The sequence below is a fragment of the Spermophilus citellus genome (genome assembly GCF_964194105.1).
Source record: "Spermophilus citellus genome assembly, chromosome: 1".
In the NCBI taxonomy this organism is placed as follows: domain Eukaryota; kingdom Metazoa; phylum Chordata; class Mammalia; order Rodentia; family Sciuridae; genus Spermophilus; species Spermophilus citellus.
In genome coordinates this window covers 138,223,930-138,800,645 of record NC_138182.1, presented here as the reverse complement: position 1 = coordinate 138,800,645, position 576,716 = coordinate 138,223,930, and the positions used below count along the sequence as shown (strand labels likewise).

The window sequence follows — 576,716 nt, the reverse complement described above, 5'->3', positions numbered from 1 at the left end:
AGGACACTGATTCTCCAGCAGAGTCTCCAGATGGAGCTCAGCCCGGAGACACCTCGACTTTCACCCAGTGAGACTGATTTTGAACTTCTGACTTCTAGAACTGTAAGAGAGTAAGCTTTTTTGTTTGAAGCCACTAAGTCTAGGGTAATTTGTACAACGGCATTAGAAAATTGATTCAGCCACATATTCTAAAATAACTCCCTTCCCCGTCATTAGTCACTTATTAGTATCTTTCCATGCACTTACCACAACTTAACGTATTGTATTTGATTGTTTGCTTAGTGTTGGTCTCTTTGGCTGCTAGACCCAAGTCCCAAGAGGACAGTGCTCCATTTCTTTAGTTTATCCCAGGAAAAAGCAAAGTCCAGGAACTGCAGGAGCTCAGCAGACATTTTTATTAAATAACTAAATTGATTATTGAAGAGTTGACCTCATTACCAATCCCAGGTGTTCTCACCTGAGCATATTGTAGGTTGAAAATGTCCCTACTAATGGTGGAACTTTTAATTGAAATCAGCCAGGTGCAAGTACATTTCTGAAGCATAAGAAAACAATCAAGAGTTTTTAAGGAAATTAGGTAGCAATCCCAATGGCAAAACAGACAACGCACCCAAGGTAAATCCATCTCCTGTTTCCTACATCCTTTTACTCTCAGCATCACCTGGTAGCTTATTAGAAATGCAGAATATCAGGCCTCCACCCAGAGAAACAAAATCTGAATCTGCATTTTAACAAGATGCCCAGAACATCCATGTGCATATTAAAGTTTCAGAACTGCTTCATCACATATTTGGTTAGGGGGTGGAGCACAGACAAGTGCATCAAACACTGTCTACCCCACCACAGCCTGAGGGAGCTCCTGACCCACTGGTTCTCTGCTGTGACATCCCACCACTGCTCCCCAGGGCTGGAGTCTTTGGTGATAATGCTTCTTATCCCCATTTCTCCACCTACCACCACCTGTCAACTCTGTGGAGATAGACAAACAGATGATGAATTTTTAGGCACTCCCAAGTCCAGTAAAAACCAGGTGTGTGATCAGTATAAGAGGCTTCTTCCTACCAGTGGTGGTGAGGGGGGTCTGGATTTGTGGAATCCTCTCCTGCATTATTCTTCCAGGGAGTAGAAGCAGCTAGAAACTACTCAGAGTCTCTAGGCAGCTGGGTCTGGAGTGAGCCTGCTGAATGAACTATTGCAGCCTCTGTTCCTCACCACACATTTGTGCATCTTGCAATTTCTTTGCTAAAGAAATGTGTTTATATGAGAATAAAATCATGGCGTTTTCAGGTAAATGGATGGAGTTGGAAAATATAATGCTAAGTGAAGTAAGCCAATCCCCAAAAAACAAATTCTGAATGGTTTCTCTGAAATAAGAATGCTGATTCATAATGGGAATGGATGGGGAGTATGGGAGGAATAGTTCTTCTTAGTCCCTTTCTGGGCCAACACCTAGCACAGCATCTGGAACATAAAAAATATAAAATAAGGGCCGGGGTTGTGGCTCAGTGGTAGAGCACTTGCCTACCATGTGTGAGGCACTGGGTTCAATTTTCAGTACTGCATATTAATAAAATAAAGGTTCATCAGCAAATAAAAAAATTTAAAAGATATATAATAAATATTTGTTGAATAAAGAATACTCAGATAGTCTAAATTTGAGAAAATTTAGCCTTACTGTCCTATTGTTCCTACTATTCTCCACCTGTGTAGTCAAGTTCTCTTTTAATAGCTAGTATCAGAAAACCCAATAAAAATAGGCTGAATAAAAATAAATTTATTGGCTTACATAAGTACAATTTGAGGGTTCAAATTATATCCTCAGGACCTAATTTCTTCTTTCCTCCCTCCTATGACCCTATTCCCAAATAGATTGTCTTTGGGGCCTCAATAGAACTGTAACTGCTCCCACTCTCACATCCTCTCAGCTTCAGATTTATGAACTCAACATGAATCTTACTGGTTTAAATTAGGTGATATACTCATCCCTAAACCAACCCCCTGGAAAATGCAGTTTAAGGATTGATTTAGGTCGGGTCTTGTGCTCCCTCTTGCTCTAAGGGAATGATGGATCACTGTGCGGAACCTCACAGGCCAATGTGGAAGAGTTTTCTTCAGTAACTGTTACGGAGGTTGGTGACTAGGTGCTGGATGACCAAGGACATTAAAACTTTCCCTATCAACCTTACATGGCACTTGTATATAGGAAGATGAACCATTTACAGTTGGGGTGGAGCACACTAAGGTAAGATTTCATGAAAGAGGTACCACTCGAACTAAAACATGAGACACTATGATTTAGATGTGCAAGTATGGAGAAAAGATATTCCTGGAAAGAGCAAAAATTTGATCTCAGGCTTGGAGAAATTAAAGTTATGTGTACAGACAAGTGATGTCAACAGAGTATAGAAATAAATAAAGTTGGGAAGAAAGGCAAGTACCAGATTAAAAACCAGAGAAACTTTAGCCCAGGTCATCTGCCCTCAAGGAAGCTATAGATCATAAACCAACATCCGCCAATGAACTATTATTCAGAAAATAAGGAAATGAGCTATCAAGCCACAGAAAGACATAAAAGAACCGTAAATGCATTTGGTAAGTGAGAGAAGCCAATCTGAAAAGGCAACAATACTGCATGTTTCCAACTATACAACACTCTGGATAAGGCAAAGCTATGGAAACAGTAAAAATATCTGTGGTTGCCAAGGACCCAAGGGAGTCAGGAACAGATGAACAGAGGCAGCACAGGAAATCCTTAGGTCAGTGACCCTATGCTGTATGATACTATAATAGTGGACACACATCACTATACATTTGTCAAACCCATAGATGGCACATCTGCAAGACTAAAATGTCAACTGTGGACCTTGGGTGGTAATGATGTATCAGCATAGATTCACCAATTGTAACAAACTTATCACACTAATATAAGATATTAATAATAGGAGAAGCTGGGGTTAGGGGCATGTGGGGACTCTACTTTCTGCTCAATTTTTTCTGTAAAATTTAAACTACTGTGAAAATACAGTCTATTAATAGTAATAATAAGAGAAAGAGAAAAAATTGAAGACCACTTTGCTTTCAAATCTAGGTCAGGCACTTACAAGTTGGGGGATTTTAGGCAGGCAGGTTATTAATCTCTCAGTCTCATTTACATAGTCATATCATAGTCATATCATAGGAATCTATGAATACTCACCTGATACAGCTTGGTGTTGCAAACACCAAGTTTTTTAATGCATGAAGTGCCTGGTGCAGGTCTGACATCATGTAGCGAGCATTCTTAACTTCTTGCTTGGGAATTGGAAGCAGCATGAAAGTGTTGTGGTTTTTTTTCCTGTTTATTTGTTCCAGAAGCCATTGAAATTTTACATGCTGAGAAGCTGTTGGTCAGAACTCTCCTCCAGTAACAAATGGCAGCTACTTACAGAATGAATGGTCATACAGAAAAGTTAGAGGCAAAAAGATAAGTTTGGGCATTATTCTGAGATGTGGCCAGGCCATGGCAGCCAAGATGGAGGGGAGGTAGTGATGGAGGAAGTGTTGCTTTATTGGGAGAATGAAAAGGGGACTTGGGAGAAGAGGGTGCCTTGACTGAAAACTGGACATGTGGAGGTGGAGAGCACACAGTGGAGTCTTAAATTGAGGGGAGAACTGACTGAATTACAGCGGTGTTTACATCTTCCTTTGTGGCTGAAAAAGTCCTTATGTCCAATTGCAATCAAAGAATCTTACATCACTTCCTGGTCCCAAAGCAAACGATGGATTTTTACACAGAAATTTGCCTGCCAGCTGCACTGCTGCCTTGACATTTTAAGTGGCACCTGTACTTTTGTCCCAGACATTTTACACAAATAAGAAAGTGACTACGCTTCCTTAATGGGCATTCAAGTATTCAATATGGCGAGAATCCTGCTAGAGGTGGGGAAATCTGGTGCCTACAAAAGACAAAGGAAACATCACCCACCAATCTATTGCAAGCAGTTATCTTGAGGCCCTCCCACAATGTCCTGGTGTTCAGCCAATCAGGGTCCTCAGGAGGAAGGCTAAGGGGTGGGGGCATCCTCCCCTTCTCCTGCTCAGTCGCCACACCAAACTGCAGCAGTCAAATAGAAAAGCCTCAGATTCAGCAGGACTCAGCCCCAGGAAGCACAAATTTTAGTCTTTTTTATTTGAAAATAGGTGAAAAATATACTGGCATCAGACCATCATAGGAGAAAAAATATGACAAAAGTCATATTGACCCATCTCACCATCCTATGATTGAGTCCCTGTGTGACTTTGTTGCCATTGGTTCCCTAGCTGTGACTTGAGCTCACAGCCAAGGACAGAGAGCTCCCTGGGAGCTCCCCACTAATCCAGGGCTACTAAAAACGGGAGAACTCAGAGCTCAATCACCAATTTCATGACTTGGGGATTCAAAACTCAGATAGGAGAACTGACTTTCTCTAAATCATCTAGTGAATTAATAGCTAGTCTTCCCATGTCTAGAACCCATTCCTGAGCAGGTTCATTTTTCACAGCATGATGGTTAAAAGGATGGGTGTGATCTCATCAGGTAGGACTATAACCAAAGCCCAGCTCCTGTCCTGAGTACTTTAAATATCAGTTTCATCTTTAAGTACCAGTTTTCTTGACTTTAATATAGGCACAACATAGTGCCTAACTTACTGGGTTGTCATAAGGACTATTTGAGAAAATGTATATTGAGTATCTGTTAGTGTGCCTGGCATAGAAATGTACAATAGTAACACTTACTAAATATAATTAGTACTGGCTTATGCTTACCTACTATTCCAACCAAGCATTAGGGAATCATATTTACTATCCTGACTCTGGCTGCTCATTGTTTGGCTATGAATGGACACTGAGGTCTCTGAGAGATCCAAGAAAAATGACTTTCCAAGGGGCTAGGGATATAGCTCAGTTGGTATAGTGCTTGCCTAGCATGCACAAGGCCCCAGGTTCAACCCCCAGCACCATCCCTCCCCCCAAAAAAAAGACTTTCCAAGACAATGAGTTGCTGAAAAAAAATGACTCTGGGTATCCAGAGATCTCCCTTCCCTACCAACTCTTGCAGTCTTGAACCCCAGCCCTAAATCCTGATTGTGCACAGTATAAACTTTAAACTAAGCCAATTCCCATAATAAAACCACTTGTCAGCACCTCGGACAGCGCACAAATGATTCTGCATCTCCAGCTAAGGAAGGTATCAGTTCCTTGACACGATGCCACATTGATGGAAGCTAAGATATTTAGCAAGAGAGGGTGCAATAATAATAATAATAATAACAAAAAAACCAACTTTCTCTAGGGGAAAATGAACAGGCAAGGGATTAAAGCAAACCAACAAAGAAGAAAAACTCCTGTTTATGTGGTTTTCATTTTCCACTTTCCACAGAAAGCCCACTGCAAGTTTGGGATGGAACACACAGTACTTATGATACCTGTTTCAATGACAGTGATTGAACCAACTGGGCACATTACATGGAACTGGATGATCTGCCAGCTCCCTCTCTGGGCATTGTTACAATTAGAGCTATTCTTAGGGATGTAACTCATTATGGTCCCATTATTCCCAAGAAGCAAAGAAGAGGGAAAAAAATCAAAAGTTTATCATCTGACTGTGGCTTGTAGAACACAGCCAGCTGCCTCTGGGGCATATCCGGGAAGCAACCCGAAGCCAGAGTTCAGTGACAAACACATTCCACTGAGCTTCTCCACCCAACTAGAAGAAATCATGCTATTTATACCAAGAAAAGAAGGCTGCTGGCCTCTCTGGTAACCTTCTGGGATATTTGCAGACATCTTACCAACCAATGATGAACTGCTGCCTGGAAAGAGAGGGGCATAGTCACCTTCACTCCCAGAGCCCAGAGGAGAGAGGACAATTACTACCATTTGACAGCACCATGTTAAGCACTATATGTGTTTAGAAGAGGTATTATTAAGCTCCACTTAACAGAAGACAAAACTGATTCTCACAGAGGTATTTAGGATTTTTTCCAGTGATAGAAACTCAATTTCAACTAACTTAAATTAAGTCGGGTGAGGTGATACACACCTGTGATCCCAGTGACTAGGGAGGCTGAAACAGGAGGAGCTAGAATTCTAGGTAAGCCTGGGCAACATAGTGAGACCCTGTCTTAAAATAAAAATAATTTTTAAAAATAAGAAAGGAAATATATTGTCTCAAGTAACTTAAAAAGTCTAGGCATAGATTGGTGTTATGGTTACCTTATGAGGTGTTCCCCAAAAGCTCACATGTGAGACCTCGGAGGGATGTTCAGAGGTGAAATAACTAGATTGTGAGAGTTATGATCTAATCAGTGGATTAAGCCATTTGATGGATTAATAATCTGAAAGGATCTACTGTAGGTAGGTAGGTGTGGCTGGAGGATGTATCTCAGTGGTGGTTTGATTGGGGCTTTATGTTTTGAACCTGGCAACTTGCTTTCTGGCTCTAATTCCCGGCCACCATGAAATGAGTAGGTTCCCTTCACCATGCCCGTCTGCTACAATGGAGCAGCCTCACCTCAAGCCCAGAGCCATGGAGCCAGCTAACCAAGAAACCATAAGCCAAAATAAACTTTTCCACCTCAAAGTTGTCATTTCAGGTATCTGGGTCATGGCAAGGAAAAGCTGATTTACATGGCTGGACTTTGTGTCTGGCTGAATGGAGGAGCTCAAGGATGTCATTCCTGTCCATCTCTTGCTTTAGTATTTCTCTGAGTTGCCATCCCTTACCTGCCACCCCACCCAAGGCAGGCTCTTCCTCCTGGTACCAAGGTGATGACCACAAACTCCTGGCCCTATCATTCCAGCCTAGCAATTCCAGTGGAGAGAAAGCTTCTCTTCCTCAATGATTTCAGCAGAACCCAGGGCTGATACTCATTGGCGTGGCATCTCCAAAGCAAGCCCTGTGGTGAGGGAGACCGAATGAGCAGCAACAGGCCAGGCCTCATTGGAGGACCATACCAGGAGCCAGCATAAATCCTGCACTACAACATCATGCTGACTGAGGCAGAGTAGGGGGGATTCATGAATGAAACTGGACATTGCTTTAAAATGTTGAGGAAAGGATATAAGTGGCCAAACAAAAACCAGCATCCATTATGGTCCCCCTGCTAACACATGCTTAGTGTAGATCACTAAGCACAGTAACTGACATACTCCATGTGCTTTATTTTTTTTTTATTTTTTTTATTGTTGGTCGTTCAAAACATTACATAGTTCTTAATATATCATATTTCACAGTTTGATTCAAGTGGGTTATGAACTCCCATTTTTGCCCTGTATACAGATTGCTGTATCACATCAGTTACACTTCCATTGATTTACATATTGCCATTCTAGTGTCTGATGTATTCTGCTGTCTGTCCTATTCTCACTCTCCCCCTACCCCTCCCCTCCCCTCCCCTCCCCTTTTCTCTCTCTACCCCCTCTACTGTAAATAATTTCTTCGACTTGTATTATTCTTCTCTTACCCCTCCTTTCCTCTTATATGTAATTTTGTATAACCCTGAGGAACACCTTCCATTTCCATGTGATTTCCCTTCTCACTCCCTTTCCCTCCCAACTCTCATCCCTGTTTAATGTTAATCTTCTTCTCAAGCTCTTCATCCCTACCCTGTCCTTGGTTACTCCCCTTATATCAAAGAAGTCATTTGGCATTTGTTTTCTAAGGATTGGCTAGCTTCACTTAGCATAATCTGCTCTAATGCCATCCATTTCCCTCCAAATTCTATGATTTTGTCATTTTTTAATGCAGAGTAATACTCCATTGTGTATAAATGCCACATTTTTTTTTATCCATTCATCTATTGAAGGGCATCTAGGTTGGTTCCACAATCTTGCTATCGTGAATTGTGCTGCTATGAACATCGATGTAGCAGTGTCCCTGTAGCATGCTCTTTTTAGGTCTTTAGGGAATAGACCGAGAAGGGGAATAGCTGGGTCAAATGGTGGTTCCATTTTGCAGTCCCACCAACAATGAACAAGTGTACCCTTTTCCCCGCATCCTCTCCAGCACTTGTTGTTGTTGGACTTCATAATGGCTGCCAATTTTACTGGAGTGAGATGGTATCTTAGGGTGGTTTTGATTTGCATTTCTCTGACTGCTAGCGATGGTGAGCATTTTTTCATGTACTTATTGATTGATTGTATGTCCTCCTCTGAGAAGTGTCTGTTCAGGTCCTTGGCCCATTTGTTGATTGGGTTATTTGTTATCTTATTGTCTAATTTTTTGAGTTCTTTGTATACTCTGGATATTAGGGCTCTATCTGAAGTGTGTGGAGTAAAGATTTGTTCCCAGGATGTAGGCTCCCTGTTTATCTCTCTTATTGTTCCTTTTGCTGAGAAAAAACTTTTTAGTTTGAGTAAGTCCCCTTTGTTGATTCTAGTTGTTAACTCTTGCGCTATGGGTGTCCTATTGAGGAATTTGGAGCCCGACCCCACAGTATGTAGATCATAGCCAACTTTTTCTTCTATCAGACGCCGTGTCTCTGATTTAATATCAAGCTCCTTGATCCATTTTGAGTTAACTTTTGTGCATGGCGAGAGAAAGGGATTCAGTTTCATTTTGATGCAAATGGATTTCCAATTTTCCCAGCACCATTTGTTGAAGATGCTATCCTTCCTCCATTGCATGCTTTTAGCCCCTTTATCAAATATAAGATAGTTGTAGTTTTGTGGATTGGTTACTGTGTCCTCTATTCTGTACCATTGGTCCACCCGCCTGTTTTGGTACCAGTACCATGCTGTTTTTGTTACTATTGCTCTGTAGTATAGTTTGAAGTCTGGTATCGCTATACCGCCTGATTCACACTTCCTGCTTAGCATTGTTTTTGCTATTCTGGGTCTTTTATTATTCCATATGAATTTCATGATTGTTTTATCTATTTCTACAAGAAATGCTGTTGGGATTTTGATTGGCATTGCATTGAACTTATAGAGAACTTTTGGTAATATCGCCATTTTGATGATGTTAGTTCTGCCTATCCATGAACAGGGTATATTTTTCCATCTTCTGAGGTCTTCTTCTATATCTCTCTTTAGGGTTCTATAGTTTTCATTGTATAAGTCTTTCACCTTTTTTTTTTTAGGTTGATTCCCAAGTATTTTATTTTTGGGGGGGATATTGTGAATGGAGTAGTTGTCCTCATTTCCGTTTCAGAGGATTTGTCGCTGATATACAGGAATGCATTTGATTTATGCGTGTTGATTTTATATCCTGCCACTTTGCTGAATTCATTTATTAGCTCTAATAGTTTCTTTGTAGACCCTTTTGGGTCTGCTAGGTATAGAATCATGTCATCTGCAAATAGTGATAATTTAAGTTCTTCTTTTCCTATTTTTATGCCTTTAATTTCTTTCATCTGTCTAATTGCTCTGGCCAGTGTTTCGAGGACTATGTTGAACAGAAGTGGTGAGAGAGGGCATCCCTGTCTTGTACCAGATCTTAGAGGGAATGCCTTCAATTTTTCTCCATTCAGAATGATGCTGGCCTGTGGCTTATCATAGATTGCTTTTACAATGTTGAGGTATGATCCTGTTATCCCTAATTTTTCTAGAGTTTTGAACATAAAGGGATGCTGTACTTTGTCGAATGCTTTTTCTGCATCTATCGAGATGATCATATGGTTCTTATTTTTAAGTCTATTGATGTGGTGAATAACATTTATTGATTTCCGTATATTGAACCAGCCTTGCATCCCAGGGATGAATCCTACTTGATTATGGTGTATAATTTTTTTGATATGTTTTTGAATCCGATTCGCCAGAATTTTATTGAGGATTTTTGCATCTAGGTTCATTAGATATATTGGTCTGTAGTTTTCTTTCTTTGAAGTGTCTTTGTCTGGTTTAGGAATCAGGGTGATGTTGGCCTCATAGAATGTATTTGGAAGTTCTCCCTCTTTTTCTATTTCCTGAAATAGCTTGAAAAGTATTGGTGTTAGTTCCTCTTTAAAGGTTTTGTAAAACTCTGCTGTATACCCATCCGGTCCTGGGCTTTTCTTAGTTGGTAGTCTTTTGATGGTTTCTTCTATTTCCTCTATTGTTATTGGTCTGTTTAGGTTGTCTATATCCTCCTGACTCAATCTGGGCAGATCATATGACTTAAGAAATTTATCTATGCCTTCACTATCTTCTATTTTATTGGAGTATAAGGATTCAAAATAATTTCTGATTATCTTCGGTATTTCTGAAGTGTCTGTTGTGATATTGCCTTTTTCATCCTGTATGCTAGTAATTTGGGTTCTCTCTCTTCTTCTCTTCGTTAGCATGGCTAAGGGTCTGTCGATTTTATTTATTTTTTCAAAGAACCAACTTTTAGTTTTGTCAATTTTTTCAATTGTTTCTTTTGTTTCGATTTCATTAATTTCAGCTCTGATTTTAATTATTTCTTGCCTTCTACTTCTTTTGCTGTTGTTTTGCTCTTCTTTTTCTAGGATTTTGAGATGAAGTATGAGATCATTTATTTGTTGTTTTTTTCTTTTTTTAAGGAATGAACTCCAAGCAGTGAATTTTCCTCTTAGAACTGCTTTCAATGTGTCCCATAGATTCCGATATGTTGTGTCTGTGTTTTCATTTAACTCTAAGAAGTTTTTAATTTCCTCCTTGATGTCTTCTAAAACCCATTGATAATTCAGTAACCTATTGTTCATTCTCCAAGTGATGCATGATTTTTCCTTCCTTCTTTTATCGTTGATTTTCAGTTTCATTCCATTATTATCAGATAAGATGCATGGTATTATCTCTACTCCTTTATATTGTCTAAGAGTTTCCCTGTGACATAATATATGATCTATTTTTGAGAAGGATCCATGTGCTGCTGAGAAAAAAAGTGTAACTACTTGATGTTGGGTGGTATATTCTATATATGTCAATTAAGTCTAGGTTGTTAATTGTGTTATTGAGTTCTATAGTTTCCTTATTTAACTTTTGTTTGGAAGATCTGTCCAGTGGTGAGAGAGGTGTGTTGAAGTCTCCCATGATTATTGTATGGTGGTCTATTAGACTCTTGAACTTGAGAAGAGTTTGCTTGATGAACATAGCTGCACCATTGTTTGGGGCATATATATTTATGATTGTTATGTCTTGTTGGTGTATGGTTCCCTTGAGCAGTATGTAGTGTCCCTCTTTATCCCTTTTGATTAACTTTGGCTTGAAATCTATTTTATTAGATATGAGTATGGACATTCCTGCTTGTTTCCACAGTCCATATGAGTGGTATGATTTTTCCCAACCTTTCACCTTCAGTCTATGTATATCTTTTCCTATCAAATGTGTCTCCTGTAGGCAGCATATTGTTGGGTCTTGTTTTGTGATCCATTCAACTAGACTGTGTCTCTTAATTGGTGAGTTTAAGCCATTAACATTTAGGGTTATTATTGAGATATGGTTTGTTCTTCCAGCCATATTTGTTTATTAATATTACTAAACCTGATTTGTTTTCCTCTTTGATTACTTTCCCCCCTTTACTGTCCTACCTCCAACTGTTGGTTTTTAATGTTATTTTCCATTTCCTCTTCCTGTAATGTTTTGCCAAGGATTTTTTGAAGAGATGGTTTTCTAGCTGTGAATTCTTTTAACTTTTGTTTATCGTGGAAGGTTTTAATTTCATCTTCCATCCTGAAGCTTAATTTCGCCGGATACATGATTCTTGGTTGGTACCCATTTTCTTTCAGTGTTTGAAATATGTTATTCAGGATCTTCTAGCTTTCAGAGTCTGTGTTGAGAGATCAGCTGTTATCCTGATTGGTTTACCCCTAAATGTAATCTGCTTCCTTTCTCTTGTAGCTTTTAAAATTCTCTCCTTATTCTGTATGTTGGACATCTTCATTATAATGTGTCTAGGTGTGGATCTCTTATGATTTTGCACATTCAGCGTCCTGTAGGCTTCTAGGATTTGGGATTCTGTTTCATTCTTCAAGTCTGGGAAGTTTTCTCGTATTATTTCATTGAATAGATTGTTTATTCCTTTGGTTTGGAGCTCTGTGCCTTCCTGTATCCCAATGACTCTTAAGTTTGGTCTTTTAATGTTATCCCATATTTCTTGGATGTTCTGCTCATGGTTTCTTAACAGACTTGCTGAGCTGTCTATGTTCTTTTCAAGTTGAAATACTTTGTCTTCATTGTCTGATGTTCTATCTTCTAAGTGATCTACTCTGCTGGTAGTATTCTCAATTGAGTTTTTAAGTTGGTTTATTGCTTCCTGCATTTCTAGGATTTCTATTTGTTTGTTTTTTATTACTTCTATCTCCCTGTGAAATTGATCTTTTACTTCCTGGATTTGTTTATGTAGTTCCTTGTCAAAGTGATCTTTCATTGTCTGATTTTGCTGTCTCATGTCTTCCTTGAGACTCCAGATCATCTGAAGCATGTATATCCTGAACTCTTTATCTGACATTCCATCTGTTGCAGCTATTACCTCTTCTAAAGTTGAGTTGACCTGCATTGCTTGTGGTCCTTTCTTTCCTTGTCTTTTCATACAGCTTGTGTTTCTTTCTGCTTGGTGAAACTGTTGTGTTTTTGAAATTTTCCCCCTATTTATTTATATTGCTCTTGTATAGTTGGGAAATCTCCCTTGCAGGGTGGGTAGTGGCTGTGCTCCTCCTCTAATTAGGGTGATCTGTCTACCACGCTGGTTGGTCGCAGGTCTGCCCACCCTGCGGGCGCGGGTGGCGGCTCTGCTCTGCCCCCACTCCAATTGTGGTGACGTAACTACCACAACCTCGGGTAGTTGGTCCTGATCTGTATGTGGGCGGCAGCTCTGCTCAGGCCCTACTCCAATTGGTGTGATGTGTCTACCATGCTGGCAGGCCTCTAGGCCTGTTCCGCCGGTGGGTTGCAGGTCTGCCTACCTTGCGGGCTCGGGCAGCAGTTCTGCTCAGCCCCCACTCCCAGTGGGGGTACCTGACTGCCACTCCAACGGGTCGCTGGGCCTTTTCCGGACACGGGCGGTGGCTCTGTTCCACCCCCACTCCAACCAGTGTGACGTGACTGCCTAGGTGCTACTTGTCCACCACGCTGGCAGGCTACCAGGCCTGCCCTGCCAGTGGGTCGCAGGTCTGCCTACCTTGCAAACTCAGACAGCGGCTGTGCACAGCCCCTACTCCAAATGGGTTGACTTGGCTACCGCGCCGTCAGGTCGCTGGTCCTGTTCTAGGCGTGGGCGGCTACTCTCTTCGGCCCCAGCTGCAGTTGGGGTGACGTGATACCACGCCGGCGGGTCACTTGGCCTGCTCTGGGCGCAGGCGGCAGCTCCACTCTGCCCCCCTGGCCCCCACAGCACCCAGCAGGACCCGGACCGAGAAGCAGTCACCGCAGGTTCCCCAGCCCTGGGCCAAAGCAGCTTCGGGAGCCAGAACCTGGCCTCTCCGATCCCAGCCATGCTCCGCTAGGAGCAGGCTCCAAGGAGCGACCCCCGCAGGCTCCCCAGCCCCAGGCCAAAACTGTTCCGGGAGTCAGGGCCCAGCCGCCCCGAGCTCAGCGCACGCTCCACTTGTAGCTGGCCTCAACACGCTGTCTCCACAGGTTCCCCAGCCCTGGGCCAAAGCAGCCCGGGGAACCAGAATCCGGCCGCTCAGAGCCCGGCGCACGCCTTGCCAGGAGCAAGCCCCAAGGAGTATTCTCCACAGGTTCTCCAGCCCCAAGCCTGAGTGATCTGTCTGCGAGATGCAGGCAAATACCAGCCTGAAATCACCTGTTCCGTAGCTGAATGAGCTGAGATCAGTAGAAAACAGGGATGATTACATCAGCTCTCCAAGATGGTGGCCGCTGTCCTCCTCCGTGGTCCGACCGGTGTCGAGAATCGAACTGGACCGCTTCTCTCCTCTGTCTCAAAGCCAGAACTCAGCACTAAGCACGGCCATTGCACCACTGGCAGGAGCCCCCAGAATCCGCATCGCTGCACTCCCGCTCTGGCACCTCGCCGCTTCCCAGCGCGCGCCGCAGACTCCAGCTGTGGGGCAATCCGCTGATCAGGCAATGCGACCCTCCATGCAGAGAAATCGCCCGCAACCAAGCCCCCACAGCCAAACCTCGCGCAATGGAAATTCGTCCACTAGATTCTGGAGCACCTCAATTTCACTGGAAATTCCCAACAATATAGCCTTCAGCTGTTTCACCTCGTCTTTCTCCCGCACAGTGACTCGGCGCACTGGGGTGATGCACTCCCTTCACCGCCATCTTCCAGGCCCCCTCCATGTGCTTTATTGGGCTTCTGCTTTGGGACCAAGCTGTGCTTCTAGCAGAGGTAATATTCTATGTTCTCAAGATCCAAGGGAGAAGACTGGAAATGATGCTAGGTAATTAAGATTCCAACCTGATTTTCTCTCAAAATCAGCTTTGGGCAGATTGGATGACCAAGAAGAAAGTAATCAGGGTGGTTCTGTTGAAAGGACATGTTTCTTGTCACTTTGCCTACAGAACCCACATAAAAAAGACGTGCACCTCCTCTATTTAAAGTCTTATGCAATACATCAAGAGCAGGGGGGAAAAGACACAATAATTGAGGAATAAAGGCCTAATTAAGCCACTACTCTTGCCATCAGGGATAAAGAAGATTTGAATTTGTGATAATAGCGATTGTTAGATGTGTACTAAGTGCTTTGCACGTTCAGTTATTCATCTCCTCTTATAACAATCCTGTGAGCTGTGTAATACTAAAGCAGCCATCAGGGATGGCTAAGTGGCTTGCCTGGCATCCACAGCTCATAAATGGCAAACAGGATTTTAACTCAGGTGTTTCTGATTTGAAATTACTATTCTTGACCATTTGCAAAAAGTCTGTATGAAACTCTCTTCTTACTAGGGGACAAGGTACTTACTTCTTGGAGAAGGTAGAATTTGGGCAGTATACCCATCATAAATTTTTGTTTTTATAAGACTGAGATTCCATTTGTACTGGCTTTAGTAGAAATACAGAATGCAATGTTCACAGGACTCACTCTCTGACTCACAGTTATTCTCTCTCCTAAGTTGGCTCCATTCTCAGGTAGACTCTCCCCGTCAAAGTGGCAAGATGACTTCCAGGTGCTGGAAGCTGACATTCTTCTATCTTATCCCTGTTTGTAGAAAGAGGGCATCATTTTTTTCCCCAAGAATTCTAACAAAAACCTCAGACTTGAGTTTTAATGAACTGTCCCAGGTCATGTGCCAATTCTGGTGGCCAGAAATACACGGATTGGCTATCCCTGGAGTCAGAGGCAGCAGGTTGGATCATCTTCACGAGAATTATATGACATAGGCTAAAAAAGGAGAAGGGCATTTATCAATATAAAATCTGTCTGCTGATACCAACAGAGAGGTATCAGATATTATACCAAATACAGCTGATGGCTGCATTAGTTATCTGTTATGATTTACAACCCACTCAAAATGTGTAAGCTAAAACAACCACCATTTATTTAGCCCAGGACACTGTGGCTGGCAACATTTCTGAATCTGTGAACAGATGCTGGATCAACTTGGGGCTGATGGGCTTCAGTTGGGATAGCTCACTTCTGCTTCACAAGTTTTCTCAGCCTCTAGCAGGTTCTGTTGAGCTCATTCATGCAATGGCAGAAGACCTCAAAGAGATACAAAAAGAACCCAATCACTTCTCTTGCCTCTGTCTGCAACACATTTGCTCTAACATCTCACAGGCTGAAGCAAATCATATGGCAAAATCAGAGTCAGAATTGGAGGGTTCAACTTGTAATCCCAGGGGCTTGGGAGGCTGAGACAGGAGGATCATGAGTTCAAAGCTAGCCTCAGCAATGGCAAGGCACTAAACAATTCAGTGATACCCTGTCTCTAAATAAAATACAAAATACAATCCCCAGTACTCTCCACCCACCCCCAAAAAAAGAATTGGAGGGTACTCAAAGTTATACACAGCAAGGGGACCACAGATCCAAGGAAGGGAACAACTTGTGGCCTTTTGAAATCTGCTACTACAGTCGTTCAAACCTAATGGCATCTAGCACAGAGAAGGCTCACCAATCAATAAACTCTTGTCATTTATATGATAAGGTTAGGTGAGAGAAGAACAAAGAAGGCCTTCAGGCAGAGGAAATAGGACCCACCAAGGCTCGGATGGTCAACACAGGCCAGTTGGTGCACTAGTGAGCTTGTGTGCTGTGAGTGAAACATGGAGGAGAGGAAATGGTGGTATTTCAGGGCTACTATGGGGAGACACCCAGGATGCTGAGCTTGGGATTAGGAAGTGATGGGGGGTCGTTGAGTGGATTGCAGTGTTTTAAAGGGCAGCTTTATGCAGATGCCTTCTCTAAAGGACAAAAAAACCTGAGGAAGGGGAGGGACAATGACATCCTCAAAGGCACAGAGAAAGAGCAGCTTCAGGGCCTACTATGCTCCAAAGGGCCAAAACTGAATTTGAAACTTACTTTTGCTTTGGCATGGCCCAGCCCTGAGCCTCCTTCTGCCCTCCTTGGGTTGCAAGGACTTGAAGACACTCTGCCTGCAGACAAGTGCTGCTTGTTCCCCTTTTCCAGCTTGTATGCAGCCACCCCTGGCAGCTGGGACCAGATGGCTGTTTGTCCTGACACTCCCAGATGTTTCTCAAGCGGTCTTTGATGAACCTCTTTTTTGAATAAGATTCTGGCTTTAGGCTCCCATCTACTATACTGTTGTGATAATCCAAACCTCGCCTCACAGTTGACCTCTTCTGATATTTTCCAAGCCTCCCTGTGATGCCAAGAAGCCATTGGCTCTGCTGGCCAAAGGCCCAAGACTTTCTCTCTTCAGGGTGTCATTTCTTTGGGCAGGACCTCTCCAAGTTCAGTCAGAAGCCCAGCAAGCTTTGGACACAGACAAGATGGATCATTTTTGTCCCCTGGTCTGTCTAAACATGCACCTCACCTCTCAATAGGAAAGGAATATTTTGCAATGTGAACTTCTTTGCTGGTTTATTTGTATGTGTATTTTAGTAAATAAAATCAATGATATCCTGTGGAAGACAACGAACTCATGGTTGCTTTTTGTAAAACAACAAGCATCACATTGATAGACCCAAATGATACCCCACAATAGTCCTCCCAGTGGGCGGCAGGATTTACTGTGGCACAGTCCTCATCCATAGACCCCAACTTACTGAGGCACCTGCAGCTCCCAAGGGCAGGATTTGGAGCTTGCAGGGATCTGAATTTCTGTAATTGCTCACCCACACTCAATTTTGTTCTAATGGTGTCATCTGAGATGGAAGGCAAGAATCATAACATTGCAGGACCCTGTTCAAATATATATTGTTTGAATCAGCTTTTTTTGCTGCTGTGACTAAAGGATCTGACCAGCACAATTATAGAGGAGGAAGAGTTTATTTAAGGGCTCAGAGTTGCAGAGGTCTTAGTCCATAGAAGGCAGGCTCCATTCCTCAAGGCTCAAGGTGAGGTTGAACAACATGGTGGACAAATATGGTAGAGGAAAGCAGCTTACATGTTGGTCAGGAAGCAGAGAGAGAAAATCACTCACTAGATACAAATAAAAAAGCCACACCCTGATTCCCACCTGCTCCAACCACACCCTACCACTTCAGTTACCACTCAGGTAATCCCTATCAGGGCATTAAATCACTTTTTGGGTCAAGACTCTTACAACCCAATCATTTCTCCTCTGAGCCTTCTTGCAGTGTCTCACACATGAGCTTCTGGGGGACACCTGACATGCAAACTATATATATATCTTCCTTCATGATTAAATGCTCAAATTTAAAAGTAAAGCCGAAAAATTTTTAAAAAGTATTTCAGTGAAATGAGTTTCAGTAATTGTAAAACTAATAAATCTTATTAGAAAGAGCAGAGAACAGTCAAGAATTCCCTTGTGTGTGTTTCTGTATTTCTTGGTAGAAATGAGGGTTCAGCACTTTGGACAGCACCCAGTGTACAGTTGACACTAACTTCATAACTTTATTCAGCTCCATTTTGTAGGTTCAAGGGCACAGCACCTGCATCAGCTGTGTTCTGGTCAAGGCCCTCTTGACTGAAGTCACATCATGGCAAAGGCATATCAACATAGAAAAGGTTACATTGCTAAACAAATCAGATGGAGAGAGAGAGAGAGATGCTGAGAAGCTGAGATTCGACTGTCCCTTCTGAGGGCAAATCCTCAATGATTAAGTACCTGTCACTAGCATCTCCTTGGGGACCAAACCTTTAACTTCAATGGGTGCTTTGGGGATGTAATCAAACAATTAAACGACATCCATGCCATAGCAGGTCCCTAAGTTCTAGTCAGAGCTCATAATTGCAAGGATTATGAGCAACCCATTGCCTGGTCTGTGCTCTGTTACTCCATAAAGAAAAACTTCAAATGGCAGGCACCACAAGTCAGTTGGCTGAGCAGTCAACTTAGAGTTCTGAGCTCAGAATCAGAGGCTCAGAAGGCACACATGCTCAGCTGCATGCAAAAGGAGCCTTCCCAGCCTGCTGCCCATGATTGGCAGAGTCTGGAAGTGAAACCCTCCCTTGGTGCCCAGGCTGTGGATCTGTGACTGCCACATGCAGCAGGGAGGTATGGTGGGGCTTTGCGATAGTACTTCCTTGAATTGCTGTATCTTCCAAAGGCTGCCTGGTGGCAGCTGTCATTTTTGGCTGTCACTGTGGACCCAGCAGAGTCTGTTGTTCCAAGCCCTCAGCTGGCTTTGTTGGGGAGGGACTGGTGAGGGCTGCCTTCCTCTCACTGTGAGTCTTGGCCAGGAACAGTAGGCAGGCAGGGGTAGGGAGAGGTGGGTAATGCTTGGCTTGCAGTTGATCACATCCCCAAAACTGGGGGCTTGGGCTTGGTGTGGGCAGGGTCATCATTTGGATTTCTAACAACCTCATCTGAGGCCTTCTGCTCAGCACTGTCTGGGAAACCTTCTAACAACTAGTTTGGGGTCTTAGTTCCTTCCTCTGCCAAACTCGGGCAAGTTACTGGATTTCCTTGAACAGCAGTTTCCTCATTAGGGGGAAAAAAAAAGTAGGGGAAGGGTGAGGAGGAAGAAGAATGGGTGCCTGAAAAGATTGTTTTAAGATTCCAAGGTAAAAATGTATCCTCTTGTACTCTAAATGTAACAGTGGCTTAGAGGCTGCTTTTGCTAAAAAGCACTGACACTTCACTTGGACTGCAGAACCCGTGAATAACTCAAACCTGGATGAAAGCTTGGCATCTCTGCCTTCATTTTATATCTGACTCCTTTTGATACTTTAAACTTGGGGTCAGATTCCTCTTCAGCTCTGCATGTAGACCTGATAACCATTGAAGGAGTGTCTGTCTGAAAATGGATAATACAAGGTCAATTAACCCTAAATTTACCTAACCTCTCTTGTCCCCCTTCAAGAGGGCACTGAGATGAGAGATTTTTTTTAACATTGTTAGGGACATCATAATCAGTAGATTGCCAACTGCCAGCTTCTGCCCAGACACCAGGAATGGTGCCTTGAAGTCTCCAGTCATTGCCATAAACCCAAAGTCCTAACTCCATCTTGCCTTTCTGACTAGTCATTACTCTGAGTCATTTTCTTCTGCAGTCACCTCAGATTTGGAGACTAACAAGTCTGATAGATCAAAATTCTGCAACCCTGGTCATGACTACCACCCAGGTGGCACAGATTTCTCATCACTGATGATGATGATCAAACAGACCACAGTTTGACCAGGACTATGCATACATCTGGCCTCCTGCTTTCATTCCTACCTTTATTTAAACCTGACACTCATGTCAGTCTCCCTAAAGACAGGGCCGAGGATGCTAGTCTTCTTGTCTTCCCAGTGTGGCTATATTAAATAAATTACTTTCCTGCTCTTCATTGTTACTTTTCCATTTGATTTTGGGGACTAGGGGCCAGACCCAGTCTGTTGGGACTCCCTGAAGTCAGGCACCCCTCTGGTTTAGGACCTCAAGACACAATTACCTAATTCCTGGCTGCCTGTTTTTCCTGCTTCCACTGGTCCCTGATCATCCATCTAAAATATGTCTTGCAGTTTTTTCTATTTTCTTTGTAGCACTTGCCATCATGTGGGTAAGATCTTGCTTAAATATTTGCTTATAAAAATAGATATTTTAAAACATGTGTGTAGAATATTAATTAATTTAACTATTTTATTTGAAGTTATCTGCCACTCCCCCACCAGGACCTAAGTTCTGTGACAGCACAGACCCTGCCAGTCTTGCTCTCTGATTTTCTCCTAGCACCCTGGCAAATGACTGACATATAGTGGGCATTTGAAAAATAATGATTGTATGAATGAATAAGTAAGTAATAATTTAATGAATATTAAATTATTGTACAAATTCTAAAATGCCCTTTAGAAGTTACAGGTTGATGTTACCATTAAAACCAGAACAGAAGTTGCAAGTAAAATATTACTCATGAGTTTAGGTGTTCAAGAAAAAAAAAATCTACTAAGATGGTTCCTGGGGAAGAATATCAAGTGCTCCCCAGCAGGAGTGGATAGAGACTCACCTTCACCAGAGTTATCATCATCATGCCACAAATTGCATGCAAAATATTTCCCTGCAACTGCATTAAGAGAGAGGGAAACTATTGTTTATAGCAAGATATTTACTTGTTCTTAATACCATGTATATGTTCATATGCATTTACACATTAAAAGTGTGCATTCATGCATACCATCTTTCTGAGATTGAGTTCCTCCAGCAAAAACTATGATCTGAAGATCAGTATACTCAGAATCTTTTGGGGAGTAATGCTGAGAAGTGATGGTAAGGGAGGGGTTAAGAAAAATCGGAAAGGAAAAGAAGTCCAATTTCAGGGGTATTATTGAAAGGATGACAGTTGTGGGCCCCCGAGACTCAAGCCTGCTAGAGTTCTAAGAGAGACAGGGTGCTTCATCCAAGGTGTGAAATGGAGGTTCTTATCCATTGTCTCCTGCCCATCACTGAACACAGCCAGCTTCTGGCATCTCTGACCTGCTCCTCTGTAGGCTGCATAAGGTTTTCAGACAAAAAGTCCTAGGTGTATTCTTAAAGAAACAGAGTGGCAGTTTGGGAGAGTGAATGCAAAGGAGATTAGACAAAGCAAGGGCAATACCTCCCATGCCTTCTCAGGGGATGATTTTAACAACTAACGTCTCTTACTGTTGGACTTGGGTGCACCTAATGGGCATGGGAACTAAGATTGGATGGGGCAGGCTACATCTGACTTTGAGAGCATAAATAGCGATGAGGAGGCTCTCAGACTGTGGGATTTAGGGGCAGATAGAGAGGAATGATCAGATGGTTGGTAGCTAAGGACAGTCTTTGAAAGGAGAAGAGATATCTAAAAAAGATCTGAAGTGCAATGCTATAAAGGAAACAATCAAGAGCATGCAGAGAGAGCCTACAGAATGGGAGAAAATCTTTGCCACCTGCACCTCAGATAAGGCAATCATTTCCAGGATATGCTAAGAACTCAAAGAGCTTAGCACCAAAAATAAATAAGTAAATAAGTAACCCAATCAGTAAATGAGCAAAGGAAGTGAACAAACATTTCTTAAAAGAAGAAATATGAATGGTCAACAAATATATGAAAAAAGTTCACCATCTCTAACAATCAGAGAAATGCAAATCAAAACTGAGATTTCATATCACTCCAACCAAAATGGCAATTGTCAAGAATACAAGTAACAATAAATGCTGATGAGGATGTAGGAAAAGATTTACTCATACATTTTTAGTGGGACTGCAAATTAGTGCAACCACTCCGGAAAACAGTATGGAGAGTCCTCAAAAAACTATAAATGGAACAATAATTTGACCCAGTTATCCCACTTCTTGGTATATATCCAAAGGACTTAAAAATCAACATACCACAATGATGCAGCCACATCAATGTTTATAGCAGCTCAATTCATAGTAGCCAAGCTGTGGAGCTAAACTAGGTGCCCATCAACAGATTAATGGATAAAGAATTGTAGTATGTACGCACAATGGAATATTACTCAGCCATAAGGAAGAATGACGTTATGACATTTGCCAGTCAATGGATGGATCTGGAGACTATCATGCTAGGTGAAATAAGCCAAAAGACCAAAAGGGGAATGTTTTCTCTGATATATGGATGCTAATCCACAACAAGGGTGAGGGGAAGAATAGAACTTCAGTGGATTAGACAAAGGAGAACAAAGGGAAGGGATGGGGGGATAGTATGAATAGGGAAGACAGTGGAATGAATCTAACATAACTTTCCTATGTATATATATGAATATACCAAAGTGAATCTCAAGATCTTTTTTGTTGTTGTTGTTTGTTTGTTTGGATACCAGGGATTGAACCCAGAGGCTTAACCACTGAGTTACATCCCCACCCTTTTTAAAAATATTTTATTTAAAGACAGGGTTTCACTGAGTTTATTAGGGCCTCACTAAGTTTCTGAGGCTAGCTTTGAACTCATGATCCTTCTGCCTCAGCCTCCCAAGTGGCTGGCATTACAGGTATATGCCACTCTGTCAGACCAAATTTCAACATCATGCACATCCACAAGACCTGGATCCTAATTAGAATAAGATTATATTCCAACTGGGCATGATGGTACGTGCCTGTAATTCCAGCAGCTTGGGAGGCTGAGACAGGAGGATCACAAGTTCAATGCCAGCCTCAGCAAAAAGCAAGGTGTTAAGCAACTCAGTGAGACCCTGTCTCTAAATAAAATACAAAAATATGCCTAGGGATGTGGCTCAGTGGTCAAGTGCCCCTGAGTTTAATCCCCAGTACCCCCCCCAAAAAAGAGATATTTAATGCTTGTATAAATATATCAAAATAGATTCTACTGTCATTTGTAACTAAAAAGAACAATTTTAAAAAATGAAGTACAATGCTGTGCACTGCATAGCACAAGCCTTCTTATTCATCTTCCCAGAAAGATCTTTAGTAAACTTCATGTTGCTTCTTGAGGTTATGTGCTAGATTTGGAGAACATGAGGGGGGCACTGGGAGAATTTTACTAACTCCTTTGTGTTAGTCAGCTATGACCACAATAATGCTGTGTAACAAACTACCCCAAGACGAAGTGGCTTATAATAAAAATCACCTACAGGCCAGTTTGGTAAGGACTCCTCTTTAAGTAGTAGGTTGTCTCCAAGCTGATACTTAGGTTCCAGTATGTTCCACATGCGTTCTTTCTCTTTAGACCAGACGCTAGAAAATGCATGTCGTTCCAATGGTAGACTGTAGGAGAGAAGAATCAAATCAAACCCAGAAGCACACTTGTGGCTTCTAGTCACACTAAATATATCATGTTCCAGTGGACCACACAAGCCACATAGGCAAATCACATACCACCAGTTCTCACAGAGTGAGAAAATATATTCACGTGCACAAGTGTGAGGTGAAGAGTGTGAAGAATTGTGAACAACGATCCCATCTATTACAGCCCCATTTTACCTCACAGGAAGTGGAATCTTAAAACAGTTCAGCTGTTTGCTGAAGTCATGTTGCTTCTTGAGGTTATGTGCTAGATTTGGAGAGCATGGGGTGGGGGGGGGCACTGGGAGAATTCTACTAACTCCTTTGTGTTAGTCAGCTATGACCACAATAATGCTGTGTAACAAACTACCCCAAGACGCAGTGGCTTATAATAAAAATCACCTACAGGCCAGTTTGGTAAGGACTCCTCTTTAAGTCGTCTTCAAGCTGATACTTAGGTGAGGGGAACTTGGAGACAGTTTTGGTGCCTGGAATCTCCAAATCATCCCCCAGTTCCCTGTCGTGAGCCACCATTAAGTGAAGGGAATTTCATGTAGGTACAGGGACAGAGGATGTGTGGATACCCTCCAACTGTTTTTATCTGCAAATCTTACAAAAAAGAACCTGGGAGACGTGATCACTGTATCTCCAGACCCTGAGTTCCCTGCGTATGATGCAGCTGGGTTTTGAAACAGCTTTGTCAGACACCAAAGTTTCCGGCTTAATATGCCAAACTTCTCTGCTGGGAGGCAAAGTGAGCCCAGACCCTCAGAGCAGGGACTCCTCACCCACTCAGCAGTGTGCAAGGCAACCCAGTTAAGCCAGTTCATGCCACCGGTCAGCGACAGGCAGATGTGGAACCTTGTTCTTTCAGCTCCTTGTTACCACTCTCCCCGGATAGAACTGCGTGCCCTTGGCTTTGAAACCTTGCCAAGGCGCTTCCTCCTCTCTGAGGATGACTCATTGCAATCCAGCCAGAGGTTTTTGAAGCAGGCCCAGGAGACCCAGAGGTGACAAACAGTTCCGTTTTCACTTCCTTGAAATTTCTCCTAAATGTGTCTGCTCTGCCAATAGTATCTGCAAAAAGGAAAGAGGTGAAGTTCACACCATTCAATACCCTGGCTGTTGCCATGGAGCCCAGGCAGACACCACCAGGCCAGCAACTCTGGCTGCCTCTGCAAAGGAATCAAAGAAGGGGAAAATAATCAGCAGGGAAGCAAACTCTTGTTTAAATGCAAATACCTTTGAGAGGAAGCAATTGAGGGAAAAGAAATTATGAAAAAAACGTCAGTGAGGCACATGGAGTGGGGGCTAAGGCAGATAAGCTGCGACATTCCCCAGTGAGATAATCCCTGCTCCATCTCCTGCCAAAGTGGGAAACATGTTTCCAGAAGCGATTTACCAACAGTCCGCATCCTAGTCACCCCTAACGAGGTTCTTAGAATGAAGCAGAGCAGACTTCCCGGTGTGCAGAGAGCCTGTCAGAGTGCAGGGGCGCTGGTGGGAGGGCTGAGCTGGTTTGCAGTAGAATTTAAAATGAAGGCAATGAAGGCTGAGAATTGGGGCCCAAGGGGGAGCTTTTAGAAGACAATGTCGGTCTCTCTCCAAAGGGAAGGGTGCACTTGAAAAGTGGATAAACAGTATGTGTGGTGGGGTGGGGAGTGGTATGAATATCACCATTAGACCATTAGGTATAAGTCTTTCTGAGAAGCATTCAAGTAGATTTTCAATTGCTATTCTTGTTTTGTTAAAAATAAACAACCATCCTTTTTTTTCTCAAAATTTGTTAAAGCTAAGTATTCAACCACAAAGGAGATTATGTCCTGTACCATAATTATATTGGATTGAGGATTATTTTGTCCTGTAACCTCATAAAACAGCCTGCAGAGTCTCTGAGAATCTGCCTCCTCAGGAAGGTGGGAAGAGATGGAAGATTTGAGTTGAGGGGAACTTGGAGACAGTTTTGGTGCCTGGAATCTCTAAATCATCCCCCAGTTCCCTGTCGTGAGCCACCATTGAGCAAAGGGAATTTCATGTAGGTACAGGGACAGAGGATGTGTGGATACTCTCCAACTGTTTTTATCTGCAAATCTTATAAAAAAAGAACCTGGGAGACGTGATCACTGTATCTCCAGACCCTGAGTTCCCGAGGGCTTCTAGTCAGCCCTAGACAGTTTAGCGCGGAGGCTGTGAGCTGCCAGAAGGTTCCTGTGACTTGGCAGAAAAAGTACGTGGGGCGTCAAAAGACCTAATTGGAATCCTGACTCTCATATAAACCCAGCCATGTAACCATGAGAAACCCTCTCCCGACTCCCAGCCTTGGCCTCCGTTTCCATATCTGTTAAGCAAGGTTGTCAGAGACCTGGATTACAGAATCAAGGTTTTCCTACCATTCCCTGAGCTCTTAGTAGAGGTTACAAACTTTGATGTGTGGGCCAGATACCTGCTGCAGCTGTGCTGTAATTTGTCCTGTGCAGTATTACTTAAAAAAAAAAATATGCAGGCAATTTTACATACAACTCAAGGTTTCCTGTTTCTCTTAAAGAAAGTCAGCTCAGACAACATTGGGACCTAAAGGACACAGTTGCTGGAGCCAGCTGTCACATGGAGTCAGAGGGAATAATGTATTCCCCGCTTGGCCATAAATCCCACCTTTCCCAATTTCCATGACTCCAAGGAACATTGGGAGTCAGTTGCACATTCACCAGAGAAACTGTTGTGTCTTTGTGGCAGAAATTCCCTGGAGGACACTATAGATTTAATCCTCCTAACAACTCTAAGTGACAGGCAGTTAGCATCCATTAGAACAGTAATAAGCAGTCGCGACTCCCACTTCACAGGTAAGGAAGCTGAGTCTTCCTGCGTTTCTGCCTAAAAAGGACTGCACATCCTTCACACTGATTGGGTGCTTGCTCAAGGCCACACAGATGGTAAGCGTCAGGACGGGATCTGATCCCAGGCTACCTGCCTCAAAGCCCAGGCTTGTCACTGCTTTGCTATTCTGCTGGTCTAGGAAAAGCACCATTAAGCACATGACTTCATTCTGATCACAACAGGAGGTTTAGGGAAATGGTAGCTCATCCAGGTTGGTTTTTCACATCCCACTTGTTTCTAGAGTTAAGTGACCTGCACTAGGAGCAAGGCCATGAATAAACAGGAACGGGGAAGGTGGGAGCCGAAGAGCCACAGAAAGATGACTTACCAGAATGTCTTCACTTTAAGAAGGAAAAACACTAAATGACTTGTCCATGATCATATATTCCTTAGAAATATTAGGCCAGGTGCAATCGTGTACACCAGCAAGCCCAGCGACTGGGGAGGTGGAAGCAGGAGGACCACAAGTTCAAAGCCAGGCTCAGCAATGTAGTGAGGTCCTAAGCAACTTAGAAAGAACCTGTCTTAAAATTAAAAATAGAAGGGTCTGTGGGTGTAGCTCAGTGGTTGAGCACCCTGAGTTCAACCCCCAGCATGAATAAATAAATAAATAAATAAATAAGCCTGGCTCAGTGGTGCACGTCTGTGATCCCAGCAGCTCAGGAGACTGAGGCAGGAGGATCATGAGTTCAAAGCCAACCTCAGCAAGGTGCTAAGCAACTCAGTGAGACCCTGTCTCTAAATAAAATACAAAAAAAAAAAAAAATAGGGCTGGGGATGTGGCTCGGTGGTCAAGTGCCCCCCGAGTTCGATCCCCAGTAAACACCCGTCCCAAAGAAAGAAAAAAACAACAACAAAAAAATATTAGCCCAGTGGAGTGGGGCACACCTGTAATGCCAGCAGTCTGACAGGCTGAGACAGGAGGATTGCAAATCTAAAGCCAGTCCAGCAACTTAGTGAGAATTTGTCTCAAAATTTAAAAATTTTAAAAGACTGGGGTAAGGCATCCCTGGGTTCAATCTCAGTATGAGAGAGAGAGAGAAAGAGAGAGAGAGAGAGAGAGAGAGAGAGAGAGAGAGAGAGAGAGAGAGAGAGATTCATGCTAAAGCTAGATTTAGGAAAATGAATGAAGTTAATTAGCTACCCAGATATATATAACCTCCAAAGGAACTGAAGTTTCAAGTGTGTAGATTTTACATGTAAAAAGGTTTTGGGGGGGGGAGTCAGATTTACTTGGGGAATTGCCTCCAAACACTTGCTCCTGTGTTCTGTCCATGAAATCGTCCCCAAAATCTTTGCAGGGAGTAGAGTAGCCATTTCACAGTTTTCCTTTTAAGAAACAGAATCTCAGGAACAAATGTCATCAGAGGCCATCTAGGCCAATTCTTTCACTTTATGTGTGTGAAAACCACAGCCCAGAGGTGTGGGGGCTTGTCCAAGATTGTTCTACAAGTTGGTGCAGAAACTCTATGGGAACCATGTCCGGCCTCAGCCACAGCCTCCGTCTCTTCCCCAGCTGCTCCCATGGCCCTGTGCTGTCCTCAGCATCTCACCCGCCCATCTTTGGCCTCTTTCTGGGAAGCATTTTAATGATGTTGTTCCCAAGCTCCATGCCTCATTCCTCAGGGGATTAGGGATGGGAGGACAGCTGGTCTGAAAAATGCTCACAGCTGGATTAATAAGAGAAGCAACCCCTCAGAGTTCCCTCGCTCTTGCAGGAGGGCAGGGAACACAGCTGTTTCTCTCTGCTTCCCAGATGCTCCCTGGGAAGCAAAGATGCTTCTTGCTTTCCAGACTGACTAGAGTTATGCGTGGTTCATGTCGTAGGAGCATGCAAAGCCTCCCCCCTCTGAGCAGCCTTCCCAACTCCTGCAGGGCCACCACGGTCCTCCACTGAGCTTACTCCAACAATCTCAGCAGAGAATCTCTCAGAGCACCCCAAGCGACCAGCCATTGCTGTCCTCCCCAAAACTGCTAGAGGCCACTCAAAGACACAAATGAAATCTGATTTGTTTTTCCAACCCACCCACCCACCACTGCCATCCCCAACTCCAGATACCAATGCATCTTGTACAGGTTCATAAAACTGATTGCGGACATTCTTTTAAGGATCGTCACAGACCAAGTTCTGGGCTGAGTGCTTTGTACACTTTGTCTCTGTGAATCCTCACAGATTCCCCACAAAGGAAAATATTAATGTACCCATTTTATGGATGAGGCCACCGGAGGTTAACTTATGCACAGACTTCATTGCAGAATTTAAAAATTCTAAACTTCCCATTATCTGTGGCTTCTCCCTCTTTTCTCCCTTCACTCTCTGAATTTCCTCATGGTTCTGAAACTTGCTCAGCTTCCTCCTGCCTCAAGGTCTTTACCCGAGCAGCCTCCTCTGCCTCTGTAAGCTCCATGAGGCCAGGCCTCTCGTCTGATTTGCATGTTATTTTGTCCCCAGTGCCTGGCCTAGCACCCAACCTAAAGCAGATGCACTATTAAGTGCTGACTGAATGAATAAGCATCTAACCTCAAAGCACAAGTGCTACCGTGCAATTTGGAAAAGTAGATGCTTGTAAATGGATAGTAAAAATGGATAGAGGAAGAGATCCTCCTGAAGAAGCCAGCTGGGAAAGATCAACCACTGCACTGCTAGAAAATACAGAGGTCCAACAGGCTGCTGATTCACTGTCCAGCAAACGGCCTTCCTGTTTGTTTCCTGCTTGGCGGGAGCTATTGGGAACCCATGGCTCTCACGGCCATCAAATACAAATGAAAGAACAGGTCCGCTCATATCAGAAATTAGTAATGAGGACATCTCTATTACTTCTTCCTCAGTGCTTAGGACTCAGACTCCTGAAAGAGCTGCTCCATCAGCTCAGCCTCTGAAATCATGTGGGCAATCTCTGCCTCTCTCTCTCTCTCTCTCTCTCTCTCTCTCTCTCTCTCTCTCTCTCTCTCTCTCTCTTCTTCCCCCCCTCTTCAAATTGGGTTTTCAACTTCAACTTAAAGGAAAATTGAGAGTGGGAGGGTATGACTTGAGGAGACTGAAAAATCGATAGCCGGTTTCAAAGTTATTCTAGACGAAAGGCCCAGAGGCCAGATGATGGAAGAGAAAGGAGGGGACAAAGGGGGATCTTTTCAGAAGGCTCCTTTTCCTCATGGGGGTAGGAAGAGATGGGCACATGCAGATAAAAAGTGTAGCTAGGTAGAAGCCCGGACCTAAAGCTTGTCTGTGGAATCATACAAAGTGGCGGCTGGAAGTCACTGTGAGATGGATCATCTAATCCAGCCTTCATTTCTATCTACCCAAAGCCCAGAGAGCCCACAGTCCCACCATGAGTCCACACAGGATCCAGGAAAAAACCCTTGGGCCCCTGATTCCCACCCCGAGCTCTGTCCATTACATCAAGATTCCTTATCAGTAGATTGTCCAGTGTGCTAGGCAGAATCCTGGCCTCCCCCAGATGGGAGCATCCTAATCCCCAGAACCTTCTGTAGCAAGAAATACTTTGCAGATATGATTAAGCTGAGGATCTTGAGACTGGAGGGGTTATCTTGGATTTTCTGGCAGGGCCAATGTTATTGCAGGATCCATGTAAGAGGAAGGCAGGAAGGTGGGAGTAAGAAAGGAGCTGTGATGACAGAAGCAAAGGTTGAAGGAACACAGGTGAATGTTGGAAAAGACAAAGGAGTTTCCCCCAAGAATCTCCAGAAACACCATCACCATTTCTAATTCCCAGAGCTGTGGGATGGTTTTTGTTACTTTAAACCACTGAATTTTCAGTAATTTGTTACAGCCTCAATCAGAAACAAATACACCCCCATGATACCCACTCACCCCACATGCTGAGGGTGCAAATCCCTCCGAGTCAGGAAGACCAAGGGAATCCCACCCACACTTGAGTGGCTGCACCTCATAGTGATTGTGAGCATGCTCTGTGGAAACAACCCCAATAACTATGCATGGCAGAATAAATCAATCCATTGTGGTACGTCTACACACTAAGCAATACCACATGAGAGTGCAAAAGAATGATTTGGGTGGGGGGCAACAGGGATTGAATCCAGGGGTTCTGTGCCACAGAGCTATATCCCCGGTCCTTTTAATTTTTTCTCATTTTGAGACTTAGTCTTGCTAAATTGCTGAGGCTGGTCTCAAACTTGCAATCCTCCTGCCTCAACCTCCTGAGTTACTGGGATAACAGGTGTGTCCCATGCGGCCTGACCAAGCAAGGTTTTAACTGGAGCATCAGCCAAAGTAGGTAATTGGAGCTTAAGGGTCCAGGCTGCTCCCTGTACAAGGGGAGATACAAGCTTTCTTTGATTTTCTGGTGTAATAATTTTCCACACATCGGGGCACAGATCCAAAAGATGTTTCTTCTTGCACGAGATTCAGACTACTAGGTGGTCACAGTCCATTTGTCCTAGCAACTGTTGAGTTACTCTTGCAGCTGACACCATCATCTGTGCCCTGACCCCGGCCTTGTGGTTCAATCTTGACCTTCTGATGGGGCTGAAGGACTTTGAGTTCTTGGGCTTCTATAGCTGCTGGAAAAGCACCAGCTGCAATAGGCAACCCACAGCCATGCAGAGCCGAATAGACTCTGACCCAACAAAAGGGACAGACACAACATGAATTCAGAGATGCCAAGCCTTTTCCTCCTCCATCAGACATCTGCAGGCCCACGTGAAGTCAATGCTTTCAGCAAAAATGGCCTTCAGGTCCCCAAAAAGTCACTCAGGCAACCATCATGATCATAACCCCTTAGTCAGAGGTGTGATCGACACTAAAGCTATTGGGAAACTAATGATATGTGACCTCCAAAATTAGTGATATTTAAGTTGATTAAGAATAAGTGAGGGTTCGGGGCTTATATAGGTTTCTCCCTGGTAATAATTTCATTTTGTGCAAACATTCTGATCCTGTGGTTTTTACTAGGGTGTCATGAGGAATCTTGTTGAGGAGAACACAAGGGAATGGCTGAGCAACAGAACGTGTTACAAAGGCCAATGGCTTATGGACACCCACGGTTTATTCTCTTGTCCCAGCCTCCATCCCACAGTGGTGGTCCCTGGCTCTGTCATTCCCACGCATTCCCTTTTCCTTCCCTGCCCGGAGCCAGCACTCTTAGATTGTCTTTGGACTAGTTCTCTCTCATCATTAATGAATCAACTTGAGTATCACCCTTCCTGACCACTGTCCATCACTCTACAATGACTGAAATTCTCATGCATGTGACTGTTTCCTTATTAAGTGTTTGTCTTCCTAATCACGATGGAAATTCAGGATATAAGCTATTTTCATCAGCCCTATTCTATATGTCAAAGAAGGTGAGTAACTCACCTGTGGTCACAAAGTCAGGGCGAAGCTGGGATTTGAACCCACACAAGCCAAAGCTTTTAACCACCTTGTCCTGGTAGATTGACTACCAGTTCTGGAGGCAGCTGGTAAGTCCAGAGAGAAGACATCCCTGCAGGAGCCAAAGGATGCTAGGAAGCAGGGGTGGGGTGGGGGTGTCGGGTTTGGTAGAGTCCGACAGATGGAAAGACTGAGAGTTTGAAGCTGTCAATCCCAAGGCCAGTGCCATGCTGGGGTGCAGGGAGCAATAAATGGCACAAAGGAAGCAGGAAAGCTGAGCATGCAGAGCATGCCTCTGCTCACTTATTTATAGAGGATGAGATATTAATCAAGGGCCCATTCTTTGAACTGTCAGTGCCTTCTCCTATAGGAGCAGGCATGAAGAGCCAGGGCTAGGGAAAGAAGTCAAATTCTCTGCGTTTCTCTAAGACGCATGCCATTCCCAGTCTCCCCACTGCAGGATCCACCCCAAGCCAGAGAAGCAATCCTCTGGCCAGAGGCTCTATGCGGGAAATCAGGAATCAGGAAGGAGAGTGTGGGAAAGCCAGCAAGCGGGGGCAATGGACAGGGGCTCTCAAACCCCAGGGGACTGTGAAGAGCTCTTAGGACAGCGCCTGGTACACACGGAGAATTGTGTGCTGCTGGTGGTGATGGAGGTGGCCCTGGCCCTCTGTGACCTTAGGCAAATCACCCATCTTTCTTTGCTTCTCTGACTTCATTTGCAGAAGACAGATGAAAGCATTGCCCGCTGAGCTCTCTTCTCAAAGCAGGCGGGAGGTCTGGTACCTTGCACAGTGCTCAGCACGATGGGAGGCGCCTCATAAATACTTAATGAGTGCTGTGTATGTTAACCACAAAGTCCTCTAAAAAACACAACTCGTTATTATTTCAAAAGCCATCTGAAAATGAAATAAGAAATCGGGGCAGGTGGTAAGTCCCCCATCACTGCCTTCATTGAGACAGTAGCTGAGAGAGGAGGTGCTGTCCCCAGCAGAGGCCCATCGAGGCTGCCCTTGGGGGAGGGGTGCTGTTCAGTGATTTAGCTTTAAAGCCCAATGGTGGGAGTCAAATCTGAGCTCAGCTGTTGATTAGCTGTGAAGTTTTGATTAAATTGCTTCATCTCCTGGATCCTCAGTTCCCTCATCTCTAAAACCAAGATAATAACGGTACCTGCCTTATATGATTGAGGGTTCAGTGACATAATGGACGAGTAACTGACTTACCGAGCTGTAGAAAAGGCTTTGGCTCCCTTCTATTCCTGCCTCCAGTTGTACCCCGTCAAAGCCACCACCTTGCTTATTTGGTAATGATGACTTCGGCAGATGCCCAAACATTCTGGTCATTAAATGTCCTGTCCAATTTAAAACTCCTGCTTGATGTAAATCTCATTTCTTCTCTTTCTACATTTTCTCTGTCCCCCTAGGACTCTCCTCCCTCTCTAGGGTCCGCTGTCCAAGGCGGGCCAGCAGCTGAAGTGCTATCCATCTGGTCACCTGGTGGAGATGAGGAGGTGTCACTAGTCTCTCAAAGGGTCAGTGTCTGTCCATGCGGTTCCGGTGGTAATGCTGATGTGATATTGGTGTGCACTGATATGGTGTCTGCTTCTCCTGGGATGGCACTTGGCTTAGCTTTATGGCAGCTCTGAGGAACACCCCAAAAGGGACAGCCTAGGCATCCTTCAACCCCCCCAGGAGCCCACCTTAGTACTTCTCCCAGGGTGCACTGAGCCTCCCTTTGGCCAGCTGAGTCTCTCTTGGAAGCCTCCAGCCCACTTCACGGGCAGCTGCAGCGACCTAAGCACCAGCTCCCTTCCCACCCAGCTGGCCCAGGCAGCTCCAGCTGTCCTCCCTCCCTTCCTCAGCATCAGCCTCCATGTCCACATCCAGCCTTAAACTCTGGGGACCCCACTCTGCCCTCTTTGGCTACTTGGGGTGGAATGGAGGTGACAGGGAGAGAAGGGAACTCTCCCTGGGAACTGCTGGCTGTGAGGCCTCAAAGCTGCCTCCACTTAGTTTTAAATCCCAATCCTAAAGGGGAATTTGCAACTCTCTGGGGGCGACAGGTCTCACTCTGCTTCCAGTTTGCCCTGGGGAGAGTGTCTGGGCGTGGTCACTAGCAGTTCTCATGAGAACAGGGAGACAACAGCACTTCTTGATCCTCTGCCCAGAACACAGACCCTATTCCCAGGTAAAGGATCCCATTAGGCAGAGAAAATATTTAATGCAGCAAATAACAAGTGCTTGTAGCAATTCACCCATTAGGTCCTTGGCCTGGCTTCCACATGGCCTTCCAGCCTTCCCCTTTGCCCTGTCCCCTGAGCCCCAGCACACTGAGCTGCTTCCTGCTCCCCAGATCTGCCCCAGGATCTTCTCACAGTCTCTTCCCTCTTCCTGGGGAACCTGCCTCATCATCATTCGGGTCTCAGCCAGAAGCCCCTGTTGAACATCCTGCATTAGTCATCTGTCCCCACAGCCCCCCCCCACCCCCGTTACAGTCCCTTTTTCTTGCAGTCTCTCCTACTAGAAGGCAGTGACAGATCTGTGGAATTATCCCACCCTGGCAAATAGCATAGTGGCTGACACAGAAGCGCTCAATACTTGTTTGCTGAATAAAAAAACAATTAGCTGTTCTTTTTCAAGGCAGTTATCTGGTGAAGCTCCCAAATCCTGGAGGAATTCTGGAGGAATGGGAGCATGGGGCCCCCTGGGAGGCCTGGAGCTACCTGGTCTTTCTCCTAAAGGTGCAAAGAAAGCCCTGAGCCACAGGTGCACGCTCTGTCCTCACCCAGGGGCTTCTCAATGCCCACCCCCCAGTGCCAACTGAAACCACCTTGGATGAAACCTAGGGGAGCTGTGTGGAAAGAGGATAGAAAGAAAGAAGGACCTGAAGTTGACTCTAAGACGCTGCAGAATCCCTCAGGGCCTGTTTCTCCCTCCGGACCCACGGCCTCCTTCCCCAGGGCCTGTGTTAATGGGGCAGTTACTCATGTTCCAACTAAGAACAGCTGTGACAGTGAAGGGCTTGAGACCAAGTCTACAGCCATTAGCCAGCTAATAGGTGAGAAAGAACCCTGGGCAAGCCCTTGGGTGGCAGTCAAATAGCTGGCTTAGGCTAGGCAGCCAGGCAAAACATCTCCGGGTCCCTTTCTCGGCCACCCACCCATCATGTGACACTTGCTAAATCAGCCCCACTGTCTGAACTGGATTGCCAAGAGGGGATTTATTCACCCCACAAGTATTTGCTGAGCACACACTGTGTGTCAAGGTCAGGGATTTCATTCCCTTTGACTGGTGGTTGGAAGGAGTAGAAGTATAGACTCAAAAGCCTTCAAGGGTCCAGGCAGGCCACAGAAATGACAACCTGGGGGGGCACTGGGGGACACTTGGGGCACATGCCTGGTCTAAAGGACACAGCAGGTTGCTGGCGTGTGAGAATGTGACCCAATATGGCCTCAGGTTGTATTAATTTCAGATAAACCCAAAATCTATATGATTATACAATCTTTTCATGGTGCGGGCAATTTGGAAAGCAGTATGGAGATTCCTGGGAAAGCTGGGAATGGAACCACCATTTGAACCAGCTATTGCCCTTCTTGGACTATTCCCTGAAGACCTTAAAAGAGCTTGCTACAGGGATACTGCCACATCGATGTTCATAGCAGCACAATTCACAATAGCTAGACTGTGGAACCAACCCAGATGCCCTTCAATAGATGAATGGATAAAAAAAAATGTGGCATTTATACACCATGGAATATTACGCAGCACTAAAAAATGACAAAATCATGGAATTTGCAGGGAAATGGATGGCATTAGAGCAGATTATGCTAAGTGAAGCTAGCCAATCCCTAAAAAACAAATGCCAAATGTCTTCTTTGATATAATGAGAGCAACTAAGAACAGAGCAGGGAGGAAGAGCAGGAGGAAAAGATTAACATTAAACAGAGACATGAGGTGGGAGGGAAAGGGAGAGAAAAGGGAAATTGCATGGAAATGGAAGGAGACCCTCATTGCTATACAAAATTACATATAAGGGATTCCAACATGGCGGCGGGCGTGGAGAGATCAAGTCTCTGACCTCTTCAGCTGTGCGTGCATAGGGAGTCGTAAACAATCTAAATTCTGTTTGCTCAGGATCACTAGGCAATGCTGAACTGACGTGGATCTGGGACGAACAGTCTGGGCCTCTCAGAACACACACTGAGCCCGAATCGGCTGAATTCAAGCTCCCGTTCGCCTGCTTCCCGCAGACAAACAGCTGTGACTCAGCACTAATCCATCCGGCTGAAACAACTGGTCGGCCCTTCTCATCCTACGGAGATAAATGCCAACCAAGCCTTCATAGGTAGTGGCCACAGGTTTGAAACGGGGCTTGGGAGAGACAGTAAGGACCCACCCGTTGCATTGGTCACCCGGCAAAGGGAAACGAACTGTCGCCATTTGCAAGAGATACCACCATGGCAGAGAACTAACGTCATCAGACTGCGGCGGAGGAGATAACTTCATTAAAACCTGCGGCTACAGGTGTGTAATTCCCTAGCTTTCCCTCTCCACACATCGGGGAAACCTTAAGGGCCCCCCCCCCCCCCAGCTCTCCCATGAGCAAGATAGCCAGACGGAGGGAATCAGACGTGGCGCGGGACCTGCGGCTTGGAACTCCCGGCTACCGCTCCCACCAGTGCTGACAACTGAGGTCTCTTGCACCAGCTACCGGGGGCGTGGCTCCCGGAGGGCAAGTAAAATTCGCTGAGGATTCTCAGCCCCAAGCTCTACAAACTTAGGGTCTGAGGGAATGACAAACTGGAAGAGTGTGCCCAGTCGTTCATGAAAACAGGGCTCCCGGGAGCAGCAGACCTGGCGTGTAGCCAGTATTGTGGTGAGCGGCACCTGTGAGAGGGGCCTGGTTAGAGGAAAAGTGGGAAGTGACTAGACACAAGAGGAGGCCCTAGGCACTCAGGATTGGAGACTCGACCAGTCTGGGAGGAGCTGCTGCACAGTGATTGGTTCCCGCGTATTGACAGGAGAAACGTGGCCTGGTGGGCACAGCGCCACCTACTGGAAGAGAAGTTAATCAAACTCTAAGACTGCATTTATTAGGGTTTTTTTTCCTCTTTTTTTTTGATTTGGGTTTTTTCTTTCATTTTCATTTTTCTTTCTTGTTTTTTAAATTTTTTTTACAATTTTTTTCTTTTAATTTTAATTTTATTATTATTATTATTTTTAAAATTTTTTTTTCTTTTTTTATTTTCTAAAAATAATGACCATAATGGAATGAAATTGGAAATCAATGATAAAAGAAGGAAGGAAAAATCATACATCACATGGAAAATGAACAATATATTATTGAATGATCAATGGGTTGTAGAAGACATAAAGGAGGAGATGAAAAAATTCTTAGAATCAAATGACAACACAGACACAACATACCAGAATCTATGGGACACAATGAAAGCAGTTTTAAGAGGGAAATTCATTTCTTGGAGTTCTTACCTCAAAAAAAGAAAAAACCAACAGATAAATGAACTCACACAACACCTCAAAAACCTAGAAAAGGAAGAGCAAAACAACAGCAAATATAGTAGAAGACAAGAAATAATTAAAATTAGAGCAGAAATCAACGAAATTGAAACAAAAGAAACCATTGAAAAGATAGATAAAACTAAAAGTTGGTTCTTTGAAAAAATAAATAAGATAGACAAGCCCTTAGCCATGCTAACAAAAAGAAGAAGAGAGAGAACTCAAATTACTAACATACGGGATGAAAAAGGCAATATCACAACAGACACTACAGAAATACAGAAGATAATTAGAAAGTATTTTGAAACCCTATATTCCAATAAAATAGAAGATAATGAAGATATCGATAAATTTCTTAAGGCATATGATTTGCCCAGATTGAGACAGGAAGACACACACAATTTAAACAGACCAATAACAAAAGAAGAAATAGAAGAAGCCATCAAAAGACTACCAACTAAGAAAAGCCCTGGACCAGATGGCTATACAGCGGAGTTCTACAAAACCTTCAAAGAAGAATTAATACCAATACTTTTCAAGCTATTTCAAGAAATAGAAAAAGAAGGAGCTCTTCCAAATTCATTCTATGAGGCCAACATCACTTTGATCCCAAAACCAGACAAAGATACTTCAAAGAAAGAAAACTACAGACCAATATCTCTAATGAACTTGGATGCAAAAATTCTCAATAAAATTCTGGCGAATCGAATACAAAAACATATCAGAAAACTTGTGCACCATGATCAAGTAGGATTCATTCCTGGGATGCAAGGATGGTTCAATATACGGAAATCAATAAATGCTATTCACCACATCAATAGACTTAAAGACAAGAACCACATGATCATCTCGATGGATGCAGAAAAAGCATTTGACAAAGTACAGCATCCCTTTATGTTCAAAACACTAGAAAAACTAGGGATAACAGGAACTTACCTCAACATTGTAAAAGCTGTATATGCTAAACCTCAGGCTAGCATCATCCTAAACGGAGAAAAACTGAAGGCATTTCCTCTAAAATCTGGAACAAGACAGGGATGCCCTCTATCACCACTTCTATTCAATTTAGTTCTCGAAGTACTAGCCAGAGCAATTAGACAGACAAAAGAAATTAAAGGCATAAAAATAGGAAAAGAAGAAATTAAATTATCGCTATTTGCGGATGACATGATAATATACTTAACAGACCCAAAAGAGTCTACAAAGAAGCTGCTAGAGTTAATAAATGAATTCAGCAAAGTGGCAGGGTATAAAATCAACACGCATAAATCAAAGGCATTCCTGTATATCAGCAACAAAACCTCGGAAATGGAAATAAGGAAAACCACTCCATTCACAATATCCTCAAAGAAAATAAGATACTTGGGAATCAACCTAACAAAAGAGGTGAAAGATTTATACAATGAAAACTACAGAACCATAAAGAGAGAGATAGAAGAAGATCTCAGAAGATGGAAAAATGTACCCTGTTCATGGATAGGCAGAACTAACATCGTCAAAATGGCGATATTACCCAAACTTCTCTACAGGTTTAATGCGATGCCAATCAAAATCCCAATGGCATTTCTTGTAGAAATAGACAAAGCAATCATGAAATTCATATGGAAAAACAAAAGACCCAGAATAGCAAAAGCAATTCTAAACAGGAAGTGTGAATCTGGAGGCATAGCGATACCAGAGGTCAAACTGTACTACAAAGCAATAGTAACAAAAACAGCATGGTACTGGTACCAAAACAGGTGGGTAGACCAATGGTACAGAATAGAAGACACAGAGACTAATCCACAAAGTTACAACTATCTTATATTTGATAAAGGGGCTAAAAGCATGCAATGGAGGAAGGATAGCATTTTCAACAAATGGTGCTGGGAAAATTGGAAATCCATATGCAACAAAATGAAATTGAATCCCTTTCTCTCGCCATCCACAAAAATTAACTCAAAATGGATCAGGGAGCTAGGTATCAAATCAGAGACACTGCGTCTGATAGAAGAAAAAGTTGGCTACGATCTACAAATTGTGGGGTCAGGCTCCAAATTCCTCAATAGGACACCCATAGCCCAAGAGTTAACAACAAGAATAAACAAATGGGACTTAATTAAACTAAAAAGTTTTTTCTCAGCAAGAGAAACAATAAAAGAGGTAAATAGAGAGCCTACATCCTGGGAACAAATCTTTACCCCCCACACCTCCGATAGAGCCCTAATATCCAGAATGTACAAAGAACTCAAAAAATTAAACAATAAGATAACAAATAACCCAATTAACAAATGGGCCAAGGACCTCAACAGACACTTCTCAGAGGAGGACATACAATCAATCAACAAGTACATGAAAAAATGCTCACCATCTCTAGCAATCAGAGAAATGCAAATCAAAACCACCCTAAGATACCATCTCACTCCAGTAAGATTGGCAGCCACTATGAAGTCAAACAACAACAAGTGTTGGCGGGGATGTGGGGAAAAGGGTACACTTGTACACTGCTGGTGGGACTGCAAAATGGTGAGGCCAATTTGGAAAGCAGTATGGAGATTCCTGGGAAAGCTGGGAATGGAACCACCATTTGACCCAGCTATCGCACTTCTCGGACTATTCCCTGAGGACCTTAAAAGAGCGCACTATAGGGATACGGCCACATCAATGATTATAGCGGCACAATTCACAATAGCTAGACTGTGGAACCAACCTAGATGCCCTTCAATTGATGAATGGATAAAAAAAATGTGGCATCTATACACAATGGAGTATTATGCAGCACTAAGAAATGACAAAATCATAGAATTTGCGGGGAAATGGATGGCATTAGAGCAGATTATGCTAAGCGAAGCTAGCCAAGCCCTAAAAAACAAATGCCAAATGTCTGCTTTGATATAAAGAGAAAAACTAAGAACAGAACATGAAGAAAGAGCATGAGGAAAAGACTACAGTAAACAAAGACGAATCGGGGGAGAGAAACGGAGAGAGAAGGGAAAGCATATGGAAATGGTAGGAGACCTTCAAGGATACATAAAATTATAAGAGGTTATGAGGGGCAAGGGGGAGGGAAAAAAAAAAGGGAGAGAATTGAACAACAGCAGGGGAGGTAGAGAGGGAAGATGGGAGGGGAGGGGAGGGGAGGGGGGATAGTAGGGGATAGGAAAGGTAGCAGAATACAACAGTCACTAATATGGCATTATGTAAAAATGCGAATATGTAACAGATGTGATTCTGCAATCTGTATTTGGGGTGAAAATGGGAGTTCAAAGCACAATTTGAGTCTAATGTATGAAAGAGGATATATCATGAACTATGTAATGCGATAAATAATCAATAAAAAAAAATTTTTTTCTTTTAATTTTAATTTTATTATTATTATTATTTTTAAAATTTTTTTTTCTTTTTTTATTTTCTATTTTTTTTCTTCTTTTGTCTTTTCATTTCTTTTCAATTTCCTTATTCCCCCTTCCTTGAATTCTACCTGCTTACTCTCATTCTCTTTAGTGACTTCTTCCCTTCCCTTCTAATACCTTTCCTCCCAAGCATCAAATAAATTTATAGGAGTAAACAGTAACTCATCACTCAAACAGAACAATAAGTAACATGAGCAACTTGAAAAAGCAAGGAAGAAAAGGAGTACAAACAATGTAGGACAGCCTAAATATTCAGGAGGACCTAGAGTCATCAGAAAAATGGTCATATAAAGAACTCAAGGAACACCTTAGACAGATGGAATGGAACCTTAAAGAGGATATGAGACAGCAAATTCAAGCAGCGAAAGAACACATTGAGAATGAATTACATAAACAGATAAAAGAAGAAGTTAAGCATCTTTATCAGGAGATAGAGATTATAAAAAATAATCAAACAATAATTCTAGAAATGAAGGAAACAATAAACCAAATTAAAAACTCAATTGAGAGTATCACTAACAGAGTGGAGCAAGTAGAAGCCAGAACGTCAGATAATGAAGACAAAATATATATGAAAAGAGTCTAGCCAACTCAGAAAGGCTGGTAAAAAAATCACGAGAAAAACATCCAAGAGTTATGGGATAACATAAAAAAACCAAACTTACGAGTCATCGGGATAGAAGAAGGTACAGAGATTCAAACCAAGGGAATGAGTAACCTGCTGAATGAAATAATTACAGAAAACTTTCCAGAAATAAAAAAGGAAACAGATATACAAATTGAAGATGCATACAGGACACCGAGCACACAAAATCACAGTAGACCAACGCCAAGACACATTGTTATGAAGATATCCAATATACAGAACAAAGAGAAAATATTAAAAGCTACAAGAGAAAGGAGACAGATTACATTCAGAGGTAAAGCAATAAGGTTAACAACGGATTTTTCATCACAGACACTGAAAGCAAGAAGGTCATGGAACAATGTATTTCAAACACTGAAAGACAATGGATGCCAACCAAGAATTCTGTATCCAGCAAAATTAAGCTTCAGGTATGACAACGAAATAAAAATCTTTCATGATAAACAAAAGTTAAAAGAATTTGCAGCCAGAAAACCAGCATTGCAAAGCATTTTGAGCAAAACACTACACGAGGAAGAAATGAAAAACAATAACCAAAACCATCAGTGGGAAGTGTCTCAGTAAAGACAGAGGGCGAGGGGAAAGATAATCATGGAGAAACAAACTAATTTTTTTAAAAAAAGGATAAATAATCAAGCATGGATGGAAGTACAAACCATATATCAATAGTAACTCTGAATGTTAATGGCTTAAACTCTCCAATAAAGCGACATAGGCTGGTATCATGGATTAAAAAAACAAATCCAACAATATGCTGCCTCCAGGATAAATTTCTTAAGTCATATGATTTGCCCAGACTGAGTCAGGAGGATACACAGAATTTGAACAGACCAATATCAATGGATGAAATTGAAGAAGCAATCAAAAGACTACCAACCAAGAAAAGCCGAGGACCAGATGGGTATACAGCGGAGTTTTACAAAACACTTAAAGAATTAATACCAATACTTTTCAAGTTATTTCAGGAAATAGAAAAAGAGGGAGCTCTTCCAAATTCATTCTAAGAGGCCAACATCACTCTGATTCTGAAACCAGACAAAGACACCTCAAAGAAAGAAAACTACAGACCAATATCTCTAATGAACCTAGATGCAAAAATCCTCAATAAAATTCTGGCGAATCGAATACAAAAACACATCAAAAAAATTGTGCACCATGATCAAGTAGGATTTATCCCTGGGATGCAAGGATGGTTCAATATACGGAAATCAATAAATGTTATTCACCACATCAATAGACTTAAAGATAGGAACCATATGATCATCTCGATAGACGCAGAGAAAGCATTCGACAAAGTACAGCATCCCTTTATGTTCAAAACATTAGAAAAACTAGGGATAACAGGAACTTACCTTGACATTGTAAAAGTTATCTATGCTAAGACTCAGCCTAGCATCATTCTGAATGGAGAAAAGTTGAAGGCATTCCCTCTAAAATCTGGAACAAGACAGGGATGCCCTCTCTCACCACTTGTATTTAATTTAGTCCTTGAAATACTAGCCAGAGCAATTAGACTGACAAAAGTAATTAAAGGCATAAAAATAGGAAAAGAAGAACTTAAATTATCACTATTTGCAGATGACATGATTCTATACCTAGAAGACCCAAAAGGATCTACAAAGAAACTACTAGAACTAATAAATGAATTCAGCAAAGTGGCAGGATATAAAATCAACACGCATAAATCAAAGGCATTTCTGTATATCAGCGACAAAACTTCTGAAACGGAAATGAGGAGAAACACTCCATTCACAATATCCTCAAAAAAAAAAAAATACTTGGGAATCAACCTAACAAAAGAGGTGAAAGATTTATACAATGAAAACTACAGAACCCTAAAGAGAGAAGTAGAAGAAGATCTTAGAAGATGGAAAAATATACCCTGTTCATGGATAGGCAGAACTAACATCATCAAAATGGCGATATTACCAAAAGTTCTCTATAGGTTTAATGCAATGCCAATCAAAATCCCAACAGCATTTCTTGTAGAAATAGATAAAGCAATCATGAAATTCATATGGAAAAATAAAAGACCCAGAATAGCAAAAGCAATTCTAAACAGGAAGTGTGAATCAGGCGGTATAGCGATACCAGATTTCAAACTATATTACAGAGCAATAGTGACAAAAACAGCATGGTACTGGTACCAAAACAGGCGGGTGGACCAATGGTATAGAATAGAGGACACAGAGACTAATCCACAAAGTTACAACTATCTTATATTTGATAAAGGGGCTAAAAGTATGCAATGGAGGAAGGATAGCATCTTCAACAAATGGTGTTGGGAAAACTGGAAATCCATATGCAACAAAATGAAACTGAATCGCTTTCTCTCGCCATGCACAAAAGTTAACTCAAAATGGATCAAGGAGCTTGATATCAAATCAGAGACTCTGCGTCTGATAGAAGAAAAAGTTGGCTCAGATCTACATATTGTGGTGTCGGGCTCCAAATTCCTTAATAGGACACCCATAGCACAAGATTTAATAGCAAGAATCAACAAATGGGACTTACTTAAACTGAAAAGTTTTTTCTCAGCAAAAGAAACAATAAGAGAGGTAAATAGGGAGCCTACATCCTGGGAACAAATTTTTACTCCTCACACTTCAGATAGAGCCCTAATATCCAGAGTATACAAAGAACTCAAAAAATTAGACAATAAGATAACAAATAACCCAATCAACAAATGGCCCAAAGACCTGAACAGACACTTCTCAGAGGAGGATATACAATCAATCAACAAGTACATGAAAAAATGCTCACCATCTCTAGCAGTCAGAGAAATGCAAATCAAAACCACCCTAAGATACCATCTCACTCCAGTAAGATTGGCAGCCACTATGAAGTCAAACAACAACAAGTGCTGGCGAGGATGTGGAGAAAAGGGTCCACTTGTACATTGCTGGTGAGACTGCAAATTGGTGCAGCCAATTTGGAAAGCAGTTTGGAGATTCCTGGGAAAGCTGGGAATGGAACCACCATTTGACACAGCTATTGCCCTTCTCGGACTATTCCCTGAAGACCTTAAAAGAGCATGCTACAGGGATACTGCCACATCGATGTTCATAGCAGCACAATTCACAATAGCTAGACTGTGGAACCAACCCAGATGCCCTTCAATAGATGAATGGATAAAAAAATGTGGCATTTATACACCATGGAATATTACGCAGCACTAAAAAATGACAAAATCATGGAATTTGCAGGGAAATGGATGGCATTAGAGCAGATTATGCTAAGTGAAGCTAGCCAATCCCTAAAAAACAAATGCCAAATGTCTTCTTTGATATAATGAGAGCAACTATGAACAGAGTAGGGAGGAAGAGCAGGAAGAAAAGATTAACTTTAAACAGAAACATGAGATGGGAGGGAAAGGGAGAGAAAAGGGAAATTGCATGGAAATGGAAGGAGACCCTCATTGCTATACAAAATTACATATAAGAGGTTGTGAGGGGAATGGGAAAATAAACAAGGAGAGAAATGAATTACAGTAGATGGGATAGAGAGAGAAGATGGGAGGGGAGGGGAGGGGGGATAGTAGGGGATAGGAAAGGTAGCAGAATACAACAATTACTAATAGGGCATTATGTAAAATTGTGGATGTGTAACCGACGTGATTCTGCAATCTGCATTTGGGGTAAAATTGGGAGTTCATAACCCACTTCAATCTAATGTATGAAATATGATATGTCAAGAGCTTTGTAATGTTGTGAACAACCAATTAAAAAAAATTTTAAAAAAAAGAAAATATATTGATGTATTTGCATCCTAGAGGTAGGAGTCAGCTGCTATTTAATTCACAAAACAGACCTGGTAATAAAGTATTGATATTCTTTTCTTCTAATCCAAAAAAGAAAATGAAATAAAGTTAGTAAAATTGAAAAAAAAATTACATATAAGAGGTTGTGAGGGGAATGGGAAAAAAAAAAGGAGAGACATGAATTACAGTAGATGGGGTAGAGAGAGAAGATGGGAGGGGAGGGGAGGGGGGATAGTAGAGGATAGGAAAGGTAGCAGAATACAACAATTACTAATAGGGCATTATGTAAAAATGTGGATGTGTAACCGATGTGATTCTGCAATCTTTGTAATGTTTTGAACAACCAATTAAAATAAATAAATAAATAAATAAAACAAAATTTTTTAATATTCCAGGCTGACCAAGACTGTGGGCTGGAGTTCTCTTGCCATAGTCTACTTAGTAACCACTGAGAAAGGCAGTAGGGTCATTTACGTGAAGGGTCCAACTCAGCCACTACCTTAACTGAGCTTTTTATTGTGATGTACAATACATACCCACTCCCCAGAGAATTATTTAGCCCAGAAAGAGAAATAGGTATATATGTGTATATATACCTATTTCATGTGTATAGGTAAAACTAATGATCAAAAATGTTAATGTGAACCACAAGATATGTATAGCGAATAGAAAGATCGTATCTCTAGAGAGCAAGGCAGGCTCCCTGGAGGAGGTGATGCAGGGATGAGTTGGGGATGACTTGCAAGCCCAGTGTGGTATTCAGCCACATGATTACACAGGGCATTTTGTCAACTCTCTAATCTGATGAGGTCTTCAAAAATGTCATCTACTACTGTCTCTGTTCTTGGATGGGAAGAAATACGATAAAAATGGTAATTCTCCCTCAGTTAATTTATAAGCCTGAAGCAATCCGGATTCTAAAACCATCAGATTTCTCTGCAAGTTGAACAAATTGATTATAAAGTTCATTGGGAAAAACAACAAACCAGAATAGTGAGGAAAATCATGAAAAAGAAGAAAAAAGAAGAGGGCCAGTTTGAATATCTAAGAAAAAGGCGGTTCTAAAATCTGCCATGGAGCCTCTACAATTGAAATGAAGCAGAACAAGAAAATCAGAAAAAGACCTAATTGCATATGCAAATTTAGTAGAAGGGCAACAGCTGAAATCAGTGGAAAAAATAATGGACTTTTAAATAATTATATTTAGAAAACAAGAAAGAGAAAAGATAAAATTGAATCCGTTCCTCATGTCATTCACCAGGACAAATTCCAAATGGGTAAGAGATATAAATGTAAAAAAATACAACGATACAAGTAGTAGAAGAAAACATAGATGAAGGGAGAAATCACCCCTAACTATGACTCAAAAACTTACATGCATTTTGTCTTTGGTAATTTAGGGAAGCTCATTTTGTCTATGGAACTTTGCCACAGCTAAGGTCAAATAAAATTTAGCATTATTAGCAAGAGGTGGGGTGAGGGCCTGCGTACCTACATGCGGGCTGCAGTTATGGCTCAGTGGTCGATAGAGCTGCTTGCCCAGCATGCACAAGGCCCTGGATGAGATCCCCAGCACCACAACACAACAACAAACCCAAAAATTATGGACTACATTAAAAGAAAAAAATCTACATATGATAGGAAATGCATAGATAAATTGATTTCATTCAAAGGAACTTTTATATGGCAAAATGTTACAAAGGGTAAAGATAAATGACAAGCTAGGAATAGTTACAACTCAAATCATAGATAAAGACTTCCTATGTGTGTGTAAGTGTGTGTGTGTATGTATACATATATAAGAGTTTTTAAAATTAGATAAGAAAAAGCCAATAGCCTACAGAAAAAATAGTCTAGCAAATTCAGATAAACCACATAGAAAGAAGTGTAAGTGGTTCTTAACCTTTTGAAAAGATACTTAGACTTGCTTATAATAAGAGAAATATAAATTAAAATGATATCAGGGTATATTTCTCATTTATTCAATTGGGAAAAGTTGGGCAAATTGCCTGTTGGGGAATCGCTAAAGAAACAGCCTCTCAAACTCTGGTGTTAGCAATGCAAAATTGTATAATCCCTATGGAGGAGAATTTGACAAAATCTTGAAACACTACACATACATTGACCTTTAAATCAACAATCTTGTCTTTAAAAATTACAACACAAAAATGTACTTCCAAAATATGAAGAGAAGCATGCACAAAGCCAGTCACTGAAGACCTATTTGCAGTTGTAAAAGATTGAAAACAATCTAATCCACCCAAGGAAAATTGATTGAATCAGCTAGTACCTTCATGAAAATGACAGGGTGACCAAACTTTCTGTTGTTTTTTTTTTCCCCAGGACACGTGGAACCTTCAATGTTGAAACATGCAAACCAGGGCAAGTTAGTGACTTTGACACCTGAGAACCAGGTAACTGTAAGGATGCAATGAGCCACACCTTGTTATACTAGTGTAGACTGATCACTGTTGTGAGGCAGGTGACTCAGAAAACACACCAAGTCCCAGTTTTGTCCAAATGGAAGAGTCTTTATTTAGCCAGCTGGCTGGTGACTGCCCCCGGCAGAACCCATAACTGTCTCTGCAAGAAACAGCCCTGAGCCTGAGCATTTTAGGATATTTAAAGGCAAAAACCACATCTGGATTGACGTAGCTGCAAGCAAGCAGACACAGAAGCTGAACTGGGCAGTTAGCAAAACAATGCAATGGGTACATTGGTATTCCCCACAGGACTTTCCAGGTTGGCATGGCAGCAAACTAGCAGAGGGAAGGGGGTCAAAATGATCCTAGTTCAAACTGTACAAGTTAGAGAATGGTTACTAACATCTAGACAATCAATCTCTGACAAGGAACATTGCCCAAGAAAAATGGAAAGTAAAGAGAACAATTTTACATTGTATAAGATTTGCTATTTTGTGTTGCCAAGTATGCTATGCTAGGTAACTATTAATGGGTACAGAGGTGGGGCTTTCCCACAGGAGAAGCATTTCTTACGTGATATGGAGTCTCGGGGTAAAATGGAGTCTATTTGGTCATTGCCCACATACCTTGGCCCATAAAAATCACCAGAATATCTACATGAATAAAAGGGGGCTAGAAGAAAGTACATAGAATTTGTCTAGGTAAAGGTATAAAAACAACAACACACACATCTGCTTATATTAACAAAAGAAAGAATGGAAAACAAACCATAACTATTATTGTTAATTGCTACATATTAAGAAGATGAAGGAAATGGTGTGGAAAATGCAAAAACAGGTAGACTTCTATGAATACACCTTTTTTTATTTGTTCTTTTTAGTTATACAAGACAGTATTTTGACATATCATATATACATGGAGTATAACTTTCCATTCTTGTGGTTGTACATGATGTGGCGTTACACTGGTCGTGTATTCATATATGAAGTTAGGAAAGTTATGTCCGATTCATTTTACTCTTTCCCATTCCTATGAATACATCTTGTTTTGTAGATTTGATCTGGAGTTGTGTTAATATTCTATGTAATTACAAAACAAAATAAATTATAAAAAGCAAATCCTGATAATAAAAACTATGACTTCTTCTGCTTCAGGTGATAAGATAATTGGAACTGGGTCAGTCTTTCTACCACGGAAAAATATATAAAGTAGCTGTTTTTAAATGTCGTACATAGGCAGTAGAGGACTATGACCTTTAGAGAAGTTGTCCTTGCTCTCTACTTGGGGACACTGGTCCAGACCACATAGCATAGGCAGAGCACTTCAGTTTTGCTGAGCTGAAGAGTCAAAGATTAGAGCTCAAGGGTTCTAAACTGGCTGGAGTTGTAGGGACTTGTGCAGAGAAAGAGCTCTGAAGTCTGCATAGGGGTCCCTTTTAATCTTTAGTCAAAAATAAATAATAAATGCACAGGACTAGATTGTGTAAAGTCAGGCAAAGAACAGCTACATGCAGACTCTAAAAGTTACAGTTCTGGGAGAAACATGAGTCTTTATTATCCAAGGTGGAGAGACTGCTAAACACCCTAGGCATTCACTTGAAATTCTGGAAAAGCCACACCTTAGGGTGCAGAGCTTTTCAAGCTCCAAGGAAAAGACTATTCTAGTTGCACCTTCACAAAGCTCAAAAACAAGACTTCAAAGGATAATGTTGATCTACCAGTAAACAACTGCCTGCCGGGGCAAGGGGGGAAGAAAAAGAAAAAAAAAATTCAAACTTCTTTAAAGAAAGAGACTAAGTTCCAGGCTCTGATTTCATATATCTGTAGCATTCATATATCTGTCATACCATCAAGTTATTCAACATGTGATCCACAAGAAAGGCAAGACCATAACCAGGAAAAATAACTAATCAGAATCAAGAGAAACAGAGTCAGAGATGACAGAGATGTTGTGATGAGTAGACAAGAAATGTTAAAACATTATCAGTATGTTTTAAAGATTTCAAGGAAAAGATGGATGTAATGTTTGAACCCGTGGAGGAATATCAGAACAGAAGTGACAATTTAAAAATGAAAATTTTATACCTGAAAAGCATAATGTCTACAATAATAAAATCACTGTATAAACAGCAGATTGGACACTCAAGAGAAAATGGACATGAAAATGTAACAAAAGAATCAGTCCAAAGAAAAGAGCAAAACGGAAAAAGACTTGATAAAATGGGAAGTCTTAGTGTCTATTGACATCATATCTAGCAGTCTAACATATGCAATTAATTTTAGAAGAGGAGACTTGAAAAGAAAAATATTTGAAGAAATAATGGTCATCCCCAAATTGAATGAAAAATATCAATCTACAGATTCACACAGCTCAGTGAATCCTAAGGAGGGAAAACACAAAGAACATACAAGCACATCATGGTCAGCTTGCTTAAATCAGAAGTGCAAAAAAGTCATCAGACCCAAAAGATACATTTTATACTAGAAAACAAACAAACAAACAAAAAATTCACCCACGTTGTATTAGTAATAATGTTAGCAAGAAGTAAACAGTGTATAGAAAGTGCAGAGAGAGAGGAAAGAAAATCTGTCAATTTAGATTTGCATACCCAGAAAACATCCTTCAAAAATAAAGGCAAAATGAAGACATTTTTCAAAAGAACGAAAGCTAAAATAATTTGTCATCGATTAATGTGTATTTCAGAAAATAATGAAATTCTTCAGATGAAATACAGATCTAGTTGAAGAAATGAAGAGAACTAAAAATATTAGATACAGAGGTAAATACAAAAGGCTTTTCCCCTCTTATTAATTTTTTTAAAATATAATTAAACAAAAAGCAATAATGTAATTTGAAGTTTGCTACAGATGTGGAAATAAAATGTACAATAAGAAAAGATGGGTGGATATAACACAGTTTAAATTTCTTGCATTACTGGAATTGGTACCATATTAACTCTAAGTAGACTGTGAGAAATTGAAGATTTATATTATTTCCACAAATCAACCATTAAATATAAAATGAGGAAGCATACCAAAAAGCCAACAGAACAGATAAAATGTATATTTAAAATAACTGGAATGAATGCAGAAAGGATGCACAAAGAACACACGAACAATTATAAAACAAACAGCAAGATGGTAGACTCAGAGTTAAGGATATCAATAATTTCATCACTTTGCATTACATTTAAATGGACTAAACACTCCACAAATCCAAGAGAGAAAGTTTTTGACTGGATAAAAAAGCAAGACTATATGCTGTCATTTAAAAAAATGCTTTTTAAATATAAAAGCTTAGATAAGATTCCAAGTAAATGGATGTAAAAAGATATACTATGCAAATAGTAGGCATAAGAAGTCTAGAGTAGGCAAGTATGTGACCCAGACAGGACACAAGAAAGCATTAACCACAAAACAGTGATAAATGTATCTTCCTCAAAATAAAAAAAAAAACTCCTACTCCATCAAAAGACAACATTAAAAGAATAAAAGACAAGCCATAACTAGGAGACATAGTAACAATACATATGTCTGACAAAAGACTTTTTATCTGAAACACATTAAAAAAAAAACCTCTTATAACCAACTCTCCAGAAAATAACTCTTATAACTCAATAATCAAAGGACAATTCAACTTTTTCAAAATAGGCAAAAGCATTGCACAGGCACATTCCAAAGGAAGATCTTCAAGTGGCCAATGAACAACTGAAAAGAAGCTTAACATCATTAACCATCAGGGAAATGCAGATTGAAACACAATGAGATATAACTTGCACTGCTCAGATGTGTAAAATGTAAGATTGTCAACTTCCAATGTTGGCAAGGATGTGGAGTTACTGGAAGTATCATGAATTGTGAATAACAGTGTAAAATTGGTCAACCAATGGGGGCGGGGGATGGCGTGGCAAGTTCTCCTAAGTTTTGCTTGCCCAGCAATTTTACTCTTACATATTTGCATAAGAAAAATGAAAACATGCTCATAAAGACTTGGCAAAAGAATGTTTAAACAGCTTTATGTATAACCCCAAAAGAGAAACAACCAAAATGTCCATCAAGAAGAACACAGGTAAACAAATAATGGTACAGAGCTCCCTCCTTATCAGTAAGGGGACACTTGCCAAGACCCCCAGTGAATGCTTGAAACAATAGTACAGAAGCCTATATATGTTTTTCTATAAATACATGTGGTTATGATAAAGTTTAATTAACAAATTAGGCATAATAAGAGGTTAACAATGATAACTAACAATAAAATAGAACAACTACAACAATATACTGCAATAAAAAATAGGGGAATACGGTCTCTCTCCCAAGAAATCTTATTATATTTTTACATTTTCAGTGACAGGAAGAACTTTTTGACTTCTCTTTAGCTTATCTGAATTGCCAGTGTCACTGCTGTTGTACTTTGGGACAATTATTAAGTTAAACAAGAGTTATGTGAACTGCAATACCATGATAGGCAATCTGAAAGCTGAGACAGCTACAAAGTGACTACCAGGTGGGTAGTATATATAATGTGGATACAATGGACAAAGGGATGATCCATGTCCCAAGGAGGATAGAAAATGAAGGCATGAGATTTCATCAATGGTACTCAGAATAGCACACAATTTCAAATTATAAACCAGTTGATTCTGAAACTTTTATTAATATTTTTAGACCACAGTTAACTATAGTAACAGAAACCACAGAAAGTGAAATCACAAATAAGATGGGGCTATAATAGTCCTAGTGAGATAGGAGGGAAAGAGGGACACCTTGGCACAACTTCAGAAATGCTTCAGTCTAACAGTAGAAATGAGGCCCTGCCTGCCTGGCTGCCAATCTTGAGTCTTGAGTTATCTGTGAATAAGAAGCAGGATCCCACAGCCAGAAACTCAGATTTGGAGTTAAGTTTTCAGTTTGTTTTCCTTAACTCTAATAAAATCCCTGCAATGCCCCCCTCCCACTTTAAAGCCCTGGGGGTTTAGGAGCAGAGGGCCTGCAGCTACTACAAAGAGAGATGGAAAAAGAGGGTTTGACTTTTGTTGTTGTTGTTGTTGTTGTTGTTGTTGTTATTGTTTGTTTGTTTTCACCACCAGCACTAAGATGAAAGTGCTTTAGTCTCACAGTTAGGGGTTTGAGCTGTGGATTCAAATCCTAGCTCCAGTGCTTGCTTGCTGTGTAACCTTTAGCAAGTTTCTTAAACTCTCTCATCTATAATATAAGGTTAATTCAAGTTCCCAACTCATATATATGGTCCCAGTGAGGATTAAAAGAGCTAATGTATGCAAGACACTTTCTCCATGCTAACTGTTGTAGAAAGGTTAAAAAAAAAAAGTAGTCTCTGCCATCAAGGAACTCAAAATCTAACGAGAAAGATTAAGCTGGAGATGCAAATGACAATATTGTAAGGCATAAAATAATGTCCCAAGGGTGGAAATGATCATTCCTGCAGACAAAGTCAGGATCAGCTCCAGGCAGTGGTGAGGGCTGGACTGAGGAGGGGTCACAGTGGGACAGCAGGGGCCAGGAGCCAAGAGCAAGAAAGCAGAAGCTCAAGGAGGTCCTGGGGAGAAGGATGGATGGGGAAGAAGAGGAGGAGGAGGGTGGGAGACAAAGCGGAGAGGGGCTGCAGCTGGGTTCTCCGTGGGGCTCAAAGAGGCATTTCAGCTCACTCTGAAAAGCCGAGTTATTGGAAGGGAGAGATGGAGAGAGATCCAGGGAACATGGGGAATAGGGATTTTAAGAGTGTTGGATTTTGCAGAGGTGTGGGGAGGGTAGGAAGTGGGGTGGGGTGGACTCAGTCATTCCACAAATAATTACTGGCTATCTGGGTACCCTGATGGGAGCAAGGTCCCAGTCCTCAGGTGTTAATGTCAGGGTAGGCAGACAAACAGTAAACATGCAAACAAATCAGTAAGATCATTTCACAAAGCCATAGGCATTGTAAATTCAGAGTAATGGGACAATGGGATGAGGGCTCGATGTGGATTAGGCAAATGGGAGGGGTAGGGCCCCCCCCCCCAAAGAATTCTCAGAGTTGACAACTGACAGGTGAAAAGGCCATTTGCAAAGATCTAGATGGGGGAAGCGGCAGACAGAGGGGATGGTGAGGCAGAGGCTCTGAGCCAGGAGAATTGCGGTCGGACTGGCACAAGTGGAGGTCAGGAAAGCCAGGCAGGCAGGGCCAGATCATGCAATCGCTAAGCCTTGTCAGCCAGTGGTAAGTACTTTGGACTTCACGGTCACGGGAAGAGATTCAAGGGTTTTAAGCAGTTTTAAGACCCCATCTGATGGGCAAGGTTAAAAGCCAGCTCTGGCTGTCCTATGGAGGATGGATTATCTGGTGGAAGCCTGGAAGCAAGGAGCCCAGTTATAAGGTGTCCACACATGGGATAATATGTACTGGGTCCAGAGAAGCACTGGGGACCTTGTCAGGGGGGTAGTGTGTGTGTCTTCACAATATTTATGAATATTAATAAATATTTATGGCACCTCCATGAATCACTCCGCAGCCACCGCGGGGGTGCAAATCCGAATACACTACAGGGAAAGGCATCCCCCGACATGTGGTGCGGGTGAGAAAAGCATATTATAAAACTGCACAGATATTTTATGAGCCCGACTATGTAAAATTAAATATACATTTCTGTATTCGTTTATCTACTATAAAAAGACATCTGGGAAAACACTGAATTCTCAAGATTTTCTGGGGAGCAAGGCTTTCAGATTTGTTTTTGGTTTTGCTTCCTTTCCTACAGTGCTCTTGGAATTTTTCTGAGTTAATTTTTTTTCCCCCATGGGCATCTATCATTTCTAGAAAAGAAAAGGAAGAAAAAGAAGAAGGAGGAGGAGATGAAGGAAGAAATAAAGGAAGGAAGGAAAAAAGTGAAAATGAATGGCTTTGTGCACCGACCCTTCCTCCTAACATCCATGTACACACCTGCACTCACAGGTACACACGCACACCAGCACATGGAGGTGAAAGACAGCTGGACCAACTCCAGATGTGTATCCTCAAAGGACACCACCAGAAAGCCCTGGAGAGTTCCTTTCTGAGAGGATGGTTAATCTGCCACACCAGAGCTCAGACAGAGATCCTTCAGTCTTTGAGTGAATTTAAGACTCAGGAAATGGAGACCATGCTTTTGAAACTATGCACGTCCCCTCCCATACAGCTCCAAAGCTGCTGAACCATCTTCAACCCACCTGTGGAGAGTTGCTCCGGAACCCCCAGTGGAAGGTGGAAGGGTCCAGGAGGAAACAAACCAGAGCATGGTAGGGGCATCTAGATTCCATGTGCTGATGTGTGTGTACATGTGTGTGCATGTTGATAAATGGATGTTGGGTGGCAGTGGTGGTGCACATTGGTTATTCATTTTTTTCCTTCCTTTCTTCTTTCCTTTCTCTCCTCCTACTTCTCCTCTTTCTTTCTTTCCTTTTTACAAAAGTTGCTAGGTGTTGGTAGAAATGATAAGACACTTGAAAAGATGCACTTGTAGAGATCTTTTCGTCCTCTCAAGAAAAACTCTCAGAGCCCATCAAGCAATGGAATGGACAGGACAGAAGGGGAAGAGAAGGTAGAGGGTGTTTCTGGAGCCTAGGAAGCAACTCCTAAGCCTCTAGTTGTCACTTGGCATCTGTGGTGACCAGCCCCAGGGCCCCCCAGATGTATTCTGTTTGATCCACAGGGTGCTTGGAAACTGTGAATTAGTTGCCAATGTTGAAAACTTGGAAGTTTTTATGTAAAAGTCTGATTTTCAGTCTTTTCTTGAAAAATTGGGAAAACTGCATTCCTCAGGCCTACCTTCCCTCTCAGAAATGCTCAGCTGGGGCTGAGGGGGGCTTCCACATTAGGAAAGCTCTCCCCAGCCTGCCAATCATCTTGATTATGTTCCTGGGTCACATAGGCATATGTGAAAGGGTAGTCTTTGCTATCCTTTGCATAACAACTCTTTTACTCCATATGCAAACCTATGATGTGGGGACTGCGTCTATTTTATGGGAAAGGTAGCAGAGACTCAGAGAGGTTAGGTGATTTGCCACAATTTTAAATGGCATAACAAAGATTCAGCTTCGGACTTTATTGTCTATGTCCTTGATATGGGTCAAAGTCATAGAGCCAGTAATTAGCATGTCATGTCTTAGCTTCTGGGGCCTCTGGAAGTTTCCTTTTTTGGAAGAACTTATTCTCCAGCCCAGGAAAGCCCTGAACTCAGTTGCCCACAGGCCCCAGATGATTACAAAGAAATGTAGGGTCTGTGCTTCACAGTGGGGAAGGTGAAAAGGCTTGAGTTTTTTAAATCTGAACTGAGACCTGTTACCAGGTGGGCATCCCCTGAGCAAGTGGGCCTGGTGCCCCTGTCCCTCCTTCCATCCTTAGAACTAAGCAAATTGTTTTTCTTTTTCTTTTCTATGTTAGGGTTTCATGTAAAGCTGCCTTTTGGGCAAAAGAAGATTTTGTTGCTTAAAATAATTCAGAAAAAAAATTGACATTTGGGGTTTGTGTCAAAAAGCCATAGATATGTATTTTCTTGTGGCTAAGAAGCTATCACCAGGAACCGTCAAATAAACCCCGTGGGCTCTGGCCAGCTTCTTATCTTCAGCTTTCAGGAGGGGCCTCCTGCTAGGTTCTCCTCCCTGTGTGGCTCCTGAAATGGAATCAGTCCTCCCAGGACTCCAAGCCAGGCCCAGAATTTGTTTGCATGGATTTGCATGAAAAGCATCACTGAGCAAAATTCACTGAGATCCACTAAAAGCAGGTGAGAGTCACAGAGTCCCTATGGGCAATGATTTTCCTCTTTGAATTTCATTTTTCCTTGAGAAGCAAACATTTCACTTTTTTGGCTTCCTTCTTTCACCAGGCCTGTGCTCCTGCCTGTGCCTGTTTCCTCCACATCATGCACATGTGTGTATGCGCACACACACACACACACACACACACACACATACACATGAACACATGTGCACACCCATGCACATGGGTGCACACACACCCAACAAGCTCTAAGTCCCTGAGTAAGTGACTGTGAAGTTTCTATCATAGACAAATCCTGGAGTTGGATTCTGGCCTATAGTGAAGTCCAGTGGGGGTAAAAAGGGAAAGCTCCCAGCGCTGCTGTTGTGGGGCAGGTCGCTCAGAAAACACACCAAGTCCCAGTTTTGTCCAAATTGAAGAGTCTTTATTTTGTGGGTCAGCCAGCGACTGCTCCCCGAAGGACCCATAACTGTCTCTGCAAGGAACAGCCCCAAGCCTGAGCATTTTAGGATATTTAAAGACAGAGACTACACCTGGGTTGATGTAGCTGTAAGCAAGCAGGTACAGAACCTGGATTGGGCAGTTAGGGAGACAACGTCATGGGTCCGTTGGTATTTCCCCACAGGACTTTCCAGGTTGGCATGGCAGCAAGCCAGCAGAAGGGAAGTGGGTCAAAATGACCCTGGTTCAAACTGTACAAGTTAGAGAATGGTTACTAGCATCTAGACAATCAGTGTGTGGCAAGGTACATTGCCCAAGAAAAATGGAAAGCAAAGAGAACAATTTTACATTGTATAAGAATTGCTATTTTGTGTTGCCAAGCCTGCTATGCTAGGTAGCTACTAATGGGTACAGAGGTGGGACTTCCCCACAGGAGAAGCATTTCTTACATGATGTGGAGTCCCAGGGTAAAATGGAGTCTGTTTGGTCATTGCCTATATAGCCTGGCCCATAACACTGCTTCCCTGAGAAGCACAGGCCACTTCTCTGGGCATGGCAGTGTGGAGCCCAAGGAGACATTTGTGAGACCCCACCCTATGTTCCTGAGACAGCCCAGGACGGTGGCCCAGCAGCCTGCACTATGACCAGCTCCTCGGGAGATCTAACACCCAGCCAGGCTTGGGACTCCTGAGGAAAACCCTCTCTCCTCATTCCTGAATTGCATCTAGTTTCTTGACAAAGACCTTCTGTCACAGGTCACCCAAATGTTGTCACCCACCCTGCACACTACCAAGCATAAGATAGAAGATTAGAATGGCCCTCTCAGCAACCCAGGTATAACATGGTGATACCTGTGACAGAGATTTCCTCCTTGACCCAACTACTCAGATAGCCCTGAACTAATTTCTCAATGAGACCCTGACTTTTGGAATTCCATGTTTATCTCTGCTTTGTCTTTTCTTGGCAAGAATCCTGTTAAGTGAGTTTAATCAGAATCCTCCCATGCTCACCATCACTCAGCTTCCTCATCCTCTGCCATCCCTAGTAATGTCTGGACACGCTGGACCGTCTTCACCCAGAATCCTGCTGGATGGCTTTGCTTCCCACCTCACCAGGCTGGACCCTGCATTTCCCAGTTGGTGTAGACATGCTGAGGGATGGGGGAGTCATCTGGGGCTCTTTGCTGCTTCAAGCTCCAAGCCCACTTCTCTCTTCTGGGCTGGGTCCCTTGCAACCACCTCTCCTTCCATATAGCCACCACTTACTCTCAGCCAGCCCTGATGGTTCACCTCTTCCTAATGACCCCTCCTGCCCTGGGTGTCTGCTCATCCCCCACTCCTCCAACCCTCCTTACACAGCTCCTGGTCATGTCCATTCTCCTCCAGACTCTGTCCCAGCCATGTTCACCACACAATAACCAACACCTATACACCACCTGCTCTGTCCCAGGAAATGTTTTTCACTTCATTTAATTCTTATAATCATCCGATGAAGTTGATCTTATTATTACCCCATCTTATCACTGAGGTAACCAAAGATCAAAAAAAAAAAATAGGTAAAGCAACCTACACAAGTTCAAGCAATTCACAACTGGCCAAACCAGGCCTTGTGCTCAAGTCTATCTTGTGTGTTTCATACCCTTTATCCTGACTTGACTTGATGTATTTATTCATCTGATGGTTGTCTTCTAGAACATAGGCTTCCTAAGGGCAAGGACTTTTTTATTTGCCACTTTATATACCAGCACCTGCTACATAATTGGTGCTCCATAAATATTGGTTAAGTGAGTGAATGAATTGATGGCAAAGTCAATACACTGTTTTTAAGATCATTTATTACTATTCAAAGTAGCAATATGTGTGGTTAAAAATGCCAACAAGTACACAAAGGTACAGTGAAATATCAAAATCTCCTTCATAGTCACCCAGTTCCCTTTCTCCAAGGTTATAAGGCTCTTTTGTATCCTCCCAGAGGCATCTGGATACTCTCTGTGTGTGCATGCATATGTGAGTATGCATGTAACACACATGTATGGCACCTCACCATGGGACTCATCCTGCAACTTGATATTTTCTATTTCATGTGTCTTGGGTAGGTTTAAACACACACTCACATGTACGTCCCTATGCTATTAACCATCGTGTCAAATTTCATAAGCACCTAGGGGTCCCAGAGTAGTTCCTGGAAACATTTTCAGACTAGGGAGTAATTAGAATGAGCTAGCATCATCGATGACCCAGAATATGGGCAGGAGGGACCGTTGAGATAGTCTGGTTCAACCCCCCTTGTGTTCCAAGCAGAGAAACTGAGGCTGGAGGTAGGGTTTAGTGGCACTGGGAATAGACAGTCCCTGAGTACACAAGGAGCTAATTGCAGATCCGGAGCAAGAACCAGGCCTTTGGAATCCTTGGCCAGACTTGCTCTGCTCAGGTCTCCTTTCTGCTTGGCAAGCTCAAAAGAAATCCCAGCCAGTTCCCAGCAGGGAGAGTGCTTGGTTGAGCTTTATCGATGGCAGTGCCCTCCCAGGCGGGCTGGGGTGAGAGTGATTATGTAGGTCGCTTGGTAATCAGAAAAGAAAGCCCAAGCCCTTTAAATGCAGGCTGTTTCATTTGGTCCCAGAAGATTGGATTAGCATTGACTGTCTGCACTGAGCTCCTAGATAAAAGACCCACACCAAAAGGAGCATCGGCCTGAGAGGATGAGCCAAGACTCCTCGCTCTCAGCACAGCTTCCACTCTGGCATCTGGGACTTCCTGAGCCCATCGGCAGCTTCCAGAACTCTGTGCCTTCCCCTCCAGTTGGCAGGAAGAAGCATGAGTCAGGGGAACAGAATCCAGAGGCAGAGCTGGGGAAGCAGAATGCAGGGAAAGGATCTCTGCTGGGGAAAATGGCCTTATCTGCCCAAGGCTCCCATCCCCCTCCTTTAACTTACATCCCCTCACCACCGGCCACCACCGGCCATCCTGAGGACAGGAATCCAGGCTGTCTTCTTGCCTGTGGTTCTCCAGTGCCTAGCGCAGTACCTGACATATTAGGTGTTCAATAAACCTGTGCCAAAGCAACCGAAGCATGCACACCCGAATGTCATTGGCTCTCCCTCAGTCAAGATCCCTATTTAATGCACTCCTGAACCTTCATGCGCCCTTCACTTTCCCTGTTGTTGAAGGGGCAGCCTCTTCCAGGAGCCTTCCCCCTACTCCAGTTGCAACAGTCGCTTCTTTCCCTGCAGTTCTTGTAGGCTCTAGGGGCAAAACCACTGCATCTTCCCCAAGCCCAGAAACGCTGAGACAGAGAGCTTAAAATCAGGACCGTCACAAAATAACTGGGTTGAAAATATGTAATTGATACCATACATCATGGTTGATTCCATGTTGCCTTTTAGAGAGTGGATGATCTGAGGTAGCAGAAGGAGGCGTGGGAATGCCATTGCAGGCTGGGGTTCACATACTGCCTCCTCTACCTACTGGCTTTACCATCTTGGCAAGTTGCTTAGCTTCTCAATGTCCAGTCCTCATCAACAAAAGAAGAACAGTAAGACCCTCCTCCCAGCAGTGTACATGTGGAATGAGTGAACACTGGAAGGTAAGTTCCATAGGAATAAGGATGTCATCTGTTTTCCTCACTGATGAATCCCAGTGCCTAGAATAGTTCCTGGCAGGTAACAGGCATCTAATGAATGTTTGCTGGATGAATGAAGCTGTGATAGTAAGAGAGGTAGCTGCTGTGGTTTGGGTATGGTTGAGATTGACCCCCTCAGGCTCATGGGCTGGAAGCTTGGTCATCAGTGTGGCAATGGAGAGGGATGGTGCAACCTTTAAGTAGTGGGTGCCCAGTGCAAAGTGATGAGGTCAGAAGGTATTAATGTAATTCTCTAAGGGACACTGGTCAGTTCTAGGGTTGCTGAAAAGTGGGGCCATGACATGTTCTTGGTCTGTTCTATATACAGTGTTTCCCTTGACCACTGGCACTCGACCACTGAGCCACATCCCCAGTCCTATTTTGTATTTTATTTAGAGACAGGGTCTCACTGAGTTGCTTAGCACCTCACTTTTGCTGAGGTTGGCTTTGAACTTGGGATCCTCCTGCCTCAGCCTCTTAAGCCACTGGGATTACAGGCTTGTGCCACTGCACCCGCCTATTTTTTATTTGTTCTTTTTAGATATACATGATAGTAGAGTATATTTTGATGTATTATACATACAGGGAGTATAATTTATTCTAATTAGGATCCCATTTTTGGAATGGGATATGGAGTTTCACTGGTCATGTATTCATATATGAACATAGGAAAGTTATGTCCGATTCATTCCACTGTTTTTCCCATTCCCATCCTTTCTCCCTCCCCTTCATTCCTCTAATCCAATGAACTTCTATTCTCCCCTCCCCTGGCTTATTATGTGTTAGCATCTGAATATCAGAGACAACATTCAAACTTTGGGGGGATTGGATTATTTCATTTAGCATGATAGTCTCCAGATCCATCCATTTACCTGCAAAAGTTAGAAGTCTTTCTTTTTATGGCCAAGTAATATTCTAGTGGAGATACATACTTACATACATACATACATACATACATACATACATACACTCACACACACATATTATGTATAGATATTTTCTTTATCCACTGTTTTTTATTATCCAAAAAATCAGGATTACAACTAGAGTTTGGAATTTCATATACCACCAATGTATGTCTCCTGCCTGGTTGCATGCTGGGAAGCAGGATAAAGAATATGAGTAGGATTTAAGCATCCCCACTCTGTCTCCAATCCTACTACTAATGGCAAGCCATTCCCCTCCTCTTTTGCTTTGTGTATATGTGTGTGTGTGTGTATGTGTGTGTGAAAAAATAAATTTTATGTGAGTAATATTACTTTGAATTTTTTAAAAGATAAAATTCAGTCAAGTATCTTTTAAAAAATTGGAAAATGGTATCACTTAATAAACATTTGCTACCTAGGTAATGATGTTAGCCTGTTATACTATTTTTAGTTATTTATGAAAATCAATATTCCCTAGCAACAATTTTACTTTCTCTAAAAATTAGTTATTCTTCTAAAAGTGTTTTTTAAAATTTTTTATTTGTTCTACTCAGTTATATATGACAGCAGAATACTCTTCGATTCACTATACACAAATGGAGCACAATTTTTGACTTTTCTGGTTGTACCAAAGTAGGGTCACACATTCATGCAGTCATACATCTTCCTAGGGTAATGAAGCCGCCTCATTCCACCATCTTTCCTACCCCCCGTGTTCCCTTCCCCACTCCCCTTTGCCCCATCCAAAGTTCTTCCACTCACCCATGCCCCTCCCCTCTTATGGATCAGCATCCACTTATCAGAGCAAACATTTGGCCTTTGGTTTTTGGGGATTGGCTTACTTTGCTTAGCATGATGTTCTCTAATCTCATCCTTTACAGCATACTGCAGTAACACAGCCACATCGATGTTCATAGAGCACAATGCACAGTAGCCAAACTGTGGAACCAACCTAGATGCCCTTCAGTAGATGAATGGCTAAAGAAACTGTGGTCTATACACACAATGGAGTATTACTCAGTGATAAAGGAGAATAAAATTATGCTTTTTGTTTTTGTGGTGCTGGAGATGGAGCCCAAGGCTTTGTATGTGTCTGGCAATTGCTCCACCACTGAGATACCTGCCCTGCCTCTTTTTTTTACATTTCAAGGCCAGCCTTGAACTTGTAATCCTCCTGCCTGCGAGATTCTCAGGTTGCTGGGAATACAGGCATCTGCCACCACACCTGGCTGTTTTTCTTTGTTTCTTAGAGAATGGTGAATTTTACTGTCGCGTTAGTACTCGAGGGGAAAAGGCTAGAGAGGAATGGTACCATCCAATTGCAAAGAGCTGGGCATGTCGCAGCAAAACTTGGTTTGGGCAGGGGTGGGGAGGGAGCCTCCCTGGAGGAGAGGAGCTGCCCTGCTCAGTCATAGGCTGAACCTGAGGGGACACTTGGTTAATCCAGGTAGAGAAGCAGGTATTCATGTGAGGCCATAACCTTACCTCCCCTCAGGGGAGGCCTGGCCTTGGCATCTCTCTCTCTCAGCTTCCTTAATGACTCTCGGTTCACAAGCTCAGGTTTCCTGAGGGAGAGATTAAAGCCAGGCAGAAAGACTCCCTGGGTAAGTCATTAGTGGGTGGCTGAAACCTGCATCAAAGCTTTGATAAACACATCTGCCCTGAGAGGCCAGTCTTTGGCCAAACCTGTCATAAGGCTCCAGGGACCTCACCTGGTTTGTGCTGCAGAGCCTGGACTTCCAGGAGGGGACAGTAAGTGGAGCCAGAGAAAGGTCCCAGCAGAGCCATTTCTTTAAACAGCCCTGGCTTCAGGGGAAAAGAGGATTCCTGCTGGGAGCTCAATCCAAACCAGAATTATATTACCCTGGAGGCTTCCGCTACCAACCTGCGCCCTTGAAGAACTAACATAAAAGAAAGACTCTTGGTCTGCAGGAGACAGCCCTGCCATGAATGCGCTGTGTGTCCCCAGGGAAGTCACCTTGACTCTCCGAACTCCCATTTCCCTATCCATTGAAAGAAATATTTGGCCCTGTTCAGAGATGGAAAATAAGTTCCCTCATCCCTTTCCAACTCCGACCAGTTGTCCGTGACTGCTAGGTGCGTTGTGTTATGGATGATTCTGAGACTCCATCCTGGAGTACAGCATCTATCAAGCTGTCCCGAAGAGGGAGTAGTAGTCTGATGTATTAGTCCCCTATGGCCGCTGTAACAAATTACCATGTGCTTTGTGGTTTAAAACACAGACCTAGTCTCTTAACAGTTCTGGAGGTCAGAGGTCTAAAATCAATTTCACTAGGGCTAAAGTCAAGATGTTGGCAGGGGCCCTCTGAAACTCTGAGAATCTCCTACCTTGCCTTTTGGAATTTCTGGTGGCCTCTTGGGAACTTGTGGCCTCTTCTTCCATCTACAAATCCCGTCAGTCCATCTGGGTGTCCATCATCCCATCCTCTTCTGCAGTCAAATTTGTCTCAGCCTCTTCTCGGGACCCTTGTGATTTACACATGGGGCTCACCCCTAGAGTTGAGATCACCTTCTCAAGATTGTAGCTCCATCACATCGGCAAAGTCCCTCTTGCATTGTAAGGGGACACTCACGGCTTCCGGAGATTAGGACCCGGGTGTCTTTGGGGGACAGCTACTCAGCCTACCACACTTGACACGTGGCCTGCGTTGGCAGTCCCTCCAGGGGGTCTAGAATCAGAACTGGAATGGCTAATGGAGCGTCTCTCCATGGCGAGGCGGCGGGTGCGTGCGAGCTGGCGCAGAGGAAGAGATCACACATGGCATCTCCTCTGTTTCCAGAACCACTCCAGCCTCATTGAAATTCCACATCCCACTGCCTTCTCCTGACACTGTATCATTTACAATGCTCCCGAGGCTAGTACAGTGACTCATTATTATTAGTTAATGAAGCATCTAGGCCTAAACCCACAATTGGCAGCTGGGCTAAAGAGGATGGAGCTGGACCACAGGGAGGCCTGTAGCCAGGGCATCAACCGGAGGAGAGAGAAGCCACTCAGCCCTCGCACACCCATTTCACACACATTTACTGAATGCACAGTGTGTGTGCCAGGGACTACGGATACAGCAGCAAGAAGGGCCACGTGGGTGGTCCTCGCCCTTGCAGGGAAATGGGAGAGACAGACACGTTCAGGAATCTAACAAGATGCTCATGGAAAAGGCTCCAAAGGAGGTGCGTGTTGGGGGAGCACGCAGGACAGCCTCTGCCCCAGGGGCTTGGGGTGGCTTCCCAGAGGGAGCAGCAGCTGAAATGGGTCTTGAAGGATGCTCTGGAGGTTCTGAGGTTGGGAAGGGCGTTGTAGCAGCAGAAGCCATGGTGCTGGGAGTGGCAGCCACTGAGTGGGGCTTTCCTCAGCTTCCCGAGTGAAATGGAGAGAGGTTTAGACAGGAGGAAGGAGAGTCTGGAGAGTTTGCCCTCAGACCAGAGCGGTGGTCGGGAACCGCTGGGCCATGGGAACACCGGCAAGAACTTGGGAAAACTGGCTTTGGGAGCCAAAAGACAAGCCTGAGCCCTCTCCAAGGGACTCTGGGACACTGTGGGACAGGCGGTGGCTGGAAGGGAGAGGCAGACGTGAGCTCAGAAGTCCCTCAATCCCTCTGGGTCTCAGTTTCCTCTACTGTACAACAAGGAAAATAATCACCTGTTAGGACGGTTGTGAGGCGAGGGCCTGGCCCATCTCGTTTTCTGCTGTGTACCCAGCACCTGGCACATGTTTGTAAACAGAATGAATAATGTCTGAAAGGTGCCTGGCAGGGGATCCGACAAACACTAAATGTCTGGTGAATTAATTAATTAATTTCGGGAAATTAATTTCCATGATCATCTGGCTAAGCCCGCATTGTGCTTGGTGCCCGCCAACATTTTGGATGGTTGTCCCTTCCTCTGGGGCTGGTGCCAGCCTGGCGTCACAGGAAAGCACTCTCAGTCTGGAGTCGGGGGTGGGGAGGCTCCTGGTCCACTCCTGACTTTGTGGTTCTGGGGACACCCACATCCTGCTGCAGGCCCCATGGCTCCTCCAGGACACACCCAACCCAGCTCTGCTGCATCCCCAGGAAGGTCACTGAGGTCGGAGGAAGGACACCAGGACATGGGGCCTGCAGCAGCTCTATAGAACCCTCCAGAACTTTCCATATGGCTTCTACCAGAGACAGACCATGGTCTTGGGAGCCCTGTGGCCTGAAACCCATTGGGCCTCTCTGAACTGTTTCTTCACCTGGATTTAAATCCAGGGTCCAGAGCCCTTCCGCTGTGTGACTTCAGGAAAAGGACATGGCTGCTCTCAGGCTCGTCATTAATCCATTGAGTGAAGGGCACTTGGTTTCCTCACGTCAGAGACCACCGCACCCACAGGGATAAACATTTTGAAAGAAAGGACGACGGTTGAAGGGAATCTCTGAATCCCTGTCTCTGTCGTCTTTCTTTAGGTTTCACCTTTATAAGCCACCATTAATTTTTGTGGTTCCTCAAAATAAATAGCAGCAGCTTTCCCTTTAGCTGTCTTAGAAACTGACCCCTTCACATCATCCAGGGCAGCAGGAGGGGAGAAGAGGGTATCTCTTGAGGCTTCGTGGAGAGGACTTGGTCAGCAACAGCCCCACCACCAATCTCTCTCTCTCTCTCTCTCTCTCTCTCTCTCTCTCTCTCTCTCTCACACACACACACACACACACACACACACACATTCTTACAATGGGTAACCTCTCCCCCAGTTATGCATGACCTCAAGCCTAAACCAGAATGCTGTAATGGTTGAGGATCCAGGCTCCTAGCTGCCCAGCTCCCAGTGGGGATCTCAGCTCTGTCTGTCCGTCCCTAGCTGGGTGACCTTGGGCAAAGTCTCCTCTATGAGCTTCTGGCTCCTCATCTGTGAAAGGGGAAAGGAATAGTATCCACACCATAAGGTCATTGGTGGGGATTAAATGATACAGGACAGGTAAATAAGGAGCAGAGCACGTGGTACATACTCTCACTAGTAGACCAACAGCATGGTAACAAGTAACACGATCACGGCTGTTGTTTTGATTATCATTTCCATGAGAAGGTAAGCTCTGAAAAGATGAGGCCACAGTCAGTGCCTTCTTCGCCACTCTGTCCCCACCACCTGGGACAGTGTCTGGTGTATATTCAGTAATCGATTAATTTTTTATTTCTTCAATAAATATTTGGAGAATCAGTTAATGTCTTGGAAGCCTGGCTTCTCCTCCCTCACATTGCCATCTCAGGCCCCTCCTCTGGGTCCCCATGACACCTGACGTGGAAGGCACGGAGCAGATTGCCTTACTGATTTCCTTGCTTGCCTCTGCTCCACTCTGGCCTCCTGCTACCAACTGTGAATTCCTTGCAGAAAAATACTGGGTATTATAACCCAAAGTGCTTGGCAAGCATTTTCTTAAAAAGTAGGTAGTAGAGCTGCCTGTTTTACATGGGCGATAACTGAGTCCCAGAGGGCTTAACACACTTGTGTGGAGCTGGAGGGGAGTCCTGGCCCCCAGAGGGCGAGAGCAGCACTTCTCTGGCTCCTATACTACCTAGTGCCAAGGGATAACTCAGAGCGAAAGGCCCACTGTCACCAGCAGTCAGAGGAGCCAATGAGGTGCTCCCACATTAATTCCACAGCCGCCTGCCTGTCACAGGGAGGGTTACCTATGCCACCATTGTTTGCCTTCCATGAAGCAGGGCTCCCTCCAAGGTAGTCTTTGAAATGTCGATTTTAATTAAAACCCTACTTCCCATAAGCACACCACAGATTACAGCCGGCTGGAGCAGGGTCCTGCTGGGCCAACTTTTCACGATGCTTCAGTAGACAAACGTCTCCAGCCAGAGGGTTTACGAGGGAACGTCCTCAGCCCATCAGACAGCACCACCCAAAGACACAGCCCCAAGCAGGAGCAGCAGGGTGCCAGTCTTGGGTCAGCTGCCAACATAGAGCCAGCCGATAATTCAACCAAAGAGGACTGGAGAATTGTGAGTGTAGGAAGGGACTCTGAGATCATCCAGTCCATGTCATTTTATAGATGGGGATATGGAGTCCTAGAGAGAAGAAGGGACACAGAACCATTGGAAAGAAGAACCCAGATCTCCTACACCCGCCAAATTAATCTCTCCCTGATTTGTGCTCTGGTTTTGCCAAGTGGTAGCCGTGGATCTGTGGAAAATATTTCCTTGCTGAGCTCCAAAGTCCTTATCTGTAAAATTGAAGGAGTCTCCCTGAGCAGTAGTTCTCAATGCTGACCATACATCAAACTCCCTTGGGGAGCTTTTAAAAGCGCCCCGCTGACTGGGCCCACCTGAGCCCCATTCATCAGAGCCTCTGGGGGAACCTCCCATAAAAACTGTGTAAAGCCCTACAGGTCAGGCCTCCACCCAGTTTCAATACTTCTCCAGTGAAGTGAGGGAGGCATTTCCTAGAGCCTGGATCACACTTCACAGTAATTATATTTTACAGCTGTCTTCCCTGTAAACGGAGTGACAGCAGAGCCTGAGTGTAGTGGACAGACTCCAAAGTGGACGGACTCCAAAGTGGACACCAATCATCCCACCGGCTGCTACTCACACCCGTGTGTAATCCTCGCCTTCTCCAGCGTTGCCAGGAAGTGTGACTCACTCCTAATGTACACATTCGGCCAAGTTGACGGGACGCTAGCTCTACGATTATGTCTTATGAGGTGGCAATACTGTCTGGCTAGGTTCTCTCCCCTGCTGGCTTTGAGGAAGCAAGTGGCTGTGTTGGGGAAGGGCACATGACAAGGAACTGAGGGTGGCCTCCACTTAACAGCTAGCTGGGAATGAAGGCTCTTGGTCCCATAACCTGAAAGGACCTAAACTCGACGTGGATTTGGAAGTCAAGTCATGCACTGCATAATGACATTTGGTTAAATCCAGGCTGCCCATAGGACAGTGGGCCTGTAAGAGCAGAAGGGAGCTGGAAAGTTGCTGTGGCCCAGTGATGTCATAGCCACTGGAGTGCCATGCAGAACACATATTCATGTGTTCATGGGGATGTTGGCATAAACAAACCCACTGCCCTGCCTGTCATGTGAAAGTATACCATGTACAATTGGGTACAACACATCATACTTAATACAAATGATGCTATGGTTTAGCTATGGTTTGTGTGTGTGCCCCAAAGGTTCAAGTGCTGCAAGTATAATGGGTGGGAAGTGTAATAGGTGGGGACTAGTGCAAGGTAGATAGGCACAGGGACTCCACCCTCATGAATGACTTAATGCTGGTCTCACTGAGTAGGCTGGTCTCACAGGAGTGAATCCGTTCTTGAGAAACCAGGTTGCTTATAAAGTGAGCCCAACCCATGTGCTGGGTCTCTTCTGCACTTGGCTATTTCTCTTTCTATTTCTCTGCCATGTTGTGATGCTGCCAGGGAGCCTTTGCCAGCATGCCAGTATGCACTGTTTGGACCCTCTGGCCACCAGAATTATGAGTCAAATAAACCTCTTTAGTTTATAAGTTATCTAGCCTCAGTCATTTTATTATAGTAACATAAAATGAATTAAAAGCTAATACACTACTATGTTACTGATTTATTTAGTTACCATAGTATACTTTTTGTTGTTGTTGTTGTTGTTATTATTATTATTATTATTATTATTATTATTATTATTATTATTATTATTTTGGTACTAGAGATTGAGCCCAGGAGAGCTTTACCACTGAGTTACATCTCTAGTCCTTTTTAAAAGTCCCTGGTGCCTGGACCCCTTTTCATTTTATATTTTGAGACAGGGTCTCATTAAGTTGCTGAGGGTCTTGCTAAATTGCTAAAGCTAACCTTGAAGTTGTTATTCTCCTACCTCAGCCTCCAGAGTTCCTGGGATTACAGGCATGAGCCACCACAGCTGATTACTTTGTGTTATTTAGAGTGTACCCCTTCTACTTACTAAAAAAATAAATAAAATAAAATAAAAGTTTACTGTAAAATAGCATGCCTGCCTTATCACACCAGCAGCAGCCTCATATGTCTCCTGCTCACCATGTGTCTCAAAGGCATCACTTTCTCTAGCGCTTGATTCCATCTCCCATTGTTTGGTTAACAGGACCCTCGGCTGTGCCCTGTACATATACCCTGTGGCTCAGGTGAGTGATAGGCTGCAGCATCCAGGCTGGGTACACACTGATCTCTTCTCACAACAACAAATCACCGAAGGATGCATTTCCCAGAATACACACCTGACCCTAAGTGACATATGACTGCAGATCTCTCCCCAAAACCTCCCAACAAGAACCCCACCCTGGCTGACACCTTGGTGGCAGCTTTGGGGAAGACCCTGCTGATCCATGCTCAGACTGTAGGCTCACAGAAACTCTGAGATCACATGTGTGTCATTTTTTAAAAATTTTTTTTAGTTGTTGACGGACTATTTATTTATTTATTTATTTATATGCAGTGCTGAGAATCAAACCCAGTGCCTCACGCATGTTAGGCAAACGCTCTACCACTGAGTCACAACCCCAGGCCCCGTGTGTCTTTTTAAGCTGCTCAATTCATGGTCATTCTGTTGGGTGGCAATCGATGAAAAATAAACACACTGACCCTACCTCTTATAACTACTCTGTTCCTGGCATCGAGAACGGCACATAGCACATAGTAGGTGCTCAAAGATAATTGGCCAATGAGTGACTTCATTAAATAACCATGGTAATGGCGTTAAGTCTTTGGAATCAGCTGCCCGTTTTTCCTTTCTTCCTCCTGGTCGGAAGCTGAGAGCTCAGGGCCAGAGCAGGGAAGCGCACACTCTTCGTGATGATTGCTGGGATCCAGCCTTAACGAGATCAACGTGCGGTTAAATAACAGTCTCTGGGTGTAAATCGTTATTGTTATTGAGAGACCGTTTCCTCCACCTGATAAATGCAGGAGTGCTGCAGGCAAGGGGATCATCCTAGCTTCACAGATCTGCAATCGTCCCAGAGATGCAGAGGACACCGCTGACCACTGGGCTTGGCCTTTGGATGACACTGGCCTCGGTGACAAGCTGCACTGGAACTTTCCTACTCAGTCTGGCCTTCAGGTTGCTGAGGTCAGTCACTCAAAGCGGATGACCCTGAGGCCCAGCTCTGCCTCAGGGTCTGAATGCTAACAGCGACTTCCGGAAGTAAACATGGCACCTTCCCAGAGTAAAAGGCAGAGCGTGGGTCCACTCTTCCTGCTGAGGCTGTGGCCCATGTCCTGCTGCTCTGGCCAGTCTCCACCACGGCTTGACAGGGCCAGGACTCTGCAGGTTCAGGAACTGCTCTATGAGACTATCAGGTTTTCCATGGTCACTTGGGGAGTCACCAATATAGAGTGAGACAGGGCAGGAGGCTGGACCTCATTGGCCTCTGCATGAGCTTCAGGCCAGCTTATCTAGAACTCTGCTGACCCGTGCTCTGATGAAATTCAAGTAAATTGAATGTAACTAGGTCTTGAGAATTAGCTGAAGTCCTGCACCAAGTCCCTAGGGAAAGAGCAGAGGGGCTTTCTCTGAGAACACTTGCAGCTGATGCTGGGAAGTGTGCAGTCTGAGCCCCAGGGGCAGAGAAAGCTGCCCGGGGCCCCTTCTCTCAGCTCACCCTCACCCTGCCCCATCTCTCTTTTGGGTCCTCAATTTCTTAATCTTCTCTTTTTGACATCACAGGTCAGCCATTTCTCTCAACTACCCAAAGCTCGCTGCTGAAGTTTCTGGATCAAGCGACTTTTGCTCCTTCCTCCCAACAGCTGGGCCTGCTGGAGTACCTCGATGGGAACAGAACATACTCACAACAATGACAATAATAACAGAAGTGACCATTTTATAACCACATACCATGCAATGTGCTCAGCCCTTATGAACATGAACTCTATACTCAAGACTATCCAATGAGATCGGGCTCATTCCTGTTTTACGAATGAAGAAAACTAGGCCTTTAAAAAGTCTAAGCATTAGCTTCACGTCACACAGAACACTTCTATATCTATCTAGCAGATAGTCGATGGCTGATACCTAATTTAAAACTCCCCAGTCCTCCCATGTTCCCACCTGGAAAATAAGGATCAGGCAAGGTTTGAGGATTGGCACATTCATTCATTCATGCAGGATCTGTTGATTGAGAACGAGGTACAGTTCCAAGTGCTGAAGACCTGTATGAGAAAAAGAGACAACTTACTTCCCTCATGGAGTTTATAATGACGAGTTTATGATACTTACATACGTATAAGGATATGTAATATGTAAACTGTAAAAAAGGATAAAATGTACAATCAATGACATGGATATGGCACTGTGGAACCAAATATATGGAAATGGACCAAGAAAAGGCCATTAGAAATGGATTCCCTGAGGAGTTAAGCTTGAGCTGAGGTGTTAACCACTTGAAATAGGAAGGGAAGGACTTTCTAGGTAGAGGAAATAGCATTTGCAAAGGCCGTGTGGTGAGTATGGGGAAAGTAAAAGAACTAGAAGACCAGTGAGGGCAAGAAGCAGAGAAGAATGGAGTATGAAAAGACATTCCAGCAAGAGGCCCACTGTGTGCCGGGTCAGGGCGATGGCCTGACCTCCCAGCAAGACAAGTTCTCCAATCTTGCAGGGCTTTCAGCCTATTAGGACAATTCAAAAAATAAAATAAACAAACAAATGAGAATTTTCCAGCTATCAGTAAAAGTGAGGAAGAAAATAAAATGAGGTGATATGGAGTTGGTAGTGCTGAACTAAGGACTTCAGATCAACCCTCCAACTGAAAACAGTAAGAGAAGCTGGACTTGTTTTTGTTTTAAATCTGTTTCAGAATATCAAAGGGCTAAGAAGGGTAGAAAAGAAGCACTGGAACAAGGCCCAGGAGTGGGGGACATTGAGGGAGGTGATTCAGAATTTTGTGCCAGGGGACTTTGCTGACCTAAACCCAGCTGGGAGGCTGAGAAGCTGTCCCTTGGGGCTCTCCAGCCTGGGTAGACAAAAGTCAACAACCAAGACCCTTCAATGCTGTGTGAAAACTCAAAATAGCTACTGAAATAGAGTTTAACGCAGAGTAAGCCAGCCCTGCTCTAATTAGAGATTTTTTTTTTTTTTTTTTGGTCTTAAAAGCAGCCTGTGAAAAATGATGCATTACTTTCAAAGGAGCAAAAATGAGACCAGTAACTCACTTCTCAGAAAAACCAGGGAAGAAAGAAGACAATGGAATAATATCTTCAAATGATGAAAGAAAGTCTCTGCCAAAGTAACAATAGCACCCTAGCAAAAAAAAAAAATCCTTCAAAAATGAATATTAAAAAAATATGTTTCATATGAACTAAATTTTGTCTGAAATGATTTCTTATGAGGAGACTTACACTAAAGAAACTAGTAATGGGTGTTTTCCCAGGCAGAAGACAAATTTCCCAAATAAAAGGCAAGAGAAGTCGGAAGCAATGAAAAGAAATACAGGCCAAAATTAGGATGAATAATCAACAAAAAGGGGAACAGCACTATGTATTATAGAGAATTAAAAGATGATAAAATGAAAATGTGTGTTAACTTACACCAATGAACCTGAAATAAATGAGGCAAAAATGAAAACATTTCCAGTAAAACATGATTTAGCAAAACAGACGCAAAAAGAAATACTAAGCCTGAGTAGGGCTATTCATCATTCATAATTAAAATACTTTCTTAAAGAAAATTCCAGGCTCAGCTACCCAGACAAATTCTATCAAGCATATTATATAAACTCTTCCAGAGAATATTAAAAAAGGAACCATTTCTCAATTAATTTTGTGAGACAAGTCGTAATCTTGATAATAAACCTTGACAAGGATCATACAAGAAAGGAAAATTACAACCAATCTCACTAGTGAATATAAATGCAAAACTGCTAACCAAAATATCAGCAAAATTATTCTAGCAATATAGAATTAGGATATATACCCCAATATAAAGGGGTAGATATAAAGATATGAAGATAAATTAAGTTTATCCTGAATGCAAGAGTAGTATAACACTTAAAAATCAGAACAGCTCAGTGTGTTAACTGAATAAAAGAAAAGTCCACTGAGAACCATAATAGGTACAGAAAATGCATATGATAAAATGCATTAGTCATAATATAAAACTGTTGGAAAATCAGAAATAAAAGAGAATTTCTTCACTTTTATCAAATGCATCTAGAAAAAACTTAGAACAAACATCCCACTTATTGATAAGATACAGTTTTCTTTGAGATGTGTGATATAGTAAACATGGCTGCTATTCCTATTTCTAATCAACATTATACTGAAAATCTTAACGAATATGATCATACAAGAAAAATACAAGAAAAAATTAATAGAAGGACTGAGAAGTATAAAATACAATTGTCATTATTTGCATTTGGTGTGACTATTCTGTATACAGAAAGAGTTTGTAAGAATCTGTTAAACAATCACCCATGGGGGCGGGGGTTACTGATGATCAGGTGGATCACAGACCTAAAGATGAAAAGCCAAACAATAGAGCTTTTTTAAAAAAAGATAACACAGAGCCAGATGCAGTGGCACAGGCCTCAGCAACTCGGGAGGCTGAGGCAGGAAGATCACAAGTTCAAGGCCAGCCTGGGCACCTTAGTGAAACTCTGTCTCAAAATAAAAATCAAAAAGGGCTGGGACATAACTCAATGGTAGAGCACTGCTTGAGACCCTGGGTTCCATCCCCAGTATTCAAAAATTTAAAAAAAAAATAGATAGGAAAATTCCCTATAAAAGAAAGAATTATTTTTAAAACAGTAGACAAAGAACACTAATCATAATAATTCCATCCGTGAGAACAAAACTAAGTTCTTTGAATAGGCGGAATTTAATACAAAATTATTAATCAGGACTTAAAGGACTGAGAAGATAGCCTGGGTTGGTAGTGGTAGAAATTCAGGAAGCAGGTGGGAGTCAAGGACAGAGGCAGGGCTTCAAAATGACTAAAGCTTGCAAGCTGGTGCTGGGATTGACACTTCTGAGAAGAGGGTGCTGGTGTCTCTGAAAGGGCACCAGGAGCTTGTTCCTATCGGCACTGGGAAAACTGCAAATTGCAATCAATTTCTGCTACCCAAACAGAAAAAGTAGGAGAATTTCCTATAAGGGAAAGAATTATTTTTAAAACAGTACACAAAGAACACTAATCATAAAAAGAAAAATGCACAAATTTGACCATATATGCACTGAAATTTAGAACCTCTGTTCATCAAGTGAAATTATTTAGATCAGTGGTAGCTGAAACAGATACAGGAAGCAAATGGGGAAAAGCACATCCTTCCTCCTTCCTCCAGGCTTGCCATCTCCCCATAGCGCCCCCTATAGGCAAAGTCTAAGAAGACCCCAGCCTGAGCATCGCCAAGCCAAGATCAGAAGAGTGGGCTTCAAGCCCAATACAATAGCTCAATAGTCAGCATGGACAGGCTTATCCAAAGGTCAGGCAGTGGTCACCTTCAGGAAGGAGGCCACCCTGGGAGGAGACATTTAGGGAAGGAGTCGATCTTTCTAGGGTGTAGGCAATGTTTTATTTTATTTCTTAATCATGGAGAAGGGTGATAACACAGGTATTTGTTTTATAATCACCCGCCATGCTGTACACACATGTTCTATGTACTTTGTTTCTTTTTCACAACTAAAAATGAAATACACTTTCTAATGGAAAAGCTGGGCATGGAGAACAGTGGTGCTGTCCACTGAAGACTGGAGACTCTCTGAGGTAGACTAGTTGAGCCCAGCTTGGGTAATAGGAGGGACCAGCAGGGCGAGGCAGACCATTACATCCTATGAGCATGAGACTGGTGGCCGCATACAGTGTGATCAGGAGGGACAGGAAGGGCCAGAGGCAGGAGGCAGCTGCAGGGCAAGTTGCAGGAGCAAGATGAGGTGGACCTGGCTTTGGGGGTGGTCAGGTGCAGGTGAGGCAAAGCACCCAGAAACAGAGAGGCCCCCTTCCCATTGGAGGGCCAAGGAAATGCACCTTGCCATACTGAACACTCCCCTTTTCAGCCTCATTCTCCGGGAAAACATCCCTAAGTGTTGAGAGGTGATTCTAGGACAAAGGAGCTAGCGGATGACTGGCTCCAGAGAGAGTCCCTGAGGTTTCTGAACCCACTCCAGCCTGCATTCCTGGCACTAGCAGATGCTTCCAGAGAGAACAGAAAGCTCTGGGCTCGTGCTGTCTCATTCCGCTCTTTCCCTCTTCCCTTTCCCATTTCCTTCTTTCAACCTTTTTTTTTGTTGTTGTTACTAATTCTTTACTCTCCCTTTTTCCTTTCCTTCTTCCTTCCCACACACTTATCGGTCCATGATCAGACAAAACACACGTCAATATAAACATACACACCCACATGTCCACCTCCGACATGCACATTGTCCAACACACACACACACACACACACACACACACACACACACACTCCAGTACAGATAGAATATATAGTTTCATTCATACCCAGCTCAGGAATATTATGCTTGCCAGAACACTTTAAAGTTCAGCTTTCAAGTTCGTAGCCTCCTTGCAAATCACTGCAGCCCTGTTTTATAGGTAAAGACTCGAGTCTCAGAGATGTTAAAAATCTTCAAGGTCACCGAGCTGGGACAGAACTGAGACTAGCACTCAGGTGTGTTTGGATGGCTCTGGCTGTGCTGTGGCCACACCCAGCTGTCCCCACACATGCAAACAGGATACACAGATACATACAGAAAACATGCATATGTTTATATTCACAGTTATCTCCCATATACTCTCTGGTTACCACACATACCACCACCCCCGCCTGCCTGCCTTCCTTCCTTCCTTTGGGTAGAAAGTGCTAGGAATCAACCCCAGGACCTCACATGTGCTAAGCAAGTCCTCCACCACTGGGCTACACTCCCCACCTTCATTTCCACCCGCGCAGGCACTGATACACGCACCCAAACACGGTACCTCATTAGAGGTATAGAGCCAGTGGGTCTAAGGAGAGGTCTGTCTTTCTGGACATTTTCTGGCTTTCCTGTAGCCAAGCCTTGTAAATTGCACATCCTGGTTCTTCACGGACACCCAGAAGGCTTGGTTCAACAGATCTGCCCGACAGGTAGAAGACAAATGGTAGACGTGAGCATTTGGGCTGTGGGTCCGATTTTCACAGGCCTTCCAACATCAGGTCAGGTCACAGTCCCTTCTCACAATTCCCATGGAAGAAAACTCGGACGGAATTATCCTGCCCATTCCACAGTTGGGAAAACTGGGCACCGGGGTATACAGACACCTCATCTTCTTATCAAGGCCCTCACTTCCCTTCATTGCCAAAAAAGCAAAAGAACAAGCTCCCTTCTACCTTGACTTTAGAAAGTCCTCTACCCTCCCCCTAAGTGATGTTATGGGAACCTGGCTGCCACATCCCACCTTGAGCAGCATCTTGCCTCTGCTCGTTATCTCTACTACCTCGTAACCTCTGGTCCAGATTTTTTATCTTTTTCCTTCTGAGAAAAGATAGCACTTCTCCCTTAATTTGCAAAGCACATCTCTTTAGACTTCTAGGTTACAGGTAATGGAACACTTATTTCAAATGAGCTTCAAAGATGTGGACATTGCTTTCTATTTTATAACCAGAAGTCCCACAGTAGGGTGTCTCCAGGGTGAGTTAATTCAGAGGCTCAGCAAAATGACTCAGGATGCAGGTACATCCGCTTTCTCCCTCTGCCACCCTCAAGAGCACTAGTGTTGTTCCCAAGCTAACTGTTTCCCCCAGATTATAAGATGCTTGCACTCCTCTAGGTACCACTCAAAGAAAAACATCCAGCAAAAGAAGAGGTCTTTTCTTCCTGTGTGTCTCTATGTAAGAACAAGGAAATCCTTTCTAGAAGTCCCCTACATTTCACTGAACAGAATGTAGTCACATGAGGACCTTTTGGGTGCTTCTGATATATAGGTTCCTTATTTTTATTGTAGTGATGGCTTCACAGATGTGAACATACATTATATTGTATACTTTAATTATGTGCTATATATTATATGTTAATTATGCCTCAAGAAAGCTGTACATAGTTAAAATATCAACCAACAAATATATGAAAAAATGTTCAACATCTCCAGTAATTTGAGAAAAGCATAACAAAACTGCTCTAAGATTTCATCTTACTCCAGTTAGAATGCAATTATCAAGAATACAAACAACATGGGCTGGGGTTGTGGCTCAGCGGTAGAGCAGGTACACTCATACATTGCTGGTGGGACTGCAAATTGGTGCAACCACTATGGAAAGCAGTATGGAGATTCCTCAGAAAACTGGGAATGGAACCACCATTTGACCCAGCTATCCCACTCCTTGGTTTATACCCAAAGGACTTAGAATAAGTATACTACAGTAATGCAGTGACATCAATGTTTACAGCAGCTCAATTCAAAATAGCCAAGCTATAGAACCAAACTAGATGCCTTTCAACAGATGAATGGGTAAAGAAGATGTGGTATATATACACAATGGAATATTACTCAGCCTTAAAGAAGAATGAAATTATGGCATTTGCAGGTAAATGGATAGAACTGGAGAATATCATGCTGAATGAAATAAGCCAATCACAAGAAACCAAAGGCCAAATGTTTTCTCTGATATGTGAATGCTAATTCACAAAAAGGGTGAGGGTGGGGCTAGGGAAAAATAGAGGTACTTTGCATTAGGCAGAGAGGAGTGAAGAGAGGGGATTATGGGGGCAGGAAGGATAGTAGAATGAAATGGACATTATTACCCTTTGTGCACATATGATTACACAAGCAGTGTGATTCTACATCATGTACAGCCAGAAGAATAAGAAGTTATACTCCATTTATGTAGATGTGTAAAAAAAATGCATGCTACTGTCATGTGTAACTACTTAGAACAATTTTTTTATATGTAACAAAAAAAAAAGTTAAAATTCATTTCCCACTATCCTTCAGTCCTTCCAGTTTTAAGATTCATATATATTGTCCAGGTCTTTTCCTGCACATTTACAGACATAACTGTACCCACAGAATGAATACATATTCATATTATATTGTTATTGGTTTGTTATTGTTGTTATATAAAAGCCACATGGTCTATATTATGTTGCAGCTTGATTTTGTTGATTTTGGAGTAATTCTTGGAGCTCTTTCTAAATTAGTATTTGGAGACTCTCTTCGTTCTTTTGAACTGCGTGGTGTTGCAGGATGCTGGCATATCATGGTTTGCTCCCAGCTTTTCTCCATCTCACACAGTCCTGCAACAAGCAGCCTCAGACAGGCCTCCACACAGTACAGATCCTCGTGCAACCCTGCTTGCCCTCCAAAGTGGCTGCACCCACCAGCAGTAGTGGGGAGCACACATTTTCCCACAGCCTCCTTGACATCTGACATTATCAAACTCTTCTTTGCCATCTGATGGGTGAAAAATGCTATGTCATTATTTTAATTTGCATTCGAGGACGGGCCTCCTTGGAAGATGAGGCCCCTGTGCCACAATCTTAGGCATTCTGATCTTAGATTCAAGAACCGGCATGATTTTTCCAGGAGATGTGGGTGAGGTTTGGGGAACCAGTGACGTCTTTGCCAGCTCTGGTCGTGTCCCTGGAACTCATGTTTCCTCCTAGGACCAGGACTTGTTCAGGCCCAGTGAACACGGCTTTCTCCATGGGACCTAGGAAGGCCTGGCAAGTCGTTTGACCCATGGAGACACGCCCTAGATGTCACACTGAGGAAATCCTAATTCCCAGGAAGAAGGGATCAAACAGTGCTGCCAACGTGTGTGTGCGTGTTTGCTGGGCATTGAGCCGGTCTTTTTGGTCATGTGATTTCTGCCGGCTCATTTAAACCTCACAACCACCTTGGGAAGAATTATTGTCCCCATTTGACAGACAAGGAGGGAACTGCAGCCCAGAGAGACAGCACTTTGTCCAAGGTCACCAAAGAAGCCTTATCCCTGTCTGTCTGGCTGTTTGGAGCCAGACGTTATATAATTATGTATTATGCCACATATCATTATATGACCTGCGTACAAATTCAGGTGTCTTAGGAGTGACCATAAACTTAGGCCAGGGCCCCTCTTCCACAGATGCCAGAGAAGCGTGATCACCTCAGCTCCCAAACCTCACCTCCTTCCTGCCGGAACGACTCATGCTCCTGACTCCCAGAAGCCTCTGAAAGGTGAAAATATTTCCTGGAAAGAGCCTTCTTTGGTCTTTCTTAGCCTAAGGTAGCTTATTTGATGCAGTCCTGGAGAATTGTTTACTGAGAATAGGAGGGGGCAGGGAGGTGGGCGGAGCATGAGAGAGAGAATGGATGAGTGGCGCCCCCTGACCCCCTCTGCTGCTCCTATCTTCTGGGGCAAAAGTGGAAGAACATAAGTGACTTGTCTCACTGAATCCCAACCAATTTCTTGAACCTTTTCTTAAATTCTGAAAAACTTTAAAAGAATAGTATCCACCATTTGAAAATGACCATTCCGGAAAAAAAAATCAGATTTCTCCTACTTTTTAAATGAAATAAGCAACATATGGCTCACATAAAGATGAAATCCGCTTGGTTCCCTTCCCAGGTCTCATTTCCTCCTTACGTCCTCCCCCAGCCACCTCAGTCAAAAATTTAGATTATTTTTGCCTAATCCACTTTACCCTTATTAGTCTCTATTAAGTACATGTATCACAAGCAAACACAAGTAATATTTAGTTGATATAAATGGTGCCATACTGTACCTATGACTCTGCTGCCTGCTTTTCTCTTCTTTTGCTGTGCCACTGAGAGTTCTTTAAAAGTTGAGCATTGTGTCTTATTTAATCTCTGCATCCCTAGTCATCTGTACACTGTGCATGCTTAATATTCTGGAAGGAAAGAAGGGAGGGAGGGAGGAAGAGCAGAATGGAGGAAGGGAGAGAGGAAGCAAGACCAGTCAACAGGGCCTGTTTTGAGTCAAAACTCCTCCTGTGGCTGCCAATTAAAATGAGGTGAAGTGGGGCAGGTAATGACAAAGGAGCAAGTCCTCCCCACCACCGTGTGTCCCTGTCCCACGAGAGCAGTCAGCCTATGCAGCGGGATCTGCCCTGGGAGCCCCAGGCCTGGCTGCAAGGAGTTCCAGGCCACACAGCTGCCTAATGCGCTTAGCTCAACGGTGGCTAAACTCTCACCGGTCATAAATCAACCAGCCAAGGCTGAACCCTGCATTACTCTCTATCTCTCCAAACCCCTCAAGGATTTGGGAAATTAGCTGCCAGTTCAAACACTTGTCTTCCCTGCTTTCCTTCTCCCACTCCATCTTTGTCTCTGTCAACCACGGGGCGGCCCTGGCTGTCTGTCTCTGCCTCTCTGAGTGTCTTTCTCACTGAGTCTCTCTCTCTCTGGAAGCCTCAGCCTTGCTTTTCTCTGCTCCTGCTTCTACCTGCCCACCTTTCCCCCTTCCCTCCCGAGAGTCTTGCTGCAGCCATACATCCCAGATCCCAGCTGAGCCATAGATCTCTCCATTACTGCTGTTCTCTCCCTCTTGCTTTTAAGAATGCTTTTTATGGTGGCTTCTAGCACAAACAGCTGTTGGAGCTTGTTTGAAAAAACCTCCGGGAGCAGATGCTCGGGCATCCCTTCAGATTCTTCTTTTCTCTGAGTTGAGATGGGTTGGGGGAGAAATCCATCCATTCATTAGCTCATTAAACAAACATTGACTGAGCCCTTATTATATGCCAATCACTGGGGGGCGGGGGCTGCTGGGGACATAGCAATAGGTAAACAGCCCTTAAAGAATTTATAATATAGTGTGGGGAGAGAGGGAAACATAAATCTAGTTATCACGCAAATAGATAGTAACAAATGGTGATCAGTACTTTGAAAACCAGACTTATGGAACTATAAAAATAATGTAATTATTATATACCAGGCACTATTCTAAGCGTTTCACATAGTTTTGTTTTTTTAAAAAGACTTTCATTATCTATTTTATATATGATGAAACTGAGGAAAAGAGAGGGTAAACAATTTGCTCACAGGCACACCACACCGCTTGTGGTCAAGATTTGAATATAACTTAAGAGGCCAGGGAAGCAAGAGAAAGCAAGCTTCCTTGAGCTCAGTTTCCTCCCATAACTAAGTAAAAGTGTCTTTTCCAAGATCCCATAGAGAATCAGAGGCAGAAAAAGCACTAGAATCCAGCTTCCTGAATCCCAAATCAATTCTGTTCTAAAGGAAATAGGCTAGAGTATAAAGGCTGGCTCTGCTACTCCAACTAACCAGCCCCGTGGGATTCCATGGAACTCCAAAGTGGAGGGTGGAGGTGGGGAGATGCCAGGAAGAGGCACTTCCTGCTAGGTTGGGCACGTGGGGGCTTGGGCAGCTTGAACTCCTGGAAGGCAGGGCTGTGCTGTGTTCCCTTCTGCATCTCCAGCGCCCCAACAGAGTGCCTGATGTGTAGCAGGCGCTTAATCGTTATTTACTGGAAAATGAATGAATGGGTGAGTTGAATTAAATGTAAGTGAATTAAGTGCAAAAAACGGAACAGATGGAAACTCCGTGGTTTTTCTTTTTTTTCCTCCCAAGCTAAGGGCTTACGATTCCAATAACTTCCCTTCTCTCACCACCACCAGCCAATAGCGCAGAGATATTCTGCCAGGTATCTGGGTCCTTTCTCTCCTTTTCATATTTTTCCAATCTACATATCGAAAATGTTTTCCTGCTGTTTCACAAAAGTCTCTTTTAAGACAGGTTCAGTTTTTGCTGATTCAATTAAGAGCCGAGTTTGATCTAGAAACTTTACCTCTTCTAAAGTTCCTTTTGATAAAACAGTCCCCAGAGGCTCTGTCTCTTTGAAGCCTCTTTATGAGTTTTAGAGCTGAGTAAAATGCCAGCCAGTTTCAGGATAATTACCCTGGAGCAGACACAGTGTTTCTGGAATCTATTTTCCTATCTGAGTCAACAAAGCCTGGTCTTTTTATGTTCTTGTAAGTAACATGAACTGTCCTCTGTATCATTTTCCCCTCTGTGAAGAGAACTCCCTTGGGTTATTTCATCTCAGGATCAGGGAAGAAGGAAGAAATGTTTGGGAGTTCATTTTCCCCAGGAAATTTGATTAGGAGCAGGCCTTAGACTGGGAGAATGGCTCTTGGCTGCTTCTGGCACATTCAGTGTCTCTCCCTGAAGACAGAATCCAAGAACCACTTGGCAACTGCAGAGAAGAGTGAAGAACCAAATATACCCTGAACTAGGGAACCCTCGGCTGAAACAATGGATTGAAACAATGTCCATTATCATATCTTTTTTGTTTGTTTGTTTGCAGGTGACATGGTAGATAAGGACACACACCTGGGAATCATTTAAATTAGCTGTGTGACCTGGGATGGGGGTGACTTCAACTCTCCTGGCATCAATTTTCTCATCTGTATAACATGAATGATAATAGTTACCTCAAGTATTTATCGTGAGGATAAAATGAGATAATGCTTTAGGACACTGTCTGGCATATGATTACTATTGTCCCCAGTGTTATCCGTGACACACAGAACGCTTTCACACTTATGCTTACACTCCATCCCACTCTCCCCACTTTTTCTAGAAGTCCCACGTTGGAACCGGGTTCTGACTCCCAGTTTCTATGCTCTTCTATTCTGGTCCATTCCAAAGGAGTTTGACTAGTCAGTCCTCTGAGACTCTGAGGACAAGTGTGGAGAAGCTACAGAAAGACAGATTCGGGTTTAAAACAGAAATAGTTTGTTTTTAATAGTCAAAGATATTTTTAAAATGACTGCCTCAAAAAAAGGAGTGTGTTTCCTGTCTCTGGAGGCCCCGCATGCAGCTGGCCAGCCACCAGAGAAGATGCTGCAAAGGGAAGGAGAAGTAAGACTTGGGAGCCTTCCAGTTCTGATTCTGGGTTTTTCCTGTTAGTAGGAATTGTCTTTTCAGCCAGGCTTGCACCCACACTCCTCATTTTTGCAGGAAATCCCAGGGGAGCAGCTTTGGGAGCAGGTATAGCTGCCACTCTCTAGCTTCCGTGAATAAAGAATCAGATTTCTTTGGGATTCAGGAGGCTGGGTCCTCAAGTCTGTTTCTGCCACCTCTTGTCTAAGTGGTCTCAGGAGAGAAAACTCTGTACTAGCCGGCCCAGCCTTTCCGCCCATTCCTCCTCTGGTAACAGCTTCTCCATGTCCCTTGGGGAGTACCACTGCCCTATTCACAGTCGACGAGCCAAGCCGAGCTCAGGTGTGTTTCAGCTCCCCAGCTACAGGGACTGATTCAGAAGCAGGTGTATGATTCAAGTTAAACCCATCAGAAGCCATCGGGACTTTTGGTAAAACTGCTGAGAAAGAGATGCTCTTTCCCTTCAGGTAGTTCAGCTGGTCACATTCGAGCACGTGATTTCCGAGGTCTATGGCATGGGCAGAGCCTGCCTGAAAGCCAGACAAACACCGAGGGGAAAACAAAGCTGACAGGCGGCAAGAACAGATCCTGGTGACATCAGTCCAACGCCTGCATCCCACAGTCCCTGAAGATAACTTAAAGCTACATTTTATTTTCGTTAGGCTAGTCAGTGAATTATAGTTGTGTTTGGTTTTTAAATTTGGGGTGATTGTTTGCATTGGTTTCATTATTCCTCCCTTCTCTTTCTTTCTTTTTGGCTCAAGTGCATTTGAGTTGGATGTTGACAACCTGCAACCAAGAGTTCCAACGAGCACATATTGAAGTGCAAAAAAAGGAGGGAGAAGGAAAGATTTCTTAGAGAATGTAAACCTTGAGCTGCTCTTTTCTCTGCGCCAGGGTATACCTAACAAAATCCTGGGTAAAGACTCTTGAATTATTTAATGTGTCCCTCCATGCTGAGAACCATGAGGGTCTTCACCAGAGCCATCAATGCCTTAACCAGAGGGAAAGGTGGGACCACCTCAATCACTGTCAGAGTTTTTAACCTTCATTCCATATGCATGAACGCTAGTCCTTCCCACAACTTCCTGGGAACAACCCCTTTTTCTTTTCATGAATGGAGCCATCATTCATCCATCAGATAATGACAGTGTCTGCTATGGGCCAAGTGCTATAACAGACTATGTTCGGAATACAAAGGTAGGTAAGATATTAAAAAGCTCCCAGTAAAACCAGGAACCGACATTTATAGTGAACTTTTATGTAAGCAACTCAACATGCCTGGCATTTTACTGGTTTTAAGGGGGGAAAAACCCCACAATAATATTTTATTAGTTTCCTATTGCTGTTGTAACAGACTACCACAGACTTAGTGGATTAACCATCACACATTTATTAGTTTATAACTCTAGAGGCCAGAAGTCCAAAATGAGTCCTACTGGGCTAAGATCAAGGTGACAGCAGGGCTGCCTTCCTGCTGGAGACTCCCGGGGAAAGTGCGTCCTTGCATTTTCCAGCTTCTGAGATGGCTCTTTCCCTTGTCTTGTGGTCCCTTGGCCTGCTCCAGGGCCAGTCAACTCTCTTCCGGCACTCCCGCCTCCCAGTACAGGAACCCTCCCTGTGAGGTTGAGTCCACCCAGATAAGGTAGGATAATCTTCACCTGGAGATCCTTAACCTGATCATGTCTTCATAAGCCATATAAGGGGACATATTCATGGGTTCCGGAGATTAGGATGGGCGTCATATTTGCAGGACTATTATTTATAAATATGTAGAAGTAGGTAACATTATTCTCTCCATTTTAAAGAGAGGGAAAACTAAGGCTTGGAGAAGTCACAGTAGTCCTCCCCATATCCAATAAGAGCCAGGGCCTTGCTTCATTCCCAGGGGCTCTGAGCCAGAGTCTATACCCCTTGTGTTATACCCCCCTCTAGCCCAAAGCACTATTAAGGTCACACAGCCCTGGGCAAGTGACCTAATCACTCTGTGCCTCACTTTTGTAACCTGCCAAATACAATGAATCAGTTAGGCATATGGCTTTCTAAGCCCTCTCGGGCATGTGGTAGATGCTCAATAGGTGGCCACCAATCTTAAAAATTATTCAAGGTGCAAAAACAACAATCTTAAAAATTATTCGAGGTGCCTGAAAAGACAGACCCATTGCCCTTGAATGGTCCAAAAAGGAAATGTTCACTTTTGGCTCAGAGCAGTTGGGTCACCAAGGGCAGCTGTGGACAGGATGCTTTCCACTCGCAATTAGAACATAGGTGAGAAGATGCCCAGGAAGGTTCAGAGCCCTTGCAACCCTAAGGCCAGCAAAGGCCTTCGTGTGAGGCCCTCTTTGTTGATTGGTGTAGAAGCAAGCAAATTAAAAAACAAAACCTTTCCTTCTCCCTTCAATGACTTTCTCAGATCCTTAGTAACGACATCTACTCAAAACAAATTACTGGCAAGGCTCCCCACCTTGAGAGACTTGCCTAGGAAGCAACCCCACACTCCAGTCCTGAAGAACTTTGCTGCTGGGTGGGCCTTCCCGTCTTGTCCCCTGTGGGGCTGGTTGGCTGCATGGGGCATCCAACAACAGAAGGGCAGCAGGATTTGTCACTGTGCTAACTTGTCTACTTGTCTCCAGCCCAGAGGGTCCTGACAGGGGAATTTCCAGGGACCTCACTGAAGCGTACTCCAGTCTTGACATAGACACATGGCAGTGATTACACGCGGCGTTAGGCACAGTTGCTGTAAGATGTGGCAGCTCCAAATCCTCTCCTGAGCACAGTCTGAAACCAGCCTCGTTTGCTTCCATGTTTTCTTTATCAATTATGAACGGGAGAGAGGGGCTCACAGAGGATGGGAGACAAGAGTCTCTTCCCAAATGGTCAAGGAGGTCCCTTCTGTTGATACAATTGAGTGGCATAGCCCGAAACGCCCTTCTTTGTCACCAGCCACTAGCACACAAAAACACTCATTGCACTGTCACATATGAGACTTGAATCAAGAATATACCTGGGGAAGGGACAATGGGGACAGTATGAACAACTGCCAGCATCTTCTGAGAGGTGAAGGGTCAAGGAAAAAGAAGATGGAATCCCCGCAGTCTTCAGTGTCATGAAGTCCCACTCCTAGCTCACGTTTGAGCCCTCTCTTATCACTGTGTTGACCTAACATTTGTTTAAATACCTTCATAGGCAGAAGTCTCCACTTCCCAGGGAAGCTATTACATTCTTGGGCAGCTGTGATTCTTAGGAAAACGCTTTAGATTGAACAGGAATCTAAATCTTAGCAACTGCTCTTGGTTCTGCCAGCCAAGCTGCTTTCTCAGCCAGGGGGTTTCTCCAAGCGTTGTCTCTTACATGAAAATTGTCTGGTGAGATCATTAAAATGCAGATTTCTGGGCTCAGCGCCAACCTAGACAATCAGAACCTCTGAGCCAGGGACCCAGGAATCTGCCTTTCAATACAGGATACCTGATCTGTAAGATGAGAGACCACAGACGGGAAGAATGACCAAATAGGGCAGGAATGACCAAAGAGAAGACCAGGGATTTGGGGGATCAACTTCTCCAACTTAGCAAGCCCTGCCAAGGGTGGGGTTGATGGAAGAGGAAGTCATGTTAGATAGGAACATATTAACCAGGAAATCACAAATAAATAACCATTGGTAAATACACACCCATGCAGACAGAGCACAGAGGTTTTGGCCTAACCCTCTTTGTGTAGGTACTACAATCATCTCCACCTAACCAACAAGGAAACTGCAGTTTTGAGAGCTGATATAAGTAGCCCAAAGAAATACACCAGGGAAGAGGCAGCATTGAGGTTTATCTGCCTCTAACCCCCATCCCACCCCTGCCCACAACCATCACCAGTGTCAGACAACTAGCTGAGAACCTCAGGTTTAAACCTCCCAAGGTCCAGGCCTTGCCCTTCATGCCAAATGGGAGCAAGATTATACATCGAAACCTGCATATCACCTGTCTCATCGTCAGAAGTTATAAATTAACCCATTGTAAATAACACATGTTCTATCTTCCTATCTCAACAAATATTCTTTCTTCATGGCCTAGGAGGGTCAAGTTCAAATTTAGAGTCTGGAGGAGGAGCTCCTCCTTGGACTTGGCAGTGTGGAGAGAGCTGGTCCCTGCCCTGGCTCCTAGTATACCCCTCTTCTCTTTCCATCCTCAACCCTGTGCCATATCTGGAAGGTCTCCAGTGATTGTGTGTGGCCACCACAGCCTGCACATCCCAGCTCTGTCCACACACCCTGCAAATGACTATACCTTGGCTTCCTCTGGCCTGGGCGGAATAATTTTGGGGAGCTCTGTCTTGCTCTGCCTACTCCAGCCATGACTCCTGTCTGTCTGTCTCTGCCCTGAAATCCATCTCCCCTAGGACTGAGATGGGATGCTACATGTCCTAAGGTCACCTGCATTAGTATGCCACTCAGCTGCCTGGTTCCTGCTCACAGTCTGGCATCAGGCCTGGCAGAGGGGCCTGGGAGGCAGCCCCTCCTACAGCAAATGGAGCAGAGAAAGGACAGAAGTCTTGAGCTGTTGTCACAAATGAGAGATAGGCAGAATGTGGCATATTAGGAGGAAGGAGGTCACCTACAACATGAGATCATATCTGCTTCACTATCGCACCTGGAAGTTGCCTTTTAAATCTCATCATCTTTGGATTTGAGAAGTATTAAGATGCATATCACTTGGAGATGATATCAGATGTAATCCTTCAGGGCAGTGATCATCACCGTGCAATCTGAGACCACAGCAAAAGCATCACCTGTTGTTAGGCAAATTCTTGGGCTCCAGCCCACCCTACTGAATCAGAAACCCGAGGCAGGGTCCAGCCATCTGTGTTTAACAGGCCCTCCTGGGGATTCTTATCACACTAAATTCTGAGAACCACTGATGGAGGCTGCACCATCATTGATTGCTTTGGACAGAGTAGCCATTCCAGGAGTAGCCATGTTCATCAATATATATTCATTTGTCACAAATCAGCTGAGAGCCAAAGGCTGCTTTAGGCACCGGGGTTTCAAAACATACCTTCTGTCCTCAAGTTACTCACAGCCAAGCAGGGGTGCAGGCAAGTAAATAGATCACAGCTATAAGATGTGACAAATGCTAACATCCACAGGTGGAGGGCCCCAGGTGGAAGAGTGTCCCAGGGACCCCTGTGTCAGCTGCAGAAGGAGCTCCTGATAGCAAAGACTCTGTCCTTGACCAAACTTCTTTAGTCACGCTCTCTGAGCCCTCCTCTCCACTAGGCCTCCACCTTGGCCCTCATTTGCCTTTGGTCTGCCCAGCTCACTCTTAGCAAAGGCTCCAGCTAAGTCACCCTCACCCTTTGAGATCTGGTCACCCTTGTTGTCTGATCATATCCCTCCTCCCTTATCCTTGATGTCTAAGCCCTTGACCTGCCATTAGCAAGAGTTTCCTTATACTGATATCTTCTCTTAGTAATTTTCCATCTATTCACCTCTCGCTCTGCTCCTTGGCTATAAATCCCCAGCTGTCTTTGTTGTACTGGGAGTCGAGTCTGATCTTTCTTCCCTATTACCACAGCCCTGTGGCAATAGCTTTGAGAAGAGTCTTTTTTTACTGCTTTAACGAGTGTCAGAATAATATTTTTTTCTTTAACACTGGCCAGGGGAGAAGATGTGCAGAGACCCAGAGGGAGAAAAGAATATGACCAGGCCCATTGAGGATGAATGACTCAGAGGTTTTAATGAGATGGCCAGAAATCCATCAGGGAGGTGGGCCTGGGGAAGCCAAGGGCCACACATCAGGATCACCTGAGGATCTTTTTAAACAGACTCTTTCCCCAGGCCCCCATCAGAACCCCTGGATGAGGAACACACACATCTGTGTGTCTGAACAGCTTCCCTGGTCAGAGAGCTGCAGCCAGAGCTGATGATCACCCAGGTAGAAGATGAACAACAGGGCTTGGTGACCTTGACAGAGGAGGGCAAGAGCAGGGGAGAGGAAGGAGAGTGTGTGTTGGGGGCAGGGAGTGTCCCCCAGAGTCCAGGTGAGTCATCAGGAATCCCACCAGTGCATTTTCAGGTGACTCAGGAGACTGGACTTGGAGGTCAGGGATGGAAAGCTTCACAGAATTTTTTTCCCTAGGTTCAAGGGAGATTCTGGGATTCGAGGAGACTGAACCTCACATAAATGAATCATTTGATTAAAAGGTTTCACCAAGACCCATTCATTCACTTTTTCCTTTATTCCAGATGTTTACCATGTGCTGGGTACGGTACTAGGTGCTAGGGACACAGTGGTGATCAAAATCAGAAATGGTCCCTGTCCTCCTGGGGATTTATAGTCTAATGGGCGAGGTCAGCTTTATGCAAATAATGACTCTAATAAATGTAAAACTTCAACTGTGCTCAGTGCAATAAAGGGTAAATACTTACCATTTAGTAAGGGATATGACTTACCTTGATGGGGGCGCAGATTCTGAAAGTCTTCCCTAGGAGTGTCATCTGACCTCAGGTGCAAAGGATGAGTAAGGAAGAGCAGGAACTAAAATGGTGAAGGATGGTACAGGCAGTGGAACAGCGAGCACAGGGACCCTACAGTAGGTGGCCTATATCCTGGAATATTGGGTTTCTCACAGTTACATGGGCCCAGGGGAGAAGCCTATCCAAGTGGCACCCCTTTCAAAAGCCCACTTTGGAACCTGTGCTAGCACAATACCCCAAGTGTCTCACAAAGGGGGAGATGGCCGTAGATCTGCATGGTGTGAGCAAGCTGGAGGGACAGGCCCAGGTGTGAGAGCAGAAATGACCTTGCCTCGAGGTCATTCTGCACATCTGGCTCTCTCTCTCCACTGGGGGAAGTGCTTCCTGACAGCTGCTCTGAAGCAATTCTCCTTCAATTTCCATTTTATAGCTTCTTGTTCCCTCCTCAGTGGGAGGCTGTGTCTCTGAAGAAGTCAGGCTGACATTGCAGACTGCAATTGCCATGTCTTCCGCCTGCCTGAGATTTCTGGTCATCTCTCCCCTTGGGTGCCAAGTTGCTCCGCCTTTGCTCTATCAAACAGATATTTATCAAGCACCTACTGTGTGACTGGCACGAAGCTGGGTGCTATGGTGGATAGGAAAGGATAACCAGGAAACTTGCGATGTCCTTTCCACGATCCAACTCATGGGGGACCCCACACAACCAATCAATAAGTGTCGGTAGAGTAGAAACAAAGAATTGAGGTTTGAGTGAATTATTTAAAGCCCCAAAGATACCCACAACAGAAGGCTACTTTGCCATGTGTCTATAAAATTGGTGGGCAGAAAGCGGGGGATTAAGTGAGATAAATCCTCATCAGTCATACTAAGAAGTCAATAGATAATGTCGAGAGTTTATAAATCAAGGAGCAGAAGTAATAAATCTTTGACAGAAACCACCAGAGTGTAATGATTAAGAGCACTCGGGGGTCTGGAATCAGACCTCCTTGTGCTGAAATCTCATTTCTGTTACTCGTCAGCGGTGTGACCTTGGACAGATCACTGAAATTTCCCCAGCTGAACATGGCAGCAGTACCTAGCTCATGGATCCTCAAGGAAGCAATGCACATTGCTTAGCACAGGGCTTGGCACACAACACGTGCACTCAATAAACATTAGCTGAGGTCAAAACAAAACAGTTAAAAATTAATAGTCTCAGGACCAGGACATGGGGAGAGGGAGTCGTATTTTTATTATAAACTGAATTATTTAATTTCATAACCATATGCATGTATTGCATTACTAAAAATAAAAAATTTAAAACATATGTACAAATTGAGGGATTGGAAAACTAGACATTGAATGTGCTCTTGGCTTGAGCCTCCTTCCTGCTCCCTCCAGAGCCCTGCCCTCTTTTCTGCCCCATCTCCGTCTTTGGTTTCCCACCTCCACTCTGCTGCCTTGCTCTGTCTGGTCACCCACTCTTAACTGTTCTCAGTAGGTCCTGGTGTCTATGAGTCATTTAGCTCCTAGGGCCCTGGGGCCTGATGCCATGCTTCATGGCACCTAGGCCAAATGCCAGGCACATGTCTGGGGCAGAGAGTATGGCAACTGAGCCTGGAGGATGTGGCATCTGCCATGGGGACAGTGATCCCAGGGGGTTCCTGGAAATGCCCATATTCCTCCTGGGACTCCTCGTTTCCTCAGATGAATGGCTGCTCACTACCTGAGAGTCCTAGGGTTCAGGTCACCAAGGCCCCTCCTGGTCTCTGAGCTACCAGGTTATATGCTTCTAACATGTCACTTCCCTCCCTCTTATGAGCCTTAATTTCTTCTTCAATAAAATAAGTTGTTTGTTCTAAAAGTTCCTGTTTTAGTCAGCTTTTTCGCTGCTGCCATTGAAAAACCCGACCAGAACGATTTTAGGGGAGGAAAAGTTTATTTAGGGGCTCACAGTCTCAGAGGTCTCAGTCCATGGACAGCAGGCTCCATTCCTTGGGGCTCCAGGTGAGGCAGGACATCATGGTGGAAGAGTGTGACAGAGGGAAAAGGTTCACATGATGATGAGAAAGCAGAGACTCCACTGGCCAGATATAAATAGGTCCCCAAAGCCACGCCCAATTCCCACCTCCTCCAGCCACACCCTACCACTTCAGTTACCACTCAGTTAATCTCTATCAAGGCACTAAATCACTGATTGGGTTAAGATTCTTACAACCCAATCATCTCTCCTCTGAACCTTCTTGCTTTGTCTCACACGAGAGCTTTGTGGGGACACCTCACAAGCAAACCATAACAGTTTCTGCTATTTCTTCCTCAATCTTTGCCAGTCTAGAAAAGTTGAATACTTGTCTTCTGGTCTAAGAAATAACAATGCATGTACAATTCATATAGAGACCCCCCCCCCACCTCACACACACACATACCTCTGGCCCAGATGTGCTCTTAATCCACCACCTCTTTGGCATTTGATGGTTTTGACTATCCAGCATTCATCCATCCATCCTTCCTTCCTCTAGATCCAGGACTCCAGTTTTCCTATAGGGCTCCCTCTTCCCCACTCTCAGATCTTAAGAACTCAGATGGAGCTAAGGGGCAAGCAAGTGACCCAGGCCCATTGAATGAGACTTGGTTTGGCATTTTTAGTGAGATTGCTGGGAAAGAGAAATCAGTTTTCCCTGGCACTGCTAGCCCTAAGGATAATTTAAATCTGGAGCAGCCCTGTCATCAGCAGGGAACAGCCTGCCCGAGGGCAAGAACATAAGGAAGAAGCAGAATTGGGAGTTTCTGTGGTTTTAATGACACCCTTTGAACACCTGGAGCTTGCAGTCTCTGAAGGCATCCTTTCCTTAGATTTTTCAATTAACTAAGGCAGTAAATTGCTTTCATTGAAAAAAAAAATTATTACCCATAGCTCTTTTGTGCTGGTTTATCTGTCAGTTTCTGAGGAAGGATTTGTTCTTGAATATTGTTTATCTTTAAGAAATTCTTTCCCATACTCCTTCTTTTGCTTAGGAAACTCCTATTCAGCCTCCAGGATGCGCCCAAACATCACCTCCTGTGACCTCTTCCATGCCACTCTTAGCAGTATCAGAAGTCCCTTCCTCTGGGCTCTCATGGCCCCTGGAAAACACTGCAATAAAATATTCAGTGCACTGCGTCAAGTTTTGTCTGCTCTGATACTTCTGTTTAAATGAAGCTTGGGCTTGAACCCGGGGTGCCTAGAATGAGGATCCAGCAGACTTTGTGCTTGACGAACGAGGGAATGAGAGTAATAACCAGAATCTTTCTGCTGTGGCAATATCCCTCTTTTTGTTGTTGTTTTTGTTACTCCAAAGAAACAGAAACCAATCTGTCAGTCTGCTGTATGTGGATTAGTCACAGTGCAATCCACTATGGGGTGTGTGATGTAGGCGTTGAGCTGAGTGATGCTGAAAACAATTCCACTTTTGACGCTGAACCCTCTCTTGCTACCTGTCCCTTTTGTACTTACTCCGGAGGCTGCATGCTACCATGGATGGGGAGTCAGGAGAACTGGGTTTTAGTCCCCTTTCAGCTTCCTCTGTTAATTTGTGGAGTCTCTTCATCATGAGAGAATGGACTATATCAGTAGAGACTTCTAAAATCTACAGGCCTATGATAACCATTCAGTCCCACTGACCAGTTACCACTCAGCTCCAACTTGAATGGCCATACAGGAAAATAGGCCCAGTGTTGCTCAGATTTTGAAAAAAAAATTGGATTTTTGTTGTTATTGTTCATTCAGCTTCATTTCTGGAGAAAAGAATGGGGGCAATCTCTCTGTGTTGATACAGAGTAATCGTTTTACTACATAAAAGCAAGGTGCAGTCCCCTGGGTGAGCTCTGTAGCTGAGGAGATGTGTCAGCAAAGCTCTTACTCTGTGTGTAAGCATGTGTGTACTTGCATGCATGTCAGTAAGTGGCAGGGCCCTGCTTCAGGTACAAATAGCAGTGTTCAGACAATCATTGGCAAATCCAGTGTCTTCCTAGGAGAACAACCTAGGGGAGTCACAATAGTGGAACTTGGCTGAATGTTGGACTAGGATTCCAACAGCATTGGGTTCTAACCCAATGTTTTGTCTAACAGCCAGGAGGCTCTTTCTCCTTCCTCCTACCTAAGACAACTGTTTTTCCTGTATTCATTTTTTTTAAAAGAGAGACAGAGAGAATTTTTTAATATTTATGTTTTAGTTTTCGGTGGACACAACATCTTTTTTTTTTTTTTTTTAATGTGGTGCTGAGGATCGAACCCGGCACCCCATGCATGCCAAGCAAGCACGTTACCACTTGAGCCACATCCCCAACCCCTTCCTGTATTCATTTTTACAATGTCTTTTCCACTACCACATGGTAAGCCCTATGACTGTTATTTATCATTTTCCCACTACTGAATGCCTAGCATCTCCCATAGTTTCTGGCACATGATAGGTGCATTAATAAATATCAGTTAAATGAATAACTAAATGAGTCAGTGAGGTGATGTACATAAAGAACTTAGCACACAGTGTCTAGGCATGGTTCAGTTTCCTCTTTCGGAAAATGGAAATAATAGTAGAACCTGCCTCATAGGGTTTGGGGGAAGATTAAAGTGCTATCTTCTTTACTCTGTCATTTGTTTCCAATTTCTGAAAGAGTCTGAGTAGTCCAATTCATCCTTTTGATCCAAGTCAGACAAGTCATGGTCAAGGACCAGCCCATAGATGAGGATGAGGTACTCGGCAAGGTAGGGAATTTAGTCATTTGATGTAGTGTTCTGATCAGGGATTCTTACAGGCATCTGAAATATGTGCTACAGAGCAGGCCTAGAGGCGAAGGGATACATTTAAAATTTATTAGGCAATAAAATCAGCATTATTAGGTAATTGTTTGAATGTGGGAGGTGAGTTGGATTAGAAGCCCGGATGACATCAGGGGTTAGCTCTAGTGACCCGGTGATCTGTCAGCTCCCCTTTCCTCTGTGTTAGGCTGTTCTCTGAGGGCTTCACCCTGGTTGAGTTAGGGTCTCAGGCAGGAAATGAATGGCACTCTCATGCTGGAAAATTTGAGAAGAAATTATTAGAACACTGTGGGAGGGGAGGGGCGACCACCAAGGACAGTGAAATGCCCTGCTGCCAGGAACAGCGTGTGCTGTCCAGCCCTAGGACTGCAGGTTAAAGCGAGGGGCAGTTATCAGAACCCAGGGAGACTGTGACAGGCACTGTGGCCCTTAGTGGCAGACACAGTCAGCCGGTGGCAGAGTCCCAGTGAGGGAGCTGGGGAGAAACCCTGACCTGGGTCTTCTCCCTGTTCCTAGGTCCTGTCAAGGGCTAAGCTCATCAAGAAAAAGGAGCGTCAAGAAGCCCGTGGATGGGCTGGGGTTGCGGCTCGAGGTAGAGCGCTTTGCCTAGCATGTGTGGGGCTCTGGGTTCGAGTGTCAGCACCGAAAATGAAAGAAAAGAAAAGAAAGAGAAAGAAAGAAAGAAAAAGAAAGAAAGAAAGAAAGAAAGAAAGAAAGAAAGAAAGAGAAAGAAAGATAGATCCATCCGTGAACAACTATTAAAAATATAGAAGCAGCAGCAACAGCAAGGAACAGAAGCTTCAGGAGAGCAAAGGCAAGACTTTCAGCCGACTCTTCACATCCTGTTAGAAAGCTGACCTAGAAGAGGCCACTATTTCCTTCATAAAAACCTCAGGACGAACCCCATTGGTTCAGGTTTGTCTTCTGGAAATCAGGTGCTCACCCCTGGACTAATCACAGAAGCGGAAGGGGATAGAGTGCTCTGATTGGCCAAGCCAACAGTTTAGGGTGGAGTCAACCTCCCATGGAGTACAAATCCTCAAGGAACAGCAGGGTATTTTTCACTAGCCAGATATAAAGAGCAGATGTCACCACTCCAATAATGGGGCTCCTGGAGAGGGCTTCTGAGGGGGGCTTGCTGTTCCTGCTGGATGGATAGGGGAGGAAGGACCAGAGTGCATGCATGGATGGGTGAGCCCAGTAGTAAGGAATGGAGCTGCACCCTTTCCTGGCCTGTTCCCCAACAGGACAAATCTTAATATTCTGTAACTCCACCACTTACTAGGAATTTTTAAACAACAAGTTCAGTCTTCTCATCAGGATTACGGATCCTAGCAAAGACCACCAAGCCCTGCTTTATGAGTTCATTCTTGAATCTGCTGGAAGGTGCCACCTAGTGGAACATCATATGATCTACGACTTAGAAACCTTAGCCCGGTTTTGGAGACCAGAAAGCCTCTGAACAGTGATGCTCCTAAATTTGGCTACTGTAAGAAATCACTTGGGATGACTGAGTCTAATAGGTTTTGGATGTGGGGTGAGTCTTAAAATATCCCCCAGGGGATTCTAATATGCAACCAAGATTGAGATCCCTGGGTTATAGAGTACCCAACCCCCTTATTTTATAGAGGTGCTCACAAAAGAGAGTCACTCTTTCAAGAGCCTCAGTAACCTAGGAAGAACCCCTTGCTCTGAATCCTACCACCTATATATTGGTGTTTTGTACTGATCTTTTTTCCTTTGTACAAAAACAGAAGTAATTAAACAGGAAGCACTTGCATTTTCCAAGCCCTGATATTTCCACAGCAGTGCCAGGAGGATGGCTCCCTCTACACCTAATATTTGCATCTGACCCTAGTGATTGATGGTCTGTTTGAGATGTATCCACCAAGTGACTTTGTATATTTACTCTGTTTGAGATTTGTAGCCTTCTGTTTGCTCTTTCAAAACTTCTCCTGCTTGAGGCATCTCCCACATTCACTGTCTTGACTCAACAGCGATCCTTTACCGTTGGCAGGATTGGTTGGTTTTATTGGCATCTCATGGTGGAAATGACAAAGTAGACTCCAAGAGAAAAAGAGAGGCGATGGCCTGTCTAGAGGTCATTTCAAATAGACATCCTGCAACCCCTTTATTCTTACTCAATCCAGGAGCTAAAATGCCACTAAATATAGACACTGGAGAACATCCACAGTGGAGCTTCATAACTGGTCCTTCTTTTTCCACCCTATGATGTAAGACCAAATCCCAGAGTTTTAAAGAAGACCTCAGAGAGCATCTGGTTCAACTGCTTTACTTAATATGACCATATTCTATGTTTAGCTAGATATTTCTAATTCCTGATACTACACGTATACCTTTGTGGACTCATACAAGAAAAACCCGATGCTCAGAGAATTTGGATAACTTTTGAGTTTACACAAGAATTTAGGCTCACTGGATGTGATGGCACATGCCTGTAATCCTAGCAACTCAGGAGGCTGAGGCAGGAGGAGCCCAAGTTTGAGGCCAGTCTTAGCAACTTAGTGAGAGCCTGTCTCTAAAAAATAAAAAGGGTTCAGGATGTGGCTCAGTGGTTAAGCACCCTTGGGTTTAATCTCTGGTAAGTAATAATAAGTACTAGTAGAGTAGTAGTAAAATTAGTAGTTGGGGCAAAGTCTAGACTGATTCAGGCTGACCAGACACAGGTAGGGAAATTTCAGATCCAGAATCCTTCACTTTCTGTACATTGGAAGCTTGAGCCTTGTTAAAGGACCAAGTTGGTAGAGATAGCAATTTGGATTACTGACAGTAGCCTTAGTGAATTTCCTCAATTTAGGAAGAGGGCTGTTGATAGCAGGCGAGGCTGTACATGTTTGGGGGCAGGAGTATATGGGACATCTCAGTACCTTCTGCTCAATTTGGCTGTGAACCTAAAATTACTCTAAAATTACTCAATATAGGTTTTAGAGAGGTGAATGCTTTAGTGTTTGATTGATTAATTGGTTCATTTATTTTCCAAATGTTTGTTGAGCACCTCCTTGTGTCTAGGTACTGTGCTAGGCATTGAGGGGATAGTGTGGAGTCAAAACCCAGGGAAATAAACATCTAAAAAGATGTTCCATATCATATGTCATCAGTGTAAATCAAAACAATGAGATGTCACTCTGCACTTGCTAGAATGGTCAAAATCTAGAACCCAGACACCAAGTACCAGCAAGGAGTAGGGCAATAGGAATTCTCATTCTTTGCTGATGGAAATGCAAAATGGCACTTTGTATTTTCCACTTTGGAAGACAGTTTGGTTGTTTCTCAAAAAACTAAACGCACTCAATAATTGAGCTCCTTGGTATTTACCCAAAGGAGGCAAAAACTTATGTCCACACACAAACCTGCATGTGGATGTTTATAGCACCTTAATTCATAATTGCCAAAACTTGGAAGCAATCAGTATGGCCTTCAGTCAGTGAGTGGATAAGTTGCAAGACATCTAGACAACAGAATTTTATTCATCCATAAAAGGAAATGAACTACTCAGCCTCAAAAAGATATTGAAGAACTGTAAATGCATATTGCTAAATGAAAGAAGCCAGTCTGCAAAGACTACACACTTTTTGGTAAAAGGCAAACCTATGGAGACAGTAAAAGACCCATGGTCGCCAGGGGTTGGGAGCAGGAGAGAAGGGGGAGCACAGAGGATTTGGGGGTTGGGAAACCACTCCTTATAATTCTGTAATGGTGGATACCTCATTATACATTGGTCCAAATCCATAGGATATCCAACACCAAAAGTGAACTCCAATGTAGACTACATACTAGGGTGATCATGATGTATCAATGTAAGATCATCAATTTTAACAAGAAGGCTATTCTGTTGAGAGCTGTTGATAGCAGGCGAGGCTGTACATGTTTGGGGGCAGGAGTGTATGGGAAATCTCAGTACCTTCTGCTCAATTTGGCCGTGAACCTAAAATTTCTCTAAAAAATAAAATCTATTACAAACAAATAAAAAAATGCTGAAAGCTACCATGGTCTCTGTCTTCATGGGGCTTACAGCCCAGAGGGAGAGATGGATATCAAGTAATTCTCCACAGCCACAAACATTCTGACCATAAGGAAAGGCAGGACTGGGAGGTCAGACAGCTGAAAGATGGAGTCTGTTTGGGGAGATCAGGCTTCTCTGAGAACACGTCAGTTGAGCTTGGTGATCCCCAAAGAGAGGAGGAGCTGGAAGGCTTTGGGCTTGTAGGAAATACAGAAGTCCAACACCCATGATTTTTTAGGTTTTGCTTTTGGTGTCTCTCACCAGCCTGGAAATCATTCATTAAAGGCATCCTCATTTTGCAGCTGAGAACAGCTAAAGGATTTGGCCAAGATTAAAGGGTATTAGAAGCAGACTATCACAAAGGCCAACCCGCCTGACTTTCTGATCCAGTCTACTTTTATACCCTCTCAGTTCAGAGCTTGGCCAGTCCAGCCTGAGGGTACAGTTCTTGACAAATGGGGTCAGCAACATGGGTCCCTAAGAAAGTCCAGGTGAAGATATTCAGCAGGAAAAGTTCTCATATACTCATTAGGAAGATTGGGGGCCTGCACCTGTCACTTCTCCTCCGACTGAACCTTCCTTTTACTGATGACAAGATGGAACACCAAAGAGTGAGTCATAGAATATATGGCTCATTTTTATAAAACAGGAAGTAAAGATGGGAAAGATGGGGAAAGCGAGGAGAGATTCATCATTCATCAAAAACGTATCAATCTCTTTCCATGTTTCAGGGACTAATATTCCACAATGCAGGGAAACTGCCACGTGTGGCTGATAATCTATTTGGAGATGCTCAGTAACAAGCAAGTGAATAAGCAAATAAATGAAACTGTGGCAAAGAGGGATATGCACTAAGAAGAAAATAGAGCAAGATATAAAGTATGGAAGAGTGTGTTTAAAAAGGTCTCTGTGAATAGGTGTCATTTGACTGGGATCTGAAGGATCAGAGACAGCTAGCAATTATTGGGGACGGAGTGGGGGGGATCTTGGAAAAAAAACAGCTGGCAGACAGAACAGCTAACTAAAGGTCTCGGGCTGGAATGAGCATGGTGCCTTCAAGGGCAGGAAGTGTTTGTGGCTGGTTGGTTTGGAGTGAGAAAGAAAGGATAGGAGATGAGATCAGAAAAATGCAGGCCATAGCAGAGGGTTTTGCCCTCAGCTGAAATCCTGTCTATCCCTTTTCAGAGCTCCTGCTGGTGCTGAGCTTTTATTGCACCCACAGCTAATCATGCTTACATTTGACCAGGATCTACCGTAAGCCCTTTTATGTACATTATATCATTTAATGCCACAACAGGCCTAGTAGGAGGGCTTAGTCTGAAAGTAACATTTCTTGTTTAATTTCAGTCAGTGCAGATCAGTTTTCCCAGGAAATGGTATTGTCTCTGTGAGTAGGATAAAGCCCCAGGAGCCCTATCCCTGCCTGGTGCATCCCACATTGTAGAAAGTGATCAAAGAGTCCTAGGATTAAAGCTGGGTTCTCAAGCTCAAGTCCCCATTGGGGGCAGACGGGGCTGGTATGCAGCTTTGATCCGCAAGTGACTCTCTAAGACATGAGAAAAAGCTCAAATCCAATTTTCTGCAGAATCCTCTATGGAGCTACAAGATGGGGTGAGAAGGAGAGCCACACAGAATATTTTATCTCCCGTCATGATCTTAATTGCTGCATTTCGCTTGACCAGTAATTATTGAGCACCTACTGTGTGCCATGCCTTCGAGGGTCCACAATTCAGCATTGTATAGATAACAGGGGCAGGAGCTGAAATCTTTGTGCCTTGGCTGTGTTGGCTCAGGAAGAGGGTGAACCTTTCTGCAAATTCCTCTGTCCAGAAAGAGCACAGACACCCGTTTTCTGATTCACAGTAAAGAGAAGTCTGTTCTGACAGAGATAGGAGTACCATAAAAGACAAGAAAAGCACCAAATTCCTGCTTTCTTGAAGCTCACATTGTAGGGCAGGAGACCCCAAATGAGACGTGCTCTGAAGAAAACTCAAGAAAATGGAGACAACTGGGGCACTAGGCGATATTTTAGATCCGCTGGTCAGGAAGTTCTCTCTGAGGCAGAACCTCTGATTGGGTTCCTGAGAGCATGGAGATAGAACCATGCAAAGGTCTGAAGGGAGTTATTTCCAGAGAAGGGCAGAGCAAGTTTGCAACGGCCCTAAGGTGATCAGCAGCTGGGTGTGTTTGAGGAATACAGCAAAACTACTCTAACTAGAAGGAAAAGAGAAAAGGCAAAAGCTGGAGGTTGGGTCAGATCACTTAGATCTTGCAGACTGTAGTAAGGATTCTCATAGACAAGTTTAAAGTGAAGGGAAGCCATAGGTGAGCCCAAGCAGGAGGGAGCTTGTGTTTATGAAAGATCACTCAATAAAAAAAGGGAAATTGCATGGAAATGGAGGGAGAACCTCATTGTTATACAAAATTACATATAAGAGGTTGTGAGGGGAATGGGAAAATAAACAAGGAGAGAAATGAATTACAGTAGATGGGGTAGAGAGAGAAGATGGGAGGGGAGGGGAGGGGGGATAGTAGGGGATAGGAAAGGTAGCAGAATACAACAATTACTAATAGGGCATTATGTAAAATTGTGGATGTGTAACCGACGTGATTCTGCAATCTGCATTTGGGGTAAAACTGGGGGTTCATAACCCACTTCAATCTAATGTATGAAATATGATATGTCAAGAGCTTTGTAATGTTGTGAACAACCAATAAAAAATTAAAAAAAAAACAAAACAAAAAAAATACAGCACTGAGCTCTCTGTTCTAGAGGCACATAAAAGAATTTTGCAACATTATCTGATTTATTAAATACTGTGTATCTATTGAAGTATAAAAGATAGAAGACTATTCTTTGCAACATTATTCATAATAGCTAAAAGGCAGAAACAACCCAAATGTCCATCAATGGATGAATGGCTAAACAAAATGTGATATCTACATGCAATGGAATATTATTCAATCTTAAAAAAGAATGACATTCTCATACATGCTACAACAAAAACGAACCTTGAAAATATCAATGAAATAAGCCAGACACACAATGACAAGGATTATATGATTTCACTTACACAAAGTATAAGTAGAATAGTCAAATTCATAGAGCAAAGGATAATGGCAGTTGTTGGAGGTTTGGGAGGGAGGAATGAGGAGTTAAGTGTTTAATGGGCACAGAATTTAAGTCCGGAGTGAGGGAAAAGTTGTGGAGATGGACAGTGGCAATGATTTGCAACAATGTGAATGTACTTATGCTGCTCAACTGCATACTTAAAATGGTGAAAATGGTAAAATTTCCATTGTGTGTATTTTGGCACAATAAAAATATATTTTAAAAGCACATGAGGCTAGAATTTAGAAAACAGAAGAGTGGGCATTCTAGAGGTAATAAGTGCAAGGGTCCTGGGGCGAGGCAGGAATGCATTTGCAGAGCTCTGAGGAACAGTAAGGAAGATAAGGACTGAAGCACAATGCAGAGAGTGAGGGATAAGGGTTAATCATATGCAGGCTTGTAGGGTCTTAGAGTTCTGCGTAGGGAACCCAGGGGCAAGCTGGAAGCCACTGGAGGAATTTAAACTGAGGAATGATAAAATCTAACCTTTGTCCAAACAGGATCATTCTGGCTGCTGCATTCTTTAATCAGAGCCTCATTTGCAAATGGGTATAAGAAAAGCAACCACCACAAACAGTAAGAGTAACCCAGAGCGTTAAGAGTGCACATCAAGCATTTAATACATTGCCTGGGGCTAGGAATTCACTTAAAGATAATCATTACTTTGCTAGAAATCCAAAGAAAGTCCATAGTCGCTGAGGAGGAGTTTTAGGGAATTTTGTAGCACTTCAACTAGACAGGAAGGATGAACAAGATTTCCACTAACAGAAGGAGAGGGCTTTCTGGGTGGAGGGATCTGAGTGATCAACAGCACATGAACAAAAACAAAGCCAGCAACCAGGAGGAGAGGGGGAGAGGTTTGATCAGCCATAGCGGGTCACCAGAGCAGTGTGGACTCCAGAGCCCAGGCGACCCAAGTCTTGACGATTTTGCAACAGATGTCAAGACCAGAGATGTAATGTCAGAAAACTGAACCCTCATTGCTCAGCCTGTGCTGGAAAAACTGGGAGGCAAGAGTAGTCCTCACCATGCTGGTCCAGGGGTGGAGAGGTTTGGCAGGAGAAGCAGAGAATCAAGAGGGCGCACGTGAAGGTGGCAGTGAGGAAAGAAGCCAGGAGTTCTCGGTTTCTCAGCATCTGGGAGGAAGCAGTTAAGTGACAAGTACCAAGCGCCCCAGGGAGGAGCCACAGGTTTCAGGAGTCAGAGTAAGTCTCCCGCTGCAGGGCTGAGACAGCGCCCAGGCAGCCCCTTCAGAGCCCTCACCAGTGATACACACATTACCTTGTCTAGTGCGATTACGCGTTTAACGTTCCAGCTCCCAGTCGTCAGGGAACTGCTTTCATTTCCTCCCAGAGCCTGGCACAGTGTCTGAAATACAGGCGGCGCTCGCCGACGGCTTGCTGAGCGGCTGAATGGGATCAGAAACCGACAAGAGGTTTTGGGAAAGGGCACCGTGCGCCGGGCGTCCAGAAACACACGTGGGACTGGAAGCCATTCCAACTCCACGGGGGTTAAAGTTGCTTGAGAAAAAGGTCCTGCAGAGTCTCTCGGGTCACCTCCCCGCCGGTTATCAGAGACAACAGACAGGTGGTGGGCAGACACATCATTCCACAGTGGACAGAGGGCGTTCACACTGAACAGGAGGGTCTCGGAGAGGAAGAAAACCAGGGCCCGCCCATGGATGGATGCTCATGGAGCATAGCTGTGGCTCCATTTCAAGGCAGAAAACACTGAGTCTCCGGGATCAAAGTAGGTCTGTCTGTTTTCGGGACCGTGCCCGGACGACTGGGAAGCCACAGCCCCGAAGACTGCAGATGCCGAGACTCCGGTGGGGCCCCAGCACTATCTGCACGTCCCTCCCCAGGGGCTCGCAAAGTCTCGGCTGCATTCCGCAACAGCAGTCGTCAAGGCGGGCGCTGGGGTCCCGGGAGCCCCCGAAATCGGGGACCCGCACCCCGCCCACCAGCGCCCAGCCCGCACCACTTAGCGCCCAACTCCCCAACTCCGGGACTTTAGCAAAGCTCCCGAGGGCGGGGCAGCGCCGAGGAGCGGGACGCACCACCGCGGCCCGAGAGGGGGAGGCGGTGCGGCGCCGGACCCAGCCGAGCCGGGGCGGACTGGGCCGCGGGCGAGCAGACCGAGGCCCGCGGCGCGACACTCCCGGCAGCGGATCCGGGACAGGGCGGCGCGTGGGGCGCGGCTCGGCAGGGCGCGAGGACGGCGTCGGCGGTGACGATCCCCCCGCGGCGGCGGCACTGTGGCGGCGGCCGGCTCCCCGGCCGGCGAGCGGCGGAAGTGCCGCGGAGTTGGAGCGAGGCCGGCGCCGCGGCCGCGTCTGCTTGCCGAGCTGCTGCCGCCGCCGGGCGGACGGGCGGACGCGCGGAGCTGGGGGCGGCGCAGCGGGGCCGGCTGGTCGCGGCGGGGCTGACCGGCCCCGATGAGGCGGAAGGAGAAGCGGCTCTTGCAGGCGGTGGCGCTGGTGCTGGCGGCCCTGGTCCTCCTGCCCAACGTGGGGCTCTGGGCTCTGTACCGCGAGCGGCAGCCCGACGGCACCCCCGGGGGTTCTGGGGCAGCGGTGGCCCCAGCCGCGGGACAGGTGAGTGCCACCGTGGCCATGGGGTTGGGAGCACCTTCTCCCTAAATTCACTTCTAGCCTGCGGTTCCTTCCTCCACATTCTCCTGTCTGTCTCCCCAAAGGCAGTGCCGAACACTCTACTCTTCCCATTTCTCAGATTGGGAAATTTGAGGCTCCGGAGACAGAGATTTGTCCAAGGTCTCACTCCTGTCAGAGACAGAGCCAGAACTAGAGCCTAGGACCCTTTGTACTTAGTGCGGGCTCAGTTTGTTATACTTGCCCCCTCCTTTTTGTCGCTGTCCGCTATTCCTTGACCTTTTTCCAGCATTCTTTTTCTTAGAGTAGCCTACCTGCATCCCTGTATCCCAGGATGATTCCTTCTGCAGATGAGGATGGAGATGCTGGTCCTTCTATAAGATGTCCAAATCTCTTCTCTCTCGCCTCGTCCCCCACCGCCACCTGCTGATCCTGGTGTTTCTACTCGGATTCATCCCTTCTTATTGTGCCATCTGCACAGGGACACCTGGGCCTCCCGACTCTCCTCATTTGTTTGTCTCCCTCTCAACTTATTAATTTTTCAGGTCCTGTACATTTTGGGGGGATGCAAAGATCATGCTATGCTCCCTGGACATGGGAGTGAGTTCCTAGTCCTTAAGGAACTTTCCACCTTTGACCCTCTGGTGGTCCAAAAGGTGGATTCTGCCGTGGAAGGACCTCCAAAATGTCCCAGAAGCTATTGATGCCCATTGCCCTGAGGTTAGAACTCCAGATGCTGACCATGTCTCTTCTGAACTAATTAGATGTGGCGTTTCTTACAGCCAAAACTGGAATCTTGATTTCTGCTTCTTTTGAGCTCACCCATGTACCTTCCTGTGTGTTTGTGTGTGTGTGTGCTTGTATATGTGTGCTGTGTGCATGAGTACATACATTGAGACTAGCAGCTTCCTGATAGAGAAGCTCTGTCACATCACTCCAACCCTACCAGCTCCTGGCAAGCATATTCATGCTTCAACTCTTTCATACAGTGGGACTTCTCAGATTTTCTTACGGAATTTCTCTGATCCCAAGGGAAGTGGTAAGCTGTGCATCAGGGTCAGTCTTGACTGATTGTTGGCTGCCCTCCAGGGAAGAGGATGACTTTTTGAGGTTGATGGTTCTCCTTTCTCTTCCCAGTATCAGGCTGCTTTCTGGGCATTCTGGCATCTTGAGCACAGAGGGTTCTGTGCTACAGGGCTCATCAACTTAAGCTCAGCCTGTCACTCTGGTAATTGTTACAAACCATCCCAGAGGGTCTGATTTTTCTGGTAGATGTTACTGTTTAGAAACTAAGGGCCTAATTCTTTTCCTAAAATCTGACTCAAACCCTGTTAGCCAACTTGGACCTCTGTCCCTTAAATTCTGCATCTGTATGAGTTTTTCTTTCATGAAATCTCCTTCTTCTGTCCCTACCTGAATAAGCATCAGAGTCAGGAGGCCAAGGTTCTAGCCTCAGCTCTACCATTAACTTGCTATCAGTCTTCCTCTCTGAGCCTTATCTTCTTCATCTGTAAAATGCAATCATGGTCCAGTACCAGCATTCTGTGGTACAGTCAGTGAATCAGTGAGGAGTGCAGTGGGTCACTTCTTTTCCTTTTCCCAAGATAGGAGCCCCTTGTAACATTCCTTACTTCTGGGAGCTCCCTATGGACAGAGGTCTAGGCCAAGGGGGAGTGTCCTGCTCAAGTGCACACTCTCCTTTGGAAGAGCTGTAGCCACTTGTAAAATAGATCTTGACATTCTGTCCCTGCCTGGAGAAAGCCCTTATATTTCATTTGCTGAAGATGCCAGAGTTGTCCTGATTTTCATTTCCTATACACCCAGATGTGTAGAGAGAAGGTCAAGGTTAACTGCCAGTTTGGCCTGAGCTTTCAAAGTAAATTATTCACTTGTGCAAGAGGCTGTTGATGGAGTAAGGCAACTTTTTGGGTGGAGGAAGAGGGGAGCAACAGCTGGATGCTGCTCGGAGTCCCTAACTGAAAAAAAGCAGATAGGCTCATCTGGGCAGATCCATTACTTGTTCATTTCTTTTTCCCTGGACTAGCCTGAAGAGGAGGAGGACGAGGTGGTGAAGGGGTTTGGTATGTGTGGGAGGGGTTTGCCAGCCGATTGTCCTTGCTTGAAGAACATTTCTTTGCTTCCATCGAGCAGCAGAAGGGAGCTGTTTCCCCAATCATAAGTTCTCTAGGTGCTCCAGGATTCAGCATTCATCTGCTGCCTTTCAGGAACACCCTGCCAAATTTCCACACAGCCCTTTTTGTTTCATTCTCCCGCAGATGCAGAGCTCTGGGCTTGGCCCCCAGTCCCCTGTTAGAATGTCAGCTGGCCTTGGGGGAAGAAGCCGACTTCTCCCAGCGGTGCTGTTCCTGCCCTCATCCCAGTGTCCTGGAACATGCACGTAAGACATTAGGCTGCTGTCTGGGGAATCTGGCATCTTGAGCACACGGAGCTTTTTCGACAGGCCTGACCAGTTCTGAGCTCAGCCTGTCACTCTTATAATTGTGGAGAACCATCCCAGAGCACTTCCTTGATCTTTCTGGTCGAAACAGCTGCAGAGGCTCTGGAGGGAAGTCTGACGGATTTTATCCAAATGAAAAATAGGTTCCTTGTGGGTTTGAGGGAAGTTTCTTTAAGGGTAAACTATCCTCTAACTTCTTGATTTCACCACTGGATTGTAGAATTGTTTCAAATTAAGAGCATTTGTCATCTGCTAGAATGTTAGTCTACATAATTGCCACACTAGCTCATCCTGTGTAGGGCATCTGATTTATAGGGATACATAATGCTTCTAGGATTTCAGCACTCCTTTGGTCAGACAGTTGGTGTCTTGGAAAGCTACAAAACCCAGCAAGAAAACCCAGTCTTGATGCCATCTTTCTTTTAATTTGGGTGTCCTTCTTCTTCCTGGCCCCAGTCTGCCTAACATCTTGGTTTAATTCTAGAGTCTGTTTCGGATTCCTGGCTGGGGAACTGGTTATTAAAAAACCGTGTTAGGAAATTTGATGCAGTCCCTCCCCTCTTCTGAGCCCTAATCCCTGGTGAGAAATGACTTCATTGGATAACAGCATCTGTGGAATAGAAATTGGTGGGATAATGGAATACCAATAACTTTAATTTTCAAGTATCAGGAGTTTTTCTTACTGTGTCAGAGCTGAACTTTATTCTTAGAATATCCAGAAATCAATACTTTCTTTCCCTATTTTGTTCAGTCTTTCTGGTAGCAAAACCTTGCCCATCAGAAAGTTAAGGACCAAGGAAATGTAGCTTGGAATGATTTCTTTAATTTTCCACAGAGGGACTGGTGTCCTCTAGGTTGCTAATCACTTCTCTGCTTGCCCAGGTGAAATTTGATGCCACTAGGGAAGGGCTGTTGATTTACCAGAGCTAATCTACCTCCCGCATTCTTCCTCTCCTGGGAGCTGAGGAAGGCCTGGGAAGAGAGGCCTGGTTTCTGATTCCCTCTTCTGCCCTAAACTCACTGTGTAACCTCAGGAAAATGGTTTAACCTCTCTGGGCCTTGGATTCCTTATTTGTGAAGTGAGTTTAGACTCTGAAGGGGGAAAGGCAAATGCATATGTATCATAATGGTGCTTCCTCTTCCATGGCCAGGGCAGACATTGCTAATCAATCTTTTTTTCCCAGGAAACCCAGACTTGGTCTCGGACTGTTTAACACTGCCACTTAAGTGGAGTTAATGACATTGGAATTCACTTGTGATGTAAGGAACAGATACTTTGTTAAGGATTTTCTAATTCTAACAACCTGGGGTTCTGTGGGTTTGGAAGTGATGAGGCCTCAACTTAAGGATTTGTTCATATTCTGAAGGCTTCTCTCAGGTTGTCATCCAAAGATGTTCAGTCTTTAATCTGTGGGCTCCAGTGACATGATAACAGATAAAGGAATAAAGACAGAAAAAGCAAAGGCCCATTTAAAATATAACCATCCAGCTTCCTAATTGTACCTTGTCTGCAGTCAGCTCTTTACAGAGATAGCGTCAGGGTCTCGTCTTGGTATAAAACACCTCCAGGCAAACTTGGCAGTTAGAAGCATGTCCTGCAGCAGCTAAATGCTCCCGATGGTGTGTGCAGTGGCTTCTGTATTTTGCATATATCTGACCCTCTGCCGCTCATGAATGTGTCAGAGCAAGTAAAGGAAGGACTTGCATAAGAGTCTTGCTTCTCCTGAGCCCACTGTTCTCATGCCCCTGGAGTGGGGAAAGGACGTAGCCCACACATGTCTGAGCTCCTGTGGACAAGAGATACATCCTGGCCTGGCCTTGTGCCCTGGAAATGAACTCTTCTGGCACATAGCATGAGGTATTGCCCTCGGAGGGCAGTCAGGAGGTGTTTGCTGGACAATTGAAACGTGTTAGAGCAGGCAGGGGGCTTCAGAGGTCATTAGTGCAACCCCTCATTTTATATGTATGAAAACCAAGGCCCAGAAGAAGAGAAACCATGTAAACAATGCCCCCAGAACACAGCGCTCTGAGTTCTCGCTGGAGCTCACCATGAAGATTTTCTTCCCTCCCTATTCCAATAAGAACCTTTTCTATCCTTATTTCCCTCATGAGCCAAGATTATCATGCCAAGTTTTGAAGGCCAGTACTTAATGAGACCAATTATGTGCTGGAACTTACCTGGCTTCTTTGCAGATCCATTTTTTGTAAAGTTACTTCCCAAATGTTTTATACTTTAAAGTAAGTAAAATGGATTAAACTTTAAGGCAGCACAGGGATCCAGCAGGGTAGTAGAGGAATTAAACGTGTGCGAGGCATGTGGTGCTATTACTGCTATTGATGGCACACGGAGCTAACTGAGCCTAAGAGCCAGCTCAGATTCGGTATCAGTTGCAAGTAACACAATTAATTAAGCAGGCTGACTCAAGTAACTTAGAGGATAGATGGGTTCCTGTGACTGCCATGGAGTTTAGGCACGGTGAGATATTGTGTATTGTCAGAGCTTGGCTCCTTTTCTTTCATGTCTCTTGATTTTGACTTTCTCTGTATGTTAGCTTTGTCTGAGCCCCTGTGGTAGCAAAATGTGATAGCAGCTCTTTCCAATTTCATATCCATACTTATATCCTAGAGGACAGAGTCTGTCTCCTCTGGTTATTTCTATAGAAGAGAGAAAAAATGTCTTTCCTTTAAGCTCTAGCAAGATCTTCTTAGGTCTTGTTGGGCCAGTGTGGATCTAGTGTACATAGAACCACTCACATCCACCTTTCTGGAGGAAGGGCTGTGTTGGTTGACTCAGCACACCTTGAGTTGGAGTGGGGCAGGTCACCCAGATCATAGAGAGAGAAACTCTCTAGAGGAGACTCTGGGGGCTCTGTGGGGAGGATGAGGAAGACTCTCCAGAAGAGGGAGTGGATGTCTATTTTGGAGTAGTCACTCCCTGGGAATCAGGCTTGGTAACAGAAAACCTGTTTGTCACCCTGGATTCATTGTTGATCCCCGAACCTGCTCTGCCACCCCTGGGCTGAGATGCCCGCTGTGTGAGCCCTGTGGTGCTGGAGCTTGCTGACACACTGTGAAGGGTGGCAACTAAGAGCAGGTGATCTTAGGGGTTCGGCCACTGCCTGCCTTTCCCCACGCGGAGCTGCCTTCCCCATACACACAGAAAGACAATTCATTGAAAATTTCTCTCAAGCTAAAAAAAGAACTTCTGTGTCTTCAGCTTTGACTTTTTTCTGCTTGGCCCTCTTAGCTGGAGGAGGTGGAGTGTTCATGCTGTGGAAGCCGGAGGAAGCTAAACAATTCCCCGGCTGCTGTGGGTGGGTGTGTGTTTACGCGTGTGTCGCCTTCTCTCCATGTGTCTCGCTCCTCTTCTTATCTTGCTGTGGTTCTTGTTTGCTGCCCTCTGCTGAGTGCTGATAGGAGAGGGAAGGGGAAGAAGCAGGCCCGCCTTCTCTCCCTTTAGGTTCCTAGGGCATTCTGAGCTCCCAGTGCCATCTCTCCTTTGGCCTTCCTGGTGAGGAAAGCCCCAGCGTAAAATGATGTAAATACAAAGAATGATCTGGCCGTGGATGGCGAGGAGGTGAAGATGTTGGTAGTAATACTAGTGTTTCCCACTCACTCAGCACTTACTCTGCAGAGCTTGTGACCCTCCCATCTTGTTAATACCCGTAGTTGGAAACAGGAAAAAAATGAGAGAGCAGAGATCTCGGAGATGCAGGTGGTTTATGCACAGCACTGGGGGGCTGGCTTCGCACCTTGAGTCTCAGGCCCAGCATAAGTCCTTAATCACTCTGTTCCTCCATATCTGATAGGACCAGGGACCTGTCCCTTACCCCCTCCCCTCCACCCACTCCTCAAGACTGCTAGGGGAGCTCGGATGTCTGAGCAGAGGGCGGAGGCTGTTGCCCTAAGACTGACCCTCTTCAGTGGCATGAGTCACTTTGCTCCAGGCCTCCTGAGGCCCCACTGGCAAAGCAACTTATCCTCCCCCCCAGTTAGTTGGAGATAGGATGTGGCAATGTGTAGTGCTCAGCTTTGGAGCTACACTGCCTGATTCCGGAGCATGTCACTTGACCTCTGTCTGAAGTTCTCAGTCTGTAAAATGGGAACCATCTTAACTCTTTGGGGTTTCTTTTGAGGATAAATGAGTCGTTGTGGGCAAAACCCAGAGCATGACACTTGGTAGGAACAAGAGCTGTGCGAGCCAGGCTGCAGGGCTGCTGTGTCTGGCTTATAGGGAGGACTCTTCTTGGCTTCCCGTGGCTGGGATGGGGAGGGCTGTGTACTGTGTCTAGAAGGTGAACTCTCTGAGGTTAAGTACTTGGCAAGGCTCGGGGTTCAGAAGCAGAGGGAGCCAGGTGCGTGCCTCGCAGACAGGGAGGAGACCGTGCCTGCAGAGGCTTCTCTTTCTACCCTGCTCCTCTTTGGTACCTGAACCAGTCGTTGGGGCCACTTTCTGCTTCCTGCCCTAGGAGAGGACCCCAAACCTCGGCATCCTCTAGATTAAGCTCACAGCCTGCTGCCTCCAGGAAGTCCCTCGCTCTAGCTGGCCTTAGTTCTTTTGATCCTCAGTTTTTCTCGTCTCCCTACTTAGTTCAGAGGCCCCTCCAGGTAGACCCCTAATGCCCTTCCTCCTTGCTGCCCTTTGCCAGCCCTGATGCGTCCCTCCTGGGCAGCCTCGGTAACTGTTCTCTCTGGTGGCCAAAGCCCTTCATATAAACCTGTCATGTAGCACAGTAATTATTTTTAACCTTTGATTCCTGAAGACAGGAACTGACCTCTGCCTCGGTCACTCTTATTTGCCTACATATTAGCTGAAAGTTGGAGAGAGGGAGGAAGTCGTGATGTGGTTGGTACTAAATAACTGCCGGTGGAGAGCAAGGAGCTTCCCCTTAAAGATTTGGTCTTCTTGAGCTTCAGGGTGCTTCAGAATCCCCAGGGAGCCTGTTAAGGATGGAGAATCCAGAGCCCACATCAAGCAACATGATTGGGCTGGTCTGGATCACACACTTAACAAACCCTGTTGTGGGCCAAGGATCACATAGTTAACAAATTCGGTTGAGGGTCCAACAGAGAATGCTCTTCTTTCTGCTCACGTCCCAGGAGACAGACCTCTTGTTCCCCAGGGGCCCTCTGCACTGTCCCCAGGAGTGCTTGGGAGTGCTGCCTCTATTAGTGGGAAGCGCCTTTATCTGCAGCTTCCTTTGTTGCCAATCAGCACGTGCAGGGGAGCTCTGCGGTACCTATTAATGGTGGCATGTATTAGATGCCAGCAGGTCAGACTGAGTCTGGCATCCAGACTGGGCGGAGCACTTTGGAATCCCTCTGCTGTGGCCTGGCTGGGACTCTAGAGCTTAAGATTTCTTCTGATGCCCTTCTGGGGTACAGGGCTCTGCCTTCCTGCCGTGGAGGCAAGTGTGAGGCACCTGTGAGCAGATGAGGGGCTGAAGTGGGGACCTCCTGGCAAGAGGTGGCATTACAGAACCCTGTGAACTTCTCCCTGGAGCTGGTGAGAGCAGAAGGGAGAGCGTGGCATTGAAACCCATGCCCAGCTCTGCCAGTCGCTAGCTCTATGCTAGGACTCTGGGGCTTCAGGTTCCTTCCCCTACAATGAGCACAGTTTCCACTACTTTGTAGTGTCCTGGTGATTATTAAATTAAAGATGAAATGAAGGAGGTGTGAAGAGGTGAAGTGGCATATCCAGGACTTCAGAGCTAGGAGGTGGTGGGAAAGACTCCATCCCTGCCCAGAGGCTTCCTTCTGCCACCTCCAGCAGCTGCTGACTGTGTGAGATCATGCAGTCTCATTAGGCCCCAAGTCAGCCCCCTTCCCTGGGACGAGATCATTGCTAAGGACCTCATAAACCTGGGTCTCGGCTCTCGCTGGCTCTGAAAAGCTCTGCTTTAGCCACATGCCTGGGCAGTAGTGCCAGGGCAGGGATTACAGCTGGTCCCCACGTGCCGCCTGGGAGCCACATGCGGGTAGTCTCCCAAGAGCCCAATTCGGCAGGGTTGTGTGTGTGGGTCTCCCCTGTGAGTCACAAATGTCAGCCTCTTCTGAGAGCCGCTGCTGAGCACCAGGAACAGCAAGAGCTTCTGGAGGAAGGGGTATTCTTCAGGGAACAGGTTGGAAACATCTGGCAGGGGCGTGTGTGAGAAAATGACTTCCTGCTGCTGAAGCACATTGTATGTTCTCAACTGAAAACTGTTATTTTTTGCATGTTTCCTCCTGAGTATTGATCAGAGTTAGCGGCTGACAGTTAAAATGTGTATGTGTGTCTGTGTCTATTTGTGAAATAACCAGTTTCTAAATTTGGCACCCAACTTGAGCAAAAAGTTAACGATTCTGTTTTTAGAGAAGCAGAGTCTGTGGTTTGGATTCCTGGTTATTTTTTGGAAATAAAGCCTAATGGTTTTTGTTTTTGTTTTTGTTTATTTATTTGGCCTCTATAAAAAAACAACCTTATACTGGTTTGTATGTATCCCAGAGATATATCTTGAATGGTTCAGCCAGTGTTGGTCCATAGATGGCTGATGTCTTTACTTTTGCCACTACCCAAATATTGAAATATTTCATATTTTTAGGGAAAAATTTTTATTTGGGGTGGGGGATATGCAAAATAAAAGAGTCTACAGCTGGACCCAGGTTCCACTATCATAAGAATCTGCTGGGTCTGGGAAGTAGTTGCCCGCTCTAGATTGGCCCAGCTCTGCAGTTGGCTAGAGCCCCCGTCACCCTTGTGGTCTCACACCTGGGTGTTCCCCCCTTTCACATACTTAGGCTGGCCTCGGGAGACTTGAGTGTGGAGCCCTGCTTCACAGTCTGCAAGCTTCTTTTGGCTGTCTTGTCTTCCAGGGGAGGCAAGGCAGAGCCTATGGTCTCTACTCTATAGATGTGGAGACTAAGGTTCAAAGAGCATAAATGACACAACTAGTCACAGAACCAGTATGTTGAGACTAAGCCCCCTCTCTCTAAGACTAATGAACTTTTCAGAAAGAAAATAAAGATTACTTGGAAATATAAAATATATTATCCTTGGGCTCTTGAACTTCCTCACTTAAGTTTATATTCAAATGGGTCCTTCTCTCTCATGGCCCAAGAAACCATTTATTTTGCTTCTTTCTGTCTCCAGGCACCTGATTCCCACCCACCACTCTCCTCATGGTACTGGGAATTGAATGCAGAAGTGCTCTACCACTAAACTACATCCCAGTATTTTTTTTTTTTTCATTTAATTTTGAGACAGGATCACACTAAATTGCTGAGGCTGGCTTCGAACTTGTGATCCTCCTGTCTCATCCTCCCCAGTTGCTGGAATTATAGGTGTGTACCATGGTGCCTGCCTTAGGCATCTGAATTTAAGGTCCACCCTCAGTAATAAAGCTTATTCCAGCTGTGTCTGGGGCTGCTGTAGATTTGCCGGGAGTGATGTGGATACAGAGCCTACTTTGTTTTCTTCCTTGTGCTTTCTGGCATGTCAGGAGACTCCAGAATATGGATGCCTGTGACTAGAAGAGTGTTAGAATCCTTCAAAGTAAGGGGGAAGCTGCTTTCCCAGTTGAAATGGCTCATGCTATGTGTTCCCTTGACATCCAGGACATTTCTGGAAAACAGTGCCTGTGTGAGGGCAGTTCCGATGCACACAGTCATTTGTGTCTCTGAGTACAGGGCCTTCAGCCAGGGTGTGGGAGCTGCACCTCTAGCCAATATCCAGGAACCTTCCCTGAGAGGTCCCAGGAGTCTCCCTGTCCTGCAGTGGGCATGGATGTGAGGCATAGCTGGGTATGGGAGTCCTGGACTTTGGGTTGGCTCCTCAGCAGCAACTGCAGTGATCACTTATTTAGTGAGCTCGTACTGCCTGCCATGTTCTGTGCCCCTCTCATTTCATCAGCCCTGTGTCTTCAGGAGGTGAATGCTCTGATTATTGTCCTTTTACAGGTGCAAAACTAAGGCTCGGGAAACTCAAGTAACTTCCCGGGCCTATGCAAGAAACAAGCAAGCGGTGGGACTCCCACTCGGATCTCTGACTCTCAGACATGCGCTCTTAGCCACCATGTTGGATTGACTCCTGTGGCCAAGTTCTTTAACCTCTCTTGGCCTCTGTTTCCCAGCCTATAAGTAGAATTATACCCTCCTGGTCAGCACTTTGCTGACCCATAACTCTTCTGCCACCCCTTCCATGAAGCAGTATCAGACACTGTGGCACCAGGTGAGTGCTCTTCCCACTGGGGTGGGCCCTTCTGCTTGTTGGGACAAAGTGCCCCAGTAGAGTCACCCCATGGGCTTGGGGAGTGCTTCCCCATCCCTCGTTCCTCAGCCTGGATCCTGCTGCTCTCCACTCTGCCCTGGCAGCCGAAGAGGCAGCTGAGGGCTGCACTGCCAAAGTCCTGCCAGGGAACAACGGGGCACATTAAGAAGGCTGCCAGGTGCTGAGCCAGAGATGTTAAAGGGGCATTTGATTAGTTTCAACCCTAATTGTCAGGTTGCTCTTTTTTTCTCCACAGTAGTTGAGGGGCACAAAGCCCGGGTGTGGATTTCCTCCCTCCATGGCTTCTCCCTGCCTTTGGGTGGGAGTTTGCCTCGACACCTCTCCTGTTCTGGGCCCTCTCCTCTCCCTCTGTGTGTCTCTGCCTCTCCTTCACCTCCCCACCCCCACTTGTCTATGCTATTTGGGTCTATCTCAGCAAATAAGATGAAAGATGTGACCACAGAAGCCATAGGCCTGCCACCCCCACAACTTCAAGGGATTATACCTTTCATCTTGTCCAGTCTCCCTCAATCTTATCCCTGCCAAATGGGCAGCCATCTTTGGCTCGAACACCCCAGTGATGGGGAGCTCACTCCCTTTAGCTCAGCTGGGTCCTAGGTAATCTACCATGACTCAGGGTAACTTAAAGGATTTCTAAAGTGCCTTCTGCTCAGTGTTTCAGGCTCCTCTCAAATCTTTCCTTTCCCAGAAAGCCCTCCCTGATCTTTCCAGTCAGAATTAATCTCTGTCTCTTGAAAATGTTTATAGAACTTAATTTGTACAATTATAATGGCATGGGTGCCACAGTGCTGTGCTTTGCCATCTCCCCAGGCAGAAGCAAGTACTTGAAGGAGCTCTCTCAGCAGGACAGCCCTTTGGGTGAGGCTCCAGTGGAGGCAGGGGACCCCAGAGAGCTGCTTGTGAGCCTAGGCTTCCCCCGTCTCTAGAACTTCCATTCCTAAACCTGGCAAGTGTGTCTTTTGTGCTCTTTTCATCCAGGGAATAATTTAGGCTCTGTGGACAATATGGTCTCTACTGTAAATACCCAACTCTGCTATTTAGAGCAGTGTGGCCATAGACAGGTGGATGAACATACTGTGTTCCAATAAAACTTTATTTGCAAAAGCACACTGCAGGCTGGATTGGGTAGACTGGTTGATTGTCAATGGCTGTTCTGGTCTCTTCCTGATGCAGGAGGCTGAAACTTAGATGGGAGCTGCCTGAAGTTCTTGTGTGACCTTAGGCAGTGCCCTGACCCACAGTGCCTCAGTCTTCTCATGTGCCCCTTGTGCTGGTTGGGAGGTGAGTTGCAATGGTTCTGCCAGTTCTTGACACTCGGTGCGTTCCTGAGTTTTCCACTGGGTCTGGCAGAGCCGCTGTATCCGACTCCGTCTCTGAAACAGTCCCACTGGCCTGTGGTGTCTCACCCGGATTCCTGCCACAGTCTCTGGCTCTTCTCCCCACTTCCTCCCTGAAATCACAGTCCATTCTTTATACACATCCAGAGAGCACATTTGCACGTGTAAATCAGAAGTTCCTGTCCCTTTTCTGAAACTCTTCAGTGGCTTGCCACTGCTTTGATGACAGTACATACCATTCAAAGTCTTGCCTTGTCTGGCCCCACCTCGTTTCCAGACCTGTTCTCTTCCCTTCTCCGGCTCTTTCTTCACACTCCAGCCATGTCGGCCTTCATGCATATCATGTGTGTTCTTCCCTCAGGACTTTTGCACATGGTCCAGCCTGGAGTGTTCTTCCCAAAGATTGTTGTATGACTGCTTCCCCATCACGTCAAGGCCTCAGCTCCAGTCTCACCTCCTCAAGGATGCCTTCCTTGAACCTGCATTCTGAATATGTCTTCCCCAGCTGTTCTGCAACATATGTAACTGTGAATTATACACGCAGCAGCTTGCAGTGTCTGGAATTACTCTGCATTTTATTTACTTGTTTATTCTCTGCTTCAGCAGATACTAAAGACTCAGGAGGACTTCCTCTGTCTTAGTACGATGGTATCCACAGTGCTGGCACATAGTAGGTGTCCGTGTATGTTGAATGAATGAATGAGTGATGCCTGTGTGCCTGAGGACCCACCCAGGTAGTATTTCTTGCTGTCCTGGTCCTGTGTTTTCTTCTTGGCGCTGGAAGAAGTTGCACCCTCTCACCCTCAGGGAGCCCTGTTCTCACAGCATGGGGAGAAACTTCTCCTCCGTTGAGATCAGAGGACCTCTGGCCAAAGGACTGTTAGCCAGAGCTGTAGCCCTTGTCCATGGCCCATAAGGCTTCACTGGTGCTATCTCTGGATGAGGATCCATTGAGTTCTCTCCCTTTGGACAGTCTTTAGAATATGAAGCAAATAACTTTATGGGATTGTATATTTTTCCCTTGGTTCTGGAAATGTGGATCCCTGCTTGCTTCTTTTGGAGCAGGTACTTGCTGGAGGTAAGCTGAGTGGCCCTTTAGTCCAGAGAGGTCTTAAACCCAGAGCCTCACACATGCTGGGCAAGTGCTCTCCCCCTGAGCTATCTCCCAGCCCACGTCTCCTAAAGAGAAGGGTGCTGACTAGGGCCCAGTTGTCCCACAGCACCACAGCACCCATCAGTGGATAAATGGATTTTTATGGGTTGAATCATGTCCCAAGAGAAGATATGTTAAAGTCCTAGGCCTAGGTCCCTCAGAATGTGACCTCATTTGAAAATAGGGTGGTTATAGTCATAATAGTTTAGATGAAGTCATGCTGGAGTGTGTGGGCCCTTAATCCTGTGTGATTCATCAGGGTCCTTATAAGAAAAGAGGCCCAAATGGGGAAGATGGCCCTGTGAAGACAGAGGTGAAGATTGGAGGCATGCTGCCCTAAACCTCAGAACCCCGGGGCAGGGATAATTGTCTTACTCTCTTCTGGCTACTTCTATTCCTTTCTATCTCACGGAAAAGATCCTTTCTTCCTGTGGAGGATCAGCACATTGCACTGCACGTATGTATTCTTCAAAACCACGCTTCTGATTAATGGGTCAGCCTCCCTTTTTTCTTTCTTTCTTTCTTTTTTTTTTTAACTCATCCATTAGCCTTGAAGAGCAGTGGAATAAACACATCGCCTTTTACTTTACTGCATCGTCTCTCATTCTGTTTTGAGTTAAGGTACACTGATTTCAACAAACTGTTTTTGTTCTGGGTCCCAGTTAGATTGATTTGGGGGACTGCTGTGTGGTCGGTGCCCTCGGAACTCTGAGTTTAAAAGGGGCCACGGTGGTGTATCACAGAGGCTGGGCACTGCGGGAGGGACCAGTGGACATGTCGGGTACCAAGAGGAGGTCACAGATCGTGCAGTGGAGGTCAGAAAGGACCTCTGCAAGTGGTGACTTTTAAGGTGGTCCTGAGGACAGTTAAGACTTCAGCACTGTGTACACGGTAGGATTTGGGTCTCTAAGGTAGCAGAAAGTGGGGGAACTTGTTCCTATAATGGTAGGTTAGCCAGAGCCACTGAAACTTTCCCAAAGACTGCCAGAGAGGAGCTGGAAAGGTGAGTGCAGGTTGATTGCTGGGCTGGGGAGGCTGCATTTCAGGAGGCAGGGAAGGGATGGAGGGTTTTGAACAGAGGATGACAAGATCAGCGTATGACTTAGAAAGGTAACCGAGGTGATGCAGGGGGCACTGGAGACAGGATGACCAGTTTGGAGGTTACTGAGATGGAGGGAGAATAAATTCGTTCATTCAGCCACTCTGCCCTGTGCTGGTCCTGACACCAGAGTAGGTAGCAAGGCCACCAAGATGTATAATCTGCTGCCTCTGAACTCAAGATGTTTATAATAGTGACAGCTGCTGCTGGCTGTTCTTGCCAGGCACAGTCTGAAGCCCTTGTATACATTATCATTCTCAGGCCTCACAGCAACCCAGTAACATGCAGGCCATAGTTATCCCCATTGTATAGATGAGGTGCTAAGCCCTAGGAGATGAAATGTTTCACCCAGGTCACACAACGGGTTCCTAAAGGAACTATGACTAGCCTGCAGAGCCCTGAACCCGAACTGTTGGCTCCATATACCAAACAAGTCAAGCCAGAATATTCTGAGGTCTCCCTGAAAGCTGTAGGTGCCAGCTGTATGGGGCTGTATGTGAGCCCATAGAGAGCCAGGGAACCAGATGGCTGGGCAGGGAGGGCTTCCTGAGGGGTATCCTGACCCATTCTTTTCAGGGGAGAGAGATGTAGCCGGGCACTGAAGGTAGGGGTGGAGTGGGGAGCAAAGGGATTTCAGATAGAGGGGACAGAAGTGTCAAAAATCTTTAGTGGGGACAACTCCAAGGGGTATTCAGGGCTTCCAGGTTTAGTGTTGCTGGTCCCTAAAAAGTATAGCCAGAGTAGGACTAGAAGAGTCTGGAATGCAGGTGGGGCCAGGCTCATGATCCGGATTCCACCTCCAGCACTTGGGAGCATGAGGGGTGTCCCATGGTGAAGCCACGTGATCAGATTTGCTTTCTCGAGGGTCTTGGGGTTCAATAGTTAAAGATTCTGGGAGGTCATTTTGTCAGCCACGGTAAGGTGTTTGCATCCAGGTCAAGTGAGGCAGAGAGACTCCCAGGACAAGCCTCCAGGGCTCCATACTCTTAAGCCAAGGACCTGATCTGGAAGGCTCATTGGGCCTAGACTTCTTCATTCAGCTTATCATTTATCCATCAGTATTTGACGGAATACTGAAAGTGCCCCACGCTGGCTCTCTGCTAAGCAGAAGGATATGGTCTCTGCCCTTGAGGACCAGCTGGACCACTAGGCACCCAGTTCCAGGGTAGGTGTCCTGTACAGTCAGGAATGTGGCCTGAGGGCACAGTAAAGGACACTGTAGCCTTCAAACAGGCTTCCTTCCTGCCGCCTCTCTCCTTGCCCCTCCCTGTCTTCACCCCTGGGCTTTTAAGGCCACAGGTTTGCCTGGTTTGAATCTCAGCTTGGCCCTTTACCAGCTGTGTGACTCTGGGAACATTCCGTAATCTCTTTGCTCATTTCCTCCACTTAATGGTCCCTACTTCATAGAATAGTTACTTGGATCGTGTGAGGTCACAATGCAAAGCACTTGGACTAGTGCCTGACACTTAATAAGTGCTACATAGATGCCATCAATATCACAGGTCTGGGATCTCTTAGGCTTATCTCTGTGTTGGACACATTTAGGATTCAGAACTATGTTAGTAAGGGTTCAATCAGAAGAGAAAGTACACAGAAATTTGAATACAGGAAGTTTAAGGAATTACCAACTATAACAGGAGATTAGAGTAATAAAATTGGCTAATTAGAAGTAAAAGGAGCTCTATATAGGAATATCAGATACAGGAGTGGCCACTACCCATAGGGCTGAGGTGAGTGCTTAAGGAGCACCCACACCCATGTGTTGAGGTCAACCCCGGGGAAATCCCTCCCCACAGGGCTGAGAGAGAGTGCCCAAGGAAGAAGCCCCTTGGGCTGAGGTCCTGACCTGTGAGAGGGCACAGCTGTGCTTACTGAGGGCAGAGTAGCTGCTGCATTGCACACCAGTGAAGCTGGGTGATAGGGTTCGTGGTGAGGTGCCTCACGGAAGGCATTTGCTATGAAACCATCCAAAGAGTGGGCTGTGGGAGCTGCTGGCCCTGGGTGCTGTTGGCTGCCACACGCTGCCGGAGCCTGGCAATGCAAGAGGAGGGATGGGAGGAGCTGGGCATGGAGAACCTAGCGCCCACGGAGCCACCCTCACCTCCTATGCAGCAAACACCATGAGCAGGTGGAAAGCCCTTCCTCCTGCAGAGTCTGTCCACACCTTCCCCTGACCACTGAGAACACCAGATTAGCTGGCAAGGAAAACAGGTTTAAGGTCCAGAACCATTTTTGTGTGGCAGGCAATGAAGGTGGGTTTGTAGCTGAGAGGTAATAAATTGTTAACAGACCGTCTTAGTCAGTTTGGGCAGATAGAACAATACCAGAGAGACCGGGTGGTTTAAACATTGTTTCTCACAGTTATGAAGGCTGAGATCAGGTGGTCAGATTCTCAGTAGGGTCCTCCCTCTTCCTGGTTGACAGATAGTTACTTTCCTTGCTGTGTCCTCACCTGGCAGAGAGAGCACACACAAGGATCTCTTCTGAGGTTGCTATTCCCACTCAGAGAGCTCCACCCTGGTGTCTTAAGTACTTCCCAAAGCCCTAGCCTCCAAGTGCCATCACGTTGGTGGGAGGGATTTTACCATGAATTTAGTGGTGGTAGGACAAGACTCAGTCCCCCACCCTGGCACGGAGTCTGATTCAGGGTGTTAGTCCCGTGCATGTGCATGTGCCTGCTGGGGTAACGGTAGTAGTCAAACACATTTTTTTTTTTCCCTGTGGCAAAAATGTATTCACACTATGTAGATAAATAAAGACTATATAGCCTCATCTCTATTCAGGTCAGGCTCTGTCACTAAATGAGTTATTAAAAAGGAGTTATTAAAAAAAGCTTTTTGGATTTTGGATTGAGGCGAAGGGATGGTTGACCTCATTACCTTTCTCCACACAGCAGTCAGATCTTTTGGAAATGTAAATTCCGCCACGGCTCTCCTGGGAACCCATGAGGGGCTTCCTGCTCTAGGATAAAGAGTAAACTCCACTCGGACCGCACATTGTCTTCCCCTTCCCCAGGTCTGCCCTCCAGTCGCACTGTCCTCAAATAAGCTACTTGTCCTGCAACAGAGCCTTTGGATACTTCCTTCTCACTGTGTGGAATGTTCTTTTGGTACACACACACACACACACACACACACACACACTGTCTTGGTAACACGGCCACATCCTTCAGACCTCAGTGCAGGTGTTCTTGCCTGAGGGGAGCTTTCTGAGCCCTCACCCCACCTGAGGCTTTGTTCTTTAAAGAACTTGCCTTAGTTTGTGATTATGCAAACTTACAAACTGTGAGTGCTATGTGAGAACAGTGGTTGTGTCTCTTCCTTCCCCCATTATGTGAGCCCTGCTGTTTACACAGTGCTTAGCATGTGATATATTTGATGAATGAAAACAGGAATGACCATCTTGGATTGGATCTTGAACCAGGAAAGAAAACATTAGGCATTAAAGGAAAGTACTGAAGCAACTGACAAAAATTTGGATTTTAGATTGGATAGCAGTGTGGTATCATTGTTAAATTTCCTGATTTCGATGTCATTATTCTTAGGAAATACACAATGAAGAATTTAGGAGTAAAGTTTTACCATGACTTCAACTTTTGGGTTCAGAAAAAAAAAAATTAGATATAAATAGGGAGGAAGAAGAAGAAAGAATGAAAAACATGAACGTATATGAAAGCTATACAGGAAATCCTTGTACTTCTTGCATCTTTTCTGTAAGTTTGAAATTATTTCACACTAAAAAGTTTTTTAAAAGTCAGTGATTAGAAATGAATGAACAAAAGGGGAAAGGAAGGCTTCAAGTGCAAAAGCAGGAGGTCAGGAGGGGCTTCCAGGAGGGCTATGTGCTTGGAGGTCGGCCCTGGGCTGGGAAAGGAAGAGCGGGGGGAAGGAGCTGGAGCCTTTCTGGGGTGTCTCTTGTGGGAGTGGGGTGTTGCGTGGCTCACTCAGCTTGAGGGTCTCTGTCTACATTTCCACCTCTTGTTCCTTGTGATTTTTGATACACGAAGCCAAGCCATCCCCAGTTCTTCCATTTGATTTCTTTTTTTTACTTAAGAAAAGGGAACTGTCGTCCCAAGTATGCAGATGACTCTTTCTGTCCTTAAATTACGGCCTCCCTGTTGTAGAGGTTTATTCTTGAGCAGTAAAGCACCATGTGTTTCCTGTTTGAGTTACATATTGCTGCATAACAAATTATCTCAAAATGTGGAGAATTAGCACAACAAGCATTTGTTATTGCAGTTTCTCTGGGTCATGAATTTGGGCTTTGCTTGGAGGACCTGGCCCAGCGGCTCTCATGAGGTCACAGTCAAGATGTTGGCCAACTCCGCTGGCATCTGGAGTCTCAGCTGGGGCCCAGCAGTCTGAGGACTCGTGGGAGGACTCAGTTGCTCAGCACGTGGACTTCCCCATGATGACGCTTGAATGCCCTGGCAGCATGACAGCTTGCTTTCCCAGAGCAAGTGATCCAGGAAACAGGGAAGAGGGAGCTCACCAATAAGAGCAGGTGGGCACAAACGGAAAGCACTGTTCCTTCCATGACCTGATCTGGACTCATCCCTCATCCTTGATGCTTTATTCTGTTAGTTAGAAGTGAGGCATGAAGTTCAGCCCTTGTGCAAGAAGAGAATTAGACTCTACCTCTTGAAGGGAGGAGTGAGAGAATTTGGGGACGTTTTAAAACCACTATTGTGTGCGTGACACTAAATGGCACATGGAAGGGATCTAAGGTACAGACTGACGTCTTCCTCCAGAAACTTATATCTGGTAGGAAAGTAAGAAATGCCCCGAAATTGGCCCTAGGAGCCAAGGTATTCCATGGTAGACGGCTTGAGGGAGGTCTGGGAAAGGAGGAATTGCAACGAATGGTACAAAGGGAAGCTCTCGGGAGAGCCGACACCTGCCTTCACAGATGAGCAGCTTTCCCCTTGGTTCTTGACCCTGATTATTGACATTGTCATAACAACGATAATGAATAACGATGGTAGCACTTGAACATTTTCACTGCCAGAGGCACCGTGGCAGGCAGGACTGCTGCGTAGCACATCTCTCCTGGTGAATAGCATCCCTTGGAGTTGTACAGTGGACCATCCTCCTGCCCAATTAGTAAGGCTTTGAGCTTCCTTATGGGGTCAGTACCATTACACAGAGAACAAAGAGAAGCCTTCGGCAATCAAGTGACTTATGCGAGATGGATGGCTAGTAAGTGGCAGAGCTGTTAGGCCCTGGGCCCAGAGACAGACGGATCGGGTTAACTTCCAGCTTCTCTGCTTCAGGTCCTTGCATAAGCATCTTGGACCTGTTTGGTTTTGGTTTCCTCATCTGCACTGTGCACCTTGTTCAGCGCGGTGCCTGGTTTGTAGCAAGCATTGGTTGCTATTGCTGTCGTCAGCTCGCAGGGGCACACATTGCTCTGATGTCTTCAAGTTCGTTGCCTCAGTTTGTTATAAAGGGTTGAGATGAGAGAAGCAAGTGGTAACTACAGCAACCTGCTCTCCCAGTGTATGGATTAAGAATTGGAAGGGAAAAACAACGTGTCTAGGATGAACATCCTGGCAATGTGCCGTCAGTGTCTGCTTTTCCCTGTTTCTGTTTTATTCCCATGAGAATCTGACTGCTTCCTGGGATGCCTGACAGTTCCCTCCTCTGTGCAGGCCCAGATAGTGGCCGACCTGGGTTCTAGGAAGCTGAACGGGAGTTGGCACCTTTCTCTGAAGTGCTGTCCCTGTGGAGGAGCAAGGAGCCTGCCTTAGATAAGTGCAAAAGCAAGTTGGGATACAAGCCGGTGCTATGTGTTCTTGAGTCAATTGCTAAATCTTTCTGGTCTCTGAGAGCCTCCTTTACAAAATGGGCTTGGCAGTCCTTCCCCACCAGAGTTCTTCGTCTGAAAGAAGATGTTTTTGAAACCATGCAAGCACAGTGCAAGGTCTCAGAACCCTTCATTCCTTTCCAATCATTTGAGAAATATGGCTTCTTCAAACAAGTGGAATGTACACAGGTTGTTTGATGGCAATCACTCCTCCCTACCCACTGCCACCCACACCCTCTTTGCTAAAACATTGTTGAGAAAAAACAGTTTTGATCTGAAGTCTGAGGATGAAAACAGCCCTCCAAACCAAAGCAAGAACCACGTGGTTTTTACAAAGTAAGTGGAATTTAAAATTTTAACCCAGTAACCAACCTGGTGACTTGTCTTCTAGAAGGAACACTTTTCTTCTTTAACGAATTGGCGTTTGTGGTCTGTGCTGGTTCACTGTGGAATGTCTCATTGTCTCATTGACTGTGGTCACAGAAGCAGCAGCCCTCACAACCGTGGGAATAACAGAGCCTACTTTGAGACTAAAAAATACCCCCAACCTCCTCCCTTTCATTTCCTCACCTAATACTAAAGCACTTCCTTATTGAAGCTTAAAGAAAAGGACTAATTTCTTTTTTTAATTTTTAAAATCGGTTTGGACATGCATGAACCATTTTTTTTATTCTTAAATTACTGCACATCTCATTGTGTTTATTATACATTGAGGTTATGAGTAAATCTGCCCTGGATCATGTGGCACAAAGTGACGGGAAGAGATCCCACCAGCCCCCTGTGCAGGAGGCTCCCTCTCAGTTTCTCCCCTCCATTTTCTCATTGTTAAACTATATTTCCCCGAAGACAAAAAGGAAAGAGGTAATAGAAAGAGGAGGAGAAGTGTTAGAGGGAAACCTGGAGCTGTCAGTGATTTCTGCTCTCCAGCAGTCTGACCTCAGAGTGGTTAAACTTGGAGTCCCTGCCCCACCTCTAACATGGGGATAATTACAGTAGTAGCCATGTTGTAGGGCTGTGGCCAGAACGACCTGAGAAAATACACAAAGGAAAAATGCCTTGTAGATTCCGCTATACCATGTGCACACTGAGATACGATTGCATCAATGTATAACTTGTGTGATTTTTAAGAATTTGCTTTTAAAAGATTGATTTTCTTTTTGAAACCGTTTGAGTTGCAGAGGCGCCTTGGAGCCACTTAGCATGACGTCCTGCTCTGGGGAGGAACACTGTGTGTAGTGTGCTCAGAGGTAGCCTGCAGCTGCCCTGGCTCCAGGATGTGGAGGGCACCACCTCTCCCTTTCCTTTCTTCCCCTCACCTTCCCAGCCTTTTCGTTTTTCTTGATAAAGGATAGAGCAGTTCTTTTCCTCTTCTCTAAGACAGACAGCAGAAGATGCTGTCGTAGTTAAAAACGAGTAAGCGTGCCAGGCATGCATTCGGCAGATCCACCCTCTGCGCCCACTGCTGCTGCAGGTGCGCCCGCCTGGCCCGCCTGTCTCCCAAGTGTCGGACTTGCTTGTTCAGGAGACCTGATAGTTTTTGTATCAGAGCTCCTGAGTTATCAGGGCTAAGGCATCTGCCCTGGGTCAGGAGGGGGACTCGGCAGGGGACTCTAAGCTCTGTACATCTGAACACTTTTCTCTTTTTCAGCTGGTAGTTTTTTCTGGCTCCAGGTATAGGAGGATTTATCTGTGAAGGTGCAGTGGTGACAGTAATTGTTGCCTTCTTTCTTCCCTCCTCCCTTTCTCCTCTGAAATGGGAGAGAAAACCTGTTCGCATCAGGAGTGCTTCTGCTGTTGGGATTTTCATTGCTTTCTATATAAAGATGTCACAGTGAGGGAGGGGTCAGAGAACAGAGGTGGCAAGACCCAGGAGATCATCTCAGCCAACACTTTACAAACTCTCTGGAAGTCCAAGCCCACTTGAAATACCCAGTTTCAGTGTTGAAAGTGTCCTGTAAATATGTTTCTACTTCTTTAATTATATATATATATATATATATATATATATACACATACACACACATATATTCACACACACGTATATTCACACACACACACACACATACACACACACACACTCTGGGGTTGAACTCAGGGACATTTTACCACTGAGCTCCATCCTTAGTCTTTATTTTATTTTATTACTTTTATTATTATTATTTTAATTTTGAGACAGGGTCTTGCTTAAGTTGCTGAGGCTGGCCTTGAACTTGAAATACTCCTGTCTCAGCCTCCCAATTTGCTGGGAATACAAGCATGTGCCACTGTGCCTGGCTCTCTTTAATCTTTTTACAGTTGTAATAAGAATAATTTTTAAAAACTGCTTCTAGGTGTTGTGTTCCACATTTTTATATGGTAAAAAACACCAGCTTATTCTCATAGCATCTAGTTAATTAAAGATAATCCAAAGAGTCCAGGTAGGGCAGGCTGTGTGGATTTTTTTAAAAGCATCTGCCTACTCATATAGATACATCTACATCCATTAAATCAGATTTTCTCAGTATTGGGCAGCTGAAGCCAAACAGAAGCAGATATAAGCTTCAACCTGTTGTCTCTGACTTCTGAGTTCCAGTTATTCATGTTGATCAAAACAACCTCATTAGTTAACTTTATAGTAAATAAATGCCATTAATTTGAAAATTAAGAATTCATAATAATAAAATGCAACTTTCTGGTCTTATTAAATGAAAGACTTGACTCACTGAAAACCTATCTGTTTTTCAGAGAACATTGAGCTAGCATCCCTCATCATCATTACTTGCTTATTAAATTATGTCCCAGCTCATTAATGTAGCAACCTGATATTTGCACAAGAAGGTCTACGTACTGGCAACTACATTTATATATTCATATTCACATCCCAGCAATTGCTTTTTATGTGTGAATGGACCCTGGCAAATTTCCCCCTTTTGGATAGTCTCAGCTCATAAAAGAAAACATTTTCTTCCATCCTCCTAAGAAAAGCTTTGCCACTGCCCAACCCCAGGTGGTCATGGTTTAATTATAAAACCATTACCTTTTGCTTCCTGTTGGAGTTGTTTCCCATGTTCTTAGAGGCTTGTTGGGCAGTTTGCCCATAAAAATCACTATATATAAAAATCTAGCAGCTATTGAACACTAGCATGAGAAACAGGTCAGTCCTCGACCTCCTAGAGGCCAAGCAACCCCACTCCCCCCAGCCCCGTGGCTGGCTCCCTCTCCCACCCTGTCTGTGTCTGTCTGTCTGTTGCTGGCTCCACTCCCATCTTCCTCAGGCTTTGGGAGCAGCTGTTACAGCAGCCTTAAGTCTCATTCTTCATCCACGAGGTGCTGGAGGAGCCAGCATATACATGTGTGTGTGTGTGTGTGTGTGTGTGTGTGTGTGTGTGTGTGTGTTCTGTGACTTCTGGCAGGGTAGGCTACCCTGTGGGAAGGGACTATCACGTCACCCTCCCATCTCCCAGGGTTTTGTTTGAGGGGCGGTGGGGCGTGCACTTGAGCCCTGTGGGAATCAAGGATCTGCAGTCTCTTCCCCGTGGCCTTGTTATCTGAACCCTTTAGCCCCTCAGCACCCAGGCCTGTCTACTAGTTCATTTGCAAACTACTCTCTCAGTCCAAGAAAGCAGCTAGAGGAAAGATGGAGAGGGTTCAGCTGGACCTCCAAGTGAAATAAAGACCATGGAAGTTCACGACATGCATGGAGGGCTGTGTTTGTCACAGAGACAAATGTAGGGAGTGAGCTCTGGCCTCCATACGCCCCAGCTCAGCAGTCAGGAAGGCCTGGGTTTGAATCTTGGCTCTGTGCGGGGACCATAAGGGAGATGCCTAACATTTCTGAACCTCCGTTGTTTTACACATAAAATGGAAATAATAGCTACCAACTTCACAGACAGACGCTAAAGATTGATTGGAGACTCTTTAAATGAGACATGTGTCTGGCACGTTGTGAGACCTCAAGAACAGCTATTAATTTTGGGGGGACAGTGACACTCAGAGACTGTTTTCCTTTCTTTAAACTGTACAGTTTAACTTACTTGATTTGACCTGGATAAAAACATAGGGGGCAAGGGCAGAGGAAGGGGGTCATTCCTGGTCATTTGTCCATTTTGCTCCTCCTGCCAGCCATGTTCCCACCCCAGCCTGGACCCTCCTGGGACCAGGAGTAGTCCTGCCTCCCCAGAGCAGAGATGGGCTCACATGCTCAGTCGGAGCCTTCTTGTAGTGACTGTGGGCAGCCAGGAGTGGCCTCCTCGCAGGCCTGTGACCTCGCTGCCCTCCCACCTCGAGGTCCCTCTCTCATTTCAGGAGCCCTCCCAGGACTTCACAACAACACACTTTCACACCGGGCAGATCGTTGCCATCGGATTCTCCAGTTTGCTGTCTCCAGGGTGGAGGAGAGACATTTTAATTAATTACAGTCCCTATGCTCTGGAGATCAATAACGGTAAAGAGCTGCCGAATGAATTCCCAGCCCCCGCCCTGCTTCCAGCTCTGTGACCTTGGCACCAGTTGCTAAAGCCTCTGGGCCTCAGTTTCCTCCTCTCTAGAATAGGAATGCCCGCTTCCCAGGAGTCTCTGGAGGCTTCCAAAAGGCACAGCAATCAAAATGCTGTCAAGGGCTGGGGTGGTGGCTCAGTGGTAGAGCACTCACCTAGCAGGCACGAGGCACTGGGCTCGATCCTCAGCACCACATAAATGTAAAATAAAGATATTGTGTCCACCTAAAACTAAAAAAATAAATATTTTTCAATTATGGAAGGCTGGTTCTAAGTTCTTATTAAGATGGAGTTTTTGTTTCCAAAGTGTGAGCATGAAGAGTTTTGCCATGTCTAGAACCTTCTTGCTTTGCTACTTGATACCGTAAAACTGACTGGCAGATCCCACTTTCCTTCCTGAGCTTGAGGGAAGCAAGTAGCCCCGATAGCATTAGGGGGATAACTGAGGTGGGCAGGTGGGAGTAAGTTCTGTTCTCAGACCTTGGTTCCTCCTGGAAAAGGTCATCTTCCTGTGGGACCCTGAGTGAGAAGCTAAAAGTCAGGGATTTCCCCTGACAGTCAGCACCATTCACCATGCTGACCACCAGCACTGGTTCTTTGTGGTGAAGAATGGACTCCTTGTTTATCCCAGCCTCTTCTTCCTGCCTGCCTCCTTTCTTTCCCCTGCACTGTATTCTGCACACAGCAGCCAGAGTGATCTTTCTGAAGCCTAATTCTGGTCATGTCCCTATCCTGCTCAGAGCCCTTTTCAGGTTTCCCATCCCTGTTAGGACAGAATCCAGAGTTCTTGCTGTGGCTGCCCCTGCCCTGTGTGATCTGGCTCCTGCCAGCTTCTCCAGCTGCATATCCTGCTCCCCCTACTGTGTTGTGGTTGAATACGTGGAGTCCCCCCAAAAGCTCCTTTGTTCATGCAGGAATTATGAGATTGTGAGAGCCGTAACCTAATCGGTCCATCCTGGTTTGGGGCCACCGCTGACTGGGTGGTAGATGTAGGCAGGTGGGTGTGATTGGAGGAGGAGTGTTGCTGGGGATGCCCTGGAAGGGTGCCTCCTCCCAGAGCCCTTCCCCTCCCTCTCTCTTCACTTCCTCGCTCCTCCAGCATGCCCTTCCCCTACACTCATCTCAGGCCCAGAGCGATGGACTTGGCCTAGCACAGACTAAACCGCTGGAACTGTGAGCTAAAAAAAACTTTTCCTCCTCTAAGTTGTTCCTGTCGAATGTTTTGGTCACAGTGGCGAAAATTTGACTGACACACCAGGTCACCCTCAGCTCCAGTCGTAGCCCATGCACTCCCTAGACATGTGTGCTCTACCGGACCCCAGGCCTTGGCAGGATACCAGTTTGGGATTCCCCTGGCCAGGTCCTCCACATGCTTTGGGTCTCTGCTGAGACACTGCCCCCGCAGCAAGCCTTCCCCGCCCACCCTTCAGCCTGGAAGGGTTCCTGTGATGCCCCATGTTGATGGGAATCTTGGCCCCTCCCACATCCCCGGGCAGTCATGGTCTTCTTGCAGTCTCTCCTCACCTACACTGTGGGTGCATGTGTTCCTTGTGGGTGGCCCCGGTGCGACTTGCTTACTGTTAGAGCCTTCAGCTCTGAGCACTTCCTGCCACAGAGTGCAAGCCAAATAAGGAAGGACATAGATTGTTACTCTCTGACAGAGAAATCTGGGGCTATCAGAGTCACTAGGCACTTGCCAAACTGATAACTTGGTAGCCCCTGCCCAGCTCCCTAGCCCTCCAGATTCAGAATTTCTGTGGGTAAACCAAGCAATCATTTGAAGACCTCTCAGTGATTTGGCCCAGTGCTAGCATTTTACAAAAGAGATAACTGATCAGAGGCAGAGATGACTTCTGTAAGACCCCATCTCTCTCTCTCTCTCTTTCTCTTTCTATTGCACGTGTGCGTGCGCACGCACACTCGCACAGAGATTTTATCGGAGATGACATGAAGGTCTGATGCTTTTTCCATTCCCACAGTGTTGATCTTTGAGAAAACCACAGGAAGCACAGGACGGAGAGTCGGTGTTCCTCTTCTAACCTTAGGTCTGAACTGGAGAATCTTGGCAGATTGTTTATTTTTTCTTTCCACAAAAAGTACTCCGCCTCAGAATATGGGCTACTTATTTTTAAAATCCTAAATAATTACTTTCACTCCAAGACTTACATAATTTTTTTAAACACAGGAAATCCCTGATGTTTCATTTTCTGCCTCACAACTGATTTGTAGAGAGGATGAATTATCCTGCCTGATGCCATGAAGTCTGTTTTTATCATCTGGGATGCTGAGACTAAAACTGAAAGGACATATTTAATATTGCTTCTAGTGCTCAGTGACATGGCCCGAGTATCCTTAAAGCCTGCCAGAGGAGAGCCGCCATGCAGGAACATGTGTTAGGAATTCATTCAGCCTGCTCGCCAGCACAAGATGGAAAGGAAGAGCTCACATTTGACACAGATAAAGTGGAGTGTGTTTGGAGGAAGGTTCTGGAACACCACAGGACCAGAAAACTGTGTTAAAGAGAAGGGTTGAAGAAACTGGGCATTTTCACTTTCAGAGAACTCAGTGGCTTATAAACGCCCAAGTCCTGGGGATTGCAGGGGAGCATTAAGGAAAAGTAGACCCTGGATGTGAGGGCAGAAGGTACTGGGAAAGATCTTCCACTTGATTGTAAGGAAGAACTTTCCAGCAAATGGAATCTTGCCAGTGAGCATTCTTTTATCTATCTATCTATCTATCTATCTATCTATCTATCTATCTATGGGACCAGGGATTAAACCCATGGGAGCTCATCCCCAGTTCTTTAAATTTTTTTTGATTTTGAGGCAGGGTCTCGCTTAGTTACTTAGGGCCTCACTAAGTTGATGAAGCTGATTTTGGACTTGTGATCCTTCTGCCTCAGCCTCCTGGGCCACTGGGGTTACAGGCATGTGCCACCGTGCCCAGCCCAGTGAGCATTCTTAAAGGTAAGAGTTTCCACTGCAAGACACATGTTCAAGGCTGGAGCCATGTTATGGGCCTCCCACAGAGTCCTGGGTGAAGGTCAGATAGGACCAGATGAGGCCCACCTACCCTTTGACTGGCGCTAGGGCAAACCCAAGGCCTAAAGGAGTGAAGGGCTCTCTGACAGAGCCTTGTCCTCAGTTCCAGTGGGTTGCTTGGGAATGTGGGTCCAGTGAGGCCAGAACTTTCTTTGGGTTTTTCAAGAAAAGATGGACTTGTGCATTTTGTTCTATGGACTCTCCTGGGTTTTCAATACCGTGCAGGTCAAATAGAGCCATCTGTGTCTGCCAGGTGTCAGCCAAGGCCTGCCAGTTTGATCCCCCATTCCGGGACTCTTGGGGTTACGTGCACTTCAGTTCTTCAGAGGTGAGGTGAGCGAAGTGGGTAGGGTAGGCATTGTCTCTCCAACAGATGGAGGAGTCAGGACATCTGGAGCCAAGAAGCTTCCAGAGAGACCCAGTGCCAGGTGGTAACAGAGGAGGGCGAGGACAGGGTTGAGGAGGAAGAGGAATGGCCAGTTACCTCCCTCGCCCATTCCATTAATATTTCATGTTTAAATTCTTCTTACAAAATTATGTGGACGAAGAGAGGGCTGGAAGGCCCAGCACTTCCTGGGGCTGGAGCAGGAGTTCTGCTTCCTGAGGATATCGGTGTGAGGCTGCTTTCCTTCTCCCCCATGCACTGCCCTGGTGCTGGGTGCCCTGCAGTTTGCATGCGGCGCGCATATCCCTGAGCTGAGGCCTGGAGCTGTTCCAGGGCTCTGCCTCTCCTCCTCCCCAGGGATCTGCGTCTTAGGCCTCTAACCATGGCTGACACTTCACCCTCATAACCCTGCTTTGGGTGTAAGTCTTCTCAGGACCCAGAGGCTCTTTTAGAATGCGCAGAGGAAAAGAAGAAAAGCCACAGGAATGCAACCCAGCGTCCATCTCAGGCTCTGGGTATTGGACTGCCAGGGACTCGGGCATGAATAAATTAGCTCTGCCACGAAAGCAACCTCAAAAAGCCAGTCGTGGCCAAACCACATTTATGGCTCCCTGATGCAGTTTGGGGCCTGTCTGCCCAGCTTCCTGCATCTTGGCCTTCCTGCCTCTCCTTAGCTCCAAGAGCAGCTTGCATACCAGCTTCAGCAGTGAGCTGCCCCTTTGTTTTTTAATCAAAGTTTTTATTTTGTGTAGTATTGGTACTTTTTTTTTCCCCAACACAGCTTTATTGAGATAAAGTCGAAGAATAATAAACTGTTTGTCTTAAGTGTGTAACTTGATCAGTTAGAACATATGTGTAGCCTTGTGAAGGCATTGTCACCGTCAGGTAATGGACCCCGAGGGTCCTTGTGCCCCTTTGTCTCTCTTCCCTCCCTCTATCCCCACATAACCACTCACCTGCTTTCTTTTTCTCTAGATGCATTTTCTAGAAATTTATGCAGAAGGCACCACACAGTGTGTATTCCTTTCTGCATGGCTTTTTAAAAATTCAGCTTGATGGTTTTTGTTGTAGTTGTTTCCTGTTTTTGTTTTCACAGTGCTGGGGATCGATCCCAGGGCCTTGCACATGCTAGGCAAGTGCTTTGTACCTCAGCTACATCCCAGCCCAGCATGACAATCTTGGAGACTCATCCACACCCTTGTGTGTATCAATAGTTCATTCTTTTTTTATTGCTGAGCAGCACTCTGTTGCATACTACAATTTGCTTATCCAGTCACCTGCTGATGACATCTGCATTGTTTTTAGGTTTTGCCTATTAGAAATAAAGCTTCTGTGGACATTTGTGTACAAGTCTGTGTGTGGACATGTGTGTTTGGTTTTCTTGAATAAACAGTTAGGACGGGGACAGCATGAAGAATTGAAATTTGCTCTTCTCACATGAGATTTACCTGCTCTCATGATTGGCACCTCTTCATGTGTTTCTTGACCACATTGTATCTTCTGTGAAGAATCTGTTAAGTCTTCTGCTTGTGTTTAATTTTTTTTTTTTGCCTTATTATGGAGTTTTAAGAGTGTTTTGTGTATTTGGCACACAGGTTTTTCATCTGATCCATGTTTTACAAATACATTCCCCCATTCCTTGGCTTGCCTTTGTGTTTTCTTATGAAGGTGTTTGTATCATCTGGTAAAATATGGAGCATACGAGGTTTCCGGGGATAAGAAAGACACTGAATATTTAACAGATATAGTCAACCTTAAGAATCCTGTAAGACCTGAATGTGGAGCCCACGTGAGTGAGAGTGTATTTACCATCATATTAACTCTGGATTTGGGGATTGTTTTGCATAGTTTGAGGAAAACACTGTGGAGCGCCACCCTAGGTGCTAGAAGAGAGAGGGAAGGAAAGGTATGAGCACAATCAGATGTGGGTCCTCTGCTTAGGGGCGCCCTTCTGCGGAGGAAGAGGTATAAAGCATGCATTCTGGTCAAGGTTACCATGGCATGTGCTGTATGCTTTATTGGCATGATGCTATTTAATCCCCCAAACTATCCTAGAGGTAACTCTTCCCATTTGTCAGATGCAGAAACTGAGGCTAAGTGAAGGTGAGTAACCTCCCCGATTCATACAGCTGGGACAGAGAGACCCAAATCCAATCTCAAGTGTTCAAAGCCCTCATTCTTAATCTTCAATTTAAATTGCCTCCCAAGTGGAGCCTAAGACAATGGGTTAAGGAAACATAAGAAAGTCCTAAACAATGTTGTGGAGTAAGAAGTGAAAATTTACTTTTGGCTTTGTGCCCTGGAGCACCATGGCAAAGTTAGCATTTGAGCTGATCCTTGAAGGATATGTGGCCTCAGTAACAGAGATCAGTGACAGAGATGGGGGAATGGCAGCTGAAGGGGACAGCATAAGAAAAGGTGCAGGGCTGTGTAGCTCAGTGGTAGCCCATGTGGGGCACTGGGTTCGATCCTCAGCACCACATAAAAATAAAGGTAGTATGTCTCCATCTACAACTAAAGAAATAGGTGAGAATAGTCATGGCACCTCGTGACTAAGGCCTGTTAACCCTAAGGGTCCACAGTAGAAGAGAGGGGATGAAACTCTACTTTGAAAGTTGGACTAAGAAATGTGAATTTGATTTCAGAAGGTGACCCACTGAAGTGTGGGAGCAGGAGGTGGTGATGTGATGGGTGCGTGTCCCAGGGTACGTGGATTGGAGTTGAGGCAGAGAGCAGCTGGGGACCTCGTGGCCTCTACCTTAGGTGTAGGGGCCCCGGCTAGAGCATGAGCTGTAGAGATGGAGAAGGGATAAACACCTGGTTCACAAGCAGAAACTACCCCCCATGCATTCCTTCCATTCTATCAACTTTATAATCTGGAACTAACTTGACCTGTCCCTGCAGCCTCCTCCTTCCTTGTCCATCTGTATTTTGCACACCTCATTGCTCCCACACAGTAGCCAGCGTGGAGAGAAACTCAATTTGTCCAGTCTGTAATTTGTTGACTAATTCTGATTAATGAGGTGGTACCTGGCAAAAGTGGAAATTTGGGGCCAAAATGAAGTCTTATGTTATTCATGCATTCATTTTATTCATTCAAGTTACCAAAATCATTTATTTACCATTTGTCCAAAATTAAAAAAAAAATTCGATAAATACTGGATCAGTGGTATTTATCACTTATCTCTTCTCATGTGCCAGACCCTGGGGTCAGCATGAAGATAACGGTGTGTAAGGGAACACAGTCTCTGCCTGTTAGAAATTCCCAGTCTCGTGGAGGACTGGACCTGCCATCTGCTTCGGGGATTCCTTCCTCCCTCCCTCCTGTCCTCCCTCTCCTCCTTCCTCCCCTCTGTCCACAGTACTGGGGATGAATCCATGCATCATGCATGCTTGGCAAGCCCTCTACCACTGAGCTACATCCTCACCCCTTCCTAAAAATCCTGTTCTGAGACAAGCCTTGCTAAGTTGCCCAGGCTGGCCCTGAACTTGTGATCCTCCTGCCTCAGCCTCCTGAGTCACTGGGATTACAGGTGTGCCCCACTATGCGCACTAAAAATTTGTTTGCATCTCACGTTTTTGAACTTATTTTCCTCTCCTTTCTTGCCTTTGGGATTGTTTTTTCTTCATTTTACTTTTTTTTCTCTCTTCTAGTAACTAAGGTCAGAATTCTCTTTCTCTGCTTTGAATACCTAAACAAGAAATGTTAGCATGCATTCTTGAGTCTACAGTTAATCAATATTTTTACCCTACTGTGCCGGTATGAGGAATTGAGCGAGAGCTAGCTTTGATTCCTCACCTTGTCTGACTTCTGTGCATGCTGTCACGTGTTTTGGTTATTTCTTTTTGATTCCCCAAGACTGTGCTGCTGTTGTTTCATATAGGCTTTCTGAGTGGAGACACTTTCCTTCTGCCTGAAGTGTGTCCTTTTAAATTTCTTTTTGTGAGGGCCTCATGATAGCAAACTCAGTTTTTTGCTTGAGAATATCTTTACTTTGCTCCTGCTCTTGCTGGGCATACAATTCTAATTCACAGTGTTTATCCTGAGTATATTGGATGGATTTCTTCCCTGTCTCCCGGATTCCATTACAGCTGTTGGGAGGTCAGGGGTCACCTAGTGATTATTGCTTTTATGGGATCTGTTTTTTATCTGGCTACTCTTAAGATGTTATATCTGTTTGTAGTATTCTGCAGTTTCACTCTGATATGAAGTTTTAAAAGCAGCTCTTACTGGTGTATAAGTTACACACAGTGAATTGTACATATTGGAAGTGTACAGTTTGGTAAGTTTTCACATATATATGTACCCATGAAAACACCACCATTTCAAGATCATGAACATACCCATCACCTCCAGAGTTTCCTTGGATCCTTCTGAATTTATAGCCTCAGGCAATCCCTGATCTACTTGCTTTTTTCCATAGATCAGTATGTATTTTCTACAAACAGAATCACATAGTATACGCTCATTTTTGAAAATCTGCCTTATTTCAATGAGCATGATTGTTTTGAGATTCGTCCATCTTGTAGCATACATTAAAAGTTTGTTCCTTTTTTATTGTAAATTACATTCCTTTGTATAGATAGGTCAGCCTGCTTATCCCTTTACTGTTTATGGACATTTGGGTTCTTTTGAGCTTGGAGCTGTTACAGAGTTTCTGAGAACATTCGTGTACAGACCTTTGTCCGGACATGTGCTTTTATTTCTCCTGGGTAAACATCTGGCAATGGAGGGACTGGTCATGTTAGGTGTGTATTGAACTGTGGGGGGGACCATTTTCCATTCTCAGCAACAGCTTATGAGAGGATTTCAGTTTCTCCATATCCTCGTCAGTACTTAGTATGATCAATCTTTTCATCTTCAGCCATTCCAACAGGTTTGCATTTCATTGTGGCTTCAATTTGTATTTCTCTAATGACCCTGGACATCTCTTCATAAGCTCTTTCCTTCTGTTTATTTCCTTTATGATGTATCTAGTCACATAATTTGCCCATTTTAAAAACTGGGTTGTTAAGTTCTCATTTTTGAACTTTGAGAGTTCTTTTTATTCTAGGTACAAGTCCCTTATTAAATATATATTTTGCAGTATTTTTTTCCTAGCCCAGGCCTTGTCTTTTTATTCTCTTGACAGTGTCTTTTGAAGGACAGGAGTTTTCAATTTTGTTGCAATTTGAGTTATCAATTTAGTCTCATATGGATCATAGCTTTTAGTTTTATATCTAAGAAATCTTTCCACTAACCCAGAGTCACAAATTTTTTAAGATTATGTTTCGGGCTGGGGATGTGGCTCAAGCGGTAGCGCGCTCGCCTGGCATGCGTGCGGCCCGGGTTCGATCCTCAGCACCACATACCAACAAAGATGTTGTGTCCGCCGAGAACTAAAAAAATAAATAAATAAATATTAAAAACTCTCTCTCGCGCGCTCTCTCTCTCTCTCTCCCCTCTCACTCTCTCTTTAAAAAAAAAAAAAAAAAGATTATGTTTCATTCTAGATAATTTAAAAAGTTTAGATTTTTACATGTAGATTTTTTGATCCATTTTGAGTTAATTTTTATATGTGCTATAAAGTCCTTTTTTTCCCATTTTCACATCTAGTTGTTCCACCGGTTGAGTGGACTATAATTTCTCCTCACTTTTGTCAGAAATAGTTGCTCCTTCATCTGTACCTGTACCCTCTATTCTGTTTCGTTGATCTGTTTGTTTTTCTTTGTACCAATCCCATGTTGTCTTGATGCTGACCACTTTATAGTAGGACTTGGAATCAGGTGTTAGGTATCTAGTTGGGTCTTTTCTGAAGTTGTTTTGGCTATTCTGGGCCCTTGGCATTTCCATATGACTTTTAGAAATCAGTGTGTCCATTTTTTTAAAAGAATTTTCTGGGCTTTAAAAATATTAATTTATTTATTTTTATTGGGATTCCATCAAATCCATAAGTCAACATTCAGCCTTTTGATCCATATTATGTTGTATATCTTCACCAATTCAATTTTTTTTTGGTTAATTTGTCTTAATGATCTTTTGTATTTTTAGGTCTTCATGTGTTTTTCAGCTTTAGTTATAGAATCTGATAATTTTTTATGTTTTTGTAAATGGTATTTTAAAATTGTTCATTGCTGAGACAATGAAATACACCTGAATGTTTTGTATATTGTTTGACTACTATGATCTTGCTAAGCTCACTGTTAAAGTTCTAGTGATTTTTGTATGGATTCTGTCAGGTTTTCTACATAGGCTGTCATGTCATGTACCAGTGAAGAGAGTTTTATTTATTTCTTTCCAATCTGGATGCCTTTCATTTCTTTTTCATGCCTCATTTCATTTCTTAGAACCTCTAGTACTATGTTGAATGGAAGTGATGGGAGTGGATATCCTCGTCTTGTTTCTCATCGGGAAAAAAATATTCAGTCTTAAATGATGACATTAAGTATATTATTAACTATAGGATTTTCATAGATGTTCTTTATCTGATTGAGGAAGTTCCTGGTAGTTTTAGTTTGATGTCATGTTTAATCGGGAATACATGTTGCAAAAATCCAACATCATATAACAAAAAGTCAAGTAAATGCTTCTTCTGCATTTATTCATAATTATTTGATATTTCTTTCCTAATTTGTTGATATAGTGGATAATTTGATTTGGAATGCTAAACCAACCTTGCATTCCTAAGAATTCCTAACTCCACCAATCTTTATTTGATAACTTTTTTTTATATATTGTTAGATGTCATTGCTAAAGTTTCATTTAAAATTTTTACATCTGTATTTAATTTTGAATCTATTTAATTTGATTTAGAGTTTTTATATCTATATTGAATTTTAAATCTATATTTAATCTTCTATGGAATATTTTGTTATTATAGTTCTAAAAGTTATACTTGGATATTTTTAAAATCTGCTTAGTCTTTCTCGTGGTCTCTTATTTTCTCTTCATATTGTCAATTCCTCTTAATTCTTGTAAAACATTAAACATATTCTATGTCTGGTAATTTCACTGTCTAAAATTTTTTTGTGGATCTAATTTTGCTGGGTTTTTCCCTCACTGCTTTTCTAGTACCTAATTTCCTTACATATTTTAGGTATGGGGGTAGTTGCCTACATTCCTTTTTCCCTCCTTCTTTCCTCTCTTCCTCCCTCCCTTCCTTCCTTTCATTCTTTTTTCTCTACTGTGAACTCCTATTTCTTGGGCCCTTTTCTGTGAGAGTAGTCTGAGGACTAGGTGAAAGTGGTTCCTCCAAAAAAGATTGGCATTTGCTTCTGCCATGTACCTAGTAGGATCTCTCTACGTTTTCAGCCTAAAGATTTTCAGACCTCTCAGGTACTCTGATTATGGACCAAAAACCAGCAGGAGAGTTGGCTTATGTTAAAATATTCTCAGGAGGAACCAAAACAGGTATGAAGACTAATGGAATAGAATAGAAGACACAGAGACAAACACACATAAATGCAGTTACCTCATACTAGACAAAGATGCCAAAAACATACATTGGAGAAAAGATAGCCCCTTTAACAAATCGTGCTAGGAAACTGGAAATCCATATGTAGCAGAATGAAAGTTAACCCCCATCTCTCACCCTGCATAAAACTCAACTCAAAGTGATATTAGACCAGAAACTGCACATACTAGGAGAAAACGGAGACTCAACACTCCAATGTGTCAGCTCAGGAACCAGCTTCTTAACAAGACTCCTACAGTGCAAGAAATAAGCTCAAAAATCAATAAATAGGATGGCATCAAACTAAAAAGCTTTTTCACAGCAAAGGAAATAATCAAGAGCATGAAGAGAGAGCCTACATAATGGGAGAAAATCTTTGCTACTCCCACTTCAGGTAGAGTGTTAATTTCCAAGTTATACAAAGAACTCAAAAAACTTAACACCAAAAAAAAAAAAAAAAACAAACAAACCCAGATAACCCAGTCAATAAATGGGCAAAGGAACTAAAAAGGCACTTCACAGAAGAAGAAATATGATTGGTCAACAAATATATGAAAAAGATGTTCAATGTCTCTAGCAACTAGAGAAATGCAAATCAAAGCTACACTGAAATTTCATCTCCTTCCAACCAGAATGGCAATCATCAGGAATACAGGTAACAATAAATGTTGGTGAGGATGTGAGCAAAAAGGTACACTCATGCATTCTCTTGGGAGTGCAAATGAGTGCAACCACTCTGGAAAGCAATATGGAGATTCCTCAAAAAAACTAGAAATAGAAACATCATTTGATCCAACTATTTCACCCATGTTATATATCCAAAGGATTTAAAATCAGCATACTGCAGCGATACAGCCACATCAATGTTTATAGCAGCAAAATTCACAATAGCTAAGCTATGGAGCCAAACTAAATGCCCATTAGCAGAAGAATGGATAAAGAAGTTATGGTATATACACACAATGGAATATTACTTAGCCATAGAGAATGACTTTATAACATTTGTTGGTAAATGGGTGGATCTGGAGGCTATCATGCTAAGTAAAATAAGCCAATCCCCAAAAAACAAACGGGTGAATATTATTTTCTCTGACATGTAGAAGCTAAGCCACAATAAGGGGAGAGATAGAAATTCAGAGAATTAGACAAAAGGGGAATGTGGGGGAGGGAGGGAGGATGGGAAAAGCAAAGACAATAGAGGGAATCAGACATAACTTTCCTATGTACACAAATGAATATACCAGTGTCTATACATCCATAAGACTGGGGCCCTAATTAGACTTAGATATAGTCCATGCATGTGTGATTTTATTAAAATGAACTCCACTGTCATGTATAAGTAAAAAGAACCAATAAAAAATGTGGAATCCTTGTCACCCCTTAACTCATTGTCAGAATCTGAGCCAGTTCTCTGATGAGATGGCCTTATTTCTAACTGATAACAAAGGGGTAGGGTTCCCGGTATCTGGATGGTGGTATAGAGTGGGCCTGTCATACTCCCACCTTATATGGACTCTGGGCTTTGTCCTCTTTCTTGGGTCCTAAAAGGATGTGCAAATCAATACATGTGTTGACCATGTTTAATAAATGCCCTAAATCACATACCAGTTCCTGCTGAGCACATTGGTGCATGCCTGCAATCCCAGCAGCTCGGGAAGCTGAGGCAGGAGCATCGCAAGTTCAAAGCCAGCCTCAGCAACTTAGTGAGGCCTTGTCTTTAAACAAAGTACAAAAAAGGGCTGGGGATGTAGCTCAGTGGTAAGTGCCTCCTAGGTTTAATCCCCAGTATCAAAAAAAAAAAAAAGAAAAGAAAAAAAAAAAGGAAGGAAAGGAGGGAGGGAGGGAGGGAGGAAGGAAGGAAGGAAGGAAGGTCCTGTTCTCCAATTAGCTGTAGATTTCTATTTTCATTTGGGTTTTGGTTTTCTGTTATCTCTTACTTCCTTGCAACTTTGTTCGTACATTTAAAAATATGTGATTTTGCCTTTGCTGTTGTTCTTTAGTCTGCTTTTCAGTTATTTTCAACTAGTGGTTTGATCAGAGTATCCAGTCTACCAGGGACATGTAAATTGGGTCTCAGTCTTTTTATGTTCTCAGGGTTAGAATTTGTTTCTTTTCTGGCAACCTGGGATTAATTGTATTTTTGTTCACTTTGTTTCCTTTATTATTTTGGTGAGCAGTAGAGAGCTAGGGAGGAAGGTGCTTAGTTTTCTTGTATTGATGATCTGTGCACCGAGGTACAGACTGCTTGTAGGAGCAATGAGCCCCTGGGCCTTGCTTCTTTCCCTTCTCCTAAATCATCTATGCCAACAGAGTTGAGCCTTTTTTTTTTTTTTTTAAATCGGAGTGTGATTAAAATTCCTACACTGTATCACAGCTAGAGTCAGCCCTCTGTTATATGACTCTCCTCCTATTCTCTCTCCTTTAGATTATTTATTGCCGTTAAAACAATGTGATTATTTGTGTAACTGTTAGATTTAAAATTTGTCTCTCCTGCTAAGGATGTAAGTTCCATGTCATCAGGCACCAGACTGCTCTTACTCTCTCCCTGTAGCGTCTCTATTTTCTGACATAGTGCTTGGTTTGTAAAGAGCACTGGATGATCAGATTGATGAATGAGTGAATTAATGAATGACAGGATCTGTCAGAATACATGGAGGGATTAGGAATTTGTGATAACTCAGTTTAGTCCATCAGCTCTTCTTGGAGGCCTTCTCTGAGTCAGTCTCCACGCCAGGTATATTTGGAAGATGCAAAGATGAGCAAAATCCATATCTCACCCTTAAGGAACCCCTGACCCAGTGGAGAAAACACAGTGTTTCCACTATTGGAATTTCCAAATTTGAATGATGAAATTTATCATCTTATGAGTAAATTCCTTGTCTTGGGATGTAACTATCCAATCCTATAATTCTCTGTAAACAAAGCTTTAACATCCCAGAAATAGCCCCCAGATGGGCACCTTGGGCTGCAATGCTCAAATCCCTGTCTTAGCCCTCACTTTAGTTCAGTTAGCATTCATGTGCTTCCCTATGCCCAGGGGTACATCAGGTTATTTGAGAAATGTTAATTTTAAAATTAAACTGCCCTATTCCCAAGGAGTTTATTAATTAGGGACTCTGAAGATCATGGAGAGCAACCACTGGACCTGTCCACAGAAGCCCTAAGTAGACACAGAAAGAAAATTCCTGGGTTTGCATCCTGAAGGAACATTGATATTGATGCATGGCCAAAATTTCAAGGTCCCAAATCTGCACCTTCCACTTCTGGCTTGCTGAATGCAGGTTTATGGTCTTAGAAGTTGTGTTCCAGGTGTGATGAAGCTAGGGATGGTAAAAAGCCAAAAGCTCACAATATTCTGCTTCTCGGGCCTGTGAACGTCTTTTGCATGGGCTACCTAAGTCCTGGGGCCCTAGATGTGCCTCTGTGGGCAGCTGTGTGTGCCCACTGTGCGTCCTGGCCTCCAGGGCACTTCCTCTGCACAGCTGATTCCTAGCTTCTGGGGTCAACCAAGGTTGTGACTGAACCTGATCCAAGTCCCTTTCTCACTTTCTGGAAAGTGGAAACCAGACCAGTCCTGCGATCTGGCCTAGCCAAGGAAGGAGAGATGCAGCATTTGGTAGATAAAAGGTCAAGCTCTTCTGACATCTCTTCACGGAAAGGCGAGGCACACACCAGGCAACTCAGGTCTCTGCAGATTCTCAGAGCCTCCTCCAATCAGCTGCCCAGCCTCCCTAGGCCTTCCTGTCCTTATATGTGGAGGATGAGAGGAGAGGATGGGATGGGCTGCAGCTAGGATTCCCAGTCACACGTCACTGGCCCACAGACTCGTTCCTGTTAAAATTTTTACCAGGCCAAGGTAAAATGAAAGAGAAAATGAGGAAAAGGTCAGGAATCTTCAAAAAGCTCAGTGTGTTACTGATCTTGAGTGACATGAGTGCACTGTGATTTATCTTCTGGAACAGTGGTAAGATCCAACGTAGGCTGTCCATCTTCTTGGCTGGTTTGGAGGGACTTACTGAATGAATTGCAAAGCCAATGAGCTGCCTCTTCCCAACCCTTTTTTTGTAGGCATATCCATTGGATTTAGAAGTCAGAACCACCTAGTTAGAGGACTTTGAGCAGTCTCAACTCTTCTGATGGAGGATTATGGAGAGAACAGGAAATCCTTTCCCTTTCTTCTCCTTGACTGTACAGTTTGGGTTTTGATTAATTTCTATGTTTTTATTATGGGTGTATTAGAATGGAAGTGAACCCCACTCTCTTGGGGGAGGGCGAGGCCATTGTGGGAGTGGGGGTGGGCAGCATCTTCCGTTGTTTTAAGGTGGTGCCCATGTTCCTGGGTCTGGGTTTGGCAGGAGCGTTACTGCTGACATGTCTCTGCCTCTGTACGCCTTCCTGGCTCTGGGTACAGATAAATCCCTTGATGCTTGTGTGTGTGCCTGCCTTTGCTGAGAATGCTAGAAACACAGGTTTTGTGCTCATCAGCTTTTCTGCACAGAATCCTGGGCACATCCTGGCGGCAGGTTAGCAATACCCCAGAAAGTCCTGTTAATTCACTTGTCTTGCTGTTTGTCAGCTCAAAGAAATGCTGCAGGCATGGGTGGCTCTCTGCCCTCTGGGGAATGAGAGCCAGAGGCTCAGTAAACAACACAGTGACCTGTGACAATCTTTGAGGCAGTGGGAAGAAAGGAAGGAAAAATGCTTGAAGCAGTATTTTTTTTTTTTAATTTTAAATTGAAAGTGAGTTAGAAAGCCAACATATGGGTGAGTTCAGGGCCCACCTCTGTCTCTCAGTGCCATGTAACTTCAGACAAGCCACTTACCCTCTCCAGGCTTCTCATTTTATTTTCACCTTAGTAAAAATAGAAAGCTATTAGCTGGCCTACTTTTCTTTAGTCATTGGAAGTTTACTTGGCTGTTGTACATGATTTGGTTATTATAAATGAGATGCTGTGGGCTAGGACAATGGCCAAATGCAAATAAGTTATTTGCCTATTTGGTACAGCCATTGCTTCTACCTGCTGTGTGCCAGGCCTGGTTCTGTGCAGTGGTAAGAAAAACTCACCCAGCCTTCAGGAAGCTTTCATCCCAGTGGAAGAAGCAAACAGTAGACAAGAAAACAAACATGTGTGACAGCAGTTCATGGACACAATGAAGGGACAATGTGGGACAGAGGGTCAGGAGGCCTCTCTGCAAATAAGATAGGGGCGAAGGGCATTCTCTCTCCCTTTCTGAAGGATCTAGTCTGCTGAAATAAACTGGCAATGGCTTAACAGAAGAAAAAGGTAGACATGCCATGTTTCTGCACAGAGAGTCACAGGAGAGGAGCACCCGAAACCCAGCGAGGTCAGAAACTTATACCACTTCTGCACAGAGGAGAGGGAAATGGGGGTGTGGGCCACCTAGAGGGGTGGCTCGTGACCTTTAAAGGAAATCCATGGGCCTAAAGAGCAGTCAAAAGCATGGGACGAAATTCATCTGGGGAAGGGAGGTAGTGACAAATTATGGGAAGGTGAGGGGCGGAAGGAACTGCTCTAGGAACAAAGGTTGTCTTGTTTCACAGATGACATCTCCCAGGTAATCCCCAAAGCTGCCCTCAGAAGAATAGATGTCTGTGCATGGTGACAACTCCAGTCTCTTCTCCAACAATTAATTTTACCTAGATAATGAGATTTGGGGGAGGGAGTCCAAGGCAATTGGATTACTTTTGGAAGAATTTCCTTCAGTCAGATGAGGGAGCTTCAGAGCGAGCCCCTTTGTGTTGGGGGCAGGGCGCAGCGAGGAAAGGTGAGAGAGACCTTGATTCTCAGGCTCTCTAGCTTCCTGTCACTCAAGTGCTCCACTGGTCCAAGTGCTGTACTTTGGGAATATCATTCTCTGAGCTCCAGTGACATGATGGTCAGGTTGTGACCTAAAGCCTGGGAAGAAGCCAGAAGAAGTGCATCCAGGAAGAAGCATCATCCAGTGCAGGGTCCCTGAGGCCGCAAAGGGCTGGCTTGAGACCAGGATGGGGTGCAGCGTGGTGTAACAGGGTGTGGTTGCTTTTATGAGGTAATGAATGAGTGGCTTCAACTTCTTTTCCTGCACTTCTGCCTTTTTTTTTTTTTTTAGCTCATTTGTCTCGGGGAACAAAGATAATGTACAGATCTATTCTTCAGAATGTCAATGGAGAAGACTGTAGTTCCAGATCATGGACTGTGGAATCAGTCCTCCTGGGCCCCCATCGGCTGTGCCACTTATGAGCACTCCAACCCTGGAGAAATTACTCAGCTTTCCTGAGCCTCAGTATCCTTGTCTGTAAAATGGGGATGGTAATCCCCGAGCTTTCTGTTTCAGAGGATTATTATAAAAATAAATGAGGGAGTGGGTATTGGGGATTGAACCCAGGGCTGTACACATGCTGTACAATTGCTCTACCATGTAGCTCCCTCCCCAGCCCCAAAGAAAATTTTTAAAGGAAGTGATGGATATGAAAATACTCGGAGTGATAAAGGGCATTGCTAGCGGGAGAGAGAAGATCTTGACTCAGTCACTCCTTGCCCCGTGGCCTGTCTGGCTGGCCATAAATGGCTGCTCTCGCACCAGCTTTTCGTGGCTGGGCTGCATCAGTGTTAACTTGCAGGTGGGCAGCCTATGCTAGGTCTTGTCCTTTGAGTGCAGCAGAAATGACATTACAAGGAAATAAATGAATAATAAATGAAAGACTTGAAGTCAGGCTTCTCTGGCAAGATTTCTGTGTACAAGAAACTCTGCAAAAAAAAAGAACTGGTCTCCTTGTGCTGGCTCTGTGAGGGGAAGAGGGCGCCTGCCGCAGCATTGTGCAGAGGCTCTGGTTCCTGGGAGAATGTGTGTGATGCTTGTCTTGGCTGCCCAGTACGCTGGCATGAGACTGGTTCTTCGGGGTGCCACCCCAGTGGTCTCTGTTCCCCTGCCCTCTGCTTTGGGTATTTTGTGAAACTGTCATTCGGCAGCACATTCTTGGTGAGTGCTTATCACATGTTGGCGACTTCGGGTTCTGGGGATACAGAATACGCAGGGCCCTCCCCTGTGGCATATACAGCTAGCTGGAAGACAGGCTTTAGCAAGGACTGCAGGGCCAAGAAGGTGATACAGCACCTTGTGGGACAAGTAGAGGATGCAATAGGAGCACATAGTAGCACTAACCCCAGAGTTTAGTTTTGTTTTGTTTTGTTGGAGGAGAAAGGGCTGGGGAAGATTCCTTGGGAGAGTGCTGTTTAAGCAAATATCTAAAGAATCAGCCGGGTTGGAGCATGGGATAAAGAGGGTTCTAGACAGAGCATCGTGTACAGGTGTGACTTGAAGGGCTGAGCAGTGAAAACTGTGACCAGAGAGGGCACAGGGCCTTGGAAGGAGGTCAGGGTCTGTGGTACAGAGTTTGGATTTTACCCTAAGATCCAGGGGAAGCCACTGGAGGGACTTAAGCAGGAGAGGGTATGGTTAGGTATGCATTCTTGCAGGGGTGCTGCTTTACGGAGGCAGGCTGGAGGGGAGAGGGTGCCAGGTGGGCAGTCATCTGTGAGTCTGCGAAGCCAGGCAGGAAATGATGGAGAACAGCAGCACACTCAGGAGATGCTCCAGGGTGACCCAGGACTCTCTTCTTGGGCGGTTACCCTTCTTGTTATTTGGTCAGACATCATGAGCTGGAACAATAGCTAGAGCCAGGTTTACCATGGAGCATGAGAGTCCCCCCTTCCAAGGCCCTGGGAAGGGCCCTAGCAGTACGTTCCATAGTCACATGTCCTGTTCACACGTGCAGAGGAGATCATGTAACCACAGTCTGACCTCCGTCTCTCTCCACTCCATCTTCCCCTCTTCTTTGGTGTGAAGTGGCCACAGGCATTTTTAAGATCCTGTGGTGGGAAAGTTGGATCAGGACTACATCTGTCGGCATTTAGAAAATGCATCATGTGCCACCTTAATTCCATATTCTTCCTATGGATCTTCTCCCACACAACCCCAGGGCATAAACAGCAGGTCCCACGAAGCTGGCTCCAACCATGGTGGTGGTCTGAGCTTTCCTTCCTGGGGCCTGAGTCGCTGGCAGTGGTGACAGGAGCCGGCAGCTTTGCTACAGGAGAAAAGAAGGCTCGTGAGGCTGTAAGAGCTGTCTGCACGTATCACAGGGGCTGGCGTAGACATTACCAGGCTGCTTTTCTCTGTCCTTCATATGCAACTTGGGCACAAAAATGATGGTGTTCCCCCTGTGCCCTGATCTTCTAAGTATGTTACATAGTTAACTCCTTTAGTCCTCAGAAACAATATTGTGGACTAGCATGGCCTCCATTTATACACATGGGAAGGAAGGTCCAGTAACTTTCCAGTACTGATGAATAAGTGGGACTCAAACCCACTGCACCCAGTATCAGAATCAGGCTGCGTGACACACGACCAGTGCACATGCACAGGGCCAGCTTCGGGAGACTTGCACTTGTTTAACACACTCCTCTGGCCACCTGGAAATTAATAATTTTTAAATAAGGAACCTGCCTTTTCATTTTGCAAAACAGGTAGTCAGTCCCAATCAGGATCCACATTCTTAATCTCTCAGTAGATTATTCTAACAATAGGCAGAAAATGGTACAAGCTGCCTCGGGAAGTAGTAAGTCCCCCCTCCACCCCTATAGCGATGTTCAAGGGGAAGCTGGCAGTGGTGGCAGGAGCCAGAGGTCTGAGGACCTTCTTAGAGAAGGTCTGAGGGCCACGCGGGAAAGGTGGCATTAGACAGCCCTTAGCCTCTGAAAGCCTCTGAGCCCCTGAAATTGGAGGATTCTGCAACTTTCCCTTTCACAGTTTCACTGAAAATCAGAAAATAGAGGAAATGGTGTAGTATGTGGAATTTTATGAGAAAAGTGGGACAGTTTCCAAAGGAAGGAAATTCACGGAAGGACAAGGAACTTGGAGATAACTTCCTTAGCCTGCTGGCAATGGCACTGGGCCATGCACGGTCCCTGAGAAGTTCAGCAGAGACCTCCTTCTCTCCCCACCCCATCAGAAATGTGTCTGACCTGCAGCTGATCAACAAAACATACCCGGCAGGCGGGGCAGCTCCTGCCCTGAGAGCGACACTCCAACCCAGGGGTCACCGGTACCACAGTGGCCATAAACACTGCCTGTGCAGCACAGATGGGGACTTTATCTACCACCTGGAGACAGAGACTGTCAGCTCCAGTTGTAAAGGACCTAGGGGTTGATGACCCCAGGAGAGAGAGGCGGGGGGGGAAGTGTGGAGAGATGGGGGGTAAGGATGGAACTGAGTTCGAAAAGAACAAATAACTCCAGCCCTTCTACCTTGGCTGAGCCATTGACTCAATGTTGTGACCCTGAGCAAGCCATTGAATCTCTCGGCACCTCAATTTCTGCCTTTGTAAAGGAGACATGAGAGAATGAATGTTAGCACTGATTTGAGATTTTTTTCATCTAGGTATTTTTATTAATAACAATTTATACAGTGCATTGGGGTTTTCAAAGAGAGGCGGGTATGCAATCTCACCTAATTGCCCTGACAGTCAGAAATGGTACTGCCCTCATTTTGCTGATAAAGGAGCTGAGGTTGAAAAGACTCAGTAGGTAACAAAGCCAGGTACATGCTCACAATTTTATAATAATAGGGATCCTTTATGTTTCCTTAAAGTTGTCCTTTTGTTCATTGTGTTGATGACAGGGGCTCACATTTTTCATTGACACAGTCCCTGGACCTCTCCTGGACACAGCGACTTTTGCTGGGGCTTGGAGAGTTTGTCTTGGGTCTGCTTTGACTGGGAGGCGAGGCGGGTGAGCCAAATCCGAGCTCTTAATTTTCTCTGGTGCTCACGCCTCTAGTCTGACTCTCCCTGGCTCTGTCATCTGGACAGATGACTTAACCTCTTAGAACCTGAATTTTTTCATGTCCAAAATAAGGATCATCATGGCATCTACTGCATAGAATTCTGTAAGAATTCAGAGATAATTCACATAAAATGCTTAGCCCAATGCCTGATTCAATACATCTTAGCTGTCATTGTTCCTGTTCTTGTAATTATTAGCACTTGCACTCTAAATGTATTCATCTCCAATCCGGCCACTTTCCATATTTTTTTTGCCATTACATATTAAACAAATTTTTAATAAAGTGTAGGCTCCTCTGGTTTTCTTCTTAGCATCTGTTAGAAGTATTTTTAAAAGCTCTGCCTGAATTCACGGGGAGACCCTGTAAATCCCCTTGAAAGCAGATCTCATCACTAAAAACCCACAAAACACCTCAGTGAGAATGGAGGAGTTGGGATATAATTTATGGGGCCCACTTCTCGCTGCCATTTGGCATTTTGCAAACTGCCACTGCCATTAGCAGTCACTTTTGAGTATTTATGATCTTGCGGTTGGAGCACTTTGATTCTCATAACAGAAACAGGGTCACATTTAGAAAATGTACCCTACGCAGAGCTGGAAAATGAGATCCCCCGGGGAGGCTGATGGATGGGGCCAGGCAGGAGAAGCATGGCCAGCCCGCCCTCCAGGCCAGGTGTGCCCTCTCCACACACCACGTTGTAAGTTTTGAGTGTTGGGCCACATCCTGCTGGGCCTGGGCTTTCTGCTTGGTGATGGTGTAGTGGGCAGGGCCAAACGGTGTGTGCCTAAATACCAAACCGTTTTCACACAGAGGACCTTGACATTCTCGAGGTTGGTGAAGATAGACCTGGGCTTTGGCAGCAAGGTCTCTGTGGTCCCAACCTGGTTCTTTGTGACCCAGGTAGAAGAGAACGTTTTGGATACTGCAAGCATGAGTTCAGTGTGGCACCAACTTCCTAAACTGGCGCTGGGTGAGACACTGCCTCCCGCTTTGGTCTTCAGTTTTTCCTCTGCTAAAGGGGAGGATTTGGTCTTGGTAAGCTCCGAGGACCATTCTTCCACCCGCTTTCCTTGTTTTGCATGACCTTGACAGTTCTGAGGAGACCTGGTCAAGCGTGTTTCAGAATCTGTTGGGGTTTTTCTGATATTTTTCTGATACTTAAATGGGAGTTAAGGGTTTGGAGGGAAGACCACAGAAGTAAAGGACCTCTTCAGCACATCATACTGGATACATGTCCTTACTATTAATGAGCCTTTTCACTACAGATTTGACCATGATCACTGGGCTGAGAGGCCTTCACATTTCTCCACTGTGGATGTGGAGGTGCCAGCACTTCCTCTTCACATTGTGGTCTCTGGAAGGGTCTTGGGACGGCTGCCCTCGGCCTCCACTTCTAGCAAGGGTTGGGTTCACCAAGCACCATTGGCCGCTCCCTGCCTGCCCGGCACAGTGCTGGGTGCCAGAGCTCTGCAGATCCCTCTAGGCACTTGGGATCTGGAAGGCCACACAGGTGTGTGTGCCCGAAGTCACAGCCACCTGGGGAGAGAGCAGTGAGAAGTGGTCATAGCTAGGCAGAGGAAGTCACCCTGCACCAGGCTGCCACATGTTCAGTGCTTGTGCTTTAGGTGAACTCCCTAATGCCACCCATTTCCTTCCTCCATAAAGTTTTAAATGTTAGAAGAAGAAAAAAAAGAGGCTGGCACATTTCCTTCCCTGAGACTCCTGGTGGTTATTATTTTTTGAGCATTTGCATAGTTCTTCTCATGTTGAAAGCAGTTTTCAGTCATTAATTAGTAATCCACATTAATATGCAGATTGAATTAATCTATTTCAGGCAGAAGTTTGTCTTGAGGAAACAAAACAGCCGAAGTGTTCTCTGCCCACCTGCATCTCTCTCCCCTGCTCTTCACCCGTCGTCGTTATTAGGACTTTTGCGGAGATGATCAACGCTGATTGAGCCCCACAAGTGTCTGGGGGGCTCCAGCGCTTCGCAGGACTCCAGGGAGGGCCGGCCCGCTCTCTGGACCTGGAGCTGCGCAGAGGCTGCCGGGGGGATTCATTAGCACTCAGAAACTGAAATTGGCCTCATAAATAGTCATCCTCGGAGTTGGTTTCCCCTCTCCTGTTTTTATTTTAGTTGCACTCAGCCGAATTCCTCCTGAGCTCTGAGGAGGTTGGTTTTTACCTTCAGAAGAAAGCATATGCTCCCGACATGACCAGCATTTACTGCTCTCTTGCTGGGTACCCGCGCTCAGCACCTTGTGTTTGATTTACCCCATCTTGTGGGAGAGGCTCCCCAAGGGCAATTCTCCAGGCCGGTGGACGTCAGAGCTGGGGTTTCAACTCTTGACCACTCAGCTCCAAGGCCTCCCTCTCCGGGCCTCTATTTAGCCAACCTAACTTTCTAACTTCTTCTGGACCAGCTCGTGCCCTCTTCCGCTGATCCCACGTGGGAGGAAGGCTTTCTGAGGAGATCTCAGTGCAGCAGCAGGGCAGGGGCTGTCTTCCTCCCAGTGGCACAGGAGCTGTCTGCCGTAGCTGAAGAAGCCTCGTTCCCCTCTGTCCCCTCTGCCAGTTGGTCCTTCCATGCTTCACCACCCTGGGCAATAATGTCTCTGCCATCATGTCCCATTTGTTGGGCCCTGTTTATTGGCAAGTCCTGGGTTTATGGATGTGAGCATCCCATTCCTGCTCTCAGTGAGCTCCCATTCTGTTGGCGGAAAGGAACCCCTGACGTCCTTAGTTGGGCTCTTCTGTTTCTGGCCTAGTAGTACAGCTGCCTGTGTTTTAATAAGCACTTACTACATGCCAGGCTTTGTGCTCAGAGGTCAATATCTGTGACACTTTTGTTCCTCACACCCTTCCTATTCAGTGAAACTGGCTAACAGCTAAGGAAACTGAAGCTTTAGAAGACTGAATTGCTTAAGAAGAGACAGGACATGGCAGAGCGACTATTCAAAGCCAGACCTATCTGAATTCAGAGGCTTCCTTTTGAGTTGCCATGATTGCCTCCCTTGCCCGAGTGTGTGTATGTGTGTGTGTGCGTGTGTGTGTGTGTGTGTGTGTGTGTGTACACAAGCTGTATATACTTACCACACATCACCGACAGGACTAGGTCAGTGAGGGACACCTCCCTAGCTTTACGGGCATGTAATCCGATAGAGTGACAGACCCCAAAATAACCCTCCCATGTGACTAACTATCATAGATACTACAAGAGCAATTCCTGGTTCTGGGTGACCTTGGGCAAGTCTCTGGCCCTCTCTTAGCCCCAAAGTCTTCACATATAAAATGTAATCATCAGACTTATCTCCCGGGATTCTGATGAGGGTTAGAAGACAGAAGGTACATAAAGCATTTGGTCTGTGGGTAGATCCAGGAAATGGGAGCATTTGCTTCTTAAGTTAGTGATGTTCCAGTCCCAGCTGAGAGCACTCTGTGAGGGGTCAGCCTGACACAATTTCATGAACTTCTCAGTCTGTTGGTCTTAGACCTACAATGAGATGTTCAGATGCTCAAGAACATGGGTCCTTCCTGTTAGTCTCTGGGTCCCAGGTCAAAGGCATGAGCCTCCCTAGACACAAAGTCCTGTGCACCACTGTGAATTCCCACAAAATGGTTGGGGAACAGAGGCTGGGAAGCAGGGGAAGTCACCCAAGGGTAGCCATACAGACTTTACTCAGGATCCTGAGTGTCCACAAGGCCAGTTCTTTGGATGAGAAGGAGGCCCAGCCTGGGTGCACCGAGGTGTGGAGGGCCATAGAGAAGTGCTGAGCACTGTGCTGCTCCCAGAGGGACCCAGGATCGAGGCATCTGGACACTTTCTGACCATGCAGCCGGGGCAAGGGAGAGCAGAGCTTCAAGTGTGCTGTCTGCCACAGGGTTCTGGAAGCCGGGCCAGGGAGTGCTGGCAAGGCACTGGGCCCAGCTCCCAGCCTGGGGTCCCAGTGCTCAGTCAGTGGCTGGGGTGTTGTTTCGAGGACACCCTTTCTGAGATTCTGAGCCCCAGAGCCCTGGTGGATGGTTGGTCTACTTCAGACTGCCCTCCTTGCCTCTCTTGACTGAGATTCTTACTGGAAACATCCTCTTGCCAGTTGGATGAGCCCCCTCTTGGGAGGCCCCTCCCCAGCCCACTGCTTAGAGTGTTGGGTTTGGCAATTCCTTGGAGCACAGGGCCCCAGCTGGAGGCAGAGCTACTGGATTGGCAGCCCGGAGTCCCTGGAATGTGCAGAGAACTAGCCAAGGGAGAGGGATGTTGGAGGCAAAGAGTGAGATTTTTCTTTTTTCCACTCCAAAGCCATAATATAATCTCATTGTAGAAAGTTTACAAAATGCAGATAAGCCTAAACAGAAAATCCTCAGTGACTATGACTCTCGCCCATACAGGGAAGATATGCTGTGTTCCCCTACATGCAGTGAGCTGGCTGCGAAATACGGTGAAAAACCACATGAAACCGAAATAATTTTGAAAGTGAGGTAGGACGGCTCTGCGACCTTAAGAGTCCTGCTTCCACACTGGAAGGAGAGAGCGAGCCCACATTTTCATTACTTATACAAAGGTGACCACTGTGGCTTCAAAGGATATCCATGGAATGTTCTTTTGCCAAATAATACAGGAGGTGGGCTGTCCAAGCCCAGTGGGTAGCACCCAACTCCAGAGCTACAGAGAAGCTTCTATAGTGGAGTGAAGACTGAGGGCATGTACTTTGCGTAATAAGCCACAAAATGACTTGCAATGCCAGACCAAAATCTCCTTGGCTTCAAGGCTGAGTAGAGGCCATGCAAATAGCTCAGAGGTGGCCCCCCACATATGACCCTCAGAGGTGACCACAGTTGCATTGTGTCTGCCTGCTTGAATTTTTTTGGTAAGCAGTTTCTGTGTTAAGGGGATTATCAGGAGGTTTGTGTTAGCAAGATTTTTCCACTTAATAGATTGTGAGTGGGAATTATTTTATGTTAAGAAATGGAGTCGTGCACCATTTAAAAACACTGGGTACTATTTCCATATGGGAGAAGAACCCTTATTCCTTTAGCCATTCTTGTGGTGTCGGCCATTTAGAATATTTCCAGTTTTTTATTATTATAAGCAAGACATGGTAAGCATCCTGCACACATATTAGCTATTTTTCCAGTTATCTCCTCAGCATTTGGCCTTGGAGTTGGAGCTGGCATGAGGCTTTTTGAATAGCTCATTTTTTCTTCTTTGTCACTTTTGGACTTGGAAGTGGCACTAAGAGAAGGATGCTGGAGCTCAGAAACACACTTCCACTCCTCATCACCGTCATCACCACGGTAACTCACAATGCTCAGCCCTTGAGAGCCACAGAGGATTTTCCATCGTTATCTCACTTGGCCAGCTCTGTGAAGTGGGCATTGCAAGTGGTCCTCCTTTTGCTGATTAGAAAGTTGAAGCCCGAGGAAGTTTTAAAGGACTTGCTCAGAGTCACACCATTAGCAAGTAATAATTGCTAGAGTCTTTATTCTACTCCATCAGGAGTCTTTTGAAGGTGAATCACTCATTTTCCAATGCTGAATCGAGGCCCCTGCAGGAGAGCCATCTGCTGGGAGATAGCGTCCCACAGGAAGCCATGTCCAGCTGAGAATGTGCTAGGGCAGCGCCTCTCCGGGGGTGGCCCAGGGAGCCATGTTTCAACAGCTTTTCTGGGGTGACCACTGTGGTTTGGGCATCCCAGGCCTTTTGACCCCCTGGCAGCTGTCGCGCTTGCTTTCCTGGCACTTGTGCTTCTGTTTTGGGTGAATACTTGTTGGTGGGTGCATCTGCCCAGGTGACTTTCATGGTGATTCTGTGGGGTTGATCCTGTAGGAAGTCCCAGTGCCCAGACCCTGCCCCTAAATTCCTGCTCTCCTCCCGTCCCTCCCATGAAAGCCCCGTGACTCTCCTCATGGGTTGGAGTGCCCCCACACGCTCAGAACCCTGTGTGGTGATAGAAGCCTGGCTCAGCCCTGCCACCCTCCCAGGCTCTTCCAGCTTCTGCTCCCACCACACTCCCACCTGCATCCCATGCATCAAAAAGTCCTTCCTGATCCTTACCGCCTTCTTGGAGCAGCACAGCTGCGGTCTCTTAACAGTGCTCAGGATGTCCATTCCATGTTTTCACCCCAGGTCTCTTAGAGATTTGTAGTTTATCATATTTTGCCTTGAGCCTTGATCCTTCAAAGTTCGTGTTGTTTTCTTAAGAATTTAGTAAGTCATTTTATTAAGAGCACAGGCCCCCAACGGGCAGATCTGATTCACATCCTATTCTGTGTATTCACTGTGTGTCACGAGTGGCGCAGAATGTGTTAGCATGCAAGCGTATTCGATCACACCAATCATCCAGTACCAACAGGTGACTCAATTCACGCTAGTTTAACACAACAAGCACATCACACAGTCCCGGGGCAGCCCCGAGTCCCAAAGTACCTCCAATGCCACGAGACTTCTCAGCCAAAGAGCGAACATTGTTATTGTCCGGTGGCCCTTTCCACCTAATGGGTGGACTTCAGGGAATGGTGGAGTTGATCCAGGAATGGACAGCCAGGCGGCCAGTCTCACCGGTGTCCTCAGAGCGAAGCTCTCCCATGTGGCAGGACAAGTGGTTTAAATACAGTTCCAAGTTGGTGTTCCCTGGTCATGTCCCTGGGTGCTGTTTTATTGCACTCAGGTGTTGCTCTCTGTCCCTAGATGATGGTCCTTATCAGTCACATGCAGACATTGTTGAGCACACCTGTGGCTGATACTCCTTACACTGTGTTACTTTGGGACTGGTTACTTCACCTCTCTATGCCTCTTTTCCTTATTTGCAAAATAATAGGATAGTATCAGCACCCATCTTAGAGTGGCAAATCAGATGATGAATGAGGGCGCTTGGCAGGGTGCCTGGGACACTGTTACTGTCATTGACAACATTACTGTATGCTCCTGTGAGAACATGGACCATTCCTTTGCTTTCTCCCCCTACTCCCTTCCCAACACCCTGCAGTTCCCACACCAGACAGATGAGTAGGACAGCGTCCACTCAACCTTCCTGTCTCTGTCCAGGCACTGTCGTCCAGACGGTTTGCTGGGACTTCTAGTTACTCCTGCAGGTTTCAGCACCCTCCCACCTTCTGGGTTTAGAAGGAGGCAGTCTTGTATGTGGTTGATAATGAGAGGTCCAGAGTCAGACCACCTGGGTTTGACTATGGGCCTTGCCATTTAGTAGCTGTGTGACCTGGAGCAAGTGGTTTAACCACTCAGTTTTCTCATCTAGGAAAATAGGGCAGCGGCCGTTCCACCTTACAGGGCAGCATGAGGGTTAAACTAGCTAGACAGTTAATTCCTCAAAAGGTGCCTGCCTCGAGTCAGTGCTCTAAGATCCTCTGGGAAAGGAGCACTCTGTCGCACCATTTTAGGAAGTTGCGAGGAGGAGCAGCTGGCTGCAGGCTCGGCATTCTTCCTCTTGACTTATCTTCAGTTGGTTCCCGGTTCCCCACCAGGGCCTGGCAAGCATCTGCATTCCTGAGGTGCTGGAGCCCTAAAGGGCCCTTCGCAAGTGCCGGGTGAGGGCTGAGGCCAAGCAGGAAAGGGTCACTCAGTGCCGTGGGGGCAGCACCGGGACTGGAAGTGGAGTCTCCAGCCTGCATCTCCAGCCAGGAGCAAGCCCTTCCTTTCCATTGTCACATCCCACAGCCTACGGGGATGCGAAGGCAGCAGGATCTCTGTGCCTGCTGGGAACAGAACGACCACCGGTGATGGTGGGGGCCAGTTAGCCATCCGTCACAGGGCCTGCTTTATCCCTTGTTTGTATGAGAATCATCTCAACCTGCCTCAGAAGCGAAAGGAGATTGAAAGGCTCCCGAAGGGAACAGCAGAGCAGGTCTGTTCTGTGAGCCCGAAGGACAGAGCTGGGGCTGGGGAGTTCCACATTGTTGATCCACTTGATCGGCAAGTTTAGACCGCTCTTCGCATGCCCAGGAGAGAGCCATCATTGAGCAGAGGCGAGGGCACAAAAGCGGAGCACAGACGCCCTGCCAGTGGAGCAGTGCTGTGAGGAGCAGGTGCAGCCCCGGAGGGGGCAGGAGGTGCCAGCACCGCGCCTTCAAGGGTGTGTGACAGGGCCGGAGCATTCCTGGCAGAGGGCTGGAGCACAGTCATGTGGGGAGGCCGTACTTTGGGTTCTTCACAGTGTTTAGGTACAGAGCACGGGGAGGAGAGCATCCAGATCTAAGGTGAAGGTGGGGTGGCTATGGGCTCTGCCAGGAGCAGGAATCCCCCCAAGGCCACGCGGAGCCACTTTAGGGATTCTAGAAACCCAAACCTGCGCCACGGATGGAGCTGCTCAGTTTAGTAGTTGAGAAAGCTCTCTGGCTGCCGACCTGGCGGTACACTGCAGGGGTGCTGGCTGCCGGACCTGTGTGAAGACTTGTGTGGAGGAACAGGGGATGGGTTGAGGACCGGAGCCACCACAGTGACTGTAGCATGAGCGTGCACACACCAAGATGAACGGGCAGATGCAGGAAATCAGAGTTGGAGTCAGCAGGCCTGGTCAGCAGGTGGGCATGGGGAGGTGGTAGAAGGTGGCGTGAGGGCAGCAATGGCAGCTGACCTGCTCCAAGCACGAAGCCACGTGCCCTGCACTGTGCTGAGCACCGATGTGCTGACCTCACTTGAGCCGCACCGCCGGGCGCTGTCCCTGCAAACCTGCTGTGTGCATGCCACGTGAAGGCTGGTCCATGGCCACACAGCCCCATCCTGTAGCTGGGATTTGCACAGACAGCCTGCTCCCTGCGCTCCTCCTTCGAACCCCTCTGGCCCCCCTTTCCTTGGGCTCCTGGATGATCCAGAAAGGAGAGGCTGCAGGGCTCTGAGTGTCCCGTGTCAGAAATGGCCATGTTTGAGGCTCCAGGCTGAGATAGATGTATGCAGACCTGGTTCAGAAGGGTTTGGAAATAGTTCCCAGTCGCTTTGCTTCCTTTCCTGATGCACAGGAAGGGCACCAGGCTGGGAGTCAGCTAGCTTCTGGTTTAATCTCTGCCACTTTCCAGCTATTTGATCCTAGAAGGGTACACGCCAGCTCCCTGGGCAGTTCTCGTCCTCCCTACATGACGAGGCTGTTGGTCTGGTCTTCAGGTGGCCCTTGCAGAAGCACAGATTTCTGCTCACAGTCCCAGGGTTGGGATTCAGCAGCCCTGAGGTGGCTGAGGGTTTGCACCCTAGCAGGCTTCTGGGGCTGCTGGGGCTGCTGGGCTGGGGGATGGACTTTGGGGACCACTGTCCTACGTGTCCTCCTTGTTCCTTGGAGCGCATGGGTGCTTCCCAGTGGGCAAGATGCACCAGGTCAGTGCACACCCCAACCTTGATACCAGAGGACCTTCAGCCCCAGGGAAGGGGCATTAAATAAATAGGGGGAGTGGCACCTCGAGTGGCCAGGAGGACGCACGCTACCCTGCCCTTCTGTTCTACTCTTCCACTACTTTTTTAAAGCCTTATCCCTACCACCAGAGACCCCAAGTCCAGACCCCCTAATAACTTCTTCCCTGTGTGGCTTTCAGGAGGAATAGGCCAGGGGAGGAGCCCTGCTCATCCAGGGCCAAGACACCCGGCCTAAACACTTGATGGATGACAGGCACCCGAGAGAGGCACACAGTCCCCAGATCCCAGGGGCTCTCCAGCTTGAGAGGAAGCTCCCGCCAGAACAGCCATAGGGCCACTCTCCCTCGTTGCTGCAGAGGCCATGGCCCAGGCCCTGCCTCTGGGCAAGGAGAGGAAAAACGCCTCTCTCTTGCTTCCCTGGAGATTACACACCATGGTCCCCTTGGCCCTCAATGTTTTCTGACCACAATCCAGGTGTGAGCAGCACAGAGCCTCCCTGTGACTCGGAGCCAGAGATCTGATGAGGAAATTCCAGGGAGACAAATGGAGATTACATGGAAATCAATCCCACGCAGCTGGGGTTCTCTGCAGGCAACTGTTCAATCTTATTTCCTTTTTATTTTTCTCTCCATTCCCTGGGATCTGCTCCTTTTAGAGTCTGACACCAGGTAGACTTGTATGATTGAGTGGTGAACTTGAGCTGGCCCCTGGAACACTCTGTTTCTGCAGAACTGGGAGATTCCTTAAGACAACAAGTTGGTGGTGAGTCCTTGGAACCACTAAGGGCAGGGGGACCATTTAAATGCATTTTAGTCTTAGTTTCTTTCAGTCTCAGCTCTAAAACTCCAGATGTCTCTTAAATTTATCTTCCCTTGAAACCATGCATAATTTTGGCTGCTTTCATCGGTGATAGAAGACCCAACCCATTTAAATGATAATTGAAATGTATTATCTCATGTAACAAGAATCCTGGCAGAAGGATAACTAAATTAATTAGTTCAGTGGCTTAACAACATCATCTGATAACTCATATTTCTGCCATCTTTTGGCTTCACCATATTCAGCATGTTCTTCCTAGGGTCAGAGTTCCTCATTGTTCTAATAGAGCTGCCTCAGCTCCAAACATCACATGTAGATACAGAAACCTGCAGGATGGATAACTGGACAAAATTAGAGTTCCACTGGGGAAGAGAAAGGGGATGGAGAGAGAAATAATCACTGGGGTGGTGAAATCCAGGTGTCAATCTTTGTTCAGAAACATTTACCCTATCTTGCCTAAAACATTAAGAACAACATCTCGTGCTGGCATCATGAGACTTGTACAGCCCATGTCAATCTAATGTATGAAATATAATATGTCAAGAGCTTTGTAATGTTGTGAACAACCAATAAAAAAAATGTAAAAAAAAAAAAAAAAAATGAGACTTGTACAGCATGCCTTCAGCTAATACCTCCTAGTTTTACTTTCCTCTGTGTTTTGCATGTAGCTCTTGAGCAGCCAAACAGAACCTGTGGCTCTTGCCAGCTTTTGCCACGCCTCATTTCTTCTTTTCTGTCTTGCTGAGGCTGTGTCCTCTATCTAGAATACAGTGTCCACGATCTCTATCTTCAGCACAAAGCAGGTCAAGGGATGGAGATTTGAACAGAGCCTTTCTCTTCTCTTTCCTCTCTCTGTTTCTTTTAAAAACCTTTTGGTTGCAAAGTGAAATACAGATACAGAAAGCCACAGAAGACAACTATAAATTTACTTAATTATTATAAGGTGAACCCCCTGGGCAGACACCACTAGCCAAGAAATAGAACATCCCTGACTCTGCAGAAGCCCCTGTGCCCTATCCAGTTGAGGTCTCCTCTCTCCCCTAGTGGGAAACTGACTTGCATGGCCATCACCTTCTCTCATTGTGAAGACGTCTATTTCTACATGTACATCTCAGTTGTTAACAAGCACCTACTTTTCAGGGTGATGTTTTCCAAGTCTCTCTGGATCTGCAGGTTCCCCCTCCCTTTCTTTGCTCTTATAATTTATCTGTTGAGGAGCCCAGGTCTGGAGAGCCTCCCACAGCTGGATTTGCTGATTGCACATTTGTGGTTGGGTTGACCTGTGACTCCGGTTTCTTCATTTGCTATAGATCAGCGCCAGATCCAGAGAGTTGACCTGACTATTGGTCATCCCTCAGGCAAGAACACATGTGGTGCTGTGCTCTCTATCGTGCTCTGTGGTCCAGCTCTAGGATGCCTTTCCTCAGTGGGAGTCTCTCCAGGTGGGCCCTGAGTCCTGGCCACAGCACTCCAGTGTTCCCTGACAGCTTCCCTGGCCGCTGCCGTGTGACGATTCCCAGATTCATCCCACGCTTCTGCTCCAGACCTGGAGTCAGTCATTTCTCTGGCTCAGAAAAATAATACTTTAGGACCACAAAATGGGTACTAGGGATGCTCTTTGCTACGGAGTGTGCTTCTGGCTTTTTCATTAGACAGGGGAGGAAATTACAAATGTGTTTATATTTTATTTACATTTAAAGATAAAATACCACGAGTCCATAAATTTGTGTTCAATTTGAATTCAAGAGTCTCTGGGATGGAGTCTGTTTTTTCCTTCCTCTGTTCCATCTCTGTAGGCTCCTTCTTCACATCAAGAACCCAGGTTTTCAAGGACAAAGGAGATAATACATTTTTGCATCCTACTTTATTATAGGCAGAAAAACAGCACTAGGACTTCGGCCAGTACATTATGGAAGACGCTGAAATGCCTTGTTTGCATCTCTCTCCCATTTCCCACATTGTTTTCATGGTGATTTGGTATCTGTGTTATGCCACACCTTCCTCCTAACTCTCGCTTACTCTTGGTTCCGCTGGTAACTATTTAATGTTTGCTGTCAGTCCTTAGGCTGATCCCTCTCTAGTTGGTTTGGTTGTCCGAAGCTTATTCTCTGGTAGATGCCTTAGGAAGGGCTCATGGGAACAGTACTTCTTGAGCCCTTTTGCCCCTCGCACTTCAAAGTCAATTCTGCTGGGTATAAAATTTGGGGCTCACATTTTCTTTCCTTGAGTATCTTGTAGTTGTAAGCCCATTTTCTTCTGACTTGAAGTATTATTGTTAAGACATTTGGTGGTAATCTAATTTTCTTTTCTAACTCATTAAAAATATATATATATATACTCTACCCCTCTTCCTTCTTTTCTTCCTTCCTCCCTTCCTTCCTTCCTTCCTTCCTTCCTTCCTTCCTTCCTTCCACTTTGTCTAGTAAATATATTGGACCTTCCCTTAGTGTTGTCTTGAGTTGATATTCTTACTTATGCAGTGTGCTTTTTCAACTTGTCTTTCAAGTCTTCTTTTTGCATTCCCTTCCCCAGTGGCGGGACCGAACCCAGGGCTTCATTCATTCTAGGCAATTGCTCTGCCGCTGAGCTTGGCTCTGGCCCCTTTACATTTCTTTTTTGCATTATAGTTTTTAGGTTTTTTCTTTTTCTGTTATATTGTTTTGCTTTTCTTTTTCTGCAGGGTCTCTTCCTGTCTGCATAGTAGATATTTATCTTCACTCTCTATCACTTTCTCTTAAGTCTTTACGCCCCCCCTCCCTGCTTTCTTCTTGATGTAATTTTTTTCACCTTTCAGCACATTCCTATTGGTATTTTTAAGCTATTTTTTTTTCTCTAGTTTAGTTTTCATTTGCAGAATGACTTTTTCCCTTTGGTTCTGATTCTTTGCAGAGTGTGTGCCCTCATTTCAGAGGCTGATTTATGTTGCTATTTCCTATGTTGGAGCACTTTGTTGATGTCTTTTAACTGACTGAAGTAGCAGGTTGCAGCTCCATCTGGTTTGAGAGGCTCTCCTTCAGGTTTTCATTCTGAGATGCTGTTCTGTGCCTGCCTTCTCCTGTGGGATTTGACATCAATATTATTCTGTTGTCCATTTTTTCATGAAACTAGTTTTTGTGAACTTCTGAATAAGGTAGGATTCAGGAAGACTCTTCTAATTTCATAGAGCTTCTTCTTTAAAAAATTGAAAAAAGAAAATAGGGTGGCTTGTTTTCTTATATTCCCTGGTTCTTTTATCGACAGTTCCTCATTCTGGGTGTCCACCACTCTCGTCCTGTTCTTTGCAGCTTCTCCTCAGTGCAGGTCTCCGTCTTCCTGGCAGGTAGAACTGCAGGGGCCGGACCACGCCAGTGCTCCTCAGGGGCTTCCTGCAGACCCCGTGCTCACTTCGCGTTAGCCTGGGCAGAGCCTCCCTGGTGTGGCTCCCTTGGGCTGTGCTTGTTGGTGTTCTGCTCTCAGGATTGGCAGCCCCTGCTCCCACTGCTTCCTGCCTCATCCCACAGAGACACTGAGGACAAGCAGGCCCCATAGATAATGGCAGTCTGCTCCACCCACCAGTATGTCAGGTTCCTGATGTCTTGTGAGCTAATTGGTGCATAGGTGCTTCTCCAGTGGTTCTGCCGTCTGGTTGCTCTGTGTGTGTGTGTCTTTCTGTGGGGATTCAGAGATGGGAAAGACTATGTTTGCACTTGAGCGTTCTCTCCTCATCACTTCAATTCCTTCAGCGCCCCTTACATACACGTTAGATGCTCATCAATACTGAGCTCACACTGGGAAATTGTTCCTGTTGGTAGAGAAATATTTACCCAGAGCTATTTGGTTTTATGAAGCCCTGTTGGTTCCAGAGTTCCTGTAGGATTTTTGTCTTGTTTTGTTTTGTTTTAACCTGTCTTCAGGGACCTTTTATTAATATCAAATTCCAGGAAGGGAGACACAAAATCAGGAATGTTTTACTGCCTTCAAGACCTCTTTGAAAAAACTATATTGCCCCAGGAAGGCAAATATATTTTTATGTCCAATGGAAATTCTGATCAACTAATAATGCCTTTCTGAAGCATTATGTTAAGAAAAAGGATAAGCTGCTTGTGGTGGTGCACACTTAAACTCCAAGCATCTGGAAGACTGATACAAAAGGATCACAAGTTCCAAGCCAGCCTCAGAAACTTATCCAGCCCTCAACAACTTAGCAAAGCCCTGTCTCAAAATAAAAATAAAAAGGGCCAGGAATGTAGCTCACTGTGAAGCACCCCTGGATTCAATTCCCACTACCTGTCTCTAAATAAAACAAATTAAATAAAAAAGAGAGAGTGTATGTCTAAGGCCACATCATACCTCACTGAGTTTATAAAGTAGCATGTTTTGGGCTGCAAGTAACAGAAAAACTCAATTCAAAATGACCAGAAGTACTGACAACCTTTAATTTTGAAATAACCAGAACTTCAGGACAGGGCAGCTTCACAGCTGTTTAATTCTGCAGCTCAGTAATGCTGTCAGGTACCTGGCCCTTTCCGTCTTTCATTTCCATCATCTTCCACATTTCTGCTCTTTACCTTCAGAGACATGAGTTTCTTGCAGGAGCCCCTGCCAGGAGCAGAGAATATGATGTTTTGCTCCTCGGCCACTTTTTAATCAGTGAGGAAATCCTTTCCCCAAGCCTTGTCTCTAACACCAGAAAATCCCTCAATTGGGCTGGGGCTATAGCTCAATGGCAGAGTGCTTGCCTTCCATATGTTAGGGTTTGATCCTCAGCACCACATAAAAATAAAAAAAATTTAAAAAAAATAAAGACATGCTGTCCATCCGCAACTACAAAAAAAGAAAAAGAAAAAAAAACTCTCCATTGCATGTATCCTTGAACCAATCCCTAGTAAAGATGACAGGCCCACCCAAGACTGGCACTGACTCACCAGGATATGTCCCCCAATTACGTGAGGAAAGTGAGGTTCCTGTGTCAAAGTCAGGGCTCTGCCAACATAACAGGGCACAGGACAACTCTTGGACAGACGAGTTGTAGTGTTTGCCACATTAAGGAGGTTGTGACCTATGGACTCTCCTCTGCCATAGGCATAGGACAGACATGTATGTCATGAGTCATGAATTTATCGTACTGATGTGACTCTTTACAGTTTAAAAAAGTGTTTCACATATGTCATCTCTAATGTTGGTCAAAACCATCCTCTACCTGAGCAGCTCAGGGCTGCCTGGTTTTATAGTGGGAACACTGGGACCAGACAGTCAAGCTGATTTGTATCAGGTCACACAGCCAGGAAGAGAGGAATCAGAGCTTCTTGCCTCTGGGTCTAGCATGGCTTCTACTTTTCTACCTGGTGGCTGGCTGAAAACCAAGTCCCTTTCCCTGGGAGGAGAAAAAGGTTTTAAAAGGGGAGCTGGGAAGTTACCAACTGGTCAGTGTCACAGTCTGGTCCACACCTTGCCCTACAGGAAGCTCTTCTTCTCCCCACTTTATTCAAATATAATCCACAGAGGTCGCTTTTGGAGTGTGCATTTCAGCAGGTTTAGTGTGTCCTCAGGGTTCTGCGTGCCACCCCAATGAAGACATCCTTTGCAGGAACACAGCATGGGTTGCCAATCTATTCAAGAGAAGCTGGACATTTGAATCTTTAAGAGAACTGTCTAGATTTTTAAGCATTGGATGTTTATGCTTTAAAAAAAAAAAAACTGCAGGTCCCATATAAATTCACTTCATTGGGCTGGGGTTGTAGCTCAGTGATAGAGGCTTTCCTAGCACTGGTGAGGCACTGGGTTCAATCCTCAGCACCACATAAAAATAAATAAATAAGCCAAGTGCCATGGCACACGCCTGTAGTCCCAGCAGCTCGGGAAGCTAAGGCATGAGGATCTCGAATTCAAAGCCAGCGTCAGCAAAAGCCAGGCATGAAGCAACTCAGTGAGACCCTGTCTCTAAATAAAATACAAAATGGGACTGGGGTTATGGCTCAGTGGTTATGTGCTCCTGAGTTCAATCTCCAGTACCAATAAATAAATAAATAAATAAATAAATAAATAGAGCTATTATGTCCATCTACAACTAAAAAATAAATAAATAAATGTACTTCATCTCTGCCTTCTTAATTTGTTTTAATTCTTTGAAGATGTCATCTTAAAGTAGCTTAAACCAAAACAGGAATTTTTATTATTGAAATTCTAGGAGTGCACTGCTTACAGGCAAGGTTGGATCCAGAGGCTTTGATCCTGCAGTGCTGGTGCTGTTTGCTGTCCTCGCATATGTCCTCCCTCCAGCTCTTCAGTGTGGTTGCCCCAGCAGAGGGAAAGCAGCTCTTGCCTGAAGCTTGCGTTCAGGGTCACTGGGCCAGCCCCTCGTGCCTTCTTTGGCTTCTTTCGGTCAAGCACTTAGTTCTAAAGCTTCACTGTGGACTAGGTGCTGCACCTCTTCTCATGACCCTGAGGGACAGGCTGTCCCACAAGTCTCACAGAAGAAAACTGTTCCCCAAGACCAGAGGATGCCTCATGTAGGTTCTAGAAGGGGGGAGGGTTTGAAGCTGGGCACCCAGTTTTATATTTTAAATAACGGAGACTTGGATGTTCATTTAGTATCCCAAGATCAAAAACACCCAGAACAAGGAATCCCGACTTTCAAAGTAAAATAAAAGGGACAAATATGGAATGTTAATACACTTTAAGAAACAAGTAACATGTTATCAGCAGTTCACATATTCTCTTTAAGAAAGAAAAGGACCATTGGGACATTTACCAAACCCACACTTTTCATAACAGTAAAAGAAAGGGCAAGCCTCATTCTCCCATGCGTGACTAATAAATGTACAACATGGATTTCCTGGGGTCCTAACACAGCTTCCTGGTGGAGCATGCTTCATTTATCTGACATCATTAGAGAGTGAGGTTTTATTGGATGAGTGGATTTTGCAGATATATCCACACTTTTAAGATTTAAATCTGTTTTTAGAAATCTTCCCCAAAACATTCCTTTGTACTAACAGAATATCCTGATGCAATAATCATAAATGAATGATCACCGAGCCATTTGCATTATGCTTCTAGAAGTTAGGGTAAGTGCCAGTAGCTGTGAGAATCTTCAGAATAAATCCAACCCTTCTTTTCAAGACCTGAGTTGGGAGGGACCATGATTTTTATATAAAAGTAAACCCAAGAATGTTATGAAGTAAAATGTAAAATCCTCAGGGACTTTGGTTAAACTTGAACTGGTTTAGCCTGCTGTCTGGAGTTCCTCCTCTCCCGGCCCTGTTCTGTTCATAGCCATGTGCCGTTAGGAAGAGCAGCTTCCAGAATGCATTCCCAGCCTGCTGAGGTCCTTTGCCCCTGCACCAAACGTCTTCAAACCACAGAGCGTCTTTTCTTCTTTGCTGTCTATTGTCTTGACGGTTTTCTGTCACTGTTTAGTCTTTCCATTATCCTGGGGAGACAGGGCACTGGCAGGAGAAACTCTGTCAAAGTTTTCAGATGAATAATGTTAAGATCCGCACACATGAAACCGCAGCCTTGGCACAACAGGAGTTCTATTCTTTTCTATAAAATAAGTTCAAGGTTATGTGACTTGTCCAGAGGAGACTCATACTTGGACTCTGACCCCCAGATAAAAGGGACATCAGTCAGCCTAGACTTCCATTCTAGCTCGTGACCCTTGTCACTTATAAGGATGTGGGTTTTCGGTGCCTTCTTGACACTGGTGCAGACAGTCAGCCTGCCTCTCACTGCAGACAGTACTTACTTCCTGCTCTTTTGACTTTGCCTCAGGCAGGTGCAATGCCTCCTTGCCCCAGCTATTCACAGCTATTCACCATCCTTCCAAACTCAGGCTTTGATCAGGAGTTGGAATTGCTGTTGGCCCCCAGTGAGGCCTGCCTCTGTTATACTGGAAGGTCATCCCAACAAAATGCAATTGTATTCCTCATGAATGGTGATTTATCAAACTTTGCTTCATTGCAAAAACTTTTTTCTTTTATTTTGCAATGACTTTAGTTTTACCTATTAGCCAGCTTCACTTAAAGTTAATGCCTGAGGTAATCATAGTTTACTCGTCTAGACGTGTAATTAATGTGGAAGCAGCGTTATTTGAATATCAGCAGCTTTCCCTGCCCATGTCCTTTTTTGTTCTAGCCTCCAATCCAGGATTCTGCATTACCTTTAGTTGTCATCTCTCCTTAGTCTCCTCCATTCTGTGACATTTTCTCAGTCTTTTCTTTTCCATGACCTTGACACCTTTGGAAAGAGTGGCCAATTACTTTGTAGGACAGCCCCCAGTTTGGCTTTGTCTGATGTTTTTTTCATGATTAGTCTGACAGATTCGGTGGGCATGCTGACCTGTGCCCTTCTCGCTGAGTCTGGGGTGCAGTACCAACATCTTATTACCGTGATGCAGCTTTGATCACCTGCTTAAGGTGATATCTGCCAGGTTCCTTAGTATAAAGTTACTTTCTTCCTCTTGCAATTAATAAGTATCTTGTGGGGAGATCCTTTGAGACTATATGAATATCCAGGTGCAGGCATTTTCTCTTCAAAAGGAAATTTTATGGGAAGATCTAGCATGGAAAAGAGGTGGATGGAACCAGCCTCAGTGTCTGTCAGTGGATAAATGGATAAAAACACTGTGGTGAATATACACAATGGAGTTTTATTCAATCAAAAAGAAGAATGAAATTATGTTATTTGCAGAAAAATGGATGAAATCTGAGAACATTATGTAAAGCAAAATAAGCCAAACTCAGAGAGTCAAGGGTCGTATGTTTTCTTTCAGATATGGAAGCTGGAGAGGAAAAAGGAAAAGAAAAGTCGGGGGTGGAGCTTGTCTCATGAATTGAAGGAAGACAGGAGAGTAGAGGGGAAGAGACCAGGGAGAGGGAGGAGGGGAGGAAAGAGCAAAACCTGGGGAATATCATCAGCCAAATTATAGTGTGATATTGCGGGCATGTATGAATACGTAATAAACCACCATTACATATAACTATAATGTACCAATAAGAAATATGGAAAAAAAAGAAATGGGTAGGTAAGTCTTGTTGATTGACATGGACATGCCTTGGGCAGCAGCAGCCTAGCAGGCTCCTCCGACTCCTTCCCTAAAACACCCGCATCACCTCTGTAAAACACCCCAAAGCCTCTGGGACGCTATTTGAAAACCATGGCTCTAGATTTTGGTTTTGGCTTTTGGTTGTTGTGGTTCTTAAGTATGCCATACTCAAAATGTTCTGCAAGATATTTTTTCCTCCCAAAATGGGTTTAGTAAAGTTAGATATAACTTACATAATATGAAGTGTAACTGATACCAATCAGCAAACATTTATTTAGCACCTTCTGTGTACAGTCACTGTGCTAGGTCTAGGGAATTTGAAATTCCTGCAATCTCTGTGCATTAATCCTGCATCTTTCGTTTCAGAACAGAGAGGACTTTATAACCTACACCCAATAAGAAAGCATGAAGGGGCAATATGAACAAAACAGAATTTGGGGTGGGGAAGGTACTTGAGGCTCTTTTGTTTGGATTTCCATTGAGTACCGGGGTGATGTACCTAACTAGCCATCATTTCCTGGTGAAAGCAGTATTTCTCCTCTGAGAAGTGTATCCAGTTGTCCCTGTTTAGTTGAGGTTGCACTTTCTGCAGTTTCGGTTGCTCTCTGAGTAACCGAAACTCCAAAAATAGGAAATAAAACGTTCCAGAAATAAACAATTCACAAGTTTTAAATAACTTTTATTACAGTGTATTGTTATAATTTTGATTTTATTTTTTATTATTATTGTCAATCTCTTACTGTGCCTAATTTCTAAATTAAACTTCACCATAGATGTATATGTATAGGAAAAAACAGTTCATTAAGGATTCGGTGCTATCTGCCATTTGAGGTATCCACTGGGGTCTCTGATCATATACCCCAAGAATGATGAGGGACTTCTGTAAACATTAGCAGGAAAAAAAAAGTGAGAGAGGGATACAATTTCGATTACCTGCCCCCACAAAAGATCCACCCTTTGGTGGCTTTGATTCTCTTTCCCATATTTGAAAGGCCCCAAATCCTCGCCCTTCATGGATCAGGTGTTTGAGCTGTCTGTAATTACATTATTATTCCAGACACTGCGGAATGCTCGCTGAGGAGGGAGGATTAGGCCGAGGAGGCTGGGTCGAGCTGCAGCCAGTCATCTGCCCTGCGCCTGGCAAAGGAGATTATGCCTCTGGAAGCGAGGTTGCTGGCTGAGCCTTTGTTACTTAATTAGTCTCCTGTCTCTTTCTCCTTTATGACAGTGGCAGGACCCAGGATGCACCCCCTTTTAAATCAATGCAAATGCCTCTAACAAAGTTTTATAATCATCCATTTTAAACAAATCAGAAAATTGTCAAAACCATTCCGGTGGCAAAAAATTCATGGGTAGGAAATAACTTTTGAAAGCATGTGTTTCTCAAGGGAGTAAAGTAGCAAATACCATCCCTTTAAATTCTGTTTCACGTGAAGCCTTTATTGACTGCTCATGATGGTTCTGCACAGTTTAATGTTCTTTTAAGTGAATATTATTTAGTTTCATCACACAAGTCAATGCGGCCTCGTGGATCTGTAAATTTAGATGCTGATCACCACCAGACGTCAATGTATAAAACTGTTACAGTTTAATTAACTGATAATAGATCTCGTGCAATGTCAGGTTAAAGGGAATGTATAAATATTACTTTATGAACCAGCCTCTGCAGAAAGCACAGACACTGGCCATTCTCTCCCCGTCTCTCCTGGGATGAGTTATGGGATGGCCCTATTAACTACAAAGGAATGTGAGATTGGTGGGGGGGGGGGGTGCATTATTAAACAGCTGTGCCCAGCCAATTGGCCTTGAAGAATTTGACTTCAGAGGTCAGTAAAGATTCCTGATGCTGTTAATTTAATTTTATGAGACATCTTTGAAACTCATCAACTCATGCCATGTCTTTGGCTTTTGGCAGAGAAAGGAAGAGAAAAAGTTTTGACGGCTCATAAATAGGTTTGAGCTAAGGAACAGGAATTGGTTCAACCTATTCCCCTTACAGGTAGAGAAGGAGAGGCCCAGAGGGAGGGATTGGTCTCTTGGCCCTGCCAACAGCCCCACAGCTGCTGGTGGGGTCAAGGGCTTCAGGGAGTTAGGCTCTTTTCAAAGCCTAAGACCTTAAGAGTCTTGCTCAGACTCATGTGTGTTTCGGAGATGCCCTTGGGCACCGTTGTGCAATCATCACGCAGCTAGGGGGTTCAGCACTGTACAAAGGAACCGTGTTCTACCACCTTCTTCCACTGCCAAGGAAGCCCCAGGGGACTGTTACTCCTGCCCAGTGAGGCTCTCACTTCCCTCTGCTTTGGTGAAGAGGGCCAGAGGTCTCAGTGGCACACCTGTGTGAATGACACCTGAGGCAAATCACCAGCCCCTGTAAGGGACCCTCCATGGACTCCTGGTAGTTCCCTAAGGACATGGGACTTCCATTCTGTTGCTGTCACTCATTAGTTGTCTTCCCTGTCATTTGAAAACTCACTGAGGAAACCCCTACCTATCTAGCTCAGTGATGTGCTGAGAGTCCAGCACAGCCCTGGCACCGTGCTGAGTGCTGTTCAAGGAAGCCCGGCTCAGCCTCAGACCTGTGACCCTGCTTCACCTGCAAAATGAGGATGATAACTCAACCCCTGTTTGTGCTATACGGGGACAAGTGAGGGGACATATGCTGGGGAGCCAGGAGATACTCCATAAATGTAACCCACAGTAGTTCCTGTGGGTTACTGGTAGTTTCCTGAGGCGTTAGCTGTCTTGTATTTAGTCCTTGCCATGGACTCCCGTTGATGAGGAATGTGCCTTAGTTACTGTCAGTGACATTAACTGACAGTGTCCTGCCTAGCACACGAGACCCCCGAAGCTTAAAGCTACCTCACATGTGATCCTCTCCCTGCCCATGGTAGAGTAGGCAGGGACCAAGAGAGTCGGGTCGAAGTTCCCCGGGTCATGCTGGGAATCTGGCTAAGCCAGGACTGGGTCCCGGGTTCCCTGCTTCCGTCCTCCTCGGCTCAGGGCTTCCTGGGCTCCTGCTGAAGAAGCTGTGGAGTATTTAATTAGCTGCAGGGTGAGATGTGATATGTGTCAGAGCTCATTACTGTGGTGGGGCTGGTGGGTGTTATTCTCCAGCGCTGCACCCCGCAGTAGTTCAGCAACCCCAATTAACTCCCACACGGAAGACAGCCCAGCTGCTGTGAGGCTGGCACCCACATTCCCCAGTGCCCTTCAGCCTCCCTCGTCTGCACCGCAGCCTGACCTGCTGTCCTTCCCCTGTGCCCCGTTATGCTACACGGATGGCTTATGGTATTGAGGCACATCCCCCAGAGAAGAGCCACAGGAGCTAAGCAGGGCTCCAGCTTATCTCAGAGGCTGCACTCTCAAGGCTCAGGTTTCAGTGCAGTGGGTATGAGAAAAGTGCTCAAGGAGCTGCCCGGAATCAAGTCCCTCCTTTGGACTAGGACCTGTTTTTATTCTACAAAAGTGAACGTCAGGGAAGGCAGAGGAAGGCTGGTGAGCTGGTCCCGGATAAGGAAGACAAAGGAGCCCTCACTACTCAGGATCCTAGTTGGATCTTGGTTTGAGGAAAGAATGGCTAGCAAAACAATTCAGAAACAGGCGGTAATAAGTGTAGGTGAGGATGCCGAGAAGTGGAACTCTCAGGCATTGGTGGCAGGGCTATGAATGTTACAGCCACTTGGGAAGACAGTCTGGCAGTTCTTAAAGGTTGAACAGAGTAATAATGTGACGGCAGTCTCCCTGCGAGGCGCACATCCAGGAAAAATGGAAACATGGTCACAGGAAAACTTGAACATGGATATTCATGGCAGCATTGTTTGTAGTAGATAAAGGTGGAAGAAATTCAAATGTCTGTCATCTTATAAATGGATATACAACACATGCTATTGTCCACACCATGGGATATCTTTCACCTGTAAGAAGGAATGGGGTACTGGTGCATGCCGTAGCATGAATGAACCTTGAACATGTTATGCTAAGTCACCAAGCACAGTGGTGCACATCTGTAATTTCAGCAGCTTGGGAGGTTAAGGCAGGAGAATCATGAGTTCAAAGCCAGCCTCAGCAAAAAGGAAGGTGCTAAGCAACTCAATGAGACCCTGTCTCTAAGTAAAATACAAAAAAAGGGCTGGGGATGTGCTCAGTGGTCAAATGCCCTTGACTTCAATCCTCAGTATCAAAAAAAAAAAAAAAAAAAAAACAACAACAACAAAAAACCAACATTATGCTAAATGAAAGAAGCCAGGCATAGAAGGTCACATGTTGCACAATTCCTTTTATACGAGGTGCCCTGAACAGGCAAATCCACGGACACAGAAAGGATACTAGCGGCTTCCAAGGGATGGGGGAAAGGAGAAGTTGGGAGTGACTGATGGTCTTGAACATTTGGAATGCTCTAGAAAAATGCCTTAAACTAGACTGCTTATAAACTACAGAAATGAGTTTCTCATGGTCCAAGACGGAGGCAGCAGCAGATTGCATTTCTGACAAGAGCCACTTCCTGGTTCATGGGTGCTGCCTTCTTGCATCCTCACATGGTGTGAGTGGGGAGGGGTCTCTGGGATCTCTTTTCTAGGACACTAATCCAAGTCCCTATGACTTAAGTCACCACCTGAAGGCCCATCTCCTAATAACATTACCTTGGGTTAAGGATTTCAACATATAAATTCTGTGGGCATGAGACATTCGGATCATAGCACCAGTAATGGGTACAGAGTTTTGGGGGATGATGAAAATAATCTTGAATTTGATAGCAGTGATATGTGCACAACTTTGTGAGAATAATAAAAGAACACTGAATTACACTCTTTAGAAAGGTAATTTTGTGTTATGTAAATTATATGTCTCTTTAACAAATAAATATGAAATAACTTGGGGAGCAATGGGGAAAGTTGAATACAGAATGTATATCAGATAATGATTTATATCAGTGTAATAACAGGATTGTGGCTTTGTGTGAGAATGTTCTTTCATTTGAGAGGCACATGCTAACATAGGTAGTGGCAAAGCTTCACATCTACAGTGTGCTTTCACATGATCCAGAGAAAGATGTCTAAATAGAGAAAGAGCAAATGTAGCAAAAAAATTAGCAACTGGGGGTTGGGGCTGTACTTCAGTAGTAGAGTGCTCGCCTCACATGTGGAAGGCACTAGGTTCCATCCTCAGCACCACATAAAAATAAAATAAAGGTATTGTGTCCATCTACAACTAAAAAAAAATATTTAAAAAATAGCAATTGGTAAATCTTGGAAAGAGTATATGGTGTCCTGTTTACTATTCTCACAAGTTTTCCAATGAAATTGTCCAAAATAGTAGGCTGCCACATTATATTTTTACAGGATAAAAAAGTGGAATTTTTAGAATACCAAGGGACAGAGAAAAGTCAAAGGGCCTTTGGCTGTCTGCCTGAAGGATTTCTTCTCTGTCCAAGTCAAAGGATAATTGAACTCTTGTTTCGGCCACCCTCCCATGAAATGTATTCCATTGCTGAGCAGTATAGACCCCAACCCAGCTGTTCTTAGGGGGAGCCTGAAGCCCACAGCCTCGTACTATGGGCCCTTCATGTCCACTATGGAAAAGGGAGCTTTCTTCTGACCCCCAGTAACCCCAAAATGATGACCAACGGGGCCAACACCACAGCTCCCTCCTGACCTCATCCCAGGATCCTTCCAGTGGTGGTGGCAGACAGACTTCCTTTCTTGTTCTCTATGGGAAACACTGAAATAGCCAGCAAGCGTGATTTTCCAGAGAGGTAGACTTCTCAATGAGTTTTCTAGTCCTTACATGTTACAATATTTATGTTTTGGGAAGATGTGTGTGGAAGCTCGTGGTAACTTTGTAAGTCTCTAGTTTCCTGTCCTCACCCCCCCACAAATGAAGAAAATCAGCAAGGTACCAAGCAGCTATTAGACTCATAAGGAGAATTTGGCCAGATCTCTTCCAGAACAAATGGTAAAACTAATAATGGAAATGTCAGACCTGGAAGGGACCTCAGAGCTTCCCATTTTCCTGATGGTGATGAGTCCTGCTACTAGAGAAATCTACTCATTTCACACCTCACACCCACCCAGGAAATACAGCCAGGAGCATTTGCAAAAGCCTTTAAACCAACAACTGCTTTTACAGTGTGCGGGCTGATTTTTCAATGTGCAGATTTGCTATGAATTTATAGAGTGTTTTGATTCTAAATTCACAATGTGCATCTTTAATGGCTCCAGGTTTGGATAATTTCATGCTGTTTATAACCTAGCAGCAATGGTTTATGCATATCTCCCAAGTTATTACCCTCCTAGGAGAAGAGTGAACAGCCTCCTTTTGGAAAAGAGAGTCCATATGTCCTGGTTTACAGCCTCTCTCCTCAAAGATCATTTTGTATGGAGATGTCAGGGATGCATGACAGCAGGATGAAGCAGACAGGTGGATTTTCTGGTTTCTGGATCCTCTTTCCCAGCCCCCAGGTGCCCTTGGATTTGAAAATCACCAGTTAGGCATTTTGCAGTCACTTGGAGTTTTTCTTTTGAGTCATTTTTCAATCTTATTCTTGAAAAAAATGTTGGCCACCTCCCTCCACTCCCATCAACAAAGAAATTTGTTAACATACAATGGGAACTTTAAAAAAATAATTCAGAATATTTTTTCTGGACATCTAACCTGAGAAGATAATCAGAGAGGCAGGATGTCTAAGATGTTTGTTGAAAATTAAGTTCTTATCATGCTAAAATGTATGTAATATAAAAAAAATTTAATAGTAGAAAACTGGAAGCAATTATTTGTCCAACACTAGGAGAAATGATACACCCATGTATTAGAATACAATGTACTCTGAAAATACTTTCAGAGAACTTTTAATAACAGGAAATTTCTCATGACATATAATATGTGAGGAAAGCCAGTTCTGGACTTCCAATTAGTCTTCAGATTTCAGACACATGTGCCAAAGCAAAGTAAAAAGTGTAACCATGAAATTATTAGCAGTGGTGATTACTGCATGGTGAAATTATGGACCATTCTGTAATTAAATTTTTTTTTTATTTTCAGTTACTTGTTAGAAGAATTACAGAGAGATCCTGTGTACCTCTTTCCCAGTTTCTTATAGTGAATTTTAATTTTCTCCTTTGTGTTTTCCTCTTTTCCAAATAATCTGAAGTCAGGGAAAATAAAATTTAAGAACTGAAGGTACTATCTTTTAAAAAAAAAAAGTACTTATCTATCCTTCTGAAAACCTGACTCCAAATTGTAATCCATCTCTCCTTTCCCTAAACACACATGGCCTATTGCTCAACGTTGGTCCATTGGTCCATCTTAGCACCTTCTGCTGGTATTAGAGCTTGCGGGATCCATGCCTTCAAGGTGAGAGATATTATATAAACAAGGCATATCTTACAAAGAGTTGGGTTTACTCAAATTATTAGAAGGAAAAAAGAAAGAGACATGCTTTTTAAGATTCAAACATCCAAATTCTGGAGTGGAAAGTAAGATTGGAGCTGAGAGGGATATTTAAGGAAAAGCAAATGAGTGGTGGCTGCTTCAGGTCCAAAGACTCACTTCTGCTCCTGCTCTGAGCATGTTGCCCCCTCAAAGTGGCAAGGGTGAAGAGTGGCAGCAAGTTTGAGAGCAGTGCCGGTAGATGTCTAAATGATGTTTCTATAATTGAAGTGGGTGGTCTTATTCTTCGGTTTTCTTGTCCCCCATCCATCTGGGTGGGAAGTTGGAAGTCAGAATGTATAGCACTGCAGTTCACTAGAGGAGAGGATGATTAGATGTGCCCCCCTTCACTTAAAAAAAAAATTGTTCAGCTTTTCTCTCTGTCTTAGGGCTCATGGCTTCCAGGAAAGTCTGCCACCCAGGGAATCTGAGCCCATAGGTTCAATTCTTGATCCCAGCATTGACCTCTGTGGGAGCCTTTTCTCTAGGTTACCTTTTCCTTTGCAGCAGAGTGAAATGTTCAGACCAGTTAAGCTGAGTTTCAGTCAGCCAAAAGAATGTGATGTTCCCAGGTTTCCCAAATTCCTTGCACCTATTTGAAAGTGCACAGTAGCTGGCAAGGAACTTGTTGTCCTCAGAAGTCAGTCTCCACTTGTTTGGATATTTCTTTGTCTCCTTGGTGAACCCTGATGTCTATAACTCTCTTGTTACTGGGAGGGGGAAAAACTTGAGAAAGAAGGTTATAGAAACTGATTAACAAAATACTGCCCCCCACCACCACCATAAAGACTATCTTAGGGACGTCAAAAGCAATTTTTATAGGTAGGTTGGTCTTTTACAAGAGATGTGTTTACAAAGCATGAAATTAACATTTTTGCACAGAGTCAAATAATTGCTGATAACATGGTGACTTTAGTAGCATGTTTGCAGCTTGAGCAGTTATTAGCAAGGTCAGATGTTACATGCAGTAATGCAACTAGCAGACTCCGCCGCCAAAGCAGTTAGCCAAGCTCCTCATGAGGGAGCAGATCCCTTCCCCTGAGGAGTTCACCCACGACATCAGTCCAGATGTTGACAGCAGCACAGTCCATGGACACAGAAGCCCACTGAATGCCATGGTGTCTCAGGATCACCCCATTCATGGAGCTTCAGACTCCCAGGAGGTTGGCTAAAGAGAGTCACCAAACAATGTCTGGGCAATTTGACTCCTCAAGAGAGAGATGGCTCCACCTTCAGACTCTCACTGAGACTAAACATCACATTAGCATCAAGGAGCGCCAGATGTCAACATCTGGGACAACAGACAAGATGAGTTTGGGCAAATGCACATTTCAGCAACAGCTTAGGATGTCCTTAGGTTTATCAAGCTGGCAAGGGAATATTAAGTTCCACTGAGCTAAGTCTATTCAAGGAGGCACCATTGGTGAGTAATTATGGACCTGCATTCTTATTGATCATGGTAGGTGGAATAACAGACCAACCCTGATATCAGTGCGGTGACCACTCAAGTTCAAACCATACTCTAGCCTAGGTCTCAAGAGTACACCAGAAGGAAGGAGGATGAGGAAGAGGATATGGAATTTTTGAGAGGTTCCCAGGGAACTTTATTAAAATTTGCTTTGGAAAATTCTATAAAGAATCTGAGATACCTTCATCTCTGTAAGTCAGATCCAGGTGTATGAAATAGAGGAAAACTCTTTCTATCTCTATGCTCACCCCTCTGGAAGAGTGCATACTCTAAAACCAATGGGAAAAAGTAAACGTTTGCGATGTCCTCAACTGCCTGGCTGGGGATGAAATTTTGCAGAGTTCCAGGAATTAGAGTCACACAGACCTGGGTTCAAATCCTTTACTACTTGCTACATCTATGGCCATGAGGAAATTATTTATCATTTGTAAAATCTTAGGTACTATCTGTAAAGTTGGGAATATAGTTGCACCCACCTCATTGGGTGGTTTTAAGGATAAAATGAGATAATGCTTTGAAGAGGAATTCCAGAGACCAACACATAGTATGCACCCACTTATCCATTCCTTCACTTTATTTGGTTAACATGTATTGAGTGCTTATGTGTCTGGAATAGGACTAAGTGGTAGTAAGCCAGGTGTTATAGTGAGCCAAATAAGAACTCCCCTGCCCTTATTAAGGTCCAGGCACCCAGGTATGTGTTAAATAATCACTCTGAATGGAAGTCTGCCTGGAGCCAAATATTGATGATTTTCTGGTATTTGGCCTTTCTATTTCCTTAAATTTTGTCTCTAAAGCTTTGGTCTTAAACATCCAGCAAGCCAGTTTCACCAGTCTCAAAGAAAGAGTACTAGGTTTTCCCTTTAATATCTATAACTTTACAGTTATTTACCCCTTTTATCTAATTGGTGTTTGTACTGGTACTGGAAGTTAGCCTTATATCCTGTCTGCACTGAAAGTTATACTTCCGTAAGGCACTGATAACAGTTAAAGTTTACAAAGAAAATACAAAGTGAAATCAACAAGAGTAAAACCATATTGAATTTATATAATAGCTATGAACCAAGAAACATAATTTTATAATCTTCTTTTTATTGATTTAAAAAAATGACAGCAGAATGCATTACAATTCTTATTACACATACATACCACAATTTTTCATATCTCTGGTTGTAAATAAAATATGTTGACACCTAGTTCATGTCTTCATACATGTACTTTGGATAATGATGTCCATCACCTTCCACCATCCTTGCTAACCCCCTATGCCATCCCTTTCCCTCCCACTTTTCTGTCCTATCTAGAATTCATCTAATCCTCCCATGCTTCCCCTCCCTACCCCACTATGAGTCAGCCTCCTTATATCAGAGAAGATATTCGGCATTTGTTTTTGGAGGATTGGCTAACTTCACTTAGCATTATCTTTTCCAGTGTCATCCATTTTCCTGCAAATGCCATGATTTTATTCTCTTTTATTGATGAGTAAAATTCCATTGTGTATATATGCCACATTTTTTTTATCCATTCATCCACTGAAGGGCATCTAGTTTGGTTCCACAGTTTAGCTATTGTGAATTGTACTGCTATAAACATTGATGTATGCTGTTTTTACGTCCTTTGAGTATAGTCCAAGGAGAGGGATAGCTGGGTCAAATGGTGGTTCCATTCCCAGATTTCCAATGAATCTCCATACTGCTTTCCATATAGGCTGTACCAATTTGCAGTCCCACCAGCAATGTATGAGCATACCTTTTCCCCCACATCCTCACCAACACTTACTGTTGTTTGTCTTCATAATAGCTGCCATTCTGACTGGAGTGAGATGATATCTTAGAATAGTTTTGATTTGCATTTCTCTAATTACTAGAGATGCTGAGCATTTTTTCTTATATTTGTTGATTGATTGTGTATCCTCTTTTGAAAAGTGTCTGTTGAGGTCCTTGGCCCATTTGTTGATTGGGTTATTTGTTTTTTTGGTGCTTAGCTTTTTGAGTTCTTTATATGCCCTAGAGATCGGTGCTCTATCTGATGTGTGAGGGGTGAAAATTTGCTCCCAGGATGTAGGCTCTCTGTTCACCTCACAGATTGTTTCTTTTGCTGAGAAGAAACTTTTTAGTTTGATTCCATCCCATTTATTGATTCTTGGTTTTAATTCTAATGAAGATTAGGGCCTACTTTTTCTTCTATTAGATGCAAAATCTCTGGTTTAATTCCTAGGTCCTTGATCCATTTTAAGTTAAGTTTTTTGCATAGTGAGAGATAGGGGTTTAATTTCATTTTGTTGCATATGGATTTTCAGTTTTCCCAGCACCATTTGTTGAAGATGCTGTCTTTTCTCCAGTGCATGTTTTTGGCACCTTTTGAAGAATATCAGCTTGGTAAAATGTTCTTCTAAACCTTATACTTTAAAGACTTGTACTTGGAAGATATAACAAAGAAGCTAATAACAGTCCCATGATTACACTGATGTTCTTACATTAACTAAGTTTACCTTTTAAAGAAAAGTTTAGACTCAGTAAGTTAGTGTAATACTCTAAAATAACAGTTGCTGTTTAACCAGAGTTGTACAAACCGTAATTCTTCCAAGACTAGTTTTTCTAAAGAATAAATTCAACAGACACAAGAGATTATCTTGAAAATAAGAGCAGATAAATATTTTAAGAAATCTTTGTTACTTCAACCCATAGAGGATTAAACTTTGGTTTATAGCAGTACATTAATATTTGACCTTAGGGAAAAACCTTGAATAACTTTAACTGATTTTGCTACTTGTATACAATCAACTTAGTTACACACAAACTTTTTGACATTTGCCCTCCACAAACCTTCTGTAATTTACTTAGACATTCTACAACTTTTTACTTTACCACAAAGACTTTCTCATCCAGAAATATTTTTTCCTTCTACTTTCCATACTAAAATACACTTCCTTACCTAGAATTTTTCATCTCTTTCCTAGCTGTTGACCCCTTTTTAAAATTTATATTATGAAACAACCTTATAAAGTTTCTCAATTTAGACAAATTAATCCACTTTAATAAGATAGAATACTTTGGGTTTTTTTAATATGTTAATTGAAACCTAACTGAAACCTTTTATATTTTGTGTGTATATACACCTGACGGAATCATAATTTTCAGTAACCTTGTTTTAGTGAAGACACAGACACAAAGCAATCTTAAACCTTTTATGAAAACACACATAAGGTTTAAATGTATTATCTTATGGAATTTAAGAGGTTAAGAGTACTTGATTTTATGTTTAGCAGTGTTTTTATCAGATTTTTACTGATGTGACTAAAAGGAAGAAAAGTTTATTTAAGGGCTCATGGTTTCAGAGGTCTCAGTCCTCAGACAACAGGTTCCATTCCTTGGGGCTGGAGGTGAAGCAGAATATCATGGTGAAAGAGTGTAGTGGAGGGAAGAAGTTCCCATGATGATCAGAAAGCAGAGAGAGACACTACTTGCCAGGTACAAATATACATCCCAAAGTGATGCCACCAATGCCTCACCCCCTACAGCCATACCCCACCAGCTTTCTATTACCACTCAATTAATCCCATCAGGTGATTAATTCACTGATTGGGTTAAGGCTCTTGTAACCCAATCATTTCTGTCTGAACTTTCTTGTATTGTCTCACCTGTGAACTTTTGGGGTACACCTCACATCCAAACCATAATGAGCAGTTAGCAATTTAAGTTTGTAAATTAATCAGATATCTCTATCAAACCATTTATGATTTTTTTTAGCTTTTATTTTTTATTTTTATTTTTTTTACATTTTTTTTATTGGTTGTTCACAACATTACAAAGCTCTTGACATATTATATTTCATACATTAGATTGAAGTGGGTTATGAACTCCCAATTTTACCCCAAATGCAGATTGCAGAATCACGTCAGTTACACATCCACAATTTTACCCAATGCACTAATAGTAATTGTTGTATTCTGCTACCTTTCCTATCCCCTACTATCCCCCCTCCCCTCCCCTCCCATCCTCTCTCTCTACCCCACCATTTATGATTAATCCCATTTATCTTAAATATAATTTACTTGTTTTTTAACTGTAAAAAACAAGGTATCAGACAAGTATAGTTAACAGTACTAGTACTAGCCATCTCTTCTTTGTTGAAGAAATATATTAGATGCAATGGATATTACATTCTAGACCTTTTATAGAAACCACCATTCTATTGTCTGACAACCTAGAAAACTTGTGAGTTAGTAATTTTAAAGACATTTATATTCTCATCTGTTTTTAAATTGAACTTCCCCCTCCTTTTTTTAAGTCAAGTGAACGAAAAGGTATTTGGATCCATTTCTCATTTAAATTGTAATTTAAGAGTGCTCATTTATCTGTATGCCAATTTTGATACCGTGTACATGATATTTGGAAACAATCACATAGTAGACACAATACACAGATGTGCACACATACACAGAACAGATGAGGCAGAGATCTTGTAGTTGTTTGTTGTAAGAGGAAATTTTCCCAGTGTATTTGAGAGCTAACCTTTGAAAATTGGCTCCTGAAAAAAGACAAAGTGTAAAAACCTCTATAGTAAGATAAAATAAAACTGATCAGAAAAATATATTAATTTAGGCATGCAGGATCAAATGTGAATTCACCATAAAACCATGAGCTCAAAAATATAGAATTGCAAAAAAATGACAAGGATTCTAAAAAAAAAAATGATATGACCATTAATTACTGTAATAAAGGAGCATCCAGAACACCTTTATCAGATCAGAGTTAGTTTAGATATTGAAAGAATGAGAGAGCCCCCAAATCCTTAGATAAAGATTCTCAAGGTAAAGAAGACTTGACCCGTTTTATTTTCCCTTCCTGTGCTGTAATGTCTATGGAAAAACTTGTTAATAAAGCAGGGTGGTCAGGCAGCCAGCTACAAGCATCTTGGATTTAAAAGTGACACTTTTTTTTCTTCAGTCCCCTCTACAATTTACATTTCAATGCAAACCTTGGTGAGTTAAAGATCTGGCAGAAGCTCAATGAGGGAAGCTTCTGTTCTGAGTTTAAGAGGCAAAACCTCATACACTGGGCATTTTAACCATTTTTTCTTTTGTAAAATCACTCTTTTAAGTTGCGATCCTACAATTTTTGTTTCCTCCAGAGACATTTTTTTTTTAATTTCCCTAGTTGTTAATCAGGCCAGGTTATATGCAGAAAATTAGTAGTTTCTGCCTTTCCTTTTATGACTTCTGTCTGGGCCTCACTCAGAATGGAGGATACTAACTAACTTTGTTGTTGTTGTTGTTGTTGTTGTTGTTGTTGTTGTAGATGGACACAATACTTTTATTTATTTTTATGTGGTGCTGAGGATCGAACCCAGTGCCTCATACATGCAAGGCACGCACTCTACCACCGAGCCACAACCCCAACCCCCACCTTTTTTTAATACTTTTTTTTTTAGTTTTAGATGGACACAACATCTTTATTTGTTTGTTTATTTTTATGTGGTGCTGAGGATTGAACCCAGGGCCTCACACTTGCAAGAAAAGTGCTCTACACTGAGCCCCAGCCCCAGCCCCTAACTAATTTTTTTATAACTATTGTAATTTAAAGGAGGATATTTACCAGCTAGTTGTGCCATGAAATTTTCTTATATGTTCCCTTTGTCCTTTAGGGCACTCATACTCACAGGACCACGATTTCATATTATGTTCCTAAATTTGAAGTTGGGGACAAGCCTGTTAGTTCTCTGGGTGACGTCTCCACTAGAGAAAATAAATATTTTGGATTCCTAAAGTAGGACAAATAAGGCATAGTATTACTGTGAGTAACTGAGACAGATTTTCTGGTCTTTTTCCTGCCAGATGAGGGGAGTACAAAGAAAATGTGTCTTATGAGAGTCTAGAGAACGTAGTCTAATTTTAAAGCTAAGGGAGCTCTATCTTGAGAATCTCTCATAATGGGTCCCAGATTAAGAGGCAAACAGTGTGGACAGAATTGGGGTAGAAGCATTTCTGAAGAGGGAGAAATTGCTTGGCTCATGCTCTAGGGATTAATGAGACACCTCTTTCCCAAAGGCCTCAGATCAAACCAAAATTTCATCTTGGGATCCAAGATTCATTGGGTGAGGGTGCCCTCTACCATCAGGCTGAGTCAGTCAGAAACAGAGAGACAGATAGTTGTTGATATTTGGTACCCCTGGGGGCTATTGGGATCAGACTCAGGACATGAGATCTTCTTGTAGCATCAGAGGATGGCCCCGGCCAGCTGCCTTTAGTTGTCTGAAGCCTTCCTCTGTCCACATACCAAATTTCTCCTGCAGAAAATAAATTAAATCAAGTCAGAACGGACATGAGTCTCAACACCTGGGTGAAGGGGAATTTGACCCAACTCTTGACTTTTGATTGACAGCTAGGTCATCTTGGCCCATACTGACTGGTCTAATTGGATTCCTAACCATACATTCCAACAGGTTTTATGGTTAGGAGGAACCATCCCTATCTCCCAGAATTTCAGTATTTGGTCACAAAAGTCTCTGCCTTCAGGGAAACTTGAGTTCCTCTTATCAACATTATTTGGGGCCTGCATTTCTCCTGCAATGAACAAATACTTTGCTAAGGAATGTGACATATCCTGTCTAGAGGCCAGGCAGGGCTTCAGGTAAATTGCTCCTTGGGGGAAAAAAAAATCATGTGGGGGTCAGCAACATAGGCCCATTTTAGAGAAATATTATATACAACATTTAGCTTTTATAATGTCACAGATGTCCTCATGAGCTGTAGTTAAGATGTCTAATGCCATTTGATTTTTGCAAAATACCTTTCTTTTGGCATTACCTCTGTGCCTAGTAGAGATCCCTTTGTGTGTGTCAATTAGGACTTTCTTAGTAAAGTTAGTTAGAACTTTTATGTGCCATATCATTTAGACCAATATGAGGAATAAATGTTGGGATAATCATACTAGCAGACAAAGAAACACAGATCAAGCTTGCCTATGTAGGAGGTTAGGAAGATTCATAGGTCTCAGATTGACTCAGAAAAATGCTTGTGATTCGGACAGCCCCTTTTGATAGTTATCAGGCTTTCCTGTCTATCAAACTTTTCTTTATAGCCTCCAACTTTTCTTGCTTTCCATGGGAATTCATGTGCTTTTTCAGGGGAAGTGAAGAAGAGGTCTTGGGGTCAGGACCTGATCTAGGGGGCTTTTGGAGCAGGAAGTCAGCAGTAATTAATTATAGAGCAGAGCAAGGTTGGTGTAATGAGGGCCTTTAGTAAAGATAAAAGAAAGCTTGGCGGAAAGGAACCTCAGGCCATGTGCCATTTTGGTGGAGAAAATTGTCTAAGTCTTGGAGGATTTGGGAGTCAAAGCTCCCAAATTCTGAATCCAGGCCATTGACTAGGTTGTCTAATTTAGATTGCAGCCAAATATGTGTACTCAGCCTAATCAGGCATTTACTTTTGAGGTCAGATTTGAGGTGGAGGATTTTGAATTTTTTAATGAGACAATCTTAGAGGGAGTCCCACGGGATGGACTGATTAGCTCCCATGTTGGAGAGGTTTGACTGGGGTGGCGGTGAATATCCAAGATCCCTTGATGTTTCCCATGACTAGACACAGTTCCTCTGGAGAATGAGAGGGCATCCTCTCCTGTAATCCCATTGCTAGAGGACCCCCGGGGTCTGAATGAGCCAAAAGGCGAGGGTCTTGGGCAGAGCACCTCTGCAAGATACCTCAAGGGATCTCACCTCTCCAAAGAATGAGAAGGCCAGTGTTGCATGCAGGAATATGGCAGAAAGAGGCCTCTGATCCACAGCTCTGAATACATAAGAGAAAGAAGGAATTGGAGAGGAGAGGGTTAGAAGGAGGATGCTTCCAACACCAATAAGGGACCAAACACTGGTCCATGCTCCATCCACATGGCAATAAGGCAGCCAAAATCTAGCCCAGGACTGGGGTCAATTTCAGGTTGCGAACCAGCCACTGTTGAGCTATAGTGGACATGGAGAGCATGAAGGGCCTCCTTAAGTATAAGGTAGAAAAAGAGAGGGAAAAAAAATGTCAGTCTGGGAATTCAACTGTGCTAGTCGTGAGCCACAGAAGTGCCTGATGATCAATGGTCACTTTCCAGCCTGTTTAACATGACTGTTACTAACCTTTGAGTATGAGGTGGAAAGAGAGGGAGAAATGGGAGGGAAACATGAAAAAGCAGTAGAGGTTCATTAGGATGGGGAGGAGTAAAGAGCCCCAAACCCCCATCGCAGGTTTCAGCACCAAATGAGAGGGAGTAGAAAAAGAAAGGGAAACAGACAGACCCCAACAGATCAGCGATGTTTTATTAAGCAATAGAGGGGGACATTTTCAAAGGGAAAATGATGACAGGCTACAACAAGAGTCTGAGTTTTGTAGGGTTTAGCAGGGCCAGGTGATGGGCTTAGATAGGGCAGGGCAGGAGGGCAGGAGGGCAGGTAGGGGAACAACCGTAGATAAAGGAAGTTCCCTGGAGCCCAGGGTTCTTCTTTTTTCCCTGGGGGTTATTATTTTCCTTATCCTTCACATGTGGAGCATGGCGTGGGATGGAGACTGGAGAGGTGGGCAGAGGCTGGCCACACAGAACCTTCTAAAGCTGAAGAAGTTTGGTTAAGGAGTTTGGTTCTGGCTTAAGAGCAGTGGGAAGCCACCGAGGGACTTTAATAAGCTCCAGAAATGTTTTCTATTATTGGTTCTTTCTGAGAGACTTTATACTACTATCCCAACTTTATTGGTTCTCTTATTGGATTTTTATGAATACATGATTTTAAAACACGTGCAAGCAGCCTGATGCAGTAGTGTACGCCTGTGATTCCAAGTGGCTGGGGGAGGGCTGAGGCAGGAGGATCGTGAGTTCAAAGCCAGCCTCAGCAACTCAGTGAGACCCTGTCTCTAAATAAAATATTTAAAAGGAGCTGGGGATGTGAATCAGTGGTTAAGTGTCCCTGGGTTCAATTTCCAATGCCCCAAAACAAACAAAAAAACACACATGCAAGCAAATCCACCCACAATTGCGTTGATCCACCTGGTGTTGTGAAAACAGATCTGTCATACACCAGAACCACAGTGCTTGTTTTGGGCTTCCTCCTCTGTGTTATCAGAAGGGCACTCAGAGCAGCCCAGATCCATGACAGAAAGCTGAGACTGTCCAATCCCCAGCAGGGCCCAGCTGGACATGGCTGGGACCTGTGGACTTGGCAGGCTAGCTGAACCAGATCGGCTTCAATAGTCCAGCGAAGCAGGTGCCAGCCTTCTGAGAGCAAGCGGATACAGACTGGTAGGCAGAGGGAGCCTGGCATAGGCGAAGCAGACCGGACATCGGCATGAGATTGTCTGGGTTTCCTGGACAATGAGATCCAAGCAGAGGACAGGAGAGTCAGAAGACCAAGAGGAACCCATAGTGACACCCAGAGGAGAGGGAGGCCCTTGTTGAAGGAAGAAGAATCTGAGCCCTGAAGCCAGTGCAGGAAGTCCAGGTTGTCTGACCCAAATGAGCCCCACAGTCTGGGATCTTGGCAAAGGCCAGACAATCCCCAAAGTCAGGCAGCTTGGTTGAGGCTCCTGGTAGGGATCAGTGGGCCCAACTTTTAGGATGCATTCAGTTCATCTCTGTGTGGCCACACATGATACGTCCACATCAGCTCTCTAGCCTGGACCTGCAGACTCGGTGGGCCCACACAGAATAAGAAGCAGACATGATGGCGTGAGTTCCACCTCCTCAGCAGGACAAGGTGAGATCACTGGCTTCAGGTGTGACCCAGTGCAGAGGATGGTGATGACCATTTCTGTGTGTGGCCTTCACTGCCTCAAAATGCTTTCATTTTTTGTGGGGAGAGGGATCAGGGATTGACCTCAGGGGAACGCTACCATTGAGTCAACATCCCCAGCCCTATTTTGATTTTATTTAGAGACAGGGTGTCACCGTTGCTGAACTCTCAATGGTCCTGCCTCAGCCTCCAGAGCTGCTGGGATGACAGGCATGAATCAGCTCTGGGTTCCCAAAATGCTTTCTTATACATGTTCTCTTTGATCTTCTCCTCCTCTGGTAGAGGTAGCCTGGGGCACTATTATCTTCCCTTGTCATCAGATGGAGAAATTGAGAGCTCCTCATTAAGTGCAGGCACTTGTGAAATCACAACTCCTGGAACATCAAGTGGCCAGTTGGTATCAGCCCACTGGGAATAGCTTGTGTGGCTCACTCTGGCCAAATAAGTAAATAAATCACATGGTCACACAACACAATGAAAGAAACAATAGCCTTGACAAATTCTTAAGTCTTAAAAGTGAGGGTGGGGCCAAATGGAGAGCAGATGGTGGAGTAAGGGACTCAGGACAGAGTCATAGCCTTCTTTAAATGACTCTGCTGCACTCCAGCTTTCCAAGTCCACGTGGGGATGTGGGCCTGTCTGTTGTCACATCCTATGTCCAGTAGGAAGCTGAGGTTCATGCATCTATCAATTCTGTGTCCTTCCAGCCCTGGCATATTTCAGACAATGACCCAATGAATGCCACACGTACAGTCAGTCATCTGTGACTCCTTCAGGGAGGTAAAAGGCACTCCGACCAGAGAGGAAAGCCTCAGCAGCTGGAGCTGCCGGAGGAGTGCAGGCTCAAGTTCAGGTCGGCCAACAGAGTGTGTTTCTTAGGAAATCCCACCCTCCACTGAATGAGCAGAGGCGTGGCCCTCCTCTTCCTCCTTCCTGTGCAGCTTGAAAGCGTGCAGAATGAAATGGGGTCCTTCACGCATGAGACAGCTATTTTCTCCGGTCTCATGCCTCTCTTTTGAGTAGTCCCAATAATACAACTTATAATTATGCGTTCCTGGCGGTGTGCTTTTGCCTTCCGAGTGATAGTTGAAATTTCTCAGCAAGTGAATGCCATCCAGGATGAATGAGCCACTCCTTCCCCCGGGTGCCAGGTGGCCCCTCAGTAATGGTCATTCTCCCCACTCTGGCCTCCAGGGAGGCCTCCCTGCAGCACTTTAGTCGGCCACCAAGAAGTGCTATCCAACTTCCTCACTCACCCCAGGGGTGCAGGGTGGGCTGGACCTCCCACCCCACCCCCCAACCACGTCAATCTGATTAATTAAGGTAAATAGGGAGTCTTCAGCTATAGTTTAAACTCCAGGCAGGTAACCATGGCAACAGCAGGGAGTCTGCACCACTGCTGACAAGCAACAGGGGACTAATTTCCCCTCAGATCTACAGCCTTCTTTGGGGCTCCAAGTCCACTTCAAGAGCCTGAAGAAGAATCAGGGCTATTGGCTATCAGAGGGGGAAATTGATAGGAGTCTGCTGGGGTTGCTAGTGCATGTTTTGTCCCCTTCAGGAACACGAAGATTGTAGATATGATGATGTCAAAGTCCACGTGGTCAAAGCGTTAGGTTAGCCAGCTTCATGTCCTTATCCCAGCTACCACTTCCAATTTGGTTTCCTCATCTGTAAATGCAGGATGGTAATTAAAAATTGTCCCACCTCTAGGCCCGAGGTGAGGCCAAGGACTGGAAATAGTCTTGCCCAGAGACTGGCACACAGGAAGCCCAACAAATGTTAGCCCTCCAGGGGAGAAAGTGACTCCGGTAATGAACCTGGAGGTTCCAGCAGGTGGGAAAGGGGGCTACTGATGGGAAATGCCAGTGTACCGTCTGAGGCACAGCAGACAGGTAGGACGGTTGGGGAGGTGTGGGTGGGTGCCCGAGGGCAGGAGAGCAATGCAAAGGAGAGGAATGTGGCTGTGGGAGGTGGGTCTTATGAGGTCAAGGATATGGAGGTGTTGCCCCCTGCAGGATGCTGGTCCAAGCCTGAGTTTCCTTGGGTGGCCCAGATCCCTCTCTGAGCATGCCTGTTCACAGCTTGCTACTCCCTGTGTGGACACCAGCCAGTGATGAGAACTCAATTCTGGTTGAAGCAAAGGCCATAGGAAGACAGGATACCATAGAAAAGACATGGAATCTTCCTGTTCTGTAAGTGAGGCCAGATACTGAGACCCTAAAGTCTAGTAAAAAGGGCTGGATATGGCTGAATAGCTCAGATAAGCCAACCACTAGGACTCAGTCTCCTTTTTAAAAGTTCTGGAAGGAATGCACAAGAAATTGTTAATATTTATTTCTAGGGCATGAAACTAGGGCTTGAAAATGGAGAGATTTTTATTTTTCATTGTATACTCTTTTGACTATTTGAATCTTTCACCATTTGCCTTTATTATTTTTATAATTGCAAATCAAATTATAGGGTTTGGCTTTCAAAAAATTCAATGAAGGGTTGGATTAGATCACTGGTTTTTAAGCTTGCTTTTTTTTTTAAAGCAGCGGAACACTTTTCACATGTTCTTACTTGAAAGCCTAATTAATGCATAACAAAAAAGAAATCAGAGCCCCTCTTGCTGGGGTCCCCTCTCCAAATCCCAGTGGCGACATCTCCAAGGGATCTGTTGAACATAGTTTGAAAATAACAGGTTTAAATCATTTCTTTCAAGCTCCTTTACCTCTTCATTTCTGAAGGAGTGGCAGGGCAGCCCTGTGGCTCTGGGTCCTGTCTTCACTGCAGTTGCTGCAGACCCAGCCTGGCTCTAGGGAAGTGTCACTCAGACTCTAGGAGGAAGGATACAGGTCACTCTTGGGTTGCTTCTCCTGGGTTCAGATGGTAGAGAAGGGGTAGATTAAATGGTAGAATTTACAACTCTTCCAGGTTAAAAAAAAAAAAAGGAAAAAACAGAACCCCTGGGGCTTTGATAAACAGGATGCAAAAGGGCCAATAAAAAGATGTGAGGTGGCAGAAGACCTATTCACCTTGATAAGATGTGCTTAGGAACACAGACCATCTGCCTACTTGTACCATGATTTTAGCCAGTTATTCAATTTCCCTTCTCAGAATGTAAAAAAGGTGGAAAGACATGTTCCTACTTCTAAGACAACTGAAAAACTTAAATGAGATCTTAAGTCTGGGGGCTTGCCCCAGGGCCTTGCCCATAGCAGGACCTCAGTGAATGTGGGGGGGTTGGGGATATAGCTCAGACAAAGAAACAAAGCAGAATAAACACCGGAAACACTCCTTTTCTCCTTCTCCTCCTCTTCCTCCTTCTTTCATCATCAGATTCCTGAACAAGTCAGCCAAAGGCCTTGCTCCCTCTTCCTGCACTTTCTTGATGAAATCTGTCACTTCTCAGGACCTCATTTTCCTTACCTATAAGGTAGCAGTGTTCACCTAGCTCAGGAATTGCAAATTGGTAGCCTTCTGGACAAAAATCTGCCCTGTAGGCATGTTTGTTTATCCAGTATAATATGTTAAAGCCAAGAAATTGACCCTGGAAATTTCCAGCTTCTCTTTAAAAAAATGAACATCCACTTCTACTGGCCCTCACTTGGTGACAGTCGACTGGAGCTGAGGTGGCAGCTGCCCCCTGACATGGGTATGCATGTACTTGTCTTTTCTCTGTATTGTCTCGTACCTGCCTAACCCACCCCCTTCACACATAGGCAGTTGGGTTTGCAAAGCCTGGATTGAAGGTTGCAGGGCCCCACCTACACCTTGGGTCCTCTGCTGCTCTCACCTGAGCGCTCTCATGTTTTGGGGGGTTGTCTGTCCACTGGTCTGGGGTGGCCTTTGTTTTTCTGCACATGTCTGATCTTCCTTATCACTAGTTTGTCCCATGACCCTGAATGCATCCCTTCACAAAAACCCTGCTGGACTACAAGTCCACCATCTTTAAAAGGACTGAGTTGAACTTCCAGCCTCAGCTTTCTTTGTATCTTCTATTTAGTCCGCAAATATTTACCAAGACCTTCCTATTTCAAGAAATTCTAACTGGCATTTGAGGGGGATGCAGGGATGAATAAGAATGGGCCTGGCCCTGACGTGTTCTTACAGCAGTGCCTCTCACAGTGTAGTCTGCAGGCTGGCTCCAGTTCACTGAGATAAATACAGAAATTGAGGAACAGCATTCAGAAACTTCTGTGACAATTTGACATTGCCATGACAGCCAAATGCATGCCCAGTGACTCCTCCTGTTGAATATAGGTCAATTCACAGGCTGTCAAGCTTTTGGGGTGAATTGTGTGGGGCACAAGGTACACCCTTGCTGCTATTACTATAATGCTTAACAGATTTGCCCTGAGACTTAGTAGCTTCAAACAACAGTCATTTATTTTCTCAAGAATGTATGTTTGAGCTCAGCTCTGCAGAGCCATTCCTCTCTGACCAAGGGAGTGCCTGCCAGGGTGGGTCAGCAGGGGCCAGATGGTAAATTCTCAAGATCGTCATTCACGTGACTGGTAAGTTGGTGGTGGCTATAAGTTCCTTTCAATATTGGCCTCGACGGGGCAGGGTCTTCATAGCATAGTGGCTGGGTTCCAAAAATGAGTGTCCCAAGAGATGAGGAAGAAGTGCATGGAGTTTTTATCATCTAGTCTTAGAAGTCACATTGCATTTCTCCTGCCCAACTCCATTGACTGAAGCATTCACAAAGGTCTACACAAGTTTAAAGGAAACAGATTCCACCTGTTGATGGAAAGATTCACAAAGGTCATCTTATTGCTTCTTTTTTACCAAAAGCTACAGGACAGATTTTGTTGCACCCAGCTTTGGAAAACATAATCTGCCATACCAATGAGAGGTGTTTTGTTTTCCATTGCTGTGTAACTAATTAAGACAAATTTTGTAGCTTAAAACTATACATATTTATTAGCTCAGAGTTGTGTTCATCATGAGTCTAAGGGGACTTGACTGACTGTTCTGCTTAAGGTCTCACGAGGTCAAAATCAAGGTGTGAGTCAGGCTGGGCTCTGGGAAGAATCTGCTTCCAGACTCTTTCTGGTTGTTGGCCGAATCCAATCCTTGGGGTTGTAGGATTGAAGTCTCTGTGTTCCTGCGGACTGTCAGCCAGGACTGGTCTCTGCTCCTCAGGCCCACCCACTCCTGGCCTCTCCTGTCTGCAAAGCCAGCAGTGCCCCATGGAATTCTTCTCCATTCTTCTTCTACTGCCAGGTGGAGAAAGCTCTCAGCTGTTTGTGTGTGATCAGGTTAAGTTGGTATGGATGCCCTCCCTTTACATATCACATACTGTACCACCAAAGTGATAGCCATCACACAGGTTCCCTCCACACTCACAGGGGAGGGGACCATCAAAGGATGAAGGTCACTGGAAGTCATTCTTAGAACCTGCCTACCATAGATGGTTGGATTATCAGTGAATTGGAAACTTAAAACACAGTGATTCTTCATCGAAGTTTAAAAACTGGCTTAGAGTCCAGTAAGAGTCCAGCTGTAATTTAAGAAAGAGAAGAAAGAGTGCAGTGAGAGGTCAGGAGGAAGGAAGGTGGAAGGTGGTCTCTTAAGTGGAGGGGCACAGAATTAATGGTCATTAAGGATGTGGCATTGGAACCGGGACTTGGATCTTTAAAAAATGAGAAGGGAGAAGAGATTCAAGCAGTTCTGTCTATTTTGGCACCCTTGGTTGCCAACACAGAATTGAAAAATCCTCGCTGAGATCATATTATTGCTTCTTCTTCTTTTTTTTTTTAATCAAAAACCATGCTGTGTGATAAGCTACCCCAAAGCTCTGTGACTTCAAACACCCACCACGTGCTCCTGCTCCCAGTGTGCAGGCCAGCTGGGTGGGTCCTCTGGAATCAGCTGTGCTCCACCCATGCCTTTGGTCCTCTGCTGCTCTCACCTGGGCGCTCTCATGTTTTGAGGGGTTGGCTGTCTGTCCACTGGTCTGGGGTGGCCTCTGTTCTTCTGCACATGTCTGATCTTCCATGGGCCTCTCACATCTTTCTAGACTGGGCTGGGCTTGATATCTCAGAGGAAGCAGAGGAACAAACAGTGGTGTAAAAGAGTACAAGTCGCTAAGGCTTAGGTTCAACACTGGCAACCTGTCACTTTGGCCACATTCTTTTGACCAAAGCAAGTCATGAACTCTTGATAGGAAGAGCTGCAGGATCCCACTGCAAAGGGCTCAGATGTGGGGGAGGAGTGGAAAATTGGGGTCACCTCCAGCCAATCTACCACAGTCATGCTGAGAAAATTTCCTAAATTGTCTAGACTAAAAACTTCAACTGCATGGTATCTAAAGCTAAACAAAGGGTTTTGGAGAAACTGACATGTGGGATACCATTTGGAAAACGTGAAGTGATCCATTAGCCAGGGTTACAAGACACCAGGGTTATATAATGGTCTCATGCCTTCTTTGTGAGTCAAAAACAATAAAAGAAATATTTCAGGAATATCTCATTACAGTTGCACCTCTGCTACCCATGTAATATCCATCTTTCAATGCTCAGCCTACATGCCCCTCTGCAAACTTTTCCAGACCATTCTTATAGGAGAAAAAGAATTCATCGTTCTTCTGCCAAGTCCCAGTTGCAATTTTTTGAATGAAATGGATCTCAAATCTGGCCCATATCCTAGACAAAAGCCATTGTTTTTACTATATTCCCTGAAGCACCTACTCTAAGTACCAAAATATTAGTTGCAAATTAAACACATTCTCTAAATGGATAGATGGTGAATGGATAGGAGAGATGGATAGGACAGATGGATAACAGAGACTTTAGAAATTGATTGAAGCTTTTTCTAGAAGATGTTGTATGATCATAAACTATTTCCCTCCTTCCAAGTTAGTGAAATGGTCACGTAGTTGTTTTGTGTCTACATGCTTAAAACAAACAAACTTGATTGCACACTACTGAGGGAAGAACCATGTTGCATTCTTTCTCATAAACCCTTTAAATTCTTAGCAACAGAATACTACTATGAGTTCTTTAGGACATTGGTTATTCCTTATTGGGTGGGATAGGCGGATTGGGAGTTGTTTTAGTTGTTTGTGTTGCTGTGACCAAAAGACCTGACAAGGAAATGTTTATTTTGACTCATGTTTTCAGAGGTTCAGTCCATGGTTGGCTGATTCCATAGCTCAGGGCTCCAGGTGAGTCAGAACACCATGGCAGAAGGGTGTGGTAGAGCAGAGCTGCTCAGGACCAGGCAACCAGGAAGCAGAGAGAACTCTGATCTCCAGGAACAAAATTTAAATCCCAAAAGCACACCCCCAGTGACCTATCTCCTCCAGCCATATCCTCTTGCTACCACCCAGTTAATCCATCTCAGTGGATTAATCCACTGATTAGATTACAACTCTCATAATCTAGTTCTTTCACCTCTCTTACCTTTTCTCACACAAAACTTCTGGGAGACACCTCATATCTAAACTATAACAGGGCACTTCTAATGAAATAAATTTGTGAAATGTTAGATTCAACAAAATTAAACAGCTGTCTTTACTGTGGGACTTCAAAGAACCATTAATATGCTAATATACATTGTGAATCACTAGGACACTAGAATATATAAGGGTTGAAAATGGGAAGAATTAGCTTTTTTACTGGGGAAAAGGAGGGAAGTGTAACTTTGGTTATTCTGGGATGTGTGTGGGGGGGGGGGCAATACAAAATATATAACCCTTATTTTAACCATTTGTAAGTGTATAGCTCCTGTCTTTAAGGACATTCACAATGTTGTGCAGCCATTACCACTGACTGTATCCTCCATTTTTTTTTTATTTCATTCCCAACAGTAATAATTTCCATCAAACAAGAATTCCCCCTTCTCTCCTCTTACTTCATGGTAACCTCTGTTCTACCGTCTGCCTCTGAATTTGCTTATCCCAGGTACTTCACATAAGTGGACTCATTTAATATGTGACCTTCTGCATCTGGCTTATTTCACTAAGCATAATGTTTTCAAGGTCCAACCATGCTGCAGCACATATCAAAATCCCATTCCTTGTGTGGCTGAATAATATTCCATTGTGTGTATGTGCCACATCTTGTTTACATTTTCATCTGTTGATGACGCTTGAGTCGTTTCCACCTTTTGCCTGCCTTGAATAATGCTGCTATGAACATTGGACTACAAAAGTCTGTTTGAGTCCCTGCTTTCAATACTTTTTTTTTTATTTATCTAGGAATAGAATTGCTGTGGTCACATGGTAATTCTGTGTTTTCTTTGAGAACCCCAAAGTTTTCCACAGCAGTTGGAAACCATTTTGCTTTCTCACCAACAATGTATAAAGTTTGCAATTTTTCTACCTACATCCTTGCCAATACATGTTATTTCCCATTTTTTAAATTATAGCTATCCCAGTAAGTATAAAGTGATATTTCTTGGGAGTTTTGATTTGCATTTTCCTAATGACTAATAATGTTGAGTTGCAAAGTTCTTTTTGCATTCTGAATATGTCTTTCATCAAATGCATGCTTTGCATATATATCCTCCCAGACAAGGCTTGTCCCTTGAAGAACAAAAGCTTTTAACTGTGATGAATTCCAACTTACAATTTATGTTATTTTATCATATTTAAGAAACTTTTGCCTAAACCAAACCGTTAAGATTTTGTCACATATTTCCCTCAATGAGTTTTATAGTTTGGGCTCTTACATTTAGGTCTGATAGCCATTTCAAGATGATGTTTGTGTATGGTGTGAGGTAAGGATTAAGGTTTACTTTCTATCATATAGATATCTAATTGTTCCAGCATCATTTGTTGAAAAGATTATTCTTTACCCAGTAAATTTCCTTTATACCTTTGTTCAAAATCAATGGACTATATATGTATTTGGACTCTCCACTCTGCTCCATTGATCACTTGTCTGTCCTCACTCAAGTACCACATCCCCTTGGTCACTGTAGCCTTAGAGCAAGCCTTAAAATTAGTACATGTATGTTCTCCAATTTGGTTCCTCTTTTGCTTTTGTGTGTGGTGGTTTTGACTATTCTTCTAGGTTGCATGTCAATGTCCAAAAACAGAGCATTGAGTCTATAGATCAATTTTCAAGGACTGACATCTTAACAATATTGAGTCTTCAGACTCATTAACATGATATATCTCCCCAGTGATTTAATGCTCTGATTTCTTTAGCAGTGTTTGTGATTTTCAATGTATAAGAATACATAAATACACACACACATGCACACATTTTAATTTACCTTAAGTGTTGAGTATTTTGACACCATTGTAAATGGTGTTTTTTTATTTCAGTTTCCAATGTTCCATTCCTAGTATTTTGAAATCAAATTGGTTTTTGTTTATCAACCGTGTTTCCTGTGGTGTTACTAAACTCACTAGTTTTAATAGTTTTGTTTTGTTTTTGTTTTTGTTTTTTTGTAGATCCCTTAGTATTTTTTATGACAGTCGTGTTGTGATTAGATATTATTTTGATCTCCATTCTGTAGCTTAAGAATGGAGACCTGAAAAGGCAAAAGGATCTGCCTAAGGTGTTACTGTTAATCAATGGAGAGCAGGGGTCAGAAATCTGGGTCTTCTGGGGTCTTCATCAGAGTCCTCTCCACCCCGCCAAGTTGCTTTTCAGTCTTTCAAGCCTTGAGAGAAGAAGCTTTTTTATAGTTAAGGATAGATGGGAATGGATCAAACAAGATAAAAGTGTATTTTTCTTTCACTTAAAATTGGGGGGGGTTTTCAGCCCATGGCTGGCAGGACAGTCCTGCTCCGTCAGGTTCTCACACTCCTTCCTGCAAATGTCTTTGCCATCCCTAAGGTAATTCCTACCTTCTGGTCCATTATGGTTGCATTTGCATTCTAGGTATAAAGACAGAAGGAAGCCATTATGAAGACAAACAACAATAAGTGTTGGTAAGGATGTGGGGGAAAAGGTACACTCATACACTGCTGGTGGGACTGAAAATTGGTGCAGTCAATATGGAAAGCAGTATGGAGATTCCTTGGAGATCTGGGAATGGAACCACCATTTGACCCAGCTATCTCTCTCCTCGGACTATACCCTATGGACTTAAACACAGCATACTACAGGGACACAGCCACATCAATGTTTATAGCAGCACAATTCACAATAGCTAAACTGTGGAACCAACCTAGATGCCCTTCAGTAGATGAATGGATAAAAAATGTGGCATATATACACAATGGAATTTTACTCATCAATAATAGAGAATAAAATCATGGCATTTGCAGGTAAATGGATGACACTGGAGAAGATAATGCTAAGTGAAGTTAGCCAATCCCCAAAAACCAAATGCTGAATGTTTTCTCTGATATAAGAAGTCTGACTCATAGTTGGGTAGGGATGGGGAGCATGGGACGAATAGATGAATTCTGGATGGGGAAGGGGGTGGGAGGGAAAGAGAGGGGGCAGGGGATTAGCAAAGACGGTAGAATGTGATGGACATCATTATCCAAAGTACATGTATGAAGACACAAACTGGGTGTCAACCTACTTTATATACAACCAGAGATATGAAAAATTGTGGTATATATGTGTAATAAGAATTGTAATGCATTCTGCTGTCATCTATTTTTTAAAAAATCAAAAAAAAAAAAAAAAGGGCTGGGAATGTGGCTCAAGCGGTAGTGCGCTCGCCTGGCATGCCTGCGGCCCAGGTTCGATCCTCAGCACCACATACAAACAAAGATGTTGTGTCCGCCGAAAACTAAACAATAAATATTAAAAAAAATAAAAGTAAAAAGTTAGAAGGAAGAATGGAAACAAGGGGCCAAGGTGCATAATAGCCATTTCTCCGGGAAGGTTTCCTAAAGCTTCTTCACATCACCTCCACTCACATCTCACCAGACAGAGCTTCGCCAGGTCACATGGAGCTGCAGGGATGTCGGGGGAATAGCCGCTGATACTGTGTAGTCATATTCCCAACTAAAATTCTATTACCATGAAAGAAAAGGAGAGCAGCTCCTGAGGGACATACAACAATTTCTGCCACAAGCCTTCAGGATAGAAATCAAGACAGGAAACAATTTGAAAATGAAAGAAGGAAGAAGGCGCAAGAGTTCAGAGTCTGTTGCATCTTTTAGAAATCATTTTAGAATCAGGTGAGCCATCTCTCTTTAGATTTCTGCAGCTCATTAAATTGACTTGAAGCCATTTAATCATTGGATAAAGATAATCCTCAGAACCCCTCCATGGTATTAAATCCTTGTGACTATATCAGGCACGTCTAATCCCTGGGTGACCTTCTCTTCATCTAGGAAGGATAAAACAAAAGGTGTTTCCACCCATTCATTCATTCAGCAGAAATTGACATCTCCTACCTTCATGGGGCTCACAATTTGGGGAGAGACAGATAGTAATCACATGATCACCCAAATGAATGTGAAGCCAGGATTCTATAAGGGCACCCATCTGGGCTGTGGTCTAGTGAGGGGGCCAGAGAAGCTCACCTTGGTAGTTGGATGCACCCCTCAGAGTGCCTGGAGTCACAGCAGTATGGTCACAGCACTGTCCCATGTGTCCTGCCTGGGGCACCCTATGTCTAAGGGATCTTTATGAAAGAACAAGGATGCCAGGGCAAGATGAGGGAGTGGGTACTGCCAGGGAGGTTCAGAGCCCTTGGGGCCTCCACCCCAAGGCAATAGAGATGAGGAGAAGAGTCCAGAATTCCAGCATGGCAGATGGAGGAGACCAAGATGCAAGATGGAAGAGACCGTCCAGGCAGACATTTTCCTCATGAGCCAGATAGGAACTCACTGAGATAGTATTTTTTGGTCTCAGTGAACCATCCATGGAGAGGGCATCTCAGCTCCCACTTCTTAGCTGGATTGTGAGACCCTCTGAGGCATGGAACAAGGGAGGGTCCAGTATTCATGGGCAAGGGGAGAACAGACCAGAGGAGGGACCACAGGTTACATTCCCTTCCCCACCTCTTACTGTTACACTCTCCTGAGATACCTTCACAAGCATTAAGCAGACAATGACCTGAAGATCTAAGATTGCAGAATTCAAGTAATGGGTCAGTCTTGACCAGGGACCCTGGAGAATTCACTCTTCCAGCTAATGGCAAGCACATATTTGGGGTCCTACTCCCTGGCCAGTGCTAGCTGAGTGCTGAGGGTCACACAGAGCATGGTGTCGAGATTCTCGGAGTCTGGGATCCACAGGGAAGGACATTATGATAAGTTGGTAATGTCTGTCTTCATCCAAGTGTGACTGTGATGAAGAAACATGGAATGGGAAAAATGCTTTCTAAATTGTAAGATAGCATCTAATTAATATTGAACAGTGGTAGCTACAGATTTTAGTGCCTGTTTGTTAGATGCCAGACACTGCTAAGAGCTATACTTGCTGTATCTTATTCAAGCCTCACAATAAACTTTATGTTAGATTTTATTAATTTCTCCTATTTCACAGTTGGGGAACCCAGGCTTGGGAAAATAGGATGACTTGCTCAAAATCACAGAGCTAGTGAGCTGTGACCATGACATAAGTTTAGTCTTCCTGGCTCCAAAGCAAGTTCTCTTATAGGATTTGTCATGCTGTCTTCAGGATGTAGGGGTGCTACGGTTTAGATCTTAAGTGTCTCCCAAGGCCTAACTGTTAAAGGACTGGTTGTCAGCCTGTGTCACTTTTAGGAGGTGGTATATTCTTTAGGAGGTGGAGCTTAGTGGGAGAATTTAGGTCATTAGGGGTGTGCCCTTGAAGGAGATATTGAGAATCCAGCTCCTCCTCCCTCTCTCTTCTTCCTGGCCACCACGAGCATGCATTCTCTGCCATGCACTCTCTCCATGATGTACTATGCCACTTAAGGCCTGAAGCCACGGGGTCTAGTGACCCTCATCAGAAAACTCCGAAACCCAGAGTCAAAGTAAATCTTTCATTCTTACAGGTAGATTATCTCGGGTATTCTGTTATAATGATGGAAAGCTGACTCATACCAGGGATGATTGATGATGATGATGATGATGATGATGATGATTAACAGGGAAATGACTGTTACTTGGTGGCCCAGCCCTAGGTCCCGAGCCAGGAGACTAATAGGATAGGTTCATAGTTCTTCTCTGTCCCTGAGAGCCTGGAACTTGCCTTTAATCAAGCTCACCAGTTTTGCCTGCTTTTCTCTTTACCTGTCCACAGCTGCTCTACTGAGCAATGCAGTGGCCCTGCCACGCTCAGCTCTTCAGTCTCCAAGAAGGGCACTGTGCAGGCTTCCTGGCACCAACTCAGCTTTCCTAGTCCCTGTGTGAATTGCCCTCTTCGTTTCAGCAAGCAGGCCTTGAGCTGTGCTCCCAGAACTTTTCCACACTGAGATGTGGGAAGGGGTGGGCAGTTGTGTGTGGTGGGTACCATCAGCCATGAGGATCACACTCCTGTGATGGCCAGCAGTCTGCAAAACGCTTTCCTATTGATTTTTTCTCCAAGCCTCAGTTTTGTCATCTACAAAGTGGATGTAATGACAATAATAATTTAGTCAAGTCTCCTATCCTGCATTAGGTTGTAAAAAACTCACCACTTAAGGCAAAAGAACGTGGAATCAGGGTCACCCTGGACAATCGCCCATGGACTGTAAAGTCAAACCACCCCTCAAAAGCCCAATACAGGCAATTTTTCCTCCAGCATGAAAACTGAGCACTTTTAGTTTGGTTGGAGTGATCGCAGTGCTTCTGAGGTAATGGAATACTTATCTTCCAGGAGCAGGCGCACCCAGCCCCAGAGTGCCCACACTGCAGGGGGCTGGCGGGAGCTCGGGCCTCCAGGGATGCCAGGAGGGTCACAGGCACTGAGCAGCTGAGGGGAAGCTCACCCACCTCCCCAATGTCACTCCTGTCTCTCCTTAGAGCACATGTCACTGAACTTGAAGGTGAATGGACACAATCTGGTCTCCTGAGGTCTGATTTCCTGCCTTGCCTCCTCTTGATAGTGTTGAGTAACATGTATTGAAACTGACATCAATCAATCTAGCAGCTGGGCTCGGGTCCCAAGTTGGCCCAGCCACTCCTGGGTGACAGTGGGCATTGGGCCTTACAGGTGTCTTCTCACCCAGGTGTCCACGTTCTCAGGCTGCCTTTTTATTTTTTATTTTTTATTTATTGTTTTTTGGTTTTTTTTGTTTTGTTTTTTTTGCCTCAGCCCTACAGGGCCCTCATGAACCTGTTAAAAACAAACATCTCTGTGCACCCATCCCTTAGACATAGGGTGCCCCAGGCAGGACACATGGGACAACCTTCCTAGTCCAACCTAGAACCATCTCTGCCCATGCTATTGTTGCAGCCTCCTTCCTGGCCTCCACCTTTCCTCCTGGCCTCCTAATTCCTTTTCTAGTCTGCTGCCAGAGAGCTTTCCAATGCAACCTGATCTTACCACCTCCTTATAGAAAACGCCAGCATTTCCAAATGGGGAAAATCTTTATCCTTATCCTTGCCCACCTTCCATCCACTCCACACTTCCCTTCCTCCTCTATGTACCACACAGCTGTTCTCTCTGGGTCCCTTGTTTAGTGTTTGCTCAACCACAGGGCCTTTGCGTGTCCTTGCTTTTCCCCTATGTCTGGAAAATTCTCTATTAAATTAGCTATATTCTCTACTGAATCCAGTTTCCTTGGGGAAGTGTTGCTGACTAGAACAAATTGCTGTTCATTTGATCAGATATAGAGGGAATTTGTCCCACATACGTCTCTTTTATGCACCTGCCACTATAGCTAATTTAATTTATTTTTAGCTCTGGATAAAGTCGATGCTTACCCCTGCCACACACTCCTATAAGCCTGAGCCCTTGTCTGTCTTGCTCACCCCTGTAGCCTAGCACCCAGCACAGAGGCTGCCCAGGGCTTTCCTCACTACATGTTTAAGTGGGTGGGTGGAAGGGTGCATGGATGAGTGACAGACACAAATGGACATTACCAGTTTGTCAGGGAGGGTTTATTCCCCCCCCTTGATAAAATGTTTGAGTCCTTTGAAAAAATTTTTGCAACCTCTCTTATACATTGGAAAGACAAAGCTACTGAAGGTTTCATTTGCCCTTTAGGTAATAGACATTCCCAAGGACCTTAACTTTTTTTTCTTCCTGCTATTTAAAAAGTCTTTTAATAGGCTTTCACACCTTAAGTAGCAAATGACTTTTTTCTAGAGTCATCTGTATAAAACAAGAGGTGGAATGGATGGGTGGGATGGTTTTGCCTTTGGGAACATGGAATCAATCCTTTTATACAATGCTTCTATTTGTGAGTGACCTTCCCCTCTCAGGGGAACGAAGCCCCATCCAGATTTGGGATCTCAACATCCAGGTGTTAAGACAACAGAGTTACTGGGATCAGGAAAACTGACCTGGCCCTACTGCTGATTGGAAAAGCAGGACTTGCCTGATGCAGGCCCGGCAGACTTGGTCTCAAGGTGGCTGAGTTGTAGTGTCTCCTGTTCCAGCAGTACCCTTCAGATATGATGATTTTTCTCTTGCAACTTGATTCTGATTGAAATGAAAGAAAAGCTTTCTCCAAGAATCAGCCTGCTGGGTGGGGCAGAGTGTAGGTCAGTGTCTTGTGAGTCTGATTCTTGGGGCCTGGAAGAAGAGCAGTCTTCAGCCTTAGAAGAGGAAACATTTTCACCTAATGAAACAAAATTGTCTTTCTCCCTGTATCTCTCTCAGGAAGAGGAGTCGGAGATTAACTGAAAGTGAATAGGTGGTGACTTGCTTTATTGAAGCTCTACTCCAGCCTATTCCTTGCCCAAAGACCTTCTGGCACCCACCCGCCAGGCAGCTCATATGTCAGCCCCTCGAGTTCTGATCCAGTCTTCCTTCCAGGTCTTGTGGCTCACTCCAGCCAGTCAGGCTCCTTGACATTAAGGAAACATGTCCCTCGCTCTCTACCCTCCAATCTCCCCTGCCTTCCCTGCTTGGATTCCATTCCCCCTTGCAACAAGCCAGGACCCTCGCCATCCATTCAGTCTCCTCTCAAAGACTTCGGGAATTCTTCCTTGCTCACCCCAGGTGGAATTTAATTTGGGACTCTTGTAAATACCTATAGAATTTTTCTTTTTTATTTATTTTTTTATTAGTTACACATGACTCTACAATGATCTTGACATATCATACATTTGAATCAAATAGGGTATAATTTCTCATTTTTCTGAGTGTACAGGTTGCAGAATCACATTGGTCATACAGTCACCTATATACATACAGCAATAATAATGTCTATTGTATTCTGCTGCCCTTCCTATCCCCTCTTCCCCTCCCCTCCCCTCCCATCACTTCTCTCTACCCAATCTAGAATTTTTCTGTACACACATTTCAAGACACCATGTGATAGTATTGTGTGTATCGGCATCTTTCCTTTCTTATATACTTATGTCCCTATTATTTGTTGAGACCATGCCCTATCTTATTTATCTCTATTTCTCCCAGAGTTCTGTGGACACAGTAGGCCCTCAAAAATCACTTGTTAAATGAATAAATGAACACAATCCAGCTTATGTTCCCAAACTCATGAAGAAAGTGCAATTATCCAGTTGTGCATACTCCTTTGCTTAAAGTAACTTTGTGCTTTTGGCTGAATTAAGCTCTGCCTGGTCCTCTTTGGAGTGTAACCTACGAGGTCACTCTGAAGAGGATGCCTTGCTCTGTGGTCACATGTATGCAGGGTATGACTGTGAATGTCTGTGTGATAGAGAGAGACAGAGGTTATTAGAATAATCTACTTAGTAGATAAGTAAATGTTTGGAATTATACAGAGTCATTGAAAGCTCAAAACCAAATCATTTCAGCACCTTTGTAGGGTTAGTTGAGAGGAAGGGGTGGGGAGACAAGACATTCTAAAATCTGCAGCAAATACAGCCTGGGACCCTGCAGCAGCACATGACCTGCCTGGTTTTCTTTCCAGCCGTTGCCTGTTTTGAGATCTCCTCCAGGTCACCCAGAGGTGCGGGTGTCCTTGCAGAGGGGCTTTGCCAAGTCTGCAGTCTTTGGGCTGGAGTGCGCACATCAACAAATCTTGAGCAGAACACAGTTGGCTTGTTCCACCACCATTCTTTCCTCTCTCCAAAGGGTGCCAGGCACACTAAATAGTGATTAAACAAAGATTAAAATTCCGTGTGTGTGTGCGAGTGTGTGGCTGTTTGAACTCTAATTGATTCTTTTAGTGGAATGTGAAGTCAAAAGCCCACAGATTTGTGAGCAGCTATACAGAGCAACCAGTCAGAATCCATTTCCAATTTATTGTTTAATGTGATTTCCACATTCATTCTGCTAGCCTCCTCCACAAACTCACTTCTCTTGCCATGCTCCTTCCCCGCCCCTTTGCCTGCTGTAGCCAAGGGACATTCTGGAAACCCAGGGAGAAGAGATCCAGCAAAAGATGGTTGCAAAGGAAAGAAAATAACCACAGCTTTCAGAGACAAATCTTTGAGTGTACAGAACTGAAGAAACTTGAGAGGACCTCTGGACTGAAAATCCAGACCTGCTCTCATAGGTAGTGGTCGGCTCTTGCTGTTGGTTAAGGATCGCCGTCTTTTAAGAAGCATTGTTCACTCGTTTCCCAGTGTTAAAGGTCTGTGGCATTTGTTTCTATTGTGGGATGCCACTATAACTAAGAACTTTTTATGTCCTTAAAGAACACTAAGTCTCCACATGGGCATATGACATCCTGTTAATGAGGAAACTCTCTAAATCCTATTATCAGCAGGAGCCAGTTGAATTGGATCAGGTGTTAAATAGGTTGCCTCTGCAGGACGCACAGTTATTATTAGATTCCCATTCCTTCTCCCATTCCCCCAAACTTAGCCATTGCACACACTAGAACATATCTTGTTTTATAAACTTTCTCAAAAATCAATGTATAAATAATAGCTCTTCTTACAGAGAGGACCTAACTTTGTCCCAGACACTAAGCTAAATACTTTGGATAGATTAGTTCAGTTAATCCCCAACATCCTCAGAGTAGATAGTGTTAATTAGTTTTCACTATTTATCAGCCAAAGAAACTGGGGTCCAGCTTCCCAAGAAGTAAAACTTAGATTCTAGAACCAGAAAACTGAGTCATTCAACTTGACTTCCTGCCTCACCTTCCTCTGTCATCCAGCCAGACATCCTCAGCTATTATCTCTCCAGACCCCAAAATGAGCCAGGTATTGGCCTAGGAACGTACACCGACCAACTCAAATAAATATTCCCTACCTTCAGAAAGTTCTCAGCCTATCCCAGAAAGTGAACAGATTTGGTTTGGTCTTTGGGGCTGATAAACTAGCAGACTTAGGGCAAACCTGTTCTACTTGGTTAGTCTCAGATTTCATATTTGTAAACTGAGGCAGCTGGGTTTAGACAAGTGGTTTTCCAACTTTACTATGAATCAGAATCCTGTTTGTTTAAATAAACAAAAACAAAACAAACAAAAAAAAAAAAAACTTAGTTTTCTGGGTTCCTGTCCACAAGTACTTGCACTTAGCAGGTTGAGGATGGTGTCCAAGAATTTACATCTGTAATCAAGGCCCAGGTTTGAAGGTAGGATTCTAAGGGCCCTTAAGCTCTGATATTAGCATCAAGGCTGATTTTTCACCCTTCCAAAGGCCTTTGGTATTGAAAAGCTTTTAACCTATATAGTAAATCCTGAGCCCTGCATCAAGGTGATTTGGTGAGAAGATGACAGTTTATAGTAGATTCTTAAAATCCTAAAGGAGTGACTATCCACAGTCTGTGTGTTGATTCTCCATTCATGCCAAGGTACTTTGGGAAACTAGCACCATCTCCACTTTCCAGGCGGGGAAATTGGGGTACCTATGATTCAGGAGCTTAGGCAAAGTCACTCTGCCAGGGCTCTTTCCCTGAAAACTGGCCTGGGAATCCAATGACATGGCCCTTATTCTCTTGCCTGCTCATGTGGCCTTGCTTGGGTAACTTGGCTGGTTGGACTTTAGTTGTTCCTGCTCATAAGGCGGACTGAAGGTCTCTGAGCAGCTACTTAGCTGGGGTGTTTGAGACCCAGAAGCTTCGTGGGAGACCTTCAGAACTCTCTGGCAGCAAGTTCAGAAATTCCCTTGGCTTAGGGAAGATATAAGGACAAATTAGACCACCTCAAACCCCACAGGACATCTCTGCAGATCCTGGGAGGACGGGAGGGTAAGGGTAGGAAGATACGATTCACATCCTTAAGGCAAAAGCAGTGGATACTGGTGGGAACCTCCTAGGATTTGGAACCTGAAATCAGCACAATCGGTTCAGCAGTCCACTGTTTCATTTTAGGGATAAGATTCAAAGATTGAATCTGTGAAGTCAAGAGTCTTCCCTGTATCTTAATCTTGGTAGCATCAGAAGATTTCCACAAACAGGTGGGAAAAAAAAAAAAAATCTCCTTCACAGAATCTTAGACACTTGAGATGTCCTTTAAAGGTTGCCTGACCCTTGCTACTCAAAGTGTCTTTTGTGGACAGCATCACCTGGGAGTTTGTTAGAAAGGCATAATCTCAGCCGGCTGCAGTGGTGCATGACTATAATCCCAACAAGTTTTGGAGGCTAAGACAGGAGGATCGCAATTTCAAAGCCAGCCTCAGTAATTCAATGAGGCCCTAAACAACTTAGTGAGACCCTGTCTCAAAAAAAAAAAAAAAAAATGATCTTGGGATGTGGCTCAGTGGTAGAGCTTCCCTGGGTTCAATCCCTGGAACAAAAAAAAAGTGGGGAGGGAGTGGCGGGGGAGGGGAGAAATGTAGAATATCAGGCTACCCACTAGCGGTAACCCAGCACTTGACTCTTATCCTCTGCATCTTGTTAAACCATCAAGTTTCCTATCCCTGGATTCCTCTAACATCTTCTTCTAAGTGGTCCTGTTTGATTCCAGCACTGATCCAGCTTTTAGAATTTCTTCTCTATAATAGGCTGACACCCCCACACCCCCAATCATTCAGTAGCTTCTACCATGGGCGCTCACTCCAGCCTCAAGACCTCATTGGACAGGATAACTCCTCCCATGTTCTCTTGAGCGTCATATCATCCTCAAACAGTACAGTTTCTAATCTTCTCCCTCCGGGATATGTTACTACCCGTCCCAGCATGTTGCAGACTCACTGGGGCCCTGCAGGGAACACAGACAATAGAGATTCAACCGGGAATGATGGGGACTATGGCAAACTGGAAAGACAAACCGCACACAAACAAGTGAGCCCTCACACAGCCCAACCATGAGGTGTAGGAAACTCAGGCCAAGCATTGACATGATCGTGGGTTTTCAAAAGAATCCAACATCTTGCTAAAGCAACATGAAATCTTCCTGTTTTCTAAGCTCAAACGTAAAAGATCAAACCAAAACAGATTTCTCCATCTGTGGCACAGGGAAGTAGGGTTGGATCTGTTTCCAAATGTATTCATTTGTTTGTTTGCTGGTCACCTATTGGTTTTTAGCAGAACTGTTTCAAATGAAATTCCACAGGATCCGCAGCACATGAACACTGATCCTACCCTTCCCAGCTCGGAGCCCGAGGCGCCTCCTGCAGAACTGTAGCTCAACTCATTTGAAACTCACTCAGCTGATTAGAGGGTCCCTTAAGGGCCTTCCAGCTCAGCTTCTGTGATTTCTAAGAGCCCTTCGGCCTGGTTGCAGGCGTGTGGCCTTTGTATTTATAGTTTTCCTTCTCCCTCCAACCAAGACATCTCGTATTCCAACTTTCAGAATTATCTTCTTGCAATTCAGAGAGGTTTACAGAAGAGAATGTGAAGGATCCTTGTCATCACCAGACCTGTCGTGAGGAAGGGCTTGTTGTGGAAAGTCGGCTAACCCAGGGGTGAGCCAGACACTTAATAAATAGGCATGGGTACGGTTTTATCCAGGAGGCTTCGTGTTAGCACTAATATTCCAGTCCACCTCACATTCGGGGCCCTTGTAGTTAATTATATAGGAAACAGGACTATTGGATTCTGTCCATCGTGGCAAAATAAGCCTGCAGGGATTTAATGGGCAAGGTGATCTGGAGAGCCATTGTCATTTGCGTGCACATAGAAGATTTGCAAATGGCCACACTCGGGCACAGGGAAAGGCCTGAGCCTGGACCACACCTGTGCACTTAGTGGCTGGCATGGGACAACACTGGGACCCAGGAATGCAACCTCCTTTAATTTGGGAAGCCATTGCCTTATGGGACCACCAGGGTGGGCTTACTTCCCTGGACCTAATAAAACGCAGTCACAGCCCAGCTCTTGAAGGTGCTGTCTTGGGCTGCTGCATATATTTCTTTCTTTCAGCTTCTCAATTGTTCGCACAGTCTTCACACATTTGCCAAAGTCCACACCCACTTTGGTGCTCAGCCTTGGGGATTGTAGAGATGACCAAAGACCACTTCTGCTCCCAGGGCCCTTCCCATCAGGCCAAGCCTAGCTGACCTTCCCCACCTGTATCTCGCATCTATTCATGCTGAAGGCCTTTCATTTCTCCTTGTCTGAGGCCCGACCTAATGCCTCATGTCCATGAAGCAGTCTCCCTTTATCCCCGGGGGTTGTGAACTCCGGTAATGCCTCCTCCAAGTCACTCACCTCAGATTCACTGTCCCTGCCCTGTCCAACACACGGCCACTCGCCACCCGTGGCTGCAGAGCCCTGGAAACAGCCTGAACTGAGACAAACACAAGTATAAAGGACTTGGTGCCAAAAGAACAGAAAAGAATGTCAAATATTTTAATTTTTACCTTGATTACATATGAAATGATAATATTTGAGATAGACTGTATTGAGTTAAATAAAAAATACGACTAAAAGTAACTTCACTTCTTTTTCTTTTTTTTTTTTTACTGAAAAAAATAGACATTTTCAAATTTCACATCTGCCTTGTATCTTATTTCTGTTGGGCAACGCTGCACCCAGCACTTCCTCCCATGGGTGAGAAGAATGTGCCTGTCTTTTCTCTTCCCTCCTGGCTTGTGAGTTCCCAAAGGGTACAGTGAGCTTGTGTCATTTTTCTGGCCTCTGCACACCTCGCTGACACACGGGAGGCCCTCACCCGGATGGACTGAGGGCAGAATAGATGGTGACAGATGTTCCAATTCTCCCTTAGGTAGTGTACTAAGGTTACTGACCTTCTTTCCCTTTTCTTCTTTTTTACAGTTTTTGTCCTTTTTCTTTAAGGGCTCACACAATCGGCCAAAGAAGACAGTTTTCTCGGGAGATGGGCAGAAGCTGAAGGACTGGCACGACAAAGAGGCCATCAGGAGGGATGCCCAACGCATAGGTACGGAGGGCAGGATGGTGACAGGTGGGCTCTGTGGAGGGCGTAAGCGTGTGTGCATGTGTGTGTGTGTGTGTGTGTGTGTGTGTGTGTTAGCATGGGTGCCTGGACCTCCTGTTGACTTCCTCTCTCTGCCACCATTTCTCCCCCTGACTTCTGCCCCCACTTCACTGTTCCATCCTCTTTTTCCACTCACATCACCAGAGCCACTGCCTAGGAGTGTCTGTCCTGCCGCCTTTGTTGAGTGATTGAAAATGTCTCCACCATCTAGGATGCTTTGCCACCAAAACAAAGGGCGTTAACAACAAAGAGCCAAACCCACTGAACACCTATGGGGAGCAAGGTCCATGCTCTGTATTTTATGCATTTTCTCTGTTCAATCCTGAGTTAACCTGTATGGTCCATTTAATTAGAGGGGGCCTGTATCTCAAAGAGGGGCAGTAACCTGCCTGCAGTCCCACAGTGAGAACAAGGCCAATCTGGGATGGGAATCCAGTTCTGGAAGGCGGGTTGATCCCTACCACAGCCATGAAGTTTAATTAACCTACCAGGTTTCAGCTCAAGTTTTCCTGGACTAATTAGTCTTTGGAGCAGTTCTTCTTGGACTGGAGAGTGAGGAAGGGCTGAGATGAGGTGCCACAGGTTCCATCTGGGGGATCAGCTCTAGGGAGCCTGGGCATAATCAGGAGAGCTACACCAATGCCAGTCCCCAGCCATGTGCCCATCAGTCCATACTCCCTGGGCCTCAGTCTCTGCCTGTCACTGGGGTTCGTGCCCCCTGCCTGGACTAGCTCAGGGTGTAGTGAGGGTGCCATGAAAGTGATGGGTGTAAAATAGCCTCAGTACGCTGGAAAGCACCCTAGAAATATAAGGGATGGGTATCTCATTCATTTGAATTTCAAAGGCAGACCCCACTGTCAGTTTTTTTAAAATGATGTTATGAGAAACCAGCCTCCCTCAAGGCTCTGGAGAGAGCTCACTGAACCAATGGCCAGACTCTAAAGACATGAAGTGCATCGCCCTGTGTGCCAGTGGTTTACAAAGGAGGGGCTGCTTAAATTGGAAAGGGGACATTTGCAAAGAGCTGATTCACCACACAATTGTGCCAGAATGATTAGAACACCAGGTTGGCCAGCAAAGAAGAGTGGTGGGGACAGCAAGAAGAATCACAACCAGCTAACTACATGGCAGTCATTTTGCCCTGAGTGGCCTCCTTAGTCAACAGTGAACTTCATATTCCAGTTAATGCAAGAGCAAAAACTTAGAAAGGCCAAAGGCACGTCCAAGTGACAGCTGGGATCTAGCAGGGCTGGCCTGCAGGCTCCACTCTGATCTCTGAGTGAGCCCATGAGTGGCCCTGCTGGAGCGTCCCTCAGAGCCAACATTCTGGTCTTGTCTTTCTGCTTCCTGCATTTGTGTCCCTTGAGGGATATATCCTGGGTGCTGGTCATCGATGTCTTATTGTGGAGCAGTACAAGTGACAGAGGGCAGGGTCCTTCCCCTGGTCCGGCTGAACTGGAGTAGCCTTGAACTCCTCTGCTCCGCTGCACCTTCTTGGCGAGCTGATATTGCCAGCATATACTTTGCAAAGTAAACAAGGCCACCAACTCCAGAAGGTGAAGTGAGTTTTAGTTGGTGATCTCATTACCATTTCTTCAAAATCATCAATTCAGATTCTTGGGCTATATTGCAGCTGTTGCGATACAATTCCCACACACCATATGCTCCTGGAGAACCCAGAGAAGACTTTCTTGAAGCATCAGGGATTCCCCAGATGGATGGTACAGAGAGACTAAAGCTAGCCCTTATCCGCCCAAATCTGTGACTGGAAGCGACACGTTCAGGCAATCCTGGCTTAGGGTAGGCAGCTCTTAATTTATTTACTGTCTCAGAAGAAAAAAATCAAAGCATCATCACTTATGGCAATTTTGATTTACATATAAAGTTTGCTTCCCTTAGAGAGTAATCATATTTCCTCAAATTTATATAGCGTTTTATAGATTTAAAAAAGCATTCACGTGTGCAGCCTCTCTTGCCTCTCCCAAATAGGCTGCCACTATCAGAGGAGGAAGGTGCAGCTCAGAGCTGGTGTGACTTGCTCAAGGTTGATCTGCTCATCAGTGGCAGGCCTGGCTGTGCATCCAGGTGTCGGACTCCAAGGGCAGGGGTATCTGGAGCTCCAGAGGGAGTGGAGGGAATGTGGGTACCCACACACCTGGCTTTGTAACTTTCTGAGTGTCAGTATATTCATCTGTAGATTGAGAGCTTTTGCGTCTACTGTACAGGGTTGCTATGGAGATTACATGAGAACAAGATCCTTAAGGGATGTGATGGGACCAGGACTGAATAAATGGTAGTTCCCCTTCCCCTCTTTCCACTTCCCTCTGCAAAATCTGGAGACATTTCCCGTATCCAGGAATAAAGCTTTATCTTTGTGCTTTCACACACTTTGCATCCTTCCTTCCCCTCTCCATTCACAGAAGCCCCATAGAGCGAGGTGATCAGCAACACCAAATTTGCTCTCTGCCTCTAGGAAATGGAGAACAAGGGCGGCCTTACCCCATGACCGATGCCGAGAGAGTGGACCAGGCATACCGAGAAAATGGATTTAACATCTACGTCAGTGATAAAATCTCCCTGAATCGTTCTCTCCCTGACATCCGGCACCCAAAGTGAGTGTGACATCTCTCATCTTCTGGGATCTGAGGATTTTGCCTGTGGCTCTTGTTTGAGAATTAATTAAAGAAACAGGTCCATGAAGCACTGCTGATGGAGATTTCCTCCTGTTGCACAGGGCCTTTGGCAGAGGGTCCCGTGATCAGGTTCTCTGGAATTTAGAGCTGGCTCCCCAGAAGAACCAGCCTCCCTCTTTTGGTGGGCAGTTGGAACCACCTACCTATGATTTTGTCTCTTGCCCTGGTCCCCAGGGATATTTATACCTCAATTTAGAGGACCACGGCAGTGACTTTTCAGGCCTCTTTCTTTCCACTTTGTGTGATGTTTTTCTTTCTTTCTTTTTTTTAATAAGTAAGTAGTATTTTTTTAGTATTGTCTTTTTTATAACTGTCTCAAATCATTTTGAGAAAGGACATGTCTCACCAATTATAAAGATGATAATGGCAGCTGACATTCATTGAACAGGTAGCATGTGCCACGTACTTCTTTTGTATTATCTCAGGTTCCTGAGAGGTAAGTCCTGGAATGATGCCCATTTTACAGATGAGGAAAGTGAGGCTTAACCAATTAAGGCCCCAAGGTGACTGAGAAGCTGAGCCAGGTCTTAGACATCAGCTCAATAAGAACTAGACTCTGGACCCTTGCCTCTCCTATGTTTTCAGTAAGGTTTACTGTCATGTTGATGGTAATTTTCAACTATAGCAGTTCTCAAGCTCTAAGCACATTAGAACTGCCTGCAGAACTGCTAGAACGCAGGATACTGAGACTCATCGCCATAGTCCCTAATTCAGTAGGTCTGGGTCGCTGCCCAAGATCTTGCATTTCAAGTAACCTCCCAGGTGACACTGGTGTTGCTTATTTGGGAACTACACTTTGAGATCCACTGCCAGGAGAAGATGTCAAAATTGCTTCTAAATGAAGGCAATACTGAAGAGCCCTGGAGCACAACATATTTTGCTCAGGGACTAAGAAAATAAAGCCGGGGATAGAGAACAGCTAGCATTTATTAGATGCTTACTTATGCCAGGCATTGTTCTAAGCCAGTGGTTCTCAAGGTGTAGGTTTCCAGAACAGCAACATCAGTGTCACCTGGGAATTTGTTAGACATGTAAGTTCTTGGACTTCAGCTCAGATTTACTGGATAAAAGGTGCTAGAGAGGGGCCCACCCGATCAGTGTTTTAACAAGCACTCCCATTGCCTCTGATGTAAGCCCACACTTGAGACACATTGTCCTAGGCACTTGAAGTGCATTAACTCAGCCAGAACTTCCAAAACCCTTAGGCACTATTATCATTCACTGTTTTATAGATTGAGGAGCCAAGCACAGTGGTGCATGCCTATAATCCCAGCAGCTCTGCAGACTGAGGCAGGAGAACCACAAGTTCAAAGCCAGCCTCAGCAACCTAGTGAAGCCCTAAGCAAATTGTGAGGCCCTGTCTGAAAACAAAAAATAAAAAGGGCCAGGGATATGGCCCAGTGGTTAAGAGCCTCTGGGTTCAATCCCTGATACAAAAAAAAAAAACAAAAAAAAAAATTGAGGCATAAAAAGGTTAAATTGTGTATGCATAAGAAGCACAGCTGGTTAGAGGTGGATTCAGAATTTGAACTCAGAGAGTCTGGTTTCAGAATCCATGTTTAATCTCTGGTCCATGAAGGTCTTTGCACCTATTGAAACTCAGTCATAGAATGTAAAAGTAAAGACTGAATCTTGGGAGCATGTTTGTTGATTTACAAATGCTTTTATCCCTTCACCTCCTTTGTATCCTTCGACAGTACTTTGAGGTTGGCATTGTTGTCTCCCCTTGTAGATGATGAAACCCCACAGCAGGAACCCTCACCTAAAAGATGGGCTCTCACCAGGATGAGACCCCCTGCCCCAGGATCTCTTGCCAAGTGGGGATGCACAGAGACCTCAGTGTGCTTGCCCGTGGGGTTTGAAACTCGTTCCATGATCTTCACTGCCAAGCCCCAGATTTTTCCATCTAAGTCTGAGCGTGTAGGTCAGCTATCACTGATGTTGCTGGATTCAGAACTATGACCTGACTCTGAGGGTCAGAAACTCAATTTTTATGTTTAGCCCCTTGCAAGTTCAGAATTCTATAATAATTTCATCTTCCTGTGTCTAGGGAAGAAGTTCATTTGGGAGCCTGGTCCTCTAACCTCAGCTGCTGTTCTTGTGGTACTATAGGTTCTCAACCATGACTGTATCTACATGTTTTTTAAAAAAATACAAAGACTGGTGTCTCACCTCCAATTGCTGGACTCTGACTCTCTGAGGACACAGCCTGAGTCTCAGTATGTTCTAAAATCTCCAAAAGTAATGCTCACACATAACCAGGAATCATTGATATAAAACAAGGAATATTTTGCAATGAGAAAGAAAGGCTGAGTACGGTCACAGTTTTTATCTACCCTTTCATCTGTTCATTCAGTAACAACATGGCAATGTTCTGTGAGCGAATCTTTGTGCTCAACACCAGGAACAAGGGATAAATGAGCTATTATTTCTTGGTGTATTGTGCGACGTGTGGGAACAGATGGCGGAAGCAGTTGAGAAGATCAATAATAGGGGTGTGTGTTAGTTAGCTTTGCATTGCTGTGACCAAAATACCTGCCAAGATCAACTTAAAGAAGGAAGTTTATTTGGGGCTTATGATTTTCGAGATTTAGTTCCTGGTTGGCCAACTCCATTGCTCTGGGCCTGAGATGAGGCAGAACATCACAGTGGAAGAACTTGGTGAAGGCTCAGGTCATGGTAGCCAAAAGCAGAGAAAGAGCACAAGATGCCAAGGATGATATGATCCCAAGGCCACACCTTCAGCGACCTGCTTCTTCCAGCCACATCCCACCTGTCTACTCTTACCATCCAGCTGTCCATTCAAATTATCAAACGGATTAATTCACTGATGAGGTTACAGCTCTCATAATCGAATCATTTCACCTCTGAACATTTCTGCATTGTCTTAACACATGAGCTTTTCAGGGGATACCTTATATCTAAACTATAACAGGGCAGGCACAGGATGGTTTTGGACAACAGAGAATTCTGGGTCCTCTGCCAGAAGGCCGGACGCAGTGGCACATGCCTATAATCCCAGTGGCTTGGGAGGCTGAGGCAGGAGGATTATGAGTGAGTTCAAAGCCAGCCCCAGCAATAGCAAGGTGCTAAGCAACTCAGTGAAAACCTATCTCTAAATAAAATGCAAAATAAGGCTTCAGTGCCCCTGAGTTTAATCCCCAATAACCACCCCCCGCAAAAAAAAAAAAAAAAAAAAAAGAGTTCAGAAGGCCTTCCTAAAGGAGTACCATCTATCACATCCTAAAGGACTAACTAGAGCTAGCCACATGATAGAGAGTGGAAAGGACATTGCAGGTAGGAGAAATGTCCCAGAAGAAGCCTTCAGGAAGGATAGCACACATTGTCTAACTTAGGGCTTAAGATGAACCTTCCACTGGCTATACGTGGAACCAGGATGGGGGCCCAGCCTTGGGCAGGGTTCTTTCCCAACAGTCCAGAGAAAGAAACATCCTCTTAATCGAGAAGTCCTGCTGGGATGCGCAGATGGGTCCGTGGACAGAGTTCAGGCAGTCTGTAAACCTGGATGAGAAGAACATGCCTTTTTTTTTCATCAACCTCTACCTGAAATATGATGTTCCTTCCAGTTATTAATGGAGGCATTAAAGCCCCCATGACACTGTCACCCAAAGAAACCATTCCACATCACTTTATAGACCTCTTGAAATGGCATATGCGCTTGGCATTACTTTGAAATGAAGGCGGTTTTAGATTTTATATCCAGATTTTACTGTGAGTGTGTTAATAAAGGAGCATATTTCCTACCGAATTTCAAACTTTTGTTCTGTGAACTACACAGTGGCTTCTCAATTTACGATAGTGTTAGATCACCATAAAGCCATCATAGGTTGAAAGTATCATCAGTAAAAAATGCAATTGACCTCATAGCTACTGAACCTCCTAGCTAAGCCCGGCCTACCTTCAATGTACAAAACTTACATTAGCCTGAGATGAGATCATGGCAGCCAAAAGCAGAGAGAGAGCACAAGGACCCTGGGATGATGTGATCCCCTCGGCCACAACTCAGGTCCCATTGGGCCAAATCATCTAATTTTATAAAATACTATTGAATATCTCATGTAATTTATGGAATGAATACAGTAGGAATGGATGTGTGGGTATGCTTTTGTACCACTGCAAAGTCAAAAATCATCAGGTTGAATCATGGTGTGTCGGGAACCATTTGTATTTCAGTCTCATTAGCTTCCTCTACAATTTCATATATTTTGTTCTCTGTACTGTGAACATTGGATACGCCAGCCCAGCAGAAGGTCCTTAGCACTGGTTAGCTGCAGAGCACCTGTTGCAGGTGGGGAGAATTGAGCTAGGAGGCGGAAGGCATCTCTATTACCTGCCCATCCACCCACCCAGCCAGCATCCAAGTTACTAACTGAAAGATGTCACCAAATCCAGTGCTCCTGATGCCCCCCTTCTTTAGGATTGCCAGATAGGGAAGGCGACTTTCAGAAATGAGTTGACAGATGTCTTGAAGCGCTCTTCTGTTTTCCAGGGGGATGCTTTCCCACGGTTTGACAGCAGGAATGCAGGAAGAAATTAGAGCAGTTGAGCTGCTCACTCCCTTCGGTTTCTTTTAGCTTAAACAACTTCTCCGGCAGGAGCTGAGGTTTATGTTTGCCTTTTATTCCTTCAAACTGAATTTTGGCAACAGCGTGTCAAGAACAGGATGGAGGGGCTGTTTGTTTGAGCCAGCTGCCTTTGCTTGCACCAGAAGCTGCTCTGGGGAGCACACAGCCACAGAGAACAGCAGTGAGGCAGTTGGGCCCAATTTGCTGGGCTTGCATGTGGGAGGAGGCCAGCTGGCTCAGAGCGGGCCTGCCCTCTGCACCTCCTGCCAAGTGAGTGTGAAGGAGGCTGCTGGTGGGCTGGCCCACTCTCCTACTCCCTGAGGAGCCCTGCTGGGCTGCCTGGCAACCCAACACAGAGACTCCTCCCTGGCCCACAAGTGACAGCACAGGAGACCCCCGCTGCAGAAGTGGCTGGGGTCTACAGTTCTTGTGCAAGTCCTGCTGTTGGGTGGTCCATGAAAGCAGCTGACAGTCCTCATCTGCTTTCTTCATTCTGTGGAGTTAGCTTCAGTAGTAAATGAACCTGATGGAATCTTTGTCTACCAGATTCCTCCTTCCTTCCTTCCTTCCTCCCTTCCTTCCTTCCTTCCTTCCTTCCTTCCTTCCTTCCTTCCTTCCTTCCTCCCTTCCTTCCTTCCTCCCTTCCTTCCTTCCTTCCTTCCTTCCTTCCTTCCTTCCTTCTTGCCTCTTCCCCCTTTTTGTTAAATTAACTTGGTAAATTTACAGTATGTGCTGAATTTCCTCAGAAGAAGTTATATTATACTAGGCCACAATTCTATTGAGCAACTTTATAACCCCAACAGGTTCCAAAATACAACAAGGAAATCAGAGCCTATTACCTTTGACAAACATATATTAAACACATATTCTGGGGGGAAAAAAATCTTGCCAGGATAAGAAGTTTAAATCAACTACATTTGTTTTTATAATAATAATAATAATAATAGTTCCCCAATAGGAATGTGCACATAGATTTAAAATTGCTATTGAGGGATCCAGATGGAGTAACAGATTTACCCTCTTGCCTGAAACAAACAAAAACAAAACTCAGTGCTTTTTAAGATACCTGGACATCAGGCAGTGAAATGTAGTAACTGCAGGAGATGGGAATCAAATGAGATGAGCCTTACAGTTGCCATAGCTCATTGCTCCAGGCCATGGGACAAGGATGGAGACCCTGTGTGGAGCCTGGAAGACTTTCCTAGTTGAGGTAATAGAGCTGAGAGTCCAAGGAGACAAGGAGGCTGGAGTTTACAGGACTGGTACTAGAGAGGAGGGAGCCGTGGAGTTGGAGGGCGTCCCCTTGACTATACACAGAGGTACTGATCAGCCTGAGCCTCTGAGGAAGCTAGCTGAAGCTGGCGAGTGGGAGATCACCCAAAAGGGCCAGAGGGAACAGTGCCTAGCATTCACTCGGAGCTGAGGATGGGGCTTTCCTCACCACTCAGGCTGGAAAGTTTCATAGTTCATACTTCATGGTTAGTTGGATAGAGTTTTTAGAAAAGGCTTACCTCAAAGGGAACTAATAGCCCTACATTGAACATTGCCCTGAACAAGTCTTCAAAAAATCAGATTATGACCCTAAAAGACCAAACTCTTTCCAAAGAACTCAATGTATTACAGAACAAAGCTCTAGAATATTTATGGAAATACAAAAGTATTCATCCTGAACAATGTGAAATCTATTCAAATATTAAAAGTGCAAAGAAGCAGGGAAACATGATCCAAAATGCCGAGGATAGTCACTCAATCAAAACCAACCCAGCTATTAGATACAGATACTAGAATTAGCAGAGGACACTAAAACTGTCATTATAACTCTAATTTATACATGTAAAAAGTTAAGTAGAGACATAGAAAATATTGAAAGATCCAAATCGAACTTCTAGAAATGAAACTGACAGTGCCTGAAATGAAAAAATGGATTGCATGGGATTAATAGTAGATTAGATATTACAGAGGGGGAAAAATAGTAAGCTTGAAGGCATAGCAAAGCAAACTACCCAACAGAAAACAGAAAGAAAAAAAAATTGAAAAATGAAAAGAATATCACTGAGCTGTGGGACAACTCTCTGAAGATGAGGAGGGAAATAATGGCCAGACTTTCCTAAATTGAATGACAATTATAAAACTATACCCAAGAAGCCCAGTGAAACATGAGCTCAAAAAAAGCAATGAAAAAGGCTAGGCATGGTGGCACATGCCTATAATTCCAGCTACTTGGGAGACTCAGGCAGGAGTATCACAAGTTCAAGGCCTGCCTGGGCAACTTAAGGGAGACCTTGTCTCAAAATAAACTCTGCAAGAGGTCTAGAGATGTAGCTTATAATAGAACACTGGGTTCAATCCCTGGTACAATAAATAAATAAGTAAATAAATAATAGCAAAAGAGAAGAAGAAAATTATATCAAGGCACATAAAACATATACAGAGTAACAAAGATAAGATGATAAGAGAATTCTTGTTGAAAACAATATAAGCAAGAATGTGATATAGCAACATCTTTTAAAGTACAGCAAGAAAAAAAAAACCTGTCAACGTATAATTCTGACTCAATGAAAATATAAAGATGGAAATAGTGATCTTTATTTACAAAGAATGAAGATCACTAGGAATAGTAGCTAAATTTTTTCTTATTCTTTAAGTCTTTTGAAAGATATTTTACTCTGTAACCAAATATAATAATAACATATTATTGGATTGAAAACATGTCAAAGTAAAACATATACCAACATAAATGTTGGAGGGAAGAAATAGTAATATTCTATAAGGTTCTCATACTACATGTAAAGTGGCATAGTATCATTCGAAGGTAGAGTTTATTAAGTTAAAATGTATACTATAAACCCTAAAGCAAGTGCTAAAATAACAAAACAAAGATTATGGCTAAAAGCCAACAACAGAGATAAAATGGAATCATTAAGAATACTCAATTAATCCAAAAAAAGGCAGAAAAAGAGAAACAAATATCAGAAAGGAAAAACAGAAAGCAAATACACAAAGATTATGGACTTCAACTTAACCATAACAAAAATTACATTAAATGTAATTGTTCTAATGATTTTAGTTAATTGGCAAGGATGATCAGAATAAGAAAGCAAGATCCAACCGTATGCTGCCAGCAAAAAAACCCACATAAACAAGGTAAGAAAAAGATATACCCTGCTAACACTAGTCAATAAAGAAACATGCAGCCAGGCACAGTGGTGCATGCCTGTAATCCCAGCAGCTCGGGAAGCTAAGGCAGGAGGATTGAAAGTTCAAAGCCAGCCTCAGCAACTTAGAAAGGAACTAAGTAACTCAGCAAGACCGTCTCTAAATAAAATATTAAAAGGACAGGCCTGGGGATTGGCTCAGTTAAGCGCCCCTGGGTCAATCCCCAATATCAAAAAAAGAAAGAAAGAAAGAAAGAAAGCTATAATAGCTATATTAATTTCAGTTAAAGTAGATTTCAGAACAAAGAACTACCAGGAGTAAAGAAAGTCATTTCCTAATGAAAAGGCCATTCATCAAGAGGGCACAGCAAAAGGGAGGAACTCTGCAATGAAGTTGACCAATTATGCTATATGCAGGTATGAATATATCACGGAACGTTATAACTTTATAACTGTAATATACCAATTAAAAATAAATAGAAGGAATACCAATAGAATAGAGGAAGGGGATCAGGGGGGAGGGAGGAGAGGAGGGAAAGAGGAAATCTAGGGCTTGAAATGAAGCCAAATATTATATGCATTTAGGAGTCTGTCAAGATGAGCCCCACTATGATGTAAAACCATAATTCACCAATCAGAAATTTTTTTAAAAAAAGGACACAGTAATTTTAAACATTTATGCACCTAGTAGGAAAGCTTCAAAATATAAGAAGCAAAAACTGATGGAACTACAAGGAGAAACATATATGGCCACAATTATATGAGACCTTAACACCCCTTTCTTAATAGTTGGTAAGACAAACAGAGCAAAAAGAATAGAGGATATAGTAAACTGGAATGCCACTGTTAATCAACCTGACCTGATTGACATTTATAAAATACTTCACCCAATAACAGTAAGATATAGAGAGTTGTAAGTGAACATGGAATATTTACCAAGATAGACCAAATTCTGGGCCAGAAAACAAGACTCCATACATTAAAAGGAGTCAAGTGATACAAAATACATTCTGTGACCACAATGATATTAAATTTAGAGACAGAACAATCTTTAACATTTTTCCAAATTTTCTAAACTATGTAAGTCAGTTATGAATGATGAATATGTCAAAGAAGAAATCAACAGAAAAACAAAAAAGTACTTTGAACTGAACAATAGTGAAAACACAATGTATCAGAACTTGTGGGTGTGACTAGAGTAGTACTTAGGGAAATCTGTGATATTGAATGCATTGTATTAATAAGAAGAATGATCTCAAGTTGCTGTCAAAACTAGAAATTCTATAACTCCTTTTTATTTTTATTTTTGCTCCCAGAGATTGAACCCAGGAACATTTAACTACTAAGCCACATCCCTTTTCATTTTTTTATTTTGAGACAGAGTCTCTCTAAGTTGCTTGGGGGCTCACTAAGTTGCTGAGGCTGGCTTTGAACTTGCCAGCCTCCTGCCTTAACTTCCTGAGACACTGGGATGATAGGCATGTGCCACTGCACCCAGCTTAGATTCTATAACTCTTAAGAGAATAATAAAGTAATATTATGAGCAACTTTGTGCCTATAAATCAAACAACTTTGATGCAATGATAAATTACTTGAAAGATGCAAACCACTAAAGCTTACTAGAGAAGAGCTGATTAACCTGAGTAGCCCTGTGTCTATTAAAGAAATTGACAGTCTGGCTAAAAACCTTCCCATTACAGGAAATGCTCTTCCCCCCCAAAAAAAAAAATTAAAGAGGATGGGGTACTTTCCGATTAATCGATTAATACACAGAGCAGACAAAGATATTACAAGAAAAGAGAATTGCAAATCAGTGTCCATCACGGCACTGAACAACATCATCATTCAGTTTTTTCCACTCAGCGAATACAAGAATCAAAGGGGTGAGGAGGCATGCCAAAATCGCACAGTACACCCTGAGCAGAGTGTATCCAGAGACCAGTTGGAAATGGGTTTGTCATCATGGTTTGCCACCCCTTTCAGTGTTCCAAAGTGTCCTGGTAAAGTGTGGAGAATCAGGAGGAGTGGGCAGTAAGGAAAAAGCTTCCCTGACCCAGGAAAGCTATGGCTGAGGTCCTATTCAGGGACCTCCACCTTTCCCCCAAGATATCGTGTCCTTGGTGATATGGAGCTTGGCATGAGAACCAGGAATGCCTTGTGTTAATTAACAGCCCTGTGAGCAGAAGGGGCGTCTTCCTGATGGGTGAGGTCAGCCTGATCAAGAAAGAGCAGGGATGGAGCAGGGACTGATCTTGCCTGACTCAGGGGGCATCTCAACTGTGCATCCCTGCTGGGGGTCAGGGGGCCAGTGGAAGCTGTTGACAAAGCTGCCATTGTGCTCTTGGGCTCCTGCGCTGCATGGCCACCTCACTGATAGACCTAGAGTTAACAAAATTGGGAACTTATGGTAACTGAATTTATTAGGGGCTCCTTTCCCACCCTTCCACCTCGGATGTGCAGCCCATCTGATGTGCAGCCAGCCCCTCCTCAGGCTGATTACACTAAAGTGATCAAGAGACAGCCCCTGCCTTGAAGAGGTTGCAGGCCTGTGGCCTGTTATTCACCTGCGACTGTCTGCAAGTCATTCATTCATTCCTCTTTCAGCAAATGCTGATTGAGTGCTACAATGTGAGCTTACTGTGTGGTCTAGGCCCTGGGAAAAGAGTGAACCAATAGGCAGGATGTCTCTTCCTCCTAGAGTTTACCTCACACTGGGGGAGGGGCAGTCATACTGTAAACAAGCAAAGAAGTTTATTAATTTTCCAAATGATGGTAAGTGATGTAGGAAAAAGAGAAACAGAAGCAGGGTAAAGGGTAGTGAGAGCCATGCGGTTGGGGGTACTATATTTCAGTGCTCAGAGAAGCCCTCTCGGATAACATAGGAGGAGATATACAAAGAAGCAAGGGTCCTAGCTTGGCAAGTAGCTGGCGGAAGAGCCCCGCAGATAGAGGAAACAACAATGCAAAGGCCCTGAGGCCATCCTGCTTGGTTCATGTGGCTGGCACCACGTTGACAAGAAGCAGGGCTGAAGAGGTGTCTAGGAGGAGGACAGATGTCATGATGGACTGCTGCTTTTGCCACAGTGGGTAAGATGGGAAGCCACTGCAGGGTTCTTGAGCAGAGAGTGACATGATCTGATTTTCATTTTGAAAGGATCACTTTCATGGCTATTTTAAGGATAAACTGTAGGTGGCCACAGTGGAAACTGGGAGTCCATTACAGCAAAAATAAAGGAGAGAGCGACTCAGACCACAGTGTGAGTGGCAGCGTCCTACGTGGCTGAACTCCAGGTATGCTCTGAAGGTGGAAATGGCAGGATTCACTCAGGACAGTGTGGGTATGCAGAAGAGGGAGCAGCTAGAGATGGCACCAGGGTCCTTGGCCAGAGCAGCCGAGGGATGGAGTTGCCACTCACAGAAATGGAGATGACTTTGGGAAGAGCAAATTCTGAGGCGACATCAAGGGGTTTTGGTGGCAGGGGCGGGGGGGAGGATAGTTTGTTTTTATTCCAGACAAGTTTGAGACACTATAAACATCCACATTTTAAGGCAGTTGAATACATGATGCCATTTGAGTTGTGAAAAATGGAAATGGTGACAGGATTCTTTTCTGAGTTGCTGTGTTTTTGCCTGGTTTTGAGTAACTCATCTCCCTTGAGGAGCAAGAAATGCCTAAGGCACAACAGAGAGGAAGTCTAAAAACAGCCCCAGTCATCTGTGGTGTGGGGACTGATGGCCCTTATGTTCTGTGCTCAGGACTCAGCAGGAGCCATGCCCACCACCTCCTGCCCTTCCCGATGAAGAGGAGGACTGGAGTCTGTGCCCACCCTCAGCCCCCACAGGAAAGAGCTTGTTGTCAGACCCTCCACCAAGCAGGCACAGGCTTGGAAGACATATTTAGTTCTTATTAGCAGTTTTTGCCCTTTTTATCATGATTCATGTGGTTGAGTAAGCTTGCCTGACACTTTCAGGGGGAGATTAGCTCCAGGATACCCAGATGTGGCACAGGGTGGACTTCCCGTGTGGCCAGTTGTCAGCCAGGCAGCTGTGAGCTAGGAAGGAAAGAATCCAGGTTTCGTGGGAGCATCGCAGATTTTTCAGGAGGCTAAACTCAGCTCTCCTCCTCTGAAGTTAAATGACTCCCTTCTGAACAATGATGTGTCTTTCAAGGGAACCATTATTGACCCTTCAGACCCAATATTGGGATTTAAAGGTGCTCATGAGCCTTAAAATAAAATGACAGTCAATAAATTTTTTTTGCAAATCGACTTCTTTGATTTTTTTAAACAGACTTCAGTCAGTTCAACCCTTGGGTTGAAATTGGAGAGATTAATTGCTTATAAGCAAAAATGCTATCAGCTAAAAATCAAAACATGCACACATTCCCTACCCCTATAATTTATGCAAGGTAAAACCCACTCGTCAGCTGCGGAACTGATGTGTGGTTTGTGATTTTTATTATTTCTGCAAAGAGATGCATTCTCTACATCTGCTAGAACAAATACTGTGTTCCCCATTCATAATAACATCTCCCATTTATCCAGTGCTTTTATTTATTTATACCTGTGCCAGGCTGGGCACTTGACCAGCTTTACCTTACTCGTTTCCACTCTGCATTTTTGTGTGATGGTAATTTTATTTCCTTTATGCTCAACATTGCCTCTGGTTTACAAAAGCACTATTCTGACTGTTTTGTGATTTTGTCTCCTCCAAAATGGTTTGTATCCAATGATAATTACTAGCTCCATTTTACAGATGCACAGACTGAACCTTAGAGAAGCTCAGCTCTCGGCTCCAGTTTGAACAGCTAGTAGAAGACAAAGATTCAAACCTGGATCCAAACAGGTGGTTCCTTCTACTGCAAGGTGTATGGATGGACTGAGACCCAGGTCTTATAGAGGAGAGAGACATTTTTAAATTCTTGTGCTTTGTGCATGAAGTTTATTACATAGCCATTGTGAGCAGGATTTGCTAGATAAATCTAGCAAACACAACAGGCAGACTCCTCCATTTGCATTTTGCTCTTCATGCTGAAGGTAACATGCTAGTCCAGGAGCAGATAGATAGCGTTTGGTAAAGTTGGTTATGAAGATGAGTTTGATTTTAAGTGATGTCATCCTTGAATGGGTTTAGGGGAAGAGGAAATAATGACTCAAAGATAAGGGCAATTATCAGTTCTCTCCCTTCATTAAGATGGTCTTGGGGGGCAGCTGGTGATAAGACAAGCAGAGACCCTCAGTTCAGGAGCACTGTTACCTGGAACAGAACACCAGGCACTTCTGATTCTTTTGGAGGTGAGGGGTGGGGAGGGAGTAAGGAAAGGGGTAACCAGGGATTGAACTCAGGGGCACTAGACCACTGAGCCACATCCCCAGCTCTATTTTGTATTTTATTTAGAGGCAGGGTTTCACTGAGTTGTTTAGCACCTTGCCTTTGCCCAGGCTGGCTTTGAACTCACGATCCTCCTGCCTCAGCCTCCGGAGCTGCTGGGATTACAGGAGCACACCACTGTGCCCGGTGGCACTTCTGATTTTAAGTCCCCTTCTCCACACCTTCCTGTAGGAAGACATGCAGGGTCCTTTCCATCCTCGCTGCCCCTACACTCACATCCTCAATCTTCCTGGCAGCAAATGGCAACAATTTAGTGTATAACTCTCCAGTTTCTTCTTTGCTTATGCAGCATGCGTAGACTTATAAGTGCAGTTTTGAGTTTTGTTTTGTTTTATTTTACAAAAATGTGGTTGTATGGTAACATTTCAGTCCACAAGTAGCTTCTTTCACTTAGTAGACTGCAGTCACCTTTGCAAGACATTTCTAGCAGCCGTGTGATCTGTTCTGCAGCTCCTTGATGGACAGGCGAACAGGTTGTTTCTGGCTCTTTGCCTCCAGAAACTGTGTGGCGAGGCACCCTGGAACACTGATCTTTACAATTTATTTCATCTTTTCTCCTCTTTCATGAATTATTGAGTGTCTTGATATTAAAGTCCATTTCTTCCTAAAACTGTTGGCCTGGCAGCTGACAATCACCTGGAATCTGAGATGTGGTCTTCATGGTTGTTAATTCCCACCTTCCATACTATATTCTTTTTTAAAATTATCTTTTTTAATTTATTATTTTTTTAGTTGTGATAGACCTTTATTTTATTTATTTATTTGTGCTGCTGAGAATCGAACCCAGTGCCTCACACATGCCAGGCAAGTGCACTCCCGCTGAGCCCCAGCCCCAGCCCCCATGCTGTACTCTTAACCAGAACTCCTCCTCCTTGCTCCAGCCTTTGTTTAAAGACTGAGTAGGCAGAATACATTGTATGTTGTGTCTTTAGGAGGAACAAACATTTTATCCTATGGGATGGAAATGACAAGAGAGTTGATTGGATTTTTTTAAATGTGTTATTTTTATCAACATCTTAAAACCAGATAAAAGCTGAACAAAGAGGTTTCCAAAACTTAGGATCACAGGGGTAGGAAAAGACAGCACAACCCAGGAGTCTTTAAATACTGCTTGAATCTGTCGTCTCTGGCCCAGATTGGCTGGTGCAGGCTGGGTGATGGCCTGGCATCATGGTCAGCAACAGTATTAATGGTGAGGTTCATGGTCAGCAACAGTATTAATGGTGACTTCTGGTTTTCTTTAGCTGTCTGTTGAGAAGAGAGAACAGCAGGTGGGTTCAGCTGGCTCTCAGCAAAGCTTTCCCAAGTGGAAAAGGGCCTTCACAAAGAGGTCTATCTTGGCCCGTGTTGTCACAGTCATTTTTCAGTTCCTCTTATTCCAACAGACTGTGTTTAAGAGGAACCCAGTGCCTGCCTAGAACCCAGAGAAGGGCAGAGAAGGGCTGATAAGCCAAGTGCCCACTGAGGGAGGAGGCTGAATGTTGGTATGTGTCAGAAAAGGGCTTTCCATGTGGATCTGGAGCAGGGTTGAGAGAAAGGGGACTTTCCTAGGCCTTTTAATTTTTTTTTTTATTTTTGAGATAGGACCTTGCTAAGTTGCTTAGGCCCTTGCTAAGATTCTGAGGCTGTCCTCCAACCTGTGATCCTCCTGCCTCAGCCTCCCAAGCTGATGGGATTACAGATGTGCACCATCAAGCCTGGAGATGTTTATAACTTCTCTTTAGTCGACTTCTTGGGGTTCTAGTGTCCCTGGGACACTGTCTTTCTGAAAAAGTTGTTATTAGAAGGGACTGTCCTTTTTGCAAAACAGAGAAGGGAGATCTCAGAATTTTGAACTTCAACCATTTGTTGGAAAATAATCTACACGGTGGCCTCTACAGAGTGGAAACTGGTCTTATGTGCCAGATGCTGTACCAGCCACATTCACATATAGTACTTCTTTCATTCTCTGTGACAGTCTCAATAGGGAGGACTTCTATCCCTATTGTACCTAAGTGGAAACTGAGACTCACTTTCCCAAGCTGGCTGCTAAGTGACAGAAGTAGACTTTGAACCTGGATCTTGCCAAGGTCTCTTCCTCCCATGCCCCGCCCTCACCACACCTACAGTTGCATCCTCTCTTTTTTAACCCTAGATGGAGGACCACTGTCTGCAATGTGGATGAGCTGTCTCACTCTGTGGCCTTGGAAAGATCCCTCCCCTCCTGCACCTCAGTCCCCTCATCTGTAAACCCAGGGGCACATACGGGATGAGAGTAAGCCCTTGCAGCCTTAATGTGCAATGGTTCCACTTGACTTCTCAGGCTGAGCTGTGCACACAGCCTGGGAACACTAGCTGGCTGGCTGTTTTATTTATCAGCCCAAAGAGTTCCTGGCTTCTGTCACCCCCAAAACACACGGGCCTGTGGAAAATCTACAAACCTTTCTTGGCTGCAAAGGAAGGTGTGTTGGATTGGGTTCCCATGACGAGATGCTAAAATTGTGCCCACTTCCAGAAGATTGTTTATCTAGGAGTCCAAGCATTGGACGCTTTCAAACAGCAGAGTCTCTCTAGAAGAACTTTTAAAGTGATTATCCCTTTAAAAAAGAAAGAACTCGCTCTTGTAACCACTGAAGAACAATTTGCAATAATGTGCAGAGGATAGAGTGTGTACTTCGGGAGTCTATTCATGATGTCATGTGGACCAGTTGGCACAGTATTGACAGGGCACATCATGCAGAATAATGGTGTGTCCCCCAGTCTCGGCGTCCATGACCCAGAAGCCCAGATTTCCATGTTAGTGAGATTTCTGAAGTTTAGAACTCTTAATTCCAAAAGAATTCAATTGTCTTTAAAATGAAAAAGAAAAAAAATGAACTAACTTTAGTGCAAACTTAGATGCTTGCTTTTGGTTTTTCATGCAGGGAATAGATTTAGGGACAGGATAGACTTCCAGGGTTTCCATGTCACGTCATGTACTGGGGCTTCCCACATGAGGAGCCAAGGGCAATAAAGGGAGGCTGGGATGTTGTTCAGTTGGAATTGTAAAAAGTCTGACAGCCAAGCTCTCAGGAGGAGGAAGAGGTAGGGCTGTGGCAAACCAGGCCTCCCAGTGCCTAAAATGGAAAGATCCTTCCAAGAATGGATTCCACTATTAAGAGGCCATCGTACCTCTCTGTGTGACTCTGTCTCTGCTTCCCTCATTAACTCTGTGACTCTTTTCCCATACAAGAAGGTCATATCCCCAAGGAAGAGAATTAAGTTGGCCTGGTGAATGCCATCTGGACACAGTCTTCGTTCAAGGCCATTGACACCTGGCAAGTCAATACCCTTGGGTGAGGGCTCCATTCTGCCCAGTAGCTGTAGCCAGGGACAGGGCAGTCCTAAGGCCCACCCTCTGGGGTCTTCCTCAGCAAGGTCATTTCTGTTAGAAGGAAAGGTATGGGAAGGCAGGCCCCATGTCTGAACCGACTGGCTCAGAGTTTCCTTTTTGGACCAAGATGGGGTGGTATGCCCCACCATATCCATTCCCAGTCACCTTTCAGCCCAAACATGCAAGTCTCCTTTATAAAGGAGGAAACTGAGGCTTGCAGAGGTTGGTAATCTGCCCGAGGTTGTGTAGTTAATAAGTGATCTCTTTGGCACCAGCCATACCAAACTGCTTCTGATAAATAGGAACGAGCACAGAATGAATGAATGCAAATAAGCATGGGATGGACATCCACAAGCATTCTTGGGGCCCCCCATTTCTCCCAGGGGGTTTTCAGTTGCTGAATTCATCAACACCTCCTGCAGACTCCACTCTTCTAGGCTGCATGGCTCAGCCCCTCCTAGACCTAGAAGACAGGCAGCCCTCAGAACATGGTAACAGATGCCAGTTCCTTGAAACTGTCTGATTTAGCTTTGTTGTTTACATCCGGGGTCTCCAAAGGGTTTTCTCTTTGTGTTGTGACTAAAGGAGGAGCCAGGCCACAACCCTGGCCCACACCAGTTGGCCAGGTGTTCTGGTCACATCATCTCCTCCGAGCCCCGCTCTGCCGCAGTCCGGCTGCAGCAAAATAACTGGGGGGGTGACGAACAACTTGGTACATTGATACAGCAGGAGTGGGAGCCGTTTATTGTAGGACAGGAGGGGTATATATACATTCCACACAGCTTATCTTAATTAACATAAACTAGATACAGCAGTCAACCAATAAGGAATCTCTTAATGGCTCGCTGGCGTTACTTCACAAACCACTCCCTCTGGCAAAATGCCAGGTGCCATCCCAACTTGTTTACAGACTCTAACACCCCTCCTTACCTGGAAAGCAAGATCACTGCCCAGGCCCCTTCCCACTCCAGTTCCACCCAGCAGCCACCGAAGGCCTGCTCGCTGCTGGCAGGGCAGGGCGTGAGGGGGTGCCCCCTCCCCCCGGGCTTCACTTCTCATCTCCAGGCTGTTTCATTCTGTCTCACGTCACAGCTATATGCAGGCAGGCAGCAGAACACTCATAATTTATTAGCTTTATATTATTTGTCTGCCTCCTCCCCTCCCCCACTGGACTCATCCTGAGGGACAGGGACAGCAGCATGGTCCTCATGTTGTAATCCCAGGGCTCAGCTCAGGCCTCCCGTGGGAGGTGCGTTTCTTGAAAGCAGGGATGATTGAGAGAATGAGGAATGGACTGTCAGAGCCGGGCGTGGGCTCAGGCCCAGGCGCCAAGACTGTGATTCGAGTCCAGAAGAGCAGAGCATTGGCTGAAGCCTTTCTGAAGCCCTGGGCCCTCTCTTGGGGTGGCCAGCCCCAATTCAGAGGGAACTGGAGTCAGGAGCCTTCTCTGTTGAGTTCTCGCCACCTCACTGGCCAGAGACAGCCACTCCTCTCTCCATGTGACAGTTTGGATGGGCCGTCTCACCTGGCATTCGTGCCATCCCTCTGGGGTCACCGTCCCCACATCCTGCTCCCTTAGGCACATGAGTGTCAGGGTTGTTCAGCCAACTTGCATAGATGGTGCCGCGGGCTGAGGAATTGGATGTGTGTTATGGTTCCTTTAAAGATGATTGATCATCCCGTCTCAGGGTTGACTCAGAGAGATTATTTTTGAAATGCTTCCTTTGTATTTTGACTTCTTTTATAGCCAGCATTAAGCCCTGAGGTGTATGTTCAGGGCTGGTGTATTAGATCCGTCTTTGTTTCCCAAGAGCTCAGAATCCTTAAGGAATATTAAATTGGGGAACTCACTCACAATGGAGCTCAGTTATCTCCCAGTCCACCTGCTGCCTCCAGGACCTTCTGTCCAGGTCACTTTTTCCTCATCAGTGAGCCAGCAAAGTTCTCCTATGGCAGAAGAGAGAAGACACCCCTTCAGATCAGAGGTGTCCCTTGGGGACATTTTTTTTTTGTCTCCTTGTCCTTCAGAAGCCATCACTAGATCCAAAAGAAATTGATTCAACTGACAGGGTTTAGGGATTGTCCAGTTATATCAACAGGACTCTTTTAGCTACAAGTGACAGAAATCTAACCCAAACTGATTTAAGAAAAGAAAATGTATTGGTTCACATAATGAAAAAGCCAGGGGCAGACTTTGGTTTCAGGCACAGCTGGATCCAGGTTCCCATGGATGCCAGCAGGCATCTCTCCAGCTCTTGGCTAAGGTTTTTGGTCTGTTAACTTCATTCAGAGGCAGAGAACAATCATAGCTGCAGGCAGGCCAGATTTATACCCTCCCAGGTTCAGTTTCACCAGAATAGAGCTAACTTCTCTCCCAGTCCTCCCAGCAAAGTTTTATTCTGATTTACAAGTTCCCACCCCTGAACCAGTCACCATGGATAAAGAGCCTTGACTGAGCCAGGCTCCCTTGCCCAGCCCTAAGGTGAGGGAGGAGTTGGCTTCACCCAAACCTGGGTCCAACTGAGGGTCAGGAGAGTCCCCAAGGAAAAGCAGGATGCTGTCACCAAAAGAAAGGAAAGGATTGCAGAGCAGGCACCCAAGCCGGGCCCACTGCATCAGTCCAGCTCCCTTAGTGACATGAGAGGACACTGACCCAGCAAGAGGACTGGCTTATGATAATGGCAGAGCAAAAGCTGGAAGCTGGGATTTCATACTCTTACTCGGTTTCCTTGGATTTGAGGTTTTAACCATCCACTCTTGTTTTTGCTTATAAATTAACAGCACTGACAAATTGTTCCTGTGAAAATATTTGTATGAATTAGGGATGGATGGACTTAAATCTGGACTCCATTCCTTACCAGCTGTTTGACTATAGGCAAGTCTCATGACTTCTCTGTGCCTTGCTTGTTCCTCGTTGTAGTGAGATCATAATAGTCCATCCCTCTTAAGACTATTGTGAGCACAAATGACTTAGTGCATATTAAGTGCCCATGACACTGCCTGGCTTATTAGAAATCCTCTACCGATGTTTTTATTGTCATCGTTATCATCTACCTTATTTTTAATTGCATTAGTATTTAATAGTTTAAATTGTTCATCCTTTTTACGATTTCCCCTTCTGATGGACATTAGCTTTGTTTCTTCTCACTGCTGCAGACAGTAACTCAGCAAGCATCCCCCACTGAGCCTCCTGTCCCCACGCTCTGCTCTCCTGACCGAACTTTACCCAATCGAGGTTGAGATCTGGTCAGAATGAAGCAAAGTCTAGTGGACAGGCTCCTGCCAGGGGTAAAATGTTTTTCATGCAAATCTTAGTTGTTAGACTCTGAACTCTGTCTCTTCTTTTATAATGCCACTGGGGGTCAGAAACATTGAGCCTGGCCCGGCACAGTGGTGCACATCTATAATTCCAGTGGCTCAGGAGGCTGAGGCAGGAAGATCGCAAGTACAAAGCCAGCTTCAGCAACCTAGTGAGGCCCTAAGCAACTCAGCAAGATCCTGTCTATGAATAAAATACAAAAAGAGCTGGGGATGTGGCTCAGTGATTAAGCGCCCCTGGGTTTAATACCTGGTACAAAAAAGAAAGAAATATTGAGCCTAGTTGGGGAGGGGACTGCAAATGGATGTTGGGCATGTGCTGGAAATTTCACAGGTCACCACTTTCACCCTCTGTGGGGACCTCAGTGGCATTGCTGTGCCTGCCTCCACCCCCAGCAGTTCTCCAGGCTTCCCAGGAAGCCATGCTGCATCCGGAAGGCCACAAAGACTTCCAGATGGGCAGAGCAGAAGGAGCACACAGGAGTCCATGTGCTGTGTGCCACATTGAGGAAATGAAGATGTGTGTGCAGAGAAGGAAACAGACATGCGCCCCAGATGTTGAGCCAAGATCAGCCCCAGAGCATAGGCACTCCTCCACACACAACAGCCCAATAAGTCCAGAGTAAATGGAAAATATCATAGCAGAACTTAAACTGTACTACAGAGCTATAGTAACAAAAACAGCCTGGTATTGGCACCAAAATAGGCATGTAGACCCATGATACAGAACAGAGGACACAGAGACAAACCCACATAAATACAGGTATCTCATACTAAACAGAGGCACCATGAACATACATTGGAAAAAAGATAGCCTCTTCAACAAATGGTGCTGGGAAAACTGGAAATCCATATGCAGCAAAATGAAACTAAACCCCTCTCTCTGACCATGCACAAAACTCAACTCAAAGTAGACCAAGGACCTAGGAATTAAACCAGAGACCTGCGCCTAATAGAGAAAAAAGTAGGCCCAAATCTTCATCAATCAATGAGGTAAAGAGAGAGCCTACATTTTGGGAACAAATTTTTACCCCTCACACATCAGATAGAGCATGAATCTCTAGGGTATAAAAAGAACTCAAAAAGCTAAGCACCAAAAAAATAAATAACCCAACCAATAAATGGGCCAAGGACCTGAACAGACACTTCTCAGAAGAGGACATACAATCAATCAACAAATATATGAAAAAATGTTCAACATCTCTAGTAATTAGAGAAGTGCAAATCAAAACTATTCTAAGATTTCATCTCAGAATGGCAGTTATCAAGAATACAAACAACAATAAATGTTGGAGAGGATGTTGGGGGGGGGGGGGAAGGCACACTCATACATTGCTGGTGGGACTGCAAATTGGTGTAATCACTCTGGATAGCAGTATGGAGATTCCTTAGAAAACTTGGAAAGGAATCACCATTTGACCCAGCTATCCCACTCCTCAGTCTATAAGCAAAGGACTTAAAATCAGCATACTATAGTAATGCAGCCACATCCATGTTTATAGCAGCTGAATTCACAATAGCTAAACTGTCAAGCAACCTAGATGCCCTTCAGTGGATGAATGGATAAAGAAACTGGTATATATATATGCAATAGAATATTATTACTCAGCATTAAAAGAGAATAAAATTATAGCATTTACAGGTAAATGGATGGAGTTGGAGAATATCATGCTAAGCAAAATAAAATGGGGTTTGTACTGCCTAGTTAGAGGAAAGGAAGCCAAAAACAAACAAACAAACAACAACAACAACAAAAAACCAAAGGCCTAATGTTCCTGATAAGTGGATGCTTGTCCATAATTGGGGGCCCCCCCACCGGGGGAATGGAGGAACTGTGATTGGGCAAAGGGGAGGGTGGGGAGGGGACATGGGGGTATGAGTGGAATGAGGTGGACATTATTACCCTAGGTACATGTGTGGCTGCACTATGGCACAATGCTACATGGTGTACAACCAGAGCAATGAAAAGTTATGCTGCAATTGTGTACAATGCATTAAAATGCATTCTGCTGTCATATATACCTAATTAAAATAAATTAATTAATTTTTTCAAAAATGGATGTGATGCACCTTCCCCACTGAAATCATAGCTTAGCAGCACAGTACACTGCACAGCATTGGTGATTCTTCCTGGAGACCACATGGCCAACTGGGAACTAGGGATCACCTCTGCTGCCCAGCATCACAGGAGGGCATAGAACTTTGTCACTCGCCTAGGACACAATCCAAATTCAAAATGAGAAGGAAAGTTTCCACTGGACGCACATTACTTTCACACCATCATAAAGTCAAAAAATTGTTAAGCAAAACCATCAGAAGTTGGAAACCATATGTATTTGCTGTTGTTATCCATTTTCCTTTGAACCTTTCTATGTCTTCCAGATTTTGTGCTGAACAGTTTGTCACCTAGAAACCACAAAAATGCAAATATTATTTTAAATAAACACAATTGGGATTTGATATCTGAATTGAATTCACTTCCCCCTATGGGCTCCATTTTCTTCATCTGGAAAATGGAGTTTGTACTGCCTAGTTAGAGAAAAGGAAGCATGCTCTACAAACCATCAGGCTTGGTCCTTGCCTGCTCACTATGGTAGCCATCCCCAGCCCTTTGCAATAGGAGCAGTGTCCAAGTCCCCCTCCTGGAGACCACTTGCACTGTGGCTACTTCCCTAGTCATCTGGGTGAAGAGCTTCATCTTGTTTATCGTACACAAAAGCCCTGGGCATACTCTCTCAGTGTTAGGATCTCAATTCACAAGGTACAGACAAGTATTCCATGGAGCTGGCAAGATGAGGCGGATCTGGAGTGGGTGATGGCCTCTATCTTCCCCCATGCCATCCCCCGGTCCCCCATCTGCTGCCCTCTGAGAACTAATAAGAGAATGAGAAACCAGGCTTTGCCTGGGCTCTACCAGGAAGGTGGCCTGTGGGCAGGTGTGCGGAGCTAGACTCTGCTGGATTCTGAAGAGAAGGATTTGAGAATGTGCTGCAAATTTTTATTTAAGCAAAGGGCTTCTACTAAGCTGGGACCAAACTAATGAGCAGTGCTCATGGCAAAAGTCGAGTTGCAATTTTGTGTTTATTTAGTGACTGAATGATTGGATGGATAGGAGAGGGAAAGAAACAGTAGATTATAAAGATACACACAGAGAGAGGGGGAACAGGTTCAGAGCTGTGATCCAAGCTGAGCCTTTTATTTGAGTTCTGAGTAATCTTTAATTCCATGATTGAATTAAATTAGAAGTGAACTTAGTCCATTGTGGCTTTATTTACCTCCCTTAATGTGACTGGTGTTCCCCTATCTCCTGGCAGTCGGTGGGGCCCTGGTGTTGGACAGAGCCAGGGCTCTCTGTTGGAAAGAGCAACCTTATTGTGCCTCACAGGTAGACTCCAGGCCGCTGATTGCAGCTTCCCCTCCCCCCAACCTGCTTCAGTCAAGCAGACCTCCTGTGAAATTGGTTGGAAGGCCGGAGCTTTTATAGAAAGCTAGATAGTGCCTGTCTTTCTTGGCCACAGAGGACTCAGCCAAGTAAAGGGAAAGGGACTTTTAAGAAGAGGTGCTTTCATTTATTTGTAAAAGCCGACATAATGAAGCAGAAGGTTCCCAGAGAAGTCTGGCTGACATGATCAAAGGGATTAGAGAGGAGGGGAAAGGAACCAGGAACCAGGGAGGGCTTCCTGGGGGCTGGATAAGAACCATCCAGCAAGATGGAAGAGCAGGAGGAGACATGAAAGAAGTCGGGGAGCCCCCAAAGGGAAGAGTGACTGCTCACCCATGGTTCTGGGCTGTTAATGTTGGGGTCCAGTTCACACAGGTGCAAATGAGCTCCCTGCCAGACCCCAGGGCTCCTTCCTGCCAGAGCTGGAAGGGTGACCTCCAGGGAGGTGTGCTTCCCTTCCCTCGGGGCCTCTAGCAGAGGGAGAGTTGAAAGAAGACCAGGGACCCTGATGAGTTTTCCCCTTCAGTATTTCTTTCTGAAAATTATCAGATGTGCAGAGAAGCTGAAAGAGCTCTCCACTGAATCCGCCATTCTGATCCCACAGTGGACTTGCTCTGCGCACACGGTCTCAGTTGCTCACCCTCCTCTTGTCTGCGTTTTGTTTTTGACAACTCTTGAAAAATGTCATATTATTTTAGCTTTAAGGTGGACATGAACAGTCTGCCAAGAGAGAGAGAGAGAGAGAATTTTTTTAATATTTATTTTTTAGTTTTTGGCGGACACAACATCTTGGTTTGTATGTGGTGCTGAGGATCGAACCCGGGCCCCACGCATGCCAGGCGAGCGCGCTACCGCTTGAGCCACATCCCCAGCCCTTGGCTGCTGAGGGCCATTGCCAAGTAGGAATGACACATCGAAATTTCCTTGCCAGCGTACCCCATGTTAAATGGACTTGCCTTGGAAATTCGCTGTGACATTGCATGTGTGTTTGAGAAAGGTGACCCTGCTCAAGGACGAGGGTGGGTACAGGTTTAGGGTGTATCCTGCAGGTTTTAGGAAGTATCCCGCTCCTTGGGTTTAGGGCGTTCCCGGTTTAAGACAATCTGGGTTTAGGGAAGTTCCAGGTTTAAGGTTATTGCTGCTGGGAATAGGGCGTATCCTGCTGCCTGAGTTCCCGTTGAGTTCTTGTGGAATTCAGAAAGTATTTTGGGACGTGAATTGCGCGGCAGAACTTGGATTTCCCCAGAATGGTTTGTAGAGGCCGGTGTGAGTTCGGGAATAAAGAATTGCTGTTTGAATCTACAAGGCTGTGAGTGGCTCGTGATTCTGTGCCCAGCCAAGACGGCGGCACTTGGCCTCTGTCTTGACTGAACCCTCGAGGGAGTCTCAGGAGGGGAAGCAGGGATCAGGGAAGGCTGCTCTGAGAAGAGTCATTTAAGCTAGGATGTGGAGGTTTGAGAAGAAACCAGCCAAGCAATCAGGTGACATACGTGGGATGTGGGGGTGGGCACAAGTCACAGCTGGAAAGCGTGGTGACCCCAGCTTGCACCCGAGGACAAAGGGGGTGCGATGTGCTTCTTGCTGTCATTCCTAGGCAGGTTCCTTCACCTTCTGAAAGCTTCCCAGAAAGCTTCCACGCAGAGCTGTCTTGAGTGTTACCTGAGACTCTGTCAACCAGACAGCAGGCATGGTAGGAAGGACAATGTTCCTGACACCGTGCCACTCTGGGGGTGCTGCACCAGTGAGAACCCTTGCCCCTGCACAGGCTGCCCCCCCTACCTTGGGTCTCCGCCTTCTGCCAAATGGGATGGTGAACCCCACCTTGCCTGCTCTCTGGGCTCTGGGGTCATGGGTGTCAGCACAGTGGCTGGGAGCACAGGCTCTAGTATAGACACCCAGCATCAGATCCTACCTGTTTCTGTTTGTATGACCTTAGGTAAGTTTCCACGACCTCTCTGTGTTGCAGGTTTCATTTTTGTTTGTTTGTTTGTTTGTTTTTGGTTGGGCACTGGGCATTGAACCCAGGGGCCCTCAACCACTGAGCCACATCCCCAGGCCTTTCTATTTTTTATTTTGGGATAGGGTCTCACTGAGGTGCTTAGAGCCTTGCTGAGTTGCTGAGGCTGACTTTGAACTTGTGATCCTCCTGCCTCAGCCTCCCAAGCTGCTGGGATAACGGGCGTAGGCTACATGTTTGTTGAAGTGGGGAGGGTATAGTGCCTTCCTGGGGATTTTCTGTCATTTTTATAGTGAATGGACATTATTCTCCCTAGAGTCCCTCTTCAACTGATGTGCCCATCCCCAGGCTGTTGAGAATGTGGGCAGGGGGCAACTCAGGGTCCTCCTTCCCACTGGGCATTGCCCTTGACCACAGGGAGCAGATTTGCTTAAGGTTTCACTCCCTCTCAATGCCTAGTTCATGCTTGGAGAGAAAGGCTAGGCCCTAATCTCAATCTAGACAACTTGGGAATGTTCCAGACTCCAGCGCTCCTGGTGAAATGTACTGGGGCTCAAATGTGACCTTTCCTTCTTCCTCCCTTACCCTGCCTCTCTCTCTCTCGCTTCCTTACAGGGGTATCTCCCCAGAGCCCTCCCCAAGGAACCGTCTACACACAATTCTTCCCCTTGGAGCTGTTCCCAGGGAACCCATTCCACCAGTCCTAAATGTGAATATTTTAGGCAGTGAATTGAGATCGCTTGTTAAAATGCAAGTTGCTGGGCTCTACCCATTCAAGTGGGGTGGGGTGGCCAGACAATGCTTCTCACAAGCTCCTAGGTGATGCTGAGACTCCTGGTCCAGGTAGAACCTGAGAAGCACTGTTTAGAAGCTCAGTAGCTTTCCTCCTTCCATCTCCCTCTTCCCTCCTAAACAATAATAATAAATATTATTATTAAGTAAAATGGTCTTGGTATAACCAAATGAACTTGCTTATTGTTCTCTGAATTTAACTTACCCACTTCTTTTAAAAAAAAAAAAACAAACAAAGCAAAACAAACAAAACCCCTGCAGCCCTCAAGGCGTGATTTCCGTAAAATAATACTAAATGAAGATGACAAGCTAAATATTGTGGCATGTGACCATGCACTCAAAAGAAAATCAAGGGAATAACAATTTACACAGGTAGGTGCTTATAACCACAAAGTAAAATGGGACCCAGGAAGGAAGAGCCAAACCAGGTAGAGGAGATTGGGATCAAAGCCTAAAAGCTTTGCTTATCTTTTTTTTATATATGACTTTGGAACCATGTAAATGCTTTTCGTGATTACAAAAACTAGATTAGGCCAAAATTTAAAAGCAAAAAGGAATCCCTAAAAACAAAAAGCTAAATGAAATAAATGAACCCAACTGTGTATTGAAAAAGAACCATGCAGAGAGGAATTATTTAAGTAGCTTCAACATATGAAATATGGAGGTGGGGCTATAGCTCAGTGGTAGTGTGCTTGCCTAGCATTTGCACAGCCCGGGGTTCAATCCTCAGTACCAAACAAAACAAAACACAAAATTTGACTGAATATTCCTGATGAAATATACTTTACAGACAAAAAAAAAAATCTGTAATAATACTGTTACCAGTAATATTGGTATTGTTTTCCTGAAACTATTGTATGTTGTACAAAAAAGTCAATAAGTTATATTAATGTTAACAACCTAAATTTTTAGCAAAAGGAATATAATATATAAAACCAGAAAAAGAAATCACAGGGAAACTATAGACCAAGATCCCTAATTAATATAGGTACAAAAATCCTCAACAAATTACAACAAAACCAAATTCAGCAAGGATTATATGCCATGGCCAAGTAGGGTGTCCCAGGAATGCAAGGTTGGTTCCACATATGGAACTTAATCAATGCAATAAACCATAGGAATAAGGATAAAATCCACATTATCATCTCAGTAGATGCCAATAAAAAGCATTTGACAAAATGCAATGCTGTTTCAGAATAAAAATACTCAAAAAACTAGGAATATAAGGGCACTTCCTCAACCTAACAAAGGGCATCTGTGGAAAGCCCACACAAACATTATATTTAATGGTTGAAGACTGAAAGATTTTCCCCATCGGATCTGGAGCAAGATGTCTGCTCTCACTATTTCTATTAACATTGTGCTAGAGTCTCTAACCAAGACAATTAAAAAGAAAAAATAAATAAAAGCTGTCTAGATTGGAAAAGAAGTGAAACACTATTTATAAATGACATTTTATTAATTATATATATAATTAATATATATATATATAATTAATAAAATTATATATATAATTAATATATATATAATTAATAAAATTATATATATAATTATATATAATTAATATAATTATATATAATTAATAAAATTGTGTATATGCATATGTCTATATATGTACATAGAATACCCCAAGGAATTTATAATGGATGCACCACTTGCTTTGAAGAAGTTACCAGAATATCTTATCAAATTATCTCAAGCCTCTAGATCTAACTCTCAGTTTACAGAAGGAAGACAGAAGAACATATTTTTAAGCACTACAGAGATACAAGCAGCAGAATAGAGACTTCGGGAGATATATAGTGTTTCTTAAACAACTTTTAAGGGAAAAGGAGGCAACTTATATAAAAGAGAGTTAGCAGACACATCAGCTAAATGCAATATATAGACTTTCTTTTGGTTCAATTTAAACAAACCAATTGTAAAAAAGACATAAGACCAAGGAAATTTTAACACCAGCTAGATATGTGATGTTATTAAGGAAAGGTGTTAATTCCTTTGGGTATTTTAGTGATTTTGAATGCCCCCAGGGGGCAGGGCCTTCCCCCTCCAAGTTTTCCATGTGGCTCGTGGAGAGCAGAGACCAGGTGGGGGCTGAGCCAGTGAAGCCCAGTTTATTCTTCCAAGAGCATGGATGAATCATTTCTCCTCAAAATTGGTTGTATGTAAGATAGGATAAAACAGTTTGTTTTTTCCTCTACTACTTAACAGACTCAATACAGGATACTTCTGTGACCAAATATGTGGGCTTCTCCCCCCCCCACCCCACCCAGCAATAAGCAATTCTCTGACACCAGTTGAGTGTCCCATAATTCAAATCAGTTTTGACACTGTCTATCTGGAGTTAGTCAGATCCCTCAGGCCAGGGCTTAGTCTGTGACTGGCCTCACTTCTCATGCCAGCTGCAAATCCAGACCTCAACCAGTTTTACATTATAGGTTCCCATGACCCTCTCCTTGGGGTTAATTATTTGTTAGAAATACTCACAGAACTCAGGGAAATTCTCTTCTAGCTTTTTCTTATTATAAAGGATATTACAAAGAGTACAAATGAACAGCCAGGTGAAGAGCTGCCCTGGCAAGTTCTCAAGGATGGAGCCTGGAACTTCCAAACCATCTCTGGGCACACCTCCTTCCCAGCACCTCCATGTGTTCCCCAACCCAGAGGTCCTCCAAATCCCTTGGTTCAGGATTTTATGGGGACTTCATCAGTTGCCTGCTCCTCTCCCCTTCATTGAGAATGGGGAGGTGGGGCCCAAAGTTCTAAGCTTCCAATCATGGTGTGCCATGACCTGCACGGCGGTTAATTCAGGAAACTGGATGAGGGGCAATGGGGGGTTAGAAATGACAAACAGACACACAATGAGAGGAAAAGCTGGGGCCTGTTGGATCACTAAACCCTAGTAGGAGATAGTGACCCAGAACAAGCTCAGCACATTTATTATATAGAATTTATCATTAAAGGATTATTGAGAAAGTTTCTTCAAAACAAGCGGATACAAGGTCATGGGTATGAGCAACCCAATAATGACTATCATAACTTTCCATCCCTGGGCAGCTGGTGTCTGAACCTCAAGGTCAAGAACTTGGCTGGCACAGAACCTCCTATTGAACAGGGCGTCACTATAGCAACTGGGCTATCTTTAATCATCACCTTCACACTGAAAGTTCCAAGGAGAGGCATTGCCTCTGTTTGCAGGACAGCTCAAGAATCACAATTTAGTCATTGCTCCCAACAAGGTGTGATCATTCTAGTGACTAGCCCCCTCCTGGAGCCCATTAAGAGTTGCATCATTAGATCAAAAGCTGCCCCCATGACCCAGGAAATTCCAAGGGAGTTAGGAACTCTGCGTCAGGAACTGGGGTCAAAAAACAAGAAAGATTCTTGGAAAAAACAAGGAAGATTCTCCTATCACCTCTATTGCTCAGGACATTGCAAGGGTTTTAGAAGCTCTGTGCCAGTAACCAGGAACACGAACCAAAACGTACATACTTGTTGTTATAAATCACAAATCCAAGGTAGGGAAAGGGGCCAGGGCATTACTGAGGACTCACCTCCACAGAGAATCAAGACTCACACAAAGCCAGGTGTCTGTGATCCACATCCCTATGCTGTGTGGGCCAGGAGTGGTGGCAGGACTTTGGATCTAAGCTGAAGAGGGTTCCACAGTGGCCGCAGTCTTTCCAGCTGGTGCTCATTCCCTGACAGCTGGAGAGGCAGCAGGGTTTGCAGAAGCCCAAGCTCAGGCCTGAGTTCTCTTGGCAAGATGAGAGCTGACCCAGTCCTTTGCCTCTCCTGTGTCTCCTTCCAGCTGCAACAGCAAACGCTACCTGGAGAGGCTCCCCAACACCAGCATCATCATCCCCTTCCACAACGAGGGCTGGTCCTCTCTCCTCCGCACCGTCCACAGCGTGTTGAACCGCTCACCCCCGGAGCTGGTGGCAGAGATCGTGCTGGTTGATGACTTCAGTGACCGAGGTAGGACCTGCCTCCCCCAGCCTCGGCTTCCCACACTCCCCCCAGCGACTCACAAAAGGGCTGGCATGGTTTCCCTTCTCTAGTGTATGGGCGACTACTTTTGAATGTTTACTACTCGCCGTGCCAGGGACTTTGCACCGTATACAAATTATCTCATTTAGTCCTCATAATGACCTATCAAATGGATCCTATCTTTATCCCCTTAATATCAGTTTAGAAATGCACAAAACTGCAAAGAACAGAACTTTGATTAACAATAGCTCAAACAAGTGAAAGATCCATTCACTTTTGTATCTTTTTCATACTAAGAGATTCAGGACTCTTCAACTGGCTGTTTGAGCCTGCTCTAAAAGAACCAGGCCTTTTCTCTCTTCTTGCTTCCTCATTCTCATGGTCACAAAATGGGCTGCTGAACCTCTGAAAGCTCTGCCTTTCAGGCAGGAGAAGGAGAAAGGGCAAAGGATACACGTTTTGTCTTCTTATTCAGGAAAGTCTCCCGGAAGACTTTTGGCCAGAATCCTGACGTCTGGTGGTCTCCATCTGCGTGGGTGACTGAGAACATGAGTGTTTTGTGTTTTGGTCTCTGCAGTAGAGGTAGGGGAGGGAGAAGTGGGACAGAGATGTTAAGTCAAGTCCCCTGTAGCCCTTGCTCTGCCACTTTACAGAAAATAGGCCCAGGGAGGATAAGTGACTTAAACTTGGTCACATGGATCTTAGAAGGTAACTTGGCGATGGAGCCATGTCAGTCTGGCCCCAAGCACATGACTTAAACACATGCAGAGCTCTTGGTTGTGACACTCCCTGTGGAATATCTTTTAGTTTGGGATTTGGGGGACACATGTGGTACCAAAGATGAGATCCTAAAAAAACCACCCTCCAGCTGACAAGCTCCAGCTTGGTCTTTGCACCAAGACCTTGACAGCTACGGTGGAGCCTAGAGACTCTCCTTCCTCTGCTCATGCCTCACAGAGGCACTAATAAGCCGCACGGGGTGGTTGAGCATGATCACAGTTGACAGTTTCAGGGGCAGCTCACCTGCCCGAGCCCCATTTTAATACAACTCTTGATTTCATGCCTAGCCCAGGGTCTCTGTAGTCTCACACACACACAGCCCGGTACTTACCAGGCTGTAAAGTCTGCCCTGGCTCTAGACACACACTCTTTCTCATGGCACTCCTGACTTTTAACTCCATCACAGTAGAATTAAAATCTTTACCTGTGTAGATCATTGGTTTGTCGTGTGTCTCCCCAACTAGACCATCCACTGTGTCCACCTATTGCTGTCAGTGAGCCCCTGGATGGGAGTGTGCCTTCCTCACCTCAGTTTTTAGCAGAGGGCCTGGCAATAGTTATGTCTCAGATCCTGTTCCTCCCACCTACTAGCTCTGCAGCCTTAACCCAGGCACCTAACCTCTCTGTGCTCCTGTTTCCTAGTCTGTAAGGTGAACTGCAGTAGTGCCGACTACTCTTAGAGGCTGTGGCTGCTACATGAGTTAGAGATATAAAGTGCCTGGCACAGAGTAAACATTAAGAATATAAACATTAAGCTTGCTACGATCCTATTGCTGGGATGATTTGTGGCTGGTTTGCAGGAGTGCCAGAGAAGAGTGCACAAACATGGAGATAAGGCACAGTCTCCCCTTCCTGAGGGTGAATGTGTTTGTAAATTGTGAAGCACTAAAGAAATGGGCTGTCGCTCACCTTCCACCTTCCACTAAATCATGCCCCTGTCTCTTCACCCTAATAGTAGCCACCATTTAGGGGACCATTTGGATGTGCCAGGCCTATACTGTATCTGACTTGTTCTTGACAACCACCCTGGGGAGGCTTTGGGACCCCAGTCTCAGGTGTTGGGACCCCAGTCTCAGTGTGGGGTTTCGCCACATGCCTAGAATCACACACGCTGAGCGCCCATGGACGCCAACGGCCAAGCTCTGCGGCAGCCTGGAGGTCTGCGCCCCCACCCACAGGCCAGGCATTCAGTGCCTGGCAGTGCACAGGAGAAGGTACGAGGGATCATGGCTCAAGCGATGCGCTGATTTTCTGCAGTGTGAACAGCTCCGATCCTCGGGGCCCCGCTGAGCCTCTGCTGGGGGTGGCTGCCTCCTCCCGGAGCAGGCCAAGCTCCATCCCGCCCTGGATCCACATGCGCCGCGCCTCTGCCTGGGCACCTCTGCTCCGCCACTTTGACGCTGGCCCCTTGGACAGTCCTGGCTAGGCCCCGCCCATCTCGGGAGGCGGTTCTCCCTTATGATGACGCAGCTCTCGGGGTACCTCTTACAGAGGTCCCTCCAGACTGTCGCTGGTCTAGAAGTAGATGACTAACAAACACGTGTGCCTTAGGGAATAAACGAGGGGAGGAGAGGGAAGATGGCAGCTGTAGCCAACACAGAAAACCATCACCAGTGACAGGCTTCTGCAGCGTGGCCGTTCCTATAGTGACTGGTGCCGCCCGCATCTTCAAGCTTCAGGCCCCCTCTGCTTCCTGATAGCTGTTTTTCTGAAGCACTGGCTGCCCTGATGGACCCCAGCACTAAGCAACACCCCATTCAGCACCCCAGGGCATCTTCCAGATTAGAAACAAGCACTACTCCTTAACCAGTTAGAAAAGAGTTTCAATACCCTCTATGCGGGTGGCTTCCGCTCTGCTCATTAGAGCAGCAGAGATCCCAGGTGTCTCAGGGAGCGCTGTGGTGGGGTGGCAAACCTCACAGGCACAGGTGTGTCCAGGTGCCTCTCCTGGCCTGGTCTTATTTGCTATATGAAAAAAGTATTCCCTGGGAGGAGCTCTACTGCTTAAATATGAGTAAAGCCACATATGGAACTCAACCTGCCTGTTTTTCAGATGGGAAACCTGACGCCTGGAACAGTAGACAGACGGAAATAAGATCACACAGCTAGCTGGTTGCAGAGGAAGGACAAGAACTTGTCCCTGGGCTCCTAGTGCAGCCCTCCTCCTCTCAGAGGTTAGGTGACCCATCTGTAGAAGGGTATTGCTCCTTCCTGTTCCCAAGGACACGTCTCAGTAAACTACTTTCCCATTGGATTGAAGAGCTGACTTCTTGCTAAAACAAGCTCATTATTGGCTGCAGCCAGTTCAGGATTCTAATTGTTTGTACCGCTAACATTCCATTTTCATTGACAGCCTGCTTGGTTGTAAAGATAACAACACAGCCCTCCCCCCAAAAGACTGTACAAACTTGCCCGAGGGAAAAAAAATGCATGTCCTAAAGATGACATTCTCCCCATGCCTCTGTTTCTCCAGAGCACAAAAATATGAATTCAATGTGGTGCCATTCACACACCTCCTCTCCTAGAGAGGAGAACAAGCACGGGCCCATTTCATAGATGAGAAGAGAACCGAAGCCCCTGACCACTGCCCTCTTCCAGAAATCAGGCCTGGATTCAGCAGAGAACCCTCTATCTCACACCCCTCGGTCCTGCACATCAGCGCTCAGATTTTGCGACCTGCATTTTTCAGAAAAGTAATCATTATTCTTGTTCCAAGATGGAATTCTCAAGGCGGCTCTGGAAGAAAACTTACTCAGCAGTGATTGTTTTAAAAATGAGATTTGGGAGAAACGATTTCAGAATTATGGAGAGGCCTGTCTAAAGTACAGCAAATATGGGCCATCATGAAAGACGGATTTCTCTGGGCCCCGTTAGCAAAGGCCGCACTGAGTTGAAATTCATAGATGCTAACTACAGGCTAGATTGGTGCTGCCCAGTGGAAGGCATTTTCCTCCTAAATGAGTCTCCCCCAGCATCCCCAGGGCAAGTAATTATAATTCAGCCGAGGGTCGAGACCTAGGCAGAAGACAAAATTGGAACAGATGAATTCTTGAAATAAGATCCAGAGCTTTGCACAGGCAGCATCAGAGACCAGAGTGGAGGCAAGCTCTGGCACCAGGGTAACCCTGGCCAGCTTTGCAAATAGCATACTCCAGAGTTTTCCAGGGGTCTCCAAAAGCTCATCGAATGTATAAGCTCTGCTTGGGATTAGGAGGACTTTCAGGTGATTTTGCACTGGTGGGAGACACAGGAAGGGCAAAGGCCAGCTTACCTTGCCCAGGTGGCCAATTTCTATTAGGAAAAGCAAGAGAGATTTTTTTGATTGTTCCTTTTATTCTTCTGCTCCCCCCCCCCCCTGTTGAACAGGATTGGTTTTCCAGAAAGATGGGCTATGTGGTCATGGAAAGGGTTGTTTCTGGGTGAGTGCGGACTGTCTGGGTTGATGAGGTTCAGAGGTGGGAAGCTGTGGTACGGATCTCTTTGATGGCACTTTCTATGACTCTGTCCCCATCTACACACAGACAAACAAAAAGGTACCCAGGGAAGGTTCCCCACAGGAAGTTCTCAAGGGGGTGTCTGCCGGGCTGCTGAGAGGTCATAGGAGTGATTGGTGCTGGAGTGAGCATTGCCAGCCTGTCAACTCTCGTGGTCCCCTTCCCTGTCATGGCTCTTTGCCATGACTGCACTGTCACACCACACAGGTCATGGGAGCACACTACGGAAGCCCACTGTATCCTGTCCTGCTTTACATTTCACAGTCCCGCCCTGGACAATGCCCAGAAAGCATCTAGGTCTCACTTCTCGCCACCTCTCCCGCAGCCTTAGTTTGCTTCCAGCACGACTATTGGAATGCCATCCCCCACTTCCATTTTATCAGTTGGGATCTTTCACCTTTTTCAAGTTTTGTACTGCTCAGATTTGTCTTGATTTATCAAAAAAAAAATTCATATTTATATGTTCAACAATATTCATGAAATGACTCTCTTGTTAAGTGCTGTACTGGGTCCTGGGGATACAGGGGTATAAAATAGGCTCCTAGCCAGGCATAGTGTGCATGTAATCCCAGCAGTTTGGGAGGCTGAGGCAGGAGGATCACAAAATCAAAGACAGCCTCAGCAACTTAGCAAGACCCTAAGTAACTTAGCAAAACCCAGTCTCTTAAAAAAAAAAAAAAAAAAAAAAAAAAAAAAAAAAAAAAAAAAGTTTAAAAGGCTGGGGATATGGCTCAGTGGTAGAGTGCCCTGGGCTCAATCCCTGGTACTTCTACTACTAATAATAACAATAAAATAAAATAAAACCATAAGATAGGCTTCCCTCAAAGGCTTCCCTCCAGCTGGGGAGAGAGACAAGGTAAGGGACAATTATAAGACCATGGAATGCCTGCTGCCTGGTGGGGTCCAGGTACTATGGAGCAGAGGTGATGGGGGAGACTTCCCAGAGAAGAGGTGACTAAGCTGAATCTGAAGGGAGACATATTACTCCTGAGAAAGGGAAGGGGAGAATATTCCAAGCAGAGAGACAACACAAATTCAGGCTGAGAGGAAGTACAGACAGAGCCACCCATGACCTCACCACCTGGAGCCATTACTATGATATTTAAATAGTTAGATGCCACCACCCCATTTTTTAAAGGAATTCATTTTTAAGGCAGTTTAGGTTTATAGCAAAGCTGAGCTGAAAGTACAAAAAGCTTTCATATACCCCTCAACACCCCCCCAAAAAAACATAGACTGCCCTCATCAAAGACCCCATACCAGAGTGGTACATATGTTACAATTGAGGGACCTACATCAACACCTCATTAACCCCTAAAGTTCATAGTTTTATTAGGATTCACTCTTGGTGTTGCGCATTCTATGGGTATTCACCATGATAATATACAAAACAGTTGCTCTCCCCTAAAAACCCTTCGTGATCCACCTATTCAGCCTTCCCTCCCCTGATCCCTGGCAACCCCTGGATTTTTTACTATCTCTGTAGTTTTACTGTTTTTCCAGATTGTATTAAGATTTGTGCAGCATGTTTGCTTTTCAGATTGGCTTCTTTCACTGGTAATGGACACTTAAGTTTCATCTGTGTCTTGCCTGGCTTGAAAGCTCATTTCATTTTAGCACTAATATCCCATGGTCTAGATGTCCCATGTTTATCCATTCACCTACTAAAGAATACCGTGATTGCTCCCAATTTGAGGCAATTATTAACAAAGCTACTATAAATATTTGTGTACAGGTTTTTGGGTAAACATAAGTTTTCAGTTCCCTGAGGTAAATGCCCAAGAGTGTAACTGCAGATTAAATGGTAACAGTAGCTTGGATTGCATTTGAAGCATCAAAAGCTGTGATGTTAGTATGTTTACTTTTATAAGAAACCACCAAACTGTGTTCCAAAGTGCCTGTACCATTTTGCATCCCCACCAGCAATGAATGAAAGTTCCAGTTGTTCCACATCCTCATCCAGCATTTGGCAGTGTTAGTGTCTGGGATTATTGCTGTTCTAATAGATATATAGTAGTATCTAATTATTTTAATTTGAATTTCCTACTGACATATGATACAAAGCATCTTGTCTTATGCTCCTTTCTGTAACTTGCAAAGTTTGTTTCATTTCCTGTTGTTTTTTTTTTTCATTTTTGTTTTCCTAGTCATGCCCTCCTAGTTCCCCTACAGTATCATCCCAACTGAGGTAACTAATGATGGCAGTCTATACCTTCCAGACCATCCTGCACAATTGCTAATCTGTAACACCCTGTAATAGTAGGAGCTCACATTTATTGAACTTCTATTATGTGCTTAGAGCATCTGCTCATTCATCATCACAGCTCATGGAAGGCTGTCATAGCCAGGGTGGAAACCACTGGTCCCAATGATCTCTTTTATTTTTACTGTCAAATTTTTTACTGATGATAAAACTGAGACACAGAGAAGTTAGGTTGCTGATGGGTACTTGGCTCTAAGAGGCAGAGCTTTGATTTAAAACCATGAAATCTGATTCTAGAACATTCATTCATTCCTAATCTTCCTCTCTCTCTCTCTCTCTCTCTCTCTCTCTCTCTCTCTCTCTCTCTCTCTCTCTATTTTAATAGGGTCATACTCTACACATTACTTCACACATTATTCTACAACTCCTGTGTGTGTGTCACAGAAGTCCTTTAGGTCAATAATAGAAAACAGATCTAACTCATTTGGTTTGTTGTTGTTGTTAGTTATACATGACAGTAGAATGTAGCTTGGTATAGCATATATATATATGGAGTATAACTTCTCATTCTTCTGGTTGTATGATATAGAATTACATTGGTCGTGTAGTCATATATACATATATGAAAGTAATGTCCTATTCTACTCTCTTTCCTATTCCCATTCCTCCTCCCTTCCCTTTATTCTTCTTGGTCTAATCCAAAGTACTTTTGTACTAATTTGGTTTTAATAGCTAGATAATACTCCACAGAGTGATCTGAATTCAGTCCCTTTTCATAGTACCCTAGTACCCTTATATAATAGACACACAATCAGACATAATTTTGTATCTGGTTTCCTTCACTAAACTTTCTTCAGTCATTTCCCTTTGCATTGTGAAATGACTACCACACCTCGTCTTCCCCAAGTCAAAAATCAAAATGGAGGCAGAAGACAAATGAGGCCAGAGTATCAGGAGTGTTGTAGCAGAGGCCAGTACAGAGAACCCAGCCTGGGTCTCTTCCTACCACCTTCTCCTGAACTGACTGACTAAGGGACAGGCCTAGCCCCCAGAAGCCAGGGCCCAGGCAGGGCAGACCTTCTGCCAACATGCATGCTACAGTGACCCATGTGCTTCAGCCTGCCCAGCCTCACCCACCAGGCCACCTTGACATGAAACAGGGTTCCCTGTTCACACACATGAAAGCAGGGGAAGAAGTTCTACCTTATGGATGGTAAAACTGAGAGAGATTGTTGGTAGGTGTCAAAACGATGCTGAAAATAGTCTCCTCCTGGGTGATAACCACATTCGATAGGAGGGATTGGTCTTCCCGGCTATTAGTTGTGTAATATTGAGAATCTTGATCCTAAGTATCAATCTCTGGGGCATGTTGCCATTAAGAAAATCAACAGGCCTTCTCTATTCTCTTCTCCTTTAATATTTTGACATCCACAACACTTCTTCCTCGGACTCCAAAGGAGAGAACCGCTAAGAAGATTAAAGCTCTTACAGAATATCAATTAGTTAGTAATGAAGGAAATCTATAAACCTTTTGGTGGATAGCTGGCAGGAACACAGGAAGCTGGAGTCAATAAATTGATGGGATATTTTGTGCATCTTTTAAAAAGGTAGGATTTTGTGAATTGAGCACTGTATAAATGATTTACTGTGAGAGCAAAAAAATCAAATAAGTAGCTTGGATTGCATCTGAAGCATCAAAAGCTGTGATGTTTGGGAAAGAATCGTTTCTGTAGTGGAAAATAGCTGTGTTATATATTTTCAGAAAGGTGACACTCCTAATGCAGCAGCTAAACCTGCTACATTTTAAAAACTTGGCACAGGGGAAACTGCTAAATCGTGGATATTCTCCTGATTTTCTTCTGAGGGTTAAAGTCTAACCTTTCCCAATGTTTTAGTGTTTCCCTCAAAGCATGATGAGGGGAAGCAAAACCCAACGTAGCATGGCATTGGAGGTCCTCGGAATAAGGTCCCCAGGGAGAGGGCAGTAAAACTGCCCCCTTGCATCCAGTCTGTCTTCAGAAAGCCCCTGGGCCTTTCCGCCAGCCAAGGTCTGACGTGCATTGTTATTTACCCAGGGTCTAAAAGATGATGAGATTTAAGACTGAAATGAAAGTAAAAGGCTCCTTAATATCTACCTTGGTCCAGCACAAGCCCCCCAGGTGCTAGTCCGTGTCATTCACTTTTAGCTCAGTAAGTGGGGAGCCGGGGGTTGTGATTTTGTCAGCCTCACAGAGGGAAATAAGCGATAATAGCAATAATAGTAATGCTTCCTAGCACCTGTGTGGCACTTGTCCCGTGCCACGTACTGTTGCAAGCAACTTCAACACCTTACCTCTAATTTTACAGGAAGACTCTAAATAGCTAATACTTGCCTAAAGGGAAAATTCATATTTAAAAGAGTTCAAACCAGGGTATAACAAAACTCCCTCCCCTCTCCTAAATAAAACAACAATAGCAAAAACTCTTAGGTAAAGATATGAAATATTCAATCATGATATTTGATCCATGTCCATATATCTAATAGATGTTTTCCTAGTCTCATTAATTTCAAATATTAGCTGAATTCTCTATAGCATCTGTTCTAACAGATTACTGAAGTACATTGGCTTAAAACTAGGCACATGCTCTAACCTACAGCCCAACATCAAACCCATAGAAGCTTCCAGGTGAACCAGTTGCCAACAGAGGGACTTCAGGGATCCACCCCACTTGTCCTGCAGAACTTCCAGCCCCTAAAACATTCAAGCACACCTTAAAAGACTCCAGAAACCTGACGTCAGGGCCAATTTTGGTTTGACTTGAATCCAGAAGCCCCTTCAGAGCTGTTAACATTGGAGGCCTAAAATGCTGCAAGTATTCATGGCCAAAAATAAGCAATGCTTGACATTTCTGAAGATCAGGGAGGCCAAATCCACACATTTTACACATCGCCCGTTCCAAAAGTTTTTTTAAAGAAGCAAATTGCAGCGCTGTAAATCGATTAGCATTCATGGGTGTTGAAAGTTTCATTTCTCTTTTCTATATTTTTCTCATGTTTTACTACCTCAAATTGACAAATCTTATGAAAATGTAATTTTTGCAGCATTATGTAGAATAGAGATATAGGCATGTGTAAAAGCCACAGTAATATCCCTCCCTCTTAGAGATTTAGTGATGTTGGTTCCCATAAAGTATTAACAGATGTGCATTGCTTTTTCTAACCTCTGGGGATCCTTGTGAACACTAAGTTCCTTCTAAAAGTCCAAACTGCTCATTCCTCTTAGAATGATTTTTTAAACTTAATTGTTTGCAAATAAATAAAATTTTATTTAAATACAGACCTCCTGAGATGCCCATATTATTTGTAAGCAACCAGGAACTTCAAGATAACTAATAACTTCCCATTGTCTATTATTGGTTCTCCACTCCTGGGCCCACTAATGAATGGGATTTGTTGGTCATTGCTAATAATCTGCAATGAGGGTGAAAACAGGTGGAATTAGAAAGCTCTGCTTTCAGCCCAGTCTTTTCAAGAGCAGATATTTTTTCCCCCTAGATGCTGACAGAATGTGGTCTAGAATGTTCTCAGTAATAACTACACTCCAGCCTCTGATCATGGAGAACTCAGGCTAACAGATGCTTCCTGAAGCTCCACCAACAGCCAGCAAATCTGTTCTAACCAGACAGGAGAACCAGCCTGACCTCTCCCAGTCAACACGTTCCCCCTGCCATAAGACAGCTCCAACGCAGACCTGAAAACAGCCCTCCTTCCTGAGCAGAGGTGGCTCCAAGTACATTTTCTTTATAGTGGACACAGAACCAGGTCTGCTCCCACAGCCCCATGGCAAGATGAGGCACACAGTCAGGTTGCTGAATCCTCACTCGCGCCTGCTTCTCATCATGCCACCTGGGTTCAGCCTGAATCCAGATGTGCTTCAGGCCAGACTTCGTCTACCCCATCCCAAAAGCTCTACCTTCTCTTCTCTTGTAAATCAGTCAGAGTTGCTTTTCTTCCAGCCCAAAAGCCATTGCTGCTGGCTTCCTTTCATGTGCTGGGTGAGGATTATGTGAGATAATGTGTTGTGACAGGGCCTGGCACCAGGTCAGCATTCAGGGAATGATTATTGTTAATGATGCTGCTGTTAATAATGGTGCTCCTTTTTATTACTACTAACGGGAACGTGGAGCTACCCCGTCCACCTCAAGGTCTCATTACAGGGATTAGATGAAACTAGAGAGTGAAATTGCTTTAATGAGCTGAAAAGCACAATAAGGACATAGAAGAGGCTGCAGGTTTCCATAGAAAGAAAAAACCCTGAGAACGTTCAATTTGGTGGCCAAAAGCAAGTGACCTCAGAGGTGCTAACCTGGAATGTGTCCCCATCAGTCTCCACCTCCTGATGGATTCAAGCAGTGGCTCTTCTGCATATCGTCATCGACTGAGGAGCTTGTCCAGGACCAGGACCTTGCAGGAGCTGGCAAGGTTACCAGAACCCACCCACAGCAATTCTGACTCAGTGGGTCCCAGCATCTGCGTTCCTAACAGATGCTCCACATTATTTTGGTGAGATTAGGGAAGGGGATGTAGTTGAGTGGCAGAGCACTTGCCGAGCATGTGCAAGGGTCTGGTTTGGATCCCCAGCATTGCAAAAAAAAAAAGAAAAGAAAGGGAAGAAAACACTGGGTCACAGGCATGGCAGGCCACTGTGTGTGCCTTGTGGCCTATGTGGATGGTGATACCCTGGGATCCTGTACCCTGCATCATCATTTGTGCAAAAACACATGGCTCATATAGGAGGAGATAAGGTGCCTTCAGCCTCAGCCAGACCCCTGGTTTCCTGAACGCCTTGTTGTAAATCATTGTTCCACTGCAATAGGCCTGTGTGGATTTACAGTCCCACATTTAATTTCAACCACTATTCATTAATCCTAATGATCTCACTTAAATTATTAAACAGTCATATTCCAATTTTGAGGGCACTAATTATATCCTTGAGAGGCTGTTATTATCTGGATGATCAGATAGACTCAACCAACACTAGACTGTTTTCTTCCCAGTCAGCAGAATTTTATATTTTTTCAGAGTCAGGACTATGTATATTTCATATAACAATAATCTCAGAGCTAATTTATTAAAAATACTAGAGCAGGAGGTCTTAAACTGATGTGTTTAAGAATCACCCAGGAGGCCTGGCACAGTGGTGCATGCCTGTAATCCCATCAGCTCTGGAGGCTGAGATAGGAGGATCGTGAGTTCAAAGCCAGCCTCAGCAATGGTGAAGCACTAAACAATTCTGTGAGTCCCTGTCTCTAAATAAAATGCAAAATAGGGCTGGGGATGTGTCTCAATGGTTGAGTGCTCCTGAGTTCAATCCCTGGTACACCCCCCCAAAAAAAAGAATCACCCAGGAAGTGTGTGTCACAGGCAGATTCCCAGGTTCTCAGTATAGATGGAGCCCAGGCCTCTGCTTCATAACCAGCAGTCTGGGGTGCAGATACAGGTGGTCCCGGAATCTGGAGATGAGAAAGTCTGTCTTAGGTGTTAGCACTGGAAGCAGCTAGAACAGCATTTGACTAAAAAATTATTTATATATATAAATACACACACACATATATATAATAGATAAATATGTAAATATAGATAGAGAGAGAGAGAGAGAGAGAGAGAGAGAGAGAGAGAGAGAGAGAGAAGAGAACAGTCCCTTCCTTCATCAATAGAGAATTAAAGCCCAGAGAGGGTGCAGCTCTTTTTGAGAACCCCGCAACAGAGACACCACCTATATCTCTGACCTCATTTGTAAGGATCAAATGAGATAATAGATGGGAAAGCACTTTGGAAAGTATTCAGCACTCTATAAATAAGAGGAGGCACTATTATTTTCAAGCTGGAATGGCCTTGTGACAGAAATGGCTTGGTACTTTCTCTCTAAATTACCATAATCACCTGTATGAGGCCCAACCAAGCCCATGATTCTAAATTCACCAGGCATGAAATAAATTCCTCCTGAAATGTGCAATAAATTTTTGGTGGCGGGGAGAATGTGCTTGGGGCCCATCCTGATCCTCCGTGGGAAGCTTCCTGCCTTTTCTGTTATCCATTTCGGTCTGCTCTGGTGCAGATCACATCTCCTCCAAACTCTGGGCACCTGGCTTAAAAGCCCTGCTCTCTAGCACACAGAGTCCCAGCCTTTCTTGGAACATGTGAAACTCTCCCGTGAGCATTTTTGCCCTCAAACGTCCTTCATATGAGCCCACCCCAACCACTATCACACCTTGGGAACAGAACACTTCCAATCAAAAGCACCTCAGGTCTTGGTTCTTTGAGCTCTGTACACTCATCCGCTTGGGTTTGCTGCTGGTACATCTTAAGGCCACATCACTAAAGCTGATGGCCATGTCACTAAGCCTGATGGCTATCTCTGTGTACCTGTGCTGTTTACCCTGCTGTGTCATGATCAATAGGACAGCTCTCGAGAAAGTATTTCCTCATTGAATTAAATCACTCTTTTCTCATGGTCCACCCAGGGTCCACTTCCACCCTAAACTTCTCATGACTCCCTCAGGTTTTGGAAGACCCCATTTGTATCCTCACCCCCAAATTCCTTCCATTGGAAAAAAAAATTCTAAAATATGTGGTAACTGAGCAAGCTCAAGAACAGTCACTCTGGCTCTATTCACATTTCAACCTTTATTTTAAAATATTTCTTCCACACTCCTACGGATTCTCTCTCTTAGCATGTTCTACATACGTGAAACCTCAAGTTCAAGCTTTTGCAAGTTACCCACATACAAAGTCTATTTTTAAATCAGGAGAAATCAGGGCGTTCCACTGATGATCGAAAGCTTGAATGTTCCCAGGCAGCAGGACTTCAGAATCCAGGGGATTTCTGCACTGCTTTCAGGAACTGGCACCCAACATGTATGTTAGAGAAGAGAATGTGCAATTAGGGATTTGCCTAAGGTCGTATGGCTGGTTAATGATGCGTGTCCTCTGCACTCAGGGAGCACCTGTTGCTGGCCAGCCACAGCCCCACAAGCTGCCAGTCCCCTCCAGAAATCAATACACAGCTCCTCAAAGTCCAGGCTGTCCCTAGGGTCTCCGATGTTCCTGCAGGGTCCTCCATTGAGCTCAAGGGCAAGGCCACCAGCAGCAGACGTGGACGCTCTAGTCGTGTCCTTTTCTGTTCCCTCACTGAAAATATGCATCAAATATCAGCCACAGCTCATCCTTCCCCATCCTAGCTTTATGCAAATATAGTTGACAAATAAAAACTATATTAAAGTTGTACAACACAATGATTTCATACACACTGTGAATACAATCGCAATCGAGTTCATTAACACGTCCATCGCCTCACATAATTACCTTTTTCTGTGTGGTGAGAATACTTAAGATTGGTTCTTTTAGAAAATTTCAAGTGTGTGATCCAGTGTTATTAGCTGTGGTCATTATGCTGTACATTAGGTCTCCAGAACTGACTCAGCTTATAACAGAAGGTTTGTCCCCTTTAACAAACATCTCCTGTTCCCCACCCTCTGGCCTCTCAGGTTTCCCACTCTGCTCTCTGTTACTGAGCTGAGCTTTTTTAGATTTCACATGTAGATATGAGATCACAAAGTATGTGTCTTTCAGCATCTGGATTATTTTAATTAGCATAATGTCTTCCAGGTTCATCTGTGTTCTTGCAAATGGCAAGATTTCCTTCTTCTTTAACACTGAATAATATTCCTCTGTGTGTGTGTGTGTCTATATACATATACATTTTCTTTATCCATTCATCTATCAATGGACATCTAGATTTCCATAACTTGGCTATTTTGAGTATTTCTACGATGAACAGGAAGCACAGACATCTCTTCAGGGTAAGGATTTTATTCTCTTTGGATATGTACCCAGAAATGAGATTGCTAGATTGTTGGGTAGTTCTGTTTTTAATTTTTTTAGGAACCTCCATACTGCTTTCCATAATGACTGTCTGGGAAACATAAGCCAAAGATCATCCTTGAATCTATTTCTTGACTAGTGTGGTCAAATATCTTCCCCATTTGCACGTCCTAGCTAATTGTGAACGCAGCACATGCAGTACAGACTCTGAGCAGGGCTGATCAGCACTGTCAGTTCTTTGGACATATCCACGTGTGCTGTGTCTATACCAGCTTAACTTCAAGAGCCCACCTGGGCAGTACCTGGAACCAAATTTTATGACCACCAATTCCTCTATAGATGCTGCTGCTTTGATAATAGTGTGAAATCGCACTTGATACAAATTTTAAAAAAAAAAAAAACTAAATGTAGGACTTAAACCTAAAGTTGCTTGGGCTTTGAATCCTTGAGTCCTAAAAACCCAAACTCTAATCAGATGGCAGGATGACATGGAGCTAGTGCTCAACCTCATGCACCTCCAAGAACAAACTTGGGCTGCTTCTGCAGAGAACTGTGCAGGTTAATTGAGATGCTGCACATAGAGTACTCAGAACAGTGCTTGGCTCAGAGTAACCCCAACCTTGATGCCACAGCATTCCTTGACAGGAAATTCACCTGGTCATCTGTCCCTTCTTTTTCCTTCATCTCCCATTTTTAGATATGCCTTGGAGACTCCACACTGAAGATATGACTGTTAATAATAACCCATGAAACGAAAATAATAAATGCCACCATTTATTAATATGTGCTAAGAACTGCTAACTCACAGCCTCCCTGAATGCTATGAGATCAGCATTGTCATCTGATGTTACATATGATGGGACTGAGGTTAGGAAAGTCCCAACCAGAGAGATAGCCAGGGGTGACTCAGGGTCTAAACTCAAGTTTTTTGGAGTTCAGAGTAACACACTTGAATGTAGATGGTAGAAATCATCTCAGGGGATAGAATGCCTATCTTCTCCTTGTTTGTTATCATAGAGCCATTCATTCTTGGCACTTGGACTTTGAAAATCAGGAGCCAGGTTAAGCCAGACCACATACCCACCTACTAGGAAAAAGAATGAAAACCCAGGCATTTCCCTACCAGAATTCTCACTGCTGATTTGCTGAGAATTTTTCCCCCTCTAAAGCAGAGTGTGATTTTCTTTCCCTACAACCTTCATGGCACTGGAAAATCTTAAATTATTCAAGACAATGAAGCTTTATTATCTGCTGGAAGGCTGTAATGGCATTGCAAGGGATCATTTAAAAAGCTGTCTGTGGGAGCCACCTTGTTCTGAGCACCTGCTCCTGCATAGAATGGGAAGATAGATATTTATTTATCAGTGGTGCTTTATAACCGCCCTAGATCAATCCTATTATTCTTCCTCCACAACCCAAGCCCCAAAATAAATGGCCGGTGATGCACGGAGCATTGAAATCATCTGTGTATTGTCAGTTGCTTGTTTCTCTCCTGTCATTTACATCTTGATGGACAGCTATATGTTTGGAGAATTTCACTTTTATTTCAGTCTTTGCTCACACAGCCCTTTTGTAATACCAGCTTGTATATTAATTGCCCCAATTTGACCTTGCCGATATTATGTCACCCCCAAGTCACGCTGTTCACACTACGGTAGTCATGAAGCACAAATGCCAATCCTTGTTTCTTTCTTCCTTTTGACCTCCGTTTCTCTATGAAGAAACAGCCTTTCCCAGTGTCTGTCATCGGTGTAAGAGAAAAAGACTTTGTAAAGTGGGGTGGGGGGTACATTGTTCTTTCCTCCATAAATACCTCATCAGTTCAGTGGCATTGTGGAGTCAAAAGTCCATCCAGCGACTCTCCCAGCTACTGGTATGAAAATGAGCTGACCAGCTTGGGTTCCAGCCCTGCTTTGTGATCCTAAGTAAACGTCATCACCTCTCTGTGCTTTGGTGTCTTAAGATTCCCCCCAGGCTTTAACTCCTACAACTCTAGGAGAACTTCCTCGCTTCTTCCCCAGAGCTGAGAGCTGTCATTTGATGTCTTTAGTTGTCGCAATGAGCATCAGCTATTAACGACGCACCACCCTTAGGAACTCCTGAGTTTGGGAAGTATTCACCCTTGTACAGAGTGACCAATGGCTCCAATTTCAGAAGCCAAAGATAGGAATTTGTGTTTTTTGTCTAAATATTGATTCTTAGATGATATTTATTTCTTGTCACCCTCTGTATATCTTTCCCTGTGAACCTTCTTTTTTTTCTAATTTGGTATTTCAAATAAGTCTGGAATAATAAATCCAGTTGTGAAAGTTTGGGGATTTGACCTAAAACAGGGGATAAATAGGGTCTCAGGGGTGTCAAATACCTGTAATTGGAGGGTGATGCCTTTGATGCTAAATGGGAATAATCAGGGAGGGCTTCCTGGGGGAGGTGTCATTGCCTAGTGAAGGAGGTTTCCTAGGCTGAAGGAACACAGGAGCAGAAGCTCAGGGGCAGGAAGGTCCATCTGCAGTCCTGGAGGGAAGCTGTGCCTTCTGTCCTCTCTGCTGGGCTGGGAGATCCTTTCCTGATCCCTAACGGGACACATAATCTAACAAAGGATTCCAGGTAGGAAATGTCACCTGGGAGTTGCAAATTCTAAAATATCAAATTTATAGACATTTCAGAAAGTCCAACGTGTCAGTGTTTATGGGTCAGCAGCAACAGATTATTTGAAATCAGAACTGAAGCTTCTAATGCAAGGTCTCTGGCCACCGTGGTTATCAATTATAGGAGAAGCATAAGCTACAGTCCCTCCTAAACTCCCAGATCTGTGCTGTACGATATGGTAATCACTAGCCACATACACCTATCCCATTTAAATCAACTGAACTTCAGTATAAAAGTTCGGTTTGGGAGTTGAACAAATCTCATTTCATGTGCTCAGCAGCAGTCTGTAACGGGGACAACACACTTATGGAACTTCCAGAAAATTTTACCAGACAGCACGATTCTAGAGACAGCAGCCATTGACATTCAGTTCACACAGAGTGGAGGCAGAGGCAGTGGGAGGACCAGGGGTAGGTGCAGAGGTCAGGAATTTCCCTGTTCTTGGGTGTCCTGGGCCCAGGTGCAGGAGGCTGGGTCCATAGCCCCTCACTCCAAGGTCAATTGCAATCACCTGCTGGTGGGGGAGTGTAAATTGAAAGGCAAGTTTGGCAGTCTGCATCAAAACTCCTTTCATGTAGCAATTCCATCTTAGAAACATTTCTAAGGAAACAATAAAAAATAAACAAGCAGATATTTTACACACACATATATGTGGATAGTCACGTGGTGTTGTTTATAATAGCAAAAACCAATAGCTATAGCCAGAAGTGTGCCATGGAAACCCTGCTTCTTCGAGAGGGGGAAGTTGGTTGGCTCAGGACCACGCAGCTCTAGGTGGGAGCTGGGAGCTTCCCTGGGACAGGTAGGCCACAGGCTCCCCCACTATTTCTTTACATCTCACCACTTTCCCCAAGGCCTTTTCTGTCAGTCAGGAGGCAAAAAGGAGCTGGCCTTGGTCCCATCACTGTCACGTGCCTTTTTTTAGTCATGCCAATTGTATGTTTGTTCACACAGACACCTGTTTGGTGGCATGTGATGCTACACAGCCTCTGAACGCTAGTGTTAATTAGGCAAAGCCTACACTGGGTGGCACACTGCATGGATGTGCAAACTAGGCACTGGCCAAATTAAGAAAGGCGAATCCTGCCAAACACAGGAGCACTTTGACCCGGCTGCTTGGGAAATTTTATTCACTCCTGTTGGTTTAAGAAACCTTTGATTGCCCTTAATCTCCCCATGACTACAGCAGGGAAGAAGTTTCACAGGGCCTCTGACTCAAGTTGGAATGTCCTCTGTCTCCAGCTCTGTGTCATCTGCAGGTGCCTCTTGGACCAGGGGTCCTTAGCCGCTCCCTTCTTCTCCTGCTCTCTATAGCTACCCCCTCTCAGGGAATGTTTGCAGCTCTAGGAAGGGACCAAGGGCTGTGAGGTTGGGTTCTTGCCCTGCAGATATTCTTTGAAATGTATTATTTATCAGGGACTTGGCTGTGGCCAAGAATTTGTGTTCTTCCGCACATTGGGTGGAGGGGGTGGGTCACTGAGCCAGGTTGTCTGTGCTTTTTCCTGCTTCCAGAAATCTCTGCTGAGCCCCAGCTGCATACCAGGCTTTGAGTAAGATTGTAGGGATACCCTGATGAACTCGAAGACATGAGCTTCAACCTGAGGGGCTGGGATCCTACAGGGATACTTAGCAACAGGCAGCAGGAGAGGGGGTGGGGGTGACTGTGAACACCACATTCCTGCACTCAGTGCACGCCCTCACTCCGCCAAGGGCCCTTCTCACCAGAAGGAGCAGCATCTTGGAGTAGCACAGAGACAAGAGAGAGGAGAGGACAGTTTTCAACTGGCCCTCTCCTCTCCTGTTTCCCACTGGTCAGAATTCAAGCTAACTCGCCAGGCATGTCCCATGCCCCATGGTAATGCATGATGTTTCGTGTGACTCCTGGGGACTGATGCCGGTGGGATGCCTCTTGGTGGGAGGCAGCAGTTGGGGAGAGGGGTTGAGGACAGGAGAGAAGGCGCACAGGCTTTGTGTCTGTGTATCTTTGTGGTAATGACACTCACATTGGCTGTACCCCTGTGCCTTCCTGGGTGGGAGAAAAAGTGTCGATATTATAGCTACTAAAGCCCCAGCCCAGGTGTGCATGACCCTGGGTGTGTCTGTGTAATCCTGTCACTGCAGGTATGTGGCCAGCCTTGTGTGCTAATCAGTTCAAATCCACATCATGAACCTCTGTTCTTCTGCCTCCTGACAGTCCTCCTCACCCTTCAGGGCCTGGAGCGGTCAGGCCCTCCCACCTCTGAGAAGGCTCTTCTGCTCCGTCCCCTGCTGTCCTCTTCCCTGAAAGACCCGGAGCTTGAATGTTCAGGCTGCAAGCTCTCCCTCATCATTTGGATCTTCCTGTCCCTGGCCTGGCACCGGCCTCTCCAGCTGGAGAGTGAGCAGTTCAAGGGCAAGGGGCCAGGCACAGTGGGAGAGGACATGCCTGAAAAGCTTGCTGGCCACATGGGCACTTGCCAAAACATGGTGTCTTTGAGGCAGCAGATGCTATTATATGTCAAAGAAAGAAGTGAGTTTGGGGGTGTACTTTCTTTTCTCCTGTGTTTGTTGTTGTTGTTGTTGTTTTGTTATTGTTTTGTTTGGCCATGCTGGCAATGGAGCCCTGGGCCTCACTCATGCTAGGTCTAGACAGAACCACGGAGCTGCATCTTCAGCCCAGCTGACTTTCTTTTTTAGTGAGAATTTCCCATACCCTCACTGCTCCTCCCAGCATTAATAAGGTGGCCTGCTCCTATTTTGTAGATGAGGTCGACAGAATGCCTAGGGTCAGTGACATAGCACATGAGACCAAGGCCAGGCACCACCCTCGTCTTGTTCTCCCTATAGTCTGGTGAGGGCTGCTGCATGGAGGGAGCCACATCTCAGATACAAGGAAACTGAGGCCCAGAAAAGACAAGAGAGTGGCTTCAGGTCAATGCCAAGTTTGAAGACAGGTCCAGGCCAGCGCACCCCCACTTCCAGCTCACAAACTGGGTGCCCAGTGCTACCTCCAGACCTCTGGCTCTAGGACGCAGGGCGCCTTCATTTCTGGAAAGTCTCTGTCTGGTGTTTGGAAGGGGAATTGCATTTGTCTTCCAGTGGAAACCTAAGGGCTCCTCTGACTAGAGATGAAGCCTGCCTCACTGACCGGCCAAGGGCAGCAGCTCCCCGTCTCTTGGGGATGCTGGATCCCCCTGTAGCTGCGCACCCCTCTAGGATGGAGTCAGGACTCAGTTTGGAGACTCTCACATTCCATTCTCTTTTGTTTCTATCTGCACGTGAGAGGAAATACATAGGGAGCCTTGATAATCTGGGGGAGACAGAGTGGGCAGGGCACTGGGAGTGTGGGAGGTGGGGTGTAAAAGGCTGTAGGGGAGGGATCAGAGGCCTGGGGCTGAGGGAGGGGGGCTGAGTCCCCGGGCCTTCCTTTCCACCATAGGCTTCCTGGAATCCAGAAGGCCCTGCCCACTCTGGATCATGATCTCCTCATCTGTCATGGCCAGAGAATGGCCCATGGCTGTGTTTTCCAATCTTTCTTTTTTCAATAGTAAAACATTTTCCAGAAGAAATCTTACCCAAGAATCTGACATATAAAAGCAGATAGTGTGGTTTTTCTCCCCGAAGGTGAAACAGGGGAGATCTGGGAGAAGCTGGGTGCTCCTCCAGGCCTCAGGTGCACAGGGCGCAAACCGGATCCTTCTGAGGCTTCTGAGGTCCTTCCAGGGCCTGCACGGAGGCAGGGGCTGAGGCACTAGGTCAAGGAGGCAGACAGGGATTTGACACATCTTCACTTTGATTCCTACTCTCTTAAGCTACTTTACCAAAATAAAACTTCTCTTTACAGTGAAAATTCACAATGAAAAAACAGAAACTTCCATTTCTATGCCAATACCCTTGTTAGTATTTCTTGGGTAAATCCCTGGGAATGTTTAGGGAGAAGCCACAGTAACTTTTTTCTTTCAAAGGAGACTGTTTATCACTTAAACCTGGCGAACATGGCTCAGCCCTGTGTTGGCCAAATGGGCACATTTTAATAGGGAGGAGGGTTCGGTGTAAGAGAGGTGCCTAAAAATTACAGTGTGCAGAGATGACAGAAGTACAGGGCAACTACCTGAAAAGGAAGGCTACCAGCTGGTATTTACATCTAGGCTCATTCCCTATAAATTCAAAAACACATGGGACATCCATAGCCATATACATGACTTATATGTCATGTATGTGTGTGTATATAAATACATACTAATGTGATTAAATACATATTAATGTTCGGAAGTTACGTGAATCGTAGTGTTAATAGTGGTCTGGGTGGTGGGATTACAGGTGCTTTTTATTGTCTTCTTTTTTTCCATCCATTAAACTCCTTTAGTTGTAGAGAACTCTGGTGAATCGCTCCTCCTTTGCTCTTGGTCATAAACTTTGAAGTGTTTATGTTGCGTTCAAGGTGATGGCTACAGCCCATCCTATTCGACCTTCAAAATAATTTTTTCAGTTCTGATTGAATTGCCAGTATTTAGAAGTCGGGGAGTTCCTGGTTTCCTCTTCTCCAGTCCCCTGGGCCTGCATTTCCCTCACCAGCCCTGCAGGACATGCGGCTTTCCCCTCTGGCCCATGTACCGCACATCCCCACGCTGCCCGAGAATATGTGGACCCACAATTTGCTGTCAGGACTTCTGGCCCTCCAACCTTTAAAGCTTCTCCTAGGGACTGCTTCCCTTATGAGCCAAGGGGAGGATTGGACTAACGGGAGACCCACAGTGCTTGGTGGGAGACCATGTTTGCACAGCCCTGGACACACGTGGGGAAAAACAGAGCGCTCAGGTGGAACCTCTCTGACCACATCCTCATTAATTACTGACTTTTAAACACAACGCATCATCGAGGTGTTGGTACCTCTGCTTAGCAGTTCGCATTTCTGAAAAGGTCGAATGGAAAACAGTCTTTGCCTTTTTCTCCCTAAATGACGCTCATGGAACCCTGAGAGGGAATCAAATGTGGGGCATGGGGTGGGGGGATGTCCTGACACTGAGTACATGAAGGAGCTTGGATTTGCAGCATTTGGCCTGGGGGGGAGGAGCCTAGTAAATGTCAGTTGGGGAGATAGGATCTCTTTGGGGAATCCAAGGCGGATGCCATTCTTCCTGATTTAAAGCAACAATAATAGAAATATTAATGAACTCATGAGAATTAATCCTCTGTCCACCTCTGTCACTAGGTTGGCCGAGCACTTTGCATACATCATCTTATTTCATCCTAACACCGTAAGATGTGGTGTTCTCGTTATCATGCCCACTTTCCAGATGAGGAAACTAAGGCTTAGAGCAACCTAAGTAACTTGGTGGAGCTGGTCTGCAGAAAAAGTAGCCATCCCACCTAAGTCTGCCCAATCTTGGAGGCTTGCTCTCACAGGCTGTGCCCAGCTCCGGCTCCTGCTGTTTCCCGTTTCTTTGTCAATGTCTGACAATAACAGCCTTCCCAGCTGCTTCTCCCTTAGGCACCCCCCCACCCCACACCCCCCCCACACCCCTATCCCTGTACAAACATCTGCCTGACAGGCAGGGATGGAATTACTCTCCCCAATTTACAGACAGGACACTGGGGTCCAGAGAGGCAAAGGGATTTGGGGGCCAGCCCCAATTCCTCAGAGTTCTCAGGCCTCCCCCACCAGTTGCAGCAGGGCTCTCCCCCGCTGTCACCGCTGTGCAGACGTTTCCACAGACTCTGCCTCGTTGCCTGTGCATTCATCAGAGTCTTGTGTGAGTTTTTTCCTGCTTTCTGCCTGTTCGTGTGAGCCACGCCACGAGAGCCTTATTAATCACTCGGAGTTGAAGGTTACCAAGAAAAATATGCCAGAGTGTGACAGGCCATTAGTATTTGTGTTGTAAGGAAACCAGTAATCATCTTAATTGGTGCACACTTTGGAGCAGAGCCGGGCCCTCTTTTGAATGGTTGGCTCCTCCTTCCTGTTCCATTAACGCTATGGAAAGCACACCTTCCTAACCCCCTCTGTCCACAGAAGCCACTTTGACCTCTGGATCTACGTCTCACCCCTGAAATCCTGGGCTTCCCTCTTCACTCGGACCAGCTGGGCACGAGAGAGATTTATGAGGTCAGTGGAGCAGTCCAGCCTCTGGTCCTGGAAGTTCATGCCCACCTCCATGCCTTTGACGGTGACCAGACGTACCTCCCAAAACACAGGCGGCCTCAGAGGCCCAGGGAGGAGAGAAGTCGGCCTATAGGCCCCCTTCTGGATCAGTGGCCTCACCCAACCTAACAGGGTTCTCTTCTTCCTCTAATATATACATATATATACATCATACATACATATCCTGACGGGCACAGTGGCATACGTCTGTAATTCCAGTGGCCAGGGAGGCTGAGGCAGGAGGATCGTGAGTTCAAAGGCACTAAGCAACTCAGTGAGACCCTGTCTCTAAATAAAATACAAAATAGGGCAGTGGATGTGGCTCAGTGGTCAAGTGACCCTCAATACAAAAAAAAAAAAAAAAATGTCCTATCTTTCCCCACCATCCACCTGACATTCTTGAGAGGGTGGGGGGGGGATGCAGAACATAGCCCCCTTCTTGAAAGGGCCATCCCTTGGTGCATCATGTCAGACCAGCACCACTTTATCTAATTTATGTTATGCAAAGTCATTATTTTCTAAGTGTTTTATTACATTGAACATGTCCCATAAAATACACCCTCTCTCCTCCCTCTATACCACTTTCCTTCCCAAGATACTCAGCTTCTAAATAGGAACTGTTTGTTGTTGGGACTAAAAACTAGGAAAGCCACTTCAAAGGGAAACACTTGGAAATATCAAACAAAATTTAATGTGACATCCTATAATCTAAGAATTCCACCTCCAGGTTTCCATCCTGGTGAAGCACTCTGTATACCAAGGGTGCGCACTATAGCACCACTTGTTAATGGTACCAAGTCAGAAACGACTATTTAGTCGTCAGCAAGGAACAGGGAATAAACGATGACATTAACATGAAATATGATACAGCTATTCAAGCCAGTGTACTGGGACTGAGTGACATAAGCAGAGCTCTAAGTGTGTCATAAAGGAAAAATACAAGCTGCCTCACAGCTTGGGATGGGGTCGCTGCACACAAGCACAACAAAACACTGTTTTCAAGGTGTGTGTGTGTGATTGTGCATATGTGTGCTTACAAATGGCACCAACGCTAATAGCAGTTGCCTATGAGACAGGACTGAACCAGTCTCAGGGCCAAGAGAAACTTTACCCTCGTGTTTGTATTGCTTTACTTATTTTTATAAGGAGAATAGATGCATGTATTTCTCATTTAATTAAAATATACCATCTTAGTAAAAAGAAGGTGGTTGAACCAATAATTTGTCTCCTGCCAGGTTTTAGAGATTTAACATGTTCCCCCTCCCCTGGGGACATTGGTGTCCTAATCCTTCATACACTGAATTTTTGTTTCTAGAAAATCCTAATTTAATTCTCATACATTCTCAGGAAGTGTATTCTTTCAATGGAAATAAATTATAAATTCCTTATTGTTCATTAATACCATCTATCACAAGGGAAGTGCCATTGGACTCTAATTCCCTGTGTACCCGGATGCTTTAGGATGCTGTGCCTCTGAATAGGTGGTTCTTTCTGTCTAGAATGCCTTCTCTGCTGAATTCCACTGAAACTCAGCTCAGGAGGGCTCTGCAGAGGTGCCACTGGTCTCTGCACACACTTCCACCAGCAAAGGAAGCCGTGGTGAGGGGCACGGGCTCTGCAGCCCAGCAGCCCTGGATGCATTCCCTGGACTCTACCTCTTACTAGCAGCATGCAGAATCCCTCAACTCTCAAGCTTCAGTTTTCTCATCTTCAAAATGGGGATGACAGTCCCACCTTTCAGGGACACTGTGGACAGTAGATAGTACTTGAAGGATGCCTAGCACCGTGTCTAGAGGGAGTACGCTCTGTGGGTGTCAGTTCTTCATGCTGTTCTCGAAGCAGAAATGTCTTTATCAATCAACCTGGGGCCTGAGCATGGTTATCTTAGTTTTGATCGGCTCCAAGTGAGAAATGCTGGAGGCTTTGCTGAGTGTGATGTGGCGCTGCACTGTACAGTATGGAACAAGAAAGGCTGCCCCTCGGGATGCAGGGATTTTCCACTAAAAGAACATTAAAGCCCCAACAGATTAGAAAGTATTAAAAGAAGCCACTTGGTGGGTTAATTGGTGATATTTGATTTATTTTTGCATTGATTTTTCCAGTAATTTCCAAAATAAGCACATAGTACCTAGATGATTTTTGAAATACCCCTCCAGAGGAAAGCAGTGGTAACCCACGGGCATGGGCTCACCTCCAATGGCAGACAGGCCCTGTGACAGACCCAGATGCAGTAGGTACCATGGGGCATGCCAGAGTGCCTGGGATCTTACCACCTGGCTTCTGGACAATGCTGGTTGTCTGTGGTTTCCATGACCAGACGGCCATCTGTGTTGCTACAGGAGAACAAAATGCCTCTCCAGGGCCGAGAGCTTCCTGCCCTAGCGTGCCAGGGCCAGTGTGATCTTTTTCCTGTTGAGCTCTGATGCCCCAGCAGCAGGCAGCTCCTTCTGTTCTCCTGAACCACCCCAGTGGTATGCAAAGTAACCCCTTCACTCCAGCAGCAGTGAGGACTGGTTGTGTGTGAGTGTGTGTGTGTGTTTTCACGTGTGTTGGAACACAGAGCAGTTCAGAACACGTGAGCATCAGTCAGCTCACACACAGCTAAAGGTCCACAAGTGTCCTGGGCCTCCATGGTCTAGGTTCAGAATGCACAGAGCTCACAACCCGTGTTAATCATGGAGGTCCCTCCGAGGCAGCATTCCCTGTGTCTTCTGGTCTTTGACACATAAAGCAAATACAAGATTGAAAAGTGCAAGTTGCTCACAGCTGGGGTAGAGAGAAAATTATAGGGCTAGATTAAATAGGCTAGAGCTTGTGGAAGGAAACCACGTTTGCTCTACGCTAATTACTAAGTGCATCTCAGAAGGAGCTATTGGGTTAAAGGAGCACGGCTCTAGCTGGATTTTTACACTCTTAGAGCTAGTCATACAGACAGGCACGTCATGTTGGGACTGTTGAATCACACAATTCCAGTACTGGAGGGACCTTTGAGCCACACAGTCCAACCATTTAGCCAACACTTGGGTCTTTTCAGTGCCTACATAGTAAGCTCCACCTCTGGCTGGCCTCTTCCACTGATGGGCAGCTCCCTCTCATAAGACAACTCGTTTCTTCTGCAGACAGATTTTATATGAAGTCCTATTCTTATATTGATCTGAACTGTGGCTTTATCTTTTAGTTCTGGTTATGTCTTCTGGAGGTGAACAGAATGGTGACAGGGACAAGACGTGAGTTACAGAGTCTCGAAGAGTCCAGTCTGCTAATCAGTCAGTTGTCGGCTTTGGTTAAAGTGCTCCTCCCCACAAAGCTTCATCTCCATGTCATAATGAGGCCACTCCCCCCACTTGGGGTAACCCAAGGATCAAGAGAGGGAATGGTGGGGGGGCGAAGAACCAGCTAGATGTGCAGATACTGATATAGAAAAACAACTGTAGCATACTGTTAAATGGGATGGGGGACAAGTTTCCAAAGAAATATATAAACCTCAAAGTACAGGGAAATTGAGAAAGAAATACAGCAAACTGTTAAGTGTGGCCATCTCCAGTGGGAGGGACTGGTGTGGTTTGTCAGCTGTTATGCTCTCTCTCATGATGATTAAAACATTTTTTTAATGCATCACTTTTGGAATCACAAAAAGATAATGAAGACATTTCCATTTTAGAAAGAAAAAGATGAACTACCTAGAGCACTTTATAAATGAAAATGGAAACTACCCATTCTGGTTGTGGTGTTCCTTTCTGTGCATGCTGTCTGAATCTCCAAGGCATGTCTCAATATGATTTTGTGCCAGCGTCTGTCTACAAGAAATGGACTTAACTATCTAACCCCAAAAACAAACAAAATCAGTGACTGCTTTACACCCTGCCTGATCCGCCCCACGGCCTTTGCATTTACTGGTCCCCATATTATTATTATCGACTTGTGTTCTATTGCTGATGACCACATGTGAAACAGAGCTGTCTCCCTTGGCTTGGATGTGATGGGCAGAGATGTACTCTTGGGTTAAGTAGGGAGTGATGTTTGAGTGGCAGTTTCAAGAGTGGTCAGGATATTCATTGATGGATACCCTGCTGGGACTTGCTTGCCAACACTACCTCCAATGTTTGGAGACTCAGAAGTGAATATCTGGATGACAGGGCCTCCAAACAAACATGCTTTATATCTTCCCTCAGATGAGTCCTCTGGAAGCTCATCACTTGTATGCATCTAGAAAAATAAATAAATAAAAGCAGCAAGTGCCAAGTAAAATATATCAAGTCAGAATCATTCACCAAGCATCTGTTAGCACCTTTAGTGTGTCAGTGCTGGGAAGGAAATGAATCCGCCTGGGTCTTGCCCTCTTGAAAACTATGTCAGGTGGATGGGCACATGTCCTGAACAGGAGCGTGCAGCGTGGATGGAGCAGGTGCTGCCCTCAGGTTCATCGGAGGTGAGAGCATCACTTGTGGGGATGCTGCTTCAGGACCACTATAGGCTCAACCTGGAGGGAGGAATGGGCTTCCCCAAGAAGGAGAAGCAGAGAAGGATGCTCTGAGTCATGGGACATGCAAGAGTCAAGGAGAGAGACAAGGAGACTCATGGAGTAGCATCCGCAAGGAGTGGATCAGGCACAGGGTTGAGGTTGGAGGCGGATCTAAAAAGGGGGGCTCTAGAGGGCCATTGTTGAGAGACCTAAAATGCCACCCGCGACACCAGCAGATCTGTGCCATGGCCACCATGTGGTCAGGATGAGAGAGGAGGGATTGGAGACCAGAAGACCTGAGTACCCCATATTAATCCCTCGGGGGCGGGGGGAGCTTCTGTAAGCAGCCAGAGGTGGCCCCTCGGGTCCTGCTCTGACACTAACCAATGCGGAAGCAGCCCTGGATGGAAAGCTTCCAGACACTCAGCGCTGGGTTGGGCTGCGGGGTTTTGAGAAGGGGAGGGTTGACAGGCGCTGGAAAGGGTGCCATTAAAGCTCTAACATATGTTCGGCTTTTTCTTCCTATGAACTGAGCAGGCAACTTTTCCCCAGGGGACAGTTTTGCCCTTTAACAAATATGAAACTCACAGGCCAACACCGTTGCTGAAGTGGAGATTTTTTTCTCCCCTTTTTTTAATAACACCTTAAACGATAGGCACGGAAGCCAGCGTCCTAAATGAAACACATGTTGCTCTCCGACATCTGACAACCTGACATGATTTAAGAGCAGCTACCAAGAGCCCACAGCTAGAAGTGCTCATGAATCTGCTCCCCTGGAAGGGCTCCAACCCAGTGAAAAACCAGAGTGGGCTTTTCACCCAGGGACCCTCCTTCTCTTCTCATTTGCAGCTGATTGGTGGGGAGTCGCTTTCAGAAATCAGGGGAGGTGGTAATTAACTTGATGGTGGCGTTTTCTGGAGTGTTTTTATTCGTCATCTGATTATTCAACAGGTTTATGGCCCTGCCCACCCGCTGGAAAGGGACCGAGGCATTTAGTTGAAATTAAAAGTGCAGACAAGGCTGCCTGTTTAGATAATAGCATCTCTTCTTTAATAGATTACTCATCTTCCGCGGAGTGGGGAAGAGGAGTTAATTTGTGTGATGAAGTGCTTTCCATTTCTGAGAGCTGGCTGGCGGATGCGATTGCTTGAGGAAGGAGCGTAATTCATTCTTAAAATCACCAAAGGCGTGCTCAGACCAGATACCTGTGTGGCCAGGAGCGGGGTAATTTGTAACATGATGCCAGAGAACAGAGGGGCTTGTGGTTTCAAACCAAATGTTTGGGGAAGGTGTACAGTTTGTCTTTAGGTTGTGGTCATTCCAACCATTCATTCCCAGAAAAGTGCCAGAGGGGGGAAAAAAAACTTAACATGTTACCCTAAGTCATCAGAGCAGCAGGCCCCTGACCACAGGGAATGGTGTAAAGAAGCAGATGTGACCCTGAGCTCAGGAGACACTGCCACGAGTTAGGTGACCTGGGGCAGGACTCACTGTGAGTTTGTTGCCACATGTGACAGGAGGGTTAAGTTTGTAAGGCAGTGGCGAAGGCCACTGTGTGGAGTAGGGTCCGCGCTGGGACCCAGCAGGTGATGATCAGTCAGCTCCTCCTGGTCCCTGGTTTCGGCTCAGGCCCTTGCTCTGCTTTTACCCTAGATGCTCAGAGTGTCCTGAAAGAATCCATGTGAACAAAAGTATCTGGGAGGACTTCAGCTTAACTGAACTCCTGCCGGAAGAGAGGAGAGCTCTGACATTAACAGAATCCATAGCAACCCTTACAATCCCAACAGGCACTGTTGCTCTCCCAAGGTCCCCAGGCCGTGTGCTCTCTCGCCCTCCCTCTGCACCTGACCTTCCTTGCTGACTCCTCTCTCCTGGGTCCTGGATGTCCCTCCAAAATGCACCTTGCTCCTGGAATGCCCTAGAATATTCAGCACTTCACCAACCTCCTCTTCCCTTCCCCTGTTTCCAGCTGCCACCCAAAACAACTTACAGACACATCCGGGACTCTCTTCAGGGTGAACGCAGATGAAGGGAATTGTCTCTACATCTTTGCTTTCCCTCCCCAGGTTTGCCACTGCCCTGACTTGTCCAGGAATACATGACATCAAGGCAAACTGTGCTCGTTTGGGTTGAAATTCTGCCAGATGTTGCTCACAGTTTTCTAAAACTGCATCTTCCAGAGCAGTGCTGCTCGTGGCACTTGAGCTGCCAACCCCGCACACCGGGAGCATTCTCTTAGGTAAAATAGTACACATTCCAGAATGTGGCAGTCACAAGCACAGTCGTCCCTCCACACCTCAGGAGACTGGTTCCAGTGCTGCAGGTGCTCAAGTAGTAGTTTTGTGTAGTTTTTGCATATAACCTACACACACCTCCTATGTACTTTAAATCATCTCTAGATTACTAGTGACACCTAATTCAGTGTAAATGCTATTTAAATAATTCTTATACTCTACTGTTAGGGAATGACGACAAGAAGAAAAGTCTGTTATCTGTTCAGTAGATGTGATGTTTTACTTTTTCAAATACTTGGGATCCACAGTTGGTTGAATCCAAGGATGTGTCATCCGAGAACAGAGAGGGCTATTATACAAGCATTTGGCTACATCTCTTTCTTCTTGTAGACATTTACATACTGCAAAACGTAAATACTTACAAAATAGCAAATACTTGCTATTTTATCTTTTTTCCTTCCTATCACAGTGGGGACATGATATGGAATTTTTTGAAAAGGGGTATTAGGTTGAATTGTTTGTGGATTTTGTTTTAAGGCATTAAAGGGCACCATGCGAGACAGGTACCCCTATTAAATAAGGGGGTATTGAGTTGGAGTGTTGAAAGCCCCTGATTTAAAAGTGGGCCAGCCAGACACTGGGGTTATGTTGGCCTTTAACAAAGGCTTTAGGCCCATCCCCTTAGATCTGCAGTGGCCTCTGTGTTTTACAGCAGCTGAGACAATAGGTCCAGAGATGCCAAAAGCTGATACACGTGTTTTCCTGGCAGCTCTTAGGGTGATAGGAGACAAGTGAAGTGCGTTCTCTGGAGTCTCTGGCTGGATGAAATGGGCTGTCTGGGGGGAATGGCTTTCTCTACCTGTTGGTGTTCCAGGAGTCTCAGATCACAGAAAAGAGTTCTCATCAAGAGTTCTCATCCTGCTTATAGAGCTGCACCCTGCATGCATGTCTGTGCATCTGAGAAGCTCAATGATCATCGCAACAGTAGCGATGGGCTGTCTTGCAAGAAGCACTGGCCTTGGGTGGCCATGTCAGAGGACCGCCTGTCCCAGAATCAAAAGTGGCATCTTCTAAGCTGTTGGGCCAGCCAGACACTGGGGTCTGTAGGTCCAGAAGGGGGCCCCAGGCCAAGGTTTTCCTCGTTATAGGAAAGTCATGAAACCATTTACAGCATCATCAAGCCCAGCTGTTAACAAAAAGGGACTGCAGAGAATTCGAATAGAAAGCCCATCCCAGGGCTTTTATAGTTTAGTAATATATGTGTGTGTTTGTATGAATAGTGTCTCAGGTCATGATGTAAAATCTATTTCTTTTTATGGGTCGCAATCAAAAAGTTCAAAAGTCACTTTCTGATTTATACTGAGACTGATGAGCAGCCATCTAAAACCAGCGCCCTGGGGGACTCTTAGGGCTGTGTGTAAGCACCGTGGCAGGGAACCTGTCAAGAGGGCAGTCACTTCTCAGATCTTTTCTGAGAAGGTGAGGGAAGACCCATGAGGAGGGAGGTGAAGGGGAAGCCAGGCCAGATGGAGACCACTGGGATTCTGAGGGCTGAGCTGAGACAGGAGGAAGATGACAAGTGTGATGGTTTTCATTGCTGTGACAAAATACCTGGGGAAAATAACTTAAGGATGAAAGGTTTATGTTGACTCACAGCTTCCGAGGTTTCAGTCCATGGTCAAAGGGCTCCGTTGTTTCTGGGCCTGCAAGAGGAAGTTCGTCATGGTGGAAGGGCACGGCAGAGCACAGCTGTTCACCTCATGGCCACTGGGAAGCAGAGTGAGGGAGTGAGAAAGGTGTCAGGGACAAGATATAGTCCCCAAGGGCATGCCCCCAAGGACCCACTCCCCTCCCCTACTGTTCCCACCATCTCCGGGCAGTCCACTCGGCTCTGAACCCATCAGGGGATTAATCCATGGGTGAGGGTCGAGCTCTCCTTGTCCAGTCACTTCCCCAAAGCCCTATTGCTGCACTGGGGACCAAGCCTTCAACACAGGAGTCTCTGGGGAACACTCCAGATCCAAGCCATAAGGCAGTCCTCGAGCCAACATCCATCCCCCTCCCAGGTTTACTGGGGTTGGGGAGGGACAGCAAATATCTTAGATGCCTTGAAGAACTTCAGTTTTCTCATTATTCTAGCAGGAAATTTAGGGGTTCTCTTTTTAATCATTTAGAGATCCTAACGGGATCACGTTGGCCTCAGTTTCTTTCTCTGTGCCCACTTTCTGCATTGTTACATCTGGGCCTCTCAAACCTCATCAAGCATGAGAGTCACTTGGAAGGCTCGTTAAACTGCAGGTTGGTGGGCCTATCTGATTCAGAAGGTCCAGGCTGAGGCCTAAGAACTGGCATTTCTAGTAAGGGCCCAGGTAACACTGAGGCACCTGGTCTGGAATGGCTTAGAAAACCACCATGTTAGATCAACAGGGAAGAATGTACCCACATAGCTCCTGGCACACAGCAGGGGCCCAGTCAATGCTTCCTTGTTAAACTGAACTGAATCCTCCCCAGCAGAAGTACCTTTACAGTGCAAGAAATGACCAGTTTTCCAAAGCCACATCAAAAGTTCCTGTTATGCTTAAGTTATCTGTCTCAGGAGAACAAAGAAGGTCCTCTAGCTGAACTCTGAGGCTTCTTTGAGCTCTGAATTTCTTCTTTACTCTGAATTTCTTCCAGGGACTTGCAGCAAGATCAGGATGTCTTTGCTGAAGGGCGGGTTTGCTTCCCTATCTACACAGTAAACGGGGCATTTACACCCGAGCCTCTCACCAGCCAGCGCTCATCCTAGTGTATCTTAGCTTTCCTTTCCCATCTCTCTCTTGAATTTTCCTATTTATATTTACCTGCCTGTAAGCTTTTCGAGGAAGTAATGTGAAAGCCCTGGTCAACCCAGAGGCTTGGGACTGCGGGATCAGAAACTTGGTATCTTCCAGGCAGAGTGCAGCCCCCAGGGGCATTGAGGGGGTAGAGCAGTTGGCATAGTTAATAACACCAGCTTTGTGAGCACCTGGTCTGACTCCTGGCTGTCACCTCCCAGATGTCTGCATGTAGCTTTTCGTAGAACTTTTCTGGGTCTCAGGTTCCCTCTAAGTCAGGAGTGTGATCAGCACCCACCTCCTGGAGTTCTGAGAATCAACTGAGATGATGATTATAGCAGCGTATAACTCAGGGCTGGGTACATACCCTTGAAAAAATCACTCCATTGACATTGGTAGTGAAGATGAGGGTCCACACCATCTTTAAAATTGTTCCTTTGCCTAGAATACCTAAGTGTCACAACAGGATGGCGGGGGGGGGGCGATTTCAGTTACTATGGGCCTTCCCCTCTTTCCAAATGAATTATCGGTGCCTTAGAAATCACTGTCTAAGACTTACAAGGGAATAAATCCATCCCAGGAAGCAGATGAGCAAGACACTTTAACGACCAAAAATGCAGTGAAGCCGAGACATGACAAGACCCAGATCCACCTACAGGTCCCAGGAGCCAGCCCCAGTGTGGCCGCAGCCTTGGCATCATTAGCAACCTGCTACCCACAGGCCAGAGACCATCCCAGGAGTGATGCTGACTTATCTGGGCTGTGACCTGCTCCATCCCGTCTGCTCCATCTTCTTGTGGGCCTGCCCTGCCCGAGCGTGGCACACACGGGCTCCTCAGCAGGTATTTCTCAGTGGCCTCAGAGGTTGAAACTCTGATAAATTCCACTTAGGAATTAATTGATTACTGGGGCAGTGAAGATTCCTGAATGGCCGCAGTGGATTTGAGCTGTGCCTTCAGCACATAGCTTGCTAGCTGTGCAAACTTGGGACAGAAACGTCTGGAAGTAAGGGTGATGAACTGAGACCTGCTTCCCTGTGGGGTTGGTGTAAAATCAGACAAAACAATGCAGGAGAACTCGGCAGTGATTCACAGCAGCCTGGGCTCAGTCCAGCTGAGCAACCATACAACTTGCCCTCTTAGAACTTGGAATCTAATGACCAAGACAGAGTGAGAAATTGCGCAAAGTTATTTGGAGATCTGAGCTAAGTGCCATGGATTACAAGTTCCAGGGCTCTGTGACGAGCCAGGAAGTTCTTTTGTGAGGAGTCAAAGTTTGAGCTGAGATCTGAAGATGGGCAAGAATGAACTACAGGGAAATGTGTGGAGAGGTTTAGGGTCTCAGACAATGCAGGAAGAAGGGCTGGCATGGACAGGGACCCTAACACTGAGGGTGACATCATGGGGGTCTTTGAAAGAAGATGTTGGGGGAGGGGAACAGAGGGGCAGGGAGTGGACAAGATGATGTTAGAGAAGAGGCAGAGACTACTGTGCACTGCCTTTTCATCCCTGGGAAGGATACCAGGCCTTATTCCATCCAAGCCATTGGAGGGTTTTAAACAGGAGAGTGGGAGGGCAATAGGATGGCATTTACTTCTTTTTTTAGAGGCCACCCAACTGCTTCTTGCATCCATGCAGACTAGACTGAAGAGGGGCAGAGTCCAGGCTCCTGCAGTTGGCCACAGACAGACTCCTGCAGGGGTCCAGACAACAGCCTTAATTATGTCCTGCCATGTCGCTGCTGCAGAGCCAGTGTGTGAGACCTGGCCTTCCCCACACTGGAGTCCTAGGGCTGTTGCAGCAAAGAGCTCCACACTGATGGCTTAAAACAACAGAAGATTTGAGTCCATCTCATTTATTTGATTCTTGATTTTAATTCTTGAGCCAAAGGGGTCTTATTAAGGAAGTTGGGGCTTAATTTCACATGATAGAGGTTAGGGCCTACTTTTTCTTCTGTTAGACGCAGGGTCTCTGGTTTAATTCCTAGGTCCTTGATCCACTTTGAGTTGATTGTGTGTGGTGAAAGATAGGGGTTTAATTTCATTTTGTTGCTTATGGATTTCTAGTTTTCCCAGCACCATTTGTTGAAGAGGCTATCTTTTTCTCCAATGCATGTTCTTGACACCTTTGTCTAATATAAGATGATTGTAATTTTGTGGATTAGTCTCTGTGTCCTCTATTCTGTACCATTGATCTACAAGTCTGTTTTGGTGCCAATACCATGCTGTTTTGTTACTACTGCTCTTTAGTACAGTTTAAGGTCTGGTATAGTGATGCCACCTGCTTCACTCTTCCTGCTAAGGATTGCTTTAGCTACTCTGGGTCTCTTATATTTCCAGATGAATTTCATGATTGTTTTTTCTATTTCTGTGAAGAATGTCATTGGGATTTGGATCAGAATTGCATTAAATCTGTACAGTGCTTTTGATAGTGTGGTCATTTTGATAATATTAATTCTGCCTATCCAAGAACAAGGTAGATCTTTCTATCTTCTAAGGTCTTCTTTGATTTCTTTCTTTAGGGTTCTGCAATTTTCACTTTATTATATAGATCTTTCACCTCTTTTGTTAAGTTGATTCCCGAGTATTTTTTGAGGCTATTGTAAATGGGGTAGAGATGGATTCAAACTAAAAAGTTTCTTCTCAGCAAAAGAAACAATCTGTGAGGTGAATAGAGAGCCTACCTCTTGGGAGTAAATTTTTTCCCCTCACATATCAGATAGAGGACTACTCTCTAGGGTATATAAAGAACTCAAAAAGGAAAGCACCAAAAAAACAAGTAAATAAATGGGCTAAGGATGTGAACAGACACTTCTCAGAAGATGATATAGAATCAGTCAATAAATATATGAAAAAATGTTCATCATCTCTCCCAATTAGAGAAATGCAAATCAAAACCACTCTAAGATTTCATCTCACTTCAGTCAGAATGGCAGCTATTTTGAATACAAACAACAGTAAGTGTTGGCAAACATGTGGGAAGAAAGGTATACTTATACACTGCTGGTGGGATTGCAAATTGGTAAGCCAATATGGAAAGCAGTATGGAGATTCCTTGGAAAATTGGGAATGGAACCACCATTTGACCCAGCTATCCCTCTCCTTGGTCTATATCCAAAGGACTAAAAATCAGCATACTACAGGGACACAGCCACATCAATGTTTATAGCAGCACAATTCACAATAGCTAAACTATGGAACCAACCTAGATGCCCTTCAGTAGATGAATGGATAAAAAAAAGTGGCATATATACACTATGGACTATTACTCAGCAATAAAAGAGAATAAAATCATGGCATTTGCAGGTAAATAGGTGGAGTTAAAGAAGATAATGCTAAGTGAAGTTAGCCAATCCCAAAAAACAAATGTCAAATGTTTTCTCTGATATAAGGAGGCTAACTCATAGTGGGGCAGGGAGGGGGAACATAGGAGAAATAGATGAACTCTAGATAGGGCAGAGGGATGGGAGGGGAAGGGAGGAGACGGGGGGTTATGAATGATGGTGGAATGTGATGGACATCATTATCCAAAGTACATGTATGAAGACACGAATTGGTGTGAGTATACTTTGTATACAACCAGAGATATGAAAAATTGTGCTCTGTATGTGGAATAAGAATTGTAATGCATTCTGCTGTCATATATAAATTAAAAATTTTTAAAAAATTAAAAAAACAGAAGAGACCCAAAGAAATGCTCAGTGTCTGAGGCAATGGACATGCCAATTGCCCTGGTCTGATCATCACACACTGTATATAGGCATTGAAATGTCACACCATCTCTCATAAATATGTACAGTTACTATGTGCCAACTAAAAATAAAAACATGCTTTTTACATTTTTAAAGAAAAAAAAAGTTTAGTGCTGGGGAAGAAAAAAAAAACGTAATTTACTTCTCTCACTGTTCAGGAGCCTAGAAACCCCAAATCAAAATGTCCTGTTCTCTGCAAGATCTAGAGGAGGCTCTTCCCGGTCTGCTCCTAGCCTCTGGTGTCCCTGGCAATCTTTGGCATCCTGTGGCCTCAATTATCACACGGTGTTCTGTCTGCCCAAACTTCTCCCTAATTAAAGTACCCCAGTTGTTGGATTCCTGACACCCTAATCCAGGATGACCACATCTTAATTAGATGACATCCCCCAAGACCCTGTTTCCAAATGAGGTCAGGGCCACAGGTTTCAGGAGTTAGGACTTCAGCATGTCTTTCTAGAGAGCAAAATGCAGCCCAGAGCAGCTTTCTGACTGCAACCCCTCCCTGTGCTACAACTGACTCAACCTCGGAGTCTAAAGATGCCCTGAGCAGAGAGAGCAAGCCAGGGAGGGAGAGCTCAGGACGGCACACCAGGGAGGCCAGGGCTGGGAAACTCTTGAGCTCTTGTCCTCACCAGACCTCACCAGATGAGAAACTTGATCGAGGCCTGTTCTTCCGTGAGCCTCAGTTTCCTCTCCAGTGATGCCAAACTGATGGTGGCTGCCCCATCCTCCTTGAGTTGGCTTTGGGGGAATCCAGTGAAATAATCGAGCATTTCCTGAGAAGATACTGGGTGCCCAGCAGTGAGATTACGCCTTGGGTCTGCTCTTACAAGTGCAGACTCCATTTGCTCCAGTACTATTCCAGGGACAGGGGCAAAGATGAACTAGACCTGGAGGGGATCATTTCTGCAGTTAAAGTGACAGGTCCCTAGGTTCGTTATTCTACTTTTTTAGTATATTTGAAATTATTCTTAATTTTAAATCAATGTTTAGGGAAGAAGAGAAAACTACTCTCTGGAGTTAGAGTGCTTGATCCAAGATCTGCTACTTGGAAAGTTACCTAATGTCTCTGTGCCCCGGTTTCCCCATCAGTAGAAGGGGGACACTAGTCTGTTACCGGCCTCTTAAGAGTCTTTGTAGAGCCGGGTTCGGTGGCACTCTCCTGTAGTCCCAGTTATTCTAGAGGCAGGAAGATTACAAAGCCCAGGCCAGCCTGGGCAACGTAGCCAGACCCTGTCTCAAACTTTCAAAAGGGTTGAGGGTGTGTATCTCAGTGGTGGAGCATCCCTGGGCTCAATCCCCTGCACTGAAGAAGAGAGAGAGAATCTGCAGAGATTAAATAAGTAGATGCACAGTCCCTGGGTTAGTGGTATGCATAGGTGATAAAGGAGTGTTAACCATTATTCCCAGACACTGGGCACCAAAGTACAATGAGTTGTTGCACCCAAGCCATCATCACGAGCTTCCCAGACTTAGGGCCAGACTCTGGAGCTCTTTCCAATCATTCCTGCTACTTGGAACCTGAGTTTGGGTTTAGAGCAAATCCTGAAACAAGGATCTGAATGCAAACAATTTGTTTGGGAGGAGCGGTCGGGAAGCAACAGCAAAAGCAGGAGAGTGACAGAAGAGATGAGGCCCCACCACAAACAGCCACGCCCCTCCCACCCAGAGTTCTGGGAACCCATGGAGAGCTTGTGCTCAGAGTGGACCTGAGGGAGAGCGAGGGAGCCGCAGGCTTCCCGGTTCTGCAATCATACATGTTACTCCGATAGCCCCCTGAGAGAGAGACAGGTGTGGAGAGGTGGAAGGCACTCAGGTAGCCATGGAGGCGTGGGGAAAACCCAGCGCATGTGCCGCAGAATCCTCTGTGCGTGCTCATTAAGTGGTCCTCTGACACTGCTTGAAACCTGGTTAGTATGGGGTCTCACCACCTTCAGAATCAGCTCCTTCCCTGCCAGATGGCCCTGACTCTTCATTAAACCAGGGATAATAAGGGCAAAAGCAATTCTGTACTGGGTTGTGATGACAGCAGCCCCTGGGACAGGACGGTGAGTGTGTGGCTTAGGACGGCCACCTCCCTGCTACATCAATCAGGCAAACACCTTTTCTCAGTCCTAGTACTCTCATGGGGAGCCAGGCTGGAGTCCCAGAATCTTTCTGAAGGCAGCTTTAGGCATCTGTTATCGTCCCATTCAGTGAATCCAGTTTGCCCACCCTCCCCAGCGCTTATGAAACGGGGGGGGGGGGGGGGGGGGGGGGATCCTGGACCCTGAACTGGATAGAGCTCTGCCATGTCCCAGTCTTGCTGTAGGATTCTAGCTTAGACATTCAACTTCTCTGGACCTCCCCACTTCTCTCTGGATAGAATGAAGGGACAGACCCAAGTGAGATAGAGGTGAGTTTAGGTGCAGGTAGGAAGAGCCTGCTCTTTGACAATCAAGCAGTGAGTTAAGCAGGTTGCATCACCACTTTGAGCCTCAGTATCATCTTCGGTAAGCAGGGTCATTAAGTTCAGTCTCTGTGTTATTGTAACTGTCAAAGGTAATGGATATGAAGGGAAGCTCCATATGTGAACAGGAGCTCCAGTAAGTGTTCCCTGTAATTGTCATCATCATGATCATCATCAAGTTCATTTAAAGCCCCTTTTAGCTCTAAGATTCTATAACCTTGTACAATGCCCTCACCCAAGAGTCTTTTCTTGGGTGGGAAAATAAGGCAGCGGTCCTGATTTTGTGTAAAAGCGCCTTCTAATAAGGACAGGAAGAGCATAATAGCCCTAAATAATTGCTTTAACTTTAGCACAAGCTGTCAAGGGTCCTAATTGGCCGCCGGGTAATGACAGCAGCCATCTGCATTCACGGTGATTTAGTGACCGGGCTCTGCCCAAGCAGGCCCGTAGTGATGAGAGCTGGACGGGGTGATATTTTTCCCTCTGGTGGGAGTAGCCGTGTGTGCTATAGGAGATTATCTCATTCTCGTTTTAATGACCTACCAGTTGAACCCAACCAAAAGGAAGCCGTGGTCACCAGCAGTCACTATGGATTTTTTCTCTTTCTAAAGACAGTGTTCCTAGGCGAACAGCGGCGTATCTGGAGCGTGATCATGCCTCTTGCTGATTTGTCTCATTGCCCAAGAAGGTCTCTTTGGGGAAGATTTAGTCCCTCAATTAGGGCAAATTGATTTCTGCTTTCTACAAAGTCACTGTTCCAAAAAGAAGGGGGAGCGGGGGAGGAAAGCCATATTAATCTTCGTGTGCAGGCACGGGGAGAGCTGGAGCATTGTGGCCTTCCCCACTCTGGTGCATGTGTGTAGAAAACCTTTTCTGTGCACAGATTTTAATTGTTCTGACCCCTGAGATGCCCGGTAACACAACAGGAAGCACCCTTTATCATGCAGAAGTTTCTGGAATGGCAAGCCAGAATGGCTGGAGCAGCATCTCCCAGGGCACCTAAGATGATTTCCAGTGATCCAAAGACTTTACATGAGTACCCCCGGATCATGTGTCAGGAAAGGTTTCTCCTTCCAATTCTCTTTCATTTCTTGATCTCCCCTCACATGGAGAGTCTCTGGTAGTTTTCCAGATTTTCCTTCTTGACAGAGACAGCAGACCTTGAGCTCACTGTCAGAAAGGCAGGAGTATACCTCAAAAACCTAAGACCATTGTTTTTTTTCAGTTGTTGAGGAGTTTTATTTATTAGATCTAGACTATAAATGATACCAATTTTTCATTAGATAAGTATTTAAATTTCATTTTTAAAGTAAGTTGAATTTAACAAAAAATTAATCTAAAAATGGATTGATTTTTAAGAAAATGCTAAAGAAATTGCAATAAAGTAGGTGGATGTGGCAAAAATCATGACAGTAGTATATGAGGACCAGAGGATGAGGAAAGCATCCGTTTTCTACAGAGGAGTCAGAAATTTGCTGTCTATGTTGCCTTGAGCAAGGTTCTTGGTTTCTCTGAGCCTCAGTTTTATCATCTGTCCAATGGGGAGATGGTCAAATACAGAGCCTGTTGGTATAAGCCAAGGGGAGTAAAATAGGTGAAGCCACTTTGCAGATCATGTGCCTTCCCGCAAAAATGATTCATTTTTCTAAGGGACTAGAAAAAGAAAATACCCAACCAGGAGAGCCTAACTTGAAACACAGCTCTGCTGTTAACAACATGCCAGCGGCGGTCCCTTGCCTTTTTTGCCCTTAGCTGTCTGGATGTAAAATGAAGAAGCTGAACCATTCCAGTGGTCTCCAGGTCTGGCTGTGCATCAGCATCATCTGTGGGTCAAGTAGAACTAACACTGCCAGACGCCACCCAGGGTCTGCCAATCACAGTGTTCTGCCCTGGTGCCCTGGTGGCTGTAGTAAAGAGCTGCCCCGGGGGTGATTTGGAGGCATCTGCTGATTTAGAGGCCACTTCCAGCTCTAACTCTTGATTGAGCCAAGTTCAGAGCAGGATTTGGGGCTCAGTTTATGGGAAGTGATCACCGCAGGGGCTGGCAGAGCAGAGAGCCCAGCAGCTCTGGGCAGGTGCCTCTGGGCCTCCTGCAAGACCCAGGCCTGGGCCCTTGAGGACCATCTGATCCAAAGCGCCAATTCAGAGACAACACGGAGACCCAGAGGAGGTAAATGCTCCTGTGCTGGAGATGGGCGCCCAGCCCAGTCTCCTGATTCTCAGTCAGTGAAACTTGCCCAGCACCGCAGCTTCCCCAGCCGAGACAGACAAGGTATTGGACCAGTTGTTGTTGTTGTTTAATTGAGGCAAATGTTGCAAACAGAGGTCCTAAGGATCCAGTTCCAGAGCTTTAACAAATGTGTACACCTGGAAGGTCAACACCCTGATCAAGACAGAGAACAAAACTGGCCCCAGTAACTTCCCTGGTGCCCGCTTCTGTTCAGTCCCCACACCCCAAGGGCAAACACTTCTTAATTCTGTCATCATAGATTTTTTGACTGTTAATGAGCTTCGAATAAATGTAATCATTCATGGAGTTCTTTTTGGTGTGTCTGACTTCTTGGTTCAACATGATACCTTTGAAATCCACACGTGTGGTTGGAGGTATCCGTGGTTTGTTGTGTTATTGAGTAGTAAGCTATTATGTGACTATACCACGCTGTCCCTTCTGTTGATAGACTTACAGGCCATTTCTAGTTTGGGGCTATTACAAATAAAGCTTTTTCTTTTTCTTTTCTTTTTTTTCCACTTTCTGTGGGTATAGGTTCCTATTTCTCTTCGAGTGGAGTGGTAGGTATAGGACAGACGGGTGTCTAGCTTTATAGGAAGCATTCAAACAGCTCCCCACAGTGGTGGCACCCTTGACCCTCTCCAGCAGGGAGCAGGAACACGCCTGGATCTCCCTCTGCCAAACCTGCTGCTGCTCCAGTTTTGACCATTCCAGTAAGCATGCGCTAAGTGGCATCTCCGGCTGTTCATTCACATTCCCCCATGACAAGTGAACTGAACGCCTTTTCAAAGGCTTATTGGCCATTTGCGTTTCCATTTATTTGTGAAATGTCTTTTCGGGTGTTTTGCCCACTGTTCATTTGGTTGTCTTTTCATTACTGACTTCGTAGGAATTCTCTATCTATACTGGATACATGGCCTTTGTCAGCTATAAGTGTCACCAGACTGTGGCCTGCCCTGTCACATCCTTACCAGTGTCTTATAAATGAGCACGTTTTTCCGGAGCAGGTTCTTAATTTTAATCATTGATCCATTTTTTCCTGCCTCAAGTCTACAAAGGTATTCCCCTGTGCTTTCATCAGGAAGCCTCAGCTTTTATGCTTCAGTTATGACCCCTCTGAAATGACTTTCTATGTGGTCATAGGTGGCCATCAGGGCTCATTTTTTAAAATATATTTTTAGTTGTAGTTGGACACCATACCTTTATTTTATTTATTTATTTTTATGTGGTGCTGAGGATCGAACCCAGCACCTCGCACATGCTAGGCAAGGCTCTACCTCTGAGCTCATTTCTGTTCGCACATGTAGCCAGTTGTTCTGGTGTAAGTTGTTGGAACCTCTGTTTCCTCATTGAAGGATCTTGATGCCTCAGTCACTGGATAGGTTGGCAGCATACACGTGAGTCCACTTCCGACCTCTGTTCCGCTCTCTCCACCTCTCTGTTTACTCTTTGCTTACTCTTTGCACACTGTTCTGATGATTTTACAGTTACAATTTGTTTTGAAATTTCTGTAAGTCCTCCAACTTTGTTCTCTTTCAAGATGGTTTGGATTCTTCTAGTTCCTTTACATGCCTGTATAAACCTTAGAAAATAAAACTCACCCCAGGGAGCTCCCCCATGCCCACTTCTGTCAACTTCAGAAGGCCACTGTGATTTGGGGGGGTCTACAGATCAGTTTGAAGAAAACTTGACTCTTCACAATAGGGAGTCTTCCAATCTATAAATACGACATTCCCCCATTTATTTGGGTTGCCTAACCATGAGGCTACCATAAAGGCTATTTTTATTCAACTTTCCAGTTGGTTTTGGCTATTATATAGAAGCAGAATCTTTTTTAGAACTTTACAGCTTCATTGAGGTATAATTTACATTCCATAAAAACCATCTAGTTTTGGTCTGCAGCTCAGGGTATTTTTAAGTAAATACAGTTGTGAAACTATCACTATAATCCAGTTTTTAAATATTTCTATCACTCAAAAAAATAGTTCCTCAGTGCCTGTTTGCAGCCAATCCCTGCCCCCAGCCCAGCTCCATGTAACCACCGATCTTTTTGTCCCTGCAGCTTCACCTTTCTAGAAATTTCAGTCTTTTTTATGGAACTAGGGATTGAACCCAGGGTTGCTCTACCAATGAGCTACATGCCCAGCCCCCCCCCCTTTTTTTTTTTTGAGAAAGAGTATTGCTAATTGCTGAGACTGGCCTCAAATCTTCTATCCTCCTGCCTCAAACTCCCAAACTGCTGCAATTACAGGCATGCACCACTACACCTTGCTTATAATATCTACTCTTATATCCCTGGCTGCTGTAACCTAGAATGGCATTTTTGAGGTTCACCCATATTGTTACATTAACTCACTCCTTTTGTATGGCTGATAGTATTCCACTTATTACCACATTTTCTTTATCCATTCATCCGTTGATAGACATTTAGGTGCTTTCTAACTTGGGGCTAGTATAAATATCACTGCTGGAAACATTGATGTGCAAGTGTTTGTGAGAACATGTGTGTTCATCTCTCTGAGGTTCATACCTAGGAGTGGAATTGCTGGGTCCCATTGTAACTCTGTGTTTAACTGTTTGAAGAAGTTCCAGACTATTTTCCAGAGTGGCTGCAAGGTTTTGCATACCTATCAACAATGTGTGAACTCTCTGATTTCTCACACCCTTATCAACTCTTGTTATTGTCTGACTTTGTGATTATAGTCATGCTGCTGGGTGTGGAGTGGTTTTAATTTGCATCTCTCTAATAACTAATGCTGTCAAGCATCTTTTTATGTGCTTATTGACCATTTTTTATTGTCTTTGCAGAAGTATCTATTCATATCTTTTGCCCATTTTTTAAATTGAGGCAAATACATGTAGCATACGATTAACCATCTTAAAGCATACAGTGGTATTTAGTATATTTGAAATGTTATACAACCATCATCTCTATCTGGTTCCAAAATATTACTCCAAAAGGAAACCCCACATGCATTAATAACCACTGCTCCTTCCCCTGACCCCAGTACCTGGCAATCGCTAATTTACTTTCTGTCTCTGTGAATTTAGCTATTCCATAATTTCATTTTTGGATTATTCAAAATGTGACCTTCAAATTTGGGGGGTATATTCTTAGAGATAGAATTGTGGAATCATATGATAATTCTATCTTTAACATCCTGAAGAATCACTAAACTTTTTTCTAAAAGCATTTTGCCCACTTTTTTAATGGGTTTCTTTTTATTATTGAGTCATCGCAGTTCTCTGTATACTCTGCCTGTGTGTGTCCTTTATCAGACACATGATTTGTATATGGTTTCTTCCAGTCTGTAGGTTGTCTCTTCACTTTCTTTTTTTTTTTTTAAAGAGAGAGAGAGAGAGAGAGAGAGAGAGAGAATTTTTTAATATTTATTTATTTATTTTTAGTTTTCGGCCGATACAACATCTTTGTTTGTATGTGGCGCTGAGGATTGAACCCGGGCCGCACGCATGCCAGGCGAGCGTGCTACCGCTTGAGCCACATCCCCAGCCCTTCACTTTCTTAATCATGTCCTGTGATACATAAAAAATGTTTAATGTGTAATTTATTTTTTCTTTTGTGCTTGGGCATTTTGTCATAAGACACAATTGTCTAATCCAAAGTGGTGAAGATTTACCCGTTTCCTTGAAGAGTTTTATGATTTTAGCTCTTACATATAGACATTTTATCTATTTTGAGTTAATTGCATAGTAGATGAAGAAGGGATCCAACTTACTATACTTTTTATTTTTCTTTGCAATGCTGGCGATCAAACCAAAGGCCTTTGCATGCTATGCAAGCGCTCCACCATAGAGCTCCACCCTCAGCCCCTGACTCGATTCTTTTGCATGTAGAAATCAAATAGTGCCAGCACCATTTGTTGAAAAGACTCTTCTTTCTCCCATCAAATGGTTTCAGGAAAATCAATTAATCCTAAATCTAAGTATTTTATTTCTGGATTCTCAATTCTGTTCTATTGACATATTTTCTTTCTGCCATTATCCCACTGTCTTAATTACTGTAGTTTTGAAGCAAATTTTAAAATCAAGTAATGTGAGTCTTCTGACTTTTTCTTTTCCAAAAGATGGCTTTGCTCTTCTGGACCCCTTGCATTGCCATATAAATTTTAGGATCAGCTTGTTAATTGTCAGTTTCTGTAAAGCAGTTAGCCATGGTTTAAACAGCATTAAGTCTGTTTCTACGTTTTGGAGGTATTACTATCTTAATAATTTATGATTCATTAACAAGGAATATCTTTCCATTTATTTTGGTGTTTAACTTCTTTCAGTAATGTTATATTTTTTAGAGTAGCATTATGTGTGTGTGTGTGTGTGTGTGTGTGTGTGTGTGTGTGTAAGAGAGAGAGAGAGAAACAGAGAGAGGCAGAGATTCTGGGGACCAAACCCAGGGCCTCCTATGGGCTAAACAAGCTCTCAGCCAGGGACCTACATCCCCAGCCCCATTTTGCACTTCTTTTGTTACAATGTAAGTGTTATCTTTACCATCTTAATTGCATTTTCCAGTTGTTCTTTATTTGCTGGTGATTAGAAATTCAATTGAGTTTGAAATATTGACCTGTATTCTGAGGTCCTGCTAAATTTACTTGTTTGTTGTAGATTCTTTGTAGATTTACAGGACTTTCTGTGTAATGATATTATCTATAGTTGAAGACACTGTTACCTTTTTCTATCAGATCTTTATGCCCTTTCTTTCTTTCTTTTTTTTTTTACCAGTTGCACTGGCTAGAAATTCTAGTACAGGGTTGAATAACAGTGGTGAGTGCACACAGCCTTTCTCCTGATCCTAAGGGGAAAACATTCAATCACCACTAAGTATAGTTAGTATAAGCTAGAGGGTTTTTAGGTTTTGGTTTAGGCTTGGGGTTGTTTGTGTATTTATTTGTTTTAGCCATCCTAGCAGTTTTATAAAGGATCCTTACCCTAATTAAAATCAAAGACACCAGTATTAAGGCTGAGACTTTTAGTAGAAAGAGACTATTATTTGATTTTTATTCAAAACAACTTTTCCAGACAAGAGTCAGATCCAATCCACAGGAAAATAAGCAAAAAAGGAAAATGTTGTCATATATAAGAGAAAAGAAAGGGGGAAAGGCTATAATCCCAGCAGCCAGAGAGGCTGAGACACAAGGATCATGAATTCAAAGCCAGCCTCAGCAATGGTGAGGCACTAAGCAACTCAGTGAGACCCTGTCTCTAAATAAGATACAAAATAGGGCTGGGGATGTGGCTCAGTGGTTGAGTGCCCCTGAGTTCAATCCCCAGTAAACTCCTCCCCACCAAAAACAAAAAGAAAAGAAAGAGAAATGGAACACTCCCAAGGGAATAGAGGGACAGCATGCCTCTCCTGCTTTCCAGTTTTATTGAGGGTCCCAGAGAAGTTTCCAGAGAGTCCCACCCAGATCCACCTCTTGATTTTTGACTGACTACAGGATGACATCAGACTTTAAGTCCCCACTGCCATGACCACTCTAAGTCACTTTAGCCCATTGGTTCTAATAGTTCGTACATATTTTATGGTTAGGGGAAATTATCCTTATCTCCCTGAGTTCCAGGATCTGGTCTGTGTAAGGGTCACAAAAATCTCCACCTCACACCCTTCATGGTAACTTGTATTCTTATTAGCATTTCAGGGCCTTTCATTCTCCTGCAGATAGCTGATAGTTTGCTGAGGAATGTAACATCTTGCAGACTTAAGCCAGGGAGGACTGCAGGTAAAGTGCTTCTTAAAAGTGAAATCATGTGTGGGTCTGCTGAGAGCCACAGCTGAGTTGGAATGGCCCCTGGCATTTTGCCAGAAGTAATGGTTGACAGGCGAGCCATTAAGATGATGCTGGATTGATTCAATTGTATATTAGACCTTTACTGTCCTCCTGGGTCCGCCTGCTACTTTGTAGTTCTTGCGAGCATTGCCTGGGGAGTTTGCGTTGGTTGGGGAAGTTCAGGAGAGGGAGTTCAGGTTGGTGTGTGGTGTGTTCCTGAAGGAGCTGCGTGGGTGGCGTTAGGGAGAGTTCCCAGGGAGTGTGCGTGCAGTGCTGTGGGAGTTCCGAAATAAAGTTTGTTCCTGCTTGAGTGGCTCGTGATTTGTGCCCAGCCAGACTGAGGCAAGGGTCAGCGCAGCGGGCCCAGTTTATAGAATTATTCCCTTAACCTCATGTTCCCACCATTGAATCTATCTGTCCCCTATCATGGCCATCTCTTCTTTTATTGGGGGAAGGTGGGGGTGGGGTGGGGGGTGAGTTACACAGGACCGAACTCAGGGACATTCAACCACTGAGCCACATCTCTAGCCTTTTTTTTTTTTTTTTTTTGTATTTTATTTAGAGACAGGTCTCACTGAATTGTTTAACACCTCGCTGTTGCTGAGACTGGCTTTGAACTCAGGATCCTCCTGCCTCAGCTTCCTAAGCCCTTGGGATTACAAGGGTGCACAACGGTTGATTTCCACCTCCTGACTCTTGTTTTTATATATTATCTTTAGGCTCAGATGATTCCCCCACACACCTCCCATCACCTCATCTTGCCAAAGATGTCAATAACAGCTCCAGATTGTGGCCAACCACTTTAGCAACCCTAGCAAAAAGACAGAGAGTCACTTTCCAAAAATCCTAAAAACATTCTCCAGACCCATTACTCTGACCAGCTCAGGTCACATGGTCATCCCTGAACCAATCACTGTAGCCAAGGCTGACAGAATGCCCTGATTGGTCAGGCACAAAGCAACATGCTCCTCCCCCTTGGAACTAGGGGATGGGATGTCTCCTTCTGAATCTGTGACCTTGAGAAGGGCAGTTTCCCAAGGAAAAAATAAAGTATAGTTATGAGAAAATAAGGGAAGAAGTCCCAGCCAGGCTTGAGTCACAGATGCCTGTTCCTGTACCAAAGACCTGTGTTGCAGGTCTGGCGCTCTTGCTGGACTCTGAGCCTCAGTTTCCCATTTGCAGTCTGCGGGCAATGACCTCTGCCCTTCTTGGCCCTATCTGAAAGGTCCGGGAGGTGGTACCCCAGCAATCTCTGTCTCAACGGTTGAGAGTGGCTGCTGGGAGGTAAGAGAAGGACTGCTGACCTGAGCCCTCTCTCCCCTTCTTCTCCCTCACAGAGCACCTGAAGAAGCCCCTGGAGGACTACATGGCCCTCTTCCCCAGCGTGAGGATCCTCCGCACCAAGAAACGGGAAGGCCTCATAAGGACCCGCATGCTGGGGGCCTCAGCGGCGACTGGGGACGTCATCACCTTCTTGGACTCGCACTGTGAAGCCAATGTCAACTGGCTGCCCCCCTTGCTCGGTAAGGGGGCTGGAGGAGCCTGGAGTGAGCGAGCCACCTGCCCCCTTCCCCTCCCAGCTGCTGCGGCATCCCCTTGCCCGTGTGGAAGCACCCATCAGATGCCAGACCCTGGGACTCAGACGCTCAGTCAGCCCTATCCCTTCACTTCTCAGAGAGGGGAGCTGAGACTTAGAGCGGGCACGTGTCAAGTGTCTAGTGATGCCTCTCTCCCATTACTTTAAGTTTTGTGAGAAGGCAAGCCAAGGCCATCCCCTGTCAAAAGCCAAATTATGAGGAGACATCTTTATGTAGAATTAGCAGCAGTGACAGTTCACTGCTGCTGCTGTGTGTGGCAGGTGATAAGCAAGACTGATCCGCACAAAGCCATGCCAGGCTGGAGTGCCCCCTTCTTGTGATAATGGAGACCAAAGTTCAGAGATACTGAGTGACTCACTGTCCCCTCGGGCTACCGGTGTCAAAGCCACCATCTGTCTGGCGGTTCTTTTTTACAGTTCCACACTGCCTCCTGAGCTTGTTTTCTCAGGGAGGAATCCTAGTGGATGCCAGGACAGGGCTGTAGACAGGCAGGAGTCACTGGGTGCTGGGTGCTGGGTGTGGCTGCAGGCAATGAGCTTAGGCTGACAGCAGGCTTGAAGTCAAGGAGGTGGGAGTCAGGTGAGGGCCAGGACCAGACTGGAGCAGCCTTGGGGGGCTACCAACTCAGAAAGTGTGCTCCTCAGGAGTGGATCAGTTGGCCTCCCTCACAGAGCTCAGGGGCAGAGAGGATGAGGTGGAGGGTACCCAAGGCAAGCGTCGGAGGCACCTGGAAGGGCTGTTAAGACAGCGCTGAGCCACCCTGGGGTTCTGACTTGGACATTTCTAAGGCTCCTAGGTGACACCCACGCTGCTGGTCCCAGACTACGCTCAAGGAACACACTGGCTACCCAATGCCACCATTCAGGGACGAGGAGCAAAAGCCAGTCCCTTGCTGTTTAACAGGACAATCCAGCAGATTGATCTGCTCACACAGATCAGCGGGGAGCTTTGTGCTAGATGATAGGCTTCTGCGACCCAGGGTCCAGGATCCCATGGGGTTAGGAAAAAGATACAGGCCAGAATTTCTGGTAAACTGTTTATGTAATTAAACTAAGAGATGGTCTGCATCTGCCTCTCATTACTGAAAGAGTGAAAAAGTAAAAAGCCTCACCATAAATCGCCTGATTTATGGTCCTGAAGGAACAACCCATTTGTAGGGTCATTCTGTGACTCATAAAGACAATGAAGTGGTGGGGCTCGAAGCTGAGCTTGTGGTCTAAATAGCCCTTAACTCTGTTTCTATGGAAATGTACGAGGGCCATTTTCATAATCTGCAAACGTGCGTGCAAGAACATCCCCCCCCTTTTTTCTTCCCTAATAGAAATGTGAACCCGTGGTGTGGATGTAAAAGTCTCTCCCTCTAATATCAGCAGCTGACAGAGCGCAGCATGGCTTTTGTCTGGGAAACCATTAACACCTGCATGCATGGCTCGCTCCGTCTTCCTCAGAGATTAGACATTTCTGAGCCCACAAAGGACTCACCCCCCACCCCTGCCAAGAAAGTCGCTGTTGATCCTCATCTCCTCCTGCTTCCCATTCATCTCCATCATCCTCATCATCATTATCATCATCATCATCATCATGCTGATGGCCCCTTAGTGTTTGAAGCCATCTCCACATTTAAATTTCACTGCTACTTAGTAAAGCTGACAGGTGAGGCATTATTATCCACAGTTTGCAAATGAGGACACTAAGGGGCAAAGAGATGAAGGAACTGCTCAGTCTCCCAACTCCTGCTTCTGAGCTTTTCTCAGTAACCCCCGTCACAGAGACTGTCAGCCGAGTGCTGATCTTGCTGGAGGCTGCACCGAGCATCTTGGCTCTGCTCATTCTCCTCAAGGATCCCCCATGAGATAGGTGACATCTTCCTCCATTGTGTTGGCCAGGAAGCCGAGGCTCAGATGTGTCAGAAAGCCTTATCCAAGGTGATCTCCTAAAGAGCAACAAAACAGGATTTGTTTGTTTGTTTTTAATTGGTTCTTTTAGTTACACCTGATGGTAGAATTCATTTTGATAGTAGAATTCATTGTACAAGCATGGAATATATCTTATTCTAGTTAGGACCCCATTCTTATGGATGTACATGGTGGTGGGATTCACTACGATGTAGTCATATAAGGACATAGGAAAATTATTTCTGATTCATTCCACTGTCTTTCCTATTCCCCCTCCCTTCCCTTCAGTCCCCTTTGTCTAATCTACTGAATATCTGTTCTTCTTCTCTTCCTCCTTATTAGCTTCCACATATCAGGGAAAACATTTGACCTTTGTTGTTTAGGGAAATACTTAATTCATTTAGCATGATATCTCCAGGTACATACATTTACTTGCAAATGCCATAAAGTCATTCTTCTTTATGGCTGAGTAATATTCTATTGTGTATACAGTTTATTCATTATTCTGTTGAAGGGCATCTAGGTTGGTTCCATAGCTTAGCTGTTGTGTACTGAGCTGCTATAAACATTGAGTGGCTGTGTCACTGCAGTATGCTGATTTTAAATCTTTTGGATATAACTGAGGAGTGTAAATTATTCAAACAAACAAACAAATGAGAAGTGGGATAGTTGGGTCAAATGGTGGTTCCATTCCAAGTCATCTGAGAAATCTCCATACTGCTTTCCAGAGTGGTTGCACCAATTTGCACACCCACCAGCAATTTATGGGTGTGCCTTTTTCCCCACATCCTTGCCAACATTTATTGTCACTTGAATTTTTGACAATTGCCATTCTGACTAGAGTGAGATGAAATCTCAGTGTAGTTTTAATTTCCCTAATTGCTAGAAATATTGAACAAATTTTTAATATATTTGTTGACTTTGTATTCTGAGAAGTGTCTGTTCAGTTTCTTTGTCCATCGATTGTTTGAGTTATTTATTTTTTATGCTGAGTTTTTTGAGTTATTTATATATCCTGGAAATTAATGCTCTGAGGTGCAGGTGGCAAAGATTTTCTCCATTCAGTAGGCTCTCTCTTCACATTCTTGATTTTTTTTCCTTTGCTGTGAAGAAGCTTTGTAGTCAGATGTCATCCCATTTATGGAAGATTGATTTTGCTTCTTGTGTTTTAGGGGTCTTGTTCAGAAATTCAGTTCCTGATCCAATATGTTAAGAGTATCAGGCCTAAATTTTCTTCTAGTAGGCTCAGGGTTTCTGGTCTAATTTCTAGGTCTTTGATCCACTTTGAGTTGAGTTTTCTGCAGGGTGAGAAATAGGGGTTAAATTTCATTCAACTACATATGGATTTCCGGTTTTCCCAGCTCCATTTGTTTAAAAGGCTATCTCTCTGGTTGTTGCTTTTGTCACCTTTACCAGGTATGAGGTAACTGTGTTTTGTGGGGTTTTCTATGTGTCTTCCATTCATTTTCTTGTTCATTTGGAGCCACATTACTATAGCTCTATGGTATAATTTAAGGTCTGGAATTGTGATGCTTCCTACTTCACTTTTCTCACTAAGGATTGCTTTGGCTATTCCGGGCCTCTTATTTTTCCAGATAAATTTTATGACTGCTTTTTCTATTTCTATGAAGAATGTCATTGGGATTTGGGTGGGAATTGATTGGATCTGTATAGCGTTTTTGGTAACATGGCCATTTTGACAATATTAATTCTGCCTGTCCAAGAGCATGGGAGGTCTTTTCATCTTCTAAGGGTTTCCTCTATTTCTTTCTTTAGTGTTCTATAGTTTTCATTGTAGAGGTCCTTCACCTCTTCTGTTAGATTGATTCCCAAGTGTGTGTGTGTATGTGTGTGTGTGTGTGTGTGTGTGTGTGTGTGTATTGAGACTATCATGAATGGGATGGTTTTCCTAATTTCTCTTTCAGCTGATTCATCATTGGAATATACGAATATGATTGATTCCTGGGTTTTAAAATTTGTATCCTGCTAATTTGCTGAATTCATTTATATTATAAGTTTTAGAAGTTTTCTAGTGGAATTTTTTTGTTTTCTAAATATAAGATCATGTCGTCAGCAAACAGAGAGCTTGAGCTCTTCTTTTCCTATTTGTATCCCTTTAATTTCTTTCTTTTGCCTAATTGCTCTGGCTAGGGATTCAAGGACTATTAAATAGAAGTGGTGAAAGTGGACATCCCTGTCTTGCTGCTGACTTTAGAGGGAATGCTTTCAGCCTTTCTCCATATAGAATGATGTTGGCCTTGGGTTTGCCATATACAGCTTTTACAATGTTTAGGTATGTTCCTTCTGTCCCTAGTTTTTCTAGTGTTTTAAACATGAATGGATGCTGATACAAAACAGGATTTAAACCTGGCCATTCCAGGTGAGCATAATGTACAGCATGGGGCCTTCTGAGGGCCTTGGCTTAACGCCTCCCACCAGCAGCCAGCAGCCAGCAGGGTGCTGTGTGCACTGCCCCAACCCTCCTTGGACACAAAGTATCCTGAATGGCCAGGAGTAATTAAGAAGGGAGGCCCTCCTCTAGATTTTTCCCTGGGGCAGTTCTTTAAGCATCTTTAAGCAGGGAGAAGCCTGGGGATGTGGCTCAGTGGTGGAGTGCTCACCTAGCACTGACCACAAAAAAGAGAGAGACAGAGAAAATCCCCAGAGAGCAGATCCAAGCCAACCGCCAATTCTAAGTGGGATGCGAGGAGGCATAGGGACTTTTTAAATCACACCCTGGGTACATCTGGCACTGGTGGTTCCCAGGCCATCCTTGAAGGTACAGTTGCCAAAAATACTATTTCTCAAACATTTTTATAACCATGTGTCACAGTTAGAAGCACATTGGACACCTGAATCCAATACAGAATTGCACATGGTCACACAGTACTGCTGAAACACATTTCCTGATTTTTTTTTTTTAATACTAGGGATTGAACCCAGAGGTGCTTAACCACTGAGCCACATCCCCAGCCCTTTTTATTTTTTATTTGAGACAGGGTCTTGCTAAATTGCTTAGGGCCTCATTAAGTTGCTGAGGCTGGCTTTAAACTTGTGATCTTCCTGCATGAGCCTCCCAAGTTGCTGGGATTACAGGCATGCACCCAGCACTTTCCCTGAAATAATTCCATCTAGCAGGATATTTCTTAGCACCTGGAATGCAGTCTGACATTCAGTCTTCATTTCTATTAATTATAAACACACACACACACACACACACACACACAATCGATTTCATGCCCCACCTATGAATTGATTATGTCTTCAATTTTGGAAAAGACAAAAATGCTGCTTTCTCTCCTGGAAGGAAAATGGACTGTAGCTTGGTGAAACATGGGCCCTGGCAGCTGTTGGCCTGCTCTGGCCCTGCAGGGCTCTGCATGGCAAGTCTTGAATTTGACTCCCGGCTCAAAGCACCCAGGTGCCCCAGCACAGCCCACTTGGCCCTCCTGGCAGATCATCTGCCCTGACAATTGACGGACACCCCTTGGCTTCAGTCAGGACTGTCTGACAGGAGGTGTGTTGATGGGCAGAGCAAGCCAAAGCTGGAACTCTGATATTAGGTTAGGCAGAGAGTACATGGAATAGGATCAGATTCTTCCAGGCCCAAAAGGGACCTTAAAGCTACCTGGGTCAAGGCCCTCATTTGCAATCTTAAATCACCAAGCTTGTAGCATGCCTTGGTGAAACCACAACTTGCAGGACAGTCCATTCACTCTTCTATAGTTCTGTTTGAGAACTTGAGCTGAACTCACTTGAGGAGGGCCATTTGCTTGGTGACTGAAGCCAGGAGCACCGGTGAGCTGTCAGGGGCGGACAGTCTACCATGAGGGGCAAGCCAGGCCTGGCTGCTTTGGGCCATGAGTTAAGATCAGGACTTAGAATGGAAACCTGGCAAGGCCAGAACAGAGGTCCTCCCAGAAGGAAATCAGCCTCTTTCCATAGCTGCAGAGCCTCTTACCCCACTTCACAGAGAACATTGGGCCTTGGAGATGTTATTTGTGACTCAATCTCAGGACACTATTGTGGGTGGCAAGTCTGGAATGAGATCCGTAGTCCCTCTTGCTTCAATTAAAGCCCACACTCTCCCTTCCTCTCTGTGGGTTCTCAAATTCAAATGGTCAGAGATATCATCCAGAGAACATGTTAAACAGGAGAGTAAGCTGCAGAATAGGAAAGGCACTTTGCTCCTGCCTCAACTAATGGGCATCTCTTGGCTGCTTTAGACCGCATCGCTCGGAACCGCAAGACCATCGTGTGCCCAATGATTGATGTGATCGACCACGATGACTTTCGTTATGAGACGCAGGCAGGAGATGCCATGCGGGGTGCCTTTGATTGGGAGATGTACTACAAGCGGATCCCGATCCCTCCAGAACTGCAGAAAGCTGACCCCAGTGACCCATTTGAGTAAGTATGAGTGACCCGTGTTTATCCTACTGGTCAACCCCATGACTGCTTCCCAGCCCACACACGGCTCAGGATCGTCACCTCCCCCAGAACCCAGCACAGAGGGCCCAGATTCCTGGTCCCACTCAGTACCAAGTGACAGATATCCTAAGCAGAAGTATCTCCCGCTCCTGGCATGTCACAGAGCCCTAGCTCAGGACTACCAAGCCAGTCACCTCCACCTTGGCCACCTCTGTGGACTTTGCCAGGACTGCCCAGAGATGTATGGAGTCGCTCATGCTCTCTCCCTCTCAGGCCTGTGGCCAGCTGCCATCATCGTCATCATCCTCCCCAGTGCCAGGCACAGTGCTAAGCAGTCTTCAGCTACAACCAGTTTCCAAACAGGGACACCACAAGGCTAAATAACTTGCTCAGGTCACACAGCTGTTAAGTGGCAGAAGCTGGGGGAAAGTGCGGGTCCCTGGGCCTCTGGAGCCAGTTTCCCCTTCTTTCTGTGAGACCCCCTTGGAAACGTCAGGGTAACAGCAGCCTGTCCCACCAGGGGTTTGGGGTGTGGACTGGACTCAGGGCCTCCTAGAATGTGAAAACTGGAGGGGACCTTGGATGAGGTGCTCCACCCCTGGCAGATGAGGGGGCCGAGGCCCAGGAGAGGGAGGGCTCGCCTGGGGTGCACTCGGGTGAGAACTGAGCCGCTTGCTCCTCCCCGACACCCCAGCTCTGCTCTTCAGCAGAAGGTGGGCCATTCCTGCTGCTGCCATCCAGCTCCCTAATTGTCCTTCCAGACGGTCAGAGAAGCTCTCTGGACATGAATTCAGAGGCCAGCTCCCTTGCTGGGTCTCTTTCCCATTGCTGCTGTGACAAATGACCGCAAACCTTGGGGCTTACAACAGCACTTGAAGTTCTGGTGGTCAGAAGTCTCACTGGGCCCAAATCAGGGTTTCAGCAGGGCCACGTTCCTTCCAGATGCTCTGGGAGAATCACTTTCCTGCCTTCCCAGCCTCTGGAGGCTGGGCACAGTCCTTGGCTCATGGCCCTCGTCCATCCTCAGAGCCAGAAGCATAGCATCTTCACATCTCCCTGCTTCATCCTCCTGTCTCCTTCACCGACTCTGACCCTCCTCCTATCCTTGATGTGCCCTTGGAGTGACATTGATCCCAGGTGGTTACAGAGGGCCACCAGGATCATCTCCCATCTCAAGATCCTTAACCTGAATCACATCTTTAAAGTCTCTTTTATCACAGAAGGTGACATATGCACAGGCTCTGGACATGAGGCTGCCTACACCGAGGTGTAGGTATTATTGTCGTGGGGCGGGGACACACTTGCCTTGCCACACTCTGGCCCCTAGTGAACCCCAACTTCTCTGCCCTGATCTCCCCATCTGATAATAGGGGCTATTGGCTCAGCCATCTTCTCTGGCACAGTGCATGTCAGAGTTCCTAGTGGCAGCCTCTTGGTCTATGAGCCCCAGGAAAGGCTCAAAGGTCAGGACAGCTGGGCTTCTTCATGGAAATGATAAGTGACCAGGTGATGGAGCACTGAAAGCCAGGAGCTGAGTCCGTGTGCTTCCTCGGTGGGTCTGACCTCCTTCACCTTAGATATGCTCACCACCAGAGATCCCTCCCTCACCAGAGCTGTGATTATTCAGCCAAGATTCCTCACGCAGTCAGCACCAGCCTGCACATGCCTCGGAGTCAATCCGCGGCTGGCCAGCACTCCTGGGGAAGGAGACCAACAGCAGAAGTAGCTAACACTTGGCCTGAGGTGGCAAAGCAATTCCAGCTAACATTATCGTGCACGGTCCTTACAATAGCATCCTCGATATAGGTAGCCTTGTCCCCATTGACCATTGAGACCCTGTGATTCAGAGGGAAATGAGACTTGCCCAAGTTGACATAGTATCAGAGGCTGAGGTCAAAATGAGCAGCCCCTGAAAATGGAATGTGCAGGGTACTCAAAGGAAGTCAGAACCCCCATTATTATAGGAGCCTTTGGCCCAAGCAGACGGACAGGCCTGTTCATCCCCCTTACTGTGAGTTCATATTTGCAACTGGCAAGCAGCAGAGGCCTGACCCAGTGTCCTCTAGGGCCTCAGTCTCCTCATCTGGACATTAGAGCAGTGCCACTCAACCCTGACTGCATGTTGGCATCACCTAGGGAACTTACTGAAATGCCCTGGCCACCCCAGGCCAGTTACACCTGAGTCTGGGGGTGGGTACAGGCATCACTGTTTCTTAAAGCTCCTGAGTCACTGAGATGACCAGGACAGAGAGCCACTGGCCCAGATGCTTTCTGAGGGACTCTATCCTTCACATCCTTGGGTTCACTCCAAAGCCTCTCTTCTGCATTGCACGTGGACAGAACCCCAGAGAGTGGCCACTCAAGGAACCTGGTCATCTTCTGCACACACACCTCCCTGTGATGCCAGTAAGTGGATGGTGGACAGGCACAGCAGTGCTGTCACTGTGAGAGAGACCCAGGTTTGGTGGCAGCCCATCCATCTACTAACTGCATGCCCTTGGGCAGGCCGCACAGCTTTTCTGAATTTCAAATTCCTTCAGCTGAGGAGGAGGCTAGGACAGTCTCTGTGAGAGCTGGAAATGATGGCAGTACAGTGAGTGGCAAGCGCTGACACTCAGGCTGTTGTTATTATCTCTGCTGAACACAGCAGAAAACGAGCAGGCCTGGAGGAGAAGCCTCCCTCCTGAGGCAAAGCCTTGAGCCTCCAAAATGCCTGGAGGCCAATCTCCTTCCTTCCACATTTGGCCTTGGCCTGTGTCCCTGGCTCCAGTCCAGGCCAGTTTCCAAGGACAGAGTCTTGGGTCTGATTTCCGGTGAAGCACTAAGTCAGAAACAGTCTCTCCCGTCCAACCTGTGCGTTTACTCTCCAGCCAAGCAACCCAAAACCCCACCATCTTCAGAAGACAGATGGGAGTGGACACAAGTGACACCTTCTATTTGTGCAGCATTGGATACTTTTATCAATGTACTGGAGGTATGAGACAGGAAGTAAGCTCTCTCCATGGTGTAGGGAGGGGATCAGGCTGCAAGAGTCAGGCTGCAAGAGGTTCCCATACAAGTATGTAATCTTCCGTTTCCTAGTAGCCACATTAAACAGAGAGAGACCAGGCATGTGAGAGGCCTGGTCCATCCCCAACACCACAAAAAGAAAGAAGAAAAACAAGTAAAATTAATTTTAACAATATATTTAATTTAAACCAGTATATCCAAAATATCATTCTGACCTGTAGTGATGCTAAAATTACTGACAAATTCTGTCTTCAAACCTGTCTTGGAAATCCCACGTGTGTTGACTCACAGCACATCTCCATTCAGACCACATTCCAAGGCTCAGCCACCTGCGGCCAGTGGCTGCTGACCTGGGCAGCACTAGAGTTAGCGTTAAACAGTGGAGGCTGCTGCCAGAATGTTCTGGTTTGAAGGTCTAGAGTTTTCCAGTGGAATCAGACAGAGACACAGCCACACTCCAATAGATGGTCACATGGCAAACACTGTCCTACCAGGTGCTGGCCCCAAGCAAGGACAGGGCCAGGGGTGCTGGCCGGCAGCAGCATGGTGTCCTCTGCACTCAGCATGGTGCAGGCTACTCCCTATTCCCCTGGGTGCCCCTTGATTTGTCCTTTCTGTGTCCTGCTGATGTCATTTCTTCAGTGACTTCCCTTTGCCCATTGTCCCTTGTTCAGAACCACTTGAAGGCCACCTCTGAGTGCCCTTCCTTGCCCTGCCCTGTACCCTGCTCAGACCCAGGAATGGGAGGGAAGCAGAACCCTGCCTTCATGTTCCTGTGGTGCTCTGGCCTGCCCCTCCCAGGGACCCTTGTCACAACCATGTTCTGGATCCGTCTGTCCTGAGGTGGCCGCCCCATGCATTGGCTTCCCCCAGAGGACAGTGACTTCTCTCTTTACCCCTCCAGGACTAGCAAGTAAACCAATGAGGGATCAAAAGGATGGAGCTTATCTTGCCTCCAGTTTAACTGAAAGAACAGAGACCATGACTTCCGCACCCACCATCAGTGTCTGTGCAGGGCTTGCTGAACAGCAGCCATGGGAAAAGCAGGGTCCTAGACGCCACCCCAGAATGGTTCCAGAAGGCCTGGCGAGAGCCCTCCAGCTGCATGCTTCTCATCCCTCTAAGAGATGCTCAGCACAGACAAGCTCAGAGATGCAGACCGTTTAACGAGGGGGAGACTAGATGTATAGAGAAACCTGATATTCGTACATATCACGCGGCTCGGGGCCCATGGGAAAGAAGTACTAATGTGATTTCACTTCACAGGTGTTCTCAGGTGTTCATTGTGTAGGGGACTTTTGATCCACTTGGTTAAAATGCAGCATTTATGAAGGGACATGGTAGGCAAGAAGGAGGAAAGCCTGGCGCCCCACCCCAAAGGGCCTTAAAGCCCCAGGTCGACACAGCCGTGTCCCAGGAGTGACCCAGAACACCATCCCTCGGGGAGAGGCCAGGACATCTGCATCCTCATGCCTCGTTCTTTTCCTTTGACAGGTCTCCCGTGATGGCCGGTGGGCTGTTTGCTGTGGATCGGAAGTGGTTCTGGGAGCTGGGCGGGTACGACCCCGGCTTGGAGATCTGGGGAGGGGAGCAGTATGAGATCTCCTTCAAGGTGAGCCAGTGCTCAGAAGCCCCTTCCCCTTGACTCTGCTCCTTGGCCCTGGGCCTGGCAGGCTGCCTCCTGGCATCTCGGACTCAGGGTTCTCAGGGTTCTGTGGCCCCTTTGCTCCTCAGGCGAAGATGCCAGGGTCCAGCGGGCCACTCCTTGTGGGCATGTGGGGGACAGGGTGGGGGTGCCGTGGGTGCATCCTCAGGCTGCCAAAGGCTGGTCTTGATGGTATTTGCCTTCCATCTCGTCTTAAGATTCTGAAATAAGACAAGCCCCCCTTCCAGTCAAGATGGCATGTCTGGGATTGAGATGCCCGCAGCCCGTGGTAGGGGAGGAGCCAGGAAGGCCACAGGATGCACAGGCCTAGAGGAACGCTGTGCTGAGAGTAGCTAGGTAGCCTCACAGGTTCCAAGTTGGCCTCTGGGTCACCCCTCTGAGTTCTCCTTTTGTACCTGTCACTGTAGGAGTTTGACATAGAGGCCAGAGGGTAAAAGCTCTAATTGAGGATTCAGAAAGACCTGAGTTCAAATCCCCATTCCAACACTCAGTAGCTTCCTGATTTCAAGCTTTCCTCATCTGAAGTAGAGGAACAATAATAAAAACCTACCTCACAGAGCTACAGTGAAGATGAACTGAGAGAATGTCTGGAGAGTGCTCAGCATATAACATGGGAACGTGGCCAGTGATTAATAATTGTAGACACACACTGTCAAAGGTGCCATGAATAAACATTTACCTCTTTGATCAGCCCATGGGCTGTAGAAACTCTTGGAGGTAAAGGAGTCACTAGTTAACTAGTAGCTAGTTAACTACTCAAACGTGAGTGCACACTCTCCTCTTTATTTGTGGGATTCCTTTGCATCATCAGGTGAAGAAGGCCAAGCCCTGTGAGACAGGTCAGCTTGTCCTGTGCCCTTGTGGTCCACCAGCCTCCAGCATGTTCAGAACCTGGCTAAGGCAGATCCCCAGCCCACAAGGATGGTCAGTGCCATCACTAGCTGACACCCGTGAACACACAACCCTGATGCCCCCTGAGCTGGGCAACAAGCAAAGGGCTAGCATCAGGTGGCCAAGATCAGATCCTCGCTCTGCCACTTCCTACCAGCTGTGTGATCCTGCACAAGGAAATCGCCTCACTGGGCCTCAGTTTCTGTTTCCATAAAATGGGTTTAGTGATGCTTTAAGCCTCATGGGTTGTTGAGAGGATTAATTTAGACCATGCTAATTAGGTGCTTTTAATAAATACCCTAAAGGTTACTATCATTATCAACCTACAATATAAGATGACTTATACAACACTGGTTAAGCAGGTCAGAACTGGGGAACATAATTTATTTTTGTACAGAGGATTGACCCCAGGGGTACTTTACCACTGAGCCACTTCCCCAGCCCTTTTTATTTTTTATTTTGAGACAGGGTCTCACTAAGTTGCTTAGTCTTGCTAAATTGCCAAGACTGGCCTTGAACTTGCAATCCTCCTTGATCAGCAGAAAAACAGCCACCTAGAGTGCTGCTGAAACATTATTTGGGTTTGAAAGGTAGTATGTGTCTGTTTTAACCTCCAGAGCTCTGAAGCTGTCCCTCTTGAGGACAGCAGCCTCCTCCAAAAGAAATAAAACAAATGTTAATATCTCAGGGTAACCGTCAACATATGTTATTTAAGAACCCTGATGGCACAAGCATCAACCAGTCAGAAAGGTCGCAGCCCCAAGCAATGTGCATCTGCTGTGGTGTGTGACAGCAGAGTGTCCCCCTGAGCAGAGCTGATAGGACAGGCCCTTTGCACATCCTGGCCCATTTCATCCTCCCAACAGCCAGGAAGGGTGGGATCCGTATTGCACCCACTTCACAGGGAGACATGGGGGGCTGAGACCACACGGTCAGAAGTACCTCAACTGGGGCCTGAACCCAAGCCCGCCTGACTCCAAAGTCCTAACCTGCTGTATTTGTCAAAACATCAGAGGAAAGCAATTGAGAGAGAAAGGAGCCTAAGAAAATGGCTGCTTGCCCTTTCTTCTCAGTTTTTTCTTCTTCTTAGGATTATTCCTAGTTTGCTTGAATATTCTGCAGTCTCTTAGTGAATTGAATTAGTGACAATTTAAGTCAGAAATAGCAAATAGGTTTTGTCTCAGACCAGCCAACTGGAGCATCGGTAGGGTTTGCTGCACTTGTGCGTTAATATGTATTCTGAGGCTGCATCCAGGCTTATCAGAAAGAGTATGGATTGATTAGTGATGTCTGCTTTGGTGTAGGTTTGGTGAGTGATGGCACATAGGTCATTGATTTAATATTCCTGACCCATGAAATCTAACTTTCCAAATATCATATTCTGCCGGGCATAAATATCACATTCTGCCGGGAATGGTGGCCCATGCCTGTAATTCCAGTGTCTCAAGAGGCTGAGCCAGGAGGATCACGAGTTCAAGCCCAACCTCAGCAATTTAGTGAGGCTGTAAACAACTTAGTAAGACACTGTCTCAAAATGCAAAAAAGGCTGGGGATGTTGTTCAGTGGCAAAGTGCCCCTGGGTTCAATCCCCAGTACCCGCCCCCCCCCAAAAAGGATCCCATTCCACAGGTACAGTGAAGACATACCCAAAATAGTTTGAACTGCACAGTTACCCAGTTGTCCATTAAATGCTGATTCATCAGGCATTCTTCTGTGTCAGTACCCAGAAATGGGCACATCCGAGTTGTGAATTCTTCTCAGGATTAAACTGCAGTAGGGTGGGATCAGCTTGTGTTTTATTTGCGCTGTATTCCAAGTATTTAAAGTATCGCCTGATGTGGAAAAGGTGCTTAATAAATACTTGTTGGTTGAATGCTCAGAGCATTTGGGCCACTGGCCAGAACCAGCTCCAAGCTCTGTGGTAGAAGTCCCCTTTCAGAAACTTCCTCTATGGAGAAGAGTCACAAGAGAAAGATGTGCACAGAGGAATCTAACCCCCAAAAGCTTTCATTCTGTGTATTTCAAAGACCCATCTAATGTTACTCATCAGGCAATCATAGTAGAACAAATGGCATTTTTCTTCACATAGTTTATTTACAAAAGGCTTGGTGATGAAGCCATATTGGAAATCTCTGGTCCAGGAGCGAGATGGAGACTGGCTCGTGTTCCCATTTGATCCAATTATGTCGGGCACTCTGGAGGGTGGGGAGGGAGACGCTGTAATGAGGAGGCTCCTGCGGTCTGGAAGGGACTGTTCTCCCTTGGCTCTGACTTTCCTGGCTCTGAGAACACTGCATCTGCCAGTGTGTCATGTCTCAGCCTCTGTAAAGGCCACCCGAGGCCAGGCGAGCATGAGAGCCCATCCATCCGTGGCAGCTCCTCGCTGAAACACAGTCTTCATTTTCAGCCAGAGCCAGGCACCTACCAAGGGCCAAATTCCCTCCGATTAATCTCTGCTAAGCTCCCTGTTCTTGGTGACAGAGTAAAGAGCCTGGGCTGAAAGACATGAGTGTATTTCCAGAAATTAAGATAAATCAATATTTGTCATCAGGGCAGATAGATTTAATATTTTGGCTCTGATTCCACACCAGCCTGTCTCTCCTGATGGGAAAACTCTAGAAAATACACCCCAAAGGTTCTGAAGTTTCTAGAAGAGCCACTAGCTCTTTCTCTTTCCTTCTCCCTCCACCTCCAACCCAGCTGAGCTTTGGTTTCCTAAAGGGGGGGTCACACTGTCTGAGTTCCCCCACTTGGAGGTTAGAGGTTAGACTCTTCCCAGTTTTAACGGTTCGGTGAATCTGGAACTCTGTAGCCTGGCCTCCCACTAGTGGAAAGCCCAGGTGCTATGCCCAGATGTCCACCTCACACAGGACTGTCCCCCACTGTTCACTCTTCCTGAAGCACCTTTCCTTAGTTTCAGCTCCTATGAGGAGCCTCCTTGCTGCCTAGAAACCATCCCAACGTTGGTCCTCACGTCTGCATGCACACATCATGGCTCAGAATGCCCTGGGTTTACCCAACCTCAAGATCTTCCTCTCTTCTCTGCTGGACTCTGGGCTACCTGGAGGCAGGAGGTGGGTCTCATCCACCTCCATATCTCCAATCTGGCTCAAGTAGTTGTTTAAGATACAGATGCTCCCCGACTTACAGTGGGGTTTTATCCTGAAAAAAAAAAAACATTGTAAATTGAAAATGTAAGTTAGAAATACATTTAATACACCTAACCTACCTATTACCCTAGCTGAGCAACACAGCACACTGGACTGTTTCCCCAGTGACCATGTGGCTATGTGGGAGCTGCGGCTCCCAGCTTCTGTCCAGCCCCATGGGAGAGGATCCTAGCACATATCGCTATACTAAGAAAAATATTCAAATTCAAAGTGCACTTTCCACTGAACGCCTCTCATTTTTGCATATTATAAGGTGGGGAAAAATCATAAAACAAGCTATCAGAGTGGAGTACTATCTATGATTGTTAGTGACATCACTGCGCTCCCTAGATAGACAGCACCATCTTGGGTTGTGCCATGTTGCGGGCAGGGTGTTCAGCAGGAAGACAGGGCCCTGGCTGTTTGTCTCTTCTCCATCCACCTGGAGAGCCCCAACCAATCACTCCACCTCCCTGGCCCTCACATCCTGAGGGGGTCCTTCCTCCCCCAGGAGACAGGGTAGAGTAGGCTGCTGTGGGGAAAACCCTTTGGCTTACACAGGTACAAGGGTAGTTTGGGTTTGAGAGGGCAGTGGCAAGATGAGCAGAAAGGGGACTGATTGCACCTTGTCCCCAGGAGGCCAGGACTAGAATGTCTTCACCTACAAGACTCAGGAGAAAGAATCCAAGCAGAGCCACAGCACCTAACTAGACTAAGAAAAATGTGTGCCCTGGGGCAGTGCACATTGACATTGCATCTTTTGCGAGTAGCAAAATTTGTTACATTTTGGAAAATCCATTGCATTTCAGAATAAGCACATTCTTTGACCTAAAATTCCATGCCCAGAAATTCCAAGAAAGACAACGCATAGGTGAGCAAAGAACTAGGTAGGAGCTATTCGCTAGAATGTTACTTACAACTTGGTTAGATCAAAAAAGACCTCTTGCATATATCAAATTAAAATAATGGGCTGGGGATGTGGCTCAAGCGGTAGCGCGCTCGCCTGGCATGCGTGCGGCCCGGGTTCGATGCTCAGAACCACATACCAACAAAGATGTTGTGTCCACCGAGAACTAAAAAATAAATATTAAAATTCTCTCTCTCTCTCTCTCTCTCTCTCTCTCTCTCTCTCTCTCTCTCTATCTATCTATCTCTCACTCTCTCTCTTTAAAAAAAATTTAAAAAAAATAAAAAATAAAATAATCCTTAAAAAAACGTATGTACACTTCCTTAGCAGATAAATATGTTAGGGCACATATAAACAATGGACTATTACATAAAAGAAGTTAGATGCCTCCAAAATTAAGTTTTAAAAGATAACTGAAAAAATAGTGTGTGCATATAAGCACACACACACACACACACACTGCGCCATTTTTGCCAAGCACTGCGCCATTTTTGTGTGTGTGTAAAATTTTACTGAAGCATAGTATGTATACAGAAAATTGCTCAAAATATCAAGTGTACAGCCCATTAATTTTTTAAATGAATATATCCACACAACCAGTACTCAGATCAAGAAATAGAACATCAGAGAGAATATTTGTCCTTTGATTTTTTGGGGACTGGCTTATTTCACTTAGCATGATACTCTTCAGTTCCCTCCATTGACCAGCAAATGCCATAATTTCATTCTTCTTTATGGCTGAGTAATTTTCCATTGTGTGTGTGTGTAGATAGATAGATAGATAGATAGATAGACAGACAGACAGACTGACCAACCGACCACATCTTTTTTAATCCATTCATTTCCTTGTAGGGCACCTAGGTTGGTTCCGTAGTGTAGTTATTGTGAATTGAGCTGCTGTAAACATTGAAGAGGCTGTGTCACTGCAGTATGCTGATGCTAACCCACAACAAGGGAGGGGAAGATTAGAAGTTTACTGGACTAGACAAAGGGGAATGAAAGGAAGGGAGGAGGGATGGGAGTAGGAAAGACAGTAGAATGAATCGGACATCTTTTCTTCTATACAAATACACAATCAATGTAACTCCACATCATATACAACCATGATAATAGGATCCTGATTGGAAAGTTATATTTATTCTGTGTATGTATGTCAAAATACACCCTCTACTGTCATGTTGAACAATTTTTTTTTTATTGGTTGTTCACAACATTACAAAGCTCTTGACATATCATATTTCATACATTAGATTGAAGTGGGTTATGAACCCCCAATTTTACCCCAAATGCAGATTGCAGAATCACGTCGGTTACACATCCACAATTTTACATAATGCCCTATTAGTAACTGTTGTATTCTGCTACCTTTCCTATCCCCTACTATCCCCCCTCCTCCCCTCCCATCTTCTCTCTCTACCCCATCTACTGTAATTCATTTCTCTCCTTGTTTATTTTCCCATTCCCCTCACAACCTCTTATATGTAATTTTGTATAGCAATGAGGGTCTCCCTTCATTTCCATGCAATTTCCCTTTTCTCTCCCTTTCCCTCCCATCTCATGTCTCTGTTTAATGTTACTATTTTCTTCCTACTCTTCCTCCCTGCTCTGTTCATAGTTGCTCTCGTTATATCAAAGAAGACATTTGGTATTTGTTTTTTAGGGATTGGCTAGCTTCACTAAGCATAATCTGCTCTAGTGCCATCCATTTCCCTGCAAATTCCATGATTTTGTCATTTTTTGGTGCTGTGTAATATTCCATTGTGTATAGATGCCACATTTTTTTATCCATTCATCTATTGAGGGGCATCTGGGTTGGTTCCACAGTCTAGCTATTGTGAATTGTGCTGCCATGAACATCGATGTGGCAGTATCCCTGTAGTATGCTCTTTTAAGGTCTTCAGGGAATAGTCCGAGAAGGGCAATAGCAGGGTCAAATGGTGGTTCCATTCCCAGCTTTCCCAGGAATCTCCAAACTGCTTTCCAAATTGGCCGCACCCATTTGCAGTCCCACCAGCAATGTACAAGTGTACCCTTTTCTCCACATCCTCGCCAGCACTTGTTGTTGTTTGACTTCATAGTGGCTGCCAATCTTACTGGAGTGAGATGGTATCTTAGGGTGGTTTTGATTTGCATTTCTCTGACTGCTAGAGATGGAGAGCATTTTTTCATGTACTTGTTGATTGATTGTATATCCTCCTCTGAGAAGTGTCTGTTCAGGTCCTTAGCCCATTTGTTGATTGGGTTATTTGTTATCTTATTGTCTAATTTTTTGAGTTCTTTGTATACTCTGGATATTAGGGCTCTATCTGAAGTGTGAGGAGTAAAAATTTGTTCCCAGGATGTAGGCTCCCTATTTACCTCTCTTATTGTTTCTCTTGCTGAGAAAAAACTTTTTAGTTTAAGTAAGTCCCATTTGTTGATTCTTGCTATTAAATCTTGTGCTATAGGTGTCCTATTAAGGAATTTGGAGCCCGACCCCACAATATGTAGATCGGAGCCAACTTTTTCTTCTATCAGACGCAGAGTCTCTGATTTGATATCAAGCTCCTTGATCCATTTTGAGTTAACTTTTGTGCATGGCGAGAGAAAGGGATTCAGTTTCATTTTGTTGCATATGGATTTCCAGTTTTCCCAACACCATTTGTTGAAGATGCTATCCTTCCTCCATTGCATGCTTTTAGCCCCTTTATCAAATATAAGGTAGTTGTAACTTTGTGGATTAGTCTCTGTGTCCTCTATTCTATACCATTGGTCCACCCGCCTGTTTTGGTACCAGTACCATGCTGTTTTTGTCACTATTGCTCTGTAATATAGTTTGAAATCTGGTATCGCTATACCGCCTGATTCACACTTCCTGCTTAGAATTGCTTTTGCTATTCTGGGTCTTTTATTTTTCCATATGAATTTCATGATTGCTTTATCTGTTTCTACAAGAAATGCCGTTGGGATTTTGATTGGTATTGCATTAAACCTATAGAGAACTTTTGGTAATATCGCCATTTTGATAATGTTAGTTCTGCCTATCCATGAACAGGGTATATTTTTCCATCTTCTAAGATCTTCTTCTACTTCTCTCTTTAGGGTTCTGTAGTTTTCATTGTATAAATCTTTCACCTCTTTTGTTAGGTTGATTCCCAAGTATTTTATTTTATTTTTTTTAGGATATTGTGAATGGAGTGTTTTTCCTCATTTCCGTTTCAGAAGTTTTGTCGCTGATATACAGAAATGCCTTTGATTTATGCGTGTTGATTTTATATCCTGCCACTTTGCTGAATTCATTTATTAGTTCTAGTAGTTTCTTTGTAGACCCTTTTGGGTCTTCTAGGTATAGAATCATGTCATCCGCAAATAGTGATAATTTAAGTTCTTCTTTTCCTATTTTTATGCCTTTAATTTCTTTTGTCTGTCTAATTGCTCTGGCTAGTATTTCAAGGACTAAATTAAATAGAAGTGGTGAGAGAGGGCATCCCTGTCTTGTTCCAGATTTTAGAGGGAATGCCTTCAACTTTTGTCCATTCAGAATGATGCTAGCCTGAGGCTTAGCATAGATAGCTTTTACAATGTCAAGGTAAGTTCCTGTTATCCCTAGTTTTTCTAATGTTTTGAACATAAAGGGATGCTGTACTTTGTCGAATGCTTTCTCTGTGTCTATCGAGATGATCATATGGTTCTTATCTTTAAGTCTATTGATGTGGTGAATAACATTTATTGATTTCCGTATATTGAACCATCCTTGCATCCCAGGGATGAATCCTACTTGATCATGGTGCACAATTTTTTTGATGTGTTTTTGTATTCGATTCGCCAGAATTTTATTGAGGATTTTTGCATCTAGGTTCATTAGAGATATTGGTCTGTAGTTTTCTTTCTTTGAGGTGTCTTTGTCTGGTTTCGGAATCAGGGTGATGTTGGCCTCATAGAATGAATTTGGAAGAGCTCCCTCTTTTTCTATTTCCTGAAATAACTTGAAAAGTATTGGTATTAATTCTTTTTTAAAGGTTTTGTAAAACTCCGCTGTATACCCATGCGGTCCTGGGCTTTTCTTGGTTGGTAGTCTTTTGATGGCTTCTTCAATTTCATCCATTGATATTGGTCTGTTCAAATTGTGTGTATCCTCCTGACTCAGTCTGGGCAAATCATATGACTTAAGAAATTTATCGATGTCTTCACTATCTTCTATTTTATTGGAATATAGGTTTTCAAAATAATTTCTAATTGTCTTCAGTATTTCTGTAGCATCTGTTGTGATATTGCCTTTTTCATCCCGTATGTTAGTAATTTGAGTTCTCTCTCTTCTTCTATTTCTTGCCTTCTGCTACATTTGCTGTTGGTTTGCTCTTCCTTTTCTAGGGCTTTGAGATGAAGTGTGAGCTCATTTATTTGATGGTTTTTTCTTTTTTTGAGGAATGACCACCAGGCGATGAATTTCCCTCTTAAAACTGCTTTCATTGTGTCCCATAGATTCCGATATGTTGTGTCTGTATTTTCATTTATCTCTAAGAATTTTTTTATTTCCTCCTTTATGTCTTCTGTAACCCATTGATCATTCAGTAACATATTGTTCATTTTCCATGTGATGTAGGATTTTTCCTTCCTTCTTTTATCATTGATTTCCAGTTTCATTCCATTATGATCAGATAAAATGCATGGTATTATCTCCACCCCTTTATATTTACTGAGGGTTGCCCTATGGCATAATATATGGTCTATTTTTGAGAAGGATCCATGTGCTGCTGAGAAAAAAGTATATCCATTTGATGATGGTTGATATATTCTATATATGTCAGTTAAGTCTAGGTTATTGATTGTGGTATTGAGTTCTATAGTTTCTTTATTCAACTTTTGTTTGGAGGATCTGTCCAATGGTGAGAGAGGTGTGTTGAAGTCACCCATAATTATTGTGTTGTGGTCTATTTGATTCTTGAACTTGAAGAGAATTTGTTTTATGAATGTCGCAGCACCATTATTTGGTGCATAAATATTGATAATTGTTATGTCTTGTTGGTGAATGGTTCCTTTTAACAGTATATAATGTCCTTCCTTATCCCTTTTGATTAACTTAGTCTTGAAGTCGATTTTATTCGATATGAGGATGGCCACCGCTGCTTGCTTACGAGGACCGTGTGCGTGGTATATTTTTTCCCATCCTTTCACCTTCAGCCTGTGTATGTCTTTTCCAATCAGATGTGTCTCCTGGAGGCAGCATATTGTTGGATTTGTTTTTTTAATCCATGATACCAGCCTATGTTGCTTTATTGGAGAGTTTAAGCCATTAACATTCAGAGTTACTATTGATATATGGTTTGTACTTCCAGCCATGTTTGATTATTTATCCTTTTTTTAAAAAATTTAGTTTGTTTCTCCATGATTATCTTTCCCCACGGCCTCTGTCTTTACCAATGCACTTCCCACTGATGGTTTTGGTTATTGTTTTTCATTTCTTCCTCGTGTAGTGTTTTGCTCAAAATGCTTTGCAATGCTGGTTTTCTGGCTGCAAATTCTTTTAACTTTTGTTTATCATGAAAGATTTTTATTTCGTTGTCATACCTGAAGCTTAATTTTGCTGGATACAGAATTCTTGGTTGGCATCCATTGTCTTTCAGTATTTGAAATACATTGTTCCATGACCTTCTTGCTTTCAGCGTCTGTATGAAAAATCCGTTGTTAACCTTATTGGTTTACCCCTGAATGTAATCTGTCTCCTTTCTCTTGTAGCTTTTAATATCTTCTCTTTGTTCTGTATATTGGATATCTTCATAACAATGTGTCTTGGCGTTGGTCTACTGTGATTTTGTGTGCTCGGTGTCCTGTATGCATCTTCAATTTGCATATCTGTTTCCTTTTTTATTTCTGGAAAGTTTTCTGTAATTATTTCATTCAGCAGGTTACTCATTCCCTTGGTTTGAATCTCTGTACCTTCTTCTATCCCGATGACTCGTAAGTTTGGTTTTTTTATGTTATCCCATAACTCTTGGATGTTTTTCTCGTGATTTTTTACCAGCCTTTCTGAGTTGGCTAGACCCTTTTCAAGATGATATATTTTGTCTTCATTATCTGACGTTCTGGCTTCTACTTGCTCCACTCTGTTAGTGATACTCTCAATTGAGTTTTTAATTTGGTTTATCGTTTCCTTCATTTCTAGAATTATTGTTTGATTATTTTTTATAATCTCTATCTCCTGATAAAGATGCTTAACTTCTTCTTTTATCTGTTTATGTAATTCATTCTCAATGTGTTCTTTTGCTGCTTGAATTTGCTGTCTTCTATCCTCTTTAAGGTTCCATTCCATCTGTCTAAAGTGTTCCTTGAGTTCTTTATATGACCATTTTTCTGATGACTCTAGGTCCTCCTGAATATTTAGGCTGTCCTGCATTGTTTGTACTCCTTTTCTTCCTTGCTTTTTCAAGTTTCTCATGTTACTTCTTGTTCTGTTTGACTGCTGAGTTACTGTTTACTCCTACAAATTTATTTGATGCTTGGGAGGAAAGGTATTAGAAGGGAAGGGAAGAAGTCACTAAAGAGAATGAGAGTAAGCAGGTAGAATTCAAGGAAGAGGGAATAAGAAAATTGAAAAGAAATGAAAAGACAAAAGAAGAAAAAATAGGAAATAAAAAAAGAAAAAATTTTTAAAAAATAATAATAAAAAAATTAAAATTAAAATTAGAAGAAAAAAATTAAAAAAAAATTGTAAAAAAAATTTAAAAAACAACAAGAAAGAAAAATGAAAATGAAAGAAAAAACCCAAATCAAAAAAAAAAAAAGAGAGAAAAAAAAAAACTAATAAATGCAGTCTTAGAGTTTGATTAACTTCTCTTCCGGTAGGTGGCGCTGTGCCTACCAGGCCAAGTTTCTCCTGTCAATACGCGGGGAACCAATCGCTGTGCAGCAGCTCCTCCTCCCAGACTGGGCGAGTCTCCAATCCTGAGTGCCTAGGGCCTCCTCTTGTGTCTAGTCACTTCCCACTTTTCCTCTAGCCAGGCCCCTCTCACGGGTGCCGCTCACCACAATACTGGCTACACGCCAGGTCTGCTGCTCCCGGGAGCCCTGTTTTCATGAACGACTGGGCACATTCTCCCTGTTTGCCATTCCCTCAGACCCTAAGTTTGTAGAGCTTGGGGCTGAGAATCCTCAGCGAATTTTACTTGCCCTCTGGTAGCCACACCTCCAGTAGCTGGTGCAAGAGACCTCAGCTGTCAGCACTCGTGGGAGCGGTAGCCGGGAGTTCCGCGCCACGGGTCCCTTGGTCTGGCTATCGTGCTCACGGGAGAGCTGGGAGGGGCCCTTACGGGGAGCTGGGAGGGGCCCTTAAGGTTTCCCCGATGTGTGGAGAGGAAAGGCTAGGGAATTACACACCTGTAGCCGCAGGTTTCAATGAAGTTATCTCCTCCGCCACAGTCTGGTGACGTCAGTTCTCTGCCATGGTGGTATCTCTTGCAAATGGTGACAGTTCATTTCCCTTTGCCGAGTGACCAATGCAACGGGTGGGTCCTTACTGTCTCTCCCAAGCCCCGTTTCAAACCTGTGGCCACTACCTATGAAGGCTCGGTAGGCATTTACCTCCGTAGGAACAGAAGGGCCGACCAGTTGTTTCAGCCGGATGGATTAGTGCTGAGTCACAGCTGTTTGTCTGCAGGAAGCAGGCGAATGGGAGCTTGAATTCAGCCGATCCGGGCTCAGTGTGTGTTCTGAGAGGCCCAGACTGTTTGCCCCAGATGCACGTCAGTTCAGCATTGCCTAGTGATCCTGAGCAAACAGAATTTATATTGTTTATGACTCCCTATGCCCGCACAGCTGAAGAGGTCAGAGACTTGATCTCTCTGCGCCCGCCGCCATGTTGGAATCCGATCCAAATTTTTAAAAATGAAAGAAATAGAACGTCAGCCTCGGTAGTCTCCCACATCCTCTTAGGGACTATGCCGATATTGGTCCCCACATCTGCATGCACCCAGCATGGCTCAGAATACCCTGTTTTTACCCAACCCCAAGACCTTCCTTTCCTCCCTGCTAGACTCTGCGCTCCCCCTCCCCTTCCCACTGGCATGGCTCCCATCCTCAGAAGCTCCCCTGGCAATACTTTCATTCTCTATCCTCTCCAGTTTATAGGTGAGCAAACTGAGACTTGGGTGAAATCACTTCCAAAAAGGTCTTGTCCCTAGTGACCATCAGGGGTAAGAAGGCTGGAGAGAACAGCTGTCCCTGTCCACCTGATGATGTGCTTCTGTAACACTGCGTGTGTTCATAATAAATACGTATCACTTCCATGATGAGGAAAAAAGTCAGGAAGTTAAGCAACTAAGAAGGAAAACGTTTGGTTTCTCAGCCCTCCTCACCCACCCTCCTCACATACATTCCAACGCGTGGTTTGAGCCATTTGCAATCTCGGGGATGCGATTCCCCTAAGTCAGGCCATATCAGGGGTGTGGCAGAGAAGACTCCAGGGAAGGCCTAGGCCCTGCTAAGTGTACCCAGGCAAGATTGCTATAGGGGACAGGGTGCCCCACTGTCCTTGGAGAGATGGAGATGGATCCAGGTCGTGGAGCAGGAATGAGAGGGAAGGAAGCCACCTGAGAGTTAAAGGCGAGGAGAGGACATAAGTCAGGAAGGTCACTGAAGCTTGTTCTAAAGGGCAAACTATAGAGGCCTGAAGCCTCAGGGTAAGTGAGGGTTTGCTTGGCTTAACACTGATAAAGTCACCAAAAAGGTAGCCCATTCCTAGACTGTCTCCAACAGATCCAAAATGAAAATAGTCACTAAAACTGTCTCAGAATTTTCTCCCATAAAACTCAACAGCATTAGCCATGAGGTTTAGAGGTACGTGCCTGGAATCCCAGCAACTTGAGAGGCTGAGGCAGAAGTTTGAGGCCAGCCTGGGCAACTTAGCAAGACCCTGTCTCAAAATAAAAAATAAAAGGGACTAAGGTTGTAGGTCAGTGGTAGAGAGCCCCTGGGTTTAATTTCCAGTATGGGGTGGGGGGCAAAAGCCTCAGTGGTGTCAAGAGGATCCAGTGAAATAGAGTGGCAATACACACCCCGGAAGCTGGTCAAGTGTGATATTGCAACCTGGTGCTCAGAGGGGTTAGGTGACTGGACCAGAGCTTCCCAGCCAGAAGGTGGCAGTGCCAGGGCTAAATTCCAGGTGTCCTGGCTCTAAGCCCAGGACACATCTCCTTCCACCTGGTGGGAGGGATAGAGAGAGGCAGCTGTTACAGGCAGGGCTCAGCGGTCAGGACCAGCTCTGAGGAGCCCTTAAGCTGCTGCGCAGGAGGGAGAGATGACTTCCAAAGGCAGCCCACGTGGAAGAGAGCAACCTGGGCCACCTCCTTAGCACCCATATGGCAATGCACTTCCCTGTCCTTGTCACCATCCTCTTCCAGCGTTCTGCATCTCCAGCCAGCTGCGGCATCACTGCCAGGACCCTAGTGCCCCCTCCTTTCCTCCCTGGGGTGTGAGCATGCTGAAAACACTGCGGTGTGCACATTTCTGGCCAGGGCCACTTACACCCGTCTTTCCAGGATCTGTCTTCTGGGAACGGGGATGGCATTCTGCTCCGACTCCCAGCAAGCCTTTTGAAATTCAATGAGTGTCCATCTCTCCCCCTGCTCCTCCAAGGGAAATGGCTCAAAGGCCCACGGATCCTCTTCCCTGCAGAACTCCCGAACCACACACGGGGCTCAACATGCTAGGGCTCTTCAAGGCTAAAAATGGTAATAATAATTTCTTCAAAGTGCATTTCAAGAACTAAATGAGATAATATGTTTAATTGGTCTGGAGCTGGACAAAAAGGAAGCACGTGACAAATGGTGGATGTGTGGTCATGACTCTTGTTAGGTAACGAGGCAGAACAGGGAGGAATCAAGTCCATGGGCCTGGGTTCTAGTGCAGCCACGAATAGCCGGTTGCTTGAGAAAATGACGTGACCTCTTCTTTTGTAAAATGCGGACTGAATAGTAGTGCGCTTGTGAGCATGGTATTATAAATACACTGTAGGCTTAGCTCAGAGCCTAGAACATAACAAATGATCAATGAATGGTAGCTGTCAGTGTCCGCATCATTGCAGTTTTTTTGTGATCGCACTGGTGGCAGGAAGACAGGAGTGGAAAGAGCTTTGAGGCTGGCAAGACAAAGGTGGAGGCTCTGGCTCCAGGCCCAGCTCTGGAACAGACTCTCAGGAAGACCTTCGCCTGAGCTTTATGTCCTCATCTACAAAGGGACACTAGTAATCCCAAATTCACAGGACAGTTAAGAGGTGTCACGTGAACTGTCAGAAACACTCAACCTGAGGAAGACTGCCACTACTCCAGGATGCAGTGATGCTCAAGTGTGGTTCCTGGACAAGCAGCATTAGCAGCACCTGGGAACCTGCAGGCATTGGTGTGTGTGACCAGGCTGTACCCAGGCTGCTGAGGCAGATGCTAGGGTGGGGCCTGGCCATCTGTGTTTTAATGAGCCCTTCAGGTTCTTCTGATGCTCACCCAAGCTGCAAAGAATAGGTAGGGTCTGTACAGAGCAGATGCTCAGGCTTGGATATGGAATGACAGTGGAAATGGGCAGGTTGGTGGGCAGGTTGGCCAACAGGTTCCAGCACTTTCTGCCAGCTTTCAAGGTTCTACATCATTGGGTCCACCCTGGGCAGCTGGTTTCTGTTCCATTTCTTCCAATGGAGTTTTAAAGCAAGCTGATTGATGACCGGGGTCATATGACTGGATGAAAGAGTTAGCTGATGTTTGCACTGGGCGGAGATGTTGATGGGAAGAAAAGCAGATGTGCACCCAGGTCAGAGAATTGAGCAGCGTGCAGCTGATTCTCAGCAGCATCCTCACGTGGGGCCCTGGGATGCAGAGAGGGTAGGAGGAACAGGAACTGGGCAGAAGTCAAGGGTGCTGCTGTGTTCTGCAAGCAATGCAAGTGCTGCTACAGGTCCACGTTGGGTTAGGAGCCACCGTGGGCATTAAATGGGAGGGCACAGGCTCCCTGGAGATCTCAGATCTTCCTGGTTCTGGGAAACCCACCAGATTTCATTCCGGGTTCTGTGCTAAGGAAGCCTGGAGCAGGTACTTGATTTCAGAGGGCCTCATTTTACTCCTATGTAGAAGGGTGTGGTGGCACCTCCTTGCTGGGCTGCTGTGAGATGCCGCGTTTCCAAACAGGAGCCAAAACCTAATGTAAGGCAAACACCCCATTCGTTGAGGCTGGTTAACCATAAACAGAGAGAATGTTAAAATATTCCTTCCTTTTTTTTTTCAGTACTGGGAATTGAACCCAAGAGCACTTTACCACAGAGCTACATCCCCAGCCCTTTTTATTTTATATTTTGAGACAGTGTCAGGCTGACCTTGAATTTGCAATCCTCCTGCCTCGGCTTTCCAAGTTACTGGCATTACAGGCATGTGTCACAGTGTCTGGCAAAATAGTCAAAGATTTAATTATTAATTTATATCTGAATTTATATCTGAAAACCATATTCTGTAAAAATAATATATAATTTAGAAGTTAATTAAAATTGGTTTTAAAACTAAAATAAAACTGTTCTTTTCTACTGTTTTCTTTTTTCCCAACAGTATCTAGTAACCATTATAAATATCCAAAACTAGCATGGATGAGGTGTCATTTGATGCCAGTGAGACTTCTTGGAAACAACATCTTCTTGTTCATAATGAATACATTTAAAATAATATGAGTTTCTTTTCTGGGGGAATTGTGTGGTGTGCCCTCAGCACCCACACCAGCTGCCGTGTGTCCAAGTGACTCCATGTAGACAGCACACGGGGTCCTCTGACTTCTTCCACATGCCTCAATTCAGCCCACTACCCACTACCACCTTAGGAGGTAGCAGGCATGGTCCTTTTCCCATTTTATGGATGAGGAAACTGAGGCTTTCACACATACAAAATTTGCTTAAGAGCTTGGATTGGATTAAACCTCAGTGCTGTCAACTCCAGAGCTGAGCTCATAACCACCACCCTAGGTGCCTCCAAAGCACACAGCTAATGCCAAATAATTGGTGGCAATTATTATCATATTATTTTCTCCAAGTGCAACTGATTAGGGCTGGAACTCCACAGGGGTCCTCAGATGAGATGCCAACTGCTACAGACCTGGCTGGCTGCCGGTCTTCTCCCTGTCGTGCGCTAGCAGGGGCTGTGCCATTCCTGGTCAGTTTCCAGGCAGCCATTTCCTGACAGGTTCACCCAGCCCCTGCTTGCCGCATTCCCCTCTGTGGGACGCCCCCTCACGCCCCCTCTCGGGTCCCTTTGTGATCTCCTGAAGCACATCACCACCCGTCTCTTTCCTCCTTGGTTTAGGAGATAAGAGCGAGTAATTGTCTTTTATAGACACTGCAATGAAGCCTGTCATCACACAAAAGAAGTTTGCTAATAAAATAAATCACAGCAGCAATGGAAATGAATGGGGAGCAGCTTTTACAATTAGATTTGTACTTGTCTAGTGGCATGGTCCTTCTGTGAGAAGACGGCTCCTCCTCCCAGGAAGTAAAAGGGTCAGGGTGGGACAACAGGACTCCAGAGGGGGAGGGAGGTGGGAAGGAGCTGGGAGGGGGATGCTGGCTGGCACCAGGCAAAACATGCCACAAGAAGAGAGGCTGCAAAAATGTCACCTCTGTGGCCTGCATTTGTTCCCATCTCAAACTTGATGGGTTCTATGCCAGTTGGAACCTGGCAGCAGCCCATACTACAGCTCCCTTCTCTCTGCCACCAGCTGGACCGCCTGCCAGCGGATGAAAGGACAATGCCTTGGATGGCCAGACCCCAAATGGCACCCGGTGACTTTGGCCCACCCACCTGGCCCCATCAGGCCCTGTTATTTCCAGAGTTTGCCACCAAGTCAGCTGGGAAACTGGACCAGGGGAGAGGAAACCCAGTGGTGTTGGACGGAAGGGCAACACTGCATGAGTTCAAGATGGTGGTGTTCCTCCTGCTATAAGTAGAAATGACTCACGATCATCTGGATTGCTGGGGCCCAAGCTTTAAGCTCAGTGCCTTGTGTGAGTTGTCTCTAGGCACTGAACTACAGCCCCAGGTCCCCGGTCCTTGAATTTTTTAAGTAAAGGGGAAAAAAATGTTTCCTCCTACGTTGTCCACAGCCTTGGAAATGACTGTCCACACCCAGGGGGGGAGTGAGGCCCCCAGGCTGAATGACTTACCCAAGGTCCATGGCTGGCCTGGGAGCATTAGGACCTGAGCGTGGGTGGGGCTGCAGTGTGTGCTCACTGTGGCCACTCCTCGGTTGTCTGGGTCTCCAATGGCCATTGCTTTGCCATGAAGGAAGGGAGGGGCCTGGGGATTCACAGAGTGACCTAGACCCTGGGCAGATCTGCAAGGCCTGGGCCCTGGGACCAGCTGCCCGCTCCCCACCCCAAGGCAGGTGGCCACACCACCCTGCCTCTGTCATTCATCTCCCTGGAAAGAGAGGCCCCCTCCCCAGCCAGTCTCAGGACCCTCTCTCTCCAGTGGGAGAGTTGAGAGTTGTTTGTCACAAGAGGAGGTGACCCAGTGATGACTGTGACAGTGACATGTTTTCTGGCTTCCCGCTTCACCCAAGACAAAATCCAGTCAGGATCCAGCCGGAAAGAGATGGAAATGGGACCTTGTATCCAAGAAAGAGCAAAACCTGCTTCAGGCCCAAGACACAGGGCATTTCCTCGGGATTCGAAAGCATCCATGACAAAAAGACTCACCCTTCTCTCTGGTCAGCTCCTTGTCCCCAAGGGTGGCATCAGTGTTCACTCATCTGCTCCTCTGTGAACTCTGCAGGGACAGGATACGTGGCTGGTATGGGCAGAGCACTGTGCTAGACACTGGGGATCTGATGGCGAAGATGTCACATGAGCCCCCTGCCCACACTGACCTGAGGCTAGGGGTTTGCAGAGAGGCTGGTAAGGACTCTCACATCAAAGTGACAAAGCCATCTTAAACTGGTAGTAGCCAGGAAGAAGGCTGGGGACTGTCTTCATCATGACTAGACCCAGGTCTCCAACAGGTGTCCGTCTCCCTCTCCACCCTCCCTCTGTGTCAGCTAGATCCCAGGCAGGTCCCCCTTCACTGTGTGGGGGCAGAGATGGCCACTGGCAGCTTCAGCACAGGGTCCCCTTTGTCCTCCATCCCAGAAAAAAAAAAAAAAAAAAAAAACATGGTTCTCTCAGATGAAGCACCCATAAAGTGCACTATCACTGCTGGATATAGTGACACACACCTGAGATCCCAGCCACCTGGGAGGCTAAGGCAAGTTTGAGGCCAGCCTTACCAACCTAGAGGCCCTCAGCAACTTAGTGAGACCCTGTCTCAAAATACAAAATAAAAAGGGGCTGGGGATGTGGCTCAGGGTTATGCACCCCTGGGTTCCATCCCCACATTGCTCTGCCTTACGCCTACTTCAGAGCCCACAAGGCTGAGCGCTGCAGCTGGCCCCCTGGTCCTAGGGCCCCAGGCAGAGCAGCCGAGGGGACAGTCCCCAGAACAAAGAAGGTGTGCAGGATAGGGAAAAACGACACATGCCAATTACAGGGGGATCAGATCTGAGGGGCCACTATGTGGATAATTAAGATTGCACCCCCAATAAAAAACAACAGAGGCCAAGTGCAGGCACTGTGTGTGCCCATAAAGGATGATGCCCACATCAGGCAGAGGGAGAAGTCTATGGCATGAGCCAGGCTGTCAGAGGGAGGAGTGTGGTGGGCAAGAAATGGGTGGAGTGAGAGAGGGTGGAGGCTGCATGGACAGCAAACGCCACCATGTTGACATCTGTGTATGAGATACTGTGGGTGGCCTGCGCTGGAGTGCTCCCAAAGGACTCAGGGTGGGGAAGCAGATTTAGATGAACAACTGTCTGTCTCTCTAGAGGGCCTTTACATTGAGTCTGCCCCAGTGCATTGTGTCCTGAGCAAGGGAGCCATGGCATCAACCCAGCACCGGAAGCCAGGACTCCCCCTGGGCTCCATGCATCTGTGGAACCTGAGAACATGTTGGATGCCTGAAACCTTTAGGCAGATCAAGGTCACCCTGGTTCCTCAGGAACCTCCAGGCTGATGGTCAGTGTGGTCAGGGCCAAGGGATCCAGAAGTCTTGGCAAAGAGGCTTTGAAAATGGATCACCCGTTGGTACAAAAACTCCCCTGCCAGACACAGCTGGAGACGCAGCCTCGTTAGCTAATGCAAGCTTAATATGGAGCCAAGGAAGTGAACGCCAGCCCACTCAACTGCCCAGGAGACAGTCAAAAATCGAGTCCCCCCTCCTGCTCCGCCGGCTCTACCACCAAGAGGCAGAAGGCAGCCCAGCAGCAACCCGGCAGTCTCCACCAGACAAAGGGACACTTCCACATCAATCTCTTTGTACAAGGGAAGAGTTATTGTTATGGGATCCTGGCACCTGATCAATATCTCCGGCTTTGAAAATAAACTTCTTGGCTTGGCCTTGACATTAATCTACCATCAGGATCCCATTATCTTGAAGCCAATGTTCTGTTCTATTGACTTGCTCAATTTTTTTTTCCTCCCCCAAGATCAGAATGTAATTGCGTCCCTCCAGGCAGCACCTTCGACTAATGCTGCCCCACGAAGACCCCTCTGTATGGGGCTGGGTACATCTGAGCTGGGGATGGAGACAGCAGGAAGTAGCAGAAAGCCCCTTATATGTGAACCACTGGCAGAACAGCCCCGCTAAGTCCCAGAGTCATCGGGACACAGGCCCAACCCCCAATGCCCCCTCAAGCAGTTCAAGCTTTAAAAGAGGCTCTTTTGCACGGAATTGGGGTTGTGGATGTCTCCACGTCTGCCCAGATCCAGCCGGTCTCACCATGGCCACAGCCTCCCCTCCCAAAGGCCATGAAGGCCTCAAATCTAGACGACTGTCACCAGAGCCTCTGAAGCCTTCACCACCGCAGGCCTGCACCCTCCGTGGCCTTCTCTACCCCACAGTCACCACCTTGCTTTGCCGTTCAATAGCACACATCGTCATAAGAAACTGTCCCTGTGTTGCCTGCCTGTTGCCACCAGACAACATTACCCTAGACATGCATCTTAACATACAGAACCATTACTGTCTCCTAGTTGCTTTGGGTCTGGAGTTTGGAAGTGGCCTTGCTGGATAGTTCTGGCTCAGGTCTACCATGAGGTTGTAGTCAGGAAATAAGCCAGGGTCACCTGCAGGCTTCACTAGGACTGGAACATCCACTTCTAAGATGGCACACTGGCGTGACTGGCACTTGGGCCTGGTTGGTGGGAGACTCAGCTGTCCCTACATGGACCTCTTTCCCCCACCCCATGCCAAGATTGAACCCAGAGCCGCACACATGCTAGGAAAACGCTCTACCACTGCCCCAAAGAGATGTATCTCTTAGCTCCTCCGAGCCTCAGTTTCTGCATCTGTAAAATGGCCCCCTGCCCAGTATCTAAGCCGTCGGCTGTCTTTACTACTGTTGCTATGACTGTGTTTGCCACGTCACTCCCTCTGTGATGGGGCTGTGGCAGACCCTCGGGCTAATGCTGTCTTTGAACACACTGATAAGTGCTAGCCTTTGAAGGGACAGTGAATTGAGGCAGAAGCATGATCTTTTTTCTCCCTCTCACCCTGCAGGTGTGGATGTGTGGGGGCCGCATGGAGGACATCCCCTGCTCCAGGGTGGGACATATCTATAGGAAGTATGTACCCTACAAGGTCCCTGCTGGAGTCAGCCTGGCCCGGGTAAGATGGTGGCTTTCCTGGGGGTGGGAGTTGCAGGGGTAGGTTTAGGTTGACCAACAGCCCTGAGGCACCTTAGTGCCCCAGGCTGAGTGATCACTAGGACTGAGGCTGTGCCCCCCCATTCTCCAGGCAGAGTTCCATTTTTTTTTATTGGTTGTCCACAACATTACAAAGCTCTTGACATATCATATTTCATACATTAGATTGAAGTGGGTTATGAACCCCCAATTTTACCCCAATTGCAGATTGCAGAATCACGTCGGTTACACATCCACAATTTTACATAATGCCCTATTAGTAACTGTTGTATTCTGCTACCTTTCCTATCCCCTACTATCACCCCTCCCCTCCCCTCCCTTCTTCTCTCTCTACCCCATCTACTATAATTCATTTCTCTCCTTGTTTATTTTCCCATTCCCCTCACAACCTCTTATATGTAATTTTGTATAGCAATGAGGGTCTCCCTTCATTTCCATGCAATTTCCCTTTTCTCTCCCTTTCCCTCCCATCTCATGTCTCTGTTTAATGCTAATCTTTTCTTCCTGCTCTTCCTCCCTGCTCTGTTCATAGTTGCTCTCATTATATCAAAGAAGACATTTGGTATTTGTTTTTTAGGGATTGGCTAGCTTCACTAAGCATAATCTGCTCTAGTGCCATCCATTTCCCTGCAAATTCCATGATTTTGTCATTTTTAGTGCTGTGTAATATTCCATGGTGTATAAATGCCACATTTTTTTTTATCCATTCATCTATTGAAGGGCATCTGGGTTGGTTCCACAGTCTAGCTATTGTGAATTGTGCTGCTATGAACATCGATGTGGCAGTATCCCTGTAGCATGCTCTTTTAAGGTCTTCAGGGAATAGTCCGAGAAGGGCAATAGCAGGGTCAAATGGTGGTTCCATTCCCAGCTTTCCCAGGAATCTCCATACTGCTTTCCAAATTGGCCGCACCCATTTGCAGTCCCACCAGCAATGTACAAGTGTACCCTTTTCTCCACATCCTTGCCAGCACTTGTTGTTGTTTGACTTCATAGTGGCTGCCAATCTTACTGGAGTGAGATGGTATCTTAGGGTGGTTTTGATTTGCATTTCTCTGACTGCTAGAGATGGAGAGCATTTTTTCATGTACTTGTTGACTGATTGTATATCCTCCTCTGAGAAGTGTCTGTTCAGGTCTTTGGCTCATTTGTTGATTGGGTTATTTGTTATCTTATTGTCTAATTTTTTGAGTTCTTTGTATACTCTGGATATTAGGGCTCTATCTGAAGTGTGAGGAGTAAAAATTTGTTCCCAGGATGTAGGCTCCCTATTTACCTCTCTTATTGTTTCTCTTGCTGAGAAAAAAACTTTTTAGTTTAAGTAAGTCCCATTTGTTGATTCTTGTTATTAATTCTTGTGCTGTGGGTGTCCTATTAAGGAATTTGGAGCCCGACCCCACAATATGTAGATCTGAGCCAACTTTTTCTTCTATCAGACGCAGAGTCTCTGATTTGATATCAAGCTCCTTGATCCATTTTGAGTTAACTTTTGTGCATGGCGAGAGAAAGGGATTCAGTTTCATTTTGTTGCATATGGATTTCCAGTTTTCCCAACACCATTTGTTGAAGATGCTATCCTTCCTCCATTGCATGCTTTTAGCCCCTTTATCAAATATAAGGTAGTTGTAACTTTGTGGATTAGTCTCTATGTCCTCAATTCTAAACCATTGGTCCACCCGCCTGTTTTGGTACCAGTACCATGCTGTTTTTGTCACTATTGCTCTGTAATATAGTTTGAAATCTGGTATCGCTATACCGCCTGATTCACACTTCCTGCTTAGAATTGCTTTTGCTATTCTGGGTCTTTTATTTTTCCATATGAATTTCATGATTGCTTTATCTATTTCTACAAGAAATGCCGTTGGGATTTTGATTGGTATTGCATTAAACCTATAGAGAACTTTTGGTAATATCGCCATTTTGATAATTTTAGTTCTGCCTATCCATGAACAGGGTATATTTTTCCATCTTCTAAGATCTTCTTCTACTTCTCTCTTTAGGGTTATGTAGTTTTCATTGTATAAATCTTTCACCTCTTTTGTTAGGTTGATTCCCAAGTATTTTTTTTTTTTGAGGATATTGTGAATGGAGTGTTTTTCCTCATTTACGTTTCAGAAGTTTTGTCGGTGATATACAGAAATGCCTTTGATTTATGCGTGTTGATTTTATATCCTGCCACTTTGCTGAATTCATTTATTAGTTCTAGTAGTTTCTTTGTAGACCCTTTTGGGTCTTCTAGGTATAGAATCATGTCATCCGCAAATAGTGATAATTCAAGTTCTTCTTTTCCTATTTTTATGCCTTTAATTTCTTTTGTCTGTCTAATTGCTCTGGCTAGTATTTCAAGGACTAAATTAAATAGAAGTGGTGGTAGAGGGCATCCCTGTCTTGTTCCAGATTTTAGAGGGAATGCCTTCAATTTTTCTCCATTCAGAATGATGCTAGCCTGAGGCTTAGCATAGATAGCTTTTACAATGTCAAGGTAAGTTCCTGTTATCCCTAGTTTTTCTAATGTTTTGAGCATAAAGGGATGCTGTACTTTGTCGAATGCTTTCTCTGCGTCTATCGAGGTGATCACATGGTTCTTATCTTTAAGTCTATTGATGTGGTGAATAACATTTATTGATTTCCGTATATTGAACCATCCTTGCATCCCAGGGATGAATCCTACTTGATCATGGTGCACAATTTTTTTGATGTGTTTTTGTATTCGATTCGCCAGAATTTTATTGAGGATTTTTGCATCTAGGTTCATTAGAGATATTGGTCTGTAGTTTTCTTTCTTTGAGGTGTCTTTGTCTGGTTTCGGAATCAGGGTGATGTTGGCCTCATAGAATGAATTTGGAAGAGCTCCCTCTTTTTCTATTTCCTGAAATAACTTGAAAAGTATTGGTATTAATTCTTCTTTAAAGGTTTTGTAAAACTCCGCTGTATACCCATCCGGTCCTGGGCTTTTCTTGGTTGGTAGTCTTTTGATGGCTTCTTCAATTTCATCCATTGATATTGGTCTGTTCAAATTGTGTGTATCCTCCTGACTCAGTCTGGGCAAATCATATGACTTAAGAAATTTATCGATGTCTTCACTATCTTCTATTTTATTGGAATATAGGTTTTCAAAATAATTTCTAATTGTCTTCTGTATTTCTGTAGCATCTGTTGTGATATTGCCTTTTTCATCCCGTATGTTAGTAATTTGAGTTCTCTCCTTCTCTTCTTTAGCATGGCTAAAGGTCTGTCGATCTTATTCCTTTTTTGAAGAACCAACTTTTAGTTTTGTTAATTTTTTCAATAGTTTCTTTTGTTTCAATTTCATTGGTTTCCGCTCTGATTTTAATTATTTCTTGCCTTCTGCTACATTTGCTGTTGGTTTGCTCTTCCTTTTCTAGGGCTTTGAGATGAAGTGTGAGCCAGAGTTCCATTTAAAAGAACTTACTTAAAGCCCTGCTCACCCACTTAAAGACTGTGTGACGTCAGGCGGATTGCTTAACTCCTCTGAACCTATGTTTCCCTCTTTGTTGAAAGGGAGCTAATTCCTTTTAACTTTCAGCCTTGTCAGGAAAATTAAGGAGATGATACAGTGTCCCAAAGTGTGACACATAAAATTATCTTAGGTGGTAGGCATAGGAACATTTTTATTTTCATGTGTTTAAGTTGATGTGGATTAAAAATTAATGTGTATTGTGGTAGCAAACTTGTGACTTCACAAATATTAGGGATAAAACGGAAAGTGTGAAGTTAGATCACAGGTGATTTAAAGAAACATGATAAATACTAATACAGTTGGTATGCTGCAGTTCTGGGAAACCTAAGACAGAGTTTAAAGACCCCATTGTGGAGGGGGGGCTAACAGGTAGCTTTCTCTTCTTCCCCCTCTTCCCAGTCCCATTGCCAAAAACTATGTGCCAGGCTATTTCACTGTCCTAAAACGGTTTGTATCAATCGTTGCTTGAATTAAATTGGCCACAGGCTGCAAATGGAAATGCTTGACAGACTGGGGGGAGAGGGGAGGAGCGGTATTAAATGTCTTGGGCAAAGGACAAATCAAGGCGACCACAAAAGAGAAACGACTAGGAGGGACGGTCTCCGGAATGCAAACCGCGGGAGGTTTGGGGGTGAGCCTCCAGTGGAGCCCCAAAGCCAAGAGACCCGTGTGAACCCGTCCAGCTTCACCCAACGCCGCCTCCTTCCGGCCAGGCTGCAACCTCCTTCCTCCTCCCTGTCACCCAGAGTCCTTGTCCAGTGACTTGTAAGGAAAACAGAGGCTCAAAGGACTCATCAGTGGCTGGGAGCTGAGCTCTGGACGCGCTTTGGGGCTGGCGTGGAGGGAAAGGAGAGCCGGCAGTGCCCTCTAGTGCTAGAAGTTTCTAACCACAGCCTCCCGAGCCTTCAGCGCTTTCCACTGCCGCATTCGGTGCTAGGGCCCTGGGTTATAAATCCAGCCCTGGGAGGCACAAATGGCTTCATGGAAGCCTTCCCTAAGGATGCCAGCTGCGCCAATCCCTGAGCAGGACCAACCCCAAAGCATCCTTTTCCTATCCAGAACTGTCTTTTAAAAGGCCCCATGAGAAAGATACTACCATCTCCTTCTCATTGAACCACAAATGAATGCAATGTGTAGTAGCTAGTTGCAGTAACACTTTCTTTTATTAAGGAAAAAAAAACAAAAACTTCCTTCAAACCAGTCATCTTGCAAAGCATCTTCTTCCAAACCTCCATTCTACCTGGTTTTTAATCTCCACTTTAGAGATGAAAAAAGTGAAACACTAATTCGAGCAAGAATTCAAACCTGTTTAAGTCTGACAGGTGCCTGGCACATAGTGATGGTTCCTAAAACTGTGACTGCTACTGTTGGTGTCAATGTTAGTGCCAGGATCAATAGCAACAGTTAAGGCTAAAGCTATATCTCAATGTCTTATCTGAGTTCTGGGTTTAGGCATTTTAACTTCTTTTTTTAATTAATTTTTTTATTTATATATGACAGCAGAATGCATTACAATTCATATTACACATAAAGAGCAGAAATTTTTCATATCTCTGGTTGTATACAAAGTATACTCACACCAATTCGTGTCTTCATACATGTACTTTGGATAATGATGTCCTTCACATTCCACCATCATTCATAACCCCATGCCCCTCCCTTCCCCTCCCACCTCTCTGCCCTATCTAGAGTTCGTCTATTCCCTTACTCCTTCTCCCTACCCCATTATGAATCAGCCTCCTTAAAACAGAGAAAACATTCAGCATTTGGTTTTTTGGGATTGGCTTACTTCACTTATCTCCTCTAACTCCATCCATTTATCTCCATGATTTTATTCTCTTTTATTGCTGTGTAATATTCCATTGTGTATATATGCCACATTTTTTTATCCATTCATCTATTGAAGGGCATCAAGGTTGATTCCACAGTTTAGCTATTGTGAATGTTTTTAAGTCCTTTGGATATAGACCGAGGAGAGGGATAGCTGATTCAAATGGCAGTTCCATTCCCAATTTTCCAAGGAATCTCCATACTGTTTTCCATATTGGCTCACCAATTTGCAGTCCCACCAGCAATGTATGAGTGTACCTTTTTCCCCACATCCTCACCAACACTTGTTGTTGTCTTCATAATAGCTGCCATTCTGACTGGAGTGAGATGAAATCTTAGAGTAGTTTTTTTGTTTGCTTGTTTGTTTTTTTAGAGAGAGAGAGGAGAAAGAGAGAGGATTTTTTAATATTTATTTTTCAGTTTTCGGTGGACACAACATCTTTATTTTATTTTATGTGGTGCTGAGGATCGAACCCAGCGCCCCGTGCGTGCCAGGCAAGTGCATTACCACTTGAGCCACATCCCCAGCCCTTAGAGTAGTTTTGATTTGCATTTCTCTAATTGCTAGTGATGATTTGTTTATTGATTGTATATCATCTTCTGAGAAGTGTATGTTCAGGTCCTTGGCCCATTTATTGATTGGGTCATTTGCTTTGGTTTTGGTTTTGGTTTTGGTTTTTTTTTGGGGGGGGGAGGGGGGGTGCTTAGCTTTTTGAGTTCTTTATATACCCTAGAGATTAGTGTTCTATCTGATGTGTGAGGGGTAAAAATTTGCTCCCAAGATGTAGGCTCTCTATTCACCTCACAGATTGTTTCTTTTGCTGAGAAGAAGCTTTTTAGTTTGAATCCATCCCACTTATTGATTCTTGATTTTAATTCTTGCACCAAAGGAGTCTTATTAAGGAAGTTGGGGCCTAATCCCACATGATGGAGAGTAGGGCCTACTTTTTCTTCTATTAGACGCAGGGTCTCTGGTTTTATTCCTAGATGCATGATCCATTTTGAATTGAGTTTTGTGCATGGTGAGAGATGGGGGTTTAATTTCACTCTGTTGCATATGGATTTCTATTTTCCAGTACCATTTGTTGAAGAGGCTATCTTTTCTCCAATGCATGTTTTTGGCACCTTTGTCTAATATAATATAATTGTAATTCTGTGAATTAGTCTCTGTGTCGTCTATTCTGTACCATTGGTCTACCAGTCTGTTTTGGTGCCAATACCATGCTGTATTTGTTATTATTGCTCTGTAGTATAGTTTAAGGTCTGGTATAGTGAAGCCACCTGCTTCACTCTTCCTGCTAAGGATTGCTTTAGCTATTCTGGGTCTCTTATTTTTCCAGATGAATTTCATGATTGCTTTTTCTATTTCTATGAAGAAATTTTGATCAGAGGGATTTGATCAGAATTGCATTAAATCTGTATAGTGCTTTTGGTAGTATGGTCATTTTGATAATATTAATTCTGCGTACTCAAGAACAAGGGAGATCTTTCCGTCTTCTAAGGTCTTCTTTGATTTCTTTCTTCAGGGTTCTATAGCTTTCATTACATGGATCTTTCACCTCTTTCATTAAGTTTAAGTCCTGAGGTGTTTTGTTTTGTTTTGTTTTGTTTTTTTGAGGCTATTGTAAATGGGGTACTTTTCCTCATTTCCCTTTCTGAGGATTTGTCACTGATATACAGAAATATATTTGATTTATGGGTGTTGATTTTATATCCTGCTACATTGCTGAATTTATTTACTAATTCTAGAAGTTTTCTGGTGGAACTTTTTGGGTCTTCTAGGTATCGAATCATATTATCAGCAAATAGTGCCAATTTGAGTTCTTCTTTTCCTATGTGTATCTCTTTAATTTCTTTCATCTGTCTAATTGCTCTGGCCAGTGTTTCAAGAACTATGTTAAATAGAAGTGGTGGAAGAGGGCATCCCTGACTTGTTCCAGTTTCTAGAGGGAATGCCTTCAATTTTTCTCCATTTATAATGATGTTGGCCTGGGACTTAACATAGATAGCCTTTATGATGTTGAGATATGTTCCTGTTATCCCTAATTTTTCTAGTGTTTTGAACATGAAGGGGTGCTGTATTTTATCAAATGTTTTTTCTGTGTCTATTGAGATGATCATATGATTCTTATCTTTAAAGTCTATTGATGTGATGAATCATATTTATTGATTTTCATATATTGAACCAACCTTGCATCCCTGGAATGAATCTGACTTGATCATGGTGTACTATCTTTTTGTTTTTGTATTTGATTTGTCAGAATTTTATTGAAAATTTTTGCATCTATGTTCATTAGAGATATTGGTCTTTGCCTGGTTTGAGGATCAGGGTGATATTGGCCTCATAGAATAGCTTGGAGGTGCTGCGTCTTTTTCTATTTTCTGAAATAAATTGGAGAGTATTGGTATTAGTTCTTCTTTAAAGGTCTTGTAGAACTCGGCTGTGTAATCCATCCGGGACTGGGCTTTTCTTGGTTGGTAGACTTCTGATGGCGTCTTCTATTTTGTCGCTTGAAATTGATCTGTTTAAATTGTGTATATCATCCTGATTCAATCTGGGCCAATCATATGACTCTAGAAATTTGTCAATGTCTTTGAAATTTTCTATCTTATTGGAATACAAGTTTTCAAAATAATTTCTAATTATCTTCTGTATTTCTGTAGTGTCTGTTGTGATATTTCCTTTTTCATTATGTATATTAGTGATTTGAGTTTTCTCTCTCCTTCTCTCCATTAGCATGGCTAAGTGTCTGTCAATTTTATTTATTTTTTCAAAGAATCAACTTTTTGTTCTTTCAATGTTTTCAATTGTTTCTTTTGTTTCAGTTTCATTGATTTCAGCTCTGATTTTAATTATTTCCTGTCTTCTACTGATTTTGGTGTAGATTTGTTCTTCTTTTTCTAGGGCTTTGAGATGTAATGTTAAGTCATTTATTTGTTGACTTTTTCTTCTATTAAGTAATGAACTCCACACAATGAACTTTCCTCTTAGAACTGCTTTCATAGTGTCCCAGAGATTTCAATATGTTGTATCAGTGTTCTCATTCACCTCTAAAATTTTTTTAATCTCCTCCTTGAAGTCTTCTGCAACCCCTTGTTTGTTCAGTAGCATATTATTTAGTCTCCAGGTGTTGGAAAATAAATAATAAGCTTAATTTTTCTTGTTATAAGATTTCTTATTTTATCATTGATTTCTAATTTCATTTCATCTGATAGAATGCAGGGTAGTATTCTACTTTTTTATGTTTGCTAAGAATTGCTTTGTGGCATATTATATGGTCTCTTAAGATAAGGATCCATATGCTGCTGAGAAGAAAGTGTATTCACTTGTTGAAGGATGAAATATTCTATATATGTCAGTTAAGTCTAAGTTATTGATTGTATTATTGGGTTCTATAGTTGCTTTGTTTAACTTTTGTTTGGAAGATCTATCCAGTGGTGAAAGAGGTGTGTTAAAGTCACCCAGAATTATTGTGTTATGGTCTATTTGACTCTTGAACTTGAGAAGAGTTTGTTTGATGAACATAGCTGCTCCATTGTTTGGGGCATATATATTTATAATTGTTAAATCTTGTTGGTGTATGGTTACCTTGAGCAGTATGTAGTGTCCTTCTTTATCCCTTTTGATTGATTTTAGCTTGAAATCTAATGTTATTTGATATGAGGATGGAGACCCCTGCTTGCTTCCCACAGTCCATGTGAGTGGTATGATTTTTTCCAACCTTTCATCTTCAGTCTGTGGATGTCTTTTCCTATGAGATGAGTCTCTTGGAGACAGCATATTGTTGGTTGTTTTTGTTTGTTTTTAATCCAATCTGCTAGTCTATGTCTTTTGATTGGTGAGTTTAGGCCATTAACATTCAGGTTATTATTGAGACATGATTTGTATTCCCAGGCATTTTTGTTTATTTTTGGTATTTAATGTGACTTGGTTTCTCTCCGATTAGATTTTCCTTTAGTGTAATCCCTCCCTCTGCTGATTTTCATCATTGTTTTTCATTTCCTCTTCATAGAATACTTTGCTAAAGATGATCTGTAGTGCAGGCTTTCTAGTTGTAAATTCTTTTAACTTTTGTTTATCACAGAAGGTTTTTATTTCATCATTAAATCTAAAGCTTAATTTTGCTGGATATAAGATTCTTGGTTGGCATCCATTTTCTTTCAGAGTTTGGTATATGTTGTTCCATGATCTCCTGGCTTTGAGGGTCTGGGTTGAAAAATCTGCTGAGATATGAATTAGTGTCCCCCTATATGTGATCTGATTCCTCTCTCTTGTGGCTCTTAAGTTTCTATCCTTATTCTGTATGCGAGGCATTTTCATTTTAATGTGCCTTGGTGTAGATCTGTTGTAATTTTGTTCATTTGGTGTCCTGTAAGTCTCTTGTAGTTGGTTTTCCAATTCATTCTTCATGCTTGGGAAATTTTCTGATATTATCTCATTGAAGAGATTGTGCATTCCTTGGGTTTGAAACTCTGTGCCTTTTCTATCCCAATAACTCTTAGATTTGGTCTTTTGATGCTGTCCCCATAATTCTTGGATGTCCTGTTCATGGTTTTTATCTTCACCATGTGTTCAACTTTATTTTCCAGATTGTATACTTTGTCTTCATTATTGGACGTTCTTTCTTCCAAGTGATCTAGTCTGTTGATTATGCTTTCTATTGAGTTTTTTATTTGGTTTATTATATCCTTCATTTCAATGATTTCTGACTTTTTTTTCAGAGTCTCAATCTCTTTCTTGAAGTAAATCTTTTGCTACCTGTATTTTTCTCTCTTATCTCTTTGTTGAGTGAACAGATTTTGCCTGGTATTGCTCATTTAGGTCATTCTTTAATTCAAAGATCATTTTAATTATGAAACTTCTAAACTCCTTCTCTGACATTTCATCAACTCCGCTGTTCATGGGTTCTGTTATTATAGTATCCTGGTTGGTTTTTCAAGTTATCTGTGTGTCTTCCTTTCTTACAGTGTGGATCTGAGATAATACTGTTTCTATCCTATATTCTTGTAGTACCCCCGCAGATTGTCTGTACCTCACTTTGATGTTGGGCTTCCAGACCCTGCTGGTGTCCCTCAATGTAGGCTACTGCAACTAAAGGTGGTGATGGCAATAGCGGAGGTAACTCGAGATAATAGTGGAGGTGCCCCAAGATGGATGCAATGTCTTACAGAGATGGGGCTAAAAGGGTGGGCCTCACACTGTCTTTGGGATTCCTGCTCTGAGATGCAGCTGCTTGTAGGCCCTGTCTGTTGTCAAAAAGGTAGGGGCCACTGCATGGGGAGGGCTATAGCGATGACTGCAGTGTTCCAAGATGGAAGTGAGTTACACTTGGGCTCCCAGGTGGTGGGAGATGAACTTGGACCTATGCTGGACCTGGGTCCCACTCTAGTCAGAGCAGATCTGGTTCAGGCCTGACCTCCCACTATAGTCTGCTGGTTGGAAAGGGGTGGTCCTGTGCCGGACGCTGGGCTCCAGCAGGTGTGTGCTGGTGGCAGGATGGACCTGAGCCTAATATGAGCCTGGGTCCCGAGCAGACTGGTGTAGGCAGATCTGAGCCAGGCCTCACATTTTAAGTTATTTTAGCCACCTGTACTGACTCAATATCCTGAGTTTGACTTTAAACAGTCTGGGTGGTGCCCCATGCCTCCTTCTAAGCCCTTCCCCATTAGTCCTGCAACTGTCCAGTCTGGTTGTGTTTAAGTTTGCAGGACCACAGAGATGCCTGAGTCAAGCACCACCTTTTATTATAGTGCCTCACTGCCCCCATTTAGTTGCAGATACATCAAATGTTTGCTGTGTGTTTCAACAAACAAGTTCTAAGCCTTGGAGAGTACTAGAATATCATTTACTAATGCCAAGTAGAGATTCCTAACCCTAATCAAGCCAGGAAAAGGGACAGGTTTTGCTGGCCCCAGAAAGTCAAAGAGCAGTGAGGTGGCAGCAGGTTAGGAAAGACGAGCTGTTGGGAGCTTGCCGGCCTCTAGAACAAGTAGCCAGTCTTTCTTCCTTCAGTAAATTTGCTAAACTCCTTCTTGACTCTGCCCCTGAGAAAGCATCCTAGGGGATGCCACAGCAGAAACCCTTTCAAATTTGATGCAACAAAAATAGAGACTGATTCCAAGGGCAGGCAAATCTCTGTACTACAAGCACAAGAAGTGTGGTTGGGCTAAAGACAAGGAGGAACTCAGGACCAAGAAGGGTCAGGGAGCAGGCTATGAGGCAAATGAATTCCATGACAGTCTACGGTCCTTTACATGACTCCAACAAGGGACATACCAAAAAAATTAATGTGAAGTCCTTTCCTTGGGTTCAGTACAGTTCTTGAGTTGTACAAAAAATCAAGATCTGGGAGAAATGGCTTATTAAGCCATGTCTAAAAACTGCAATAACATTTCTGATTTAAATAGAAAGTAGCCAAAGGACTTGGATGAGCAAACTAGAAACAGGAGGCATTTTAGAGTGTTCAGGTGTTCAGGCTCTGTTAGGGCTTCAACATCCAGTAGGCTGCTTTTTAATTAAACACAGCCTTTGCCGTGCAGGGGCCTGGTGGGAAACCCTGTACCTGAGCTGTATTCCAGCCCACTTCAACTCTCAGGAAGAGCTAGGTAACCGCAAGGGAATGCAGTGGTTTCCTGGTCCCAAACTGGAGCCAGCAAAATTGGGAAGCTGGTGACTTTGTCTGTGCATATGGCCTTCCTTATGTCGGTGCCCTTCTCCCTTAACTCAGGAGTCAGCAAACTGGTTTTGTATGGCTCACTAGCTAAGAATGCTTTTTTTACATGGTGGGGGGTATGGGACTCAAAAGAAGAATAAGTTGGGACACATGAAAATCAAATGTCATTGTCCATAAAGTTTTATTGGTACACAGACAGACCCAATCATTGACAAAGGGCCTCTGGTAGCTTTATAGCTGCATCAGAGTTGAGATCATCTGGTCTGCAAAGCCTAAAATATTGACTATCCAGTGCTTTATGGAAAGCATTTGAACATTTTGCCCACCGAGCCTTCCTTCTGTTCCTAGAGTAGTCCTTCACACATAGGTGTGAACTTAGGTGTGAATAACTATAACAGCCTAAAGTGCTAACTCTTGCTTTACCCTCCAAAGGAAAATTTGGATTGCAGTAGGGAAAAAACCTTATGACAGAGATAAAGTTTGGGGAAAGGTGGGGAACACGAGTCCTGGCAACACCAGAGGGCTAGAGCTCAGTGTCCTGGGGCAGGGAATGTCCCCAAACCCTCAAATGTTGGCTGTCAATTCTCACTGAAGTGCCTCTCTGCACAGCAACTGGAATGAAGGATTCTCATCATAGTTACACACAAAAATTCCTTCCCTCTGTCTCCAGGTCTGGGGTTGTCAGTGGGGTTTTTCTGTTCTTTTTTGTCCATTTTGTCCATTATCCTATCCTAATAAGTATAGATGCAACCTCCAAACCTCAAAGGATTATTAGAAATTCTAGCTGCTGATTATAGCTGATGGGATTATGCCTTTTAGTTGCCAATTATAATTTATTTTCACCATGTAACTTGGACAGGACTCTTTTAGCTAAGATGTCAGAAACCAATTTGTTTCAACAGAAAGGGAATTTAATGACTGGGCACTGTGGTGCACATCTATGATTGCAACCGCTGAGACAGGAGATGGTAAATTCAAGGTCAGCTTCCGAAATTTAGCAAGGCCCTATCTCAAAATAAAAATTAAAAAGGGGTTGGGGGTGTAGCTCAATAGTAGGACACCCCTGAGTTCAATCCCTAGTACCAATAAAGGAGAGGGGGGCAGATGAAATGGCTCATGGAACTGGAAGGTTCTCTGGTAGTACGGGCTTCAGGTGTGACTGGATTAATTATATAAGAAGGACTATGCTCCTTGATCTACTCTCAGCTCTGCCTCATTCCAAGTTGACTTTCTCCTTGGATAAGCTTTGCTTATGTGGTTGCCACATGGCCCAGCAGACCTGGCTGGCATCTTACCCAATAATCCAAGCAGAAACAGAACAATTCTTCCCAATAATTCTTGCAAAAATTCCAAAGTTAATGCCTATTGGTTCTGATTGGCTTGGCTTAGGTCACATGCTCACTTGGACTAATCCCTGTATCCAGGAATGTCTGTATTCACATTAGCCAGACTGGGTGATGGGCCTTTCTTCCAGCCAGGAGAAATGGCAGTGAAGCAAGGGAAGCTCTCCAAAGGAAAGTTGGTGGTTATCAATACAATAGTAGGGTATGGAAGATGAGCAGGCAAAACAACAGCAGTGTATCATCCAACCGTAAAGTCTTAAACATAGCCGGGCACAGTGACGCCTGCCTGCAATCCCGGTTGGGGGTGGGCTGGCTGAGGCAGGAGGATCTGGAGTTTAAAGCAAGCCTCAGCAACTCAGCGAGACCCTATCTCTAAATAAAAAAATTTTAAGGGGTGGGGATGAGGCTCAGTAGTTGAGCACCCCTGGGTTCAATCCCCAATACCCCCCAAAAAAAATCCTTAAAACATGCATAAATAATAATTAGCAATAAAGTTGCACATGGCTTGACAGATATATTCTGAGAAATTCATCATTAGGCTTTCATCCTTGCACGAACATTTTAGAGTGTACTCACACAACTAAGATGCTACACGGTCACCAGACAATATGGTCTTCCAGGACCACTTCCATGTACATGGTCTATTATCAATAGAACTGTAGCTCAGTGTGTTCCCTGACGGTATAGAAGACCTAAAACTGTGGTAGAGCTGGGATCTCTGATGGACACAAATAAGAACGGTGGATCTCGACCCCCGGACCCGTTGCACCCCACCCCCCGCCCGGGCTCTGCTGCGAGCCTGAGGCTTCCCCCTGCCTCTGTCCGCAGAACCTGAAGCGCGTGGCCGAGGTGTGGATGGACGAGTACGCCGAGTACATTTACCAGCGCCGGCCCGAGTACCGCCACCTCTCCGCTGGGGACGTGGCTGCTCAGAAGAAGCTCCGCAGCGCCCTTAACTGCAAGAGCTTCAGGTGGTTTATGACCAAGATCGCCTGGGACTTGCCCAAATTCTACCCGCCCGTGGAGCCCCCGGCTGCGGCTTGGGGGGAGGTGAGTGTGGGGGGCTACATAAGTTGAAAAACCTCAGACCCAGCACAGGAAAACCGTGCTGGGAAAAGTAGAAATATAAAACTCTTCTTTCCTGTTCTCTTTAGATTTGTCCTTGTTTCTTGTAGTTGTAATTGTTGTCTTTCTGTTTTGTTTTGTTTTGCTATTTAGAGTTCTCAGTATAGGAAAATTAAGCTTTAATTAAGCTAGGTGTGGTGGCACATGCTTTTAATCCCAGCTACTCAGTAAGGCTGAAGCAGGAGGATCACGAGTTCAAGGCCAGCCTCGACAATTTAGCAAAGCCCTGAGCAACTCAGCAAGATCCTATCTCAAAATTAAAAAAAAAAAAAAAAAAAAAAGGCTGGGGATGTGGCTCAGTGCTTAATCGCCCTTGTGTTCAATCCCTGAACCAAAACAAAACAAAAACTTTATTAGTATGAATTTCACCTTTCGTCTTTATATCACCCAGTGCAAATTTTTTGTTAGTGGTGGTGATGGTGGTGGTGTTTGGGGGGGGGGAGGGGGGGTTGTTTCTGGTTTGTTTTCATTTTTTGTGGGTTTTTTGTTTTTGTTTTTATGGGTTTTTTTCCAGTGGAGTGGTGTGTGGGAGTTGGTTGGGTTTTCAGTGCTGGGAAGAGAACCCAGAGCCTTGCATATGCTCTGCCACAGCCGACAGTACCAGTTTTAAATGCAAACGAAGAGCACACAGCTCATATTCGGGATGGGTAAAGTGACAAGATCTGTATTCCATCCTCCTACATGCCTAGATCTTTCCTAGCAGAAGAGTGGCATCACTGTATAAAAACCTCACCTCTGGGTAACCCTGTTCTACCAACACTGCCTTTTACTTACTGGTGATCCTGGGAGCGGCTGGCCAACACAGGGCAGTGGAGCCAGCAGGAGCGGTCGGGACAGGACTCCATCCCTGCTTGGCTGAGAATGCTAATGCCCTTGGTGCACCCGTAGCAAGATCCCCTTTTCGGGGGAACTTGGACAGCCAGCACCTCCACTTAGTCACAGGCAGAACTCACAAGCTCAGAGTCTTGCCCATCTCAGGTCCACCGCAGCTTCAAGTCCACTCCTTCCCTACAAGCAAACGGCAGAAAAGAGATGCAAGCATTGTCACAGCGTGTGCCCTCAGCTTGTGCTCATGCTCCAGTGTCCCCCCAGATCTAGTTTACATTACAAAATCAAACACAAAATGATTAAGAGTTTTGAAACAGCCACTGCAGAGCTTTAAGCCCAGCACAGGCTCCTGTGTAGGGGGCTTGCGCTGCTGTCCAAGTGGCAGTCTGTCAAACCTCTGCTGGAGGACACAGACCAGTTGCACCAGGTGGACCACATGCCACCACCATCATCCGTCCTGGGTTCCCCAGGCAGGAGCACCTACTCATTGATGGATGGACATATTGGGGCTTGGAAGAGGGAGAGCTTGAGAGCTGGGTCACTTTCAGAAAGCCAGCCTCAAGTACAAAAGGGAAATTTCCTGACTCATGGAAGCCTGATGTAACTGCGGAATCAGATGACCTGGATCTAGGTAGGGTCTTCAGTGATGTCCGTCTCTTTTTCTCCTGCTTAGCCTGGCTTCCTTTTATGTGGGCCTCATGCTGAAGGTAGCAGGGTGACTTCCAGAAGCTTCAGGCTGACACACTCCTAGCTTGGTCAACCCAGCAGAAAATGAATGCCCCTTTCCAGACCAAGCCAGCAAAGTGCAGGAATCAAGTCTTATCCTTGGATCCTGAACCAATCGCTGTGGCCATTGGACAAGGGGAAAGCAAGGGTAGGAAGGGTAGGAGAGTGTGGAGACTGGCTTCAGGTGGGGGGAACCGTTGCCCACGGAAAAGCAGAGAATTACTACCAGAGGAAGGAGAGCTGAAGCTGGGCTGGCAGAAGCACCAGGGAGGACTTGCTCAAAGCCACACAGCTAATTAGAGAGACCTTTCTGATAAGCCAAGCAGCTAACCCCACCCCAACACCACCACCAGTATTCTAAGGGAGGCACCAGGTTGACTCCCCCTGAGCTCTTTGGTTCTTTTCCAAGCTACTGGATTTTTCTCCTGCATTAGTTCAAGTCCTTCAAGAAGCAGATAACATGTAGGAACCCCTGAGAGGAAAAGTGAGGGGGACTGGGAGAGCCAGCAGCCCATGGTCAGCTGGTCTGACATTTGTAAAGGGGAGAAGGAAGGAAGGAGGGTTTAGGTAGAAGAGTCCTAGATCACAATATGGCTAAGGGAGTTTCAGCCAGATTAATATGGAGTCCTCGAGCCAAATCACCTACCAGAGGAGTCCAGCACCTCACAGGAGTGGACCTACCATGGCATCACTGTCTGGCTCAGTCCTGGGCTGGGAGCAGCCCACAGGAAGACACAGTAGTGGGATTAGAACACAATAGTGGGCCTGCTAGACTCCCCACAAAAGAAACTGAAAGTGGGGCATTTTCGTAGCTGCCACATCTCCCAATCCCTCTGACACACAGGAGTGACAGCAGTGAGGTGGGAGCTGTGTGACCTGAGAGCAGCACTAGCACAAGTGGCCTGCCTGCAGCAAGTGAGCGTCCAAGGACTTCAGACGCCCCGCCCAGCAGCTGGCCCAGCCCAGCCCACCTGCCTTAATGGTTGAGGGAGACAGACCTCTGCTGTTCTTCAGACCTGGGCTGGGAGTAGACTCCAGTCACCACTTGCCATCCACCTTCCCTAAAAGGCAGAGAACTTAACGCCTATGGCAAAGATTCTGTGTCCTGTTCTTGGGGTTTCTGAGGTGTGGTCCTGGACTACCTGGGATGGGGGGTAAAATTCAACCCCTGGGCCTCTTGGATCAAATTCTCTGGGAGTGGGCCAGGGTGTCCTTCTAGAAGCTCCTAACCGCAGGCCACTCCCTGACCATGACTGTGTGCTTGGAGCTCAGCAGCGCGAGCAGCTTCCTCTGCAGATGAACATCCCTTACTGAGCTGCTAGGCACTGCCAGCAGCCCAGGGTGAGCTTCATTAAGACCACTCAAAACTGAGCCCGTCTGCCTCTGCCTTGGGTCCCCTCTGTGAGTACCTCACTGGTCCACTCCTTCCCTTTTTCCCTCTCAGATTCGCAACGTGGGCACGGGGCTGTGTGCAGACACGAAGCATGGTGCACTGGGCTCCCCACTGAGGCTGGAGAGCTGCATCTGGGGCCGCGGTGAGGCTGCGTGGAACAACATGCAGGTAAGGGCCACTCCTCAGGGGCTGGCCACAGGGTCCCTGCACCATCTGCAGCACAAGTGCTCATGTGTTCAGGACTGAGAGGGAAAGGCTGTGGGCCAGCGATGAGTGACAGGCCTCAGCTCAGGGGGACGAGTTGTAAGAGTTTCCTCAGCATCTCGGACAGGGTCTTCCTGTACCCCACCATAAAACCATCCATCTGGACTGTTGGTTATAAATGACAGACACCCAGCCCAAATGGCCTTCAACAAAAAGAGGGAGTTATTGGCTTACGTCACCAAGAAGTGTTGATGAAGTTGTCTGGATTCCTCTGGAACCTTCTTCCCTCTCTCGGCTTCCTTTTCAACCTGGCTCGTCCCGTGTGGTGGCAGATGTTAGCATTGGCAGCCCCACCCCCCCCCCAACCCCCACAGTGGATAGGCATGCCCCTCTGAGAGTTCTGGAGAATCTCTGGGGTTCTCATGCCTTAGGTTCCTGAGTGCCACAATGGGGAGATAAGGGATTCTCACGTGGATGGGGCCTGGGACTCTGTGGTCACCTCACCTAAAAAACAGGGAGGATAGTGGGAAAAGGCTGCTTGTCTAAGGGATCATTCTCCAAGGATGTTACAGGAGAATGCAGACTGTAACTCAGCCTTGTGGGAAGGGCCTCCACTGTCAAAAAACATCATTTAGCTCTCTGCAATCCTCCCTTCCCTTGAGCTACCCAGCAGCATTTGCTGATTCTGGGCCAAAGATACATCTTGAATATCCTCTTTGTGCATTATCTGACATTTTGGAAGCTCACAGTAAAGCCTAGTCATTGGGTCCTCTGCATCAGCAGGACTCAGCAGGAAGAGGTTACAGTAGGCACACGGAGAACAGACAGCAGCACCTCTGTCTCAGTCCATTTTATGTTGCTATAACTGCAAGCCACAGACTGGGTCATTTATGAAGAACAGCAGGTTAGGGGCTGGGGATGTGGCTCAAGCAGCAGCGCGCTCGCCTGGCATGCATGCAGCCCGGGTTTGATCCTCAGCACCACATACCAACAAAGATGTTGTGTCCGCCGAAAACTAAAATAAATAAATAAATAAATACATATTAAAATTCTCTCTCTCTCCCTGTAAAAAAAAAAAAAAAGAATAGCAGGTTATGTGGCTCACAGTTCTGGAGGTCCAAGAGCATAATGCCAGCATCTGCCCAGCTCCCGATGAGGACCTCATCCTGGGTCATGACATGGCAAAGGGCATCAGAGAGGGACACAGACATGCTTGCTAACATGGATTTTTTTTCTCCTCTTTTAAAGTCATTAGTGCCATCTTGAGGGTCCCAAACCTTCATCCCTCATCCAATTACTTCCCCAAAGCCTCACCTCTAAGTATCATTAACATACACTTTAGGGATTAAGTTTCCAACAGGTGAATTCCAGAAGATCCACCCAAACCGTAGCAAACTCAGACAGCACAGCACGCAACTCCCTCCAAAGTGCATATCTGCCTGCCCTGTCCTTTCTTCATAGTTCTTAGTAGGTAGTGGCCCTCTGTGACTAAGTCTTCTGATTCCTCCAGTGTTACTATGTGGCTATTCTCCACCCCACCCTAGCTCCAAAAGAGACCAAGAAGAGCATGAGACCCGGTTAAAAAGAGCCCATGAATCTTAACTTCAGAAAAGCCTCAATGTGTGGCATAGTCCAGGCCAACCCTGAGGACTCACAAGCAACCATAGGGTGCCCGGGGTTTGGGCCAGCCTTCGCTTTCCAAAGTGGGAAGCGTGGCAGCCTCATTGGGATCCATGCCTCCTGGCCCTCAGCCACCTTGAACAGAGAGGCAGAACTAAAAGAAAGCTCCCGCCCTGGAAGAGGCCAGGAAATGGACATTAAGGAGGCAGTTTTTAGGAGAGTAGACAACAACCAATGAAAGATGGAACTTGACAGATGAGAAGTCACAGGTCGAGCCCTAGAATGGCCCCACCTTCCTTCCTAGAAGGATTTCCCACCCACAGGTCAGGGAGACAGAACCCAAGTCCAGCCAGGTGACTCCCTGCCTTGAGGAGACAGAGCTGAGCATAAAGGAGCAAGTTCATTAGAACTCACAAAACAGAATGTAGGAGAGAGGGGAGAGAACTTGGAGAACTCCAGGCCCTGACAGATTCACTCTTCAATTCTACCAAACATCGAAGAGATTTTTACCAATTCTATGAAAATTCCAGAAAAGGAACGAATATTTATTTGCCAACTCATTTTGTGAGACCAGCATTACCTTAATACCAAAACCAGACTAATGTTGTAAGACTAACCCTAACTTATACTTCATAAACACAGGTGCAAAAATTCTAAACAAATTTTTAGAAAACTCTATTCAACAGTATTTAAACAGCATAACACATTGCATCTAAGTAAAATGTGTTCCAGAAACATAGTTGATTTAGACTTATAAAATTAATTGCTATGGGCCAGGATTATAGCTCAATGGTAGATTGCTCACATAGTGCACGTGAGGCACTGGGTTCCATCCTCAGTACCACATAAAAATAAATAAATAAAATAAAGGTATTGTGTCCATCTACAACTAAAAAATAATAATAATTTCTATGATCTACCATATTAACAAACTGAAAAAGAAAAAACATAAAATCACTTCAATGTATTTAGAAGTGTTTGCCAAAATCCAACAATTCCTGGCACACCAAGAGTAGATGGGAATTTTCTCACTTTGACAAAGGGAATCTCTGAAAAAACCTGTGGCCAACATGATGCCTAAAGTCATCCAGACCGGACAGGAAGAAGAAAAACTGTCTTTATTTGTAGACTATATGAACATCTGTGTAGAAAATTCTTTTGACTCTACAAAGGAGCTATAACAACTAATAACAGAGTTTTAACAAAGTTGCAAGATACAAAAATCAAGCAAGATACAAAAATCAATCATTTTATACTGATACTGAAGAATCAAATTAACAAAAAACAGGCATTTATAGGCTAAGGATATAGCTCAATTGGTAGAGTGCCTGCCTCGCACACACAAGGCAGGGATTTCCCGCCCACAGGTCAGTCCCCAGCACCTGCCTTGGGTCCCCTCTGTGGGTACCTCACTGGTCCACTCCTTCCTTTTATCCCTCTCAGATTTGCAACGTGGGCACGGGGCTGTGTGCAGTTCAGTCCCCAGCACCACACACACACACACACACACACACACACACACACACACAAAGGCATTTACTATAACATAGAAAATATCAAATACTAGATATAACAAAAGATGTGAAAGTCCTGTACACTGAAAGCTATATAACATTATTGTTAGAAATTAAGGAAGCTCTAAATAAATGAAAATATATACCATATTCAAAGGAAGACAATCAAAATCAGATCTTTCCAAACCAATATGTAAATGTAACACAAGCCAGATAGGGTGGTACACACCTGTAGTCCCAGTTCATTGGGAGGTTGAGGCAGGAAGGTCACTCTTTAAGACCAGCCTGAGCAACATAGGAAAAAAAATCAACACCATTCTAACATTTTAGAAGACTTTTTTTGTAGAAATTGGAAAAACTTATTCTAAAATTCAAGCGGAAATGCACAGGACCTCAAATAGTCAAAACAACTTTCAAAAAGAAACTCAAGGTTGAAGAACAAACACTGCCTGATTTCAAGATAATATTCTACAATGACAGTCATCGAGACAGTATGATCCTGTCATAAAGACAGATCAGTGGAAGAGAATGAAGTTCAGAACAGACCTACACATACAAGGACAACTGGTCTTGACGAAGGTATAAAGGCAGTTCCAAGGAGAAAATGTCTTTCCCACAATGTTGCTGGAGCAGTTGAATATCCATGCAAAAAAATCAATATATGTCTTATACCACATACCAGAATTAACTCAAAATGGCTCAGAGGCCTAAACATAGAACCTAAAACTGAAAAAACTTTTAAAATAAAACTTAGGCAAAGGAATTTGTGACCTTGAGTTAAGCAATGATTTCTTACATACAATACCAACAGCGCAGTTCCAAAGGGGGAAAAAATATTGTCTTCAAAATGAAAATGTCTGGTTTAAAAAAAAAACTGTTAAGAGAATAAAAAGGCAAGTCACAGACTGGAAGAAAATGTTTGTAAGGCCTATATCTAGAAAAGGATTTTTATCTAGAATATATAAAACCTCAGAGAACTCAATAACAATCATTTTAAAAAATTAAGACCAAAAGATTTGTACAGACATGTTACCAAAGAAGGCGTGTCAAATAAGCATATTAAAAATGTTGAACTCCATTCATTATTAGAAAACTGGGAATTTACAGCTACAGTGGGACATCACTGCACACCTGGTACAAAGACTGACCATATCCAAGGTTGGCAGGATACAGATGAACTGGAACCATACCCTGCTGGTGGGGATGTCCATGGTACAGCCATCTTGCAAAACAGTTTGGCAGTTTCTTGGAAAATTAAACATTAATCTATGATATGAGCCAGCTATTTCACTTCTAGGTATTTATCCAAAAGAAAAGGAAACAAGTCCCTACAAAGACTTATATGCAAATGTTCATCGTAGATTTTTTTGTAATAACCAAACACTGGAAACAATACAGATGTCCAAGAACCAGTAAATGAAGTGCCATACGGTGAAATTCACTGAGCAAAACAAGGAATGAGCTGCTGATAGATGCAGTTGCAACCTGGATGCATCTCAAGGAAATTCCATTGAGTGAAAAGAAATCAAGCAAAAAAGAATGCACACTGTGTGCACCCTTTTCTATGAAATTCTAGAAATTGCAAATGAAGCTCTAATAACAGAAAGCAGATGAGTGGTTGCCTAGGGACATGGTGGGGAGGGACGGGAGGGAGAGATTACCAAGGAGCATGAGGACACTTTGGGGATAATGGATCTGTTCATTACCTCGATCCTGATGATTGTTTGAAGTATAAACATGTCAAACCATATCACATGACGCTTTAAATGTGTGCCGTTTACTATATGCCAATTGTTCTCCAATAAAGCTGTGGGGGAGTGAGGGGTAGGTGCTCATCAAATAAATGCAAGGTGAACCCAGTTTGGGTCTTGATTCAAACCAACTGTGAAAACAAATTGGCAAGGCAGTCCAAGAACACCTGATGTCTGGGTGCTTGATGACCTTGAGGACTCGGTAGTCACTTTCGAGTGTTATGATGATGCTTGCTGAGGTATATGTACCTGACATGATGTGCCAGCTGAGATTAACTTCACAACAATATGGGTAGAAGGAGCCATGGGGGTAGAGTGTAACAAGATTGGCTGTGAGTTGGTAACTTGCTGAAGCTGGGTAATTAAAACAGGAAGTAATTTCAGTTGGCTCTCTTTTGGCCTATGTGTTTAGATTTTTTTTCCAAATTAAAAAAAAAATGGAGGAAAAAAGAAAATTCCCAGACTTTATTGTCTCTACGGTAATGTCCCTGTGTGCACAGGTGTTCACCTTCACCTGGAGAGAGGACATCCGGCCCGGAGACCCTCAGCACACCAAGAAGTTCTGCTTTGACGCCGTCTCCCACACCAGCCCGGTCACTCTCTATGACTGCCACAGCATGAGGGGCAACCAGCTGTGGAAATACCGACAAGTAAGACAAGATACACCGCAGGGCGGGGAGGGAATGTGGTGGTGGGGAATGGGGGGATGGTGGGGACAGGCAACCTGCCAGATAAATTGTTTTAAAGCAATGTAGTTCCTCACGGCTTCCCCTGACAGCCCAGCCCCTCCTTCCCTTGCTCCACAGACCTACCTTGCCCCATTTTCCAACCACTCTAGAGAAGTCAGAAACCGGTTAGATGTGGTGGCACATGCTGTAATCCTAGTGGCTCAGGAGACTGAGGCAGGAGATCACGAGTTCAAAGCCAAGCCTCAGCAATGGCGAGGCACTGAGCAATGCAGTGAGACCCTGTCTCTAAATAAAATACAAAATAGGGCTGGGGATGCGGCTCAGTGGTCGAGTGCCCCTGAGTTCAATCCCCAGTATCCACCCCCCAAAAAGAGAAAAAGTCGGAAATCCAGGTTGTTATGTGAAATCTCCAAATCTTAACTGTTGACTGAGTCCATTAAAAAGAAGGCACAACCATGCCACGAGGGCAAGTGAGACCTGACTGGAGGCAGGCCGTGTGGAGGGCGCAGGTCTGGAAGTGACATGCATCACTTCTGCCCAGGGACAGGGACAGAACACAGGCCTGGGGTGACACCAGCTGTGGGGGGCACTGGGCCACATCTGGCTGTGTGCCCTGGGGGAGACCAACAGATGTGTGAGCAGCTGGCCTGTCACTTCCTCCCCTACTTGTTGACATTATTGCTGCTGCTGTTAGTTGGTGTCCCCAAGCGCTTCCTGGCTGAGCCCCTCCCTGTTTTGCAGGACAAGACCCTCTACCACCCTGTCAGTGGCAGCTGCATGGACTGCAGTGAAAGTGACCACAGAATCTTCATGAATACCTGCAACCCCTCCTCTCTCACCCAGCAGTGGCTGTTTGAACATACCAACTCAACAGTCTTGGAAAAATTCAACAGAAACTGAGCCCTCGAGTCCCGTTGGCAGGCCCAGAAGGTCCCTCTGGCTCATGAAGCCCCCTCCTCTGTGGAGGCTGGGTTTCTGGGGGCACCATGGTGTGCAAGGTGCTGGCCAAGTGGGTCAGGGCAAGAGTGCTCTTGAAGCTGGAGCAAAGGGTCTGCTGGTCCTTCAGCCCCTGAGTCATGGGGGTCAGGTATTGAGCGGACCCCACAGAGGACCCCACAATAAGGCAGAGCCCACTTTAACCCCCACTGTGTTCTCTGGAGCACTGTGTGGGAGAATCCCATGGCAGCCCTAAGCTACCCGAAAATGTGTTCTCTGGAGCACTGTGTGGGAGAATCCCATGGCAGCCCTAAGCTACCCGAAAATGTGTCCTACAAGGGTGCGCAACCCTCGGGTGACTCTCACATGTGCAGCTCTAGAGAAAGGCAGTATCTGCCTGGTGCGGTCAGCCTTTAGTACTGAGGCCACCCACCTGCAGCAGAAGGGGAAAGTCCTCCTCGGGCCCTTTGGGTTTCTGCCTCTGTCAGGGGGTTACTGCCAGTCCTGCCCAGCTTCTGTTTTCTCTAAGCCCAAGGTGACTCACAGGCCATACCTGTGACCCTCAGAGTGTTCAATACCGAACGCTGACCAGATGGCAGTCATGGGGTCGGAAAAGGGACCCCAGACCTTCCTTGCAGTCATGAACATAGAGCTGTCTCCCTCTGGCTCTCTGGGTATTTGAAATGCCCATTTCAATGCTCCCCAGGAACAGGACAGCCCTGCAACCAGCTCTAGGGGCCGGTTCAGATGGCCTTTGGCCCTTGGAAAAGGCCGAGTAGATCTCCAAACCGGAGAGGCTGAGAGCTCCCCCCATCCACGCTTCCTTTTCCCTTTCTCTCCCAGGCAAGTCCCTGCCTCAGGAGAGGAACGGGTGCTGTGAGGTGCTCCCTGCCCAGAAGCTGGAAGCTTCCATGACCAACTGTGGGCAAGACACCTCTGACCTCATTGTGGTTCTAGTTCTCATAGAACTCTGGAGTTTCTAAAGAACTCATCCAAACCAGAGTGTTCCATAGGATTCTGGAATTCTAGCCTCCAGTGTAGTTTCTAGAATGCTCTGATTAAAGCAGCAGGCAGGTCTGGTACAGTCGAGGCAGCCCCAGCCCATGGACTGTCTGTGGAACCCAAGGTTGGAGGCACTGGCGAGATGGAGTGGGGGACCTGTGTCCATCAGCTGCCACCAGAGGCTCTGGTACAGCACAGTGCTCAGCAATGACCAGAAGGCCGGAACCTCCCTCCATCCCCACAGCTGCCGTCCCCAGGCAGTGGAAAAAAGAACTTGTTGTCCCATAACCAGACATACCCACTAGCCCTTCACATTTACCTTTTGCTTTGTTTAATTACGTGTCAGATTCTAAGAGGGTTCCCAAACTGATAGGAGGCATTTCTGTAACCAGCCTGCCACCCACTGATTGAGAAACGAAAATCACATTCCACAACCTATGGCTCCACCAGCTAGCCCAGGAAATACTTGAAATCAGTATTCCAGTTAGACTCGGGTCACTCGAATGTGTCATTTACCAATTAAGTAACCGAGACAGAAATCTGGGAACACAGCCACGAATCTGCCTTGGAGATGCCGGCTGATCTCAAGGCCGTCAGTTATGGGGTGGGAGGGGGAACCCTCCCAACCACCCCCACCCAGATTGAGTGTGTCACTGGCAAAGGACCGCTTCCAGCACGGTGCCTGTGCTCGCAGAGCTTGCTTGCTGACCCCACATGTCCTTTTGCAGATGAGTGCTATATCTTCAGAGGTGGCCCTCTATAGAAGGGAGTCAAAAGAGGAGGCCCCCTCTGGAATCTCAACAGAGGATGACAGGAACATGTAGATTTGGGGAGCTGAAGTGTGGGAGAGCAATGCAGCATCATTAAAGTAAAAACTGTGCCTTTTAAAAAGAAAAAAATGCAAATGTACAGCAAATCCCTAAACTTGAACCATTTCCTAGTGCCTTGCTAGACTAACGTAAAGGGGCAGGGGTGGGGGGAGGGGAACATTTTTGATGGCGTGTGCAGTTCCCGTGGGATGAGTGTGTTTCTTGATGTCTGATTTCAAGCAGGAGACATTGGGCCTGAAATGTGAGACCCAGAGACCCCCAAGGGCAGAGGCCAGAGTTGTTCGGCTCATCGCATAAACACTGCAAATTCAAGGGCAGCTCAGCAACTTGTTTGGCCTGTGGCCTCCCTAGAAGGGCCTTGGCAGCCCCTGAGAGGAGCCTTGATTTGCCACTTTGGGCCCTTGTTTGGGTCATGCTTGTGGCCCCCACCCCAACCCCCAAACAGAGTGCTCCACCTGTCCCTCACCGTAGGGTTAAGGTACATAGGGTACTGGCTAGATTGCCAAATGGCCCCGCTCCTAGTGGGTGACGGTTCTCCACAGGACCAGGATTCCCGAGGAACGCAGGAGCCACAGGTAGTCTCCTCCCCCTTCCCTTTCCTTTGGTTCTCTTCCTAGCCTGCCTGGTCCACACCATAAGCAGGGCAGGCGTGTCCTCTGAGCTTTCTGGCATTTGTAACTGCTGAACCCTCTCCAGTAGGTCCTGAGACCTGGCTGAGTAACAGGGGCAGGAGGACAGGATTTGATTGTTTCAATTCCATTGACTGCAAATACTAAGCCCCTCGCTGTCTGACCTTATTTTTGGAAACCACCTGTCTCAGGAATTCAGGCTTCTGCTCCCATCCCAGCTGATACTCAATACATCTCAGCCAGGAGCCTGTGGAGATGCCAGGTAACAGGTGAGATGTGGGCCCCTTTTCCTCTAAAGCATATATTTGGAGGATGAGGTGACAAAACAGGGTGTGGCTAGAAAGTATAGGGACCATGCGGACTCTCCCCCAAGCAGCTTTCCAAAGCAGGACTCCAGGAACATTTTGGGATGCAAAGAGCATCTTTGCTGGTAATTAAGTACAAGGTCTTCGAAGGTGGCTAGATTTGCAGCATATATATGAAAGCCATTCCAGCTGTGCCTCCAATTGGAGCTTCCAGTCTGAAAACAGTCCAGAAACTGTTGATTCTTCCTTTTGGAAGAAAGCTCAGAGACAGGGGTGGGTACCTCTGCAGAAGATACCTGATGGGGAGATGTGACCCAAGGGCCCACTGGGACAGAAAGAGCAGTTTTGTTGAAGATGTAGCACGTAGATTTCCAAAGCCCACATGGCATCCCCTTTTCAAACCTCCTACATGCCCAATGTTTTTCAACCTAAGAAACAGGTGATGTCCTAGAAGATGGCTCCATATTTCCTTCTGTGAATCTTCATTTTTCTAGTCTCTGAAGTCTCAAAAGAATAGCAAAGCACTTTACAGGGGAACTGGGGAATCTGGGTTCCTTGTTTGACAGATCTCAGCTGCACAGGTTGGGTGATCTTAACTCCTAGAAGGCCTTGCATTTTTAATATTTTCTGAAAATTTGAAAGAAGAGGGGCAAGGAGTGTGGTTCTGTTCTGGAATTCTTTATTGCTTTCGACTGATGCTGTTTGTGAAAAAGTCCAAGTTGTGTTTTAGTTCAAACTTGATCTTGAGTGCCTCTGGGTGGGAGTAGGACCCACATACCTAGTGACAAAGTCATCTGAACATGTGCTCCCAATGGCTTTGACGCAGCTGTGCCAGCCAACAGGGTCAGGTTCCTGCTCTGTTATTGGCTTGAAGACCAGAATCCCAAGGGGGTACCAGGCAGGGAATATTTGGAAATTCAGACAGGGATTCTGTAGAGAAAGCTCAAGACTACCAACCTCTCTCCTCCTGCCTGGAAAAGCGAGCCTCTGTGAAGAAATGACTTTCCATGTATAATTGTGACTGTGATTGTTGCTGAGTAAACCTCCAGACTTTCTCTAAAGTGGTCTCTGGCATATTCCTTGTGTGCTGTTCTCCATTTGATCACTGATACACATCACTGAGCACCTGTTCAGCACCCAGGCACCCTGCTGGGTGCTGGACAAAATCCACCAGCCATCACTCTAGAGGGGAAGACAGACCTAAAGCAACAAAGACTGTTTCAGATGCAAATAGGACTCTGTAGGATTAAAACACTGATATTTGAGACTGGGGTTGGGGCTAACATTAGCTGACTGGTCAAGGGATGCATCTAAGTGAAAGCCAGAAGTTGAGGGAATGTGAACAAAGAGATAATTGGGGGAAGGGAGTTCCACAAGTGTGAAGAGCTAGTGCAAAGGCCCTAAGGCAAGAAGGAGTTCCTATATATATGAGAGTAGAGCTCAAGGAGTTGGCAGAGCAGCCCACAAGTTTCTTAGAGACTACACCCTGGAGTGGAGGAGTTCTGAAGAGTAGTGACAATAAGAGATGGAAAGGCTAAACTCATTTCTGATGCCTACTCATCAATCACAAGTAGTTGTTTAGCAAACATTTCTGTGCTGTTGGTGTTAGATTTGTCTAATACCATTTGATGGGGAGAGCACTGGCCAGCCCAGCTCTACAAAAACCTCAGCGAGATCTTAGTATACACATCCATCCCCTTCGAGGCTTCAGCTCACAGAAGAGAGACAAGGTTTTGGATGATTCTCCTGCTCCACCAATAGTCCTGTGGTTGAGTCCAGCAGGTGAGCACCGTACAGACAGCAGAAGCTGTCCGGGTGCTGTCGCTCAGGGCCCATCAGAGTGCGCTGTAGAGTGCAGCTTGGAGAAGGCTGACCATGGGGAAGGGGGAACCCAGGCCATGAGCAGGTTTGAGCCCTAGAACCAGAGGGTCTTGGTAAAGGGCCTCAAAGCCTCTGAACATGCTTTCAAAGTCCTAGTTTTTCAGATTAGGAAACAGGAGCCCAGAGAAGTCCCTGATCCAAAGTGACATAGTGGTACATGATGATCCAGGTCTCTATGAGCCCCGCCCCATGCTATCCTCACTCCGTTTTACTTTGTAGCTTGCGGACATGTGGGGAGCTGCCATTGTTAGAGCCTTTGTACCCGTTGTCCCCGGACTCTCAGGAGAATTCCGTGAAATAGATAAGACAAAAATGTTACATATGTATTCAGGCCAGAAGCTCTGCTAGAAAGGTGGTAGGAGGGTAAGCCAGACAGACCTGCTCTCTGCCTGTGTCGAGCCCACGGATTCATAGGGGGAACAGATGTCGATCAAATGGTTGTTAAAATGAACCTGTAGCAAGGGTTGTGGTAAGTTCTAGAAAGGAGACATCCACCTGGCCTTATGTCATGAGAAGCTGGAGTCAGCAAGGAGGTCATGGGGCCTGCAGAGTCACCTTGGCGTGAGCCAGCCCACCTGTAGGGTGACAGGAGAGGGTCTAATGAAGGGCCTGCTTAACAAGTGTGTTTGGCATTAAGGAAACAACCAGGATAGTGAAGCACCTCAGGACTAGCAAACTGGGTAGAGGGGCTTCCCCCACAAAAATTGCTGCCCAGACAGGAAGGGGTGGTAGGAACACACCCCACCCTCTGTCCTCCTCCACCTTCCAATGCTCCACCTCACCACCTCCCAGTGGCTGGGCCCAGCAGTGCAAATCCACATGAAGAAATACAAAGGCACTGGTCAAGGTGAACACTAAGTGAGCACAGAAGTGGTACAAATGGTGCTTTGGTTTGTTTGTAACTCTTTTTTTCTCTCATATCTGATTTTAAAAGAAAACTGCTTAAATCAATAATTATGAACTTGTTGCTGAACACACATGTGTAAGGAAGGATGGAATTGATATGACAGTAACATGACAAGAAAACCACAGCTATACAGGAGCAGAGTTGCTGAATACTACTGAAGATGAGTTGAGATTAGCCAGACTAGAATGGTTTTAGTTAAAATGTTAATTGTAATCCTCAGGACAATGCCTGAAAAAAATAACCCAAAATATGTAGTTAAAAAGAATAGAGGCTGGACACAGTGGCACACACCTACAGTCCCAGCAGCTCAGGAGGCTGAGGCAGAGGATCAAAAATCCAAAGCCAGGGGCTGGGGATGTGGCTCAAGCGGTAGCGCGCTCGCCTGGCATGCGTGCGCCCCGGGTTCAATCCTCAGCACCACATACAAAAACAAAAGATGTTATGTCCGCCGAGAACTAGAAAATAAATATTAAAAAAGTCTCTCTCTCTCTCTCTCTCTCTCTCTCTCTCTCTCTCTCTCCTCTCCATCTTTCTTGAAAAAAAAAATTCAAAGCCAGCCTCAGCAACTTAGTGAGGCCCAAAGCAACTTAGTGAGATCCTGTCTCTAAATAAAAAATTTAAAGGGTGGGGGGGTCAGTGGTAAAGCACCCCTAGATTTAATTCCCAGTACCAAAAACAAAGGGAGGGAGGGAAGGGAAGGAATCAAAATGGTACACTAGGAAATGTCTTTAACACAAAAGAAAACAATGGAGGAATTGAAAAATATTTTTTAAGTAAGTCACAATGAACAACTAGCAAGGGCTGGTTGCATACTTCCCTAGCCTCCCGGCACTGCAAGGAAAAAAAAAATTATATATATATATATATATATATAGCACAAAATGGCAGAAATAAATACTTTCATATCAGAAATTACATTAATTTTAAATTAATTGTAAATGTATTAAACTTTATACATAAAAGATGTACAAAAGGCCATGAAACATACACCATATGTTACATAAACTGGCAGTACATTTTTCAAATGACCCAACAATAGTTGTCTACAAGAAACCCATTTTAGATTCTAAGACAAGTTGAAAATTAAAAAGTGGAAAAAGATATGCCATAGAAACAATAACCAAAAGAAGAGCTAGTATGGCTATAATAATTTGAGATGAAAGAATATGAAAACACAACATGTCAAATTTATAGGATGCAGCAAGGCATACAGAGCTGTAAATGTCCACATTAAAAAGAAGAAAGAGATAAAAGCCTCCTGTTCTTACTGATGGGCAAAATCACAGGCTTTGGGACAAGTGCCCCTGTGTTTTTCCTTCGCTAGCAAAGCAATAAACCTTTTTCCTTTTTCTCAAAAGAAGAAGAAGAGGAAGAATAAGGAGGAGGAGGAGGAGAAGAAGAAGAAGAAGAAAGAAAGAAGGCTGGGGATATAGCTCAATCGGTAGACTACTTGCCTCTCATGCACAATTTAAGAAATTAGAAGGGCTGGAGATGTGGCTCAAGCATTAGCGCACTCACCTGGCATGCACAGGCCACTGGGTTCGATCCTCAGCACCACATAAAAATAAAATAAAGATGTTGTATCCACCAAAAACTAAAAAAATAAATAAATAAATATTTAAAAATTCTCTCTCTTTTTTTTTAAACAGAAGTGTACTTTCCAATTCAACAGACCAGAATAACTTTTTTTATTTTTATTTTTTTTTAAAGAGAGAGTGAGAGAGGAGAGAGAGAGAGAGAATTTTTTAATATTTATTTTTTAGTTCTCGGCGGACACAACATCTTTGTTGGTATGTGGTGCTGAGGATCGAACCCGGGCCGCACGCATGCCAGGCGAGCGCGCTACCGCTTGAGCCACATCCCCAGCCCCTCTCTCTCTCTCTCTTAAAAAAAAAAAAAAGAAAGAAAAGAAATTAGAAAAAGAAGAGCAGGGGCTGGGGATGTGGCTCAAGCGGTAGCGCGCTCGCCTGGCATGCGTGCGGCCCGGGTTCGATCCTCAGCACCACATACAAACAAAGATGTTGTGTCCGCAGAGAACTAAGAAAAAATAAATAAATATTAAAATTCTCTCTCTCTCTGTCCCCCTCTCTCACTCTCTCTTTAAAAAAAAAAAGAAAAAGAAGAGCAAACCAAACCCAAGGCAACGATAGGGATGAGAACAAAAATCATTGGAAGACATTAGAAAAAAACAATAAACCAAGAATTGATTCTTGAAAAGAAAGTGAATATACAAACATGAGAGAGAAAATATTTTCTAATCAGAGTATGCAAAGAACTCTTACAATGCAACAATAAGGCAAATAACCCAAGTAAAATATGAGCAACTATTGGAACAGGCATTTCTTCAAAGAAGATGTACAAATGGCCATGAAACATATACCAATATAGGGCTCGGGTTGTGGCTCAAGTGGTAGCCTGCTCACCTGGCATGTGTGAGGCACTGAGTTTCCATCCTCAGCACCACATAAAAATAAATATATTGTATCCACCTAAAACTAAAAAATAAACATTAAAAAAAAAGAAATATATACCACTATAACACAAAAAGATCTCAACAACATTAGTCATTAGGGAAATGCAAATTGAATGTACAAATAAGTGGCATATGTCCACACAATGGAATATTATTTAGTCATGAAAGGTGTAAAGTACTGACATACACTACAATATCATACTAACTGAAAGAAATTAGATACTGAAGATCATTAACATATGGTTCTGCTTATATGAAATGGTAAAAAAAAATAGGCAAATCTGTAGAGACAAAGTAGGTTGGTGGTTGTCATCAGTAGGAGAAAGAGGGAATTGAGAGTTACTAACTAATAAGCATGGGCTTTCTTTCGGAGGTATTGAAAATGTTCTTTCGGGGGTGTTGAAAATGTTCTGGCAATAAGATAACAAATAACCCAATCAACAAATGGGCCAAGGACCTGAACAGACACTTCTCAGAGGAGGATATACAATCAATCAACAAGTACATGAAAAAATGCTCACCATCTCTAGCAGTCAGAGAAATGCAAATGAAAACCACCCTAAGATACCATCTCACTCCAGTAAGATTGGCAGCCATTATGAAGTCAAACAACAACAAGCACTGGCGAGGATGTGGGGAAAAGGGTACACTTGTACATTGTTGGTGGGACTGCAAATTGGTGCAGCCAATTTGGAAAGCAGTATGGAGATTTCTTGGAAAGCTGGGAATGGAACCACCATTTGACCCAGCTATTCCCCTTCTTGGTCTATTCCCTAAAGACCTAAAAAGAGCATGCTACAGGGACACTGCTACATCGATGTTCATAGAAGCACAATTCACAATAGCAAGACTGTGGAAGCAACCTAGATGCCCTTCAATAGACGAATGGATAAAAAAAAATGTGGCATTTATACACAATGGAGTATTACTCTGCATTAAAAAATGACAAAATCATAGAATTTGGAGGGAAATGGATGGCATTAGAGCAGATTATGCTAAGTGAAGCTAGCCAATCCCTAAAAAACAAATGTCAAATGTCTTCTTTGATATAAGGAGAGTAACTAAGAACAGAGTAGGGACGAAGAGCATGAGAAGAAGATTAACATTAAACAGGGATGAGAGGTGGGAGGGAAAGGGAGAGAGAAGGGAAATTGCATGGAAATGGAAGGAGACCCTCAGGGTTATACAAAATTACATACAAGAGGAAGTGAGGGGAAAAGGAAAAATAATACAAGGGGGAGAAATGAATTACAGTAGAGGGGGTAGAGAGAGAAGAGGGGAGGGGAGGGGAGGGGAGGGGGGATAGTAGAGGATAGGAAAGGCAGCGGAATACAACAGACATAATATGTATGGCAATATGTAAATCAATGGAAGTGTAACTGATGTGATTCTGCAATCTGTATATGGGGTAAAAATGGGAGTTCATAACCCACTTGAATCAAAGTGTGAAATATGATATATCAAGAACTATGTAATGTTTTGAACAACCAACAATAAAAAAAATAAAATAAATTTTAAAACAAAAAAAAGAAAAATAAATAAATAAAATACAATTGGTGAGAATCAAAAAAAAAAAAAAAAGAAAGAAAGAAAATGTTCTGGAATCCATAGGTAGTGATGGGTACACAATTTTGTGATATATTAAAATCCATTAAATTGAATGCTTTAATGAATTTGACCTTCATTTTTATTATTTTTTAATATCTTTATGTTATTTATTTATTTTTATGTGGGGCTGAGGATCGAACCTAGTGCCTCACACATGCTTGGCAATTGCTCTACCAACTGAGCCACAAGCCAACCTCCATTTAAAAAAAAAAAAAAAGTAGAACAGAGCTGAAGAACTGTTGGTAGTTTGGAGCAAGTGGTAACATTTTAGTTCCTTTGTTGTCAGTGCAAAAGAATAGTTTGTTATATGCAGATGGTAAAACTTTATCCTATATTTGCACACAAATTGCATGTAGCCAAGTGTATATTTTCTTTTGTAACTTCTTTGGGGTTTTGTTTGAAAACTCTTTTCAAACCCATGTGCTGAGGGCCATTGCCAAGTAGGAATGACGCATCGATATTTCCTTGCCAGCGTACCCCATGTTAAATGGACTTGCCTTGGAAATTTGCTGTGACCTTGCATGTGTGTTTGAGAAAGGTGACCCTGCTCAATGACCAGGGTGGATCCAGGATTAGGGTGTATCCTGCAGTTTGAGGAAGTATCCCGCTCCTTGGATTAAGGGCGTTCCCAGTTTAAGACCTTGGGTTTTAGGGAAGTTCGATGTTGAGGATTATTGCTGCTGGAAATAGGGCGTTCCTGCTACCTGAGCTCCTTTTGAGTTCTCTTGAGATTCAGAGAGGATTTTGGGAAGAAAGCCTCGTGGAGTAGGTGAATTGGGTGGCAGCAGAACAGGGATTGCCCCAGAGCGTGTGTGGAGGCCGATGTGAGTTCGGGAATAAAGATTGCTGTTTGAATCTACAAAGCTGTGGTGGCTCGTGATTCTGTGCCCAGCCAAGACATTGGCACCATGAATAAGATAAATTTGCATCTTTATTTTCTTTTAAATGTTTAAATCATTTCCTCTTACTAGGAAGAGGAAAGAGGGGGGGGGGGGGAAGAAGGAGGAGGAGGAGGAGGAGAGGAAGGGAGAATGTTCCAGATCCAAGGGGGGAGGCATGTGCAAAGGCCCTATGGTAGGAGCTTGACAGGTGTGAAGATCAGTGAGGATGGACTAGGATGAAAGAAAGGTAAAGAGGAGAACAGGAAGGGGGTGGAGACAGAAGCCAGACCCTACAGAGCCTTGTGGGTCATCTTAAAGAGTCTCTCACCTTTATTTAAAAGCAACAGAAACCACTGGGCAACTTTTGACTGGGCGGAGAGAGAGCAGCAGATGTGCCCTTGGCTGACATCTAGAGCAAGGAAGTGACCTCTCCAGATGCTGGCACAGAGCAGGTGCCCAGAGCTGGAGAGTGAGGATCAGCTCCAGGACAGCTGGTTCTCTGGTGCCACTGGGAAGACACTGGCCACTGGGGGGAAGGTCCTTCCTCCAGGGGGCAGGAGGGAGGATGGGGGTGGGGATGTCACTTTTCTTCCACTTCGGCTTTTCCTCCCAAGCCTGCAAGTGAGAGTGGAATCAAGTATTGAAATCACTGAGCCCAGCACAGGGAGGGAGTTTTTGGTTATTGCTGTTGAAGTACTTACTGGGAAACAATTAAAAAAAAAAAAAAAACTGGACAGTTGGCTCCAAGTTTCAGGTTACCTACCCCTTTCTCTGTATTTGGTTGTGAGCGGGTCTTAGATGTTCCCAGAGCTTAATGGGAACTTGGTAGGTGTTAGAGGAACTGACAGAGGGACAAGGGATGGGGCTTCAGATACATGTTCACCTTTCCTCCTCCCTCAAGTGCCGCAGTCTTGGCTGGGCACAGAATCACGAGCCACTCAAGCAGGAACAAAACTTTATTTCGAAAAAGCCGACGCCGGCAAGCCAAACCCGGTCCTCCCACACGGGCGTTCACCGGACCGCGCGTCCCCGGAACCGGGGGTCCCCCGGACCTCCCCCGGAATTCCCTCCTACTATCCTTCCCCAACCAATGGGAACTCTCCATGAGTCCCGTAACATGAATCCGGTAGCAGGCCAAGGTGAACAGCGGGAGTCCAATTTCCATATGAATGTAAATCTTAACATAATCATCTCAGTGGCTAGCTGGCGTCACTTTACAACCAAAGGTGCCATACATCGTATATTTGCTTGTGGCTCCTAGCACTCAAGCCCACAGCCCTTCGCATGGGCAGAGATGCCTTGTGCCCTTGAGAAAGTTCCTTCCCTTGGATTTGGATTCTCCATGTGAAAATAGGGAGGAAGATTAAATCAAGGTCAACCTGGACTCTATTGTTTTATAAATACCACATCTAGTATTTCCCCGTGACCCTGGCCTTGGTAAGGATTTATTTCCCAAGCTCAGCAATGCGGTGGGAGAGGGACTCATTCCCAGTTCTTTTGCTGATGTCTCCCGGACCTGGGATCCTGGCCTTCTGCTGCAAGTGGGTCCAACTTTCAGCCCCCAAAGCTTCCCTCCCACAGCTGCTCCAGCTCTGCCAACCTTGGCCGGGGGCACTGGCTCCTCTTGTGTGTCCTCAATGCCTGGGCTGCCCAGCTGGGGGATACTGAAGGTACAAGGTGGTGCCCAGGCCAGCCTGGGGTTGTTCCCTTGAGCCCGACTCCATTCGGGGCTGGCAGGGGAACAACCACACACAAACACACGTGGTGCTGTGGAAATGAAGAATGCACAGTGGACCCTCGGGAAAGCAGGTTCTTCACAACTCTACAGCCTGCCTTCCTAGGCTACTTGGAATTGAAGGAGTGCTGACCTCCTGCTGGCTTGGGCCTGGGGGTCAGGAAGGGGATGGAAAGCTGCCTTTACCAGTGCCACAAGCCGAGCTGCCTGGGGTGAGCCTGGAAGCACAGGTCTGAATTCTGGGTTTGTTCAGATTCTGGGGGAAATCTCAGTTTCAGAACCTGGTCACTTTGTGGGCACCCTGGTGCAGGCCTGTCATCCCAGCGGCTCAGGAGGCTGAGGCAGGAGGTTGGACAGTTCAAAGCAGCTTCAGCAACTTAGCAAGGCCCTAAGCACCTCAGTGAGACCCTGTCTCAAAATGAAATATTAAAAAGGGGCTGGGGATATGACTCAGGGGTTAAGGGCCCTGGGCTGAATCCTTGATACCAAAAAAAAAAAAAAAAAAAGAAAGAAAGAAAGAACTTGGTCTTTTAATTGATAAATATTTAAATACTTATTGAAGCATGAATAGTTGGCCAATGGTGGTTCTCAGTTGCCTTGCTGAAACTTGCAGCTTGTAACTTTACACTGGGTCTTGAGAATGAAACCTGAACTTCTTAACTTGGCCCAAAAGGCCTATGGGAGCGGATCCCGGGGCCTCCTTCTCCATCACTTCCTAGCACAGCTCCAGGTCCCTTGCTCTCTTCAGGGACCCAGCTGTCCCCCCTGCTTGAACTGGTCTCCCCTGGCTCTGAAGTTCTTTCATCCTTTAGGTCACCCTGTCTGTTGAGAGCCACAGCCGAGTCAGGATGGCACCTGGCATTGCCAGAAGGAGTGGTTGAGAGGTGACACCAGGGAGCCATTAAGATGATGATAATTAAGTTAAGCTGTGTATAATTGCTGTGACTGCATAATGCTGAACTGTGACTGCATAATGCTGAACTGGCTGTGTATTCAGTTGTATATGGACCCCTGCTGTCCCGCAATAGGGCGGTTCCTGCTGTCTGGGACGCCCTGCTACTTTTGAGTTCAGTTCTTGATGGGTTCCTGTGGAGTTCCTGCATGCGGAGCCTGGGGGAGAGCTGGGGAGTGCGTGTGGAGTGCTGGTGGAGTTCGGGCAATAAAGGAGTTCCTGTTTGAACCTACAAGTGCCTTGTGGCAGCTCGGTTATTTTGTGCCCAGCTAGACTGCGGCACCTGTCCCCAACAGCCTCCTTTGACCAACCTGTTAAGAACAGATCACACAGGACTGAGGGTGCAGCTCAGTGGTAGAGCGCTTGCCTAGCACGTAGGAGGGGCCAGGTTCAAAATAAAAATAAGTACATAAATAAATAAGAGTTATTTTTTAAAAACAGGCCACATGCCTGTCATTCTGTATCATCCCCAGTCTTTCATAGCACTCATCCTGACATGAAGTAGGTTCCCGTCACTCGTGATGGCTGTCTTGTCAAGCCTCCGAGGACACAGAACATCAACCACCCTGCTCCTAGGGGAAGAGGGCGGCTCTGGTCATGGCATGTTCACCAGGCCATCAGTACCCTGCCTCCTGTAATGTGCATTTATGTTTAGAAACTCCTTTTCAGATCTTTATCATTGATTCATTGACATTGAACTCACGGCCCACACTGCTCCCGCCCCATGCAGCTTATCTGGTGGGTGTTTGCTCTGTAAGGTGCAGCATGGCTGGACACCCCAGTAGCCCTTGGGCACTCTGTCTGGGGACTATTTAAACCAAAACTGTCAACAAAAATGTGATACTAACCTGGCAGCTAAAAAAACATTTGGTCACTGTGTGAGAGCTAAACCAAGAAGGTGGATCTCCTCTCACTCAGCCTCAGCTGGGACTGTTTCTTTCTCTTTTTTTTTTTTTTTTTTGGGGGGGTGGGGGTGGGGGATGAGGGATGGGGGTGCTGGGTACTGTGGATTGAACTCAAAGGCACTCAACTACTGAGCCACATCTCCAGCGCTAATTTGTATCTTATTTAGAGACAGGATCTCACTGCATTGCTTAGTGCCTTGCATTTGCTGAGGCTGGCTTTGAACTCGTGATACTCCTGTCTCAGCTTCCCCAGCCACTGGGACTACAGGCATGTGCCACCATGCCTAGCTGTGACTGTGTGCCTTAGTGCGGTCTGGCATAGCAACATGCATAACATGGGTGCCTCCTAAGCAACAGAAATTCAGTTTTCACATTTCTGGAGGGTAGGAAGTCCAAGATGAAGGTGCCAGCAGACTCCATGTCTGGTGAGGACCTGCTTCCTGGTTCATAGGCTGCCATCTCTTCACTGTGTGCTCATATGCCACACAGGAGGAGGGAGCTCTCCAGTGTCTTTTTTATAAGGTCATTAACCCCATCCACAAGGTCTCCACCCATATGAACTAACCACCTCCCCAAGGCCACCTCACGGTGGGGTCAGGATTCCAACAATCCTTCTGTAGGAGTGCTTAGGGGACAACTCAGGTTTTTTGTGCACTCTGCATGTGCATTTCAAAGCGAGCTTGAAGGTGCTGTGAGCACTGAACTTGAGGCTACAAATATACTTAGCAAGTAAGTGGATTCAAATACAGAATCTGTGAACAGTGAGTTATAAAAGCAGAATCCATGAACAGCATATCATTATTTTTATTCCTTCATTTGTTCACTGTTTGATGTCTTTCTCCTCCACGTGACTTCAGGAGGACCAGACTGCTTGTATCACCCATCATTTCTCCCTCAGCTCTTAGCAGAACTGATTTGGACCTCTGGTATTGTTGAGCTGCTGATGAACCAAAGAATTAAATGAAACTCTGGAATTGCTGTTTTGTGAGATGGATTAATAACCCAATATTCACATCACTATTATTTGCCTATTTATTTTTTTTAAAGAGAGAGTGAGAGGAGAGAGAGAGAGAGAGAGAGAGAGAGAGAGAGAGAGAGAGAGAGAGAATTTTTAATATTTATTTTTTAGTTCTCGGCAGACACAACATCTTTGTTGGTATGTGGTGCTGAGGATCGAACCTGGGCTGCACGCATGCCAGGCGAGCGCGCTACCGCTTGAGCCACATCCCCAGCCTATTTGCCTATTTATTGATGGCCAAAATAAAACAGCTTTCCAAGGGCTTATTTTTTCCTGACCAAATGCACAAAAGACTGATGTAGGGAGCTAGAGATGCAGCTCAGCAGAAGAGCACTTGTCTTGCATGGGTAAGACTCTTAAATTCAATCTCTAGTATTGAAAAACAATTAATTTTTTTCTTGGGCATTAGATTTTTCCAGAAACCCAAATAATTATGTGCAGCCTCCTAGTATCTATTGACTTATTTTTTAGAAAAAGTTTGCAAGAGGCTCTGGCATTAAAGAAATGAAGAGAGTGGATACAGGTAGGCTGGATTTGATCGGGGCACACTGTATACATGTATTGAAATATCACAACAAATCCCATCAATATAGAAGATTATTATATGTTCATCAAAAATAATTTGTGTTTTTAAAGAAAAGAAACAGGAAGTGGGGCTGAGGATATAGCTCAATTGGTAGAGTGCCTGCCTTGCATGCACAAGGCCCTGAGTTCAATCCCCAGCACCAAAGAAAGAAAGAAACAGGAAGTAGAGAGGGCTCATATATCACATGCCTCCCCATTACGCAGTATGCACAGCCCCTAAATGCACACATAATTCAATTCTGAAAATGTGACTAATGTCCAAAGTACAAAAATCAAACAACAAATTCATTCTATAAACAAAGGCACATCGATACCTAAGAGTAAAAACTGGTATATATTTCTGATTTTACTTTCACTTTTAGTCACAATCTTCAATGATAGAGTTCCAATTGTATCTTTTTCCTTGACAAATCAAAGAACCAGCAACAGGTTTAAGAATATCCAGTAGAGGCTAAAGACTCAACCCTTTCAACAAATCTAATGATTTCTTGTCTTTATATCAAAGAGTTCATGAGGCACATATCCCTTTTTAAACAACGCTATTGAGATATAACTCAGATGCTATATATTTTATTCATTTAAAATAAACAATTAAATCCAGGTACAGTGGCATACATCTATAACCCCAGCCACCCTAGAGGCTGAGGCAGGAAGATCGCAAGTTCAAAGCCAGCCTCAGCAATTTTAACAAGGCCCTAAGCAACTTAGCAAGACCCTGTCTCAAAATAAAAAAGTATTCATAAATGGCCGGGGATGTGGCTCCACGGTTAAGCACCTCAGGTTCAATTGCTAGTACCAAAAAAAAAAGAAAATGTCCAATTCAACATTTTTAGTATATTCACAAAGTTGTTCAATTGTCACCACTATCCAAAAGAAAAGTGAGGACCCGGGAGGTAGGCGAGCGAGAAATGAAAGACAGAGACTAGGCAGAGATCCACAAGAGAGTTTATTCGTCAAAGGCCAACTCTCCATCATGGAGAGAGGCAAAACAGGCTTGGGGTTCTGGACTTTATGGGGCAGGCTCAAGGATTAGAGCTGGGCGGATCCTAATGCGGAGGTTAGGAGTGGGGTTGCTATGTGGGACTGGTGATATGCCTTGGGGGAAAGCGAAATTTTTCTTAAAATGGCAGCTGCAAGGACCTTACAATATCTAAATCCAGAATGTTGGGGGGGGGTTTGTTTGTTTGTATTGTTTTTTTTTTTGTTTTTTTTTTTTTGTGGTGATGGGGATTGAACCCAGGGCCTTGTGCATGCAAAGCAGTCACTCTACCAACTGAGCTATATCCTCAACCCCAGAATGTTTTGTCCCTGCAAAAACAAAATCTGTACCCGTCATAGGCACTGCTCACTCCAAGCCTCCGATTCCTTCTACTCCTGGGAACTACTCATCTACTTCCTGTTGAAAGGGTAAAGTTTCTAAGCTGCAAAGCCTGAGTTAAAATGTAAAGGACTAAGTATTGTAAAGTTTCTGAACTGCACACAGAACCTGAAATTCCTGAGGCAGTTAAGACAATGCCTGGTACTGACCATTTACTTGTTAAATAACCTGGACCCTGTGCAGTTTGGCACGTAGGCATTCAGGGCCCAAACCAATCAGTTTGAATGTACCCCCCTCCTTAGGACTGACCTATCACCCCCGCCCAACGACCTGTTCCCCCCAATGAATGTGCTAATCATGTTTGAGAGTTGTTGTTCAATTTTCCCGCGCCTCATGATGATTTGCTCTGATGTATTTAAAGTCCCTGCCCTCCCTAAAAAGTATACTTAAGCACTGCTCAACCCCTGCTCGGGGCTCTGGGCTGCTCTCCCTTCTTGAGTGAGCCTGGAGCCCCAGCGCGCTGGATTGGATCCTCAATAAACCCCCTTTTGCTGTTGCATGAGTCGGTCTCTTGGTGGACCCTTACACTGTCCCTGTGGATTTGCCTTTTCTGGCCAATCACTTTTTATAGTAGTGAAATCGTACAATATGTAGTCTTTTGTGATTGGCTGCTTTCATTGAGCTTAGTATTTTTAAGGTTCAACCATACTTAGCAGACATCAATGCTTCATTCTTTTTATTTCCCACTGATATTCCATGGTCAGAATATTTGACATTTTGTCTATCCATTCACTAGTTGGCGGACATTTATTCCTTCCTGTTGGCTATTATAAATAATGCTGCTATTAACAACCATGTAAAAGTAATTGTACAGATGGATGGCTTCATTTCCTTGGGTGAATACCCAAGGGTAGAATTGCAGGGTAATAAAGTAATGGTTAACATTTGGAGAATCTACTATACAGTTGTTGACGTAACTTCCTCATTTTTCAATGCTACAGCAAATGTGTGAGGATTTCAATTTCTCCCCACCCTCACTAACACTTGGAATTGTCCATCTTAGTAACACTAGCCATGCTAGTTGATGTGAAGTAATGTTACCGCTGTTGACCGGCGACGAGTCCTTGCTTCCCCGGTGTTGAAGAATAACACCAAAGAAGCACGCCGAGGCAAGGTCAGAGTAGAAATTAGAAGTTTATTAAAGGACAGCAGAAAAAACTTCTCCCGGAGGAAGAAGGGGACCCAAGAGGTGGAATCCAGTTGGCGGGCAAATGTGTTCCCCTTTTTATAGGTTTGGTGATGAAATGTAGGTTGGAGAGCCCGAGGGGTGGGACACAGGTGGACCAAAAGGGCAGGGAGGACTTTTGGGATGGGCTTATCACTCCTCTGGGATGGGCTATCTCCAAATCTGTTGGGGGCTGTTCATTAATACTTCTTTGAGGTGGACTTTGGCCTAGGGCCTTTTCGGGACTTCGTCAACATTCCATGAATTGTCCTGTGTTTTCCCTGAGTCATTCCCAGCATGGCCTCCATTTTAGATTTCACTCGGTATTAGACCCGATTTACCTAACTACACTGACTACCTAACTTTAAATCTGGCTTCAGTAATATCTAATAGTAGTTTTGATCTGCATTGACCTGATGATCAGTGGTGTTCAGCATCTTTTCATGGGTTTATTTGCCATTTATCTTCTAGGGAGAAATGTTTCCCTCTTCAAATTCTTTACTCACCTTTTAACTGGGTTGTCTCTTTATATACAGATGGTTCCTGACTTATTATGTTTTGACCTAGGATTTTTCTCTTTCAGATGGTGCAAAAGTAATATGCCTTCAGTAGAAATCATATTTTGAATTTTGATCTTTCCCAAGCAACCAATACGCAGCATATACTCACTCTCTCTCAATTTGGGACAGTAGCAATGAGTCACAGCTCAGTTAGCTGTGACTCAGTCACAGGGTGAGCCACCAACAGTCTACGGTGCACTGTGTTGACAAGCTAGGATGTTTGTAGGTGAGATGTGTTAAATACATTTTCAACGTACAATATTTCCAACATAGGATGGTGTATCTGAATGAATCCCATCTTAAGTCAAGGAACCTCTGTATTCTGAATGCAAGACCCTCATCAGATACATGACTGGCAAACATTTTTTCCCATTCTACAGTTATCTTTTCACTTGCCTGATCTGCACACACTTTTATCACTGCTATTGGGACTTTCACTTTTCTGTCCCGAAACTTTATTTTATTTTATTTTGGGGAGCGGGTATGGTACCAGGAATTGAACTCAGAGACACTCAACCACTGAGCCACATTCCCAACCCTATTTCATATTTTTTTAGAGACAGGGTCTCACTCAATTGCTTATTGCCTCCCCAAACCTGAGGCTCTGCGGACACAACATCTTTGTATGTGGTGCTGAGGATCGGCGGGCGCGCTACCACTTGAGCCACATCCCCAGCCCGCAAACCTGAGACTCTGGACTTGTGATCCTCCCGTCTCCACCTCCCATGCCCTATGGATTACAGGCATACACCACCACACACAGCTCTGTCACAACTTTACAAGGACAAGATGCAATAAAATAATCAAATACTTTCCCCAATCATTTCTGAGCACATAGATATGGAAGCAACCTGTGTGGAAACTGAGCAACAGGCTGATAAGTAGTACCATCCTGCCATCTAGCAATATGATATCTCCTCCAACACAAAGAAATCTGAACTGAGGGTACAACAGAATCTTAGGGGCATAAACATATAAATAATAACTACCACATATTAAGCACTTACTGTGTGCTAAGTGTTGAGGGCCACAGCATGGCATTCTGCCAGAAGGGAGTGGTTGAGAGGTGACACCAGTGAGCCATTGAGATGATAATGGTTATGTTAAGCTGTGTATTCAGTTGTATATGGACCCCTGCTGTCCGGCAGTAGGGTGGCTCCTAGGGTGGCTCCGGAATAGGGTGGTTCCTGCTGCCCACTACTTTGGAGTTCCTGTGGTGCGGGGTCTGAGAGGGGTAGGCGTGGAGGGAGGGAAGCTGAGAGAGTTCCTGGGGAGTGTGCGTGGAGTGCTGGTGGAGTTCGGGCAAGAAAGTTTCCTGTTTGAACATACAAGTGCTTTGTGGCAGCTTGGTAATTTGTGCCCAGCTAGACTGCAGCAGCTAAGCATTCACACTATCACGTTTAATCCCCATAATGGTCCTATTAGAAAAGTACTGACATCCCATTTCACATGAAGTTTAAACAAGGTTGTCAATGGTTCTACAGCCAGTAAGCAGCAGAACTGGGATTCCAACCAAGTGCTTCAGTGTCCTCTGTCCTTGTGCTTATCCACAATGCTTAGTCACGATGCCTGTCAAGTGCCAGACTTCAGACCAGCATCACAAGCAGAAGAAATTTTCAAGGTCATCGATGGAATGAGGAAATTAAGGACAACATTGTGGGGTTTGCATAAAGCTAAATTTATTCCCTTTCAATGACTGTCCTTTATTCTGAGATTCTTCCTGCTTTTGGCACTCCACGCCCCCATTTAAAAGTAATAGTATTAGAGAATGGGGTGTGGCTCAGTGGTAGAATGTTTGCCTATTATACACAAGGCCCTAGATTCAATCCCCAGTAACACATACACACACACACACACACACACACACACACACACACACACACTACAACTTTGCCAGGTACAGTGGTACATACCACTACCCAGGAAGCTGAGACAGGAGGATCACAAGTTTGAGGCCAGCCTGGGCAACTTAGCAAGACCTCAAATAAAAAATTTAAAAAGGTCTGAATCTGCAGTTCAGTGGTACAGCACTTGCCCAGCATGTGTCAACTCTTGGGATTCATCCCCAGTGTTAAGAAAAATGTAAAAAAATAACAATATTTGGAGATGTATTCTTATTATCATTATAAAATAGAGATGTGTAGTGAAAAATCCAAAAAGGGACAGACTTTATAAAATCAAAATTTTTCCTACTTTTCTGAGTCAGCCAGCTTTCCATTACTGTACAAAATACCCCCAGATAATCAACTTTCAAGGGGAAAAGACTTATTTGGCTCTAGGTTTCAGAGGTTTCTGTTACATGGTAACTTGTCTCGTTGACTTGATCCTGGGGTGCCACCGTAGTGCATGGAAGGATAACCGCTCACCTCATAGCCACCAGGAAACAGAGAAACAGGAAGGAGCAGGGCACAAATATTCCTTGCAAGGTGCTCTCGTTGACCTAACTTCCTCCCACTGACCCCCACCTTCAAAAGGCTCCATCACGTCCCAGTAGCGCTACAAGCTGCCAACTGAGCTTTTAGCAAAGGGGGCTTTGGGGGACACTTCCAAACCACAGCCCTCTCCTCTCCTGACAGTGTCTAGCCCAGGGGCAACCACAATTGCTAGTTTCTTGAGTATCCTTGATGTATGTGTGTGTGTGTTTACATATTTTAAGAAATACATATAGAATCATGGCACCATAGTGCATATAGTGCATGTCGGGATTCATACTGTTTTGTATTTTTTTTTACTTAATATCTCTAGTTGGATATATTTATGTATTGTAAAAACTATTTACTGTGGGCCTAGAGCTGTGGCGTGGTGCATGCCTGTAATCCCAGTGGCTCAGAGACTGAGGCAGGAGGATCAAGGATTCAAAACCAGCCTTAGCAATTTAGCGAGGCCCTATGCAACTCAGCAAGACCCTGCCTATTTTTAAATAAAACATAAAAAAGGACTGGGGATGTGGCTCAGTGGTTAAACATCACTGGGTTCAATCCTTAGTAGGGAGAGGGGAAAAACTGTTTACTGAGTCCCTGCTATAGTGATCTGTGCCCTGGAACTACTGCAACAAGACAGCTTCTGCCTTCATAGGGCTTATATTCTAACAGGAAGAATAGCAGACTGAATGCTAATAAGAAAAGACATTGGATAGAGAATGGTGGTGGGCAGGGGTGAGGGGATACCAACTCCTTTTAATCAGAGGCGGCTCTCTGGGGAGGTGACATTTAAATCAAGCCCTGAAGGATGGAACCAGTCATGGAAGGAGCAGGTAGAACAGCATCCAAGCAAAGGGAACTGGGAAGGAAGGAACTTAGCTTATTTGAAGAATTTAAGGAAGAACTACAGAGCTGAGTCATGGTGAACAAGGCAAAGAGAGAGCAGGATGTTCTGGGGGAAAGGTCCTGGGAAGGTGGTGAGGGCTTTCTTGTCTGATTCGTGTTGACACTTGCCTTGCCACTGCCAAGTGATCTAGCAACAAGCTCGAGGCCTTTTACTTCAGGCAAAAAAAATGACAGTGCCCTGGGCTGACCACCAGCCACAGGCTTGTGAAACAGAGGACAGGGGAGGATTCTAAACACCTACTGGAAGTGGAAGAAAGTGACCTCCATGATGGGTTGGTGCCAAGTGTGGAGAGAGGAAGGGAGAATCGGGTGGCACAGGTGGCTTAGTTTATGAAGCAAGAATTCAGGTGTTAGAGATAGGCTCAGCCTGAAAATCCTGGGGGGGGGGGGGGGGGCTTGGATGTTGCTATCTGGAGTTCAAGGAATCCCCGGCAGAACCACAGGGATGGGAGTTAGCAAGCTACAATGTTAGGATCTGGAGTAGGCCTGGGTATGGAAAGCAGTGTTCAGCTACTGGCTCAGGCTGGCCATTTTAAAACCTAACTTTTAGGAAGAGTTCTGGAAGGGGAGGTAGGGGAGGGGCGTACTAGGAGGGTGGATATGATGAAAATACCCTATGTGCATGTATGGAAATGTCACAGTGAGACCCATTAAGTAGCACAATTAACATGGGTTAATATTTACCGTAAAAAAAAAAAAATAGAATAAAAATAAAACCTAACTTTTCTTAAAGGCTATAAATTCAATTTACAAATCTTGTTATTTCATTTTAAATCCAGTAACTTTTCATATAAAGATAAGAACAATCACTTGCACCCATTGTTTGATTACTGTTGAACTGTTAGACTTAGTAGATTTAATCCTCCTTATACATTTAATAGATTTACTACTGCCTTAATTAATCAAATTTCCTTGGACATTTCAAACTATAATTACAAATTTAATGTGCTTGATTTTTCTCAAACATTTTAAATGCCCAACAGGGCAGACTTCCATATCTAAAAAGCTAAATCCTTCTAAGCACTTAAAAAACTGTTGTAAATTAATTAATTTAATTAATGACCTAAGGCCGGGGATGTGGCTCAAGCGGTAGCACGCTCACCTGGCATGCGTGTGGCCAGGGTTTGATCCTCAGCACCACATACAAAAAACAAAGATGTTGTGTCCACCGAAAACTAAAAAATAAATATTAAAAAAACTCTCTCTTTAAAAAAAAAAATTAATGACCTAAACTTACAAAGTAGCAAATCAGATTCTCTTAACTACTTCAAGAACCCGAAGTCCTACACAAAGCAGAACAAGGATCACAGTTCCCCTGTTGTATTTATCTTTTTAATTATCTGAATATTTATTTATTTCATTTTCTGTATATTTATTTCACTACCTGAAAGTTTGTTTACTTTCTGGAATTACAGTTACTCCCCCAACAAAGAAATCAGGATTTTCCCCCAAATATCACCTACGGCAACCAAGGCATTTCACTCTCAAATCTGTCATTTTGCCCACAAGTTTTCAAAATATTGATTGACAGGAGACATTAGGATATGATGGTGGTGAGGATAAATGATATAATACAGACGTATGGAAAGAACAGAAGTGTGTCCAGGACAAAGCTCTGAAAGTCAACATCTAGTCTTGTACCTGTAGAAAAAGTGGAGCCAACAGAAGGACTGCCTAACTCCACCAAATACAATGTGTGTAACCTCTTATTGGTCTCTCCATTTTCAGAGGCAGGGGACTTTCCAGATAATCTCAGCAAATATTGCCACCATGTACCTCTCCAGTTTTGGTCATCGCTAATCACTGTGTGTGCTTGGACTTGTTGCTCAATCTTACTGAACTCAAGATTCCATAGGCTTAAATAGGGATTGGATTCCTAAGATCCTTTTGAAGTCTAACAGCCAATAAGTTAAGTCAGGGAGCATTGTAAGCAAAAGGGCAGAGATAAGAAAACACATGTTTGGAAGAAAGTGAGTTAGGCGAGTTAGAATAGAGGAAAAAAATGCTTCCAGTGATTTATGACATGCTTTAACCTTTAAATCAGCGTGTCCTGAATTTTAATGGCATTAAGAATCATATGAGATGACTTAATTTAAATGTAGACTAAATTAATCTGTTTTAAAATGTAGATTTCTGAGCTGTTCCTTCCAAGATTTTATTTAGTATGTCTGGGATGAGGCCTGGAAATTTGTAATTTTTTTTTAAGTTCCCTAGGTGACTGGAAATTTTAGTTGGAAGACTTGGATCATACACACCTGCCAGGCACAGTAGCAGTCTCTTCAGTAAACATCATTAAGATTCAGAAACTTGGCAAATGGCAGGATTATGCAGCTGCATGTCTCCCCAGATTGGAAAATACAAGACTCAGCATCCTGTATCAGGTGGGGTTCACTGCAGAAATGGACCCAAAGTCAACCAACACACATACCCAGAATTCAGGAGACGGGAAAATTCTAAAAAGAATTGTGGCAAAGATGACTGATTATGCCCCTAATACACATTCTACATTCCAAACTTCTATCCAAGTAACAGAAACGCCCCCCCCCCCATTTTATCTAAGCACATGGCCACCAGGAACAAAGACTATATTTTTCTGCCTTCCCCATACCATTAGATATGGACAAATTCTGACCAGAGACATAGTAGGAGGTCTACCCAAGACTCCAGGCAAGTTGTCCTTAAAGAGCAAGGGTGAGCCCTCCTTCTCCCCCACCTCCTTCCTTCTAGCTAGAATGCCCTGAACACATGGAGTTCTAGTAGCCACCTTGGGAATGGAAGCCCCACATGGCAGAGCTACAAGAGAAAACTTGGTCTCTGCCAGAGGAAAACTATCTGATCACATCTAAAATTCTTGAAGGTAAGAGAAATTTTAAGCTTATTATGGAGTCTTCTGTTACCTGCCAAACCTAATCACAGCTAGTTCTGCCAATACTAATTAATGTTTATATAAGCACCTAACATGTGCCAGGCACTATTATAAGTGGTTGACATGTATTAACTCAGATAATCTTCACAATAATCCTAAGAAGTTACTATCAACCCCATTTTACAGATGAGGAAACTGGAGCCATAGTAAAGTCATATAATCTTCCTGAGGACCCAAGCCAATAAGTGACAGAGCCAAGATTCTAGCACAGGCCAACTAGACTTACAGTCAGTCTCTAACCATGACGCTGCCCTGCCACTTGATTCCAGAGGTCATCATTCACCACCCAACTACTGACTCAACAAATACCAACCAAACACCAGGGCACAGGTCACTTGATGATGAACCATATGCACAGTTCCCTGCCCTTGCAAAGCTTCCAGTCTCAGAACAAGCAATGCATCCGTACGGACCTTACAGGATCCAAAGACAACATCAACCATCAGACTCTGATGAGCACAAGAGGCAGGACCCACCCCTCTGCTCCCACCACCCCAGCATCCACTCTGTTCCAGAGGACACATTCACTGGAGAAAGACTGGCCAGTGAGATCTGAGCCAGAGACCTGAACTAGCACCTATACATTGCAATCCAGGGAAGCTCAAGAATGAAGAACCCAATGACTAGGATCCAGCCCTAAGTGTCCACTTGTTTCCAAAGAAGGGCAATCATTGGAAATCATTCCCAGGGTCTCTGCCACATCCCCCAAAAAAGGGGAAAGAGGAGAGCAGAGAGGAGGGAAGAGATTTTAAGAACTCTGACCACTTGGCAGAACCTTGTCCAACCTGATTCATTAAGACTTGGTGAGGGGGATAACTTCTTTATTGGGGCTTGATTGGATAGAAGGAGTGATGGGGGGAGGGGTTGAGGCAGGGTAGCCAGGCGTGAAAGAGGGTCAGGAAACCTGGTCAAGAGACCACATAAATCTTGAAGTATTTCAAATCTATGATTCTGACACCATGTTAAGGTAATAACACTAAATATTGGGGGAAGAAAGTTTTGTGTTCAAAAATATTTACACAGAATACACACAAAAAAAGATATCCATCTAGGAGCAGTGGCGCACATCTGTAATCTCAGCAACTTGGGAGGCTGAGGCAGGAGGATCAAGAGTTCAAAGCCAGCCTCAGCAGATTAGCAAGGCACTTAGTACCTCAGGGGGAACCTTGTCTCTAAATAAAATATAAAAAGGACTAGGGATGTGGCTCAATGGTTAAGCATCCCTGAGTTCAATTCACCCCCCCCCAAAAAAAAATAGGAAGGAAGGAAGGAAGGAAGGAAGGAAGGAAGGAAGGAAGGAAGGAAGGAAGGAAGGAAGGAATTCAACTATTGGAGATAAACACAAGTAAACTATGGCAGTAATAACAACAGCTTAGACTTTACTATCAATGTTCCAGACTGTGTGATAAGTGTTTGTCACAACCCATTTAATCAAGCTTAAGAAATAAAATAATTTGCTACTATATCATGCAAAAAAGAAATGGAGCTCAGATTTGAAACAGCAAAGCCAACAGTCATAAGTACTGCCATGTACCATGTTGCTGCACTAGGGGGGTAGCTCAATTACAGAGCCCTGGCCTAACTTGCACCAGGACCTGGGGTCAATCCCAGCACAAAAAAAAGTAAAATAAAATAAAATAGCAACTGTGAGAATTGCATTACATGGGGAAAGTCCGTGATGCAGCATTCCTCAGAGAAAGACTGCAAAACTGCATACAAAGGATGGTTAAAGGCAAGGCCCATGCACACACACAAAATACAGAGGCTGAAGGTATCAGCTGAGGTCTAATCTGGAAAAAGAATCCACACAGATTTTAAACAGAAATATTAACATAAAGATGTGCTGGTTGGTTAAAGCATGGGACTATAAGTAATAGGGATTTCCTGGTAAGAAGAAGAGAGAACTCTATAGAATATAGGAATAGCAGATATAAGAAGTAGCCACTATCTTGAGGGCTGAATAGAGAACCTGAGGGAAAGATTCCTCTCCCCTCCAGCCAGGGGAAGCTGGTGCTGAAGAAGTTGTGTGGATGGATAAGGCCTGGCACTGAAAGCAAATGCCCTTTTGGAAAACAGGTATATGGTGGGGAAAGTAGAGATTATATCCCTATCAATCAACTCTGGAACCAACATTACACACTGCCTGGCACAGACACCCAATTGTTTTCTGTGTATACATCTGGAGTCTCCATCTAGATGGTGTTCTTTTAGAGCAAGAATTATGTTTTATCTTCCTCCTGTAGCCAATCCTACACTATACAAGTGTTCAATAAGTTACTTTTGACTATATGAACCCTATTAAACAAACTGTCTTTGCCCATTCATTTTAATTATTTTTGTAGTTTATTATTTTATTCTATTTTTCTGCTGTAAAAGCAAAAAAAAATGTTTATTATGGAAAATGCAAAAGTAGAACAAAAGAAGAAAAATACCAACCATATTCTTACTATCCAGAATTAATCACTGTTAATACCTCAGTTTATTTCTCATGCACAAAGTTTTTTCTTTCTTAAACATAGATGAATACACATCATATCCCACATGCAATTTTTTTTTTTTTTTTTAGTGCTGGATATGGAACCCAGGGCTCATGCATGCTAGGCAAGCCTCTACCACTGAGCTCACCCTCAGACCCTGACCCATGGAAAGCGTTTCTTCAACTCCTCATAAACTCTTAAAAAGAGTTGATGGTGAATTGCATACACACACACACACACACACACACACCCATTGATGTTGAAAATACCTTAAATGTTGACTGCACAGTATCTTGTTCTGAAAATGTTAAGTGTTTAATCACTCCTTTTTGAACTTTTGGAATCTTTTTTTACCAAAAATAATTACATAACAAACATGTGCTTAAAATTTTCTCTGGTAGACTTATTTCCCAAGATGGCTTTCTCTCATGTGAAATTAGGTTAGATGGCCCAAATGCATTTAAGACCACTGATGAAAATTTAAGATCATGGGGCAACTGCTTCTGAACTCAGAAATTAGTAGCTTTCCCTTTTCAACAGGATACAAAGCTGAAACTCCTTCTTTGCCTTCTACTCCTACCATAGGAACACGTGCTCACCTATCACCTAACACAGCCTCCCCGTCCCGGTCCCCTCCTCACAAATCACAACAGGGCACTAAAAGACTGCAGGGTCCTAAGCTAGTCCCATCGGCCCTTTTGTCCAGAAGCTGCCAGTTGGGAATGGCGTGACTGGAGGCGCCAATTGGAGGTTTCCCTGCGGCCCCCCGCAGAGGATGGGGTGGCACCCTGGACGTCAAACTAGGCGCTGGGGCTTGTCTGGGCGCGGTCCCGTCGCGGGTAGACCGGGAAACTTAAAGCAATAAATCTAGTTTAGAGCTCCTGGGAGGGCACAAGACACCGCCAGTCCTTCCTCATCCCGAAAGACTGGCTCTTGGTCTCCCGCCTGGGCCTCTTCTCTGGCCCCTCTGCAGCCCTAGTTCTTCCCCGCGGTTCACCCGGTCAACCTCCAGGTCTTATCAGGTCTTCCTATTCTCCCCAGTGAAGAGGTCGCCGGAACCATAGGGTCTCCTTCCCCAATCCCTCCTTTCTTTTTCCCTCCCCCATCCAAGCTAGTCCCAGTACACAGTCAGGAGTCACCCTTGAGATTCCGATGATCTCACAAGACCCCCACCATCTCGTCCGCACCTCTTTCACGTATCTGTGCGGGGCTGTCCCTCTGTCTTTCCCGCCATGATTGAATTTCTGTCCAGTTTCACCTACCCATCGGTCTGCAGGTCCTGTGACCCTGGTCTTTTCATTTTATACAGTCTGCCCCTCTCGTGACAGCACCTCAGTCCCTAGAGGTCTCCTTCATAGCCCCTCCCTCAAGTCTGCCCCTCTGAGCCCCCGCCCACGTCGGTGCTTGTGTCTGCCCGCGAACGTGCTCCTTTGCTCCCAGAGTCTGTTTCTTAGTCCTGTCAGGCCCCTGCTCACCATCCCTCCCCGGAGCTAGAGAGGCCGCGACCGGTTCCCCTCCCTTGCCCGGCCAACTCTTCCCTCTTCCACTTTCTCTACTTTCAACCCATCCCAGCAGAGTCCAGGAAGTAGCCTGGCACCAAAGACTGACGGTGGTGATGCCCAATGGGGCACGCCAGCGGCAGCGAAGGCCCCGCCCAGAGAGCGAACGCGGCCACTGAACGCGTGGAGGCGGGACTTCCGCTGTCCCGAGGAGGGCGGGGGGAGCGAACTGTTGTGGTGCGGCGCGTTGGGCGGGCGGCGGCCGGGCGGCCCAGGGGCTGCCGCGGGACTTGGGGCGCAGCCGAGCCGCTGAAGGGGTGGGGCGGGCCGGACGCGCCGCGGGGCCCGGGCGCCGCGGGTTCGAGGCCCGGCCCCGCGAGGGGAGGCCGCGCCACCCCGGGGGAGCTGCCGGGCGGCGAGTTTGCCCCGCAACCGAAAGAAGGCGGGGGCCTTCGAAACCCCCTGGCAGCCCGGGCCCAGAGTCCCTAGGGAGCCACCGCGTCCTGTGACGCCCCCCGGGACAACACCCCTGCTGCAGGGTAGCGATTCTGGGCCCCCGGCCGAAGGCGCCTCCGGGTGACCCCCGGCGGGGCCCTGCAAGCCGCGGGAGCTGACCCTGGGGCCTCAAGCCGGGAGGCAGGGGCTCTCCGGAGACGCGGGCCTGGGTCTGAAGGAGCCGGGCCTCTCGGACGCGGGGCAGGGCAGCGCCTGTCTGGAGACGGACTCCGGGACTCTCGGGTGCGGGTGTCTCGGCGACCTGCCCCGCGGGGAGCGCGGCCGCGGAGTGGCCTACAGGGTGTCCTCCCCTAGAGGGGCCGGCCCGGGGCGGGGAGATGAACGGCTTCAGCACGGAGGAGGACAGCCGCGAAGGGCCCCCCGCCGCCCCCGCCGCCGCCCCGGGCTACGGCCAGAGCTGCTGCCTCATCGAGGACGGCGAGCGCTGCGTCCGGCCCGCGGGCAACGCCTCCTTCAGCAAGAGGGTCCAGAAGAGCATCTCGCAGAAGAAACTCAAGCTGGACATCGACAAGAGCGTGAGTCCACCCGTGTCCGGGCCCCAGCGCCCAGCCGCTCTCCGGCCGCTGCCCGGGGCTGCGGTCCGTACTCCCCAAGCGCTCCTTACTATGGGCCTCGCCGCCCCTTATCTGCAGAATTGAAGAGCTGGACTCGCGATCTTAAAGGCCGCTTCAGCGCTGACATGCTCTGTGATTCTGCCCAGATCCGATAGTTTGGGGGAGGGGGGGCTTCAAGGATTTCTTCCTGGGAAGATTTGACAGCGGTTTCTAGCTTGTTATGTATATATTTTTGCTTTGGGTGTTAGAGCAACGAGAGGGAGGTTAATTTGGATGGGGGGGGCAGGAAGGAGAATCGGGGAGATGATAATGAAGGGATCCAGCTTTTCAACTTCTCCCACCTTCTAGGAACCCTGTTACTCCTTCAGACTGGGAAAAGGTGACAGTAACTTCCTTGTCTCCCGCGGCCTCTTTTTCTGCCGAGGGTCACTGAGCTTGCTTGCTTTGCTTCGCAGGCAGCTGTGAGAATGAGTTTTTCTAGGATGTGGCAAAAATGAGGCCAAGGCTCTTGCAGTCCAGTTCACTGGAAGGGAGAAAAAAAGTCAATTTTTTTAGGGGCAGAATCTTTGGAAATGCGGAGGTGGAGATTTAAATTTGAATAGGATTGCCCGGTGTTTTGTGCCTAATTATAGAAACTTCCTGTGTGATTTCAGCACTTCTAGTTAACAATTATAAAGATGTGCCTATTGTCAACCAATTAAGAACTTTTTAGTTTGACATCTGTTGCTGCAAGCCTTATTGGCTGCTTCATGATTAGGAATTGGAAACAAATTAAGGGGACATTTAATATTCAGGTAAGCTAAGAGCTTACATGGTTAATTTTTTTTTTTTTTAGAGCCAAATTTCTCCATGGTTGGGGAAGGTCAGAAGTTGAAAGGAAGCCCTCTTTTCCACTTATGATTTTATAGTTGAAACTGAGGCCCAGAGACAGGAAGTGATGGTGCCAAATGTATACAGCACCTGGTTAATTTCCTAAACCCATTATATGATTTCTTTCCAAGCCCCATGCATAAGCATTCATTAAGTCTTTAATAAATAAATCTTCCTTGTCATTTCTTTCAGGCTCTTCCCTTCTACCCTCAATTTTATTTAAAATTAACCATTATAGTGCACTTGCAACTCTTGCATGGCAAGGTGCTATTTTTAAGTGATAGAGGGTGAGCCAAAAACTTTCTTGCTACAAATCTGTATCAGTCAATGAATGAATGGATGGAATTCATCTGGAACAAACAACAGGCTAGACACCATGGTGGTCCCTGATGGTCACATGATGAAGTGAAATGCTTAATTGTAGGACAGCAATGACCTACCCACTTGGAAACACTGCCTGCCTTCTGTGTGTGTGGTTAACAGCCTTTACTAGAACAGCTAATAACATTTTCCAGTTCTTTTAAACCTCTGGATGCCTTCACATTGAATGACTTTGCTGCTGCAATGGAGGCTCCTTTTACCCATTACCCCTCCCAACCCCCATCCCCCCACCGCCTGGAAAACTGGTGGGGTTGGGCTATGTCCACCATTTTCACATGCACATCTAGAAGGGAGGCAGCCTAAACCTAGCACTAACATTCCCAAAAGATAGAGAGCCTCTGAAAAGTACTAGGGTTTTGAAGTAGAATCACTCACAATTTGTTTCAAGGTGGTGTTGTGGAGTCATTTCTGAAAGGGATTTGATTTCATTCTCACAGGCTTGGGCAAGAATTCAATTCCAAGTAACTGCTGTGTTACAAGCTGTTACAGAAAGTAAACAAAAAAAAAAAAAAAAAAACAATGACACAGCCAGGCTTGGTGGCATTTGCCTATAATCCTAGCAACTGAAGTTGGATCACAAGTTCAAGGTCAGCCTCTTCAACTTAGCTAGACTTAGCTAGATGCTGTCTCAAAAAATAAGAGGACTGAGGATGAAGTTCATTGGTAAAGCACCCCTGGATTCAATCCTCAGTACTGAAAGAAAAGAAAGGAAACAACACTAGGACATTTGCATGGTTAAGGAGAAACAATGACTATTTATCTCATAAAAGGGTCTAGCAAACAACCTCTTTAAATAATAGCACCAAAAACCCAATTCAGGCAGTTTAACATTGGCAGTGTTCTGTGATTTTTTTTTCATATTTTTATTGGGTGTGATTTAATAAGATATAAGGTACTTGCAAGATGTGACATACCTAACCTATTTCTGCTTTTTTTCCTGGAGAAAAGTAGAAGTTGAGAATAGTATAAAGGAAAATGTTGAGGTAGGAAAGGACATACATGTACTAGAGGTCAGAAGATCTGTGTGACCTTAGCCAGACTATTTCCTACTCTGGGTGGCTTCAGTTCACCCTTCTACAAAATGAGATTTAGTCCAGTGGGGTTGCACTAGTGGTTGCTAAGTTCTCTTCCAGCTAGGATTTCATTATTCTCATGTCAGGACCTGAACTCCTAGCTAGATCTTTAAGAAATTCCTATTCTGCCTGTTCTAGTAAGTTTGTCACTGTGCACTTGAGGAGCAGCTAGATTTCTCAGCATACACGTGCTGGCCTGGCACCAGCTGCCTCTCAGGCACCAGCTGCCTCTCAGGACTGGACAGTGTTCTCTGGTATACTTCCCTGGAGAAGAACATGTCCTGTAGTACATATATCTCTGGGGGGATTCTTTGGAACACTGGCAGGTGCTGAGTGTGAAAGCCCTTTGACAAAGGGAAATCTGGCAAAGCTATCCCAGTTTGTAACTCTGTAAGTGGTGGCTTTTACTGGCCTAAGCTGCTTTTAGATGTAGGGGACTGCCAATATTGATGCATCAGCATTTATTGAGTGCCTGCTGTCTGTAAGACACCATTACAGTATAAACTTAAAATTATTCATGACTCACTAATCCAACCACATGAAAGTGATAATTCATCTGAATAAACAGTTTTTATTATTTTCTTCATAAAAAGGCCTGAATTAATCGATGCTGACTTCCTGTCAGCTTACTTTTATCTTTAGGGATTTAAGGAATAAACTCAAATTTAGAAGTCTCTCCAGAACATTTGTGCAACATCTGTTTCAATATCAATAACCCCAAGTCATTTACACAGGCATTCAGTTTCTGTAAGGTTTTGAATGGTTCCTACAGGCAACCCTTATATTCTTAAGTAAAAACATATTCTTAACATCTTAGCTGCTATTGGCACCTTTGCTTACTAATATGCTTCCAACCTATCTTAGAAAATAAGCACTAATATCCATCTTATTTTATGTGGTTCTACTTTGTGAGAATTTCCGCATTTCTTTCTACTTCTCTTTGTGGATCAGATGTGAAGTGTTGCAAGAATACACCAATACATGGAAATAAAGTTTTTCAGAATTATCGTATAGTAGTAACCACTGTAAATGTAAAATAGGATGTACCGTCTACCATTACCACAGTCTCAGCTTCCCTCCTCCCCAGGGCAACTCCCGCCTACTAACTCCTATAAAATTCCTACAGGTCTTCTGAAAATGTCCCAAAACTCCCTGCTTCAAAAAACCTTAAAGGACTCTGTCTAGTCTGAAGGAACATCTCAACAGTCTTTATGTCCCCAACCTGGAATCTCTCCTTATACTCCTGCGTGGGCAGTCACTGCCACCCAGGCTGACTATTTACACTGGGCCTCCTCACTGTAACCGTTCTGTTAGCTACCCTGGGACCTCTCAGTTTTCTCTTTGCTCACCATGTGGAATACTTCCTGTCTGCCTCCAAGTCCTTCCTTCTAACTGGGGGCCTCCATCCTGACTATCTCAGCTATAGGGATCTCTTCCTGTGCTGAATCCGTGCCATTTATTATCTTCACCATTTAGTGGAGACTTGATTTGTAATATGCTGTGTGGTGTTAGCATTCTCTTTGTGTGTATGTGTGTGTGTGTGTGTTTTTACCCCCAGTGCTGGGAATCAAACCCAAGGCCTTGCACATGCTAGACAAGTGCTCTACCACTTAGCCCTCTTGTGTGGATCTTGTTCTACAACTCTAGAGTCAGCTTTGGAAACTATGGCCTACATCTCATTCTTCTCTCTCTCCAGTGCCTTAAAAAGAAAAGCCCCATAATTTGACAGATCTCTGTTGCTGTTTCCATGGAATTGGCAACACTGATTTTTATTTCCTTCCCATCAGGTAAGGCACCTATACATCTGTGATTTCCATAAAAATTTCATCCAAAGTGTTCGAAACAAAAGGAAGAGGAAGACAAGTGACGATGGTGGAGATTCTCCTGAACACGACACTGACATTCCTGAGGTAAAGGCCAAAAAAATCAGCCAGAGAGAGCTGGAAGAACAGATTCTAATCTGATCCTTCCCTCTGGCCTGGTCTTCTTTTTGTGCTGAGAAGTAATTTTAGTCCCCTTTGTTTTTGCTGTGCTTTATTTGAAAAGTGAACCATAGAATTATAGTAACACTGAATCTGAGAGCTGAAAGCTTGGAAATCGACTGGTCTGGCTGCCCCATCATTTTCCAGACAGGCACAGAGACCTGAGGTCTTATACATAGTTTGGAGACTCTGGTCTAGTCCTCTTTCCAATGACCATACTGCCTTTCTTCAAGAAACCCCTACTTGAATACAGCCACAATGTCAAATTTTTTCCAACCCTGTTTCTGCCTTAGAGACTTGAATGTGTGTGATCTGGGGGCAGTCTCTTCCCATCTGTTCTCTGGTCTGCAAAATGAACATGGGAGTTGTCAGTTCACACCAGCTGTGTCATGTCCTGATTCCATGACTGCTGATCAAGGCTTGTCTCAAGGATCCATTTCAAAGTCAGCTGCGCTGTTTCTCAATGCTGGCACTACTGACATTTCCAGCCAGATAATTCTTTGCTGTGGGGGCTGTCCCGTGTGTTGTAGGATGTTTAGCAGCATCCCTGGCCTCTACCCTTTAATGCCTGTCACACCATCCCCTGAGTCATGACAATCAAAAAGTGTCTCCAGACATTGCCACATGTCCTTTGGGGGGTCCTGAGTTAAGGACCACTGTGATGAACCATGAGACCAAGGCCTCTCCACCAGAAGGCTGCCTTTCCTTAGGGTGCTGTGGTATTAATGAGGCTCCTGGAAGAAACTGGATTTTCTTTCTACCTAAATTGTTTTCACTTAAGACTCAGCAAAAGAAGAACCGTTTATAGTGTACATTGAATATTTGACGCATGAATATTTCATAAGGCAACCGCCTGTTAGCACTCAGAGTGAAAATGACTGTGTAGGAATAGAAAGAGTAGGCGGGCCTTTGTCTGCAGATGTGGAGGAAACCTTGGAAAATCAAGCCCTTCCTTTGGCCCCTTCCCCTGTCCCCTTTCCAACATTAGTTTACAGTATTTGTCTGTTGCCTTTAGCATTATTATTATTTTATAAACATGTAATTGGTTTCTGAACGGTTTTCACAAAAAAAAAAAAAAAAAAGGTTTTGAGGAATGTTTTGAAATGAATGAAGGACTTTGGTCCCTCATATTGATCATTCATTTTGTTTTTAAGTGCTCTCCACCTGCCTGAAGCAAGAACATCTCTTTTAGAGGCAGGTAAAGGCAGCCCAACTTTCTGGGCCTTCAATGTTTCCTGACTGTGCAGCTTTCCTCTCTTCCTATGTTAGAAAAAACAACTGGGGGGGGCCCTTCCCCTCTGTTTTCCAGTCATCTGCAGAGACCCTGACCCTAACCTGCTGATTTGTCCATCCACTACAGTAGCTTTTGATCTTTCCTTGGAGGATTTTTAAGAATTCTAATACCTGAAGGCTCAGCCTAGGAAAGAACTATTTCAAAGTTACAGCATTTCTCACTGTCCTTCGTGCCCCCTCTATCCAGTCTGCCACCTAGTTCTGGCATGTCTTCTCCATGATGTCTCTCCAGTTTTTGCCTTTTACTCCATTCTTAGTGTCCCCCTCTAGCATCACTTCCCTTCAAAGCTTGACTTTATCATCTCACTAATGAATCATTGCTATAGCACCTCCCTCTGACTCCCTCACCCCCAGTCAGCCTTCCTGGCAAAACTCTACCAACTCCATCTTCCTGAAACACCACCCTCTGCCACCTATGATAGCTCCTCTGCTTCTCAAGACATGCTATACCTTTCACACCCACTGTGGTGGCCCCTTAGCCCATCCCTTTACATCAAGGCTATGTGTGCCCATGATCTCCCATATTCCTTACTCCAATCCTCACTGCCTTTCTAGACCCTGTCCCTTCTTAGCTTAAGCCTCACCTCCTCTCCTCCTCCAGCCTCCTAGGATCAGCCCACCCAGCCGAACTCTCTTCCACTGTTTTGTTCCCCTTGCCAGTCGCTAGTCCTCAATGAACAATTTCTAAGAATTCTTTTGTGGCCTTCCCCATCCTCACCCCCACCTAGGGTATGCTGGGCACATTGTGGGCTCTTGGTGAATCCTGACTGGTCAGGTGATGGATAATGTGTTTCTCCTCTTCTGTCTAGGTCGATCTGTTCCAGCTGCAGGTGAATACTCTACGACGTTATAAACGACACTACAAGTTGCAGACGAGACCAGGCTTCAATAAGGCCCAGTTAGCAGAAGTAGGTAGACAAAATTTGGATAGAGAAAAGAGAGAACTATAATTGTGCCACGGGTGTAACCGTGATTCTTCCCTACAGCAGATGTGGTTCAGTGGTTAAGCACCCCTGGGTTCAATCTCAGATACTAAAAAAGAAAACACACCACACACACACACACACACACACACACACACAATAAGCAAGGCACACAACGGCATACACCTGTAATCACAGCTGGGCAACAGGCAGAAATAGGGGGAACTCAAGTTCAAGTCCAGCCTGAGCAACTTAGCTAGACCCTGTCTCAAAATAAAAGCACTGAGGACAAAAAGAATCTCACAGAAGTTGGTAGCAGAATCTCAGGACTTCTGGCTCTTAAGTATTCTTTTTGTTTGTTTGCTTGTTTGAATCTTTTTTGCAAGATACTTTATAGATATGGTCCTTTATGCACATCAGATTTATCAGGTTAATCATCGTCAAAACCTTTGTTAATAAAAAAATATAGGAGCTATTTTTTCATTTTTTTCCCTCTTGATTTCTTCTTTTCTTGGTGTTAGTAATGGAAGTATTTATTATGATGAATGGCATCCCAAAAAAGTTTTCTCCTATCCTGAGTTCTTAACAGTTTGGAAAGGGGAAAATTCTCCTTTGGCATTTTGTGTAGTCTCCCATCCTCCCATCCACCCCACCCCACCCCCTCCCCCACCTCAAGACAGGTTCTCACTATGTTGCCCAGGCTGGCCTAGAGAATTCCAGGGCTCAGTGATCCTCTTGCCTCAGCCTCTGCAGTGTATGGTTCTACAGGCATGTGCCCCCACACTCAACTTTCTCATCCCTCTTAATGTGTTTTCTGCCTATTATTGTAGAAATTTAGACAATGGAAAAAAATAAATAAATGAAGTTCTACCATTCCAAGATAACCACTCTTCATTTCTAGTTCTCTCTTTTTATCTGTCCCAATCACCTCTATCCATCCATTCAGAGATTTCCTAAAAGACTCCACCCTACTTGTTTTGAGTCTTCCTTTAGAGGTTTCTTGCTGATCTATGGTAGTTTTCTTAAATCTTTCCTTCACCAGTGTCCAGATTACACATAGGAGCATACAGGCCTTTCCTACTTTAAAATGACATTTACCCATTTGCTAGTATTCACCCCTGGTTGAAAGGATAGGATGAGGTGGGGCAAGAGGAGATCTGCGTTCTCATATCTTACACAATAAGCAAAGTGCTGGGAATATATGGTGAATTATGTGTCTTCCTTCAACTCCATTTTTCCTGTTCAGGTCCTTATATTGTTTAGGGCAGTTCTTGGTTCAGATGGTTACATCTTTTTCAATTGACTGTTCATTTGACACAATTTTAAAAAGACACTTTTCTGCCTACTTTAAGGACCTGAGTAAGGTTTGGTAGCAGCTGGCCAACCAGAGCAATCCTGAACTGCCAGGATGGATGGTTGGCTGCCACTGAAATAGACCTGTGCCTTGGTAATATTGTAAGTTAAAGTGCTGCTTTTGGAAGCAAACCACCTAACCCCCTGGGGCAAAAGAGCATTCTGAGTTCTGCAGTACATGGCAAGTCCTGCAATAGTCAGAATTCCCTCCTAGGGCTGGAAGCAACTCCTGTTCTCTCTTTTGCATAGTCAAGAACATGTGGCCCTGATTTATGCATGGTTTAAGGGACTTTGGTTTTTTTCCCCTGTGTAGACTGTCAGCCGACACTTCAGGAACATACCTGTGAATGAAAAAGAGACCCTCGCCTACTTCATCTACATGGTGAAGAGTAACAAAAGCAGACTGGACCAGAAATCAGAAGGCGGCAAGCTTGAGTGAGGGGGAAGCACACCTTAAAGAAATGAAGTATAATGCTCAATGCACAGGTGATATCTGTGACCATTAAGCCCATAAAGACTGTTAAATATTATTGTAAATAAAAAAGTTTGAATGATGAATACTGTAAATCTTTTTGGTCAGGAGGATTATATTCTCATGATTCAGCATGTGTATAGAAAGACTTTGTTTTAAGATAACTACTGGACTGAAAAAAACAGGTTCATAAAAAGAATTTAAAACCATGTATTGCAGCATTCAACAAAGCATTAAGTCGATCCTACTGGAAATAATGGAATAAGAAATATTTTGGTATTCACCTTGTATGCCAGGCTGCCACATGCAAGACATGGCCCTGGAACAGCAGCGAAGAGCAATTGATGGTGGAGGTGTGAGAGCAGACCTGTTTGGACTTGCACACCGCCCAATGAGGACATAGACGTCCTGCTCTGTTGCAAGCTCTGATTAGCACATCAGTTTGACACTGGTCCCTCTCACTTGCCCTGTGCCTTGTACACAGTGAGCACTCCATCAGTATTTGTTAGCTAATTGAACAGTCACAACAGCGCCAGTCCTGTAACATCTGCTTCCATCCTCTCATTGAGACCTCTGCCATTTCTGTTGCTCGCTGCTTAACTGCTAGGTGTGGAAGAAGTCCTAGTGCATCAGCAGGGAGGTTTCAATCAGACGAGGGTTTCAGGAGAGTTGCATGTTTTATTTGTCCAGGTTCCAGAAACAATACGAAGACCCTCACGGGAGGGTCCTTTGCATGCCTCTCTGCGCTTTACTCTTTGGGGCAAAGTCATGTATTGTGATTTCAGCCATGCTCCTCCTGGGTACTAAGTGCTTTTTAACAAACAGAAATTTAGTGGTTTGGGGCTAATGTTTTGAGAAGTATTCATCCTTAGTTCACAGCCACCAGGAAATCTGCCAAGGACCATGTGATTCCTGTTCGGGAGTCCAGCTGTGGGAAAGACTGTCTGGCTGCCTTGACTCCCTGGGCTCTGCTAGGCAGCAAATCATGAGTTTGAGCAAAAAAGGACGGTTCCACTTGATCCTCAGTTTTGCAAGAAATATGCCTCCCTTTTAGGGAGAAAGATCACTAAAATAATTTTTCGAGATATTTCAATTTCAATTAACCTGATTTTTTTGTTGTTGTTCAAATTCTTCTATCCAATTATATCAGAGCCAAAGTATCCTGTGAAAGCAAAGTTTTATATTCAGAAGTATACTTATGCAAAATTCTCTTATAGCATCTTGGTGGGACAGAGAATGTAGGTCAGAAAATGGGAGAAAAAGATAAGAAAATTGGATTCTAATTACTAACCATCTTGACATATGTTATGGTCAAAGGTATGATTTTTTCCTTCTTGGTTGGTTTCAATTTAAGCCTTAAATGATAAGAGGAGCAATGGACAGCCTGGCAGAGTTTTAGTGTCTTATCTGAGCTTAATCTGAGTACTGTCTCAGAGAAGTCAGAACTAAACCCACACTGAGCAGGTGGTGGAATGTCTGGAGGTCTCAGTTCTGTGGAACAGAGTACTGTGATTTCTATGGAATGCAAACAAGGCCACCACTGTCACTAAAATGCAGTATGTTCGTTGCCCCATAGCTTTCGCCAGTGTTCAAAATGCATGTCCAGCAGATTGCAGCTTTTCAAAATATGTGTAAATGAATGTACATAGAATATACTCTGGGCAATGAGGGGGCCTATTTTGTTACGTCTCCTGGCTGTGGAGGGTATAGCAAGGTGCTCTGAGTGTTTCAGTCATTCTAATTCAGTATGTATCTAGGGACTATCCCTCCTTCATAGCTGACGGATGTTGGCATAGCTATCGAAAAGGCTCAGCAGGAGCTGGAGTTTGGGAGCGAATGGGCCTGCAGGAAAAGGCATCATTAACCTGATCCATGGACATGTCCATGTCTTAATGAGGAAGAAAGTGGATCTTTCTGATATGTGAACCAAAATTGTGGGCATTGTAGGTCATGTCACTGTTTCTTTAATAGCAAATCTGTTTTCCCAGCTGCGAGCAGTACATTTCTGGATAAGGTATGGTGTTGGGGGCCGTGTGTTCAGCTGCATCTGTAAGAACGCTTTTGTTCCAAAGTGAAGCCTGGGAAGCTTTTCACCTTGAGCCAGCCACTGCGCACACATGGTCACGTGTTGTCTTTCCTCTAAAGTGGCTGCTATGGGAAAGTAGAGATTGTGGGTATCTTTTCAACCTTTCAAAACAGGTGAGAGAAAAACAAAGTTATTTGAACTTGGGTTTTTCTCACGTCCAGAAGTCTGTTCTTTCATCACGCTACTAAACCACTTGCCTTAGCCTCTTCTGCAGTTTTTGATGGCTTTATCCACAGGGAGAAGACTTCTGCCTGTGAGAAATGGCCAGGCCCTCCAAAGCCACTAGGTCTGGCTCTAGGGAGTGGTGGGTTTGGGGAAAGCAGTGTTCATCCTGGCTGCCTGCATTTCTATGCCACTGGCGAGGATACTTCCCTCCACCTGTGACGTTGCAGCATTGCCTTCTCTCTTCTTGGTGCTCCTGGGCAAAACTGGAATTTCAGATCCAGAACTGGTATTGTCTTCTTAAAGAGTACAGTTACTGACTCAGTTCCAGCCTGGTATGATTGTTTCATGTGCCCTGAAGGTTGTCACATGCAAATGTCAATATCCTACCATTCATGTTTCATTTTAAGGTTTAAAAAAAAAACTTAGGTTGACAGTGGTATGTGAAGAAGATCATAACTGAATCTCACAAAAGATTGAAAGCCAAAGGATTCAGGACTACTGTTGTAAACAAGGAGGGATTTCACTGTGTGTTACAGCTGCCGACCGTTAGATGTTCCAGTTATAGTTAAATAGTCACTGCTAGCCTCTTGGAGAACAGATTTTAATAATGTTTGTGATGGAATGTTGCATCTAACCTTGGCATTTGAGCTGTTTATTTTGTGGGAAATACTTTGTTAATATCCACAGAGCAACTGCCTGGTGGAAGGCGGAGGAGGGGAAGAAGCTTTCTCTGGAAGCCTTGCATACTGAAGTAGGCTGTCCCACAGGTGGATCCCAGAGAATTTGCTTCATGGAAATCATCTGAAGACTCAGTTGCCACAATGACAAGATCCAAAGGTTGGGAAAGGGTATTTAAGTGATCCAGTCCAGTCTCCCTGTAGGTGCTGACATTCTGCCTCCAACTGTCCTACCAAGGGAGCAGTCTGGGCTTACACACCTCTGAGGACAGAGAACTCACTACCTCCTGGGGAAGCCTGTTCTACCTTTGTAAACCTCTGGCTTTTCTATGTTCTCTGTAATTCTCATCTTAGTCTCTGCCCCATGGGGGCCACATGGAAAGTTTCTCATATTGGCAAGGACCTCATTTCTGGCACTGGCCCACAGCATTGCCTTTGTCATCTAAAAAGGAGCAGCAAGGACACAGCTGTTTTAGTGTCCTGCCTGTCCTTTCCCTGAGTTTAGTCTACTTAGCTCCTTGTTGGGGAACCTTGAGGAAGCCCCACCAGCCTGGTTATGCTCACTTGTTCTTGCCAGAGTGGGTGAAGTGGGAGTGGGTGTTACCAGCCTGCTAAAAAATAACCTCAGACGGCTGAGGCCTGAGTTCTGTGCTTGTCCCATAAAAACTAATGCTCTCAACATCATTTAGGAAAACCTTCAACTAGAAGATTATTAAATAATATCGTTGCTTTGCACAGAGTTTAAAGGTTCCATGGTATCTGAGGGCTGTGGCTTCAGATTCCTGTAAAGACTTCACATTTAGTGAAAACAAAGCTTATTGGGGGAGGAGGGCTAGTGTCTCAGTGTCAGAAGTGACAGATCTTCAAGCTGCAAAGTCCATCAAGGTTGCTGTTGTCCCATCATCCATCTTTAGAGAATGGGGAACTAAAGTTGCAAGATGTGCCTGAGGTTACATGGGACCTCACACATGGCATTATGAGAACTAGCCTTGGGTCCTCTTGACCTGTCCAGCACTCTTCCCCACTCATTTGCAGTACAACTCTAGTGCAGTCTCAGCTAAGCTGCCTTCAGATTCTTGAGAACTTGTAACAGAGCAGTCCCCAGCAACCTGACTCTCAGGGACTGACCTGACCTGTGGAACTCAAAGTTGAGTGAAATGATTAGGCAGTTTGAATTTTGCAAAATGCATGTAAGGGAGAAGAGTTCTAGCCTGTAATTTCAGGGTGTAAAGCCCTAGTGGGAGATGTAGTGTTGTCCTAAAATCCAGATTCTCGTGAAGTGGACTTATTCTGTGGTCTCTTGGTTGGACTTCTGCCTTTAAGGTTCTATGGTTCCACTGGCCCTGGCTCCAGGTCTATTCCCAGGAGCTAGACAGTTGATCTGAAGGGCAAAGGAGCTCAAGATCATGCCCAGGAAGCGTGGTGCTTTAGGGGTGCCTTTTTATTCCAAGTCTGGGTAGGAAGGGTTATGTTGGTCTGGTGTTTGAGGTGGAATGCAGCCTGCGGCAAGCGGGACCTGTTCTTGAGGCAGAAACCTCTAACTCAGTTTTTTCATCTAGCTTTCACCTCACGTCCTTCAGTTGCTCTCACTTAATCAACACATTTGCCAACGACAGAGGGTTGTACAGAATCCCTGTTTTTACCCCTCTATTGTCTGCTATGCCCATCGGAGTGTATTTTGGGGTATGGGGTTTGCAGGGGGTGGGGGTTGTCCATTTTGTAATTGCCTTATTGAAAAGTAAGTGCCCTTCCATTCCAGGCCTCCTCATATTGTACTCATTTCCTGCCAAATTTGGGGGATCATTTGTATTTTAATTTTGTAATCTATGGCTCTGTACTGTTGAAAGGCTCTCAATTCTGTAGAGTCTCCTTGGTATGTATGTGACTTTTCATGTTGCAATATCACACAGACTGGGATGGCCCGACTTTCGCTCTTAATAAATGATCTGAATAAGTAAGAGACACAGTCTGTTGTTCCTGTTGAATTTCTGCGGAGAATTGAGATGTTTTCAGTTTCAGGCTGGGCCCCTGGCTACGTATGACCGTGGTTAATAATAGTAGCCTTGCCTCTCAGTCCCAAGCACCAGCACCCACTATGCCCTGCAGTCTTGGTGTGCACCAAATAAGATCAGATCACAGAAGTTTGGGCCCAAGTTCAACTGCTGCTGTTCCTCTCTCACTGGGAGGGTGACCAGCTGGGATCTAGTAGCCTGAGTCTGGGAACTCAAGTTCCATACAGTGTACCAGACAGATATCCTCAGCACAGAGTTCACTGTGTCTGCAGTTATTCATCTGTAAGATGAAGGTCCTAAGTAAACCAGGTGGAGGTTACAAATTGAAATGCCTGCAGAAGGTGGACTATGAACTAGAAAACTCAGATCCCTTCTAAGGGCAGTCACTGCTCAGCTCCTGCCTGTCACTGCCATGTAGGAAATCCAGAGCTTCATGTAAATATCCTGGTGTCTAAAGTCTCAAAAACTTTGTATGGACTGGCATTTCTTCACGGCTCATAGAACCTTGCTATTTAAAGTTGACCTCATACTTCGTAGAAATGCAGGATCTCTGCCCACTCTCCTTCGGGCTATCTACTGAATCAATCTGTTGAAAAAGTCTCCAGGCAAGTTGAGTGACATGCATTTTACAGTTTAAGAAAGCCCAGTTCCATGACAGCTTTCCTAGTGCAGGTCCCCGAGTCCTAGCAAGCCTCTCACTGCTGGTAAGGAAGAAAGGCAAGCCTCAGGCACAGGTGCCACTTAGTGACATCTCTGTCTTCAGAATGAAAAGGAAAAAATAAATACTCATCATGTGAGTTAAGTAGAATACATCCTACCTGTAAAATGTTAAGCTTCATGGAAATTTTGTAAAATATACTCCTCCCCTCCCCGTGCCCGCCCTCCCCATCCCACTCCCTGTAAACAGCACATGGAGAGGACTCTTCAGAGACATTTTGGGAGCAGGGCAGGTAGGCAGACCTGATCTCTCCAGAGCTCACAGGATTCATAATAGATTGTTACGGAAGGATGCCATCATTTACAGGGTCCCTGAGTTGATTTCCTGTAGAAAACAAAGGAAGTTCTGATTTTCAGTCCATGTTAGACTATTGGCAGTTGTTTCGACTTTTCTATCTGCTGCCCTCCAACCCCTCACACATTGAACTGAAAAGAGGTGCTTTGTCCCAAAGTTTCCCCCCCCCCCAACTGGATGGCCCCCACTGGAATGAAAGAATCCACAAACATCACATTTAATGAACAGATGAACTCTCATTTTTATTTATTCTTTTATTTTTTTGGAAGTACTGATGATTGAACCCAGGCCCTTGAACATGCTAGGCAACTACCACTGAGCCACATTTCCCATCTTGAATACACATCTTACTGTACCAAGAGAAGTTTCACTTGAAGGAAATACACCTTCCCCCTGCCCCCCCACCAAAAAAAAAAAAAAAAAAAAAACCAGCCTTCGAATAATGATCAGATTATCTGAGGTCCAGAGTTTTTTTTTAAAGTATGGCGGTATCCACTCTCCAGCTCCATCAGAATCCCCCAACAATGCTTTCAATGCTAACTCCTGGGCCCCAATCCCACCTCCTTAGAATGGGAGTTCCCAGTGAGATCCACTAAATGAGAATCCTTTCAAGTGGGTCTCACGGAACTGTCTTACAAAATCTCCTGGAAATGTATTTGTATGTCCACATTCAGGAACCACTGAATCTAACCCCCTAAGACTCAGGTCAGGAAAATAGGCTGTATTCCCTATTAGCTTAGATGTGTCAAACAGTGGCATGCATATCCCCAAAAGACCAATCATTCCAATAGATGGCCATCAATCTAGATAAATCCATACTTACGTATTTAACCCACAGTCCTAGCACAATGCCTGGCATGGAGGAGAACATTGAGTGTCTGGGATTGAATCTGCCATTTGCTAAACAGTTTTATTATTATTATTATTATTATTATTATTATTATTATTATTATTAATTTTGTTTTGGTTGTTTTGTTTTTAGTTTACAAGGCTCTTCCACATCCAAAAGTAATGAAGGCTATCAAGTACCGAGTGCTTGCCAAACAATGTGCTAATAGTTTTATATGCATCAATTCACTTACTCTCACTACAATCATATAAAGTAGCAAACTGTTATTAACTCCAATTTATAGAGGTGCAAATACAGACTTAGAGAAGTTGAGGAACTTGCCCAAGAAACATGAGAGCAAGCCACTTCTGGGATTGACTCCAAGGCTCTCTGGCCCCTAGGGACATTGTTGTCAAGCCCATGTCAAAGAACTCAGCGTGCCAAGCTTTGAGGTAGTGCAGCCGCAAGTTACCCTGGTCCCCTCTACAGGATTTACTAAATTTTAATGAGGGATTCTGAGAAGTCACTAAGACTCTAGTTAGGAAATTTAATAGGGTTTAATGGAGGTTAATAAGGTACATCCAACCTTCCAGCCAGGTTTTAACCCACCAAAGCTGAACAAAGATTAACAAGCGCAGGAGGTGCAAAGGCACCTGCGTGATTTAACGGGGTTAATGAAACTGTCAGAGGTTGGTGAGGGACAGCAGGCAGTTCACAAGTGATCTGCTTGAGGTCAACGGACAGTAATTAAACAGCTGAAGCCTGCCCTGGTCTGTCCTGGGCACCATGGGGGAGCAAATAAGAAAAGGCCACAACCAACATGGTTAGTCCTGGTTGGGGGGCTGGGGGGTGAGTTTTCCTTTCTCCCCTGTGCTTTCTGGATGTCATCTAAACCATTTATATTGGGCATGAACCCTTCCCACCATAACTAAAGTAGCAAATCCCTTGCTTGCAAAAGTTAAGCTTCACATTGGGGAAAGGTGTAGAGAATAGTAAGAGAGGTCAAAGCAACAACAACAATACAGACTTAAACTTAAGCATGGTAAAGGGGCTGTCACCTATTTACCTCCATGGGTTCTCGTCACACGCTATGATATACAAAGGTCACACTGGCAGGAGGGAAGCCAAAACAAATATTCATCTCCTTCTCTCAAATTGCTACTTTTTTTCTTCTTATCAAGCACCTACTATGTGACAGGTCCAATGTTAAGCACTTTGCATACCTTAACGACCCTACCACTATTATTATCCGTATTTCACAGATGAAGAAATAGAAATTTAGAAAAGTGAAATGGCTGGTCCAGGGTCACCAGAAAGTAGTGTGGATGGGAATCAAACACAGGTCCCAGAGTTCATTGTGCCATGCTGCATACTAATTGGGCAAGATACTATTTCCCAGGAGCATTATTTAGATCAGGGAAGAACTGGAAATGGCCTCTCTATCAAAAAGTATTATGTTTATCATCATTGTAAAATAAGATTTAATGACAGAAAGACATCCATATCAGTTTAGAAATACTATATTATGTTTTCCTATCTATACTATATATGTGTACACACTATACGTAATACGTATGTGTATGTATACATATATGTATGTATGCAGATGTGTCTATAAATGCAAATATACACTTGTATCTATAGTTGTGGCCATATTCATGGGTATATCTGTGTTAGATTTTTGTCCCTGGGACAAACTACCTAAACAGAACAACTTGAAGGAGGAAAGATTTGCTTTGTCTCCTGGTTTCAGAGGTTTCAGCTGGTTGGCTCCATCGCTTTGGACCTGAGGCAAGGCAGAACATCATGGCAGACGGGTGTGGCAAAGGAAACTGCTCACCTCATGGCATCCAGGAAGCACAGAGAGAGGGAGGCAGGGATCAGGGACAAGATCCCCTTCCAGGGCACACTCCTGTGGGCACCTTTCTCCTCCAAAGAGGGTCCACTCCCAATAATGCCATCAGTCCTGAACCCATCGATGAGCTAATCCACTGACAAGGTCAGAGTTCTCACAATCCAATCACTCCCCCAGAGAACCACCTCTGAACATGGCTGCATTGGTCCCTACCAAGCCTTCAAGACAGGAGTCTTTCGGGGACATTCCAGAAACAAACTATAGCAATTTCAAAGCCTCTTATTTACCACTCCATGGACAGCCATGCTGTATCTCTATGTGATTCAAAGTAAGGGGAGGGCTGGGGTTGTGGCTCAGAGGTAGAGCGCTCGCCTAGCATGCATGAGGCACTGGGTTCGATCCTCAGCACCACAGAAATATAAAATAAAGATATTGTGTCCACCTATAATTAAAAAAATAAATATTAAAAAAGTAAGGGAAAATACAAAGGAAAAGGCACCTGGAGGACCAAGGGAGGACCTAGAGGAAGAGACTCCTCTGCAGGCCCTGGAAGGAAATGGAAGGTCCAAGCCCACATTACTATAATTAGGAGCAGAAAGCTTCAAGTGCAGGATAAGCTAGCTTGGAGTCACCAAACCTGCCATTATTAAAAACCTACCTGGGCCAGGCACAGTGGCACACACCTGTCATTCCAGCTACAGGAGAATTACAAGTTCAAGGCCAGCTTTGGTAACTTGGAGAGACCCTGTCTTAAAATGAAAAAAAAAAAAATATTTTAAAGGGCTTGGATTGTAGCTCAGTATTAGAGGGCCCCTACCTCCCATTCCTGTTACTGAGTAGGGGGGAGGGAGAGAGAGAGAGAGAGAGAGAAATATATAGTCAAGAAAATGTTTTGGTGTCCCCAGTGTCTGTGGGCCAGGTGCCTAAGGGAATGGACTCTATCCTCCTAGAGCTAGGAATTTCAGAAGAGTTAAGACAGACAGGAGTGGAGAATAGTCTAGTCTGGGTCCTGGTAAAGTCATAGGAACCGTGAAGAAGACCCAGAGCCTGCTTCAGTCCTCCTTCTAATGACAGAGCGGTGCTTATGGGCTCTGGAAGCCTTAGAGAAGCCAATGAGGCTTAGCGAATGTGATGAGCCTAATTAAGCTAAGATGGCTAATGAGACTTCCTGAGGGCTCATGGCCACCAGCAAGATTGGACTCCACTCAGGGAGGCGTGGGAGGGTACCTGTGCCCAAAGAGCCCCTGCTCCTGCACAATGACCAGAGGGGACCAGCTGCAAGAGAAGCTGACCAGTCAGCTGGGCTGAGTTTCCACAGGGCACAGATTCAGGCAGGTCATCCAGCAACTGCCAGAGGGTGAAACTGTATCCAAGGAAGCTCAAATAAAAAGAACTGAGTGGGGCTGTCACCCCAGCCCCCCTCCTGGCGTTTATCTAAACTAGATCAGGTTGAACTTGGCTATCAGTTTGCACTTCCAAAGAGCCTTTTCATTTTCAGCTAGTGGTTTTTGTTGTTGTTGTTTTCTTTGTTTTACTTCTGTAGCTCTCATTTCCAATGCATACTATTCAGATTTATATCTAGAAAAGCTGGCAATTGGGCTGGGGATGTGGCTCAAGCGGTAGCACACTCGCCTGGCATGCATGCGGCCCGGGTTCGATCCTCAGCACCACATACAAACAAAGATGTTGTGTCTGCTGAAAACTAAAAACTAAATATTAAAAATTCTCTCTCTCTCTACCGCTCTATCTCTTGCTCTCTCTTTAAAAAAAAAAAAAAAAAAAAGCTGGCAATGCAAATATGCTCAGGATGACAGACCTGCAGGAAAATAGCTGTTATTTCTATAGCAAGGAAAAAGATGCTATACTAGAATAGTTAGGGATATATGGTCATAATCCTCACACCGACTTGCATTGAAACTGTTAAGTTTCAGGGAAGCTGAGATTCAGAGAAGTTGGGCAGTTCTCATAGTGAGTTAGGATTGGGACCCACATCACTCTGCCTCCTCAATGTACCAGGAAACCGCCACCTCAGAGAGAAACAGAATACCGGCAGGGGATGGGGCAGGGATGGAAGAGTAGTAAACACTGTAGAAGAACTTAGGATCCCAGCAGTCTGGAGTAGTTAGCACGGTGAGAAACCACCCTGCGTCCCGTTGGCCCAGTGTAGTTAGTGGCAGAAGCCTTTTCAGTTATCAAGGGACAGTTGTGCTTTGTCCAGTAGCTTCTATTCAAAGGAATGGGGGCAGGGGACATGCATTTTAGAATGCATAGTAAGGAAACACAGACCCCATCCCCAAGATATCTTTAGGGAAGAAAACCTCAGAGTCCCTGGATGGCAAAACCTCCACCTTCCCTGGGAAGTTAGCCTCATGCCAACATGAACTTGCTGAGTCCCCTCTCTGCAACTGTGACCTGCCCTAGAAGTTAGAGAGGGAGGGCCCTGGGGCTGAGGCTCACCCTGGCCTCTCTGCAAGTGCAGAGAGGGAGCGTTGCCACCAGGTGGCGCCCTCCCCTTGGTCAATGACAGTTCCAGGCCACATGGGAAAGAGGGGGTATTTTCTGTAGCCCTTAGAGATGCTGTATCTGATAAAGGCTTTGATTGATTCCATGACAACTATCCTAGGCAGTCAATGCAGAAAAGGACTTGGATCTCTGGTCCCACTCCCTTGTTTTATAAATGACGCCAAGATTCAGCAAGGCAAGGAAATGCCCAAGGTCACACAGCAAATTGCACCTCCTTCTTTGGGCTCCTGACTCTGGTCACATGACCTACTCTCTCACTCTCCCACACACCCGCACCCTGCCTTCCCATTGCCAGTATATGAGCCTCAGTCAAAAGCCTGGGCTTGGCACAGGAAAGGGCCATGCTCCCTCACCTCTTCCTGCCCTGCCCTCTGGGTTCTGAAAGGCCCAGCAGCCCAATTACCGATAATAGCAGTAATAATAACAGCCCATGTTTACCCTGCTCAGTCTGCCAGGCTAACCGCTTTCCATTCATTATCCAGCCCTTCCTGCACTTCCACAACATCTCTGGGAGCTATTCTGCCTTCCCTTTTACTCTAAGAATTCTGGGGTTCAGAGAGGTTAAGAAACCTGTCCAATGCCACACGGTTCATCCAACCAGTTTTCAACTGGTTGTGAGTACAGGCTTGGGGGCCAGTCCAGACCTCCCTCTTGACCTTGGTCGGGTGTTTTGTGCTATAGTCTCTATAATACTTTTTCCCATTTTAGCCTGACAAGATTGCTGTGGGGGTATCTTAGACATTAGAGAACTGTAGACCCTGGGGACAATTGGCCTAAGGTCTGCTGACTCTTATCAGACTCTTATCAGATTTGGAACTAGGTGGGACTCTCCAAAGATCACTCCACAGTGTACTGCCCAACTCCAGCCCCTTCAATGTCCCTGGGAGTAAGTGGAACTCAGTTCAGCAGCTAGTTAGCACAGTGGGAGGCCACCCTGTTTTCCCTTCACCCAGCACCCAGCGTAGTTAGTGGTGGAAGCCTTTTCAGTTGTCAAGGGACAATTGGGCTTTGTCCCGTAGGTCTGGAACTGGGTCTGCAAGTCAGTTCTGCAGCTGAATACTTCTGTGGCTGAAAAATGACTCACCCTCTGAGTCTAAGAAGATGAGCCCAAGTATGCTGAGCACTGCTGCCTAATATACAGTAAATGTTCAGAAAAACATAGCTCTTCATTGCCATGATTAACTGAAGCTCTGTGTTCTAAAGGGTCACTTAGCAGGATGCTTTAGAACACCGCGCTTCCGTTACCATCCAATGTGGTAGCCACTAGCAACACGTGGCTCTTAAGCTCTTGAAATGTGATTCAGACCAAGATAGACTGCAAGAACAAAACCCGATCTTAAATTTTAAAGGCTCACTCCAGAAAACAGAATATATTTTTGTTGATTTATGTTAAAATTATATTTGGGATATATTGAGTTACATAAAACATGTAAAATTATTTCATCTGTTTCTCTTCACATTTTTAATGTGGCAACAAAAAAACAAAGTTGTAACTATAGATGTGACATTTGTGGCTTGCATTATATCTCTACTGAACAAAAAGGCCTGAAGACAGTTTGAGAAATTCAGCTGCTGCAGTCCCACATACCCCTCAGTTTACCTTAATGAGTTTACCCTATGTTTACCTTAATAGGGCTTTGAACCCTTAATCCACTTTGGCTCTGTACCCTGAGGCAAGTGAGGGTAATATGTGCCCATCAGAGACACATCTTCCTTTTCCAAAGCAACCAAAGAGACCAAAATAACCTCAGGAGGCTGTGGGAGGTTTAAATAAAATAATGCAAACAGCCCACCACAGATAACACCTTATCTCATTCAATGCTCACAGAGCCCAGGGAGTTGGAGCAATAATCTCTCTAAATTTGCAGATAAGGAAAGCCGGGGAGGTTCCATGATTTGAGAAGGGTCTCTTGCCATTATTGTTCTCTACTCTGCACTAGAAGTAAAGGTGAGAAGCCAACAGAAGAGAAGAAGGGAACGTGGGCAAGTCCCTCTTCTCCGGGCCTCAGTTTATCCTTCTGTAAAATGAGGGAAATATTTGGATGTGGGTAAAAATCTTTGAGGTCTCAATGCTGGGGGATATTCTGAGCATTTTGGTGAACATAATACTTCTGGGACTCCTCTAAGGTCCGAGGCTTCCCGCTGTCCATTCTGTGGGGATAAATGGGCATTTCTGTTTGTTTTAATAACATTTGTAGGAACTTTATATAGTGTCTACGTCTGCTTACATTAGACGCTGTGTATTACAGTTAAGAGTCTTTCACTATTTCCCATATAAACCTTGTTTTTTATGGGTTTGGGAGAGCTCAGCTGTAAAAACTCAGCTGAAAAAAAGATTAATTTTTTTTTTCAAACAAATCGGGAGGCTAGTTTTAGGCACTTCAGAGCGAGCATAATTTTTCTTTCCAGTCACTTTTCATTTAAAAATGAGGTTGACTGGTTTTTTAGTTTCATTTCTTTTATGAGGATTTAGCAAGACCATAAGCTTAACTGCCGGTTGCTGCATGGAGAGAAGGTATCTGGTGCCTTTTCCAAGAGAGCTGGGGGCCTGCCGCCTGCAGAACCCGCTCTGCTTCTGACTGGGTGTGTGACCCTTCAACTCTCTGGCTCTTCCTTTTCCCATTGGTCCATAGGGAGCCTCATGCCTGCCTGCCTCCCTTCTAGATTACCAGGAGGAAAAATGTGCTTCAAGAAATGGAAATACCTTTGGAAAGGTAGCAGAATACAACAGTTACTAATAGGGCATTATGTGAAAATGTGGATGTGTAACCGATGTGATTCTGCAATCTGTATTTGGGGTAAAAATGGGAGTTCATAACCCACTTGAATCTAATGTATGAAATATGATATGTCAAGAGCTTTGTAATGTTTTGAACAACCAATAAAAAAAAGAAAAGGTACAAAAAAAAAAAAAGAAATGGAAATACCAAAGAAATTGATCGCTCACTATGCAAACCAACACCAGAAGTTGCTGCAAAGGATAACATGCAGACTTTTTTTTACCAGAAGAAAGGAAGTGCCTGCAATCAGAAAGTTATAGCCAAGAAAGAATCTAGAGCTCAGGAGATACCCATTTCCTCATTTTTATAGAGGGCATCTACTCTGAGCCCCAGCAGGGAAGAGGTTTCCAGGGGAAGGGCTGGAGTCAGGTCAGAATCCCAAACCACTTTACATAACTCCTTCCCTCTTTCTCTGCCTAATTTTGGCAACCAAAGGAAATCAGACTGAAGCATATCTAGATAAGTGTGTGTACTTATGCATGTGTGTGCACTCGCCTACATACCCTGGAGGTGCTCCAAGATGTGGGGAAAGCCAAGTCTTTGAAGGCCGCCAGATCTGTACTTCAATCCAAGCCCAACGTGCCTTTTACCTCCTGTGTGACCTTGGAGGAAACCCTTTCACCCCTCTGAGCCTCAACTGCCTCAATTTTAACCAATCATAATCTTTGTGAGGCTTAGATGAAATAATCCGAGCGAAGGGTTTAAATAGTTTGCTTTGTATATTTTTGCTGTAGTTATTATTTTATTAAGCAATATATTTTAAATGGAAGAAGAAGACTCATATTTGCTGTGTGGAAGGACTAATAACTTTTCCAGACAGATATTTATTATCGTTATATTAATCACTCATCATTATTAGGATTTTCTCTTACTATGATACTTATACCCACAGTGATACTCACAGTGCACATGTTAGAAATTCAAACATGTATGTTGAATACACCATGTACAGTATTGAAATCATTCTGGCAACAAGAGAAGTTAGAAGGAAATTGTAGATTTTTAATCTCAAAAGTAGTATTTATTCACTGTAAAAAAATTTTAAATATAGCTAATCAAGAGGAATAGTAAAAATTACCCTCATTCCCACAAGTCAGAGGTATAGATATGTTTTGGGGGGTTTGTTTAATAACATTTTATTTATTCTTATGTGGTGCTGAGGATCAAACCCAGTGCCTCACACGTGCTAGGCAAGCGCTCTACCACTAAGCCACAACCCCTGCCCATGTTTTGGTGCATATTTTTGATGCATATTCTTTCACTTCTTCTCCATGAAAGACATTTGATGGTTTTTTGTTTATTTACTTATTTATTTTCACATGAAGGGAGTCATAATTATGGTGGTTAGTGATGGGGGAATGGTCTTCCCATAATATTACTTAGTATACTTTGGACAATTTTCGTGTCAATTTCCACGTCTTTTCTAAGGGCTGACTAAAATGTGCTGATGAATTTATTCAACCAGTTCTCTAATTAGACCAAGGCCTGGGGATCTTTTCCTGTCTTTATTCTTTAGCCCAATTGAAGCTTTGTAACATCAGGGACTATTTCCTTATGATATATTCCTGGAGTCTATTTTTAAGTTCATGATCATTCCTTTTTTTTTTTTCCTCTATGTAAAAGAGAGAATATACTTAAATTAAAATAGTGACACTGCTTCACCACAGCTTGCTTGAAGCGTCTGACAGCGTCGAAACGTGAGTCTAGAATAAGAAAGTAGACATCAGGTTCTAAAGATGTTTGCCAGGAGACAGGTTGAGAGCCGGACTGGTTTGTGTGACTGGAGCCGCTCGGTTTCTCCCTCCGGGCTTGGCTTTTCTAGCTGTGAACGTGGCATGGGCGTTCACCGCTGCTGGGGTAAAACGTGTAGGAGAGAGAGACAGATCATCCAGCGACCCCATTAAAGGGCAGCGACTGCCAGTCTGAGTTCCCAGATTCAGGATCTAAGATCCAAATCAGACATGACTGAGCCAGATTTTAGGGGGTCCACCCCTCTCTTCCCAAAGAGAGTTAGGGACCAGCTGAGCGGGGTGTCTCCTGGTTATGCCAGTCTTGGGTCTGGCTGCTGCGGACGGGAGGTACCCCTGGAAGGTACCCCTCTCCTCTCCCTGGCCTTAAGGAAGCAGGATGCGGGTGCGCATTCTTCCCGTGCCTAAGATACTTTGCCCTGCTAAAAATAGTCAAGGGAGCTGGGCCCTATGTATAGCCCGAGGTTTGTCTTTGAGCTAAATTGGAGTCTTGGGTTCGAATCCAGATAAGGTCCCCTTGTGCTGTGGGCCAGCAATGGTCTCGTTCCCTGGATCCTGGTTTCCCCACGCCCGTGCTAGAATTTCCAGAAGGATTCCCAGCTCTTGGGAGGAAAATAATAATAATAAAAGAAAAAAAAAAACTTGGTTTTTCTTTCTTCTCCTGCCTGAGGGCCTGGGGCCTCCGGCCCGCACTGAGGCCGGGGGAGGGGCGCGTCGCCGGCTCATTAGGGCGAGGTGTTGCCCTAGTAAAATCGCTGGTCTGTTTGATCTGGCGGCGGGTGGCGAGGGGGAAAAAAAGAAAAAAGTAGGGGGGCGAGCGTGGGGAGAAGCTCACACCTCCCCCACCATTTCCTCACGTCCATAAAACACCTTTTATTAACTCCTTCGCGTCCGGAAAGGCCCGCGTGGCCTCCCAGCCCCTGCCACAGTGTTTACAGCCAAGACTAATGGGGCCCCATATTCACCCCGCTGCCGGTTCGAGGCAACTAGGCCACGCCTGGTGCCCCGCATAGCCCTGCCCGGGGTCTCCTTGTCTGTCCCAAAGCCGAGAGCCTGATCAAGCTCGCGTGCACAGCGCGAAAGCGCCAGGACAACGGTGCGCGTCTTCCCGCCTCCTTCGCAGTGAGCGCGGAAGAACCGAGGTCCGCACCAGCAGTGACCGCTGAGCCCCTGGGACAAGCGTGGCAACTGTTAGGGGACAGGCTGCATGCAAATAAAACTAATCATACATTATTATTTACGTTATTATTCGTGGGCGTGTAAAAACCTGCGTCTGCCGGCCCCAGTTTAGCCCAACTCGCACCCGCGCTTTTAGGCAATTGTGCCTGCATTTATTCACACCCAGAAATGGTGCGCAGGTGGGGCCTCAGAGACCGGCTCGCGCGCACAAGTGCCCGCAGCACACGCACCCCAACACTTTGCACAAAATCCATATGCTCTGGGGCTGGAGAAAAAGGTAAATGACTAGGTTTAACCATAACCCCAGCTTATTTGACTCACATAGCTGCTACAACTGGTCGAGACTTTGATGCGTGCTTGGAGCTGTGCTAAGCGACCCTCACAGGACCTGCACAGACACCGGCTCCATATACGTGGCCGAAAAATGTACACCTATATGTTCAGAATTTCACATACATGAATGAATTCTCTGAAAATGTCCCCTCTTTCAAGCTACTCTGCTGGAGACAACCCTGGTTTGTGTGATAGACCCTCTTCCCCTCCTGCTAACTCCACCCAAAGAAAACCACCAAACCACAAATCTGCAGACACGAGTGTGCATACTAACCTGTGAATATCCACCCAGATAAAACTCTGAGTTTAAAAGTCAGAATTTCCCCCGCTTCCCATTCTCCTGGTTCAGGTAAGTCATCCTGTCCTGTTGTTGTGTAGTCTAAGAATTTCACTCTTCATTCCAGAAAGAAATCCTTTATCTGCCTCCTTCCCTCAACTTGATTTGCAGTTTGGTTTGGTGATTATCAAAGGAGGAGAAGCAGGAACAGGCTTGGCTCCAGGCTGAAACATCACGCAGACTTCCGAGAATTACTGAAAACTTTTTATTATTCAAGAGCATAGATACTGCTTTGGCAAAGGGAGGGGCAGTGAGTGGTCATACAGATCTGAGGTAGAAGAGGGATGGGGATGGGGAGATAACGAACACCTGAGTGCAACAGGCATGATAGGTAGTTTAAATATATAAAAACTTTGCAACATAGGGGAAATTTTTATTTGGAAAAAATAGAAAGGAAAGGGGAAAAAAAGAAAGGAGGAAAAAGAGAGAAAGAGGGAGAGTTCCCCTTGGAACTACGTAGGATGTACAAGCAACAAAAAGAAAAGTAAAACACTGCTGTTTAAAGGGGAACGACAAAAGGCAGCCCTCCACCTTCCTGCTTTCGGTTCTCATTCCCTGGAAGAAAACTATTGATTCCTCTTATTGCATTTTACTTGGAGAAGAAGGAGTCTGGGGTGGCACAAAGCGGAGAGGGGAACAAGAGAGAAAGCCAGATGGCGGAGATGAGGATGGCGTTGGGGGTTCTAAATTCGACCCAGAAGGGTTGGAAGGGTGTGTCTTTCGGCACTTGGGTTCCGCAGTCCCTCCCTCCTGCATCGTGCCTCCAAAAGCCTCCCTCGGTTAAAGGAAGTGGATATATATATATTTCTTTCTCTTAATGTATTTAAAACAATTTCAAATGACATTGCACGTGCGATCCAAGTGTATGGTTGCAGCCCGCTACCCGCCAGCGCTCTCAAGAGGTTCTGCGCAACGCTCTCTCACAAGTCGCAGGAATCCAGAGCCCGGCCTTGGCCGCCGCCTTCATCTCCTCCCGGGGCTCCGGGGTCGCCCAGGTCCTCGGCTCACTGGTTTAACTCCAGCGCCCAGACTTGCTGCGGCCAGCCGGTGCGCCCTTTAATCCTCTTCTCACCTGGGCCCAGGGCAGGAGGAAAGCCTTCGTGCTGCGGCTGCCAAAGGACACACACAAGAAGAGAGGTGAAAGAGACAGGTTTAGACGGTTCTGCTCCGATCACCGGCGAGGAGTGGGTGGGGTGAGGGGAAAGGTGTCGAGAGCAGTAACTGGGAGTCTTTAAATAAGTGACGGATTTCTGTTTGCAAAATAGGCAAACAGGCCCATAAATTTGCCTTAATACGCCAAGTTCCTGGGATCCGGGACAGGACGGGCAGCTGCAGGAGGTTTGGTAACCAGAATTCTCGGCGTCTGGTGGAACGCATTTGTGCTGATTTGGCTTTGTGGCGCCTAAGGGAGACCTCAGGGGATTGGGATGGGAGGGGTGGGAATCCACTTTCCCCAGCTACCTACACGACCCGCCGGCTTTCTAACAGGATTTACCATCTGGTCTGGATGCAGGGTTGGATCCGCTAGAACTGGTGGCGGAAGCCTCAGATGGTTAGGAGCCGGCCTGACCCGGAGCTTCCTTCTCGGCTTCCGTAATAGGGCACCCAACGGTGCAACTTCCAGGAGGCTGTGCGGCGGAGGGCGGGTTGTGGGGGGGACAGTGTGGATCCACCCAATAACTACTTGCAATGAGGAACCCCCTTAAATCCTGCATCTCCTCCAACCCAGGGCATCGGCTGAGATTTGATGACTACTGTCTTTTCCCCGTGACCCACAGGCCCCTTGGATCAGATAAAACTGGGCCTGAGCGCACCAACCTGGAGAACTCCTTCGCCAGCCTGAATAACACCATGCCTAGAGGTCCTGCAGCCCTGGGCAGGGAAACTGAGCACCAGAATGTATTCCCCTAACTGGAGAGGATCCAGAAAGATGTAGTAGGGATTATGACCTGCAAAGCCAAAAAGTGGCTCCTGCTTGTTTATATATACAAAGCCCTTGAGGTTGCGCTCTAAAACCAACCCATGGAGAGTGGAACTGGTGGGTTCTGAACCAGGAGTTGAAAGCCTGACCTCTTTTACCTCACCTCCACTTCTTTTTTAAAAAAATATTTTTTTAGTTGTAGTTAGACACAATACCTTTATTTTATTTTTATTTTATTTATTTTTATGTGGGGCTGAGGATCTAACCTAGCGTCTGGCATGTGCTAGGGGAGCACTCTATCTCTCAGCCTCCACCCCAGCCCCTCACCTCCACTTCTTACTCCTCTTGTAGCAGATTTTCGTGTTTTGCCCTACTAGGGGCCTGTTTCCCTTTTCTATCCAGTGATGGAAGTAGTTTAACCTCTCCATCAAAGGCCGTTTGAGAGCAGAAACTGAGGCCAAATGCATATATTCAGACTCAAAGCAAATTAATGAACTTTTCATGCAATCTTAAGCTGGCTTCCAGAAGAACCCAGGGATGGATCAGGTCTCCTCCAAACTGTAAGTGCAATATATAGTGTGTGCACTCTCTTGGAATCCAAGGCTTTCAAAGGAGTTTTAAAGAAAGCCCTAAGATCCTAACCAAAAGGCTTAAGATTCTTCATTCACTCAGTCTTAACAAACACTAACCCACATTACAATTGAATTCAATTATGAATCTGCCTCTCTGCACACACACGCAATCACACACTGTAACTATCTGAGAAAACTCCATAGCTTTTCAAAATCTCACACACAAAATAACTCCGGTTTCCCGCAGTGCTGGCGATGCTCACGCAGACTGCACCCCTGGCTGGAAGCTTACAGGCCCCAGTACTCACCAGCTCCCTTTTCCGCTTGCTCTCGCGGCTACCATCCACCTTCTTGAGTTCAGCCTTGAAGGCTTCGGGGTCGCCAGCCTGTGCATCCTTGGCCAGTACGTCCATCAAGTAGGCGATGTAGCTGGTGGCCAGGCGCAGAGTCTTGATCTTGGAGAGCTTGGTGTCCGCCGGCACGTTGGGGATGCACTCCCGCAGCTCAGCGAACGCGCTATTAATGCTCTCTGTGCGTCTCCTCTCCTTCTTGGGTCCCGAGCCTTTCCGCCGGCCCAGGCGGCCGCCGAGCGCCTCCAGGCGCCCGGGGCTCTGACCCTGTCTGGCGTCCGGACCGTAGGCGGCAGTAGCCACAGCGGCTGTTGGTGGTGGCCCTCCCGCAGAGAAGTCCGGGGCAGCGTCAGCAGGGCTCAGCAGCCAGCTTTGGAAATAAGGTCGCTCCTGGTGACAGCGCGAGGCCGGGCCAAAGAGGAAGGGCTCGTGGAGCATAGGGTGCGCGGGGTGTGGGTGGTGATGGTGGTGATGGTGTGCGTAGCTGCCCACGAGGTTCATGTTGGAGAGGCTCCTGGCCTGAACCACTAGCCGGATTAGCGCCGCCCCATGTGCCCCAAAGAGGACCGGGGCCACCCGTGGGCTCCCGGGCCGCGCACTGCTGGGCGCCGGCTTTACGAGAGTCCTGAGCAAGGTTGAAGATGACACACGTAGCCTGCTGCCTTCGTGCAAGTTTCTGTCGCGAACTAGGATGCCGATGCCCAAAGACCGATTTAACCCTTCTCCGGACTCACCTTCAGGATCTGGCTTATATAAGGCGCGGCTTTGATGTCAACCTCTCCCTGGAGCCAATAGCAAGGGGGCGGAGAGGAGGAAGGGGGTGGGGGGGTGGACGTCCCAGGTTTTGCTAGGCTAACGCCACTGACTCCAGGCGGCCTGCAGGGACAGGGAACCGGCCACGCCTCCGTCCCTCCCCTGCCGGCCGATTCCCGGGCTGGGAAGGCGCGGACTACGTACTGGCCAACCTGCTGCCACCCCCTCCTTGTGGGTCCAAGGAAAGGAAACTGGAGTCGTGGAACGAAAAGAAGGGCTCCCCTTGATTTTACAGATAGGGAAACTGAGACAGGATGGGGGTGAAGGGATTGTTCTTGTTTCTAGACTCTCGGGAAATCAGAATAGGAGTTGCAAGGGACCGGGTCCCCAGCTCCAACTGCTCTGCCGGGCAGGGGAGTCCAAAGAAGAGAATGCGCGGTGCGAGGCAGGATAGTTTCCTAACGTTTTTTCCTTCACATCTTCCTCCCCCACCCCACCCCACCCTCTCACCCCGGTCATTTAATCATCTGCCCAGTCTGGTGGGACCGGGAGTCGATCTTGCACCCGCAGTTGGACCAGCCGGCCAGTTCTCGCCCAGTCACCGGCAGACCTGAAGCCTGCTTCCCACCGAGAAGCGTTACTGAAGCTGCGGTGGGAATGGGCGACGGGAAGAAGAGACGGACGTCAAGCCCAGGGCATTTGCCAGTTTGTTCCGGGCTCGAGGGCCTGAAATCTGCTCTTCTCGCCTCGCAGGCGCCTGATTCCGTCTAAAGCCGGCAGGCCAGGCCGTGGCAGAGGCAGCCTCCTGGAGCCCGCCTTCGCCCTAGGGCGTCTAATCCGCAAGACGCTGCTAGGACTCTCCTGGTTTCTCCCCCCCCCCCCCCGTACTCGCCGGGAGCAAAATTATGCTAGGCCACTCTACCTAGATCGTCACCCCTTGAGAATGTTTGAGTCTGTAAATACACTGTCACCCAAGTTCACACCGCTAGAAACCAGCCTTCCGCGAAAAATATGCCGAGGGAAACTCGACCTGCACAGCATCCCAGAGGCTTTCGACCCACCCGCACTGAGCCGTGGAGCAAAGTGCACAACCTCTGCAACTTCCCCCTCGGACCAGGGCCCTTGACTGCCTGTCTTGATTTTCTCTACTGGGGCTTTCCTCCCGCTCCCGTGGGAACCTGGTAATCCCGCAGTGGCAGTGCTTCGGGCTGCGGGTTGCGAAGCGTAGGTCTAACCTTGTATTACAACAGCTTCCTAGAAGAGGAAAACCGAGGCCCTCTAACCCCTCAGCCCTTTCCAGCCAAGCCCCTTCCCTAGGCGGAGTAAACAAATGTGCCTTTCTCTCAATCAGGATACCAAGGTAAGGGCGAAAGGAGATTATCCTGAGTGCCGTTTTTTAGAGGGCAAATTCATTACTTATCCATTCACTCAAAAATGGTTTATTGATGCCCACGATGTGCCTGGCACTGTTACTAGTCCAAAGGCAGAGAGAGAAAAGCCAACTTTCTTTTGTACAAAAAGGGAAAGTGAGGTCCAGACAGGATGATGGATTCCTCCTGACGGCCCAAGGATGAGTGGGTAGGTGGAAACACGTCTCGAGCACGATGTGTACTTGTGAGTGACAGACATAACGTGTAAAATCCTAGGAATGCGTGAGTATTGACCTACTGTGGGTACCTTGGTTCTAAATGTTTATTTGAGGAAAGAGGGGACAATCACTTAGGTCTGAGCCCATGGGTTCACCTGTGGGAGCTCAATGTGGTTGTGGGCCCTAGAGGTGCAAGAGGTGGTGGAGGAGCGGCGGAGGGAGGTCCTGGTTTCCTGCCCGAGGCTGGCTGGAAACCCGCCGCTTTCCCGGCGCCTGGCGCCAGCAGCGCTGGGGTTGGGCTGAGCGCGGAGCCGGAGGCTCGCAGGGAGGGAGCGCCGGGCGCCCGATCCAGCGGCGGCGGCTCCGCGGGATCCCGCGCCTCCCCGGCCTGGAGGCGCTCTAGAGTAAGGTTATGCCGGTAGAGAAAGTAATTACTATGGAAAAACATGGAAAACACTCTCAGCGTTTGTCTTAACCCCAACACGATCTTCAGCAGCTGCCCCTATTTTCACGGGAGGCCCTACCATGATACCTGCGCTTGTACGTGCACGCGGGCTCGCAACCTCACTGGCATTTGGGCATTTTCACAGCAATCACACAGTACCTCAAATTGGATTTAATGCCTGCCAGAGGGAGATCTAGCCTAAACAAAAAGCAAGCAAAAATCATACATTATTATATGTGCACAGGTGCTTGCAAATGGATGTCCTCACCTATTGGTACATTAAACACATACATATAGATCCCACAAGTTCAATTTGATATATATCCTCAGCCTTACCTATGTAGTCACAGCACAAGCCTCAAAAAATGAAGTTGTTCAATAGTATGCACATTATGAAGGCACCCACAATGATTGACACATAAGAACAGCTACTATCCACATGCAAACTCATAGTTCTCCCATCTACCCCCTTACTCATGGCTGCATTCAACTTTCAAATATCAGGTCTGGTTAGTCTAGTGGGGAATGCCTTATCAGTACTAAATGAAGGGCCCCAGTTACAGAGACCCCTTGAGGGCCCCAAGACTGCCTGAAACCATCTTGTGAGTGTTAAAGAGCAGGCTGTCTCTGGCCACCAATGCCTTGGAGAGCTACACTACAGTGGCCCCACTGGAGTATAGCCCAGAGGGATTTTAGGACTGGGAGAAGGATGGCTCCCCAGCAGTCTGAACTGCCAGAGAGACAGAAAGTTGTCTAGGCCCCAGACACAGCCTTCCAGAGTGCTTCTAACACCAGCCAGGCTCCGGTGTGTGAGGAGTGCAGCAGAACTCCTAGGATAAGGACCTGGCGAAGGTGTTCTCTCCCTCTGCCTCAGGCTATAGGATAAGGGAAGGTCTGGAACCAGGAGTTTAGCCAAACATGCTTTAGGTTGACAGGCAAAAGATGTGGCTTCCAGTTTAGTTCCAGCACTATCTGCACCTCACTCTGTTCCTTTCCAGCTCTGTGCCTCAGTTTCCCTATTTGCAGAAAATGGGTTTAGAATTGACAGTCTGGACCCCAGCTCCCCACTGTTGCACAGGGCCTACTCTGATTCCCCTTGCACCCTGACGTAGTTCTCCACTTCTGGGCCCCAAAGGGAGAAGGGACTCCACTCTCCTTCAATCCACCTCTACAGAGCAAGCATGGGGTGCTAAGGATTCTGGGGGTCCTAGCCAATTCCACACTCCACTGCAGTGCCCCTTTCCTTAACCTGTCTTGCTCACCTAGAGAGTACCTTCAGCTTTCCAAGGAAGGCTTCTCAAGTTGTGCAGGTGAGGCCAGGCAGGAACACTCACCCCAAGAGAGTTTGAGCTTGTAGAGGTTGAAGATTGTGTTAGAGTGCTTAGGACAGTCTTGCAGTGGGACCCAGCCCACCTATGTTGAGAAGGGGCACTGTCATTCCTCCCTATGGACCACTGGAGTCTGTTTCCCCTTTTGTAAATTGGGAGGATGATAATACCTACCACGAGGGCCAGTGTAAAATTAAGTGAAATAATATAGAGGAGACTCTTAGAGGGGTAACAGTAACCCTGCAAAAATGTTGGGTCTATTTTTAGGAATATTAATTTCACAGGGGGAGAAATGGAGTTATATGCCACCATACCACTGCAAAACCTGGACAGGAAGAAGAGGCTGGACCCTTGGATTCCTCTTGCCCTGCTCTGTTCTGACCAAATCGGGGTCCTTCCCTTTCAGGACAACTCTACAGAACCCAGTTGCCATAATAAGGCTGGAGGTGGAGGAGAGGAGAGTATCACCAGGTATGAGGATTCTATTGCTGGAGACCCCAATTCCAATTCCAGATCCCCACTCCGCACGCTGCCCCTGCCCCATTTCCTTTGCTAAATGATTTTGAGGGGAGTTCTTGCTACCCCCAGGACTCAGTTTCTCATCTACAGTTGGATAGGCAGTACCTCGGACGGACGCTCCAGATGTCCGCAGGGTCTCTGTCCTACCCTGCTGGGCTCTTCCCTCACCCCATCTTCCTGACTGGCAGTCCAGGGGAGCCTGCACCCCGGCGCCTACCGCAAAACCTTCTCCCTGCCACGTCCCGTGACCTTGACGCCACGGGCAATCCCCGCACCGGACCCCTTATCTAAATAGGGCAGTAAATCAAAGACCTGTCAGGGCCCGGGTAATTACAGGAACTCCATAAAAAGGACCCGGCCGGCCGCCTGTTTATATTAGCGCGGTGTAAAATATTCCCGCTGTCTTGGGGAATCGCGTCGCGGAGTAACGCGCCATAAATCAGCCCGCGGGCCATTTACCCCGCAGTTTGAGCGCACAAATCCCTTAAACAGTTCTCTGCTGTATCTAAAGAGGGTCTAGGACTTTCCAATGTGACCGGGTTTGTTCCCTGGAGCTGGAGGATAGTCGGGGGCGGGAAGAGAGAGAGGGGGGTTAGGGAGTCGATTTCTCCCGGAAGCTCTTAGAATGTGAAGCCTCCTGGCCTTTGCTGGTACCCGAGAGCCACAAGTCTACCGAAAGGTCTGTTAGGACCAATTTCTGCATTTAGATGGGAAGGAACTTCCCCAAGAGCACACAACCAATGAGTGGAGGAGATGCGCTATCGCAGACCTCCAGGGGAAGTGGCTGGGCCGGTGGCAGCCTCTCTCTCCCCCTTGTTACCTCCTCTTCTGGGATAAGGAGCGGTCCAGGCAAGTGGGTTCCAGTAGCAAGTGACTTTTACTTATTAGCTTGTGGCTTCCTGGGCTTCTTGTAGTTGTGCATATAATTGCGTGTGAATGCTTTTCTGTGCAATCCAGCCTCTGATTCTTGGTCCTATTCCCTTGTTTTACAGGTGGCAAAATCAAGGCCCAGATGATGGGAAGGGACCTGCCCAGGGGCTCACAGCTAGAAATCCAAGACACTCCACTGCAGATGTAATCCACTTTAGTTTCTCTGCCACACTCTTCCTTAGCTAAGGAAAAATTAGGAGAGGGTGCTGTGCATATGTATGTTCCCCGGGGGATGGGGAGACCTGTCCATTCTTAGGTTGTAACAACCTTAAAAATACAAAACCTATTTAAGGTAAACCTTCTGCTGCCCTTTGTCTAATGAGTAACATAAATCAAACTCGTGGAAAAAGAATATTAAATTTTCCGAATCTTCCCTCCGGGCTGGGACTAGAGAATTCAAGGGAGAATTAAACATGTATGTTTTTTCCCCTCTTTCTCTGCCTTCCTCCCCCCATTCCCTTTCTCTTCCGTAGTCTGTAAATGACAACGTGTTTACACAAGTTTTTATGTCGTCTGAGCTTCATCCAGGCTTCTCTCCCTCCTCTGTGTATTTTCTGCACAGAGAGATGTCTGCTTCGGGAAGCGTTCAACCTAAACAGAACCCTGTCTGATTGGGAAATGTATTTATTTGAAAAATCGTAACTCACGGTTTTGGTGAAAACGGCTTCCAAATTTATGGGATCGCTTGGGGCGTGGTGGTTGTAAATCAAAAAGCACTGGACACCCTCCTCCCCAGCCAAGTTCCCCTCCCTGCAGAGGCTCAGGCCAGGTATCCTCAACACCCAGAGACCCGGTCTCCTCCTCTGTCCACCCTGCAGCCCTCCAGGGCCTCCCTGCTCCAGCCCCTTGCTGTGGTTAGCTGTGTGCTAGCTTAGCTGGCAGGTGGATTTCTCTCTGGCTCATTCAATTTTATTCTGATCAGCTCCACAGTGTCAGCTGCAGATGGTCAGTTATAATGTCTTATTGCGCACCCCTGAGTCTTATATCAGTTTGTGTGTGTGTGTGTGTGTGTGTGTGTGTGTGTGTGTGTGTGTCTTACTCCGTGGGCTGCTTCTGACCCACTGATCAATTGTGTGTGGAGCTGTTTTATGCCAAGAGGTTTATCTCTGGTCAGTGCTGTGAAGGTCAGTTTCACTGCCTGACCATTGCTTCCCAGGTCAGGGGAATTTTCCTTTCTCAATCTAATCAGAATTCCACAGCAAGGACTAAATCAACCCACTTCACCTATCTCCTGAATTCAGCTGCCAGCCAACCTCAGATGAGGGCTGGGAAAAGTTTAGTTAGAACTGGCAACATGTCTCCAAGGATGATGACAATGGCCAATGGTGGGGTTGGACTCTGGGGCCTTGGTGAGCAACCAAGTCAGGCAGAAACAGGGCTAAATGAACCATAACTCTGACGTCTGTCCCTCCACACACACACACCCCAGGATGGAACCCAGAGCCTCACAATTGCATGCTAGGCAAGCGCTCTGCCACTGAGCTACACTCTCCCTTGGCAGAGTCCTTATGGGGAACAGAGCGTGTGGGAACCACAGCAGCTGCAAGGTAGTGTAGGAACCTGAGATTACACATCAGGTTTTATCCCAGCTCCACCAGGCTGCTTCACAAGCCCACCCCCTCGCCTGAGCCCTTAGCCACTACCTGCCAGGAGTGATGTATACACAGTAGCATTTAGTTCAAAGAAATGCAATAAATTTTTGTAGAGAAAACCCAGTCAGATCGACCTCGTCTGCACAGGAAGATAAAAACGAATGTGAGACAGAATGTATCAGAAATGGTGGGGGCACAGAGGGCTCCTCTTCCACTAGCCCCCTTTAGAACTTGGGGCTGGGGGTACAGGAAGGAATAGCTTCCTCTAGTCTTCCTTCTCCGGATCTAAAATGGTCTTGTTCCTATGGACCAGGGGATCCACACATTCTTCAGCGCTGCTGACAGGACTGGAGCAAGAAATGGACTCTTCTGGTTGCTTGAAGGTGGAGGTATTCAGCTCTGGAAGTCAGCACTCCTCAGTCCGAAGGAGGTTCTAGCAGTGGCTCGGTGGGGGTGGGGGAGAGGGGCAGATCCTCGGCTGATTGCACTTAACTAGTGAAAATTCTGGGCTCTCCAACCCTTTGTTCTGCCTAAAGGCTTTTAGGAAGAGTCTTCGGGCAAGAAACTGTGTCCCGATTAGTCTTATTATTTTAAACGGGGCCAGGCTACATCCGTCATCTTTCCCATAATGGTCAATTGTAAACACACTTTAAAAGAGAAAAACAAAAAAAGGATTTAAGGTCGAAGCTGGGAAAATGCTTAGCTCTGGTGTTGCTGGGGAATTGGCAGGCTCTCGGGTCCTTTGGGAGAGAAGTTAAGTGTTCAGTGTTTTTTCACTTTTTCCATTGAATTTTTAAGTCTCTCAGGGGTCTTCGTTGTCTCTTTAGTTTAACGAAGGAAGTTCTTCGTTAAAAAGCTGCGGATGGATAAAGGACCTTGGCTTTGGAATGGAGAAGGGAATGCAGTGGCAAAGTAGCAAACTCCATCTCCATCCTTTGCATTGTGGCTGACAGTCTTCTGATGGTGTCTTTTCCTCCTGCTTTACCATTGCTCTTGCTGTATCTAAATTTTGCTCTGGAGGGGGCTGGGGATGAGAAGATAATATGGAAAAAAAACAGAAATCAGAAAAGAAAGGCAAGAGTCATGAATGCTGAGTGGAGAATGGGAGTGGACATTCTGGTTTTGACTTCATTATCAAACGTGAAAGTGGGTTTCCTTCCAGGAAGCCTGGGCTCCGGCACAATGCTCCCTAGCCACATGGACAGCCCCACATGCCAAGGGACACAAGATTGTCCTCATTAGCTCCCTCAAACCCACCCAGAGCATGAAGCCACGAACAAGAAGTCACAGTGAAACCCAGCTCCAAATTCAAACCAACTGCTGGCGGTTATTAAATTCATTTTCATTCATGCAAGCAAGACCCCCCTAAAAAAAAAGTCAATTTAAAAAGAAAAAAAAAGAAAAGAAAAAAAAAAGGTGGCAGGAGAAGAGAGAACAGAAAGGAAAACCCCAGAAACCAGAGCAGAAATTAATCTAATTACCTCTTCTCCCCTGCCATAAATTCCGCAGAGGAAATCAAATCTTTCTGTACATGTGTATAAAACCCAATCAGTCTATTGAGCTCGCCAAAACCCATTATGTCTCAAACTGGGTATCCTAATTGAATGAAAGGAGTGGACCAGGCGGCCAGGCATCCACTGAGCCAGGTTTTTCCAAGGGCGTTTGCCACGGAGCCAGAGAGGATAAACATGGGTTAGAACCACACACTAATCAGCTTGCTGCGGAGACGGGACCCTCTCGGAGCCCGGGCTCTGTGGCAGATGCATCCTAACATTTTGCGTCAGATTGTAATGGAATATTTCTCATAAACAGCCAAGTGTCTCTCCCCGCCACTCACCTGACATGTTTTTTGTTGTTTAACTTCAGATCTGACAGATGATGATAACCTGGAAAAGAGAGAGGTTACAAATGCTGAAGGCTGTGGGGCTGGGTAGTGTAAAGGGCGCCTGCTCAAGAATTAGGACAGGGATGTGATTTGTAGGGGCCGGGAAAAGGCTGTTGTGCAACCCACCCACCCCCCACACCCCCAGCAAGTAGGGGCGGCTGAGAGAGGCGGGTGCAGAGCAGGAGAGGAGAATGGCTGGGCCTGAGAGCTGGGGCTGCCACTTGTTTTGTATTTTGCTTTGTGAGATGGAGAGCGCCCCTCCCCCACCCCTCCATAGCGCTGTGTTCTCCTGGGCACCCTGATTTACAGCACCTGTTAAAAACACATAATGGATGCAATTAGCTGTGGCACCAGAGGGGGAAAAAAAAAGGTAGGAGTTGACTTTATTCCAATGAAAGGTAAATGTGTTTGTTTTTGTTAACTTAGTTCATTAATTTAAATTTCTGGGGCCATTTTAAAAAAATCGTTGCTGCTTTCTTTGCCACGTAGGATTCATCCTCAGAAGCGCAGGTTCTTCTAGTTGGGTGATGCAGAAATTTGAAATCAGGGGTGAGCGTGGAATCTTTGTCCTCTCAGTAAAGCCCACCTGCATGCCCTACTGCATGAACCATGCTTTGAGAATCCAGACTTATATGGGGATGGTAGGTACTATTTACACAGAGAAATTCTTTTTCTTATTAGTTATGTGGCTCCAGCAAAGTCTATAGATACAGTTAAATATGCCATATTGAAAAATGTAGAAAAAACAGGAATAAAATTTAAATTTCTTTGAGTCCAACAAAGTATCCTGGGCAGAGTTTTGTCAACCAAAGTCTACAGATTCCTAGAAGGTGTGCTGTGTTCCCGCCCTGCCTCTCACACAGCACATATCTGGCATATAGGAGAGTCTCCAAAAAATATTTGCTGAGAGAAGCAATCAGTTAAATGAAACTGGAATCAGATGAGCTCTAAAGTCACCGACAACCCTGACCCCTATTTTTCATTCTCTGTTGTAAGAAAAAAAATGTAATTGCACAAACTCAGATATATTTGTCACTTGGACTCTTGACATTCAAACATGCGTATGTTTCTTCTCCGTGTCTTGTCACTTGATCTGACAGCTTTCTACATGCTTGTATCTGATATTAGCGTAGAGTTGTCTTTGCCCAAGGCAGCTGAGCCTGAATGGATTGGAATTGAGTGGGGCGGTCCTGCCTTGCACCAAATGGAATAGTGGTTACAGATTTTTTTTTAACAGACTTCAGCAAATTGTACAGCAAACACCAGAACAGAATAGGTCCACATCCTCCATTCACAAATATGCAGTTCTTTCCTGAAATCTTGATGTAGGACCCCCCCCCCCAGCTTCATTACAGTGCACTAAGGGCAGCTGGTAAAGCTCTCACTATGTGCAACACACACTTCTATTTTAATATTCATGTGTCCTCAACTAGGACCTAGGAGAAAAGGATTCAAATCTAGATCTCCCTGACTGCAAAGATCTTGCTTTTAATCACTACAATTATGTGGCCCTGGGGAATAAAATTGCTAACTCTAGTTTTAATTTAACATTATTATAACAAAAGTAATTTATAATACATTAGAAAACAATAATTCATTATGTTATTATTCACTGTATTTTATTTATAATTAATCAATTATAATAAATATCAACAATAATTAAGACTATGAACCTGCCACTCAAACAGCAGACTGTTTTAGTCCCTCAGCCCCAAACATCATTTCCTAATAATACTTTGCACTGCACAGAATTCATGTTCATCAGTTTGAATAGTAGCATCAGGTTCTATGTGACTTGTCATAACAAGGTTATAAGCCCCAGGAGGAGAGGAGTCAAGACTGTTGCCCCCCACCCACCTCCAGGCACAGTCTCACATAGACATTACTCCATGCATATGTGTCTAATAAATGAATAAAAGAACAATAACTTGCTTAATACAAACAATCCTGAGACAATACCACTGGCAATGCTCAGCCAGAAGTCTACCATGTAGCCCCATTCCTGGTGAGGGCTTAGGAAAATGTGATGGTTACAATCATCTTTCAGGAGGAGAGCTGGCACATATTAGATGCTCAATATACATATACTCACTCTCAGGAGCATTGTAAATACAATTTTTGTGGTAATGGGAAATATATATAATTCATATGAAGTGCATACATTTTCAATAGATATTTTATTTTGGAATAATTCTAGGTAGAAAAGTTGCAAAAATAATTCATAAAGTTCCATTATCCCCTTCACTCTTCAGTTTTCCCTAATGTTACCGTCTTACATAACCGTGAGTCATTTATCAAAACAAAGATACTAACACTGATTACACTTAAACTCAACTGCAGAATTTATTTCAATGTCATCAATTTTTTTCACTTAAGTTCTTTTTTTTCTGTACCAAGATCTGATCCAGGAGGAGACCACATTGTGTTCAGCATAGTTGTATTTGTCAAACTGTTTCTATGTCAGTTCACATTTCATCACCTGATTTTTTAAAAAATTACCATCTTCAGGAATTTTAAAAATAAACTCGCAATCAAATTAGTAAAATGGAATTAAAATAGATTCTCCACCTTAGTTAGATTCCTTACTGCTTTCTGGTCTCAGGTCCATGTCCCTCATTAGGTGACCTCAAACTCCATTTCTTCCCTGGGGACTGTCCTGCCTCAGTGGTGTGTTTGTATGACCTGTTATCTGCATGGTCCTGAGTCATTGTCTATCCCCTGTGATTCAGCATATGCTCAGACCACAGCCACACGCTCAGACCTCAGCCAAGGTTGTTGGAATGATTTGAGGTTTGCATCCAGACTTTGATTCCCAAGGTTGTACTTGGCACCTACTCCCGTTTATACTTTAGAACAAATTTCTAGAGAGAAAATGAATGTGATCTAATGTTGAGTGAAGAATCAGGACACCAGGCTGGTAGAGTATCACTTGCCTAGGGTGTGTAAGGCCCAGGGTTCGATCACCAGCACCACAGAAAAAAGAAAAGAGCAGGACACAGTATGAAATGTGTTACAGCATATGAAAGAAGGCACTCACAGTAAGTATTGCCATGTTGGGGTGATGGGATTGTGGATGACATTTTTACCTTTCCTAAATTTCCCAAACTTTCTGCATTAACATATTTTCCCTTTCTAATTGTGGTTTTTTTTTATCGTTCGAAATAAATTCATTCTCACAAAATATACAACCTGAAATATAATTCCTATGAGAGGAGAATAAGTCAATAAGGAAGAGGGCTGAGGACAAGGCTACCTTGGCAATGACAACAGCTATTTGGCACCCGGCCTGGTGGGCAGGACATTAAGTGCTTTACAGGATTTATCTCCTTCAATCCTCAAAAGTTCTCCATCAGAAAAACATAGCTAAGACCCCTTGTTTTTTAACGTAAACAAAATTAGGCACAGATCATTTAACTCGTTCAAGGTTCCCCAGTTGGAAGAAGCAGAGACTGACTTGAATGGGTTCATCTCTAAGCACATTTATGGAAGGATGGAGGAAGAAGAGGCACAGGGGTGGGGGGAATGGTATGGTTGCTGATAATAGTTTGAGCAATGAAATGGAAATCCATCTGTGGTCTGACCTGGCATCTGCATCTCCCAGGGGCCACGTTAGTTAGAAATGCAGAGCCTTGGCCTCCTCTGTGACCTGCTGAGCCAGAGTCAGCATTTTAAGAACATTCCAGGTGATTTGTATGCACATTAGAGTTTGAGAAACCTAGTTATCAAAGATAGTTAATATAGAACCTGTGTGTGTGTGTGTGTGTGTGTGTGTACTTGTGTACACACGCAATTATTTGTATTCGTCTGGGCTGATACCACCTTGCTCAGAAATAAAGGTATAGCTACATGAATCAATGTTTTTCAAAGCACAGGTAATAGCTATTTTGTGGATTGTGAAAATACTTGAATGGATTTTAATTAGAAATTTTTAAAACATTAGAAAATATTGGAGGGCATCTCATAGGTGTTACTGCATGAGATTTTTATTTTAAGTGTGTGTGTGTATGTATGTATATATATGTGTATATATATATATATACAGGTTGTGAGGTAATAGTCTCCATCAGAAAACTTTTAACTGGTCTGCACACTGAGATAGTCGTGAGATTCCAGGCTGACATTTAGAGGTGTGGTGGAGCTGCTTCCTATTTCTGATAAATTCAGGAACTCTGAATGAAATCAGAGTTGAGGTTTGGAGGACCATGGAAGTCTCAGAAATTATCTAGCTCTAATCCCTCCCTGTCTGGATGCAAAAGCAGAGGCCCAGAGAGGGAGGGATTTGCCCAACTGTCACACAACAAAACTGGAACTTTGGAGGAAAGAACATAGCATTGTTAACAATGGCAGGTCTTTCATTCCCTTTTTGTCTCAGTCATGAAAGTCCTGGGGGCTGGAGGGGTGACAGCCCCGGGGACATGACTGTGGAATGTGTTGGGGAAACAAGATGCCTTCTCTTCCAGACCCCACAAGCCAACAGGCCTACGTGTGGGAGAAGGGGCTCTGGTTATCTGCCACCGCCTCTGTTTCGTTTGGTCTGTCAACTCCAACAGCAAAGTGCTCTCAACGTGTGAGGCTTGATAAAGGTGGGAAGGTAAGAGGGCGGAGGTGGCAGGACATCAGGGACCAGAGCTTGAGAGAAGTCCAAGAGCCTCTCTCTTCCTCCTCCCAAGAGCCTGGGAAGGCCAGCAGGGATCTCCCGCTGCCCCACAGCCCCCACTCTGGGCCCTTACTCACTTGTGGCCCAGAACCCAACCTCTCTGCAGGGCTGGGCCTTTTGTATTTCAAGATGGACCTTGATAAAATCTTGAGCTTGGATGCTGAGCCAGAGATTTTTTAGGAGAAACCCATTCCCAGGCACAGTGGCACATACCGTAATCACAGCGACTCAAAAGACTGGAGCAAGAGAAAGGAAAGTTCTAGGCCAGCCTAGCCGACTCAGCAAGATCCCGTCTCAAAATAGAAAATACAAAGGTTTGGGCTGGGGCTGGGGTTGTGGCTCAGTGGTAAAGTGCTCACCTAGCATGTGTGAGGCATTGGGTTTAATTCTCAGCACCACATATAAATAAATTCATTAAATAAAGGTCCATTGAAAACTAAAAAAAATGTTTTTAAAAAAAGGGTTGGGGATGTAATTCAGTGGTAGAGCACCCCTGAATTCAATCCCCAATACAAAAAAATAAAAAATAAAAACTATCATCTTATTTTTCCATTTATATATATTTATTTTCTTTCTATGTTTTTGGTACCAGGGATTGAACTCAGGGACACTTGACTGCTGAGCCACATCCCCGGCCCTATTTTGTATTTTATTTAGAGACAGGGTCTCGTGGAGTTACTTAGTGCCTCACTTTTGCTGAGGCTGGCTTTGAACTCGTGATTCTCCTGCCTCAGCCTCCTGAGCTGCTGGGATTTCAGGCATGTTCCACTGTACTTGGCTCTATATTATTATTATTATTATTATTAATTTTTTTAGTTATAGGTGGACACAATATCTTTATTTTGTTTATTTATTTTTTATGTGGTGCTGAGGAGTGAACCCAGTGCCCCACATATGCAATCAAGTGCTCTGCGCCACTGAGCCACAACCCCAGCCCATATATTATTTTTTAATATAAAATACAACATAGGGAACTTGGGAAAAGAAGAAACCACTATAATCCTATGAGCCCCCACAAATAACTTTGTTCCCATTATAATGTGTATATTTCCAAAATGAGGCCAGAGAATATCTATTTTTATTTTTCCTCACTTAGTAATGGGTTGGGGATATTAATGAAAATTATCAATATTAACCAGACATCTGATGAAAACAAAGAACTATTGATTACAATTAGTTTCTTTTTAAGTGTGGTAATGATGTTGTGCCTGTGTCTTTTTAAAAAGAGTCCTTCTACAGATATATTATGAGCTATTTCCAAGTAAAATGATGTCTGGGGTTCCCTTCAAAGTAATATGGGAAGGAGCAGAGCAAAACATAAATTATAAGTCGTTAGTTGTTAATACTCTCACCACCTACATTTTACATAAAAGGTTTTTTCAACATTGCTTTCTAGTAGTAGTTTTTAACCTATTTTAGTCATAGATTCCTTTGAAAATCTTAAGTCAGCTATAGATCCACTTCCCAGAGAAACTCCCATTGCATATGGCACCCCCAACTTTCAGAGACCCATAGACCCCTGACATTCACGGATGGATCCCAGGTTAAGAGCTCCAGACCTTCAAAATGGTTTTTTTTTTTTTTTGGTAAGATTATAGAGTATTCTTTAAGTAAATAAATCATAATTCACTTAATCAATCAATCCCATTATGATTGACAATTTGTTTTGTTTTGTTTTTTGGCACCAAGTATTGAACCCAGGGGGACTTAACCAGTGAACCACAGTCCCTGTCCTTTTTTGTATTTTATTTAGAGACAGGGTCTCACTGAGTTGCTTAGGACCTCACTATGTTGCTGAGGCTGGCTTTGAACTCATGATCTTCCTGCCTCAGCCTCTAGAGCCGCTGGGATTACATCATGCCTGGCATCCCCATCGCTTTTTATTTTTTTTTATTTTGAGACAGGGTCTTGCTAAATTTCTTAGGGCCTTACAAAGTGACTGAGGCCAGCTTTGAACTTGTAATTCTCCTGTCTCAGCCTCCCAAATCACTGGATTACAGGTGCCACCACCACACCCGGCTGCATACATATTCTTTAGGACAAATTCCTAAAAGTATCCAAGGATATACTCACTGTAAAAGTTTTCCTTATGGAATATCTCATGGTTCTCAGAAAACATCGTTAGCATTTGAAAACCTCTGGAGTCAGGCAATCAGACCCAAGCCTGGCTTACATGCTAGCCGCAAGACCTTGGGATCTGTTCATCTTTGTGTCCCTGCACATAAACATGTGGAGGTAACAGGAGCTGCTCCTGTGATTCTTCCCACCCAGGAGTACTGGCAGTTCTGCCTTTGCTTCTGGAGGGGACACCACAAACAAAGGGTCCCCCTGCCCCCAGGGACATCTCTGCCCACCAGGGTGCACTTCTAAAGCATTCGCAGGTGATGAGGGGAGCTCTGGTGCTCCTCTCTGAAATCAGGCTCTTGGGACTGGAATCCTGACTCAGACCAAAAGGTAACTTTGGGCAAGTGTCTCAACCTCTCTGTGCCTTCGTTATCTGTGAAGTGGCTGTGTGACATCGGAACCTACCTCACAGTCTTAACTGAGATAGAACGCATCCCGGTGTGAGCACAGGGCCCAGCACACAGTGAACACCCGTGCTGTGCTTGCTGTCATGATGCTGTCTCTCACTGTCACCACTGAGAGCTTTCCCTTGCCTGCAAGTGATTCGCAGAAGCCTCCCCATGGAAGCCAACCTTCTTCATCTCCTTTCCACAGCCCCCCTACTTGGAGCCTTGGGTGCCCTACTGTTAATGCCAAGCGGAGCAATTCCTATCTCTACCCCATTCTATGCCCTCAGTTTACCTTTCTTGGTTCCTTGACGGGAGCTTTTCCCTCTTTCCCAAATGCATCTCTTATGTGCCTCCTAAAGGAAGGGCCAGGGCTCAGGTCTACTTGTGCCTGGGCACAGACTCAGCCCTGGAAGTCCCTGGCAAATATGGGCCCCAGTTTCCCCATCTGTAAGTGTGGTGGGGGGTCTGGATGGTCTCTAAGTACCTGCGCAGCTCTGAACAGTTCACAGATTCCAAAATGAGATTCTCACTTCCTGTGTGCACACTGTGTTCACCCTTGGGAAGCCCTGGATGCCCTCCCAGCACCCACACGGCTGTCACAAACCCATAGACCTCGCACACAGCCTGTGACACGTCAGAGCAGCACACTGGAAGCCATCATGTCATGGCCAGAATTAGAGAATTCAAGTTCAGGAGCCCAGGGACCAGGAAGGCCACTTTTACCCAACCTGGAGACCTGGGGTTTGTTCTTTGCCCACATAGACACCTTCCCTTTTTGCAAATGTACTCAAACGTGGCAGGTGGCATTATGCAGATGAGGGGCTGTTCAGCTTAACTTGGAGCCTAAGACTCAAACTAGAGCATGACTTTGGGCTCAGGCTCACCAAACCCCCAAATAATAGCCTCATTTTTTTTTTGGAGGGGGACAAGTACCACGGATTAAACTCAGAGGCACTCAACTACTGAGACACACCCCCGGCCCTATTTTTTATTTTATTTAGAAACAGGGTCTCACTGAGTTACTTAGCACCTTGCTGTTGCTGAGGCTGGATTTGAACTCATGATCCTCCTGCCCCAGCCTCCTAAACCGCTGGGATTATAGGCATGGGACACTGCCCTGGGCCAACAGCCTCATTTTCCTAGGAGAACCTTCAGGCCCCTAGGAAAGGCCACATAGTTTTAAAAATGCCTTTTCACCAGTAGCCAGTATTGGAACCCACGGAACATAAAGGCTTTAATATGAGAAAAACCTTAAATTTTACCCGCTCTGTGCCTCTTTGTTTATTCTTTGGGGTTAATTGTGCTCCTGAAATATTAAACAGAGCCATAATTTTTCTGGTCATTTTGGATGATAAAGTCTTTAGGTCACTACATACAGTCTCAGCTCAATCTCCCAAACCTTCCGTCTTGATTTCAAGTCGAGCCTCCTTCTTGCTGCCCCCCACTCCCTAGCCATGGCTTCTCTCCTCACCTTATCAACACCCACTCCCTGGAGACTTTGACAGCCTCGGTTTCCTACCCCCCAGGTCTGGAGTCCAGGGTAGGAGAAGAAGTCAGTAGGGCAGAGTTCCTACCTGAGGGCACTGTCCTGGTGCCTTTGTGTTTGGGCTCCTTGCTCTGGGAGGGCATCTAAAGTAGGTTCTCTCACAGGATCTTTCTCTGGGTCCATTGCAGACACCCTCTGCCCTTCTCCACCTCTGAAGTCCCTCACCTGCAGGTCCCTTACAAGGTGACTGTGTGTGTACCCTGAGGGTGGCTTCTGCCTCCACAGCCCTAGATATCTCAGGATCTCCAGCTACTTTGGGCTGTCTGTTAGCCCCTCCAGAAATCCCCTCTGGACAGTCCCTAAGATAATAATCCCCTGCTGGCATCCCTCCTTAGCTGCCTCACGTGAGTACACGGGTCACTGCAGAACCCTTGCTGGCTTCCAGAAGCTCCGGAGTGAGCCGAGGTATAGCCACTTCCCCGGGCTCCATCAGTGAAGCTCTGGGCCACCAGGAAGGTTGCCCTTTAAACAGAACAGCCTATGTGTCCCCCTGAATGCAGAGACACAACTGGAGTTCTAGGAGTAGCCACCTTCAAGTACTGCCCTCCTTTCTCCAGATGAAGGGAAGCATCCCCCGTCACTCCTTTCTGAGGCAGGTGGGACTCACAGCATGAAAATTTCCTCCTCAGGAGACAGAGCAAGATGGTGGCTAAGACCCTCCCGTGACTCTTCATGGACACACCAAGTTGAACAGCTGTTCAGCACCAAACTACTGCCACCAGTGCTAAGGAAGTCAGACCCCAACACAGACTATCAGCACCATTGCCAGTTGTCCTTGTCCCTCCCAACTGGATCTGTGGCACCTGCCCAGATTCCTAGCAGGAAAAGAAGATCCACCCAAATCTAACTTGCTTTGGAGCATCACCTGGAGAAGATGATAAACAGCATTTACCACCTCCACAAAAATCCCAAAGGATGCTCTCTACCCCAGAAGACCACTCCATTTATTTTCTTTTTTTTAATTTTTAAAATTAATTTGTTTAAATTTATATATGACAGCGGAATGCATTACAATTTATATTACACATATAGAGCACAATTTTTCATATCTCTGGTTGTATACACAGTATACTCACACCAATTCATGTCTTCATACATGTACTTTGGATAATGATGTCCATCACATTCCACCATCATTTCTAATCCCATGTCCCTCCCTTCCCCTCCCACCTCTCTGCCCTATCTAGAGTTCATCCATTCCTCCCATGCTCCCTCTCTCAACCCCACTATGAATCAGCCTCCTTATATCAGAGAAAACATTCAGCATTTGGTTTTTGGGGATTGGCTAACTTCACTTAGCATTATCCCCTCTAACTCCATCTATTTACCTGCAAATGCCATGATTTTATTCTCTTTTATCACGGAGTAATATTCCATTGTGGATATATGCCACATTTTTTTTATCCATTCATCTACTGAAGGGCATCTAGGTTGGTTCCACAGTTTAGCTGTTGTGAATTGTGCTGCTATAAACATTGATGTGGCTGTGTCCCTGTAGTATGCTTTTTTTAAGTCCTTTGGGAGGGAAAGGGATAGCTGGGTCAAATGGTGGTTCCATTCCCAATTTTCCAAGGAATCTCCATACTGCTTTCCATAATCGCTGCACCAATTTGCAGTCCCACCAGCAGTGTATGAGTGTACATTTTTCCCCACATCCTCGTCAACACTTGTTTGTATACATAATAGCTATCATTCTGACTGGAATAAGATGAAATCTTAGAGTGGTTTTGATTTGCATTTCTTTAATTGCTAGAAATGATGAATATTTTTTCATGTATTTGTTGATTGATTGTATATCACCTTCTGAGAGGTGTCTGTTCAGGTCCTGGCCCACTTATTGATTGGATTTCTTTTTTTTTTCTTTTTTTGGTGCTTAGCTTTTTGAGTTCTTTATATATCCTAGAGATTAGTGCTCTATCTAATGTGTGAGGGGTGAAAATTTGCTCCCAAGATGTAGGCTCTCTGTTCACCTCATGGATTGTTTCTTTTGCTGAGAAAAAGCTTTTTAGTTTGTATCCATCCCATTTATTGATCCTTAATTTTAATTCTTGTGCCTCTTATTAAGGAAGTTGGGGCCGAATCCCACATGATGGAGATTAGGGCCTACTTTTTCTAAGACCACTCCATTTCTAACCCACTGTTGAGACATGTGAAATAACTACTATGCATTGTTAACTCTGCAAACACCTTGAGAGTTGTCTCCTTTTTCTAGTCATATATCTCAAATACTCTGGGTACATGAAATATTAACAATAAAATTTAAATTCTTAATGTGTGTGTGTGTGGGGGGGGCTTTGCTTTCTCTTCATCCTTGGCGACTTCCAACCCCTTACGACCCCCTCATACTGTGGAGCAGGGGTTGGGAACAACCAGTTTTTGTCTGTTTTGTAAATGTTGCAGCCGAGATCTGGCACCTTGCTGCAGATGGCATCTGTGGAATCTGGGCCCAACCCTCCATGTTAATACCTTGTCATATTAAAAGCCACCATTGGTTTATGCCTTCCTTCACAGGCAGGCTCAAGGCTTACCATTTGTAGTGAATATTTATTTTTAGCTCTCTGTATCCATTTCACCTTCTGGAAATAGCACCCTGATTTCTTTTGAGGTAATTAGTCTCTCTGGTTAGGACACTCAGGAATGGGTAAGAGAACAGAAGTGTTTGAGGCCTTGCCTACATCCCTTCCTGGGTTTCCCATTGGAAATTGGGTGGTTGGATGCGGATAGCTCAAAATTACCCCTTCCCCTGGGATTAACTAAGGTCTGGGGCTGTCAGAGAAGCTGCCCTTCTCCCCTCAGGGGTGCTCTGGAGTCCATAGCTGAGGAATGTGGGATAAGTCTAGCCCCCTGGCCTCAAGGTGAGCAATTCACACTCCAAACCTGCTGTGGTATCAGGCTCAGTTGGAGTTCTCTGGAAACCACATCTTTGAGCAGCTTCTTGCCCTGCCAGTCCTGTTCCCAAGCCTCCTCTTCTGACAGCACCCCCCCCCAGTCCTCCCCGTCCCCCCACTCTTACACACACACACACACACACACGCACACACGCACGCATGCTCATGCACACATACTCACAACAAGAAAATTGCACAAGAATCCTCATCTCCAATCAGGTTGCTGCTTCTAGCCAACCTGACATAAGCCAGGTAGGAATGTGACCCAAGCCAGGCCCATCTCCAAGGACCCTGCATCAGGGAGGGGAGAAAAAAAAAAAAGAAGCTAGAGCCTACTCGTTCAGGAGTGGCATTTTGGCAAGGATGTCCACTATTCCTCTTTTGATTCCTGAGCATCTCTGGTTCTTCTCTTTTCTGGTGATCCTCTAAGCGCGTCATGTCCTTCTCTCCAACAATCTCTCTTTTTGCTGACATTTCAGCCACTATTTCTGAGGCCAGCCATCAGAGAAATCCATAGATACACTATTTTAATGCAGTACCTCAGCCTTCCATTTCCATAGGAAGCAGCTCTTATCATCCCTTCCATTTCGTGGAAAAGAAAGCTGAGCTGCAGATAAGGAGACCCCCTCTCTTAGGCTAATTTGCAAACCAGCAGATCTCCATGGCTCCCTAAGGCAGTCGGGCCTGGCAGGCTCAGGCCTGGGATTTGGGTCTGATTGGAATTCTGTCTCCTCCGCTGGCTCGAGGAGTCAGGCAAGTTACCAACTGAGCCTCAGTGTCTTCATCCCATCCACGGAGACAATCATTTCTAGGGAGGACTTCGAGCAGGATCCAAGGAGCTGCTGAAAGCCGTTGCTTAACTTGGAACCCAGAATATAATAGTACTCGATTATTTGTAGCTGTTATTAATTAGCATTGTGCTACTTTCAGTCACCAAAGAGTGACTTGGAAACATATTTCTGCCAATGAAGGGGCCAGAAGAGGCCCGTGGCAAGGACAGTCCAGCATTCTTTTGGGACCCTCTGCCAGCAGAGCACTGGGATGTAATTGAATGAAGTCATCCAGTGGAGCTGTGTCTAGCTTTGGGGCAGTGTCCCGTCACCCAAGTTGTGGCCATTTGGGAATCTGGGCCCAGAGTTGCTAAATCCTGTAGTTTTCAGGACAAGTCGGGAATCTAGGTTATTATATCAAACACTTTAACGTGTTTTAACTTAAAACACATTTTTAGTGCTGACTGGGTCGGACTAAACCCATCTGTGGCTGGATGGGGCCTCAGTTTGCATCTCTGGGCCGGAGGAGGTTGATGTGGCTGTTGTGTGAAGGCTGAAGTCGCCCTTCCCCCAACTCACCAGACCCCATCTCCGGAGCTTCAAGAAGGGGCTGCTCCTGGGGGCTTCTGGCTGCTCATGGTTTTAGATGCTCATTTAGAAAGCAGCACCTGAATTCACAGTGTGAGTCCAGCCAGGTAGGCTGAGAGGGTCCAGGGTGACTGAGACCCATGCTCTGCTCTTGAAGGACATAAGGTTTCGTGGGGGTAAGGTTTCAGGTTCACCAAACAATGCAAGGAGAGGGAAGGCCAGGGGTGTGTTCTATTTGTGTGTGCATGCATGCACAGAGGTGTGGGTGTATGCACGTGTGTGTAGTGGAGGGGAATGAGTATGGAATGCTCCATCCAGGTCAAAGTTCCAAACTGGGACACCCATATTACTGAGTAGCTTTTATTTTTATTTAGAGATTTAGGCAAGAAAGAAAATGAAATTGATACTCCTCAACTTATGATGGGTGGGCTTATGTCCCCACAAACCCATTGTAAGTTGAATATGTTGTAATTTTAAAATGTATGTATTCCACCTAACCCACTGAATGCCCTAGGTTAGCAACATATTGTACAGCACCTCCCAGCCCCAATGGAGTTGTGCAATTTTCATGTAGAGAGAGAATTGTCAAGAGAGGATCATACTGCATACCATGAGCTCAGGTAAAGGTCAAAATTCAAAACTGGAAAGGACTTATGCATATTGCTTCCACACCAGCCATTGTAAGGGCAAAAAATCCTAAGTCTAACCATAGTAAGCCAGGGACCCTCTAAGCTTGCTGAGCGAATCTAAGTAGAAATGAGATAGTGTTTTCTCCTAAAAATGTCCAGGATATATTGTCAAGGGAGAAAATCAGTTGCAAAGTAGTGTATGTGATGATTTGACTTTGTTGTTTTAAATTTTTAAAAAAATCCCAAACAGGCCATGCACCAAGGTGTCTGGTCTGTGTGAGTGCAGGAGGCCCCGCATGGAATGAAGTCCGTTGGGGCTGTTAACATTAGTTACCTCAGGGGAAGGGACGGATGGGGGTTGTGTAACAACTTTTTGTGTGTTTGCATTCGTGTTCTGTTGTTTTGCTGGTTTCAGTAAGCCTGATGGCTGTTGCAATCCAAAAGCCATACAAGACAATTTAAATATGTATCACACGAGCATCTACCAAGAAGACTATCATCCTTTGTAGAGATATCTCAATTTTCCCCATAATTATTATTATTATTATTATTTTTTTCGTACTAGAGATTGAACCCAAGGGTATTTTACCACTGAGCTATATCCCTCCCCTTCTTATTTTTTTATTTTGAGACAGAGTCTCACCAAATTGCTTAGAGCCTCACTGCCATCCTCCTACCTCAGCCTCCAGAGTTACTGAGATCACAGTTGTGTGTCACCAGGCCAGGCCTATTTTTTCAATTATACTCCTGTGCAAGTTCACTGTAGGAAAATCAGCAAGTGCTCATACATAAAACAGGAATAAGACTGAAATTACTAGAATTATACCCCGTGAGCATTTTGGAGCCTACCCTTTTGACTTGCAACTCCCAGGAGAGGCCGATGGTTGCTATGGGCCAGAGCCAGTGCCAACCATTTGGGAATGGCAGGGCTAACCTGGCCGCACCGTGCGGGTCCTGCCACATCATGCTTGAAACAAGGCAGCAGATTGATGAGTCTCAGGAGAGTCTGGACCCCGTACGGGGCCTGGGAATCTGCATTTGCCAAGCTCCTGGGCATGTTCTGACAGGTGTCGCACTTCGAGTTAGCCAGCAGGATTCCAGCAACCTGCTCACAGCCACATGGTGAAACTGAAGTCCACAGAGGAGACCTGCCCAGAAACACCCAGCCAGCCTGGCAGAGGCTGGGATTCCAGAGGCTCCCACCTCCCCTCGTCACTAAGTGCTCCCTGCCACGCTGCCGCTGGGCCCCTAAGGCCGACAGAGGTTATTGTTTTCTTATGCCTCCAATTAAACAAAAAATCCTGTCAACGGGCGACAGGCCTAATGCACGGAGGCATTAACCAGACTCGCAACCCGACCCGGGCCTGCTCCTGTGGGTGAAGCACATTCCTTCCCCAGGCCACGATGGCAGGCTGTCTCCTGATAAAGGGCCCCACCAGGGCACCAGCACCCAGCCTGGTAGGCACCATAGTCCAGGTCAAAGTTCCAAACTGGTACACGGAGGCCTCTGGGACAGGGCCACCCTGCTGCAGGCTTGAGGCCTACTTGGTAGTTTTTCCTAGACACCAGGAAATCAGAGCAGGGAGACTGAGGCCCCCCGAGGGCTGAGGGCAGGCCTGAAGGGATCCACTGGGTCGCAGGCAGGCCCCACCAGCTTCCTTCCAGTCCCAGGCTGCTAAGGAAAGCAGGCAAGGATTGGCAAGCTTGGTGAGCAGTCCCCAGGAATAGGGCCTGTGGGATGTAGGACCATAGCTAATATCAGGGCTGGTGTCCTGCCTGCACCCCTGATGCTGGTCCCAGGAGCAGAGGACCCTGAGGCCCTGAGAATGTGAGGTACCATCTAAGGTCACCCAAACTCAGACCCTCATCCTCCGAGTCCTGTTTCCTCAAGAGAGCCAGATCCACTGGAGCTCTAAGTCCAGCACAGGGTGCCCTCTCTGCAGCATGGTCCAGCCTGCCCCAGGCATGCATCCTGAACCTGGGTCCCAGGCAGGTGAGACTTCCACTATGCCTGGCAGAGTGGACATGATTAGGAAGGAAGGAGGGAAGGAATGCAGAGAAGAATGGCATCTCTTGGAAAAAGAGATGGCTGCCTGCATTTGCTCATTCATCTTTTGGTTGGAACCTGTAAGGAGCACTGAGCACACACCAGGTGCAGAATTCCTATGTATAAGAATCGCTCAGCTTTACATGGGGGACAGACAGGTCAGCCTTCAATGCAACACAAAAAGAGAAGTGGGATGCATAGTGTCCCCAGTTGTCACAGCCTCAAGTTATGGAAAGAAGCAACACTGAAGCTCTAAAGGCCAAGAGGGCAGGGCATGTGTTCCAGGCAGAGGGGGCTGTGTGCAGAGAATAGAAGCATGACAGGGGCTTCGAGTTCCAAAGGCCCTCCGTATGGTCAAAGTACAGCATGTGAGTGGGAACAGGCAGGAGGTGGGGGTGGCGTCAGCCAGGTTCTGAAGGGCTTTGAACCTCAGGTGGAGGCTCACACCTTTATTCCAAGAGCTAAAGGAAGTCACTGGAAAGTTTAAAGAAGGAGCTATGCCGATTGGACCAGGGATGGATTTGCAAACAGGATGCCAGGGGTGCGAGAGGCAGGAGGGAGAAGGATCAATTGGATATGGCAGTCATAGAGGTGACAGGCCCATAGCAGACAGGCACAGAAATGAGAAGAAGGAGCAAAGTCTTGCAGGAGACCTCCCTTGACGGAGTGGGCAAAATGGTGGTGGGTGGGGAGGAATGGGAGCAAAGGAGGAGCTAGAGCCCAAAGGCAGAGTCCCCATAAAACGTTGGTTCAAAGATGCTTAAAAAGGGTCCGTATTCTGGGACCCCTCAGGTGAGATGCCCACTGGGGAACCTTGATACAGGATTGGAATGGACAATCAATTCAGAAACTGTTCATTGAGTACCTGCTACAAGTCTGGTGCTGTTCTAAGTCCTGAGAGTACAACAATCAGCACAGTGGCATCCCTGACTGTATTCCTGCAGGGGACAGAGACCAGAAACAAAAACAGAGCAACATGACAGGTGCTGACACACGGAACCAAGAACAAGGAAGCTGAATGAGGGCAAGGTGGGCAGCAGAGAGGGAGCTCGGTCTCAAATAAAGCAGCCAGGGAACGCTTCATTGATAAGGCCACTCCCTATTTTCACTTTTTAAAAACCTCTTTATTGTGATGTCACTCACATACCATATGATTCACTCTTTAAAAGACTACAATTCGGTGGCTTTTAGTATGTTCACAGAGTTGTGTAACCATCACCACAGACTAATTCCAGAACATTTTCATCATCCCCCAAAGAAACCCTGGACCCACCAGCAGTGACTCCCTGCTTTCCATTATCCCCAACCCCTAACTTTCTGTCCCCATGCATCTGCCTATTTTGGACAGTTCTTATAAGTGGAATCGTGTGACATGGGGTCTTTGGTGACTGGCTGCTACCACTGTTTTCGAGGTCCATAACTAGGCAATTTTTGAGCAAACACCTGGACATGAGCGAATGGGCCACACAGAAGTTAGAGGATGGCACTCAGGGACCAACCTGCACAAGCACAGAAAGAGCAGCCCCTGCTCTGGCCGAGCTATCCTGGCCCCATGGGGAGACAGCTGGTCCCCCAGACAGGGAGCAGGAGCAGGCTACCGCAGCTGGGGTCAGGGGAACCTAGAAAACCCCTTCTCTAGCTGGGGTAGGTGGGTTGCAGCAATGGTCTCTGACACCCAGGAGACTTTAGAAGGCCTCTTGGGACGCCAAAGCTGGAGGAGTCCTGTGGAATCAGAACGGCAGTCCAGCAGATGGAGACAGAAAAGTGAAGCAAGACCCAGGAGGTGTGGGAGGGGCTGCAGTGGCTGTGCTGGTGTGGGTTCAGTGGGGGTTCTGAGGAAGAGAGAGTGGGGGGAAGAAAGCACACAGCTGGGTCCCTGATGAAGAGCCTGCTTTCCCTTGCACTCCTTCGTCTGGGTCTGTGAGGGCCTCCACCAGGCCCTTGGGGATCTGGATGGGCGCTGTGTTGGGCGTTTGCACAGCCAGAAGGGGAAGACTGAATGGCATTTTCTGGAGCTCTCCGGCCATTCTGGACTTTCCCAGGATGAGTCAGGGTGGAGGGTGGGGAGGGGAGGAGATGCCCAGAGACAGCAATGGCTCCTGTGCTTCCCGCACAGAGCCATGGACAGTAGAGGTGTCAGGAGTCCTGGGAGGAGTCTCGGCTCAGGAGAGCTTTGGTGAAGCCCTTTGCTCTGTGACCCACAGATCCCCCAAATGAAGACCTGGACAGTGCCCTACTCAGCATCCCCAACCCCAGCCCTCCAGAACTCCAGACCCCTAGCATCAGGATCACTACTTGGGGATAGACAAGTGCCTCAGGACACTGGGACTCCAGGACACTCTGAATAGCCACACAGATGGACGCAGGGCCAAAGGGGGTACTGTTTTTCTCTTAAAATAAGTAATTCTTTTTAATTTCGTAGATATTTTAGTACACATCTCCAAATGTGACATTTTTTTTTCTGAACAAGAAAACACAAAATTTATTACATGCAAGTATTAGACTCCTATAAGGGCTTTTTTATTTTTAAAAGCAAACTATAACACCATTATCATAGTATATCAGTCAACTACTCATTCACAATAATGCTGAGCAACAACCCATCGCCAAACTCAGCAGTATATGACAGTTTGCATTTGATTTTCTCCCACACATCTGAGAGGTATGGCTGAAGTCACGGAGCTTGGCCCAAAGCTGCCCCTAGGGTCAGGTCTGTTCAATGTGACTGTTATTCTTCTGGGGCTGATGGCCACAGTGAGATGTGTTCTCTTGGTGGGGGCAGGAACCCAAGAGCAAGTCCAACCCCGTAAGCACATTTCAACACTGTTAGGTCACGTTCACCAGCACCCATTGGCTAAAGCCAGTCACATGGCCAACCCTAGAGTGGGCGGGGTGGTGCCCCTGATGGAAAGAGCTGCCCAATCCCCTGTGGATTCAGGGAGGAATGAAGAATCAGGTCCTTGCAATCATTCCAACGCAGCATCCTCCAGAGATGACCAATATGTACGTATGTATGTCTATATACACATATGTATATTTACATATATATATTTGTTTTTAATTTTTTGTAGTTGTAGGTGGACAGCATGCCCTTATTTTATTTGTTTATTTTTATAAGAATCCAACCCAGTGCCCCACACATGCTAGGCAAACACTCTGAGCTGCAGCCCCAGCCCCATATATTTGTTTATATTCACTTCTATCTTTATGAACTGTAGATGTATTGTAACTGTTTGTCCTTGCAATTCTGCTTTCATTCCCTCCTGTCTTCAGCCTGGTGGTAGCCCCTTCAGTTGCATTAGTCTCTCAGAGCTTCCTTGCTACTTAATCTTTTTCTTTATCTTTGTTTTTTTGGTACCAGTGATTGAACCCAGGGGCACTCGACCACTGAGCCACATCCCAGCCCTATTTCCTATTATATTTAGAGACAGGGTCTCACTGAGTTACTTAGCACACCTCACCCTCACTGAGGCTGGCTTTGAACTCTCGATCCTCCTGCCTCAGCCTCCCAAGTCTCTGGGATTACAGACGTGTGCCACCGTGCCCAGTGCTACTTAATCTTGATTATAAAATATTCCAAGCTTTTCTGTGCACTTCCTGCCCAAGACTTGGAATCAGTCTATTTTTTTTTCACCATTTATAAATTTAAAAAATTAAAATTGACATCTAAAAATTCTACATATTTATAGGATATCATGTGATGCTTTGATATGTTGTTATTCTGTCTCCTCTAGCACTTATTTTCTTTTGTGGTGAGAACATTCTAAGTCTTTCTTCTGGCTTTTTGAAATCTGCAGTGCATTATCATTATCTATAGCTACCCTACCGCGAAATGGCACACAGAACTTTCTCCCCCTCTCTAACTAACTAGTACCCATCCTCCACCCTGCCCCAGCCCTCCCTCCATCTGCCCCACCCCCAGCCTGTGCTAACCACTGTGCCACTCTCAGCCTGTGAGCTCAACTCTTGAGATTCCACATCTGACTGAGATCATGCGGTATTTCTCTCTGTGCTTGTCAGCCTAATTTTTAAAAAGTTGCACATTCCCAAGATTTAAAAATCAAGCAATTTTTAAAGTATAAAAGGTAGAGCACACCCCTACCCCCTACCCCCTACCCGCTACCCCGGGGCTCATTCCTTTCCCTAGAAAAACCATTCTTGTCACTATCTTCTGGATCTTGTTGGAGGTATTCTGTATCTCATGAGCTATACACCACTTGCATTTCTTAAAAAAAATACATGTAAAAACTTTATTTTAAAGTTATACTTTACTCTGGGTAATCATTTTATTTTATAATATAGAATAATAATGATTATTATAAATAGAACTTTTGTCACATTTACCATGTGCTGGAGAGCTGAAGTCTGAACCGAAATCTGACAACTAGTTAGGCTTTCCCCATACCTTCTGCCTTCTCCCTCCAGGGCACCGGACACACACTCACCGTATCCCCGTTTGACTAGGCCAGTGTCTACCGAGGTACGGGAAGCTCAGAGATTTTACATGCACAAATGGACTTTTGTCATCTTAATAGTAATGAATACATTTCAATATGTAAGAGAAAAATAAAATAAAATGAGGATAGCAAGGGCCCGTGGCGGTGGCACACGTCTGTAATCCCAGCTACTCAGAAGCCTGAGGCAGGAGGACTGAGAGTTTAAAGGCAGCCTCAGCAAGGGCAAGGTGCTAAGCAACTCAGTGAGACCCTGTCTCTAAATAAAATACAAAGTAGAGCTGGGTGTGCCAAGTGCCCCTGAGTTCAATACCAGGTACCAAAAAAAGATAGATAGATAGATAGATAGATAGATAGATAGATAGATAGATAGCAAGGAAGCCTACAGTGAACCGTGTTTTCCAAGTTGCTCCCCTTACTGAAGCTGGGTTCAATTGGGGCCAGTTCTGTCTCTGAGCAGAAGGTAACTGAGGACGCTCATTTCTAACCTGCCTCTCACTCCCTCTCTCTCTGCCTCTGTACCTCCTCCTCCACTGGGAAGACCCAGCCTCTGGGGGGAATTTAATCTAAACTTTGATTAGAATCAAGACACCCCAGAGGGTCTGAGTGTGGTGGACTCTCAGGCGCCACCTCTGCCAGGACTTTCTTGGTAGGGCTGGAGAGGAGGAGGCTGAGGGGAAGGGGCTCGCCAAGGCTGCACAGCAACTCACATGCAGCCACCTTTCCACCACGCCAAACTGTGCCCCAAGTTCTGTGTCTCTGGGGAAGGTGGGGAAAGGCAATCAGGCGCTAATGGATTTAGAAAAGGGACACCTCATAAACTCAATCAGAAGTCAAGGACCAGAGCTGCTCCAGAAAAATAAACAAAACTACACTGTTCAAGCAGGCCAAAAGAAAGACCCGAGGAGGGGTGGGGCTGGGGCTCAGTGGTAGCGCATTTGCCTGGCACATATAAGGCACTGGGTTCAATTCTCAGCACCACGTATAAATAAAGGTTTATCAACAACTAAAAAATAAAACTAAATTTTTTTTTTTTAAAAAAAAAAGAAAGAACAGGGGCTGGGGATATAGCTCAGTTGGTAGAGTGTTTGCCTTGCATTCATTAAGCCCTGAGTTCAAACCCCAGCACCACCAAAAAAATAAAGTAAAATAAAGAAAGAACAATAGAAAGTAAGCCCTCCAACAGCAGATATCTCCACCCACCTGCCAGTCTCCCATCCCAGAGGAAACCAGCACTAATTTAGTGAATATCTTTCCAGAGATATCCTCTGCATACAGCAGCAAAGGCTTGTGTGTGTGTGTGTGTGTGTGTGTGTGTGTGTGTGTGGGTGTGTGTGTGTGTGTGTGTGTGTGTGCACGCGCGCACGCAAAATAATATGCTTGGAGTTTTAAATGAAGAGGATAAAAAAGTTCTGGAGAAGGATTCACCACACTGAACAGAGTTAATGCCACTAACTAGACAACTTCAAAGTGGTTACAATGTTAAAACTCATGTTCTATGTATTTGACCACAGTAAAAAAAAAAAAAATAACTTGTCTAACATCCATTGTTCCCTCCATCTATTTTCAATTAACTAATTCTAGGAAAGCATTCCACCACCCCAAGGGGACCTCTTTTTTGTTCATCTTGGTCAAGCTGGGTAGCAGCGCCCTTTGCAGTAGGGTTTCCAGTCACATTTGGACAGAAGAGGCATCTGTGGAGATCTGGATGCAAGTCCCCACCCATTCCTCTGTCAAGGTCGAACCCCTCTCAAGGTCATCACAATCAGAGGCCATGATGGGCGGATGCTGAGCTGCTAGTGGGTCCCTGGTCCTCCTCACACTCCTCTCTTCACATTCTGCTCTTCTTCCCAACCTATGGCCCAGCTTCTCTAAGGGGCATGATCTGCCATCAGACCTGGGAGAGTGGGCTGCAGGGACATGCCATGCAGAAGTGTCACTTCCTGGAGACCTCCCTGGGCGCCAGTCCTGTCCTACCAGGCAGCTGAATGTCTAGCTCCTTGGCTGTCCCTGACTTTCCACCTCCCCAGCTGTGGAGCAGTGTGACACCAATAACAAAGCCCTGATTCCAGATCTCACAGTGGCTTCTTTCCCTGAGGGAGCCCTATTACCCCAGATTCTGCTACATCCTTTTCAACAGAAATTATGATGAAACACAACAACATAAAATTTAGTGCCTGAATTATTTTTTACGTGTGTGATTTGGTGGCATTGAACACATTCACACCAGGCCACCAACCTCCAGAACTCTTTTCATTCTCCAAAACTGCCCACCCTCCACAGCCCCCAACCACTCTCTCTATTTCTATGAATTTGACTGATCCAAGTACCTCAGATGAGTCTCAGAGAAGTGGAATCTTAGAATATTTGTGGGTTTTGTGACTATCTTGTTTCCCTTAGCACAAGGTCCTTGGGCTCATCCAAGTGGTAGCGTATGTCAGAATTCCCCTCCTTTTTAAGGCCAAATATTCCACTGTGGGCCCACACCAAGTCTGTCTCGCCCACCCATCTGTCAGGGACCAGTTTTCTTCCACCTCTTGCCTGCTGTGAATGGCTCCACTTTCTCATTTTTATTTATTTTTTGTTGTTTGTTTGCTTGTTTTCCTCATGGTGATGGTGCTGGGGATTGGACCCAAGGCCTTGTGCAGGCAGGGCAACTGAGCTCTACCCCCAGCCCCTCTCATTTGTTTTAATGGCTGCTCAGGGTTCCATTGGAGTTGACCCAGGTCTGAACCCTACGTCCACCTGCGGACACAACATGGAATCTTCGATGTATAGTAAGTGGACCATAAAGAAGTGTCGTGTCACCCTTACTGGGGCAACTCTAGAAGAAGTTCTGATCTCAGAACCATGGCCACAGCTCTCCCTGGGTCTGCCCCACTCCCCGTAGCCCTAGACTCCCCTATCTTTTTGACCTGAAGTTCAGGCTTTCAGGACCGATTTGGTCCCCACCAGTCTTCTCAGCCTACACAGGAAATTCATGGTGCCACCACACAGAGCTGCCAAACCAATTCCTCGTAATGCAAATTAAAACGACACTGAGATTCCATCTCATCCCAGTCAGAATGGCAGTTACCAAGAATACAAGAAACAATAAATGTTGGTGAGGATGTGGGGAAAAAGTTTCATTTATATGTTGCTAGCGGGACTGCAAATTGGTGCAACCACTCTGGAAAGTAGTTTGGAGATTCCTCAGAAAATTTGAAATGGAACCACCATTTGACCCAGTTATCCCATTCCTCTGTATATACCCAAAGGACGTAAAATCAGCATAGTAGAGTGACGTAGCCACATCAGTGTTTATAGCAGCTCAATAGCTAAGCTATTGAACCAACCTAGGTGCCCTTCAACACATGACTGGATTAAGAAAATGTGGTATATATACACATGGAATATTACTCAGTCATAAAGAGAAATGAAATTATGGCACTTGGCAATAAATGGATGGAACTGGAGACTATCATGCTAAGTGAAATAAGCCAATCCCCCCAAAGAACCAATGGCCAAATGTTCTCTCCAATATGCAGATGCTGACCCACAATAAGAGGTGGGGGGAGTAGAACAGAAGTTCATGGGAGTAGACAAAGGGTAATGAAGGGAATAGGAAGGGCAGTAGTATGAACCAGACATAGCTTTCCCGTGTTTCTGTACGAACACACCACCAGTGAAACTCCACATCATGTACAACTGCAAGAATGGGAACCTGGTTAGAATGTTATGCTCCATGTATGTATAATATGTCAGAATACACTCTACTGTCCTGGATATCTAAAAAGAGCAAATAAATAAATAAATAAACTAACTCCTCTTCCTCTGGCCCTTGACACAGACTGTCACATGTATGCAGACTCACACTGAGGGTCCACGGGGGCCAAGTTGTTTGTGGAGCCCATTGCTCCAGAAGGTCTCGGTCACCATCAAAGGCACCAGGCCGGGCGGCAGCTCCACTCTTGAGCCCCAGGAGACTCCCACTGAAGAGCAGAAGGTTCTCTGTGTGCCCCCTCTCCCACTTGTTTATTCACATTCCTGAAATCAGAACACTGGACAGGAGTCCCCAGCCCCAGCCGCTCCTCGAACCCTGCGCAGCCTGCCTTCTGTGGGCCTCCTCTCCTCTTCTAGAAAATGCAGGGATTGACCGATGGTCTGGAAATGCCCTCCCAGAATGCACAGGCTCTGACGTCTAACCCCTTCAGTGGAGAATCATCCATCTCTTCTTCCACCACCCGCCATCCGTCATCCAGAGACTCCGCTTTATTTTTTCATCTTTATTTATTGCCGCTTTCTCCAACTTCAGTGTGTTGTGCCTGCACGTGGCAAAATGCCCAGTGGAGGGTTTAGAAAGTGGACTTCCTCTTCCTCCCATCCACGGGATGAGTGGTTTTCACTGGGGGAGGGGGCCTGTGCTCAGGGAGCATTGGGCAATGTCTGCAGACATTTTGGGTTGTCTTAGCTTGAGGGATGCAAGAGGCGACATCTAATAAATAGCTGGGATGTCACTCAACATCCTAAATGGCACAGGACAGCTCCCTGCCACAGAGAACTAACCAGCCACAAATGCCAACAGTTCCAAGGCAGAAAAAACCTGGCACTAGATATTAACGCTGTTCGTACTTGGGAATACAGTCATGCGCCTCTCGAACACAAGGATTTGTTCTGAGAAATGCCGTGGTGGGGGGCGATTTCTCTGTTGTATGAACTAAGAAGGCCACGACATCCCTAGGAGAGGTAACCCCAGGAGAACAACCCGTATCTGCAGTTCACCGGTGACTGAAATGTCAGTGAGCAGCAGATGACTGTACCTAAACATGTCTGTGACCATACAAACCTAACTGTGCAAATTTTAAAAACCAATTGTGGAGGGTTTTTTTAAAAAATTTTTCTTCCTTGAATCATATTGGCAGTGACATTTCAAGCCAGTAAGAGCCCAACACTAGAACTGAATTGTCTGAATTTGAATCCTACTCTCCACTGTTTTGGAACTTCATGGCCCAACCCTCCAGCCTACTAGATATCAATGCTGTTGGTATTTGGGAATAGAGTCATGCGCCTCTTGACCACGGTTTCTTCATCTGCAAAGTGGGGACAGGGACAGTCGCCTCCACAGCTTCGGCACAGCGCCCACTTCTTATCATCTGCATTCTTCATGCTCACGAGGAAGGGTGTGAGGCCTCGCCATGCCCATTGCACAGATGGACACATGGAGGCCCGGAGTCAGGCAGGACCTGGAGTGGGGGTCTGCTGAATCACATCTGCTGCTGTCCCAAGGCTCTCTTCAGTTGAAGCAGCACTTATTTAAAAAATAATAATCATAATACATATTTTTTTGTTGGTGTGTCTGCTCTGTTCTGCTTGGTCCTGGTGGTGGCAGAGATAGGTCCTGAGGGGAGGACAGCAGCCCTGGTGAGGGGTATCAGGAGTTCTGGGGCAGGCCTAGGGTTGGGATCCGGCCTCTCTGCCCAGAGCCCTGAGCTGCCCACTTCCAGACCCCACCTCCCCAGCTGGCTTGCTAGCTCGCCTGGCTCTGTCCTGGGCTGGGACAGGCCCTGCCTTATCTCCAGACACCGTTATCTGCACGCCCATCTGTGGACAAATGGCCAGCCGGCTGGCTCCTGATCACCCCCGCCTGGAGGGCGGCCTCCTCTCAGGCCTGCGTCTGGCAATTTGGGCTGGAGCCCGAGGTGGGGGGTCTCCCAATGGAGGAGGTCCAGCCCGGCCCCACCCCTGGGGCTCTAAACCCCAGAAGGAGCTGCTTGGACATTCCATTCAGGGACCAGGAATCCCGGCCATCCTGTCCCCAGTCGGCTTCCCAGCGGGCCTTGCAGCAGCCATTCCCACTGAGAAGACAGGGACACTGAGGCTCAGACAGGGGCCGTGGGCTGTGACAGATCTCACAGCAAGGCAGAGTCCAGGCCTCTCAACTCCTGTCCTGGGCTTGAACAGGAGAGGCCCCAGCCCCGCTCTAGGCCCCACCCTGCTATGGAGGCACAGCCAGGAACTCTCTTGGGCCTTGGTTTCTTCCTCTCAAACAGAGAAAAAAGTGGGTCAGAGGGATGGGCCTGTTTTGGTTCCTGGAGGCCAGAGCCACCTGGGTCCCGCCTGACAGAACACGAAGCCCAGGGAACACTGCCAGGTTCGGGTCCGGCCTTCCCTCTGGTCTCAGCCTGAGCACGTGGTCTCCTTCTCTGTGTCCTGCTTCCCCGAGAGAAAAAATGGGAGAATAAGGGCCCTTACCTCACAGAGTGGTCGTGAGGATGAAGCACATCAATTCACATGAAGCATTTAGGACATGGCAAGGGTCCGTTGGTGTGAGTCACCGTCATGCTTATCAATAGGAGAGTTTGGTAGTAGAATGTAGTCTGAAAGTCACAGTATCTGAATTGAGTACCTGGCTGTGCTGAGTAACCTTGGGCAACTGACTCAACATCTCTGAGCCTCTGTTTTCTTGTCTATAAAAAGGGGCAATGCCTCTTGGAGACTTGAGTAAAGTAAAGGGGTTGGCACAGAGTGTGGACCCAAGTGACCGGGACAGGGCTGGGGGCTGCCAGTGGCCCACAGGGAGGATGTCGGTGTGGAAGCCGGAGACAGTCCGTAGGCCTTTGTTTACAGAGTCCTTCTCCCCTCTGATGGATGCACCCGCTGAAGTCTGTTTGCAAGTTTTTCTGGGAAACATGAATCAAGGTCTGTTTGGAGAACACGTGAGCTCCTCTGTCAAACATTCCCCCACACTGGGGCTGCACAGTCCTGGGGAGGCGAGAGCAGAAAGTGTCCCAGATTGTCCCCAGGGACAGAGGCGAAGCCTGGGGACAGAGCCACAGAGGGAGCCAGGCCCGGGCTCTGCAGCCTGGGAGACAGATGCCCGCCCTGGCTCAAGGAGCTCTCCAGAAAGCCAGATAAGACCCCGCTCCACCAGAAAACAGGCAGGGAGCGATAAGGACCCATCTGCTTCCACTCTTGACCCTCTGATCTGCCACAGCAGCACCAGAGTGATCTCTGAAAAATGTAAATCTCAGGCTCCCTCTGACTCCCAGCCCCACGGGGACTTCCTGTGCAGCTGAATCAAGATCAACTTCCTTAAATATGGCCTCCGAAGTCCCGTAGGATGCCTGCCCGCTGTGGGACCCCATTGCCATGCCCCTCTTCACCTCCAGCCACACTGGGGCTCTCCCACCCCTTTCCAGACCTTCTCTGGGCTCCCCTGGGCTGGCGGTGCCCATGTCCCTGCCCACCCGCTGGCCCCTCCTGCACTCAGGTTGAGCACCCTCCTTCCCAGAGGCCACCCCTCTGCCCTGCTATCATATCACCTGCCTCCGTGGCCCCACCAATGTGCAATCATGTACATGTGTGTGGATTTGGGTTCTGTCTCTTTCCACTACCTAACTGCAAGGTCACCAGGGAGGCCACAATGTGTTTTCCAAATCAGTCCAGGCCTAGCCCCTGGATGATGATGCTGGCCCCACGGAAGACTCTGAGCAAATGTTTCCTTGGTGAGTGAAGGACAGACCATGGGAAGGCTGGATCTCAGAGGTAGGAGATCAGAAGACACATCCTTGTATCCCATAGGAAATCCAAGAAGACTTCCTGGGTACCGGGCATAATTGGGGTTGATGAATAGGAGATGTTCACTGGCAGAGGAGGAGAATGTGCTGTTTAGACCCTGGGTGGGCACTGGGAGGTGCTGAGACCACAGGCTGAAAATTTAGCAGCCCATCTAGTTAACCTCTGAACCTCAGTTTCTCCATCCGGAATATGGGGATGAAGATGCCTAATGCACAGTCAGAGCGTGTGCGGAGGAGATGGGGTATGCAAAGCCCTTAGTCAGGAATCAAAAAGTGGCATCGTGATTATAGACATTAATTTCACTACCATTTCAATCTGAAGAAGGCAGTACTGTCTTTTTCCTTATAATAAATTCATTCTGTTTACTCTTATTGCCATCTATTTTTTAAAATGTTGAAACCATCTCAAATTCATAAGCAAGATGCAAGTACAGCACAGTTCCTGTTTTGTAGAACCGCTTGAGAGTAAGTTGCTGATGGACAGCCCAACCCACCCGAATGGCCTTCTGTTTATTCCCAAAAAACAGACAATGTCCTACAAACTCGAACATGACCTTTGCTGATGAGACGTTAACATCCCACCCTCAAACCCTCAGCCCCCATCCGAGATTCTGCGTGGCTAGAATCCTGGGTGTCGCTTTGATTTTCTTCAGTTGAAACCATCTCTCGGACTTTCTGTGAATTCCATGACCTTGGCATTTGGAAGATTACTGGCCAACTATTTTGTAGAATATCCCTTCCGTGGGTTTTGTCTGATGATTAGTTCTGGTTTTGCATCTTTGAAGAAAGACCACGGAAGCAATGCTGTTCATCTGTCTCTATTATTTAGAGGTATGGCGGAGTGGGGAAGGGGTAGAGGGAGGCAAAACAGACTGAGTAGGAAACATGGAAGTAGGAGAGTTTGAGCCATTTTCTACTTGAAGTCTTTTAGTCAGCAAGAATGTCTTCATTGCCTGGGGTTGTGGTAGAGCACTTGCCTAACATGTGTGAGGTTTGATCGTTAGCACCACATTAAAAAACTAAATAAATAAACAAAATAAAGGCATTGTGTCCATCTATAACGAAAGAAAGAAAGAAAGAGAGAGAGAGAGAGAGAGAGAGAGAGAGAGAGAAAGAAAGAAAGAAAGAAAGAAAGAAAGAAAGAAAGAAAGAAAGAAAGAAAGAAAGAAAGAAAGAAAGAAAGAAAGAGTGTCTCCATGATGGGCATGGTGGCATATGCCTGTAATTCCAGTGACTCAGGAGGCTGGGGCAGGAGGATCACAAGTTCAAGGCCAGCCTGGGCAACTTACTGAGACCCTGTCTCAAAAGAAAAAGGGCTGGGGATATAGCTCAGAGGTAAAGTGTCCCTGGGTTCAATCTCCAGTACCAAATAAAAAAAAAAAGTCTTCCCGGAAGCTGATCTGGGCTCCACGCCTCCCCACATGAGGTGGCAGGCTTATGGGGGACATTTAGAAGCTGTGGAGTGGGATGAGGGTGCGGTACTCCTAGTGTCCTCTAGGTGGCGCCCAACTCTCTAGGGGAAAGGGAAAGCCCTGGTGAGTGAATTCCAAGCTGGGAAGGGACTGGTTTAGAGGAGCTGAGCCCTGCCCATGGGTTCCTGGGGGATCAGCTCCCCATCCAACGCTCCTCTAGAGGAAGGTCTAGCATGCATTCATTCATTCATTCATTCACTCAAAACACTTTTCAGTGCTTCCCGCCTGTCTCTAGGCAGGACTCTTGCCACTTGTAGGTCACAGCACAAAGCAGGCCAGACAAGTGGTCAGACGAGGGGCTCAGGAGACCAGGTTGAGGTCCTGGTTTTGCTCCTCTCTTGATGTCAGGATTGGAGCACCTTTCTAGGTCTTACTTGTTCCTATGGCTAAAGCAAAACAAAGCAAAACACAATGTCACTTTGGTTAGATTAGGATCCTGTTTCATTCCAGACCCTTCCGCACATCCCTCCCCATGGAGCCTCCTAAACCTGACCGCCCAGGCCTTCTGCTCCAGACTCCTCTCTCCCAGAAGAAAGGCCCTCCTGAAGGCCTGGAGTCTCACATGCAAGTGAGAAGGGAGCTCAAAGGGCCAGGCTCATTTGCACTGTGGGGGAAGGGCTGGCACCCGGGGACATCTCTAGACCAGGAGGCAGGGTGGAGGAGGGAGAGGGAGGTCCATGGAGCCTATCTTCCCCACCGTAGCCTCAGCAGAACAGCACCTCTGCAGCCTCAGCAGAACAGCACCTTGGCCCCCACTCCGTGAGTGCTGTCCCAGGGCTAGGGCCTGCAGTCAGAGTAGGCAGAGACTGATGTCTGCTCTCTGGCGCCCCCTCAGCCATACCCTGTGTCCTCTGGGGAAAAAGACTTATCTTTATCTCCTGGTGCCTCGGTTTTCTCATCTGGAAAATGTGAGGTAGCCACAGCTGTTGATTAAAATGCTTCCTTATGGTTCTCTGGGGTTGGGGTGCAGGAAAGACGTAAGGGAGATCTTTGGAGACTGAGCACCCTGGCTCAGAGGGAGATCCTGAGGGTGGGGGAAGAAGGGGCCCTTGGGTGCTTTCTACATCACTTTCTAATAATTCTCCAGCTAGAAGAACGTTGGCAGGACTCCCACACCCATGACTTGACACCCAGCTGCAGAGCCCAGGGGATAAGAGAAGGGGTCAGGCAGTACTGGGTTAGATCCCGGCTGGGGCACACCCAAGCTCCGCAACAGGAAGCACTACCTGACTTCTCAAAGCCTCCCTTTCTCCATGTATCCACTGAGGCTGTTGCAAAATTGGTTTTGAGGCTTAAATAAAACAGAGTGAGATACAGGGTGCCAACTCTGTTTGGGTAACCCTCAGAGCAAGGACGTGTCTCTCTTGGTTCTAAGTGACCACATTTGGGGAGCAGGACTTCTTGTGTCTCAGTGGTGGGATCTCCCGGCTGCCTCTCCCTCCCCATGGTCATCTCATAGCCCAATCTGTTCCCCTGGACACACTGTGGGCTCATGCAGACTGCTGTGGCCAGCTCACCTGTAGGCCCAGCCACAGCTGTCCCCTTCCCCTGGGTCAGCTCGGTGGCCGCCATCCATCCCGCGGCCTGGTGCCAAGTGTGCTAGACACTTCCTCTCCCTCTTTGCACTTCATGCTGACAACCTCCCTGGTAGGAGGAGCTCTTCCTTCCCTGCCATCACACCTAGGACAGGACTGGAGCTCAGAAAGGGACAGTCACCCACCCAGCAGGGCCTGGTCTAGGACGGAGGGAGCAGGGAGGCCCTGTGCATTTGGTCTCCCAGACATCCTGGGACTCATCCAGGTCCTTCTCTGGGTCCCTCCTTTCAACACACAGCTCTCTGTTGCCCACATTCATGTCCCACCCAGTCCTGTCCCCAGGGCTTCCCCAGGGGGAGACACCATGTTAGCATTTCCCAGGCTTGCACAACTTTTATCTCAGCATCAGTGACCAGCTCCCTGCACCCAGGGACAGCCCCACCCGCTTTCAGCCCTGCCTGTCTATTCCTAGCGAGCCTGTGGCCCCCACCTGGTTTCAGCATCTGACATCTCAGCAAAAAAGAAGCAGAAACCTGCTGTTCTGCTGAGGGAAGCCCCAGCATCCCTGCCCCAGAGGTTTTGGCAAAAGCCAACGGCTTGGAGGGGGAGTAGGAGGGTACGCTCGCCCCCTTCCCCTGCCCTCTACCTCAGGGTCCTTTCATCTGGACAACAAGAGCTCGCTCTCCCAGCAGCCACTCCTGCAGGTTCCAGTGGAGCCAGGGTGAGACTTCAGGGTGGCAATTAGCTGATAAGACGATGACCTCACCCAGAGCAGACAGGGTGGGCCCTCCAGAGACTGCCCAGCAGAGCCCCCACCCTGGGCCGACTTGGTGGACGTACCCGGGGACCCTGGTTCAAGGCCCTGGGCATGTCCCTTTCCCTTACAGAGCCTCTTGGCCCATCTGTGAACTGGAGCATGTTCTGACCCTCAAGGGCTTGTAAGGAGTGATCAGTAAAATGAGTAAGAAATCGTGTTGGAAAGTGTCCTGGAAATTGCTGACTATAGACAACCACAGAACTGGAGCCTTTCTGGAATATTCTTGAAGGAACAAAGGTTCCGGAATCAGATGGAGCTGGGTTTCTGAATCCTGGCTCCCAGGTTCGCCCTCTGTGTGCTCTCAGGCAAGCTGAACCACCTCACTGTCCAATGGACAGTGCCTGTGCCCGGCCCTCTCTGCTGTGGTTTGGAGATACAGGGAAATGTGAAGCAGGAGATCCTGGTGGGGAAGGTCATAGGCTTCAGACCAGACACCTTTGTCTCTTAGCTGCAAACTGTGTGCCTCTGGGTGAGTTACTTAACCACTCTGAGTCTCAGGTTTCCCCATTCGAAAATGGTGAGGGACCTGGGAACAGCAATATGATTTCACACAAGTAATTTCACCTCCATTTGGTCTCCTTGTTTGTGAACCAACAGGCAGACCTGGGCAGGGGCCACCTTAGACTCCAAGGACATGTGGTAGGATGGCCAAAGAGGCTCCAGCTATTCTTGAATCTCAGTTTTTCTATTCTTGGAACACCTACCCCTTCTCTGCTTAACGAAGAGGCCTGGAAAGCTGGCCATAAAGCCATGAACTAGCTCTCTGACTCTGGTCAAGTTAATTAACCTCTCTGTGCCTTGCTTCCTTCATCTGGAAAATGGGATAATAGTCATTCTTTCTCATTGGGATTTGTGGTAAAGCATTTAAAGTGTTTAATACACGTGGGCTCCACACACATTGGTTTTAACTTATAGTTTCAAAGTTCTCGTTTTTTCCTCATTTTCAGTTTGTCTCGGCAGCAGATGGTACTCGGCCAGTCCCTGGAGGCTGGTGAGGACGCTGCGCAGTCCCTGAGGACCCAGAGGCCAGGCCCTGCCTCCGAGGCGCTCAGCGTCTCCTGCCCTTTCAAGCCCCACTTCTCGATCGGTCCATGAGAGAGAGGCCAGGAACATTCTGGAATGCTAGGTCCCAGCCAGGACTCCAGAGGCCTCCTTTGCTTGCTGGCCCCCAGGAGACCGGGCAGGATGGAGGTGCCCTCCTTGCTGGCCCCCTTGTCTCTGTCACTTGGCATTTCTGGCCCTGAGAGAAGGCGGGCCTTGGCCAGCACCGCCACGTGGGCTGACCTGGGACTGGACTGGGAAAGAGGGGCAGTTGTGGGAGTCTAGGCAGCAGGCCCAGCGGAGGCCACGATCCCGAAGTCTCCCACGGACGAACCCACACTGACCTCAACACACACCAGCATGCCGTGGCCGTCACAGCCTGACACCCCAGAGTCACACGGGAACCCTCCTCCGCCCTGCTGTGGCAGCCCCTGGCCTGGACCTTTGCACGCTCGCGCCACTCAGCAGTCATTTGTCACTGGACAGTTGAGGCTGCGTGGACGGCTGCCCACTTCAGCCCCAGCCCAGAGCAGGGCCTCCCAAACACAGGCCCCCAGGGCCCGGGAGGGGCGGGAAGCGTGTCATGGCTCCCTGCTGAGCCAATGGGTCCCCTTTACTTACAGGTGTTTTAGATGAAAAGCCATCAGAGAGGGGTCAAAAATTGCTCCCAGGATGTAGGCTCTCTATTCACCTCACAGATTGTTTCTTTTGCTGAGAAGAAACTTTTTAGTTTGAATCCATCCCATTTATTGATTCTTGGTTTTAATTCTTGTGCTATAGGAGTCTTATTAAGGAAGTTGGGACCTGGGAGCAAATTTTTACCCCTCACATATCAGATAGAGCACAAATCTCTGGGGTATATAAAGAAGTCAAAAAGCTAAGCACCAAAAAAAATAATAATAATAATCCAATCAACAAATGGGCCAAGGACCTGAACAGACTTCTCACAAGAGGATATACAATCAATCAACAAATATATGAAAAAATGCTCATCATCTCTAGCAATCAGAGAAATGCAAATCAAAACTACTCTAAGATATCATCTCACTCCAGTCAGAATGGCAGCTATTATGAAGACAAACAACGATAAGTGTTGATGAGGATGTGGGGGAAAAGGTACACTCTTACATTGATGGTGGGACTGCAAATTGGTGCAGCTAATATGGAAAGCAGTATGGAGGTTCCTTGGAAATCTGGGAATGGAACCACCATTTGACCCAGCTATGCCTCTCCTCAGTCTATACCCAAAGGACTTAAAAACAGCATACTACAGGGACACAGCCACATCAATGTTTATAGCAGCACAATTCACAATAGCTAAACTGTGGAACCAACCTCCATGCCTTTCAGTGGATGAATGGATAAAAAAAAATGTGGCATATATACACAATGTAATTTTACTCAGCAATAAAAGAGAATAAAATCCTGGCATTTGCAGGTAAATGGATAGAGTTGGAGAAGATAATGCTAAGTGAAATTAGCCAATCCCAAAAAAACAAATGCCGAATGTTTTCTCTGATATAAGGAGGCTGACTCATAGTGGGGTAGAGAGGGGGGGAGCATGGGAGGAATGGACGAACTCTAGATAGGGCAGGGGGTGGGAGGGGAAGGGAGAGGGCATGGGATTAGAAATGATGGTGGAATGTGATGGACATCATTATCCAAAGTACATGTATGAAGACACGAATTGGTGTCAACATACTTTAAATACAAACAGAGATGTGAAAAATTGTCCTGTAGATGTGTAATAAGAATTGTAATGCATTCTTCTGACATTTATTTTTTTTAAATCAATTAATTTTTTTTAAAAAAAAGAAGGAAAGCCACCAGTGGCTACAGTGCAATGACCAATATATATATATTTTTATTTTTAGAAGCTTCCTTTTAAAACAATTTTTGAGCAAAGTGAATTGTTTTTTCACAGTCCTTTAAATAAAATTCCTGAGTGAATCACGCAGATAGAAATCCAATAGGGCAACCCAGGCTGAAACACGGGAGGCAGGGCCCCTCCTAGCCAGGCCACCATGGCCAAGTGCAGGTGGGCCAGGGAAAGGGTCTTTCCAAAATGAACCCAACTTGGGGCCCTGACAGCAGGGCCCTGGCTCTGCCCCTGACTGGCTGTGTCACCTTGGGTGAGTCCCCTTTTATCACTGGCCTCAGATTCTCAACTGGAAAACCAGGGGTAATGGATCGCAGCCCTGCTTAGCAGTTTGTCCCTCCTCCAATATTTTTTCGTACCAGCTATGGGTGGGACGTAAACTGGAAAGGCAGTGGGGAGCTAGAGGAGGCAGGCATTAGTCCAGGCATTTAGCCATCAAATAACCACAACAAATGCAGTAGAGTAACCCAGCATAGGTGCACAATGTGGTTCTGGTTGGGGAGTCAGCATAGACTTCTTCCCCTGGGAATAATGATCAAACTGAGGTTGCAGAAAGAGGAGGTGCTAGCTTGTTGAAGGATAAGGAAAAACTCATTCCAAGCAGAAGAAATAGCCAGCACAAAGGTCCTGGGGCAGGTGGGAGAAGGAGCTCTTCAATAGCCTTAGTATGACCAAAGTACCAAGTCCCAGGTAAGATGTCCTCAGTCAAGTGAAGCTGGAGAGCTACACAGGGCCAAGCACAAGAGCTCAAGGCCAGTTAGGATTTGGGCCATGCTCTCAAGAGCAATGGAAATCCATTAGAGGCTTTTCAGCAGGGAACAATATCCATTTCGACAAGCTCACTGCTGCAAGTCAAGTGTGAAAGAAAAGAACAAGGAGGGGCGGTGACTTCCTCTACAGAAACCAGAACATACAATAAAGTTGTGAAAATCGGGTCACTGCGGTATTAGAAAGGCAGAGACAAATAGATCCGTGGAACATGATCAATAATCCAGAATTAGATTCCAGGATGTAGATGTTGATATTTGACAAGAGATACCTCTTCTCAGTGGGAAAAAGGTTGTGTATTACACAAATAGGGCTGGCCCAGCAGGGTAGTGTTCTGGAATCCATAAGATGAACCTTCCTTTTAAATCATAAAATATTAAATTTCCGGTGGATCAAAACCTTAAAGTTAAGAATTACAATATGCAAAAGAATGTAAGAGAGTCTAGAAAACCACATTTACAACATGGAGAAGGAGCTAGTTGACAAATGACCCATGGCCAAATCTAGCTGGCTGACTTTTTTTTTTTTAATAGCAGCTTTATTGAAGGATAATGCACATACCGTATAATTCACACATTTAAAGTAACTGTCCAGTGGGTTTGGTATATTCATGGATATGTGCAACCATCACCAAAGTGAATTTGAGGACATTTTCCTCACCTCAAAAGGAAATCCCTTCCGGGGATGGTGGCACACACCTATAATCCCAGCAGCTCGGAAGGCTGAGGCAGGAGGATCACAAGATCGAGGCCAGCCTCAGCAGCCTAGCAAGGCCCCAAGCCACTTAAAGATTTCCCTGTCTCAAAATAAAGAGGGCTGGGGATGTGGCTCAGTGGTTAAGCAGCCCTGGGTTCAATTCCTGGTACTTAAAAAAAAAAAAAAAAAGGAATCCCTGGGGCTGGGGATGTGGCTCAGGCGGTAGCGCGCTCACCTGGCATGCGTGCGGCCCGGGTTCCATCCTCAGCACCACATACAAACAAAGATGTTGTGTCCGCCGAGAACTAAAAAACAAATATTAAAAAAAAATTCTCTCTCTCACTCTCCTCTCTCACTCTCTCTTTAAAAAAAAAAAAAAAAAAGGAATCCCTTACTTCTGAGCTCCCAGCCCGCTATGCCCTAAGCTCCAGCCCTAGGCAACCACTAACCTGTCTCCATGAAATTTGCCTGCTGGGGACATTTCATGACAGTGCAATTATATACTATGGGACCTAAGTAGCTTCCTTACGCTGAGCTACTGTTTCAAGCTCATATATGTTGCTGCGTGTGTCGGTCCTTCCCTCCTTTTCCTGAATGACATTCCACAGTGTTGATTTCCACCACATGCTTTCATTGTTCTTCAGCTGGTGGACATTTGGGGTGTTTCCACTTCTCGGCTGTTGTGGTCACTGCTGCCTGTTGTGGTCACTGCTGCCGTGAGCCCTGGGTACAGGTTTTTGCATGGCCCTGTATTTTTATTTCTCTTGGATAAATACTTAGGAGTGGAATGAGCTGCTACCCATTTTTGTAAATAATGTTTTAGTGGAGCACATTTGGGGATGGGGGTGTAGCTCGGTGGTAGAGCCCTTGGGATAAACACACAGCCTCCCTTTCCTCCTGCCCAGAGAGCTCCGGCTGGGCCTCCTACTGGCCAAACCCTGCAGGAGGTGGAGGACAGGAGCTCATTACAGCCCACGGGGTGTAAGAGGCACAGAGCTCGTCTGGGGTTGTGGCTCAGTGGTAGTGTTAGGGACAGACCAGGCAAGGCACTGAAGATAGCAGGAAACAGTTTTATTTGGCTGCAGCCAGGTTCAGAGGGCACAGCTTTTGCTGTAATCAATCAATCCCCTGAGCCCCGGGTTCAGGGAGTTTCAGAGTTTTATACCCAGCATGAAAGGGGAGGGGCTCAGAAGTTCACAGTCTGCAGAAGTTCACATAAAGCAGTTTTTTCTTTCACTGTTCTGGACAAATTAACCCTTCAAGGACAGCACCTGAGAAGGGGAGAGCTTTTTCTCCCCTTTTTTTTCCTCCCCCTGCCAACTGTTACCATGGAGCCCATTTGTAACATCTTAAAAATGTAGACATCTCTGTGAAGCCCAGCTCAAGGCCAGAGGCCTTGTTTACACATTTCTACAAGCTACTATACTGGATATGTTTGTGAAAAACTAGTAACGGGGTGTCCAGCACCTGGAGTGCTGGTATCTTCCTGGCCAGTGGCCAAGTAAGATAGGGCAACATGAAAATTGGAAGTTTATCTACTTTGAACTCTTTTGTAGAGACTCTTTTGCTGACAGTCCTAAAGTCAGCCATGCTGAAGGTTTCTGGAGAAGCCCAGTTAAGACTTTTCTGTGGAGAAAGGGGTGCCACGACAGTAGAGCGCTTGTCTAGCACGCTTGAGACTGAGTTCGACATAAAAGTAAATAAAGGCATTTAAAAAAAAAAAAAAAAGAGGCACAGAGCAAAGGGAGGAAGTAGAGTCAGAGCTGATCTGAAGGGCTGAGGGGAAGAGCCAGCTGTGGCCCAGAAGGAGGGCATCCCTGTGGGGGAAGGGGCGTGGCCTGGACCACAGAGCTGGCCAAACAAAGGCAATGGCCTGACTGTGTAAAGGATCTTCCAATTGACGTGAGCAGTCAGGAAAAGGGATGAGCCCAGCAGCCTCACGTCCAGTCGGGCTTAACACCCATGGCTAGAGGGGAGGTCGAGTAAGCGGGACTCGACCTATCAGATGTATTTCCTGCAAATAGGATCTGTCATAGGCATTTTGAAAAGCAGCAGTTCAGCTCCTGGGATCTGATGCATGGAAATAAAGGCCCAGTAAGAAGGACTTATGAACAAGAAACTGCAGTGGATGCTGTCATATTCATAGTTTCCCGTAATTTTAAACAGCTTCTCCCAGCCCCCACTCTTCTATTGAAGAGTGAACCCAGGGGAGCCTTACCACTGAGCTCCATCCCCAGGCCCCTTTATTTTTATCTTTGAAATAGGGTCTCACTAAGTTGCTTAGGGCCTCACTACATCACTGAGGCTGGCCTCGGACTTGTCATCCTCCTGCCTCAGCCTCCCAAGTCGCTGGGATTACAGAGTGCACCTCGGTAAACCAGCCAGCTTTCCTTTTCATTGGGGGAACCCTCCTCCCCCAGTTCACCTCCTTCACAATTCCGATGTGGCTGTCCCAGTGGGATCCACCAATTAGATGCACCCTGTCATGTCTCCCACTTTGCACTGGCAGATAGGGTCCAGTTATGGGGGCTACAGCACCAGGGGCATTTCCCCAGGGACTGCAAGTTGGGATTCCGGGTGTAGAAGAGGCATGAATGGAGCAGCAGGGGGGATCTGGTGAGCTCTTTGGCTGTTCCACAACATGATTTGGGGCCTTGGTTCTAGAAAGCAAGTCTCCATCTCATAGAGCCTCACCTTCTTGCTGCTGAGACACCTCCCCTGCTGGTGGGAGCCGTTTCCCAGCTGCACGTATTCAGCCGTAATAAGCCCTGCGTCTAAGGGGCCAAAATGAAGAACGTTGTCCTGGTGCTGCAGCAGGGAACTGTCCCCAATGCCCTGTCCGTGAATTAAGTGGGAACCTGCCTTTGGAATCTCCCTGCCACACTGGAGTCTCACTGCTGCTCCTAAGGCCACTTTCAGATGCTCCCAGGAGTGAAAACAGGCAGCCGCGAGTGACCGTCAACACGGGGACAGCGAATGAACTGACGCAGGCAACTGAGGGGTGTCACACAGCCACTCCAACAAGAGCCTTGGAGCTACCTGAGATGCCTCAGAAAGATGCTCAAGAAGCACAGAAGACAAGGCGCAGGGGACGTTAATGAGGGTTTTTGTTGTTGTTGTTTTGATACCAGGGACTGAACCCAGGGGCACTCAGCTACTGAGCCACATTTCCAGCTCTATTTGGTATTTTATTTAAAGACAGAGTCTCACTGGGTTGTTTGGTACCTCGCTTTTACTGAGGCTGGCTTTGAACTGGCAATCCTCCTGCCTCAGCCTCCCAAGCCACAGGGATTACAGGTGTGCACCACCACGCCCCGCCAATATGTTTTTGAAAAAGTTTTTTTTTTTTTTTTACAATGTGGTTGCTGTGGTCTGGATGAGTGTTGCTCAGGTCCTCGTGTTAAAGGCTTGGTCTCCAGTTTATGGTGCTATTGGGAGGCAGCTGGACCTTTAGGAGGTAGGGCCTCATAGGAGGAAGTGAGGTCTTTGGGGGAGTGCCCTTGAAGACAATATTGAAACCCTAAGCCTTCCTCTTCCTTCCTCCCTTTTTACTTCCCTGTCCCCACCCATAAAGAGGCTTCTTTGGCCATGGGCTCCTGCCATGATATTCAGTGCTGCCACAGGCCCAAAGCAACAGGGCCACATGACCATAGACTGAAACCTCTGAAGCCATAAGCCAAAGTAAACCTTTTCTCCTTATAAGTATATTATCTGAGGTATTTTGACACAGTTACAGAAAGCTGACTAACTCAACAGTCCCTTTTCTTTTTCTTTTTTTTTTTTTTAAAGAAGTAATGACATTGGGAGCTGGAGATGTGGCTCAAGCGGTAGCGTGCTTGCCCGGCATTCGTGCGGCCCGGGTTCGATCCTCAGCACCACATACAGACAAAGATGTTGTGTCCGCCGAAAACTAAAAAATAAATATTAAAAAAAAAATTCTCTCTCTCTCCTCTCTCTCTTTAAAAAAAAAAGTAATGACAATTGTATACATGAATGTGATAGAGATGTGTGCTTAGGTTGAAGGAGTACTGAAGGACACATGTATTGTTGGCATAAAGTGTGGGAATGAGAGGACATAGAAAAAGAGGAACCAAATAAGAAAGAGAAGCACTGACAGAATACAGTGGACTCTAAGCATGCATAGGTTTGTATGTAAAATCATGTGTGTGTACACTACATATCCGTGCATTGTGGGTGCAGGGGAAAAGATTTCAAGTCAACAAGTTGGTGGCTGCAGTATTGAGGACAGACCAGAAGGGATCAGAACGGTGGCAAGGCAACCACATGGGAAGCTACCGCATTCATACCAGCAAGAGGAGATGGTGGCTTGGGCCAGGGTGGTGGCAGTGGCAGGGACAGAAAAGGGTGATTTTCAAAAAACACCCAGCAGATGAAATGCCCAGGACAGGGAATGGGTTGGTGTGCAGGGAGGTGAGAAGGGAGGCGTCGGGGACCACTCCAGGTCACCAGCTGAGTGGCCTTTGATCCCTCTGCTCCTGCTTCTGTGAACCAGGTAAAAGGACGCAGGGACTCCTCAGTGAGCATGCAGGCAGAGCCCAGAGGGGCACTCTCCCAGGTAACCTGAGCCTGGGACCCTAAAGTCCAGGTGTTCTGAGGGCCCGGGGAGGGGAGGCGGGGGGGGGGGGGGGGGGGGAGGGGAATGGCCAGGGAAGCACCGGTCACAGTGCAGGCTGTGGAGAGAGCTAGTTTGGATGCGCGTGGGACCCACCCGCAGAGGAGTCTGAACCAGAGACCCAGGGCCTGGACTTGGCACTGGACCCACACCTTTCCACTGGGCCACCCTCAGCCATCACCTGCGCACTGTGACAGGGGTCCACAGCCCTGGCTGCTCTGCCCCTGGGACTTATTTTTAAAGGGACACGTTTCTTTCTCTTCCTCTCCCCTTCCCCTCCCTCCTCTTAGTTCTTGGGGAGCCGGGATAACCTCTCTTCCCCACCTGGGCAGAGTCCTCTGTCCCTGAGCACACACCTGCCTTGGGAGGGAAGGAATTCAGATTTGAGGATGGCATCAGAAGATCTTGTGGCTGAAATCTCCGTCCTTGTCCCCAGGGCCAATCCAATAACAAGGATGTGGTTTTGAGAAAAAGGAAAAAGAAGGTTTATTGCTTTGCTAAGAAGGAGACACACCAGGGACTTCTGTCCCAGAGGCTGTGATTCTGCCCACCAGCAGGAACAGGGGGCTTTTAAGGAGGGATTCAAAGGGGACATCCCACGTGTTCTCTGCCTGGAGTGGTAAGTCGCTTGTTAATTTGGGAGGTAGTCATTTCTGAGACCTTCTGGTGCCTCTCCAAAGTCTGGATGACTTGTTTCTATGGTGGGTGCGTCAAGGACAGACAGATCTGTTTAGGATGGGGAGAAAGGTAATCCTGTTTCCCCTGAGATTAGGGAAGGGGAGAGATTAGGGAGGAGCAGGGGGAGAGGAAGAGAAAGAAATACATCCATTTTAAAAATAAGTTGCGGGCTGAGATCTAGCTCAGGGGCAGAGCGCTTGCCTCACAGCATGAGGCACTGGGTTCCATCCTCAGCACCACATAAAGATAAATAAATAAAAATAAAGATATTGTGTCCTCCAGAGCTAAAAAAATATTTTAAAAAATAAGTTGCAGTGGCAGAGCAGGCAAGGGTCATATTCAAAGCCTAAAGTGGAGCCCTGTTGACATTAGCAGCAAACGACAATTTCCCAATTAACAGATGACTTACGACTCCAACAGGGAGGGGACACTTGGGCTGGAGAGTGCTCCTGGAAGGCTTTTGGGAGGAAGCCGCATTTGAAGGGTGGGTAGAATCTGGACCCAGATGTGGGCAGTTTGTTTTTATAGAAGGAAATTCTTCCCATTTTTCAGGGATCAACTCCAAGCTTGCCTTCCTGCTGGGGGCCGCAGGCTGGAGTTAGTCACGTTTCCTGAGTGCGCACAGAGCTTGGCCAACGTGGTGGGTTCAGTGCTGAGGCTGGGCTGCTGCTCCTGCCAGTCCTCTGTCCCTGGGAGGTTTGGAGCAGCCTGAGGACAGGGCCAAGTCTGCAGCCTGACTGTCGGGGGAGCCAGGGTCAAGCCTCACTCCCTCGGCCCTCCAAAAAAATGTGCGTGGAATGAGGTGTCCCCAACCCTGCAGCTAATTTTTATTTGGCAACCCAGCGCATTTTATTAATGGGTTTGATAAAAACCACATTTTTGTTCTCCTCTCTGTTCACAAACTCACATTTCCCAGTATCTTCGTTTCCTAAAATCAGACCATGGAAATGTGATTGTTAGAAACAAGGAATAATTGCTCCTGTAGGAAGCCTTTACCCCACGTCAGGCATTGCATAAAGTGCTTTGCAGACTTTATTTTTACAATCTTCAAAACAGTTCTTTAAGAATAGGCTTTTGACTCTGTTCCTTTCACAACTGGGAGAACCGAAGTTTAGCAAGATCAGCAATTTCAGTAGTTTTTTTTATTGAACTCAGGGGCACTCACTCAACCAGTGAGTCGCATCCCCAGCCCTATTTTATATTTTATTTATTTAGAGACAGGGTCTCACTGAGTTGCTTAGCACCTCGGTTTTGCTGAGGCTGGCTTTGAACTCACGATCCTCCTGCCTCAGCCTCCGGAGTCACTGGCTTTACAGGTGTGCACCATCAATCTGGCTCAGAAGCAATGGCAGAGTTAAGATGGGAATCCCATTGAGAAATTATATCCCATCTATGTATGATACATCAAAGTATATAAGTGCATTCTACTGTCATGTATAACTAATTAAAACAAATAAAAATTAAAAATTAAAAAAAAAGATGGGAATCCTGAACACACAAGAGCTGCCACCAACATACATATAAAACACTGTGAGCACAGGCATGAAGAGTTCAAGAGTTTGTCAAACTAGAAATTAGTCTCAATGGGCCTGGATAGCACCTGAGCCCCCAACAACTCAAGGATCCAACTCCATGAACATAAAATATTCCTTTGAATTTGGAGTCTAAGTTTTTTTGTTTTGTTTTGTTTTTCTTTTCTTTTTTGGTAAAGGGGATTGAATCCAGGGGTACTTAACCACTGAGCCACATCCCCAGCCCTTCTCTGTATTTTATTTAGAGACAGGGTCTCGCTGGGTTGCTTAGCACCTCGCTAAGTTGCTGGCTTTGAACTCTGGTTCTCCTGCCTCAGCCTCCTGAGCCGCCGGGATCACAGCGTGCACCACTGGGCCCAGCTTACAGTCCAGGTTTATTTCACTTGCCATAATGTCCTCCTGGTTCATCTAGGTTGTTGCAAATTATGAGTTTCCTTTGTAAACACAGAATAATATTCTACTGTGAATAGGTATCACATTTCTTTAGCCACTCCATCCATTGACAGGCATTTAGGTTGCTTCGTATCTTTTTAAAAATTTATCTTAAGGACATTTCATTCAAAAAGATGTGGATGGGGGGCTGGGAATGTGGCTCAAGCAGTAACGCACTCACCTGGCATGTGCGGGGTGCTGGGTTCCATTCTCAGCACCACATAAAATAAAGATGTTGTGTCCACCGAAAACTGAAAAATAAATATTAAAAAATTCTCTCTCTCTCTCTCTCTCTCTCTCTCTCTCTCTTCTCTCTCGCTTTAAAAAAAAAAAGATGTGGATGGTAAGTAAGCACATGAAAAGATGCTCAGCATTATTTCTTATTAGGGAAATGCAAATTAAAAATCACAATGAGATGCTACTATTCACCTATATAATATTTAAAAGAAAAAAGACTAAGAATGCTGAGTGTTGGCAAGGATGGACATGAGGATGTGGAGAAATTTGACTTTTCTTGGATTACTGGGACCACTTGAAAGACAACTCCTTGAAAAAAATAAACATCCCACTTCTTTTTAATTATTTATTTTTTGTTTGTTCTTTTTAGGTATTTATATAACAGTGCAGTGTATTTTGACATCTTATACGTACCAGATGTATAATCCATCCTGATTTAGATCCCATTCTTGTGCTGTCCATGGTGTGGCGTTTCACTGGTTGTGTCTTCATATATTAACACAGGAAAGTTATGTCCAACTCATTCTACCACCCTTCCTCTTCCCATCACCTCCTTCCCTTCATTCCCCTTTGTCCTACTCCAGTGAACTTCTATTCTTCCCTCCCCACCTTCTTGTGGGTTAGCATCCTCATATCAAAGAGAACATTTGGCCTTTGTTGTTTTGGGGAAGGCTTATTTCACTTAGCATGATAGTCTCCAGTTCCTTCCATTTACCAGCAAATACCAAAATTTCATTCTTCTTCATGGATGAGTAATATTCCATTGTGCCACATTTTGACTTTTGTGAATAGTGCTTCAATGAGCATGGGGTGGTAGACATCTCCTCCAGATACTTTGGGTTCTCTGGTTAGATAGTCAGTAATGGGGTGGCTGGATCCTATGGTATTCCTATTGTTGATTTTTTTTTTTTGAGGAAACTTCAGGTCATTTTCCATAATGATGATACTAAGTTACATTCCCACCAATATGGTACAAGTCTTCCCTTTCCTCTGCATCCTTGCCAATACTTATTTTTTTCTTTCTTTCTTTCTTTTTTTTTTTTTTTTGATAGTAGTCACTCTAATGATAGCTCATCATTTGGGCTTTGATTTGAATTTCCCAATAATTAGTGACGGTGATCCCTTTTCCATCTATCCATTGGCTTTTTATACATCTTCTTTTGAGAAGTGTCTATTCATGTCCTTTGCTTATACTGAAAATCAGATTATTTGTGGGTATTGCTAGTGAGTTGTTGAGTTCCTCGTGTGTTTTGGCCACTCGATTCCTGTCAAATGTGTGGTCTGTGTGAGCTCACTCACAGGTACAATTTAAAGTACTCAACTTCTTAGAAGCACACAGTGAATCTCAGAAAAACAAGGATGTAAGCGGTGAGGGGCTTCCTTTTGCCATATCCTGCTGGGAACTTGGGGGGCCCTGGGAAGGAGACCCTGTTCTTATGGCAACTGGCAGCCATGGGGAGGATTTTATTAAACAGGCATGCTGAATAGGTAAGCAGAGGACACAACTGTAGATATAAAGGTTGCTAGCATTTAATAAGTATTTCATCTTCTTTTCTTTCTCTCCTTTCTCTTTCCCTTGGATGATTAAGAACAGAACTTGATAGTGAAAGGGTAAAGTTTCTAAGCTGGAAAGCTTGAATTAAAATGTAAAAGATTAGGTATTATTAAGTTCCTCTGTTACACCCAGATTCCTGAGATAGTTAAGACAACACCCTACTGGCCATTCAGCCTAGGGCCCTGTGCAGTTTGTCACAGGGCCCGAACCAATCAGTTTGAATGTGTACCCAGTTTAGAAGTGACCAATCACCCCTGCCCAGCCTGTTCCCGCCAATGAATGGACTAATCATGTATCAGAGTTGTTGTTCAATTTTCCCTCGCCTCATGATGATTTGTTCTGATGTATGCAAAGCCCCCCACCCTCTCCAAAAAGTGTACTTAAGCTCTGCTTGACCTCTGCTCTGGGCTCTGGGCTGCTCTCCCTTCTTGAGTGAGCACGGAGCCCCAGTGCGCTGGAACGGATCCCTAATAAATCCCCCTTGCCATTGCATGGAGCTAGTCTCGTGTGGTCTCTCCTTCTCCGGCGTTTCGCCGGACCCTTACAATAGTCAAGTAGATCTGAACTAAAATGCTGGTCAGTCATTGTTGAGCTGTGTGACCTGGGACTAACCACTTAACCTCTCTGGGCCTCAGTTCCCTCATCTACTAATGGTTGATGCAATCTCGTTGTTAAATGAGTCAGGAAATGTACATAAGGAACTTGGGGACAGTGCTGAGTGCACAGTAAATGCTCAACAAATAAGTAATTGTTATTATAATCCCTTTGCTCCATCTGCTCCTAAATCCTGAGTAAACTTGGTAATCTGCTTCTGAGTAACCTTGGGTAACATTCTTTCTCTGTGAGACTCAGTTTCCTAATGTATCTGAGTACCTCAGAGTTTCTCAAAGAGTGGTACACGGGTGGTATGCCAGGTGATTTTACATGGTAGAAAGTGAACACCTATTAAGTTATGAATATATTTTAATGCATAAGAGAAAAAATAAAGTTAAGATAGCAGACCCATGATTTTGTGGATATTATTTGGGATGAAGCTAGGTTTAAAAGTAGTACCTTCGGGCTGGGGACATAGCTCAGTTGGTAAGAGTGCTTGCCTTGCATGCACAAGGCCCTGGGTCCAATCCCTAGCACCATTAAAAAAAAAAATGTAGTGCCTTAAAATAAAAAGCATTAGGTAGATCAGGTGGCACATGGATGTGGTGGAAGTTGGGAAGGTGATCCTTAAGCAACCTGGGTTTGCTGGATGACCTGGCTTTGATTATATGGCTACCCAGAGAAACCCTGGCTCATGAGTGACTTGCTGAAGGAACCCCTGGAATCCCCACCACCTTTTTTCAAGTAGCCAGGCCCCGTCAGACTCCTTGCCAGGAGTTTGGGCTAATGCCCTTTCAGTACATGTTGCAAAAATAATATAAATAACTCATCCTAGGACTTCAAACATGCCACCCTAGATGTATAGTGGGAGATTACAGGTCTCCAAGACGCAGCCCCTCCATCATTCCCTCGGCTTACAGGCTCACTGCAGAGCAGAGATCAATGCTTTGGTTTTATGGGCAGCTGGGCCACGTGACCGAGCCCCAAATCCTTTGCTTTATGGATTGTTTACACATTCCTGGTGAGAAATGGTTTACATTCTGGGTCCTGAACACACTCTAAATCAGCTGCCGGGTTCTTGCAGATGGAGTGAAAGAGATCTGTGTGTTGTGGGCACCAGGAGGTGAGGGGAAGAGTAGTGAGCCCCTCGGGCTGTGGAGGGGACGGCAGGGCCCCTGGGTTTCCTGTCTGGGGCACCTGGAAGCTATTGCTGAGTCAATGGGGAGGCACTTGTAGAACCAAAGCAGGGAGGAGCCTGAGGGTGCTTATGCCCAACTACACAGGTGTGGCCCACCCCTACCCCCACCCCGTGAGCCCAGCGCACACTGGCTCCCTGGGCTCCCTCAACTGCCCTGGGAGGTTGGAATTCCTCCCAGAGTCTCAGAGAAACAAGTGACTTCTTCCCCTTCACAGCTGGAGAGTGTCAGGGAAAGAGTCAGACTCTGCTGTGCTGAAGGCAAAGACTGGGGTCTCACCTGCTTTTGGGACACTGGGGCTCCACGGAAGCCATGGTTGCTAGAATTTTGAAGATGCCTCCAACATGGAGAGGAAGGATTAGGAGAAGGCCATTCCTGTCTGGGTTTTGCCCTGACTTGGCTAAGTCACTGTCTGAGAATCCCACGAACCAGAATTGACCTTGTGGAGTTGATGTGCAAGGTCCCCTGGAAATCATCAGGAAAAGCTCAGGGGCACCCAGTGGGCCCCTGCTTGTCCCTGTCCCCCCACCCATAGGCTCACCCCTCCCCTCCTTATTCCTCTCTTGGTCCCCCTTCCCCTCCTCTCCCTCTTCACTGAGAAGTCCTTGCTGTCCCTCCTGATAGCTGCCGCTTGGCCTAGCTCTGCCCTAACCAACTGCCTGAGTTCCTGCTAGGAGGCCACTTGGATGCTGGGAATGGCCATCAGCCCCCCAAGTCTTCTCCAAACCACCCAGCCTCAGGGCCTTCGGCGAGTCCCCCAATGCCATGGCTTCCTCATCCCGGCAGTCACTTTCTGTGGGCAGGGCCAAGATGACCCCAGATGCAGGGGAGTCAGCAAGGCTTCCTGCTCAGGGAGGAGAAGATACCAGGCGCGGAGGAAGGCGGGCAGGCCTAGGTCAAGACCCTCCACCTCCCTGAGCCTTGGTTTCCTTCTCTGTAAGAAAGAAATTATAATTGTAGCCAACAGCCGAGCCTTTTCTACCTTCTATTGGTGTCCCCAGGTCTCGACAGAGGACGCCCATCGCGGGCACAACCCCATCTTGGGATCCCGCAGACTGAACTACTCTGCACTCGCCTTATACTACGCCCCCCTCCCGTGATTGGCTCAGAGAGAGACATGTGACCCAACTCCAGCCAATCAGAGCCAAGTGGGGAGAAGAATAGGCACTGTCTATCTTCAGTGGTTGGTAGATGCGAGGCTGCGCAATGTGAAGTTGCTCTTGTTTGCTTTTAGGAAGGAAAAGCATTTCTGAGAAAGGAACTACCCACAGAAGGGAGCCACACCTGGAGCTGGCGACAGTCCTTGAGTGGCTGTGCTAAGCTGTGTCTGAAGCCAGATTGTGGACTTTTCAGATGCCAAACCCCACAAATTCCTCGTGTAAGATTGATAACAATAATGGCTATACTTCCCCAGGCCTCCCTGCATCCACGTTCTTGCAATATGATTTTGTAGCAGTTTCCATCAAAGGTGGAATCCATTTCCCACTCCTTGAATCTGGGTTTGGTCAACAGAACATGGCAGAGGTGATGAGGGGCTGGTTCTGAGCCTGAGCCTCCGCTTTAACCTTCTTGCTCATCACTGTGACCGAAAAGAATGGACTGGAACAATGTAGAAGAGGAAACGTTTATTTCGTCTTATGGGTTTCAGACGTCCATAGACGGCTGATTCCATTGCTCTGAGCGCAAGATGAAGCAGCGCACCATGATGGAAGGGCCTGGAGGAGGAAGGGTGGACAGCACATGGCTACTGGAAGTGGAAAGAGAGCTCCACTCACCAGCGACGAATTATAAATCCCAAAGGCACACTTCCAGTGACCTGCCTCCTCCAACCACACCCCACTTGCCTACCATTACCACCAGGTTAGTCCATATCAGTGAATGAATCCACTGATTAGGTTGCGAGAAAGAGTTTAGCCATGGGCCTGGGGTTGTGACTCAGAGATAGAGCACTCACCTACCATGTGTGAGGCTCTGGGTTCGAGCCTCAGGACCACATAAAAATAAAATAAAGATATTGTGTTCAACTATAACTAAAAAAATAAATATATTAAAAAAAAAGTTTGGCCAAAATCAGCAGAGCTGATCACAGAGCTGGGCCCTGCAGAACAGAGGAGCCGCCCAATCAGCCTGTCGCTTCATATGCGATAATAAAGCTTATCCTTTTAAGCATAGCTTTCAGGGGATAGTTTAGTCTGCAACAATAGCTAATAGCTTCCCTGTTTTGCTTACATTAGTTTGCTTACATGGGTTTTCTGTCATTTTCAATCAGAAAACATCAAATGAGACCACTATACTACCACTCTTCATAGAGCTACCATGAAGATTAGAAATGTCCTTGGCCCCTTGCCTATCTATTTGAGGTGCTCAGTTAATGACAGCTGTTGTCATTATTCCTGTTCATTCTCCCAGTTGTGTCTTTATTCACATAGGTCAACCAGAGACAGTTCTCTGGCTGTGGAGAGAAGAAGTGGGGGAGAGGGCAGAGGTGTGCATGGGTGGCCAACCCATGTACTATCAGGCACTTGATAGAGATCATGGCTCTCCTTCTCCTAGAGGTGAACTCCTAAGTGTCCCCTGAGAGAATGAGATGCTACTTGTCTGGTTGAGCTGACTTGCTGTTTAAAAAGTCTTTGACAAGATTCTCCCATGATTTAGCAATTCCACTTCCATTATGGGCTTAACTGGGATCCTGCTATCCTCAAAAGTCCTGTGTTGAAGCTCTAACCCCCAGGACCTCAGAATGTGACCATATTAGGAGACAGAGCCTCCAAAGAGGTTATGAAGTTAAAATGAGTGAGGCTGTTAGGGTAAGCCATTCTGTCGGATGTCCTTTTAAGAAAAGGAAATTTGGACACAGAAAGAGACACAGAGATGTGCATATACAGAGACAAAGCCATTGAGGACTCAAGGAGGAGGCGGTCCTGCCAGCCAGGAGAGAGACCTCAGGAGAAACCAGCCCCAAAGGCACCTTGGTCTTGGACTTCTAGCCTCCATGATGGTGACGATACATTTTGGTTATTTAAATCCCCTGAGCTGTAGTGTTTTGTCATGGCGGCCCTAGCAAACTAAAAAAAACTTCCCACTGTTCATCTCTGGGCAAGTAACTTCACTTCCCTAAACTTCATTTTTCTTATTTGTAAAAGGAAGATTAAAAAAATAGTAAAGATCACAGAGGCTGTGGTGAAACTTACACACACGGCCTAGGACACGCAGTGGAGTTGTAGGGACCTAGTGCAAGGTAAAAACACAGAATAGGTCAGCCATCACTGGTAGCATGTTGTTTGTTTTAGTTTATATTTTTATTTAGCAACAACTTTTTTATGATCATAAAAACTTTGCATGTTTGCAATCCAAAAAAAAATTTTTTTTAAATAGCCAATGGAAAAAAAAAAGAAAGAAAACATCAACCTGTTAAACATCAACCCCTTTTCCACGTATGTGTGTGCATTTTTTAGAAATTACATCCATACCATGCATATTGTCCCAAACTTCCTTCTTTCCTCCACAGATCCCAGTTTCCAATAAAGGTCTTCTTAAATCCCACTTCCCTGGGAAGAAGGGAAGGGAAAACTAAATTGAGTTTCAGTGAGCGTGGCCCTGCTTTCCCAGGCCTCCCTCATTTGGGGCACGGGCCCCTCAGGCCCCTTATTGGAGACATTGGTTGGAAGAGGGTCCCCACACCCTGCCCTCTTTGGCTGGTGTCCAGCCTCTTCTCACCGCCATCCCACCCCCTGCTCCTGGCCCCGCCCCTCCCAGGTGTTAAATGGAGGAAATTTCAGTCTGGAGTGAATGTTTACAGCTTACTTGAAACCCTTAAAAATAAAAATTCATCATAAACTGACAGTTCTTTAAATTTAACTGGGCAAACAGTGCCGCTGTAATATTTAAGCTCCGCTTGAACGGACGTTCTATCAAAACCACATGGGCTTCCACCTGGTTCCCTCTTGGCAACTGCTAAATTTGAGGAAATGATGGCGGGGTGTTTATTTGGGCTGAAGGCGCAGACCCTGCTTGCTCTGGGTCACCTTTTTTACAGGGGCCTGCCTTCGTGTTACTTGGTCTGCAATCCAGTCTGGGCCCTGGCCCTCAAGAAGTTCCTCTGGAGCCATGGTGAACAGTTAATAGCATGGCCTTCAGGCTTGCTCAGTTTGAATCTAGGTTGTGCAAATGACTAGCTGTGTGACCTTCAGAAACTTACCTGAACTCTGTGTCTCAGATTCCCCATGGCAAATAAATAACAATATGGATCCATCATTATAGTATCATACAGGATTAATTTCACTGCCCTGAAAACAATCTGGGATCTGCCTTCATCCCTCCTTCCATCCTAACTCTTGAACACCACTGATCTTTTTAATATCTCCATAGTTTTGCCTTGTACAGAATGCTACAATATATAGCATTTTCAGGTTGCATTTTACCACTTAGTAATGCATTTCAGTTTTCTCCATGTCTTTTTATGGCTTAATTGATAATTCGTTTTTAGCACTAAATTCATTGCACGCACGTACCATAATTTATTTATCCATTCATCTGCTGAAGGACATGTCAATTGCTTCTAAGTATTGGCAGTTGTGAGTGGAGTTTGCTATAAATATCTGTTTGCACACCAGATGTGGTGGTGCACACCTGTAATCCCAGCTACTCGGGAGGCTGAAGCAGGAGGATTTCAAGTTCAAGACCATCCTGGTCTATTTAGTAAGGCCCTGTCTCAAAATAAAAATTGAAAAGGGATTTGGAATATAGCTCAGAGGTAGAGCACTCCCAGGATCAACTCCCTAGTACCCCCCAAAATTAAAAAATTATAAATAAGGGACTGGGGTTGTGGCTCAGTGGTAGAGAACTTGCCTAGTGTATGTGAGGCATTGGGTTCAATTCTCAGCACCACATGTAAATAAATGAATAAAATAAATGTCCATCAACAACTTAAAAAAAAAGGATTGCTTAAATATATATATATATATATATATATGCTTTTGTATGGACATAAGGTTTTGACTCATTTGAGTAAATATGGAGGAACACAAACATTTAATGGTATGGTAAAAGTATCTTCAATTTTATAAGAAACTGCCAAACTGTCTTCCAAAGTGACTGCACATTTTGCATTCCCACCAGTAATGAATGACAGTTTCTGGTGCTCCACATCCTCCCTAGCATTTGGTGATGCTGATATTATGATATTCTAACAGATGTGTAGTGACATCTTATTGTTGTTCTAATTTGCAATTCAACATAGGATATTGAGTATCTTTCCTTATGTTTGTTGCCATCTGTATATCTTCTTTGGTGAGGTGTCTTTCAGGTATTTTGTCCATTTTTAAATTGAAGGATTTTTTTTTCTTTTAGCTTTAAGAGTTATTTGTATATGTTGGATGACCATTCTTTATCAGATATGTCTTTTGCAACTATTTTGTCTTCTCAATTTGTTGAAAATTTATCCACTTTTATCTTTTATAGACTTCATTTAAGAATTATTTGTCTACCTCAAGTTTGTGAAAATATTATCCTGTGTTTGTTTCTAGAGGCTCTATAGTTTTTGCTATTGCATTAGATCTTTTTGAGCCATGTGGAATTAATTTTGGGATATAATGAGAGGATCAGGATTCTTTTTTCTTTTTCTTTTTTCCCCATACAGGTGTCTAGTTGTTGCAGTATATATTTTTTGAAAAGTCGTTTCTTTCCATATTTAATTACTTTGGTGTGGGTCTGTTCATCAATCTATATATTTATCCTTGAGCCACTACCACATTTTCCTAATTATTGTGGCTTTATAGTAAGTCTTAAAGTCAGGTTGTATAAGTCCTTTAACTTTGTCCTACTGTTTCAAAATTCATTTTAATATTTTAGGCTGTTACATTTTCAGGTAAAATTTAGAATCAACTTTTGCTTGAAAGTCCTGCTATAATTTTTTTAATATTAATTTTTTAGTTTTAGGTGGACACAATATCTTTATGTAATATTTATTCGGTGCTGAGGATCGAACCCAGTGCCTCATGCACACTAGGCGAGCACTCTACCACTGAGCCACAACCCCAGCCCCTCATGCTATAATTTTGATTAATATTTTGTTCTTGAATCTATACATAAATTTATAGAGCATAATAATATGGAGTCCCCAGGTCCACAAACATGGTATGGCTCTCATTTGTTTAGATTTTTTTAAAAAAATATCTTTGTCAGGTCCTGGTTTCAATCCCCAGCACTGCCAAAAAATAAAAAATAAAAAATAAAAAAAAATATATATATATACACACACACATATATATACATATATATATATATATATACACACACATATATATGCATATATATATATATATATAAATCTTCTGTCAGTATTTGTAGCTTTTAGTGTAGATACCTCACAAATCTTTTGATAAGTTTATTTCTAAGAATGTCCTGGATTTTAGAGCTGCTAATGGTTTTCATTTAATTTTTCATTTTTCATGATCCTGTCTATATAGACAAAATTGACCTTTTGTCCTGAGTTTGGTAGTTTCTCTTGTAGGTTTCTTAGAATTTCCCCCCACAATTTTATTATCTGTGAATAAAGCAACTTTACTTCTTTTCCAAGCTTTATGGGTTTTTCTGTTTGGATTTGTTTTTCTTGTCTTGTCACAATAACTGGAATAAGCAATATAATTTGGAATAGAAGTGAAAAGCAACACCTTGGCTTTGTTCATAATTTTGAGGTGAAAGCATTCTGTTTTGGGGTTTTTAAAAATGCTTATTATTAAGTTAGCTGTAGATTTTCCATAGATAACTGCATCAGGTTGGGAACACAAAATTGTTGTTTTGTGTCTCATGCTCTTAGAGGCTATATATATGATATGTCATATGTGTGAAGTAGGTAATACTATGTAGGCTTGTGTACGTACACTATGATGTCGTACAAAAAAACTGTCTAACAGTGCTTTTCTCAGAACATGTCCCTGTCATTAATCAACGTGACTGCAATTTCACTTCCATTCCCTCTCTTTTTCCATACTATTGATACATAGTTCTTTTACATTATAAATCTCACAATAAATTATTATTTTTGCTTTAAGTATATTCAATCATTTAAGAAACAAAATATCTTTATATTGACTCACATATTTGCCATTTCTGAATATCTTCATTTCTTCCAATAGATTTTCATCTGTTCTGAATGTCCCTTAAGCCTGAAGAACTTTCTTATTATTTATTACAGCACAGGTATACTGGTGATAAATTCTGTTTGTATATCTGAAAATGCCCCTATTTTGCCTTCATTTTATAAAAATGTTTATGCTTAATGTCGAATCCTAAATTTGTTTGTTTTATTTCAATGTTGTTTTCCATATCCTCTGGCCTCCATTATTCCTGATGAAAAGTCAGCCTACATAAAGCATTCAGAAGAAATATCCAAAGCAATTCTAAGCAAAAGAGCAAGACTGGATATATCACGGTACCTGATCTTAAATTATACTGCAGAGCTAGAGCAACAAAAACAGCATGGTACTGGCATAAAAGTAGACCTATATATCAATAGAATAGAATAGAAGACACAGAGACAAACCCACACAGATACAGACATCTCATCTTTGACAAAATAGTGAAATGTAGAATGTGGAGAGAAGATAGCCTATTTAACAAATGGTGCTAGGAGAACTGTATAACCGTTTGTAAAAGAATGAAACCAGATCCCTCTCAACCTACGCAAAAGTCATCCCAAAATGGATCAACGTCCTAGGAATTAGACCAGAAACTTTGCAAATGCTACAAGAAAATACAGGGACGATGCTCCAACATATAGTTGCAGGCAACAGCTTCCTTAATAGAACTCCTAAAGCTCAAGAAATAGTAATGGAATTAATAAATGGGATGATATCAAATTTTAAAACTTCTGCAGAGCATAGGAAACAAGTACATGAAGAGAGATCCTACAGAATAGGAGAAAATCTTTGCCAGCTACTCTTCTGACAGAAGATCAATATTCAGAATATATCAAGAGCTCAAAAAAAATTTTTTTTGACACAGGGTCTCACTGAGTTGCTTAGCACCTCACTTTTGCTGAGGCTGGCTTTGAACTCATGATCCTCCTGCCTCAGCCTTCCCAAGCTCTGGGATTACAGGCATGTGCCACTGCTCCTGGCTTTAAAAACATTTTTTAAAAACCCAGTTAATTTGGCTGGGGATGTGGCTCAAGTGGTAGCGCGCTCGCCTGGCATGCGTGCGGCCCGGGTTCGATCCTCAGCACCACATATAAACAAAGATGTTGTGTCCGCTGAAAACTAAAAAATAAATATTAAAAAGTTCTCTCTCTTTCTCTTAAAAAAAAGGGGGAGGGAGGTGCGGATGTGGCTCCATGGTTAAGGGCCACTGGGGTCAATCCCTGGTACAAAATAAATCATAAAAAAAACCCAATCAATAAATGACCAAATAAACTACATAGACATGTCTCAAAAGAAGAAATACAAATGGCCAAGAAATATATGAAAATATGTTCACCATCTTTAGCAATCAGGGAAATGCAAATCAATACTGAGAAATGGCAATCATAATGCATACAAACAATAATAAGTGCTGGAGAGGATGTAGGGAAAAAGGAACACTTATACACTGTTTATGGGATTGTAAATTAATACAACCACTATAGGAATCGTATGAACATTCCTCAAAAGGCTAGGAATGGAACCGCCATATGATCCAGTGGTTAAATACTATTTCTTGGTATTTATCCCAAACAATTAAAAATCAGCCTACTGTAGTGATACATGCATACCCATGTTTACAGCAGCACAATTCACACTGGCCAAACTGTGGAACCAGCCTAGGTTTCCATGAACAGATGAATGGGTAAAGGAAATGTGATACACATACACAGTGGAGTTTTCCTCAGCCATAAAGAAGAATGAAATCATGTCATTTGCAGGAAAATGGATGGAACTTGAGAGTATTATAATAGTCAAAATAAGCCAGACTCAGAAGATCAAGGGTTGTATGTTTTGTCTCTTGTGGAAGCTAGAGAGACAGACAGAGAGAGAGAGAGAGAGAGAGAGAGAGAGAGAGAGAGAGAGAGAGAGATCTCATGAAAATAGAAGGGAGACCAGTTGAGGAAGGGGGCCAGAGAGAGGGAAGAGGGGAGAGATGAGGGGGCCCTGGTAAATGAAATTGACCAAATGATGCTATGTGCATGTTCAAATATGTCACAATGAGTCCCAGTATTCTGTATAATTATAATGCACCAATACAGATTAATTTAAGAAAAGTCAGCTTAACTATTGTTCTCATCATTATTTTCCTATATGTTGCATGGTTTCTTTTCCCTCTAGGCTGACCGGTTTTAAGATTTTCTCTTTATCTGTGGTGACTTTATCTGTGGTGATTATCGTGGTAATTTTTCTCTGCATTTTGGGTTCACTGATTCTCCTGGATTGAAAAGGGCCGTTTAATTCTAGCAGAGACTCTAAAGGAAGGCAGATCACCTTGACCCTGTGGAGACTTGTGTTTCTGACCTCTATTAAAGAAGGTCTGTATGATTTTTCCCTGGGTTCTAGGGTACAGCCCTTAGTCCCAGCACATGGTCTCAACTCCTCAGGTGCGGTCCTTCTGGGATGTCAGTCAAAAACCACAAGTGTTTGCCAAGTCTCTAATTTGGCAGGATTTAAACTCCAAAGTCCTTATTCCTCATGCCGAGCAAGTGCTACTATTTCCACTCAACTCTTACAGTCTCCTTGCTGTTGTCCCTCTGAGCTCCTCCAAAGGCATGTGACCCTGTGCATGACCAGCTCAGGAGTTGACTAAGAATTTAAGGGAATTTGTGCCCTTGTGGTTTACAACCCTGCCTCCTATCTGTAATGTTATCTGGTCACTTTAGCAAACAACTCTGTGAAACAGGAACAACCTGAAGCTGTTTTTATCAAATGAGGGAAACCAAGGTCCAGAGGAGTCACCTGATTTTCCAAGAGCTTTTTAAAAATGTAAATTTAGTTTTTAAAGTAAATAATCCAAGTTTCTTAAAGCAAGTTTAAGAGACAGAGGAGCTGGGTATAGTGGCACACTCCTGTAATCCCAGAGGCTAAGGAGGCTGAGGCAGGAGGGTCTCGAGTTCAAAGCCAGCCTCAACAAAAGCAAGGTGCTAAGCAACTCAGTGAGACCCTGTCTCTAAATAAAACACAAAATAGGGCTGGGGGTGTGGCTCAGTGGTTGAGTGCCCCTGAGTTCAATCCCAAGAACCCACCCACCCCCCCAAAAAAAAAGGAGAGGAAAAAATAAAGAGAATCCCTGTATAGTGCTTACCCAGAGATAAGTACTGTGTATATATTAGTTTATAGGTTCCCAAACTTTTAAAAATATGTGTGTATGTATGTATATATATATATATATATATATATATATATATATATATATACACACACACATACGCACACATTTATACATATATACATATGTACACATACACACACAAGCCAGGCATGGTGCACACACCTGTGATCCCAGTGACTTGGGAGGCTGTGGCAGAAAAATTTCAAGTTCAACCCTAGACTCAGCAATAGCAACACCCTGTTTCAAATTTTTAAAATAAAATTAAAAGGCTGGGATGTGGCTCAATGATTAAGTGCCACTGGGTTCAATCCCCAGTACCAAAATAAAAAATAAAAACCAAGAATATAGTGTAATACTGTTTTACAGTTTGCTTTTCTCACTAAGAAATATATCATTATATCAAATATATCATTATCACCTAATATATCAATATATTAGGTGGTGTCCCTAATATTTATTTTTTAGTTTTAGGTGGACACAATATCTTTATTTTACATTTATATGGTGCTGAGGATTGAACCCAGTGCCTCATGCATGCTAGGAAAGCACTCTACCATTGAGCCACAATCCTAGCCCCTCATAAATATATTTTCTCATTAGTTAATATACTTAATGGCTGCATAGTATTCCATTCTATGGCCAGGGGAGTAATGAGTTAAACATTTTGCAATTAATATACAACAAATTTGGTTGCAATTTTTCGCTCTTATAAACAATACTGTGAAGAATTTCATCTTTGGCTATATCCCCCCCCCAAAAAAAAAGCTGACAATTTCCTTAGTACAAATTCTTGAAAATGAAATATCTTGGTTAAAGGGTGATGAATAAATTCATGTCGACTACCTATGGGACTCTAATCTCACTGGCTCTTCCCATTCAGGCTCTTTCCTAAGTGGGAAAATCCCACACCCATTTTTTTTCTCAACTCCATGTCATTCACTCAACAACATTCAACAATCATGCTGATTATCTGCTGTTTTGCAAGTTGTAGGGAGATACTGACGAGAAAACAGCTCTGTGCTCACAGAGCCTGCATTCCAGTGGGGACAGACAGACTAACGTAACAAGCTTATTACATGGTGCTAAAAGATGGCGGGTGATATGGGGAAAGGAAACCTAAAGCAGGGATATCAGGGTCAGGAATGGGGAGAGGGACCTTGCAGGTTTACAAAGGGGTGCGAGGTGGTGTCCCTGAGCAGGAGACCCTTGAGTAAAGAGCAGACAGAGGAGAACCTTCCAGGCAGCCGGCCAGCCGAGGCCCTCAAGCAAGGACTCTCCTGTGTTCAAAGAAGAGCAAGGAAGACAGGATAGGGTGGAACAGAAAAGGCCTGGCAAGGAAAGAGCATCAAAAAGGGATGGGGGCTCCCTGAACCACGGATTAACTCCCAGAACCAAGAGCCAGCCACTGGACCTCTCTGAGCTTCTGTTTCCTCATCTAGACAACCGGCAGTAATGAAACCTATCTCAAAGAATTGAAGGGAAAGATTGAGTAATGATCCTAGCTGAAGACCAAGGGATGTGGGGTGGCGCTTGGGAGGCAGAACACGTGATCTGGACTCCTGATGAATCAGTGGGTTTACAAGCTTCACGACTTGGGAAAGTATCTGAGCCTTAGTTTTCTGAAAGTTAAGATAACAGCAACTTATGCTGCATTTGCTAGTGTGGAACTTAAATGAAAGGACTGTGTGTCTCAATGATTGCTGTGTTTATTGAATGACTTCCTTAATGACTTAAGGGGGTTGAACCCATTAATAGAGAAGGTAGTTTGCCTTGGTGAAAGTAAATCTAGAGTGTTTTTTTGTTGTTCTTTTGTTTTTTTGTACTGAAGTTTGAACTCAGGGGCACTCGCCCACTGAGCCCCATCCCCAGCCCTATGTTGTATTTTATTTGGAGACAGGGTCTCACTGAGTTACTTAGCACCTTGCTTTTGCTGAGACTGGCTTTGAACTCAGATCCTCCCACCTCAGCCTCCCGAGCCACTGGGATTACAGGCTTAGGCCACCAGGCCTGGCAGTTTATGCTGTTTTGAAAGTTTTGTTATGTATTTTTCAAAAATATAAAATGCATGTATCCTATAACAGACATGTATGCACCCACCAACTGAAAAAATAACCGTTACTAGGGTGACAGAAGTCCTCTGGGGATCCATTCCTATTTGTATCTCTCTTTATCTCTCTGCATATGTATTTTTTTTCCATGCACACACATATATATGGAGAGAGAATGATTTGCCAGATTTTAAAACATCCTTGAGAAAAGGATTTTTGATGTTTTAATATTTCATAAAATTCTATAACACCAGTATCATGTTATGCATTCACCTGTAATTTTCTTGCAGTACTTGGTCTGTGGCATCGTCTGTCCTTCCACATGGAGAACTTGTTTGTTGGTTTTCACTGCCGTGGGGATCACACTGTGTGAATTTGGCACCTGATGCACCCATTCTCCGGTGGATGACATTTAAATGGCTTCCGATCTGGGGGGTTTATAAACAGTGCCACTTTAAACATCCCTGTAACTGTCTCCTCGTGTCTGCTGCAAGTTTCCAAGGCTGTGCTTGAGTCCCCCCCCCCCTCCAGATGCCCGAAAGGGCTGCAGCCGTGATGGGGGTGGGGATGGAGGTGGGGAGCTGAATCTTATTTAACAGGTTCCGGAGGCTTTGTAAGAAACAGCTCTTCAAACACAATATTTTGAAGCGTTCAGTGTAAATGAAGCCCAGCCATATGGATTACATTTGCCTTGAGTCACACAGGACTTAGAGCCAGGCAGACAGCGCCAGGACTGGGGTGCAGGCACTTGGGGCTGCCTCCCGTGCAGCTGAGGAGTGAAAGCACCTGCCTGGGTGCCCTTGGCACAGCCCCAAGGGACTGCCGGATGGAGGCATAGCAGTGAAAAAAATAAGCATTACTAGGGTGACAGATGCCCTCTGGGGACCCATTCTTATTTGTATCTCAAGCCCTGGGCATCAGGATACCTGAGTTCTAGTTCCCTCTTGGCTGCTGCTTTGCTGTATGGCCTTGAGCCAGATGGTCTACTTCTCTCATCCTCAGCTTCCTTTTTTGTATAATGAGGATGCCTAAGAGGTGCCCTAGAGTAATGATTAAGAGTTCAGTTTGGAGGCTGGGGGCAGTGGGGCACACCTATAATCCAGCAGCTCTGGAGGCTGAGGCAGGAGGATCGGGAGTTCAAAGCCAGCCTCAGCAAAAGCAAGGTGCTAAGCAACTCAGTGAGACCCTGTCTCTAAATAAAATACAAAATAGGGCTGGGGATGTGGTTCAGTGGTCGAGTGCCCCTGAGTTCAATCCCCAGTTACCCACCCCCCCACCCCGCCATAAAAATGAAAGAGTCTAGGTTTGAATTCATCTTCTAACCTCTTTCTGGTTTTAAGACCTTGGGCAAGTCATTAACCAGTCCCACAGTTTCCTCATATGTAAACAGGAATAGGAGCACAGCAGTATCTACCTCATAGATGGTTGTGAAGATCAATTCAGCTACTCCCCCAGAATCCCCTACAATGCTTGACTTTTTTGCTCATGTCAGTATTCTAAAAGAGGCAGATAGTGACTTCCGCTGATCTCCCAAATCCCCTGTCCAGATTCTCCCTTCCTCAGTCTCTCCTCAACTGCATAAGGTCATAGTCTCACAATAAATCCCTAATCTGGGGGCTGGGGCTGGGGCTCAGCAGCAGAGCGCCTGCCTAGCATGTGTCAGGCACTGGGTTCCATCCTTAGCACCACATAAAAATAAACAAATAAAATAAAGGAAAGTTGTCCATCTACAACTACAAAAAATAAAAATAAATAGATCCCTAATCCACTAAAAAAAAAATAGAATTAGCTACTAGCACACCTAGAAAAAATTTGGCTCCAACACACAGTCAACAGATAACACTTTTAGTCTACATTTATTGCTGTTCTCCAAGATCAGGGCAACTCTGATTTTCCCTGTGGGCACCTGGGCAGAGACGATGGAAGGGAGCCTGGGAAAGAGGTCTGCAGGGCCAGGCATGGGCCCTTTTTCCAGCAGTCCCCTCTCCACTCCATGCCCACTGTTCTGTGCCATCTTAAATGCAAATATATCCACATGCACTTATAAAACAGATCATGCTGAGTTATAATCTGTTTTTTTCCACTGGACTGTAAATATTCTTTCATGTCACTAATATTCCTCTGCAATGTTTACATGTCCGAACAGGTGCACAGCAAACTAATCTGTGCCAACAGTTTACCACAGGCCAGCCACTGTGAAATAGTTCTCACTCAGGTCCTCGCTTATTCCTCGAAATAAGAAAATGAATTGGGTGTTATTATCATCCACATTGAAAATGTTTGTTAACATGTATGAAGCATACATGTTGATGGGGTACAGTGTGACACTTCAGCACAGGCATAGGCCAGGCACTGAGCAGACCAGAGTGGCCAATGTAGATCTCCTTGTCATTCCTTTGTCCCAGCCCCTGTCTTCTAGATCTTCACAGCACCCCCCATTTTCCAGCAGAGAGAACTGATGCTCAAAGAGGGTCAGTATGTTCACCAGACCCCTGGAGTCCAGATCTGCTCTCTCCTGAGTGTGCGGCTTCCCCGGAGCTGTCTGTGAAATTGAAAGAACATCACTAAGTGACATCGGGCCCTTATTCTTAGATGCTGGGACTCCTTTTCTTTTCCTGGCATCTTATTCTCATCCACAGCATATGCCAAGCCATCTTGTAGGAAGATCTTTCCCTGTGTCGCCATCACTTTGGGATAAGCCTTGAAGCAGATGGCTCAGTGTTTGGTGCTTTCATTTGGGGGATGAGAAGAAATGGAGGACCCTGAGCCTGGTGGGAGGCTGGAGGTGGAGGCACACGCAGGCCACCATCCATGGGAAAGCTCCACTGGAAAGCCAGGCGCCCGGCTGGGCCAGGAATTCAGGGCTGCAGATTCCTAGGACGGGCTTCCCTTCCCTCCCTCATCAGTCCAACGAAGCCCTTAGGCATCTGGTTTACTTCCTGGTTTTTCTGAGCTGGCTGAAGTCTCTGCTCAGAAGATCAGCTGCAAAACACAGACACAAACTCACCTCCCCATGCTCACCTGCGCTCTCTCTCTCTCTCTCTCTCTCTCTCACACACACACACACACACACACACACACACACGACACACTGCTCTCCAAGAATCAGGTACAAGGGAGATGCTTGTTGGGAAGAGGCCAAAAGAACCTATGAGAATGAGGGACCCTATTTTACACTATAAGAAAATTATCTGGAGAAAAGTTGTTCACGGGATTTTTACAAATAATTTTTGGTACTGAGGCACTCAACCACTGAGCCACATCCCCGGCCCTTTTTATGTTATTTTTTTCTTATTTTGAGACAGGTTCTTACTAAGTGGCTTAGGATGTCACTAAGTTGCTGAAGCTGGCTTTCAATTTGCAATCCTCCTGTCTCAGCCTCCCAAATTGCTGGGATTACAGGCATATGTGATCATTTCCTCTAGTATTTTTGTTGTTGTTGTTCCTGGGATTGGACCCAGGGGCACTTAACCCCAGCCCTTTTTTTAAATTTTTAAATTCTGGGATAGGGTCTCACTAATTTGCTTAGGGTCTTGTTAAATTGCTGAAGCTGGCCTTGAATTTATGATCCTCCTGCCTCAGCTTCCTGAGCCGATGGCATTACAGGCATGCACCACCATACCCGGCTTCATTTCCTCTTTTAACTGTCCTGGGCTAGTTCCATAATTTTGTAATAGCTTTACAGTTTTTGAATATATATCAGTGAGCTTATATATGTTCACTGTTTTTTAAAATTCCTCAAAAATAGGGGTGGGGATGTGGCTCAAGCGGTAGCGCGCTCGCCTGGCATGCATGCGGCCCGGGTTCGATCCACAGCACCACATACCAACAAAGATGTTGTGTCCGCCAAAAACTAAAAAATAAATATTAAAATTCTCTCTCTTTCTCTCATCTCTCTCTCTCTCTTTAAAAAAAATTTAAATTAAAAAAATTCCTCAAAAATATATAAACAACTTTGAAAATGTGGCAGAGTTTTAGGATCCTCATTTGGGGTCGGGTGCCTGGGCATCTCATTGGAACGCAGATGCCGTCTGGGGTCTCCTGGGCTCGAGGCTTCATTTGTGATCTGCTCTCAGGCGAGGTGGCTGCTGCTGGTCCTTGGCCGCCCTTCCAGCAGGAAGGAGCACGAGTCACAGTGTCGGTAAAGCCTGGAGTCTTCTGTCACACTCTGGCCACACCCGGGTTACTGCACCAAATGTTATGCCAGAGCCGCCAGAGACCCTAGACAGCATTTGGTCAAAGCCTGTGTTGACAGGTGGGGGAGCTGGGGCCAGCGAGAGGAAGGGACAGGCTCAAAGCCAGGGAGCCGAGTCAGAGCATCCCATCTTTGGGACTCCGTGTTCACTTTGTTTCCATGGAACCCTGGAGCTTTGTTAAGACCCTGATTAGCGAAGGCTCTGAGAATGGCCCTGGTAAGGAGATGAGGCCACAGGCAGAGTGTGCACGTCCCCTGTGAGCACCTTCTGGACGCTTCGCACACATGTACTCCCCAGGAGCATCTTCACTCTACCCCTACACAGCAGTGTCTTCAGCTCCGCTTCACACAGAGAGCACAGCAGCCTGCCAGAGGTCACACAGCAAGTAGGCACACTGGTCCTGTGTGTGAGACCCCCTCTATCCCTGTGCCCCAAACTCCTCTGCTTCAGAACTTTTGCCATCATTTTCCATAATTGTACTTGAGCAATGGTTCACTTCCTTTTTTTAATATTCATTTTTTAGTCATAGGTAGACATAATTCTTTATTTCATATTTTTTAATATTTTTTTAGTTGTTGATGGACCTTTATTTTATTTATTTGTATGTGGTGCTGAGAATGGAACCCTTGGCTCCCACCTGCTAGGCAAGCGTGCTACCACTGAGCCACAACCCCATCTCCAATGATTCTCTTTCCATAAAGGGAAAACCAGTATCATTTGAAAGAGATTATAGAAAGTGCATTCAATAAAAACAAAAGTGTTATTAAAACCTGGTTACTTTTTTGTTTTGTTCTGTTCCTTTGGTTCCAGGGATTGAACCCAGGATCCGCTTAACCACTGAGCCACATCCCCAGCCCTTTTTTTATATTTTATTTAGAGACAGAGTCTCGCTGACTTGCTGAGAGCCTCACTGAGTTGCAGGGATTGGCTTTGAACTCATGATCCTCCTGCCTCAGCCTCCCAAGCTGCTGGGATTACAGGCGTGAGCCACCGCACCCAGCCAAATTTGGCTAGGTCTTATCACCTGGCAGATCCCTCGTCCTTCCCTGTTTGTTAAAAGGGGAGATTATCAAACCTTGGGGAGACAGACTAGCACCATGTTGAGGCTCTCCCCTTGACAAAATCCAAAGGATTGAAAGAAAATTGAAGAGAGGATCAGGTATGAATTTGACCTTTTTCCATCTTCAGAGCAAGACAACTCACACCAAACAGCACTACCTTTTGGTGCTGAGCTAGGTGACATCAGTGGGGTATGACTTCTTGGAAGAGGCATCTGGGAGGCCTGAGCACATGGCCTTTCCACTTACAGTCCCTCACCCTCCCAGGAGTGTGGCACACAGTCCCCCAGGGGCCTGGGCGTCAGCAGGCTGCCTGGAGCCAGAACATGCTCCCTTTCAGAAAGATGCCCCACTGGCCTGTTTGCCTAATGTGACCACTTTGGAAAAATTGTTTGTTCTCATCCTGCTAAAAACAGCTTCAAAGTGACTCCTGTCTAGACTGTGCCAGGATTGATTATCAGATCCCTGACCTGATCGAAACCACAGGGGGACATAGTCATTTGCTCTAATGCAATTAAAGCAAAATATAATAACGTATCCAGGCCAGGGACAAGAGCAAGGCTCCCTAGAAGGTGGGAGGAGAAACCAGTTCTGGACAATTTCTTCCCAGCACCGAGGTAGCTAGTTTAGATTTTCTCTGGCTTCGGTCTCCAAGGCAATGTTAGAGTCTGGACCGTCCCTAGCTCTGTGGAGGGCCCCCAGGTGTGGGTGTCCTGGAGGATGGGGACATGGGAGAAAGCAGTGTTGTGGGTGCTGTGGATGAGGATGGGGAATTGCAGAGCGCAAAATCCAGGAGGAGGAAGCCAAAGAAAGAGGAAAGGAAGGAGGAGGAAAAAGACCACAGAGAAAGGAGGAAATCGATGCAGCAAGCGTAATAATTCCCAGAACCTCTGACAAATCCCCAGCCTCCTGGAGGTGGAGGCTGGAAGGTCTTTGCAGGAGAGGGCAGTGGGCCTCCCTCCACAGCAGGTCAAGTTAACCCAGCTGGAATCCACCAGGAAGCACCGGGAAAACTGACTTTCACTTCTCAGAGAGTCCCATCAAGGTGAACCGTGGTTGAGGAAAGGCCTGGGCTTTGTGACCCTATCTGCCCTTCCAGTCCTGAGGCTTCTGGTCCCCAGTCCCAGGGTTCTGGAGGGCAGTCAGCTGACGGCCCACACCCTGCCCCTGCCTCCCCTTCAGGGAATTCCCCAGTGCTTACTCAGTGAGCTCTAACTGGGATGAGCCACGTCTGTCTGTCTGTCTGTCCATCCATCCGTAGGAGGCTGCTAGGGCTACTATAACAAAGTGCCTGAGGCTAGGCAGCTTAAACAACAGAATTTTATTATCTCACAGCCCTGGAGGCTAAAAAACTGAGAGCAAGGGGTCAGGAAGATTCCTTCTGAGAGCTGGGGCGGGGGTGGGGGGAGTAGGGGGGTGGAGTTCTGTTCCAGGCCTCTCAGAGACTTACAAGTAAGATGGCCTCTTCCTGAATGTCCCCTGTTCTCCCTTGTCTTCCCTCAAGTCCCTTCACATGACCTTCCCTCTGTGCATATTTCAGTGTCCGGATTTCCCTTTCTTATAAGGATTCCAGTTGCATTGCATCAGGGCTCACCCTAAAGATGCCATTTGATTTCCTCTATAAAGACCTTATCTCTAAATGAGATCTCATTCAGAGGTACAGGGGTTAGGGCTCCTTAGGGACTGAATGTGGCACTCCCCAACCACTCAGGTGCTGAAATGTAGTCCCCAGTGTGATGGTATCAGGACCTGGGACCCTGATCAGGTGGTTAAGTTAGGAAGGCGGAGTCCTCGTGGATGGGATTCAAGTCCCCGAGAGTGTCCCTTCCACCAGATGAGCACACAACTCTGTATGAGAAAGCAGCCCTCCCCAGACACCAAATCTGCCATTGCCCTAAGCACAGATGACTGAGTCTCAGAGCTGTGAGAAAAGTCTGCAGGGTCCCCCAGCCACCTCATCTTTAGCACCCTGGCAGGACGAGACTATGAGAATTTAGGGCAAAGGGCACGATGTAGTCCAACCCCTAACACTGACCCTGAGGGGCTCCAGGCCACTACCAAGGCAGGAGGTTGGGGGTCGGGGGGAGAAGAGCCCAGACTTTGGCAGTAGCCAGCTCTACCTGGCCCAGTGGACTCCAAGAGATCAGTCTGAGTGTTCCCTTGCTTATCTGTAACACACTACTGTCACCAAAACTAGATGGAGAAGAGGCCCGAGAACTCCAGGTTCTCTTCCCTTTTAGGTTGACGTGAATTTCAGAGCTGGGAAGCCGACTTAGAGGTCCTGGGGCTGTCTGGCCCATCTTAGGCTCCCTGAGGACGGCATCTCCCTCAGGAAATAAGCTCTGGTAGCCACTCTCCCTCCTCCTCCTCCTCCTCCTTCTTCGGGTTTTATTGACTCCCATAGGCTATCACCACATTGTATTGTTTTGTTGTAACTAGATACTGTGTACTGAAGACTTTATTATGCAGACATGGGCCAAGTACTCTGTGTGAGTGTGTGGGTGTGTGTGGTACGTGTGGTGTGGTGTGTGTACAGTGCTGGGGTGGAACCAGGGCCTCGCACACGCTAGCCAAGTGCTCTACTTCCCCGGCTCTATAATTTTTTTTTTCTTATTTCATCCTCACCGTAATCTTTCAGGACATGAATTATTAATATCACCATTTTATGGATGAATAAACTGAGGCTCAGAGATCTTACGGCCCAGAGGACAGAACTAGGAGTCTAATGGGGGAAATCAAGAACTCAGCTCTATGGAAGAAGGCCTTCCTGGTGGGGTCTGGGGGTAGGTGGTCAGGCCCCACCCTGGTGTGAAACCGGAAGCTGGAAGACAAGGCTGAATGGTAAAGAAACCCCTGCACAGGGTGGGGGAGGCGCCAGACTTGGCAGCTTCTCAAGTCCCTGTGAGCCAGATTCTAAGGGCCCTTGATCCTCCTCAACCCCAAAACCCTGGCAGGGGAGGGACCCGTGGGGAGAGTAAGGGACTTTTTCAAACCCTCTCAGAAGTTTCTCCAGCCGGGCTGGGGATTGGCTCAAGTGGTAGCGCGCTCCCTGGCATGCGTGCGGCCCGGGTTCGATCCTCAGCACCACATACCAACAAAGATGTTGTGTCCGCCAAGAACTAGAAAATAAATATTAAAAATTCTCTCTCTCTCTCTCTCTCTCCCCCCCCCCTTTTCTCTCTCTTAAAAAAAAAAAAAAGTCTCTCCAGCCACTGCCCAGCACCTAGCAGTTACTCAATAAATATTTAATAAGTAAATATATGCATCACTCAAACTGCCATCACAAAATAGCCCCCTTGGTTGTGAGCTGCTCATCCGCCGGCCTCGGGTTAAGTTTTTGACCTACAGCCTCCCACTTTTTCTCTTCTCCCCAACCCCACTGGGTGGATGCATTGTTTATCCCCATTTTACAGCCAGGAAACCTGAGCCCAGTCATCTGACTCAAAAGCTCTTCCCCCTGTGTTAGCAGATGTCAAACCCGGACCACAGGAGAGGGCTTGTTCACTGAGTCCCCAGAAACCCTCCCCACGCTGTGGGGGTTTCATGAATACTTAATGAATAAACGAATTGATCCTTCCACCCAACCTGGCCCAGGAGGAGGACGTAGCCACATCACAAACAAGATCTCCGCGTCTGTAAGATTCCCCTAATCCAGTGCCAGGCACACAGTAGGGACTCAATAAATATTTGTAGGATGAAAGGCCCTCTGGCCCCTAATGTAAGCTCCTCTGCACATAAATTTCAGCTCCAGGCACTTTGAAGTTCCCCCAGGGACAGCTGCTTTCTTGTTATCAATGCACCCCCAGCCCTCAGCCCCCAGCCCCTCTTGGCCCCCTGGGCCCATCCAGGCCAGGGACCTAGGGCCGCCAGAGCTGGGAGATAAGAATGATGGATGGACAGTTCCCTGGCTCCACGGAAGCCTGGAGTTTCCTGGGAGCGAGAGACAGTCTAGTGGTTCCAAAGCCCCTCGGAATTTGAGTGGAGAGAGCTCAAGGAGGGGTGGAGGCAGGGTCTGCAGCCTCCCTATCTCCTCAGAGATGCTGGACTCGACAGGCCGTTTCAGCGCCCCCGGCCGCCTTGATCTCCTTCCATGTCGACAAGGCTTCCTTTCAGCATGTGCCAGACACCAGGGCTCATCAGGGTAGCTTCCAGGGGGAGGCAGGAGCATGTCATCCCCTCTCACAACGCCCATGTCCCCTGGCTTCTGCTCCCAGGATCTGGACGCAGGACAGATCTGCTTCCCGATTTGCAATTCCGTCTCTGTCATTGAGTTTCTGGCCAATGAAAACTTCATGATGTCCAGGCCTCGATTTCCCGTAAGCCTTGGGAGAGGCGTTCCTTCCAGCTCTGCCGAGATGGGACCCTAAGAAGCTAAGAGAGAAGCAGATACGTCTGAAGGAAGTGAGGATGCTGCTTGGATGGCAGAGCCAAGCTCGTTCTTAGATCCAGGCGATAACGAGCATTGGGTTGTTTAATTTAGAATCTCTGAGCCCCAAAGCACAAGGCTTCCTAGCTTTGGGTAGATTGGAGAGACTGACCATGTTGCATCTTGAAGGACTGGGAAAGACTGAAACCTGTACATTTATTTTTGCCCTTCTCTTTTCTCTGGATGTCAATGTCCTTGAAATTTTTAAAGATGTTTTTAAAATGCAAATGATATTTGAATATGTATCCCTTGTTGAAGAAAATGCTAAGAAAGTGTTCTAGCTTCACCTTGAGTTGAAGCAACTTGAGAGGCTGAGGCAGGAGGATTCCAAGTTCGAGGGCAGCCTAGAAACTTAGTGAGACCCTGTCTCAAAATAAAAAATTAAAAGGGCTAGGGAGGAGGCTCAGGGGTAGAGCGCCCCTCAGTTCAATCTCCAGTACCAAAAAAAAAAAATTGCTCCTGGCAAGGTACCCTCAATCCTGCACCATTCCCTTAAATGAAAGAACACCACCATTTGGGGACGCACCCCCGAAACTCTCTCAGCACATTTCATATCTGTCTACCACAAATAGACACCCAAACTCATCAGATTAATTCCTTAGGATTTATTTAAAAGGAATCATCTCACACCAGGCCTAGGGCTTTCCTGCCGCAGTCTTGGCTGGGCACAGAATCACGAGCCACCACACAGCTTTGTAGATTCAAACAGCAATCTTTATTCCCGAACTCACACCGGCCTCTACACACGCTCTGGGGCAATCCCAGTTCTGCTGCCACCCAATTCACCTACTACACGAGGCTTTTTTTCCCAAAATGCTCTCTGAATCTCACGAGAGCTCAACGGGAGCTCAGGCAGCAGGAACGCCCTATTTCCAGCAGCAATAATCCTCAACATCGAATTTCCCTAAAACCCAAGGTCTTAAACTGGGAACGCCCTAAACCCAAGGACCGGGACACTATACTTCCTCAAACTGCAGGATACACCCTAATCCTGGATCCACCCTCGTCCTTGAGTAGGGTCACCTTTCTCAAACACACATGCAAGGTCACAGCAAATTTAACATGGGGTACGCTGGCAAGGAAATCGATGCGTCATTCCTACTTGGTAATGGCCCTCAGCACTTTCCTTCTGCCACTCTGCCCCGTGGCCTGGACACCCATCCCTGCTGGCACCTCTGGATCCATCCCATCACCTAAGTGAAGTGGGTACAGCTCTGGAGTCAGAGGGCTCTCCCTTCAGTAGGGTGGAGAATTAGTCTACTTGGTCACTACTGATTCCCTTGTCTAAAGCAAGGCCTAGCAGGAGTATCACTCAGTAACTGTAGGATGAATGAAGGAACAAATGAAAGAATGTGAGATGCAGTGAATCCCCCACTTCTGGTGATCATGTGGATTGCTTCTAGCTTTTCACCAATACCAGCACAATCAGTATCTGTGAATATGGATCTGTGTATTCATTCTTGAGCATCAGTAGCTCGTGGGGGCTCCCTTAGAGCCCCAAAGAGCATTGTTTGGAATCCTGCATTCAGGCTAAAAGGCTTCACTTCATCTATGGGCTCAGGGAGCCCAGAGAGGGCCAACAGCTCCCCAAGGCCACGCAGTGCCTTAGGAATTGGCTAGAATCTTGGGAAGATTCTCTTGTTTCACTGACTCTCAGAACTTACACTTTCTCTGCTCTCCACCTCCCAAACTCTAGCCCAGGTACATCAAGACAGGTGACTTTAGGGGAAGAAGTTCTGATTCACTCACACAGAGAAGGAAGACCCTCCAGAATCAGAAGTCTGCAGTTTTCGTCCCATTACTAAGAGGGCAAAGGCTCTGGGCAAAACCCTTTTTTGCCCCGACCTTCAGGCCCTGTAAAATGGGCCTGATGATTCCTGCCTAACTCTTGGAGTGAGGACGACAAGAAAGATTCTGTAAGATGGAGAAGAGGCATAGGAATCTAAGAGAGGATTAATTTAATCAAAAATGCAGAAAATTTAAAAGCACTTTCCAGGTTAGAAGGTATATTCCCACTTTTACAAAGAGGAAAAATTATACATATAATTTACATTTTTAATGAGTTTGTGTAAGTACAGGAAGGGTGACAGCAGTTACCAGGAAATGTCAATCATCAGCTGTTTCTGGGGGCTTAGAATTCCAGAGAAGAAAGGGAAACCGTTGGCCTCTTCTTGCTACGTTCACCCTTGTCGGATTTGGTGAAAGTTCAACTATATATATATATATATATATATATATATATATATATATATATATATATTAATATTTATATACTAAGTGACCTAAAAAAATATTGCTCCAAGAAAAAAAATTAAAGCAAAAGTCATGAAGAATCCATTTACAAAAGTTAAAATACAAATAACTAAGTGAGGGGGAGAAAGGTTAAACCTTAGAACAAATAGATAGCAAATTTTAAAAACAATGAAATCTCTCTTTTTTCCTATCGAATTATAAGCAATGATGTTAAGACCAAAGGGTTTCCCTTTAGAGTTGGAAGGAGGGTGAAAATGATGGGATTAGCCAGAAAGAAGGTGGGGTGCCCTTACCCCACACAGTGATGAACTGCTCCCCGCATTCTGATAGAGCCATCCCCAGACCAAGAATGGAGGACAGGTCAGTCTCCACTTCCCATAGCCTCCACCTCCTCCCCACCATGGGTTTGAAATCAATCATGGCGTCACTGGCCCACTTGCCCCCCCCCCCCCCCGCCAGGCACGCTCTACCCTCATCAGACCCAAATCCCTCTTCTTCTGATAAAAGAGTCCTGAACCTTATGATAAAACCAGAAATGATTGGTAAGGTGCCTGGTGCATGGAGATCATCTCCCATTCCCCAAAAATTGCCAGGTTCAGAAATGAGAATCCTGTTGGGGAATCAGAAGTCACCTTGTTAAAAGCTCTAACTGCTAGCAAAACTATCCACAAAGGCTTTATTTTGGTGGACTTTTATGCAAATACAACACCATGTGTGTGAGTCAGCTCCTGCTGGAGATAACATCTGCACAGCCAGCCTGGGAGGCAAGTGCTTCTTGCACTGAAGGGACAGGTTTGGGACACGGAGGAGCCTAGTCTGTCCTTGCCAAGCCTTTCCCTGGGGCAGGGGGCAGGGGTGGGAGAAACTCCCCCACCCTCCAGAGAAAGGAGCATTGAGGTCTGACTGGGTGCTCAGGAACCTCTGGGGCAGGTGGACTAGGCAGGCTGGCCCCGGAGGGCACACGGTCATTGAGCTGGGCTTCCTGAGGCTGGAGGATGAGAATGTCTTCCCAGCTGCGGGCAGAGCTGCAGGATTGGAGCCAGGACCCCAGGTTCTGTTCCCCACTGCTGGGAACCTCCCATGGGGTGGACCAAGCGCATCTTCTCTCTGGACCTCGGTTTCCCCATCTGTGGCCCGACTGGGTAGGGCTCCTCCACCTTCTCCCAGAAGCTGTATGTTGAGTGGCAGGAGCTCAGAGCTCTGAGCTCTGACCAGCCCAGGGTAGGAATGCAGCCCTGCCTCTCCCTCCTGTGTGACTGTAGGCACATGAGTTAGCCCCGAACCTGAGGCTTCGCATCTATACAATGGGATAGTGAGAATGTTCTTCGTGGGCTTGGTATTAATTGTTAGCTCAGGAAACAGCAGTGGTTACAGCGGCCATTCAAGCACCACCCACCTGCACATTCTGAGGGTCTACACTTGGAGGGGCAGAGACAGGGTGTAAGAAGGGGCTCGGTGTTGCAGGGTGTTGGCCTCCAGGTCCAGTTTGGAGGGACCCCAGGACTTTGGCTGCCTCTGCCACTGTGGGTGTCCCGAGTGTCCTTCCCTCCAGGCCTTTGACTGCTGTAGGTCACCCCAGGCCACCTGCCTTTTCTGGTCCAGCGGTCAGTCCTGCTCACCCACCATGCTCTGCTCCAGTGCCATCTCCTCTGGAAGTCCTCCCTGCCCTCTCCCTCCTCTCCCTTGCTAGGCAGCTTCTATTTTGCATTGTCACTTGAGTACAGCTGAGCTATGGGCATGGCTGACTTATCAGAGTCCTGTGGTGCATGTAGGGACCCACAAAAATATTTTAATGTTTTTTTTTTATCAGAGGATACAAAGGAATGTAATAACAATAAACAATTAACAACAAATCCAGCCCAGATTCACAGCACAGTGGTCAATAGCATCAAATATTTTGTATTGGAGAAAGGGGTGCGTGCAGGCCAAAATACCCAAGGCCCACACAAAGTCTCACTGTGACCTACATCTCAATGCTGTGTGTGCCTCCCTGCATAGCCAGGCCTGGTACAGGTGTCTGGACAGTTCCACTGAGCTAGGATAGAGTCAGTCCCACTCACCTCCATTCCCCAGGGCCTTGTACATAGTAGGACTGGCAGTCAGAAGGCTCATAATGTAGGCCCGGCATGGTGGCAAATACCTGTAATCCCAGCGGCTCGGGAGGCTGAGCCAGGTAGATTGCGAGTTCAAAGCCAACCTCAGCAAGGCCCTTAGCAATTTAGTGAGACCCTGTCTCTAAATAACATATTTTTAAAAGGTTTGGGAATGTGGCTCAGTGGTGAAGCACCCCTGGGTTCAATTTCCAGTACCAAAAAAAAAAAAAAAGAAGGCTCATATTCCAAAAACATTTCTTGAGCACCTATAATATGTAGGCAAGGGCTCTTATCCAGGATCCTCAGAAGAACCCCTGAATTTGGAAGTCAAATTTGGAACCTGCACATGTAACATGTACTTTCTACAAAGACACGTGTGTCAGATTGCCAAAGGGCTAGTGTCCCCGGGATGTTGAGAGCCACTGGTTAGAGCCTGCTATCCAACAGGCGTTTCACAGTTGGGGAAACTGAGTCCCAGAACGGGGAAATGACTTGTTCAAGGTCACACAACCAGCCAAGGGCACAGGCAGGCCTCTCCAAGCCTCAGCATCCTCGGGAGAAGACCCCATCACTCTTTGGCAGGGGGTGGCTAGAGAGGGGCCAGCCACGGAGGTGATTCTGTGGGCCTCTGGATTGCAAGGAGTCTCTCTTCTGAACCCCCCCCCCCCGCCGGCGAGCACATTCTCAGCCATCTTTCTCAACATGCCCCGGGCTCCTTCGCAGGAGGCCTGGTGTTGGGCCTGAGTCAGATGGAGATAACCTCTCCGAGGGACGTGTAAACATCCAGTGGGTGTCCAGAGCAGAAGAATGTAGGAATGGATTCTTTTCCTTCTGAGCACTGGACATCTTCTGCCAGATGGTGTCAAAGTTGCAACGGCCTGAGGCCCTTTGAGTCCCCATCGGGGTGTGTGTCCCACAGGTCTTTGCGGCGCAGATGACATCTCCAGCCTCCACCAGGAGGCTTCCCCAACGGCCCTGACCCCACAACTCTCCCTCTGTGAGCCTCTCCTGCAGCCCCACACTTTCCATGGCTCGAAGCCCAAAAGCCAGGGGTTGCCAGCTGTGGCCAACCCTCGCCTCAGCAGAGTGTGAACGGCATGCCTATAGATTTTATGTGCAGACAAGTGGTTTGAATTTAAAGGGAGGGCACAGGGGAGCTCATTAGAAAGCTTACTTGTGATAAATAGATATTTGTTTTATCCTGCTTTTTAGAGAACCAAATCATAGAAAAATAGCACTGAGCTTGAAATGAAGCGACACCTCCCACCCCTTCCCCGACCAGCGACAATTTGTTTCCAAGATTTTTTTTTTTTTTTAAATCTCTCTTTTCAAAACTTTGGTCAAAAGCACCAATCAGTAATGCACTGAAGGGGCTGGGGATTGGCTCAAGCGGTAGCGCGCTCGCCTGGAATGCGTGCAGCCTGGGTTCAATCCTCAGTACCACATACCAACAAAGATGTTGTGTCCGCCGAGAACTAAAAAATAAATATTAAAAAAATTCTCTCTCTCTCTGAAAAGAAAGATATCTCTTTCTCTCTCTCTCTCTCTCTCTCTCTCTCTCTCTCTCTCTCTCTCTCATAAAAAAAAAAATTCTCTCTTTAAAAAAAAAAAAAAAGTAATGCACTGAAGCTGTGGGCCCAACCCAGAGACCAGAAAATGTGGCCAATGATCCTTCTGGAGAGGTCTGTACCTGTGGGGTTGCCCAGGGCCCCACGTGGTCCCAGCTCTGAGGAGATGGAAGGAAGCAGGCCCGGGATGTCAGGGGTGGGGGTCTGCAGACCCCTCAGCCAACCACATAGCTCTGAAAAGAAAGTGTTACAAACTGTTACCAATGTCTGGAGAGAAGGGGTGGGGAATGGATACTGTCCCCATCTTTAATCAATTCTTGTTGCTCTTTGCCAGTTACTTGATCTAGGAGAAGAGCCAGGATTTTTGGGGGGTCTGTATGGAGTGGCCTGGAATCCATTTTTGGAACCAGAGACTATGTCATTGAATTACACCATACCCGTGCCTCACCAGGGCGCATGTGCCTGCGTGCATGCACACACACACACACACACACACACACACACACACTACCGGCTCTGTTCAAACGCCAGGGTCCCCACGCAGCCTTCCCCTCAGCCCTGCACGCAGACCCCATCCCATTTCCTAGGGACTTGCAGCGAGCTTGGCAGGTCCCTCGCTTCTGGATCTGATTATGCTCCGCCTGACTACATGTGCAAACAAAAACCGGAGGATACAAAGGCCCATTCACACTGACAACAAAACACAACAGAACCAAAGCATCTTAGGTCAGAGGCACCAACAGCCTCTCCTCACAGGGCTGTTGTGACAGTTTAAGCACCTGTAGCTATTGGCAGGAAAAGAAATGCTTGGCACTCTCGACTGTCATTTGTTCTCCCAAAGCCCCAATATTAAAAGCTTGCTCCCTGGGGGAGGTTGTATGGGAAGGTGCTGGAACCTTTAAGAGGTGGGGCCTAATGGGAGGACTTTAGGTTCCTGGGGGCATGACCTGGGAGGGGATTGTGGGATCCGACCCTGCCTGGCTCTCTTTTGCTTTCTACCCATGGAGCCAGTGGTTTTGATCTACCCTGATGTTCTGCAGTGGGCTCCTACCCTTTCGGAGACCAACCAAGCAACCAAGGACCATAGAAATGGAACTGAAGAGATCATTTGCCAGTGATTAATCAGTGTGTGGTCATTACTTTTAAATTATTAACTTTATCCTTGACCCCACGTTGGGAAGTATCTCAGCAGTTCATCTTCCCGCCTTACCTAAGCATCTCCCAGACGGGTGGCCCTTCGGCCTTTCTAATCCTGGCCCTGGGCCACCACTGCTGACGCAGTGAAGACTGATGGGGACTGCAATCTGTCTTCCTCAAATGTTCACTCACGGTGACCCACGCCTGTCCTTGGGAACTGCTCACATCTGCTGCTCCTTTTCCTGGAGAACCTTGGGGTTCTGTGAAAACAGCTCACCTGCCCCACCTCCAGAGCCCTCTCATCTTTTTAAGACCAAAGTGGAAAATTTCTAGAAAAGAGAAGAAAATCTTCCTTGTTGTAGTTCAAATGAAATGTCAGGAGGTGGAGGTGTCCTGTGTTTTCATCTGGCAAAAATAGCCCAAGTTGACCCCAAATCTTAGGTCTGTGGGCTCCAGGGTCATATCCCTCAAATCATGTGGAAAGTCATTTATTTGCCCCTTCTTCCTTTTATCCAGTTCTCCCAAAGCCATGACCACATAGGAAGAAATGAAAAGGATCCTGGCATGGTGACACACACCTGTAATCCCAGCAGCTTGGGAAGCTGAGGCAGGAGGATCTAGAGTTCAAATCCAGCCTCAGCAAAAGCAAGGCACTAAGCAATTCAGTGAGACCCTGTCTCCAAACAAAATACAAAATAGGGCTGGGGATGTGGCTCAGTGGTCAAGTGCCCCTGAGTTCAATCCCTGGCACCTCAAAAAGGAAGGAAGGAGGAAGGAAAGGGAAGGAAGGAAGGAAAGGAAAGAAAAATCTCCATTTCAAAGAAAAAGGTTTTAATTCAAGCAGGATCAGGTGACCTGGGCTCCCCCCTGGGTAGCTGTGACCTTAGGCAAGCTCCTCCCTGGGACTCAGCTTCCCTGCCTGTGTGATGGGCTGATTCCTGACAGCCTTTCTAGAAGTTAAGATGAAGCAAAGGAACCAGGTGTCTTAGGCAGAGATGGATTTCCATGGCGACTTCCCTGTCCATCTCCCTCCTGCCCTAAGGGCGTTGCCACGGCTCCTCCTGCCTGGCAGGACGACCCCCCCCCCTCTGCACGGGCTAATCCTCTCATCCTGCACCCCACCCTCCCTCCCAGCAGGTCACATCAGAGATTTTTATTTCATTCGATTCTGTCTTGGTTACTCTGATGCCCCTAGTCCCCAGGAGGTTCTGGAACCTAGCAGGAATTCAATACAGGTTAATGCATGAGTTGAAATAATGAGTTGACAACCCGCCTGGTGACACTTGTGGCCCACACCCCTCTTGTGAGCTGCTCCCTCCCTTCTCTTCCCCTTCCTCTGCCTTCCTCCTCTCCCATCTGTCTGCCTCACTTGCTGCCTGCAAGGCCCATGTGTGCCCCAGCCAACACCACCCCCATGAGCCCAGACAGGTAGGTCCAGAACCTCCGCCCCCAAGGCACCAGGCACCTTGCCCATCACCAGAGCCTCCAGGTCGGTAGCTGGCCACGGTCTCTGCAGAAGGCAGACACGTGAGGGGACAAGGCTCACTCCACCCACAGGCAGTGTGAGCAGGCCCCTGACCCTGCCAGGGTAACCGTGGGTCCAAGTCTTCAAGACTGTCCAAATAGAGGCAGTGAGTGAGCAGGGACATGTGGGTCCCTGATGCCAGTTCCCAGGCTTCCCAGAGCCCATGAGCTCCAACCCTGGCAATTGACCCTAACATCTCTTATGAAATGTATTATTCAAGCGTAGCCCCAAAGGAAGAGTGCGGACGGAGAGAGGCATCATGCCCGTGTGGCCTGGCACTTGAGTAGCTTATTAGCTGTTCTCCAGGGTGAGTTTGTGTTTCTTAGAACCCAAGTGTGACGTGTTCAGTTAGCCACTGTCCTCTGTCGGGGGCACATTAGCACTGCAGCTACAGGCCACCGGGGTTTACAAACTAACACTCTATTGCCCACTCTACCCTCGTTGTCTCTACCTACACACACCAGCGGGCACACAGTAGGAAGGCACAAGTCATATTGATTTAATGTACAACTTGTAGTACTGGGGATCAAACCCAGGGCCTCACACAGGCTAGGCAAGCTCTGCCAATGAGCTGCACCCCCAGACCTTTTTATTTTTATTTATTTACTTGTTTATTTATTTACTTAAATTTGTGGTACTGGGGGTTGGATCCTCAGGGCCTTGTCCAGCACTGAACACTTCCAGACTTCTTTTACATTTTATTTTGAAATAGGGTCTCAACTGCCCAGGTTGGCCTCAAACTTGTGATCCTCCTGCCTTAGCCTCCCAAGTAGCTGAGATTACAGGCCTCCACTGCTACTCCCTACTTAATGTACTTTTTTTTTTTTTTTTTTTTTTGGTACTGGGGGTTTAACTCAGGGGCACTTAACCAGTGAGACACATCTCTAGCCCTTTTTGGGGGTATTTTATTTAGAGACAGGGTCTCGCTGAGTTGCTTAGAGCCTCACTAATTTTCTGAGGCTGGCTTTGAAACCAATTTCAAGGTTTAGAATCCTCCTACCTTGGGGCTGGGGATGTGGCTCAAGCGGTACCGCGCTCGCCTTGCATGCGTGCCGCCCGGGTTCGATCCTCAGCACCACATACCAACAAAGATGTTGTGTCTGCCGAGAACTAAAAAATAAATATTAAAAATTCTCTCTCTCTCTCTCTCTCTCCTCTCTCACTCTCTCTTTAAAAAAAAAAAAAATAGAATCCTCCTACCTCAGCCTCCTGAGCCACTGGGATTACAGGCATGTCCCACCACACCCAGCTTATTTTTTATTCTGAGATAAATTTTATTCTTGATAAGTCACTGAGGCTGGCCTCAAATTTGCAACATCCTGCCTCAGCCTCCTAAATCGCTGTGGCTAGAGGTCTGCCTGACTTAATGTACACATTTTTAAAAGATATGCATATGGTTTTTGTTTGTTTGTTTGTTTGTTTTATGTGTGTGTGTGTGTGTGTGTGTGTATGTGTTTATGTTGGTAAAATGTATAAGACAGAAGTTTACCATTTTAACCATTTGTAGGTATATGGCTCAGTGACTTTAGTACATTCTTGATGTTCTTCTATAACCATCACCACTGTCCAGCTCCAAAATGTTTCTATTACGCCAAACAGAAATTCTGTACCCATTAAGCAATGGCACCCCAGCCCCTGATAAGTACTATTTTACTTTCTATCTCTGAACTTGACTATAATAGATACCTCATGTAAGTGGGGTCATACAATACTTGTCCTTTTGTGTCTGGTTTATTTCATTATCATAATATTTCACTCAGATTGTAGCATGTATCAGAATGTACACCTTTTCGTGGCTGAATAATATTTCATTGTAAGTATAGACCCTATTTAGTTTATCCATTCATCTGCTGAAGGACACTTGGGCTGTTTCCACCTCTTGGCTATTGTGAATGAGTTGCTAGGAATGTTGGTTTACAAGTACCTATTTGAGTCCCTGTTTTCAATTATTTGGGCTATATAAGTAGGAGTGGAATTCCTAGGTCATCTTGTTTATTTAGTTTTTTGAGGAACTGCCATTTTCCCATGGCCAACTACATTATTTTATTCTTACCAGCAAAGAGCTAGGACTCAAATTTCTCTGTATCCTTGCCAATACTTGTTAGTTTATATTTTTATATATTTTTTTCTCTTAAGAATAGCCATCCTGGGGCTGAGACTGGTTCAGTGGTAGAGTGCTCACCTAGCATGTGTGAGGCACTGGGTTCAATCCTTAGCACCACATAAAAATAAATAAATTAAAGGTATTGTGTCCAACTACAACTAAAAATTTAAAAAAAAATACCCATCCCGTTGGGTATCCTGTTGTGTTTTCAATTTTCATTTCTCTAATGACTAATGATGTTGAACATTGATTCATGTGCTTATTGACTATTTGTGTATCACCTGTGGGGAACTGTCTGCTTGAGTCTTCCATCCATTCTATAAATGGGTTGATTTTGTTGTTGTTGTTGTTGTTGTTGAATTATAGGAATTCTTTATATATTCTGGATATTAATCCTTTATTAGATACATAATTTGCAAATATTAAATATTTTCTCCCATCCTGTGAGTTTTCATTCTTTTGATAGTCTCCTTTGATGCAAAAAGTAATATTTTAATATTAACACAGATATAAAAATGTTTAATAGTTTTAATATATTTTAATTAGATGTTGATGGGCCTTTGTTTATTTATTTATTTACATGTAGTGCTGAGAATCTAACCCAGTGCCTCACACATGCTAGGCAAGCGCTCTACTACTGAGCCACAACCCCAGCCCTAAAATAGCTAATATTTTTAAAGGAATAATTTAATATTGATGAAGTTCTTTTTTGTGTGACCTGTGTTTGGGGTGTCCTATTTAAATCATTACCAATTTCAAGGTCATGAAGTTTTGCCCTATGATTTTGGGGGAGTTTTTTTTTGCCCTATGTTTTTTTTAATATGTATTTTTTTAGTTGTAGTTTAACACAATATCTTTATTTTGTTTATTTATTTTTATGTGGTGCTGAGGATCGAACCCAGGCCCTCACATGTGCTAGGCGAGCGCTTTATCGCTGAGCCACAACCCCAGCCCTTGCCCTATGTTTTAATCTCAGAGTTTTATTGTGAAAGCTCTTAGGTTTAATTTTTTGATCACTTTGAGTTAATTTTTTTATATGTGGTGTAAAGTAAGGGTCCAGCTTGTGGACTTCTGTTACATTTGAATATCCAGTTTTCCCAGTAGCCTTTGTTGAAAACCATCCTTTCTCTGTTAAATGACCTTGGCACCTTTGTCAAAGTTCAATTGACTGTACATTTGAGGATTTATTTCTAGGGCCTCTATTCTATTCCACTTGTTCATATGACCACTTTATGCCAGTTTCTACTGCTTTGGTCAGCATGGCTTTCTAGTAGGCTTTAAAATCAGGAAATGTGGGATCTCCAGTTTTGTTTATCTTTTACAAGACATTGTATTGTCTTTGCGGATCTTAAAACACTCCATATCCCTTTTGGAATGGAATCTGCTTTTCATAGCCATCCCTGGTGCTGTGTGAACATGCAGTCTGTCACCTGTAACTTCTGCAAAGTCCTCCATGGCTGCTCAGCCTCTGCCCCAGCCAGGGGCACCAAGTTTCCTTCCAATTCCCTGTGACCACAATAAGGCGGCCACACACACCGTAAGGCAGGCCTTTCCCCGCCTGGGCCCTTCTGGGTGAGGGTCTCTGTGATATCGCCTGTCCAACCACTCGTGCAGTAATCATTACTAATACTTGGGGACCCCTTTTTACATGCCAGGTGCTAAGTAAGTATTTCCTGTGCATTCTCTCATTCTATTATCATAATAACAGCTCTGCACTAATGGGCCACCACTGGGAAACGAAGGCTCAGGCAAGCACACCATAAGGAAGTGTCTGAGCCAGAATCTGAGCCCAGAGCAGCGCTCCAGTCTCCACCATGGAACATCAGGGCCCAGTTTACAAATCCTTTGGCTTCCCTGAGTGCTGACCTCAGGTTGACTGCTCTGTGAACACCTGGCCCTGGGGTCCTGGAGCCCAGAGAGGGAAAGGGAGCAGCCCAATGTGACCAGCAGAAGCCGAAGGAGCACAGTGGGGCCTGGAACCCAGAGAGTGTGACCCCCTGCCCATTCAGAAGCTCTGGCCAGCAGTCAGGAGGAGAAGGGTCATGCAGCGTGCAGCTCCCTGGGTGAAGGCCCTTCTGGCAGCCCATAAATCCAGCAGGGCCCTGCTGATCCTGTTTACTGGATTAGTGGACTGAGTGTCTCCATATAAATCACCCCGGGATGATTTACAGGGAACGGCCTGAAGGTCTTACCAATGTGGCCCCCAGGGAGGGGCAGATAAGTGCCGCCTGATTCCCCTCAGCCTGCTGCTCTGTCCAGCAGAGGACGGATGTCAGGGACCCTCCTGCTCTGCCCACCTCCACCAGGGCCAGTCTCTTACACCTGGGTTTGAACCTGGTTCTCTTCTTGCAGGCTCTTTACTCATCTTGGAGGCTCTGCAGGCAGAAGCCCTGGGACTTTTGCAAAATTGCCACTAGCAAACAGCGCAAAGGAAGAATGACAAAACAGGAGGGACAGATTGTGCAAGGACAAAGACGGCAAACTTGAGGGGAAGGGGGCTGCGATCTTCTTTCACCCCCATTTTAAAACATGGACGCTGGAACACAGAACAGTTTACTTGCTGGACCAAGGTCAAGGTCGCGAAACTTGAATCCCAATTGTGGAGGTGAGATGCCAGCCCAGTCAGCCAGAGCCGTGAACTTCCCCACTCCTGCATAGAGAGCTCTTCTTCTGTTCGCCCAGAGCCTCAATTCAGGAAGGTGGGACCGAGACAACAAAGGCAGGAGGTGACACTGCTGTTTAAGAATGATTCTTGCCATTAGAAGAGCCAGGATTAAAGTCCCAGCTCAGGCACCTACAGGTTTGTGGCATAGACAAGTCACTCGGGTCCTCTGTGCCTTGATTGCCTTATCTGTAAAATGGGGACAACAGAGGCTTCTCTCTTATAGGACAGTAGGTCCCTTTCCATAGATTTTGATTAACAAATAACATGATGCATTAAAAACGTGCTCAGCTCACTACCAAACAAGTAGTTAAGCACGCCATAGCTGGTAGCCCAGGAGCCAGCGCGGGAGGATGATTTACCCAGGGAATTCCAAACAGGATGGGGCACAGCAGTGTGCAAGGGAGGCCCAAGCCAGAGAGAGAAGTGAATTCTAAGAGAAAGGGCCAGAAAAAGAGTCATGGAGAGGGTGAACCTCAAGCAAGATTTCCTAAAATCATGAGAATGGGGAAATACGGAGAGAACTTTCTTAACAAAAATATTGGTGAGTGGTGAAGTAAGACCATCCCTGGCCGCTCCACAAACTCCACTCCAGCTTGCTTGCTTTGGATTCTCCTCTTAGACTTCAATCTCCATATTGATAAGTATGGCCTCTGCTCCACACGGTGGCCCCGTGGTGTAATCCTAGTTACCCAGGAGGCTGAGGAAGGAGGATCACAAGTTCAAGGCCAGCCTGGGCAGGTTAGTAAGACCCTGTCTCAAAATAAAATAAAAAGGGCTAAGGAAGTCATTCGGTAGTAGTGCACTGCATCCTAGGATGTGTAAGGCCCTGGGTTAAATCCCCAGTAATGCACTCCCCCCAAAAAAAATTAAAATAAAATAAAATGGAGCCCCCTTGGCTCTGTACCACCCTATAGTTCTAACATGGAGTTTCCCATTCCCTCCCATAGTACTTGCTTGTTCTCTCCCATCAGATTCGAGCTCTGTGGTAGCCAATGCTTCCTCTGTTTTGCTTGCTTCTCTATCCTCAAAGCCTCCTGCAGAGCTTGGCACACAGTAGATCCTCACTCAACATTTGTTGCAAGGGTTTGAAGGCTATAAGCAGCAGCTAGGAAGGAAGGGTGAGGTCTGCTCTTGGAAATCTCTGATCTCTCTCTGCAAAAGCTGAAAAGGGGCACTATTATGAATGATGTTATTTTCTCTCTTTTGTTCCAGGATTTACACATCACAAAGGACCTTCTCACTCATTAGCCCATTTTCACACATTTTACATAGCAAGAAAATGTTTTGAGTATCTTTAAAATATATAGAGAGAAGTCTCTATTGTTTATACTGATCACAAAGAATTGCAAAATTTCTATCTGATTCTAAAGGGTAAAAAGTATAAAGTGAAAATCTTCCCATGACTTCCCAAAAAAGACTTCTCTACCCAGAAACATTCACAGTTGAGAGTTTGGGGACAGGGTTCTAATCCTCACTTTGGGGAAACTAAAGCTCAGAGAAGCTAAGAGACTTGCCCAGAATCACACAGCTACTCAACAGCAGAGCCTGATATTTTTGTCTATGAAGCCTATTATGAGATGGTAATTCTTAGAGCCTCGTTCCCCTCCCGAAGGTCGACTGCAGGCAGGAGTAAATGGAGTTGGGCTGGGGGTGGGGAACTCCATTGCTGCTGGGCACAACCAGCAGAGGTATTTTCCTCACTGGTCCCCAGTCTTGGGAAAGCCCCCTCAGCCCACATGACTCCCGGGCAGCCACTTACTGCCATCTCCCCAGTCCTACCAGACACCCAGCCTGGCCAGCTTAACATAAAGCATTTGGTGAATGAGGAACTGAGTGAACTCTACAGGAATCTTGGCTCCCACTGCCCTTTTTTTTTTTTTTTTGAATTTTTTAATATTTATTATTTTTTAGTTCTCGGCGGACACAACATCTTTGTTTGTATGTGGTGCTGAGGATCGAACCCGGGCCGCACGCATGCTAGGCGAGCGCACTACCGCTTGAGCCACATCCCCAGCCCTCCCACTGCTCTTTCTTGCTCAGACTCTCCCTGGATGCAGTGGTTAATTTTTCTTTTATTGTAGCAAAATGCACATAAAATTTACCATTTTAACTTTTTTTTTTATACTGGGGATTGAACTCAGGGGCATTTGACCACTGAGCCACATCCCCAGCCCTATTTTATATTTTATTTAGAGACAGGGTCCCACTGTGTTGCTTAGTGCTTCGCCCTTGCTGAGGCTGGCTTTGAACTCACCATCCTCCAGCCTCAGCCTCCCGAGCTGCTGGGATTACAGGTGTGCGCCACCGTGCCCAGACCATTTTAACCATTTTTACAGGTACAATTCAGTGGCATTAAGTACTTTCACATCACTGGCCACCATCCCTCTCCAGAACTTTTTCATCACCCCAACCTGAGATTCAAAACCCATCAAACAGTAACTCTCCATTCTTCCTTCCTGCCCCCAACCCCGCAGCACCCACTATCCACTTTCTGTCTCCGTGACTCTATTTTAGAGAGCTCACATAACTGGAATCATACAATATTTCTTTCATGATGGTTGATTTCCCACGTCAGCATGGCAGGTCTGTGGTGCCCAGTTGTTTGGTCAACCCTTGGGGTTGCTGGGAAAGTATTTTTTGTGTGATTATCACTCAAATCAGTAAAGCAGGTAGGTCCCCTCCAGAACGTGGGCAGGCATCATCCAGGGATACAAAGAACTGAACAACAAAGGTAGAGCCCCCCCAAAAAAGAAATTGCCTCCAGTTAGCCGCATGGAAATTCTGCCCGAGTTTCCAGGTTGAGCTGCGTCTGCAATGTCAGCTCTTGTCTGAATTTTTGTGCCTATAGATAGATCCATCAGTCCCCAGAACTGCGGGAGCCAGTTCCTTAAATGTTCTGTCTCCACGTGGATGTGACACACTTAGGTACCCCGTCCGTCCATTCTGTTTCTGGAGAATCCAAATATACTGGCCCTGCTCCCTCCACATGGAGATGGTTTCCATCTCTTCCCTCAGACCAGATAGCAGAAGAGAGGAACCTTCTGGAACCTTCCCTCTTGGGACACTTGTCACATAGAGGGAGGGCGTCACATGGCCTCACAAAAAGAGGGAGTTCGATCTTGGGAGTAGAGGCCATTTCGTTCCTTCCGAGGTGCACTGGACTCTGTCCTCTCTCACTGTCCATAATGTTTCTGGGGGCTGGGGATGTGGCTCAAGTGGTAGGGCGCTCGCCTGGCATGGGTGCGGCCCGGGTTCAATCCTCAGCACCACATACCAACAAAGATGTTGTGTCTGCCGAGATCTAGAAATAAATATTGAAAATTCTCTCTCTCCCTCTCTCTCTCTCTCTCTCTCTCTCTCTCTCTCTAAAAAAAAAATGTTTCTTGGATTGGTCAATCTCCTGACCGGCTCCTAGGAGCCCTGGAGAGTGGTGTATCCCCATTTTAGGCAGAGCTTTCCCTCCCCTGTGCCAGCAGCCATGGCCAGAGAGTTAAATCCCCCACCACTCCCTGTTCCCAATCCCTGGGACACCCCACCATCAGTGAGCTGTGGAACACACCCTGGGCCACTTGGGTAACCCCAGGCCCCTCCCCTCCCAGTCTTTGCCTGGCACCCAGGTAGAACACAACACCTGCCCCTCCATTTCTCCATGGTGCTCCCACAGAGCCCAGAGGTGCTCTTAAAAGGCTCGGGACACCCCAAGGATTCTGCCCAGGCCACGACACCCAGGACCACTCTCTGGCTCCTGACACATGACGGGGACTCTGACGAAAGTGAAAAGGACCATGTCTCTTAGAACCTCAGGCCCCCACCTGGGAGTGGGTCTTGTGAGGTGGTGATGAGCTGGGCTTAGAGCAAATGATCTGCTTTTGAATCCTGGCCCTGCTACTTACCACACATGTCACCTCAAGAAGCCACCTCTCATCTCTCAGACTAGTTTCTCGTCTCTAAAATGAGAAAGAAAAAAAATGTCTATCCCACAGATCACCTGGAGGAGTGAATGAGCTCACCCTGGAGGTGTTTAGTACAGAGTAATCACTCTGTCAATGACAGGCAGTTATTATTACAATTGATAATATTCTCATTGGCTTTGTGACTTAAAGCAAGCGGCTCAACCTGTCTGTGCCCCACTTCCTGACATTTGAAATGGGGATAAGAATACAGTAACAACAAACACTCCACAGGGTAGGCCTATGGAGATAAAGTGACATCAAATGCAGAAAGTGCTCTGAAGTCCTCACCCCTCCATAGACAACAGCTACTGTTCGCAATCAATATTCATCATCACGGTAGCTATTATTGGGGCTGGCCAGCTGACGTAGTCCCTCCATCCCTCCAGCTCCCACGAGCCATCTGCGACTCTGGGTAGTGGCAGAGCCGCACTGGATCTCCCCACCCCCACCCCTCGGGCCCCTTTGAAGTCCCTAGGGGCCCCAGGCCCGTGATAAATGTCCCAGCCCTATAGGTTATGACTTGCTGCCAGTTTTGACGTTAACCATCACGCCCTGGCTGGGTGTTTGAAGAAAGTGGCTAAATGCTGCTGGGCTGATGGGGGAGATAGCAGCGGGGGCTGGTCTTTGAAAGGCCCCCGGCCGGCCGCCCTGGCGAGAGGGAGCGCGGAGGCCGGCTCCGCTGCAGCTGTTTAGTCTACCAATCACGGTGGTGACAAAGAGTCTGCATGGCACGGACAGGGCCGCGGCTGGCGCTGGGCTGGGCGAGGAGGGGGCCGCCCCGCAGCCACTGCGCAGATTTCCTTTGCTTTCTTGGGGAGGGGGCGGGGCGCCTGCGCGGATGCGCATGTGCGGTTTTCGCACCTTCCCAAAGCAGAGCCCAGGTTGCAGAGAAGAAATAACCGCTTGCTTCAATTCACAAAGCCAATGGGAAGAGTATCAATAATGACAATGACTGCCTGTCGATGTTACAGAGTGGTTACCCTGGGCTACACACCTGTGGAGCCCAAGGATGGGCCACTCTGTGGCTGTCCTCTCTTTCCCCTAGAGAAGGGAACTCGTCTTACACAGGTTCAAATGCCAGGCTGAGGACTCACCTCCCCGCTGCCTCTCTTCTTGCAGTGAATTGTGGAGAAAGATCCTTGACTCCCTGAGCCTCCGTTTCCTCATCTTTACAATGTGGGTGAATAAGGGCACTTCCTTCATGGGGTCAAATAAGGATTAAATGAGCCTCTGAGTCCCAAAGGAGGGGCTTTTGGAGATGTGAGCAGAACAGGAGCTCTGGACTTGGAAGCTGACCTTCAACGTCAGTCAAGGGCACTGGGTAAAAAGCCAAAAACTCCCACTTGGTCCCCAGATGCCTAATCTCCGCTCATACTTTACCCTGCTCTTTTTCATTCATTCATTTTTTTCTTTCAAACAGCTTTCCTCGGAAGCTGAGTAGCATCATAATGAATAACGACAGTCGGGCACCGTGCAGAATACTTCACATGTCTCAGCTGGCCTGGGACACGCGCGTTATTATTAAGCCAATTGATATAGTGGAAACTGAGGCTCAGAGAGAAGAGACTTGTCTCAAGAGTGGCAAGAAAAAACCAATTCAGCTTGTCTCTTGGGTCATATGTGATCCTCTAGGTAAGGTACGGGAGGATAAGGACTTGGGCGCCTAGACCACTGGCTAACCACAAATTTTCCTCATCTGAAGATGGAAATGATGACACCTGACTTATAAAGTTGCTGGAAGCCTTAGATGAGATAACAGGGTACGGTGCCTGGCCCTTAGCAAAGTCTTAACAAATGGCAGTGGTGTGATTCTTGAGCATCTATTTGGTACCAGCCTCTTTCAGGATCCAGAAGTGCAATCAGAGAGGGATTTGCCTTCAAAGAGTATCAGTCAGGACCAGCCAGGTTATGCTGCAGTGACAAAACCTAGGCTTATTTCAACCTACTCACTCAGAGTCAAAGGCTGGTGGATCCTCCACCTGCACATTTCCAAAATCACTTAGGCAAAATGAAGTAAACTTGGGGAATCACTGGCTCATAGTTGCCACTGATTATTTCATAATCACATAGTTCTGATTAACCTTTAAGGGGACAGGGGTGTATAATGCCACCAAGTACCAGGAAGGAGGATGAAAATGACTGCCACATATCCCACAGTCCAGGAGGGGAGGCAGCTGTGTAAACAACTACCCTGCTGGACTTACGTCTTCACTGCATGTTATGGGAACACAGAGGAGAAGCAACTTTGTCCTGAGAAGGAACTCCTTTTAACTTTCGTGGTCTAAGACTTAGGACACCAAGGGGTCTCTGTGAATCTCATCTGACTTTCATTTTTCTCTTATGATACATCTTCAAGTGTGATGCTCACATCTCCCACAACAGAGATCCTGGGCAGTTGTCAAAAATGCATAGTCCCAGGCCCCGCCCTGACTAACTGAATCAAAATCACTGGGTTAGTTCTAGCACTTTCTGCATTGTGATCAGTTCCCTGGGCAACCCTGATCCAGTCGGGCTGCAGAAGCAGCACAGTGAGAGCTGGTCAAGACCCTCTGGAGCCAGAGAAGCACATTTCAATTTCCAAAGGCCTGTCCCCACTGCACCTCTGTCTCTCTCACCAAGAAAGAGTGGATGGACAGGGCTGGGCTCTTGACAGGGACATAGCAGGTACTCAGCAAATACCAACCACTGAGTGAAGGCAAGGCCAGAAATGAAACAGGAGCAAAAAAAAAAAAAAAAAAAAAAAAATCAACCTAAAAATCATATGCTCTGAAATCACACAGCCCTGGTTTCCCATTCCAGGCTGGCCAGTTACGAGCTAGGTGACCACAGACAAGTTACCTCACCTCTTAGGGCCCCAGCTTCCCCACCTTTCACTAGGAATGATAGTCCTACCCACCTCCAGGACTGTGTGGGCACACGGCATGCTCTCTAAAGGTCACCAGAGAGTAGTGACTGCTTTAATAACTCCTGGTGCTGGGCCTCGGTAACTCCTTTATAGAGATGAGGAAAGGGAGGCCTGAGCTCCAGAGGCGGGACTCAGGCCCTGGCCAGCTCTGTGTCCACCACGCCCTGGGCCTTGTCCTTTTCCAACTGAGACTGCTGCAAATGTGGGCAAGCGGCCCTTCCCACTCCCTCCCCCAGGCCCTCGGGCTCACACACTCACCTCTGCCATGAAGAGGGGAGTCCTCAGACCCCAGAACTCAGGCTGAAGGCTGAATCTGTGGTTCTGGCACTGGCTGAGCTGTAAAGTAGCCTGGCAATTGTGTCCAATGCACAGATCCCTGGCCCCACTGCTGGGGACTAGATTTCAGAGATTTGAATTGTGGTCCAGGACTGGCATTTTACCAATGCCCCTGGTCTTCAGGCAGGTGCTATAGCCTCTGCTCTGACCTCCAGGTGGTTCAGAATGATCCAGTTTGGAGTGTCACATAGGCAGAAGAGGGTCCTGGCCACCTAGGATCCTGTCCGCAGCAGTGATACTGCCCCCAAGATGAGCCCTTCCCCTGCTCAGGTTGCCCCCTGCCCACCCATGTCCACAGTCCCCCGTGACCTGAGGCTTACAGGTGGCTGTATTTGTAGACTTGGGGTGGTGGCGAAGAGTTCTGGACTCGGAGACAGGACTCTTCTGCTTGCTCCGCCCCTTCCCAGCTCTCTGAACCCCCGTTTCCTCATCTGTACACCGGGCTACTCCCTGATGGAAGATCACGATGCACTTAATGATATGCAGAGGAAGCACAAGTCACAGGGCCCCTCTGGAAGCCCTGCATCTAATATTTTCTCTTCTTTAAATAGGATTCCATAAAATCCACGTGGACCCTGACAGAAACAACAGCTAGTTACGTGCTCCTGAGGAATGAAGCTGTGGACTCTGGAAAACTGCCACCCCGGGGGCTCCTGGAGCCCCCTCCCCACCTGCTTTATTTCTCCACTTTCCTTCTGGCTGGACCCTGACTATTCCTTCCGGAGGAGCTTATCAGCCCAGAGTGGCAGGGCCTGCAAATCAGCCCTTCTTCTGGGCCCAGGGGATTAACCCTGCAGACCCCAGGCCAGGGTCAGTGGCCTGGGCTACCAGTTGTGGCCCAGGGTTCCCAACTGCAAGTGGGGTCAGGGATGGAGGCGATACTTAGGAAGGGACCCCCCCACCCCCACCCTGGCAGCCAGAGAGATGGAAGCCAAATGGGACCTCAGTGTCCTGCTTAGAACAACATGAAATCAAACCCTCCCCTCCACACAAAGAGCTGCGGCTACCTGGCCCTGGCTCCAGACATTCCTACCTCCCTGCCTTCTTTCTCTCCTGCCTTGTTCTTGCCCTGGGACTTCTGTGCAGTCGCCTAGAGCCCCCTTCCCAGACCTTCAAGAGCCTCCTCCTCCTCCAGCATCAAATCCCAGAGAGGCCACCTGTACCCCTGTCACACCCTGATTTGCTTTTTACTCAAATGAAATTCCCATGCGTGTTCTGCTGATCACCTGCTGGTACCTGAGAAAGCTCACTCCCTGCAAGGTGGGACCAGCAGCCATAGGCAGACTGAAAGGATGACACTGGAGGTCGGCTCAGCCACCACCCTGGGCTCTGGGCAGGGCTTGGGGTGAAAGACAAGGGTGGCTCAGCCAGGATCCCAAGCCAAGGAACCTGTGTCCTTACCACCCTGAGAGAGCAGACTGGGAGCAGGGATTTAGAAAGACAAGCAACTCTGCTAGTCTCAGTCCCAAGCCCCAGGGCTGGCCTGGAGGAGGTGGTCCTGTGTCTGGCCCTGTGTGAGCACCCCTGGGGAGCTTGATAGGGGGTAGATGGATGCCTGGACTTCTCCTCTGGAGGGGAGGGGGAAGCTTCCCAGAGGAGTTGTGCTGCAAAGAAGGTGAGCAGGTATGGGGTTCCCACCACACACCTACAGCTGAATGGCCATAGGCCAGTTACTGAATAATCATCTCTGTAACTCAGTTTCTCCATTCGTAAATGGGGATGGATAAAGGGAGGGTTAGGCAAGTTAATCCACCCACACAGGGCAAGTAGGTGTTCCGCCTGCCCATTTTCCAGAGCCCCAAGCCCCAAGCCGCAGGCCTGCCTAGTCCTGGCCTTCGGCGCCACCTACTGGCCAAACAGCACAATGACGCGTACTGATGTCCCAGGGTGGAGGAATCGGGGCCGCTGGCAGATCTGCAGGGACACTCTACAAGAAACGGGACAGGTCCCTCCCCTCTGTGGGTGTCACCTTCCTCATCAGTTACCTGGGCATGAGGGTCTCCCTCGCCCTCTCATCCGTATGGTTTTGGGGTTTTCAGAGAGTCTTGGAAGGCAGGATCAAATGCCTTCGTGGACGTCGGAGCCCGCGGACGGCGGTTTAGGCTCTGTTCCGAGTGAGTTGTCGCAGGACGAATGGACTCAGGACCCAGGACCCAGTCCTCTGGGGTTCAGGACAGGTTCAAGGCCTTGTCTCTCCCTCGGGAAGATTCATAGGAAGATCCACACTGCTTGCCCCACTCGGGGTGGGGGACATTCCAGACCACTGTGTCACGCCTTACACACACACACACACACACACACACACACACACTCTCCTGGACCCGTGCGCCCAGGAGGTGAGTTTTGTTTTGTTTTGTGTTTCCCCTGCTTAATTAATGTCCCTCCCCTCCCTGTGTCAGCCCTTGGAGCCGGGGCAAGGTCCTCAACTGTCCTGGACACCCAGCGCCCCAGCACCTGGAGGGGGAGGCTGGCAATACTACTGACTCTTAAATTAATAAATAGAACAACACTCAGGACACGCGCAATCTCAACCGTGCTCGCCACCGGCACAGACTGTCACAAAGATTTACTTCCATCTCCCCTCGCCTTCTTCAGGCTCAGAGTCACCCTCCTGCCACACGCACCCGCTGTCACAAAAGCAGACCCCCACTTTAGCGATCCGCACACCAGCGTGTCTGCACACCCCAGCCACACGCACACGCACACGCCCTCTGCTCACAGAGAGCCCACCTGGTTTCTATCCCAGCCCCCCAAACTCCCTCCTTTGGAAGCAACCCAGGGAGGGATCTCCAGGGGTCCCAGGGAGGACAGGCGGGTGCAAGGATTTTATGCATTTGCTGGCTGTAAATATTCTTCAAGTAATGCTCTAACTCCCACCGCCTCGCCTTCCTTCTCTCCAGGAGGGGAAGCGCAAGTTTCTGAGCCCTCTGCTCATCACCTCGGTTCTTCTCAAACTAATCAGCTGGGACCAGTCGAAACCTAGGGTCACACACACCATCACCATCAACATCACTGTCATTTAGACTGCCAGGGTTTGGATCCAAGCTCTGCTCTGCCCCATGGGTGCCCTTGCACTAGTGACTTGACTTCCCTGGGTCTCAGGTTTTCCTCTGCAAAATGTAAGTCATAGTAGTATTTGCCTGCTGAGGGAGATAGTGCGTTAAAGCCCAGGGCCAATATGCCTGGTACCTGCAAATGCTCAGAAAATGGGATTTATAATTATATCATTATAAGGTCCTTAAGATGATTAGTTTTACAATACTATTTATAAATAAAATGCCAGAGGTGGAGGGGCTCTTAGAGACCACCGTATTCCAATTCTGTCAGAAGCTGGAGATAAATCCAGAGAGGGGAAGTCATTTGTTCCAAATCACTGCCAGTCAGTGATAGAACTTTGTCAAGAATTCAGTTTAAGCTCTTTGGTGAAGAATCTTTGAACCTGACACCAAAAACACAATCCATAAAAAGAAAAAAAATAATAATTGGATTTTTTTAAAATAGAGAATCTCTGCCCTTCAAAAGACATTGTTAAGAGAAAAAAAGAAAACAAGCAACACGTTGGGAGATATTTACAAATCACATATCCAATACATGACTTATAGCTAACATATACAAAGAACTTTCAAAAATCAATAATAAGAAAAAGACCCAAATTTAAAATGGACAAAAGATTTGAGCAGACACATCAGCAAAGACAAGGTACAAATGCCAAATAAACACATGAAAAGATGTTCATCATTGATCAACAGAGAAATACAAACTAAAACCTTAATGAAATAACACCCCACACTTACTAGAGCCACCAAAAATGTATAATAAAGGCAACAATATCAAGTCCTGATAGGGATCTGGAGCAAGCAGAACTCCTAGTCTTCACTGGTAGGAATGCAAAATTATATAGTCAATTATAAGTGGAAACACAAACGACAATAAAATCCAGCAGTCCCACTTCTAAGTATTTATTTTCCAACTAAAATGAAAACGTATGTTCACTCAAAAATCCATACATTTGCAGTAGCTTGATTTGTTACATGAGCTAGCAACAGCCCAGTTGTCCTTCAGCAGGTGAATGAATGGACAAACTGTGCTACATCCACACATTAGAACTGTGCTCAGCAATAAAAATCACAAATATTGAATGTATCAGAATAAATAAAAGGAGGGTTAAGACCACAGACTCTATGATTGCACTTACAGGACATCTAGAAAGTGCGAAGGATAGGCTGGGTACGGTGGCTCATGCCTGTAATCCCAGTGGCTCGGAAAGTAGAGGCAGGAGGATCACAAGTTCAAAGCCAGCCTTAATTTAGCGAGGTGCTAAGTAACTCAGTGAGACCTTGTCTCTAATAAAATACAAAATAGGGCTAGGGATGTGGCTCAGTGGTCGAGTGTCCCTGAGTTCAATCCCTGGTACAAAAAAAAAAAAAAAATGCAAAGGATAAAGGGAAAGGGCAGAGAGGCTGAACACAAGAGGACATGAGGGAATTGGGAGCGAGGAAATGATTTTACAACCTCACCAAGTTGACACACTTTTGCATGGGTCAAAAATGCAGAAGACTAAAAAAAAAAGGTGAATTTCACTGTAAGTTATTACTTAATATTTAAAAGAATCCAGGTCTCCAGACTCCCAGCCCAGCCCTCTTTCCACCTCACCCTCTCCAGGCACCATGTGGTCTGTGAGCCAAAGCACCGCAGGCACCAGGAGCTTGCAAGAAATGCAGAATCCCCGGCCCCAGGCCTGGATTCTGACCCAAAATCTTAACTGTAGTCTCGAACTGTGCAAAACAAGGCTGTGAACCCTAGTTGACACCATGTTGGGCTGGTCTCTCCCAAAAGCAAGGGAAGTGACAGGCCAGCACTGTATTCCAAATCAAGCTTGAGACTTGGTTCAAGTGCAGCTCTTGTGTGATCATCAGCAACAATTCCCCCGCCCTGCTGCCTCGGTTTCCCCATTTGGACACCAGAGGATAATACAGAACCCCAAGCAGCCCTTCAGCTAGGACCCACTTATTGTCCATTTCCCCACTTCCTCTCTGATGGTGCTCACTCCTTTTACCTAAGCAAACTTACCCTGGGAAACCGCCTTGGGGTTTAAGTAAGCAGTGAATGACGTTCGATTGAAACAGCGCCCCCTGGTGGAAAAGGTGCGCACTTGAGAAACATTTTTCCAATATGAAGTTATCATACAAGTCATGAAATTATATTCATGTTTAATCCCGAAAACAATCCTTAGTGGTGCTATGCCTGGGGAATTGTCTGAAAACACAAATGTGAGGGTGACTTCAGGTTTGGGACTCAGGAATTGGTTGGCTTTTTTAAAAAAGCTTCTTGTATCATGAAGTATAATGGACACAAGGAAAAGCTCACAAAAAGTAGCTCCCAGTGAACACAGGCATGTTTAGGGCACTCAGATCCAACAGGCAGAAGCTTTCATCCCTCAAAACCCCCTCTAACACCTTCCCAACCTTGTCTCTCTCCCTTCCCCCGAAAGGTGGCGCTGTTTTCACTTGAGACACTGATTCTGGTTTGCCTGTTCAGGGGTTTTGTGTGAATGGAATAAAGATGTATGTGCTCATTTCTGCCTCTCAGTCAGCATCATGTTTTAGAGATTCATCCTTCTCATTTCACAGAATCATTTATAACCAGCTCTGCCAGTGATTCTTTTCTTTTCAATATTTTTATTAGTTGTTGATGGATCTTTATTTTATTTATTTATTTATATGCAGTGCTGAGAATTGCACCCAGTGCCTCACACATGCTAGGCAAGCTCTCTACCACTGAGCCACAACCCCAACCTGTCTGCTAGTGATTCTTAAACTTTTCCAGTCTTGGAAATCTGGGAATTCCAAATTGGAAAAATGAGGCTCAGAGAAGGAAAGGAACTCACCCAAGTCCACACAGCTGATGAGGTGACTAACCCACCCATCCACTGATGAATGTTCCCCCTTTGCAGCTGTGTTTCCTGTCTCCATCTTTCTCCTTAGATTAACAACCTTTTCAACAGAGTACACAGGCTCTGGGGTCACACTGCCTGCGTGACAAACAGACCTCAGGTGGACCTTCCTTTGTATAAGCCAACGGTAAACAAATGTTTGTTTTGTTATTTTGTTTTTTGACAACTGGGAACATTTTAATTTCACTTTCATATTAGATGACATTAAGGAACTTTTAATTTTGGTGACTATTGTTTTAGGGGTAGATTGTGTAAGAAATTGTTTCTCTCTTTTGAGATACATACAAATATGAACCTGGAGAGGACAGATGGGATGTCTGCAGTTGACTTTATAATACTCAAAAAAAAAATTAAAGATGGCAGAACATGTATAATATGATTGTTGGAGCTCAGTAATGGGTATGTGGATTTTCGTGGCACTCTTGACTTTTGCATGTTTGGAAATTATCACAATTTTAAAACTTTTTTTTTTTAAAAAAAAAGGCTTAAAAACAAAGACCTGAGTTCAACTAACTTGGAGCTCCCTGGGAAGAAAGTGGCCTCTGCTTCCTCTCCAGGAACCCAGGTCTTCTCAGTGGGGGTTCTGACAAAGGAGCAGGAGGAAAAGGTCAGGGCCAAACCCTGGGTCACAATGCCTCCTGGGAGTAGGGTGTTCCCAGTGGAGATATTTTTCCATCTGGAACCACAGAACCACAGAACCCCGCCCACACATCCAACCCACCCATTTTACCACACACACCACTGGCCCCAGGACTCCTAGAAAACCAGAGCTGCTTTTGATGAGCCCTCTAATGAGGTGCAGCCCAGTTTTGATTAAACTTACTAAGCAAATGATTCAGTTGAGCTAGACACCCATTGGGAGGTGGCTGTCGATGACGGCATCTGGAAGTTGTGGTCACATCAGAAGCACCCGATGCTGGAGAAGTTCATCATGGATCCCTGAAGGCTCCTGGTGGTCTCTGGGGCCCCTGGGGAGCTCCTGGCTAAATCGGGAGAGCTGAGTGCTGGGCCGTGACGGGGACCCCTTGTTCCAGGCCCAATTCTGCAGCCTCCCAAGGGACCATGGGCCAGGAACTCCATCTGGGACTAGAAGGGGCCTCTGGGGTCATGACTAGGCATAGGGTAGGTGTCATCACAAAAGCGATATCCAGGTGCCTCCACTCACTAGCTTGGAGAACTAGGTGTACCTTCCCAGGGCCAGCTGAAGCCACACCTGGCCTTCCAAGAGTCCCCCTCATGCTCCCTTCCTGCCCCACACTCTGTACAGTTTGCAACTGCACATTTACTTGCTGGTTTCCCTATGTCCCTTCCCATCCCACAGCTAACTCAGCCTGAGCCACTGTTCTACCCCTGCCCCCAGACCCGTGCCTGACAAAGCAGGCCTTCAAAAACTAATGACTGCATGGAGGCATGAAAAAAGGCCGTGGCCCCATGTCGGAAACACAATAGGTGCTCAATCAATTATAAATAATTTCTGGGCTTTGCTTTCTCCCTGGAAACATGAAGCTACCCTTATACCTCTAGAAGTGCTCTCTGAATTGGCAGAATCGGTATTTGGAATGGCTCTGACCAGCTAAGGTATTGCACAGAGCTGCTGGCACTCCTCCCCTGGAACATCAGGCCAATGCCAGTGACCTGCCAGGACTCCATCCAGGGAGCAGGGACAGGATGCAAGCAGGGCACTGGTGACCTGGTACAGCAGGGCAGACACATCTGCAAGATGGGTACAACCATTCTTAGCTTTGCTTCTCATTCTTGTAGCGAGTGTAATCAGTTTTACATGAGTGCAGAGCAAAGAAGAATGATCTGTATCTTATGCTGGCCGAGTGCTTCACGGTTCCAGTATGCCTCTGACAGCTGTGCCCCCTCTGGAACACTATACGGAGACAGGATTCTTGGGACAGCCATCCAGTCCCAAGTAGGAGTCAGGCATTTCTAAATTGGTAGAAGCAAAGATGATTGGAATGAAGAAACAAAACTGCTACTGTTGTTCTACCTCCAGTATCCAAGATCTGTCCTCTCTGTATTCCTTACTAGCAACAGAACCCTAATTTTCAACGTGCCCCAGCTGACAAACTGAATTTCCCAACCTTCTCTGCACATAGAGGACACAGACAAGATTTAAGCAAAAGTTATTAAATGGGACTTTCAGGAAAGCACTTAAAAGACAACCGATAGAATAAGGAGCCTGTTGCTCTTCTCCTTCTTGCATATAATGCTAGGGCTCAGGTCCAATGGCTGGAGCTTCAACTGTCATCAAGGCCCATGAGGTAGCACCCTCAAGGATGAAGGCCATGTGCTCAAGATGGAAGTGCAAAAGGAGACTAGGTTCTTGATTATATTGTGGAGCAACCATCCAGTCATAGACTGCTCATCTCTAGGCATCTCATTAGCCCAGGAGTTAAAAAACAAATTCGTTTGAGCCACTTTAGTCAGAGTTTTGGTGGCTAGAAGCTCAACATAATTCATTGCATATGTAGAAATCATGAAGAAAAAAGATCTATGACAGTACCCAAGGCATAGTGAGTAAATGGATAAGACAATTATCAAATAAGCAGAAGAAGGGAGGGTGGGAGGAAAGGAGGAGGAGGTTGAAGAGACAGAGGCTGGCTATGGTGGTTCAAGAACAATTTTCTGAGCTAGGTGCAGTGGCACACAGCTGTAATCACAGCAGTGCAGGAGACTGAGGCAGGAGGATCGCAATTCAAAGCCAGCCTCAGCAAAAGCAAGGTGCTAAGCAACTCAGTGAGACCCTTTTCATCCCTGGAACCTCCAAAAAAAGAAATTTCTCTAATCTGGAAGTCAATGGAGAGTTTGAAATGATGGATCCTGTTGGCATATTCAAGCCCAGACCCTCTCCATGCCTCCCTATTGGATCTCTCTCATGAAAGAAGTCCCCCCACCCAATGCCACTATGCTCCCAAAGTTCTGGGCTGCCTCCCCCAGACTCAAGCCAGCATGATGGAACAGGGCCCAGACCAGCCATGGCTGGCCCCCAGGCGCATGCCTGCTACAGATGGCCCTGCCCAGTCTCCTTTCCTGGGTGGGCCGGCTTCTCCACCTGGGTAGGAAGACAGACCCTCTGGAAGGTGTTTTCAAACCTGGCCTGGAGTCACTTTTCTCACTCTCCCTGGAACCCCGATGCAGAGTAGGAAGGTTGTCCTCCCTTTTCTCCTGGGACAACCCAGAAGAGTGGATATTATTGTAACAGGCTTGGGTTATACTTTTCCGGACTCACAGAGCCAGCTTGGAACTCAGACGCCAAAGCCATACTCAGCCTAGAACTTCAACCCCTTTCCAGAAGCTTCTCCTCACTCCTCCCCAAGTGGACACCCAACAAGAGGAGGAAGCTGGGTGGGAGCTGGGACAAGTCAAGGGTCCTCCACACCCATCAGACACACCCCTGCCCCTACCCCTGTCCCAAGCTATTCCCACCTCAGGCTCCAGTGCCCAGAGGTGGCTCCAGCCCCCCATCCAGCCACGCTCCCCTCAAGGAGAGAAGGGAGAACAAATAAAAATAAAATGGCAATAACCCTGGCCGAGCAGGAGCGTGGGCAACAGCTTTACCCAATTAACATTCCTTCAGGGTTTGGGGCCACCCCCTTCAGTGGCACCTCGTAAATGTCAGGAGGAGCTTGGAAGCAACTGGGGCTTCTCTGCGGCCTGGCTGAAGCGGCACCCTGAGCAGGGCCTGCCCAAGGAAGGAAGGGTGAGCGCAGCCTCCCCAGGGGCTAGCAGGAAACCAGAGGGATACTCAGAGAGCCCTAATCAGGGCCACGTGGGCCCACGGGAGATGTATGTTGCTAACAGGAGGCCAAGAACCTTCCGAATCATGACCTGGAGCACCCTGGGAAGGAGAGGGCAAGCCATGAAGTCAGCCCCTCTCTAGTTGGACTCCCTCCCCATGTAGATAAGAGCCTTGTCCAGCCTCCAGCCTCCTCCTACAGCCTAGCTTCCATGACTAATTAGTTAATTAATTTTATTAATTTTTTTGTAGTACCTGGAATTGAACCCAGGGGATGCTCTATCACTGAGCTATGCTTCCATGACTAATTAGTTAATTAATTTTATTAATTTTTTTGTAGTACCTGGAATTGAACCCAGGGGATGCTCTATCACTGAGCTATACATCCCCCGCCTTTTCTATTTTTTTTTTTTAATATTTGTTTTTAGTTGTAGTTGGACATGATACCTTTATTTTATTTATTTATTTATTTATTTATTTTTAAAGAGAGAGTGAGAGAGAGGGGGGACAGAGAGAGAGAATTTTTTAATATTTATTTTTTAGTTTTCAGCAGATACAACATCTTTGTTGGTATGTGGTGCTGAGGATCGAACCCGGGCCACACGCACGCTAGGCGAGCGCGCTACCGCTTGAGCCACATCCCCAGCCCATTTTTATTTATTTTTATGTGGTGCTGAGGTCGAACCCAGCGCCTCGCATGTGCTAGGCGAGTGCTCTACCGTTGAGCCGTAACCCCAGCCCCCTTTTCTTTTCTTTTCTTTTTTTTTTTTTTTAAGAGAGAGTGAGAGAGGAGAGAGAGAGAGAGAATTTTTAATATTTAGTTTTTAGTTCTCGGCGGACACAACATCTTTGTTGGTATGTGGTGCTGAGGATCGAACCCGGGCTGCACGCATGCCAGGCGAGCACACTACCGCTTGAGCCTCATCCCCAGCCCCCAGCCCCCTTTTTTATTTTTTATCTGAGATTGGGTCTCACCAAGTTGCTCAGGCTGGCCTCAAACTTACAATCTTCTTGCCTCAGCCTCCTGAGTTGCTGGTTTTACAGGTGAGTGCCACCATGTCAGGTGTGATGGTTAATTTTATGTGTCAACCTGACTAAGCCACAAAGAGCCCAGGTATTTGGTTAAGTGTTCCTTCTGTGTGTGACTGTGAGGGTGTTGGGTGAGAGTGACATCTGAATTGGTGGCCTGAATAAAACAGGGTGTCCTCCTTTGTGTGGTTTGAAATGAGGGATCCTTTTGGCAAATTCAAGCCCAGACCCTCTCCCTAGCAATTGAAGACGTAAATAGAATAAAAGCCTGAGTAAGGAAGGATTTTCTCCACCTGTATCTCCTCCTTCTGTGATGCTGGTTTCCTCCTGCCCTCAGACACCCACCCTGGACTGGACCTCACACCACTGGCTGTCCAGATCTGAAGGCTGAAGATCTCAGGCCTTCAGACTTAGGCTGGACCGCACCATGGGCTCTTCTGGACCTCTGCTCACCAACTGCCTCTGTAATCACGTGAGCCAATTCTTTATAGTAAATCTGTCTATATGGCCGTGTATCTGCTGTGGTCTGGGTGTTCGTTCGTCTCCTCTTAATCATAAGTTGAAGCTTAACCCCCCAAATCCTATCTTAATGGTATTTGAAGATGGGACCTTTCGGAAGTGACCAGCTCACAAGGGCTCTGCCTTCATACATGGATTAATCCATTTATGGATTCATGGGTTATTGCAAGAATGACTTTGTTAGAGAAGAGAGCTCTCTGGATGGCTTGCTCAGTCTCACCCGTGATGGCCTCCGCCACGTCATGGTGCAGCACAAGGCCCTCACCAGAGGCTGAGCAGATGTTCAGGGACTTCCCAGCTTCCAGGACCATAAGCCATATAAATAACCCTCTATTCTTTGTAAATTACTGAGTCTTGGGTATTTACAGCAACAGAGAATGGGCTAAGGCCATACCTCTACCTCTCTCTTCTTTCCCTTGCTCTGAGAGTCCTGTTCACACTCCTCCCTGTGGAGGGGATGGCTCTAATTCCTACCTCCTCCTCCCTCCAAGCTCAGCTTCCCTGATGCCCCCAGCAGGATCTGACCCCTCAGAGCCCCTCTCATTGCTCTCCATATCTGCCTCTCCCAGCAGCTCTGGCTTGTGTGCCGGTTGCTTGCTGCTTCCCCCAGTAGACCATACAGCCAAGGCATGGCAGGGTCTGGCTTGCCATCTGCCGTGTGCCCACATGGTGCCCTGGGAGTGGGCAGACAAGCAGGTAGACAGTGTCCACCTCTGCCTGGAGCCTCCCAGATGCCCAGTGGGATGGAGGGCTTCCTGATGCCCCTGTTTGGTCCCTTCCAGAAGCCTCTTCTCACAGGCCAGAGGATTCCAAGCCTGGGGTCGCTGGAGACCATGCAGATTCCCGGCTCCATGGCCACAGATCCTGGGGCTGGAAAGATGCACTTTGGTGAGGAGCTTGCGAGATTCCCATGCAAAGAAAAAGCAGGGGTACCCGGAGGGTGGCACCAGGAACCTTCTCTGTGTCCCCCTGCCTCTTCCATACTACACAGCTGGCCCAGGTTCCCCGACACAGGCATGTGAGACGGACAGAACTGCAGGGAGGCTCCTGCACCGACTGCAGCTCAAGAGATGAGGAGAGCAAGGGAGTAGGAGTCAGGGGATGAAGCTCCAGCTCTGGCCGGTGAGGAGCGGACAGAATGCCGGCAAGTCCCTCTGCCTTTCTAAGTCTTGGTTTCCCCCATGTGTAAAATGGGCAGTGGGGGAATGACCCGTATCCCAAAGGACTGTGGGCAGGAGCAACTGGGATTCTTTCAAGAGCACACAATAATATAAAATATTACTTTTCCACTCACCATGATCATCCTTATCATAGTTATTGGCAGTTTGAGACAAAATAAAAGAGGGCTGTGCGTGCCAGGGTGAAGGATGTGAATTTATATTTCCTGTCACACACATGTTTATTCACTCATTTATTCAACTAATGCTTACTGAGTTCCTACCGTGCTCCAGGCCCATTCCTGGGCACAAGGAAGACACTGCTCCTGGTCAGAGAAGTCTCCTTCCCAGGGCCACAGTCACAGTGCTCAAAGGGCCAGGAGGCTCATGACAGTTAGCATCCAGAGCTTGGTGGGGGTTAGACAAACCAAAGTCCAGAGCCCCATCTGCAGAGAGCAGCTGTCTCTTAACCCCATGCTACGGAAGGCAGGGCTCCCGGTTTTACAAAGAAGCTGTGAATTTGTATATGACTGTTAGTCAGCTTTTCACCACTGTGACAAACACCAGAGAAAAGCAGATCAAAGGAGGAAAGATTCATTTTGACTCACAGTTTCAATCTACGGTCGGCTGACTCCACTGCTCGGGGCCTACACTAAGGCAGAGCATCATGGCGGAAGGATGTGGCTGAGGAAAGCTGCTCAGCTCGTGACAGCTGGGAAGCAGAAAGAGAGGGGAAGGGGCCAGAGACCAAATATAACCCTCAAGGCCATGCCCCCAGTGACCTCCATCCTCCAGCCACCTCTGACCCGCCTACAGTTTCCACCACCTCCCAGGAGCCCATTCAGTTATGGATGGATCAATCCACTGAGCAGCTCAGAGCCCTCTTTCCCTAACCATTTCCCAAAAGTCCCACCTCTGAATATGGCTGCACTGAGGACCTAAAGTTCAACATGTGAGTCTTTGGGGAACTCCAAACCATTACAGTAACTGTCCTGATTTATGAATGTTGGAGCTCGGCATGGGGGCACGTGCCTGTAATCCCTGCTATTTGGAGGCTAAGACAGGAGGATATAGAGTTTGAGACCAGTCTGGGCAACATAGCAAGACCCATGTAAAAAAATTTTTTTTAAATAAATAAATTAAAAGTTAAGAAAGAATTAGGGGGGTAAAAAACTTAAAATGTTGATAGTTAACAAAAAAAAAAAAAAGAGTAAACTAACCATTGAGTGAGAATCAAGCAGGCCCTGAGATGAAGAAAGACTATCCTCCCAGAGCGGTGTCCTGGCCCAGGCTCCTGAGCACTGTCCCTCCCTGGACAAATGTCCACTGGGACAAGATTGCAATCTTAGCCCAACTCAGCCTGCTCACCAGGAGGAGCACTGAGTCCAAAGGTGAAGGTGAAAGGTGAGTTGGGAAGGTGAGAACGTAAAGGAGGAGAGAGAGGTCCAGAAAGGGACAGGACCAAAGCAAGGTGTCATGGCAAGGAATGGCCAAGCAGGGCTGTAAGGATGACCTGAGCCTAAGCAACTCCATTTTTAAAACTCCACTTTGAAACCTGCAGTCTCACCAGGCACACCTACAAAGCCCTCCAATATGACCATCAGGCATAGCCCTGACATGAACAAGTCACTCCTCTCCACCCTGACAAGCTCAGAGTAAAGTCTCTATCATGTTGTCCTCGCCCCCATAAGGGGGAGAAGGCAAGAAAATCAGGGTGGGGACTACCAGACCAGATGCTTTAACCCCCGGGAAAATGATGTCATGGATAAATCCAGTGGCAGCTGATAGGGATTGAAAGGGTGGTCCTAAACCCCAAAATTTAGTATAAATGATGGAGAAAATGAACAGGCATTCAGCCAGCCGACACTGATGCCCTCATGCTGGAGAGCCTGATGAAGACCTGGACTGACATCCCAACCCATCTCATCGTTTGCCTGGTCCTCTGCATCTTCCTCACCGCTTTCAAACTCTACAGCCATATCTTGGCCCTGGTGAGAACTGCAACCCGCCTCTCCTCAACCGGCCCTCAGCTCCACCCCAGGAGAAGCCTGCCTGGGTCCCTGACCTGATCACCGTAGTCTGAGTGAGTGTACATCTGCTGGACTTTGAGCCTAAGGCTTGAGACTTTAGATCTGGCACTTGAGCTTAGCATGCAGAGGGAATGTCTGTCATGAGCCTGTCATGATTAAGATTGTTTGCAGTGTTTAGAATTAATCTAGAATTGTTTGCTGTGGATGTATTGCCTAGCATTAAGGATTGTCATTTTCTTGATTAAGAACCTATAGAGTGAAATTGTATTGAATGATTTGAGTTAATAAAGCATTGAAAGCACGTGGACATTCTTCATTTCTCCCCACTCCACTGCATAAGTTGCACCTTTGCCCGTGGAGACAAGGGGTCATGTTCCTTCCAAGGAACCTCATGTCTTTGGCTGGCTGCTGCTTTCTTCCCACATCCTGGGAAATGCTGGGATTAGGGTCAGCCAGGCCTGGGATAAGAGGGCAGTGAAGTACCCACACCTACAACTGTTTCAGCATGAAGAGTTGGGGGTGGGGTAACTATGGGGAGGTGGAGGACCAGAAACCACTGGAAAAACCCAAGTGGAGTCTGATGTTGTTTTGTACCCCACCCCCACCCCGCCCACAGACACACCGAGAACTCAGCACCGACCTGGGCATGAGAATGAGGAACTTAAATGAATGCGACTCAGACAGCTCTAGGGATGGCTCCAGCCGTGGGGTGCTCAGCCATGCTTGGCAGGTGGAGTTCCGTATCTCCCCAATCCCCAGACCCCCCTTTAGTGAACCAGGGCAAGTGGGGAGACTGCTCCGAGCCAGTATTCTTTGGGTCATCGGGCTCACCGTGACCTCGGTCGCTCTCTGGAGCTGCTGGCACCTGCGGCACCCGCTTGGACCGCACGCAGGTGTAAGCCAGGCGCACTAATAAATCCCGCCAGGTGGGGGCGATAATTACCAAGCTCCGTCGCCGAGTGACGCCGAGGCCAGGTGAGGGTCAGGGTCCTGGAGATGCCGCTCAGGTTGGAGCACCCAACCCGCGCCACCTGCGGACCGCAGATCGCGCGTCGGCGGACGGTGCTGCAGCTCTTCCCGCACCCTCCCCGGGAGTTGGGGTGCATGGGGGTAAACCCGGTGAAGCCCTGGAGAGGCTCGCTCCAATCCAGGGGAAGAGAGGCGCTTTGGGGAAGCTGGGTTGGTGCGGGGAGGAGAGTACAGAAGGGACAGAGAGCCGGGGAGGCTCTCTAGTGGCGGAGCCAGCCACCCGTCCATAATTTGCATTTTAACGCCTCTCCTCGGCGTTTCTTTGTCTCGCCTCAGTGGTCATCCAGGAGCTTTAAGATCTTTCCAACGAGGAAAATCGATTCCTTTTTCCCCACTTCCCTTAACTGAAGGGTCGTGATTTTCCTTTCTTTCTCTCTTCTTTTTCTTTCTTTCTTTTTTAACCATTAGATGGCCATCAATAAGGAAATGGCGTGTAACACAAGGATAAAATACTGAAATATACCTAGTTCCTGCCAGAGTTCCAAGCCATGATTTACAAATTTTCTAAATTGGTTAATTTACAAACCAAGTTGTGGAATAATGAATATGAGAAAATAATAACATCGTTCCATGTGTGTGTGTGTGTGTGTGTGAGAGAGAGAGAGAGAGAGAGAGAGAGAGAGAGAGAGAGAGAGAGAGAGAGAGAGAGAGAAAGAGAGAATGACAAGAAAAGTTTGGAGAAAAATATTAAAGATTGTGCCCACAAACGTGGCATCCTCTGAGGAGAGAGAGAAGGCAGAGATTTTTAACTTTATCTGTAAGGTCCACATTGTAAAATTAGTGTGCACTATGTGAAACTAAGAATTGATGAAAGTAGCTTTTTAAATAAAAAACTAATTTATGCCTCTTAGAAAAAAAATTACAGTATTCAGGGCTGGGGATATAGCTCAGTTGGTAGAGTGCTTGCCTCATATGCACAAGACCCTGGGTTCTGATCCCTAGCACCACCAAAAGAGAAAAAAAAATGACAGTATTCAGTATACAGTTGGGTAAATGCTAGTTACAAAATTATATATATGGTATGTTTCTATTTCTTAATGTGTACGTGCACACACACTGAGGGGAAAAAGACCCCCAAAAATCATAAACAAAACCTTTACCAATAGTTATTTCTGAATGGTAGGGTTAGGGGTTACTTGGTAAAATATGCCAATGATATTGGTCCACATTAACTATCGCCAGCTAGCAGGGCTGGCAACCTGAGCTGGTTTCACAAAAGCTGGTTGCACCAATAACTTAAGGAAACGGCAAAAGAAGCACGCACAGAAATACCTTTTGCTTGCAGGATGCAGGGGCAGCTCTCCACTGTAAAGGTCCATTGGAAAGAGAGCTTGCACCTGGATTCTTTATTTTTATAAGGAGTGCCGCAGTCTGGCTGGGCACAAAATCACGAGCCACTCACAGCCTTGTAGATTCAAACAGCAATTCTTTATTCCCGAACTCACACCGGCACTCTACACACGTTCTGGAGAAATTCACGTTCTCCACCAGGCTCTAATCAGCAGGATACGCCCTATTCCCGGCAGGGTACACCTTAAACCTGGAACCGCCCTAAACCCAAGGAGCGGGATACTCCCTAAAACCTGATCCGCCCTAAACCCGGATCCGCCCTGGTCCTTGAGCAAGGTCACCTTACTCAAGCATACATGCAATGTCACTGCAAATGACCTGAGTCTAAGACAAGCCCATTTCCACAATGGAGAATCCTTCCTCTAAGCAACATGGTGTAGGCTGACAAGAAAATTTCGATGTGTCATTCCTACTTGGCAATGGCTCTCAGCAAAGGAGGGCACACAAAGGGAGGTTCCATGGAATGTTCTTTCCAAAATAAGGCAAAGGGTCAGTTTTCAGAGGGTTGCTTGATGATGTCTTGTGGTCAGTAGATTTGACTGACATCTTGGAAAGCACACCCATCTCAGATGCTGTGTGGGATCAAAGGCAGAGGGAGCAAAAAGGACACACATGTCACACAGCCCAATCAGAGAAGCAACATCAGTCCAGTCCCCCCATGTGCTCAAATGCTCACAGCTCACCCACAGCCCATGTTGTGTACACACCATTTATTTAACCCATGTCTTATTGATGGATGTCTAAGCAGCTTCCAATATTTTCCTGCTCTTCAGTGCTGTGATAAATAGCTTTAAAGGATAAATCCTAGAGGGGCAACCTTGAGATCAGAGGATGCCACGGGTTACATTTTGACACACATCACCAAACTGCTGCCCCCTGCAAATCTGACTCATTCCCATTCCCCAGACCCCTCCCCAGAAGTGTGGAGGGTCTATTTTCCCATGTATCTGCCAACACTGGGAATTGTCATTCTTAATTTCTGCTCATCTGATAGGTATGAAAGTCTGTCTGATTTTAATTTGCATTTCTATCACAACCAAAGTAGTGATGAAATACAAACACAGGTTTTCTTTATGCCTTGCTGTTTCTTAATCGGTATGCCTGAGATGATACTCTCTTAATGATATATAATAAGCCTTGGGGCTGGGGATGTGGCTCAAGCGGTAGCGCGCTCGCCTGGCATGTGTGCAGCCCGGGTTCGATCCTCAGTACCACATACCAACAAAGATGTTATGTCCGCCGAAAACTAAAAAATAAATATTTAAAAATTCTCTCTCTCTCTCTCTCTCTCTCTCTCTCTCTCTCTCTCTCTCTCAACAAAATATAATAAGCCTTTACACTTTATGATAAATCTTGCTATTTGGTAGGACAATTGTTCCCCACTAGGTCTTCCAGCTTCATAGATTTCTTGACTGTTCCTTACACTTCCATGTGATTCTTTACTCTTCTATGTGTATTAAATTCTGCAAAAGACTTTGGGGTGTTTTATTTGATTGCTTTGCACATACTTATGAAACTAGGAAGAACTGATATCTTTACCCTGATCATCAGTCATCTTGTCATCATTCAGATTTTTAAAGAAAAATTCCTCAGTGACATTTTATAATTAACCTTCATAAACGTCTTTCACGCTTTTCAGTTACATTATTTGAGGATGTTGTATAAATTTGTTTCGGGTTTTGATAGTTGTGCTATTTTTGCAAATATGGTTTTTCCCCTATTATGTATTCACAATTGATTATTTTTGGATTTCAATAAGGCTATTGATTTTTCCACATTGATTTCATATCTTACCACTTGCCACTTCCTTAGAGAATTGGTTTTAAAGGTTTGTGTCATTGATTCTCTTGTGTTTTTAAGATGCCTGATCCAATCATTGGCAGTTTTCTCTGTTCCTTTAAAATATTTATACTTTTTTTCTTTTTCTTGTCGTATTACATTAACTACAACCTCCAGTACATGTGTGATAAAAACAATAACACTGAGTGTTCTTGTCTTTTCCTAATATGTTTGGTTAGCCTTCTTGTATTTCTCCATGAAGTATGTTTTTTATTATACTATTCCCAGTTTTATCTTTAAAGATCAGTTTTCAGTATTCTGAAATTGCCTTCCTTCTTTTATCCAGTCATTCTTTCTTGATATCAGTTTACACAGGGAATGATAGAAAAGGGTAACATTCTAAAACTAATAGCCCCAGGAATTGCTCCTCCCTGTTATAAAAATATTCTACCATCCACCACTGTAGTCCTTAGTTACATGTGGCTATTAAGCTCTTAAATGTGTTTTACTGAGACTAAGAAACTGAACTTTATTTATTTTTTTAAGAGAGAGTGAGAGAGGAGAGAGAGAGAGAGAGAGAATTTTTAATATTTATTTTTTAGTTCTCGGCGGACACAACATCTTTGTTGGTATGTGGTGCTGAGGATCGAACCCGGGCCGCACGCATGCCAGGCGAGCGCGCTACCACTTGAGCCACATCCCCAGCCCAAGAAACTGAACTTTAAATTTTCTTTTTAATTAATTTAAATTTATTTATTTATTTATTTATTTTTAAATATAGTTTTAGTTATCAATGGACTTTATTTATTTATTTGTATGTGGGGCTGAGAATCAAACCCAGTTCCTCACGCATGTGAGACAAGCGCCACAACCCCACAACCCCAGCCCCAATTAATTAATTTAAAAACTTACAAACTGATGATTGAAATTTAATGCTGATCAAGTGTTCCCAGTGAAAATTTAGTGTCCAGGGGCTAGGGATGTGGCTCAAGCGGTGGCGCGCTCGCCTGGCATGCGTGCGGCCCGGGTTCGATCCTCAGCACCACATACCAACAAAGATGTTGTGTCCGCCGAGAACTAAAAAATAAATATTAAAAAAAAAGAAAATTTAGTGTCCAAATTGAGATGTAAGTACAAAATATAATCCAGATGACAAAGATTTAGTTTAGAAAAAAAGAATGTAAAATATCTCATTAATAATTTTATATTGATTACATATTAAAATGTAATGTTTTCATATAATGTATTAAATAAAGCTAAAGTTATATCACCTAGTTGTTGTTTTGTTTGGGTACTGGGGATTAAACCCAGAGGCATTTTACCACTGAGCCACATCCTTACCCCTTTTTATTTCTATTTTGAGACAAGGCCTCACTAAATTGTGGAGACTGACCTCCAACTTTTTTTTTTTTAATATTTATTTTTTTTAGGTGTAGATGGACACAACACAATGCCGTGTGTGTGTGTGTGTGTGTGTGTGTGTGTGTGTGTGTGGTTCTGAGGATTGAACCAGGTCCCGCCCGTGCTAGGGGAGCACTCTACAGCTGAGCCACAATCCCAGACCTGACCTCCAACTTTTGATCCTCCTGCCTCAGCCTCCCAAATTCTGAAATTACCAGCATGTGCCACTGCACCACGGCCAGCTTTTTTTTAAACTTTAATTTTCTAAGATTAACAGTAAACAGGACGAGAGGTGGGAGGGAAAGGGAGAGAGAAGGGAAATTGCATGGAAATGGAAGGTGACCCTCATTGTTATACAAAATTACATATAAGAGGATGTGAGGGGAAAGGGAAAAAAATCAAGGGAGAGAAATGAATTACAGTAGATGGGGTAGAGATAGAAGATGGGAGGGGAGGGGAGGGAAGTGGGGATAGTAGAGGATAGGAAAGATAGCAGAATACAACAGTCACTAGTATGGCAATATGTGAAAACGTGGATGTGTAACCGATGTGATTCTGCAATCTGTATACGGGGTAAAAATGGGAGTTCATAACCCACTTAAATCAAATGTATGAAATATGATATGTCAAGAGCTTTGTAATGTTTTGAACAACCAATACAAAAAATAAAAATAAAAATAAACTTTAATTTTCTATTAGAACATTTAAAATTCCATTTTCTTTTCTATTAGAACATTTAAAATTCCATTTGTGGCTTACTTTATGTTTCCTTGGAATGGAGCATTCTAGAGCCTGGAGTGGTGGGAGAACCCTGAGACCTTGAACAAACTTCTTGAACACTGGTTGCCTCATGTGAAAAACCAGTGATCATATGTCCCTCCCTGCACATTTTTGCAATCCTTTTGTGAGAATAAAGTGAAATAAAGCATGGGGGGGGGAGTGTTTTGTAAGCTTTTAAGAAAAACTAACAGCAACAATAACATTTTTAGCTCTTACTCTGAGCCAGCTTCAGTACCAAGTGCATGCATGCGGGATCTTATGTAGGCTGTAAATGGTCCTATGAGGTAGAAACCTGTGCTGGTCCCATTTTACAGATGACAAAGCAGCCTGAAGGAGTGACCTGCTCAATGCTCCAGAGCTGGAATATGGCACACCAGTGAAGCCAGAATTAGGCCAACAGTCGGTATAGATAGGAGATGACTCAGGTCAGATCAAGGAGGCCAATTTGAGTGAATCCGGGAAGTGGAAGACTGCCCCCTGAGGGGATCGAAATGCCTCAGAGCCCCTCCTCCACCCTACCAAAGATAGCTTGCCTCTGCTCCAACCTATTGCTAAGATAACCAGCCCCAGGAATTGCCCCTCCCTACATCAAGTTGTAAAAGTAGTTAATGTGTCCTGGGCTGCTCCATTAGGCCTTTCCCCTTCAGTCCACCTGTTTCCCACCTTCTGTCCATCCCACCGAGCATTTTCCAGGCCTAGTCACATACACAGGAAGGAGAAAGATCAGGGGGAAAAAGCAGGAGAACAAAGGAAGCCTAGGACATATAAAAAGGCAGAACACCTCGCTTCTTAGGATACCAGGATACCAGCTATGGCCCCCTTCTCCCTCCTGGGAGAAGTCTATGTTGCCCCTTTTGAAATGAACCCTGCTTTATATGCTTGCCTGCTGTGCTTCTCTAATGTTATACAGGTGAGGGAGCAGAACTCGTGACCAATGTGGGTATCATCAGGATCCCAAACCAGGCCAACTGACTCTGTAAACACATCTTAACCCTCACTGTAAAAAAAGGGGTGAAGACAAAACAAAACAAACCCACCTCCTGAGATTGGAAAAGCAGGACTCTGACTCCCAGTAGATTTCACAACTGCATGCATCTGCAAACTTAAACAAGTCTCTTCACCTCACTGATCTTTTGCTTCCTTGGGAATAAATCACCCACCTTGTGCTGGTGCTTAAATGAGGTAATGCTAGGAAAGTGTTAGCACAATGCCTCGAATGTGGACAGAAGGATGAAGGATTTTAAAACGTGGTTTTTCCACCCCCCAGTGTGGCTCCTAGTGGTGTGACTTGGACACATTGCTCAATCTTTGGGTTCCTAGTTTTCTTCTGTACACAGGACCGCAGTTAAAAGACTCAACTGAGAAAGCACATCCTTTCTAACAGAGGGATGGCCCTGGAGACCCAGGCTGAGAAGTGGCGACAGAACGGGGCAGTTTGGCCTGCAGCAGAGAAAGAGGAAGCAGCTTTCAGTGTAAGTCCGCCTCGGCCGCCTGCTACAGGTACTGCTGCCTTCGCATTGGGGCATCTGGCCCAAATTTACTGACTCCTACCTGCTGCGGTGTCATCCCTCTCTGGAGGGATGAGGGGCCCCCAAGGATCATCAGCAAGGAACATTCCTGAAGCTGACTCCTACTCTGGGAGCTCCACCACGTGACTCCAGATGGCTCCCCCTTTCAAGCTGCGCCCCTGTCTCGGGATGATAGGGACTGAGAAGTGAGTACTTCATCCCAACCAGGTGACCTCGCAAGCTCCCCCACGCTGCGCTTCGGTCCCCATGTTGGGTGCAAAGCAGGCTGAACTGTGTTGTCTGCAGGGCAGGCTGAACAGATGTTGGCTGCAAGATAGCCCACACACTCAAATCCCCCTCTATCTGGTCCTTTATCACCTGTTTGTGTCAAGTCCCGCTCAAGGCTGAGCACTCAACCCCACTTGGGCCAACAAGGCAGCTTGCAGACCCAGAGGCCCCATTAGATTTGGGCTATAAAAACTCCCTCCTGCCAGGCCCCTCTCTCTCTTGCTCTTTCTCTCTTGCTCTCTCTCTCTCTCTCTCTTGCTCTTTATCTTTCTTGCACACGCTCTCTGTCTCTCTCTTGCTCTTGCTCTCTCCCTGTTCATCTCTTCTCTTCTCTCTCTCTCTCTCTTTCCTTCCTTCTTTTCTCTTTGTTGCACTGCTGCAATAAAGATCTTTTGGTTGCTCCGAGTGTTGTGGTCACTTTCCTTTCACCCCTCACCTCGGCTGGGTGCCCCAGCTCCACCCTCCCAGCTTCCGAGGAGAATTGAAGGACACCTGCACCACGCCTGGTGCCTTCTCTCGCACCCTCCTGGACCCCCCTCTGGGTCCACTTGCAAACCGCCCCACGAAGTCAACTTCTCAACGGAGAAGCTGCTAAACCGCTCGTGATTTACTTGTTCAGCGCTAAAATGGGAAATGCCAACGTTCTTCCTACGGACCTGGGGTGGGTGAAAGGAATTGGGGGCGCATAGAACACCCCACAAATGTCCATCTCCATCCTAGCCCTGTAGACCCGTCACTGAGCCTTATGGGACGAGGTTTCCGTGTCCAGAAGTTGGGAGTGAACGTGCCACTTCCATCATTCGCGTGTTCATTCATTGGCCAGGGCTTGGGGTGTGGGCACCGGGCATCAGGCAGAACTGGCACGTGCCTTCTCTTTCCGCTGGCCGCTGTCCCCCTGCAGGCGGATGATCCGCAGTGCTAGTTCACGTGGTGAGAGACCCCAGGACAATACTGGGGGGGGGGGTGTTCTTCGCGGAAGGATAGTTCTCCAAACACAGAGGAGCAGCCTTTATTCCCAAAGTATCCCTTGCTGTCTAATTGTTTAAAAGTCCATTTAGTTTATGAAATGATGGTAACCAGGGGTGGAAGCTGACTTTCTAAAAGTTCTTTGAGAAAATTAAAAGTTGGCGAGCAGAAGGCAGCAGGAAGGCCTCCTAGAATGGCCTCCCTGTGACCAACCCCTGTAGAGTCGCCTTTCTTACTTTGCTCACGTTGATAAAGCAGGTCACCTTGGAGAGGCAGACCCTCAGGGAACTGATGAGGAACTGAAGGTGGCCTCTGAACAATAGCGAGATGGTGGTTATCGTTGGGGGTGGGGGTGGGGTGGTCCTGGAGAAACTGAACCTTGCCGGCAGCCATGGGCAAGCTTGGGAACAGATAGGTCCCCATGGAGCCTTAAGATGACCACAGCTCAGGGCAGCACCTGGCCTGGAGTGAGGGCCTGAAGCACTTCAGGGAACACTGGAGGCCCCTGAGGCCAGATCTTGCAGGGGAGGGTCCAGGGAAGCTGTAGGCAGATTCCTGTCCCATAGAAACCATCAGACAACATGTATGTGAATATTAAGCTGCTAGGTTATAATTTATTCTAACCAACACATTTGGCTATTTTAAAATGTTCCTGATCTGTGGAATCCAGAATCCAGGTACAAGAGGTTGTGAAAATTGCACCTTACACCTTTTTCTTTTTGTAGCACTGGAGATTGAACCCAAGACCTTGCACATGTTAGGAAGCGCTCTACCACTAAGCCACACCCCAGCCCTTTTCATTTTTTTACTTTGAGCCGGGGTCCTGGCTGGCCTCAAACTTGCAATCCTCTTGCCTCAGTGTCCAGAGTTGCAGGGACTCTAGGTGCACATCAGCCCGGGACTGAGATGGTATCTTAAGGGTAGATAGGCCTCCCGGGATGACCTGGATTCTAATCTCAGTTCTTCTCTTGTTAGCTAACTAGCCTCAGGCAAGCTGCTTTGATTTTCCTGAGCCTCAAGTGCTTCATCCATAAATTGGACCTAATACTGATTTCCTAAGTGAAATTATCTGTGCAAACACCAATAACCACAATAACCATTTGTACAACATTCTTTTGTGTGAGGGCCAGTGTTAAATGCTTTACATTCATTATTGTAATTTATCCTTACAAACTTAGGAGGTAAATTCAGTTGACAAATTTACCCCATTTTTGAGATGAGACACAGGCACAGGCTGAGAAAAGTCACAGGCCCTGTGTCTGCCTGACACTGTCAGCTTTAAATCTGGGGAATAAATAAATAAGGGAAAGAGAAAGCAAGCCTTGCAGTTGTGCTTTCTCACTAGGGGGCAGCAAAGACAGCCATACGACTGCGCCTTTACCATACCTAAACTTGGCTGAAAATTTATTCCTGAAAATAAATGTTGGGCTGAAAGTTTATTCCTGCATTATTTCCTTAAGATTTCATTTTATCACCACATTATTTGATAGAATTAGTTACATTAATTCTGATCATAACTCCATGAGATTTGTTATTATCAGTTTACAAAAGAGGAAACTCAGGCTGAGAGTTGTGAGTTCCCAAGGTCACAGAGTTCTAAAGTGGCATGAGTGAAATTAAATACTTGATGTAAATGCTTCCAGAACTAGTTTTCTGTGTCAACTGAGTTGCTTTGTGTGTGTGCGAATGTGAAGAGTAGTTTTGTTCATGTGTTTTCAGAATTCTGATCATAGTATTGTTCTGAATTTGTTTCTTTCTCCTGACAGTGATTTTTCTTTCTTTCTTTTTTTTTTTTTTTTTTTTGGTGCTGGGGATTGAACCCAGGGCCTTGTGCACGCAAGGCAAGCACTCTACCAACTGAGCTATATCCCCATCCCCTTCCCTGCCAGGGAATCTTTCAAGCATCTCTGAGAGAGTGATGTTTGGCAACTGGGTGATATTTGGTAGTGTGGTTGGATCACAAAACATGATAAGCAACCCTTTGCTGATAGTCATTTGAATTACTTCCAATTTGGGGCTTTTACCAAAACAAACAAAATGCTTCCAGAAACATCCATGTGGCTTCTGTGCTAGCATTTCTGTCTGTGGAGTCTCGGAAGTACGGTTCCTGGGTTATGTGTGATTGTGTGAGGAAGATGCTGACCACCCACAGGTGGGAGGAAGGGAGCAGTTTCCTTATGGCATTGGCACCCTGGGGGGTTATCAATGTGCACACTTTTTGCAGCTTAACATAAAGAAAATCTTAGTAGATATGTTGGTAAAATAGTTTGAGCTACCTTAAGACAAAACGGACTTCACTTTTGCCTGCAGGTGAGCAGTTAGAGTTCGAAGGGCCAAGAGTGTCCCTGAGGGAAGAGATGAGAGAAGAAAACATCCCAGGTCCCTTCCAGGCCACCATCCCAGGGTAGTGTTCTGTTTGCCCTCTGGCTGTGCCTGGGCTGCACACCAAAAAGCTGTCACTGTTGACGGTTTTGTTTGCTTGTTTGTTTTTGTATTGGGGACTGAGCCACATCCGTGGTCCTTTTTATTTTGAGACAGGGTATCACTACATTGTTTAGTGGCTGCTAAATTGCTGAGACTAATCTCAAATTTGTGATCTTCCTGCCCCAGCCTCCCAATCACTGGGATTACAGGCTTGTGCCACTGTGCCAGGCCACTGTTCAGGTTTTGGGGGTTATTTTTTTTGGGGGGAGGATAAGGGGTCCCAGGGATTGAACTCAGGGGCACTCAACCACTGAGCCACATCCCCAGCCCTATTTTGTATTTTATTTAGAGACAGGGTCTCATGGAGTTGCTTAGCACCTCACCATTGCTGAAGCTGGCTTGGAACTCGAAATCTTCCTGCCTCAGCCTCCCGAGCTGCTGGGATTATAGTGCAAGTCACAACGAGGCTTGAAGCCCCCAAGTTATTGTTTGTGCTTTTATTGACATGAGAAGTAGGCATGGTTCATCCTGCTGGATGTGAATGGGGGGGCCTGACTGGCCACAGGGGAAGGAGGTGGCATTAGAAAACAAGTGGGAAATCCTGCAGGGGGAGAAAGCTCAAGGGGATAGACAGAATTTCTAGGCCCCTTGCTGTGGCTCTGCAGTGTCAGATGGGAGGTCTCTCAGTCTCTTTACATTAGGAAAGGGGCTTCCAGAACATGATTGCTGTCCCTGAAAGCAGAGACCCCAACGTTGGGACCTTCCTACTGCGCAACACTGTGCCACATGATCGCTTAGCAAACTCAGTCCTCGCAGCCCCCCATCAGGTAGGAACTATGTCTTTCCCTACTTTGTAGATAAGGAAACTAAGGCTCTGGGAGGTGGAAGCTCCCAGTGGCATTTAAGTGGTGGGTGGTTCTGGGAGACTGAGCTAACTGGCCGGGGAGGTGCTCCTAGAACTGCAGGGAGCAGAAACACCCAGGCAGGGCCCAGAGGCACCAGGCAAGGCCCCAGCAGCAAACTTGGCAGGGGTCTACCCAAGAGGCCAGCCCTCTGTCATCTGGCCCCACCCTCTCCTGGGGTTGCCCATCCCTCCTCAGGGTACATGTTATCGGGGACCTGGGGACACAGCTGCAGACTCTCACCAGCTCTGGCCCTCCTTGGCAGGTGGCATCTGACCTTTGGATGTGTAAATAAGCCTTGGCCTGGCCTGGGGTGGCTCTGCTTGTCCTTGGGGCCTGCAGACCTGTGTGTACCAAGGCAGGGGTGTGTGTGTGTGTGTGTGTGTGTGTGTGTGTGTGTACCCATGTATGTACATACTTGGGCTCAACAGGGTGCAAAGGCATCTCTGCCTGTCCCCCCGGGGGGCTGGACCTGGGGACATCTCATCCATCCTGCTGTCTGCCTATAAACTGGAGATTTTCAGGAATGGTTTCAAGGCCCAGCTTCCTTCCCCAAAGAGAACTCGGCTGGAACCAGGGAATCCAAAGGGACACTGAGGACCAGAGAGTGACTGTCATGTGCCTTGAGCCACACAGCACACAGAGCTAGGTACAAAAATGTAAGCTGCACAGGTCTTGCTTTCTCTAAGTCTTGGGGGCCCTCTCAGCATAGGGGGAAGAGGTCTGCCAACAGCCTGGGTTCCCCACACCACCTCCCTGCAGAAGACCCTGGCCCCTCCCACCGACAGCACATAGCTCTTGTTATCTCCGGGGGGGCCCTGGAGCCTGCTAGCTCCTGGGACAGGGCCCACCCTCACTGGGGGGAACAGATGCATGGACCGCAGGGGCTGTGCAGGCCTGATATGGGACCTTTATCAGCAGGTCGGTGTCTCCCTGTAGGCACATAGTTCTCTCAGGGAGAAGGAGAAGTAGGAAGAGGGTTCCTAGTGTTGGGCAGAAGAGATACAGAGCCTTTTTATAGTGTTTAAAAAAAGAAAAGAATATATAAAATCTGTATTGCCTTCGGTAATTCAGGCGTGTTACAATAAATTGGAATGTAACAGAAAAGAAAGCGAAAGTGCCTGCACACCACCTTCCAGACATGGCCTGGGCCTGATTGGGGTCTTCACTCCAGACTTCGTTTTTTCCTGCCCATACACTAACCTTGTCAAATATTTATTTATTTATATATTTTTAAAAATATTTATTTTTTAGTTTTACGTGGACACAGTATCTTTATTTGATATACGGGGTGCTGAGAGTCGAACCCAGTGCCTCAGGCATGCTAGGCGAGCGCGCTACCACTGAGCCCCAGCCCTAGCCCCACATTGTCGAATATTTAATAAACTAGAATTCTAAAACAAGACGTGGAGGCTCAGAGCATGTCCCAGGTCCCAATCTGTACACAGGGTATCTTACTTCTTCTTCCGATCCTCCATTTTTTTTCATCTTGGAAAACCTCATGTGGACATTGTCAGGATTAAACCAAATAGTGAATGTGAGGCACCTGGTGGGCAGGACCAGGCTACCAGGCTGGCAGGAAGCCCTCAGTAAACACCTGGGTTGCCAGTGCCCTTCCACACCTTGCCTTGATTTTTTGTTTAACAACCTAATGCATTACACACACACACACACACACACACACACACACACACACACAGAGAGAGAGAGCCTAAACTTGTTGGTTTTGTTTTGTTTTGGTATCAGGGATTGAACTCAGGGGCACTCGGCCACTGAGCCACATTCCCAGCAATATTTTGTATTTTATTTAGAGACAGGGTTGCTTAGTACCTCGCTTTTGCTGAGGCTGGCTTTGAACTTGAGATGCTCCTGCCTCAGTCTCCCAAGCCACTTCGATTACAGGCATGCACCACCGTGCCCAGCTGGGTTTTTTTTCCCATATATTGGTGCCTAGAGATATAGCCCACTCCTTTTGACAAATTCAGAACTTTCCTTGTATGGATGAAAGTAATCATCATTTGTTTTTCCAATTAATCTTATTGCAGAACGTTTCACGTACAACAAGATGTACCCATTTTGAGTATAGTTCAATGAGTTTCCAAAAAAGATACAGTCCTGTAACTACAGTATAATCAAGATTTAGAACATTTGCATCACCCTAAATAGTTCCCCAGAGCGCCTTTGCCATCAATGCTCTGCCCGGCACTTGGCCCCAAGCAGCCACTGAAGTACTTCCTGTCCCTATGGTGAAAATCCCCTTTGTGCAGCCAGCCTGATGGTGGCCTCCTGTAATCCCAGCTGCTCCAGGACAGGAGAATCAAAATGAAAGGGCTGGGGATGGGGCTCAGTGGCCGAATGTCCCTGAGTTCAATCCCCAGTATCAAAAAAAAAAAAAAAGTGTAATCCAGTGGTTCTCCAAGTATGGTCAGGGGGACCCCTGAAGGTTCCAGAGCCCTTTCAGGGGATCCAGTATATCCAAATTCCTTTCATTAGAAGACTTAGAAATTGGGCTTACTAGCACCAGTCATTCCCTCTTCATAGAACTGGGCCTCCCCTCTTCTTCCTACCCTCTGGAAATCTTTGCCAAACTGGGCCAGGAGAGACAGGTCAGCCCTCAGCCCTGTTCCTGCCATGGGGACCGGCTCTGGCCTCCTATTCCTTCACTTGAAGGGCAGGTGTGAGCTGCTAACATATGGGCACCCTGAGCTGCTAACATCTGGAGAAAAGGGGAACCCTGAGTCCCAGATCTGTGGCCTCAGGGTCAGATGGCAGGCACCTCGGGAAAGCAGCCACTGGCCCCTAGCCTGGAATCGGAAGCACTCGGTGCTGGTCCAGAGATGGTACCCAATCTAGGAAAAGCCACACACTGAGGCCACAGGGCCTAGGCGTTGGCAAACCTTGGCCCTTCCCAGAGAGCCAGGGCTTTCCCCACGCACTCGACAAAGCTTTATTTAACAACCACTGATAAAGCAGGCCACTGGACAGACTGGAAGCCAGAAAAGAGAAAAAGCGTATTTTCAATTCTCTGTATTCTATCCCACTAATCAGGATTCCCCAGACATTCACTCTGGACTCAGGCTCAGCTAGAGATAAGAGGGGAGTCAAGTGCGGTCTTTGTCCTAGAAGGGACCTTGGACTTCAACAGGAGAGACGTTGCTCATTCATATCCCCCTCCCTCTCTCTCTCTCTCTCTCTCTCTCTCTCTCTCTCTTTCATTCAACTTATTGAGCACCTCCTCTGTGCCAGGCACCATGCTATGAACAAAAAAGACACAGCCTCTGCCCTGGCAGAAATGACACCGTCTCTGAAGACGCAGACGCTGAACAGATAAACCCACAATCACACATATCACTACACACTGTGATAACTTGTGGGCAAAAATGGTAGGAGAGGAAATAACAGGAAATACTTCAGTGGGGATTGGGAATTGCTTTTAGACACATAGACTTCAAGCCGTGACATATGCCTGTCATGCCAGTGGCTCAGGAAGCTGAGGCAGGAGGATAGTGAGTTCAAAGCCAGCCTCAGCAAAAGTGAAGCACTAAGCAACTCTGTGAGACTCTGTCTCTAAATAAAATACAAAATAGGGCTAGACTGAGTTATCGAGTGCCCCTGAGTTCAATTCCCAGTACCAAAAAAGAAAGAAAGAAAGAAAGAAAGAAAGAAAGAAAGAAAGAAAGAAAGAAAGAAAGAAAGAAAGAAAGAATCAAGACTTCAAGGGCAGTAGTATGAGCATATAAAAACTTACTTCTCTCTCATAGTGAGATATCAGGAGGTAGTGGCTGCTAGAATTGGTTCAGCAATTCAAGAATGGTAGAATGGAAGTCTGCATTGTTCCTTATAGTCCCAAGGTGGTTGCTGGAGTATCTGCCATTACATGTGTATTCCAAACAGAAATCAGAAGGCATCTTGCATTTACACATCCTGTATGTCAAACCTCCCTCCGCCTCCTGCTCATAAGGATACATGTGACTGTGTTTGGGAGTCTACCCCGACAGCTCAGAATAATCTCCCTATTCTAAGGTGCTTAACTTAATCTCATCTAAAATATCATCCTTTTTCCTAATAAGGTAACATCCCCAGGTTCCAAGGATTAGGGCCTGATATACCTGCTACAGAAGGTACCAACAGCATCTGTTCCTGGGTACTTCATTTAACCCCGGGGGGGGGGGGGGGGGGCAGTCAGAGAAAGTCTTGCTAAGGAAAAGATGCATCCTCAAGTTGGAAATCGGGGTTAGGACAGGGAACAGTGTCCTAGGGAGAGAGAACAGCACATGCAAAGGCCTGAGTGAAAAAGCTGGCCACGTGGACTGGGGCTGGCAGGAGGGTCAGTGTAGAAAGATGAGCTGGGACCCAAGAGCAAGGAAGCATAAGGAAGAAGCATAAGGAAGAGCCCTAAAAGCTCCTACATGGGGCATAATGACAACATGGTCTCAGACTTACAAAAGATTGCTCAGGGGTGAGGCCTGGTGGGCAGCCAGAGACTACATTGTAAGGAGCAGTGGATTGCAGGGACACCAATCCAGGTGAGACACGCAGACAGCTTGGCCAGGGTGGTGGCTGGGGGGTGGAAGCAGTGTTCAGGGAAGGCCTGGGGCTTAGGGATAGATTAGACAAGGGTTGCACCCTCACCATGAGGATTTGAGGCTGTCTTTATTTTTTGTTATTTGTTTTATTTTATTGGTGTGGGGGTGGTACCAGGGATTGAACTCAGGGACACTCGACCACTGCGCCACATCCCCAGCCCTATTTTGTATTTTATTTAGAGACAGGGTCTCCCTGAGTTGCTTAGTGCCTCGCCTTTGCTGAGGCTGGCTTCGAACTCATGATCCTCCTGCCTCAGCCTCCCAAACTGCTGGGATTATAAGTGTGTGTCATCACTGTGCCCGGCCCATCTGGACATTCGGATGAGGTCAAGGACAAAAGTCTAAGGGTAGATTTATAGAAAACCCTAAACTCAGAGCCCCTCATCTGCCCTGCCCCTTTGGGGCCCTGGGTGGGGACCTCACAATGCGGTTCACGGGGTGACAAAAGGGTGCAGAGCCAAAGACAGACGTAAGACAAAATGTCACCCAGAGGTGGTGTCAGGCAGCTCACAAAGGAAAGCCTTGTTCTGTCCGTGTTTCTTAATGTTTGTGGAATTGTAAGTTTTGAGAAGTCGTTATCTGTCGGGCTTGCTCTTCACACGCCAAGAGAACACTGCTGTCAGCTCCTCTTTCTGTATTTATGATTTTGCATTTTACATTTTTTTTTTTCCCTAAAGAAGGCTCCCAAGATGGTGTGAACTTCAGGATCCACCAAACTAGCACCTGCAGGCCTCAGAGGCACTCGCTGTCCTGGTTCACCCGACGCTGGACCAGGGGTGGGGCCTGGTGGGCAGCCAGTGCCAGGGCCAAGCCAGCAGGATCGGAGCTCTTCTCCCTCCACCTCAGGCTGACCCCCGGGCTAAGCTCCATGAGGACAGAGATTCTCCTCACCCCTCATGGGACAGCGTGTGGCACACGGCTGGCCTTCACAGGGGGAGTGAATGAGGAAGAGATGATAAATGGATGAAGGCTCTTGTGGCCTGGGGTCTGGGAGCCAGCAGTCAGGGACAGGCACATTGCCCTGAGCTTTCCCAGCAGTCCCCGGGCGGAGCTGACCTCAGGGCCAACTCAGAGGGAGGAAGGCCCGAGACAGCATTGGCCTTGGAAGATGGGCAGAGAGCGTGCTCTGCCCATCACTGAGAGCCACCTCTGGGAGAAGACTCTGCTGATAAGCCTGAGCAAGAGAGTGCCCTCTGCCCCCTGATCTTGGACTGAACCTCACTCTGGGCAGGGACCCATGGCTCTCAGGGTACAGGGAGGGCAGACAGAAAATCACCCTGGAAGGGAAGTGGGAACGGATTCGGGTTCTCCACCTCCCCAGACGTCAGGTTCCAGGAGATGTGTAGGGTCAGGCCAGCCGCTCGCCTTCCCAAACCTCAGCTGTTCCATCTGAGAAGCAGGGCGATTCGGGCACAGTGAGGGCTGAGTGGGACAGGCCTGAGGAGGGGTCAGCAGGAGATGTGGCACATAGCAAGTGCTCAGTGATTATCATTTATTGTTATTCCTTCCTTCCAGTCTGTGAAGTTTTCTTTAATTCAAGGTTAAATGAAAAAAAAAATGGGCGAAAAGTTCAATTTACTCTTAATATCTCATTTTCCTCCTCCTCCTCCCCCTCCTCCTCCTTCTTTTTCTATTTATTTATTATTTATTTTGTGTATGTTGGGGGGTATTGGAAATTGAACCCTGAGGTGCAGTGTCACTCGCCTACATCCCCAGACTTTCATTTTACTTTAAGATAAGAGTCTTGCTAACTTGCCCAGGCTGGTCTCAGACTTGTGATCCTCCTGCCTCAGCCTTTCAAGTACCTGTGAATATCTCATTTTCTTCTATGTATCTTTTTTCCTAAATTCCCATCAATATATTGCATTTACAATAAAAAAGATACAGAAGCCAGGATTGGTGGTGCACACCTGTGATCCCAGCCACTTGGGAGACTGAGACAGGAGGATCTCGAGTTCAGAGCTAGCCTCAGCAATTTAGCAAGGCCCTAAGCAATTCAGCAAGACCCTGTCTCTAATAAAATATTTTAAAAAGGAATGGGAATGTGGCTCAGTGGTTAAGTGCCCCTGGGTTCAATCCCTGATATCAAAGGGTTGGGGGAAAGGAACAGAAGTCAATTATGAACTAGAAATATGCATATAAGCATAAAATAAACTCAGCTGAATTGCTAATGGTAATTACCCTTGGGCAGTGAGAGTAGAGGTGGGTAATTTCTAGTCTATTCACAATAAATTTATTAAATATTTTGCAATAAGTCTGTTTTGCTTTTACTAAACAAATTTACTGAAGGTAATAATAATAGTTTGGAAACTAGGCACAGTGGTGTGCACCTAGAGTCCCAGCTACTCAGCAGGCTAAAGGAGAAGGATCACTTGAGCCCAGGAGTTCAATGCCAGCCTGGATGACATGGTGAGACCCCATCTCAAAAAGTCAAATAAATTTTTTTTTTTTTAAATTTGACTTTGTTCTGAAATTGTGTCCTTCCTGCTATTTTCATTTTGAAAGGTTCCTTATTTTTATGAAGCCATGATCAGAATGGATGGTAACTTATTTCTTTAAAAACTCATTCTGGGCCTGGCGCGGTGGCACATGCCTGTAACCCCAGTCGCTCAGGAGGCTGAGACAGGAGGATCACGAGTTCAAAGTCAGCCTCAGCAAAGTCGAGGTACAAAGCAACTCAGGGAGACCCTGTCTCTAAATAAAATACAAAATAGGGCTGGGGGTGTGGCTCAGTGGTTGAGTGCCCCTGGGTTCTGTCTCTGGTACCAAAACACACAAACATCTGGACAAATTGAAAATGGACTTTCCTGTCAGTTGTCAGGTTTTTTTTTTTTTTTTCCTGAAATGTCATGGGTCCGTGAAACCCTGTTGCCAGGTAACTATTCCCTGTTCTTGTCCAGCTACTTTACTAGACATGAGGGGGATTGAGAGCTTGGGAGACTAAGTGACACTTTTTTTTTTTTCATTCTAAACACACACAAAAATCACAAAGAGTATGATCACCAACATCTAAGTCTTACTACTCAAAATGGACAACAGTTCAAACTTTGGGTTACCGTACCTGCTTAACCCATTGTCTTTATTTTCTTAAGTTGAGTGGAAGCCCTCTTGGTCCTCAGTTCCCAGCTCTGCCCCTCCCCCAGGCCCCTCAGCTCCTACATCCAGCAGCATTCACAGCAAAGGGCCCAGAGGACAGTGTGCGTGGTACTGCTCAGTGGGTGCACTGTCCCAGTGGGCCGTCACATTCTGCTGCCTGCTCTTCTTCCTCTCAACACTGTTTTTGGAAACTCTGGACCACCCCTTTATTGTTTACTCCTCTGGTTGGTGTACCTATCCCCCTGTGAGGTGTATTTAGGATGCTTCCTGATGACTTGTCCAAAGTCACACAGGAGTCCAATGGCCTTCCCACACACATGGTCACTCTGTGGACAGCCACACTTTAGAATTCCGAGTTCCACACATGGTCCTATGGCCATGGGCAGAATCCACCCACCATCTCCTCCCTCACCCCACCTCCTGTCCAGCTTATAGCCCTTGGACCCAGAGATGCAGGGCTAGTACAGGATTCAAGCTAGTACAGTCTTCCTCCCAGACGGAAGACTGCCTAAGGCACTTCTGGCCTGGACTTAGTTGTTCTAAGATGTGATTACAGTTGCCAGACTAACTAAATGGTTGACAGATGACAAGGCCTTTGGTGGTCACTAGTGCTGTTGAGTCAATGTTCTCCCCACTCTGGGCACACGGTAGGAGGCTTTCCTTGCCTCTTGACAGTTACACACAGTGTGCTCCATCAGAAAACAAAACAAAGTGAAGGAAGTGACATCTGTTACTCCCAGGTGGAAGCTCAAAGAACAGCATGCAACTTACCCCAGCTTCTCTGCCTCCTGGAATGGCAAATGGCAATATACAAGTTGGTGCCTGGTCTATCAACTGGAGACCTAGAACAAGGACAGCACTAAACAGAGCCCATGACATCCCACAAAGGGTGCTTTAGCTGCTCTCTTGTGCTTGTTTGTTACCGCAGCATAACCCTGCCTTTTCTAACTGATAAGGGGCTATGTCTGAGCCCAGGCTGCTGTGAGCCAGGTGATAACCTTAAGGGCTACCCTTTTGTGAAATCTGGGTTTGCCAGGCGCAGAGGTGCATGCCTGTAATCCCAGCCACTCAGGAGGCTAAGGCAGGAGGATCATGAGTTCAAAGCCAGCCTCAGCAAAAAAAAAAAAAAAAAAGGCAAGGGACTAAGCAACTCAGTGAGACCCTGTCTCTAAATAAAATACAAAATAGGGCTGGGGATGTGGCTTAGTGATCAAGTGCCTCTGAGTTCAATCCTGGGTACCAAAAAAAAAAAAAAAAGCAATCTGTGTCAGAGAAGTCTGACAATAAAGTTGCAGTAGATGTCATCTGGGCCTGAGGCCATCCGAAGGCTTGACTGGGGCTGAAGGATCCACTTCCAAGATGGCGCACTCAGGTGGTGGTCAGTGGCAGGTCTCAGCTTTTCATTCCTTAGACCTCTCCACAGGGCTTCTTAGATGTACTCATGACATGGAGAACGGGCTTCTATGTGTACTCACCAGGCCGAGTCCTCACAGCTCCAGGTAAACACACGTTTTTCCTTGGCATCAAATCTACCAGCAGCAGGCTGTCATTTCCTACCTGCATGTCATTGGATTGGTAGAGGATTAAATGAAGGACAGATGTCCAGTACCTAACACTCCCAGTGGGAGCTCTGAACAAATGCCCGTGCAGCAAAAATACACATTGTTTTGGTTTTTTTTTTGTTTGTTTGTTTGTTTTCTGTTTTTGGTGCTGGGGATCAAACCCAGGGCCTAGTGCATGCAAGGCAAGCACTCTACCAACTGAGCTATAGCCCCAGCCCACACATGTTTTTTTTGTTGTCATTTTGGGGTTCTTTTTTTTTAAGTACTGGGGATTAATCTCAGGGGTACTGGACCACTGAGCCACATCCCCAGCCTTATTTTGTATTTTATTTAGAGCCAGGGTCTCACTGAGTTGCTTAGCGCCTCACTTTTGCTGAGGCTGGCTTTGAACAAAAGCCAGCAAAAAAAAAAAAAAAAAAAAAAAAAAAAAATTAGAAACTAAGAATCCAATGATGGGGAAATAGTTAAGTAACTGTGGTATGCCCATGTGTTGCTGAGCAGCCAAAAAAAAAAAAAAAAAAAAAAAGGTGGGGGATGGAGAGGAAGGAAGTAGAACAATGTAATGTGTGGATCATTACAGGCTAAAGCAAAAACAGCAAGTTATCAACAACAGTTCAGCTTTGAAAGCAGGCAGACCTGAAATTGAGCCAACTCCCCTCCCTGTGGGTCCTTGGACAAGGTTCTGGACAAAGAACTGAAGGTTCTGAAAAGATCCCAAGCTCTATCACTCCTAAACTTCAGAGACTGGCAATAATGGGAGCTCAATAAATGTGAGCTATCCATTTATTGCTACCATTACTGATATTAAAGCTACAGGTCAACATTGGCAGAGCACCTGATTCCCGTTAACAGAGCTCTATCATCCTGTACTCCATCAAAATTCATCCTCTTCAATTCAGGTGCTGTTGGCACAGTGTTTTGGTGTCCATTATAGGGCTTTTATCTGCTGGAACATGGAGGGACCCTGGTCAAGTCATGTCTCCAAGGGAACAGCACAGGAAGGGTTCATCAGCTAACGCCAGCAAAAATAAAGCTGTTGGACCAGCGGCTTTCGACTCTGGGTGCTTGCAGCCCACTGTTGAATACTAGATTTGATTTTAAATTTAGAACCTTCCATATAATAGTAAACAAGTCAGCAATGATGACCACTGTGATAGCCGGCATCCAGGATGGCCCCATGACCTTCACCTCCTGGTATTCACATCCTGTGTGCTCCCCTCCCATGAAGTGGGGCCCACTGCGTGATCAACAAGATGTTCAGGAAATGGTGTTGTGCATCTTCTGAAGCTAGGTGTAAGGACGACGTGGGCTCCCTTGCTCTGGGGGAAGCCCATCTCCATGTCATGAGTACATCTAAGAAGCCCTGTGGAGAGGTCCATGGAGTGAAAAGCTGAGACCTGCCACGGACCACCCACCTGACTTCGCCATTTTGGAAGTGGATCCTTCAGCCCCAGTCAAGCCTTCGGATGACCTTAGGCCCGGATGACATCTTATTGCAACTTCATAAGAGACCCCAAGCTCTATCACTCCTAAAATTCCTGAGGCACAGGAACGATATGGTTAAAAAAGTATTGCTCCTGATGCAGAGAAATGACAAGGTTAAAAAAAGGATTGCTTTAAGCCATTAAGCGTTGCAGTACTTTGTTTACACAGCAATAAATCACTAATACAACCACATTATCACAGTACAAGGGGAAAGAATGCCTTGAATATCTTTTTAAAAAAACAAAGAGCTATCAAATGATTCCCTTTGGCACCTACGCTGGATGAACTAACCCTTCTTCATAGACCGTCTCCTGTGTGTACTCACCTGGCCGAGTCCTCACAGCTCCAGGTAAACACGCATCTTTCCCTGGCATCTAATCTACCAGCAGCAGGTTGGTGGTTTTCTGTACCTTTCCTGCAGTCCAATTCAAACAAAGAGCACCAGAACAATCTATACCCTTGTAACAAAAATAAACTTGTAAAAACAAAATAACTAGTAAAAATAAACTAGTAAAAACTTGGCGGTACCCCTCAGAGGCCACAAGACCAGGATCACTATGGTTCCATGAATAGCTGGAAAGAGAACATTTAATTTCTTGGGGCCAACCCTCCCACTCCTCTCAAGCTTACCCAGGACACCCCAGCTGGAGATGGTCCCTTCCTGCCCAGGGTGAAATCAGCTTTTGGTGGAGAGAAGCAGGTATGGAGGCTTTGCGGTGACAGTTGTTTCAGATGCAGAACTGCTGCTTCTTCACTGTCCCCCAGGGTGAGTTACTTAATACCACTGTACCTGAGCTTTCTCTTCCCAACTCTGGGGATCACATAGAACCTTTTTTCATAGTGTTGTTGGGGGGTCCAATGAGAAAGGATCTGTCCAGAGTCTAGCACAGTGCCTGGAATTATCAATGCTTATTCTCATTTTACTGCTAACCAAGAATAATAGCAATATTGGGTTACTCTCCAGCTATTAAAGGCTTACCATGTGGTCAACATGCTTTACACAGACTATCTCATTTAATCCCATGAGATATGATCTCTGAGTAACTCCACTATAGAAATGAGGAAGCTAAGACAGAAAGAGGTGACCTGCCTGTCCAGGATCACACAGCCTAGGGTCATCAGGCACCTGAACCATTGCTTTTAACCACTTTGTTCTGGTCTTCCAGGAGGACTGCAGCGGATGGCCCACTAAACACGAGGAAGGCTGCAGGGACTGAGGGGAAGTAGGAAGGAAGTGCCCCAGAGGAACCGGCAGTGACATGGAAGTCCTCCCAGCATTGTCCCCTGTATTTTGTCAGTAGTGGGAGTCTCAGGCCTCTTGCACATGTGACAGAGTCACCATACTCTTAATATATGTGCCATCCCAGGCCTTGCCCTGCCAGGTGGGGTGGGCCCTGCAGCAGCACTGACTCCCTACCCAGGCCTGGGCCCAGGTTTGGACACATTGACAGCCCTGCAGATGGCTCCGGCTTGCCCTGCCTGAGCACCTGCTCTGGCCACAAACGCAGGACTTGCTCATTAAAATCAGGTTCTGCCGGAAGGAAAGCCAAGCTGTTTTATTTGCAAAAATGAAATTGTATAACCTCTAATAACAACATAAAATGGGACCAGTTTGGGCCCAACACTGCAACAGTGTTCTCGCTGAGTTAGGAAAGCAAACTTCAAGCAGCACCCACGGCTCTGAGCCAGAGAAAGTCAGCTGGCTTGGGTGCTCTTCCTCCAGGCTCTGACCTCAGGGACACACTGTCATTTGCATGATACTAAGAGCGAAGTGTCCACAAGGTGTCAAGCCCTATTTTCTGTAGCTGGGGCACAGAGGTTGAGTTGCTGGGTTAAAGGGACCCAGCTGTAAGCCTCTGGTTTGCATGTGGCAGAGACAAGGTCCACTGTGTGTGGAAGTGTGGCTCCCACAGAAAGGAAGACAGCTGAAGCCACTGGACACCGCAAAGTTAGTGAAGCCCCTAAGGAAACATTTACCCAAGGAGGCAGGACAGTCCAGCACAGTGGTTCTCAATCTGGGATGATTTTGTCCCAAGGGATTGTTTGGAAGTGTCTCTAGACACAGTGGTGGAGAGAGCACGGAGTTTCTGGAATCTAAGGCACCCTTCCCAGCTGTGTAACTGTGAACAGGCACTTAACCGCCTCTCTTCCCTTCTTTAAAACTGGGCTTAGTTTCTGCCTCATAGAGGACCAAGGCCTTTTAAGTGCTTTTTGGAGGCAGGCACATAGTAGTGCCTCTTTAATGTTGCCATTGGTAAGTACCAAGGACATTTGCTCAGCCAAAGAGCATGGACAAGGGTAAACTATAAAAGAAGCAGATCAAGAGCTTGAGAAGGCAGAGGAAGCTGGAGGAGGCCCCAGTGACCTGCTCTGGCATTCAAGGCCTTCCCTTGTCTTGCTACAGTCTGCATTGTTCACCTCGACACCCACTGCTCTGGACAGTCTGCTCAGTGGGCATGCAGGGCTTTTGCCTACCTGCACAGTCCCCACCTGCCAAGGGTTTCCTCCTCCAAGAAGCCACGTTGACCAGCACAACTTTTTTTTTTTTAGGTACCAAGGATTGAATTTAGGGGCACTCGAACACTGAGCCACATCCCCAGCCCTATTTTGTACTTTATTTACAGACAGGGTCTCACTGAGTTGCTTAGTGCCTCACTTTTGCTGAAGCTAGTTTTGAACCCGCAATCCCCCTGCCTCAGCCTCACCAGCTGCTGGGATTACAGACATGCACCCAGTGACCAGCCCAAACTTTAAGAACTATGTGGCCTTTACTGAAGATGAACTGTGGGTGGCTTCAAAGATACATCAAGACACATACAGAATCATATCCACATAGACTCTGAAAAACACATATACTCCCACTCATGAAAGACACACCTGTCAAGATACACAGCAGCTCTGGTCACAGACTGATCACAAATGTACTCCTATACACAAACACACATACACAAGCAGAATGCGATCTCACAAAACACATGTGATCCCATATACACAAATACATACAATACAGCCACACTAAAACAATACATAGTCAAGGATGTGGGGTCACATGCATGAACCCACAAATTCATCTACATACACATAAATGAAAACTCAGAGAAGTCCATGGGAATCTTACACACACACACACACACACACACACACCTCTTACATTTAGGCACATAAAGATTCACGCCTACACATATGAACATATTTCTGGTACACACTTAAATGCAGCTATCTATGCATTATCTATACATTATTCGAAGACACAAACACTCTTCCTATATATTCTCCCAAACACACCTATAAACAGACAATAAGATATTTTTTTTAAGTGCACGTGTCCTCATTCACACACTGACATGTTCCCATAGCACATTTCTTTCACTCATCGTTATATTACAAAACTTGCTTGGGGCGCCTTCCTAATTCAACCCGGGGTCACCGGGACTCGTGCAGATCAACAACACGCATGTGGCAGGCTCATTTCTCCTTTTCCTTTAAGTTTCCACCTTCGCTGCGCGGACGTGGACTTTCTCTTCCTCCGCCCGCCCTCCGGCCCCCCAGCTCGCTGGGGTCCCCGGCGTCCCCACCCTTCCCCGCCGCCCAGCCCTACAGGCCCGCTCGGCTCAGTGCACCGCGTCCGGAGGCCCCGCCCCTCCGACAAAGGCAGGGGCGTGGCCGTGGGCGTGGCCGGGACCACGTGTGTACACGGGCGGGGGCAGTGGGAATGAATGGGGTGGAAGCGGTAGTACATCTCCGTCCCCACCCCGGCCCTCGGCTCTTCTCCCACCGGCTTCCCAGGCCCTGGCCGACCTCCGCCGCCAGGAGGAGGGGTCCGGGGCTGGGGCTTCGAGCTGCCCGGCCCCTCCGGCCCCTCCACGCCGCCCCACCCCGCGTCCCGCCCCGCCCCTCGCATCGCCAGCCGCTGGAAGCTGAGTCATCGCTGCGGCGCGGTGGGCAGTGCCCGGGAGCTGGCGAGCTGCTAGGCGGGGTGTGAAGCTGGGGACGTCTTGCGACCCGGCGCCACGGTGGGATCGAGGTCCCGCCGAGGGTCCTTTCCTGGAGAGCCTGGGAAAGGAACCTCACCGGAGGCCAGGGTGGTAGGGGTGGGACTACGGGACCCCAGAAAACGCGGGTCTCCCTCACCCGCGTCCGGACTACAGCTGCCTTGCAGCATTCTGAAAGAGCTGCACCTAGCGTGGAATCGCACATTTATGCATAACATTAGCGTGGCGTCCAGGCCAGGCCTCCCAAACTTGCGGCCCACGGGCAGAGCTGGCCTGCACCCTGTAGTCAGGGCATTGCACCCTCTAGCTTACCTGGGTCTCCCCTACTCCCTGCTGAAGTTTTATGTTGACCTAGTGATTGCAAATCTAGGCCAACCTACCCATTTTTCAGATGGGGCTGGGAAGTGGGGATTAGTTGTTTCCCACAGTCCCACAGCATATGGCCTTAGAGCTAAAGAGGAACCGCTTTTCTTCACCCACTGGTCTCTTCTACCAAATAATTCTGCCTCCTTTTATAAGGAGGCTAAGACAGGAAATTTTCTTGCCAAAAGTGGGTCCAGAAAATGGACCCCATAGATATCCACAAATGCAAGATGACTTGGATCAGTAATTAACCAAGAAAAGGATCAAACGGCTTTAGATTTATTCCTGGATGAGGGCAGGACTGTACTAAGGAATTCAAAGAAGAGTGTATAGGAATTCCTTGGAGCCACTGATAGCTTCTCCATCTTTCCCTTGGAGTGGCAATAAAAGACAAAACTGGGACAGATGGATGGATAGAGCAATCAGCAATTCTGGCATATTTGGTTATAAGTTGTTTTCAGGTCACCTGACTTGTGAGACATTAGAGCGTTGTGTTAGGACTAAAATAGCAATTGCCACTTTCCTTGGATTATTCTCTAGTCAGGTGCTTCTCAGTTGATAGCATATATGATTCCTGTAAACCACAGATTTTTGATTCAGTAGGACTGGTGCAGAACTCAGGCTCCTGCATTTCTGACCAGGGGATGCCAGTGCTGCAGCCCCAGACTCCACCTTGAGAAGCCAGCCAGGCTCTGGGGCCTTGAGCTTCACTTTAGTCATGAGGACCACTGCTATCAGGGAGCCAAAAGATGGGACTCCAAATGCCACAGACCTGGGCATGGATCCCTTCCCACCCCATAATAGACTGCCCACCTAGGACAGACTGCTCATGCTATCTGTGCCTCACTTTCTCCTCTGTTCAGTTGAAACCAAAAAAATGCTTACTTCCTTAGAAGGATGAGGGAGGCAGAATGAATGTGTCACTAATGCTAAGTGCTCTGTAAAGGGAGATTCTTATCGTCCCTTGGTGAGAGTGCTCTTGGGCAGTGAAACCCATAGCAATGTGATAGGAAGGAGGATAGATATAAGATGTTTGGGGTTCAGAGCAAAGTCCTTAATGTGGCCTCCCAGGGTATGGTTGCCCAGCCCAGCACACCCCACCCCATAATACTCTCCTGTCTCTGTCCACTCTTCAGCCATACTGGTCACCTGTGAGGGTTTTGGTACTTTCTCCTCTCAGAGGCTCCATGCATGCTGTTCTTCATACTCTAAGCTGGCTGATCCCTTCTTCAGGCCCAGTTCCCACGTCACCTTCTCAGAGATACCCTCCCTGACCCCAAAAGTCTCTGAGGATTTAGGGGGCATATCCTAATAGAAAGAAGGGAGCAGGGGGCATTGCTTTAGGCTGCACCTGCATAGAAAGATCATGTTTTTACTTAGATCCTGAGTCTATTTAAAGCAGTTTTGGGGGTGGGAGGAGGAGAAACTAACTAAATGTGGCCCCTGCTAGTCGACACAATGCCTTTGTGTGAATTGGAGAAAGGCACAGCCAGGGCAGTGAGCGGGGACCCATCAAGCTCTTGCCTGCCCTCTCAGCTGGCTGCTTTTGTGCAGTATACAAACTGTACAGACTTACATGCCAGCCCTTATGCTAATGCTTCTCAAAGCTACCTCGTGACCTACTTAGTCCTCCTGCCTGCAATCAGGTCATTTTGTAAACTTTTTAACTCCACAGACCTCATCACAATTGGAAGTAGGTATCTTGGGAAACATTGATTTTACATCTGTCCCCGGCACTAGGCTATGTTTCTTCAAGGCTCAGACTACATCCGTCTTGTTCTGGGCTGTATGTCACTGGTGCCTACCACAGAGCATGAGAAATATTCCAGGTGCTCATTGTCCACCAGGAAGGATGGAACTATGGCTGGAACCACAGTGGCATGGCACAGAGCTAAGTGAGTGGTTTAGCCCCAGGGAGGAAGGTATTGCTTCTGGCCGAGGTCCTGCGGGGCTGTTCAGGTGGTGTCTTGGCTAGGCCTGACAGGACACGTGACATTCCTCAGACCCTGGGAGTGGGAGAGTGTTCCTGCCAGTGAGAACAGCAAAGGAAAGGTGCCAAAGGATAAAAGTCCAATGAGTTTCTAAGACTAGTCACCAACAGTGATTGGAGCTTGACCAAATGTGTTTTGGGAGTTTACTGCCAATATGTTTTTTACAATCTGGAAATTTCACAGAAAGACCCAGATTTCCCAATTCTCTTAAAAAAAAAAAAAAAACTGGAAGCATTCCCTAGGGGGAGTTGACTGGCCCTGAGAGGGGGCCTTCCCTTGAGAAAGTCAGGGCTTGCTCCCATTTGCCACAGTCCCCAGCTTGCCTTATGACGTCACACCAGCTCTCCTCTCTCATTCTTGTCCTTCCCTGGCCTGGCTTTGGCGCTGGCTGGTGGACTGTCAAGTCAGCACATGGGGTTGTAAGGACCGTTGGTTGCAAGCCTACAGACACCTCCACACTAGACCAAGGAGTTGGCCAGTACCACCCTGAAGGAAAAGGGGAGCCATTGAAGGTCTTTGAGATAGATTCAGGAGAGCTGTGCAGCAGGCTAGCCCCAGAGAGGGCATATGGCTGAGAAGTAACTCAGCTAATTAAGCAACCTGGTAACTGCAGGGATGTCAAGGATCTTCCAGCCCCACAGAGCACTGCCCATGAGCCCCTGGCCTGACTTTCCAAAAGAACTTTATGCCAACGAGGCTGGAGGAGTCCTGGAACCGAGCTCCTTGTGAAGCTTTAAAGGAGAAAACACGGGGACAGAGCCTGGTTTGGGCTGGTGAGGATTGAACCCAATGCCTCACACATGTGAGGCCCAGTGAGGTTGGGGGAGGTGGAAGGTGCTCTCAAAAGGCAGAATTTTCCTTTTAAAGGTTTCTGACACACAGGTGACCTTGCTTTTGTTTAGCTTTATATGGTTTTCAAACACATGCTTTGCTTTTTCTTTAAAAATAATTATAACTTTCTTTTGTTTATAAACATAGCAAACCCTCATTCAAAAATTGGATGATATAGAAAAAGATGAGAATAAGCCAGGTGCAGTGGCACACGCCTGTAATCCCAGTGGCTCAGGAGGCTGAGACAGGAAGATCTCAGCAATGGCGAGGCGCTAAGCAACTCGGTGACATCCTGTCTCTAAATAAAATACAAAACAGGGCTGGGGATGTGGCTCAGTGGTTGAGTGCCCCTGAATTCAACCCCTGGTAACCACCCGCCTGAAAAAAAAAAAAGATAACAATCATCATCTCCGGTATCTAGCCACCCAGAGGGTAACATTGTTAACAGGTTGGTGCATTTCTCTCTTTTTTCAAGGTATTTCTACTTTTAAAAAATGAGGTTGGGAGGGGCTAGGGACACAACTTAGTTGGTAGAGTGCCTGATTTGCATGCACAAGGCACTGGGTTCAATCCCTGGCACCAACACACACAAAAAAATGAAGTTGGGGGTCATGTGATTGCACCTTAGCTAGGTGCAGTGGCGCCTGTAATCTCAGCAGTTTGGGAGGCTGAGGCAGGAGGGTCACAAGTTCAAAGCCAACCTCAGCAATTTACTGAGGCCCTAAACAACTCAGTGAGACCCTCTCTCTAAATAAAATATAAAAAGAATGGGGGGGCTGGGGATGTGGCTCAGTGGTTAAGTGCCCCTGGGTTCAATCCCCAGTATAAAAAAAAAAAAAAAAAAAGGCTGCCTTTTTACACTTAACATTATCCTGTGAATCTTTTACCTTGAGAATATATTAATATATTAATGTATTCCTTTTTTAAAAATTTTTTACATAAAATGTTCAACTCAGAAAAGGAAAATAAATACAATATATATTGACATGATTCCCACAGGTTATTAAATATGCTCTAAAAAAACCCATTCCACTTGTTTGTTTCCCTCTGTTCTCAGAGCTTAAATCAGGGAGCTGATGTTTTTCATTGCGTGGAAGCCGGTGAAACAGGAATCATCACCTCCACTGCATAGAGGAAACCGAGACATGGAAATGAACTGATTTACCCAAAAGCTAGTGGGACTAGCAGCCCCAGACCTGCTGAGTCTAGGTTGTGGGGCGGCCCTCATACACAGGCCTGCCCTTCCCAGCCCACGCCCTTGGTTTAGATGACGCCAACTGTGCTTTAAATTCCGAAAATCGAGGAGGCTTTAAACTGAGTTCGGTTAATGTGGGTGGACTTTGCGGAAGAGGCGGACTTTACGGTGGGATCTAGGTTGTCAAATTCATAGGCAAACTGGAGGCAGGTACCAGGCCTACAGACTCTCCAGTAGTGATAACTGGCCTTTCTCATGTGGCAAGCCCCTGAGAATACTCTTTCTGTTAGTTCATGCATACAATTGTACGAAGCACTGTTATTTGCACCAATTTAAGCATTTAAGCATGAAGAAACAGGGGTTGTAGGTGTAGCTCAATGGTAGAGTGAATACTTAGTATGTGCAAGGTTCTGGATTCAAGTCCTAGCGCGCACACACACACACACACACACACACACACAAGTTAATAATTACAGAACTGGGTGTGCTCACCTGTAATCCCAGCTACTCAGGGGAAGTAGGAGGATGACAAGTTCAAAGGCCAGCCTGAGCAACATAGTGAGACCCTGTCTCAAAATTAAATTTTAAAAAAGGGCAAGAGATGTAGTTCACTGATAGAGTTCTCCTGGGTTCAATCCCCAGTACCACATAAATAAATACACTTTTTTTTAAAGAGAGAATTTATTTATTTATTTATTTATTTAATTTTTTTTAAAGATTTTTTTTTTAAAGAGAGTGAGAGAGGGGAGAGAGAGAGAGAGAGAGAGAGAATTTTTTTTAATATTTATTTTTTTTAGTTCTCGGCGGACACCTTTGTTGGTATGTGGTGCTGAGGATCGAACCCGGGCCGCACGCATGCCAGGCGAGCGCGCTACCACTTGAGCCACATCCCCAGCAGAACAAATATACTTTTAAAAAATAAAGAAACATCACATGCACAAGGCCCTAGGTTCAATCCCCAGCACCAAAAAAAAAAAAAAAAAAAAAAAAAAGAAGAAGAAAAAGAAAAGAAAGAAAACATGGAGAGGGAAAGTGACCTGTTCAAGATCACACAGCTAATCAATACCAGGGCAAAGATTTGAAATCTCCCCAGTGGTACTCCAGGCACCCTCCTTGCTTTGGCTGAAGGAAGAGCCACAGACCCATGGCTTTGTGTTGCCACGACCCTAGACAGCAATGACTTCCAGGCACCCTAGAACCACTCTCAACTGGTTGTGAGTAGAGAGTGCAAGGCTGTGCCCAGGATAAATGGTGAGTGGGATTTTCCACCACAGCTTGGCCAAGGATTCCCCTGGGAGTCCCCATTTCCACTGCTGTTCCACCCTCAGGATTCTTGAAATGGGTAAAAGAAGTGAAATAGAATGGATCCTCCAAAGTGTTTTACACCCCAGCTGCTAGTTCTCACCGACTGTGACTTGGGACCCAGAGGCTCAACTGGAGTCCTAGTCCTGCCTCTGCCATGACAACATGGCTGAGTGGCAGTGTGTTGCAGTAAGGCAGGAGAACACCCTCCCTTATTGGAAATCCATGATGAAACGCTTAGGACTGAAGTGTTAGAATATCTATAATTAAAAGTGGGTTAGCTACAAATCTTACATGTCGTGAGATGCAGTAAATACTTAACAAATGTCGACCATTGCCAAAGCTACGTGATAGATGGGACGGTATTCAGTTTACTGTTCTTTCTGCTCTCTTGATGATTCAGGGCTTCATGATAAAACGTTGTTGTTGTTTTAAATGTTTCTCCTCCAGGGCTCCCATTGCAGATTTTGAGGCCTTTATTAATATCACAATGAAATGTCCCTGGCACACATCACCTCCATTTATAGAGTCACAATATATGGAGGAGAGCTATGCTGGGCCTTGCCATTCAGATTACACAGTGTGAACTCCTGGAAGTGGGATCCAGGTTCAAGTCAATGTGTTCTCTCACATGCCAAGTACAGATGAACATTCAATCATTTTATTCACTCAAACACTTCCTGAATGGATAGCTTTGCTATTACTATAGTGCCTGGCTTAGCAAACACACTCTTAGGAAATCTCCGAATGGAAACTTGATCATGGCGAACTTTTCTGAAGCACTTACTTTGTTCTAGACTGGGGGCCACGTCCCTGACATGCATTGTCTTGTGTAATCCCACAGCAGTCCTATAATGTGAATGTGGCTCCTCTTTTACACATGAGAAGCTGCCACACAGGAAGGTGAAGTGACTTGACCCTCTGACATTCAGACAGTAAGGGCAGAAGACATGGCTCTAACCATTTGACTACATGGCCTCATCCTGGGCGCAGAAAGTGATGAGCACCTGTGTCTTCAAGATCAGGAGCTCTTCAAAAGCAGAGGAGAGAAAAAACATCCACACAAAAACTCAGGCACAAAGGTTCCTGGCGGCATATTCATCAAAGCCACAAAGTGGCAAAGACCCAAGTGCTCATCGACTGATGAAAACAAAACGGGCATATCCATGTTATGGAACGTTATTCAGCTGTGACAGCAATGGAGTTCTGAAATGTGCTACCACATGAGTGGATCATCAAAACATTCTGCTGTGTGAGCTGGGCATGGTGGCCTAGGCCTGAAACCACAGCAGCTCCAGAGGCTGAGACAGGAGGATATCGAGTTTGAAGCCAGCCTCAGCAACTTAGCAAGACCCTAAGCAACTCAAAGAGAGGACCCTGTCTTTAATAAAATACAAAAAAAAAAAAATTGGGGGAAGGGGAGGGCAGTAGAGATGTGACTCAGTGGTTAAGTGCCCCTGGGTTCAATCCTTGGTACCAAAATAATAATAATAATAATAACAACAACAACAACACTGCTATTTGAAAAGAGCCAGTCTCAAAAGACCACATGATATATTTCCATGCATATGAACAGAGCAGGTTAATCCATAGAGACAGAAGGTAGATCAGTGGTTGATTAGGGTTGGGAGGTCTAGAAGGACTGGGGAGTAACAGCTAGAGGATATGAAGATTCTTCTAAATATATATTTGTTATATATATATTTATTTAAATCAGGTGTGCTGGCACATGCCTGCAATCCCAGCAACTCTGGAGACTGAAGCAGGACGATTTCAAATTGAAGGTCAGCCTGGGCAATTTAACAAGGCCCTAAGCAACTTAAGGGGACTGAAAGGTGAGAAAGTGAGATGGGTGAGTGAGAAATGAAGGACAGAGACCAGGCATAAATCCACACAAAGATTTATATGTCAAAGCTGAGAAATTAAGCCATCTCTCTATAGAGAGGAGAGGCCCCAAAATGTTTGGATATTCAGCTATTGTGGGGTGGGGGTTTGGAGATGTAGCTGTGGTGCTATGGGACAGGCTCTGGGTGCTTACCTTGGAGCTAGGAGATGTCGAATAGCAGGGGACTGGCCTAAGTTTATGGCACTATGGGGCTTTCCAGAGACAAGGGGTCCTGTCCTTCTGGGATTGGCTTAGGGTTATGGTACCCTAAGGTAGGTCACTAATGGGGGTAGGGGCAGTTCGGATAAGAGGAAGTACAGGAAAGTGAAACTGATCTCCTAAGATGGCTGTTAACATTTAAGATGGCTACTCAGATGTTACATCAAGACTCTATATTCCTCTCTTTTTTGTTTTTTATTGGGCCTCTTTAAGGGTCAGAAGCATAGATCAATCTTCTGTAGCTTCTTTCTGCTGGGAAGGGGCCGTGTCTGGTCATGGGTGTCATTGAGGCAATGGTGAGGGTCGGGTGGTGGCGGTGATGCTGACTCTGGACGGCTTATTTTGGTGAGGGGTTAGTAGTTCTGTAACAGAAGCTGGTTCATGGTTTGGTTAGAGATTTTTTGCATCTGGTCTTGAACAAATCTAATGATGCAGGGAGCAAGCATTAGCAAAAGGCTTATGACAAGGAGAGGGGTCAGGAAAGGAAGTGCCCACTGGAGAAGGGGGTTCCTTAGCTGCCATCCTCCAACAGAGGAGAGCTGTTGTTTCTGACGTTCAAGGTCCTGTTGGAGTTGTTGTATCTTGTCTTTGACTATACCAGAGTGATTGACATAAAAACAGCATTCCTCCTGTAGGTATAGACAAAGTCCACCTTTCTCTGCTGTTAATAGGTCCAGACCACAGTGGTTTTGTAGGACCACAGAGGCTAAGGAGTCCGGTTGATTCTGGAGGGTTGGTTCTGGAGAGCTGATGAAAATAGGTAATGGGTGTGGTTATTCCTGCCATTCCTGTGGCTAGGCCTGCCGTAACCCCAGGGCGACTAGTAGGGAAACAAATTGAAAAGCCAGTTTGTGTGGAGGGCTCCTATGAGTAAGGGCTTACCAATGAGCTGTTTAGGCCTAGAAGACCTGCTATAAATGAGAGAAGCCAATAATCTCTCACCTGGAGGTGTGAGGGCTGCGAAGTTGTCCCCATAACAAGGTTGGAGAGGACAAGGCCTTTATTTGGAGATATAAATCTTTAACATAGCCAGAGTTATCAGGAATGCAAACACAACAGTTAACTTTTAATGTTACAGATGTCCATCCCCATAAGATGTAGTTAAGCTACTTAATGTCATCTGATCTTGTAAAACCCTTCTACTGGTATGACCTCTGCATCTTGTAGAGAGCCCTTTATTTCTGTCACTTAGGGCTAGATAATCATGTTAGCAAATATTAATCCTATCTGTGTAGGAGGTTAGGAAGATCTGTAGGCCTTAAACTGACTAAAAACTTCTGATTTGGCAGTTTTGCTTGATAGTTATCAGGCATTCCTTCCTAAGAATTTCTCTTTTCTAGCCTCCAGTCATATTTATTTTGGGGGGCAACACAAATGTATATTGTAAGTTACTTATTATTATATTATTATTATTATTATTAAATGCCCCCAAATGGCTGTGTTTTGCTTTTAACTGTTTTTGCTAGGTGTTTAAGATGAAGCAGATCAAACTGACTTTTATTTCTATCAGCTGAATGGGCTGGGGTTGTGGTTCAGTGGTAGAGAGCTTGCCTAGCATGTGTGAGGCACCAGGTTCAATTCACAGCACTGCATATAAATAAATAAAATAAAGGTCCATTGACAACTTAAAAAAAAAAAAAAAGAATCAGCTGAGTTCCCATTTAGAAGTCACTCTTGGGAACTTGAGAGCAGATTTTTAGCTCTGCTTAATGCCATTTGCACTAGGATGGGTACAGATCTTGCTGACCATGTGGCTTCCCTTGGAAGCATCAGGGTTGTCTCCCTACTCCAGTGACCATCCTCTTCATAGCAAGTGCACCGATTGGCCTTCTGTTCTCCAGTGACCTAATTAATCTCCCTGATTGCGAGGTTATGTGGCCCAGAGTTGCAAAGCTCTTTAGAAGAGTTCCCTGTTCCCTGGATTTAGATTTACTTGGAGGGCAAGAGCCAAATATTGGTTTTCTTGGCCCTTTTAATTTAACTTTAATTTTCGAGTCTTGATCTTAAACATCTAGCAAATCAGTCTCATCAGTCTTAAATTAAGAACACTGGGCTTTAATTTTAATGTCTATGCCTTACAATCATTTACCCTTTTTATTAATTGGGGTTTATATTATATGTTCTGTAGGTGATGGCTTATTATCTTAAATTAACCCAGATTGTGTGTTTTTGAAGTAATACCTCTGCAAAACATTAACAAGCAGCATTTAGACAGTTTATAAGACAAATACAAAATAAAATTAACAACAGTAAAAATATATTTAGTTTGTGTAATAACTACCTTGAATTTTGGCTGAGTTATATATTATATCTCATGTTTGCGATCCTAGTAATCTTAACAACAAAAATCAATCTTTTGAATGTGATTTTAAACGAACTGAATTCTGGTCTACTTTGGAGTCATCTTAACATGTCCTAAGGTGGGAGGTAGAGCCTTATCTCAGGTAGAGTGAAGTGTTCTAGTTCTGCAACTGATCTTTGCCTCTTATAACATATCACCTTACAAGGTTTACATATATTATTTCTTGAGTTCACATGAATATTAGCTAACACAATATGATATTACATTTTAAACATGAATTAAAGAAAGGCTGAGGGCTTTTAACCTTTTTTTTTTTTTTGAAAAGTAGCAAAATGCTTATGTTTTATAATATTAACCTTTCAATAGATTAGACTCTCATTAATTTAAAAATACCTTTAAATTGTATACTAGTGTAAAAAGTAACATAAAACTTTATATATTTTATTATAACTGGTCCAGTATAGAACATTAAATGATATAAATAAGTCTTCAATATGTTATCCTTATATGCCTAAAATTACCATGCAACTTTAGTTTGGAGAACACTAGCTTGATATAATGCTCTTTTAAGCCTTTTAAAGCTTCTACCTTAAAGACTTGTATACCTGGAAGATATGAACACATTTAATCTACAAAGAAGAGTAGTAGCATTACCATTACATTGATGTTTTTATATTAGTCAAGTTTAGCTTTTAAAGAAATAACATATTACAATATTTCAAAATAACAGTTGTTTTTAACCACAGTTGTATAGTCCTTAATTCCCTCAAGATTACTTGCTCAAAAAACCAAAACTTACTCAACATAATTTTATGGGTAAATTAATGTTTTAAAAAATCCTTGTCCTTTTAACATAATAGATTAAACTTTAGTTTATATCAGTACATTAACATTTGACCTTAGGGAAAAAAACTTAAATAGCTTTGACAGATTGTTTCACATACATATATAACCAACTTACAAAGACCTTCTTTATCACTTATTTAAACCCCCTTAACTTACTTCATCACATAAAGACTTTCTTATTCAGAAACACTTTCTTTTCCTTCTATTAAATATGGTTTCCATACCTAGGACCTTCTAATTTCTCTTTCCCATCTGTTAACCCTCTTTTCTGTTCACATTCTGAACAATCCTTGTAAATTTTTGAATTTAGATAAATTATTTCATTTTAATAAGAAGAAATACTTTATGTTATTTACAGTACTCTTAATTGGAACAATTGAAACTTTTGGGCCTTTGTATATAGAAATCTTCTATAAACCTTTGTATATATAATCACATCTGTTTATCATTTCATGAAAACACAATGTTCAAGTATATAGAATTATATCTGTCGAGACTTTAAATTTTTAGTAACCTCTTTTCAGTGATGAAAAAGCAACTTTAGGGCTGGGGATGTGGCTCAAGCGGTAGCGCGCCCACCTCGCATGCGTGCGGCCCGGGTTCGATCCCCAGCACCACATACCAACAAAGATGTTGTATCCACTGATAACTAGAAAATAAATATTGAAATTCTCTCTCTCTCAAAAAAAAAAAGAAAAAGCAACTTTAAACCATTTTTTTGTTTTGTTTTTTGTTTTTTCATTTACCAATTTATGAAAACCTCAATCATGTTACCTTATGGAATTCAAGAAGTTAAAAGTACTTGATAGTATATTTAACAGTTAGCATTTTAACCTTGTAAATTAATCAGATGTCTAACAAGCACATTTATGAGAAATCCCATGTCAAATCTACTTTACTTATTTTTACCAAGATATCAGATAAGTGTATTGTAATACTGATTAGCCATTTCTTCCTTGGGTAAACAGATGGAAGTAAAGATGTCTTTAAAATTAAACTTAACTCACAAGTCTCTCTAGGTGGTCAAAGAATAAAATATTGATGTCTATAAAATGTCTAATATTCATTGTTTTTGGGACTTTTCTTCCACAAGGAAGAAAAGTGAGAAAGTAAGAGACAGGCAATCGAGAAATGAAGGACTGAGACCAGGCAGAGGTCCACACGAGAGCTTATTTGTCAAAGCTGACAAATTAAGGCCATCTCTCCATAGAGAGGACAGAGGCCCCGAGATGTTCCGGTGTTCAGCTTTTGTGGGGTGGGGGTTTGCAGGTGTAGCTGTGACACTATGGGATAGGCTCGGGTACTTGCATTAGAGCAGGGTGGGTGGGGAATAGCAAGGGATTGGCTTAGGTCAATGATACCATGGGGCTTTCCAGAGTCTAGGGGTCCTGTCCTTCTGGGATTGACTTAGGGCTATGGTATCATGGGGTAAGTCACTAGCGGGGGTGGGGGAATTCGGGTAAGAGGAAGTACAGAAAGCGAAACTTATCTCCTAAGATGGCTGTTAACATTTAAGATGGTTGCTCAGATGTGGACCATGTCTCAAAAATTAAAAAAAAAAAAAAAAAAAAATTTTTAAAGGGTGGGGATGTAGCTCAGTGGTAAAGTACTCCTGGTTTCACTCCCCAGCATATGTGTATGTGTGTTTACACATATATATTATACAAGTATATATATATAGTGTATATATATTTTTAACATATATATTTAAGTTGACACAGTAATCGTATATACTTATAGGGAAGAATTCTTTTTGAAGTGATGAATATGTTCTAAACTATGGCAATGTTCACAACTAGGTTAACATACTAAAAACTGAATTTATATTTTAAATAGATGAATTGTACAGTGCATGAATTATACAACCATAAATTTGGAGGAGGAAGGGAGAGTAAATATCTTACCAATGAATCTTATAAGTGTAGCAAAGAAAATGATGTATGAATGAATGAATGAATCAATCAATGGACAGCTATTTCTCTGCAGTTGACAAAAACCTGTAGTATTTCCAAAGTCTAAAATGAATTCCCTTGATGTGCTTGCTTTGAGCTCCTAGGAACCCATTAGTGTACTAACAAGAAACCTGAGAATTCAATAAATAATTCCTGAGGTTGCCAGTCCTGCTCCGGAAGAAGAGAGAAATGCATGGACGATTTCTTCCGGAGACATATGTGGGATTGCAGGGTGAGAGGCAGCCAGGATGTTCTGTCTGGAAAAAGGCCCCTGGAGATCCCATCGTGGTCTATTTCCACTTGGCAAACCTTGATCCATTTATATGGGTTATCAAATGTTTCTGCATTTCCCCCCCTTACCCTGGAGACTCAAAAGGATTTGGGTAGTGAAACTTTCAGAATAAAAGGAACTCCTGAGATTCTGGAAATAATTTCTTTGCATAGGACCCAAACACTTCAATAGATGTCAATCCCCTGGCAAGGAAGGAGTGCTTGTTCAAAATGTTGACACCTGGGCCTGGTCCCTGAAGGTTCAGATGCTGTAAGACTAGGTAAGGCCATGGGATTTGCATTTTAAATAAAGTACCTCCAGCAGAAAAATGGGTTTATTTAGAGGTCTTGGAGACCCTTGAATGCAATTTGATGGTGTCCATACTGTGTTCTAGAATTGCTTAGGGCTCCTTGGAACACTTGGCTGCTGACTTGGTGGAGGGACAGAGGTGCAGATGGGTCTCTCTCAGTACACATCCGCTTCAGCTGCTCTATGTTTACTCTGTTTGCTACATTGTGAGATTGCACTGTATTGCTTAAAAACCACTAGTTGTGCCCTATCCTCCACATTTCTGTGGAGAAAGCCAGGCCCCAGAGGGGAAAACAGGTTTTCCCAGGGTGACATTAACAACAGCATACCGATGGCAGAACAGGACTGACCCCAGGCCTCTTGTCCCCACCCAGGGCCCTTCCCAATAGGAAATGCCAGTGCAGAGAGCACCCATTCATTCCTCGGGTACTTCCCTCTCCACCTCCAGCAAACCCCACAGAGGACAGTCAGGCCTGGGCTGGAGGGAGGGGGACGAGGTACCTGTCTCTGGCACAAAATTGAGGAAGGTGCTGAGAAATTTTTTAAAAATCAAGATAAATAATATATTAAAAAAATCAAAAGTAATGTGAAAAAGCCTGATGAAAAAAATTATCAAAACTTTAAACACAAGCATTGCTGGTTCTTGTTTATCTTTTGCCACAAGCTCCACTATGGCTTCACCCAATGCTATTATCCATCCTGCCTTTATTTGAGATTTTGGTATTTGGTCGCCATATGTTTTGTTGTTGTTGTTTGGGGGCACTAATTTTGGTTTTACATTTTTTTCCTTAAGGACTGTTATTTACCTACATTACTACCTCCCTCCGCTTAGGACTTGCCTTGCCTTCTCTAATCTGGGCCACTTTAAGCATTTCTTTAGGCAGACACCTGAAAAGTGACTCATGATCCTCTGAGAATCTTCTCAGATCCTATCACTATTTGACCCGTTTGCACTCTCTCCTGGTGTCATTTCCCGAGTGACCTGACGGGCAGAGGCGTTTGCCATCCGCAGTGGATTTTGTGTTGCTGACCCAGCAACCTTCTCCCTCCTTCTGGCCACGGTGGCCAACTTGGCTGGGGGAACACCACCTTCCAGCAGGGGGCTGACCTCAGCCCCCAGGGAGGGAGGCGGGTCTGTGACTCACCTCTGCCAATCAGAGCCTTTCAGCCCTCTCACAGTGATTGGTCCAGGAGCAGTCATGTGACTCCATTACAGCCAATGAGACTCAATTCTGGGGGTTGGGTCTGAACTTTACAGAAACTGAGCTTGAGGTGCAAACCAACTCCAGAGGCCTGATCCTTCTTGAGACTGCTTAGGAGGCAGCAGTGTTTTTTTGTTGTTGTTGTTTTGTTTTGTTTTTGCTGTTGTTGTTGGTTTTTTGTTGTTGTTTGATTATTTATTTGTTTGTTTGTTAACCCCAGTGCTGGGGATCAAATCCAGGGCCTCAGGCATACTAGCCAAGCCCACCACCACTGAACTATACCCCTGCCCCGAACAAACATTGAGCGCTAGCTATTGCTGGGTACCATGCTGAGCACGAGGATACAACTGTGAACAATATTAGGGAACAGCCCCTGCCTTCAGTGAGCTGAGAGCCTTCTCAGGGAGGCACACATTAAGTAAATAATTGCATGGGTAATTATTTGATAAGCATAATAGGCACTGGGAAGCAAATGCTGAGGCTGTTATGGAGTGTGTAACATGGGCAATCCTAGTCTGTTGACCGACTTGGTAGCTAATCCACTTTATTCACTTGACAGATGTTTTATTGGTTAAACACTGAGTACTAAGCACTGTGTTAAGTTTGAGTGCTCATCAGCGCAGAGGGACAAGGCCCTGGTCCCATCCTTAAGGTATGCAAAGCATACAGTAAATACACAACCTGAGAGGTGGGAATGTAGCTCAGTGGTGGAGTACTTGCCTAGCATGAAGCCTTGGGTTTAATTCTTAGTACCACAAAAGAAAAACACATACACATCTGATCAACTTTATGTTCTATTCTCGAACAGGCCAACACTTGGTTCCATATAACAAAGAAGTGTTTTAATGAATTGAGCAGATAAGGTTGTTTTTTAAGATAGAAAAGAACTGGAGAAATCAGATTTTAAAAACATAAATAAAAGTGGGTTGATTATTTTGGGTTCTTTCCTGGTAATGTAGGGACATGGAAACAGAGCAGTGGTAAATAACTGATTAGTTAACAACAAGTTATTTCAGGTTGCCTTTTTAAGGTAAGGTTAAAGCAGAGAATATTTCTTTATCATGGCAGTTAAAACTGGTCCTTCTGAGAAAGTTGGCTGTTATTTCCCTAATCTTAATTTCTCTGGAAGGTTAGATAGACAGCTTAGTTTTAGTTTGGTCTGGTTTGTTGGGTTCCAGTGCAAAAGCCTGGTCCAAAAAAATAGGTTTCCTGTAATTTTTATTTAACAGTATTAGCTGTGGAGTTTGGGGATCCTAGGGTATACACAAATTGCTCTCAAAAGTTGTAATTATTTATATTCCCACCAGCTGTGAGAGCTAAACTCATCCCATATCCTTTTCAAACTTTAGGTTTGTCCACTTTAAAATATTTTGTCAGTTGAATGAATGCGAAATGGAATATATTTTAATTCTTCATAATTGAAAAATAGGTTTATAATTAGAATAGTATAATTGAAGGGAAGGCAAGGAACAAGAGATGGGTAAGCAATAAATGAAAGATAGAGACCAGGCAGAGAAACACACAAAAGTTTATTTTTCAGAGCTGACAAATAAAGGCCATCTCTCTGTAGGAGAGAGAGGCAAAACAGTCTTGAGTTCTGGGACTTTCATGGGCGAGGCTCTGGAGTCAGAGCCAGGCAGGGCCTAATGCAGGTGGTTAAGGGTTGGGTTGGTAGTGGTGAGCCTTTCTCAGAAACACCCTTGGGTGGGAAAGCAAAACTTTTTCCTTAAAATGGCAGCTGTCACTTAAGATGGCCATCCAGATGCTAAGCAAGGACCATATAACGGTGAATTTCTATGTAGTTGTCATCCAATTCAACAATTACCAGCTTCTTACCAATTTTGCTCCCTTTATATCCTTTCCATCATTTTGAACCAAATACCATTTCCTTTGTAAGGAGTTCACTATGTATTTCTAAAAGATAAGGATCCTCCCACTTTTCAAGCTTAACCACAGTATACTATCACTTTCAAAGGTCAAGAATAATTCTTTAATACTAGCAAATATTCAAATCATTGTTCACATTTCTCCAATTACCCTAATCTTTCTTTTTTTCTCTTTGTAGTGGGGATTGAACCCAAGGGATTTTAACCACTGAGGCATATCCCCAGGCCTTTTTATTTTTATTTTGAGACATCATCTGGCTAAATTGCTTAGGTCCTGGTTAGGTTGCTGAGGCTGGCTTTGAACTTACGATCCTTTGTGTGTGTGTGTGTGTGTGTGTGTGTGTGTGTGTGTATGTACTAGGGATTGAACCCAGAGGTACTTTATCACTTTTATTTTTTTATTTTAAGAGAAGGTCTCACTAAGTTTGTTAGGGCCTCTCTAAATTGCCAAGATTGCCCTGGAACTTGTGATCCTCAGGCCTCAGCCTCCCAAGTCCTTGGGATTTCAGGCTTGTGCCACAGTGCCTGGGTATCCTAATGCTTTTTACACTTGTTTAAATGAGAATATACTTGCTTGGATTAGAATTGTGATTGGTTGGGCTGGGGATGTGGCTCAAGCAGTGGCGCGCTTGCCTGGCATGCGTGCGGCCCGGGTTCGATCCTCAGCACCACATACGAACAAAGATTTGTGTCTGCCGAGAACTAAAAAATAAATATTAAAACTCTCTCTCTTAAAAAAAAAAAAGAATTGTGATTGGTTACTATTTCTTCGTTTTCTTTTAATCCATTGATATCTACTGAGAGCCATAACCAAGTAGGAATGACGCATGGCATTTTTGGTTGAAAGGTGACCCCAGCAAGTCATTGAGATGATAATGATTATGTTAAGATGTGCATTCAATTGGAGATTAGACCCCTGCTGTCTGCCTAGGCCTGCTACTTTGGAGCTCTCATGGGAGTCCCGGAGAGTTCCCATTGGTTGGGGAAGTGCAGTAGGAGGGAATTCCGGAGGAGGATTTCCTGTTGGTGTAGTGTGTCCCGGGAGGAGCCGCGTGGCATGGCGTTCGGCATTTTTCCTGGGAGCGTGTATGGAGTGTGCTGGTGGAGTTCAGAAATAAAGTTTGTTCCTGCTTCAGTGGCTCATGATTTGTGCCCAGCCAGACTGCGGCAGATATCCTCCTCCATATGTCTCTACCCCCAATGTCTTGAAATTTATTGGTTAAATATCGACAGATTTTCTTGTTAGTATTTCCCCAGCTTGGATTTTGCTTCATGCATCCCTGTGGGATCATTTCATGTGTTCCTCAATGTCTGTGTTTCCTGTAAGGAGGCAAAGAGATCAAGAACAGGGTTGGCAAATTATGCTCTGTCTTCATTTTTTTTAAAATTTAAATAGGATTTTATTAGGATGTAGTTACATCCATTTGTTTAGCCTTTTTCTAGAGCTACATTTTTGTGGTCAAATATCAGAATTGAATTGTGATCAGATAAGCAGCAAGGTTTAAGGTCTTTATTACTTATCCCTAGAAGGTTTGTCGGCCTCTGCTCTAAAGGCTTGATCACATTCATGCAAGGTTTGGGGGTATGATTTCTTCCTATTTAATTGCGTCGATTCCATCAGGACGATCATGTTGTCTGACTGTTGTTCTTTCGGTCATATCATCAGGTCAATTAATTCATGGTACAAAATGGTGATATCCTGAATTCCTCCTTCATTCCTTTTCCGTTTTCCTCCCTGGGATGCTATGTAGAGAGACATTTCCTCTCATTTGTCTCTGAGGCTCAGTTCTACAGGAAAGACAGAACAAGTGCTTGATTGTTTCTCTTTAACAGTTTTCAAAATAATGAGTTGACTTGCTAACATCTGCCAAAGATTATTGCTGAGGTGTTTTACTTATTTAAATATTATCATTATGGGCCAGGTGCCCTGGAGCACACCTGTAATCCTAGCGGCCCAGGAGGCTGAGGCAGGGGGATCTCAAGTTCAAAGCCAGTCTCAGCAATGGTGAGGTGCTAAGCATCTCAGTGAGACCCTGTCTCTAAATCAAATATAAAATAGGGCTGAGGATGTGGTTCAGTGATTGAGTGTCCCTGAATTCAGTACCCAGTTGTGCCCCCCGCAAAAAAATCATTTGATGTTTATCAATCCTCTGCAATTATTTTCATTATGGAGCCTCCAATTTTTTTTACTTTGATCAAGGATAGTGTCTTCCAGTTTCTTTGACAAGACTTCCTTGATTTGTGATGCTAGAAATTAGCCTCAGTACATATTGTACATTTTATGCCCAGAATCGGCTATTTATCTTTTCAAGGATGCTATTTCCTTTCAGTGGAAAATAGTATTTAGAAACCATAGTCTAGGCACTAGTGGTGCTCACTGTTCACTAAAGGTCTGGCCATTGTTTTTAACCTAAAAACAGTTGACAGAATGAGAAAATATAGTTAACTAGTTTATTTTCAGATCAGATACATCAAAAATGCACACTGAAACTTAGGAATTTTTTGAAACAAATCCAGAATCCGGGGCAGGGGATATAGCTCGTGATGGAGTGCTTCCCTAGCACACAGGAGGAGGGTTCGATCCCCAGCATCCTCAAAAAGAAGAAATAGAAAAGAAGATCCAGAATTATGGGTTTTTATGTAACCCCTTCTGTCTTTCATTTGCATCTCCTTCCTGGCCCTCCGCAACGCCAACATGATTCTCTTGCTTTGTGTCACACTATTGTCCGGCAGTCTCAATAATGTCAAAGTCACCAATAACTATGTGATGATTAAATACAGTCAGACTCTTTTGAAAAATCAGAATAGGACCTTCTGTAAATGTACCGCTGGAACTTTTCATTCTAAATTCCGATGGTTAGGACTTTGTTCTTCAGTGTGATAGACTTTTAAAGTTAGAGTCCTTGCAGTCTGGGAGTTTCCACATGTCTACAGAGTGGAAGAGGTGCAAGGTTATAGCTGTGGAGGCCATCAGAATGTCAGGCTGGTGACCCAAGCCAACTTTAGGCTTCTGTTTCCCTCCCTGATATACATGAGGATAAAGAAAGGAAGGAGAGAATCTTGAACAAGTTAAGTCACCTCTCTGAATCATTTCCTTTTTTTTTTTTTTTAAGTTGTTGATGGGCCTTTATTTATTTATTTATATGAGGTGCTGAGAATCGAACCCAGGAAGCCACACATGCTAGGAAAGCTCTCTACCAGTGAGCTACACCCCAGCCCTCTCATTTCCTTTGTTGTTGTTGTTGTTTTTGGTACCAAGGATTGAATTCAGGGGGTACTCAACCACTGAGCCACATCCCCAGCCCTATTTTGTATTTTATTTAGAGACAGGGTCTCACTGGGTTGCATAGCACCTCACTTTTGCTGAGGCTGACTATGAACTCCGGATCTTCCTGTCTCAGAACTCTGGATCCTCCTGTCTCAGCCTCCGGAGCCACTAGAATTATAAGTGAGTGCCACTGGCTTTGAGTCATTTCCTTTTACATTAAAAAAGGGAGCACAGCCTTGTGGCTCAAGCGGTAGCGCGCTCGCCTCGCTTGCCTGCGGCCCGGGTTCGATCCTCAGCACCACATACCAACAAAGATGTTGTGTCCGTGTCCTCCGAGAACTAAAAAAATAAATATTAAAAATTCTCTCACTCTCTCTCCTCTCTCAATCTCTCTTTAAAAAAAAAAAAAAGGGGGAGCACAGGAATTGGATTATATTGCCCACAGCAGCTTTTTTTTTCTGTTCTCCAAACACATCTGCCCCAGGGCCTTTGCAATTGTGGTTTACTAGGCCTGGAATTCTCTTGCTCCGGCTCTTTCATCATTCAAGTCTTGAGTTTAATATTACTTCCTTAGAGAAGACCTCCCTGACCACATAATCAGAATATTCCCTTATTACATCAGTCTTTTTTTTGGCAGTGCTGGGGGTGGAAGCCATGGCCACATGCATACTAGGCAAGCATGTTAGCACCAAGCTACATCCCCAGCCCTATTCTTCATGGTGGTATTACCTATCTAATCCATTTGACTTGTTTTTATTTATATCCCTTCTTTTCAGAATGTCAATTTGGCAAGAGTAGGGTCCTTGACTTTCTTTTTCTCTGATGTAATCCCAAGAACTAAAACAGTGGCTGGTGCCTAATGACTGCTGAATAGCAATGGCTGTTGAATGAATGCATGGCTAAATGAGCAAATGACAGTCATCTCCAAAATCCTCTTTAGTTTAAGGATATGCCAAGGATACGCTCTTAATATAGTGAGTGCAGACTCACAGACATGACAGTTCAAAGTTACAGGTAAGGAAATTGAGGCAGCCAGTGACTTACCTGATCCTCCCTGTGGGTTTTTTGTTGTTTTGTTTTGTTTGGTGCCAAGGATTGAACCCAGGGGCGCTTAACACTGAGACACATCCCAGCCCCTTTTTAATATTTTATTTAGAGACAGGGTCTCCACCGAGTTGCTTTGGGTCTCGCTAAATAGTTGAGGCTGACTTTGAACCCACGATTCTCCTGCCTCAGCCTCTTGAGCTGCTGGGATTACAGGTATGCACCACCATGCCCAGCTCCTCACTGTGCTCGCATCGTGCACTCCACTGTCCACTAGCTTCCAAGAGCTGTGGGAACTGGACGAGTCCCTTCCCCCTCCGGGGACTCTAGTTTGCCATCAAAAGAGAAGACAGCCAAATAGCTCTGGTCTAGGGTTACCGTGAGATCAGGCGAGCTGACCAGCTCCAAGCACCTGCAGAGCGCTGGTGGGTTCTACACCCCAGGTCCTTCCCTGGGGAGCTGAGGGGGCGGGGTGCGGAAAGAGCCCAGCCCCGGGGCTGGGGGAGAGGGGGCGGAGCCAGCTGGTTGTTTACTCACCTGGGTCCCTGCTGTGTCCCCGGCCAGCTCAGGTTGGGGGGGGGGGAGGTGCTCAGCCAATGAGCTGCAGCAGCTCTCTTAAAGGCACCCAGCAGAGCAGCTGGAGGAAAACCAGCTTGGTAACCCGAGAGCCCCTGGGCCAGGAGGCAGCTGGGCGGTCTGGACAGTAGCTAAGCCCTCTGTGGCCACACTGCGACCCCCATGGCCTGGTCACTCCCGTCCTGAAAGATAACTTTCTTCAGGGAGATCTCCCACGTCTAGCTGCCCTGGCAGACTCCCAGGGAGGAAAGACAGCATGGCCTTGGCAGCTGCCCCCAGGAAGGCGCCCACAGGTGACAGGAAGAAGCCATTTCCCCATCCTGACCCGATTCAGCAACCCTGGTGAGTCCGGACCCTCTGGGCTTCTTGGACCTCAGGGTGGCGGGGTGTGGTGGAAAGATGCCTTCCCTGAGGGGGAGAAACCTTGGCTGCCGCTGCTGGCCCTGCTGTGTGACCTTGATCCAGTCACTCCAGTTCTCTGAGCCTTTGGGTTTTCCCATGGGGATAACGAGGAGCTCGAATTCCCACGTCCACTTTCCTTTCAAAGAGTTTTCTCCTGTCACACCCCCTGTTTTGAATGGTGTTTGCCTGCCAAGTCGTACCTGTTGCATAATAGAGCCGTTAATTGATTTTCCCCTTCTCGGTTCACTGTGGCCCTCTGGTAGCCAATCAGTGTTCTCTGGTCAGCGAGATCAAACCGCTGAGCTGATGCAAGTTTAGCCCAAAGCAGAGAAATGTGGTGTTTTAGTGCGTCTGTGAGATCTTATTGGGAGTCAGTATTTGGTTTGCATTTGACCTTCCGAAATCTGAGAAATAGAGCACTTGTGAGTAATGCTCAGAGAATGGGGACCCCAGGTGGGAAACCCCTGTATGTTGCCTGCTCAGGGTTTGGGGGACCACAGGCAGAAATACTACCTTCACACCCCAGGCTTGGCTTTAGTCTCCACGATGCTGCCTCAAGAGGAAGATGTTTTTTGTTTATTTTGTTTTCTTGTTTTGGGTAAATGGGTGACCTTGATCAAGTCGACCTCTGAGCCACATCCTCAGCTCTATTTGTATTTTATTTAGAACAGGGTCTCACTGAGCTGCTTAGAGCCTTGCTGTTGCTGAGGCTGGCTTTGATCCTCCTGCCTCAGCCTCCCCTGTGGCTGGGATTTCAGGCACGTATGCCACCGGGCAGGAGATCAGTTGTTAAAGTGAAGTCCTTGAACTTTTAAACTTGCTAGTGTAACTGAACTGCTCCCACGCTGGGTTCACCCCAGTCCTGCAGGAGGCTGGGCAACTCTGGATGGGGGAACTGAGGGCTCCCTCCGACTTCTGCTAGAGTGTGGCCCTGAGGATACAGGAACAGGTAGACGTGCGTGTGCTGCCTGCAGACCAGGGATATGGGGGAGGCTCCGCTGGGCTGGGAATCGGGATTCAGGGCTGCCGTCTGGAGCTCTTGGACCTCAAGCAAGTTGCCCAACCTCTCTGATAGGAGAATTGTAATCTTGGCAATGATCTCTGTGATAATAATTATTATCTGTAATAATTACTAATAATTACATGATAAAAAATTCGTCTGATGACCATGGAACTGTGGCTTGGCTGCTCGATGTTTAAATCCTTGTTTTAAAAAAATGCCATTTATAGTTTTTTTTTTTTTTTTTTGGTACCAGAGATTGAACTCAAGTGCACGCACCACTGAGCCAGATCCCCAGCCCTATTTTGTATTTTATTTAGAGACAGGGTCTCACTGGGTTGCTTAGCTGTTGCTGAAGCTGGCTTTGAACTCTCAATCCTCCCCCCTTAGCCTCCACAGGACCCAGCTCTATAGGTACTTTAATTTTTTTTGTTGTTGTTGTTATAGATGGACTCAACATCTTTATTTATTTTTATGTGGTGCTGAGGACTGAACCCCGTGCCTCACACGTGTGAGGAAGGCGCTCTACCACTGAGCTATAGCCCCAGCCCCCTCTATAGGTGCTTTTAAAATGTAAAACTGTGGGCCTGGGGTTGTGGGCCAGTGGTAGAGCGCTCCCCTAACATGCATGGGGCACTGGGTTCGATCCTTAGCACCACATAAAAATAAAGATATTGTGTCCACCTAAAATTAAAAAATAAATTTAAAAAAATGAAAAACTGTATGAACAAAAAGAATGGGAAAGGTAGCTCCCCAAGTCATGGTACATTCCCATGAGTATTGGGACAGACACTGGGTGCCTGCAGATGGCCTTGGTGCTGGAGGCAGTGCAGTTCGGAGGTTAGAACAGGCCCTTTGAGTCAGATGCTCTCAGGTTCAGAGAGACCTGCTGGTGAACTTGGGTGTGAGTCATTCTCCTCAAAGCCCCTTCTCCTCAGTCACTTGGGTTGACTGCCTGCCTGTCCTCCCCTGCATCGCAGGGAGTTCTGGATTATGGCAGCTCCTTCCCTCTCAGGAAAGGCGATGGGGAATGAGATGGTGTGAAAGCCAGAACAGTGCCCAAGAACAGGGAACCTAATAATTATTATCTGTAATAATTGCTAATTTTGGGGCGCACCATGTGTTTGAATATTGTGTGCGTGGACACACAGGTGCACATGATCACACGAAATTTAAAAATCCTCAGACCCCTGAAGGGTCGTGTTAGCCTGTCCCCTGCTCTGAGGCTAGCCTCTTTTCTAACTCACACTGGAAAATTGCAGCTGCACCCCAGGGAAGGCTCCTAAACAATTTTCCTTAGTAACCAGCCTTGGCATCTCAAGACCCTCCCAGGGGGATGCAGAGTGTGTGTGAGTGCCTCGAGCACCTGCGTGACAGTTCCAGGTACACCGAGTACCCAAACCTTGGAGGAAAATAGGTTTGAGCTGGATGGACTGAGTGCAGTGGGGCTGGGTTTCCTCCCATCACTGAGGCATAAAGGCACTTACAGGAGCAGCTATGTCAGGAAGCACTTACTGTGTGCTAACAGTTGTGATGAGTGTGTGAAGCTCATCCTGGTAGCATTTAATCCTCACAATGGCCAGTGCATTATTCCATTTGACAGGTGAGAGTACTGAGGCTCAGAGCTACAGATCTTGAAACTGGGGGTGGGACTCAGTGGTAGAGTGCATGCTCAGCATGTCTGAGGCCCTAGGTCCCACCTCCAGCACCAAAGAGGAAATAAAGAAAAGCTACGGATTTTAAACAAGCTCATGCAGACAACAGATGGCTGATTGGCAACTCAGATCTTTGTCTATCTAAATCCACGGCCAGGGCTCTTTTCCATTCCACCAGAAGTTGTAAATTGAACTAAATACCGCAGTCCTCAGGTATGTTTTGTCCAGCCTATAGAATTTTTTTTTGATTGTTGCTTGTCTTTAATATTTTAAGATTTTTAAATGCCAGTGTTCAAATATGGAATTATTTAATATAAAAACCTAGATTCTAAGTTCTTTTAAAGTCAGAAATAAAAGTTGGGTACACTGGTGCACACCTGTAATCCCAGTGGCTCTGGAGGCTGAGGCAGGAGGATCGCGAGTTCAAAGCCAGCCTCAGCAACTTAGTGAGGCAACTCACTGAGACCATGTCTCTAAATAATAGGGCTGGGGATGTGGCTCAGTGATCGAGTGCCCCTGAGTTCAATCCCTGGCACCAAAATAAATAAATAAATAAGTAGGGCTGGGGATGCAACTCAATGGTAGAGTGCTTGCCTATCATGTGTGAGGCCCTGGGTTCCATTCCCTAGTACCATAAAACAAACAAATAAATAACCAGAAGGAAGATCTGGCCCTCTAGTCTGTATTCTCTTATGCCAACGATCAACTGGAACTGGTGGTTAGTTGCTTCTGTAAATAGAACCTTCGATCTCTAGTTTGCCACAGTCCCTACCACTCCCTTATAACCACCTAGTCCACATTTTCATGTGTGATACCAGCCTGACCCCACAGGCCTGTGGTCATTCAAGCTCTACATGGCACTCTAACACCTGCCATCCCCCCCAACCCCCACTGGCCCTAGTCCTAATGCTGGCTTGAACTGGCTGTGACAGGAAGTAAGTAACAATGGCACCTATCTGGCCTTCAGTTGTAACTTGGGCTAGCTATGCTCTGAAATAACTCCAAAAGTGTCTTTTTTGCATGGCTTATGGAGAAGTCCCAAGTTCCCGTCACATCCCATATCTTGGCCATCTGACTGTGTGTGATCTGAGTCTGGGTAAATAATACTGGGAGTGTCCAGCGTTGTTCTCTCTGTGTTGCTATCCTTTGCATTGCACACTGGATGGTCCTTGTGACACAGGACACCTGGGAACAAGTAGGGCCTGGTGGCACCAGTTCTGGGAGGATTCCAATTCCCAACCCTTTGATCAAAGACTCTGACTTCCATCTGCCTCCTGTCATCTGTTGCAAGAGGCGTGGTGGAACGGGGAGGATTTGGAGTGTCCTATGCTGACACCGCTTTTGCTGTAGGGTACACGAGAGAGAATATATAGCCCAGCTGAGAACATTCTCCCTTAGCTACACACGTACACACGCCCGTACCTGCCTATGGGTCAGAGATAGCCTTCCTCGTGGGGCTTCACATCTACCCAGGATCTTACTGGGGCTTCTGAGATCAGATCGTTAGAGTCACGGAGTATTGGAGATGGAAATGTGGGTGGTGCCTCGGACATAGATCACCTAAAACAGCAAGAGCAAATGGGTTTCACTTCACTTGCCGTTTTCCATCCGTTGGTATGTGGAAAAGGTGCCTGAAGCTCCCCATGGGCATCAGACCCCCAGATCTATCAGCAGTGCCTGCCACGGACCTGGCAAGGGGGGGGGGAGAGCAGCACTAATGCCAGAAATCCCTAATCCTGGCACCTGCCAACCTCCTCCTCGTTAAACAGATGAGAAAACTGGTCTGGGAAGGGGAGGCAACTGGCCCAAAGTCCTGCAGCAAGGCAGAGGCAGAGGCAGACCCAGGAGCAGGGCCTCTCTTGACCTTGACACCCTCATTAGATCTGCTGTGTTTGCTCTGAGAAGAAAACGGACAAGGAAGGGAACTGACCAAAGCAAAACTGGGCCCTAGGAGTCCTGGGGAGCCTGGCGGAGGTGGAAGCTAAGGAATTCGGTTCTGTGCCACTAGACTGAGCCCTGCCAGCCTGTGCCGTTGGCTTCTGCTCCACTTCTCAGAGTCCCTTTGCTCCTGCCCCAGTTTCTTGTTTCATTTTCCTTGGGCAGAGAGTGCACATCTGAGCAGAGGGGCCTCCAGGGACCCTAGGTCCTACATACCCTCTTTGGCAGCCTTCAGTAAGCTCCAAGCCCTAATGCAGGGGTTCTTAACCATACCAATGCCGTGGACCTTGGCAATCTGGGAAAGCCTTTGAAGCCCCTCTCAGCATGCATTTAAATCCATAACATAAAATACTAGGATGCCAAAGAAACCAATCATAATGAAATACAGGTAGTAAGACTTTTTAAATGCTTATGATAATTAATACATTAAACATGAGGTCTGGTGGCAGATACATTAACAATTATAACTTTAAAGTAATGCTGAAATATCCCCAAGGTTTTAGGTTTGTGTTTGAATGTAGAAAATCTTCACTTGGCCTCTCTGACCCTTCATAGGACATCAAGCAAAGGTGAGGCCGAGAGAAGTGAAGTGAAGGGGTCCCTCAGTGCCATTGGTGGCAGAGTTGGGGCTGCAGGGACATCTGGGGAGAGCAGGCGCCCCTGGGTGTCCTCCCGCCAGCCATCTCAGGGAAGCAGACTTCCCCAGCCAAGAGGAAAGAGTTAGGAAACTTGAATTTGAGGTTCCCATCTGCCATCACCTCAAGTTTCTCATCTACAAAGGGACAAATGAGAGAGATAGACTCTCATTTGTCCCTTTGTAGAGGGACTTTAATGTATTTGTGTGCACAGTCGGACATTCTTTTCTCTTTTCTCCCCATACCGACAGTCCAGATAGTCCTCTATCTGTGACGGTGTCCTTTCAGATGGCTTGCACAGTGATGTGAGCATATCTGTGGTTGAACACCCAGCTACCCCCTCTGCCAGTTCACCTCCTGAATACCTCCTCTGTCCCCACTGCTATGTCATCATGTCTCTATGGCTGGACTTTTATGACCCCTGATTGCTCTCTCTCTGCTCCTGTCTGCCTTTTATGGAGCCCAAACCTGTTTTGACCACAAGTCCTGACCATGTCCTCCTCCACAATGTCCTCAGTTGTCTCCTCACTGCCCACGAGACCAAGTCCAGCCCCTGCGAGTAAGGCAACCTTGTTCCTTCCATGTCATCTGCCTCCAGCCTCCTCTGCCTCTCCCTTTCCTTAGCCTCCTGGCCTCCTCCTCCTGCAGCGGGGTTGCTGCTCTCGTTTTGAGTCCTCTCAGGTTACCCACAGTTAAGAGTGCAGCCCCAGGGAGCAAGGAGGAGAAGGGATGATTCAGGAAACCAGAGATGCTGCTTTCCCAGAGCCTGGAGTGGTGAGCAGGGGAATCCCACTGAACACAGAGGGATTCAGATGGTGGGGGCAGGGGACGGCTACTTCTCTGTCCTCTGACTGGGCCAGATGGGTTATTTTCAGAGACTAGCCTGTAGCTCCTGGAGAGAGCTGGAGTCACCTGCACAGTCAGAGAGGGCCTATTATTTGCCATGTGTATTGGAACCTGGCCACAGGAACAGAATACAGCCACCAGGAACAGAATACAGCCCAGCAGCCGAGAATTCATAGAATCTTTAATTCTTAGAATGTCAGAGTTGGAAGGGAGCTTGTGGGTCTGTCCTTGGGTTGAAGCCTTCTCTGCTTCAGACAGGAAAGTAAAGCCTGGAGCAGGAGAATGACTTGCCCGAGGTCATGGTGACTTTGAGGCTGAGTTTGGACTGGAGCCAACATCTCATTTTCTTCTTCATCTTCCTGCTCTGGACTCAGAGTTCTGGACTCTCACTGGGAAACTGAATAACTGGTCTAGAACTGATTTACCTACAATGGGTTAATGTGTTATTGACGGTCAGTGTGAGTGCGGCTCTTACCAGGGGTTCTCAACACATTAACCCAAGGTCCCCAGCTGGTGGGCAGTGATAGGTTACAAGTTTGCTGAAACAGAGCCCTTGGCCATGAGTGGAGCTGAAGCCTGGGGCAGCTGGAGGCCCAGCCATGTTGGGAGTCACCTGGTCCCAGTTAGCTTCATAAGTTTAGTCCCTCTACTGAGGGCCATTGCCAAGTAGGAATGATGCATCGAAATTTCCTTGCCAGCGTACCCCTTGTTAAATGGACTTGCCTTGGAAATTCGCTGTGACATTGCATGTGTGTTTGAGAAAGTTGACCCTGCTCAAGGACGAGGGTGGATCCAGGTTTAGGGTGTATCCTGCAGGTTTTAGGAAGTATCCCGGTTTAGGATAATTTGGGTTTAAGGCGTTCCCGGTTTAAGACTTGGGTTTAGGGAAGTTCCAGGTTTAAGGTGTACCCTGCAGGGGAATAGGGCGTATCCTGCTGCCTCAGGCACTCCTGATCCTTGAGTTCCCATGGAGTTCTCGTGAGATTCAGAAAGTATTGGGAAAAAAAGCCTTGTGGAGTAGGTGAATTGGGCGGCGGCAGAACTGGGATTTCCCCAGAACGTGTGTAGAGGCCGGTGTGAGTTCGGGAATAAAGATTGCTGTTTGAATCTACAAGGTGTGTGGTGGCTCGTGATCTTGTGCCCAGCCAAGACTGCGGCATCCCTCTGGGTTCTCCTGTGATATCCCAGAAGGAGTAAATTGGGAAGCACTGCATTAACCCCAAAGCATGAATAATTTTAGGGGTGCTACCAGCAAGGTAGGGTTCTAATTTTGGCTAGACTTCTCCCTTCTCAGATATATATTCAGGGTGAGAGAAGTACAGGGGAAGAAATAAAAGAGGTCCCTTTGTTGAGCCTCATTTAGTCTTTCAACCAGTGCCATTAGTACATGCCATTATCAACTCCATGACACAGATTAAAACTCAGAGTCAGGGAAACTAAGGGACTTAAACAAGATTTTATAGTTAGGAAGCAGTGATTTGGGATTTGAGGCCAGGTCTGTCCTTTGGATTCTACTTTTTTTTTTTTTTGCACAGGGCGTGGGGGCAGGCACTGCGGATTGAACTCAGGGGCACTTAACCACTGAGCCACTATTTCGTATTTTATTTAGAGACAGGGTCTCACTGAGTTGCTTAGCACCTCACTTTCACTGAGGCTGGCTTTGAACTCACGATCCTCCTGTCTTAGCCTTCCAAACCGCTGGGATTACAGGTGTGCCACCACTATTCCGGCCAGATTCTACACTCTTTTTTTTAAATTTTTTTTTTTTTAGTTATAGGTGGACACAATATCTTTATTTTTATGTAGTGCTGAGGATTGAACCCAGTGCCTCACACATTCTAGGCGAGCGCTCTACCTCTGAGCCACAACTTCCGCCCCCTGATTCTACACTCTTAACTATTCTATGTAATGGATTTATTTGGGGACCAGAAGGAGATAGAGATTTGTGGCCTTTCAGGCCTGTTCCTCTGGCATCAAGGCTGCAGATTCTCCCTCCAATTACAAGTCCCTGGCTTTAGGGAGACCTTTAGTAGGAGGGATGGGTCCTGAAGACCCTTGAATCTTTTTTGTAGATGGACACAACACAATGCCTTTTATTTTTATGTAGTGTTGAGAATCAAACCTGGATCCCACCTGTACTAGGTGAGCGCTCTACCGCTGAGCCATAATTCCAGCCCCTCACACTTGCCTTTGTGGTGTGAGATTATCAGTTGGATGGGGGTGTACAATTTAAGCCTTGCCTAAGATCCTCTTCAGGAAAGGCAAGATGGTGACCTATCCCTGGCTGCTGTGACACCTTGGAAACCCATAGAAAGGAAACTGGGATAAAGGACCTTGTTTACCAGGCTAAACCCTCCCTTGAATCATTGCTCCTATGAGCAGATTCAGTTGTGTGACCAAGCCTTTTAAACTCATTGCCTCAAGGAATCGCTCCAACAGCCCTATCTTGAGTAGCTCTTATTATTATCTTCTCCATTTTACCAGAAGAAGAATCTGAAGCTGTTAGAACTCATGGAACTTGTCCAAGGCCACACAGAATGAGGCTCCGTGGCAGAGCTGGCATTTAAACTCGGGTCTGCTTGATGCCAAAGCCCATGTTCCCGTTACACTATAGTGCAATCTGGCAGGGTGGGGAGAAGCACAGTTCTAGGTCAGGATTCAAGACGCAGCCAGAACTCTGACTTCTCAGTGGATCTGAGTTAGGGGACCTTCAGTTAAGTCTTTTCTGGATCCAGTATCTAGAACTATAGAAAGGTAATTCCTTCTCTGCCTAAACCAACAGATTAAAAAGCAAAAGAAGTATACAAACTATGGCGCTGGGGTTGTGGCTCAGAGGTAAAACACTTGCCTAGCATGCGTGAGGCACTGGGTTTGATTCTCAGCACCACATACAGATTGATAAAATAAAGGTCCATTAACAACTAAAAATATTTAAAAAAAGAAATATACAAACTATTACCCATTGAGGACTTAAACAGGGGGGGCCTGGCTCTTCGGAATAGCATGCTAGATGAGCAAGTTTTTTCCATTTCCAGTAATTATGGACTAATTTATCAAAGATCAACCTTCTCACTAAAAATTATTAAAAGAGCTTATCAAAATAAATTGTGTGTGTGGGTG

The 576,716-nt window shown here is 45.4% G+C and overlaps 4 protein-coding genes across 9 annotated transcripts in view; 3 read left to right on the top strand and 1 right to left on the bottom strand.

Moving 5' to 3' along the window:
* Positions 1–103,335: 103,335 nt before the first annotated feature.
* Positions 103,336–347,217, top strand: GALNT10 (polypeptide N-acetylgalactosaminyltransferase 10). 5 transcript variants are annotated; one of them, XM_081303998.1, is made up of 13 exons: positions 103,509–103,630; positions 204,118–204,252; positions 208,887–208,989; positions 211,520–211,658; positions 241,544–241,710; positions 289,892–290,077; positions 296,274–296,457; positions 300,982–301,099; positions 322,687–322,794; positions 336,989–337,210; positions 340,284–340,400; positions 345,822–345,971; positions 346,752–347,217. In XM_081303998.1, exons 4-13 carry the CDS (start codon positions 211,549–211,551, stop codon positions 346,908–346,910), a joined length of 1,521 nt encoding a protein of 506 aa, XP_081160124.1. In that variant the 5' UTR covers positions 103,509–103,630; positions 204,118–204,252; positions 208,887–208,989; positions 211,520–211,548; the 3' UTR covers positions 346,911–347,217. The 5 variants fall into 5 exon arrangements, with proteins under 5 accessions (XP_081160122.1, XP_081160120.1, XP_081160121.1 ...); XM_081303997.1 differs by lacking the exon at positions 204,118–204,252 and adding an exon at positions 206,019–206,104 and having other exon boundaries at positions 103,605–103,630; XM_081303994.1 differs by lacking the exon at positions 204,118–204,252 and having other exon boundaries at positions 103,338–103,630; positions 208,866–208,989.
* A 28,994-nt stretch (positions 347,218–376,211) lies between these two features.
* SAP30L (SAP30 like) lies at positions 376,212–390,293 on the top strand. 2 transcript variants are annotated; one of them, XM_081278485.1, is made up of 4 exons: positions 376,212–377,019; positions 381,170–381,292; positions 383,467–383,565; positions 385,247–390,293. In XM_081278485.1, exons 1-4 carry the CDS (start codon positions 376,822–376,824, stop codon positions 385,370–385,372), a joined length of 546 nt encoding a protein of 181 aa, XP_081134611.1. In that variant the 5' UTR covers positions 376,212–376,821; the 3' UTR covers positions 385,373–390,293. The 2 variants fall into 2 exon arrangements, with proteins under 2 accessions (XP_081134611.1, XP_081134612.1); XM_081278486.1 differs by lacking the exon at positions 381,170–381,292.
* Positions 390,294–403,877: 13,584 nt separating this feature from the next.
* Positions 403,878–406,285, bottom strand: HAND1 (heart and neural crest derivatives expressed 1; the record flags this gene model as incomplete). Its single annotated transcript, XM_081299607.1, has 2 exons — positions 403,878–404,050; positions 405,743–406,285. 2 exons carry the CDS (start codon positions 406,283–406,285, stop codon positions 403,946–403,948), a joined length of 648 nt encoding a protein of 215 aa, XP_081155733.1. The 3' UTR covers positions 403,878–403,945.
* Positions 406,286–567,246: 160,961 nt separating this feature from the next.
* LARP1 (La ribonucleoprotein 1, translational regulator) overlaps positions 567,247–576,716 on the top strand; it is an 82,960-nt gene continuing 73,490 nt past the window's right edge. The window contains exon 1 of the mRNA XM_081285920.1: positions 567,247–567,462. The gene's annotated coding sequence lies outside the window, so the exon portion shown is untranslated. The remainder of the gene's footprint in view (positions 567,463–576,716) is intronic.

Coding starts and splice junctions, on each gene's coding strand:
- SAP30L (XM_081278485.1), top strand. CDS start 376,822: ATGAACGGCTTCAGCACGGAGGAGGACAGCCGCGAAGGGCCCCCCGCC. Junction 377,020..381,169: donor AGCTGGACATCGACAAGAGC/GTGAGTCCACCC, acceptor CCTTCCCATCAG/GTAAGGCACCTATACATCTG. Junction 381,293..383,466: donor ACGACACTGACATTCCTGAG/GTAAAGGCCAAA, acceptor TCTTCTGTCTAG/GTCGATCTGTTCCAGCTGCA.
- GALNT10 (XM_081303994.1), top strand. CDS start 103,472: ATGAGGCGGAAGGAGAAGCGGCTCTTGCAGGCGGTGGCGCTGGTGCTG. Junction 211,659..241,543: donor CCTGACATCCGGCACCCAAA/GTGAGTGTGACA, acceptor GTCTCCTTCCAG/CTGCAACAGCAAACGCTACC. Junction 340,401..345,821: donor CTGCGTGGAACAACATGCAG/GTAAGGGCCACT, acceptor CTGTGTGCACAG/GTGTTCACCTTCACCTGGAG.